This window comes from Camelus ferus, chromosome 3 (genome assembly GCF_009834535.1).
Source record: "Camelus ferus isolate YT-003-E chromosome 3, BCGSAC_Cfer_1.0, whole genome shotgun sequence".
In the NCBI taxonomy this organism is placed as follows: domain Eukaryota; kingdom Metazoa; phylum Chordata; class Mammalia; order Artiodactyla; family Camelidae; genus Camelus; species Camelus ferus.
The window spans coordinates 54,524,640-55,101,355 of NC_045698.1; the positions used below are offsets into that span (position 1 = coordinate 54,524,640).

General features: G+C 37.6%; 3 protein-coding genes and 2 long non-coding RNA genes across 8 annotated transcripts; 3 read left to right on the forward strand and 2 right to left on the reverse strand.

Annotated features, from left to right (window-relative positions):
- Nucleotides 1–6,773: 6,773 nt before the first annotated feature.
- ATG10 (autophagy related 10) lies at nucleotides 6,774–220,309 on the forward strand. Of its 3 annotated transcripts, XM_032475417.1 has the most exons (8): nucleotides 7,066–7,100; nucleotides 20,999–21,107; nucleotides 66,545–66,652; nucleotides 130,124–130,262; nucleotides 143,247–143,344; nucleotides 207,751–207,848; nucleotides 208,491–208,606; nucleotides 216,517–220,309. In XM_032475417.1, exons 2-7 carry the CDS (start codon nucleotides 21,000–21,002, stop codon nucleotides 208,588–208,590), a joined length of 651 nt encoding a protein of 216 aa, XP_032331308.1. In that variant the 5' UTR covers nucleotides 7,066–7,100; nucleotide 20,999; the 3' UTR covers nucleotides 208,591–208,606; nucleotides 216,517–220,309. The 3 variants fall into 3 exon arrangements, with proteins under 3 accessions (XP_032331329.1, XP_032331308.1, XP_032331318.1); XM_032475427.1 differs by lacking the exon at nucleotides 7,066–7,100 and adding an exon at nucleotides 7,107–7,316 and having other exon boundaries at nucleotides 208,491–220,309; XM_032475438.1 differs by lacking the exon at nucleotides 66,545–66,652 and having other exon boundaries at nucleotides 6,774–7,100; nucleotides 208,491–220,309.
- Nucleotides 220,310–221,324: 1,015 nt separating this feature from the next.
- Nucleotides 221,325–223,263, reverse strand: RPS23 (ribosomal protein S23). Its single transcript, XM_006187271.3, has 4 exons — nucleotides 223,109–223,263; nucleotides 222,479–222,638; nucleotides 221,650–221,770; nucleotides 221,325–221,521 (listed from the first exon to the last, which is right to left on the reverse strand). Exons 1-4 carry the CDS (start codon nucleotides 223,110–223,112, stop codon nucleotides 221,375–221,377), a joined length of 432 nt encoding a protein of 143 aa, XP_006187333.1. The 5' UTR covers nucleotides 223,113–223,263; the 3' UTR covers nucleotides 221,325–221,374.
- An 80-nt stretch (nucleotides 223,264–223,343) lies between these two features.
- ATP6AP1L (ATPase H+ transporting accessory protein 1 like) lies at nucleotides 223,344–261,433 on the forward strand. Of its 2 annotated transcripts, none has more exons than XM_032475471.1 (9): nucleotides 223,344–223,557; nucleotides 226,984–227,030; nucleotides 231,051–231,139; nucleotides 243,998–244,044; nucleotides 244,294–244,352; nucleotides 245,822–246,057; nucleotides 251,231–251,281; nucleotides 255,627–255,855; nucleotides 260,230–261,433. In XM_032475471.1, exons 1-9 carry the CDS (start codon nucleotides 223,359–223,361, stop codon nucleotides 260,530–260,532), a joined length of 1,260 nt encoding a protein of 419 aa, XP_032331362.1. In that variant the 5' UTR covers nucleotides 223,344–223,358; the 3' UTR covers nucleotides 260,533–261,433. The 2 variants fall into 2 exon arrangements, with proteins under 2 accessions (XP_032331362.1, XP_032331371.1); XM_032475480.1 differs by having other exon boundaries at nucleotides 244,004–244,044.
- Nucleotides 261,434–291,114: 29,681 nt separating this feature from the next.
- Nucleotides 291,115–305,237, forward strand: LOC116662166. The gene is made up of 4 exons (XR_004318160.1): nucleotides 291,115–291,125; nucleotides 292,663–292,668; nucleotides 300,632–300,637; nucleotides 303,682–305,237. It is a non-coding gene; the product is annotated as an uncharacterized LOC116662166 (long non-coding RNA).
- A 237,479-nt stretch (nucleotides 305,238–542,716) lies between these two features.
- LOC116662168 lies at nucleotides 542,717–548,044 on the reverse strand. Its single transcript, XR_004318161.1, has 3 exons — nucleotides 548,035–548,044; nucleotides 546,506–546,508; nucleotides 542,717–542,870 (listed from the first exon to the last, which is right to left on the reverse strand). It is a non-coding gene; the product is annotated as an uncharacterized LOC116662168 (long non-coding RNA).
- Nucleotides 548,045–576,716: the final 28,672 nt, after the last annotated feature.

Below are 576,716 nucleotides of genomic sequence, written 5' to 3' on the forward strand. Positions count from 1 at the left end.
CTCCACTGTATATATTTTCAGCCTGACCCCTTCCATGAGCTCTGGACTTATATACCAAACTGCCTACTGGATACCACTTTTTGGATATGCCAATCCAGACTGTTTCAGTTAGATTTTTGAAAGCTGAAGGAATGAGATAATTCACATTCAACTTAGCAGAGGCATTTCATTTATTGAAATTAAACAGTAATGTGACAAGGGTATAGCTCATACGTGGAGTGTTTTCCTATCATCTGGGTTGATGTTCTTGTTCTGAGCAGATACTCGCAAGCACTATACAACTGCCCACAACCCAATCTGCTTGTCTGGAGCCATAGGCAGTTTCAGACTGATGGAGTCTTCAGGTCAACCATCACACAAGCCAGTAACCTCTGGCTGAACAGTGTTATTGAAACTAGTGGAATTCATAAGCATCTAGGAAGGCATTGTAACTCTTAATTTGTCCTTTCAAGTGCTGTGCTTTACCCACTGGCTGTTAACATTACCTTAAAGACCATTCTCACGAGGCCATCATGACCCATCAGCCAGGAGAAATCCCAGCATTTCCCCTCTGACTAGACTGAACATCTATTACAAGTAGGGAGTGTGTTGGCATATGTATTAAGAGCCAATTTTAGAGACAAGTGAATATATATATATATATATATATACACACACACACATATATACTTGAGGCAATAAACTTCACCTCCTCTTCATCACATACACCAAACAATAAAAATAATTGAAAGCATCAGAATACAAAACAGTCAAATATTACATAAAAATATAGCAACACTATTCAACTGTGGCCTGTTTTACTCCATATTTAGTATTCTAACAACACATCATTTCAATGGGACTGGACAGCTTTTATTGTGTCCTCCTCCTTCCTATCATCATTCATGTTCCATAACACAGTGTTAAGCATGCCTTGAGTATATACAGAATAAGAATGCCTCTTTACATCCTTCTACTATCTATGTCTACATCCTTATACTATCAGTCTCTCAATCTGAGGAAGACTGAACCATGCAGGGACATTCTCCATGGCCAAATCTGGGCTGCAGAAGGTAGGAAATTGCACATTTGGAATGTCCCATTATCATTCTTTGCTGGCCATCACATTTTGGCTTTCCTTTCTTTGAAGTTGACCTCTTTACCTCCATTGTTATTCCCTTTAAGAACAACAGGATATAATTTATATCCAGATAACATTCCTTTCTTTGTGTCAAATACATATTCAGTAAAGTTAAGTTTATAAATAATTTGCCCCTAAAATCTAAAATCACAGGCATTAATTTTAATTTTTTAAAATTTTTTTGTGGGGGGAGGTAATTAGGTTTATCTGTTTATTTATTACTTCTGGTGGAGGTACTGGGGATTGAACCCAGGACTTTCTGCATGCTAGGCATGCACTCTATCACTGAGCTATACCCTCCCCTCTTATTTTTTAAAATTGGAGATAGCATTCTTTATTTTTATTATAAAAAGTAACACATCAAAAATATATCATTTCTTAAATCTGAAATATCAAAAAGTCATCCCTAACACCCTTACCTGGGGATATCCATTATTAATTTTTGGTTATAATGTTTTATCATTTTTCTTTAGGACCATAAATGAAGTCATACGTTAACATACTGTTTTGTACCTAGCCATTTTCCCATGTTAGAAAATACAGATTACATGATTATATTAGTGATCGTATTATTCCATTGCCTCTATGAATCAATTGCATACATTTGAAAATGTACATCTTTTTGTTCTCCACAGCCCTGCAAAGCTGGGATTCTTAATAATTCCACTATATAGAAATACAGATCCTGAGGTTCAGAGTGGGTAAGTGACTGCAGAAAATTTACAAACCAAGTAAGTGTCAGAAATAAAGCTTGCTCTATGACTTCTTGACTCCAAATTGGTGCCCCTTCCACAAAGTTTCCTGCCTCTCTAAAGAGATAATGCAGACGAAGGGGCTGGGCAAGTACACCCTATTGTTATTTATTTTAAGAGGCAGCCTAAGGGGAGTTACTGCCTCAGGAACAACTTGTGATTTAGTCTGAATCTACGGCAGCTTCCTGAATTAAAACTGCACAAAGCCTTCTAGGGCTGCAGGTTGAACTTAATTTAATGCAAAAAATCATTATTACACACCAGTATCAATACGCAAGTGAATCCTAAAATCAGAATTAATTCCTGATCAGTGAACATAGTCATACAACATTAAAGCAAACAGGTCATCATTGAACAAGGACATTCAAGTCCTTGCAAGCAGATCCTAGATATGTACATTGATCATATCTCCTTACCCCTTATCCCCACAGTTTCTTGGCTGAAAGGTAAGTGGAAAGTCTAGCAGGCGAGGGCATCTTACTACATAGATCTAAGTAATCTAACCTGAGACCCAGAAGGCACAGATCATTCTGAACCAAAAATTTTGAAGAGTTTATGAAATTCTGTAGTTACTATTCTCATTATTTTCCAAATCAGTGTTTTCCATTATTTTCCAAATCAATGGATTCTGGAAATTGGGTACTGCAAATATCCTGTTGAACTTTTTTTTCCCAGATAGTCCAAAGGTTTGCACATTCTTTTATCACAGATAATCTGCTATTGATCTACTTTCTCATTTATCTTCTTGGGCCTCACACCATCTTGGTCAAGATTTTGGTTTCCCGAGGCAACTGTCCTCTTATGCCTCCAAAGACCCTGGAGTGTCTTTTCCTTCAGAGGTCCTGGACACTTCAGTGAGATTTGGGACAGTGAGAATTTATTCTTATGGGGTTCTTGGGTACAAACTGCCAGGCTTCTATTAAAATATAATTTCCAGAAAAAGATAAAATCATGACTTTCATACAGACATAAAAGTGAGCACATGTTAAAGAACTCATTTTACTCATATATATGAGAGAACCAGGCAAAATGGGACAGCACTGATTTTTTCATGGGTAGGATGGGACAAATAAAATCACTACCAGAAGGACAGAAGTTACATCTCTAACAACTACCCACAATTTACAAAGAAACAGCAAAATAGCTCAAAGACAATGAATATGGCTAGAATTTCTATTGATATGCATAGTTTTTTTTCATACCACCCCCCCTCCAAAATAAGAGAACATAGGGCCTTCCTAACCTATTCCAGTGGAATAAAACAAGTATCCTGGGTAACATCAGATCACTGCCTGAGTGATCCTTTTAGAATACTGAATTTCCCTGGGAAATTTAAAACACAAATTATAATTCCCAAAAGTCTTCAAATGTTTAAAAGATAAAAATGTCCAACTAAGAATATTAGAAAACAAAGATTAAATATCAAAATTCACTAAAATATTCCAATCTTTTTTCAGACAGTTCAAATTGGATTATTTCCTGTTTGTACACTTCATAGCACCAACTAGACCCTCAAGAATAAGATCCTCAAAATACAGGCAGAGGTATGCAATCCCACTCTATTCATTGTTAGCTACAACACCTCCCTGCTGTGATTCTACATTAACTTTATCCTTTGCTATCATCAAGACTTTTATAATAAATAAATAAAACATGAAAGAAAAAAAAAAAGACTTTTATAACTAACATTTAGTAAACTTCAGAAAAAAATTTTCTTTGGAAACACAGATATTTACAGAATTACAGACTGTCACTAAAAAAATGACAATCCTCCATGGCTATTTCCATACAAATATTTGAATCCTTGAGTCTCATCCTACAGTCTCCAACTTTATATACTGTAAGTACACACATTACTACTACTAAAAATGAAATGAAACTTATAGTAACTTCCAAAAATGTTTAGTTCCATACAAAAATGTTAAGTTTAGCAATAAAATATTCTCTAAATTAAAATAATCAAAAATAATCAAATAAGGCAAGCTCTAAGCTAAGGAATGTGATCAATATAGAATTATAATCATAGAACACGATTTGTATTTCCATAGTTATCCCAAAATGTATGTCTACTCTTAGGTATTTACCTAAGAAAAATGAAAATATATGTCCACAGAAATACTTGCACATGATTATTCATAGTGCCTTTATTTAAAACAGCCAAAAGTTGAAAATAACCTAAATGTTCTTCTCAGATGAATGGATAAACATACTGTAGTATATCCATGTGGTGGAATATTAATCAGCAATAAAAAGGAACTAATTACTGATAAATACAACAATATTAATGATCAAAAACATTATGCTGAGTGAAAGAAGTCAGACACATACCTACTATATGGTATCATTTTCTAGAATTGGTAAGACTAATCTAAAGTGACTAAGTCTAGAGTAAATGAGTAGTTTCTAAGGGTCTGAGAGTGAGAAAAGTGATTAACTGCCAAGGGGTATTAGGTCACTTCTTGGGATGATGGAAATGTTCTATAGTTTGTGTTAATGGTTACATGGTATATCTGTCAACATATATTGAACTTATTGATAGGTTGTTAACTAAAGCTCATAGTTTACACTAGGGTTCATTCTTTGCGTTGCACAGTTTTATGAGTTTTGACAAATGCACCCTGTCATATATCCACCATTACAGTGTGATACATGATAGTTTCCATTGCCCTAAAAGTGCCCTGTGCTCCACATACTCATCCTGCCCCCTCTGCTTCCTTCCCGCAAATTCTGGCAACCACCCATCTTTTAACCATCTCTAAAGTTTTGCCAACTATTGTACTTTTCCTCTCATTCTTTTAGGTAAGTGCTATATACACACAGCTTCAAGATAAGCTTTTATCTCTGCCATCCAATCAGATTATCTCCTCTAACTCTTTATGTAATTTATCTTTTCCTGAGGACCTCCCAGAAAGTGGTAGAGATCTGCCTACTACAAGCTGCAGCAGAGGCAGCTATTCTCCCCAGTACCCATTTCCCCCTTCTTCTTTTTAATAAAACAATCCCACTCTGTCAAGGTTTGACTGAGCCCTTGGCTAGCTAGCTACAGACTGCATTTCCCACTATCCTTGTATCTTGATGTGGCCTATAAGATATGAGTAAACAGAGTACGTACAAAAGCATTCACAGATGAAAGGAAAACACTAAATATAATACAGTTTGTATAACTGTATTTTGGAATTTTTAACATTTTACAGTGTCAAGAAAATTAAATTAACAAAAGGGCAGGAGGCTCAACTTCTATGAGGCCTTATGGGAAACATGGACATTTAAAGTATAATGGACAAACAGAAGCTTGTGAGGGTTAAAAAAAGGATGGTCAGGAAGTTGGAAGGAGAATCAAGGGATTGCGGTTTTATGGATGCTAAAAGGGAAGCAAGACTTTAGAAGTGATCAACATGTCCAAATGAAACAGAGAAATCCAATAAAACAAAAAATGAAAATGATTTAATGATTCATAGTTCATTACTCTTAGTCTCAGTTTCACATCTATAAAATGGGTTATCTCATGTGGTTATTATGAGATTAAACTAAACATAGCTTCTGGTTTGTGATAGGTGCTCCATAATTTTTATAGCTTCCTTTCTCTCTTCTTGTGATTAATTCATTGTTTTATTGAAATACTTATTGCTAGTGAGGAACCCTGCTTGAGGCTAAGTATGCACTGATGACAGACTCTGCATCAAAGTACTCTATGGTGTACAGACTGCCAGTAACGATTCCTTGCCATGAGTGATACAATGATAGGAAGTATATAGAAATTACTTTATTTATTTGTAGTTTCTTTGGTTTCGGCAGGTGAATTGTGAAACTGAAAAATATCTCAAAATGTCTCAAGTATCTCAAAAAAATTTTGTTCACATAGTGTGGTATTGTTAATGCAAGAAAAATGTTTCTAAATTATTGGATCCAATGTAAAGCAATGCATTTTAATTTTTGTATTAAAGCTTTGCGTTTTTAAGATAATAGTTTAAGGTTGGAGACATCTATCAACTGAAATTCTCTCAATGCTCTGTGCTTTTTAAAAAAGCAAATGGATAATTTTAATTGGGACCTATCCTATTAATTTATATTCACAGTTGCTCAAACATATTAGGACATTCATCTTTACTAGCAGTATCTTTTTAAAAAGTTGAGTTTTAAACTATTTTACATGCAGTAAAATCTATCCCTTTTATGAGTTGTGACAAAGATACAGAACAATTCCATTACCCCCCCCCCCCCAATTCCCTCAAGCCCCTTTTTGGTCATCCCCTTCCCCTGGTCACCACTGATCAGTGTTCTGCCCCTTTTTAAGACGTTTTTAGTTTGAAATAATTATAAGCTCACAGGAAATTGTAAAAATAGTACGCAGAGTCCTGTGGATCCATCACCTAGCCTTCTCCAATGGTGACATCTTACATAACTGTCGTACAAGATCAAAACCATGTCCTGTATGTTTGAAGGCAGGTTTTCCTTTCACTTCTTTGCCTGTGTTTACTTTTCTCACACAAATTTAATTCTGCTGTGTTAAAAAGAGCAGATGCTAGTTTTCCCTCAGATGTCTGCCGTTGCATTTTCAGTATTTCAATTGGACCACCCCCCTGTTACTACTACATCTTTCTCGAGTCTTTCTGTATCTCACCTTTTCCCCCCAATTTAATTCTGCTGCTAGACTTTTTTTCTTTCCCCTGAGCTGTGTGCCACAGATGGTATTATTGTCATTTCACGAAACCCTAACTTCTACCACGGTCCTTAAGTTTTAAGGGGGCGTGCTTGTGCTTAATTGCTGTGTTTACAGTAGTTCGGCAGTGGCGTTTTGAGAACCGGCACGGTTCCACAACCCCTCAGAGAGATTCTAGGGGGACTGAGGCGTTCAACTCCTTTCTTGCCCTACCTTTCTCCATTGGTCATCCTTTTATTTTCCAGACATTGGGCTGTCTGTCGGACGAGAGGGTGCAGAGACTGTCGAAACCGCTGGCACCCCCTCCCCTGGCACCTCCCTCAGTGCTCCGCCTTTGTGCGGCGCTGAGGGCACAGTAGCCGTTGGGTTCTCGCGGCCAGTGAGGTGCGGGGGCGGGGCCTCGGCGGCTGCTTCGCGGGGTGCAGGGAAGTCACGCCCTCCCGGCCCCGGCCCGGCGCACGCGGCCCACGACGTCAGCCGCCCGCGCGAGCCGGGTCCCTGGGTGTGCGGGCGGTGCAGTGCGCATGCTCCGACTGGGTCGCCTCAGGCGACGGCGGCTGAGGGAGGGGTAGGGCCTCTTTTCTCGGGGGCGTCCGTGCTGTCTGGCTCTCCTTTTCCGCTGCCGTCCCCTTGGCCCCCGGGGGCCTATTACTCTCCTCCCTGGGACCGACGGTGGGCGGTAGCTCGTTGAGCGGTGGGTCCCTCTACCCCGCTCCCCTCCCTCAGCCCGGTCGCCCCGCCCCCGCGGGGCTGGGCGGCGAGGTCAGGGGCCGAGCGGAGCGGGGTGAGTATTCCCACAGACTGCCGGCCGATTCACCCCGGCTCTGTTTCCCGCACGGTTCTCACCCCACTCCTGGGATAGGGAGGAAGGGCGGGCGCGGGTGGGCGGGAAACAGCACAGCCCTAAACAAAAGGCCGGGGAAGCCCCGCTCCCGCCAGTCAAATGCAGGCCGGGTGGCGGTGGAGCCGCGGCGGGGGGGCGAGCCGCTAGGGCGGCTCCTGGGCCACTGTCGAGACCTCACCCTCGCCTTAGTTACCACGGTGTGTTTAAAGCCGGTACTGGGATAGATAGACTCGTAACCTTTAAACAAAGGGTGTGAAGTTACTGGCGGTTCCACTGCTCAGATCCCACTCAACTTGTAGAAGTTTCAGATTCATTATTAGGAGTTTTTCTTCCAAATAATCTATCTACTCATAGTATCTGAAATCATGAATGGGGGTGGGGGGGTGGGATAAAGGAATAGTTAACTGACTTATAGAAACAAAGTTTTATGATGGTAGAAATTATAAACATCGCCGAAAAGGCAAAAGGAGAGCCACGTGTCTTTTCACAGTCAAAACAGAGCCTTGTCTAACAGGCCCCACTGAGAATCAATTATCTAGGTGACTATACTTTTGCTTGACACAATACTGATTAGGGCCAAAGCGTTGCAATTTCTTTCTTTTTCTTTCTTTTCTTTCTTTCTGTCTGTGTCTCGTAGAGATGCAAATTTTTTCTGACTAGGAGGAAAAAAGTACTCCTGAGGGTTGTAGTTTTATTGCCTTATTTCCAAGATTTTAAAACATTTTTTACCATTCATCTTGCTCCTTCATTATGAGTTCAGTAAATCTTTGCCACAGGCTCACTTTGTATGAGTCATGTTTATAACTTTTCAAAAATTACAATTTGACAGGCCTCCACTCTTCAGTGTCAAAAGCTTAGTTTATACTTTTCAGAATTGGAAAACAGGCCCTGTGTACTCAGCTACATTATTAGGACCTGAAGTAGAATCCTTCCTTCTTGTTTCTGAAGGGTCAGATACGGACAAGAGGAGACTTTTACAAAAGGAAAACTGGTTAAAAAAATAAATATTGAGTATTGAGAAATTCAAATTAAAGTTTTGCAATTACAGGGTTTAAAAGTCGTTGATATTTTAATTGAGACTAGTGGAAGCAGTTTTCACTAGTTCTAAGCTGGATTCATTGGGTATAGAATGTTACAAGTTTATGCTTTTAAGTTTCTGAGAAAAATAAGCAACCCATTAGAAAAAACAAGTAGGATAAAGTTTATATCAGTAGTTTCCTTAAGACTGGAATTGATTTGATTATTAATATCTTGAAGCCTAGAGATGTATTTGGGACCCTAGAAGCAGTATTTGAAACATAAGCATGATCACGAACCATGACAACAACAGAGTACCCTAGAGATTGGTGATTAACATGTCTTCAGGGGCCAAGCAGGCTGGGTATAAAACAATTGGAAAGAATGGGATGGAGAATAAACCCAACCTAAAGGATCCAGATTAGGGAGAGGCTGCTGAAAACTGTGCAGAACCAGAAGTTCCTCTAACGTACCTGATACCTCAGGCCTTAAATCTTCATTTTATAGATTTACAGGACCCAGAGAAAGTATTTACAAATACGAGTTTAGCTTCGGACCCAGAGAAAGTATTTACAAATACGAGTTTAGCTTCGAGGTTAGGGTGGTTCCATATCACTGTCACGTGATAGCTTTTGGAGAAAAACTTTTTAATCATCGTGAGTTCAAGAACCTACAATAGTGTCCTATTGTCCACTATTTTAAATGGAATTAGAGTTTTAAGGCTGTCTAGAAATTGTTATCCTTCCCCACCCTAGGCATATTCCTGTATTCCTTAATCTATACTCTTTAGTCAGGGTTTTTAGTTGTCTGCTCTTCCTCATTGCAACCTGGTCCCAGTTTTACTACCCTCCCCCCATCTTCCTCATCATTATTTGTGTTGTATCTTTGCCTTTCAGTATAATTCAAGGATTATCTGAAATGTAATTCTCTTTTTTTTAAATTAATTTACTTATTGTTGTTGTTGTTTCTGGCAGTAGGGGAGGTAATTAGATTTTATTATTTATTTTTAGATGAGGTACTGGGAATTGAACCCAGGACCTTGTGCATGCTAAGCACACACTCTACCACTTGAGCTATACCCTCCTGCTGAAATATAACTCCTTTAGGACGCAGGCTCTGGTTCCAGACTGACTGCCTTAGGTCAGATTGCCACATTTAACAGCTGTTACCTTGAACAAATTTCTTAATTTCTCTATCCCAGTTTCCTTATCTGTGAAATGGAGAAAATCATAGTAACTACGTCATAGGGTTACTGTGAGGATTTAATAAGTTAATACATTTTTGGTACATAGTAAAAGCTCAATATATGCTATTATAACTATTATCTAATTCGTACTAATTCTTTAAACAGTGGTTGTACAATTTATCACTAATTCCTACTGTCTTTTATTCTCTAATGTTCTTTTCAGTTTGAGTCTTTTCTTACAAATTTGGTTACAAACTGTTGAGGGCCAAGACTATATTATACTCTTTAAAAAGTCTCTTAAAGTTCTCCCAGGATGATTCTGGGGGCTCAGTATAAGATATTTTTTCCCTATCTTATTTCTATTGTTTATATTTTAAAATTTATACCCTATTTTGTTCTAGAAGTATTTAAGGTAGCTTGTAAGCTATATATATGAACATGCAAAATAAAAATAAATCAGAATCATGAAAATATGAAGCTTGAATAGAAAGATAAGATTGAGGTGTGTTATACTCACATATACTATGAAAAGTTACATAGTTGGTAATGGTGGAATACAGACTAAGTTCTGAGATAATGGTCAAAGAAAGAAGGAAACATACCACTTTGCTCAGGAAAAACACAGCTTCCTTGGAAGTAAATATTTAATGAGTGAAATGCAAGATGTGATCACAGATTTCTGAGATGTGCATTCAACGATACACTGAGAAATTTTAGGGTTAAGTTCTCCAGACTTTGTTAAGCCCTAACCTACTTCTCAGTGTTTCTCAAAAGGGGGCTCAATTGCCGTTTTTATGGAATTGTTCCATACATTGTAGGATGCTTATTTTACCTGGTCCCTGAGCACTAAATAGCGATAGCAAACTACAACCCCTCCTTTTTGTGACATTATTGTCCTACTCGTTTCCAAACAGCCCCATTGGAAGTGGTTTCTCCTGTCGATAGGAACCATTGGACCTTATCTGCCTGTACTTTACCCAACCTGTGCTTCATCTATTACCTTTTTTTTTTTTAAAACATTCTTTTTAGGCTCTGTCTTGCAGGAGCTCTCCATCTTTTTGACATGCTTTTGCATCCACTTGGTAAACCCTTATTCATTTTTTTTTTTAAGTGGAAGTACTGGGGATTGAACCTAGGATCTCATGCATGCTAAGCCGGTGCTCTACCACTGAGCTATACCCACCCCACTGTAAGCCCGTATTCAAATTCTTGAAGAACTGAATTGAAGTCTTCCAGACTCCCTTTTTTTTTGGAGTCTTCACTGATTGTCCCAGAAAGAATTTGATACTTCTTCCTATAAGCACACATATGGCAAGTTCTAGGATATTGTAGGTGCTGACTGGATGAATGAAAAGCTTGTGGAAATAAGAAGGCACATTAATCTAGCCTTTAAAGAAGACTTTGCAAGAAGAAAAATTTAAAGAGAATGTCACTTCCATTACAAAAATGTCCGAACACTTTATTTTCTTTCCAAAAAAATAATGGCACTTGGTAGTATATTTTAAAAACATATTGCTTATCGTATATTCAGACTATTTAGACTGGCACAGAGTCTGGAGCTTCTGATACAGTGTTGATCTTTTCTATACTTTCTTATTCGTTGAATATCTTTGGCCAAGGTCATAAGCTTTTAGTTCCTGGTTCTGGCCTAGTTTAGCATATGTGCTGACTACAATTGGTTCTAGTCCTACTATTTAAAGGCAGCAAGAGAGTCTGAGCTGGTGGGTCACTTCAAATCATCACCAGTGGAGGAATAATTTCTCTTAAATGTACATGCAGAGAAGTCTTGCTTTATGTTTAAAGAATCTTATAAAAGTAATGATAGTGGTATCAGAAAGATTAGATGTCGTATAAATCTGTTGTTTGAATGGGAAAAGATCTAGCTAGCTGATGGATAGGCTTGAGAGTTGAAGAAAGGTGCTATAAAAAGGTAGAATTACTTAAAATAAATTCATTAAAAAATTTAATTTTTTTTTGTTCCTTACAACTTTTATTTAATGTTTACAGTGTGCCTAACTCTGTTACAGGTGCTAAGATATAAAATTGTAAGTTAGAAGTCCTCAGCCATTTAGATATGCTCTGTCGTCTTTGGGTGTTCCTTGCTGTGGAGGAGATGGCTGAGGTTACCCTAATTTTTACTCCTTTGTAGGTGAACTGGTTTTTCTGCCTACATTTTTGTTTTCTTTTTGTTCTTTCAATAAATATATTCCATAGGCTACCTCTAGGCATAAGTTTCTTTCCAGCAGTTTTTTTCAGAAACATAGTGAATTCACTCAATTTATAGGAGTACATCTTTTTAATCTTTCTTTTTCCCAGCTCAGGAACAATTTTTCAATTGTGTATTTGCTTATGATTTCAATTCAGAAATGCCAGTTATTTGTAGGTTGGATCTGTGTTATTTGTCCTTCCTATCAATCAATATTCATTGTTTTCATCTTGGTCTTTTTTCTTCTTTATTTGGACATCATCTCATGTGTGTAGGCTGAAATGTTAAGATTTTTTTTCAATTTCTGTACTTCTCTCTTTTGCCTTTTAAATAGAATTTGTCTACTATTGTGTTTGAATCCCCTTCCATTTTTTTCTTCCTGTTTCTTTTTTGATCTTAGCTGTTGTTTTCCCTCTCATCTCTTGCTTTCAGAAGCTGTGTTTTGTTTTTCTTTTACCTTTTTTAGTTGGCAGATAATAGATAATTTCTAAGTTTTTCTCCTGATTCCCAGTGTAAGCCCATTACAAGAGCAAGCTTTCTCTCTTTCTCTTTATAGCAGTGTTTCTCTTTCTCTTTATAGCAGTGTTCCTCTTTCTCGTGGTGCACAAGCTTCATCTTGGCCCCATGCTGTTGTTGATGTTTTTGGTTTTCTTACCTTGACAGAAGAGGGACTTGTGTAGGGATGGTGTTGCTCATTCTTGTCAGAGTGAGCAGACTACCTGCATCCCCCTCACTGCACTTAGATGCTGGAGGACTTTTCTCAGTGTTAGGTTGGAGAACAGGTTGATAGATACGACCTAATTTATGAAGGATACATCTTTCTGTACTCAGAAGTCTTCTTTTCCTATTGTTAATCTTTAGTCCTATGTCTCTAGTGAGAGGAGTATTTTTGTATAATTTGAAATAGTTCATAGTTATTTGAGTGTTTTGGGAGGAAGAAGTAGTGGTGAGACGGTATTCTTCTGAGGGCTCCTACTGTTCCTACAGCTACCTGTTGCTGACTTTAGGTCACTGCTTGCAGTGCTCCACTCAGCTTCACCTTCTGCTTCTGGCCTTGAACATTATTATATCATTAAGAGGGAATGGTCTTGGAAGAATTACCAATGTGTGTTGGAAGCCAGTAATGGAGGGAACACCACAGGCTCTTTTTTTTCTTAAGAAAACAGAATTGTGGAGCATGAGATGCCTTCTTACCCTCTTGCTAACTGGACCTTTTGCTGCAGAGGCCATAGCAAGCATTAGCTACCAATAAAGCTCCCCACAAATCCCTCATTTCCTGTTTAGGTAGTGTTGTATCTCATTTAAACTTTGATTGGGGAAGTTTTAATTTGCTTCAGCGGGAAGCGAGGAGGGAGTGCTGAGCTTGCTGATCAACTGCTATTAAGACTGAACCAACTGCGTCTCTTTTGCTACTTCCTGTGCTATTTATTGGATTACGAGGGCCATGACTGCCATGCTCCGCCCAGGCTGCCAAATGCCTTGAAATCTAGGCCCATTAATACCCCTATTAAAGTGATCTCTCTTTTTCTCGGTGTTCTATCATCATTCCTCCTCAAAAGTATCTCTGGTGCTAATTACAAATGGTTATTTTGGAGCCTTCAGAATCTGACAGTCTTTCTGGTCTGGGCCTCAAATTCCACATTTAAATTTGTAACCTGGGTGCTTCTTTGCTCTCTAAAATTTGAGGACCACTGCCCAGGGACGCTGCTAGGTATGTAATTAACTAACCTAAATGCATTCAAGCCAAATTCTCGAAAAGATAATACTTCCCTTCCCTAGCTCGTAATTGCATGTGTTCTTAGGAAAGAGTCTAAATCTGAAGTTACAATGCCGAATTGCTGCAGGGAGGGACAGGTACAGAGGAAATTGCCTACCTGTATTAGTTAAAAATGATCTGTAGTGTTTAAAGGTATGAATAGTATGTTCTGTGATAATCACATTTTTGTAAATGATCTTAAGTTCTGGGGAAACTTGTATTTCTTAAAGTGTTTTAGTTTTATTATGACTCTGATATAGACTGACTTACAGATTCATTGAAAGAAATGTCTCTGACCAAAAAAGAAAACAAACTCAACCCCCAAAATGGAATCAGTTGCCCACACATTGGATTAAAAATCCCATTAAAAATGTGGAGAGTGATAGTGAAAAAAAGTTGTTTTTGATTAAAAAAGATCATTTGAACAATGATCATACAATGTTAGAATTCACTGGGGCTGCTTTTCCAAGAAGGTATATTGAACAGCAGCAGAAAAAGTTGTTTCTTCACACTGTCTAGTTTAGGGCAGACCTATAGTTTAAAAAGACTGCTTTTACTTGGTGAGGAAAAAAAATTATTCTTCCTTTTCAATCTTTAGCCTCTGTTGAAGCACTTAAAATAATGTTTTGATTGTTTGAGCTTAAAAAAAATCAAGCAGCTGTTCGGCAAGAGTGATACTCAAGCAAAATAGATATATTAACAACTTATACTTTATGACACAAAAGAATTCTGCTCATTTCTAACTTTTCCTTATAATAAGAGATGAGCGGTTCATTGTTTAGAATGAGATGAGAATTGGAAATAGTCTTTTTACTGAGAGTTCACCTGTGTTCTGTTGTCATCTCTGGTCTGAAGATAGCTTAAGTCTGTTTACATGTCTCAGGTTTTTCATTTTCAAAATAGGGATTTTTCTTGCCATTATTGCTTAATAAGCTGCGGTTGTAGTTATTTCCATTTTTGACCATGACTTCAGCCATCTCATAATAGGAAGTTCAAAAATTCTAATTTCTGTCTCTACTAGACTATGAACTTAGTAAAGGACCAGAGAGTATTACAACTTGAAAAGTATGTATAAAAATGTTGATTGTGTTGTATTTTGTACTTTTAATGAGTTGAAATATTCTTACTTGAGCAGAGACAATAATTACTCAGTTATATTTCGTTATAGCATATTATGATGATTTGAATTGAGATGGATATCATTTTAATATAATATAGTTCCTAATTCTGTAATCAAGCCGTGTTTGTATTATTGTATGTAACATCCTTCAGCAAAGCCCAGTCCTTAGATAATTTAAAAAGTATTCAACCACCAAATATTAATTAGTGCTTTGATGTTCAGTCATCTTGCTAGTGGCACAGTGCTGTTAATTAGATAAACTATGGCTATTGAGTGAAATTTTATGTTTTGACTAACATTTTGAATAGTTCAGTAAACCTCAAGTAACTGGAGGGCTTAGGGAATGGAGTGTTTTTACTTAGTTCAGTTTTGTTATTAAGCAAGGGTTTGGTTGGAATTTATAAAATGTTCCAAAATATATTAGTATTCTTTATGAATTAAATTCAATTTTTCTTTGATTTAGTGTGTCTCAGTATATGTCATGGTCATCATTTAGTTGGAAAAATTATTTCTCTAACTGCTCCATTTTGGTCTTCCTATTCTCATTCTGTATCCTCTCCCTAAGTGATCAAAAGTGTTCTGTTATCTATCTAATGTTGATTTAGAATCAATATTTTCAGCTTAGATTTCTCTTTCCTCCTGAATTCCAGACGCATCTCAAAATACCTGCTAGATGTCTTCGCTTAGGTATTCCACAGGCATTTCAAACTCAAACTCATTAAGCCCATCTCACTCCCAGACCTGCTTTCCTTCCAGGGATCTGATTCAGTCAGTGCACCACCTACCACCTAAGGGAAAGAACTGGGACTCTTTCTTGAATCTTTTCTCTCAACTATCCCTTCCGTACCAAGATCAGCCAGTTGTTATAATGAGTATAACTGCACTATCAAAATGTCTTTTGAATCTGTCCCTCACTGCCTTTCTGCCAATCTTTGGATCTGTTCAGCATTATTTTGTCTTTCCTGAATTACTGTAAGAACTTTTTAACTGGTCTTCATCCAGTTGGGTTAGATCTGTAGTCTCCATTGGAAGCCAGAATGCAAATCTGATCACTTTCAAAACCCTTTTGAGCCCTCCAGCTACACAGCCTCTTGTCTTTATCAGTTGTAGTTCTCCCAGTACCCTTCCTCTACCTCTACATTTCAGTTTAACAAAAGTTCTTCAATTACTAGACCTTCTCTTAGCTTCAGGCTTTTGTACATACTGTTCCCTTTACCTCCTCCTTTTGCTAAGATAGCTTCTGTTCTTCCTTTTACAGACTTCTTAGATGTTACTTTCTCAACTTGTATCTGCAGTGAAGTACCTTATTAACCAGAACTCTGTGTGTAAACTGGAAATCTCATTTATATCCCTGAAACATTTGATTGTCTTTGTAGAAGCCCCTGCAGTTTATTGACTCTTCTGTACTTACATTCCTGTACTTGATGCTTTCTGTTCCCAAACCTGTTCTTCCACTGGTCCCCTATCTTCTTGGATTTTCCATTGTGACCTCAGGAGCACACATGCCATAGTAAACAAATTGACCTAAACCTTTAACCTGTTATTTCCTTTACTACAGTCTGTAGAATAAGGTGTTAAGAAGTGTTCCCAGGGAAAAGAAATTTGTGGTCAAAGAGTTGGGAAACCCTGAGTTAATAGCTTCCCCACTACAGTGTGCATTGTGAATCTCCAGGGTGGGTGTGGCGAGTGGATACAGTGTGGATCTATTTCCGTGCCTATCTTATATGATGTTAACACCTGTACAGGTTAGTGCTTCCACCAACTAGTTTTAAAGGAAACTTGGCTTAAAAACAAACAAACAAACAAACAACCTCTTTGGGTGGATGCTGTGTTTTTCTCCACCCTACAAGGCTCAGGGTATGGAGAGTGCTGGTTGCCCCACTTCTGCAGAGCCAATCTTAGGTTACTGCTCCTCCATCCTCATGTAAATATTCCTGCTTCTTTGAGGTTCATGAAATTTGGCTGTACCAGATATGGCAAGGTAGGCTTTTTTCTCATTTGCTGTCTCTATTTACTGGCTGTGGCTACCTTTAGTGCCATCTTGGAAAGGAATCCAAGACTGTGTTCTGGTTATCAGGAACACAGGTATTAGTTTATTAGTGATTACTCCTGAGGGACTCAGGATTATATACCACATATTACTTACCACCTCTGTACTCTTTTGTCTTCTGCTGTTTGCCCCTTGTCATTCTAAATCTCATAGTTGAACTTCCATATTCTTTAAAGAGCTCTCCACTCCCATCAGCTCTTAGGATAATCCTAAGTGACTTCAAGTGTCCATCTAGAAGACAGAAAACATTAAAAGCCTTACAGTTTTGTAAATTTCCTGAGCTCCAGTGACTTTCATCTCCAAGCTACTTGATGTACTTGCTTATATGGCCACAGCTGAGACCTCCTCAAGTCCTAAATCTCATAGTCCTCCCATTCTTCCATTTCTCTCCTTTCATTGCAGTTGTTCACCATTTTCATATCTAATATTCCTTGAAACTGTCATATTTTCCCAGCCCCTTCAGTTATCTCAACATTTTTTCATTTTCTACTTAACCTGGATCTAGGAGCTATTCTCACTAGTGTATTCTGTTCCCTCTTCCACCCTTATTCTTCCACTGACTCAACCCAGCAAAACTTCAGCTTATGGTCAATATGGTCCTCTCTTGCTGGTTCCCACATTTGGGGAGCTGAGCACCGCTGAAGGCAATGCTAACACCTCACAGAGTGTTACACTACAACACTACAAATTCAGGCTCTCCAACCTGTGCTGGGCTGGGCCTTCACTTGTATCTGTTCATTTTTCAATGCTTCCTCTCATCTCCCTCACCAGCAATGCCTAGTCTATACTAGCTTTCTGAAACACTCTCCTTTCATCACTATCCTCTCACTATCTGCAGCCCATCTTGCCTATACCTGCATCAGAAAATCTTGTGATCATCAGATTTTGTCTTCCTTAATTTACGGTCCCATTTGAAAAACCTGTCTAAATTTTATATTCATCCTCGAAGGCCTTTACGCAGATTGCAAGGGGCAAGGTGTTTATTGTGTTCAAATCCATCTTCCTGTGCTGATGCCACATCTCCTCCCAACCCCTTTAAGATATTGCTTCATCAGTCACTTTTCTCTGTGGTATTTTCAACTTTTCCCTCTCTCCAACCCCTTTTTCTCAGCTTAAACATACATTCAGATAGCTCCCTTTCTTAGGAAGAACAGTATCCTCCTTAAGCCTGTGTGCTGCTTCTGTTACCAATTTTTATCTGTTTTTCAATCAAATTTAAAAAAAAGTGGGCTATAAAGTTTTTACTTATTTCCTCACTTGTGGTTTTCTCCTCAATCCACTACAACCTAGCTTCTCTCTTCATTGTCACTGACACTGCTTGCTAAGGGGTCAATGACTGCTTCATTTTCAAGCTCCATGAATGTTTTCAGTCCTTTTCTTAATGTGCTTCTCTTTTGACATTGTTGGTTCTTTGTTAGTTATTTTCTACTCCCTTAAAACCTTCATCCTTGGGCTCAGCGGCACTGCTGTTGCTAGGATCTCCTAATGCCTGACTCCTTATTCTTTTGCTCTTTTGTTCCTTCCTCTTCCTCTGTAGGTTCTTTAAATGCTGCTCCTCTGAATGTTTCTTTTTCAGCCCACTGCTCTTCTCACTATGCTCAGAGGTTTGTAACTTTTTGGTTAAGACCCCTCAAACAATCTGTTGAAAATGACAGAATCTACCTTCCCAACATATAGATAGGGATGTACATTCAAAATTTAGTGTAAACTTTCATGGTCCATCAGAAACCATATTAAGAATCTGTCATATGCATTCTAGCTGAGTGATATTCATCCTCATGGCTTCATTTGTCTCTTTTGAACAGATGGCTTCCATATCTCCTAAGTTGATCTTGGCTTCTCTTCATAACTTAAGATGTGTATTCCTTTTGCTCCCTTTCATTGCTTGGGTTCAGGTCCTCATGACCTCTCATCCAGACCACTGCAACAGTTTCTAACTCTTCTCCCTGCCCTCAGGCTGTGCCCTTCAGATCCATCCTCCACAGAATCAACAATAATTTACTATTCTGACCTTTTCAGCTCCAAGGTCTGATTCTCAGTTTCTTATGGAAATGGTCCAAACTCTGGCATGGCATACAAGTCTCCTTTCAGGAAGTTAATTACTATTCTATCTTATATCTTTAGAGGCCCTTCCCATTATTTATGCTCCACTAGTGAGTGCAGACAGGTTTATCTTGCATGGGATTTGACTGTCTACATTCTGTGCATCATGTTGGTGACATCAAACTAACAATTCTCTACCCCCTTACTTACCTTTGTTCACACCATCCTCCCTACTTGGACCACTGTTTAGCCCCAGTGCTTCACTAATGGACAGTTTGCCTTGCAACAACTCCTACTTTCCTTAAAGATTTATCTCCACCCCTACCCCAGACACTTTCCCCTACCATCTGCTCTTCATAAGGGACTCTTCTTGTGCCTACTATAATCTGTGCAGAGCTCCATTGTTTGTACTTTAACTAGAAGTTCTCTTTCCCAGTGCTATCAGAATCGAGAGTTGAGCCATTAACTGAAAATTTTGATTAAGGCCAGTGTTAAAAAAATAATACCTGCATATTTGAAACATTTTATTTCTACTTAAAAGATACAAACATATTCATTTGCCAATTTTCTCATGTATGGCCAAGGGATTTTCTTTGAGTGTGGGTACTTGATTGGAATTCATTGTTCATTCTTAATTACACTGAACCTGGAATGCATCCTCTAAATTTCTAGTTTTGGTTCAAAAGAAAACTCAAGGCACTTGTGCAGCTGTCTGAGTGTGGAATCCTAGATCTGTATGATTTTTTTCCCTCAGTCAGTCTTTTCAGTTGCATTGTCTATAAGTAATTCAGTAGTATGTTTTCCTTATGAAGACTTACCTTTATAGTCTTTCCAACTTTTTATAAAGTTCACACCATAGAAATAACAGTTTTCTTTCTTTTTACTTACATTTTGTTGGTTTGGTTTGTGTTGCATTTAGTTATAAGTATATATTTATAATACATGAATGTGGTTTGTGAACATACACTCAGCCAGCCGATGGGAGCAGAGGTGTTTCATAATCAGAATGCTGTAGACATTACTTTTTACAGAGAGAATGGACACTGTGTCGATTAATCTGGCAAGTTGAATGGAGGTTGATTAAGAGAGTTTCTATTGTAATTATTATTATTGCTTATTTCCTTTCATTGCAAGATGAGTACTTACAGTTCTTTCCTGGCAAGGACTATATCTTTTTTCATTTCTTCTATAGCTAACCTTTACCTACGTACAGTGCCTACTAGTAGATATTTAGTATGTAATTGTTGGATGAATGAACAAATTCTTATATAGGTCATACTAAATTTGAATAATCAGAAGGAACACTGGACTGAGAATCAGCTTGCATGGACAGATCATTGGTCCTGGAGCCAAACTGGGGTTTGAATTTTCCTCACTTTCATTCTTCAGCAGATTATTTTCTCTTTTTCATTTGAGGAATGAGAAAAACAACAACCTTTGAGTTTTGTGAGGATTAAATGGGAAGGGGAAGTGTGTAGCATTAAGTACTTGACATAGTAAAACAGTTAACAAGTGCTAAGTGTTCTGATGATGCTTATCACTAATGAGGAGAATGTGGGAATTCACTTGGACCAACTTTTCTCATCAATACATAATCTATGAGTTTCCTTCCAGCTGCTCTAAAATTCTCTTTTTATAAACAATGTTTTATGTTTTGGACAGATTTATATAACAGGTATATGAGTAATCTTTGATTTGTCACATTTGTAAACTCAATAAATTAGGTACTTAATTAGGTGATCATAACCTTACACCTTGCAAAACAAATACTTTCAGGCTTTAGAACATCATTTGTTAGTGAGTTGAATTCTAATAAAATGTGAAGAACAGCCCAATTCTACTAGTCACTGTCATGCTATCTATGTGAGAGCTAAGGTAGGAGATAGAGAAGGAAGTTCTGAGGAGGTTGTTTGGAAGTATTAGCTTAGGAGAAGTAGTATAATACTAATTAATAATTATTGAAACTGAATTTATGGACAAACTAAACTTTTTGAACCATAGGTATGTATTTGTTACAAATCTAAGTTTGGAGTTGATACATTTTCTTCCTGATTAAAAAATGGGGATAGGGTGAGAAAGATAGAAACAAAACACTTTTTTGGGGAATGGCTCTGAGGTTATTTTCCAGTCTACATCCCAAATTTTGGTTTGTTTAAAGAAATAAGTGAATTAGCAGAATGCCTTTCAGTATTCATTCCACAGCTGATGCTAATACTTAGTTTTTATATTTCATTTATCATTTAGTATGGAAGAAGATGAATTCTTTGGAGAAAAAACATTCCAGCATGATTGTGCAGAATTCATTAAACATTCACAGCAGATAGGAGATGGTTGGGAATGGAGAACTTCAAAGGTAAGAATTTTATTTCCTACTTTAATGGAGGGCTTTTTTTTTCCCATGTAAAACCTCAGTAATTGAAAGTAATATATGAAAGCTAGTTTGATTTAGTAAAAAGCTTAAATTGAAGAATGTTTTAAAACAGATGTCCATTTTATTACTTCAACTTATATATACCCATTATAATTAGGCTAATGAAGTATTATCTAGAAAAGTCCTTAGGTGACCTGCTTTAATTTAATAGATAAGAGTGCTTAGCATATTAATTATTTGAATGTAAACAGATGCTTCTATGGTGCTTCGAGCCATTTGTTTACACTATTAATCTTCTTAGGAAACTACTATTGTTCAGATAGTGGAAAGATAATCCTGAAACCAAACCATAGTCAATCAATCACAAATTCTGAAATATTGAGGACTGTATTAATTGGGGACTTCTTAATAATATAAACACATTCCAAAACATTCTTTCTTTTGGTTATATTCAATAATTAAATTATTATTCAGTAATAATAATGTAAAAGGTCTTTCTACTCATTTATTTCCACACATACATTTAGTGAGGTTCTCTGCCAAAAGCTCTTTAAGAGTCACTTGAAGTCCCTTTCTTAGAGAATAAGTAAGTTTTCTGTGCTTAGCATCTTATCTGATTCCTGAAATAATGGTGAGTCCTGAATCTATGCTGATTAGCTCTGTTTCCTATATGAGGTCTGAGAAATGTGAATAGTTTTGAGCTGATTCCTATGACTGGCCAGGGAACTAGAGGCCAGGGAACTAGAGGCCAGGGAAATGCAGGTCTTGATCAGGTCTAGATTGTCACTGGGGAGAGAAGCCATGATTTCCTCTTGAGTCACCTGCCAGCTAAGCTTTGACAAGGGGACTCATATGACGGTTCAAAGGTGTAGAGTCAATTTCTAGTGGTGGATTCTTCTCCATTCTAAGTTAGTGATGAGAGAGTCATAAACCCTTGAAGTGTCTTTTGCTCCAGGATAACATGGCCTTACTAGTGCCTTTTATTAATTTTGTTCCTGAGTATTTTATGTTTGTTTGCTATTATGTTTGAATTTTTATTCATTTTATTTCTTCTATGATTATTATTGACATATAAAAGAACTGCTAATTTTTGACTTAATTTAGTGACCATTCAATCATCTTACTGGATTCTCCTTTTAGTTTTCATAGTTTTTCAGTGATTTCTCTTGTGTCTCCTAGGTAGAGTGAGATTATCTGCAAATGAGGAGGTTTTTGTTGGTTTCTTGGTAATATTTCTCTGTATTATTTAACGGATTGAGTAGGAAAATCTTAATAGTAATAACAGCTCTCTTTGTTCTTTCTGGCTTTAATGTCAATGCTTCTAATATATAATGATTAAAATGCTGCTTGTTTATTCATTGGATATGTATAGGTTTCTGACTCCTTTTGTCCTGTAATAATTTGTGTGATTATTCCATGGGAACTTTCCCTTTTCCCCAGGTTAAAGGGAAAAAAAAAGAATTTTTCTTTTATCTTAAGCTGGAGGCAGGATAATAGAGATTCCTGTTAATATTTCAGTGACCTAGTAGAATGGGGGTGGGGAAGATTAGGGATGGAGTGGGAAGTGTGTGCTTGTGCGTTTGTGTGTGTGTGTGTGTGTGTGTGTGTGTGTGTGTTGGAGGGCCCTGGGGAAGATTTCCAGGAGGGAAATTATATCTGGCAGAAATTTCTTCAGTGAATTTGTTGAAACTAGTGCCCTAAGAACCAGTTTCCAGGATTTGTTTTTATTCTTGGCCCGGCTTCTACTTCTGGGATGGGTATGGCTTAAGTCTAGTTTCTTGTTTGCTGCCACTTCCTGCTGAGTTAGTAAAGTTCCCTACCCTTTGGAGTGAGAATTGCACCTCTAATTAAGGACTTTTCTCTTTAATGTAAGGGTGAGCCTGTAGATAGTATCAACATAAAACAAAACATTCTTCAGAGAAATCTCTATAGCCTCAGGGCAAGTACTACAAACTCAAAACTCTGTGTAGACCTGGTATGGCAGTGTAAATGAGTCAAACTGCCAGGAGCAAAATGATATGGACACTGAGTCTTGGGGCCTGTGGCTGACCAGAGTGCTTGGCCTGAGACCAGGTTGGAAACATGGGCCCAGGGTTACAGATCTTACAAGAAAAGTAAAAAAGATTTGAGGGGAGAAATCTCTGAATTTTTAAATGTTGGCAACTAATTTAAAAAGATGTTTTTCAAACATAGTGAGGACCAAACCCAACATGCCAGTGATGCATAATATGTGGGTTTTGTGTGGCCAGTGGATGACTTCTGGGATTGGTTGTCTACATGGTGTGACTGTGGTTTCTCACCCAGTCCTGCCTCGGTGCATGCTGTTGATCTGAATTAGGAAAAGGGGCTCCAGGCAAGGAAATCCCTCTCTTCTGTATTTTGAAATGTTAGTATTCTTGCTACTTAATTTCTGTAGTCTTGTACCATATTTACGAAGGAAATTGTGAATCAGTCACTGGGTTGTTTCCTTTAAACCTTCCATCTGTATTACATCTCAGTCTTTTTGTGGGACTGTTTGGAGACAATACTTAGACTGTTGTTTTACTTTTTAGGCTCTAGAAATTTATTTTTATAGTAAGAATAGTTTTATTGATAGATAATTGACAAATAATAAACTGTACATATTTAAAATGTATAATTGAGTAAGTTTTGACATTATTTATGGACCTTGAACCTTCACTGCAATCATGAGAGTGAACATGTCCATCATCCCCAAAAGTTCCTTGTATAACTTTGTAATGTCTCCCTCTGCCTTTTCCTGTGCCTTATTTTTAAAAAGGACCTCATGTAGCCTTATATATAGAGACTTTTTAAAGAGTACATATATTGTCACTCATAGCTTCAGCCTAGTCTTTAATCACTTAGACACCACCCATTTTATTTTTTAATTCTTAGAGAATTGTGACAGTATTTAGAGGATTGGTATAATTCAGCTTTTTAAGTAAGGCAAAATACCATTTTTTTCTGTGAAGTTGATGAGGTAAGCAGTGTGAATTAATGAAACATGTAAATAATTTAAAATTTTTTAAAGAAAGAAGCTTCTTAAAGTAGTTAAAATAATCCTAATTTTTTATCTGAAAGTATGCATATCAGGGAGAATATTTCTAAATCAATATTTTTCAACAGGGCTTGATACAGTTGGCATCTGGGCAGGACAGTTCTTGTTCTCCTACCCCACTATCATCAAGCCCCTCAGAAAGGTGGTACATTCTTGTTGAGAGCCATTGTTTAACACGATGATCTGATATTAAAGATAATGGTTAAGAGCATGGACTTCAAAGTTAGATAGACCTGAGTACAAATCCTCGCTCTACCATTTGCTAGCTGGATTTTGACAAATGACTTAATGTCTCTAAATTTTATTTTCTGTATCTATAAAATAGGAATAACAATAATACCCACCTAACATGGTTGTTGTATAGGTTAAATGAGGTTTGCATTAAAAAAGTTTAGCACAGTTTCTTGCACGTGGATACATATAATTTTTAGTTAGTTGTCTGAAATTTTCACTGTCTTTTTGTTACAGAAATAATGCTATAAGTGAAATTGTAGTTAGATTTTCAGAAAACTCTATGAAAATCTAGTAGCACTAAATATACCATACTGGTCTGTAGTGTATTATTCTGAATTGTCTACAGTAAGAAAGGGGAGCAGAAGATGGTAAATAACAATGAATGCAGTTGTTTGAAACACATTATAGGATTACCTTGTTTTACTGAACTTTTTAGATATTGCGTTTTTAACAGATTGAAGGTTTGTGTTAACCTTGTATTGAACAAATCTATCAGTGCCATTTTTCCAACAGCATTTGCTCACTTTGTGTCTCTGTGTCTCATTTTGGTAATTCTAGCAGTATTTTAAACTTTTTCATTATTGTTATATTTGTTATGGTGGTCTGTGATCAGTGATCTTTGACATTAGTATTGTAATTGTTTTGGGGTACCACGGACCTCTCCCATTAAGACAGCTAACTTAATAAATGTATGTGTTCTGACAGCTCCACCAACTGGCTGTTCTCACATCTTTGTCCCTCTCCTTAGGCCTCTCTATTTCCTGAGACACAACAGTATTGAAGTTAGGCCAATTAATAACCCTACAGTGGCCTCTAAGTGTTCAAGTGAAAGGAAGAGTTACATGTTCCTCACATTAAATCAGAAGCTGGAAATGATTAAGCTTAGTGACAAAGGCATGTCAAAAACTGAGAGAGGTCAAAAGCTAGGTCTCTTGTGCCAAACAGTCAGATTGTGGATGCAAAGGAAAAGTTCTTGAAGGAAATTAAGTGTGCTACTCTAGTGAGTACATGAACAATAAGAAAGTGAAACATCTTTATCATAGATAAGGAGAAAGGTTTAGAGGTCTGGATGAAAAATCAAACCAGTCAGAACTTCCCTAATCCAAAGCAAGGCCCTAACTCTTCAATTCACTGAAGGCTGACAAAGGTGAGGAAGTTGCAGAAGAAAAGTTTGAAGTTGGCAGAGGTTGGTTCATGAGATTGAAGGAAAGCTGCTGTCTCCATAACATAAAGTGCAAGGTGAAGCAGCAAGTGCTGATGTAGAAGCTGCAGCAAGTTGTCCAGAAGATCTAGCTGAAATCATTAATGAAGGCGGCTATACTACACAACAAGTTTTCAGTGTAGATAAAACAGCCTTCTTTTGGAAGAAGATGCCATCTAGGACTTCCATAGCTGAAGAGGAGAAGTCAACTCCTGACTTCAAAACTTCAAAGGACAGGCTAACTCTCTTGTGAGGGGCTAATGTAGCTGCTGACTTTAAGTTGAAGCCAATGCTCACTTATCATTCTGAAAATCTTAGGGTCCTTTAGAATGATGCTGAATCTACTCTGCCTGTGTTCTATAAATGGAGCAACAAAGCACATCTATTTTTAACATGGTTTACTGACTATATTAAGCCCATTGTTGAAACCTACTTTTTAGGGGAAAAAATTCCTGTCAAAATATTACTGCTCATTAATATTTTGGTCACCCTGGATGGTCACCCAGGATGGAGATGTACAATGATATTAATATTGTTTTCATGCTTACTAACACAATATCCATCCTGCAGCCCATGGATCAAAGAGTAATTTCAACTTTCAAGTCTTATTCTTTAAGAAATACATTTCAGAAGGCTAAAGCTGCCAAAGATAGTGATTCCTCTGACTGGATATTGGCAAAGTCAATTGAAAGCCTTCTGAAAAGGATTCATAATTCTAGATGCCATTAAGAACATTTGTAATTCATGGGAAGAAATCAAAATATCAACATTAACAGGAGTCTGGAAAAAGTTGATTCTAATCCTCATGCCTCAATTTGCCTTCTAAAATTTTTTCTTTTGTTTTTGTGTTTTTGTCATTAGATATGTGTCCATTAGTTCTGTGATTTCACCTTTCACAGGTTACTGATAAAATAATTTCCCATAGGTTTTCAACTTTCTGCTCTTACTTTAGTATAGCAGAAACAGGAAGAGAAAACATTCAGATACTGAAAACAAAATATTCTACTAATCTTGAGATTAGATTTTATACATTTAGTACTAGATTATTTTATATGTTATTCTTAAAGAAGAATTAAAAGACCTCTCCTCCCTTTCCCAGCCCCCATTAATCCCTGTCTCTTCAGTTAAACCTACTTGATTGTATTTTGAAATTTCATAGCAACATACTAGAAATATTTTGATTACTTTACATAAGCTTAGGAACTGCTTATTGAAAGGGCTTATTTCCTAATTTATATAGAGTAAAATTATTAAATTTTATTTTATTCTTAGAAATTAAAACAATTAAAATTTTTTTTGATTCCTGATTTTTAAATTCCTTTTTAATTCCTTCCTTTCAGTAGTCTTTCTCTCTGATTAATTCACATTGATTTTCTTAAAACCCTTCTCCATTATCCTAATTACATCAAATTCATATTTTTAAGATAGATTTAAAATATTTCCATATTTTCTTCATTCTATCTTTTAATACTGCCTTGTTAGAAAACCCACCCTACAGTTCCCATGAATCCTACTGCCCTGCTGAATTTCACACCTTGTTTTTTTGCACAGCTATCTTTATTATGATTATGTCTTATTATGAAAAATTTTAAGCATACAAGAATAAATAGAATAGTATAATGAATTCCCATGTACCTATTACCTTGCTCCCGCAATTAACAACTCACAGCCAGGAATATACTGTTTTAAAGCATATATGGCATATATGAAGTAACATAATATAGCTTAATTTAATTAAGTTGGCTTTCTTTTTTTCCCCTTATGTCTTAAAATTATGAGTTCTTCAAGTGCACCATATATTTATTTATCATTTATATTAAAATTAATGAATGAACTCAGGAAGACTCTAGAAACATCAAGTAGTATTTCTACATATTTTTATTTATTTTAAAAATTATAATAAAATACATATCATAACAAAATTTACCATCTTAACCAATTTTAAGTGTGTAGTTCAGTAGACTTAAGTAGATTCACATTATTGTTCAGCGAAAGAACTCTTTTCATCTTGCAAAATTGAAGCTCTATAGCCATTAAACGCTAACTTCTCTTTCTCCCCTCCCCAGCCCCTGGCAACCACTTTACTTTCTGTCTGTATGAATTTGACCACTCTAAGGACCTCATATGAGTGAAATCATACAGTATTTATCCTTTTGTGACTGCCTTATTTCACTTACTATGATGTCTTACAACTTCACCCATTATTTCTACAAATTTTGAGTCAGGATTTTTTGAAGTAGGGAACTAAACAGAGAATTGGGGGTGAATTTCTGTTAGATGATGACATCTTGAACTACATAGCCTCATTCTGTTAAGAGATTTCACTTCTTTGATTTCTAAAGTACAACATTATTAAAGAAGATTAAAAATGCTTTTCAAGTATGTCTGATAATTTGCTGATATAAACCCAATTGGATATTTCTATCAGAAACATAGTCAAATTAGAGAATAAATAATGGAATTAATATCTTACATACAGTTACTTTACTTTGCCTATCCATTCATTTTTGTGAAATTTGTACATTTAATATTTGGAAGTAAGAATTTTTATTTGAAAGGTGAAATATTAAATATCCACTTAAATTTTTTAATCTCTATATGAACAATATGTTTAGATATATTCTTTGCTAAAATTTACTGACAGTTTTAAGGTTTACTGAAAGGATAGATATTTCCCATAGGTTTCTTAAGTATAATATTGCTTTATGTGAGTAACAAATATATTTGTTGGTTTGAAATACTTAATTTTTGCCTAATTTTTATTCTTCTTCCTCCAACTTACTAAAATTTTTTTTTAATATATCCTTGTATTAATCCTTTTTAGGATGGTTGTGAGCCTCTTACTGCTATTAGTTTTAGTGTAATATTGTATTTGTTTCATTCATCTATTGTGAGTTAATGAAATATCATTTCTGGCCCCAAACGTCACTAGATAAAAATTATATATATTGCATTCACATGGTCTCTTAATTAGACTAGAGTTTTTTTTAGTTTATCTTTGGAGATTAGGAGAAAAATGCATTTGGAGCAGCATGCTGTGTTTTTGTAATAAACATTGAATCATAGTCAGTTACCTAGATTTTTCATTCATAATTTTTTTGTGTGTTATGATACGATCTGTCATTTAAGCATATGCAAATCTTAAGCAATCATTTCAAGAACAGGTTGTATCGCTTGTGAATTAAATATTTTTGAATATCATTTTTAAAGATTATCAAGAGTATCAGAGAAAGGAAAGCTGTAATACTTTACAAATTTATCAATTGAGTTTAAATAATGATAGTAGTTGTGCACTTTTACCAACTAAAAGCACATTTTTGCCTAATGGGGTGATGTTTGGGTTCATCAGGCAGGCTGGCAGGCTGTATTTCAAAAAACTTTGTAGGGAGTTAACACTGTTAAGTTTATGAAGCACAGAATTTGACCCTCAGATTCAGATAGAATGGAATGGAGCTGTCTCTCAAAGAGGGATCCACATCATGCAGTGTCAAAGAATATGTATATATATTCTTCAACAGTGATGTCCTGAAATAAATATATCAAAATCTAATTTATCAATTTATAATGAATAAAATTGTTAAATGAACTGGAATGCTCCTGTCATCATGATATTCATTTTTGTTTTTGTAGGTAGACAAATAACACTCATGTGAACATAGAATGAGTATAAATTCTCATGTGCAATCGTATGAATGAAATATTTCATAGCATAATATAAGAGTGGCATCATACATCTTGCTCTGCAGTAGGGGTAGTCTTATCTTTGAGGCCAAGTTGTTTAAAGTTTGTAGAGTAAGAATCTCTTTCTCGAATAGCGTAATGGGCAATGCCAATATTTCCTCCACTGATCTTTTTTTTTTTCATTTTGAATAACTGACCAGTCTCTTTTGGTTGCTGTCAGATTATAGTGAAATCTTGCAGACTGGAGAGCTATTCTTTCTCTTAAGGGTGATTTGCCTATCTGCTCTGATCTATTATGAGTTAATTTTATGCTTGAACTTGAAAAATGCTTATTTCCAAAGCCTTGGATAAGGCCTCCAATTATAGACAACATTACCATGATCTTGAATGTTTGTAGAAATAGAAAAAAGTCATCAAAAATACAGCTATGTTGTTTTGGTGAATTTCCTTCATATGTAGGCTTTCATTTTTAGGTACACTTAAATAAGTGTTGCTGTATTTCCCATTTGGGATTTCAATGGTGGTTCTTTTAAATTTATAATATTGGAGTGACATTTCATATCTACAACATTGTCTTCCCTTTTAGGATTACAATAGGTGTTCACTTTAAAGATTGATTCTGCTGGGTATATTTGTAACTGGTTACCTAAATGAACTATCTTACTGCTTCTTGTGCTTTTAAAAATAATTCTTGGTGCTTTCCATGTCATCTGACATAGCGAAAATATGGTTTCTTTTCCAATATTTATGGCTTCATTTTGGTCATATTGTATTAGTGACAATTCCCAGAACAAATTGGTCACTATAGCAGCAATTGCATGTATTCTTGCTTTACAGAATTCTTTTTAGCTCATGACACTTTGTAAGTACATAGGGCAGTCTTATTTTCTTCATTTTGTATCAAGATAGCTTAAATAAATGAATAAACTTAGGCACCAAGACAACAATTGACTTGCCCCAAGTTTGAGCTACAACTGGAGCAAGAACCCAGGTCTTTGGACCACTAGAGTCTTGTATTTCCATATATTTCTTATCTTTTTCTAAATAATAGCCTTTATACAAAGTTTGATCACGTAAGTGATCTCACAGATTAGAGTTCTGTAACCTTGAGCTCAATATGATCAAAATTGAGCTCATCATCTTTCAGTCAGTTGAATTCTTTGTTGTAGTAGATGGTCCTACCATCCTTCTGGCTCAGGCCATGAACCTGAAGGCTTTTACATTCCTCTGTATTCTCAATATGTAGACCTGATGGATCATTATATCAGTTTATTCCACCTTTAAAAATCTGTCTAATTGGCTTTCTCTGCCTCCTCTGCCCTCCTTTCCCATTGCCACTGACTTGGCCCAGGCTGTTGTTTCTGCTCTCTGTCTCTGATCTTGCTCTCTGCCAACCTGCCTTCTACACTGCCAAAGTGATCTTATAAAACACAATTCCAATCCATTACTCCCTGGTTAAAATCCTTTAGTAATTCTCCATTATTTCAGGATACAATCAGTCTCCTTAGCTAAGCATATACAGTTCATGCCTATAAAAGATGTACTCTTTTTAGTCTGGCTTCATTTGCTCAACATTTATTTATGCATAACTTTGTGGTCAGAGGTTATGCTGGAACACCTGAGCATGTTGGATATAGTAATACTTCCCCCCTTCTTGAGGATCTGTATGTGGGTTCGGGAGCACATTCAAAGTTCAGGCAGGTTTCTAGTCTGCCTTGCCTTCTAGTTTCTCCCATGTCCTCTGTTCGTGTGAGCAGCTCCACCATCAGCCCAGGATGTGAGAACAGTATGGTTTTCTCGAGGCACGTGGGTGGGAGGCAGCCAGGGTTGTTTGTAGACTTCAAGCTGCTCTGTGATCTCTCATTTCCAGAATCTACTTATTACCTTTACGGTTTTGTTGTCAGGAGGTTGCTTGTCCCAGCTGGGATGGCTACCTCAGACTTGCTCCTGAGATTGCTACTTTTGCTGGCGATGCTGCTGGACTGCATATTTTCATCTTTGGCGCCAAGTTAGTTGGGCCTCTCTGGTGTTGAAGCTGTCCAAGCCTGTGGTCCAGGGGAACCCTCACCCTGACCACCTGACCACAGGGGAGGGATGGCAGTAGCCCCAGGCAGGAGTGCCACAGAGTCCCACTGTTCTTACCTTAATTTCGACAGTGTTTCATGAATAAGTGCTTCTTACTATGTTATTTGACTTTGATTGATTGCCAGATTCCTGAAATGGTTGTTTTTAACAATTCTGAACAGTTTCAAAGTTGTTTTTTGGAGAAGATTTGAAGTCCTGCCTCCTGAGGCCACAGGGTGGTTTTAATTTGCATTCCTAAAAACTATTACATTTGAGCACTTTTTCATACATTTATTAGTTTTTTTGTACCTTCCTTTGTGATTTGTTTGGTTGAGTCTTTTGCCCATAATCACTACATGTTTTTTTGAGATTAAATTTAAGTATTATCTCCTTCAGTTAAGGCAACCCTGACCCATAAGTTTGGCTTAGCCCCTTCTCTGTATTTCCACACAATTGATGCACAATTTTGTATGGTGATTATCTGTATACTTGCTTCAATGCCCATAGTCATCTGAAAGCTCCTTGACTGCAGGAATTTTGTTTCTATATGCTTGTTTCTAGATCCTTGGTGCTTAGTATACATAGTAAGCACTCTAAAGGCTTTCTTTAATTGAATTTAAATCATATAAACTGGAGTTCTGCCAGGTTTTTTATTTGTGTAAATACATTTCATTGTGTTCCATTGTATAATATATTATTTGAAATAAGTGGGTCATTGACTAGAATTTAAAACCCTATTTGTTTTAGAAGAATTTTCATTAAATAGTAAAATTCCTTTTTAGTAGAATGAATCACTGGGTCCAATATTATTATGTAATGTCATCAGTGACCTCTAAGCTTATTGCTGCTAAACTCATTGGTAAATTATTTGATCTTTTAGTAATATTTGACAGGATTGATCATTCTTTTCTCCTTGATATGCTTTCTTAATTTGGTGCCCTTACTCTCTTGGTTTACCACCTACATTACTCTTCACTCCTTTTTAGTCTCCTTTCTTCCACAACCTCATAATATTAGTTCCCAGGCCATCCTATGTGTTATTCTCTTCTCTAGCTAATCTTATAACCCTGGAGGTCATCATTTAAATTACATCAAATGACGGTTTCTCCTAAATGTGTACCTCCTGTCCGGACTTCTCTCTTGTACTCCAGATTCATAAGGCCAACTTCTTACTTGACATTTCTACTTTGGTATCTCCACTTAGTCTCAACGTGTCCAAAACTAAGTTCCAAACCTCCTACTCCTAGATTTGCTCACCCACTGTCACCTAAACTAACCTTCTCCTCTCAACTGATGGCAGCTCCATCTTTTCAGTTGTTTAAGGTACTGGAGTTATCCTTGACTTCTCTATTTCTCTCACACCCCACATCCATTCCCTTAGGACATCCTATTGCCTCCACCTTCTTAGTACCTAGAATCAGACCATTTCTCATCATGTCCTCTGCTACCACCCTGGTGTAAACCATCTGCTCTTACTATGATTACCTTCATAACCATCTGCTTGCTTCCATCCTTGCCATCCTATAGTGTAACCCTTTTAAAATGGAGTCACATTGTATCACTTCTCAATTCAAAGTAAAAGCCAAAGCATTTACAATGGCTTGTAAACTATAATTTGCTCCTTTCCCACCCCTCTTTTTCCTCTGACATCACCTCCTATTTTCCTTCCTTTCATTCGCAACAGTCTAGGCACACTGACTTCCTTGCTGTTCCTCAAATACACCAACACTCCCTCTGAATTGGCTGGCCCCTCTGTCTAGATCACTCTTCTTCCAGATATGTCTAACAACTTCCTCCAACCCCCATCCTCTCATCCTCTGTCCTCCCATCCCATGTGTTTATTAACATGTCACCTTCTTACTGGGGCCTCCCTGACCACCCTATTCAACATGTCTAACCACTTGGTCCCTCTACCTGCAATCTCACTCCTGATTTCCCTTATCTTCCTCTACATTTTCTTTTTCTCATACTATTCACCTTCTAACATGCTTTATAATTACTTATTTATTATATTTATTGTTTAGTGTCTCTCCCCACTCAATCTATGAGGGCAGAAATCTTTGTTTTGTTTGTTGACATGCCCAAAGCAACTAGAATATCACTGAGTGTAAACTAGGTACACAAACGAATATTTGTTAAATGAATGATTGAATATATGATTTTCTAGAAAAAAGAAAAATCCATAATTTATCTGAAGAATTTTATTAGACAAATGTTTTATTTGAAAAAATATGAGAAATTTAAAAAATTCCAATGTTCTTCTTTTACCCCTTAATTGATGAATTAGGATCCATGAAAACACCATAAAATCTACATAAAAAGTTAATAAGTATCATTCAAATAACCTCTTCAGGGCAGTCTTTTTAATAAAACTGGCATTTCTGTAAAAATGGAATTTTTCCATAATGATATGCAGTATAGTAGAATTTAATGCATACTTTAGACTTTAAAATAACCATGTAACAGTGTGTTGAGTGGGACCTTTTTATCTTGTTCCAGAATTGCAGCTAAGGCCCCAAGCTGAAGACAAAAGACTTTGAGTAACTCATTTTCTATATTTGGATTGCTATGAATAATCTACTAGCCACTAGGGCCAGAAACCTGCCTTCAGAGACTGCTCTGAAGAACCATTTTTGGAGAACTGGGATCCCCCACACTACCCCGGTATGAGAATAGGATTCAGCAGAGCAGACGTGCAGAGTTTGTAATGAGAAAAGATTCCCTCCAAAAGCCTCTCTTCCTCTCCAAAGAATCATTTATAAAGAGTGTGGGGGTACTTTCAAGTTGGGAGAATGGTCCCTTCATTGCCTAATTGAGCATTTTCTTAGTCATAGACTTGCTGATCTGCCATTTTCCGCTGCAGCCGGGCCACAGGGAGTTGAGAGTAGTAGTAGGGGAAAGAGGTTGCTGTTTGATCTGTTTCATATGGTCACTTCAGAGAGTAGACAGGCTTGACCTATTTTTCAATTGTCTTTCTCAAACTAGGAGGTAAAGGGACCTCAGCAGTGGTAGAGGGTGGATGGTGACTGCCTAGATTTACTAAATGTCCTGGGAGGTGTCTCCCTACAGGATCTTCTGAAGAGCCCATTTAATCACTCATGAGGGAGCTAGCAGCTGATACCTGCCATATGTGGGAACATTGTCACTCAGTACCAGGCAGAGAGGCAACAGCAAACAACCAGGAGAGGGCTGTGCACCTAGTTAAGCAAGGGGATGACCCTCCTTCCTACTTCCAGTTCTCAAACCATGGGCCCTGGAAGAAGAAGTGAGGGGCAGGAGATTTCTTTGAGCAAGACAATCCTTCATTTCTCCTATTCTAAGCTACAGAGAGTGTGGGTTGAACTACGGGGGAAAAAGAACTTCAAATTGATTTTGAGTCAGAAATCATCAGAACAACAAAAATAATATAAGATTGAATCTTAATTATCTGAAGGTTAGAGTTCTAATAATTGAAAGTATCTAAAAAATTACAGATTGGGACCAAGTTGTTATTTAAGGATTCCTAATAAATCAGTTAGGTATTACCACATAATAAATCATTATAAAACTTAATGGTTTAAAACAGCAATCATTTATTATTTCTCAGAAGCCTACAAATTGGCTGGGCCATTCTGATCTGTGGCAGGCTCAGTTGATGTCCACAGGGCTTATTTATCTTTCTACAATCCAGCTGAATGTTGGCTGGGAGCTGGCTAGTCTAAGAGAGCCTCATCTAAGAGGAATGATTCAGCCTGGTTCCATCAAGCTAGCTTGAGCCCGTTCTCATGGCAGTGGTTAGGATCCAAAGGAAGAAAGTAGAAACTCTCAAGCACTCTTTCAGACCTCTACTTGAGCTTTCCTTGGGGGGCCAAACTCAGAGTCATTGTGGAAAGGCACTACCAAAGGACAAAGATATAGGGAGGTGTAAAAGTTGGGTTCACTAATGCAAACAATGTGCCACACTTAACAGATGGGAAAGAAGATTCCACACAGGAGAGCCAAGAGCAGTTATTGGAAAAAATAAATCCATTTTCTATTTGTGCTCTGAGGCATTGACCCCTTAATGATAGGTTACAACTGATTTGGACTGACACTCCATAGGCTCCTAAGAGAGACTATTTCTTCTATATATTCTTTCCAATGTATGAGTTTACCAGTTCGTTTTTTAATGATCTTGGTATTTTAATTTGGGGGTCACACTGAATTTGAAAATATATTATCTACATAATAAATTAATAGATAATATCTAAATTTGATGTCTCAGGGGAAAGCTGTATACAGAAAATGTATGGAATTTGGAGATGAATGGCAGAAGATGTAACAAGGAAAGTTACAAGAGATTGCCTCTGGATAGGCTGACCAGAGTATGGAGAGTGATAAGAAAAGGGCTGCTGATATTTGTTATATATGTATTCATTTTAGTGTTGTTTGACTTTTTAAACTATGTGCTAAGTTAAATTAGTTTGAGAAAAATGAGTAATAATTGTTTTCTAAAGAAGAAAGTCCGTTTTTAAAGCACCAACTGTGCTGTTATGTACATGTAATACTGCATTTAATTTAATCCCCACAATATCCCTATGAGTTTGCTGTTATTATGTCTACTTCAGATGAGGCAGGTAGGCTTAGAGAAGTTAAGTGACTTGTCCAAGGTTGCATGGTCTTTATGTAAGAGGCGGGGTTGAGGAGAAGATACAGCTCAAGTGGTAGAATATATGCCTAGCATGCAGAAGGCCCTGGATTCAATCCCCAATACCTCCTCTAAAAATAAACCTAATTGTCTCCCCCTGCAACAACAACAACAACAACAACAACAACAACAACAAAAAAAAGAAGAGGTAGGGTCAAGATTGGAGCCAAAGTTTCCTTCAAGACTACAGTCTTAATCCCCAGTTGGTAGTTTAATATTGAATTCATCCATTTAGAAGCTGAAGTTTAATCTGCTACATACCAGAAGCCTACACTATTTTGTAACCAACACAACAGAACTGTAATATATGTTTTTTTCTTTTTCCTACTAACAAAATTTAGTTGCTTCTTATCAACATCTAGGCTTGAAATGGAAAAACAGCAATTGAGTAAACTCTTCGAGTGGGAATATGATGAATATCCAGCATGCCTAAATTTGCTGCGAGGAAAAAATATTTACTTTTATTTAATAATTTTAGTATTATATGAGATGCTTAGATTTCTGATATTGGATTATAGTAATACCTATATTTAGATTTTTCTAAAAACGTGTATTTGTAGTTTAAGAATAATCTTTACAATTAGGAGTTTGATTAAGAAGAAATGATGTGTTTTCATGAATTTTCCAAGTTATCAGTATTCAGCTGTATTATCTTTAGGTGTTAAATTTGTTACAAACTTCATGTACTAATTACCTCTAACAGTTGCTGTAGATGTTTGTTGCAAAATGTCATTGAAAAGACAGATTTAATATATTAGTTTAGTACACATGGTGATTTAAAGATTAGAATATGTTAAATAAACTGTGTCACAAATTATAAATAAACTAAAATGAGTAAAATTATCCTTAAATTGCTAGACAAGTCTTCACATTTAATGTTACATTAATGAGTTTTGTACAGAGACTGTTTAGAATAAAATCCCTTTTTCATCAGATGTTGCACATATGCCTTCACTGTTTGTTTTTCTTCAAAGTAAAACTTAATGAAACAGCTAATAAAACCCAATTTTACTCCTGATTCTTGAAAGAAGCAAGCCCTTGAAGTGCACCCACTGTTTATTCTTTTGCACTGGTTTTTGCTACTTTTCAGCATGTAAATTTTCCAGTAATGGAAAACAGTTGAAGCCATTAAACCTTTTCTTCCAAGTCTTATAAATCCAGGGTTTATTTCTTATTTGTAAAGCAATTGCACAATGGAAACATGCTTTGTGCACATGCAGGGAAGTTTGGTCTCAGATTTTCATGTTCACCTCCTGCTGACTTCAGGAGGTTGTAGTGCGTGTGCATTTAAATGGATCTTTATTATGTAAATAATCAAGAACCAGAATAGGGGTTTTAACTACCCTAAACCAATGAGAATTTTCAAAGTGAAAGGCACATATGAGACACCTAGCCTGTGTTATTCTCATAAACCTGAAAGTATATTCTTTTTGGTGAATGGCTGATGACAATGGATCATCTTCTATGAACTACAATTCCACAGATGACAGATGTGTATTGCACCCCAAATGGCTTTTTCACTAACCATAGCATATGGCATTCTCTGTCTTCCTGTTTCTTTACAAAGAGGATTGTTTGACTCTGGTGATAGGATGGAGGTAGATATTTGGGTTGGGATGAGAGAGTGCTACTCACTGTGGTCCTAGATAGGTACCAGTACAAGGAGGTAAGTAAAGAAATTGAAAATGAGTGCTTAGAAACTTGCAAGTAATTTGACAGAGTAATTTTATGTCTGTCAAATATAATTTTTTTAAAAAAGATACTTATAATGGGGGAGGCTATACATGTGTAGGGATATGGGGTATATGGGAAATCTCTGTACTTTCCTCCCAAATTTGCTGTGAACCTAAAAAGAGAGAGCTTTTTTTTTTTTTTTTTTTTTTTTTTTTTCAAATTGGGGCTTGTATTTTGTATGTTTTGGATTTTTGAATTTCATTTTTTTCTAGTAATTCATTTTTAGTGTTTTTCACAAAAGTATGTCTATGACAGATTGGAAATAAAAATCCTGATCTTTCACCACAGATGGTTTGCAAAGCATTTGGTCTAGGATGAGATTTTCAAATGTTGATTTATGTCCCTTTGCCCCATTATATAACATTAGATAGTAAAATTTGAATAAAGAGGAAAGACCGTCATTTATAATTCCAGTGTGCTAACAAAACAGCTCGATAACATTGAATGGTTAATGAGCTAAGAGTTGGATAGCAGAACCTGAAGTGGAGATACTGTTTCCCGTGAAGGGCAGGTCCATATGCTCTGGTGACCACTAAGTGAGAGCTGGTGTTGACGTTCTCATAAGAAAATCTTATAAGAAAAGCCTGACTGGGATCTTGTGTCCAAGTGGAAGTGGGACATTAATGAATTGATATTTTTAAAAACTAGGGTAGGTTTTAGGTGGAGGAAAGGGAAGAACAGAGAAAGCTGAGTTATGTGCTTTGCAGCACTTTTGAAGGATTAGGACCTTTGGACTACTGTAGGACATTATGTGAGCTTTGACAACAAAGGAGAGGTAGAAATGAGAGAGCATCAAATGACAAGTTTCATTTACTTCTCAGTTTTACCTAGCATATCTTAGTGCCACTAAAAATAATCATGAGGCATGCCTCTTTGGTATGCATTTTATTCATTGCTGATACCTGGACAAGCAATCAGAATATAAAGTTGAGATTTATGTGTTATATAACCTCGAATCATAAAAGTGTTCATAAGTCATAGAAATAGAGGTTTACAGTTAGAAGGTCATATAATTCACCTTGTTCCAAATGGTGCTTTTATTTAGGCTGCTTTTGATGCATTAGCTTTTTTGTAGCCACTCTATGCGTCCTGCTTATGAACGTGGGGTTTGCTGGAAGGGAGATGTCCTGGACATAGAATGCAAGAAGCATTGATCTGAAGCCTTGTCTGAGCTGGGATGAGATTTACCCAGAGGATAGTCTAAGAATATGCTGAGCTTGGGAGACAGATAAGCTGATATGGGAGAAAGCTGAAAGTTGAGTACTAGATCAGAGCTTCCTAATCGCTGTGCCTTGCATATTACTGTACCATGAACAGGCTACATGTGGACTCAAGATACTAATGGTCAGAATTCATTAATAGTGTTTTGTACAACCATTCAGAAATTTATAGTAGTTGAAGTGATATTTGAGTACTATTTGAGTGGCTCCCTTTGTAAACTCCTTAAATTCACTAATTATTTTGGACTGAAAAGCTTTAGGTGTGGAATTTATGGCCTGGAAGTTCTTTGTAGTAGCCATATCACATAGCACCTACCCTTGACATTGGACCTTGAATCATTCCAATTCTAACTACACTCTTGTGATACACTTGACATTAGTAAGTTTTTTTTTAATTCTTAAAATTGTGGTAAAATATATATGACTTAAAGTGTGCCATTTTAACCATTTAAAAGAAAGTATTTTAAAATTATGGGAAAAATATATGACATAAGATTCCATCTTAACCTATTTTTAAGTGGTTCAGTTCAGCAGTAGTTTAGTAGTATTTAGTGCATTCACATTGTTAGACAACCATTACCACTACCATTTTCCAGAACTGTTTCATCTTAATAAACTGAAACTCTGTGCTCACAAAACAACTCCTTTCCCCCAGCCTCAGGCAACCACTATTCTACTTTCTGTTTCTATGAACTTGACTACCCTGCTCCCTCATATAAGTGGAATCATATGTTTGTTCTTTCACAACTGGTTTATTTTACTTAGCGTAGTGTCTTCAAGGTTCATTCATATTACAGAATATGTTAGAATTCCCTTCCTTTTTAAGGCTGAATAATATTTCACTGTGTATATATACGACATATTTTATTTATCCATTCATCTTTTGATGGGTATTTGGGCTGCTTCCATTTTTTTAAATTTTGTTTATTAACACATGTAAAATATTTGTACTCTAATTTCAATTTAGTTTGCTGTCATCACTATTTTACAATTTTTCTGACTTAGAGTTATGTATGATTGCTTTTAGTACTTTTATTACTATTTTCTGATACTGAGTGTTGCTAAATAAAACATTGATTTTGTTAGTTACTTTACTTATATTTAGTTTTTGCTTTTGGTGTGAACAATTAGCCAAAGTCTGATTCTTGTTAGAATTTTGTAACAAATTATTGTTTGTTTTTAGAAATTAAAAAAAATTTACTTCTAAAAATCAAATAATAATTGAATATACCTTCTGAATGTACCTTGAATTAAGCTGATTAATTAAAAGGCTTTCTAGCTTCAGAAAATAAATTGTCAAAATATTTTAATTCCATACCAGTTTATACATTATATATATTTTAGGAGTATTTCAAAGTTTTAATTTTTGGAGTAAACAAAAGTGAATGATTATGTGTTTGAATTTTCATGAAATTTGTTTTTTAAAATATTTTAATGAGCAATGATTTCTCATTCCTGTAAATATATTTTATGTTGTAAAAGCCAGTTGGCCCTATTAGGTCTTCATATTTAAAAAAGATTTAAATTTTACAGATATTGTACTTACTTTTCAATCTTAATGGATAACTTTTCATTAAAGCTAGAAAGCCTAGAGAAACACAGTATCAAAAAAAGTTGAAGTCAGTAGTTAGGTAATGAAATGAGAATCATCTGAAACTTGGATGTGTGTGCCTAGTAACTCTTTTCCCTTAGCCTAAATGCCTTCCTGGCAAGAAAAGTTATAATATGAAGACAGGGTACCAAGCAAACTGCACTGGCACCTCACTCCAAAACTTATCCTGTGCAGAAGACTGGAATGTTTTTAAGTTTTGCAAAAGCAATGCAAAAACCAAAGATCTTTTTGAGATTGTGTCTAACAATAAACTATTTCAGTTTATTTAGATTAAGCTGAATAAGCCAGTTATATGGTTACATGATTAAAAGCTGAAGCCATACCATCTCACACAAAGATAGAAGTCCTTATTTTACCAACATGCTAGAAACTTAGGCCAATAAAACAAGAGAAATGGAGAAGGTGGTGCTCTCAAATAATACTTGTAAACATATTGATGATATGTCAGATGACATAAAGACGACATTAGATTATTATAAGTCAAACAGACTTTTCTTTTTCAGATTGGTGAATTTACGCATGTTAGAAACTGCCCAATTCCAGCACAGTTAGAATTCCTAAAGAGAAATGCTAGGAAGAATGTCAGTTCTCTATAAGGAAGTGCCAAAACAAATCATGGGAGATGAAATATTGCAGGTGGTAAATACATACTTTGAAACAAATAAGTTATTATGGAAACATGCTTGAATTTGTCTTACTAGTGGAGTGACTGCAGTGACAGGACAGTGTAATGGTCACACATTAAGAGTTGTGAAGACACTGAGATATAAATAATACGATGTTTTATTTACAGAGAAACTCTGTCGTGTAGAAGTTTGCCTGTATATGAGTTTCACATAGTCTGATGTATCAAAATGGAGAATCTAATGTAACCGAAGGTGCTTCACTCACATCTGTTTTCAGCTTCGTTTGAAGAAATGGGATTGGAATACAACGTTCCACTGTTTCATACTGAAGGGCAGTAGATGTCCAAAAAAAGTTTGTGAACTAGGAGAATTTTTTTTGTAAGCAATTCTTACTTTGCAGATTTGTTAAAAGGTAGCTATTGGCTTGAAAAAATAGCTTAATTAGCTGAATTAATGAACCTAGTAGAAAATTGCTAGAACCTTATGATAATGTATTCACATGTACTGTTAAAATTTATGGATTCAATTCAGAAATTCAGCCTTGGAAATGAGGGGTTAAAAAAGGTTCACTTGTCATTGTTTAGCCTGTGTCATGGTTTGAATAGTAAAGAATGATTATTAAGACAAGTAGAGCCAGAGCAACATCTTGTATATTTAAGGAAAACCTACTTCACTGGTTGAAGTGTGTGATTTCAGTTGTATTCACAATTTATTTATACCATCATAAGAAATTTTCACATTTCATTTGTTGATGAAAGTAAAGGAAGATCTATTTGATTTACTGAACGATAGCACTTTTGGAGTACAATTTAGATTTGAATTATCCAAATTCTGGTTAGTGATGAGAAAAGAGTTTCCATTATTTGGGGAAAAGTGATATACTCCTTTCTATAGGGACAGAAAGTAGGTTAGCCTGGGGCTGGGAATAGGAATGGGATTTACTATAATAATTGTATAGTATAAAGAAAATGTATTTAAGATATTTTTCACCAAATTTCATATAGATACCACCAAATCCTCTCTAGTTTGCTCCATTATACTGTTCAAATATGGATTTTTATGTGTGTCATGATGTGAAAAGGGTAGAAAGCACTGGACTGAATCATATGACAGTCTGGAAGGCTGAGGCAGGAATGTTAACTTTGACAGGTCCCAAATTCAATAACTAAGAGAATGGAGTAAAAAGCAAGGACTGGGAGAGGGTAAAGGTTCAGGAAGTATATTTGCCAGCTGTGCATGTGCTGTGTTTTATGTCTTTCTGATGGAGGGAATAAGGGCTAGCAGTAGTGGAATGGGTAGGTGACAGGAGTATGATGAACCAGTCTAAGCTGGATTAAGTCAAATAGCTGTTCAGATGGCTTCTGAATTATGTAGAAGAATAAAGGCTTGGAAGGAGAAATAACTTATCCTAGCCTTCTCTTAACTCACTCATGGGGATTGGCCAAAATATGTTAACTCTTGAAGGAGAAATGTACTTTTTGGAAAAAACACTCATTAACAATTATGTCAGTTTTTTTTCTCTTTTGTACGTATTAACTCAGGTTATTTTTCACACTGGTTGGTAATAGTACCCATTATTATCCCCACTTTATAGATGAAAAAGCTGAGGTCACACTTAATTTGTGATAGAGCTGGGATATGAAGTCAGGCAGTCTGGTTTTCAAGTCTGTGGACTGGACTCTATGCCATACTGCTTCTCAAGTCTGTGGTAATACTGACCACCCATCTCTTTCTAAACTCTCATGCCTGGTTTGAAGGCAAATTGTTCTTATGGCCTGGGCCTTCTATGGGGGATGTGGCCTACAGTGGATGCTACAGTAGGGCCTCCTCCTAGACTATGACTCAGATGTTGCCAGGCCTCATTTGCTTGTTTGGGGGAAAGCTGAAGAATATAGTCTGACCTTAAAATGTTATCAGAACTTTACTCTGTAGTAGCCCATCATTTGTGTAGCTGTGCCATAGAATATGGTGGCCACTAGCCACATGTGACTATTCAAATTGAAATTTAAATTAAGTAAAGTTAAATGAAATGAATTGGTTTCTGAGTTGCACTCACTGCATTTTAAGTGGCAACTGACTACCATTTTGGACAGCACAAAGAACATTTCCATCATCGCTGCTGATTTTGTTGGACAATAGCATTCTCACTGGTCTCCTTCTCCAAGTCTACTCGATCTCAAGTGAGAGCTCAATTCTAACTCCTCAGGCTGCCTTACTTCAGTGGTTAGTCCCACTGATTCCATCTTTGCTTATATTGTAAAAGACAGTGATACCAGAAAATAATAGGTTTTTGTGGTCATTAGTTGCTTTTTCATACAAGATTTACTTTCTTTAAACCGTTCTGCAATACTGTTGACCTTGTCCTCCTTATCCTGCAAATGTAACAATTACAAACTGAGTTCTAAGAAATGCCTTCATGACAGCCCTTCACACTTTGGCTTCTCCTGAACTTGAAGGCATCTGTATCTCTTGTGGCTTAAAAATGTGCCTTGCTGTTAAGCAACAGCTCTTCTATTTGTGTAGCTGAATTTCTGAGCCTAGTTTTAGGATTTTGCTTTTATTAATGCCAAGTATCATCTCATTTTTACCTATTGTGACTGAGATTTTTGAACAAATTGTATCTTTATTTGATCACCTGACAAATCATTTTTATTATCATACCCAGCTTTGATAAGCATACCTTTGTAGATTGGCTAAAAAGAAGCCATGTCAAATTAATCTCTTATTTCCTTTTAATAAGGTTATCAGATTGACAGGATGCTATAGAAGGAGTGAGTTTGTTCTCTATCAAATCATTTAGGATGGCTTCAGGGGCAGGCAGTTAGGTGAATAAGGACTGCAGAAAACATGTCAAATTTGAAAAACCTGAGAATATTTAGTCTGGAGAAAAATAGACTATTTTAGATATTCAAAGGATTGTGTTGAGTGAGCACTGTTGATTAGAAGGAGAATTTATTACTATCAGAGGAAGTTTTCAAGGTTAGTTATGAAAAATACAGTGTTGTTAGTATGTTCAGGAGAACACAAAGGTTCTCAAGACAATGGAGCAGCACCACATAAGAAGCGGTAACTGCAGGATATTTTCATTCTTGTGACCACAAAATTGAAGTGAACCAAAAAACACAGTGTGAATTAAAAGAAGTAGGGTTAAGTTTTCATTAAAGGCTGTGCTGTGCATTCACCACTCCTGGTTGCCTTGGCAACCAGGCTCCCTCGCATGCTAATGACATTATAATGAGAAAAAAAACATGCAAATGCAGTAAATAGTAATTAGAGGTAGAGCCATACATGGAGTAGTGAGCTCCACCTTGGGAAAGTCTGGGAAGGAGCTGGTGAAGGGTTTGTACTGAAGACAAAGAAAGAGATGATGAGAGACTTTGAGTTATGTACAAAAGAGTTAAGTCTGCATAGCGTGTACTCCAGCATCTATCTCCTGCAAATACCTGTTGTTTCTACAAGCAGAATTTAGTGCAAGTCAGAAGTCATGCAGTTGTACATTCATACTGTCTTAACCATTCTACCTGTTGGCATCTTTAAATGGATAGAATCTGTTGTATTTGCCTTAGATTTGAAACAACTGTAGCATCCTGCTGTTTGGAATGCTTTCTTTGTCCACACTGGGCAGGGCTGGGCTCACCCAGACGAGGTGGTGAGGCCAGAATATGTAGCCAAGAATCTTGGTAGAGAGTGTCTTAAGTTCATATTACTTCAGATGAGACAAGTAGGGTCAATGAGGGACTAAATTAAAACAAGGTGATACATGCTGTCTATGCCACCTGAAATGTGTCAGGAGAAGCTGGGTGACTGGCCCTTTCAGGTGTGATAGATACAGCTCTTGATTTGCCTGAATGGTTAGACTCAGAGTCTATGAATCTGTGCTTGATTTCATTCTCTCCTCTTTATTTCATTTTATTCAAGCTCTTCTTTTCTGTCTTTTCTAATTTTATTACCACGTGTCTGTGTATCTTTCTTGAAGATGGCTAGAAAGTGTTGTATTGCCTGCTTCACATTATCCCAGTTCTTGGATTTGTATTTTTGGTGTCAGCTGAACCATAGATCATTGAGTAGAAATTGCAAGAAATAGCTGTTGAGATCCATAAATGTTTACTAATCTTTTTCCTTCTTTAAATTAAAAAAAAGTTTAAAAATTTAATAAGAAATGCACCTATACTTTTATAAAAATCTGCATTAGTATATTATGAAAAATTCAAGTAATATATACACATATATGGTAAAATGTTTAAGTCCCTTTCAGCCATCTCCCCACCTTCCTACCAACTCTCAGCCCCAAACTTCTCAGAGAAAACCAGTGTTGACTGTTTGGGAAGTCAACTGCAAAATCTCTTCCTATGCACTCACATGTATAGTTATTATATATTATAATGTACACTATTAAGACATTGAGTGATTGCTATGTGCCAGACACTGATCTTTTTTTGTATATTAACTCATTTAGTCCTCAGAACCTCCTTTTGAGGGATTTCATAGGAGAAAGGAAGGTCAAGAGAAGTTAAGAAATTCGTCAATGGTCACAAGCCAAATTTATATCTGAGGAAGTCTGATTTGGAGCTCATGCTTTCTCTTATTATACTATCCTGCCTGTTCTGTGCGTAACACACACACACACACACACACACATACACATATATATATATGTATATATATTTTATTCTGTATATGTGGAATTAATCATTCCATATGATTGTTCTTAGAGTAGTTTTTTAACTTAATATTCAGAGGTCATTCCATATCAATAACTTACCTCTGCCAGGTTTTTTAAATTGTTACATTTTGTTCTCTTGTTCAGATGTACAATAATTTAAGCATTCCTTTACTAATGGGCATTTAATTTGCTATAGCAAATGATATTTTAGTAAATATCTCTGCAAAACAATTTTTATGTGTACTTATACATTTCTGTAGAATAGATAGTTTAAAATTGAATTACTGAATGAGAGAGTATGGTCACATTTTGACAGATACTGCAAAATTGGCACAACTATCACTCCCTTTCTGAGATATTCTTTGTTTGGCAGCTGGGATGCTCATCTCATTTTTTTTTAAACATTTTTTGTTGATTTATAATCATTTTACAATGTTGTGTCAAATCCCAGTGTAGAGCACAATTTTTCAGCTATACTTAAACATATATATGTTCATTGTCACATTTTTTTCTCTGTGAGCTACCATAAGATTTTGTATATATTTCCCTGTGCTATACATTATAATCTTGTTTATCTATTCTACATTTTGAAATCTCAATCTGTCCCTTCCCCCCTGCCCGGGCCCGCCCCCTTGGCAACCACAAGTTTGTATTCTATGTCTATGAATCTGTTTCTGATCTGTATTTATGTTTTTTTGTTTTTGTTTTTGTTTTTTGTTTTTTTAGATTCCACATATGAGCGATCTCATATGATATTTTTCTTTCTCTTTCTGGCTTACTTCACTTAGAATGACATTCTCTAGGGACATCCATGCCATTTGCTGCAAATGGCATTATGTTGTCGATTTTTATGGCTGAATAGTATTCCATTATATAAATATACCACCTCTTCTTTATCCAGTCATCTGTTGATGGACATTTAGGCTGTTTCCATGTCTTGGCTATTGTGAATAGTGCTGCTATGAACATTGGGGTGCAGGTGTCATCCTGAAGTAGGGTTCCTTCTGGATATATGCCCAGGAGCAGGATTCCTGGGTCATATGGTAAGTCTATTCCTAGTCTTTTGAGGAATCTCCATACTGTTTTCCACTGTGGCTGTACCAAACTGCATTCCCACCAGTAGTGCAGGAGGGTTCCCCTTTCTCCACAGCCTCTCCAGTATTTGCATTTGTGGATTTTTGAATGATGGCCATTCTGACTCATTGTAGTTTTGATTTGCATTTCTCTGATAATTAGTGACATTGAACATTTTTTCATGTACCTATTGATCATTTGTATTTCTTCCTTGGAGAATTGCTTGTTTAGGTCTTCTGCCCATTTTTGGATTGGGTTGTTTGTTTTTTTCTTATTAAGTCGTATGAGCTGCTTATACATTCTGGAGATCAAGCCTTTGTTGGTTTTATTTGCAAAAATTTTCTCCCATTCCATAGGTTGTCTTTTTGTTTTACTTATGGTTTCCTTTGCTGCGCAGAAGCTTGTAAGTTTAATTAGGTCCCATTTGTTTATTCTTGCTTTTATTTCTATTGCTTGGGTAGACTGCCCTAGGAGAACAATGCTGAGATGTATGTGAGATAATGTTTTGCCTATATTTTCTTCTAGGAGGTTTATTGTATCTTGTCTTAAGTTTAAGTCTTTGATCCATTCTGAGTTTATTTATTTTGAGTGTGTAGTGTAAGGGAGTGTTCTAGCTTCATTGATTTACATGCTGCTGTCTGGGATGCTTATCTTATGGTTTCTTTCTACCTCACAACTGTTCCTTATTGGCTTCCTCTGCTGCTTCCTTCTCATCTCCCAATCACTCAACTCTGGAGTGCCTCCGGGCTCAATCTTTGGATTTCTCTTTTCCAGTTAGACTCTCTTTCTAGGAGATCTTACTCAGCTCCTTGGCTGTGAATACTTTATATTCGCTGATGACTCTTGAAATTGTATTTTTAGCCCCATTATGTCCCTGAACTTTAGGCTTTTATATCCAGCCATCTAATGGACATTCCATTTGAGTGTCTTTGAGGCAGCACATATAATTAATTTTTACTTAACCTTTCCCCTCTCCCTCACAATCTACTTTATCCACATGTTTCCCTATTTTAGTAAATATTAGCTTCAATTTGCTTGGGACAGGAACCTGGAGTTCCCCTTGACTTCTCTCTCACATACATCCCCTGTTTAATACATTAATAAATCCTACTAACTATATCTTTGAATATGTCTGTAATTAACCACTTCTCACCGCCTCTGCTGCACCACTTTAGCCCAGGCTGCCATCTTTTCTTGCCTGGCTTATTGCAGTAGCTTCCTAATTAATGGCTATTAGGAATCTGTTCTCTAAACAGCAGCTAGAGTGATCTTTTAAAAATGTTGAGTCCGGTCATTTCACTATGTGGCCCAGAACCCTCCAGTGACTTCTAGTTGTAGTCAGGCTAAAATCCAGAGCTCTGACCATGGCTTCCAAGGCCTAAATGGTTCCCACCACTTTCCTCTTCAGTCTTAATTTAACTTCATCATTCTCCTGCTTCTTCACTCTGCTCCAGCCATACTAACAGCCCTGGTGTTTCCACCATGGAGTCTTGGCATATCTTGTTCCCACTGTCCAGTCTGTTCTTAAAGGTAGCTGTATGACTTATTTTCTGCTTCAATCAGATCATCGCTCATCTTATTAGCAAGGTCCTCCTGCCTGCCCACTGTGTAAAATGGCATTTTCCTAACCCTATCACTTTCAATCCCCCTTACCCTAATTTATTTATTTTTATTGCCCTTAAAACCACCTAGTCTACATATTTAGTTATTTGTTATCTTTTCCACCCTATATCTGTTCCTCCAGAATGCAGGCTGCCTGAGGGCAAGAACATTTGTCCGTTTTGTTCACTGCTGTATTCCTAGGGCCTAGTGCACCACATAATATGAACAAGGTGCTAATATTTGTTGAATGGATAAATGAGTGAATGAGAATAGGCATAACATTTCTCTCCTCCCTGTAGCAATTTATATTCCTATCAGAAAGTATATGAGAATGCCCATTTTCTCATGCTCTCTATAAAATTGGCTATTACTAATCTTCAAAATGTTTTCATTCTAAAAGATGAAAAATGATACATTGTTTTGATTTGCATTTTCCTCATTACACTGATGTTGAGCATATTTTTATATGCTTATTGGTCACTATTATTTCTTTTAGGGATTTCTTATTTATACCTTTTGTCTCTTTTACTGTAGTTATTTATATTTATAATATTGATTTGTAGGAGTAACTTGTATATTATGACTATCAATCTTTCATTTCCTATATGTATTACAAATATTTTTTCCCAGATTGTCACTTTTCTCTTAACTTTGTTAATAGTATGATTTGTCAATCAGAAGTTTTTAATACTTAATAAATCTGCCAGTTTTTTGCTTTATGGCTTCTGGGTTGGTGTTTTGCTCAGGAAATCTTTCCTAACTTGAAATTATGAAAATATTCTCTTGTATTTTCCTCTGGGCCTTTATTATTTTATTTTTTATGTTTAAGGCTTTAATCCATCTGGAGTTTATTTTGGAGATTGTGAGATGTGTTAACATAGTTTATTTTATTTAATGGTGAGCTAGTTGGCTTCATTTCATTATTGACTCATCCATTCTTCCATCTGTGATCCAAAATTCTCTTTTTATCGTATATTAAAGTCCAATATATAAATGTGAGGGGGTAAGGAAAGGTTCTCCCATAGGCCTAAATAGAGAGCATGGCCCTGCCAGCACCTTGATTTCAGACTTCTAGCTTCCAGATCCAAACCTGTGAGAGAATTAATCTCTGTTGTTTAAAGCCACGCATTTTGTGGTGCTTTGTATGCATCCATGCCAGGAAGGCATTTCTTACCTTCCTTTCCTTCTTCCTACTCTCACAGCAGGATCCTTCTCTGAGTAAAACTGCTTAAGCTCAGGTACCTTTTCAAGAAAAACTAGGAAAGTTAATAAATTATTTGTACTACTTTGTAAGGACAGTGCTTTGAAGTCAAAGTGACAACTTGCTACTCTGATAATTTTCTACTGTCAGACTATAAAATTTCTTTTAATTTGTTTTATTAAATACAAAATTACTTTAATCTCTAATTTCCTTATAACATAGTTTTATAAAAATAAATATTTTATTTATGAGATGAATAAGATTTGGAGTAACTTTAAATTTAGAAATCAATATAGAAAGGGTCAGAACTAGGTCATCTTTATTTACTTTTTTTATTTTATCTATGATATTAGAAAAGCAATGATAAACCCTTGAGAATATTTCAACTAGAGCAACAAAATATGTTAAAATCTCTGCAAACTTAAATTGGGAATATATACAAAGAGAGAAAATTTTTTTTTCTGCAGCAGGTCCCCCATATCCCCTTCAATCAGTTATAGCATCTGTTGGCCATTCCTCGGGCACAAATAAGCAGGAATGCTCTGGGAAGCAAAACCAAATTGTGTAATATAATAAAAAGTTTGAGGGCACACATGGAGGTCCCACATCTATGAACTGAAAATTGAAAACTCAAAATGGGCAAGTTGGAAAACCTGAAAACAAAATATTTTTATAAAGTGAAAGAGGGAAAAGAGAATGCAGTCCCACAAAATGCTTAATAGTGAGCCTAAGATTGTAGAGATATCTGAAAGTGTTGAAAGTGTTACTAAAGAAAATGGAACCAATGTGATCTAAAGTACTTTTGATGGTTTGGCTCCAAGAAAGAGAAGGGATTTAGCATTATTTAGACTATAACCATTTGAAAAAAATTGTGTGAAATAAGCAGGCTGTGTAGGTGCACATCAATAGATATGCATACATGTGTGCTTCACCCTCCCCCACCCCCACCCCAAATAAGGTCACCAAATTGGTCCAGTAACCTCCTTTTCTGGCTTGACAAGTGGCTGGTTTTCTTCTGCTCTTTATCCTGGAGCCACTGTCCTTGCTGTGCTTTGACCTGCACTTGGGGAAGGGAACTGCAGTGTGTTCTGCTGCTCATCTAGGAAGTCAGAAGAGGCTAGAGGGAAAAAGGAGAGGGACTTGGTAGGTCTAAGAATTCTGCCAGGAAAAGGGACAGGACTATTGTAGGAAAATTAACTTCTTATTCAAAGGAGCACAGTGCTGGGATTTTTAGCATGCCTTTATTGAATGGAATTGAAAATTGAAGGCCCTAAGTGGCGTAAAACAATGTCCACTTGAAAAGCAAAGTGAAGGTATACCATATTTAGGGAGTGACCTCGGAAAGAAGTATTGACCTTGTTTTGGTTTAGCAACTAGAAGGTAAGTTTAAAAAGAAGAGGAAATAAAAATTAAAGTTAATGTTATATGCAAGAACATTTTATGGTTCTTAGAATAATATTGATTGCATAGAGTGGAAGGAAAGCACAGCATTACTTTTTCTTTCATGCACTGGGTTTTTATATTTAATTAAATAACTTTTTCAAGGAAAAACAATACATATTCATTGTAAAAATTCTAATAGTTTTATAAATAGTATATAAAATACAGATGAAAATATTTCCTTCCCTCTCCTCTAACTCAGTTCTGTAGTTTGTTTTTATGCACATGTAAATATATGTATACACCTTTATGACATATTTACATAAATGGGATCATTGTTCTGTAACTTACTTTTTCTACCTAATGTTACATAATGGATATCTTTCTTTGTGAGCATATATGGAACTTTCTCATTATTTCTGATAGCCACATAGTATTCCATCATATGGGTGATTTAAATTTATTTAAAGTAACCCTTATTGGTGAAAAATAACTCCTTAGTTATTCCCAGAGTGATCCCTGTAACCTTAAACAATATACTTCTACTTCCTAATTCCTCATCTTTGGACAATAACCAATGATTGCTGCTATGATAGATGAGGAATTTAGTGTACTTATACTATATCCCACATTCCTTTCTGTTCCTCCTTCTGATTTTTAAATTAATTATATTATTTTTTTACATCATCAAAATTTATAATATTTATATTCTGTTCAGTAATTAGTCCTCTGTGCTTTGTTTATGGGTTGATTAGAAATTTAAACCAAATAAGAAGATGTAATGAGTGTGCTAATGTAAATAAGAGTCACTGCCGAAATAAGCATTGTGATAGAAGGCAACATAACCCTCTGATGCACGGCTGTGATGGAGAGAATATTTCAAGATTTTCTTTTAGTTTCATACCATGACCATGCTAAGAAAGCTCTTTTAAACTGGGCAGAGCCAGAGAACCTCCAATCAAGGACCAGTGGTCACAATGTTTTGTAGTTCAATTCCCAGCTAGTGAACTAATGTGTTCAGTAGGAATTCACACCTTAGATCATACAGATAAAGACAATAAATCATCATGGGTTATGTTGTACAAATGGTGAAGCAAGGGGGTATTGGCTTCTTTTGGGTGGGACAACACATCCAGAAGAATTGATTCTTTCCCAAAACGACAGTTCCAGCTTCCTCATCTGGAACTAATTATTATCTGAGGTATATTTTCAACCCTCTCGTCTAGAAAGTATGTAGAAGATATGGGTGGACTATTCAATAAAGGGCTGTGTCATGTTTAATAAACTCTAAAATAGTATGACCAGGGAAAATTAAGAGACACACAAGGGTATTTTTCAAAGGTAAAATATGTTACATCCTTACTTTCATTTCGGGGTTTTTGGTTTCTTGAGTTTTTGGTCTTTTGAATTTTTGCCTGAGTCAAGGCCAGCAGTTACCCATGATGTGCTTTGGCTGGATCTGGTCGCTTTTGATATTGACTCAGAGGCATCAGAGTCAGCCATGGTTGGCATCCACACACATATTGGAAAGGTGTAGTAGTATCTGTTAGTGAGATTGGGTAGGGATTGGGGTTGGGCGTGAGGAGACATATTAACATATTCAAAATGGCATTCTGGAGGATCTCTAAATCCTTAACAATTACTTTCCTACACCATCTAACTTTTGATTTTTAAAATGTGAACAGATAATTAGTTTAATGTCTGACCTATCTAGTGTAAGCTTTGCTTTTTAGCAGCAGTTTTTTTGCTCCCAAAATTTATTAGCTTTGGTCAGCTACTGGTAGTATTAGTTTGGTCTCTTACAGACGGAAAGAACTTGAGATCTGTAGCCTAGGTTTGGCCTGCTCCTCAGGGCTCCATTGGCCTTGAAGGTCCTGTTGTTTGATGAGAGCCAGCAGTGACCTAGAAACTTCTTCTTGCCTTAATTCCTCTCAGATGACCTTGCCAAGCCCTTCCTGCAGCTGATCATTCTGGGCAGTTAACTCTAGTTTACGTCCTATATGTAATCCTTTATTCCAAAGTAAGGCTGAGACCCTTAGGTAATCACCTAATTTTTTTTAGACAGCAGTGTTTTTCTAAAATAAATTGTTAAAAAGCTTATAAAATTTGCAGTAAAAACCCTATAGTTGTTTTGGTAGCTGGATTCCAGCAGGCATACCATAGCTGTCTGGGTGGCATAGCTTATGACAACTTGTAAGAAAGCAGACTCAAACATGTTCTGTTAGGATATCCTTAGATCTCCATCCAATATGTAATCAGCACTACGTTAGAAAACTTGGTTGTCTCTCTAGGGTTCTATAAAACCTCTGGGACTTTTTCTTCCTAGAAGTTCAAGACTGGACTCTATTGAAGTAATACGATGGCCTAGATGCATATGTTCAGAGGGCAATCAGTGAAGTATTTGTTTAATGTTAAGTGTTTCTTATTTATAGGCACAAAAAGGTTTATGCACTAAGTAAGTTTCCTTCCTAACCCTCCCACTCTCCTCATCCAAACCCTCAGAGGTTACCACTCATACCAGTCAGTGTCTTGAGTGTCCTTCCAAATATGTTCATATACACATAAGCATATGCATTTATATTTTAAAAAAATGATAACATAATATACATATATATATTGTCCTGCATATTTTATAACTTAATGATCTATCTTGGTTATTATTTCATGTGAATACTTAAAGAACTTACTCACTTTTTATGGCTACATAGCATTCCATTATTTCATTCCATTATTTGGATATACCATAATTTATTTAAACAAATCACCTACATGCATTTAGGTTATTTCCAATATCGTACTATTAAAATGATACTTTATATCATTGCATGAATTTTGTTTCTTACATGTACCACTATATTTATAAGATGTTCCTGGAAGTACCATTTCTGGGTGAAAAGTATGTACATTTTAAGTTTGGATAATAATTACCAACTTGCTCTACTGGGAGGTTATACTAATTTAAACTACTCTGCCCTTGGCAATGTATGAAAGTGCTGCCTGATACACCCCCATCTTTGTCTATACAGTGTATTTTACATTTTCTGATCTTTGCCAATCTAATAGGTGGTATCACATAGTTTTAATTTGCATTTTTCTTATGGGTAACATTGTTCATAATTTAAATTTTATATGATTAAAGTCCCTGAGTACTTCCTCTTTAGTGAACTGTTTATGTCCTTTGCTCATCTTCCTTTTGAGCTCTTGGTCTTTTTGTTATTGGTTTGTTGGAACTGCTATTAATATATTGAGGAAATTAAAGCTATTTGTATATTGACAAAATTAGTCCTTTTCTATGATATGAGCTACAAATCTTTTTTCAAATTTTAATATTTGTTTTTGTCTTTATTGTGTTAAGAATTTTTTCCATGTAGTAAAATTTATCAATATTTTATATGACTTCAAGATTTTTATTTATTTTTAAAATATCTTTTAAAAGCTACCAATCTTCCAATGTTTTCTTCTAGCATAATTATGGTTTTGTATTTCTCATTTAAATCTTTATTCCTTATTTTGGTATAAGGTGAAGGGCATTCCTTGCAGATAACTTGAGGAGTTTTGACTGTGAGGAATTGTTTTCTTTTTATTAGTGGTGTCTGGGTTATATACAGCACCTATGTTTCCTATTAATTTCTCTTCTACGGTGACAATGTGAAGCAAATTGCTTTGTGGCAATGGGCAGCAAGGAGTCCTGATGGCTGAAGTGTAGTTGGACATGGGACAGCTTTAAGTTATGAGATTAATGGCCAGGTCAAGGTTGGGCAAGTTGACAGAAAGTAGGGATTGAGATGGTTCTGAAGACCACTTAAAAAGCAGTCTCAGCACAGTCACAGCTCCAAGATGAGCATCCACAGAGGAGAATTTAGCCATGGAGAGCTCTGAGTGAGCCATGGAATTCCTGAAAGCTGGGAGCTGCTCATGGCCTATTCTTCCGAGGCAGCTGCAGAGTCCACGGTTGGTTCTGTTCTCAAAGTTCAGAAGGGGACTCCAGTGGATTTAAGTGCAATAGTTCTCTGCCCTGGCTTTTCATCAGAGTCTACTGGGAAGATTCTGATGTCACCAGTATGAGGGGAGACCCCAGCAAAAGCATTTTGAAAACCCAGGTGATTGTGATGTGCAGCTGGATTGAGAACCCTAGTTAATGCAGTCAGTTTGCAATCCCTTTGAGTCAGGGATTTCAGTGCTGCCTGCCACAGTGCTTCACACAAATCACCTGATATCCCATTAAATGCAGATTCCCATTTAGACGGTCTGAAGTGGGGCTTGGGATTCTGCATGTCTAACAAGCTTCCAGGTGATGCTGAGGCTCCTGGTCCCCAGGTAACACTTGAGTGGCTTGAGCTTGTTACTCCATGTGCAGAGCTGGACTTCCATCAGCCCACAAGCATCAGTAAGCATCTTTCTACCATGATCCTACTCTCTGGCAGAACTTACTTAGTGTAGTAGAAGGAACACAGGCCAAGAGGCCTGCTTTCCAATTCCAGTTCTGCCTGTAATTAGAGGCAAGAGAAGTCTCTTAAAAGTGCTTCGAGTCTTTCACCTTCTTACCACCTTTTTATGTGGAAAGACAGTCTGGATTCTGCAGTAAGGACCCTAGCTTCTGTTAGTGGCCTTTCTTCCCCCCAGGGAATGGGGCCTAAACCCCGAACTTAGGATCAACTGGAGGAAGTAAAACTAATCAACGTTAAAAAATTAAAGGAGAGTAAATGTTAAATTGTAAGCTATCGCAAGTAGAAAAAGAATCAGAGAATCTAGAGTGGAACGTCCACTGGAATATTTGGAGGGAGGTTTAAGTTCAGTTTCATTACTGGCCTTAAGTTCAGTTTCATTTACTGTAGTGCTGCTTCAGGGGCAGTTCTCATGCTTTTATGTTTGTTGCCTTTAAAAAAGCATCCTTCAACAGTGAGGAACAAAACATATTTTTCTGCTTTAAATTAAAATGATGTGAGAGAAAGGCCTACATCTGTGGAAGTAAATGTTTGAAATGCTAAGAAAAACTCTCCTTTTTCTATCTTTAATTTTTCAAGGCTAATCTTGACTATTAAGAGATTGATGCTGAAAAGAAAATCACCATGATCAAATACAGGCTGAGTCAAAAATCCTTGTGTACCTCCCTGTGGACACTAATAAATACTATCAGAGATTACCTAAAATAGAAATTTAAATTGCTTAAATTATAAGTAATATTGAAAGTGACATGTATCCCTATCTTAACTTGGAAAAGAGACCACATAATTTATTTAGATTTTATAACATAGATGTGCAGGAATTTTTGACTCATCTCTTTTGATATCAAAGAAGGTGTATTTTGCATTGTAAGTAGAGTTTTACTGAATTGTAGCTTCCCTTAGGAAGAGGTTGTATGACCAGCATTCAGGTATAGAAAACATGAAATGAAACAGTTATCCTCATTTGATGAATTATATTCAGTACACACAGTTTAGCTCTAACTGTTCTCTGAATATCCTGAGTTGTTTTTTTTTTCCCCTCTATTGCTAGGTTATTTTTAAATTGCAGACTGCCAGTACTTCTTCCCAGAAACACATACTATTACGGTTTTATTGTATTTGGTAGATCTTTCATATGATTAACTATTGATTATCATAATGTGAGTGATAATATAATACAGTAGAAAAATCTCATTTTAGATTAATAAACACAATATATGTCATTTTATAGAAGGATTATTTTGGTTGCAAGTGATAGAAAACCCAACTCAAATTGTGTGAAAGAAGGGGCTTTTTGGAGCTATGTAACTGAAAAATTTGAGGGTAGAGCTAGCTTCAGGTATGGTTGGTGTAAATAGTTTAATCAGGATCATGTCTCTCTGCATCTTATGGCCTTGCTTTCCTCTGCATTGGCTTTATTCTCAGGCTCCATTTAATTACATGATGCTGCCAACACTGCCAGGGTTTTATCTTTCTGATTCAAATCTAGTGGAAAAGGAATAGCCTCTATCCTGCTCCCCTAACCAGAGTCCTCAGTCACATCTCATTGGCTCTGATTGAATTATTTGCCTTCCTGAGTCCCTGAGGCCAGCAGGACTGGTGCCCTAATTGGCCAGATCAGAGTCCAGTGATCATCTGGGGAGTTGGGAGACCATGTCCACATTGACAGGGGAGAAGGGAATGAGTCTTTAGAGGAAAATTGGCTGTTGTTCCATAAGAAGAAGGAATGGATACTTGATGTAAAAGACAATAACAACAACAGTCTCTAGATATATCCTTCTCCATCCAAGCCAATATTAAAAGTCATTTATGTTGCCTAAATACAAAGATTTTAGTGGTAGAAGGCCATGGAGGTTGTGCTTTGTGGTTGGGTGGTGTAGAGCTAGAATTTAAAACAATAATTCCATCTATAAAATGCAGAACCTCAGTGAAATAATAAATGATGATAGTATTGGATACTTAATAGCTTAACTGACAGGCAGGAAGGATATTAAAAATATTTGACAACCTGTGTAGTGGCTTGGAGTGAATTGGCTGCAGCCAATCAAAACTACTGCTGATTGTGACCTATCAACAGGGCCCCTGTGTGAGTGTTGGCAGGATGACAGCCCAGCTAACTAAGAGATGTTATAAAGGTGCCACCAGATTTCTCAGAAAACAGCTTCTGTATGTTTCCTAGGGCTACCATAACAAAGTACCACAAACTGGGTGGCTTAAAACACAGAAATTTATTCTCTCACAGTTCTGGAGGTTGAAAGTCAGAAATCAAGATGTCTTCAGAGCCATGCTCCTTCCATAGGCTCTAGAAAAGAGTCTTTCCTTGCCTTTTCTAGCTTCTGGTAGTTGATGGCAATCCTTGGCTTTCTTTGGCTTGTAGATGCGCTGCTGTAATCTTTGCCTCTTTCTTCCTACGGTCTTCTCTCCTGTGTGTCTGCCTCCCTAGCTGAATTTCCTTCTTCTTATAAGGACACCAGTCATATTGGACTTAGGGTCTGCCCTATGATTCTGTCTTTACTGATTACATTTTCACAGACCCTGTTTCCAATAGTGTCACAAACAAGGTTCTAGATGTACATGAATTTTGGGTGGGTACTATTCAACTCAGTACAGTTACCTAAAATCAAATGCTCTTACATAGTTGGCATGATGCAAAATTTTAAAAAATGTTCAGTATGAAGTTGCTCACAGACACTAAAAATATTCTTATTTTATAGTTAAAAACTAGATTTTTGAATCTTACTAAAAGTATTTCTGTGAACTATGAATTTTTTAGCTGGGAGATGCTAGTCTATTTTTTTTTTCTACATCAGATAAAGTAAATACATCTTTAATTATGATTATTTTAATTCTGTTAAAATATGAGTGTTAGTGTGACATTTTGGTGGAGAATTAATAATATTCATTGATGAGGGGGACGGAGAAGATGGCGGAGTAGAAGGACGCTCGCAGGTCACCCTCTCCCACAAATACACCAAGACCCACATCTACAGACCCACTCAGCCAACCAGAGCACCTGTGGAACTCCGACAGAACATCGCCCTCTTCAAAAGATAAAGACGCCAAAAATCTGGTAGGAGAAAAGGAAAAAAGAAAGAACAAAAGGCAAAGCAGCGCGGGACAGGTCCCGCGGGGAGGGAGCGGCAAAGGAGGACTGGTGCTCGCTCGCTGGGTCTCCCCTCTCCAACTGAGAGGCCAGCGGGATGGAGGCGGAGCCTCCGAGGCTCGGATCTGCACAGAGCAGCCCTTGACTAACAGAACTAAGTTAAACGGGCACAGAGCGTCCCCCCGACACCCAGCCTGAGACGCGGGCCGGCAGCCGCGGGCAGGGCCAGGCTGCACAAGCTGGGTGGAGGACGGAAGTGGCTGCACGGAGGCAGCCCCGGGGGAACGCAAGGGGCCGCGCGCCATGGCTGTGGGTGCACAGGGCAGAACAACCTGGGCCCTCCATAAAACAGCAAGGTTGATGTGCTCTCGGGGGAAGGGTGCACACCCCCATCTCTGAAAACCCGCGGAAAGTTTTCGGGGGAAGAGAGGCGGGGCTCAGGCACAGCCGCCATATCCTCCGCGCTGAGCACTCAGCCGGGGGTAGGGGCGAAACCTGCATCCGCACCGAAGGGCTTAGCAGCCTCAAAGGCCAGACTGAGACTGGCCTGCAGCCCGGGGCAGATAGGATCCTTCCATCCTGGTCCCTCAGAGAACTTGCTCCACAAAGACAAACAAGGAGCTGGGTTTTGGCTCGGAGCAGGGACAGGGCTGTCCCTCGGTCTTCCCCGAGCCCACCTGCGGAGCGCCGACCAGGGCGGAGCGCGCAGCTGCACAGAGAGCGGAACTACCAGCGGCGCAGGTAGAGGGAGAGCGGCCACCGCCCCCCCCCCCACCTTTCAGGCAGGAACACAGCCCCTGACTGAGGTGCTGGGAGGGGGCACGACCCGCCCGCCTACCTGGCCAGTCTGCAACATCTGACTGTGGCATCCGGAGGGGCAGCGACCCGCCCGCCCACAGCAGAGAGCTGCACCTGACCCAGTGTTAGGAGGAGGCGCGATCTGCTTGCCGACAGGTGCTGGGAGCAGCACAGAAGAGGGTGCCAACGGAGGGCTTCTGAAAACAGCAAGCTGAGCCTCCAAAACAGGACGAAGACAGAAAGACTTCACATTAAAAGCACACAGACTCCAGGAGAACACCGACAAACACCCCCCTTTTTTTTTAAAATCTGTTTTTACCTGTTCTATTTTCTATTACTCTCTTAATCTTTACTTCTTAATTCATTTCTATTTCTCTTGGGTTTTGATGTCCTGCTATTGATTAGACACAGGTTTCAAATACATCTATTCATCTCCCCCCCCCCTTTTTTTGTAAAGGTTTCAAAAGGACGTCTCAACCCGATTAATACTCTGCTTCAACTCACTCTTCTATTATTCATTATACACTGTTTTCAAACCCTCTTTCTCCCTTCTTTTAAAATTCTCTCTCTCTCTTATTTTTTTTTCTTTTTTTCCTAAGTTCTATTCCTAAATAGGCATCAGATAGATAAAATCCTTAAGGACCAAAATAAACAACTGATACTCCATAAACCACAGTGCCAAAGAGGTATGAGCAAGATGAAGAAGCAGAAAATCCTTTCCCAATTAAAAGAACAAGAGAAATCCCCTGAAAGAAAGATCAACGAAATAGACATCGATAGCCTACTAGATCAAGTTTTCAAAAAAGGAGTGATCGAATTGCTGAAGGAATTAAAAGAGATAGTGTTTAGCGATATAAAATATGTCAAAAATGAAATTGAAGCTATAAAGAAGAGCCAAGTAGAATGGGTAAACTCATTGACAGAGATGAGGAATGATCTAATAGCTGTGCAAAGCCGACTAGATAATGCAGAGGAACGAATTAGTGATCTGGAAGACAGGGCAATAGAAAGCACCCATTCAGAAGAACTACAAGAGAAGCAAATAAAAAATAATGAAAATAGCATAAGGGACCTAGGGGATAATATAAAGCGTCCCAATCTTCGCATAATAGGGGTCCCAGAAGGAGAAGAAAGATCAAAGGGGATTGAAAAGGTTTTTGAAGAAATCATGACTGAAAACTTCCCAAACTTAAAGAAGGAATCAGATATCCAAGTACCGGAAGCTCAGAGGGTCCCAAACAGGAAGAACCCAAATAGACCCACACCAAGACATATCATAATCAAGATGGCCAGAGTCAAGGATAAAGAAATGATTCTAAAGGCAGCAAGAGAAAAGCAAAGAGTAAGTTACAAGGGAACCCCCCATAAGGCTCTCAGCTGATTTCTCTACACAAACACTACAGGCCAGAAGGGAGTGGCAAGATATATTCAAAGCCCTGAATGAAAAAAAGATGCAGCCTAGGATCCTTTATCCAGCAAGGCTGTCCTTGAGGATAGAAGGAGAAATAAAGAGTTTCACAGACAAAAAAAAAGCTGCTGTAGTTTAGCAACACTAAACCCATGCTAAAAGAAATTTTGAAAGGGCTATTCTAAATAGAAAAGCAGCAGGATGCTACAGAAATGAGAGACACACAACTGGAAAGGTGATAACTCATGAATTACAAATAAAGTAAACATGAAATTATAAAAGAAGACATACAAATCACTGAGAGTGGGAGAGGGAGGCAGGGAAATATAGAATATTTTTTCTTTCTTTTTAAATTTTTTTTTAACAGTAGGATGGGTTTGAGATCATGTTACTATCAGTTTAATAAAAACAGTTATAGTAATGGTTTGATAGATTTACAAAAAAGGGTAACCACAAGCCAAAAATTTACAAAGGAGTCACAAAAATTAAATAAAATCCATGATAATACAAAGGAAAATTACCAAACCACAAAAGGAAGAAGAAAGGAACAGAGAGGATATACCAATTCAACTGCAAAGATAAGTTCAAAATGGCAATAAACACACATCTATCATTAATTACTGTAAATGTTAATGGACTAAATGCTCCAGTCAAAAGACACAGAGTGGCAGACTGGATAATAAAGCAAGAACCTTCAATATGCTGCATACAAGAGACCCACTTTAGGGAGAAGGACACATATAGATTGAGAGTGAAAGGATGGAAAAGGATATTCCATGCAAATGGAAAAGCCAAAAAAGCAGGTGTTGCAGTACTGATTTCAGACAAAATAGACTTTAAAACAAAGGCCATAAAGAAAGATAAAGAAGGACATTTTATAATGATTAAAGGAGTGATACAAGATGAGGATATTACACTCGTTAATATATATGCACCCAATATAGGAGCACCTAAGTACATACAAGAATTACTAACAGAGATAAAGGGGGATATTGATGGGAATACAATCATAGTTGGAGATTTTAACACTGCATTAACATCACTAGACAGATCTTCCAGACAGAAAATAAACAAGGCAACAGAGAAATTAAATACTACAATAGAAAAACTAGATTTGGTGGATATTTTCAGAGCATTACACCCCCCAAAAATAGGATATACATTCTTTTCAAGTGCACATGGAACATTTTCCAGGATCGATCATGTACTTGGGCACAAAAGAAACCTCAACAATTTTAAGAAGATAGAAATTATCTCAAGCATCTTTACTGACCACAATGCCATGAAACTGGAAATCAACAACAGAGAAACAAAGGAGAAAAAAAGGAGAGCATGGAGATTAAACAATATGTTATTGAAAAAACAATGGATCAATGAGGAAATCAAAGCTGAAATTAAAAAATACCTTGAGACAAATGATAATGAAAGCACAACCACTCAAAACCTATGGGACACAGCAAAGGCAGTGCTAAGAGGGAAGTTTATGGCGATACAGGCCTTCCTCAAAAAGAAGAACAATCTCAAATAAACAATTTAACCCACCACCTGAATGAATTAGAAAAAGAAGAACAAAAAGCCCCAAAAAGCAGCAGAAGGAAGGAAATAATAAAGATCAGAGGGGAATTAAATACAATAGAGATTAACAAGACCATAGAAAAAATCAACCAAACCAAAAGCTGTTTTTTTGAAAAAGTAAATAAAATCGACAAACCTCTGGCCAAACTCACAAAGAAGAAAAAAGAGAGAGCACAAATTAGCAAAATAAGAAAGGAAAATGGAGAAATTACAACAAACAAAATAGAAATACAGAATATCATACGAGAATATTATGAAAAACTATATGGAACCAAACTGGATAACCTAGAGGAGATGGACAAGTTTCTGGAAACATACTGTCCACCAAAACTGAATCAAGAAGAATCTGAACACTTGAACAATCCGATCACTAGAAAGGAAATAGAAATAGCAATTAAAAACCTCCCTACAAATAAAAGTCCAGGACCGGACGGCTTCACCGGGGAATTCTACCAAACATACAAAGAAGAACTCATACCAGTCCTTCTCAAACTCTTCCAGACGATTGAAAAGGAGGGAATACTCCCAAACTCATTCTATGAAGCCACCATCACCCTGATACCAAAACCAGGCAAAGACACTACAAAAAAAGAGAATTATAGGCCAATATCACTGATGAACATAGACGCCAAAATCCTCACCAAAATTTTAGCAAATAGAATCCAACAACACATAAAAAAGATTATACATCATGACCAAGTGGGGTTCATCCCAGGGACACAAGGCTGGTTCAACATACGCAAATCAATCAGTGTAATACATCACATCAACAAGAGAAAGGACAAAAACCACATGATCATCTCAATCGATGCAGAAAAAGCATTTGATAAAATTCAACACCCACTTATGATAAAAACTCTCGCCAAAGTGGGTATAGAGGGAACATATCTCAACATAATAAAAGCTATATATGGCAAACCTACAGCCAGCATAGTACTCAACGGTGAAAAACTCAAAAGCTTCCCACTAAAATCTGGGACAAGACAAGGATGCCCACTATCACCACTCCTATTCAACATAGTCCTGGAAGTCCTAGCCACAGCAGTCAGGCAAGAGAAAGAAATAAAAGGGATCCAAATTGGAAAAGAAGAGGTAAAAGTGTCATTATATGCTGATGACATGTTACTATATATAGAAAACCCTAAAAGGTCCACACAAAAGCTACTAGAGCTGATTGAAGAATTCAGCAAGGTAGCAGGTTACAAAATTAACGTTCAAAAATCAGTTGCATTTCTTTACACTAACGATAAGTCAACAGAAGAAGAAAGTAAAGAAACAATCCCCTTCAAAATAGCACCCAAAGTAATAAAATATCTGGGAATAAATCTAACCAAGGAGGTGAAAGAATCATACACAGAAAACTATAAACCATTGATGAAGGAAATTAAAGAAGACTTTAAAAAATGGAAAGATATTCCATGCTCTTGGATTGGAAGAATCAATATTGTTAAAATGGTCACACTGCCCAAGGCAATCTACAGATTTAATGCAATCCCTATCCAATTACCCAGGACATATTTCACAGAACTAGAAAAAATCATAATAAAATTCATATGGAGCCATCAAAGACCTAGAATTGCCAAAGCATTACTGAAGAGAAAGAAAGAGGCTGGAGGAATAACTGTCCCAGACTTCAGACAATACTATAGAGCTACAGTCATCAAGACAGCATGGTATTGGTACCAAAACAGACATATAGACCAATGGAACAGAATAGAGAGCCCACAAATGAACCCACAAACTTTTGGTCAACTCATCTTTGACAAAGGAGGCAAGAATATACATTGGAATAAAGACAGTCTCTTCAGCAAATGGTGTTGGGAAAACTGGACAGCAGCATGTAAAACAATGAAGCTAGAACACTCCCTTACATCATATACAAAAATCAACTCAAAATGGATTAAAGACTTAAACATAAGACAAGATACAATAAACCTCCTAGAGGAAAACATAGGCAAAACATTATCTGACATACATCTCAAAAATTTTCTCCTAGAAGAAATAAAAGCAAGAATAAAGAAATGGGACCTAATGAAACTTACAAGCTTCTGCACAGCAAAGGAAACCAGAAATAAAAGAAGAAGAAAACCTACGGAATGGGAGAAAATTTTTGCAAGTGAAACCGACAAAGGCTCGATCTCCAGAATATATAAGCAGCTCATACGACTCAATAAGAAAAAAATAAACAACCCAATCCAAAAATGGGCAGAAGACCTAAACAAGCAATTCTCCAAGGAAGACATACAAATGATCAAAAAGCACATGAAAAAATGCTCAATATCACCAATTATCAGAGAAATGCAAATCAAAACTACAATGAGGTATCACCTCACACCAGTCAGAATGGCCGTCATTCAAAAATCCACAAATGACAAATGCTGGAGAGGCTGTGGAGAAAGGGGAACCCTCCTACACTGCTGGTGGGAATGCAGTTTGGTGCAGCCACTATGGAAAACAGTGTGGAGATTCCTCAAAAGACTAGGAATAGACTTACCATATGACCCAGGAATCCCACTCCTGGGCTTGTATCCAGAAGGAAATCTACTTCAGGATGACACCTGCACCCCAATGTTCATAGCAGCACTATTTACAATAGCCAAAACATGGAAACAGCCTAAATGTCCATCAACAGGTGACTGGATAAAGAAGAGGCGGTATATTTATACAATGGAATACTACTCAGCCATAAAAACTGACAACATAATGCCATTTGCAGCAACATGGATGCTCCTGGAGAATGTCATTCTAAGTGAAGTAAGCCTGAAAGAGAAAGAAAAATACCATATGAGATCACTCATATGTGGAATCTAAAAAACAAAAACAAAAAGAAACAAACAAACAAAAACAAAGCGTAAATAAAGGACAGAAATAGACTCACAGACAGAGAATACAGACTTGTGGTTACCAGGGGGGTGGAGGGTGGGAAGGGATAGACTGGGATTTCAAAATTGTAGAATAGACTACACTGTATAGCACAGGGAAATATACACAAAATGTTATGATAACTCACAGAGAAAAAAATGTGACAATGAGTGTGTATATGTCCATGAATAACTGAAAAATTGTGCTGAACACTGGAATTTGACACAACATTGTAAAATGATTATAAATCAATAAAAAATGTTAAAAAAATAATATTCATTGATATGTATGTGTTTTTGTGTAGGAGATATTACATTTTTACACATGACTTCATTAAATTCAAACAAGTTTTGCCTAAAAAAATAAAAGGAACTGACCACAGTTAGATGAACATCATTCATTAATGTACTTAACTAATGAAGTTAAGTACAAGAAACAGGAGAGATGCAACTGGTGAAGGGCTTGAAAATCATATATTCTAATGAACATTTGAGAATGGTGGTAATTGTCTTCAGCTCTTTGAAGGATGGCTCAGTGGAAAAGAGTTTAGACTGCAGAGGGAAGAACTAGAACTAGTGAATTAAGGTTAAAGGGAAATATTTCAGTGCAATATAGGAGAAAACTTTCTCAATGAGCAATGTGCTGTAAACCACAATGGAGGAGGTATTCATGTAAGGGAGTAAAGTGCAGATTCCTGGAAGTGCTTAGGAATGTGCTGCCTAATTACCTTTCTGGGACCTTTTAATGGAGATCTTGCTTTGAACAACAAATTGAAATGGGGGTTCCTTCTAGATTCAAGTTCTCCTAAAATTTCTCTTTCTATATATGCCATGAACATAAATATTAATTATGTGATAAGGTATTTCTGTAAGTTTAAATGCTTTTTAATAGCTGCCAACCTAAAGCGTTGTTCTGTGGCTTCTGTGCTATGAACTGCTTGGGACAAAAAGGAGGTGGGGGAGATTTAATCTAAGAGAAGGAGAGAGATCATTAATAGCTGAGAAAGGTAAGGGATTAAAACTTTTATTTATTGAGTATCTAGTATGTGCAGGGATATTGGATGAATTTCTTTATCCATATTATCTCATCTCATCTAATATACTTGGTCTTTCATTGCTTGTTTTGGAGCTTATGAGAAGCTGTAGTTCTTAGAATGATGAATTCCTACAATAATTGGCATTTTCTTATGTATTCTTTGGTGTTGGAACACAGGACTCTTCTGATGGCTACATGTGCAAAACACATTTGCAAATTAAAAGTGGGACTACGGTGTCACATCTAGGAACATCTGCCCTTGTACAGACATGTCTTCCGATGGAGGTGAGTGATTTAACATGTCACATTTTCCTTTTCAATCTTTGTAAAGTATGAAGTAAAAATTTAAATTGATAAATATATATTTTAAAAAATTAACTGCTATCAGATCCTAGCCTGCTGTAGGAGGAGAAGTGAACATCATTTGTAGGAGGTATTTTCTCGTATAATATTGAAAGTGGGAACTGTGGTAAAGATCCACTCCACGTCTGTACAGATTGTGGTGAGTCTTCACCCTTTTGGTTCCTCTTTGATCTGAAGACCACATACTTTCTGTTGCCTGTTGATCTTTCTCCAGTGAAATTCCCCCAGGATAATACAGGCCTGACCCTCAGCTGTTTAAGACTTGGGTAGAGACCTCTTTGCCTAGTCTGCCTTTAATTTTTTTCCTCATGCCTTTTAAAATATGCCGGATCTGGGTCTCATTCCTTAGGGGACTTTAACCCTGACTTGAAAATCTTGCTAAATTAAAATTTAATAAGGTACTAATAATGGATTAATGGTTTTCTGGGATATTTCCAATTTTCTTTTGATCAAAATGCAAATAGCCTTATTGTAGTTTTTATTGTTAATAAAATTTTTAATATATCCATTGTAAAAATAAACAATAGAGAAATATATAACAAAGTTAAAAAAATTCCCATACATCCTTAAACTGGAAGTAATAGCTATTAATATTTTAGTTTCATACATTCTATCATATACACACATACGTAGCTCTGTTCTGCAATGAGCAGGGATAGCATGGATACCTTTCCCTGTCAGTAAATGTAGATATCCATATTTTAATGGCTCTAATGCATTCCATCCTATGGATGCACCATAATTATGTGGAACCCATACTGAAGTAAAATACTTGAATTTTAAAATAAAATTGGTGGGGATCAAATTGCTTCAACATAAAGAAAGAAAGCTAATGCTTAGAATTCCGAGTATCCTGGTAAAATGGGAAAGGAGACTTTTTTTTTAAGGAAGAGCCCTTTCTCAGGACCTGTTAAATCAGACCTATCTGTCAATCCAGTGCTAACCCCCTTCGCCAGTGTATGATGCTGGCCTGGAAGTAACTCTCGCCAATATAACTTAGTTTGCAAGTTATTCATGAGGGTATTGTGTTTGGTAATAAAGTAAAGTGCCCTGAGTGAGTGTTCAAATCTTGATTACTGCTTCGTGGTTCAAAAAACCAACATCATATCTGAAGCCAAGCATGTTAGGAAGCTTTTCGGCTCATATGTATTAACTTTAGAAAATGCATATGATGATGATTTAAAGGATGAACTACCAGTTTTTACCTAACAAGCTGGCAGAGATTTGAAAAACACTCAAAAGTGGTGTTGACAGCGTGAGGGGACTGACACTTTCCGGTTGATGTTTTAACTTCATGAAGTTTAAAGATGTGCACATACAATGAAAGATCTATTCCAATTCTAGGAATTTAGCTTAGTAAAGTATAATTTTTTTCAACATTTTTTGGCAACATTTCCCAACAAATTTCAGGCATATGAAAAAATTGAAAGAATTTTGCAGGGAACACCCCATGTACTTATCATCTAGACTCTACCATTAACACTTTGCTGTGCTTGCTGTATTGTATATCTATCCCTCTATTCATCTATTAATACATCTTCTTTTTTGATGTAATGCTTTTACATCAAAGTAAATTACAGACAAATACTCATAATATAATCAGAAATGTACACAAAGATTTACCTGCAAATGTACTCATTTTCCCATTATTTATAATGGGAAAAAATAGAAACAACTGAAATGTTCAACAGTAGTGGATTAGTTACTTATGGCACATCTCTGTGATGAAGTTTGTGATTCAGTAGGTCTGGACTGGGCCTGAGAATTTGCAGTTCCAACAAGTTCCCAGGTTATGCTGATGCTGCTGGTTCAGGGACACACTTTGAGAACCACTGCACTACTTTAGAATAGAATGCTTAGCATATTTGAGGTGCTATATAACTGAGATGGTTAGTTAATATGATGTTTGATAGAGTTGATATTGCAACAGTCTTGATGGGATGAAAAAGGTCTTGGGTTGAGCCTGAGATGGAGATTCCTGTTAAAGTGACTTATTAGGGTTGTGCTCTTAGGAGAAAGAGAGTGACAGAAGCAGGACAGAACAAGGGATAAAAGCTAAGAAAGGTTATGGTTTCAGCTAGAGACTAACTTTAGTCTGATTCTCGTGAAGCTCTGGGGGATAGATACCCAGAATTAGCCCAAACTTGTGTCTTTGAGGTTGGCCTTTTGTACTCTGTGACAGTTATTGGTTTGACGATCAGTCATTGGCTAACATAGAGGTAGACATGCTACCCAAGCAAGATGACTTCAGTATTACTGAGAAATTCTTCAGAGAAGGGGGCCACTGTGTGTTATCAGCCAACAAGTACAACAGCTGAGTGAGGATGGGTATAATAGCCTTAAGGAGACCTGGGCAGGGCACCAACAGCATCTACTACCAAAGAGTAACCTGAAACCAACAAAATGGGATCTGTGAGGAAGTATATGTATGAGGTCTGCATTTAGATGCAAAGGGGGAGGCTTGACATGACAGCAGTTTGTTTGAGAAAGAGCTGGTAATTTTGGTTGACCACAAGCTCAAGATAAGTGAAAAGAATGCCATGGAAACTAACTGGAACCTAAGCTACATTAATTAAAGCATAAATGGATCCCACATATGGTCTGGGGACCCCTGGAGGGTTCCAGAGACCCTTTCAAAGGGTCCATAAGGTCAAAACTATTTAATAATATTAAGATGTTATTTACATTTTTTACTTTCATTTTCCCCAAGTTTTCCAGAGGCTACCTTCATGTGATATTGCAACAGATTGAATGCAGGAATAGTTATAAGAATCCAGCTGTCTCCAATTAAGCCAGATGTTAAAAAAAGTTTCAAAAATATAAAACAGTGCTGCTTTTCTTACTAATTTATGTTGTTTTGGAAAACATACCTATTTTTCATAGAAATTTACTATTATATTACCAAGTATCTTTTCCATGTATTTTTTAAGTGAACTAATAATCTTTTTTAATTTCAATTTTAACTTCTAATACAGTAAACATTAACATAACTCTCTTAAACAAAAGTTCATTGGAGTCCTCAATGAATTTTAAAAATGTGAAGGGGTATTGAGACCAAAAAGTTGGAAAATCACTGATCTAGATCAGGGAAATATTACACTGTTACATGTGAAGAACAACTCTGATGGCAGGAATGCATAATGAATGAATCCATAAATAATAGTTAAAAATGAATCATAAGTAGAATTTATCCATGCAGAGAAGCATGCCAAGGGCCATGAGTGGGCTTGAAAATATATTATTATGAGGAATATTTGGGAGTTGTGGGGATGTTAAACTAGAACTGAAGACCCAGGAAAGTTAGTTGTCTTAAGATATCTAGAAGCCCTTCCTGTGGAAGGGAAAGTAGACTCATTTTGTTTCCAAGAATAGAACTAGTTTGTGTCTGGAAATTATTCTAGACAAATCTCTCTACTGTTTAGAGTTGCCTACAATAAAATTGGTCATCTTGCAAAGATGTGAGCTCCCTTCCCTTTCATGGAAATGTTCAGTCACACAGTAGATAACTTTTTCTCCGAACAGCGGCTACTGACTGAAATACTCAGATGCTTAATGCACCAAGCAGTTGATGAGTGAGTAAAGCAGGTTGATGGGAAGTGGTGGGAGGTGTGGAGAAGTGGAGAGGACATGGCTCATCCAAAGGAGCTTTACATATGCAGCTCCAGGTAGAATGTCAAGAGAAGGCCGGGGTCTGGATTTGTGTGTTGGTTTAATTAAAAAAATAAAAAAATCTCTGTAGGCCAGAAACACTATATATAAGGGCTGCAAGTGGTCCTTAGGCCATCTTTTTATTACCCAGACTGTAATATTATAGAAAGGATTCCTGCATTGTGTAGTAGACTGAGCTGGGGACCTCTGAATTCTCTTAAGAATTTAAAGCCCAGTCAATATCTGCATATCACATTTCCAGTTTAAAGATGCTTAAAAGAATGCCTCTATTAATAGGTGCTTTAAAGAAGATTGAAAAAAAAGTTGGCCATGTATGAAGTGGGAGATCAACTCACTCTTTTGTTCTAACCAGAACTGACAATCTTGACTGTAGAAGGATAGCTGGATTCATGACTTTTATGGCTGTGAGATTATCTGTAATGGTATATAGATAATTACAGGATTTTAAAAATCAGTGTGAAATATAATGGAATATGTAAGTGAAGTAATTTGTGACAATCATAATCTATGTCTTCTTTGAAATTTTAAAATATAATTTAAAATAATACTTTAAAGAGTGAAATGATATTCAGAAATCTACTAAATATATTGGGGTATCTTAGTACTGGTTTTGGGGAACAGGAGTTCTTATAGGTTAATCATTAGATGAGACATTTATTGTTAAAAGTAGTTAATATGATTTGCTTGTGATATTTTTGAGTTTGTGAAATAACAAACCAAACTGTGGCAATTTTTGAACACAATCCTTTCTTTACCAGTAACCAAGAGAAATCTACTGCCTCAATTTGAAATCTTGGAAATGTAAATGAATATTTTCAGTAAGAGCCAAAATAATCAACACTGTCTTTGGAATATCTTATTGTATGTAACACTAATTTCCATAAATGGATGTTGGTGCTAATACTTCACTTTATCAACTTATGAATTTTTTGGATTTAATTGAAGATGTTCCTTAGAGAAATTAAGGTATGATCATTTAATAGTAGGGAAAACGTGATTTAACAGTTGTTCTCCTTTAATGAATATGAGTGTATTGTGGAAAGTTCTTATCAAAGCCTTATTTATGTAAATAAAACAATAGTTTGAGAATGGAAGTGGGAACACAAGCTCTATATTCCAGTTATATAATTTTTTGATGAAGATTAGCCATTATTAACCTTTAAAACTCATATGTAAATATTATTGCAAAGTAACTGCTAACCTTTAAAAATATTTTGTAGGGTTATAAATTAACTCATTGGCTAATAAAGACTACAGTGACTAGAATGGAGAAACAGGTGTAAATTTTCTATCGTGTTTAACATTAAACCACTCTTAGTGAAAGGATACAGTGAGATGAATATTCAGCATGGATATTGATTGTTAATAATCAGTAGTAAAATTTATTAATGCATACTTAGAAGAGAGAAATGCCTGAAAGTCTTTCCTATAGAAGTAGCTTTCTGTGTGACATTGCTTTGCATTTTCTTTTTGTCTCTAACTTCTTTATTTATGAAATTCTGAATCATTTTCATAGAATAGAAATGGCCCAGATTTTGCCCTTTGATTAATTCAATTTAAGTACCCATAAATATTTATTTTAAGTTGGTCAGTGATTTTTTTTATATTATTCAACTTTGGATTCTTCTGTCTGAAGTTCCATTTCTTCCTTTTGAAGAGTTATCAGAGATGCGTATTGAGCATATTTTATTTATTCATTTACTATCTTCATTACTTTAAAGCCTCAGGTTACACCTTCAGATTACATTTTTTAAAACTATGAAAATGATAGAGTCATAAAAATAGCAATAGTATGCTACTGGGAAAAAGGATTTTTGTCCTAAGGCCTTGTAGTCCACTAACTGGGACTTTCCTTAGTCCAAGGCAGGTAGAATATTATAGAAAGCCCTCAACAAAAAACAACCTATCATAAATTCCCTGAAGCATAAAGCTGAGAATCAGTAACAGGAGATGATCTCAGTTGCCAAAAGAATGTATTCAGAGAATGATGATCTTCTGAGGTAAGCAGGTCTTCAAATAGACTCATTTGCCCTAAGGATTTTATTAAGTGGCTTCTAGGATGAGTTCTATTTTGTATGGCTGAAATAGACTCATATGTCAGAATATTGTGGATTTTTTTTTAATATAATGGAATAAATGACAAGCTATAGTTCTCAGTGTTAACAGTTTCTCTGTAAAGCAACTGCTATTTTTAGACTGAATTATACACATGTTGATAAATGTAAATGATGAGTAATAAGTATGATTACCCCTACTATTTGAAAATGTAATTATTAAAGCAGTGCTAAAATACCAGAAAATCTGTTATATTTAATGTGTGTAGATACAAATGGAAGTACCTGTAACAGTCACTCAGTATTTGTTTTTTGATTTAATGAAACTAATACTGACAGATTTATAATATAAATGTAATATAATATAATAAATGGATTTTTTAGGTTTATTTGTTTATATATTTATTTATATTAATGGAGGTACTAGGGATTGAATCCAGGACATTGTGCATGCTAGGCATGCGCTCTTATCACTGAGCTATACCTTCCTCCAAGATAAATGGATTTTTAAAGAAAATAACTGTTAATCCAGCAGACCGCAATCCCATAATCCCATTTTTATGTTTTTCTTGAGGTATTATGAAAATGTTCATAGACAAAGTAAATTTGAATTTTATTTAATTTAGAGTGTAAATATATGTCAGAGTGGTATAGTGTTTGAGAGGGGAGAGCATAGGATATTCTGAAAACCAGTTGAGTCTGATTAGGATTTGCAGTTCCAATAAGATTGTGGATTATTGTACTAAGTATAGTATTTATTATATAAACTATATTTCTTTAATGACTATATGACAGTAGTGTGTGTTAACTTATTCTCAGAACTCATGAGAAACCACATATAGAGATGTGGCACTAAAACTATTTGAACTATCTAATAAAATCTTGGGGGTCTTAAAGCAATTTAGTATTCTGCTGTGAAACCAGGAAGTCTTATATAGAGGCAGGAACATGCTTCACATTCTCCTGAATCTTCTTTTCTCTCCAGGCCTTTGGTACCTGAGTAATATCACTTTGCAAAATTCAGAGACTATTAGATTTAGTGACAACCTATAACCTAAGTGGCTTAAAGTTACTTCTACCTTTCAAATTTTCTGTGTTCTGTTCTCCTTGGCAGAGCAAAGAGAGAATCTATTTTTTGAGAGAAATCAGTTGAATCAATCCAGTCAGGTAACTAATTCTCTTTCTACTTTTCAAGCCAGTAGAAAAGCCTTTGTACAGGCACCTGCCATAGCCATTATATTTTAACTCAGCAGTAAGTTATATCAGAAAGCTTCCTTTATGTATAGTTCTAATATTGGGATGTTTTTTAAAATCAAAAGTAAGATCATTTCTAGCAGCAGATGTGTGTGTACTTGAGACAATACTGAGCTGATACTTTCTGTATGAAAATCTAACTTTCAGTGTGGAATGATTATGTCCAGTTGTAAAGATCTAATAGGAGCTAGTTGTTTCTGAGGAAGAACATTTAGTGTGTAATTTTAGTTACTCTAATTATATATTTCTCCCATTTACAAAAAATAAGTTTGAGATGCTTTTTCTGATATAACTTTAAAAAAGAATCTTTTAATGGATTGACTGGGGGTTTCAAACTTTATGTGGATTTTTTTTCATAGAAAATTTCTGAGCAGGTTATCTTGATTTTATAATTAAATCTAAAATAAATGAAAGTAAAACCACTATTTTATACTTCTTCATCTCCCTTTGATTTTTTTTTGAAGTCAGTGGAAACTCGTCCATGTGTGGAGAGGGACACATTGCTTGGAATATAGTAAAATGAGATTTGTTCTCACAAAAGATTAAATAGAATTTAAAATATTTGAGCTTTCAGAAGTATTTTATTAATTATGTTTAATCTGAGTGAGATTTGTGGATTGTACCAATGTCAATTTCCTGGTTTTGTTATAGTTATTAAGATGTTACCATTGGGGGAAGCTAAGTAAAGATTACACAGGACCTCTTTGTACTTTTTTAAACTTACTCTGAATCTATAATTATTTCAAAATACAACAGTAATAAAAAAAGAAACCTTGCAAAGTGAAAAATTATATTTAAAATTCTTTTTCTTCCTTAATTAATTTGAAAAGGTTAATTAAAAAATATTTTCTGCAGTGAAAGAAATATCCATCAGCATAATATTCTACACAAGGCTCAAAAACAATCTTGTTATGTATTCTAAAGAAATTGAATGTTAAAATGGAAATGTGAAATATCATGGTAAACTGCAATCTTTAGATGTTTAAGGGATTGTTGAATTTTATTTTTTTTTAGTTTGAACGAAATTAGATACTTGTCAGGATTTTTTAAACTGTCAGATAAAGACTGTTATATAGAATATTTTTTAACTACAAAATCATTTCCCAGAACTGGGATAGTTGTACATGTAGATTGCTCCTTATATAACAGGACTCACATAGCCCCAATATTTCTTCCAATAGTCCCTGAAATGCTCACTATTAAATGGGCTTTATTAAAAATATGGGTGAATTATTTTACAGGGAGATAACAAAACATTTTCAAACTGAAATAGTGGTTCTGAACCCTACTTCTGGACTCTAAGCACTGGCCTGATTAGATCACTTCCATCACCACTGTGTCCTTAGCATCTAACCCAGTGCCTGGCATGTAAGACACTAATATAGCTTGTATCGTGATTTTTCTGTATTGGAACTATTTAAAATTTCCCTTCTTTCCAATATACTGTTAACTTACTAAAAGTCAGCAATGTTAGAATAAGTATTTTGTCATTGTCATTTTTTGCTCTGTTTATTAAATGGTACTTATTAAATAAAGTAGCCAGGAATATTTATTAAAGTTTATTTCTGAACGTGCCTAAGGGTAAAAAATAACTCTACCTTAAATAAATGGAAATAACCAGGTATTGTCTGAAATCTGTTTGTAGACGCTCCAAGGTATATTAAGATGAAATTTCAATTATCATTTATCCCAAAGGACCAAAAGTGTCACATTTGACAGAAGATCTTTTTTCAAGAAAAGTTTGCCAGCTTCCACACTGGAGCTTTACATATGAGATGATTGGTAGTTTAGCATTCTTTTTAAAAATAATAAACAAATGAATGTCTCAGGAAACCTCTGATAGACTGAATCAGGTGGAACTGATTTAATGTTATGGATAATTACGTAATTAGTGCTGTAAAAAATAAACCATACTATCTACTTGATGGACTAGAGCTGCTGTGAAGGAGGTGTGTAATTATACAATCAGCATCCTTCTCCCATGCTGATTCTGGGTAATCCTTTTTCTGCCTTGTCTGAGAAGGGGCTTCCTGTCTTGTGTTTCTTGATGTTGTTTAAGTAAACAGAGTTGAGCAGAGTGGTTTCTAGTCCCTTGATAAGTCTTTCCGTGATCTGAGTCTATATGAGAGCATCCGCTAAGACCAGTGGCTTTCAAACTTTTTTTGATATAAACCCACAGTAAGAAATACATTTTGCATCAAGGCTCAGTACATTCCATACACACATACTTGAAACCAAGGTTCATTAGAAACAATTCTTATTCTTTTTGATCTACCTACTCTATTATTCTGCTCTATTTTGTTTTTTAAAAAATACTGGTTGAAGTCCAGCAATTGATTTCAGAACCTCCTAATGGTTCATAGCTCACATTTAGAAAATATTACTTAGACCTTGGTAATTGCTAACGTCAGTGTAAAGGATTTGGAGAGTAGCATAATGGGGCTGCCATGGGCTTCAGGTATGGCATGATTGAAAGAACAGGGCTTTGGAGTTGGACAAATTTGGTTTTAAATCCCTACTTTCCCTCATTTTAACTGTGTGCTTTGAACATGTTACAGAACCTCCTTGAGCCTCAAATCCCTCATCTGTAAACATGGGTTCCAAATACTTAAAGGAGCCAGGAGGTGGGGAATTGGGAGTTGTGCATTAAATGCTGTCTTGGAAGAAAACTCCTGACCATTGCTCAAAAAGTGGTGGGCACTTCATGAAGTTTATATTCCTTTCTCCATTCTTTTTCAACATCAAACATCTCACCTGAGGAAGGGCACTGTAACAATCCTGACTCACAGGGTTGTTATGAGGATCAAATAGGATATGGGAGCCAAGGATTAACTAACGTTAATTTTTATCAGAACAACCTGAAGGCAGCTTTACTGTTCAGAGTAAATCTTTGTGCAGGTGGGATATAGAAAGTCCTGCAAAGGTTAAGTGACAATACCAGAAAACAAAACTGGTTCTGAAATTCTGTATTATAACTTAGAAGCAAGGATTGTTTTGAGATATAGTGGTTTGCATGTTGTTATTGGAGAGCTGCTGCCAGACTGCCGAAGGATGATTTATAGTGCCTATTATAAATTACTAGATACAAGTTGTTCCATTTTGCATTATATATAGAATTTAAAGAAACTTTAAAATTATTCAGCAAAGGATTTTACTTCATCAAGACCTCGAAAATGAACATCAGAATACAACTAATTACCTATTGTATAATATTTGTCATTTTCCTTACCTTAACTAGAATGCAGTATATTAATTTAATTATGAGATTTAGAAAAATGTAGCCTCCATCTCACAGCTTGAAATCTTGGGAGGAGGGAGAATTTTAGTTGTACATTTGTATGGTTTTATAAAATCACCTCCTTTTCTTTAAATGTGTTATAGTTTTTACTATTTCTAAGTTAGTTCATGACTTTGAAATGCTGTTTCCTCTAGTTTTAATTTTTTACTTTCTTGCCTGAAAGGGAATTCTTTGGTTTTAATACTGTCTGTGCTTCTCTCTTACATTCATCTTTTCTCTAGAATTTTACTGATGCTGTGATTATTTAGTGGTAACCTGGGTTTTGTTGGTCCTGGGGAAGGGACGTAAATCAGCCAAGGCAAGTATGAGACCATGGCAGCTACAAAGCATCTTTTCTCTTATTCTCCATGGTATCTAGTCTCTGGTTGCTCTGAAATGTTCCAGTCTCATTTTAGGCCTATGCTGGTTGATTGCACTTAATTTCTTTGCCATTTCTGTGTTTCCAGTTTCTTACATCATGTTCGGAAATCACCTAACACTTTATGTTTCGTTCAAATCACACTTGCATTCAGGAGAAAAGGCCTGGCTCCTTTAAGACAGAAGTACCTTTTTTCTCTGCCAGAAAGCTCATTGTAAAACTGAAGGGCTTAACCAAAAAGGGTTTCAATGTAAATTGAATATTGATAGAGAAGGGAGGTTAATTGGCCTTAGTAACTTGGTTGCTAAGGAAGCATTTTCCTGATTGGGAGGAAACTCTCCTGAGTATTCTACAGCTTCTTGTGGACCTAAGATGCTTTGTTTTATCTCTTGCTTTCTGTATCTGAGTTGGAAGAGGAAAGAGCAGAAAGCTATCATAGGAATGAAAAGCTGTGGGAAGCAGATGGTTGCTCTCTCTTAGCTACAGAAAGAGAGAGCTAAATACTGACTAGCAACAAGCCAGTGCCAGAAAGGACTCTTTGTTTAAGGCAGACAGTTGGAAAATACCATGAGGGCAAGATATAAAGAGCTTGCATAGGAGGACATAGAGAGGTTAGATGGGTTTTTCAGTGCCTAGAAATATGTAGGTGAGAGAAATTAAAGCATATTTTGAATGGACATCCAACATCCATGTTAAATAGCAGGGTTAAATGCTCAATGCTCTAAAAACTCTATGGCTGAATTTATTAAGAGAAGTTATCTAGTTTGTATTTTGAAGGTTTTGTACTATATTGTATATTAAATTTAGTAGATTTAGAATTTGTTAATCTGTAATTATTTTCATAAAGAACGTTTAGTTACAAACATCTCTTATGTTATTGTATAGTTTATTGCGTAATAGTACCATAAGTAACTTTAGAATAAACAAATTACAAATTTTTCACTGAAGTATTTTTTTCAAAACAAAAATGTCTTTGAATATTGACTATCCATACATGCTAAGCTCCCTGGTTATACTTGAATTTGTGAAGTATTATTTCTGCATGCTAAATGATGCTCCACTAACCTTAGTAAGCTAGTGCCTATATTTTTCTTAATTTCATTTTTTTTTTACTCAACATTTCATTCAACATTCATTCAAAATATTTTTGGGTATCTACTGAGTGTCAGGCGCTGTGTTAAAGGATACTAAAAGGAATAAAACACTCCTTGAAAGTAGTGACATATTTCTCTGGAAAGTTTAGAAAAGAAAATATTTTTGCTAGCATTTTATGGTTTCTGTTAGGTTTTTTTGGGTTTTCTCCATTACTAGTATTGAATATTATTATTTGAATTGAACATTGTTCTTTGTTTTTTATGGTACTTTTTAATTATAAAATTCTTTTGTATAGTATTACTTGGATCATTTTTATGGACATACTTAAAGAGACAACCAGAAGTTCTTGGCTACTCCCATAACCCTGAAGTGCCATAGGAGGATACGCAAGTCATCCTCAGGAACTTCTCTGGAATTTATCTTTGGTTTTTGTGGCCATGTAGTTCTTGTCCTGTGAGTGGGGCTGAAAGATTTTAGAGAAAAGCAAAATGTGATGATCCTTTTGAGGGCCTCTAATTATAATAATATTCTCAGAGAAACTAGTATAATATGGATTGCTTAAGTATAACAGAGGGCTTACTAAACATGTGTGTGGTCATCAATGATGAATTTTACACTAAAAGATCAGACAAGATGATCAAATAGAAAACATTGGTGGAATAACACACCAAATTGGACTTCCTCGATAGTATGGTGGTAGAATAATGTATTACATATGTGAAGCATGCTAAGTGGTCCTCTTTCCTTTTTAATGTGGAGGTACAGGTACATTCTGATAGTTAAAAAAATTATATGCTAAGTCTACATTTTAGATTTATCTGCTGCCTAATTTTAATCTTGTTTCACAATCCATTGGTTTAGGCTTTTTATACCCTTTGTAAGTTGGATTGTCTTTCAAAGATTTGAGGTTTAATAAATGAAAGGTGTTGAGAGAGAAAGGAGAGCAACAAATATGAGGTTCGGTGTTAAAAGGTAAGTATTTTATAGATTTTTTAGCAGAGTGATGAATAAATGAAAAAAACTGGCATTTGTAATAATATTTAGTGACTCTTTGGATGTCACATTTATTTTAACTTAATATTCATTACTTTATAGTAAGTGTGTTTATTTTTTTGTAGCTATGAAAGAGACTGCACTGAGATGAGATTAAAAAAAATTTTTTTTAGAACTCAACTTCTTCTATTAAGATGAAGCTCAGCTAGTAAACTCATTAAGTAAGGACCCTAGGCAGTTCTCTACCCGAGACTGAAAGCACAGTACCGCAGACATCTCTGCATCACCGCCATGAATGACCTTGAAGGAAGCCAGCACTTCATAAAGCAAAATCCTCTCTGTGGCACTTCATTCTGATTTGATTGATGCTTTAGAAAAAGCTGTAAGATTTTCTTTTCTTTATAGTGTGGGGCATATATTCCTTATACTTCATAGATTTTGCACTTGTCTGGAGTATTTTGTTGGCAGGTTCTTATAGGTTCTGATCTTTAACTGACTGCAGTAAAGTAAGCAGTGAACTCTCTCTTCTTTGATCAATTATTACTAGGGAGTAAGGTCTTGGTGCATTGGAATCATGGTTTTTAAGAATGGGAAAAATACTGACTTTCTAACTTGAGTGTAATTCAGTCAATTTTCTTCCATCATAATCTTTCCAAGCATCTCAGTAGGTCGAAGGGTTTAAATACTGAGGTTTTAAGATTTATATTATTCAAAGGATATATATTCCTGTCTAGCCACTATCCACTGCTTTCTTAGATTGATAGTTTTTTACTTTAATGTGCAATGAAAGTTTTAGTATACACTTTCATATTCAAAGAAGAAGGCACCAGAAATCTTAGAAGATCAAATGAGTATTTTACCTCTTTTGGAGTTCCTTGGTCATTTCCTACGTAAGAAATTATGAGTAAGGATCATACAAAAGTGCAGTCATTCATTTGTCTGCTCTCATTCTGCTGTAGGAATACCAGGAGGAAATTTTTCAATATTTTGGCTCTGGAAAGTGTGTAAAAGCTATATTAAGACCCTTGGGGCTAAGTATTTAGGGATTAACACATACATTACATTGGGTGGAGGTGGAGCTAATACCAGCTGCAACCTGGTATATTGTAGAGACCAATTAGAGCCTCCTCTCTACCAGGGAGCCTGGTCAGCCAGGGACTCCAAACCTCAGTACCTCATTTTCCCTCCTCTCCTGACTCTGAATTTTTCACTTTGCTTGGCTCATCTTTCTGCTTTTCCTTGTTCTTGGTCCTGTATAAATCTCCATTTATTTCTGAAAGCACCCTTGTAATTTGATTCACATTCCTGGTCTCTCCCTTTGTTTCACAGTTTGGTTTGATGCTCTGTGGTTCTGTCTGGACTAAGCCAATCATTCAGTGTTCTTGATAAACTTCAAGTCCTGACCCCTAAACTTCTGTCTTATGAAGATAAAGGGGTACAGGCAGACTAAGTTTTTTTCTAAGCCTCTTGGCCACAGTGATTTGTAACAATCTTATATTGTAGAATTCAGTGAAGTGACTGTGTGAGAATTTTTGAAGAAGATAGAAAAAATATGAGAAGTATTATTTAGGAACCCCTTAACACCTGTTCTCTTTTATTTTCTCATTTGTTGAACCCAGAAATATCTCAGTAAATAGGAACTTAGCAATGCTGTTTTTTTTTCTTTCAATTACTTGATTAACACCATGTCTCATGGGCAGCTTCATTTTGAAGACCCTCTTGAGAGTCTTTGAACATGTCTAATTCATTCTCAACACCTTTTATAATATATTTTCTGGCTGATGAACTTCTAGATTTTCTTTTAAAAGTGCATATGAATGCATTGGGACTAAAATAAATTCTCAGCCTTTTATCCAACTGTTAGTAACTTTCCTCCCTCCCTCCCTCCCTCCCTCTCTGCCTGTCTGCCTGCCTTCCTTCTTTCCTTCTTTGCTTCCTTCCTTCCTTCCTTCTTCTCTCTCTCTCTCTTTTTTTTAACCAGGCAGCTGAAATGGTTGGAAACTGGGTCACTTTCATGAAATAGAAAGTAAACCATGAAGTATGGAAGACAGAGGTTTTAGTAAATAGAGATATATTCATAATTTTTCCAGATAGTCACCATCAAGGTTTTTCAGAAACTGATTTTGTAAACTAGGTATGTAAACAATTAGAGTAGAAAATTATTAGTGATACGTATAGAATATAGAATTGCATTAGGTACTCACTAAAGTTTTAAGGAACTGTTACTCCATTAAGCTGGCAAAAAAAAAAAATGGATATTGCAAAAACTTGGTAAGAAGTCTGAACAAGGCTTTTAAAAAGATTTTTCTAGTTTGCTCAAAAGCTATATTAAAGGACAATTGTATTTATTTCTAATTATTTCCTATTATGCCCTCAAACGCATTTAAAGTATCAAATTATTTTATTTTTATTTGTGGATTGATTGATGGTTAATTACAGTATGCATTTGAGGATAATAATGGATTAAAATGGATATCATTGAACTGGAATAAAAGCTTAAGAATTTTAAACAGATGTGACAATGGCTGTCAAATAGTCTTTCTTTATTTAAAAAAATTTTAACTGAGTCAGTGGTGAATTCAGTACATGACATTTGTTGAATTTATCACCAAATGATCATTTCCCATCGCTCACCAATTTAATTTTCAGTCTTTATTAAATAACTACTATATACTACTTTGTATAGAGAAATAATAGTCAAGACATTATCCCTACTTTCAAAAACTGTTTAAAAGCTACATATTTTAATGATTAATTGAGTGGATTCTACAAAGAGAAAATGCTTTCTGTTGTTGTGTTACTGTGTGTTATTAATGCCAGTTATAATTTATAATATGAAATAATGGAATAAAATTGAAAGTGGTAATAGAATTAACAAAAATAAAATCATGAAAAACAGCAATAGACAAATAAAACAGTAATAGCTTTAGGGATATGACTGAAATAAAAAACACATGTATATTACAATGTTTTTTGCCTGTGCCCAGGTGATTATGTTTTAAGTATGTATTTTCATTATATATTGCTGCCTAAAAAATCCACTGTAAAATTTAGTGGCTTTAAACGACAACTAGGGCTAGAGTCACTTGAAGGCCCAAGTGGGCTGGACATCCAAGATGGCTGTTTCATTCATATGTTTGGGACCTCAGTTGGAATGACTGGAATAGTTGAGCCTGGCAGGGCATCTCTCTTTCTCCATGGCCTCTCCATGTGGCAGTCTTGGGCTTCCGCTAGCATGGCTGTTTCAGGGTTGCTGAACTTCTTACCTGGTAACCTTCTCCCCCAGAGCACATAGTCCAAGAGACCCTTGGCATCTAAAGGATTTCTTATAACCTAACCTTGGAAAGCATGTAGTGTCTCTTCTTCCATACTCTCTTGGACAAAAGTGAGTCTCAGGGCCAGCCCAGATTTAAAGGCAGAAAACCATGTAAGAGCATGTGTACACTCAGAAGGCATGGTTAACGTAGCAGGGAGGGGAGGAGAGTGGGGAAGGAGGAGAGGTATCTTTAAAGATTAGCTACCACAATGTGTAATATTCATTCATAAGTGCACAATAATTATTTCACCATATATTTGATAAACTTGTATCAGCATACTTCCAAAATTAAAATTCACATTAATTTTATACAAAACAATATTTTATAGCCAAAATGTGCTTTCATTATCAGGTTAGTAAGAGGTTTAGTTACAGTGGAAAAAATAAATCTTTTAAAAATAAATGCCTTAATACTTTCATTTCAGTTTGTGTTGAGTATGTACTGGATACGAGGTATTGCCTAAGTCATTAGGGGAAAGATACAGGGAATTATTAAGACCCTGTCTTATAAGACCCAGCACTCAAGCAAATGTTAGTTTTTGGGACAAGGTTTACACATCAAGAGTTAAATAGAACTCCATATGCACTGACAAATTTTCATGGAAGGGAGAGATAAACATGATCTGAAATTATTTAGGAAGCCTTGATAGATATTCATAGGACTTGTATGCTGAAAACCACAAACCACTGATTAAAGAAAAATTAAAAAAAATCTAAATAAATGGACAGATATACTGTGTTCATGGATTGGAAGATTCAACATAGCAATGATATCAGTTTTCCCTAAACTGATATATATACACAATTCCTCTGAAAATCCCAGCAAAATTTATTGAGTTATGGATAATATTGTCCTAAAATTTATGGGAAAAGGCAAAAGAACTAGAATAGCTAGAAGCACTTTTTTTTTTTAAAGAAGTAGAATAAAATGGGAGGAATCAGTCTACCTGATTTCAAGACTTATTATGTAGACACAGTAATCAAAGTTGTGTGGTATTGGAGGGACAGACACATAGAGCAATGGAACAGAGAATTCAGAAATAGACCCACATAAATATATCCAATTGATTTTTGACAAAAATGCATAAACTATTGAACTGAGGAAAGATAGCCTTTTAAATAAATGGTGCTGGAGCAACTTGGATGTCCATAGGCAAAAAGTGAACCCTGAGCTAGGTTTCATACCTTATACAAAAATTAACCCCAAATGAATCATGGACTTAAAGATAAAATATAAAACTTATAAAGCTTTTAGGAAGAAAATAAGAGAGAATCTTTGGGATCTAAAACTAGGCAAAGAATTCTTCAACTTGAGACCAAAAGTACAATGCATAAAAGGAAAAATTGATAATTTGGACTTCCCCAAACTTAAAAACTTTTTTTCTGCAGGAGATCCAATTAAGATGATGAAAAGAAAAGTCACAGAGTGGGAGAAAATATTTACAAACTATATATCCAACAAAGGACCACTATTGAGAATTTACAAAGCAGTCTCAAAACTTAACAAATACTCCAGTAGAAAATAGGCAAAAGACATGAAGAGTCACTGAAGAGGATATACAAATGACAAGCACATGAAAAGATGTTTAATATTATTAGCCTTTACACACCTATCAAAATGGCTAAAATAGCAATAATTTAAAAAACAGTTATAATACCAAATGCTGGCAAGAATACAGAGAAACAGAATCACTCATACATTGCTGATTGGAATGTAAAATGGTACAACCACTCTGGAAAAAGTATGGCAGTTTCTTTAAAAAATCAAACATGCAACTATCATATGACCCAACAATTATACTACTAGGCATTTATTCCAGAGAATTGAAAACTTATGCTCATACAAAAGCCTGTACACAAATTTTAATAGCAGTTTTATTTATAATAACCCCAAGCTGATGTCCTTTAAAGGGTGAATCGTTAAACTGTGGTACATCCATACTCTGGAATACTACTCAGCCTTAAAAATCAGCAAAATATTGATATTCACAACAGAATAGATGAATCACTAGAGGACTGTGCTCAGTGAATAAAGCTAATCCCAAAGGTTACATAATATATGATTCCTTTTATAAAATAACATTCTTAAAGTGATAAAATTATATATTGGAGAACAAATTACTGGTTGCCAGGATTAAGAAGAGTTTAGGAGGGAAGGAGGTGACTATAGCTATAAAAGGGCAAAACGAGGGATCTTTGTGATGATGGAAATGCTCTGTATCTTTACTGTATCAATATCAATATCCCTGTCTTAGTTTTGCGCAATAGTTTTACAAGATGTAACCATTGGGGGAAATTCAGTAAAGGATATACCTTCTGTATTACTTCTTACAGTACATCCTTATCTTATATGTGTGTTTACAATTATCTTGAAATTAAAAGTTTAATTAAAAATGATTTTAGATTCAAAGCCAATAACAGGGAGAATCAAGGTGCTTTTGAATATAACTAGAAAAATCCTACTCCTTCAATGCAGGTGATTTCCATAATCTGTTAGAAAATTAAATCAAAGAACAAATTACACATATGTAATAAGCTCTTAAACATCTTAGAGATTTTGTATGTTTTGGAAAGAGGACATTTATTGACTGAAGTCAGTCTCTAATTGATATGATTTTAAGTAACAGTGTAGGACACTTTTTGGAGAGGAAGTAAGGTATGGGCGGTCTGTCTTTACTAGGGACCCCATTAAGAAATCAGCTCTTTTGCTCTTTCTGCCTTTTTAAGCTTTTTTCCCCCTCCTTCAATTCAGTGGCTTCCGTGACATTCATAAGGGAAAATTTGACAAAGTCATAGAGCTAAAAGGAGGCAACTCAAGAATGGTCATTTGAGTTTATACTTTTACTTGAAGTTAGCAATTGGATTTCTCTTTTAACATTGTTAGCATGCTTTGTCAGTGGGCACATAATATTTAATTTTGCTATTACAATAACTTCCACAAAATGTCTTCTTATTCACAGATTTCACTTTAGGGAACTGAGAAATTCCTAGGAGACCTGCATGTTGACAAACTCCTACCTGGAATTTAATAAAATCTGTTTTTTCCCATATTTTTGTAACGTGGAAAAAATTGACTTGAATTTTCTCTCATATTGTAGACTGCAGTGAAGTTTTTTCAAGAAGCATTTTCAGTTGGATTAGAGCTGATGTAAGGTCATTTGGTTAATACATAGTCAGGGAGCTGTAGAAACCACATTACAAGACCAGGGTTAATTAGTACCAGTAAAATTATATTATACTGAATATAATACTAAAAAGCTTTCTGAATAATAAGACTATTTCCATGACAAAATGTTGGAAAAACATATGTTTCTGATTTTCTTCTTGAAATGTAGGAAAATAATATTTATAATAAAATATGCATATACATACCTAAAATGGAAATATGGAATTTTTTCTACAAACACTACTAATTTTCTTTAATAGCTTCTGTATTTGAGAGTGGGTTTGAACATTTTTCTTTTGGATTTGTCCCATGATGGCATCCTCAAAATTTAATATACAGTAAAACTAGCATTCAAATTAATGGGGGGGAAATTGTTATTTATTAAATGTTATTAGGATAACCAGATACTTATTTGGAAAAACAAGACTGGATACCATCTTCTTATCGTAATATGAAGTGGCAAGGGTTTTCTAAACATTATACTAATAACCAAAAATATGTGTTTCTGAAATCCGTTTTTATACAACAAACTGTTCCCAAACTTAATAGCTTAAACCAACAATGATTTACTGTTTCTCGATTCTGTAGATTGGTTAAATCATTCTCCCATGGGTCTCACCTGGACACATTTTTGAGGCTTCTTTTATCTGGTGGCTGCAGCCTCTCCCTCCCTGTTGTGTCATATTCAGTTGTCTAGCACAAACCTCATATTGGCTGGATCTCGGGAGAGTAAAGGCAGAAGCTAGCTAGGTGGAGGCCTAGATTCTAGAACTCATACTCACTTCAGCTTTATTTTATTGGTCAAAACAAGTTGCAAGTTCTTCCAGATATTAAGGGGGTGAATAAATAGACTCCACCTCTGAAGCAGCAATATCACAGTGCTAAGGGAGGCAGACATAATGAGGCATAATTCATTGGGAACTGTTATTATAGTCATCTCCTTCAGTATCTCTAGCTATCTAAACACTCTGCTTGATAACAGGAACCAAGTAGATTTGGATGAAGTTTTAAATAATCTCTTATTCTCATTTAGCTACCTGCTGTCTGAAACTTAAGATCTAAATAGATCTGGATTATGTAGTAACCTTGCTTTCTGAATTTGCCAACCATATATGCACTATCCTGACTCAGAAATGTTTATCACTGCTTTATCACTGACTTTAAGCAATTTTATTATGATGTGCCTCTGTGTAGTTTTCTTCATGTTTCCTGGGCTCTAGGTTTATTGAGTTTGAATGTGTGGGTTTATAGCTTTATAAATATTTATTTACCCCTCCCATCAGCCATTCCTCTCCTCTGGGGACTCATTTATATGTATATTAGTCCACCTGAAGTTTCCCCACAGCTGACCAATGCTTTTTTTTTTTTTTTTTTTTTTTAGTATTCTCTCTGTTTCAATTTTGAATAGTTTTACTCCTATGTCTTCAAGTTCACCAATCCTTTCTTCTGCAGTGTGTAGTCTTTCATTCTTTCTTAGACCTTGTAGTTTTCATCTCTAGAAGTTTGGTTTGGATCTTTTTTTATAACTTCAGTATCTCTCCTTAACATGTTAAGTCTTTTCTTTAGCTCAGAGGATGTCCAATGACAGCTTATGGGCCAAACCTGGCCTAGTAGATTCGTCTTATAAATAAAATTTTATTGGAATACAGCCCTGCCTATTTGTTAACCCATTGTCTATGGCTGCTTTTTGCATTACTATAGCTGAGTTGAGTAGTTTTTATAGACTATATGGTCTACAAAGCTTACATTTCCTGCTGTTAGGCCCTATAAACTAATTCTATCACTGATGCCAGTTCTGGGCCAGTTTCAATTGATTGATCTTTCATTTCACTACAACTTACATTTTTCTGCTTCTTTGCATCCTGGTAATTTTTAATTAGGTGCTAGATATTTGTGGAATGTTGGTGCTGGATATTTTTGTATTCTTGTAAATACTCTTCAACTTTGTCCTAGGATGCAGTTAGGTTTTCTGAAGACAGTTTGATCCTTTACAAATCTGTTAAGTTTTGTTAAGTGGGACCAGAGCAGCCTTTTGTCTAAGGCTAATTTTACTCCATTCCTGAGGCAAAGCTCCTCTGAGGACTTTATCAAATGCCCCACAAGTTATGACTAGTAGGAACCCAAATTATTCTAATCTGTATGCAAGTGTCAGCTATTGTTTCCATTAATCCTTTTGTTTTCTTGACCTGGGCTCTTTCCTCATATGCGTGAGCTAATCCATAATCAAGTAGGGATGAAAGAGACTTCTTTTTCTGTGTAGCCCTGTCCTCTGATTCTTTGCTTTGCAAACTCTTAATGGGCTTGGCCTTTCTGGATCCCCAGTTCCACCTCCTTAAGTTGAAACTTCATGGGCTCTTCCTAGGTTTTGTCTCCCTGCACCATGGCCTGAAAACTCTCTCTGGGAAACAAGCTGGGGCAGTCTTAGAGCTTACTTTGTTTGTTTCTCATATTTAAGGGATCACTGTCTTTTGTTGCCTAATATCCAGTGTCTTGACAAATTATTCTTGTATATATTTTGTCTGGTTTTTTAGTTGTTTCAGGTGGCAAGGTAAATCTCCTCCTTGTTACTTCCTCTTGGTTGAAATGGTCTTCAGAAACCTAATAACTTTAGATGGTAAGTGATATTTGTATTTTACTATATTAAAAACAAATAACAATTATAGAGGCCACAGTAAACTAAGTTGAAAGACAAGTGACAAACTGGGAAAGTATCTGCAATTATTGTGCTCTACTAAGTATTAATAGCTCTAATATAGAAGCAAGTCATTTATATCAATAAGAAAAAGATGAACTATCCCAGTAGAAAAATGGAAAAGGGTATTTTTGTTTGTTTATTTGCTTTTGTTAGTGGGTAGTTGATAAAAGAAAAAGTGAAAAGGACCAATAAATACATGAAAGAAATTCTGTCACAGTGCTATTCAAAGAGATACTGATTGAAATAACCAAGAGATACCATTTTTCACCTATCATATTCTGAAGGAGAAAAACGATGACACACATAGGTGACAAAATAGGTACTGATACATGTAGGTCAGAATGTAAGTTGTCACAATTTTTCTGAAATGCAATTTGGTAATATGTATGGAAATTTAAAATAGTTACTTGACTTAGTAATTCCAAATCTAGAAACTTATCCTAAACAAATAATCCCACAAGTTTGTAAAAAAAAAAATTTTGTTGTAGAATCACTCATAAGACTTAAAAATAATTTGAATGTCAATTATTAGTCAAATAGTTAATGTGTGCAATTTATTATTTTTAAATTCTACAATAATTATCTTTACTATTTTTGCAGTTATTTCTTCAGTTATCAAATATATATATGTTTATACATTCAGGATATCATTCTTTGATTACAAACAATGAAGTAAATATTGTTTGTTTATTAGTACAAAAAGATGTCTTCAACATAATAAGAGAAAAAGGCAAGTTATAAACTAATATATACAGATGATATCATGGGAAATATACATATACAAAGACATATACATGTACATACACATATACTATTTCTCTGAAAGATAGAATTACAGGGAATTTTTATTTTCTAGTTTCTGATCTTATGTATTTTAAGTTTCAAAATAATAAGCATGTAAAGCTTTTACAGTTCAGGAAAAAAAAATGCTTGTACTATATTAGATAATGGAAAGGAAACCTTCACAGAGAAACCTTAGAAGTTTCCAAGAAACCAGGTTGTAAAATGGAAATGACACCTGTGATTTGTCAGTTGGTAGATCTGGGTGGTAGAAAAAGCAGGACCCAAGTTTGAATCCCAGCTCTTTCCTTTATAGATGGGGTGATCATGGGCAAATTAGTAAACATCTTTAACTCTAACAGTTTTTAAAGTCATTATTTTCTAAAGTAATATATCATATAATTAAGTGTATTTATGTCACAGGTAATAGAAGTACTCAGCAAAGAGTAGTTTATTAAAAAAAATTTTTTAATATGAAATACGGGAGTGAGAATAGTTTTTACTAGGCATAAAATCTGCTTGGATAATGGGGTGAGTTTATTATTATGATGCTGCAATTAGCAAATACTAATTATCTCTGTATGAGCGCTGCCATTTTTAATTTCAATTAAGCTCAATTTTTGTCTAAAATGCGATCTTCAATTAAGAGAATCTTAGAGTATTTTATTTCATTTCATTTTAGCCAGGAGTGGTGTCTGAACCTGCAGCCGGTAGTTCCTCTTGTCCTATCTTCCCTCAATGTGCTGCCATCCACTGTGGCTCCTGTTCTGGCTGAAGATGGATGGCTTTAGGCAGAGGGTGCAAAAACTTATATTACTGCTGAAGAAGTGGGGCAGGTGACTTGGTGCCCTTTATCTTGAGGATCCCTCAGCCTTCTCTCAGTTTCTAATCACTCCTTCACTCTCAGAGATAGACTGTCTCTGAAGAACAAAAAGAACCTTGTGTTTTGTAAAATGAGGTGTATTACTTTAGTAGGAAAATTAATAGACATGAATGATCTTGAATTCTTCAAATAAAAAACATTTCTTTACTTTTAGGCACCCTAATGACAGCCCAGCTTTAGAGACTTTGCAGAGGCAAGAAGTCTATTAGCTTCTTTCCTTTGCCTTAAATATAGTTTCTTGCCATTAATAGTGTGAAATAAGAATCAGTGTTTATTACCAAAGATGTTACTACTAGTGTTTTAAATGAAAACACTGGCACATCAGCTATCACATAGATATTGTTTTATAGTCAAATAAAGACTCGTAAAGCATCAGTTCTACAGTCTGTCTAGGTTTGAAATATTTTTATGTACTGCTATGAGAAGAGCAAGTGCACTCGCACATCTCTTTCTAAGATTTGTCTATTTTGTCAGGTGATTCGGGTTTAAAATTTCTGCAGATGTCAATTTCAGCCATTTTTGCTATTCGTAGACCAGCTTAAAAGTTAGCTCTTATAAGTCTAACCTCATATTTATTTTAGAACAACTTAAACCTTGTAGCCTATTTTTATCTCTCAGATATGTTTTCCGTGGATTGATTTAAATCCAAAGTTAGCTCAAGATGGAACCCTCCCCCTGTTGGAATATTGCTGTTTCAGTACCCCACGATCTTTTCCAGTTCGTGCTATCAACATTGCTCTGCAATTTCTTTTGCTGCCCTCTAACCTTTTGGCTTCACCTTCTCTTATTGTATTTCCCTGATGAGTGCCTGTGCCAGGCTCTGAGTTGTTAAGGGGAGGGGTCCATAGGTTGTGGGCTGACTATGTCGGCTTTATTGTTTAAGTCTTGAGAGCTTGTTACAGGGCCCATCTATCCAAAATATTACAAAGTTTGTTTGCTGGTGTTAGTATCCTAGTAAGAAGTATAAGCTGTCTGGTAATTTAGCATTTCATTCTAAAGTGAAACTTTCTATGAACACATTATGTAGGCTTACTTGACAAAAGAAATCACTAATTAGTAATTTCATATACTTTTTACACTGTGCTCTGCCACATCCCACTGCTCCAATTTTAGGAAGAACATCACCTGATCAAATAATAACCGTCTGTCTTTTTAATTAGTTTTTCATGTTCATTATATATATATATATTTTTTTTTTCTCAAACTACCTATGAAGAAGTACTTATAAAGACATACCAATGAATTACCTACCAAGAAATATCTTCTGAGTTACCTCAAGGTTAAGGTAAATTATCTGTATTTACTTAGTAGTTGAGTATGCTTTTTAAAGCAATAATACAGTCTGTTTTTAAATTTTACAAAGGTAAATCCTCTGCAAATTTATAGTCAGTTATATCTAAAATATCTTAAATTTGTTTTGTGTTTTGTGAAACAGAATGTTAAATTGTCAACTGCAATAAAATCACAACCTAAAAAGTTGAGAGTTATGTTTTATTCGGCAGACATTTCTGAGGACTTAAGCCCAGGATGACAGCCTCTCAGATCACTCTGAGGGACTGCTCCAAAGTGGCAAGGTAGAAGCCAGGATATATGAGTTTGGAAAAAAGACCAGGTGGTCAGAACATCCAAAGATTACTGTTAATTGAAGAAAACCAGATGTCTCAAGTTAAGGAATTTAGTGCTTTTCTATGTATGGGAAGGTGTAAAAGTCTGGGCTCATTGAAATCATTCGTTTGATATGTGCCTAGCTATCTAGGACCAGCATCCTATTCTTTCATATCCTGAGTTCCCTCAGGGTGCACCAACTATTGTGAGTGTCTGCAGAGGCCTGGCTGTCTGCTTGTCTGCATCCTGAGTTCTCTCCACTCACTGTTGGGCAGTAGTGGATGACTTGATGGCCACAGCATCCTTTGTTTACTGATATGGCTGGCAATATTTTTCCTTCACACAATCAACCTTGATTTTTTTTGTTGTTTTTAAAGAAGGTATTTTCCTTCTTGAGGAAGAATACTATGTAAATACTAAGTATTATTGTTATTATGGATGCTAATGACCTTTATCTCTATAAATATTATTATTAAATTTTTAAAACACCTTTTTTTGCCAAACTCAAACATTCCTGAATAAAAGATCAAAGGTCACAGAGCTATAATGATTCAGTAGCAAAAATACCAAAGTATTTAGAAAGTCTTTTTTACAATTGCTTAAATTATGTGAAAAGGTTTATCAAAAGGTCTAGGACCACTTGAGTTACAGCCTAATATTTGCCCAAAGTAGTCTCAAGAGAATTTAGAATAGATCTGTGCTTCAAAAATTTCAACCCAAGCAATAAGATAGCCATGTTTTAAAAACTAGTCAAACTAGAAACATGAATCATTTTGTTCATTTAATTTAAAAAGAAATTTCCAGTCATTTCCCATTATATTGGCTTCATTTTAATAATTGAAGATGCCAGACTTACAGGGTGCAAAATCATGGGCATATTTCTACTTGAGCAGATTTTATTTTACTATTATTCATATCTCATGAAACCAAAGCAATCTTGTAAAACTGGGGTGTTGTTTACCATACCCCGTTCACAGTGATGTAGGCCCAGGAGAGAATTGTTATATGGAGCTGGGGAATTAGAGAGAAGAGAATGGACATCTTAAAAACTGGTTTAGTAACAAAACCAAAAACCAATAAAGATACCATATGGAAAGGGATGAATTGTTGCTCCAGGGAAGTCTTGTTTCCCCCTATGACATTGAGTCTGGATTTTGCTATAGTCCTGATTGTCTCATTCAGCATGATCAAGAAAGTGGTCTTTCAGCCCAGGCTGTCAAAAGCTAAGGCCAGATAAAGGTGTTGAATACTTTTTGTTGTTGTTGTTGAATACTTTTAATTTAAATTAATTAATCAATATTGAGACACAGGACTGAAATATTTAAATCTTTTCTTAAATTTAGTATTTTAATATGGAAAGAAATAGAATATATGGTAATAATGAACTTAATCTTTTTTTAAAATTGAGGTCAGCTTTTTCTTTAAAATTGTTTGCTAATGTTAGTTTTAGCTAACACTTTGCAAATAAAGGAATCATTGTTTTTTGACTTCCATACTTGATTTGTCCTAAAGACAAAGCTGTTAGCTAATGGAACCAGTGAAGAATTGTCAGGTCATTTAGAATTGAATAACATTTTTTTTTAAACAGTCCTAGTCACTGTAAGAACAGTAAGAGTTCACAAGTACTATGTAGGTAGCTCTGCTTTAAATGGTCCCCAACAAGTCAGCCTGACCGAACTGCATGGACATTTGTCCAACTTACCTACAACCCATAGACTTGTTGACAGCATTGAAGTAAAATACAAAAATGAACCTTATAAGAGCAATAAAACAGCATTATGTCTTGAACTGAATTTAATTTAGATTTAAGTTGGGACTTGAACTGACATGAACGATGAACCAAAAACTAGACAAACCATACTAATTTGTAGATCTTCTTTCACCAAATGGAAAAGAAAAAGCTATCGGAGTGGTCAAACTGCAACCTAACCTAGATTTATATTTTCTCAGGTTACTCATTGGAAAAAAAAAAAAACTAGAACAAATCTAAATATTTGTCATGTTATATATTTATTTATTTAATTAAATTTAATTGAAATATAGTCAGTTTACAATGTTTTATTAGTTTCTGGCGTATAGCATTGTGATTCATTTATACATATATTATTTTCATTTTCATATACTTTTTCCTTATAGGCTATTATAAGATATTGAATATAGTTCCCTGTGCTATACAGTAGGACCTTGTTGTTTATCTATTTTATATATAATAGTATATGCAAATCCTGAACTCCCAAGTTATCCCTCCATCCCCCTTTTACCTCCGGTAACCATTACTTTCTGTGTCTGTGAGTCTGTTTCTGTTTTGTAAATAAGTTCATTTGTTTTTTGTTGTTATGGTAGTGGTTTAGATTCCATATATGAGTGATATCATATGGTATTTTTCTTTTTCTTTTTGGCTTGCTTCACTTAGAATGACGATCTCCAGGTCCATCCATGTTGCTGCAAATAGCATTATTTTATTATTGTTTATGGCTGAATAGTATTCCATTGTATAAATATACCACATCTTCTTTATCCACTCATCTGTTGATGGACACATAGGTTGTCTCCATGTCTTGGCTATTGTGCTGCTGTGAACATTGGGGTGCATATATCTTTTCAAATTAGAGTCCCCTTCAGATAAATGCCCAGGATTGGGGTTGCTGGATCATATGATAGGTCTGTTTTTAGTTTTTTGAGGAATCTCCATACTGTTTTCCATAAGGCTGCACCAAACTACATTCCCACCAACAGTGCTCTCCAGCACTTACTATTTGTGGACTTTTTAATGATTGCCATTCTGACTGGTGTGAGGTGATACCTCATTCTAGTTTTGATTTGTATTTCTCTGATAATTAGTGATTGAGCATTTTTTTCATGTGCCTACTGGCCGTTTGTATGTCTTCATTAGAGAATTGCTTGTTTAGGTCTTCTGCCCATTTTCGGATTGGGTTGTTTGTTTTTTTCTTATTAAGTTGTATGAGCTATTTATATTAGGGAAATTAAGCCTCTGTCAGTTGCATCATTTGCAAATATTTTCTCCCATTCTGAAGGTTGTCTTTTTGTTTTACTTATGGTTTCCTTTGCTGTGCAAAAGCTTATAAGTTTAATTAAGTCCTATTTGTTAATTTTTGCTTTTATTTCTATTACCTGGGTAGACTGCCCTAGGAGAACATTGCTAAGATTCATGTCAGAGAATGTTTTGCATATGTTTTCTTCTAGGAGGTTTATAGTGTCTTGTTTTATATTTAAGTCTTTAAACCATTTTAAGTTTATTTTTGTGTATGGTGTGAGGGAGAGTTCTAATTTCATTGATTTACATGCAGCTGTCTAGCTTTCCCAACACTTGCCAAAGAGGCTGTATTTTCTCCATTGTATATGTTGCCTCCTTTGTTGAAGATTAATTGCTGAATGTTGTTTCATTGAGGGGTGGTGGGGAAGCTCCTCAAAGAAAAGAATGGACGTAGTAGTTTGCCCTCTATTTTATGGTAAAGTGAATTTAAAAAGTACATTGATTGATAAAAATATTTAATAATTAACTTTAAAACAGTAATTATTTATATATTGAATAATTTTAGTTAAGAGGTAACTTATTTAAGAGATACTGGTGTAATTATTAATTGACAGAGCATTATAATTTACTTTGTATGTTAATCTTTTTATATTTAAATATTATCTCTGTATATTCTTTTTATATAAATAAAATGACACTTTAGATATAAAGAACTCTTAACCTACAGTGACTGAACCTACATCAGATTAGCAGGGACAATGTAGTTAAATATCCAAATGCATTGTGTATGTTAGACTGTGCCTCTTATTCAGAAAATAGTGATGTAGCTCTTTTAAAGTCAATAACAGCAATCATAAACAAGATAATCCCATAACACAAGTCAATCTTAACCCTGCATATAGTAATTTAGCATAGTATTGTACTTAATAAATTATCATTAATCATAAATATGTTTTCATACGTGCATATTTAAGTTCCTTAATGTTTGCTATCTTGGTTTTTCTGTAGGGCTAAGGTATAAGACACTCATTTCAAATCTGAAAAGCAGCATAATCAGTCTTTTGAAGCCCACTGCAATCAATATCTATGCAAATAGGGTGGTTATGGAATTTACACTGCTTTGTCAATCAATCACTAGTCAGGTCCCCACCCTAGACTCAAAATACTCATAGATTTTTTTTCTTTTTAAAGACACAATGACTTTCTTTTTTCTAAGTATTTGTTATACAGGTTATTGCTATTACTTTGCCTCCTCTCCCTGCCACCTTTTCCCTACAATTTCCCACCTGCACAGTGAGTCAGCCCATGCTGCCAGTCTCTCTAGCTGGCAGGAATCAGGGTCAGGGGCTTACTGAGTGCCACCCATGGGGATTCTATGGCCCTGTCCTTGGCCCTGAATTCTTGAAAGAAGGAACAGATCTTTAGGACTTAGAGCTGGTTGGACCAACTTCCTTAAGAGTATTGATCACGTGCACCTGCCGACTGAGAGAGAAGTCTTTAGTGGATCACTAAAGGGCTCTGTCTGTTGCATTAATCAAGTCAAGTTCTTACCAAGGACTTAGTGGACACACAGAACACTTGCTAACAAATAATCAGAAGATAGACATTAAGAAGGATAATTAATTAGGTTGGATACTAAAATTGGGGTTCAAAGTTTATTTTTGTTGTATGAAATAACATATTAACTAGACTTTTTGTTGTTGCCTATAATCACACCACAGTATAAATCTTTAGTCTTGAGGATGGCCAAAGAAGCTAATGCATAAGACTGTCTTAGAATGGAGACAAAAGGAAGTTAATAATTCCCTCTGTTCTCCACTGGTCAGATCATATCTGGTGTATTATAGATTTTAAGGACTCTGAAAAGCTTGAAATTGTATAGAAGAGGGTAACTTAGATAATGGGGAAGCTGGTAATGTTTAAAGTAGAGAGGATATAGGCAGAATGGGATGTTGGTCTTCAAATATTGAAAATGTATCAACAGACTCAGGATGTGAGTTAGGAATTAAATTCCTAAGTTATAGGTAAAAAGAGTACACACATAGGGCTTTTCTCTTGTGTGAATAAAGTCTGAGGATGGATCGTCTGGGGCTAGTGAAGCAGCTTTGCAAAGTTATTGAAGACTCTGATGTCTTCAATGAGTGATTAATTCTGTCTTCAAGATCACCTCATGGTAAGTTACTGGAGCTCCTGCAATCACATCCTTATTCCAGACAGCAGGAAGAAGTGTAGATATGGTGTGGAGGATGGGCACACCTTCTCCCTTTTAAGAAACCTGCCCAGAATTTCCACAAATACTTCCACTTATATATTTTTGGTCACGGCCATACCTGGCTGCTACTGAGGCAGAATAGAACCAGTAGGTAAAAGTTTAAAAAGGTCAACTTTTTAGGGGTACTGATGTTGAACATTCAAAAGCAACTAGGAAATGCCTATTGGAGAAATTTCAGGGGAAGACCTGAGATGTACAGCTTTTTCCAATACTATATGCCAAGACTATTTCAATATATCTATGTGCATGGACCATGTTGAGTTTTAGTTTAATTTTTCTTGTAAGAGATTTTGATAAAATTAGATGTCTACTTACTACTTATCAATGGTAAGTGTTCCTTAAAGTGAATACTTAGTACACAAGCCTTGTTTTCATGTTATTCGGAAGCCAGTATATTCGTCTAATGGAAGGCACTAGTAAAATAGGATTTTGTAGACACATTATGACTTCACACACTTAGCAACCTTTATGATACATGAAATGCTGTGCCTTATTAATTTTATTAATTAATTTTCTACGGGAAGTATTCATCACTTGATTGACCAGAAATTCACTCAATATAGCTATAAGACAGATATATTTTAAGATTTGTGACACATGAAATATATAGTTTTAGTCTTATTTTGTGGTAGATTTTTATTTTCCCTTGGTGTTTGAATTATATGAGTTTCTTCAGAAAATATTAAAATGTTGATGTAGTTTGTATTTTGTATTTGTATTCATAATTCTACAATTAAGAAATCTAACATATTAAAGTTATGAATTTTTTAATATTGGACTATAGTACCCTGACTGCACCACAAGTCTATAGGAAGTAGACTGAAAACACTCCAATACTTCTAGGCCTGTGCTCATTCTGTTGACACAGGTAATGTTAAAAAGTTATACACAAGAGTTATTGAATACCTGCTCCATTAGAAACAGAAAGAGAAAATGCATTGCTTGCCAAACTGGAAAAATGTCATATAAAAAAGAAACTTTCTTTTCAAGATTCCAAATAGGTAAACCAAATATCGGTAAGAATGCAGTGGTAAACAGAGTCAAATTGTGCTCTTTTGGAGATTTAAATGAATTTTCCAATACATAAAAATACTTGCCACACATAACTTGGCCTCTACACATTTTCAAGGCATAGTTTTGATTATACACACACACACACGTGTGTGTATATATATAAATGTGTGTGTATATATGTCTCTATCTTATATCTTTGTTTTAGTTACTTACAGGGAACAGTTCTGGAAGTCATTTTTGCTTTAATTTAGAGTTTTTATGTTGGCAGAGTATAAAAGGATGGGGTGGGGGTGTGTGCCCTTCCTGATGCAAAGTAGACCATGGAAAGCCCAGCTCTGCTTTGTGTAAGCAATTGTGGGATCCCAGCTGTTTGTTCCTCCTTTTCCGTGGCATCTAGGCTTCATTTCACATCGAGTTTGAAAAATCTTTAGTTTGAAGAGTCTTGACTTTATCCCCAGATGAAATCCTTAACTAATGTGATATGTACTGCATTGTACTAACTTGAGCCAAGCCTTCTAAAGACCACAACTTATTTTCCTGGGAGAAAGATTACATTAAAGTGGAGGGATTGATTACCTTTGCCTCTTTCCTTCTTTCTTCTCAACTCTTTCCAAAGAAAAAAAAAGGACAAACCTTCTACCACTTGGTTTTTCTAAAATCTTGCACAAATGACTCATAAGGGCTCAAGTTCTTTATCTGCAGACAAGGATAATAATACTTTTTATGTAAGGGTTATGGTAATTAAATTCAGTAAGCATTTGAGCTCTTGGTCTAGTAAAATGTAAAATAATTTCTTTGTAAAACGTTTAGCACAGTACATAGAGATCAATGATTGTGATTCCCCTTGCGTTAAAAAATGAGGTCTTCATATGACAGGGACCCCTTTGAGCCCATTGTTCCAGCCCTTATTCCATAGGTCTCTCAGTTTAGCCATCTCACACTGTGTTTGTGGGTTGGGATTCACTCATATAAAACTGCCTGCCCCTTTCTCTTCTTTTCCTACCACATGTCTATAGCTTGTTACTAGGTCTTCCCTCCCTTGTCCTGTTTCCCACTTGTCTCCCTCCTTTCCCACCCTTCCCCTCGAAAAAGACTTATCTTTCCTTTAGAAATCCTTGCTATATTACAGTGTAGTATGTATGCCTGGGGAGGGCTTCAGCGACTTTCCCATTGCTCTGCCTACAGGTTTTCTAAGTTTGTTTTTTTTTTAAGCACAATGAGTGTTCACAGAGTGATCACACCTATGTATCCAATACCCAGACAAAGAAAAGGAACATTACCAGAACCATAGGACTCCCTCTTGACACTTTCAGTCACTACCTACCCTCCAATGGTTACACTAATCTGACTTCTGATACTTATATTCATTTTGCCTCTTTTTCTTAACCTCATATAAATATATCATTCCCTACATGTTCTTTTGTGCCTATCTTTTTTCAATATTATGTTTGTAAAATTTATTCCAAGTTGTATGTGGTTAGTTGTCTGTTCATTCTACTTGCTGTATACATGTGCATTATGTGAATATACCACATTTGTTTAACTTTCTTTAGAATGATGGGGATTTGGGTTCTTTCCATTTTTTTTTTTTTTGTCTCACAGTTTCAGAAGAGCCTACTCTCTGTCCACAAGGTGAAGTAAATTAACTCCCTATTGAATTTTTCTCATCTCCTGTCTTCACAATTATCAATTTTTATATAACGCTGAAAGATTTCTGTCAGTTTTGGATCAAACTTTGGGCAGTTACAAAATATCAGTATAAAAAATTAAGTACAGGTAATCTGTTTTTCTGTATAATATTCAAGAAACTGATTAAATGTGTAATTTTTCAGCCAAACTGAGTAGTAAGTTAACTGACTAGATTGTGTATTAGTTTTGGCTGCCATATTGGGATTAGCTGAAGGCAACAGAGTTGTAACAGTTTGAAATAATTTTTTCTTAAACATCATTATCTTACTAAATTAACTTTTAAGCAAGGGTCTGTGAGCTTTCTTGGAACAGCTCACAGGATGAATAGCTGACCTTTATGAAGCACTTACTGTGCAAAACAGCTCTCATTTCATCCTCATGGTAACCCTCCTAAATAGGTGTTGATGTCACTCTTTGTTTTTAAAATGAGGAAATCAAGACTCAGACAGGCTAAGTCATCTGTCCCCAGTGCTGACAGTTGAGTCTGTTGGACTCCATGGCCTTCATTTTTGCCCATCACACCATCCTGCCCCCAGCCCTGCCACATGGTCGACATGGCTGCCAGAGTGATACTGCTAAAACTCAAAGCTGAGCATGGCATTCTCCTGCGGAGCAATATTTGACTTGCTATTAAATTAACTTTTAAGCACCTTTAGAGACCTACTGATCTTAAAGGAGACAATTTAAACTTCATCGTTGAAATTCTATGTAAGATTATGTTCAATCATCATAGGTCAGGTCTTTTGTTTGTATTATTTTCTATGGGAAAACATCTGGAATATAAAGTTATATTCATTTATATGTATTCTTATTTTAAAAATATCTAGTATTTATTGATATTTCAGGTGTTTTTAAAATAATGCATTGGTTTTTTGTTGGGTAGTGTTATTAGGGTCATTTATTTTTAATGGAGGTACTGGGGATTGAACGCAGGACCTTACATGTGCTAGGCATGCACTCTACCACTGAGCTATGCCCTCTGCCTTAGGTGATTTGAAGTAAACATGACATACATGAGTTGATTTTGTTATCAGTTCGTACTGCATCATAGAATCTAGAAAGGACTGATTTATTATGATGCATACCCAATAATGCCAGTGTTTGATGTCACACACTTGCACATAATGACACCAACACAGCTGGAGTCTGATAAATAGCCTTCCTTGATATTTTCTCTATAGAAAATGTTCAGCAATTTCACTTAGAAGTAAAATTTTCTTTACAGAAATACTCAGAAATTGTTCAATAGTTCACTGCACTGGTATCAGCTAATAGGGTAACCAGATTACCATAAGGAGTGTAAGAAGCATAACTTTTATTGGTTACTACTGTTTCCATTTTGCAACAAACCGCGTCATAAGTTTCCTGTGTTCATTCATCACTGAGTATATATTATAGTAAAAATGAAAATGAATCACAGATTCTGAATATTTTTCTTCCACACTTCAAACTGTCTTTTTAAGACAGTCTGACTGCCAACTAATTTATAGCTCTAAAACCTTGTTGTTGTATCATTTTGGAATAGAGTATTCAATAATTTAAAGTGAAATGAATCACTGTATGATGATGGATTGCTGTTAAATCTTTTGGGATGTAAGGGTTTCTTTGCCATGGTCATATATGTAATTGTGCATTTCAGTGAGGGTACCCTCTGAACCCTCACTGAGGACGTATTCATGAGCTGAAATTCCAAAAACAAATCTAATGATTTGACAGCTCAAAAGACATCAGCTCAGCATTTTAGAGGTGTTGTGTACTGGATGACAGAGTCAGGGTGAGCCTGGGACTATCCTCTGTTCTCTGACCTTCTGCCTTCTCCTCTGCTTTGGCTGCCATTGTCCCATGGCCTTAATAAGGAGGCACCAACTCACCAACCGGTCTCTTATCTCAATGATCCCAGTGGTTGTCAGGCAGTGGAGGGTGGATAACAGTCAGGAATCCCAGCAAAGAATGCCAGTAGCATCTCACTATAGTGGCTAAAACCCTTATACTTGTTCTCATGGAGACTTTTTCTTTTAAGGAAAAATAATTTCCACACTCTGCAGAATGGATTTAAAATACTATTTTGATGTTCTCACAGCTGATTTCAACAAAATTCTTAGTGCCTAAATGTTAAGAATGGAATAAATATTTTCATAAATTCTTTGAAAGTAACCATAAGCAGATCCAACTATATTGACTATTTTTCCTATTTGGCTTCTTTTGACTAGACTAGTGCTTTTAATATTACTCTGCTTCATTTTTATGGATAATCAAGAATGTGCATGAAACCTTAATTTTCAGCACAGGAAGATAATTGCTCAGTGATCATTTACTTTCTTTAAAATGTAACTGAATATAAACTAAGACGGATACTAAGAAAAAGAGCTATTTTTAAACATGACATTGAAATGGTAAATGAAATCCAATGGCATATAAAAAACATGCTCACCTTGGTGTTTTTTTCCTGCCTACTTTTGTAACTTAAAGTGGACCTAGGATCTGGTTCACCTGTTTAGTCACAGAACCATAGGAAGCACCTTGCTGATCACTAGTAGTCTGAACCCTTACTTGAGAGGTTGGGAAAGAAAGCTGACCCTGTTATGTGATTAGTGCTGTAACACGGGTAACTCTAACATCCACACCACTTACTCACATAATTCCACTGCTCTTTCCATTTGCGTATGGCTTACTATTGTTCTTTGTTTCAGCAACAAGGGTGAGATCTTATTTAACGTGTTTTAGATTAAAGAAATTTTATAGTACAGTTAAAAGCATAGAAAGCATTAAATTACTAGAAAGAACACTGATCTTTCATAGTGATGGCTCCGCTGGTCTCAGGTTAATCTTTCTATGGTATCAGGCCATAATCATTTTTAAAAAAAATTGACTGCCATAAGCCATATCATAGCTCTTATACAAATATATGCAAAAACAGCTGAATTATACTGTGTGAATAAACATTCCCTGACCCCAACTTGATTTTCTTACCACTCTTTCTATGAGCAAGCAGAAGAGCATTTAAAGTAAGAAAAGTGGAGGAAAATAGAGAAGTAATAAAGGGCAATTTGAGTAGTAAATGCACTGTGGTATCCGTGGGACCCTTCTCCAAATTCACGTGATAGCGAACAGTATAGAAAAGGTTCTTTCAGCAAGTGTTTAGGAAAATATGTTCCAAAAGATCTGCATAACATTAGTGTAACCAAGTGTTCCTCTCTGTGGCTTCCTGTTTTGGAATTAAATGCCTTCAGGGTACTCAGAATAACTCTGTTTAGAAACACAAGAAGAATTTAACCTCTTATGTTCCTAATCAGTGTTAAAAAATTATAATTAAAAAACAAAAATATCATACTTTGTTTCTCAATAGTTTCAGCTAAAATTTTTAAGTTTTTTATACGTAAAGTAGGTGGTTTATTTAGAAAGAAAGATATAAACAGAAAATCTTACAGGAATTATTATTACCAAAATTATAAGATCAGTTTTGTCTCTTTTATAAACAATTTTTCATAGAACAAACTTTTTTGCAGGCAGAATTATTTCCAAGTGAACTCAGTGAAAAATTTCTACTCTGGTTATTTGCAAAAGGTACTTACAGGGAGCAGATAAGCTGAATCTATATTTACTTCTTTGCAGTGTTATTGTTCAACATTCTTAAATTGCTTCTTCAAAGCCAGCAGAGGGAGCACCAAACAATATTTTTGTTTAGTTTAAAGTTTAATAATGTATTTAAAATTTTTTCCTCTGTTTTCATTTAAAAATCTATCTACAAATAATTATTAATTGATCATACATTTTTATGCTATAGTTTTAAATTTCTGTATGCTTCTAATTCTTATTTGAAATTAAAAGACTTAAAGGGGTATTATTTATGCAATTCAGTTCTACATGCATCCATTAAATGTCTAATGTGTGTAAGATAAATAATGGAGAGTCAAAGGTGAATACTCCACAGTCTGTATCCTTCAGGTATTTATAATCTGGTTGAATAGAGAGAATTCTAAAGGCCCTTCTATTTATAATGTAGAACATGGGCCAATTATCTTGATAAAGAATCATTGGAGGTATTATTGAGAGGGTGATATTTGAATTGGACCTTGAAGGAGAGGTTTCCTAAAATGGAAATTCTAGCCTGGAGGGAATAGCATGAATGCAGGGGATATTTGGAAAAAGGAAAATACAGAGATGTGGCTTGATAGAAAGTGGGTGATAAAGGGGGGATGTCCTGGGAAGTGAGATCAGAAAGCTAAGGTGGAATCAGATATGGAGCACTCTGAAATCCATGCTATAAAGTTTTATTTTTGTTCTTTTGGAGAGAAAATTTCAGACCATTAAGAAGAAACAAATGATGATTTTCATTCAGGGTAAAAGATTGCCTGCAGAACTGAAAGATTAAAATGGAACATTTTCGTATTAGTTCATGGGAGGATATTCTATAATAATACTACTACTAATGCCTTTCATTTGTATTTGCATGTATACATGTTACGCATGTGTACATATAGACACCTATATATATATGTTTGTGTATGTATTTTCACACATACAATTTATGCAATAATACTGATCCTAAATCATATATGTAAATGTATATCCTTCAGAAGTATCCTGTGATTTAAAGATTTGTACTAAAAATATGTTGGATCATGTGTACAAGTTCTCAAAGCAAATTTAGAGAAAAGCTGGTACTCAAATCCTAGGTCTTTTGAGTCCAAACCTGGTATTATTTTCATCATACTGCACTGCTTTTGCATTAGATGATGTCAATGTGGGTATAAGGATGGATTGTTGGGAGATATATTATGAAGGTATAAAAGATGTGGGCACAAGGGAGAGGAAGGAGTTGAAGACAGTGCTCAGGTTTTCAGTCTCTGAAGGGATGACATGATGGACAGGCTGGAGTGGAGGTAGGGGATGGGGATAATTCAACGCTGGCATAGCAGACTGGAGATGCTGGAGGGCATCCCTGTAGAGCTGTCTAGCACATACTTTCAGTTTTAGGTTTGGAGCTCAGAAAAGAAGCCAGAGCTAGAGTTTGGGAGTGGATGAGATAATTCAGGGAAATTAGACTGAGAAGAGGAGTGAAATGAGAACCAAACCTTGGGGGATGTCTACATGTAGGAGGTTTAGGAAAAGAAGAAGCGTGGGCAGGAGCCTGTACAGATACTAACAGAGCTGAGAGCAGTCAGGAGAATGTCCCATTCCATTCATCACTCAGCAATATGTGCATCGATGCCCTGTGCAAAGCACTGAAGCCACTGTCCAGAGTGTAAAGGTGGGGCCTGAGCAGAGTCAGCTGCTGCAGGGACAGTTTAGGATGGGGACTGAGTCAGGGTCATCGGGTTTGTTTATTCAGGAGATCAGACTTCCTAAATAGTTCCTTTAGTTATGTACTAAAACGCAAAGTAGACTTCCACCTCACAGCTCTGTTTATGCAAAGTTAAAAGATCCCAGAGGACCACCCCTTGGCTCAAAACCTGTGAACTATAACTTTGATATCCAGGTGTGTTGTGGGTCAAACTTCCATAGTTTTCAAAAGATGTACAATGCCCTTGTAACCTTGATTATTTATCTTTATTTTATGACTACTTTGTATTTGATTTTTTTATAAGAGAGGAATAAAGTCACTATTATCTTTGTATAAGTTTATTAGAGAAAAATTAAAATATAAAGAAGAAATTTTAAAAATCACCCTTTAACTAAACACCATAATAAATTAGATAACCAGAAATACAACTTCCTTCCCTTTCTACCTCCTCCTCCCTTCCTTCTTTCTTACCTATTGATTTGTTGATCATACTATGCCATTATTTTACATAAAAAGGATTAAGTTTATTTTTACTTTAAATTATGAAAAGGGAAAGAATGAAAGTTGCCTAAAAGAATTGTAGTTTCCAAATAAGTACTTCATCACTACAAGATGTAGTATGTGTTTTGGAAAATCTGCCTACAATTAAAAAAAAAGAGATTATGAAAAACATAACAAGGTTAGAGTTATGGTTTTATGATACATGTTTCTATTTAGACCATATAGATTGATATTTGAAAGATGTACATGTATACTTTTCCTTCCTGTTCCCTCCCAGTTTTTGTTTGTTACATTAATTTTACTTATTTAAACTTTATAACATTTATACTGTTTGTAATTAAGGCCTCTGATTGTTTAATTCTATATTTAACTAGGATTCAGTGCACACCATGATTTTTTTTTTTACCTTGACTTTTCCATTCTTGAATTTTAATTTTGATTCATATTGTAGTTGTCTCATTTCCATCAATAGGTGGAATTCTTTAGGAAGGTCTCACAGTAGCTCTTTCCTGTTGAGAATGTCTTTTGTTGCATTTACCCTATGCAGACATCTTGGTTAGGCATACTGCTGTGGGGCCATGGTTTCTTTCCTTCAGAATTCTGCACACACTGGTCAGTTGTCCTCTGATGTTGAAAGTTTCTCTGGAAATATCTGAGGCTGGCTTAATTGTTCTCAGTTTTGTGCTTGATTTCCTTGTCTTTTCTCTGTCTCTCTTTTTTTTTCTTTCCTTTAAAATTTGTTTTGGTTTTTTTTGGCATCCTGTATTCAACTTCAATGTTGTAAGCATGTGGAAAATTAATTAAATTGAATCTTTATTTCACAGTATGCCCCAGAATAAAATCCCAGATGGACTGAATAATAATTTTTTAAATAGAACCCATGCAACCAGTAGATGAAAACACTGGTGACCCTCTAATCTTTCTAAGAGTCGCTTCAAGATAGAAACCATGAAGAAATGATCTATAGGTTTTTCTGCATCAAAAAGAAAAAAAGGCAGAAAACAAAAACTACAACAAAATATGAATAATATTAAAGGAAAAACTGCAACAGGTAAAATATTCACGACAAGTGATAGATGGTCAGTTTGTTGTTGTGTGTGTATGTGTTTTCTTTATCATAAAGCGAATGCTACTGAAGAAAAGTAGGTAAAAGACACACAGAGACATTTCACAAGTGGAAAATTTAAGAGAATAGATGCTTCCTAATCATTTAATGTAGGCATAAAGGTGAACTTTTAAGAAAGCACAAAGTTTTCCTGTTTTGAACATATTATCTCTCATATGTAGTTACTTACGTCAGATTAAATCAGTTTGAATATCCCTGCAAGCTGTGAAATTCCATGTTTCTGAGATTTGTATATTCTATCCTTGCTATTAGATTGTTTTCTCCTTTGTAAGTTCAAGAATGATGTTTTATGCATCTTTCTGCTCTTCATGGTGCATAGCTCAAAATGTACCATGTAGTTTGCATGTACTGATCCTGAAAGAAATATGTATTGAATAACAATTGTAATGAATTTTTAAAATTAATTTTATTAACTATTATTTTTATAAAGTATGAGGTTTAGAATCTTTTGTATAGCTACTTTAATAAAGATAGTTTTTTCAAGATTTTAAAATTTATGATGCTGTCTTATGCTTAGAATTTTAATTAATGCATTTTATTACTTGAATAGGAAGAGTTATTGTTTTATAGGATAACTGTATTCCTGAATCTCATTTTGTACAATTAGATCTTTGTTAACTATAGTAAATGAGTAAATCATATAGAGAATTGTATTTTTAGACCCTGATTCCTATGGGAATATGAGCTGCAAAGAATTTTGTTTACTATGTACACGGTTTATTACTATGTACACGGTTATTTGTTTACTATGTACACGATATTAATGCTGTAATTATTTAAAGGCAGTTGAAAATGATTTTAATGTAAAATGGCAAAATTGTGACATGAAAATGCACATTGCATGTATGATTAAAGGTTAGTGATAATTTGATCATTTTTGTTATGTTGATTTAAATAGGGAAACTGAAGTTTTTCTCAAATAAAGGGGCATATTCAATGTGATAGATTGATTTATAGGCTACTTAACAGCAAACTTTCTTTGGAGAACCATATTGTGTAAGTGGTTAGTGATATTAAAATTGGTATCAGCTTTAGGATATCAAATGTATTTATTTTTAACTTTTATGCAGATACAGTTATTAAAATTTACATTTCAAGTACATTTTGAGTGTCTTTCAAAGTAATTTTGAATGAATTCCATTTGAGAAGTAAGGAGCTACGTTTGTTAGTTATTAATCCAAATATAGTAATATAGCTTATTTTATTGATCTGTGGTTTTTTTAAATTAGGAGTGAGAAAAGTCACAGACGTAGTTTGTTGACATATTGCAATCCATATGTGTGCTTTTCTGATAAGGAAGGTATAGCATATACCATCCCTCCAGAACATTTAGCACCAGATTTATGATTTTTCTAATTTGGTTTGTAGCTTGCCAAAGAGCATGTGAGTGCATATTTGATCAGAAGCATATTTTGCCTTGAAATCAGATGAAGAATACTTAATGAGTCAATGCCAAGAAGCAATGCAGAGACGATGCAGACTAGCAGACTAAAAAGGCTTTAAAATGCCTTAATGTGAAATATAATAGAGATAAAGTAATATTACATACAAAGTCAAGTTTTTCGGTTTTTCATGCCCATCCCATTAATAAAATTCTCCACTATAACTATTGGGATTGATATTTTATATTTATGTGATGTGTTTTGCATTTCCATTGGGGTGAAGAATTATTTCAAGTAAATTGTACTCATTCTCTATTGGGAGCTGAGAAAGACAGGAATTGTACCTTAGAGGTGTCAGTAGCTCTGCTCTCTCTACCAAACTGCCCTCTAAGAATGAGTGCTAGAGATTACCAATTAAAATTAATTTTTCTCTTTGTGTTTGATATGAAAAAAATTATCTTTGTTTTGATTTATATTTCTTGTTTTATCAGTGAAGTTAGAAAATTAGCCTGTTTATTTAGCCATTTGTATTTCTTCCTTTATAAATTGCTTGTTTTTGTTCTTTATCCATTTTTCTATTAAGGTGTTCATTTCTTACTGGTTGTGAAATTCTTTATTTGTTAAGGATGTTAGCACTTTGTTGTATATGTTATGAATATTTTACGTAGTTTTTTTTTGTATTTTAACTTTGTTTGCAGTGGTTTTTTTGGCATACATAATTTTAAAAATGATTATAGTTAAATCTAGTAATCTGTGAGTCTATGATTTATTTCTTTAATAAGATTTGACAGACCTGCACCAACCATACATTGTATAAAATTTTTTTCTTTTGAAACTGTGATGTAGGAGGGAATAATCAGACAAAGCCTTTGTATTGTTTAGTTTAAATAAGTTATAAGGAATTACCTTTGCTGGACTGTGTTGATTTTTATTTATAATGACTCATTTACAAATATCTCATATATATGATTGGCTGTTTTACTGCAGGTTGGGGAGGACCCTTCCCAAGTGTAGTGTCCTCCAGTGTTCTGCATTCTTAGTTGCTACTTCTTTTCCACTGTGAAAGCTGTGGAGAAAGGAGAGTGAGAGAGGAGACATTTCCAATGACACTCTCTTCTCTTCTTCTCCACCTGAAGAACACTTTTACGTACAGAAATTACCCTACACATAATTGGTTTCCAGGCTAGTCCACAATAGCAATTATAGCTTTCTTTTTTTTCTTTCTTTTTTTTTTTCCTACTCTTCATTGCATAAAATTTCAGCCATGTTTTGAGTTAATTGGGGTTTTAAGGGTAGCCTGAGAAACTGAACAAAATGGTTTCAAGTCTAAAGAGGTTACAAATAAACCCTGCAAGTATAGCCCTTTTGTAATTTGTGGCCTGCTGGTCAGTCTTCCTGAGGAGCCACATCTGAGTACCCTAGACTGGGAATGGTCTAGTTTGTCTTGGATGACTCTAACGAGTCCCCAGTGATTCAGCATATTAGGTTACAGTTGTTTTGTAAGTTCTGTGAAGTGAGAGGCAGTCTGACTGGTGCATAAGTATGTCTTCTCTTTGGTATCTAGAGCACAATTACCCAATAGAATATTCTACAGTGATGTAAATGTATAGCATATGACTGTTACTTCCTGATGGGAGAAATATTCTATATCTTTGCCATCCATTATGGTAGCCACTAGCCACATGTGGCTCTTGAGCACTTAAAATATGGCTAGTGTGACTGAGAAACTGAATTTTTAGTTAGTTAATTTTAATTAATTTAAATTTCAGTTTAAATAGCCACATGTGGCTAATGGCTAATATATTGAAGAGCATAGATCTAGAGGTTTGTATTGAGTAAAGTCCTCAATTTTACCAAATCACAGAAATAACAAGTCAAGTTAATGCCTGTTACAGGCTTTCTCCCTTAGCTGATAAAAATGTCATAGAATGTATAGCTCTTAGTTGGATCCTGTTTAGAAAAAAACGGCTATGGCAAGCTTAAAAGACACTTTTGAGACAATGTGGGAAATTTGAACATGGATTGGACATTAGGTGATTTTATGGAATTAGTGTTGACTTTGTTAGGTGTGATAATAGCAGTGGGTTTGTATTAAAATACAACAGTGAGGTTTTAAGATGAAATAATACTATACATAGGGTTTTCTTTAGGGAAGAAAGTATTGGCGAGGAGTGGATGAGACAAAATTGGCCAGTGTTCACAGATGTTTAGCTAGCTAAAGGGCATATGGTGTTTATTATACTGTTTTTACACTTTTGTATGTGATGGAACATTTTCATAATAAGCAATATTGAATTGGGAGAGCTCCTTTTATGTCATAAAATTCATTAATTTTTCCAAGTTCATTTACTCAGCCATTAAATGGCAGAGTTAGGATTAAGATCTGTTATTCGATTGTAAGTTCTACTCATTTTTTATGACATCACACATGATATTTTAGACACATGGTTCTTCATCCCACCTGCTGCATGACCCTTGACAAGTTGTCTTGCACATTTCCCTCTTGTGTGGGTATGGCCAAATTTGGTAGCAGAGATGGCCACGTAGGTTGGCAGAGGATAGAGTCTTTCATGGCAAATTTGATCATGTTGGAATGTTACAGGATGCAGATTTGACGGCTGAATACAAACAGTAGCTTGGGAGGGAAACCAGAGGAGCAGTAGCAGTAGTATATTTGAGAGGATAGGAAGAAGCAAGGTCAGACTCCTAAGAGATCTAGAATGGACAAGATGGGACCAGGTCAAAAGGCTGAGAGCATCGTTTGTGTAGAAAGTAAGGTGCTGACTGCTAATTCTTACTGAGAGACAGCTGTATATTTCAGGGGCAAGTTAACTGACTTGCCATATCGCCAGCTTGTCATTCCTCATTTTTGTGAAATGCATGTACCACTATACCTGATAGTATCTATTTATTTAATGTAAAATAATTGTAATAATATAGAATTTTTATCTAAAAGAGGCTGTCGAGGTCATCTAATTCAACCCATTTATTTCTAAGTGTTACCAAATTCATATTGCATTTCCAAAGGGTAGTTGACATTGAATTATGTGCCATAAGGAACTGAAATTATGAAATTTTAGGTTATGTATGCTCTCAGGAATATTTTGAGATGAGTAGATAAAAGTTATGATTATTCAAGTAATGCAGATATTTTGTTAAATTGATGATTGATTAAAGGGGAGAAGAATAATTTTATTTATAAAATAAAATTTATTTTATGAAATACAATTTATGAACTGTATTTATACTTATACTTCTAGTCTCAGGGCTATTGTCAAACAAGAATTTCTCCCATCAAAAATTGAACAGCCACATAGTGTACATTTTACAAGTGTCCATATTTTATAATTCACCCCAAGAATGGGGGGAATTTCAACAAATAAACAATGCAGGAATAAGCTCGTAAGTGGGATGTTTGTTATTGCCTCACTAGGACATAACCATATAAAAGCAAAGTAAAACAAAACATTATTGAACAGCATCATATTGGCATCGTGATAATTTTCTAATTGTATTTATTTGCACCTTTTGTGGACTATTTGAATATTTCTTTTTAGGTTCCATTTCTGAATTCTTTAGTTAAAGCCAAAAAATACTGAGTTTCTCCTCCTGTACCCAAACTATTCTATAGTCAAAAGCAACAAGCTCACAAAGTCAATTTCTAAGTTTAATGGCAGATATTTGTATTTATTAGGTACTGTTAAGTTGGGACTACTATACTCATTTGTTCATTTATTGATTATTTCGTTATATTTTTTCAATAATTTAACAAACTTACTATGTGTTCCCACTGAGGATAAAAGTAAGTAAGACATAGCCTCTACCCTCATGCTGCTCACATTTTAGCTGAGTAAACAGACATATAAGTAAATAACTGTGATTGAGTGTGTCGATCATTATAATAGCGGCATATGCAAACGGCCATAGGGACATTATGGAGAAAAGGATTAGCTAGGAGATGGACTGGGGTAGGAGTACAGACAGTTTTCATGGAAAAGAACCTTGAAAAATAAATTGAGGTTGATTGTATTTCCTATTATATTAATTTTGGCAACTGTGGGAATCACATTTTAAAAAATCTATAGATGTCATCTGTCTTTACCTTTGAAGGCACTTCTGGTTCCATTTCCCCCACTCTCTGCTACAGATGCTTTTTTGTTCTGCAACCTTTGATCTCTGTCCTATCTGATTTTATTCTTTGGATCCTGGTTGACATCTGGTCCGTTTTAGATGACTGACCTGACTTTGAGCTATCTACTTTTAGTCTGACCTGGCACTCTCAAAGTACTCTGCTTCTGGTAACTGCCCTTCTCCTTGACCTATTACAGCTTCAAGCAAAAGAAACTTCATTTACATGATCTGGGCAGACGTCTAGAATCCTTCTCCAACCTAGGACTCTGGTGTCTACCAGCTAATTTTATTTTTCTGAGATTGAGTATTAGAAAAGAAAGATCTGAGAGAATGTAGATATGATATGGCTAGAGACCAGAGTCCAGGGGGATTGAGAAGGATGTAATAAATTTGGAAAGGTAAATGAAGGCTGGAGGGTAAGAACAATAAAATCTGTGGATTTGGGGCTTTATTTTTCATGCCGAATGGGGCTATAAAAGGTTTTCAGGAGGACTGTGATACCATCACATCTACACTGTAGAAAGATAACAGTGTCATGACTGGACCATAAAGAGGAGAGATTGTAGTCAGGGAGGTCAGTTAAAGGAAAGAGATGATGAAGCTCTGAACTGAGCAAAGCAGTAATGATGGAGAAGAAGAAATACATCAGAAAAATTTCAGAGATGGGACTAATAAGATTTGGGAACTAACTGGAAATTGAGCATGGAGGGAAAGAAAAATATTCAAGATATTTTCCAAATTTTCTGGTATGGGTGATTAGATGGGTTATTTTTCCCTTTGTTATTACAATTGTAATTAATGTAAAAAATTAATAATGTTTGTAGCTATTTGTTTGATGGCTGTCTTCTCCATTTGACTGAACTCCATGAGGTCAGGGACTTTGTCTTTATTGTTTATATCCACACTCCCTGGCACCAAGCACAGTGTCTGGCTAATAGTTTTTGACTAACTGACTAGTTTCATTTGTTCAATAAATTTTATTGATTACAAGGTACTATTCAAGATGAATTTAATACCTTTAACGAAAACATGAAATACACAGGGATGAGCAGGTTCAATGAAAACATAAAGGGTTACATTTTGGACACTCTGAATTGAGCTGTCATGAACATCTTGTTGGAGATATGAAACTATCTAAACTTCAAAAGAGTGATCTTGGTAGCAGGCAATTCAGATTTGGATGTTAGTGAAACCTGAAGCCATGAAATATTTGAGATAAACAGAGTAAGTGAAGTGAGGCATGATAATGGCTAAAATAGAATTCTGGTGAAAGAGGTAAGTAGAGAAAGAAGAGTTTATTAAGGCAACTGAGAAGTGTCCAGAGTTTTAGGAGAAAAATTGGCATATTGTTTTCCTCAAAGGGAAATGAAGAGAGAGTTTCAAGGAGGAGTATGTCTTGAGATACAGTATTTGTGAAAACTGAATCCCTGGAAGAATTCTAGGAAGTCAAGGATTCCTGAAATATTCTATCTTTTTCAGTGTGTGTATGTATATATCAGCATTTATGTCTGAACTCTTTAATTTATGGTTAAATTACTTTAAACTGTGGCGACTATTACCTCATATCTATGAAATCCAATAAAATTTGCTCAATATGAGTATTGTTCAGTTAATAAGGTCTTAAGATTGTTGCCTGACTATGAACTGTAAGAGGAAAAGATCAAAATTTAGAAAGAATTTTCTACTTTTAGATGAACTATATGTCCTAAATGAATTTTCTCTTCAAGTTTTCATGGTTTATTGCTCTTTTCATTTGAATAAATTTTACTTTTCAGTTGTGATAATACTTTTAAAGCAATTAAACACAAATGAATTTATGCCATTATGAATGATTATTAATGCATAAGAGTATTATTGTAATGTTGGTGAATATACTAGTGTGTGTGGTAGAATGGAGAAGCAGTAAGTCTTTGGTTTGCAAGGCTTTTTGAGTTACTATGAATTTCATTTTAAACAACAATGAAGATTGCAGTTGCTTTTATTCTCCTGATTTTCTTTGGAAAAACAAATTATTTTAACTATAGCCTCGGTTCCTTAACATTCAGTCAATCAGAAAGAACTAAAAGACAGACAAAAAGTAAAAATTTTCTTGGGAAATAGAAGCACTTGAAGAATTATTTGGCTACAGAAATCCATTGCTTATGATATATATGTGTGTGTACCCATGAAGATATGTTTTGTAGCTCTGAATTTGTAAATTATGTGAGATGCTACTCATTTAGTGTGAGAGATTTCCTTGTAAATAGACTGCATCAATATTGTACTATGCTCCCACTAGATGATCAGTAATTTTGGGCTGAAAGACTAATTGTTGACAAGATTTAGAAATTACCTAATGTTTCAAAAATGCCTGACTTGTTGCAATTATATACAAAATCTAAAGCCTTCTGGTTCTCCATCAATTGTTGCATGTAGTAGAAACTATCCTGGCCATCGGTAGTAAAGTTGGATCTATTGATGTTTTTTGGCTAGGCGCCGGGAAAGTCTTCAATAATGTCATAATCTGTCTAGGTGCCATTAGTCCTGCAGGAGGTTTCAGAGCATGTGGGATATAGATGGGGAAAAAGTCACAAAATGAATGGATAGAATATGTATTTAGGACTAGTCAGGCAGGCAGGCAGGGAAAAACTATAGAAAGAACATTTGCATTTTTGATTTAGGCAAATCTTACCTGGAGTAGGATGGAAGTAACTTAATTAACGGGAATTATTCTAATCACTTTTCCCTTGGATTTCTTGATATATAGAGACATTGATTTTGGGGATGGATAAAAGAAGTGACAAAAAAGAACTCTTGCATTTACTTTTTCTCTTTGTTTGTTTTGTTTTTATTAACCCCATCAATTTCCTCTAACAAATCTCACTGGCTTTGTTGATATCATACTCTTTTTCTTCCAGGCAACATTTTATTCTCTCATGGCTGAGAGAAAACTAAGTACTAGGCCCCACAAGAATGATTATAATATAGCCAGGATTTAAGACAAAAGGCAGTAAGGTGATTTAGAGGTCAAGTGGCCTGAACTAGGCTGGGGAGTAGAAGTATTGTCTACCCATTTAGGTTTAAATGGTTCTAATATTTCTGGCAAGAAGATCCGTATTTATTACCGTGAATTTATTTGAAAATCTTATGATCTGTGCTCATAAGTCTTCAAAATATTTGTTAAATGAGTGAAATGATGAAAATTACATTCAGCAAGATAGGGTTCCATAACCTTAACATAGATCCAGGAGTAAAGGTTATAGCCATCCTAGCGCCTTTTTCCTTAGGAGATCACGTCACCAGTTCTTTTATAGTTAATTCTTCAGGTTGGTGTAAAAGAAATTGTAATTTGAGGGTATTGTGGGGACTCCAAAGTGGCCAAAGATTGCTGCAGTCCTGTGATCCTCCCAGCAGGAGCCACTGAGAAGATGACATGGAACATAAATGCCCTCTTTAAGCATTTCCTAATTTGTCTGCTCATAGTTAAATGTAAATAGTATGGGCCCTTTACAAAGCTGTGAGTTAGACTAAGTTTCTTTTGGAAGCTGGATATTTTTGCTTTATTTTTGAAGACTGCTTGTTACAATTAGAAGTTGTAGATGGAGCCTGGAGAGCCTAGTCTAATATTAAATTGCTTGTCAAGACAAAAGGAAATCGTTGAGTTAAAAATAGATTATCTACTTTTTGTCTCATTCCACTTATATCTGTGGACCCTTTTTTTTAGTATATCCAGAAGGTAAAAATGCTTTTGGCATGTTTGTATTATCAATAAATTATTACTATTTAAATTCTGGGATTTATTTTGGTAAGAGCAGAATTTGAAGCCATCTACTGAGACTTGAAATTAGAGTACAATACAGGAATTAATAACCTGTAATTTAAATCTTTTTGTTATTGAAGTCTATCATACTTTAAAGGGTTTATTGAACTGACACACTTGATTTGAATATACTCATTACTAACAAAGCTAGTTAAGAAAATTGATTCTAAGTTCAACTTTGGTGTGTCCTTTACTTAAACATTCTATGCACAGTGTAGAAAATGCCTGACACCCTCTTTTGGTCTCAAGTCATAATCCTAATTTGGAAGGGGGCATAAAAATAAAGAGAGAATGTTAAATTATCTTCTAAAAGTATCAGTCACAGTGTACCCAGAAAAGACTGAACAGATGAGAAAAAACTAAGCTAAGTTGGCCGTGAGCTTCATTTTCTTGCACCTAATTCTTGCCATCTTTTTTGCCTGGAATAACCCATGCCTCATTTCTATCTTGGCTATTGTAAATAGTGCTATTATGAATTTTGGGGTGAATGTATCTTTTCAAATTAGAGTTTCCTCTGGATACATGCCCACGAGTGGGACTGCTGGATCATATGGTAACACTATTTTAGTTTTTTTAAGGAATCTCCATACTGTTTTACATGGTGGCTGCACCAAATTACATTCCCACCAGCAGTGCAGGAGGGTTCCCTTTTCCCCACGCCCTCTCCAGCATTTGTTGTTTGTAGACCTTTTGATGGTGGCCATTCTGACCGGTGTCAGGTGATACTTCATTGTATGCTTGATTTGTATTTCTCTAATAATTAGAGATATTGAGAATCTTTTCATGTGCCTGGTGGCCATCTGTATGTCTTCGCTGGAGAAATGTCTATTTAGGTCTTCTACCCATCTTTTGATTGTCCAGGTTGGTGAATTCACATCCCAACTTCCAAACCCTGTAGGTGGAACACTCTAAAGTATGTTCCATACAGTCTCTCAGGTGTTCCCAGAGGGGAGGAGCCCCAATCGCCCACAGTGGTACTCTGTTTACTAGGGTACCCTGTGTTGCTTTCTTTCCCATCCTTCCTTTTCCTCACTCCCTTACTGGTGCTCCTGAAATCACTTACCCAATAGATTACTTGTGCTCAAATCTTCCTCTCAAGATCTGCTCTGGGTATAATCTATGCTAAGATATGGACCCTAAATAGAGCCTGGATCTTGGATTAAAGAGCAGTCTTCTTGCAGATTTTCATGTGGTTGTTTCTCACTGTTTCTCATGTTTTCAAATGCCTCAACTTGGAGTTATGGGATTTTATTAGAGTTGGAAGGACTTGTTACCAATTGATAACTGCCACTGTTCATGTTTGTACCCACTACTGGCCTTCCTGCTGCTATGGCTCTTTCCTGCTCCTGCCTCCCGTACTGCGAGCTGAGTGTCAATTTGAAAATCTTGGCTGAGGTTTTTTAAAAAGTTTAGCTGATAATAATTTTAAGTATTTGTCCCCGCACAGCGAAAACACATTTTCCTGGCTTAAAGGCCTTAAAGATACAAAGAAGTCCATCTCCAATGGCAAATTCTCTGACTGATCGATCCATGGGGAGGTGGTAGGGTGGTCTGGTCTGGAGAAGCCTTTTTTTGCACCCTCAGATTTCATCATGTTGGGTGTAAGGCTGAATCTGACCTTTTGTTATTTGTTCCCATAAATGATTTTGTCTTCACTTTCTTGCCAGTGAATTGCTTGAGTTGAAAGTTGAAGTTCCTGATAAAACTTTAAATCTATTTTTTTAAAAAGTGAAATTCATTTATCGAGGAACTGAAATCATTAATTATGTTGTAGCTCCTTATCTTTTTTATGATACAAGTATTGCTGTGGGTATCTTGCTCTAAAACATCTGCTCAGTAGTCCGTTATAGTGGCACAAGAAGGCTTTTACATGAAGTCAATAAAGTAGCAGATGCTTCTTAATGACAACTTCCCAATTCATTTAGGAAACAAGTCAGTTCTGAATTTGGTTTTTCCTCCAAGTGGGGCAACTGTGCAGGCGAACAATTCTAAAGAGGTTAGAACTGACAAATCAAGTCACTGTATAATTTTTTTTAGGGTGCTGCAAGTTAGTCTAAAAGCCTTATCTAATAGCACTTTAATAAAATTAGCATTTTCCTTACTATGCAGATCATCCTTTACCATTATAAGTAACCAGGAAAACACATTAATTCAATATTATCAGCTTAAGCTTCTTTTATTTTCTTCTTTGGAAACTTCTGTTGAATGTTGATTTATCATTAGCATTACAAATAGAAAAAGTGGTTGAATGCCCAGGCTTGGAAATGGAAAATGGCGGTCCAGCAATTAGAAGTCAAACACAGTTCCTTCCAGGAGTGATTTCTGTCACCTCAGAGACTGATCCTGAGGCCCTGGTGGTGTCCAGTGCCACTCTGCACCATCTTTGCAGGGCTTGCCTTCTCAGTACAGTAGGCAGTCATCCCCCCAGTGTGTTCTGAAGGTGCCAGAAAAGCCACTGCTGCTATCCCTCTCTCCCATGCCTTGTTCTCTATTACAGTAACTGCGCGGAGAGTGATGCTTTGAGATTTTCCTGTTTAAGGAAACTTTTTCAAAGGCAAAGACTCTTGGTAAGATTAACATGTCCAGGCTATAACAGTTACTGTTGGTGAATTTGTCAAGTCTCTTTACTCTGAAAATCAGGAGGGCTGAATTTTGAAGTCTTGTGCTGAAAGAGGAAAGAAAATAAAGCCTTTAAAAGGTAGGTATAGGAGCTGCTGAAGAGCAATTTTGTCTTCTTCATAATTTTTTTTAGCAATGGTGCAGGTCATCAGCAGAGTCTTTAAAGTGGATGCATGCACCCAGGGAGCTTGCAAAATAACCCAAAGACATGTGGGAAATAGCATTAGAACTACTTTTTATACTTTTGTTTACTTTTTTAAATGAAGGTTTACTAATATTTGAACAGGCCTCACACTGGATCCTCACACAGTTCACTCGTCAGGAGACCAAGAGTCCTATATGTTACTCAGGGCATCCAAAAGGGAGTGGGCACCAGATGCTAGGAAGGGGCTGACAGTGGTGCTTCACTCCTTCAGGCTTTTATTCTGTATCATAGCTCACTGTTTCCTTGATTTACCTGGGTGATCTCATCCAGTATTAGTTAACGCAACTCTTATTTGTCAGACCAGGGGCTTTAAAGATCCCTGCACAGGCACTCTAATGAACAAAAAAAAGGCAGTATGTAAAAACAACAGTATAATCAGTTCTTTCCAAACACTGGTTCTCCAAATTTGAAATTAAGATTATTTGAGACAGAATTTATATTTCCTATTGCTAATGATGACCCTTAGCCTGTGTGTCTGTTGTACCTCATGATCATATCAATCTCTCTAAGTTGATTAGCAACTCACTGAAAAGTATCAAGAAAAATGAAGACAAACCTCTTACAACTGAAGAAGGAGAGTGAAATGTGAGTGTCATGATTTACTAAGCACGGCTAGTGATATCCGTCTTCCATGGGGATCTGTGTCTCTTTTTCAGCTATTGCAACCATTAACATAACCTATCAAAAAGAAAAGAACTGAAGTCACACCTTTGAAATGCCATATCATAATTAAGATTTAAAACACCCCTCATCCCCCTCCCAGAACAAACCTGTAGTATATTCAACCAGGTTGCTCTCATCAAAATATTACTGGCAAAAAGGGTGTCTGAACCATTAACAAAACAAAAAAAAACTATATTTTTCAATAACTCTTTATTTACTGTGTTGATTTACACATTTGGAACCCAGGGCTCTTTGTCTCTATGCAGATTAGAACAGGATTCCTTTTGAAGAGAAAGGAAGTCACCTCTGGCTCTTCAGAGTTGACTTTGAATTAAGGCTGTGTCCCTGCGCTGGAGAGAAAGGCAGGACTACTGGGCAGGCAGGATCTGGGCCACGTGGTGTCCAAGTGTCTAATCATCTGGGACTGTGACAGGGCTGGCTATTCAGCCGCACCGCTATGGAGCCAGGAGCCCAGGGATAGTCAGGCAAGTCTGTGCTCATTTGCATGCAATTTACATGTGTGACCCTTTAGGTGGTAACTTTTTCAATGAGTACTTTACAGAAGGAAGTGTGCAAGGAAACTTTTTAAAGGCTGGAAGAATTTGTTAGGAAGAAGCTTGAGTGATTAGAGGTGACGGGTGACACAGTCTAGGTGATAATCTGCTGAACTTGGACAAAAAAATTGTTCCTAAAAGTCTATCTGGGTAGATGATATGGTCATTGAACTAATAATAAACCTTGGGGAATGACGATTAGGATATTAAAAGGGCCAGTCCTACATAAAACTGGTTTATAATTGAAGGAGCTGAAACAAAAAAGGTTAAAACTTCATGTACGAAATTTATAGGTGCAGTAAAAATTATATATACTCCAGAACTCTGCATTTTCTCTAGTAGCACTTATTGTGATGATAATCTTAATGATTTGTGTGATTATTTGTTTATCATGTCTCCTCCCTTTAGGGCACAATGTCTACTGTTGTTCTCCTCCCTGTCCCCAGATCCTAGGAGAGTCTAGAACAAGGGTTGGCAAACTGTGTCCAGCTTCCTATTTTAGTACAACTCACTAGCTAAGAACAGTTTTTGCATTTTTATATGGTTGAAAAAGAATCAAAAGAATAGAAATAAAGTTTCATGACACACTAAAATTATATGAAATTTAAATTTTAGTGTCCGTAAATAACATTTTATTGGAACAAAGCCACACACGTTAAGTTTACATATTGTCTAAGCTGCTTTCATGCTACAGTGGCAAAGATGAGTGGTTTTGATGGAGACATATGGTTCACAAAGCTTAAGCTATTTACTACCTGGCCCTTTAAGAAAATGTGCCAACCCTTGATCTGAAACATGGAAGATATCCTATAACATTTGATGAATGAATACACTAATCAGTATTCCTACTATGTGTCAGATAGTTTTGCATTTTATCTTGTTTAATACACTTTAAACAAGGGGAAAGTGCCTTCTTTCAACAAATAAGGAAACTGAGGCTCAGAGGGATTAAGTGGTCTGTCTATCCAGTGAGTGCCAGGAATTGAACCCAGGTCTAACTCAAAGTTCCATGCTCTCTTCCATATTTGACTATACTGTGTTTCTCTAATATCTAGGTATCTTTATCTGGGGTTTGAGTGTACTTGTAGAAAGATGAGGACTTTCATTGTGCTCTCATTGCTACTTGAAATGGCATTATATAAAAGCAGCTCTACATCTTTGTCCTAGCATGTGCATGGTGCCTGGCACGTGGCAGGGACTTGTGGAACAAATTAAGGGGTTCTCCTGATAAAAGAGCCAGCAAACAAATAAATCCCTGTTTACACCTGCATAATTCAGAGAGAGTTTTGAGGAAGGGGAAGGAGCTCATGGCTCCCTCAAAGGTCCTCTAGAACAGTCCTCTGCTGATTCCTAGACTTGATGTTTCTTGTACACACAGTAAGACAGCCTCCTCTGATGTTACTGCAATGCTTGCCTTTTGGTCTATTTTATCAAGACCATATCATTTTCACTCTTTGGCAATGAAATTTGCTCATTTCTGATCTGAGTATAGAAAGTTTATTCATATACTGAAGGAATTTGCAGTTTATTCATCAAGACATATAAAAATCTCACTTGTTTAAATTAGGGTAGTGCTATCTCTTACCTTAGAAAATGACTTCAGCCAGACTTCAGCCAGTTGGATTCAATTATCATCATTCTTTGAAGGCTTAGAATTTATCATCCCCTCAGGAAATCTAATGTAACATACTAAGATAGAAAAAAAATAGAAAAGGGGGAAAGTTCATCAAATGGAGACACAGGTCCTTTAATAAGGTTCTGCTTACTACTTATAAAAGTACAATAAAATGAAATTAAGGAAGGCGTTAAGTCACACTCACAGGAATGGGCACACTAAGGCCTATGGGCCATAGCTTGCTTTTGTAAATAAAATTTCACTGGAGTATAGCCATGTCTGTTTGTTTACATGTTACCAGTTACCATGTTAGCTGCTTTCATGTTACAGTGGCAGAGATCTTATGGCCCACAAAGCCTAAAATATTTACTATCCATCCCTGTAAGAAAATGTTTGCAGACCTCTGGAACTAGGGATATCAGAAAAATTAGAAGAACTAGAATTGTTTAATATGGGAAAGAGAAATCTGGGGATGATAAATTGGTTCATATTTTTGAGAGTGTATTATATAAAATGTGACTTGTTTCTTAATTTTCTACAAGGATAAACCTAGTGGAACTGATTTACCCTGTAGCATAAGGAAGAATTTTGGGGCTTTGGAGTTAAAACATGGAAAGGTGGTTACATGTGGTGCAAAATTTACTCCTTTTTGGCACCCCAAATTCCACTGTTAAGGATTCCTTTTGATTAGGATTATCAGTTACAAATCCACTGCTGAATGGAATAATTGATAAAGGAATAACATACTGAACTATCAGTAAACATTGAAATTTTCATGGGAATTAATCGATCAATTAAAAGGAAAAGGAGAAAATGGGGGCTATTTTTGGATAGGAAGAGATAAAGGAAAGGGTCAACAGAAGAGCCTCTGTCCCTGGGAGTGGTGGTGTTGAGCTGATGTCTTAGGTTAATGGAGGTGCATTTGGCTCCCACGGAGAGGAGGCCAGATGAGACAGTGATACTCTTGAAGACACAGATAAGCAGCCAGTGAAGTCAAACTTCTTTATGGTATAATTTTGAGTGTTAATGATTGGGCTTTCCTGATACTATAATCCCACAGACCAGAAAAGTAAAGAATCCCCACAGAGACCCTACACATATATGTGAGGCAAGGCGTCCTGGAGTAGTCTGCTGACCCCTGTATTAGCATCACTGGGAAAGTTGTAAACAACATAGATTCTTAAATCCATCTCAGAACTGCTGAGTTCAAAAGCAAAAGTTTGGGAGTGGAGTGCAACAATACAAATGTTCAATATCCCCTACGCCTCTACCCACCCCTCTCCAATCTGATGGTTTTTGCAGAGTGAAAGAGCCCTGAGTTTGCAGCCTGAGGGGTTTAGGTTTGTGTTCTGGCTCAGTTTCTTACTTACTGTGTAACCTTGGGCCTTCCTCCTAGAGCAGAGGAGCAAATGGCATAGTGTACACAAATGTGCTTAGAAAAACTGTAAACTGTTGTAACTGACGCTGGTCTTTTCATGTAACATTCTAAGGGTAACTCTGAATAGAAACACATTTGACTGATTCTGAAGCTCAGCATACTAGGTAAAAGTCTCTCCCTCTTCCTTTAATTAGTTGTGATTTCTATAGCCCTTCTGAGCCTTTCTCATTTTTTTCTAAGAAAATAATGATTTTATATATTATTCTGATGTAAGGCCTAATCATTATTGGCATATGTTAGATGCCACTAAGCATTATTACTATTCTCTCTTGCCAAGGAACCTGTGTCCTCTGGCAGGGAATCTAAGAGACTCTCTTCTGCAGCCTGCCTTGCACTCAGCCTGTTTGCTGCTGCCCGGCCCTGGGCTCAAGTTGTCTTGCTGTCTCCTGCACGGTCCTGAAGGAAACAGGGCCTACAAAGCACATTGGAACCAGCTATAAACATCCAGAAAACTGCCAGATGTGCTTTGGCGGGTTTCTGCGTCCCCTTCTTCCTGCTTGCCCTTGAGCATGCCAGGCTGCAAAGGATTTAATCCCACACAGGAGAGAGATTCTTTCTCTCAGAGGGAACCCATGTTGGCAGTGCTGATGCTAATTCACTCCCCTCTGATGGAGCTGACAGAGCAAAGAATGGCACCTCTTTTTTTCCTTTTTTTTTGAAAATCAGGAGTAGTGATGTTACAGGAAAGGGGGAGCCTGAGATGTATTCTTGGGATCATCTTGGTAGCACCCTTTGTTGTTTCAGTGTCGCTCTGGATGCTGTCAGACACATGCCTGCCTTGTGTTGAACCCTCTCTTATGTGCTGGATACAACATTTACAGTTGCTAAAAGAATGCCATCACTTGCAAAGTTTTTTGTGAAAATCACGTACTCAAAAGCCATAGAGATCATAAAACAAAGAGTCCATTCTTGGAGTAAAAATAGTAAAAAAAAAACAAAAACAAAAACAAAAACCCACCCCACTGTAAATAATGAGCACTGCTTATGTAGGGGCCTACATAGGTTATTTTTATAATTCATTTAAAATGTTTTAATAATTAAAATTCTTTCCTAAGGAATTGATTTTTCAATGGTTTGTCCAAAGGCTTCATCAGTCTTTATCACTTATGAAAATATTAAAAGGATGTTGGCTCAGGAAAATCAGGTGAAGTTTGTTACACAACCTATCTTTTCACTCTGGCTTCTTGGCTATGATACTGTCCCATAACTGTTAGGTTTGAATTAAGGACCTGACTGGTGGAAGATAAACAAATAGGTCTTTTCCTCAAGGGACATTATGAAGAAAGCTTGTTACTTATGTTTGCTCAGCAATAGTAATAGAGATTTTTAGTGATAGAAGAAAAGTTTTTCCTCCTTCAATTACCTTTTCCTGTAGGCTCAATAGAGATATGGATCTCATTTCCTAAGCCCAATATGCTATTTGGGTTTGCTTTCAATAAAATATCTATGAAGTGTCTTCAGCATGATCACTATTTAATGAGATTTAGTTGTAAAGCTTAATTCATATCAGATTTTCTAAATGAGAGATCACTGTCAACTTATTGTTAATTGAATTCAATAAAATCAAGGTTTCTATAATTAATGTGAACCACTTAATCTTTTAGCTCCTTGAATGAATGTAATTTTCTAAACACAGGTATCTTCTCATTTAATGAAATAGCAACATTTTAAGGAAAATAAATGTACATGTGGCTCCTTTTTCTGTTAACTCTTAATATCAAGTTAAATATGCCCCAAACCTTTAAAAAAGACATAATAAAAGAAAAATAATAAAACATTAACACACTTATTCAAAATGTTAATAGTAGTCCTATGGTGTCTAGAACATCAGTCCAAATCAAGTATATAATAGTTAAGAAGTGGCATTCAGTAGTACGAAGAGCAGTGGTTTCAGTGTCAGTAGGTATGAGTCATAGGCCTGCCTCTGCTCCTATTTGGGTGACATTGGGTAAACCACCAACCTTTCTGGGCCTTCTTGTTTTGATCAGTAAGGTGAGTGTTGGGCCAGATGGAATGATTCAAGTGCCTTTCATAGTTAGAGTTCTGTGATTCTGTATACTATTACATGGTATCAGAAACTTGTTACCTTAAACATTTTTGACAATTAAAATATTCCAAAAAGTTGATAGAATGATATAAAGAACACCTGTGGATCCATCAGTCAACCCAACAATCATCACTCTGTGGCCATCCGTGCCCCTTCCTCACCTCCAACCACTGACCCCTCTCCTGTGTTACTGTAAAGCAAGTTCCAGGCATTAGACTCTCTTCATCAACATAATCCCTCTACCATCTGTACTGTTACCCCCTGAGGTCTTAGATATTTTATTTTTAATAAATCTCAAATTGCTCTGCTATTTTTTCCTTTTCATTTTTAATAGACATTTCTAAGATAATTACAGATTCACAGGCAGTAATAAGAAATAATCAGAAAGATCCCATGTACTTTTAATCCAGTTTCCCACACTGGTAACATCTTGCATAATTATAGTGTAATATCACAACCAGGATATTGGCATCAATACAATTCAGTGATCTTATTCATATTTCCCCCTTTTAATTGTACTGATCTGTGTGTGTGTGTGTGTGTGTATACTTGGCTGTATACAACTTTATCGCATGTATAGGTTCATGTTATCTACCACCATGGTCAAGATATAGAGCAGTTCCACCGTCACAAGGACTCATGTTGCCCTTTTGTAACCATACCCAACTCCCTCCACCCACCCCCTTAATACTAGTCTGCTCTCTGTTCTTGATTTCTAAAATTTTGTCATTTCAAAACTGTTCTCTAAATAGAATCATACAGTCTGTAATTTTTTTGGATTGGCTTTTATCACTTGCATAATTCCTGAGAGATTCACTCAGGTGGTTGAGTATATCAACATTTTGCTCGTTTCATCGCGGAGCAATGTGGGATGGTGTAACAGTTTGTTTAACCATGACCTGCTAAGGGACATATGAACTGTCTCAAATTTTTGGCTAATCTGAATAAAACTGCTATGAACATTTGTGTACAGGTTTTTCATTTCTCTGGGATAAATGCCCAAGAGTGTAATTGGTGGATTGTATGGTAATTACATGTTTAGTTTTATAAGAAACTGCCATATGGTTTTCCAGAGAGGCTGCACCATTTTATATTCCAAGCAGCAGTGTACGAATGATCTAGTTGCTCTGCATCTTCACCAACATTTGAAGGTGTCACTGTTTGTTATTTTAGCCATTCTGATATATGTGTTGTGCTATCTCATTTTACTTTTAATTTGCATTTCCCTGATGGCTAATGATATTGAACATCTTTTTCATTTGCCTGTTTGCCATTTGTATATCATCTGTGGTGATCTTTTGCATTTTTACTCCTCCATTCACTTCTCTTAAGACTTTAGGTCAGGGTAGGCTTGCTGGTTAATCACCTATGAAGTTTGTTATAATATACTTAAATGAGAGGAAACAGATCTGCTACTGACATAGAAAATGCTGCTTACCATGGTTCTCAGCTCAGTGTTAGAGTTTCTGGAAATACAAAGATGAATAAAACAAGAACCTTGGTCTTGAAGTTCTAAAACCATCTGGCACTTTGAGAAAGGGAAGCAGAAAATATGTAGAAGTTTAGAGATTTCCAAACTGCATAACTTCAAGGGATGATATTTGCATGGGCATCATATAGGTGACCATGGATGACAGAAAGATCCTAGCAGACACAGGCCAAGAATTCAATTTAGTTAGTATGAGTTAAGGATGCAATAATGTCTTTGCCCATAAATAGCTGCCCAGAGCAAGGGCCTGAGTGACATAGCAGCACTCCCTATTAGAGGACAGGTACTCTAGCCTTCAAACCCCACAAATGTACTCAGCTGCCAGTGAGAACCATGACTGGAGTAAAACTTCTCATAGGCTCTTTAAGAAGCTTTTTCTGTCCCCTCTCTCTTATTCCTTGGACCTCCTAACTGTTCCAGAGAATCTGGATCTATGTCTAATTAATCACCCGTTTCAAGTTCCTGGTATTAGCCCCAACATACCTAAGTGCTTAGTTTGAGTTTGAGTGAAGGACAGTCTTTCCAGGAATTTTATCCTCCCTAGCAGGACTGAGTCATAGGCAATCTGTTTCTGCAGCTTTATGCAGAAATTAATGACCCAATTCAGTGTTTACTTACAAACTGGACAGTGATGGTCTAAGAAAAGAAATAGCTCAATAAAGAAGAGTAGAGGATAAATACACAGAAAGCTAATTTATGGTAAAAGTGGCATTATAATCAGTGGGAAAAGATGGACTATTAGAAATCATCTGGGAAAAATTCTTACCTCACGCTATACACAAAAACAAAATTAGTATGGATTAATGATCTAAATGTCAATTTTAAAAGCACGTGTATGAGAGAGAAAGAGAGAGTATGTGTGTGTAGAATAAAAGAGTTGAACACTTTTCTAACTTTCAAGCATGAAGTGGAACCTAGCAGGAGCCCTTCTAATGAAGACAGGTAACTCAGAAGCTGCAGATAGAAAATGTATCTGCTTTGACTACATTAAAAGATTTGACTACGTTAAAGTAAAAAAAAATCTTTATAATAAAATGTACAAGAAACAAAGTTAAAACTGAGTGAAAATATTTCATACACACATGTCACACACATCCTTGCATACTTCTGTTTTTCTGTGCTGCAGGTATTTATATGTATGTATTTCCAGTAATAAGTTATTATTTCTAATATAAAAAGTTTATATAATTCAATAAGAAAGTGGAAATTAAGTATCAGAAAAACAGGCAAAGAATAAGAACAGGCAAATCGCAGAAGACTACAAATTACCAATGAATATATGAGTAGATACTTGCTTTCACTAGTAATCAAGAAACTAGAAATTAAAACAAAAAACTGACATTTAAAAATTCATCAAATAGACAAAAATTAAAAACAAGTAATATTCAGTATTTATGGGATATGGGAAAGGGCATTCTTACACATTTTTGCTGGGAATATAAATTGATATAGCCTCTTTCTGAGGACAAATTGTCAGTATCTATTGAAATTTAAAATGTACATACCCTCTCATAAAATAATGTCACCTTTTGAAATCTGCACCATAGAAAAATCGAGGTGTATAAAGATGTATGTGTTTAGATATTCACTGCAGCATTAGTTGTAGTAGCAGAAAATTATAGTTAATCTAAAATATCCAGCAGGATGGAAATGTTTAAAAAAACCCTACAAAACTACAGCATAGTCATACATTGGTATACAGTGAAGCCATTAAAAGAAGAAACAAAATCTACAGCACAGACATGGCAGCATGTGGTAGTATGTCCCTGAGTGAAAAAAATCAAATCAAGGAACATATGTGTATACAGCATGATTTAATTGGGAATGCCGGTGTGAGAGGGTAGGTGGGTGTGTGTGTGTTTATGTGTTTGTAGACCAAAAAATTAAAAAGCCTGAAAAAATACACAGTGACCTATTAAAAATAATTACAAATCCGAGGTTACTACAGTGCTGGGATGTGGGGAGTTTCACTTTTTTTTTAAAATGTTCTTGTGCAGTGTTTGCAATATTTTAAATCACAATGATTTTATAATGTTAAGAAAGAAAAGAAATTATAAATGCTAAACAACCTAATCTTTGACTAAAAAGAAAGAATTTTGGTTAAGAGAATTTCTTTAAAAGAAGACATATTTTTCTTTGCCTAATGAAAATTTAAATATACAAAGAGAAAAACCTCTTCCTTGCTACTGTATTAATTTTCTGTATCTGGAATATTTATTTCAGTGATTTCTCTCTGGTTATTTAATTCACTGTATTTAATTGATAGTGTTTACTGGAGTTTAGTGAAAACCTACTTTGTAAATATCTCCAGTTGTGATTTATCTAGTGTAATATCTCCTCCAATGAATTGACTGTGAGTGGGGAATTAGTAAAGCAGATAACAGATCTGGAGAGTGGTCTGTGGCTTTACTTATCTCCACAGGAAACCTTATTTCATATTGATAAGGTATGAAATCTTTCCTGCAGCTCTTCCCAATTGTTCATTGTTGTAGTTACTGTTTTAATGAGAGGTAGGATGGAGCCAAACCAACCTGCTTCTTTCCCTCCACTAATTTACTATCAAAGGAAACTCTTCAACCCAAATAAATAAGTGAATGTGGATGGAACCAGATTCTGACTGAACGTGTGCAATTAATTGCTTCCAAACATTAACATACATTCTGAAGAAACCCCACACATAATAATAATTAAAAAATCAACTGGTGGAGAATGATTAGGTGAGAAGTGAGCTGGCTAGAACCATCTTTGTTAACAAAATCCTGTTTAAGTTGACATTAATATTTGCCATCTACTCTATTATAAATCAAGATTTATTGTAGAAATATACCAAAGATAGCACAATAATAAAGAAAACAGATTCATCTCAGGTTTTGAAATGTACCTAACAAACTCAACCTCTTGCAAAATAACTTTCTTATTCAAAATGGAACTGGGAATTGTTCAGCACACAATGAATCATCTTTTGGCAAGTACAATAGAATCTTTAGGGACATTTCACAGTCTCTTGTTCAATTGTTAGGATGTTTTTAGCTTTCACAGGTAGGGAAGAAGGTAGCTTGTATAGCCATCATCTTGTTGCTAAAATTGTCCAGTAAAGATTTTTCAGTTGCTCTTGCAATAGATCTTTTTGCTTTTTTTTTCCTTCCTGTTTTTTTTTACCCAGAGCTGCTTTGTCTCTCGAAAGCAATCTGGAATTACTTAATGCTAATGTTTTCTGGTTTTACTATTTACCCAGGACTCAAATGTTAAACATTAATGTGGGAAACTCCCTTTTCCTTACCTCATAGTCCTATGTTTATTTAACTGTTATTTTGCAAGAAGAAAACCTCATCTTTCTCTCTTCGTGTTAATGTACTTCTTTTTATTGACAAACATATTTTGTTTTTGTATTTGCTGTTTTTCAGGAGGCTTTAGAGCCACCTCTGGATGATTTTGAGTTGACCGAGACTGCCACGGCAACCGAAGTGATTAAATATGAGTATCATGTCTTGTATTCCTGTAGCTACCAAGTGCCTGTGCTTTACTTCAGGGCAAGCTTTTTAGGTAAGACCATGTTGGAAGCTAAATGTAAATTCATAACATTTACATATAAGGCAGAAAGCAGATTTGGAAAATTATTCTTGAGAGAAAAAAATAGAGTTAAAAATAAGAGAACTGTGGGTGAGGTAAGGTTTTACCAGTAAATTTTCTCATACTTTAGAAAGAGTATCAAGACTTCAGAGTGAATGATATCATCCCAGCCTTAAGTCTCAGCTTCAGATTCTTGGCTTCCTGCCCAACGTTGACTAAGCCCCCTGGCCCTTTTTCTTTACTTTCAACAAGTAGGAACAACTTAAAGCTACAATGTTTATTTACTTCTAACTTTACAGTAAAAATTTCTTTCAATCGCAAGCCATCCCATTAATTCGAAAGTCCCTATGTCTTCTTTCCCAAACACTAATTATTATTTCACGAACTGTTTATCTGTCCATTGAAGCTATATTTTAAAATAGCACTAACATTTCCTCTGGCCATCTATACATTTCCAGTGCCTCAGCTTCTTGGGATGCTGTTACTCAACTCATTCCCCTTGCCAAGAAGGTGAAACACCCTGTCTCCTCTGAGGCCTTGGCTAATAAAGCTTATTTAATCAGCAGCCACATGGCGTCCTCACCCTGCTGTGCAGCCTGGACCCCCCCCACTCACCCCACCCACCTATGTCCTCTGACTAAACTGGGTCAGCATTTTGAGGCCCCTCCACCGTGGGCTCAGGGACAAGATGAGATACCAACTCAGCCCACCCCTACCCTACTTCTCCTTTTCTATCTGGACTTAGCAGCATTTTGCATTTTGAACAGCCTTGTAACCTTTTTCAGATAGCTAAGACATCTGAATTTAGCCAGTGATATTTTATTTTTAATTAAAAAGTAGCTTAAGCTGCTTTGAATGTGTATTTGGTAGATTTAATCACTTGCTGCCTTATATTGTTTAATAGTCTTCTAATTTTGCAGTGTTGGTGGTTTAACAAGCACTTAGTATTTAAAACACAAGAACAAATTCTTATAGGCTCCCCAGTGAGAAGATTTTAATCTGAGGTGCAGTTCCTAAGAACTGACAATTTGGGGTAAATTTTCAACATGGGACATGGGGACTTGAGGACACTGATAGTTCACTAATTCACAAACTCTTGCTGCAGGTTTGTCCATATGATTATGACAGGCCTTAAAAACACTCACTTTATTGTAATTCTATTTGGTTTGGAGCCCAGAGGTTAAAAGAAGTTTCGTATTAGTGAGCTGTGTTATACTAAAAAGTAGGAGATGTATTTATTTACCGGGGGTGGGGAGAGAAATGCCTTTCTTGGTTTTGGTTTGCAGTGGCTCTGCCTGGTACCTTCTAGATTCAAAGCCATGCCGAGGCTGCAGGTAGAGGAAATAGAACACTACTTCTTCAATACTGTACTTTCATATAATTAGTATTCACCATAAGCAGTTAATCACCAGAGGAGAGCTCCCAGAGACAAAACAAGTTGTTTAGCTTGTCAGCATTAGGGAATCTGAGGTGTTGAAACATGACTGCTTCTAGCTGCAAGTGGGTTTTGCCGAGGCTGGTGGATGAGCTCATGTGTGTGCTTTGCTCTTACGTGCCAACAGCTCCCCTTACAGTACGGCACGGTAATTGTTCCTGCAAGTCCAATTATGTTGTAATGAAATTTGTATACTTCCTAAGATCTTTTCTTCATAGTGGTTTTCTATTTCTTAAAGAAAAAATACTAGCATTTTGGGGTTCTATTTGTATATTTTTAGAATGCCCTTCATTTATGCCTTTATAAAAGAAACCAGAAAAGTCATTTATTTTGTGTGGAAGCATTTCTTGTTCTCCACCCTCTCTGTTCTGAGTTATTTAGAATGAGCATTAGGGATTTTTAAATTCTGGAATTCACTTAGCGGTTTTTCAGGTACACATTAAGGTATCAAATTTAATTTTTGCAAAGCATACTGAATGTTTTCTTGTGGAGAAACATGAAAAAACGGTTCTTTCCTTTATCATATTCTAATAATTTCTTTTTTACCTAACTTAACCTAATGAGTGTTCTAAAAATGTATCGCCCTTTATTCTGGAGTCATAATTTTTCATTTATTCCTCTCAGTCCATTCCCTCTTCCTGTGTTATGGGATTACACTCGGCCCTTTATCTGTTTGTTAAACAAATCTCTGTCAGTGTGGTGAATGGATTCCTAACATCTTCCTCTTATTCCAGGTCCAGATTTTTCTTTGTCTCATTCTAAGAGAGTTCCGACCTAGAAAAAGGATGGCTATAAAATTTCTTGCTCAGGGGTCTTTTTCTGTTGCTTCAAAAATAGTTCACTTAGCCTTGTTTTTGACAGATACTTACAATTTCTTTTGCATTTGACTGTTAGTAAAAATTAGTTTCTCTTCTTTGCTCTGAATTTTCTTCCAGTACCTCTTTTTTTTTTAAAGCAGGTAGTAAGTAGCTCTCATTTAAATTAACGTTACCTTTTCTTTACTCAACTAGCTTAGATTCCAGAGGAAATCTTTATTCTGTTTCTTGAAATGCAAATCTATTTGACTGTGGTTACCTCTTAATCCTCTATATGTCCAGTGTCTACCAGGCCAACTATTGCCTAAGATTCAGCTAATATGCCACTTGCTCTTGTCACTCCCATGTCATATCATATCATATATCGTATCACAGGTTACACTGATAGCAGAATTATTTATTTGTCCCCTCTAAAATGGTAAGTTAGAAGGTAGGACTTTTAAGATAAAAAGAGGGAGGGAGGAAATTAATAGTGAGTACCTACAACCTACAAAGTGTTAAGCTTTATTCATGGCTGTGTGTGTGTAATACATATATGATAATATATATTATTTATGTTACTCATTTTAATACCCACAATATCACTTATGGCGCAGTATCAACAAGTATTTATTGAATGAACTGGTGAGGAGGAATTTCCAACCATTTCTGCATGCAGCGCAAAGATGGAAACCTTGTGATGGTGCCTTATTTGAACTTTTCTGATGAGTTATAAGGGAGTAATGCTGTTGTCTTCAGGCAACTTAGGACCCGAACCATCTATTTATCTTTACTCCTTAGTCTGGTGCTTCTCAGAGACCGCAGAAATGGTTGGCTACGGAATATGGGAAGTCCTGAGGACTCAAAGGTGAGCAACCGACTAGATGGGACAGCTGTTCCACTTCTCTAAACACACATTTTTATTTGATCCTTGAAGGCAGACAGCCAAATTGAGACAGCGTCTGTTTCTGGGTGCCTCTCGTTTTTACTACTTGAGTATTACAGGAGCTCAGTTCCCCAGGGTGTAACATAGATTCAGAAGGAGAAATAAGTTCTTCCCAGTGCTCTTTTTTCCTCTACCCACTCTTGCTATTTTAGCTTTGGGAGAGCTAGTGGCTCATGCTTAATACCATTTGCTACCCAGCACTGGGTGAGACATAATTGCACTTCTGTCAAGTAATAATGACTAGCTTACATTCAAATAGTGTTTTGTAGTCTATCGAAGTACATTCTCACAAAGCACTGATGTCTTCAAGTGTCTGCCTGTGTTTCTCCCCCCACCCCCCATTATTTTTGAAGCACACTGTGTTAAAGAATTATTTGTATCATGTGAAAGGCTTCTATCTACCGCTCATCACTTTATCATTCCAACGCTTTTTAGGCCCCTTTTTTCCCTTTTTGGGACTTGGCTTTGGCCAAAAGCTGATGGCACGTGTTAGAAATGTGGTATAAACTTTAGGCATATAATAGTGGCTTTGAGCTTAACTAGAGTTCTAAGCTTACCTAGTTTTCCCTTTCATTGCAACTAGAGAGTTCTATATTTATTTCAGCTTAAATTCTTATTAATTTCTTCCCTGTCTCTCTTCTTTTCCTTTGTTCTCAATCTCTATTGAAAAATAGACCAAGTGGTTCTTCTCATTTTCAAAATATTTAATTCTTTGGTGCTGACATATGGGCTCTTCTTGGGAACCGTTTTGATGTATTTCTTGAATTAGTCAGAAGGGCTGCTTTTGAGTAGGGAAGGAAACATTCCTTCCATTCAGCAACTGAATGTCTGTTCTTTCTGGAGATCCATTCTATTATTGGCCTGGGGAGTAGGACTATAAAATTAAAAATGTAGCCCAGATATTCCACGTATAAGATTTATCTGCTTGTTATACGCCTGAAAGATGCTCATGGAGAAACAAGGCAAAAGAAATAGCCGAAGAATAATTCCTTCTCAGTGGCAGCATAACCAAACCAAGATAAAGGCCAGCTCAAAGGAAGAATAATGAGAAGTTTGGAATCAGAGAAGTGTACACATCATCAAGGAGGAGGAGGAAGAGGCTTGTCCCTGGTGTGGAACAGGAGGACGTCTTTGGAGTACATAGAAAAAAATGACAGGAAAACAGGAAAGAAGGGGCGTGGAGGAAGCTGGAGAATAAAAGTAAAATATCCATAGCTCTGTTCAACAGTTTTCAAGGGAACGTAACAGGTTGACTTTTCTGAAGGGGCTGGAACAGCCTTGGAGAAGGGGAGAAATGGGGAGAGCCACGCCGCAGGGCTGGAGAGCAGGCGTGTGTGGGGAGGCCGGTGTGCAGCAGGGGTTTTCCTTAAGATGAATTGTGGAAGAGATGGCTGGAAAGATATCTTGAGATCAAACTCTGAAAGGGATAATGGAAGGATGGGGTTGGAGGACCTAATAAAAGTGTGAAGGAGAGTGAGCAAAAGTGAATGAGATCAAGGAGGGATTTCCTAGAGCATAAATTATGACGGAGTGAAACAGAAAGGGAATAAATGATGAGAAGAAATTAGGAAGAATGAAATTTTAGGAAAAGGAATTTAGCTTGGATTTTTTTTAGCATTGTTGTTAGAAATGTTAAATTTTTTTTTTTAATTTCAGAGAAAATGAACTAGAAAGAATATATTTTCAGGAAAAATGACCATTTCTAGTACAGTGAGGGGTAAGGTTGAACAGGAAAGAAAGATGGATTAGAGAGGTACTTAAAGATGAAGGCAAAAATGATTCTAGTTAGTTATTATAATAAGCAGGAAATAGAAAATTATTTGACAAATAATTTAGAATCTTGCTTGATTGTAGAGAATCTTTAAGAAAGTTTATATATGCCACTTATATTTATGTAAACGGTAAATCTAGACAAAGTCATAATAATACAATGGAACATGAATTTTCTTGCATTAAAAAGAGATTCTAGGGATTGAAATGAAATTTGATGAGCAAACAACATTATTAAAAAATAGTGAAATAATATTCAACTAATACCAATATATTCAAACTGAAAAGCTGAAATAATAGAGGAAATTTAATGAGAATTATTTGTTGAACTAGGTAAATGCTTGAAACATTGTGGAGAATTAGAATGGGAGTAGGATTCTGGGTTAGAACACATAATGGCAAAAGAATTCCACTGAAAAATCAAGTCCTGATTTTAAAATATATTAAAGAAAAGGTGAAACAAAACTACAGGGACAGCTAATTAGCCCAAAACCCCATGTTAGTACAAAGCATCACATACACAAAAAGCAGCAGGTTTCATTTGGATTCAGAGACCAGGAAGAGGATATGACAAGGCAAATTTATTTTCTTACCTGAAAGAGACTATACTTTAACTTTCTTGGACAGATAAATGTTTGTGTTGTGGCTCATAAAGAAGAAACATTTCATTGCTTACTCTTGGCAAAACAAGCCCTGTTTGAAACATCCATTAAAACATACACGAGTGCCTACTGTGTTCACAGCACAAAAACTCATTAGCTTATTTTTTAAATATGCTGAAGAAAATCGCCTCCCAACTTGAATTTAGTATTGCTTTTCTCCTCCTTTAAAGTCGTCAAGGCAGAATTTTTCAAGTCCATATATTAGGTGCTGTGCTGAGAAGGTGGAGGCTGCATTCTTGGAAAGGAGATCAAGTTGAATAGATAGGGTGCTGCTACAGATGTGAACAGGCCCATGTTCTGGGGGTACGGAGATTTGAAGAGAGCCAAGAGTCCAAAATGCTGAGTACTGGTGTGCCAGAGCAGCAAGAGGTTGGAATCAAAACCTCAGGATACTTTGGATAGGATTGAAAGTAGAGTGTATTCTGATTTAGAACCAGCAGACCTAATGTTGTAGATGTTCACCTGGTGATACTATCTTTGGAGTTCTGATGAGTAGTTGTATCTGAGTTGATGTCTTGTCGATACAGTGTTGCTTCCCATAGGACATTTTATGACTCAGATTCCTCAAGAAAGTCTTGTATGTACTTCTACTAGGTTAAGTGTTTAATTTAAATGAGAGTTTACAGCATCACTTACATTATCATAAGTTCTTAACACTGTGTGGACAGTTTAAGGTGACCCCAAATTACTCCTCTTTGGGCTGTTGGGCAAATTTCTCATAAAAATGGATTGCAACATACATGAACTTTCTCATGTAACTGAAAGATGTCTTATATTTATTTTCTACTCAAAATTACTAGACAAATATATAGTATTTAAAAAATTGGGGTTGATAATTTCGAAAATTGATAAATATTCAGCAAGATTTATAAACCATTTATCTGGGCTATATTAGTTAGGTAGACTTGATTGCAAATAATTGAACCTGACCATGATAATCAGGAAAGGATTTATTGGAAGGGTAGATCACTGAGTCAACTGAAGGCAGGGATGACAGGATGAGGGACTATCTATCTCCCTTTGGCTTCAGTGGTGTGAAATGGGGCTCCATCTTCTACTTATTTTGGAATTTCTCTCCCAGATGGGAACTGTGTTTGGATACTGAAAAATTAAATATCCAGTATATCTTCCTCTACTTACTACTATATTTATATAAGTATGAGAGGTTTTTTTACATAACTTAAAAGCATTTAATCAATGAATTTTTAATCATGATTGTTGTCTTTATTCCTAGTAATAATTGTGTTAATTGCTCTAGAAATGATGTTAAACATCCATCTATCCAACCATTGAAAAATATTTATGCACAAGGCATGAATATGTTTCTGGTATGTCAAGGTGAATAAAGGAATCAGAGATGGATGTTCTCAAGGAACTTGAGTCTACTGAGGGAAACAAGACAGGTCAGAAATTCACTGTAACAAGTAGAATATATTAAGGGCCATAAGAGAAGTAAAGATTGCCACCAGGCAGAGAGTAGGTTAGTGGTTGACAGAGGCTAAGGAATAGGAGAAATGAGGACATTTTGGTTAAAGGGTACAGATTTTCGGATATAACATGAATAAGTTCTAAGGCTCCAATGTACAGCATGGTGACTGTAGTTAACAGTACTGTATTTTATACTTGAAAGTTATGAAGAGAATAGATTTTAAATGTTCTAACCACACACACACACACAAATGGTAAGTATGTGAGGGGATGGACTTGCTAACCTGTTGTAGTAGTCATTAACAATATACACATATATCAAATCATCATGTCATACACCTTAAACTTATACAATGTTATATATCCATTATATTTCAATAAAGCTGGAGGGAAACAAGGCTCAGAGGGTGGAGATTACCTTGAGCTGGAGTGATGAAGAGAGGCCTTGGCTGAATTTGGGATTTGTCCATGCAGTGATGAGGGAAAGGGTAGGCCTGGCCTACTAAGAAACCTAGGAAAGGCAAAATTCTAGATTTTCCTAGGTTAGGCAATGTTGATGGAGACTACTAGTGACAATAAAAATGACACCACCACTAATGTGTGCATCTCACTTTATAGTTTACAAAGAGCTCCTGGGTACAGAGACGTATGGTGAACTGGTGAAAGTATGGGGTCTGGAGCTGAAAAGCCTCGGTTCTGATTCCCAGCTCTGCTGCTAACTGCGTGACCTTACTGAAGTTATTGAACTTTTTGTTTCCTTTCTTTCATCATTAAAAAAATTTGGAGTAATAATAATAATAGTAATACCTACTTTATAGAGTTTTGAGGTTTGTGAGCTAGTGTGTGAAGTGGGGCTTGGCATGTTGTACCTGTCAGTACTGCTAGCTGCGTTCTGTATCTTAAGCCTCAGAATAACAGATACAAACTGTCATGCTCAGAGGGGTTAAATGATTTATTCAAGGATACATAGAAAACTATGGAGTTAAGACTCGAACTCTTTAGCCCATTTTTTAACTGCATGATGCAGTAACCAAAATTTAAGAAACATTAAAGAGAAGTTGCCATAATCTATATTTTTGGAATTTTCATTCAGATTCCTTGAGATTAATACAGACACAAAATGGAAAAAATGTACTCGGGAATAAATAAAAAATACAGAATTAGCCAGCACTGTAGCTGATAAGAATGTACATGAACAATTAACACTCATTTCATATCACAGTGTAATTTTCTTACTGAAGCAAAAACGAATTTTCCTCTTTGATGGAGCATCATCTCTGCCTCAGTGTGGAGTATGACATGAATCTTTATATCCTTTGAAGCTCTCTTGAAGGCAGTATATTGAAAAGTGACATATTTCATTGTGAAAAATCCACCCTTTCCTTTTTATTTCTAGTGACCACACTCAGAATATTATTCCTAAATTCGCACTGAATAATTTATACTCTCTCTCATCCTCCTTCTAGGAGTTATGAACTTTCAGTGAAAGCATGCACCACAGGGTAAAGGCGACTTCAGCATGCTTGCACTGGAGTTAGGTAGTGCTGGTGAAATACCTCATGCTGCTCTTTGATTCATGAAAACTAATAGCCTTGAGAAGTTTAATTTAGAAAGCTGCACATTTTGAGTAATATATAGATTACTTGACATGTAGGTTATTATTCAATTGAGAGATTTTATATGAAAATGTTAAATTAAATGCTACTGGCAGTTGCTAAAGATCGTACTTTTTAATTATTCTATTTTTCATCCATTGTCTCTTCCTCTTTTGTCATTGACATTTCAGGTTGCTGACAGAATATTCCTCTAGTGCGAATGTGTATTATCATTCCAGGTGATAGAGGCACATAGTAGGCACTCGATAAACACTTGTTAAATAAATGACCTTAATTTACCATGCTCACTTTGTAGGTTGCTGCTGAAATTATTTTGGCTTCTACTTCAATTTTTCAAGTATGCAAGGGATTTTACTGAGGTTCTCAGCCTCAGTGTGATTAATGAGATTTCTAAGCATGTTGAAATTGGTGCTATCGAATATCTTGGGTCTGAAACTAGGGAGTCGTTGATTGAGTATGCTTATGTCTCCTCTGACTGAGGCCAGACAGAAAAAATAGACCCTCTAAAAAGGGCTTAAAGTTCTTGATTGAAGATAACTTCAGTGGAACATGAAGGCACATAATAATGTGTTTCATGAATTTAACCCAGTATTTGTTTATGTCCACATTTTAATTTTAAGTTAAAGGTTTGGGTCTTCAATTTTCATAAATAGGTAGATAGAATCAAAATAATGAAATTCATCAAGTTTCTGCCATATTTAAGCTCTATTTTTATGATGTGGTTTTACAAATATATTTGACTATCTCATGTCAATGATTTCAGTGGGATTTCTGAAGGTTCCATTTTGGTGTTGGAATAATTAGAGTTACAATCATATTTGAATATATTTTGTATGTCAGTTGTGTATATCGTGTTTGAAGATATTGCTGATCAATTCAAAATTTTTTGTTTTTGAGTAAAAGACCACAAAACTAACTTTTGTATGTCTTCAGTCATGAAGATGTGAGCTATGACTAGGCAAACTGATGATGAAGGCTTAGAGAAAAGAATCCACGTCATACTTCATTAAATCATTATTGTCATATCTGTATGTGAGAGACAAAGCTATGTCACCCAGATCTCCTGTACTGTAAATGGTCTGCAGAAACTGAAGAGATCGACACTCTTGTCAGAGTAGCTGGCACAAGCACTCATTTGATCATTGTTAATACATGTGTTTTTAAACAGTTTTGTAAACACATTGGAGAATGCAATCACATCCATTCACTTAAAAAACACTGTTCTCTGTAGCAGGCAGGTAGCACTCTCATAAATCTGCATAAAGGAGTGTCATGCATCTATATTTTGAACTTATTTTTTTACTCCTTGTGATTGTCTCTTATTCTAAGTTGACCAGATCATTTTTTAATTCTTATTTTTAATTGAAGTATAGTCGATTTACAATGATAGTTTCATGTGTATAGCAGAGTGATTCAATTATGCACATACATACATATATGTATATTTTTTTCAGTTCCTTTTCCATTATAGCTCATTACAAGAAATTGAATATAGTTCCCTGTGCTATACAGTAGGTCCTTATGGTTTATCTATTTTATACATAGTAATGTGTATCTATTAATCCCAAACTCCTAATTTTTTAATTCCTATATTTAAGATGTTAAATTTCTTTCCTCTAAATTTGGTGTTTCCTAAAACTTATGACAAATACTCTTAATTATAGCATCACGTCTGATGAAACATTCTATGACATTTGTTTTAGGTCTCTCCACATTGTTGCTAGGCTGCTGATCATTGCATTTTGTATGAATGTTTCCAGCAGAGTATACAGGTTTTTGACAGTGGTAATATCCAAGCCATTTACTCCATCCTTAGATTGTTTGCTGAAATATTTTAAGGAATAAAATTAAAATCATTACTGATTCCCAGATTTTAAACCCAGCATTCTTCTCTAGGTCTGCAAAGCCTTTCCTTGTTTTAGAGGACATGTAGTTAAGGAAGGCATTCTTTCGTTTATCATTTATCCAGTAAATATTTATAAAGCATTTGCAATGTGTGAATGAGGCTTAGGACTGTGCAGCAGGACTGCAGTGGTGATAGGACATATGCAGTCTTCGCTCTCAGGGGCAGCACGGAGCAGCAGGAAGAGCACTGGATTGTGAGTACCGAGACTTGATTCCAGCTCCAGTGCAGTCATGAACTGTCTGCGTAATTTTGGCAGATGTGTATTGCCTAAAGACCTTGGTTGCCTTGTCTATAAAATTAGTAATTATACCAGCAATAACATTTTATTATTCTTCAACTTGATTTCTTCTAACTTTGACATCTGAAAGTTATTCTAAAAGCATGTCATCTTTTTATAATTTGATTATTTGGTTACTGTGTGATACTGCTGTGCCTAGGATGCTATTTCTCTCTTCCAACATCAGTACACACACACACATGTGCACATGCACGTGCATATTTTGAAAATGTGTGATGCTTATCTTAAAAGTAAAGTTTGGCCCTACTCTTTTAAATGTGTTCAGAAAACAATATAACGCAGATACTGAAGGCAGCTTGTTTTTAACTCGTAGCTAAACATGACATTCAAATGTTAATTGGATGAATAAATCTTGTTCATTTTACAGACATGGAAATGTCAGTGGAATAAAACTATTTATCACAAGATAATGGTCTCCTGCCACCAGATAAATGCCAAGATGAAGATACTTATTGAAAATGTATCAAAATATTCTTTTTCTATTTATTGAAAATAAAGGTTGAGGAAAAGTTCAACTTTTCAGGTCACACATGAGAAATGCCCTGTCTATGGGATTAGTATATTACTATAGCAAACGGAGCTGTGCATGGTATAGAAACAACAAGAAGATTCTAAGAAATAATGGCCTGTAAGTGACTCTTTCAGCTTTACAGCATGAGAATTACTGGAGTGGTGCAGTGGGAGCTAGGAGGAGATACCTAACGTATATTGAGCTCTTATTGTATGCCTGACACAGTCCTAGGTATGTCATTGATGTAGGCCGTTCACAAGAACAGGATTTGAAAAGGATTATTATCCCTATTTTTCAGGTAAAGTTAAAAGCAAGATAACTTGCAGTCATGTAGAGAATAAATGCCAACACCAGGATTCAAACTCAGCTGGGCCTTCAAATCTCGCACTTCTCTCCCACACCCCACCCACATCTTTTCTTGTACTCCTTAAGTCTGAATGCAATACCTTTTCATTTGGGGAGGGGTTTGAGTAGATTATTTCCCCAGGTTTTGTTGCATCTGATGACCAAATACTTTTTTGTGCTTAATGATTCAGTATGCTGATGAATTTCCTTTAAATTATATTGTCTACTTTCCTAAGGAGAAGAGCACACCCTTGAGTCTTGAGGACTTGGTGGCTTTGAAGGGCCAGATAGCACTAAATTCTAACATTAAGCCATCTGCTTTTCCGCAGCATGTGGTTTTAAAGTCCATAGGTAATTCCCTCTTTCTGCCTTCTTTTCTGAACCTAGTTGTCTTGTTTCTTCACTTACCTTGCACCATAGTGTACTTCATAAAATACATTATTTGGGTGATTATGAACATAGGTGAATAATTGAAGCTGCTTAAAGAAAGAAAAGGAGGTTTATTGTTCACTAAAGCTTTTGTTAATCTCTTCATGCCAAGCCTTTTCAAGCCTCTCCAACCCCAACAATCCCTTCTCCACCTGCCACAAATGGTGGGTGTTAATGTCTCCCTCCTCTGGACTGTCAGACAACTGCAGTTTTCCTGTGGCAGTGACCACTTTCTACCTAGTATTTTAGTATCGGTATTTACTGAGATACTGGTCATAGTTTCCCTAGTAGGGAAACTCTCTTTACTAAGAGAAATTGTGTGCTTTCCTTATCTCTATTCTGCATGGTACCCAACAGAGTGATTTGAACATTGCAGATATTCAGTCAAGAGGTTGAAAGAGGCATGTGTATGGTCTCTGATTTAAGGATTAGAGGAGATGTTAAGAGTTCAAATACATCCATAGAACACTGTTGTGAATATGTGAGTCTGTCTGCCTGGTCCTTTGCAGATGCTTCTGTCTATCATTTCTCTCTCAACTACATTTGGATTATATTTATTTTATAAAATTCCTTGAGGCAATAAAGGAACAGATAATTTAACTGCTAGATGGTTACAAAAGAGAGAAGTTTGAATGTTTAAACTTCCCTCAGGAGGAAAATAGTAATTCACATAGCATTCTTTTGATACATAAATAGTACATGTACTACTAAAGATTTTTTAAAATCTTAACATTCTTTCAGCACTTGTAGACAGACACCAAGCACCATCGTGTCAAATGGATTACTAACTGGCAGTCTTTACCATGCACCTTCACAGATGGAAGACCTTTAACTCTGAAGGACATATGGGAAGGCGTCCATGAGTGCTACAGGATGCGGCTGCTGCAGGGACCCTGGGACACGATTACTCAGCAGGTTAGAGAGTATTTTCATTGTATTATAAGTGATTCTTTCCCTCTGCTCATCTTTTTTTCTAGCTCTCTCTCCCCTCCTTTTTGGTTTTTTTTTTTTGTTGTTGTTGTTGTTGTTTGTATTTCACTCCTCTACTTCCTTACAGATTTCAATTCAAAGACAGTTTCCTGTAAAACATCTTCCCAGACCCAGGCTTGGTTTAGCCTCTCTGTTTTAAGCCCTCATAGAACCCTGTAACTTTCCTTCATAGTGCTTTTTTACAAGTTGAAATTATATACATGGATTCAAAAAAAATTAATGTCTCTCTTCCATTATACTGTGTGCTCCCACATGGGCAGACCCTGTTTTTTTCCTCTTCGTTGTACATCCAGCGCTAGCACAGTACGTATCATACAGTAGGTGTTCAATAAAAATGTATTAGGTAAATGAGAATAGAAATAAAGTTGGCATATCACCAAGAAATAGATTATTTAGCTTACATCATCTAAAATTCTTTAGATTTTTACTCATAGGTCATTTGCAAAAAAAATTAACTTTTGATTAATAATAGATTTGCAATAGTGATCTGAAAAACTTGAGAAAATAGATCTGCAAAAGTAGATATAAAAAGTAAATTTGCAAAAGTAGAGAAAAATGATTTGTTAATCATATAACTCATTATTACTGCCTTGCTAAAATCAGCAGTTAATTATTTTAGAAATTTAAAAATACTCATCACCTTGCAACCATAGTCTCTTTAAAAATAATTTTTACTTTTATCAAAAATATTATTTTTCCCTGCCTCTGTTAAGCTTAATCAAAGCTTCCTTTAAAAATGACTTATCAGCCATTAGAATTTTTATGCCCTCTTATGTGTTTGATCATAATAATGACAGTTTACCTCCCAATCAGCATAAGAATCCTTAGCATCTCGTAAGCAGTTCTTTGACAATGACTGCAAATGACCATTTTCTATGTTTTAATTGAGGACAAAACTAGGTTTAAGTATATGAATCTTTCACACTGCCCCTCAAATTAATCCTTTTCTTTCTCTTCCTGCTGTCACCTTCCTAGATCAAGCCTTATCACCTCTCCTAGAACAATTAGTAAAACTTCTGTTTCCTTCCCCCCTGCCCCTTCCCATTACACATCTTCCTAACCATGCTGTACTTACCTTACCCATGTGCAAACCTGCGATAGCTGTCTGAGGGCCTGTGGCATGTTGTCTAAATGCCTGGCCTGGGTTTCAATGGCTGCTGCTCCCTGGGTCCAATCTGACCTTATCTCCCTCTCCTCCACACTGTGCAGTCTCAGCTCCTGCCGGACATGGCTGTTCACGTCTCTGAACTCATCTTGGGCAGTTTGTTCTTGGAATTTTTCCCAGGTTTAATGCTTTCCCTGTTGCCTTCCTTCTATCTTTCTATTTCCTCTTCATTCTTTCATATGTTCCCTTCTCTGAAACCACTTTAGCTCACAAAAATGACCCCCTCCAAAATCCCAGTTCTGCAGACCAGGCAGGAGTGGTTGCTATGAAGAAAGATAATGTAATGAGATATATAAACAAATCCATCATAAAGATTTTTGGCAAGAGCATTTTATTTTATGCAGTGTTTTAGATTAACCTTTAAGTATGTCAAGGTGAATGCTTAGTGTTTTAACTTTCAGTGTCTTGTCAGTGACCACAAACTGGCCAAAAATATATGTACTGTAGAATCAGAATCCACAGGACCCAGAAAATGTTTGGTTGTGAGAGTCAAGGAAGACAGCAAAGGAGAGAGGAAGGGAACATCCAAAAATATATATGTATTTAACTTTAGTGCCTTTTTTCTCTGCTCCTTCTGAATTATGTCTTACATTATGTACCTGAGCCCGATTCTTTTTTTTTCCCTTTTTCTGTCACTAGCAGCCCTGTTTTAATCTCCTCAGTGCAAACCTATAGCACAATTCATAGTGGTCTATGTCATTTTGAGTTTTAATTCCACATTTCTGTGTTCTGATTTGTGACACATGAACAAGATTTTGAACTCAACCATATTTTCTTAGTTTCCTAGTATGATCTTGTCAATAGATTTTGTTCTGTTAATAGAATTCCTAAGTTGCTAAACCAACCACTTGAATCAATCTGTGTACTGATAGTTTTTAATGGACTTGACTAATACCTTTTAGTTTATAGGCATTTAAGCATCATATAGGCAGTCTGTTACTGGGCCATCTTTTTCCTGCTTATCAAAGTGTGGTCGTAATGATCAAATCCTATCGCAATAAGCATTGCTGTCTCAGTACCAAGTGTGAGACCCACTTACTGGCAGGGATATTTGATATAACCAAACTACAACATAGCTGTAACATTTAGATGTTCCTGTGGGATTTGTCCAACTGGGATTGATCTGTGAACAGGTATCCCCAACTGCTTTTGATAACACACTTTATTTAAGCCTCAGAATTGCTCATCATAATGTATGTCTGGGCATTAGAGACCTAGCAAGGGAAACTCATTTGTGGCCATTGTACTAATTTGATATTTGAAAGTCATTATGAATATTTACTTTGGAGGTCTTAGCTTTTAATCCCAGTTTAGTTAGTGGGTTTGTATTTATGTGCTCTTCTTTGCTTTCAGAGAGTGTGTCCTCATTTTTGTAAGGCCCCATGTGGAGAAAAAAATAGGGTGTCCTCAGTGCTGTGAAGGGGAGGGTGTGATATGGCACTAGGGAAGAATGAGCTGATAGAATATTGGTGGCACCAAACAGAAGACACCATTTTGCAGAATTATACTAAAGAACCATTAGCTTGCAGACTGAGCATGATAATAATATCCTGTCCTCCAGAGTGGCTCAAAAACAAAAGCAGCCTTCATATAATATAAAATGCATTTCATTTCTTTTTCAGGCTTGATTGTGCTCACATAGTTTGTTGCTCTTCATCTACAGTAATCTCACTTCTGTTCTCTCAGCATTTGTCTTGATGATAAGGACCTATTCATGTCAGACATGAACCCTCTTTTTTGAAGATAAGCCACTCATGACTCTCATACATTTGATTATGGTGATTATTTACCTGCTTTTGTCCAACATTACGGGCTACCTATTATCTCAACCATGCAGCCTAATAAAGAACTTCCAGAAGAAACTGAACAGACGCCTAGGTTGGATCTGCCTAAATTGGCACAGTGAATGTTACAGTAATGATCACTGGAAGATGTGGTCTCTATGTTTTAGGTAAAGAACTCCTGTCATCTTGGCATGAACTAAAATCAGAAGATAACAAATCATACCTTCAGTTTTCTTTGAAAATTTGTGTGTTTATGTATGTCAGTGTGTAATGGTCGGATAAGTAATTTTTTCTTACTGTCTTTTTTTTAAACTTTATATTATGGAAGATTGTAAACATATATAAAAGTAGAGATAGAATGCACTTGCAAACTAATGGCCAATCTTATTATTTTGGTATCTCACCCAATCTGGAATTTTTTGGTAGCAAATCCTAGACATCATATTATCTGATCCATAAATATTTACTTGTGTATCTTTAAAAGATAAGAGCTCTACACAAATGTTTATAGCAGTTTTATTCATAATAGCCCAAATGGAAATGACTCTGAAATCTTTCAGGGAGTGGATGGTTAAACAAACCATGGTACATCCTTAGCACGGATACTACTCAGCAGTACAAAAGAACCAGCTATTGATACTCTCAACAGCCTGGATGACTCTCGAGAGAATTACTGAGTGGAAGAAGCCAATCCCAAAAGGTTGCGTAGTATTTGAGTCCATTTATCTAACATTTTTGAAATGACAAGATTTCATATTGGAGGACAGATTGCAGTTATCAGGGGTTGGGGGGGGTATGGGTGGAAGGGAAATGGATGTGGCTATAAAAGGCAACATGAGGGAACTTTGTGGCGATGGAAATGTTCTGTATCTGACTGTGTCAATATCAGCATCTTGGTTGTGATAATGCACTATAGTTTTGCAAGATGTTACCATTGGGGGCAACTGGGTGAAGAGTATGAGTGATCTCTTTGTATCATTTCTTACAACTGTATGTGAATCCACATTTATCTCAAAATAAAACGTTTATTTTAAAAAGGTAAGGATTCTTAAAAAGCATAACCACAATTCTATTATCACAACTACAGTTGTTAATAATTTCTTAATATCATAAATAAGTGAATGATACTTCAATTTCTCCAGTTCTTTTCTTTCTTTTTTCTTTCTTTCCTTCCTTCCTTTTCTTTCCTTCTTTCTTTCTCTTTCTTTCCTTTCTTTCTTTCATTTTTTTCTCCTTCCTTCCTTCTTTCCTTTCTTCCTCCCTCCCATACTTCCTTTTTTAAAAAAATAGTTTCTTTGAATCAGGATCCAAATAAGCTTTATACATTAAAATGGTTAACATCGCTTAAGACTTTTGAAACTAAGATTTCTCATTCCTTCCCCTCTTTTTTCCTTGTAGATTTTATTAAGGAAACAAAGTTGTTTGTTCTATGGTTTTTGCAGTCTAAATTTTTTTCCTAATTATGTCTCTATGGTGTTGTTTACTATGTTCCTCCCTGTTTGTTGTGTACACTCATAGTTAGATCTGGAAACTTGATCAGATTCAGGTTTGGTTTTGGGGAGCAAGAATACTTCATCAGTGATTCTGGATACTTTCATCAGGAGACACATAATGTTTGGTTATCGCTCTGCTTTGTGACGTTAGGAGCCATTCATGATTATTGCCTAGACCCATTAATTCGTCAGAGGGGTTGCAAAATGGTGATGTTCTAATTCTATCACTCATTATTTATTAGCTGGTCTACTTCTGTAATGACAGAGTTTTCCTCACCAGCTCAGTTACTTGAGGTATGCTATGTATAGAAAAGGCAGGATAAATGCTTGATTCTTTCTTTTTATGTTTTAGTTTTCAAGATAATGAATTGGTTCTCTAGCATTCTCCAAAGATGACCAAGAAAGTTTTTTTTTTATGAAGTCATGGATATAAATGTTTTATGCATTTCTATTCATTATGGTGATTATCATTACTGATGCTTGATGTCTTACCTTTGGCCAGTGAAAGTCTCTTTAGCTTGGCTCCTGAGTTATTTTGATACAACCCAAGTAGTGTCCATACGACTCTGTTGATGGCTTCTTGCTTTTTGATATGACATGTGTTGCACGTATTGTGCAATTCCTGCCCAGACTTGGCATGCACCATTCTCCAAGGAGGGTAGCTTCCTTTCAGAGGCTTTTTCTAGGTGCTGTGCCAGACAGAGTGGATTTAATTTTAGGCACCACCACTCACTAGCTGTATGACCTTGGGCAAATTACAAAAACTCTGTGTCTTATTGTTCCATTAAAGATAATGGCAGCATCTACATGGATTTGGTGGGAAGACTAAGAAAGAGGATAGTATACAAAACTCAACCTACGTCATCTCCTTTCCAATGTATTTCTAACATCCAAACTGTGCACTTTAAATTTGGAAAACTAAGACTTTTGAGGTACTTTGCTTTCTGATTTTACGTTTCTGGACAAGGCTGTTCAAGTATAAGTAAATGAATGGGATTGGGTGGATAAAAGTGGAAAGAAACTTAATGGTTATTTTTCCTCATATGATCCCATACAAGTACTGTGAAAGAACTGGAAAAGGAGGAGTCTTGAATACACATTTTGCATGTCCCAAATACCACTAATTTCACTTTGAAGAGTTTAGCATATCTAAAGCATGCAAAGATATGATACTTTCATTGCATTTTCATTGTATTTCTATGATAAATCTCTCAGAGTAAAAAAAAAAAAAAATCAAAACATAACAAAAAAACAAAACTCCTAAGGTACTTTTTGGTGAATAGATTGCTTTTGACTCTCAGTGATGCAGGAAGTCATTGGCTAAGGATTCTTAAATAATGAAGCTTGATATGTTGCCTGGTGATTTATAATGATAGCTGATAAACTTATGATTTAATTGTGCTTCCTCTAGTAATAATCTGAAGTGCTCGAGTGAAGTTCCAGTGATTGGCTTTCTTCTGAACTCAGTCTCCCTGGAGTCTTTAGGCATCTCTTTTACACAACATCCGATAACTGACTTTTAACTGCTCCTACTTTAAATAATACAAATCAATTAAAACACACAGCTGTTTAACAAAACTCTCAGTGTTGGTATAGGTCTCGGTGGGTATTTCCTGATGGCTCATAATGACATCAATTTAGTGCACCTGGTAGGATCAGTGTGAACTGGAAGTGGCTTAATTCTTAAATGACAAGAAAATTAAGAAGCCTTTATGGATTGCTGCTGCTTCAGAATAACTGCCAGGTCCATTGCTGGCTCTTTCATGGTGGAGTTTTATTTAAACGAGACTGCAGACACCGTGTGATGTTTTCTCTGTAATTTGCTGCTCATTTGTTGATTCTGAGTTTCTAGGTATTCATTCTGGACATTAATTAGTTACTTTAGTGGCTGGGTTTATGGTGCAACAGTAAATGTATCTGTCTTGCAGACTTTTTGTAGAAACTTTCCAATGTTTTAACAGTCCTCAGTAATTCTACCACACTTCCCTGTCTTCAGAGAGAGAAGTATGCTTCACTCTGTTGTATGTCACTTTCTTTGGTATCCTAGGGTAATGATGACAGTGCTATTTTCCTTTGTCTCTGTTAATAATTATTTTTAGATTGTCAATCTGCACATGCATTCAGACTTTTCATATTTATTGAATATTGATGCTGTGGATTCCATACATTGTCAGAGTACTTCACTTTCCATATTCATTTTTTCATCTGTTCAGAAATATCCTCTGTCACTCACACTCTATTATGCTTTTCTTGTTTGGGGATAAAAAAAACACATTTTTAAAAGTTTTGTTTGTTCCTCAGACTTTTCTTACATTGAGAAGCATATGAAAGTTCTCTCTCATTATCTGTGACTAAATAATTAATTTTTCTCAAAAATTTTTTTGCCTTTACACTGTGGAGTGTTTCAGAAAATCTTAACTTCATACTAAATGCTGTTTAGGCATTGGTATAATATTACTTTCTCATCCAGCTTTTAATTATTAAATTAATTTCTAAGACATTTTGTTTTATTCCATTTTAATGAGAGTTCAAGATACATAGTTAAACCAGGAATTTCTTATAAATAACCAGCTTATATTGGTATATTTGGATTTTATTTCTTTAAATTGAAATTTACTTCACTATATAATAAAAACAAGACTAGTGAGTTACTGTTCTTTGTAATATGTGTATCTGGTTGAGCAAAATATTGCTTAGCTTTTTATCATCAAAGTTGCACTTTTGACTCAGCACATGCTTTGAATTTATAGAAGGGCTTACTTTAAAGAATTTTCCAGCATGTCATTGATCCTTAAAACTTTTGTTCCTAAAAAAGGAGCAGCTTATAAATGTGAAAATAAAATACCATTTTAAATATTTAATAATTAATTTTAATATTACTCATCTTAGCACATTTCATTTTGATAATTACCTACCATCAATTTTTAATTTTTAATAAACATCTTAGTTCCAAAACTTCAAGTTTGAGGAATATTTATATTCTCATTTTCAGTTTTTGAGAAAGAAGTTATTGGTGAGTGGGCAGCAAAGCAGCAGCTGAGGCCAGTAGACATGCCTAGGGAGCAGAAGGGCAGACACAGGACCTGCAGGGATGGAAAGCAGGCAGGCTTATCCAGATAGGTTTTGAGTCCCTTGTAAGGTATAAGCTTCCTAAGATAGATGCTATTTGTTTTATCTCATTTTTGGCACAGTGGTTCCTGCATATTCAGAGCCTATAATGTAATTATTCCACCTCCCCCAACCCCCATTTCTACTTCCTACTCCCTTCCCTTCTCTTTTCATCTATTGTTTTCCTGGTTATTTTCCATGTCAGCTCTTAAATTACCCATACTACATTCACAGTCTATATTTCATAGTTTAAAATTTGACCAATAAATAGAAAAAAATACCAACGTATATAAAGTGTGTATGCAATTACTTTATTGCATGCTGTTATTTTTCCAGTGTATTAATTCATTTCTACTTCCTTCTATCCAATCTGAATTTCAGAAATATTTGAAGTGGTATGTATACATACACTCAAATATAAGATTCATACATATACTATAAACATCACAGCAAGTGACTAAGAACTAAATGATGGAGGGGAAAAGACAGTTTTACAGAAAACCTAGGCTAAGGGACATTTCTGAGCTTTCTAGAACAACAAATAACAGAACGGGAAAGCCAATTAAATACATTGCTTTCATTCTGTTATGGAAGGAAGCAGACAAGTTTACCAGGAGAGACTATTTTTTTTTCCTATATTAAACTTTAGGAGGATAATTTTACAAATATGAAAAAATAATCTCCTTTAGATACTACTTAAACTTTAGGAGATGAGGAGGGAATGATGTGCAATTGTTGCTGTGTGAGAGTTTTAGTAATGTACTATGTATGTGTGGGTTTACACTGTAAAGGTTCTTATTAGTAGCTTGCTGTTCAAATTCAGCCTGTGGATGTATTTTGAGTGCTTGGAAAGTTTTTTGAATTTGAATGCCTTTGGACTGGGTATGTCTTCTGTAGTTAATTGTGATCAGTTCCTCTTCCTATTGCCTCATACTGTGTTTATTTCATTTACTTTGCCCAGTTGTCTTCTAAAGGAATTTCAGTTTGCCTATTATTCCTATGTTGACATAAGATACAAGGAAAGAGTTTAGAGCTTCTGTATGATTCTGAATATATGAATCTCAATACATAGCTTGGACTATCCTCAAATAAAAGTGATATCATCTGAGCTTAGAATTTTTAATAACTTTTTTTCTGATTAAAAAAGTAATACATACTGATAAATTTTAATAAAATACAGAATGTTCTTAAATATACAAACAGCTCATACAGCTTAATATCAAAAAAAAAAAAAAAACCCAAAAAACAAAAAAACAAGCAACCCAATCAAATAACGGGCAAAAGACCTAAACAGACATTTCTTCAAAGAAGACATCCAGATGGCCAACAGGCACATGAAAATATGCTCAACATTGCTAGTTATTAGAGAAATGCAAATCAAAACTATAATGAGGTATCACCTCACACCAGTCAGAATGGTCATCATTAAAAAGTCTACAAATAATAAATGCTGGAGAGGGTGTGGAGAAAAAGGAACCCTCCTACACTGTTGGTGGGAATGTAAATTGGTGCAGCCACTGTGGAGGACAGTATGGAGGTTCCTTAAAAAACTAAAAACAAACTTACTGTATGATCTAGCAATCCCACTCCTGGGCATATATCCAGAGGAAGCTCTAATTTGAAAAGACACATGCACCCCAGTGTTCACAGCAGCACTATTTACAATAGCCAGGACATGGAAACAACCTAAATATCCATTGACAAATGACTGGATAAAGAAGATATGGTGTATGTATATGTGTGTGTGTATGTGTGTGTATATATATACACACATTTATATATATATATACACACACACACACACACAAACACACAGTGGAATACTACTCAGCCACAAAAAGAAATAAAATAATGCCATTTACTGCAACATGGATGGACCTGGAGATAGTCTGCTAAGTGAAATAAGTCAGAAAGAGAAATAAAAATACCATATATCACTTTTATGTGCAATCTAAAAAATAAAAAGACACAAATGAACTTACTTACAAAACAAAAACAGATTCACAGACATAGAAAATAAACTTGTGGTTACCAAGGGGAAAGGGGTGGGAAGGGATAAATTGGGAGTTTGAGATTTGCAGAGACTAACTACTATATATAAAATAGATAAACAACAAGTTATACTGTATAACACAGGAACTATATTCAATATCTGACAGTAACCTATAATGAAAGAGAATATAAAAATATGTATGTATACATATGACTGAAACATTATGCTGTACACCAGAAATTAATACAACATTGTAAACTGGCTATACTTAAATTAAAAAAAAAACAAAAAAAGTTTAATAAAATATGGAATAGCATAAAGAAAAAATAAAAATTATCCATAATCTCAAACATTATAATTTACCACTGTTAACTTTCCAGTGCATAGCTTTCCAGAAACATTATGTATATTTTTTCATATAATTATATGTATACATATATATGTATATATTATATGTAAATATATGCAAACACAAATTAGATCCTACTGTGTACCTGGTTTTTGAAATTTACATCATAGACATTTTTTCATGCCAATATTTAAATACAGCTAAATTTTCCTTTTGATTACTGCGTAGAATTCCATTCTAAGGTCATGCCATAATTGTTTTAACCAATTTTATGTTGTGAACATTGAGTTCTTTTCCAATTGTTTGTATTATAAACAGTTCCTAAGTGGACATCCTTACACATACAGTTTATGCAATTGTTGGATTATTTCTTTGGAATGAATTCTTAGAAGTAGAATTGGTGAGTCAAAAGTATTCACTCTTAAAGGTTTTGTTAGCTATTCCCATGCCAATCTCAGAAAAGGTATACTAACTCCTCCTACCAGCAGTATATTCGAGATCCCTTTCCCTAAGTGCTGGCTAGGACTGGCCAAAATTGTTCTTCTTAATGTGTTACAATCTCATGTCAACCAGGCTTCTGATCCCAGCCATGTATCAAACCATCAAACACCAGAGTTACTGATGAACCAAATGTAGGTTTTTCTTGCAGTTGATAGGCATATATATTTTAGACACTGAGCAAGTCAGTGTATAGTGAGAATTAAAGGGTCTGAATTGCATTCTTGCCAACATTGTTTCTGTTGTCCAGAGGTACCTACAGGGTTACCTCTAGCAGGGCTGAGGCATTTCTTTGTCAGCTTTATTAGATTTGCACAAATGATTAAGCAGAATCCATGGAAGCACGTAAAACCTGCTCCTTTAAGCATGGAAGATAGGCTCTTGGATGGCAAGATTTTTGTGGGCTGGACTTATCAGTCATCCACCTCACCCAGATAACAAGACTCATGTGGAATATTTGATTGAGTAAAATTGTATCAGAGCAGACCTGCCAGGATGAGGTAACTATTAATTGACCTCCCTCGAAACAATAAGAGTTAGCATTTTGAATACTTTCAAAATATTATCTGTTTAGGTTCTGAAGAACATCTTCTAAAACTGACAAATTTGGTTTTGGCACAGTTGTGCTTGAGCTGTACCTCCTGGCAGCTATTGGCTGCGAGATGAATGTATTCTTTAAGTAGAACCAGGTCATCACCATATAGACAGCTGCTTGTCTTTCTGTTTGCTGTCACCGAAAATCAAGCACTCACTTCTGAAAGCTCTGTGAAATTGGAATTGAATACAAAAGTGTGAAGCATGAATGCAATTCTATTATGTAAGCTTTTAAGATTAAAATTTATCTTGTTATAGGTTTTTCAGTAACAATAGCTAACACTTAGGGAGCATTTCCCAAGTGCCAGGTATTCATCTAAATACTTTACATGTATTATTTCACTTAATCTTCTGAACACCCATATTAGGTTGATCTATTCTCCACATTTTAGAGAAGGAGAAATTGAGGCACAAGGACATCAGATAACGTGCTAAAGGTCAAACATTTATTAAGTGACAGAAGCAGAATTTGAACTCATGAATTTGAGAGCTCTATCCTTAACCACTGTTTAAGCCCCTCCCACAATGTTTATTTTATTCTCAAGATATTATCATGTTAAAGATGTGTTAAAGTAGATCTGACCTATTTTTGGGTCATGGAGACCCCTTTGAGAATCTGATGAAAAATCTGAAACCTTTTTCTACACACACAAAAATTTGCAGCCCTAATAAAGAGGACATCCAAATCTTTGGAATTCGTAGTGGCAGTAACGGATTATAATGCAGCCTTTATTCCACCCTCCTCCTCTTATTCCCTTCCTGTACTTCAACCCCGGAAAGTTAAAATACAATTCTCCATCTCCCTCATGAAGAGGGATCTGAATTTGATTAAGGTTCATCATATTGGTTGCATTTGTGCAGAATTTGGAAGGCAGAAGTGTTGGGGGCTGTATCTTGTCAGAAGCACTGTGGGTCATGAAGGTTGTCTGGGTGTCTCCAGTGTCCAGTCACTAGCTTTGAGTGTGTCAAGAGGCAGCAGATGGGGGTGACTGTTTTGCTGGTGTGAATTGTATCATGTGTGGCGTGGCCCTGGAGGTGGCTGCAGTAGAGGCAAGTTTCTGATTGTGGGGGTGGGGGTGTGATTCCAGAATGTCAGACACCTGATCTGAAAAGAAGCATTATGTTGCATGATGTCCAGTTCTCCAGGTTGGCTTTGGGAATTGTTCCTGGAGAGTCACCTAGAATTTGTTTATTCAGCCCTCCCAACGAGGGCTTCAACTAGACAGAGGGGATTCTGGTTTTTGTAGCTGAGCCTTGACTGATACAGTATTATATGGCTAGACCCAAGGGTGGTTTTTACAACAGGATGGGATTTTGGCTCTGAAGTTAGAAACATTTGTGTTCTTTTTCAAGTTCTACTTATTAACAGTGTGACCGAGGACAATTTATTTGACATTTCACCTTTCTCTTTTTCAAAATGGGAAATTATTTCTATGTTGGGACTATTGTAAGGACTACCCCACTGGGTTGTTGTGAGAATTATGTGAGTTAATGCATGTGATGTGCCTAATATAATGCTTGGCACATAGTTGTGTTACCAAGTCCAAATTCGTTCTGCTTGCTGCACGACAGGCCAATAAATCGGGTTACGAGGTGTTTGGGCAAGGAATAACGACTTTATTTGGAAAGCTTGCGGACCAAGAAGATGGCAAACTAATGTCCTGGAGAACCATTTTTACCTAAGTCAGAATTCAGGCTCCTTTTATATTAAAAGGGGAGGGGGTTTGTTCGTTGTTGCAAACTTCTTGATGTCAAAATCCTTTGTTCTTGCAGCTGTCCACTCAGGTCAGTTCACGAAGTTCCTGTAAACCTCCAACGAGACAAATGTTATTCTCTGTTCTGAAATTTTTTATCTCTATATGAATGGAAAAGTGTTATATCCTTAAAGGTCAGAGCTTGAGAATGGGCTATCCTATCTATTTCAGACTATAGGCAACATTCTTTTACAAAAGGTGCAGGATCACTATGACTAAGCACAGGAAACAGAACACAGGGTTAGAGCTAAAGGAACAGATCTGATGTAAAGTCAAATTTGTTCTTTCCTACTACAGCTGCCAGTGTGAGCTATTATTATCATTAATCCATAAATACTTTGAAAAGGAAAAAAAGCAGTGGGCATAATTCCTGTTTTGTATAAAATACAGCACTGCAGTGGTCAGTAGAGTAATTGTGGAGCTTCAAGTTTCCTACAACAATATATTCACAGGCTCCAACTGATAGTTTATTGAGAAGGAAGCTGGTATAGAGAACTTAGGGGTTCATATTCACTCAGTTAGCTAGATAGAGTTTTGTAGTTCTTCTTCAAAGAGCATTCCAAAAATTCTGGTACCAAATGTCCTTCCTCAGGAGAGACCTTCAGCTTTAGATGGCCATTTCGACGTGCTGCTTTTTCGCATGCTGGGGTTGGCAGATCTTAGGACGGATGTCCCAAAGCTGCAAGAGTAGCTCCTCTGGGCCTGTGAGAGTCCATCCCCACAGTGCTCCCCCCGAGCCATGCTGTGAGTAGTTGCACTCCACGGTCTGTAGTTGTTATTGGGCCTGTGGCTAAACCTACAGCTTCCCATTGAGATATAGAAATATCTTAGCATATCCAAATTAGAATTGCTTTAAAAAATTTTAAAAGAAGTAATACTGGGAATAAATTTTTTTAAATTGCTACATATAAGGAAGTGAAGTGGATATTAAGACTTCTTTCCTAGTGGCATTAAAGGGTAAAGAAACACAATTCAGGTATAATTTGTTCAATTATATTGAATAGCCAACAAGGCTAGCTAAATTAAAAAATAAAAGAAATGTTCTTTGGTTTATGGGCAAAATATCTCTAGGAATTTTGCACTGTTTGTGCAGTAAAAACATAACTGTTTCATTAAATCATTGCAATGTCACCAGCACTGCACTAGTAATTGTGATGGAAACAGAGGAAGGCAGTGTATTTTACCTGACTAGAAAAACTTGTGTTATATGCAGAAGAGAAAATGGTAATATACGTGGAGGCTGTGAGATAGAATGTGATATAAAACACAGATCTGATCATGTCACTTCCCTTTTTACAGAAAGGTTAACGATGTTCTGTTACCCATACCAAAGTTCATATACTATTTGAAAAATAGAATTAAATAGTATAGATATTGTAGTCAAATTTTTAAACCACTTGCTGGTGAAAGGAGTTAAATTGAATACATGTCTAAGTAGCTTTCTCTACTTAGTATGCTCCTTTCTACCAGGCTGTCTCTCCATCCCACCCCCATCCGCACCCACAGCCGTATTCAAATAGTTTTTAATAGCCAAGAATGCAGTGCTCTGTCCCTTACACCCTCACATGGTAGTTCAGGCAGATTTTTCTGACTTATACTTATTTTATTTTATTATTTTTAACATTTTTTATCGAGTAATAGTCATTTTACAATGTTGTGCCAAATTCTAGTGTAGAGCACAATTTTTCAGTTATACATGAACATATATATACATATATTCCTTGTCATATTTTTTTATTTTTGCTGTGAGCTACTGCAAGATCTTGTATGTATTTCCTTGTGCTATACAGGATAATCTTGTTTATCTATTCTACATTTTAAAATCCCAGTCTGTCCCTTCCCACCCCCTGCCTCCTTGGCAACCACAAATTTGTATTCTGTCTATGAGTCTGTTTCTGTTCTGTATTTTTTTTTTTTTAAGATTCCACATATGAGTGATCTCATATGATGTTTTTTTCTCTTTCTGGCTTACTTCACTTAGAATGACATTCTCCAGAAACATCCATGTTGCTGCAAATGGTGTTACGTTGTCCCCTTTGATCAAAGTGGCTGTCCCTGTAGGTGTGGACTATATGGAAACAGTCTTCTCCAAACAGGTCTTCTACTGATGAAACTTAAATCAAATCATTATCATTTCGTGTGCTGTTATCTTATAAAATGGTTTTTGTGGCTGAATAGTATTCCATTGTATAAATATACCACTTCTTCTTTATCCAGTCATCTGTTGATGGACATTTAGGCTGTTTCCATGTCTTGTCTATTGTAAATAGTGCTGCTATGAACATTGGGGTGCAGGTGTCATCCTGACATAGGGTTCCTTCTGGAGATAAGCCCAGGAGCAGGATTCCTGGGTCATATGGTAAGTCTATTCCTAGTCTTTTGAGGAATCTCCAAACTGTTTCCCACAGTGGCTTTCCTTACTTCCCTCTCCCACTCTTAATGATTTAGATGTCTTCTTTTACAATTTTGTGTTTATTCTATTTGTAATTCATGGTAGTTATCACCTTTCCAATTATGAGTTTCTCGTTTTTGTAGCACCCTGCTTCTTTTCTATTTAGAGTAGACCTGTCAATATTTCTTTTAGCATGGGTTTAGTGTTGCCAAACTCTTTTCAGACTTATGCTTATTGATACACAGCCAGCGGGGAACTCCACCAGAGGACAGCCAGCCAGTCAATGCCTTAGACCTCAGAAGTTTGCTTATGTAACCTGTTTAAAGTTTCCTAAAGCCATCCTCCTCCACCTTGGTTTGAAAGTGGTCATGCAATCAAATCAATTGCAAACAGCCTTTAAAGGAGAAAATATGTTTAAGAGTCCTGTAATATGATCACTTTTGATCCTCCAAAGTCTATCTCCTACATAGAAATAATCGGCAAGTTACAATTATTTTCCACATTTTATTTGAATTTCTTCACAGGCATGTTTGACATCAGTGTCACCACCAGGAAAGGCTAAATGATCAATTGTATTGGTCTCGAATATGTAAATGATATTTCCCCTTGGACTTTGATTTGGGAGATATAAGTTGTAATTTTACACAACTTTGGCTGTTGTTTTCCCCTTTGATCAAAGTGGCTGTCCCTGTAGGTGTGGACTATATGGAAACAGTCTTCTCCAAACAGGTCTTCTACTGATGAAACTTAAATCAAATCATTATCATTTCGTGTGCTGTTATCTTCTAAAATTATTGTGTCAACTAATTTGGGTTTCACACTGGGTTCAGGGAAGCCCAGTGTGTGAGTGGGGTTATCTTGGGACTATTTGATGTGTGTTAGGGTATATACGAGGTGTGAGGGGGACAAAGTGACATATTTGGGAGAGACCAAGTAAGTTAGATGGCTGAAATGTGCCCTGCACTTTACTTCAGTCAAAGCAGCTACACTGTCTTCTGTTTTTTTGGTTCCTTGTAAGGTTTTGTTTGCAAAAAGTGTTCTGCTGCTTTAAAATGTTTGAAAACGTCTGAGCTAGAGGACATATTGCCTAGATATAATTCAAAAGACTGTCAAGTTAAAGCTAGACAACTAACATTGCTTTGTTCCTTGACAAGAGGAATTTTAGATATGTCAGGTCTATCTTTTGCAGGAGGTGAATCAGGAATATATAAGTCCATATTGTTTCCAGCAGGTTGCTCAGAAAAAAATCCTTTTGGTCTTAACTGAGATCAGTGTGGCCAGGCTTACCTTTGCATCTGCTAAAGTTATTTTGTGCAGCGATTGAATAAAAATAGTTCTTAGATTCCACAGCCTTGAATATGACAGTTCATTCTGTCAAACTGAGGCAACTTTTAACAACTAACGGTATGGCCCAGAAGGAAGGTGAGCAGGGTGTTTGAATTGAGCTCTCCATCCTGGCACTTCATAAGAGACAGACTTTTGGCCCTCTGGGTATTTTCTGGAGCTTCTTTAGAATCAGAAAATGTAGCCAGTTAACTTTGGAAACTAAGGATCTTTAAGTTTCTCCAGCTGCCAGTAGTATCTCCCTTTGTCTTTAAGTTAACTCAACAGATTTGTACTTTAGATAAAGTTCGCCAATCTGCACACACACCAAGGAAGCTTAAGGAAATCACCCCAGACGCCCCTTCTTCCTTGCTTCTATGTAGCCTGCTTTCATTCCTGTCTCATTCTTGCTTGGCTTCAAGTACTTTGTGGTGTAACACTAGTACTAACCTTACCTGGTCCCATGACCTGGGTACTTGAGAGGTGTCTTCCTGATGCACAAATCTCAGCTTTCTCCTGTGAATGTTGGCTTTGGACTTGGTTCCCTATGTTACTTGAAGAAAATTCCTCCTCTCTTCTTCTGGCCCACAAACAACAAATTTGGCAGGATCTACCTAACCATCCAAAATCCTTTTCAGCCAGGATGGTTTTCCAAACCAGTCTAAGGATAGTGGTGACTTTCCAGGTGATGGTTTGGGAATCTTAAGTGCCCCTTATTTTATGTCTGTCTGTCTGTCTCTATAGATAAAATGATTCGTGTGCCCACACCAAGTTCACATTCAGGGGTTCAGTTGACTGACCTCAGCTGAGTCTGGGTTTCCTGAGCACTCTTGTCAAAGGCTGGTGTTTAGCAGGAAGTAAAGTCCATTTCCTAATGTATGAATATTCTCTCCAGGTTCTAGATGTTACATGATGTTATGTGTCTTGTCCATGAGAAAGCGAAGCCCTCACATATTTTGGAGTGAAAATATGAGGAAAATTGGGTGGCAGGGAGGGACTAGGCCTGAGGAAGTTTGATTAAGAGGATTCAGCTGGTAATGCAGTATATTTCCCTTGGGGTTTTCATTTAATTCACCTGCCCAATTCTAGATTTAATTCGCAGACATTCTAAGTAATATTAGATCATATATAAGTGAGAAAAAAGAAACCAGATTTTCATTAGATTTTCATTTAATAACCAATATAGAAGGCTAGGATACAGATGCATATTTTCTACATGTTTTCTGGAGTTTTGACCTCAGCTTTGAACTCCCTCCGAAAAGCAAAGATTCCACAGCCTGAATCCATGGTCTAAGTGGCTATTTCTCTCCCATTTTGCAACATTCTAAGGACAGACAGTTACTGTATTTTAATTGAAAAAGATTCCCAGGAGGGAACAGCACTAGAATAGTTTCTTGGGATTTGGAGATTTATTCAAAGCTTTATTTAATTGATGTTTTGCTTGACTTTTCACATTGACTTTTCTGAAGATCGAACATCCTCATTTTGTCAGTGGAAGTATTACTTAATGGTTAATATGATCATTTACCTTAAATTTCCTTTAAGAAGCACAACATGCCCTAAATATTTCTAGGGACATGTGCACATTCAGTTCAGACCTATACGTTATGAAGCTAATTTTCCCCTAGTTTTTCCTACACATGTTTCAGTTTAAAGCAGGCCAGTTCCTCTGATCATTTATCTTAGCTGCAGAGATTTTTCAATTCTAAATGTTAATACTGATTTCTTTTAAGAAAGAAGTCTGGTAGGAATTTGAAATTTTGGGTGAGGTTAATGGAGGATTGCTAGTATTTCGAAAAGAAAACAAGGAAAGAAATCTCCAAGTGAAACAAAAATAGTTTCACCAATACTAAGTAAACATTTTTTTTTCTGGCAGAATATTTACTGATTTTTCTCAAAACATGAAAATTGCATTTATTATATTTCATGGTAGCATTTGTGTGCTTGTGAGAGATTGTCTCAAACTTTTCTTTTTAATTAATGAATTTCCTAATTCTTAATATCTAGAATGTGAGTTAAGTATTGAAAAGAACATAGAACTTATACCAACAAAGAGGTGGATTGAGGCTGAATCTGTCCCTTACAAACTATTTGCCTTGAGGAAAGTTACCTAAAAATCATTTTGCCTAATATAATATAGTGACACCAGCTTTCTTTTGGGTAGTATTTGTCTGATAAATTTTTCTCTACCCTTTAATTATTCATCTTTCCCTGTTTGTTGTTGCTGTTAAGTAGAATATTATATTTTTAAAATTTATATACAGTAAAATTCACTTTTTGTGTGTGGATAGTCCTGTGGGTTTTGACAAATATCTAGAGATGTGTAATTCTCACTATAATCAAGATATAGAACAGTTCCTTTACCCCTGCCCAAGATTCCCAGGTGCAACCCCTGTTACTCAGCCCTTTCTCCTATCCTGACCCTTGTTCTCTGTACCTATGTTTTCCTTTTCAGAATGTCATATATGGATTTATATGCTATAGGGTTTTAATTCTGGCTTCTTTCACTTAGCATGATGCATTTGAGTTTGTGTTGCTGTATATATCAATAATTTGTAACTTTCTATTGCTGAGTAGTATTCCATGTATGAATGCACAACATTTTATTTATTCGTTTACCAGCTGAAGGACGTTTGGATTGTTTCTAATTTTTGTTGATTAGAATACTACTACTGTAAACATTCATTTACATGGTTTTTGATTAACATAAATTTTAATTCTTTTTGTTAAATGCTTAAGGGTAAGATTACTAGTCCATATGATAAGTATTTGTGAAAAAACATCAGACTGTTTTCCAAAGTGTCTGAACCATTTTGCATTCCCATCAGCAATTTCTGGGCATTCCAGTTGCTCCACATCCTCATCAGCAATGGATATTGTCAGTTTTAAAATTTATTTTAGCTATACCAATTAGCATTTAGTAGTATCACAGCGTGGTTTTATTTTGTATGTACTTAATGACTGATGATGTTAAGTAATTTTTCACGTGCTTGTTTGGTGTTCCTATATTTTCTTTGGTGAAGTGTCTTTTCAAATCTTTTGCCCATTTTTTGATTGGATGCTTTTTATGCTTTTTGTTGAATTTTGAAAGTTTACATATTCTAGATACAAGTCCTTTACCAAATGTGTGATGTACAATACTTACTCCCAGTGTGTAATTTCTCTTTTTATTCTTTATGAAATAGTTTATCAAAAAACATTTTTAATGTACTGTACTTTGAGTTGTATTAGATAATTCTTTGCCTAGCTCAAGATTACAATGGTATTTTTATAGACATTTTATGGTTTTTTTTTATACTTATGTCTATTATCCATTTTGAGTTAATTTTTGTGTAAGGTGTGAGGTGTGGGTTCAAGTTTATTTTATTTTTCTACATACAGATGTCCAATTGGCCCAGCATGATTTGTTGAAAGCACTATTCTTTTTTGATGGAGTTGCCTTATACCTTTGTCAAAAATCAATTGACCATATATGAGTGGATCTATTTTTAGACTTTCTTTTCTGTTCCATTGATCTATTTTTCTAGCCTTTCACTAATACCACACTGTCATGCTTATTGTAGCTTTTATTAAGTCTTGAAATCAAAGTGTAAGTCTTTCAACCTTGTTCTTCTTTTTCAAAATTGGGTCAGCTGTTCCTTGGCCTTTCCATACAAATTTTAGAATCAGTTTGTCAATATCCACAAAAATTGGAATTTTAATTGATATTGTGTTAAATCTAGAGATCAATTTGGAGAGAATTGACATCTTAATAATAATTAGCCTTTTAATATGTGAAAAGGTATAACCCTCCATTTTTGTATGGTTTCTTTACTTTCTTTCATCAGTGTTTTATAGTTTTAAGCACATTGATCTTATATATATTTTCTTATATTTTTACCTAAATATTTCAGGTTTTGATGCTATTGTAATTAGTATTTTTTAGATTTTGAATTCCATTGTTCATTGCTATTATATAGAAATACAATTAATTTTTATATATTGGCCATGTATCTTGAGACCTTGCTAAATTCATTTGTTAGTTCTAGGGGCTTTATTTTAATTTGGGGCAGGGAGCAGATTCTCTATTTTGATAACTGTGTCATCTGTGAAAAAGATAGTTTTATTTCTTCCTTTATAAACTGTATGCCTTTTTCTCCTTTCTCTTACCATACTGCACTGGCTAGGACAGTGTTGAATAGAATTGATGAGCACTGTGATGTTTAATTTTATATGTCAACTTGGCTAGGCCATGGTACCCATGATCAAATATTATTCTAGATGTTTCTGTGAAAGTATTTTTTAGATGAGATTAACAGTCAAATCAGTAGGCTGAATAAAGCAAATTACTTTCAAAATTGGGTGGGCCACATTCGGTCAGTTGAAGGATTTAAAAGAAAAAGAATGACTTCCCCAAGCAGGAAGAAATTCTGCCAGCAGATGGCTTTTGAACCTTAAATGGAGCTCTTCCATGAGTCTCCAGGCTGCTGGCATAACCTACAGATTTTGGACTTGCCAAAGTCTCCACAATCATGTGACCCAATTTCTTAAAATAAATCTTGCTGTCTTTATATCTATCTATCTAACTAAGTTACACACACACACACACACACACACACCCTCTTGGTTCCATTTTTCTGGAGAACTCTGATTAAAACAAGAGCCAATGTCTTTGCTTTTTTCCTGATCTTGGAAGAAAAAGCATTCAGTATGTTTCTGTTAAATAGAATTATTTATATTTTATGTTCAATATAATATTAGCTGTAAATGCCTTTTTTAGATGCTATTTATGGAAATTCCCTCTTTTGCTAGCTTGATGAAGTTTTTTTTCTGTAATCGTGAATGAGTGTTCAGTTTTGTCAAATGCTTTTTTTTTGCATCTGTGTATATGATTATATAATTGTTCTTCTTTAGTCCATTATTATTGAGAGTTATATTGATTAATTTTTGAATATTGGACCAGGTTTGCATTACAGTGATAAATTCCACTTGGTCATGATATATTATACTTTTCATATATTTTTAACCCTGCTTTGCTAACATTTGTTCAGGATTTTTATGTTCATTGTAATGAAAGGTATTAATCTATATATTGTGAGTATTTTTTTCTTGATATTTTCCTGGAGACATGAATAGTCTTGGATCTTTTCATATTTCCAAAGGTTCATTTATTTTTTCTTTATCTTTTTTGGTCTCTTCTTCAGACTGACTCTGTCCTGGGCATGCATTGCTTGGGAGTGAGCCTGGGACTTGGCATCTTGTTTGTGTTAGAATTAGGGGATCCATTTCTCCAGCTTTTTGTGGTGTCTCCCACACTCTCTGGACCCCAGAAACCCTTTTTCCTGGTCTGCTGGCTTGAAAGGGAGGATTTTTCTCTTGGAGTTTTAACTTCTTGCTCTGCATGTAGTTTCATGTGACTGGAACTATCCTTGAAACAAAGCAGCAGAAGAAAAGAGAAAAAGAAGAAGAAAAAGAAAAACAACCCACAGATATTCCCTCACAGTATTCAGACCACAGTGTCTCTTTTTCCCAGTTCCTCTCTGGCCAGAAATACGTTTTGTTGTTGTTTTGTTTGTTTTTCTCAAAGTTTTAGGCTGCTACTCTATTGCAGGTCCATGACTAGGGCCACCCTTGGGGCAGGACTATGAGAGAAGAAAAGAAGGAAAGAAAAAAAAAAATCACAGGGCTCCTCCCCACCCTCTTCAACTCACAAGGACCCTTTTTCCTGGCTGTCTGGCCAGAGAGGGGTTTCTCCCCGTGTTTTTGTTGTCTGCACTCTCTGCACAGCTCCACAGTGGGGCAAGTCCTGGGTCAAAGCCAGGAGATAAAAGAGGGAAAGCCAGGAAACTTATTCCCATAGAAGTTCTTCTTCAAGTTTTGGCTTCTCTCTCCAATCTGTTACTACTGTTAACTTTTCAAAGTCCTAGAATATCTGCTTTTTAAGTTTTGGGTGTTTTTTTTTTTTCCAGCTTTAATCAATGGGAGAGATAGGCTGTAGTGGGCATACTCCATCTTGGCTGGCACCAGAAGTATAGAGTCCTTATGTTTGAGTGCTATATATATATTTTTTTTCTCAGATTGCTGTACTTTAAAAAATTCAGTCTATAATTTTTGTCTTTAAACCAAAGAGTTTAATCTGTTTAATTTTATTGTGATGACTGATAATTTCAATTTTTTCCTCCATCTTATTTGTGTTTCTTTTTGTCTTCCTTTTTTGTTTCCTCCTCTAGAGCTCTTCCGTATCTTAAAGAGTGACGTAACTTTTATGAGACTCCTTTTTTAAATCTCTAACATAGAGATAAAGGGATCTAACTAGAGTGTTATTTTAAAGATTAATAAGGTAAAATATTTAACATATTTAGCACAGTTCCAGGTACAGTCAATTTAATAATAGTCATTGAGTACTTATTATGTATTCACTAACAGAACAGATAAAAGTTTCTGCTCTTAGACGTATTATATCCTAGTTGGGGAGACACCAATAAACAAGATAAATAAGTAATTTGCATAGTCTGATAGAAGATGAAAACTGCTATGGGAAAAAATAAAGCAGGGAAGGGGTTAGGGAGCACAGTGGTAGGGTAGAGAGGGCAGTTGTAAACTGACAAGTTTGTTCCCTTCTCAGTGAGAAGTGGAACTGTTTATTCTTTGTATGTTTCAATTGTATAGCATTTTATATATCATTTTGCAAAGCACATTAACATCTCATATTTTGTTTTTATTCTTATTTATTGATTCAACAAATGTGGGCCAAACTCTGGGGTATAATGGAGAGCAAAACCAAACCTGTCATCCCTGTGAAGTCTTTAGGGCTTTTTTCTACATTATTTTTATACTAGATTAAGTCAATAATGGCAATTTATTTATCTCTTCCACAAAATTTCTTAAATTTTACTATGTAGCAGGAGGCTATAGTAATTGATAGTTTAACAAGATAGACATGGTCCCTACTCTCATAAATCTTATATTCAAATGAGAAGACAAATCTTTAAACAAACAACTGCAGCTTACTCTGACTGTAGTACGGAGAAGATTAGAAAGGAGCAGGACTGGAGGCAGAAGACCAGTTAGGAACAAGAGGAAGTAACCCAAGAAAAATATGATGATAACTTAGATGAGGGTGGAAGTGTGTGGAAGTAAAGAATGACTCTAGAGATAAAGTTTACTTTATGAAGTGGAATTGACAGCATTGGGGAAATTGGGTGACAGGCAGTGCCTTTCACAGAGAAAGAATGGGCTGAGTTCAGCTTTCAAGATCCTAAAAGTTTAGAGATCACACAAAACATCTGAGTGTTGTGTCTCTGAATCTCATGAGAACATGTCAGGAATAGAAATGTGGATTTAGAAATTATCAGCAATAAATAGTAACTGAAGCCATGGGAATAGAAGAGGTCGCCTAGCCATACGTAAAATCAGAAGAGAAAATGGTGTAAGAGGGAATCTGAAGATACCATCATTTAAGAGAAGAGTAGAAAACTACCCGTGAAAGATAACTAAGAAAGAGTGCCCAGAAGTGTAGCAGGAAACTCAAGAGATTCTGAAGCCCTGGAGCTGAGGGAGGAGTGGGTTTCAGCACTGTGAGTTTGTCGTGTTCAGAGAAGGCAGGTAAGAGAAGACCGAAATATGCCGATTGGGTTCACAATGACAAGGTCATTTATGTACTTGTGATGAGTAAACAGATTATTGTGGTTTGATGCCTTGAGTGGGGAGATGAGGAAGTAGACACAGAATTAATCATTCTTTCATTAATTTGGAGAGGAAGATAGGATGATTCTTGGAGAGGGAAGTGAAGAGAAGGAGGGGTTTATTTTTCATTGTAATTGATTTGTTTGTTTTTAGGATGAAAAAGATTTGTGTGTTTTTAAAACTGATAGGAAAGAGCCAACCGAGGGGGAAGACATAGGAGGGAGAGAATTGAGAGAGCAAAGTCCCAGAAAAGGTGGGGGTGATAGAGGACAAGAGATGGCTCTTCCTTTTTAACAGACATTATAGAGAACAAGATATGGTTATGGATTCAGATGTATTTTTAGTTTGGCAAGAAAATGATATTTTATGGTTTCTATATTTTCTGTAAAGTTGGAAGCAAACTCATCTGCTGACAGAGAGGGATTTCAGAGCTTTAGAAAGAATGGAGATTTGACTTCCTTCTGTGGGGGATGGAAAAGTAGACTAGAGAAATATGTCAGGACAAGGAGGAGGCATGGAGGGTCCACTTGAGGTATGCCAAGTTACATGATCTTCTCATGCAGTGCTTGACAGCCTGGATGCAAGTGCAAAATAGTCAGCCAGAATTGGGATTTTGCCAGGTATTAAAATAGAGAGACAGTTGAGAATATTGATAAGAAAGTGATTGAAATGACAAATAATACAACTCTAATAAGGAAAAGAGGAGGTGGGCTCATAGAAAATGTGGACTAGAGGTTCCCATAAGGTCAAAGAACTGAAATCTTGGGGATCTTCTAAGAGATCTGAAGAGGGGAAATTTTTATCTGAGAATGGTTTGGGAAGGGGATGACTCTTGGTGTTTCTAAATTCTTCAGTGTGGCTGTTGGAGTACTTAGCTAAAGAGGAAGTCACAAAAGAGAGGCCAGAGTGTTGCATGGGTCATCCACATGAATATAAAATCACCTTGGATGATTGTGAGGCTTGAGGTGTAAGGAAAGACGATGAATCGAGTGCTAAACTCTTAGCATCTATTGATGTTACGTCAATAAAAATAGCAATGAGAAGGGGGAACAAATATAGGAAAAAATATTTAGGAATGAATATATTTCCATGATAAAAAATTCTGAAGCATTGGAGAAATTTTGTGTACTTGTGTATATTTGATGATATTTGAAATCACTGTTAATATTTTGGATATGATAATGTGATCATTAACTTTTAGAGATATATTTGTGGAAGACATGAAATGATGCCTGAGATTGGCTTCAAAATAATCCAGGTGGAGGAGATAGGGAGTGTGGAGTAGGTAGAGGGATAGATAAATCAAGATTGTACAAGGTTTTTAATTATTTAATCTAGGTAATGGTTATTAGAGATTCAGTCTATGATGCTCTCTACATCTTTGTATGTTAGAATTTTTCCATAATAAAAAGTGAAATGTACAAACAAGACCAAAGAACTCCTAAAACAAAACAAACCCAAACATTTTCCATCACCCTCAGAGTATTTAAAGAAACAAACACAACTCCAAGAGCTATCTCTATATAAATTATTTTAATTAAAATTGCAAGAACTGTCCCTTACTCTTGTAGTCTTGATTTTGCCAAGAAAATCAGCATTCCCCTTGTTTACACTTCAAGGTTTCACAGAATTCATTTATATCCTCTTGAAACTTCCTTTTCTGGCTAAGTTCTTGCTATTTTTGTCTGTCCTTCTATAAGTTCTTCTGACATGAATATCTCTGGTACCTTAGACATTTAACTGGTTTGCTTTTCCTTCATTCAGTGACCCGATATATTTTTCTTAAGAATGTGTACCATACAATAAATATTGTATGACAGCAAGGAAAAAAATAGTAACAGCAATTTAGGAGGGGGTAGAAGGCATTAGGACTCAATGGCATGTACATCAATGGAGCTGAGTTTTTAAAAACCTCTTCTTATTGAAGTATAACACACATTCACAAACATATATAAATCAGATATATCTAAGATCACTGATTATCATATAGTGATTCTACCCATATAGCCACCATTCAATCAAGAAATACAACATTTCTAAAATCTCAGAAACCCCCACCTCATGCCTGCTCCCAATCACTTTTTTTAAAATGGAGGTTCTGGGGATTGAACCTAGGGCCTTGTGCATGCTAAGCATGCGCTCTATCACTGAGCTATTGCCCTCACTGCATAGTCACTTTCTCTTTTCCATAAATGAAACCATTGCCTGACTTCTCAAATCTTGTATTAGTTTTGCCTGTATTTGAACTTCCTATAAATGGAATCATATACTATGTCTTGTGTTCTTTTAATTCTGGTTACTTAAGCACAATATTATCTTTGTGAGATTCATCCATGGTGTTGAATGTAGCAGAAGTTTATTAATTTTTATTGCTGTGTTGTATAGTATTTCATTGTATGACTATACCACATATAAAGTATTTATCTTTTTATTATTGACGGACATATGGGTGCCCCCCCTCAAGTTTTAACTATGATCATGTCTTTTGATGCATATACATATGCATTTTTCTTGGGTATGTACCAAGAATAAAATTGCTGGATCATAGGGTATGAATACATTCAACTTTAGCAGGTAATACCAAACAGTTTTCTAAAACTATTGCATCAGTATAAACTCCCGTCAGCAGCATAGTGATTTCAAATCCTCCATATTCTGACTACTGTTTGAAATTGTCAGACTTTTAAAATTTAACCATTCTGGTGGATGTGTTTTGATACTTCATTGTACTTTTTAAAATTGTGGTTTAAATTTAAATTTGATTTCCCTGATGATTAATGAGGTTGATACGTTCTTTTATGAAGTACCTGTTTAGATCTATTGCCATTTTTTCTGTTGGGTTGCTTTGCCTTTTTCTTACTGATTTTTAGGAGTTTGTAATATATTTTGGGTATGAGTTCATTGGTGGATATATTTATAGCAAATAGCTTCTCCTACATGGTAGCCTGACTTTGGATTTCCTTACTGGCATCTTTCGATAACCAGAAGTTTTTACTTTTAATGTAATCTAGTTTATGAATATTTTCCTCTATGGTTTATACTTTTTGTAGACTATTTGAGATATTTGTCTACCCCAAGGTCATCAAGATAGTCTATGTGTAGTGCTGTCCAATAGAACTTTTTGCAAAGATGTAAATGTCTATATCTGTATTGTCCAATGCATTAGTCACTAGCCAAATGTGGCCATTGAGCCCTGGAAACGTGGCTGGTGTGACTGAGGAACTGGATTATAAGTTTCGTTTAATTTTAGTAAATTTAAATAGCCACATGTGGTTGTTAATTGTGCTATTGGGAAGCTTTATTATCTAGATGCTTTATTATTTTACCTTTTATATTATTTCAGTGAGCCACTGGAACTGGATTTTATTTATGGTATAAGGCTTGGGTCAAATTTCATTTCTTTATTCCACATGAATATCTGATTGGCATGGTACCATTTATCAAAAAGATTGTCCTTTCCACACTGCTCTGTCACCTTTGTTATTACGTATTAAATTCCATACACGCAAAGGTCTGTTTCTGGATTCTCTGTTCCATTCAGCTGTCTGTCTTTGTGCCAATACCACACTATCTTTATTACTGTAGGTTTATAGTAAGTCTTGTTATCCAGTAGAGAAATTTGCCTAATTTCATTCTTCTTTTTCTTAGCTATTCTTAGCTCATTTAATTTCCACTTAAATTTTATAACCTTGTCAATTTCCACAAAATCATGCTGGGACTTTGGTATTAAATTGGATCTAGAAATCAATTTGAAGAGAGTGGAAATTTTTACAGTACTGACTTTTCCTGTTGAAGAATATGGTATATCCCTCCATTAATTTAGTTGAAAATTTTTTCCTTTAATATTGTTTTATAGTATTCTGTTTATAGATCTGGCATATTTTTTGTTAAATGTTCTTCTTGCTTTGTCTAGGTTCTGAAGTACATTTTTGAATAGAAGTGGTGATATCTTATTTCCAATTTCAGAGGGAACACTTTCAATATTTTAAAATGTGAAGCTTGCATTAGGTTTTATTTTAGGTATTCTGTATCCAATTAAGTTTCCTCCTATTCCTAGTTTACTCAGTGTTTTTGAGATGTTGAGTTCTTTTTTAATCAGATGCTTTATCTGCATCTTTTGAGATGACCAAATGATTTTTCTCTTTTACTCTTTTAATATGGTAAGTTACATTGATTGATTTTCAAATGTTAAATCAACCTTACAATCCTGGGAAAAAATCCAACTTGGATTTAATACACTATCCTTTTAATATATTGCTGGATTTAGTTTGTTAATATTTTGCTTAGAACATTTTCATCCAATTGGTAAGAGAAAATGGCCTGTAGTTTTTCCTTCTTATAATGTCCTTGTCAGTTTTAGATATCAAGCATATGTTATCTTCATAAAATGAGTTGGAAAGGGATCTTCTTTTTCTATTCTCTGGAGGAGTTTATGTTATGTTGATGTTATTTTTTCTTTCAATGTTTGGGAGAATCAATTGGTAAAGCCATCTGGGTCTGGAGTTTTCTTCATAGTAAGGTTTTTAATAAAAGAGCTGCATTTTTAAAATAAAAATGCTGCTCTCCAGCTATCAGTGTAATTGTGGCTTCTTTGAAGGTAGTCTTTTTTCTCTGGCTGCTTTCAGGATTAACTTCTTTTTTTTTAAACTATTCTATATCTATATGTTATAGCCTTATATGTATCTTCCTTGAGATTTGTAATTCCTTTTGAACTAGTGGCTTGATGTTTTCCTTTCTTCCTTCCTTCCTTCTTTCTTTCCTTCCTTCCTTCCTTCCTTCCTTCCTTCCTTCCTTCCTTTCTTCCTTTCTTCCTTTTTTTTTTTTTTTAATTTCTTGGTCATTATCTCTTTAAATATATTGCTTCTGTCCCAGGTTCTCTGTCATCTCTTGGTGACTCCAGTTAAGGTACTTAGATGTTCCTCACCATATCTCGTATGTCTGTTAGGCTCTTTCCCCTCACTTTGTTTCTCTGTGCTTCATTCTGGATTTTTTTCCTCTGACATATCTTCCAGTTTCATCTATGTAAATCTGCTCTAAAAGCCTTTCACTGAGTTCTAAATTTGCGTTATAGTATTTTCAGGTCTAGTATTTTAATTTAACTCATTAAAAAATTCCAGTTCATTACCAAAATGCTCAAGCTTGTCTTAAATACATTAACAGAGGTCTGAGGTCTGTGTCTGCTATCTCCTTTATCTAGTTCATGTGGATTGTTTCTATTGTCTGTTTTTTCTCTTGGGTTTCGGTCAAGTCTTTTCATTTATATATATTTAATAGCTTCTTTTTATTAGGAGCCAGATGTTGTGCATATAAAAAATTTACGCAGATAATTTAAGGCTCTGTGAAATGTTATTTTTCTCCAGAGAGAATTTATTTCTACTTCAGGCAGGCAGCTAGCTTAGAGCACTAGTAATTTCTGCTCACATTGATCCAGCTAAGGACTGAGATGTTTCGAAGCTGAACTTCAGTTGCTATAGGGGCCACTCTGTTTCCAATACCCTTACTTTTGAAGTGTAGTCTTTCCAAATCTCATCCAAAATCCTCATGTGTTCACCATGGCCCCTCTTCCTTAGCAGACTCGGAACTTTCAGAATTAGCAGTTGCAAAGGAAAAGGCAGCTCAAAAACGCCAGGCTCCCTTTGCTGAGCTTCCTCCTTCTCTGGATTCTTTTCCTACAATCCCATGTTTTAGCAATTCTCTCATGTCTTCAAATTGATGTTGTTAATTTTTTTTTCGAGCTTGCCTAGTTCCTAGTGGGAACCATGCTGGACATGGAACTCATTTGAACTGGGGTTTTGGAAGAAGGTCCAGGGAAACTGTGTGAAACTGGCAGTGGGGAGGGATCATACCTGCCCTACCTCCAGGCACTGAGCTTCTTATTTGAGAGGGCTGCAAGGGAAGGAGTCCTCAGGGATGGTCAGATTTTAGTTGTGATAAGCATTAAAGGATATATGCTGAGAAGAGGCTAAGGAAGTTGGAGAGTTTGGAGGAGAGAAGGGTTAATAAAAAGTTTTTGTTTTTTTTTTTTTTCCTTTAGGATGGGTTGGTTGAACTAGATGACATCTAAGTTTCCACGTAATTTGAAATTCTAGGATTCTATTAAACGAGCTGGGCTTCCATTTAGGTTAATTTAGAAGTTTAATTAGAACTTAAAATTTCTCCTGTAGAGATAAGGAGGCTTATCATCATAAAGAAAACTTCCGGGTTTTAATTTCAGTACAATAGCTCCCAGTTGTAAAACGCTGAACTAGCTTCTTTCCATAGTGCACAATGGGATTCTAAAAATCTCAAGTCCAAAGGGATCCAGTTGCAATATTATCTGCTAAGAATTTACTATTCTGTGGATCATTGTGTAGTATACATTTATGGAAACTGCCTCATGTCCTCATACCTTATTCTGTATTATGATTTTATGATTTCTCATATATATTCTATAGGTTCTGGATAGTTCTGTGCTCATGATGTAAGTGCTTCCACTCATCTAACCTCCCCTGGGTCCTCACACTTATTCTCTTCTGTCCTTTCTCTCCCCGGACTCTGTTTCCCACTGGTCCCTCCATTCCACACTTTTCACTCCACTCTCTAGATTCCTCTTCCATGGAGGAGAAAGCTTCCAACATCCTCAGGCTTTCCACTGAGCATTCCTTTCAGCTGTTGTCCAGCTGAATCCTGGCTCTCTCAAGGGAGAGAGAGCTTCTCCTAGAGCCTTCTCTTTCCCGCATATCTCAAACTACCATTTTAGGCTCATGACTCCTTCATCCTTGTGTAAAATCTCCAGTTCCTTTCAGGTCGGGGCTGACCTACCACCTACCCTCTTGATTGCTGTCATGTGCAGCTTCCTACAAGTCCCCCTCAGACACTCATGGATCCTACTCCAGCAGTCCCCCGACTTCACTGAGTCCTTCAGTCCATTCACTCCTTCGCTTCTTACTGTTATCACCTCTACATCTTCCATACTCAATGTAGGAGTCCTCACATCTCTCCATCCTCAGTGTACGTTCCATGGCCCAGGTCAATAATCGTGGTCTTTCAAACTCTTTATTATTTTCTGTCTCTCTCATGTTGTGCCCATATCCAAGTAACTGAACATCGCTGCAGAAAAATCACAAAAACCCTACTTCAGGATGACACCTGCACCCCAATGTTCATAGCAGCATTATTTTACAATAGCCAAGACATGGAAACAGCCTAAATGTGCATCAACAGATGACTGGATAAAGAATAGGTGGTATATTCATACAATGGAATACTACTCAGCCATAAAAACCAACAACATAACACCATTTGCAGCAACATGGATGCTTCTGGAGAATGTCATTCTAAGTGAAGTAAGCCAGAAAGAGAAAGAAAAATACCATATGAGATCACTCATATGTGGAATCTAAAAAACAAACAAACAAACAAACAAACAAAAACAAACAAAGCATAGATACAAAACAGAAATAGACTCACTGACATAGAAACTTGTGGTTGCCAAGGGGGCGGGGGGTGGGAAGAGATAGTCTGGGATTTCAAAATTGTAGAATAGATAAATAAGATTATACTGTATAGCACAGGGAAATATATACAAGATCTTATGGTAGCTCACAGAGAAAAAAATGTGACAATGAATATATATATGTTCATGTATAACTGAAAAATTGTGCTGTACACTGGAATTTGACACAACATTGTAAAATGATTATAAATCAATAAAAAACAAAACAAAACAACAACAAAAAAACCAAAAACACATTGCCGAGGCTCACTTAAAATTGCTGACCACAGATCTCAAAAGGATGTGCTGAGTTGCCAGGTCATTCTATACCATTCCTCTGGTAAATTCACTTTCCTGCTCCTCTGGGGCACTATTTCATACCTTTTCCTCTCATGGCTCCAGCTTGTCTTCCCCACTCATACCTCACAGTGAGTATAGATATAATTAGGAGGGAGCCCCTCATCTTCTCAGCACCAGTGCTCGAACCAGCTGACATCTGTACCCACACACTCTGACTTAACTCTTGTTACCCTGCTACCGTGGGAAAAGTGGCCTTGCCCCTTTTCAACACTAACTCCTGGCTTGTGCCCTGGGTCCTAAGCCCTTTTCTTTCCCAAGGATGTGACTCCAGTAATGCCCTTTTTCTCTTGTGTCATCATATCTCTCTGCCAGCCTACCACAGGATCCTTCCCACTGCTGTATGAGCACTTTTATCTTTCCCTTCAAAGATTATGAACAGGTAGTTCACAGATAGGTTCAAATAAACATCTTAAATATTTGAAAAAATACTTAACACCACTCATAAAAAGAGTAAACCAAATTCATACTACACTGAAGTAACATTTTTAACCTATTATATTAGCAAAGATACAAAAGTTTGAACATATAGTATTGAGAAGGGTATGGAGTAAAGGGCATTTTCATATTGTGAAAAGTGGAAGAAAATAGGTACAACATCAGTGGAGGTCATTTTGACAATATCTCAAAAAATCAGCAAATGCATATGCACTTTGACCCAGGAGCCCCATTCTGGAGTTCATCCAGTATTAGAGCTACAAGTGTTAGAGTGAAGTGCCTCTGGGGCTTTGTAGACATTCTGTGTCTACATTCTCTTTCTAAGTCATTCTATCCAGTTCCACATCTTTAAATACCTTGTATATGCCAGTGACTCTAAAGTCAAAACTTCAGCTCAGAGACTCCGTGCACTCCAGACTAGTTCATCTCAGAATGCCAACCTGATATGGTTTGATGATATCTCAAACTTAAGATGACCCAAGTGGAACTGACTTTTCCTCCTCTAAATCCACTCCCCCTCTCCTCAAGCCATTTTCATTTCAACAAATGATTCTACTCTCCTCCCAGTTTCTTAGGCCAAGAAAGCTAGCAGCATCTTTGATTTCATATAGTCCTGAACTTTTGCTTCTATTTATTCCTTTACTTTATTCCATTTTTAACTTCTCTTAACTTGAAGATATTGACTTTGTTTCTCACTTTCCAATTTCTGTTTTGAACTTCCATTGAGGACTTGAAACAAGTTATTATTTCCCAGGCTAGGAGTTTGGTTCCTCCTGTCCATGGTCTTGGTTTGTCATCTCTCCCTGCCTTGGCTGCTTCTACCTTCCTTCCTCTGGCCACCACATTGCTTCAGTTCTTTGGGAAGAACTCAGAGGGAATGCCAACCAGCCTCTTAAGTGACTGATATGAAAAACTTAGAATGTCAGTGTATTAATTTATAATTATGCATTGTAGCTGCCACATGAATGGGAGAGCTGGTGTCAGCTAATCAGCATTGAGGAAAATTACTCAAAGCCACCTCATAATAATGTTATCTGGTGAGCCTAGAAGCTCAGCAAAGAAGAGTTAGATGATTTTAATGGTAACATCTAGCCAGGTATAGCCAACTCCACCATGCATATTCCTGACGATTAGACTAGTCACTTTGTCATCTGGTCTTATAGAATGTAGGGTTCTTGAGAGCAGGGTCCGTATCTTTCATGCTCATCATTAGCACATGGATGAACACTCCCAGAATTCCCTGTCCTGGGTGGTGCTACACGGGCACTGCCCAACTGTGCTCTGTTTCCCATTTCCCCTGATCTCTGCTAATTCTCTCTCTTCTGTTGACAATTCTTTCTAAATTATCCAAACCAGAGTTGTGATTGCTCCACTTTGGGTCTTGGACATTGTCTTTTAAGGTAACTTTTGGACAAATTTAATCCTAAACATTTGGGGTTGCTTTCACCAGTTTAATTATGAGGTTCTGCCTCACTGTCACCTAAACTACTCATTGGCCTAATTGTGCATCCAGAAGCTACAAGAGTAAGTCATGTACTCATACCCATGGATTTCTGTATGGTAATCTTTGAACATTACTTCATAATCTACAGATATTTAACCATGAATGCCCTAAGTTGTTTCTAAAAATGTAGCTAATCTTCATGAATACAGTCTTACCACCAAAAGAATGTGCCACAAAATCTGAAGACAATGTGATTATAGTTGACTTTTTTGATAGGTAAAGCTAGAATAAAAAATTGAGCATCATAATGAACTAAATGTATGATATTTGTAAGCTTGATAAGAATAATTTAGCAGAAACAGATGAAGACTACTAATTTACAAAAGATTTGCAGTTGCATTGTTGTTGCAACAATTATAATTGGGTTCCAATTATAATTATTATTATGATTAGACTAATGAGATACATTTTTTTAATATGAAAAAATTTATTCAAGGGTTATTCTTACCCTTCATGTGTAAAAGAATCTAAGTAATGAAGCATTGCTATCTACATATGCCAGGGCTTTTGTTGTACCTGAGGAGAAAATATCAGCCCCTGGGAACAAGGGATAATTGCTCAGACCAGGCTACAGCTTACCAAAGGCCTTCTGTGGAAGAGTGTGTCCCTCACGGTGGAGGGGCTATCTCATCAAATGGCAGCGAACACTCATCATAGTTCCTGTGGGGAACCAAATGCAAACCAGCAGCCAGGGAAGTGCACACAGGACAGTCTCCCTCTGTTCCAGAAGACAAGGACCATGTGTATTTCATTCTGCACAGCGTTCCCAGCAAAAAGCCAAGTGCCTGGCACTTAAGAGGCCCTAGCTAAATATTTACTAAGTAGAATGAATGATGACATTATATATTTTACAGCTTTTTTGTTGTTGTTATTTATTGCAGTATAACAAATTACCACAAAATATAGTGGCTTAAAGTATTTGTTATCTGCCATTTTCTGTGGGTCACGAAAACAGGCATGGTGTACCCAGGTGCTCTGGTCCTGAGTCTCCCACTGGACTACAGATGTCCCATGGCTTCATTAGGAAGGATCCACTTTCTAGCTCACTCACGTGGTAGTTGGCAGGACTCAGTTCCTCACAGGCTGTTGGATGGAGGCCTCCCTCAGATCCTTGCTGCAAGGCCTCTCTATAGAGCATCTCACCACATGGCAGCTTGCTCAGTCAGAGCGAGGAATTGAGGGGGCATGCAAGAGACAGCTAGTACTGTAGAAGTCGCAGCCTTTTGTAGCCTAATCACAGAGGTGACATTTCCTCACTTTGGCCACATTCTTTTTGTTAGAGGCAAGTCACCAGATCCAGCCCAAATGCAGGGAGAGGGGATTGCACAAGGGAATGAATACCAGGAGATAAGGATTATTGAGCCATTTTAGAAAGCCACCTACTAGACCTTGAGTTTTTTAAAATGACGATAGTCTCAGAAAAAGAATATTAATTTTCTTGTATCTTTTAAAAAGTGAATTAAATATAACCATATTTATTCAGAAGCATCAGTTAGTTCATGTTTTCCTGAAACAAACAAACAAAAAAACAAAGGTTAATACGGATAAGTACAGCACCTGTATTGACCGTATTTAAAAAATATTTCCAGATTGTTACATTGTAATAAATAATGACCTTCTGAGAATTCAAAGACCCAAATACAAGGGAGTGTATTGCAGCAGACTTAATCAATGTTTAGTGATGATGGAATATAAAATCGAAAAGCCAAGGATAGAAATCAAATTGCCTTTCTCAGAAAGATCCTCAACAATTGAAAAACTGTTCTATAAAACTAAAGAACAGCTTGATGATTTAAAAAATAGAAACTGCAGAAATATTCTGTAGATCCTAGATATGTCCCCACAGCTTATTAGCTTGTCTGTTTGAGAGCAAAGAGGAAGGGCAACAAAAAAAGATTCAAATTAGGCCCTGAGCCACACTGGCTTAGGACTATTAAACTCTAAGTATATCCTGGACTAAAAATAAATCTTCTGCCCTTTTATTTTCAAGTAACTTTCCTCCTTCATATCTGAACCAGAACACAGACACCTATTATTAATTTATATCCAGACTTATTTGATGGACTCTAATGAATGGAGTTTGATGTTCTGATACGGTAAAATTATTCATTATATCCATAGTAATGTTATTGTTTTAAAATAACATAATCAAATTAGTCACCTCTGCAACTTGTGTGACTTCAGGAATGCTAACTGGATATGTATAGAATGGGAGATCAATGACAGACTGGCAACACTTCAGCAAAAGCCACTTCTAGATATTTAACCTATGACCAGGAAATGTCTTAGCCTAGCCATAGATTATTCTATTACATCTAGCCAATAAAATTCGTGCTATTAAGAGTTTTCATTATATCTATTTGTGTTTACAACTATAAGAATAAAGATGGTAGCAGCAACTATATTCTCTTTTTATTTGAAACTCATCTCATAGAAGCAAAATGCTTTACCCCTCTATGCTTAGATCTGTAGTGAAATTGGAAAGGCCACGGACTTTGGAATTAGTCAGGTATCAGTCTCTGCCTCGTCCCTGGAAGCTGTGTGACCTTGAATAAGTTACCTAACTTCCCTGGAAGCTCAGTATCCTCCTAAATAAAATGAGAGAAATGATGGTGATGATTATGGTGATGATAATGAGGATGATCACAGCTAACATGTGTTAGGCACCGTGTTATATTTATGTGCATTAGCTCATTTACTCCTCATAATAAGCCTATGAGATATAAATGCAATTTATCTCAGTATATGTTCTGTCACACACACACATACAGGAATTCTTCAGATCTGTCCACTGCATGTAGATTTTTACCATTTCAACTTATCTACCCTTACCCTAGAACCATAATCACAGATTTTAGCTAGGCTTTGTCTTCTAGTGAAAGAGGCAAATTCCTTGTGAAAGCTTATAGCCCCACAGATTATTAGGGGCTGTTTTTGTTTTCTGTACCATGGTAGTTCCTTTCTGCTACAAGTTCTAAATGCTTTTTCCTCCATTCCTAATACTTTTTTATTATACTGACTTCTTTGAGGTGAAAACCTTGAATTCATGTGTCTTATTTTCATCTTTGGTGGGGTGTGTGTGTATGTGTGTACAGAATGATCATTGCTATTATAGCTTGCTTGTATTAAACAAGTTCAGTTGTTTTTGGTACAACATCCAGAAGGGAATGGTGAAGAGAGACCCATCAATCACTGGAATATGTTAGTTTCCTTCATCTCCTATTTACTATCCAGATCTGAGGTTATTTTTACATGAATCCAGGCTGTGCTTTTTCTAATATGTAGTTAACAATCTGAATGACATGTTCTTTATAGTACCACAATAATTCCGTCCATTACATCACTTAATTTATGGGAGTGCTAACACCAAAATCGATAAACATTATTTCTGAAATGCCAAGAGCATTAATGGTGTGATTAAAAAAGAAAAAGATTCTAAAATCTCTCTGCACAGAGTCCTTTGATATACTGTTGTTGAGGCACACCTACCCAAAGCTGTGATATGGAAGACTTAAATCATTAAGACTCTGTCAATGTTAAAAATGTGTGTCAGAAGCTATTTTTAGCCACACGAATCTTTTGTGCCATATTGTGGAATTCTGTTAGCAGAGAGAGAGGGAGACTATATGTCTCAGAGAAGATTGTCTCAGGTTGTTTTGAGACATATCAACAGTTGCTAAGGAACCGTCGCTAATGCTTCTGGGAAATTCTGTAATATTTCACTTAGAAATTGGAAGAAATTTTTATAGAGCAAAGCTTCTTAGACAAGGAAAGCATCTGAAGGGTGATATTAGGGAACAGCTTCAAACTGGAGAAAAAGTATTTTAAAGTTTCCTAGAAGATTGAGTTTAAATGGAGTTTTGCATCACCATATAATCGCCTCTTACAGAATCCTGGAAGCTCTCATTTACATCTGATTTTAGAACAAGTAGCATTTTAAAATCTGGTCACATTTCAGTTTATTTTCCGTGATTGATGTTTTAAAATGGAGATTAGCACTTCTTTTCACACAGAGAATTAATTAGCATGCTAGGGTGGTGGTTCCACTGATTCTCTTCTCTTTTAGTGAAAAGGCTATGTTAATAGTAAGCACTTAATAGGCACTGACTGTTTACTAGGTTCTACAAAGACATAGTCTTGGCATGTGATGGTTTTAAAACCCAAATAGTCCTCTCTGATTAGCTGTGGCATTGTCAGTAGTGGAGAGACTTTCACCAGCCACTTTCACTGAGGCTTATGTTGCTAGGGGAATCTGGCTAGCAGCCTAACAACCAACTCAGTGCAACATCCCAGTGAGGACCGTTGGGCTAATCACTTGCCACAACCTCGACATCCTATTAGCTATGGTCCAGCTGGCCACAGAGAGCTTTGCCCCCATATATGAACATTACTTTTAGACAAGCTGACTTCCAAAAAATTTTTTATTGAAGTGTAGTTGATTTACAATATTAGTATCAGGTGTACAGCAAAGTGATTCAGTTATACACACACATACATATGTGTGTGTTTATATTTTTTCTTTTCAGATTCTTTTCCACTATATGTTATTATAAGAAATTGAATATAGTTCCCTGTGCTATACAGTAGGTCCTTATTTTATATATAGTAATGTGTGTCTGTAATCCCCAACCCCTAATTTATCCCTCCCCTCTCTTTCCCCTTTGATAACCGTGGTTTATTTTCTGTGTCATTGAGTCTGTTTTTGTAAATAGAATTTGTATCACTTTTTTTAGATTCCACATATAAGTGATATCATATACTATTTTGATTACTGTAGCTTTATAGTATAATCTGGAGTCAGGAAGCATGATTCCTCCAGCTCCATTCTTCTTTTCAAGATTGTTTTGGCTATTCAGGGTCTTTTGTGTTTCCATACAGATTTTTTGTTCCAGTTCTGTGGAAAAATGTCATTTGTAATTTGATAGAGATTGCACTGAATCTGTATATTGCCTTGGGTATTATGGCCATTTTAACAATATTGAGCCTTCAAATCCAAGAGCATGGTGTATCTTTCCATCTTCAGTTTCTTTCAGCGGTGTCCTATAGTTTTCAGAGTACAGGTCCTTTGCCTCTTTAAGTAGGTTATTCCTAGGTATTTTATTCTTTTTGATGTGATGGTAAATGGAATTGTTTTCTTAATTTCTCTTTCCAATAGTTCATTATTTGTGTCTAGAAATGCAACAGGTTTCTGTATATTAATTTTATATCCTGCAACATTTACCAAATTCATTGATAAGCTCTAGTAGTTTTCTGGTAGCCTCTTTAAGATTTTCTGTGTATAGTACCATGTCATCTGCAAACAGTGGCAGTTTTACTTCTTCATTTTCAATCTGGATTCCTTTTATTTCTTTCTCTTCTCTTATTGCTGTGGCTAGGACTTCCAAAACCATGTTGAATAAAAGTGGTGAGAATGGAGGTCCTTTGTCTTTTTCCTGATCTTAGAGGAAATGCTTTCAGCTTTTCACCATTAAGTATGATGTTAGCTGTGGGTTTGTCATAATATGGCCTTTATTATGTGGAGGTATGTTCCCTCTATGCCCACTTTCTGGAGAGATTTTATCATAAATGGATGTTAAACTTTATCAAAAACTTTTTCTGCCTCTACTGAGATGATCATATGGTTTTTATTCTTCAGTTTGTTAATGTACTATATCACACTTATTTATTTGTGGATATTGGAAAATCAATTCTTGCATCCCTGAGATAAATTCCACTTGATCATGGTGTATGATCTTTTATTGTATTATTGGAGTCAGTTTGCTGGTATTTTGTTGAGGATTTTTACATCTATATTCATAAGTGATATTGGCTTGTAATTTTCCTTTTTTGTGATATCTTTTTCTGGTTTTGATATCAGAGTGATGGTGGCCTCATGGAATTAATTCAGAAGTGTTCCTTCCTCTGCAATTGTTTTGAAATAGATTCAGAAGGATAGTCATTAACTCTTCTCTAAATGTTGGGTAGAATTCCCCTATGAAGCATTCTGGTCCTGGACTTTTGCTTGTTGGGAGGTTTTTAATTAGTGATTCAATTTCAGTGCTGGTAATTGGTCTGTTCATATTTTCTATTTCTTCCTGATTCAGTTTTGGGAGATTGTACCTTTCTAAGAAGTTGCCCATTTCTTCTAGGTTGTCCTTTTTATTGGCATATAGTTGCTCATAGTAGCCTCTTATGATCCCTTGTATTTTTCTGGTATTGGTTTTAACTTCTTTTTCATTTCTGATTTTATTAATTTGGGCCCTCTCCCTTTTTTTCTTGATGAGCCTGGCTAAAGGTTTATCAATTTTTTTTAATCTATTCAAAGAACCAGCTTTTAGTTTCATTCACAAACATTAAATGAAAACCTAATATGAGTAAGGAGCTATGGTTAGTGCTGGGGTTAGGACACAGTTAACATGCAGCCCCTGTCCCCAAAGATCTTATATTCTGGTGAGGAGACAACCCTGCAAGCAAGCAATTGCAAAACAGTAGGATAAGAGTCACCATGAAAATGTTTAAGGATCTGGAGAAGGAACAAGGGCTGTTTTTCTGCCTGGGAAGTTGAGCAAAGACCCCTATAGGTGGAGTTGAATAGGAGTTTGTTAGTCACACACATGGAGGAGGGGGTGAGAGGGAGCGAGCAGTGTGTGCAGGGTCCCACAGGCATGAGCAGGGAACAGGCTTCCATCAGTCTTTGATTCTGGTGCCTGGGACCTTGGGAGAGGGTCAGAGATAGAGCAGCACAGTGCACGGAGGCTTGTTCTTTCAACATATGAAACTACTGCAGTGGGCCAATACTGACCAGGGTGGAGAAGAATGTATAATATTAGGAGGGAAGTAATATTAGCGGGAGGTATTAGGAGGGAAAATATATAACACTTGGTGAAGGAGTTGGGGTGGGGGTGCAGGTTGAGGAAGTACATGATCCAACCTTCCCCCAACACATGTGACTTCTACCTCTCATGTTTTCCATCTTGCTATGGCCCTCTCTGTGCTCCGTGCTGCTTCCTGACTCCAGGCCTGTGCTTCTGTGGTCCTCTCTGTCTGGAACACTTTCCCACCTGGCCTAATGATCTTCTCTGAGCTAGCATGGCTAACCTTTTTTGATGCTTCTGCATTTCTCTATTGAAGATACCAGCTAGTAACTGTTCAAATAGGTATCTTTTCTACTTAAGTGCATCCTTTTCCACAGTAGGGGCTATATTTTATTTTCATTTCTGTAGCATGCATAAGCAGAGTGTAACCTTTGTGTAAGGGCTAATAATATATGTTTATTGATGTGAACTGGTTTTAGAGGGTTTTTTTAAACTACTATGTATGTTTTATGCCTTCAGATTGCAGATCAGGTGTCAAATGCAGTCATGATTTAGAAAACACCCAGATGTCAGAAATTCACAGGAACAGGGCAACCTAGGCGACATGTGTTGGTGTTGCCACTTGTCTTAGTGTCTGTTCACTCTGAGGCTTTTCCAACAGTCAGAGAATCCAACAGCCAAGGCAGCATCAGGCCATTTGACTGGATGCAGAATCCACATTTAGAGATGCTTCAAGGACCCAATGCTAGCAATGTAAGATGTAGATGTGCAAAAATGTAGACGCAAGGAAATAAAATTAATGCTGGCAGCAAGCAAATGCTAAGTATCAAATGAGTAGTTATGTGCTAGAGGACTATAGAGGAGATGTGGAAGGCCAATAGCCCTTGAGTATACAGTCAGCAAATTTAGCATAATGCTGAGTCTGAAGCCCTGACTTTGCATGCCAATCAGAATCTTGACCAAAGAAACATTTTCCTAGTCTTTTATTGAATCTGTTAACAGAGAAGCTTGTATCAGAGTTGTCTTAAAGGTCATGCTTGAAGTAGGCCAAAATATGATGTTGAATAGTGCAATTCTTTCTATGTTAGGGAAATAGAAGCTATCAGAGAAAATGTCTGTGATGGTTTGACTAGTACCTTCTTCCCAGGTTTACGGAAAGTGCCACAAAATTCCTGATGATTCTGTGCTTGTGTTAGCTGAAACCATCTAGTCAGACAAATCACTGGCCATCACAAAGTCCATAGGACAAACAATGGCATGGAGCATGTTTTGTTGCAAAGTCCTTGGATATATAGAGTAAAACTTAGAATTATTAATACTAAACACCTACCCATAGACCAACCCATTGAATACCATACACATTTGACCCTTGAACAATGCGGGGTTAATTCACATATCAGTTACAGCTGGCCCTCTGTATCCGCAGTTCTTCCATATCCATGGATTCAACCAACCATGGACCACATAGTACTATACTATTTACTGTTGAAAATATCCACAAATAACTGGACCGTGCGGCTCAAACCCACATTGTTCAAGCGTCAACTGTATATAGAGTCATGATAAATATTTGATACCATTTTTCCTCTGACACAGCAAGCCAGGGTATAGTTAGTTACCTCAACTTCCCAACATAAGAATGGAACTAAATAGAGTTCTTATCATAAGGAAAGACATTTTTTTGTTTTGTTTTTGTTTTTTTGTATATGTACGAGATGATGGATGCTAACTAAACTTATTATGGTAATCATTACACATTTTATGTAAGTCAAATCATTATGCTGTACACCTTAAACTTACATAGTGCTATATGTCATTTATATCTCATTAAAGTTGGGGGGAAAAAGAACGGAACAAAATAAATGAGAAGTAGTATAGCACAGTGATTAAGAATAGTTGATCATGCCAACCTGCTTAGATTCAAATTCTGGCTTTTCAAAACTAGTTGTAGAACCTGGAGCAAGGTGATGATTCTCTCTGTGCCTCAGTTTCCTCATCTGTAAAATGATGACAATAGTGGTACAAACTTCATGGAGTTGTTACTCAGATTAAGTAAAATAATGAATACAGAATGTTTAGAAGAGGTTGTAGCACATAGCATGCAATCACACAATAAATTTAACTATTACTGTTATTAATGATCTTATCTCAAATTGATGATAAACATAGTCTCTATCATTTATTCACCAAATTCAAAATGAACACTGCTGTGTGGCCAGTATGGGACATGAGCTCAAATAACAAATCTTATTATACTTATATAGACAGAAATTCATATTTTTTTGCCATCCAGCAATCATCATGTGGTGGACCATCTGGTAGTGATTATCACTTTATAGAAATCTGTCACTAGGGTAAATAGCAACCCATGTGGAGATTGCCCCAGGCTGTGGGAGGTAGAGGATATTCTTCAGAATTTCAAAGCACATCACCTGTGGGGCTGCGTAGGGATGAGTGGAACTGGACACACCAGGATAACAATCAGGACACATTGCTCTTTCACGTTTCAAAGAAAACAAGTATCATGCTTAAGAAATTTAGTGGCACCATCTCTGACATAGTTCAAAGAACAGCATTGTAATTTGTGTGCCACCTACTTGGTTTTAACAAAGCATTTGAGTCTGTTAAGCACGTTGGTAGGTTAGAAAATCCTGCAAAGACAGGCTGTGTGTGGAAGTTTATAAGCAACATTTGTTTACTCTGCAAGGAAATAATGGTGAGAGTTATAGATGCAGACAGAGATAGCAAATGCCTTACAGTGACTAATAGCACCAAACAAGGCTGTGCACGTATACCATTATCGTCTGCTATCTGGTTTTTTGTTTATTTGTTTTACGATGCCCTTTGTTGCCTTCAAAGATTTCAATTCATGTATTAACATGAAGGTTAGGTCAGATAAGAATGCATCTAATCTCTGCCATATGTAGATGGCAAAAGCAAATTATTATTTGGAATATAAACAACTTTATTACATATTGTCCGCATAGCGATGACTGCGCAGAGGTGGCTCACAGTCAGAATGATGAATAACATTGGTTGGGTGGGTTTGCTAAGTTGTGCATCACTTTGGTCATATTATCAATCCCCAAGCAGAGAAAGATTCTCTGAAATTTCTCTGGATCACTCCTGAAAGTTAAGAGATAAGTTTCATCATCTCAGTGGCGTCATCTCTTGCAATCAATCAGCAATAACCACCACATAGAGATTTAGTGGTGGTGTGTGTAAAAGACACTGTGATAGACAGCATTGTTCAGGAAACAGCAATCTACAGCATGGTCTCCTTTTCCAAAGACGGGGCGATAATGCACAGATTACATAGCAGAATTAATCAATAATAATAAGTTACATAGTAAGACAACTCTAAAGAATTGTTACAGGCAGTATGTGAACAAGTGCCAGATCACTGCTAGACATATAAGAAGAATGTTTATTGTGAGCTGAAGTGGTTCAGAAAAGACTTCTTGAAGAGAGAAAGATGGAGAGGGAGAGGGGAAGGGAGAGGGGGAGAGAGACAGAGACAGTTGAGAGAGAGAGAGAGAAAAGAGAGATGTGAAGATACAAAGTATTATTCTAGGTAGAGAGGACCAGCACAGACATGAGGAAATACAAGGTATACTGGGAGCAAATGCAATCAGTAAGAGTATAAACTACATGAAGAGTCAGGTTACTAAAACTAGGAATGCATACCTTTGAGGATATGCAGTAGCAGGCTAGGGTGTGACAAGACACAGGATAACTATGGGTCACTAGGATATGAACAGCAAAAGAACGTTTGTTCTCTTGCTTGCCGCTGTGCATTTAGGGCTTAGAATAGTCCCTGGCATGTGGTGGGTGCTGGATGAAGCTTTCAGTTTTGTCTTTGATTAGGGATACCCTGATAGAAGATAAGCCTAGAAAATAGTTTGATGCCAGTCTGCAGGGAAACTAAATATAGACATGGCCATGCAGTTCAAACTTTACTATATAGGTTTGGATTTTTAAACTTAGAGTCACACATCCACAGGCTTCAGGTATATGTGAACGCTTTGAGTCATAGGCAAAGAACCTGTGTGCATTTTGCATTATTCTAAGATCCATAGTTCTTATTGGGTATTGAAAGACATCCATGCCCCTCCCCAAAATGAAGCTTTGCTTAATAAGTAATGGATAGTAAGGAATGATTCTGAGCAAGAGAGTGACATAAAATTGGTAATTGGGCTGATGACTCAGGTATCTGTGCAGGGTGAAGGACAGACTGGAGAGACTGGAGCAGAGGACCAGGTGGGAGGCTGTGGCAGGCGGGAGGGAGAGAGATGGCTGTGGCAGACCTATGTGTGAGACTGAGTGTCTTCAACAAGGCAGAGGGAAAAGGAGGTGTTTTAAAGGAGAGCTATGCTTTCGGGAATTCTGACAAAATGTGGAGAAGATGCGAAAATGGGAGGCAATGAAGTTCAAATCAGTTTCCAAAGGAATCAGTCAATCAACATTTATTTATTAAAGCCTCTTGAGTCTTCACCACTTCGATGTAAAGCTTTCATGTAAGAACTCTATTCCTGTCACAATGAGAACTTAGACTTTCCTTGGAAGTCCTGATTGGAGAGCTGTATTAAAAATAAGGACATTAGTGAATTGTAAACTGCCAACTCCTATGAATGCCAAAATTCCAATAGTTTCTTTCAGAATTATCTGATTTCAAATTTCTGATTAAATTCATGGAAGGTGAAGTGTCTTCAGATATTTCGGGTGCCCCTTTGGTTGACCCATTGGATAACTAAGCCTTTCACTCGCTCATTGTCACACTTCCAAGTCAAGAGATTTCAAATGTTGTAGTGTTTCAGAAATAAGAGTCTCTCATTGTCTCAGTACAGATTAGTTTGGGTTGATCATATTTAATGAGAGAATATTAGAATCCTGAAAAATAACATATTCCCGCTGACTATAAAGTACAAAACAAAAAAACAAAAACAAAAACATCTTGTACCTTCCCCTGAAGTAATAGAAAGATTTGGGGACCATCACATTAGAGGAATGTTCACATTTACTTTTGATTGCCCAGGTCAGTAAGGAAAAAGAACCTTCTGGCTCTAAGTTAATCCCACCCAACTGTTTGCAGTTCAGCACCCCTGCGAGGCAGAGGTCAAGAGGAAACTGTGGAAAGGAAACACTGTCTTCAAAGGTTAAAGCACTTTGCTTTCCAAACAGATTTCAAGTCAGCCCAGCTGCCACAAGTGGTCTCAGAACCAAAATAGCCCTGGCCCCGTTACCTGACCACGACCGTGGCTGCGGCAGAGCCACCCATCAGGGCCTCCACTGCCTTAGCCTGTGCTGGAGCCATTTTCCAACGGTCTGGTGCCTGCCTTGCCGGTTTCCACGCAGCAGGTATAAGGAGCATCTCCGTGCCTGCCTGGTGATTGGATGGCTCTTTGGCGGTCTCTGGTGGTAATCATTAGATATGCTTCTAGAAGGAACAGCCGAATATTTGTCTCCATTTGAGCAAGTGCAAAAACAAACATTTGAACGAATCTGCTGAAATTCTCTGGTGTGAATTAAGTCTGATTCTAACTTCTATCTGTAACTCAGAAGGATCACTATATTCTTGACATATAGAGTAGCAACTTACAGTGAGTTATCCTTGCAGTATTTAAATAGTCTCTCTCTCTCTCCCAAAACTCACCTTTTCTCCAGTGGTTCTTCTAAAGGGCAACTCCTAAGAATTGTGTCTGTGTCTGTGTGCATGTCTGTGGGTGTATAAAATTGTGTGGTTAACTTTTTGATTGCCAGATCTTCATAAGATATGAACATTAAACCTCATAATTGTCACAGTTACAAATGTCCAGTTTGGCAACTTGCTGTCTTGTATCAGTAAGTGAATTGGTCATACTGAGCTGTTATATCAAAGAGAGCTGGTGTGCATGCCTCAACACAGGCATTTCCACACTGCATGCCACTGGGTACATGAGGGTTCTTTTCACTTTTCTTTTTAATTCTTGGGGGAGCGTGTATAAACAGTGACATAAATGCCATCCATTAGTCAGTTCAGCCTTCCCTGAAGTATTAGTATCCTAAACAATCCTATTACCAAGGCATTATTTTGATACTTTATTAAAAGTCCTACAGCTCTAGCATGGCTATATTCAAACACAGCTTTATGCAATTAGGATTATAATGGAAGCTTTATTACAATGATATATAACTTGTATGATCCTAATAAAAGTTCCTGTACATAGCAATGCTTTAATAACGTTGTTTCTGTAACAGTGATTCCTTAGTAATGGAGCTTCTCTCATGGCAACTTCATTATTAGGAAATGATTTCAGTAATAGAAATGCAAATAAAGATTTTGAGAGAAGCATTTGATGCATGGCTCTATTACTGACCTGCTATCTTTTCATGCATTACATCTAATCATTATAAACCTACCATGTAGATTATAGTTATGCTTATTACTCTCCTGTAACATTTTAGCATTTGTGCCCTTCCAAATTATCAAAATTAACTGCCATTTTAAAATAGAATTCAAGGGTTAAAATAATTTAAATTTTAATTAAATTTTGTTTCTAAAGCATTCAAAATGTTTCACAAAACCTTCTCTTATTTTTGGTGTATCAGAGATTGAGTGGACCAATAGCATTCAAACTGTAGTATATATACCCTGGAGTGGATGTGAAGACATCCCAAAGGGTATGTGGGTATGGAGAGGTTTAAAGGAATTAATTTCCAGATCTTCTCTTTCCATAGGTACCCTCTCATAAAATCCATCTGCCTGAAAGTCCCTGATGGTCGAGATTTTTCTTCCCTACCTCTCCCTTTTGCCTTTCTCTGACTGTGCAAAACAAAGACACACGTCGCACTCCTCCCATCCCTTACCATGGTATATTGCTCCACTCCCCAGGCCCCAATCCATATTTTTAAGAGTCAGGAAGTATAGGATTGTGGCTAAGTGCCTGGGCTCTGGAGCCAGAGACTGTGTGTGGATCCAGGCTCTGAGAACTTGAGGAATCTAAGCTTTCTCAACCTTAGTTTTCTGCATCTATAAAATGGGGCTAATAATAGTAGGGTATTGTGAGGATTAAGTGGATTCATACACATGTGAAGAAAGTATGATTTGTAATACATACTAAATGATGCTGGTCACTCATGATTTCCAAAAGTATTTCACTTTGTATATTTGTTTATCAAATTTTATATTTTGTTTTGCTCAATTGAGTACTGTTATAATTATAATGACAACTCAATCAATGTCTTAGTTAACACTTGGAGCAATATGGTCACAGGAAATCTTGAAAAGTAAACTCCTTTCTCTCTGTATTTTTTTAATTTGCAAGAATAAGATCAATAAGAAGCTTTTAAGCATAAAATATACATTAGGATAAAGTTCTTTGAGAGAAGCAGAATGGAGATGATTTAAAGGAGAAGGATATAAAATATCCAATTGTTCATATATTTTTAAAATGAGTGATAGTGGGTAGCAATATGCATTTATTTTTGACTGTGTTTAAGAGAGTGACAATAGTATTATTTAAAATTGTATGTTTATGTAAAACAGTATGTTTTTAAAACTGTCCATATTTACAATACACTGGAAATTACATCCTTTGTAACTATTTAATGAAAAATTTTAGAAGTTATCTTCTGTGCCTTGGGGTATGTAGATACGTATTTTTAAATATGGGTGTGTGCAGGCAAAAACATTCAGAGACATTGGAATAAAACACTGATTTATAGGAGTAAAGGTGTAAGTGAAAGTAGAGGTATAAAATTACCTGGATAATTTATGTTTTCTAAGTACTAGATATTAAGAATATAGGTATTAAAAATAATATCTTCGATATCAAGTTTGGAAACTAAGCAAAATTCTAGAATTTTGAGGCTCCTCTGGCAGAAAGTCGGTTTGATTCTGTGTGGACTAATTTGGCCAGATATCTCTGGTGCTTTACAGAGCAGGTCTGAGTGTAGACTGCACGTGTACTCCCAAATTGATTAGTAATGCCTGGGAGAGAGCCCTTGTCTTTGAAGGGAGAGCTGGATTCATCCCTTGATCTGTTTGCAGAAGGTGCCCTCTCAGAGTGGGTCCTACCCTGCGGCAGAAATGGGGAGGGTCTACTTTGGGATGGAGGCTCTGAGAGTTTTACTTCATGCTGTAAAAGGCACCTTTACTACTTACTACTGGAGGAGCACCAGTTAGGACAAGAAAGAATGAATGAGCCCCTTTTGAGGAACATGCTAGAAATGGGCTATTTTCTATGTAAAAAAGTAAGTATTGAAGAAAATGTGTGTGTCCTCAGGTGTGTTTACTGCTAATTGTATTTATATTAGTTTGACGTGCACAGTTTTAGTTTTCATTCTTATTTCATGCCGTGTCTCAAAGTGAAAGTTTAGATGCCGTTTTCTTCCTGGGCAAGTTTCATGTCAGCATATTCATAGTTGTAACCATAATGAATATACAATTTTGTGTGCTGGTTTTCTCACTTAACAGTATTTTCCAGACCCTTGCCAAGGAAAGTAGAGCTTCTTAGAAGAGTGATATGATAATACTGTAGCCATATTTATACCAACTGGCACAGAATCCGAGGAGAGCATAAGCTTTAGTTAATGTGATTTGTTCTGGCCTATTTTCATGACCCTCGGAGACCCAGTACCAGCTTGTTGGAAACTTGGTTCAGATAATGCAGGCCTGCTCTGAGAGCTCAGGCCTTGGCATACCATTTCTCAGAAGTTGCTGACCTACCTCAGCCATCCTAGAAAAGCAGCATCCAGGGACATGATGTGTTTACAAACTTTCAGGAGAGTCATCCAACCCCACCCTGAGCTCTAAGCCTTCTCCATATGTTCTCCTGAATCAAGTCAGTAATTACCAAGGGTTACATCCTATGGCCAAGTCAAAAGTGGCATAAAGCCCAAGCAAGCTGCTTAGAGTCTTTATGGAGTCTGTGTGATGTGTCTGTGAAATATTTCAAAGGATGCTTTAATTGTAACATTAAAACAGTGCTACTTAAAACAGTGAGGGAGTAGTTGAGTAGTTTGTATTGGTAGTGATATCAATTAATTTAATTATTTTGGAGGAAAATGTGATAATATAGATCAACAGCCATGTAAATATCCCCACTGACTGTTTTTACTCATTACTGAAATTTTGTTATATACACACACACTATATATTTTATACTGTTATACATATATAACAGTATAAAACTGGAAAATAATCTAAATGTCTAATAGTGGAATATCTATTATATTAGCCAGATGGAATACTATGTAGCTAAAATGTTGTGAGGATTATGCAAAATATAGGAAAGTATGAAATAATGTTAAGAGCTAAACGGAAAATGAGTCATAAAATTATTTATTTACTGTGTACATAACTATGAAAGATAGATAGGTGGGTAGGTAGATATCAATAAAATTGGCAAGAAATCAACCTTTAAGAGGAAAGAAAAAAGAACTCAAGGATGACCTAGTCTGAAACGATCATGAGATTTATTGACTTTGCTGGTCTGAAGGGCCATGGGGAGAAAATAATGGTGAGCTCAGAGCTCAGCCTTTAAATCAGGGTTCATCTCCTGAGTCCATGTGCGAAGACTGTGTGTTTTCTGGCACTGGTCTTCTTTTTCGGTTTTAGACTGTTTTTGGGGTTCTAGATTTTCTTGTCTAGAAAATACTGAACTAGATCCAAACTGTAAAAATCAGTGCTTGAGATTCCAACAGAAGTTACCGTGGAGAAATATTTGGTCAGGAAATGGGATAGAGTGTACATTTTTTATCCTGACATTATTAAGTTGCTTACATTTTTAATAAAATATTTCTAAAGATAAGAAACTACCATTCTTGCCCACATGTATCAGTTTATTCCTCTAACACTTGTTTGCAAAATACCAGGATACAATTATTGCCTGAAAAAAAATCTGTGATTATATTTTTATATAGAAAAATATGATTTCTTAATACTATAGCTTATTAGTAACATTGTTTTTGTTACCTAGTTTCAAATGATTAGTCCACTAAAAAGTGGGAGAAGTATCTCATTGTAGCTAAATTTTTATAGGTCCGATCTCTACCTAACATTTTTCATTATTAGAGGAGTAATAATAGACTTTGTAATGGGTTTATCACATCCTTAGGAGTTTTCTTCATGGAGTCTCTTTCTAGAGTGCTTCTAAAGAGAAAAACTGATTTTAACTTGAAGAAATCACTGGGAATCTGCTTCTAGGAATAAAAAGAATATTTTTATTATCAAAATATGGTAAGAAGCAGGAAGGAGATACCTAACTGTCGGCTGTAAACTGAGGTGCTTTTGTAAGAAATTTATATTGATATTTATCTAAGGGGAAGCATTGTGGTGTTTTAAAAAATCATCTTAAAGATTAATCTGTATGTTTTTCTGTTGCTTTAAAATTCTATTTGGCACCATCCTAAAAAAGTAATTATACTAACAGACTTGCTATTTTATTTTGTGTTGCTTATAAAATATCTTCCTCTGTGATAGTTGCCAGACATTAATATCTAGTTACCAATAAATTAGGCTGTTTTGTAAGTTTGTTCTTGAAAATCCTTGACTTTTCTGATTGCTGATTCACCACTCTGTTATACTCCAACATTCTCTAAAGTGGTGTCACTGTTTTAGTGAGTGTCCCGGAAATAGACTTACTAAGCCCAAAATTGTCACCATTATGTAATGCAGTGGAAGGGGGGTAAAAAGAATTAATGCTTGGAAAGCACAAGATCCCAATTGTTTTCCTTTAAGACAAAGAGAATAAATGTAATGCCTGCAAGTTGTTTCATACTGAAGCGCTGCATTTAGTTTTTAGCAGGCTTGGCGTTAGTACGGAAAGATTAATTTCTATCCTTGAAACTGGACATGCGCTCATGGCTCCATCATTTCTGAGTGCCAGAGGGTGGATAAGCCACCTCTCTGAGCAAATTTCTACAAAATGTGTGGAGGCTGAGTGAAGGGTCTTCTCTTTGGCCCTCTCAACACTCAAGGATTTGACTAGAGAGACAGGAAACCTAGAGTGTCCACTTGACAGCACCACCCATCTGGTATTTTTAAAAAATGAATGTTTCCACCCGAACAGAACATTTTAATAGAAACATTGATATGGAACATAACAAGGCTTTTAAACAGAGACTTAAAGTCCTTTTTGTCTTCATTTAAATCTGTTTTATTTTTCTTTCTGTGATGCTATATAAGATCTCATCAATATACAAAATCATTCTGAGCCTCAGATTTTCTCATTTTCTCTGGATGAGAGCTTTGATTAGCTTTTTTACAAGTTCTTCATTAGTAATTGGCTTGTGTTTCTGTTTTTGTTTTTGTCTGTTGTCTCTAATAAGTTTATGTTTTATCAAAGAATTCTTTGAGCATGGTCTGAAATATGCTACTCTGTGTTATGTTACAGAATATTACAATTTGATACTCTTTATAAAATGCAACCAACAAGTGCTATTAGGATTAAATGTTCATTTCTTCTTCTTGATGCTGGTGGCTGGGGTGGGCTGTTCGGTCTTATCATCATGCCTGACCTAGTTGTGCAGCCATTCCTGTTTAATTAATAGACATTTACATAAGCTCTTCTTTTCCCCCAGCAAGCTTTATAATGGTCTTGTTGGTTATCTCCTTTCACCCTGTGAAGTATCAGCAATGCTATTTCCATTTTGCATATCAAAATACAGAGAGATTAAATTATGTACAACAAATTGATAACTGAGTAAGTTTGAGAACTCAGAATTCTGGCATATTAATGGTGTTGCTTAAAGCAACAACCCACATAGACTCTATAAATATATTCAAACTCTGCTCTCTAATCTAGGAGTTGGGGTTGGGACTGTCAGCAGCCCAAGGAGGGAGCCCTTTGTAGATTTATGCAGGGGTGGGAGAATTAGTTTCTGGACTCCCTCTGGAGCCATGAAAGGAAAGTTTTTGTTAGCAGAGGAGGTGGTATCTGAGAACTGTTGCTCTGATGTCTGTAATTTTTAATAAAAATTCTAGGAAGACTTGTGGCTTCTGTGCAGCATATGAATTTGAAGAACTGTCTTTTTTTTTTTTAATCTACCTTTTTTCCAACCACCATTAGAATTTTATTTCTAATTAGCTAACTGGCCACAGAATGTCAGCAGGTGCAGCTAGAGCAAACCATAGCTTGCTGACCTTTCTGGGTGCTTGACCAAGACTTTCACTTCTTTCCGCATATTTTTTTTCTTTAGTATTTTCTCACTGTTTTTCTAACTATATCCTCACACATTTACTAAGGTTAGAAATATATGCTAGGGTATATCTTCTTTCCATCTTTTTTTCCTGTTTTTTTCCAAAACTTTTTTCAAAAATAAGAGAGGATTGCTTGTTTGTCAAATCTTGCTTCTTTGTCTTGTATAGATGTTGATAACATCCTGTAATGCTTTGGAACTTAACAGGGATTGCCTCAGTCATTTAATAACCCACCATCACCACTACCACCACCAACAAAATAAGTGGGCATTTTTTTGTTCTCCTCCAAATGCACTCAACTTGTTAGTCTTACTCAAACGAAGAAAGTGTGCCTCTCACCTAACTCCCTTCCCATTAAACTTGTAATAGCCTCTTTCTGTCTTCAGTTCTACTGCCACATTCTTTCTTCTCTTCCCCTGCTCAAAGTCCCGCCCATTCTTTAAGGTCTGGACCAGATTAAATACCACATCTTCAGGTAGTCTTTCCTGCTCCCTCCTCCTATAGTCAGAAGTGACCTTTCCTTTCTCTGAATTTTCATATTCCTGGGTTTGTACCTTTTAAGTGGTACATAATCTGTCATGTATTAAAGTGATTTCTGTAATCTTTGAATTGCGAGTGTCATAACAGTGCATGGGGAGAGATGAGGAGAGAAGATGGCCCTATTTCCGTCGACTCAAGGTCCCTCTCAGCTCATGAAAATATACACCCTGTATACAGTCTGATGTTTTCAGTTGCAGGGCACTCACCACAGCATTACAGAAATTGCACAACTGCAACAAGCGATAGATCTGCAGGGTGGAAACAGCAGTTGAGTTTGGGCATCATGTCTCTTGATACCTGAATACCACGAGTATCATTCCAGGGAACAAGTGGTCTTTCCATGTGTGGGGGCTTAGGCCTGGCCACTGGTGAGCTCCTCTCTGACTTCAGGACACCCTTCATCCTATAGTGGGGAGCATCTCATTCTATGTTAGTGCCACTGTGATCGCCTATACAGTCCTCTCTAGAGTGTGAAGCCTCTCCACGTCTCCTCTCCAAATGATGAAAAAAAATCCCTCCCACAGAGGGCATCTGTCTTGACAGTTTTTCTTGTTTCTGGTCACAGGTCCTATTATTCATCCCCCATAATCATACCAGGTGAAACTGCTGTTCTCTCTGGGGATCTGCTTTTCCATTCCCTTTAGAAATCTAAGGGAAGGGAAGTGAGTAGCGACAAACTTATTTTACCTTTGGAACTTTCTCCTCTAGCCGTGCAATCTGGGACTTTTAATACTGACTGTGCAACTGACTGTAAATACGAAGAGTTGAGAGAATGGGATTTGTGTTTTTCTTTCTAGTACCTAAAACTTAATGTCAACTATGTGAGAGCAGATTTTGCTTCTGTCTTGAGTGTGCTTGTATTTCTAGTGCCTAGAACAGTACCTGGTACATAGAACAGGCTCCATAAATATTTGTTGAGTCAGTGAGTGGGGTGGACAGATGATTAGATGGATGGAGGTTTAGCATGGAGTCTTACCCACAATAGGTATTCAGTGATGTTTATTGAATGCATGAGTAAAAAAACACATGAAGTAATAAAGGAGTGAGTCAAGTAGAAAGGCATGAGCTTATTATATATTTTAGTAGTATTTGATCTGCTTTTGAGTCTGAGTAACATATCTCAGGGGGATATGGTGATATTGCAGAGGGTATACTAGCTCATGCAATTAAAATATGCATCTTGCATCAGTTCTTTTAAATGGTGATAAAGGATATTATTTTTATGTAGAAACCAATAGATTTTAGAATATATTGCAAAGTTGACAAAAGTTTTTAATGTAGAGAGTTATTCCCAACCATGCCCTCAAACCCTCTTTTTGTTCTTAGATACACTTTGGAGGAAATATTTCAGAAAACAGATATTGAAGCTTTTTCTTATCTGGGGACTCCATGAATGTACAGGAGGTGCTGTCCTTGGCCTTGTGCCAAGGAGAGAGAATGTTGCTGTCTCCTCCATTTCCCCGCAGTGGTGTGGGGGCCATTCATGCTTCCTGCACAAATATTCCTTTTTATGAAACAGGCTGCATGTGCCAGAAACAATTTACTTTGTCACAGTAGGATTTCTTTGTCTATGTAGTAGTTCCATGAAGATTTATTGAGTGCCTACTAGATGAAAGGCACCGTCCTGGATGCTGAGATTAAAACGATAATCAGAATAGATAGGAAGACTCCTGTAAACAATCAATTTCCTATGCAGGACAGTGTGGAATTAAGCAGTAGGCTTAAGCATGGGTGAAGAGGGAACACAGGAGAGGACACCTGATACAGGGTTGGGGTAAAGAAAGCTGGGATGTGTAGGGAAGAAATGGCCATTAGTAGGTGAGGGAGGTCGGGAGGGTGTTCCAGGAAGAGAGATTCCACATGTACAGAGGCCTGGAGGTAAGAAAAAGCAGTATGTTTGGGGAGCAGCAAGTAGTTTCATGATAAACTATATAAAAATATAGGTGAATATCTGGTTTTCTAATCCTGAATAGGATTTTTTAAACATAAAAATGATAAAAGAAATAACAAAGGAGAAAAATGATTGATTGATTGATTTAATATTGTTTCCTATCTAAATCATCAGGAACAAAATTTGAAGATAAATAACAATTTGGAAATAAAAAATATTTTGAATATTTCAGCAACTTCCATGAGAGCAGAGGTTATCAGTTTATGTACCACTGTAGTACTAACATTTGACCCAGTGCATGGCTCACAATGATAGTTGAATGAATGAAAAGAATCAATATCCCTTAAAAAAAACTAAAGAGCTAATAGAAATGAATAAGAAAATCGAACAAATTATAGAAGGGAAATAAAGCAAGTACAGAAATTAGTAAAGCAGGAGGCGAAGATTCTTAGAGAAGACTGACAAAAGACACACATGACAGTGACTGGCTCATGGTAGGCACTCGATAACTAGCTGTTCAGTGAATAAAAAGCAACAGAAAATTACAAGGTGTGTATAAAAAGATCTGAAAGGGAATTCACCAAACAGGGAATAAATCTGAGTGGGGCAGTTTTAGATTATTCTGCCTTTCTTCTTTGTTCTTTTCTGTATTTTCTGAACTCTCTCTATGTATTGCTTTTATAATTTTTATGAAAATGCATTCACTTGAAATTTTTAAAAATAGATTTTTTAAGAGGCAGACTAGAGAGGATAAAAACCAGGGATGATCCTTGACACCAGCACTGGTCAGTGGGATGAGTGGGTGCAGTGTATGAGTGTGCGCTTTCGATGTTTTGCCCCTCACTACACAGACAACTGTAAGCATAATCTCTTGGAACTTGTTCTCCAAAGTGTCAATAATACAGCCTTCCTTGAAGAGCTATTGGGAAATGTGACCCCTGCAAAGCTCTTAGTACAGTGCCTGATAACTGTACATGCTCAATGGCCATTTTCCTTTTCCAGCCTAAGGGGGCAGGATGAGTTACCCTTCTTCATTCTAAGGAATGTGCCCAGAATGGAAGGCAGATTTCATCAGTCTGGAATATGAAACTGGATGAAAGCTTAGCATGTGAAATTATGTTTGTGCCCTCCTAGAGAGCCAAGAAAATTAAGAAATGAACCCAGTAACTCATCATATTTATTAGATGTAAGAATGAAGGTGCAGTATTATCATTTCCTTGTGATAGTCATATCTAATAGTTTTGGAACCAGTTCACAGTATTCATGTCAGACTTATTTTATGAGACATTTAACCATTGCTAAATTAAATTTCGTAAGAGAATGTGCCACTGTAACTCCTCTGGAGTTAGAGATAGAAATCTGACCCATCATTTCTATTTTCACGGAAAACCATTTAGCAGAACTTTGTTCCAGTAGAAGTGTTTATTGAGTTGTACGCCTAACACAGTTCATTGGCTGCATGCATTTCCACACTGACATTTTTCTCAGCTCAGATTTGCATCAGTTCATTAGTACTGACAGCAGATGGTAGCACTTTCACACAAATTTACCTTCTGAATTGATCTAAGACATGTCACTAAAAAGATCCTGACAGTTTTGATGTTCTTCCATTTCTGAAAATGGTATGTTAAACAAATAAGGTGTAGGATTTTAGATTTTTTTGAACTCCAGCACATAATTCCTAAACCAACTAAAGATGCTTTCATCTCTGATTCTGCTGTCTGATAGAGAAAGTAGAAAATACAGATAATCTTTCCTGATAGGATAAGCGTTAAAAAATTTCCATTGCAGAAAAATGGCTCTTGGAGAATATTATCCAGATTGTTTACACTGATCAGATGACTCAAATTATTTGTAAACTCTCTACCTTACTTTGTCTGAATACAAATTGCTTGGCTTGCAGGATCAGCTGATTGAATAAACTGAAAAAATAGAATTGGCTCAAGTAGCAAGGCTCTTTGAATTGTCACTTCTGCAGCATTAGAATATCCAGAGGATTAACCACGTTCTTGAATTACAGATCTTTTGCCTTTAGTTAGGGTTAAATTGTTATAAAATTGTCCGACAAGAAGACTTAATGTTTGCTAAGTAAATGAATGAGGGAATTAGAATGAATTCTAATCACATCAGGGAAACTATATTTTTCTACATTATGTAATCATTATTACTTTCTTAATAACTCAAGGGCCTTATATTCATTATATATTTAGAAATAAGGATTTATTTTGAGTATTTTAATAATAATTTTCCATCTGTATTTGAAAAATAATTAATGATTTGGTTAATTTCTCACAACTAAGAGAAGCTGATACATTTGAGAAAGCACTGGATGTTGACTACATATAGTTTAACTGTGTAATTAATTATGGTACTTTTAACATATTGCTAGAAGAGTGGTCATGATTAATAATACACTTAAAGGATTTACTTAACAACAAGAAGGACTCTTTGGGTTCTAAATGCTCTCTAAAAGAATACCCTTACTAGCATTGTAACAATAGGAGCACAGTTAATACTGACTTAATTTGGCTAAAATACAGTAACTTTGTTCAATACAGTAACTTTATTCAACACAGTTTTATTCCCCCTCTTCCTTTGTGTTATTATTGTCATGTTATTTATTTATTACATCTATGTATGTTTTAAACCCAACAGTACAGTATTATGATTTGTGTTTATAAAACCCTATGTCTATTAACGTAATTAAGAGAAGAAAAAATACTTAGCTCATCTTTTGTGTTTATCATTTATGATGCTTTTTATTTTTTCCTGTGGATTCGCATTACCCTCTTGTTTTATTGCCTGAAGGACTTCCTTTAGTATATCTTATAAGGTGAGTCTAGTGGCAAGGAATTCTCTGTCTGTTTCTTTGGGAATGTATATATATATAGCCTTCATCTTTGAAGGATAGTTTTGCTGGATATAGAACTCTTGATTGACAGTTACAAGGTTCTTTCCCAGAACTTTGGCTATGTCTTTCTGCTGCTGTCTGGACTGATGAGGAGCCAGCCACTGTTGTATTCTTATTCCTCTTTATATGATGCGTTCTTGCTCTCTTGCTCCTTTTAAGATTTCTTTGGCTATCAACCATTTGGCTATGATGTGTCTAGGTGTGGATCTCTACTTAGGGTTTGTTGAGCTTATTGTATCTATAGATTAAATGGTTCAAATCAAGGTTTAGAAGTTTTCGGCCAATATTTCTTCAAATATTTTGTCTGCCCCTTTCTCTCTCCTCTCCTTCTTGTACTCCTACTATGTGTATGCTGGTATGGTTGATATTTTCTGAAGCTTTGTTCATTTTTCTTCCATTTTTTTCTTTAGATTGAATAACTTCTATTAATATATATTCAAATTCATTAACTCTTTTTACTGCCATCTCATACACACTGTTGAATTCATGTAGTGAATTTTTAATTTCTGTATTATACTTTCCAAAGACAAATATTTGTTTGGTTCTTTTTATAGTTAGTATTCCTTGACTGAGATTACCAACTTGCAAAGATACTGTCATAATTTTTCTCTTTTAACTCTTTAAACACAATTTTCTTTAATTCTTCTGGATTCCAGTATTTTTCCCTGATGGCTGTCTTTTTTTGTTTTTGTTGCTATCGTTCTTGTCTGCTTTTTTTAGTAACTTGCCTAGCCTTTAGCTACAGAATTTACCTCCTCTGTGGCCGTTGATGTCTCTGCTATTTTGTCTTTCATTCTTATTTTTATGTTTTTGCCTGGCTTCCAGCTATGTCTACATATGTTTCTGGTTAGCCAATGATTGGACAGAGGTTGTGCTCAAATACCTCAAGCCTATAAGGCTTCCTTCCTTTGCTGATGGTTATGTGTGTGGATTGGGAGCACATTCAAATTTCAATTAATGTTTAAGTTGGCATCAGCTTTTACTTTTCCTCAGGGCTTCTTATATCTCCCCTGAACATGTGCTTAGCTCTCCATCAGCCCAGGATGCCTGGAGAACTTAGCTAGTTCTTGTATAGCTGTCTCACATCCAGGATCTGCCCATTAGATTTCTGTCTGGTCTGCTGCTTGCCTCACCTGGGACTGTACCATCAGGCTACCATAGTTGCAGGTCTTCCTTTTCATTTAGTACCTATTTTGATATTTTTATTGCTAATGCCACTGGGCAGTAGTTACCTCTGTCTGTTAGAAATCAAGTCAGTCCTCCTGGCAGCACAACTACTGCTTCTTCTGGCCAACTCACTCTTGTAAAACTTTCCTGTTGATGGAGCCAGGTGGAGATTGGTGGGAGTGCGATATGGGAGTATTTCTAGGTAAGAAGATTGCAAACTCTCTGTGTGCCTAACTTTAAGTTCTAGCAGCTCTTCATGAATTAAATATTTATCAAAATTTTTGTTTGCCTTTGGTTGATTTCTACATCCCAGAATTTTTTTTTTGACAACTTTGTTCAGTTTTATACTTGTTTTTCAAGGAGATTTGCTGACCTCTACAGCAAATAGCTAGAAGCCCTGCTATAGCTAGAAGCCCACTGCTGTTGTTATTTATTTATAAAACTTTTCTTAAAAGATTACACAAATATCCCTTATTATAATTTTAGGAAGATCAGCATTTCATAGCTTGGCTTTTTTAAACCAAAGCATCTTAGAGAAACAACATAATTTTTATTTTTAAAATACAATTTAAACTTTTGATTTTTAAAGACAGTCAATCATTTAAGTATATTCAGTCTAATTATATAAACATGATTTCTTAGTAGAGGACAAATTTTTTTTCAGGTGGCCAGACCTGTATTCAGGAACTGTCCAAGCTGTTCTAAAAGCTAAGACATTGGAAGTCTTGATTATTTAGAAAGGTGTTTCACACAAGCATTATCATGCATTTTATTTTATTAGAATATAACTTTAAATGTTAATGTGTTTTTATTTTGTTTGAGGAAAAATGAATATTAAAATGATGTAGATTACCAAAGTATTTTTGAAGTGCTTGAGCTTTTATTTTAATTTACATTTATTTAAATTATTTTCCTTTAATTTGTCTTGAAAACCAATATATTGGTAATTCTAATTGCTGTATATACATAGACTTTTTACTCATTCAGACTTTTCTTGCCCTTGGTTATAATCAGTTGTCAGATGTTCCTAAACATTTAGATACTAGTCAGTGATATTTTTACCATGCTGTAAACTCTATAGGAGCTTCTTGTTTTTAGATATTTAAATTGGGCTTTGTTATAGGGTATTATAAGACCACATTTTGGATGTCCAGGTGCTATTATCCTGTCTGTTTAGATATCAGTGGGTTTGTATAGTATTAGCCAACTAAGTGCATATTATATGTCAGACACTGTTTTGATCAGTTTTTTCATTGAAGGGTCACAATCAATCTGAGGCAGATGCGATCATTAGTCTCAGTTACCAGATGAAGAAACAGACATGAAATGGTTAAGTGGTTTGCCAACAAAGCTCACAGCTACAAAGTAGAAGAGCAAACCTTGACTCAACTCTTAACTGCAGATCCCAAGCCTGCTCTTATCTACTGGCTAAATGGAACGAGCAAAGATGACTTGTAGGAATGAAGTCCAAGTCTTTATGAAGCAGCATCAAATGAGAAGAGTTGCATTGTGATATGAAGCAACATATCTGTTTAGAAAATGGGCCCCTGAACTTTAAGTGTGCCTGTATCGCTCAGATGTATGTTATACTCTGATATAGCTATCCTTCTGAGGCTTTGTAAAGGTTAGGCCATAGACCTGTAAGGAAGAGGTCTTGTCTGTAGGATGAAGCCATTCCTCATGAGAGTTACCAACTCCTCAAGTTACTGAACTACCAGGGGTTAGGAGTCTTGGAGAACACTGTTGGGTAGTGGTTGTGGAGTGCTTCCATCCACCATGCAGGACCAGAAAGGGAAGGCCCAGCCAAGATCTCTTCCTAGTGTCCCACATGACTCAAATGGGTCTGGGAGCTCCAGTATTGTAACAGTCTGAGTCTTTAAGAGCCCTATTGCTCTGTGTGTTTGTTCCCCTTTCAGTGTTTCCAGGCTTTCAGCAGCATGTTTGAGTAATCCATTCTACCTCAGCTACAGGAAGCTCAGGCTCAAGTGTTTAAAGTTGTCGGAGTTTCACCCTGAGTATAAAAGTGGCCATGGTAATCTTCAAGGCCCGCCAAGGGGAGAGTGACTCTTGGAGAGGGATGGAGGCTGCATGGCTGAACTGACTCTACCCTTTATGAGTGTTCCATGTAATGCCATCCTTAAAGTCTAGGTTTCATGTTATTAAAGAAGGTAACATGTCTTCATAGATTTGGTTACTGCTCTTCAATCCTTCTTGGTTATTATGTAAGTAATCCAAGAAGAATTTAGACTAAATTTAGCTTTTTATTTATTTATTTAAAAATTTATTTTTTAATCAATCTTTTTTTGGGGGGGTAATTAGGTTTTTATTTAATTTCTTTATTTTAATGAAGGTACTAGGGATCGACTCCAGGACCTTGTGTATGCTAAGCCTGTGCTCTACTACTGAGCTATACCTTCCCCGCTAAATTTAGCCTTTTAAATTCCAACCCTCTAAACGGTAATTATTTTAGTCCAGGATAATTCTAAAATTCTTTTGCATTTCCTGTGCACATTTTCCATGCTCATTTCCCTTTAGGGTGTTCTCCCTCCAACATGTTCACTGCACACTTGGATTTCTCTTGCCATTCTGATCTCTGCTTAAAGACTACCCCTCTACCAAGGCCTTCCCTTTCACCAAATCTTAATTATTACCACAATCCCTCCAAAATCACATTACTCTGTTTTGTTTTATGCACAGCACTTATTATTATCTGGATTATCCTGTTTACTTATTTGTTCTGTGTATTTATTGGCTGTCTCCTGCACTGGGAAATAAGTTCGGTGGAATCAGGGACTTGGTTTTTCTTAGAGATAGAGATCTCCTAACTATATCTGGAACTGTTCCTGGTAGACACATAAGAGATGATCAGTAGATATGTGCTGAATAAATACTACTTAAAGGAAGAGAAGGGAAGCGAGAATCAAGTTGGACAGGAGAACTTCCAAAAGGCAATAACACGTCTGGGCTGTGTTAGCACCCAGGGTCTGGTGAGTAACAGGAATGAGGGGTGGGGAGAGCTGGAGAGAAGGGAGCTCAGGCTCTGTGTATGAGAATCAGGACACCTGGTTGTGGCACTCAGGGAGCCACACACTAGCCTGCACCCAGCAGATAACTTAGCCCTTGCCACACAAACACACACACACCCACGCACACACACACACACATCCATACATCTCCACACCCATTGTCACTCCTACAAGTGGAACTGTCCCCCCCGTTTCATGTGGGTGGTGTGTGCACTTGGGTACAGACATGAATGTTTTGGGGTTGGATGGTAGAGGCAGCAGGGACAGCCACTCATAATTCTTCCCCCAGACAGCTCTGAGTTCAGCTTCTCCTTGGACAGGCTGAGAAAAGAAGAAGCTAGCAGAAGAAGCGAGGCAGTCCCTAGTCCAAATCCAGCCTATGGGCTTGTGTTTTATTTGGCCCACATCATGTTTTTAAAAAATTGTGCCAACATTTAAATTTAGGAGGTTTTACATTAAAAAATCTGGATTTCTAGGTTATTTTGACAAACAGAAAGACCTGGCACGCTGAACCTGCATTCCCACATGGTACAATTGGCTGGAACAGAGTAGCAAGCACAGCCTTGGCTGGGCACACTCTCCAGGTCCCCACCGTCCCTGACACCTGCTGGTGCATTTAACTGGCCTCACCCCTTCAGGTCACCTGCCTGCTCTTCATAGGTAATTGCCTTAGTCTGTTTGGGTTGCTATAACAAAATTCCACAGATTGGGTAGCTGGTATACAACAGAAGTGTATTTCTCACGGTTCTGGAGGATGGAAGTCTGAGACCAGGTGGAGGTCTCAGGCCCTCTCTTATGAGGCCCCTCTTCCAGGTTGCCGACTTCTCACTGTGTCCTCACCTGGCAGAAAGGGGTGAGCAGGCCCTCTGGAGCCTCTTTTATAAGGGCATTAATCTTATCATGAGGGCTCCACCCTCATGACCTAAGCACTCCCCAAAGGCCCTACCTCCTAATACCATCACACTGGGCATTAGGATTTCGACATAAGACTTGGATGGGGGACACAAATGTTCAGATTATAGCAGTATTTGAGTTTGCAGTCTCTGGCATAATGGGTAATGCACAATGTAAGCAACTGAACAACTTATCAACAGTAATTGTTTTCCTGTTGGTAGGATCTGTGCATAGATCACTCACTGCATAGAAGCCTTCTCCCCATTGCTTGCCAAGTGATGTCCTCATCCTTAACCAGGCAGCAATGACCTGTATCTTACATCCAGTCATTCTCTTATAAAGGCAGTGGAGTTCCATTTTATGGTTTTTTAAATTGTGAAAGCAGCTCCATAAGCTTGGGAGAGACAGGAGACAAACAGATAAACAGAGAAACTAAGAGAAAGACAGACAGACAGACAGACAGACAGACAGACAGAAGCAGTACAATTTAAATAGTGCCAGCCATGCCCCTTTCCCACCCCACCCTCTACCCCATCCACTCACTGGACATGTGCCCACTGGCCCTGGACACAGGCCTGAAACAATCAACATGTTGGCAAAATTTATGTTAAAAAGGTATGTGAGTGATTTTGGTCCCCTTGCCATTGACAAAGAGGAGAGTGGGATACTTTGTTCAGATGGTCAGGCTCCTGAATTTCATAGACATCCTGGAGGAAAAACTGAAGAATAATTATAGGCCAAAGGAAGTACTAGCTAAAGGAGCGTTCAAGGGACTGATCAGATGTATCTGCAATGTGTATTGAGCGCCGTACTACACCTGACTGCACTACTTTATCAATAAATAGTTTCTTCTCACCAACTTCTCATGTTTGGGTTATTAATTTTATTCCAAAATAGGAATCTAGCTGTATCTTAATTTAATACCTTAAAATTGAAAACAGACCTTTATTTTAAAGGAGTAAAAACATATTAAGTATTTTAATTTTTTCAAAGTAAACTCATGCTGGCAATCCTGGGCCAACTCTGATCGTTACAGGAGCATCCGATACTTGGACAACCCTTTTTTGTACTTCATCCCTGCAAGACAAATGAATTCATGACTCCTGTGGTAAAGAATTCTCGAAAAATCAATAGGTAAGAAACACCATCAAGATATATTGGCTTTCACTCTTATTTTAAAAGTGTAAATCTTTTTATGTGATTCTAAAAGCTAAGCTAAAAAAGAAATATTCTTTGTAATAATAATAATAGCTAACACTTATTGATTTTTTATGGTGTGCTAGGCACTGGTCTAAGTATTTCGGCTATATTAATGCACTGGATTTTTATAATACCCCTGTGAGCTAAGTACCATTATTTTACCTGATATACAGAAAAGGATGCTAAAGCACAGAGGGTTTAAATGACTTGGCCAAGGTCACACAGCTAGTTAAGCGGTAGAACTAGGATTTGAACCCAGGCCATTTTGCCTCAGAGCCATATGCTTAACCACTGCACTCTACTACCTTAGCAAATGCTGTAAGTTGTGTCACATTAAAATCATCAATGGAATTCAGGAGCCCAGAGCCTGGACCTTCCCTTCAACAACTTTAGTGAAGGATTGTCAGTCACTTTGGTCCTCGAGTCCCCATCAAGCAGTGGGCTGGCATTCGGAAATGGTGGGATCCCAGGTGGTGGGCACACGTCTTGGAGGAAAGCCTCATTTCTCCGATTGCTAGTAACTGACTTTCTACTCTCCTCCAACTACAACTGAAACTGTGTTTATTTGTTTCCCAGGAACGTCAACTACATCACATCATGGCTGAGCATCGTAGGGCCAGCTGTTGGGCTGAATGTGCCTCTTAGTTATGCCGGAGCAGCCTCTCAGGATGAATGAAATGTCAGTGGACAAGGTGAAAAGAGAAGCCTGTGCTGCATGTGTTGCTGTCACAAAGATCCAGGTGTCTCTGCTGCACTTAGAGGTGTCATCCCTGCTGGCCCCGCCATGTATTAAGTCTGCTTTCATCTTTAGCAGGCTGGACACTGACTTCTTTGTTTAGTTTTCCAACCAACCAGCTGCTAATTATTTAGGAAGCATTTGATTTTGCTACAATAATCCTCACCCAACTACAGGCCTGGGCAGTTTTATTTTAGAATTGATGTTCTTGAAACAAGTCTTTACTGCTCAGTTAACCTTCTTTTATTCTCTTGGCTTTTGGTTTATTCTTGTTCTTCTGATTCTTTTATTGAGCCAAAGAGCTTAGAAGAATGTTGAAAGTTTACGTGGCCAGCCCTGGTTTTAACAGGATCAATATTGTGCAAGATTTCAGCTCACCGACGTTTTGACATGGATGGTTGCCCTTGGAAGCAAATGTCTGCAGCAGCTGATACGCTGCATGTTTAGAAGAAACACTGGAAAGACACAAATCACTATAAATAGCAAAAAATGAATTTAACTGGGTCATAGAAATACTGACGTCATCAGGGCATCTCCAGGTCATTCTTTCATGCCTGAGACTCGTGCTTTTCGTCTTTAATATGAGAATAAGAAGCTATCTCATAGTGTTGCTGTGAGAAGCACATGAGATGCTTAGTGCGAGAGAAAATATCGTAAAGTATTATACAAATATTCATTAAATGCTCACTTTCTTGTATTTGATTATTAGTTGCTCATTCTGTCAGTAGCCAGTAAGTTTAACAGCCAGTAAGGTATTAAGGTGAATCTAATAGGAAGAATTTTCAGTTTAGAGTTGCTTGCTTTTCATTTTAACTTGCTAGGGTCTGAAACTAAGAGAAAAATGTAGTTGCCTCTTTAGAGCATCTGGATTAGTGTCTGTCAGTGAGGGATGTACCTTAGAGTCCCGTGAGACTCTTAAAATTCAGACACTGGGCCGAAACAGCCTCTCTGGGGTGATTCTGATGCTTATGTTCTCACAGAAGCTCTGGTCTGGATAAACCCTTCGAGCTGCATTTATGTGTATTGTTTTCGTCTCCCAACAGGCCTTTTCCAGTTCTGTGCACAGCTCTGGCAAGCTGGACCTAACTTCCTAACGTTGTCTGGGCATCGCCCCCAGACTCTAAATAGTAAGAAAGTCTAAGAGGTGTTTGCTCGTGAGGCGGCCCACTTGGGGGAAGCAGTGAGGATGAGAGGATTATCTGCGGGCAAATTGCAGACGTCTGTGACAGCCCTGCCAGTGTCTGGATTACGGGCTAAACTCTCACACAGAGAGCACAAGTAGAGAAAGGGTTAATTGAAACTGCTAGAAAAGCTAAAAGTAAATTTTAAAACGCTGAGCTGCACGTATTCATGCTGGGATGAGAGACTCCCTACATGCTTGCTGGGCATTTTGGTATTTACCACTTAACATCTTTTCAACTTCAGCAAGGGATTTTTTCCCCCCACTCCTCTAATGTAAACACAGATTTCTGAGCAAGTCATTTCTCAAGCCATGTCATTTCCGGGATAAAAAAAAAATGTAATAATGTATTATCTGGATGATGTACTCATCTGGAAATATTAGTTATCCTTCGCTTACAGATTTTGAAATGATAGAATCCTGTTATTTTGGGGCCAGTGTGTAGTGGCGCAAAATGATAGAACTTTGTTTTTAAGTTAAGAAAAAGGTTTTTTCTGATTGCTAAAGACCTAAAAATTCATCAGTGGCAGAAAAAGTTCTGAAGAGCTCCCTCCCCAGATAGATCTCTCTCCTCAAACAGCTCTATTCCTTTTGAGAATTTTTTCACTTAAAAAATTTAATTTTTGGTTGATAAAAATTTCCATTTTTTAAGACTGCAGTTATATAACAGACTGTTTTCCCAACAGTCATAAGACATTAGAAAATATTTTGTTTTGTCAAAGTAACAGTTCTTTCTCTGTAACATGAGGATCTTTCCTCAGGGTTTCCTCTCCTGCTAATACAATGCGAAGCCCCTTCGGTCAGAAACAAAGCTGGTTAAAGCTGCTACCAGCCAGTCTTCTAAACTCTGCTCTTGTGTGACTTTGGAAAAACAGCTTCACCTCTTTGGTTCTCTGTTTCCATGCCTGCACAGTGAGGAGGTTCAGCCATGTGACTCATGAGGCCCACCCCGATTCTTGGCTCTGTGAAATAGGGAGAAGTCTAGAGAGCTAGACTATGAGGCTGGTTTGCCTCTAGCTTTGTCTAATTTTCTTTATGTCTTTTAGTCTGTTATCACTTCTGTTTTTAAAAGTTCCTAATATCAACCCCACTCACCCTACAAAGGCATAGACATCAAAATTGTATGTGAGTCTGAATGCACTTCATAACTAACAGTGCTGTGTGGAGTTGGGGGAGAGTGGACAATCGGCCCTGCTCCTGTGACAGAGCGTACCTACTCCCTCCCACCTCAGTTCAGGCCCGATTCCACCCCAGGCGAGTGGGCCTGAGGTCTTTTCTGCCCACAGCCTCCTCTGACCATCTGACTGTTGCTCAGGCTGGTTTCCACCTGGAAATGCTTCCTTCCTCATCTCTCTCCCCAAGTTTCTACCTGGTCTACATGACTCACTCTTTTACAAAGCCATCTCTGATTCCCACAGCCCCTCCTGGTGAACCTCTTCCTTCATAATCACTGTACTTAGGCAGAGTAGCATTTAATTGTCTCCTTTTCACTCTGGATTTGATGGATAGTAAATAAATTACTGACCCACTTTTTGGAGGGTATGTTGTAAGGTGGCATGCATGGAAGAGTCGCTGTCTGCCCCTTGTAAGTCATCCATGGAAGCTTCTTGGTCTGGGGACCGGAGTGGGTGGGTGAACCAGTTCGTTGAGTGACTGGAAAGGCCAGAGGCTAGCTTACAAGCTGGAGGTTAAAAAATGAAGCTACTCTCCCCCTCCAAAAAAAATGAAATAGGAAAAAAAAGTCAGTAGTGGGTTTTTGCATCCATTTCTCCCGAAATACAGTTTTTATTCATATTCTCAAGATATTAGGCAATGGAGATCTGTATTGTCAATAACAGCTCTTACATAATTCAGGAGAGCTGATATTGCAGTGAGTTGGATTTTTTTTAGGATTAAAATTTGAAAATAAGAATATGCACATATTCACTTCAGTGGATACTTATTGAGTTCCCCCTTTTTCTGAGCTCTAGGCTTGGTGGCAGTGGCAGCAAACAGAGAGACCTGACTCAGGCTCATAAGGATGCCCAGGTCCAGTGGAGAAGATGGACAAGAAGATGCAGGGACGGTGGGATGTGTGCTATGGCAGAGGTTTGGAAGGCAAGCAACAGGGAAAGTTCACAGAAGAGGAATGTGAAAGGAGTGAAACTCTTAGGATTTAGCCAGGTCAGGAAAGGAGCAGATACCTTGAAGGTGTGTATGGGGAAGTGGTAAAGAGTGAGGCTGGCTATCAGGACTGGAGCCAGGTCTGGGGAGCATTTATTGCTACACTGAGGATTAGTATTTGGCCTGAAAACCACAAAGAGCCGCTGAGGGAATTCAAGTAGAGCGGTTAGAGTGATCACATTTGCATTTTAGAAAGAACTTGTATCTTTAAAGTGACTAATCACAGACACTTTCTTGGTTTTTTCACCAACAGATACTGGCCCTCATGCTTTAGAAGGTACAGGAGTGCAGAAAGGGCTGGGAGTAGGCCAAGGACAATTTTTTATTCTTGCCTAGGGCCTTCCAAAGCAAAACCTGCCAGTGTCTGAAAAGCCTGAGTCCCAGTTTACTGTGTTACATGGGGTGAGTCACTGCACCTCTCTGAGCCTCTGTTTCCTGTATATTAAGTGGAAGAAGGGATATTAATTCAAGTAAAATCAATTTATTGGTTTATGACCAGTATTTATCTTTTTTAATGAAATAGAATGTGTTTGGGGAAAAATCCCATTTGTTTCTCCTTTACTCTCACAATACTGTCATACTCACCACACGTCTGACACTAAGTGCTGTGGGTTTTCCATATATCAGACAAGTCTGCAACACCTGCTGGGTGTTCTACAATTAAGTTCAGTTCTCACACTATCTACTTGGAGTTTTAGCATCAGATCCATAAGACTGCCCCATTTAAGATACGAGTTGCAAGTCCAAGGTTGTCACCTATATTTTTAACTGACCAGCCATAAATTGGGGTTCCCATGAACCCCACCTTGGGTTCAGTAATTTGCTAGAATGGTTCATAGTACTCAGGGAAACACTTACTTATGCTTACCAGTTTGTTATATAACAAAGGATATGATCAAGGATATGGATAAAGAGCTACATAGGGCAGGGTCCAGGAGGGTCCCAAGTGCAAGAACTTCTGTCCCCAAGGAAGTGGGGTGCACCACCCTCCTGGAATGTAGATGTGTTCACCAGTCTGGAAGCTCTCTGAACCACATACTTTTGGAATTTTTATGGAGGCTTCATCATGTAGAAATGATCAATCATTAACTCCAATTCTAGCCCTGCTCCCCTTCCCCAGTGATGAGGGATGGGGCTGAAAGTTCCAAGCTTCTGATCCAGAGCTTGGTCTTTCTGGTGACCAGCCCCCATCCTGAAGCTATTCAGGAGCCCGCCCAGAGTCACCTCGTTAGAACAAAACTATCACCCAGGAAATTCTGAGGCATTTAGGGGCTCTCTGTTAGGAACTGGGATCAAAGACCAAATATTGGAACAAAAGATGCTCCTCATAATCTCATCACTAAGGAAATTTCAAGGGTTTTAGGAGTTCTGTGCCAGGAACCTGGGGCAGAGACCAATATATGTTTTCTGTTATTTCAGAGATACATAGAAAGGAGTGCAATGCACGTAGTGAAGGTATTATTGTTTTGTGAAACTTTAATTTCAAGTACATGCATAGAAAATCTGTATTATGATGTGTGTATGTGCGCATGTGCTAGGTTGTGATGTAAGTGTATTTCTAACTCCAGGGAGCAGTCAGAGATTTAAATGTGATGTAAGTGTATTTCTAACTCCAGGGAGCAGTCAGAGATTTAAAAACTAATGGACAAATAAGCTCCCTTGCAATTCTAAGAATCTCTGATTCTCTTCTCATGCTGCTGACCAGTAAGTTGCTAAAGGTTGTTCTAGAAGGTATAGGAAGTACTTAACTATTATCGTGCCCATGGCACTGGGCTACTTCGATATGCACATAGGTTCTCACAGCTCTCCCTCTGGATTTCTGTAGGGCTTGTCTGTAAAAGTGATTTCACATTTTATTCTTAAATTTGATAGTGTTCTTTAAAGCAGTTCTGTAATGTCAAGCCCTTGCTTTAATTTTTTTTGTGTTGTCAATATTGACACCTAGTGGTAAAAGAGCCCTATTACAAATACTCTGAATTCTAGACTGTTAGAACTTAAAGTGATCTTAGAGGTCACCAAGTCCCATTTGGTAAATTAGGTTAAAAATGAACTGGAAACGCAATGTATTCCAACGTTCAGATAAAGTTCACATTAGAATAAATAAAGCCTCTGGCTAGGTGGTGATTTCTTGGATTACCTTGAAGTTTTTCAAATAACTAGAAATCACTGTTAGGCAGAAGTTAAACAAAGTATGCTGTGATAGGCTAACAAGAAATCATAGTTCAATAAATCTACAGCCTTTGGTGTGTTGGTATTTACGTATGTACGCCAGATCTTCAGGGCTGAGCATGGCTATTATTTCTTTTATATCAAAACGTACCAAATAGTTTTAGGGCTTTTAGGTTGTTTCTAATTCTTCACTGTTTATTTAACATGCATTCATTGGGCACTTACTTCCTGAATGTTCAAGACCTGTGCTGAGGATATACTGTTCAGTAGGACAGACAAAGCCCTTCCCTCAGAGAACTTTCCAAATGTAATGCAGTAAGATATGTGTGCAGAAATAGTTACATCCTGTTTCTTTGGGTTACACCCTCACTAAGGGAATAAACAGGTCAAAGGATATGGAATGTCTTGAGATTTTTGATTCATGCTGCTCAGTTATTCACCAATAAGGCTATCCCAGTTTGCATTCCCCAAAGCAGTCTGTGTGCTACCATTTCCTAAAATCTTTGAAAATAATTTTATTTTACTGTGCTTTTATTATTGATCATTTTCTCCTCTGGTCTTGCTACAATTTGCATGGCTTCTCATTTTTGTTTCTTCCCAATGTGGTATATATTTCTCAGTGTGACCAGGGTTAGTTTGTAGCCTCTCTGTTGTACACTTGATTACCCCACATCTTCATTTTGCCCCATGCGAGCTGACTGTCTATGTACTGGTTTGTACAGCCAGAGAGTATGGCAGTTAAACGATAAGGATTTGTATGATTTAAAAAAATTATTATGGGAAATTTCATACAGACTCACAAGTAAAGAAGATTGTACAATGAACCTTCACATACCTATAAGTCGGAATCAGCAACTACCAGGATTTTTGCCACATTTGCTTCATTTAACCCTTGTTTTTTACTTTATATTTGCTCAGATTTTTTTTAAACACAGACATTATGTCATTTGTTTTTACAGGTGCACGCTGAACATTTTTTATTTGATCTTTTCTGTTAAGTTTTACTCCAAACTTAGGTGTTAAAGTATCTTTGGGATTTGCCCTCTGCTTTTACTTCTGAGTGTGGGGTTTGTAACGTCTTTCTTATTCTGCATTTGCCAGTGATATTGGGGAACTTTTCTCTAAAATGGCCCCCTGTTCTGTTATTGGGTCAGCTGGTGCCATCAAAGCAGAACGTGAAATGTGCTAGTTGCAGGTTCTGCAGCCTGGATTACCCATCCGCAGATCCTCACCACGCTGAGGACATTTCATAGATGCTGTCAAACCACAGGCAACGTCTCACGACCATTCTCAGGTGTGATTAAATTGAGTAATTATGTAATATGTGACTAAATCTGCTCACTGTTGTACAAATTTAAACAGTAGCTTGTTTCTTAGGCAGAAACTCCTTCAAAAATCTGAAAAATGTATAGACCCCCTTTTCAGAAAAATATGTGTGTATGTGTGTGTATGCTTACAGAAAAATCAGAAAATTCTACATAGTTTCAGGAGGACACACACACACACACACACACACACACACACACACACACACACACCCCGCTATCCCGCTATGTTATGTCATGGGCAGGAGGAAGAGGGATATGGTGACAGGGAAAAAACTACCTAATTATAAACAGAAGAAAATGTATAAAATACAGAGTGAACGGAAGTCAACTATTGCATATACTAGCACTGAAATTTTAAGAAAATACTTGGAATATATCAAGAACTGAAGGAGGGGCAAAGTGGTCCAACGTATCTGCAAACACACACAAAAACAGAGTACCTGAAGCTGTCAAGCTACATAGAAAAAATATATATGTCTTCTCATAAACCAGATAAATAAATGCTCAAAGCTGTTGGGGGAAAAGATATGACAAAACAATCTATTTCATGTCATTGTTTCCAAAACAGGTATTAATAGACAAAACCTGTTTCAACAAGTAACATTTCCCTCCACTGTTCTCAGCTGTGATTGACATAAAAAGTTATTTAAAATGTGGCTCACTCTGCCCACTATTGTTCAGATTTAAACATTTGCTGGTTGTAAGAGGTAAGAAAGCAGTATAATATATTTATCCACATCTAGACTTATTTGAAAATGTGGGTATGCTCAGCATGTCCTACCCTTTTAACCCAACCAAGTAACATGACCCCTTGTTCTACTTCTAATTAACTACAGTGAATGAGATTTAGAAAGCTAGACTTCAAACACAAACAAACAAAAACTCCTACACTATGAATAGATTAGATAATTTATGTCAATAACTTATTACCACAAGTAAGGACCTGCGGAGGAAGCTGACACTTCTCAGACTGGAAAGTCTGAAGAGGTGATCTGGGGTCATGATTTCCTCTTCTCCCTCCTACAGGAGAAACTCCTTAGCATCAGAGTTGCCATTTGAAAGCTTCAGGTCCTCTGGGAAGCAATGATGACGTTCATCACATCTGGCTCGAGTTCTAAGTGCTGTATGTGAGTAGCTCCATCATTTTGAAGATACACACCACATACTAAAGCCTGAATGCGGTGGCGACTGTGTGTGTGTGCATATTTGGAAATATGGGTTGTCACTCCTGGGTCCCTTCAAATGTGTCACTCTAAAAATGATTTTCCCCATGAGACAACTTACACTTAAAAACATTCAGTTGTTGAATGTTTTAATACTTTGCTCTAAAACTCCTGTGGTGACATTACCATGACAATAAGCTTTGAAAATCCACTTCTTTTCCTCACACACTAATAAACATGCCATACCTTTTCCAAATAATACAGATGGAAATTGTACTAGAAACTAGAAATGCTTAGTACAACCTATGAAGGCAATCTCCCAACTACAATATCATAAGAAATGTAAGTTAACACTTGGATGATCCATTTAAACAGATTTTATAGGTTAAAATAAAGATTATACAAGTAGCTGTTAGTGAAAATTTTGGTGTAATATGGTAATTTATAATCTTGGTCTCTTTTCTCGACTTTGTGTAAAACCAATAAAGAAATGTTAGCTACTCTGTCAACCTTGAAACAGACTCCAGGAATGTTATCTATAGCATGATCATTATAACCAAATCCTGCCGCCAGACATTTACCTGGAATGAAATATAGAAAATACATATATACAAAGATACACATTCAAATTTGCATAGCTGTCAAATTAGAACCATGTCTCTCAGCTCTATCAAAAAATAAAAGGGAAAAAAACCATATATTTGAGGCATTGTGTATTTCCCTAATATAGTTTAAAGTTTTTTGCAGAACATCACTAACTTGTATGTTTCAACATTTCCATATAAACATACAGAAAATTTACTAATCATGTTATACCTTCCCTTCAAAAAGTGCAAAACAAAAACTTATTAAATACCCAGCATAAATTTATACAATATCAGGCTAAGTAGCTGCCTGTAAGGCAGTGTTTACTATGTTGCTCTGAGGTGGATCTCCTACAGGAACGGTTTAATTTAGAGGATGGACTCCTGGTTTCAGCTGTGCTGATTACTTGGGGAAGTTATTTGAAAAATACTGAAGAGCTACCTTTTTTGGGCTTCTGGCTTATAAAATGAGGTGGCTGGAAAAGAGCAGGAGTATCCCCATCAGTGGGATGGCTACATAAAGACTGCCTTAGAGCTCGTTGAAAAGACAGATTTCTCCCAGAAATACCATAAAGATGGTTTCCCAGAAGATCAGGTGTACTTGTATAATCTAACAAATGCCTTAGGGATTCTGATGTTCTCGATTTGGGAACCATAGGACTCAATGATCTCCAGATTCTTTCTGCACACTAACAATTTCTGATCTGTTTGGGGTTTGCTAGGCAAATACAAGATGTAACATAAATTAATTATTCATTCACAATTTTTTAAACCTTTTAATCAACAAGTAATTTAAGACTCACAAGAAATTGCAAAAACACTATCATTTGTATACTTCACCCAACCTTGCCTTAATGATAACATATTTGATAACCAGAGTATATTCTCAAAACCAGTAAATTGGCATTTATAACACTATTAACTAAACTACAGATTTACTTGTATTTCAATTTTTATGCTCTTTTTTGGTATACAGCACTTTGAAATTCCATCACAAGTATTGATTTGTGTAAACGTTACCACAATCAGGACAGAACTGCTCCATCACCACAAAGACACCCCCTGGTGCTACCCTTTTGTAGTTCGACTACCATCCTTCATCCGTAGCAACTACCCATCTCTTCTCTGTTGCTGTAATTTTTTTCAAGAATTTTATATAAATGAAATGTTACAGGACCTATGTAACCTTTTCAGTTTGGCTTTTTGTGCTTAGCATACCACTAAGAAACATCAAAGTTGTTGCTTGCAACAAGTGTCTTTTATGACTGAGTAGCATTTCACTTACAGATGTAACCACAGTTTACCTGTTTGCCCACTGAAAGACATTTATGTTGCTCTAGTTCTTGACTATCATAAATAAATTTGCCATGAACACGTGTGTACAGGATTTTGTGTGGGCAGATGTTTCATCTTTGTATGATAACTACCCAGGAGTGCAATTGCTGGATCTAAAGTATATGTTAACTCTCTAAGGAACTGTCAAACTTTGTCAGAGTGACTGTACCATTTCTTAGTCCCACCAACAATCTAGTTGCTCCAGTCTCACCAGTGCTTGGTATTGTCAGTATTTTAAATTTTAGTCATTAGGTAGGTGTATACTGGTATCATCTCCTTATGATTTTAACTTACATTTTTCTAATGGCTAATGATGTTAATCATCTTTTCACGTGCTTGTCATCTCTTCAGGGAAGTATTTATTCATTCGCCCATTTTGTAATAGGATTGTTTTCTTAGTTTTGAGATTAGGGAGTTCTTCATATATTTTGGATACAAGTCTTTTATTGGATATGTAATTTGCAAATATTTTCTCCCAGTCTGTAGTCTGTTTTTTCATCTTCTTGACAAGATATCTCACAGAGCAAAAGATTTTTATTTTGATTAAGTCCACTTTATCCTTTGTGTGTGTGTGGAATGTGCTTTGAAGTGTGATGTCTTAGAATTCTTCACCTGACCCTGCCATGAAGATGTTGTTTTCTTCTAGTTTTTACAGCTTTACTTTTTATATTCAGATATATTATCCATTTTGAGTTAGTTTTTGTATAAGGTGTGAAATTTAGATTGAAGTCCATTTTTTTGCAAATGGAAGTCCACACAATTTATTGAAAAAACTGTCTTCCGTTGAACTGCTTTTGTATGTCAAGTCAGTTGGCCATACCTGTATATTTATGGAGTCTCCTATTTTCCTATTTTATTGATCTGTGTCTGTCCCTCCAATACACCATTTTGTTTACTGTAGCTACAAATTATCTTAAAACCAGTTTGTGATTCCTCTACCTTTATTCTTCATTTTCAATATTGTACTGGCTATTGTAGTCCTTTTGCCTTTCCATAATTTTTAGAATTAACTTTTCTACTTCTACCAAAAAGAGCTGCTGGGATTTTGCTTAAATTTTGCAACCATGATGAGTGCCTCATTTTTTCTTCCTCTATAGCAGCGCCAGGCAGAACTTTGAGATGGATCCAAAAATGAAGGGGCTCTGGTCACAAAGTGTGAGGGAGTAGGGGTTGGGATGGTGGGAAGGCTGAGGGAACTTAAATCAGTCTTGAACACTTTTGGGTCTGAGGTGTCTGTGGTAGATTTATGGGTCAGTCAGTTGTCACAGGACGGGGGCATCCTGGGTGTACCAAGGAGACAAGTGCAAGCCAGCCTTCATTGCAGGATGCCTTAACTCCTTCCAGGAAAGTTTATCCTTCGCAGCAGGAGCTAGACATGCCCAGAAAAGATGTGGTCTCTGACCCTCCTCCCTCGTGCACACCCTGTAGGTCCACCCCACCCACTGGCAGTTTCCTGTCCCTGCTTTTAATCCTCAGGCCTCTGCCCTCCCCATGTCTGAGCCTGGGGTGAAACCATGTGTCCCCATGCAGCCTCTTCTGGTGGGTCAGGTGGAGGGTCAGTTATGACCATCTGGAAGCATCTGGTCAGCCTTTGGGAATGGCTTAATCAGTAACTGCAACTATAAGCACCAGGAAGCATTGGGATGGAAAGACAAACTATGTCTAATTACCACATACAAATGTACCTAGTTAACATGTATATCTTAATGTCAAATATATTTCAATTGAAAAAAAAGAGCCAATCTGTCTCTACCTTTTTTGTGACAAGTATAAGCACAAGTGTGAATGTGGGATCAGTGGTTTAAGGTAGGACAGCAGGTGACATGCCAGGGGGGGACCTAAAGCTGGATGGGGAATGCAGGTTTGAGCAAGTGAGGTCAGCTTTTAGGAGCAGCCAGGGAACACACAACACACAAGGTCTCCTATGTCAAGATCAAATTCTGGTCTTTATCTTCTAGAAGATGGGAAGCCAAAAAGTTCTATCTTCCAAAGATTCTAACATGACCCAACATTAGACTGATCAAATTAACTCATACCTATTAATGCTGCCAAAAGCAGCTCCTCACTAACTTAAGATTTTAGATTGATTTTTACCATTTTTCCCTAAGGAAATTTTGAAACAACTATTTGTGGCACGGGGCCCCTATGGACCCAACCAACACCCAGCTTCAATCATCAAAACTATTCAAACTATCTGGACCATTTCTACCTAGTCACTTCCATTACTTTGTGTGCCTTGAAGTAAACCTCAAGGTCAAAATCTAGGTTACTGATAAGCTTTGGACAAAGATAAGCACCTAGATTAACTTTCCATAACTCATCTCCCTTACTCCTCTTGCCTTAATTTGCCAGGCATACATGTCCATTAACTTAATTGTGTAATGCCTAAGTTTTGCTATCATATACATACTTAAAACATGGGCCCTGACCTTGAGCTAACTGAAAACCACCAGAGCAGGGAGCAACTTGAGCACCTTATGTATCATACTGGGTCCCTAAATGGATCCAAGAATGTACATTGCCCAGCGTTCCCAAGATGATACCCACTAGAAGCTCTGAGTTTTTAGACCCTCTACACAGGAATACTGTACATTTAGCTATTCCAGATTTAACCCATAGTTTGTTTACTCCATGGAGAAGGGAAAAAACTTACCAATCCCACTTTAAAAAATTCTGAACTGTTTTCCCAATCTCCTAAAATTAGTAAAGCATACAGTGCATCTCCATGGTAACAAAAATAAGACACAGAATGTGTTTTTGGCATATGAAAATTTATTACTATTGTGCTTTCACCATCAAAACTTATGATCTTGGTCTTTCCTTCTTGCCTTTGTATAAAGCCAAGAGAGAGACATTGGCTACTTTGACCACCTTAAAGCGGACTCCAGGAATGTCACCAACAGCATGTCCTTTACGACCAAATCCAGCAACCAGAACTTCATCATTTTCCTGGAATAAAAACCAACAGTTTACTTCTGGTGTAAGTGGCAATCACTAAAAATGCCCACTCATCCTATAAATGGTGGTGGTGGGGGACACCACTCCAGGAACAGAAGCTAACAGACTAAAACACTTACCTCGATAAAATTCAAACAACCATCATTGGGTACAAAGGCTGTGATTTTTTTGCCATTCTTGATTAGCTGAACCCTGACACACTTCCTGATGGCAGAATTTGGCTGTTTGGCTTCAACCCCTCTGAAATATAAACAGCATAACAGAGTCAACTGGCTTTCTGAAAAGGGGCACATTTTAATTCATTAAGCATAAAACTTATTGAATAGTAGTATTCCTACCTTTTCAACCCATTCCTAAATTGCTAAACTTCAACCAAGTTCTTCCTCATAATGAAACTAATTAGGACAATAGGGGAAACTTCTGGCCTCCTTATAGTTGTAAAATATGAACCAAGAACTAAAGCTAGAAAACCTGCATTCAAATCCTGACTGCCACTAAATTGGACGGGGCCACATGAAATTATCATTTTGTAAAATCTTAAAAAGAGTTGAGTACTGGCAAGTTCACGTGGCTCAATCTTCGTTGGATAACATCACTGAAGAAACTTCTTTATGTTAGTTTTCTTAAGTGGAAAGATCTGACTGCAAATATTAAGTATTTGATGGGTACAAACTGCTCAGAACAGTTTCCACACATATTAAGGTCTCATAATGTTCCTTATTTCATTATCGTTACTTTCTCCCCTCCAACGCCATCCCAATCCCTTCCAAACTAATGCGAAAAATTGAAAAACCTTTGGGGCTTATCTAACCCTAGCCCTCATGTTACCAATTTTCCAACAAACGTGGCTACACAAAGACCTAGAATTTACATTAAACCTCTTTAAGCGCATTTATCTCGAGTTAACCACTAAAACACTGAAAGAAGCAGCAGAGGACTTTAACTCACACTTTTTCAAGCACAATTCCCTTTGCATGAGAAGCGCCTCCAAAAGGGTTGGCCTTCAGGGCTGTGCCCAAATGGGCTTTCTTGTACTGTTTATCATGCCACTTCTGGTCTCGTCGGTGGCTGCGGAGCTTCCTGGCAGTACGAAGACCGCGACACTTGCCTAAAAATCAAAATCACCTTAGTTCCCCAGTGAAAACACCCAACCGTATTCTAATATCTCAGACACTAGCCTCACCTGGACTATAGGCCAGTAGGCTCTGGCATCACATCTCAGCCCAGGGTCCGAACCTCCAAGTTCCCCTTCAACAAACTAAGACGTGGACACAAGCGCCCGGATAGCTGCGTCTTCCCAACGGAACGAAGCCCCGCGCCAACGCTCAGGAGAAGCGTCGCCCCCGCACCTACCCTCCCGGTCCCTCAGTAACTCCAGCTCCACGGCCTCTGCGCCGCACGGGCCCCTTCCCGTCGGGCCATGTGCCTGCGGCAGTGGCGCTCCCTGGCCCTCCCGTCGGCCCCCGGTACGGCTCTCCCGTATGGCTCTCCCTCACGGCTCTGCTCCTATCTGTCCGCCAGTCCCCGAAACCCCGCAGTTCCACCCCAGCCCCCTCAGCCCGGCCAGGGACAGCTCACCCATCCTGCTGGCGCCACGGGCCTGAGCGAAAGAGAGAAGTCGTCCAGGAAAGAGCCACAAGCCACCGCGCGCGAGCAAGCCCCGCCCAGCCGAGGACCCGTGCGGCTGTCTGCTCAGCGCCCGGTCTGGCCGGCGCCTCTCGGTAGGAAGCGACAAGGCTGCACCACTTTCCAGAATCTTCGTCTTAATGAATTTGTGTGAAATCCAGAGCTATCTAATTTGTACTGTGGTTTATTTCTTTTTGTATGAATGCTGCTGACGGAAGGAACCGGGACTACCAATCCCGGAAGCCTTTGCACAAGATCCGCTCCCAGCGCAGGCGCTCTGGGCAGACCCGCCGGGCGGGCTTCGTGGAGTCGGAGGGAGGGCTTCGTGGTGCCGGAGGGCGGGCGGGTCGGCCCTCGGCGTCAGCGTCATGGAAGGTGGGCCTGCAGTTATAGTTTGGAAAGTAAGACTTCGAAGCGTTAACTCTTACGCACAAGAAGCACAGTAAATTGAAAAACGTTTAGTGAAGCAAGGTGACGTAGTATTTTAAAACCCGAGCATTTGTAGACCCGGCCTTAAACCCTAAAGTTGCTGTTTTGGTTAGGGGACCTTGGGTAATTAATTTAATTAACTCTTTAAACCTCTGGAGAATGAAATAGATATGAAAGTTTTCTGGGATATTGGTTTATTTATAAACTTAAAAAAAAAGTCTTACCTGTGCTGGGCACGGCTCTAGGAATTGGAGATACAACAGTTAAGAGTGAAGTTTTCTGCTCTAAAGTTTATATTCTAGTTGTGAGAAGGTAGGAAATATAGGTGCATTTAAAAATAAAAAAGGTAATTTTACTTACTGGTAAGTGCTATAGAGAAAGTACAGTTGGTTAGGTGATAGTGACTCGGGATGAGGGTGACTAGTCTGGACAGGGTTGTGTTAGAAGATATCTCTGTGGAGATTACATTTGAGCTGAGGTCCTAAACAGAGGGAGCCATTCAGATAAGTGTGCAGGTAAAGGCTTCCAAGAAGAGGGATTCTGAACAAGTAGAATGGGCTGGCGCTTTCCAAGAGCTGAAGTGTCAGGGGAGGGGCTGCTGAGTGCTTGAGGAGTAGTGTGGCACTAGATGAGGTCTGGGAGGTACACAGGGACATGTAGAGCCTGTTCACCATGGTAAAGGCTTTGTTTCCTCTTCCTGTGGTTGAATCTTTGGAAAGTTTTGAACAGGGGAACAACAGATAGGATTTATATTTTCATATGTTCACTCTGGCTGTTGTGAGGAGAAAACTAAGACGAATCCTTGAGGCCAGTTGGGAGGATGTTGTGATAGTTCAATTGGGAAATAATTATGGCTTAGAATCTCAGTCTAGGTGGTAAAAAGTGGTTGTATCAGATACACAGTTTGATGGTAGAGCCAACAGGATTTGCTCAGGACTGTAGGGTGTAAGAGAGGAGTTAATTATGATTTTTGACCTGAGCAATTGGGTAGTTTGTGGTTTTATTTACTGAGTGGAAAATACTGGGAGGGGAGAAGTTTAGAAGGGGAAATTAGAGTTCTGTTAGGGATGTGTTAAGTTTGAGATGCTTGTTAGACATACAAGTAGGGATGTGGGGTGGGTAGTTGGATATGTGGGTATGGAATTCAAGAGAGTCATCAGTGAATAGATAACACTGAAAGCCACGGCTCTGAGTGAGATCATTTAGGGGATGACTGTAGCTAGAACAGAGAAAGGTTGGAGGCCTAAGGCCTGGGCACACTGAAAGAGCAGCAGGTGAAGTAAAATAGACTGAAAAGGAGTGGCCAGTGCTATGTTCTAACCAAAGCCAAGTGAAGACAGTGGAAGTGAGCAAGTGTGAAAGAAGGAGTAGATGAGGACTGAAAATTACCTTTTAGGTTTGGCCATGTGGAGGTTACTGGTGACTTTGTCAAGAGGGGATCCCATGGAGTGGTGAAGATGTAAGCCTGATTGGGCTGGAGTCAAGAGAATATAGGAGAGAAGGAAGTGGAGACAGCAATTATAGACCATTTTTGCAAGGAGTTTTTGTATAAAGTTTAGAGAAAAGGGACCAAATCTAAAGGAGGATGTGGTGTCAGGATGGGTTTGTTTAAGATGGTATGTTTTATGGCATTTTTATATTGCTGATGGGATTGTTTCAGTAGAGAAGAAAAAATAGATAATTCATAGAGAAAAGGGATAATTACATGAGCAAATCCTCGAGTAGACTACAGGGGTGCTCAAGTGGAGGAATTGACCTTAGGAATAATAACAATTTATCTATAGTAATAGAGAAGGCAGAATATAGGGGTACAACTTCAAGTAAATTCAAAGATTTTTTGATAGGAAGATGTAGAACCTCTTTTGACTGCTCTTCACTCAATGAAATAAGAAACAAGGGCATCAGTGAAGAGAAAGTAGGGAAAAGAGGTTTGAGTAGAGAGGGTAGGATGTGATAGCAATGTTAGCATTAAATCTTACTATGTGCCACATACTATTTTAAGTGCCTTACATTTATTAACTGCCTTAATTCCCATAACACTAAAAGATAAATACGTTTATTACCTCTGCTTTACTAAGGAATAGGGTCTTAGTCCATTTAGGCTGCTATAACAAAATACCATAGATGGGTGGCTTATAAAAAAACAAATTTATTTCTCACAGTTCTAGAAACTGAAAAGTTTAAGATCAAGGTGCTGCCAGGTTTGGTGTCTGTTGAGAACGCACTTCCTGGTTCAAAGATTTTGCTATAACCTCATATGGCAGAAGGTCCAAGGAGGTTTGGGGTTGCTTTTTTTTTTTTTAATTGTTTTTGTTTGTCTTTTTCCAGTTTTATTGAAATGTAATTGACATATTGAGATCTCTTTTTAAGAGTACTAATCTCATTCGTGAGGGCTCCACCCTCAACCTAATCACCTCCCAAAGTCTCCCCTTCTACTACTAATGCCATCACATTGGGGATTAGGTTTCAACATAAAGAGTTTTGTCTCCTAATTTAGCAGTGTGGGAAAATTGACAAGAGAATGTAGGATTGTTGACCAGTTCTGAGGGCCCATTTGAAATTAGTTATCCAGTTACATCAGTTAGCATGATTTTGTGTATTTTCTTTAGACTCATTCAGTGTAGTGACTGAATAGGTAGAGAGTTGGATTTTAGCAGGGCTGGGGGTGGAATCTAGTCAGGTGAATGTGATAGAGGAAGGACAAGGGAATTGAGAGTTGTTACAAGGAAAGGATTACAGTGAACCATGAGACTGAAGCTGGAGAAATAAGGAGCCAGGGGTAGGCAAAACACTTCTGAAGGCCTGACCATACCAGACAGGAGAAATTTCTGTGAAGCTAAGTAAGATAATGCAGCATTAGTACAGAAGTAGATAAACTGACTAATGAATAGAGAGTTCAGCAAAAGACTCATATGAGTATAGAATATTTAAATGACAGAATTAGATGTCAGATCAATGTGTAAAGGAAGGATTGTTGAACACATGGAGCTGCACAAAAAGTGGTTATCCAAATTAAATTGGATCACCATCTCAGGCTGAAAATAAAAATCAACTCCAGACATTGAGAGCCTGAATGTCACAAATTAAAATTTTTAAATTCTTAATAGAAAACAAAGGTGAATATCTTCTTGAACTTGGGAAAGGAAAATATTTCTAAAGAAAAAGAATGATAAATTTGACCAGATTAAGAACTTCTGTTCAACAAAAATGCCTGAAAGAAAGCAAAAGGACAAGTTAGAAACTAAGTGGATATTCATAGGAAGTGGTTGTAAAGTTGGAATGATTTATTCCTTGAAAGCTTAGTAAAACATCCTATAAAACCATCTGAGCCTGCTGGTGTTTTTGTTTGTTTGTTTTGTGGGAAGATTATTAATCCCAGTCTAAATCTCTTTAATTAGTTACAGAACCATTCAGAGAACTGAGATTTCTTCTTGAGCCAGATCTGGTAAGTCATTTTTTTGAGTTTGTGTATTCCATCTAACTTTTCAAAATTGTTTTGTGAAGCTGTTATGACATTCTGTTTTGCATATATGTTTGTATATATTTGTTGTTGGAAGGTTTTTAACTGTGAATTCAATTTCTTTGTAAATATAGTGCTATATAGGTTATTTATTTCTTCTTGAGTGAGCTTTGGTAATGTGTGCCTTTCAAGGAAGTTTTTCATTTTATCTAAGTTGTCAAATTTATGGGCATAAAGTTGTTTGTAATATTCCTTTTTAATCTTTTTAATATCTATAGAGTGATGTCTCATCTTCTGTTCCTGATATTGATAAGTTGAGTCTTCTCTTTTTTTCTTGGTCAGCCAAAAGTTTATTAATCTTACTGATCTCTTCAAAGAACCAGCTTTGGGTTTCACTGATTTTCTCTATTGTTTTTCTGTTTTCAATTTCATTGATTTCTGGTGTTATCTTTATTATTCACTTTCTTCTGTTTGTTTTGGATTTAAATTTGTTCTTCTTTTATTAGTTTCTTAAAGTGGAAGCTTAGGTCATTGATTTGAGACCTTTGTTCTTTCCTAATATATTTAATGGTATGACTATCCCTCTAAGAGCTGCATACCATGAGTTTTGGTATGTTGTATTTTAGTTTTAATTCAGTTCAAAACATTTGCTAATTTCCATTTTTATTTCCTTTTTGAATCATGGATTATTTAGAATTGTGTTACTTAATATTCAAATATTTGGAGATTTTTTTCCAAATAGCTATATGATTCATTTCTAGTTTAATTCCATTATGGTCTAAGAACATCCTTTTTTTGATTTCAGTATTTTAAAAATGTGTTGAGGTTTGCTTTTTGGCCCAGAATATAGTCACTCTTGGTGAATTCTTCATGTACACTTAAAAAGAAAGTATATTTTGCTGTTTTGGGGAAAAATGCATTATAAATGTTAATTAGCCCAAGGTGGTTGATAGTGCTGTCAGGTCTTCTGTATCCTGTATTCAGGATAATAGTGACAGTATGTGGAGAGAGTGGGGATCATAGTTGGATGTTGGATTATGGTTTACTTTGGTTTTAATTATTTTATCATTAAAAACAAACAAAGCATGAACCGATGGACAGAGTGTGTTATGAACTAAGGGTTTTGATTATTATAGCTATGAAAAAAATTTTTTAAGGATTTAATTTTTGTTTTTGGAGCTTTGAAATTTTTACTTCCTGATAAAGAACTTATTACTTAATTTGGAGCCTGAAAGGAGACAGAATTTCCTTTAACACTAGGCCCTAAGCTTTCTAAAAGGGTCCCCAAACAAAAATGACCTTGAGGAATTAGAGGAAAAGAAAGAAAGCGTCCATGACTGAAAGGTAGTGAGCCAGTGGGAAAATAGAGATCGGTGAAGTTGAAGGGATGGGCAGGACCAGCTCATGTCCAACCTGTAGGCCAGGATAAGGAATTTGGGTTTATTTTGAGTGTGATGAGAAGCCATTGGAGGGCTTCAAGTGAAAGACTGACAAGATCTGATTTACATTTTAAAAATATCACTATGTCTGCTATGGAAGGGCATCATAGAGGGGCAGGAGAGGACCTAGGTTATCCAAGGAGAGGGCTTTTACATTAGAACAATTGAGAGATCATAGGTAGTAGCATTGGAGATGGAGAGATTTAAGATTCAGGGTATAATTTGGAGTTAGGTCATGTTGGAAAGAGCAAAATCAGTGACATCATAATTATCATCATCACACCGCCACCATCTCTATCAGGTATGGAGTGCTATTTAGGTGCCAGGCTTAGGACTTCATACGCATGATTTCTTTTAACCCTCAAAACAACTCCTATGTGGCAGGTGCTGTTATTATCCCCATTTCACAAAGAGTAAGTTGAGACTTGAAGAAGTTAAATTGCTTAACCAGAACATGTTTGTTAGTTTCCAGATTTGTTATCAGAATTTTGATTTTTAAGGAGTTTAAAAAAATTTGTAAATAAATATTAAGTAAATAAGGCATAAAATTGTTGGGAAATGATTTTCTAGCCAGTAAAACACCAAACTAAGGAGCGTAGTTGTTAAAATGAAAGTATTCTTATAAGTTGATATCCATGGTTCCTAGAGGTATATGAAACCTGATAGACTGTCACTAAAGAATACCATTTGGTAGTTCTTGAAATACCAAACAGGGGAGTAGGGGGAGGAAGGAGAACAAGTTTTTCTCTTTCCTAGTATTTCCTTCCGAGTAGGAGGAGTTACATTATATATTTACAAATAAATGCCAATTTATTCATTCTATGACAGGCGAGTAAAGGTGGCGTCTGTGGTAAATATTGGAAAAATAGTCTAGGCATGTTCATCTCTTCCTTTTTTCCTTTTTGGAGTCCAGCCTGCCTGTGGGGCACATGTTTTCTCAGGTTTCTTCTGGGCAGGCTCCTCTTCTCTTGGAGAGCCCAGTGCTGCTGTGACAGGCTGCCTTGCCTATCTTCTGAGGAGAGGGGCTCGCTTACAATCCATTTTGCTCCTGCACTAAATTCTGTCCTCCACTCTGGCCTTTCATAGGCATAAAAGTGGTATTTGGGCCTCTGCTTGTCTTACCCCTTGTGGTTATTTCTCAGTTGATTTAGCACTCAGGTGGGGCAGAAGGGTATTATTATTTGACTTCTCTCGGAGACACCCCCTCATTCCCCAACTAAGAAGAAAAATTGATCTTCATGAATTAGATCAGTTGATAAGGAGATTTAGGTCAAGGGTGATGCTGATTCTTTGTACTGTATGGGAGAGAAGTTAACTTTGGGGAAGAATAGCCAAGGATTTTAACAATGTTGATAGTTGATACTGGAGCATTTAGAATGGTTAGAAGTTATTCCTAGTGCTTTAGCTATAAAAATTGAGGTATTAGTTGCTATGGAAATGTGACAAGTTAAAATAACAGCTTTAAATGGGAAAGAAGAAGCAGTAAAACCAATGCTTACACGCTTTGTATAATTACTAGTAATGAATGTTGAGTGCTTCATTTACCTGATTAAATTATTAAACACAACTTTTGCTTTATCCAAAATGAATGATATTTCTTCTCCTTTCATTCTAGCTACTTTTTGGTGTAGTGATTATTTCTTCTCATATCTATCCTGTGGAACTAAAGAAATATGTGTATTGCTCTATAATCTTACTAATATACAGTCCTGATCTTTAAAATCGTGTTATTTAATTAAACCTCTGTGTAGGTTCGAGGGGGAATTAACATGTTCTTTGATGCCCTTTGTGAAGTTCCTGGGAGGGAGTTATGTTAATTGCGTATTAAAAGTTATTCTCCAGGTGTTCTTTAACTTGGCCGAGAACCAAACAAAAGAAAATTGGTCTCTATTTCAACAGGGACCTTTGAATTATAAGAAATGAAAGATAATTCTTCTTACTAGGAAAAAAAAATAATTTTCATTACTCAATGAAACATTAAGCTTTAGAATCTCATTCCCTGGAGAGGTTTAAGAATCTGGTAGAGGGGTCAGATCTGTGCTGTCTGAGTTCAGTGGGGACTAGTTAATCTTAGTAATTGGGAATGGCCAGTGTCACTCTCTCAGCCTTTGCTTTCCACAGTAAAATGAAGATTCACCAGGATTATTTCTGGATTGTTTAAATGTAATAATATGTAAATTATTACAATATATAAATATAAAACTATAAAAGTAAATGTGCAGAATTTTGAGCATTTTGTATTACTAAGGCTTTATTGCTTAAAAGACTGTAAAGTAAAACAGTATTTTTTCCTATAAATTGAAAGAAAAAAGAACAAGAGAGAAAAAGAAGGAATGAGAAAAAGGAAGGGAGGAAGAAAAGAAGTGAAGGGTTCTAGGTTTATATAGCTTCATGAAGGACAGAGGTAATTTTTTCTCTGATCGAAAACATTAAATTTTCATTCAGAGAATCGACTTTGCTCTTATAAAAACGGTGGCCTAAACTATAGGGCAACATCAAATGGCACATGTCCTCAATATGAGTTTTATTTTACTGATTTAAAACTCTGATTTCTTTCTCTGTCGAGGTGGGGACTCTGCAGGTGCCTGGTGAAAGCATTTTTGAGAGTAGTGGAGGCCTTTTCTTCCCTTGGAAAGCTGCTTCAACTCTTCAAGAGTGAGTTATGACTTACCTCTTGTCTCCTTTTCTGTTATATAGCAGCCTCTCTCTATGCCTCATCTAATCAGCCATTGCTTATAGTGAAGGTGGGGCTGATCTCAGAGAAGGTCTCTGGTTTGCTAGTTGAAACATCCCCCAAAATTATTTACCCCAGCAATTACGTGTTCACATTTCTGCATGTCGCTGGGCTGGGAGCTTCTTGGGGGCGAGAACTAGATCTTTTTACCGTGTATTCCTGGCATCTAGCACATGACAATCAATGCTTGTCTAAGAGACAGACTTATGTAAGAGCAAGCCTCCTGTTTCAGTTTAACTTGAAAAATGAGAATGTAAAACATGTGCCACTAATTTGACATTTTATCCATGTTCCAAAAAGTCAATGGAGAATCTAAAGTAAGAAACATTAACATTTAAACCCAAAGCATTTAAAAGTATTTCATTTACTAACCTGATTCTAATCAACTGAGAAGTTAATTTGATGAAAATTGGTAGAAATCATGGGAGCAGTTAGGCTCTGAACTTGATAAAGAGTCTGTATTAGTCTGGATGTTCCAGAGAAAACCAATATGAATATGGTTCATATGCATATGAATATATGATTTATTAAAGAATTGGCTCATGCAGTTATAGAGGCTGAGAAGTTCCAAAATCTGCAGTCAGCAAGCTGGAGACCCAGAGAGAGGGTGTAATAGTTTCAGTTATAGAGTCTGAAGGCAGGAAGACTGATATCCTTGCTCCAAGACAGGTAGAGAAAGTGAAATCTCCCTTACTCTACCTTTTTTTTTGGTCAGTGAAGGTACTGGGGATTAAACCCAGGACCTCGTGCATGCTAAGCATGTGCTCTACCACTGAGCTGTTACTCTCCCACATTCCACCTTTTTGTTCTATTTGGAATTTCAGTGGTTTGGATGAGGACCACTAACATTGGAAAGGGCAATCTGATTTACTCAGTCTACCAATTCAGATGTTCATCTCATTCAGAAACTGCCTGAGAGACATACCCAGAATAATGTTTAACCAAATATCTGGGCACCTCATAGCCCAGTCAGATTGTGTCATACTCCTCCACAAGGAGCAAGAAGTACATGCATATTATGATAATTTGCTAGTAAACTGATAGAATGGGTTTTTGGCCATTTGCATTTTCAAGCTACTGAATTCAATGAAATACTTGAATTAGTTGATTTTCTGGTTATGGTTGCCTAAATATTCAGGCCCTGGGAGTCACAACCATGTGACATGAAGTGGGAATTAATTATGTGACTTTTTTGAAAAGCTTATTCATTATTCTGTACATTTTTTTTAGCACTGACTTTGACCAGCAGCATCTTGGGCTCTAGGTGTACTTGAGTTAATTAGACACGGTCCCTGCCCTCATGGAGCAGGCCTTCTGGTGAGGAAATGCACCATAAATAAGTAACAAGAAAGTAAATACCTCAGTACAAACTGTGGTGTGTGTTATAATGAGAGTGAACAGAAGGCAGGGAGAGCCAAAGGGGTGTGAGGTGATCCCCACAGAGGGAACAACATGTGCAGAGTCATGAGGTGCAAAAAAGCTTGGCATATGGAGGGTGTTGAGAAGCACCAGTGTGCACCAGCAAGCCAGTGTGCTGGAGCATGGTGTGGGGAAGGGCGGCCATAAATGAGTTGAGAGAGACCAGCAAGGGCCAGGTCATGCAGGCTTCGTAGGAGGTACATGGATTTGGATTTTGAATCAGTGTGCAAAGACTGCTGTAATTAATTTGAATATTTGACTAATGTCATTTTCAGTCTGAGAGCACTTGGATGAATAGAGACTGTAATCTGACATATGCTAGATGCTTCTTAAGGTAAATATTAGAATTAATGTAGATCCATTTTTTTCCCATAAGAACTCAATTCCATATGGCCATATATGATTATGGGAAGATAGATTTTTGATATTCAAATTTTCAGGTAGCATTTCATTTAGTAATGTATAGTAAATCAGAAGATGAAGCAAATCCAAAATATTTTCAGTTGAAAAGAAGGTGGCATGGATGTACAACTTCCTGTTCTCTCATGGAAAATTTTAAGAGGGTATTTTTCATGCTCTTCTACATTTTCTGTTTATCTTGTAAGTCACTAACTGCTCTTTGTTCTGGAATATCTTTAGGATGTTTCTATAGCTAATAGCCTAGAAAGGTAGAAATAGTGCCCTCCTCTTTAGCAAAGGACGAGTTTGTTTATAGTCTTGGAAACTCAGGGTTCCTCTCCTGAAATGAAATCCACTGTGTGTGCAAGCATCCGTCTGGGCCCACCCATATTGCTTTAGGGGAGGTGACACAAGTGGACTGATGCTCGTAGTGCTTACTATGTGGTGAATAATAAACTAAGTCCTTTGTCTCCAGTCCATGAGTATTGTCTTCTGGAAGCATCCATGAAACCATGGCAGGCTAACTTGTTAGCTTACAAGTTGGTTAAAATCTTAGACCTTCATGGTTTTGGACACAGACCCTTCAGCCATCTGAGCAGGCAAGTACAATTCCAGGCAGGTGATACCCTGTGCTTTGCAGCCTGCAAGCTATCATATTAGCATTTTTTATCATTGCTTTTCTCCTCTGAAGTCACAAGATGAGCTATTCTCAGACAATCACATTTGAAGTGTGACTTCTATTCTAAAATACATGTGTGAAACCTACTAGCTACTAATTATTCTGCCTTAAATGTTCTTATTCAAGTGAGAGAAAATTTCAACAGCAGAAGGAATACTATATTAAAAACTTAAGACCATCAAGTCATAAAATATATTGAAATGATACTTGATTTAAATAAAAAATTTTGTATATGTTTGTGTGCCTGAAAATATAACTGAAGCATACCTCCAAAAAAGAATTTTATGTGATAAACACTAAGGGATTAATATAGTTTCTGAGTGTTCACAGAACCATTTTGATTACAGTCCAAGATCATCACGGGCTTGAGCTCTCACCTCCTTCTGACCAGGAATTTGAGGAGCAGGGTGATCAGATACTACTTCTGCTAGCATAGGAGACTGTGAGCAGCTGGAGGAGATATTCTTTATTTGCACTGTTCAGTACAGTGGCCCCTAGCCACATGTGGTTACTGAGCACTTGAAATTTTGGTTAGTCTGAATTGAGATATGTATAAGTGTAAATTATACATCAGGTTTCAGACTTAGGGCAGAAAAGGAAGGTAAAATATTAATAATTAAAAAAATACTTATGTTTGAAATAATATTTTAGATATATTAGGTTAAATAAAATAGATTATTAAAACTAATTTCACCTGTTTATTTTCAGTTCTTTTAATGTGGCTACTAGACAATTTACAATTACGTATGTAGCTGTTATGTTATTTCTGTTGAACAGTGCTGTTCTAGATCCTTACTACTCACATGCAGTCCTCAAGCAAGCAGCGTCAGCAGCGTCAGCATCATCTGGAAGCTTGTTAGAAACAAAGAATCCCATTCCCCACCCCAGACCTACTGAATCAGAATTTGCATTTTAAGAAAATCTCATGTGATTTGTATACAGGTTAAAATTTGAGTAGCAGAGAATCCCTAAGACTAGGATTGCCAGATTTAGCAAATAAAAATACAAGATATCTAGTGGAATATAGTTTTCAGACAAACAACAAATGATTTTTTAGCATAGTATGTCCCAAAATCTGCGTTGGACATACTTATTAATAAAATTATTTGTTGTTTATCTGAAGTTCACATTTAACTGAATGTCCTGAATTCTATTTGGCAACGCTGCCTAAGACTGAACTCCTCTTGTCCAGACCTGTCTTGCTACTTGAAATTCTGCAGAATCAGGAAAAGGACAGAAAGGTAGAGATGAGGGGTGGAAGTTGGGTAAAATGAAAGAACAGAGAAGAAAGGGAAATATGCTGGAAAGTAGGAGTTAAGAATGGGAATGGACAGGCTTTTTTTTTTTTTTTTAACAATTTTTATTAGTAACTTTCTTCCTTATGTCTGTTTTCTCCTATTTCTCCCAGTCATTGTGCTTTTATTTTCTCATTTTCTACAGGGTTCCCTAGAACCATGTTAGAAGATGGTATGTGTGCAAAGTAAACAGTGAGGAAGGGGAAGTGTTTCATCAAGGTCAAGTCCCCAGGCTTCCTACAATCCATCATCTCTGAAATGCCACTTACAAATAGTCCCTTTCAGCTACTGATACTTTGCCATTGAAGAGATTGAGGTTCTTGAAAAATACTAACACTTTCATCTTGGAGGATTTTCTTTATTATAGCATTTTAATTATATGTTTTTATATAAAACAACTTTTAGGAATTTTTTTTTAATGCTCTTCAGGTGTAGGGGTCGGAGTAGAGGCTGGCAAAGAAGGAATAACAATAGATATTCTTTATTTAGCTAGGCATTGAAGTAAGAAAGACTTTCATCTATGTTATTTATTTATTTAAACTTTTATTTTATGGTGGTAAAAACAGTTAACATGAGATCCACTCTAATTTTTCAGTGTTTGCTACAGTATTGTTAAATATAGATACAATCGTGTACAGCAGATCTCTAGAATTTATTAATCTTGCTTAACTGAAACTTTATGCCACTTGATTAGCAACTCCCATTTTCTCCTCCCTCAGCCGCTGGCAACCACCTTTCCACTCTCTGATTCTATGAATTTGCCTATTTTACATACCTCATGTAGATAGAATCATGTAGTATTTATGACTGACTTCTTTCACTTAGCATAGTGTCCACAAATTTCATCCATGTAGTCACATATTGCAGAATTCACTTTTTTTAAGGCTGAATATTATTTCGTTGTATGTCACATATTCTTTACCCACTCATCCATCCACAGACACTTTGGTTATTTCTATATCTTGGCTATAGTGAATAGTGCTGCAGTGAACATTAGAGTGCTAATATCTCTTTGAGATCCTGATTTCAATTCTTTGAGATAATTATTCATAAATGTGATTGGTGGATTATATGGTAGTTCTATTTGTAATTTTTTGAGCTATCTGCATGTTGTTTTCCATAGCAGCTGCACCATTTTGTATTCCCACCGACAGTGTACAGGTGTTCCAATTTCTCCACATTCTTGCCAATACTTGTCTTTTTTTTTTTCTTTGTTTTTTTAACAGAAAGTCCCCCGGGTCAAAGCACCACAGAGGAAAGGCAGGAAGGGTCCCAGGGTCTTAGGGCTAGGGGAGCAGTGAGGCCCCACAGGACCAGAAAGCCGGGTAGGGCACCTAGTTGGCAGGAGCTGTCAGTCTGTGGAGGAGGGAAAACTTGTGAGATGTGACCCAGATTCCACAGTGCGGAAGTGAGGTGCCAGGGACTCCCAAACTTGCCTTGTTTTTTTGATAATAGCCATCCTGACAGATGTGAGGTAGTATCTCCTTGTGGTTTTGATTTGCATTTCCCTGATGATTAGTTGCATTGAGAACCTTTTGATATACATGTTGACCATTTCTGTGGCTTCTTTGGAGAAATGTCTATTCAAGTCATTAGCCCATTTTTAAATTGGGTTATTTGCAAAAAGTTCCTTGTATAATCTGGAAATTGCACCCTATATCAGATACATGTTTTGCAGATGTTCTCTCTTCATTCTTTAGGTTGCCTTTTCACTCTTGATTGTTTCCTTTGCTGTGCAGAGACTTTTTAGTTTGATATAGTCCCACATCCATTTTTGCCTTTATTGCCTGTGCTCTGGTAGCATACTCATGAATTCATTTCCCCTGAGACCAATGTCACAAAGGTGTCTCCCTATGCTTTCTTCTAGGTTTTAAGTCTTAATCCATTTTGAGTTGATTTTTGTGTATGGTGTGAGACAAGTGTCCAGTTTCATTCTTTTGCATGTGGACATCGAGTTTTCCCAGCACCATTATGTGTTCTTGGTACCCTTGTTGATCAGTTAACAGTATATACATGGATTTATTTCTAGGCTCTCTATTCTGTCCTCTTGGTCTATATGTCTGTCTTTGTGCCAGTACTGTACTGTTTTAATTACTGTAGCTTTGTGATGTATTTTGAAATAAGGAAGTGTGATGCCTACAGCTTTGTTCTTCTTTTTCAAGATGGATTTGGCTATTCAGGGTCTCATTTAATCTTCACAACAATTCTTTGAGTTAAGTACTTTTGTCCCCACTCTGTAAACGAGGAAAAGTAATTTTCCTAATACCAGATAGCAATTAAGGGCTAGAGCTGGGAATACACATCCTCGCTGTCTCCAAAGCCAGTGTCCTCTACCACTGCGTTCCACACCTCAGCAAATGGAGAGTCATGAATTCAGTAGGAAACTGTGAATTAGGACACATATGTAAAATTAGGTAAGTCTCAGAGATTTTTACTTATTTATTCACCTGAAAAATATGCATATAATGATTTATACTTCATAGATTTTTTAGGAGAATTTAATAGTTTCCTAAAAAAGCACTATGAGATTCTTCAGAGAGTACCAAAACAATGCCAATTTCCAAAAAGAGCTTAATTGACAGATTTTTCTCATAAAAATCTGCTCCCTAATAATCTTTCATTGAGATGAATAATCAGACAACCTAAAGAGACCCATTGGCTTCACTCTGTATTCTAAAGTAAGCAGTATCAGACCCCTCCTTCCATCCTCCTCCCCACATAATACGTCCTGGGAAAGCTCTCTTTTTATTGGTTGAATGTATTGTCAATCACAAGGCATAAAAAGAACTGCCTCTGCTCTTTTCGCATTTATGAATTAACAGATGTGCCTAGTTTGAAGAAACTGATTATTTCTTGATGGGAAGAAAAATCGTGCTTAGTTTTTCACTAATTTCTTTCTGTATGATATTTTCACTAACTTTGGATCAGATACTTGCCAGGAAAAATGTAAGGTGAGTAACTGCACATCTTTTAATGCAATGCACCTGTGAATTTCAGTGTAAGTGTGAAATTAGGTGGCTCTGTAATTTCTTTATATTGTTTTCACAGCTATATTTGTTAACAGTTCAAAATGAATTTTCTAGGTTAGATCATTTGGTAGCTACTAAAATCATTCAACTAGGGTTTGTAAATAAGAGATAAAAATACAATCTCTGTTAAAAGAGGGAAGAGCTATTTATTTCTTCAAACTATCCAAGAAACATTTGTATTTTGTATCAAAGTATATCTCTATGAGAAAATGACTCAAATCAGCATTCATGTTTCTTTTATACTTATAGGTAAGCATTAATTTCTGTTTCTCCTGCCATTAGTACGTGAGAGGAGAGTAAAGGAAAAATTTAAAAGCCTCAAAAATATATAACCTGTCCCCCAAAGAAAAGATGTTAAATTATTTTAACTGGTAGAAGATGGTAATTGTGTGGAGTATATGCTATTTAAAGCTAACAAGCAAAATTTCTACTTCTATTTCCTTTGTCCTTTTGGCTTTTTTCCATACTATATAAAGGAACATACAAAGATTTCTCTATGAGGAAGAATATTCAAAATCTGAATATCAGTCAACTTATGTTATATCTTGCAATTACTCAGATGTACCATCTCAACAAATCCGTCAGGGGATTTAGTATGAACACAAAGGATGGTGGCAAGCAGGACAATCTGCCAAAACTTATGTTAAGGAATTCTTAAGTCACCAGCTGATAAAAACAACAAGTACATGAGTTATTTTTCATTTGTTTTCTCCCATTGTTTCCATGTCAATTAGTGCTTTCTTGCACGTTGACTTTCAAGTAATAGGTGACCTATACTCCTTAAAGTAGTTAAAGCTTAGTAATGTTTCCTCACCTGGTTTATACAGAAATGACTCATTTGTGTATTTCACTGGTAAAATGTACACCAAGAACTAAGAAATCCCAGTTCTGTTTCTGAGGCAAGATTAATGGGTTTAAATAATTTTAGCTTCAGAAGGGACCCCTAGAAGTCATGTAAATCAATGACCATTTGGATCTAATAATATGGCATATTAATTCATTATGGAGGAAACAACTGTTGCCATTTTGTAAATGCTCTTTCAAATCATGGATCTGAAATTTAAAATATCTTTTAACTCTATGAGCAATTCAGAGTTCTTAAGTCTCTAGGAAGGATGATTGTATTTTAAGCCTAATATGTGTATCCTAAGCTTAGACCAAGTTTTGGTCATCACTCTTCCTTTACATGTTCCTTCCTCAAATTGGGTTTATACTTAGACAAAAAAGAAATCTTTTCCCTCTCTCATAGCATCCCCTGTGAGCTCCCATTTCCCACTGCCCTTTCAGAGTTTGTTCATTCATTAAATTGTTAGTTCATTTATGCATATAACACATATGTTTTTAATACTTGATACTTTTAAATAGGCACTGTGCTAGGTGTTGGGTATACAGTGGTGAGCAATGCAGATATAGTCTCTGCCCTCATGAACCTTTAAGTCTAGAGTGGAAGTGCTCATAAATCAAATGAATGATCTTATTACAAATAAACTGAAATGTGCTTTGAAAGAAAAGTATGGGAGACTATGAACACATAGAATAGGGGGATCTGAACTAGTCTGAAAAGTTAGGGACAGTGTTCCGAGGAAGTGGTATTTGAGCTGTGATCTGGAGGGTATGGAGGACATGACAGGAAGGTGGGGGGAAGGGCAAGAAGGAATATTCCAGGTGGAGAGAACAGCAGGTGCTAAAATTCTTCTGAGGAAGGAGGGGAACATGAAACATTCAGGGAACGGAACTAAAGAACGCTAGTTTAGCTGGAGCAGAGGGGAGGAGGTGAAATGAGTTGAGCACAGCTATCAGGTCAAGGTCCTTCAGCACCTTGTAGGCCATGGTGAAAATGTGGTCTTTATCCTGAGCAGAACCATGAAGCAGTTACTTTACCTTCATCATCATAAAGGAGTACTTATGAGACTCATGATGGAATACTTGGTACATCAAAAATATGGTACCAGCCACCGCAAGCCTGTGGCTCCTGATTATTTTTCATGTTTTCCTTTCACTGGAAATGAATATTCTACTGCTAGTGTAGGTTTACTTTTTTTTTTTTTTAATTAAAAATTACTATTTCTTAGTTTATTTGCAAGATAAGTTTAACCGGATCATTCTTTAGCTTTATTTCAGTTCAGAGGTTATATAGTGATGTGAAAGTCAGTATGTATAGTGTTTTGTCTTTGATTGAGATTATAGCTTCCCTTAAAACCTCATTAGTTCAGACTTATGGGTGGGGGCAAGACCTATTTAAATTACAGTTTATTTTAAAAAGTATAGCAGCATTATCATAAGTCCATACATTCACTGAAATGAAAATAAGCCTATGTTGTTGTCCAAAAGCTTTTCATTAATGAACACATGAAAAATTTTAATTAGTAGAGCAGAATCTCAAGCCAAGCATGTTAACAATATGAAAACTCATTCATTTATTCATGTGCTTTTATTCAATAAACATATATTAAATTCCTCTGCTAACTAGATATTTCCAAATGACTTGATATATTTTTATCCTATTTAGGTAAAATATATCTCATAATTTTGTTTTTGTTCATTAAGACTTTTTAAAATTGAATATTTAACCCTGTATCATGAATTATGATTTTTGGAAAGATGAAGTTCAAATGAAAGAAATTAAAAAATTGATTTGTGTATAGTGATATTATTAGAAAGCTTGAAACTCTTCTGGGGCAGAAAATGTTCTCCACTTACAGGAAGATACTGCAAGGAACATGGCCAAAGGCAGGGAACAATCATACAATCCACCACTGTCACAATATTTTTTTTTCATTTTTTTTTTATTGAGTTATAGTCAGTTTACAATGTTGTGTCAATTTCCAGTGTAGAGCACAATTTTTCAGTTATACATGAACATACATATATTCATTGTTGCATTCTTTTTAACTGTGAGCTACCACAAGATCTTGTATATATTTCCCTGTGCCATACAGTGTAATCTTGTTTATCTATTCTACATATGCCTGTCAGTATCTACAAATTTCGAACTCACAGTCTTTTCCTTCCCACCCCTTTCCCCCTTGGCAACCACAAGTTTGTAGTCTATGTCTGTGAGTCTGTTTCTGTTTTGTATTTATGTTCATTTGCCTTTTTCTTTCTTTCTTTCTTTTTTTTTAGATTCCACATATGAGCGATCTCATATGGTATTTTTCTTTCTTTTTCTGACTTACTTCACTTAAAATGACATTATCCAGGGACTTCCATGTTGCTGCAAATAGCGTGTAAATAATATGCTAGACGATTTCTCAATTTATATATTTTAGACTGTGTAACAGCTTCCTGTTATTATCAACAAAGTATTTAACACATAGCATAGTCTCTCAAGTCGTCCTTTCACCTGGGGATCTCCCTCTATGTCTTCCTTCTTTAGAGCCCTTTTGTCCTCTTGCTCCAGTCTGGGTTAATTCTCTCTAGGTGTGATGTACAATAGTCATCTTTAGGTTTCTCTTTGTCACTCTTCTGAATTTGATCCACTGTTTTTGTTGTTTTTGTTGTTGTTGTTGTTGTTGTTGTTTTGATGCCCGTGCTTTCCTCTTTCTTGATTTTCTCCCTTACTTGGCTGGAACGTATCCTCCATTAGCTTTGGAAAGGATGTGAGAGAGACATTTTTTGAATCCTTGCGTGAGTCTTGTTTTTTTAATTTCTGGAAACTTTTAGGGCATTTTCTTTATCCCAGGCGTCAAAATGCTACAAATACCTTATCTCACAAATATCAACTCAGAATGGATCATCAAAGTGCTAAATGTAAAAGCTGAAATTTTCAAGCTTCTAGATAAAACACAAGAGAAACTCTTCATGACCTTAAGTTAGGAAATATTTCTTTTAGATACAAAAAATAGACAATAAAAGAAAAAAATTCATTAGACTTTTGAAAATTAAAGCTTTTGCTTTTTTAAAGTCACCATTAAGAAAGTGAAAATACATATTCCACCACAAACCCTGTACATGAATGTTTTTGTATCTTTATTTGTAGCTGCCCCAAACTAGAAACATCATAAAAGTCCGTCAGTGAGTGCGTAAACAAAATGTGACATATCCATACAATGAAATATTTCTCAATAATAAAATGCAATAAAATATTGATACATGTAACAACATCAGTAAGTGTCAGTCATAAAACTGAAAGAAGCCAAGTACTAAAGAATATATGTTACATGATTCTATTTATAACTCAAGAAAATTCAAACTAATCTAAAGTGACAGAAAGTTAGTCTGTACTTGCCTGTGGCTGAGGTAGGGGAAACATCTCTCCACTGCAGAAGTGCATGGGGAAACTTCTGTGGGATGTAAATATTCTGCATCTTTATTGTGGCAGTGTGTCATGGATATATGCATATGCCCAAACCCATCATATTGTATACATTGAATGAATTCATGCAGCTTATTGTACTTAACTTACACCTCAGTAGAGCTGATAAAGTGAAAAAATAATTGCAGGTATATTGGAATTTATTAATAGCATCTAGTAGACATTATAGTTATCAATTTATCATCTTCAGAAATTCTCATTAGATATTAGAGAATGTATTATGAAGAAAATGGTGCATTTAATTTGTAATGATTCCATATAATTAATTCTAAAACAATTCACTATAATATATATTTAGTAACTCTGTAGCTAAAATTATGTTTTGTGTATAATGATATGTAATACATGTATTTCTCTAATTACAAAAATGTTAAGAGTTTATATAATAGTCATACATATAGGTCTTGGATAGGAGTCTCATATATTACAGGTACAACCTAAGAAAAATTTAAAATATGCAACAAACTGAACATTTTTATGACATGACACAATTGAAGATTTAGACTGACATGGTATGTAATGTTAGAGAATTATATTTTCCAAATGTAATTGGGCTGTTATTTTAAAAAGTCTTTATTCTTTAGAAATACATACTTAAATGATACAATTTCTGATATTTTCTTCAAAGTAATACCAGAGATGGGAAGTGGGTGGATAAGCAGGTAACACAAGATTAGTTATGGCTTGATAATTACTGAAGCTGGATGATGGGTACAGGTGATTGAAGGAGGGGGAGGGGTCTTATGCTTTTCTGTTTAAATTTGTGTGTTTGTAATATTCCATGATGAAAAGATGTATCTATGTTCTAACTTAGCAATTTCACTTCTAGAAATTTATCTTAAGGAACTTCTCAGGGGTATGAATAAATAATCCATGACAGTGTTCAATGTAGTATTGTTTATTAATTGGAAATAACTTAAATACTTAATAGGTATTCAGTTAAATAAATTTGTATGATGTAATACCACATGGAATTAAAAATACAGAAAAATATGTAATAAGATGGGAAAACATGTGTGATATATTTTTAAGTGAAAAAATTGCAGGCTTTAAAACAGGATGTTTACAAAAATCTGATTTTAAATAATATAAAATATAAATTATATATGTGTAGGGTGTGTATGAGTATGTAGTGAAATGCTGAAAGGACATATATTATAATTTATATCCTCATAATTTTCAGAAATATCTTTTTGAATAGTGTATTTTTTTAATAAAAAGCATTGGATATTTTCACTTTAATATGCTAACAATATAATGTATAAAATTACACTGTAAAATATTTTATTATGTTTTATTATTTGGTTATTTGATTTATTTGGTTATTATTTATTTTTTGTTAAACCTCAGCGTCTAGCACACTGCTTGGAACATAGTAGACTATTCAGTGAATAAAGATTAGGGTCGATACTTAAAATTTTGTTCTTCTTTAAAATGTTCAGTCTTTTCCTTGTTTTCTTTGAAGAACAGATATAGTATTACTTTTTAAATCAGAAATTCATACTCAAAAGTGTACAGTTTTGACAGGCTAAGATTCTGCTCCTCTATTCTGAGATGTAATAAACCAAAATATTCTCCTTAAAATTTCATGTAATATCTAAAATGTAGATATTTGTTTAGCATCTTATTTTTGTTTTTTCTAGTTTCAGCTCTCGAACATCTTCAAATAAAGAAGTGGTTATAAAGAGCGGTAAGACCTGTAATTGTCCTTATGGGGGCGTTGAGGAAGGGTTTTGTCTGTGATGGACTTCCCTGAACGCCGGTACTTGCATCAGGAGTCTCTCATGTGAAAATCTCTTAAACTAGTGTATTCTAAATCATGAACCAAAAGAGACTCAAACCTGGTACATTTCACAGTCTTTAGCATATTCTTGTCACTCAATTACTTTAATAAATCAATGACATTTACCCTTTGTACTCATATCATTTTATTTGACAGATCAGCAGAATAATCGAGATACAAAGCCAATGCAGAATTTCACAATACCAGTCACACAGGTATGGACATGTTAGGAAACTAGATTGTATCTTTAAAAAAAAATGTAAACACATTTCAATTAGATCAGAGCCACTATGAAAATATAAATAATAATTCTATTAATAACCAACATTTTTACTTGAACTTTGGGTGGGGAAATGTATTATGGTAATGTTATAGTTGAGAAAGATTGAAGTTTCATTTGCTCTCATATTTCATTACAATATTCAGTTTTACTTTTGTTACTTTCAGAATAGTAACTGTTTATCTCTGGTTACTGGTAAACTTGGGTTGCTGCTGCCTGTTTAATTTCTCTTTTATCTGTACTTAGACTAGAGTAATTGGTGTGAAATAGTTGATCTAGGTAAGTAGATCTTTCAGATAGAGACCTGCTTTTGTGACTCCAGACTGATGTACTGAGGTGCACTGTCTTGTGCTTCCTGGTAATCTACAAAAGTTTCATAAGATGTAGAACAAGGTTAGAATACCTTGCTAGTTTATGTATATTAAGTGGTCCGGAGTTGCTCTGTCTAAGACAGTAGACTCTAGCCACATGCAGCTACTTAAATTTAAATTCAAACTGAATAATGTTAAGTAAAATTAAAAATTAAGCTCCTCAGTTGTCCTGGCTACATTTCCAGTGCATAATAGTCAATGCCCCAGAATGTCCTATTAGACATTAATGGTCTGGAGAATTATGCTTGATTTCTAGAAACCTCTTGTTTTCTTCAACATGTTAATTTCTTAACTTAAAGTTTTGAATTATTTGGGTTCCTATGATATTGTTTTTTGAAAAGATTACTGCCATTAGTTTCATGGCATGGTGAATTTTAAAAAAAATAGACTTTTTTTTTTAGTAGTTTTAGGTTTACAGAAAAAATTGAACAAAAGTACAAAAGGTTCCCATATACCTTCTCAGTCTACCCACACACCCAATTTCCCCTATACTTAAAATTTTGCATTAGTGTGGTACATTTGTTAAAACTGATGATCCACTATTGATACATTATTAACTAAGTCCATGTTTTGTATTAGGATTCACTCTTTGCGCTGTATGGGTTTTAACAAATGTATAATGATACCTATCTACTATTACAGTATCACACAGAATAATAGTTTCATGGCTAAATATCTACTGCCCTCCACCTATTTATTCCCTTTTCCTCCCCCTACATGGTGACTGATGACTTTTTAAAGTCATTATTGCTAATGTTATCACTTTCAAAGCTGGTTTTTTGTTTGTTTTTATAATTTCATCATTTCCGTTTCTAGTGCTTTGTGGAATGGGGCTAATGTACCTTTCAGGTATACCTATCATTTTTAGGCTTGTTAGGATCAGGTCCACCCATCTCCTTTTCCCCACAAGAGCGTAGACTCTCAAGCTAACAGAGTTCCAACAGGATTTGAATTGGCTCTTTTCCTTCCAAGAAACCTTTTGTACCATAGAAACAAATTTGTATCTTAAATTTTGTTTATTTGGTTTAATTAGGCTCTCAACTACAGTCTGAGCAGACAAAGACATTTAGAAAAAGAACCTTGGAATGCATTCAGTTATTATAACCCGGTTAATATCTCCATGGATGGAATTCCCTGCATTCTCTTCTGGGCGAAAAGAATAACAATTAAATTTAAGAATCAGACCTGGCTGGACCTTACAGAAGAAGCTTTTGGCCAGAAGGCAACAGTGGATGCTGGCAATTCAAATTGCAGTGAAGAAAGTGCCATGTAAGTTGACCCCTTTACTGGAGCAAGCCTTTAGGGTGAGTGTAGCCTGTTAACTGGGTGGTCCAGTCTTCTGTCATTTCAGAAAATAGAAGTAGGCTTCTTTGTACATGACCCTGACATGCATTTCTGAGGAAATATTTAATGTCAAGTGAAAGAATAAGTCAGAAATTAATTTTTTTTAATTTCTTAGTTTTCCCAGCAATTTTCTTCTGAACACTTTAGCTAATTGTTATAATACCTTATGGAAAATCAGAGTTCTGAAAATGAGGGTTCCCAAACTCATTCTGAAAAAGAGAAAGGATTCCAGGCTTGATATCAACTCCAAATGTGAAGTATCAAACTACATTTGTCTCAGCAAGGAGGAAATTACATGTCAATGATCAGAGTCATAAATATTCTAGTAGGTGAAACTGAGAAAACTGACTCTAGCCAGGTCAGATGTTTGATTATAGGAAGTGTTCTAAAGTTGTGGAACATTGCCTGTTTGCAAATGTGCAAGGGTACCTTTGGCCAGATTTCAGAGAGTTCTTTAGGGTATTTAAAAATGATTAGAATAATTATATTTGAGATAGCAGATTAAACAAATACCCCTTTTGAAGAGGAAGTCAGTTTGCAGTGCCTTTCTCTGCTTTTCAGTCATCTAGGCAAGTATTTTTTGCTTGTATTTGTTTTGGTCCAGGGGGAGGAAGCCTGGCACATCCCACTTGCTTTCTATAAACCTCATTGCTTTAAACATTTGTTGGTATAATGGAGGCTTTTGGAAAATTCTCTGCATTTGTTTTGGCCTGGTTTAGATGGGCAGAATGCTTTGCATAAACCATAACATACTGTGTGTTTGTTTCTCTGTATTCTTATATCCTTTGGTGGAAACACATTTTTATTCCTGAACTTCTCATTTAAAAATTCTTGATGATGGATAAAAATAGATTGTATTAATATACACTTACAAGTTATATTACAAGTCTTAGTAAGTATCTTGCTATTTAGAATGACTATCTCTTATTAGGGAACTAGGAAATTGTAAGCCTAAGCATTAGAGTCCTCCCAGATTTGTTTTTTCTGTTACAGCACGCCTATCAAAAAGACTCCAGCACTGCTGAGAGCTCAGGACTTTTTCCTCAGGCTCTAATTAATTACCTACAGGGCTCTTTATTTGTGGTCAGCTGCAGGGAGAGAGATTACCTGGAGATCATCTTGCCTGTCCATGGCTGACTGGCCTTCCTTGATTCCATTTATCCTGACTCCAGGGTATTTGTGGGGAAGATCAGGGCACCACAGCTTTTTGCTGGGCTTTAGAAACCTTAATTATCTCTGGGAACCTAGAGACAGAAAAGATGAAAACTTATCTTATAGGCCCAGTTCTCCCAATGAGCTCTGTGAATTGACAAACAGGAGCCGCTGTAGGACCATCATCTGTGAGACGGAGGTGATGGCATCTGTCACTTGCGACCAACAGGGCTTGAGCACTTGGTATCAGCCGGGCACCTTGTGAGGACTTCGCAGGTAGTTATCTGTTATTCTGCACAATGCTATTGCAAACAAGTCCTTGAGTCAGAGTTACAGTTGTCATCTGTGTTTCAGGTGAGAAAATCAAAGCTCACAGGTTAGGAAGATCTAAGATTGTATAGCTTGTATGGTAATAGAGCTGGGGTCTAAAACGTCTTTAACAATGCCATCTTACCTCCTCTCTCTCGGCCCTGTCTCATAGGGGTGTGAAAACAAATGAGGAAATGTATGCGTGAGAACTTTGTCAAGTACTACTCAAAGTACTAGTATTATCTTCCTAAGATACTAGTAATAATTAGGATAAAATAGTGTCTGGTTACTTGTTGGAGAGGCCTAGGGGCCTTTGTTTTCACAATACACAAATTAATGATTGGGTGAGACCTGACTGTTTTTCTGTCACTGCCCATGAATTTTAGTGGGTGACTCCCAAGTGTGCATCATCCACCTTTTGGAGTCCTGCTCAGGCGAGTGTGCAGGCCTCCTGGAGAGCCCATGCAAGGGCGTGGGTGGGAGGCTTCCCAGGTTGTAAGGGCCTCAGGGACCAGCTACTGAGACTGTTCCTGATTCCTGTGAGTTGCATAGATTAGTGAGATGCCTTTGCTGGGCTGGCAAGGAAATCTTATATTCAAGAACCAGAAAGGGAGTTGTGGAAAGAACAAACCCAAGCAAAGACATAACCATGTAAGGTCAAAAACACAGATTAAAAAAAGATGACCATATTTTAGTCCTTAGAAACAAAATGTTCAGGGAAAGGCAAATTGTTGGCAGACAGATTTGCTATGAAAGTCTTTTTAAATAGTGAAAGCCCTACAAATAGAGCATAATCCCAGCATCTGTGTGTATTTTGAATTTAGACAATTATAGTCTGACGAATTGAGAATCTGTTTTAAATATGGGAGGGTAGGGCCCTTGGAAGAGTAAAAGGAGCTTTTTTTTTTTTGAAGGACTCCCTAGGTTGTATTTCCCTTTCATGTTCCCAGGTTATGGTGCAGTGCTTGGCATAGATTTTCACTGAGTGCTGAATTTGCTTTGTTGAAATCGGACCTCGTGTTCTTTGCTCTGCAACAGAGCACGTTAACAGCTTTCACTGAAACCAGGGCTGCTGGAGAAATCTCTGGGGGCATCAGAAGCATAGAGGCTGTTGAGCTGCTCCATCAGAGATTCTGGTGGGCTCAGCATGGCTTTGCTTTGAACTTAACTTCGTTAGCTGGAGAGCCAGTTTGTGGATAACTATACTATTCTGATTCCTTGGGAGAACTGGAGAAATTTCTGTTAGAATAAGTGGCTAGTCAAATTTATAAAGTACAATCCAAGAAATGCATTTCATTTCTTTAAAGTATTTTCAGTAATTTGTAACAGATTATCAGAATATTGTTAGAGAAAAATCCTCTTGAAGACTGCTTTACTGAGTAAATTAGCTTATGAAGTGTTTGTAAATGAGTGCTTCTAATGTGTCTAAGCTTACGATGTTAAGAAATAAAGATATTTCTTTTAGCGATCTTATTAATATGGTGTTTTATAAATACCCCTTCCCTTTTCTCTATATGTAGTATGAAGATAAACTTCAGCTCAGTCACTGACATTTCTATTTTTGGATAAGTGGTACCAAATTAATGAGATTATATTTGTGTGATTTTTTTTTAAGTGTGTAATTGGACGTTTTATAACCATCTACTTCTGCTTTTTTTTGGTTTTATAATGTATATTGAGGTGTTATAATTTCTAGACATTATAATGTCACATCAGTGCCATCCTTTATATATTTAATTTCTCACATATTCCCATTTTAGTTGTTTATTTAGCTTTTTATAATTCTTATTTTCAACCTATTGAAATTTAAATGGAATATGCTAAACTGCACATATTTAAAGTGTACAGTTTTGGTCAGTTTTGACATATGTTTGAAACCATCACCACAATCAAGACAGCAAATATTTTCATCATACTCAGAAGTTTCCTTGTGCTCCTTTGTAATCTGTCTCTCTGCCATTCCCACTTCTCCAGGTAACCACTGTTCACTTTCTATCATTATAGATTAGTTTGCATTTTCTAGAATTTTATGTAAATAATCGTATAGTGTACACTCTTTTTAGTCTGGCTTTTTTCACTTAACATAATGATTTTGATATTTTTCTACGTTATTGCATGTATCAAAGGTATGTTCCTTTTTATTGTTCAGTAGTAAGTACTCCTTTGTATGGATATACCATAACTTATTTATCTATCCACCTCTTGGTGGACATTTGTTTTTCCCTCAGTTTTTAGTAACTTTCTAAATAAAGTTGCTATAAACATTCATGTACGAGTCTTTGTAGGAACATATATTTTCTTTTCTCTTAAATACCTAGAAGTGGAATGGCTGCATCATATGGTATGTGTAGGTTTAGCTTTTTAAGAAACTGCCAAGCTGGTTTTTTTAATCATTGTAGCATTTATCCACCAGCATTGTATGAGAGTTCCAGCTGCTTCACATCCTTACCAACAATTGGTATGGTCAGTATGGGATTATAGAGAAAGTATTTTTATGTTTTTGTATGGTTAGTAATTTCTGAACAAATTTTTTCAGGATCTCGGTTAAAAGATAAGTCTTGGAGTTAGTAAGAGATGTACCTCCTCAGAGGAACGTGATTATGTGCTCAGGACCATCGAGATATTCCAGGGCTTAGAACCCAGAGAGGCTTTTTATCTCCCCTTTGGAGACATTTATTTACATACATGGGTGTTAGACATGCAGCCATTTGTCTCCTTCATGGTGAGCTGTTTGCTCCCATCCAAAGGTTAATAAAAGTCATATACTTTTATTTCCCAAAGAAAATGTTTGACACTAAGAAAGCAAATGTTTATCTCCCTCTCTTAGGAGGTTAAGGAGGACCCCTGCCTCTCTTCTGTATAAACTCCTACAGTCACAATTTTAGTGTTCTTCACCTATGCTATAAATCTCTGTATGTACAGGATGACATCTGGCTCTCATCATATTGCCCAGGAGGAAGAAGCAGGCTAAAAAGAGAACCAATATGGTTATTGCTCTGGGTTAGTAATGATCTGTCTCTGCTCTAGGAAATCTTGTGTTAACATTTAGAAAAATGTGAATAAATGTAGATGTTAAAGGCTTAAGAGTAGTTTTTTAAAAAGTTGTTAAAACATTCTGATTACCATGGTATTGTATTGTGGTTTTATTTTATATTTTCCCAATGACTAATGATGTTGACATCTCTTCATGTACTTATTAGATATTTGTATATCTTCCTTTGTGAAGTGCATTGTCTTTTGAGCATTTTGAAGCTGGATTGTCTCCTTATAATTGAGCTGTTAGTGTTATTTGCTGTATTTCAGATACAAGTTCTTTGTGTATGTGTGTTGTGAATATTTTCTCACATTCTGTGGTTTGCTTTTTTTTTCTTAACAGTATCTTTTGAAGAGCAAACATTTTTGAATTTAATAAAGTCCAATTTATCAGTTTTTTTCTTTTATAGTTCATGGTTTTATATTTTTTCAAGAAACTGTTGCATACCCCAAGATTTCAGAAATGTTCTTTTATGTTTCTTATATGTATCTTATAGTTTTAGTTGTTACATTTAGGCCTGTGATCCATTTGGAGATAATTTTTGAATATAGTGTGGAGTAAGGGTTATTTCTACTTTGATGGACTGTGTTTCTGTTTTCTTAGGTTGTCTCTCAAGTTTGGTGATGCTGGAAATCCCAAAGGTCTTGATATAAGGTAAGTATGGATATCATTTTGGAATATCATAGGTTTAGCACTTCAGATTAACTCCATATAATTTATTAATTCAACAGGTAGGTATCAAGGGCCTGCTATGTGACAAGCACTGTGGCATGTGAAATGCCACACATATGTAATTACACTGACGAGTCAGTGGTGTTATGACGGGATCCTATAGTAATACTTTCTTTAGTTTCAAAGCATCTATACTTTATCCTTCTTCCATTAGGGACCTAGAAAACACATGAACCTAGGAATGTGATACCCTTTTCCTCTGAGCAAAGAATAACATATATTTAAAGCTCTAAAGTTGGGCTCTAGTTTGAAATTATTTTCTATATATAGCTCCTTAAAACTGAGTCACACGTATTATTTAACAATAATGAAAAATTCTCTATTAGCAGAGTTCCCCAGCAGACAATCAGCATAGGCCTACATTTTTCTGTGTTTATGTATGGAATAATGCATCTGCCTGCGGTGGTTTATCCAAGCAGTTAGGAACTGCTCTGGAGGTAGGGGGCAATTTGAAGGCATTAAAATTTTTTTTCTTATAAAAATGTTTCCCTTCCTGTAGGACCAACCAGTTAGTGGAGATAAGTAGCTGTGTCTTTAGCATTACTTGAAAAAGCAGCAGGATGTGCTAGAGCAGTCTTCCCTAAGCTGTGTTATGTGGAACACTTCTGCTCATGTAAATGTTTATAATATTCCCCAGAAAAGGGATCCTGTAGTCAAACGTGTTTGAGAAAGACTGCATACCTCCTCTTGGAGATTCATAGTATAAATTTGTATATTGAAGCTTCTGTGAAGACATGCCCTTAAGAGGAAGATTGCTGTACTTGGTGACTTAGATTAACTTAGCATTTCCTACATTTAACCTTGGAAAGCTCTTGCCACAGAACATTTGCCCATGTATCATGGGACACTAGTGTTTCACAGGTCGTAATTTAGAATTTACATGCCATCATCTTTCAGAGGAACTTTATAAGGAAAATTAAATTCCACAAGGTAACAAAACACGTATACATATCTGTTTGATATAGGAATGGGGAATATTTTTGATTCAAATAGTACTCTTTTGTTTTTTTACCAAAAGGAAAGTAACTTTATGATTATTTTTTCTGATGATAAAGCTATGCACCAGACACTGTATTCCCTTGGGCATTTTCATTTGAGAACACTACAGTTCACCAGCTCAACTGCCAGCCTTTCTTTACCTAAAAGCTTTCTCAGGCCTAAAAGGCCCACTGCCTCCCATCCTTACCTCAGCAGCTCTCAACCAGTGACTGAAAGAAGTCTATAAATATCCCAGCTCCCTCCCCCTCAGGTGAGATAACTCAGAGGTGTGTGTCCTGCTTGTCTCCCAGGATTCCTCATGGGCATTAAACACCAGTTGCTCACAGTGGAAACTTGTTTAACTGTGTCCTTTGGGGCTGCCTTCTAATCCTCTGTCGTTTCTCTTTGCTCCAGTCTATGTATTTTGAATGACTAAATTCCCAAATAAATTTGGGATCGCCTCCACAGAATAATTGTATTATAATTGCATTCACATCCTTGTCTGTTTCTCTAGGAGCACAAACTAAGACAAGGTTATACATGTCCATTGAAAATAGAAAAATCAGAAAATAATGAGCTATAAAAAGAAAATGAAAATCATTCATAATCCAACCACTATTGGTGATCACTATTAACATTTGTTTTTCCTATTTTTACTTTTTTTATTGTGGTAAAAGTTACATAACATAAAAGTTACCATTTTAAAGTGTTCAGTTCCATAGCATTTACTACATTCACAGTGTTGTACAGTCATCACCTTTATGTAGTTCCAGAACATTTTATCTCCCCAAAAGGAAACTACATACTCATTAGCAATCACTCCGCATCCCCCTTCCCAGCCCCTGGCAGCCACCAGTCTGCTTTCTATCTCTATGGATTTGCTTATTCTGGACATTTCATATACATGGGATCATATAACATACGACCTTTTATTTCTGAATTTTCCAGTGTATACTTTTGAAAGAGCAACTTGGAAGGGCAGAAACTGAAGTAGGCACACACCCTCCATCCACACCCCTCCATCCCTCTCCCTGTTCAATGTCAGACACCTGTGTGATTGCTAGGGGAGCTGGCTGCTGGAGCACCCTTTGCCTGCATGTCCACCAGAGGGCCAGACATCCCCCAGTGCAGCCCTGACCAGTGGTATGAGGTGTTTCCAGATCTCCCAGCAGGACAGAGCCAAAATCTCCCTCCAGGGACTCTGCTGAATGAATGCCTTTACTTGTTCTCCCCTCCCTCCACCCATTTCCCATCTTCCCTGCCCTGTCCTTCTGGGATTTTTCTTAAAAAAATCACTTGTCCACAAATCCTTGTCTCAGAATCTGCTCCAGGAGCCAGCCGCATGTTCAAGAGGCCTGGGCAGAGGGTGTCATGTCCTCCAGGCCCATATGCATGCCTCTGCTGTCCCGAAGTGGGCCAGAGACACAGAGCCAAAGACCCCATGTGCTGGACAGCTATTTGGAAAAACAACCTGGTTTTTTCACCAGGAATGATTTTTCAAGCAGATCCATTGGTGCCTCAATGCATCCGTCTCACTGAGCCTGTCGTAACTGCCTCATTCTCAGGCTGTTAATCTGAAACAGGGCTGCAGACAATGTGGCAGGCTCTCTCCCAGCCCTGAGCCCAAGGACAGTCATTTCTGGGGAATCAAGAGCCAGCCTTCCCTTTCTGGGACTGACTCATCTCTCCCACTGCTCACCCTGGAACCTCTGACTCCAGAGCTCAGACCTGAGATATCTACTCCCTTCATCCTGGCCTTCAGCATTCTTGGTGGATTGTTGCAGTGGTCAGGATTGGCCGGGCTCAACTACATCCCTGAAAACACCTTCAGTATCTGACTTAGGTGCCCAGGGTGAGCTGGGGGTGTCCAAGATAACATCGGATGTTTATAACACCAGGCACAACACAGGGCACTCGCCATGCATGGCCCTTTTAACTTAAACAAGCATAACCCATTTTACAGATGAGGAAACCAAGGCCTAGAGAGGTTGTTTAACAACACTTATCATAGGATTAATAAAAGCAGTATTCGTGAGAACTCTTTTGGCTGCACAAAGCCGAAAGGGAACTGATTGATTAATGGGATTGAAAACAGCACCTTCAGGCTCAACTGAATCAAAGTGTTTAACCAGCCTCATCAGGGCAGCATCTTTCTCCATCTCTTGGCTCTGCTGTTCTCATGTTAACTTCATTCCTAGGCAGGCAAGATGGTGGCCAGCAATTGTGAGCTGACAGTTATCCACTTAAAAGAGCTCTCTGTTGCCTGATAGCTGTAGCAGAAGCATGAGGATTGCATTTTACTGACCCAGCCTGAGGCATATGCCTCTTTCTAAGCAATCACAGTGATTAAAGGGCTGCAATACACTGATTGGCAGGACCTGTGAGACTTCACTGAGGAGGGAGAGGGTCAGCCCTATACTCACCAAGATGCTGTTCCCAGAGGAGCAGGATCATAGCCTGGAGGTAGGCAGAGCCAGGATCAAAACCCAAGCTTTCACCCTGAGCTATACTGATCTCAGTTGCTTTTTTTTTTTTAATTGAAGTATATTTAATTTACAATTATTGTGTTAGTTTCAGGTATACAGCAAAGTGAGTGATTGCTATTAACATTTTGATCTCTGCCTTTCCAGAATCTTTTTCTGTGAAGTCACACATTTTTTAAATGAAAAAAGTTATCATGACATGCATATTATAACTTTCTTATTGCTAGAGAATATTCCATTTCAAAATGGCTAAGAATAAGGGCTCTGGTCTCAGATTGGATTCGAAGCCCAGCTCCAATGTTACTCCCTGAGTAAATTTGCAAAAGTTACTTATTTAACTCCTCTGTGGATAATAGTATTATCTATCTCATGGTGTTGTAGTGAAGATTAAATAATATACACATAAAGAACATAGAAAGGTGCTTGACTCATAGTCAGAGCTATTACTGTTATTTTTGACCATTATTTATTTAGCTTATTCTATGTTATTGTCCATTTAGTTTTTGTCAGTTTTTTGCAATAATAAAATTATTTTCATTCTAAAAAAGAAAATAACTCCAAACTTTATGTGTTTTTCCTTTTGTAGGAATTTGTATTGTTCACTTTTGGGGGCTGCCCTGTAATTTACTTTTATTCTCACCAATCAGGAGGCTGTTGTTCAGAACTAGAAAAGTAAAAGCCTTTCTCTGAGCCAGTTCTACTACCTGACAAAAGAGGGCGCGATTGTACTGTTCATAATCAATGTCCTGTGTCAGCAAATGTAAAAGTGCTCTGGGGGGTATTAACTGTTTTAAAATCATTTTCAGATTCACCCTTACCAATTACATCCAGAGCTGGTTTAGTTTGCACCGAGTTGAGATTATTTTCAATAATTCAGTTCAAGCATCTTTTAATGCAACTGGCATATATGCTCCGTCAAGTTACTCCTACCACTGCCAGCGTGTCAGCAGCCTGCAGCAGTACGATGCCCTTTTGTTGCCCAGTGACACCAATGATATGTCAAGCCTGTGGGAGGTCACTTTTGTTGATTTCCAGGTAATAAACTAAAACATATGCTTAATGTACCTGTGTGTTTTGAGCCAAAGAAACTCAGTGTTTGTTTGAAAACATAGATGTTTAAGGAGAAGAGAGGAGTGGAGATCTTTAAACTAATAGTGGTGTTTTTTCCCTTTGTCTTCTAAGGTATGAAATAGAATAGGATTGAGTATTTCCTCTTCCTGCACAGTGACCTCCCCACCCCCCACCCCCTTCCCAAGGACTTGCTTTTACATTCAGGTTTATCCAGTCACGAATAATAATCAGTGAGGAATGCTAGCAACCTAAGCTGAAGTGAAGCTGTGGCATGAAGCCCAGTGACTAACACTTCCTGGAGTGAGAGGCCCTTCTAGGGAGAGGAATTGTTGGACAATTATTTTATTTCCTTCAGGGAAGGGAGTAGTGATCCTATTAGGGCAGATAAGAAGTACATCTGTAGCATGAGTGACAGCTTTGGCGTTTAGCATAGGATTGGAACTGTCAGCCAGGGAGTCAAAAATATCCCAAAGATCCTCTTGAAGGTATTTGGGGAAAGGCATGAAGGCATAAGAGATTCCTTTGCACCTCCAGAATCTCAGGCTAAGAGACATTTGTCAATTTCCTTTATTCTGTTTACTGTGAAAAAAGCTTAACTTGTACTTCTGACACACTGAAATAGGCAGGGTTTTGCCTGTTCCTTTTATGGGCACTTCCTGATCTTTCCCATATACAAATACATATTTACTCCCCCACCCCTCAGCTTGGAGAAGTGTGGTGGGGTAATTTGGAGTAGGGAAAAATTTTGCATTTTGGAGTTAGAAAGACATAGTTTTGAATTAGTTCTCAGCCACTTGGGCAAATTACTTCACCCTCTCAGTTTCTGACCTGTCTTTACAAATGTAAAGAATTCATGGCCTAATATATGTGGCAACACCCAGGATTGTGTCAGGCATGGATTAACAGTAACTAATACTTACGAGTCCTCTTTGTGGGTCAACACTGTTGTAGTTATTTTACATACTTTGTCTTCAAAACTTACCATAATGCTGCAAGATAACTGCTGTTATCCCTGTTTTGCAAATGAGATGACTGAAACTCTAATGATTACATAATTGCTCAGTGATATAACTGGTAAAGAGGCAGAGGCAGAATTTGAATTATGGACTGTCTGGCTCCAAAGACACTTTACAATATATGTAATGTATATATATTCATATAATATTTATAAAGTATGTATTATATCTGTTTCTCTCTCTTGCCCTTTAAAAAGAGAAGTAGGCAGAAAGGACAATGAGGAGGTAATAATGAAAGGAAGGAATAATTCACAGATAATCTTACCTGATTAGAACAGATGAATTGACCGATTTATACCTCCACCTTGTTCCAGGAATGACTTACTATGACATGTAGAAATACTTCAAGAAGAATAATTTTGCAAAATAAGTAAACCATTTCACACCCATTAGGATGATGGTTACTAAAAAAAACAACAAAAACCCCCCAAAGCAAAAATAACAACTGTTGGCAAAGATGTAGGGAAATTAGAACCCTTGTACATTGTTGATGGGAATGTAAAATGGTGTAGCCACTACGGAAAACAGTATGGCGGTTCCTCAGAAAGTTAAACATAGAATTACTGTGTGATCCAGCAATTCCATTTGGGAGTATATATCTAAAAGAATTGAAAACAGGTACTTGAATGGATATTTGTGTACCTATGTTCATGGCAGCAGTATTGACAATAGCCAAAAGATGGACGTAACCCAAATGTCCATCAGTGGATGAATGGAAAACAAAATCTAGCATATACATGTAATGGACTATTATTTAGCCTTAAAAAGGAAGGAACTTCAGATACATCCAACAACATGAATGAACCTTGAGGATATTCTACTATGTGAAATAAACCACACACAAAAGAACAAATATTTATATAATTCTGCTTATGAAGTACTAGAGTAGTCACATTTGAAGACAGAAAGTAGAATGGTGGTTGCTGTGGGCTGGGGGAAGTAGGGTACAGAGAGTTAGTGTTTAATGGAGACAGAGTTTCAGTTTTGCAAGATGAAAACAATTCTGGAGAATGATGGTGCTGACGGCTACACAGTGATGTGAATGTACTTAATGCCACTTAATACACCTAAATATGGTTAAGATGGTAGATTTTATGTTATGTATATTTTACAATGAAAAATGTAAAACAAAACAAAAAAAATAGACATGGTGTTAAGAAAAACAGAGGAAGAAAAGATCGGTTAGAGCCACTGGTGAAGTTGGTACACAAAACCACAAGATCATCTGTCTGCCCTGGCTAGAAGCAGCACAGTAATTTGGCTCTGAAGCTTTTGAACAGCCAGCATAAGAAAAAATCACCTGCTACATGTTCATGGGATTCACAAGACTACCTGAAGTGTGCTTGTGAGGAGCACATCCATCCTTGGTGCAGCATCCTCAACAGCAGCCTCACAGTGGACAGAGCACTGGGTGTTGGAGGTGGACCTTGTAAAACACCCTTCATGTGGGCAGATGCAGAATGCAAGCCCAGCCCAAGGAAGAAGTGGTGGTGGTGATGGAGGTTAAGGCATATATAAAAAAGGCTACATTCCACGTATGCAGCTTCGCTGATCTGGCTTAATCTAGGAATAAAGTATAGAGTGATGTCACATGCATGGCAAACTCAGATGCCTCTGATAAAACTCAGATGCCTCAGGTGGGCCAGCTGGGGACTGTGGCAAAGTTGTAGTTGGCATCGCATGGAGTATATTTTTGCTTTGTAGGAATGCAGGCCCAGTATTGCTGGATCTTTTGACTTTTCAATTGAAGATAGGAATCTGGATTCTTGGAGGAAATTTTCAGGATATTTAGAAATCTGGGCCAAACAAAACTTACCTGTGGGGAAGATAACAGAGTGCTTGCAACCTCTAGTCCAGAACATGGATAGACAGCATATCTCTCAGGTATTCTCCACAGATACTGTTCTCAATCAAGTCTTAAGAATTAAGTGGCAGTCAACATGAGGATATTCACTATGGCTGGAATTGCAGCATCAGGTGAGGCCATCTTTTGTCTTTGAGGAGTTTGTCGTTGAGAAGGCCACTTTGCCTCTTTTTAGAGTGAGCAGGCCAACTATCCCAGAAGCCATACCAGGAGTCCCCTTCAGGAGTTGTTTTGGTTCAGTCTAGAGCTCAGATAGTTGGGTGAGCAAGACTCTTAAGGTCTATGGTATGATGGGTGACTGCAATCATTTAAGCATGGGAAAATGCTGGAGTGCCCACTTAAGTCATAAAAATGAATTTTTGGTAAAGCACTCATGGATAATTCAATTTTCTGATGCACCCTTCTAAAAGCAGCTAGGTGACTGAGGTGATGCTATATAGTATTATATTCTAAAAGCCAGCTGAACGTGGGAGCTGCCTCCCACAAATGATTGATCTCATTTAGAGTCTTTACTCTGTAGGCCCTGTTTCTTCCATTGTGATAGTATTTAGATATTGGGGCCAGTTGTCGATTTGAACTTCCCCTAGTTCCAAGTAATTAAACCACTTCATTTGCACATATGAGAGAGCTTTTCTTTCTGTTCTCTGGGCAGATTGCAAGGGGTATATAGCTCTTCCAAAAGCAGTACTAAGTCTGCATGTTACAGCCAATAAAGAGGTTAGTGACTGGAGGAAGAAAAGACACAATTACCAAGAGTTACAGAGTTGTACTGAAAAGTGACTCTAAAGGCAAACTGCCCCGGTTTGAATTACAGCTTCAGTGCACTTAATACTGTGTGACTCTGGGCAAATTACTTAACTTTTCTGTCTCGGTTTCCTCATCCATAAATTGGAATACAGTAGTAACTTATTCAAAGGCTCTTGTGAGTATTAAACAAGTTAAGGCAGTGTCTAGTACATAAAAAATCTTTATTAAGTGTTAGCTTTTGTTATTATCTGTATTTTATGTCATTGGGAATCATGATATCTTCTCTTAAAAGACTCTTCCTACCTACTTCCTGTCAACAGAATCAAAGGCAGAGGAACCGAGACTTAATATTCTTTGTGAAATTTTTATTAACACTTACAAAATTTTGGAGACACCAGACATTGTGGTTTTAGATGAACCAAGATTCAGATTAAAAGAGGTTTTATTTCAGAGCCTTGAAAACTTTACTGGCTTCTTAATTATAACAACCATCTATCCCAGAGTTTCTGGCTCAGTCTTGATTTAAAATTAAATTTCACTCTCCTCCAAAACGCAGTCATATTTGTTAGATAATGTGTTTAAATTATTCAGAAAATATGGCCCCAGTATTTAAATTTGACTAATTAGGGGTCCAGGACCCCTAGCCCAACTGGGAAGTAGGTCTTAGGAGGAAAGAATATATCACTTCAACTCTTTCCTTTCTCCTGACAGATCCAAGGCTTTACCATCAAGGGGGAACAATTTGCCAGGGCTCGAGACTGTGCCTCTTCTTTCTCGCCAGCCATTCTGATTGGCCTGGCAATGTCTCTGATCCTGCTGCTGGTGTTGGCGTACGCCCTGCACATGCTTATCTACCTGCGGTATCTGGACCGGCACTACGATTTCTTCGCCTCTCCGGCCCACTTCCCCCAGATGAAAGCTCGAGATGCAGCAGAAGAGAAGGAGCTGCTCAGGAGCCAGGGAGCCGAATGCTATGAACTGAGAAGCCAACAGATATGCAAGATTTATGTTTAACAGCACAGGTCCCTCTCCCACACGAAGTCCACAATAGACTCTGAAAGCAGCTGTTTTTGTTCTTTGCTGTTTGACTTGCAATATAAGGTTTTCACCAAAAAGCTTGATTTTTTTTAAAAGAAATGCATGCAAAGACTACATCTTGGAGCATCCACTGGCCTTCTTAGATAGACTTGGAGCAATGAAAAAGGTATCTCAGGAATCCCACAGAGGTCAGTGTTATTGCTGCCCCAAAGTTCTTGAAAGCAAAAGAATATAGCAAGTTAAGGAGACCCCCCAAAAAAGAATGATGCAATATAGATAAGGGAAAACACATTTGGTCCTCCTTGCCTGTGCCAATTTGCACGTGACAAATATAGAAATAATATTAGGTTATCTGGAAGTTCAGAATTTAAAATATAACATAGTTAGCATTTTTCAGAAATTATGTCCCAATTTTATTTTTAAAAATAGTCTTTTTTTCCCCCTTTCACAGAACTTTTTAGGGAAGACTGCTGTCAATATGGTAGACACTTTATTCAAGGACGTCCTTATCACTTACTTTGCTATTCATAGGTGGCGCAGTTCAATCTGTGAAGGAGTGATGATAGTCTTGGCAGTATTTTACCTTTTCCATTTGGTTGTGGTGCCAAAGCTTGTCTCATTTGTCTGATTTAGACCTCCATCAGCTTTCATAGGTGCCACTTGAATTAAACGACTAAATTAAGTAAAAACAGTGTGCTTGCTGTGCACATACCACTCCAAGCCCCTTTCCAATGAGATAGTGTCCCATAAACTCTTCTTTAATATAAATTTTGAAGCCACCACTGATCTTATATAACCAGTTTCTTCCCCATGGATTTCCCCATAATCCTTTTCAGTTCTTGGAATATACTGAAGAATGGCTCACTCTGCATCCTCACCAAAGCTTCTCTAATATGACTTCTGTGTTAAAGAGATCTTATGTGTAAAAACTATCGCATTTTCCTAACTAGGGTTTCACCCATGACCTAGGTTCTATTAAGATACCATGCAGAAAACTTAGAAAGCAGTTGAGAACAATGTGGGGTAGGGTGTCATGCACAGAGAAATTGGATCGTCTCGGCAGCTGTGGTGATGGTTTTATAGCCTCATCTCATCTTTGATGCCAAGTATGAGCGATAATGATTGTTGGATTTCTGATAAAACAGTCTCACGTTGGACATTTCTTTTGGCTGCGTTATTCTTGGCTGTGAATGTAGATTGTAGCTGTCTCAGAATTCAGTAAGCTTCTAATAGTCTACAGTGAATTCCTTTCTGTTTTAAAAGCTGGAGTAGATTCTTTAGTATGCAACTAAGAATCTTAATTTAAGTACATAAAGATGATTGCAGGGAACACACCCTCAAGAAATTGGGAATCTGGGACTGATTATCTGACTCTCTTTAGCTTAAAACCAGAAGGGACTTTATTAGCATTAGAGTAAGGGAAACTGATAGCCCATTGCATTCCATAAAGAAATTTTCATTGTGGTTGCTTTGAGTGTCCGTTGGTGGTATAAATAGCTGCTGTGCTAGGCTGCAGGTACATGAAGTATCAACATAATTTATTGTTCAAGCTGGGTTGGCTTTTTCTAGCTGTGCTGGAGGGCTTACAGAGAGAAAATGATAGCTCAGGAGTTTAAATTCACAGCTCAAGACATGATAAAAAATCCAGGGAGTTTCTATAACTAATCTACAAGGATCTCTTACCTCTTGTCAGAGGGCTGGCATAATTGAAAATAAGACACAGGTCTGAACATGCAAATTGGTAAACTGCATTGCAGGTGAAATCTACAGCCTTGCCAGGTCTTATATGTACACAGGAACATTGATATCAAAATAAAAGAACCTTAAAATCGGAATGGTAACTTTTGGGAGAATTTAGACAACTTAATATTGAATTCCCAAACTCCATTAGGTTTTTCTTGCTGGTAGAATCATCCTCTCTGAGATGAAACTATTCCTGCCTTGCTTGAAGATTGTTTGATGACCTCACCAGAGATAGTTATTTGGCCATTTTCCTCAATGTCTCTAGAAAATTAGTTTCACATTCTAGTATATCCTAGGGAACCAATTGCAAAGTTAAATATAGGAGAATAAAATTGCAAGGTTTTGCTAATTTATGTAAAAAAGATTTGAGGAATATATCTGGGAATGGATTCCAGAGGTGCCAGCTCAGAGAGTGAGGTGTATAATTTTAAATCAGGCTGAATTTTTTGACATAGGTTCTCTTACCAAATTTTTGAATTAATTGTGTTCGTTTGAGCAGCTGAGAGTATTTCTAAGAGTTTTCTCAGTTGGTTGATTGAAATCTGAACTCAACAGTGACAGACACTAAATGAGGTAGGCTAGAAATTTCTTCATATACTATAGAGAAAGAAAAGACATTTGAAGTTCGAAAATTGGCATATAGGAATGGATTCATCATGTATAACCTGTTCTCCATCCTGATAACTATTTTCCTCTGTGAAAGACCAGAGGACCCTCCGTTTGTCATAGCACTGAGAAATACATTGGGAACATAGTGTCAGCATTTTTGGAAAGTGCTCTAGTGACTGTCCTCTGTAGGCTGTGGGTGAATATAAGAGATGCTAAACTTGAACTGGAATCCTTAGTCTCATAAGGATGCAGGGATCCTACAGTGACAGGTATCAAGTAGCAGCACAGCAACCTTAAGGGGCTGAAAGGTTTAATCAGATTAGATTATGTTTATTGATGGTAAAATGTTCCATGACACATGTGGCTAAGCAGTCCACTGAAATACTTGTTCATCAGAATAATAATAATAAATCTAGTTTTAGTGTAAAAAGACCTTATTTGAGCCATCATGGTGGACTCCTGGAACTGAGTCTGTTCATGACTCAAGAAGAGAGCTTTTGACTGAAGAAAGAACCTCGTAAAAGAGGGTCTTTGGTCTTCATAGCTAATGTTGAACATTATCATGAACATTTTTATGCTTGTCCATCAGGTATCTGTCTTTTTGCATCAGTTCTGGCATGTTCTGATTTTTAAGTAAAGAACTTAAACTATTCCCATGGGTACTTTTATTATTAACACAGTAGGTGTGTGATTATTGTCCTGTAATTGTTAGTGCTGCAGAAGCATAGCCCAAGAGATGTCTGCCTTCCTGGGAGGTCTGGAAAAATATGGCAAAGAAAGTGATGTTTGACATGAGTAGGAGTTGAGCAGACAGGTAATGTGAAGAAGGACAGATATAGCGGAAGGAAACATATGCAAAGACTGGACTTTCTCATATGCAGAGAACTATGAATACGTGTGTCTGCGTAGGCACATACAGTGTATTGAGAGAAGTGAAAGTGTGATGCAGCTGGAAATGAAGAGAGCAAACAGATCACTGTGCTCAACTAAAGACTTAGAATCTTGAGGTAATGGAGGGGCCACTGAGAGGATTTTGGAGGATTCAGAGGTTGGTTCCATAAGACATAGCAGCCAATTGGAACGTCATAAATGACTGTTAGATATCTTGTTTTGGGTGCTAGTGGAAGGTGATGCCAATCTCTGGAATCAGGAAAAAACAGGTGAGGGTGGGAGTGAGAGTAGGAGATGCAAGATTCCTGTCCTATAATAGAGGTCTGAGTAGGTGGATATATGAATATGAGGCAAAATGAAGAGATCTGGACTAGAAATAGAAATTTAGAAATGTAGCAAATAAATTCTGTAAGTGTCCAACCCATATTGCTTTGCACCTTACCGTTTCAGTACATCTTGGCCCATCTCTCCATGGCCAGTAACTGTCCTTAGTGGCTGCTTTACCTGTGTTCATGGCAGGCTGGAAGTGCTAAGGAATTAATGCCCCCTGGGAGTAGCGTTGATGCAATGATTCTTAGAGGTTGTGTGTAAATACTCCAGCTCATTTGCTCCTTGACTGGAATAATTCTAGAGTGTGTTTTATACCTTTTCCTGGAGCTTCCTAGTAAGACTAAGCTCTTCCGCCCAGTGGGGCATCTTTGCTTGATAATATTCACTTCATTAACTCTCTTCTTTGCCCTGTTTTACTTACCTGATCCCCTAATGATATTGCCTAGCATCACCTCCAAAATAAACTGCTTGCATTCAAACCTTTGTCTCAGGTTCTGCTTCTGAGGAAACCCAAACTAAGACCAACAGTAATGGGTATAGGGGGGAAATTGAAAACAAGGTGGTAGAGGTGATGGAGAAATTAATGAGATCACCCAAGGAGAAGGGATAGGTAGATAATAGAGCTCTGTGGAACACCATTACTTACGGAGTAGGATAAGAAAAAGAAATCTAGTAGGAGCAATCAGAGAAGGAAGAAACCAAGAAAAGAATAGTGCCTCAGAAATCAAAAGGAAAAAGCTTTCAAGATGAGGGGAGTGGTCAGTTACGTCAAATGCTGGAGAGAAATCAAATAAGAAGAGAACTAAGCAGTGTTTATTCCTTGGATTTGGTCAGTAGGAGGTCTTTGATGAACATCACACTCCATGGAAAAGAGAGAGTAGAGATAGCTCAGGGTATTTATTCCCCCGGTTTTCTCTTAGGGGGGAAAACTTGAACTGCTTGTATTCCTTATCTGAAGGTCATTGCTTCTTTTAAGATGGCCTCCTAGACATGACTCTGTCCTGGGTTTCAGTAGTTTCTTATTCACTTGTCCCTTTGGGCTCAGAGATGGTAACAACTCCATTGCTAGCAGCCCCTGGCTACTGCACTGTCCTTTGTGGGTCTCCTATCGCCTACTGGGACCTTCGTAAATGGTCCCTTTGTAAATAAACCCTCCTTAAATTATCCTATTTTGAGAGTACCTGCTTCTTGTTGGAAATCAGACTTATACAGAGGCTTAGATGAATTAGAATTTATTTGTTGCATTTTTGTTTTATATCTAAGCAGTTTTTCAGAAAATTTAAAACAGCTATTTTAATAAGATGGAGGAAACCTGAATATATCGTAGGGTATGGTGGCAGTTCTGAGGTTGTGGTGGATTTTTTTGGCCTACTGTGACATTATGAACAATGATGTAATACACTCCCATAGACATGCCCACATATTGTTACTCTGTGCCCCAATTTTGGGGACCCTACTGCCTGGTAGTCCTTTGAGATAGATCCCTGCTGCATAAAGGTCCATGGGTAGCTGGAATAGATACCTACAGGCTACAGACAATTCCTAGGGGAAAAAACTGGGGCTTTCTCACTCAAAAAAGCATATTGGAATGTGAAAGTGGTGTTATTATAGGGCAGCCCTTGGATATTTTCTAAGTTATGGGAACAGTGTAGACAATAATTGCTAACAAGCCACGTGGGTATCCCACCAAAGTGATTGTCTCTGTAGTCAGGAGCTCCTGGGCTAGGAAGAAGGATCTAGGGTATAGAAAAAAGTTAAAACACATCCCAGAGAGGGGAGAAAATGGCTGAGACAAGGTCCTCAGAGAAACCTTAGTGTTACAGATTTCCTTCTGAGGGTTGGGGTGGAGAAGCCTCTTACCCTTCCTCAGTGGAGACACATAGAGGGGACATGACCTTCTGGGAGAATACTGCACAACTGTCCCTTCTGCCTGTGTCCCTGCTTGTGCTTTTCATGCCCTCACTCCATAATAGTTAGAAAAATAATGAACAGATCCAGTTTCTCTGTGACTCTTTGGGACAATCTGTCTTTATTTCAGATTTCTCTTTTTATAATGGGACTTACAATGCTTGCTATATGATACTTTCAGTTACTGAGATGAGATCAACAATATTTTATAAAGACCAAATGGTACTAGAGCAAAACCTCTAGTTCCAAATAAATGGAATTTAAAGTGTGGTTTGGACCTTCTGGTATTTTATGAGGGCAAAATAGGACAAATGGTAGTGAAATTTATTTGTTCTAATGGTTACTATTTTGTAACACATGTAATCCTCATGGTGGCCACTTAGATGTTCCCTGAATCCTCTGGAGTCATCCTTTACTCTCCTAATAAAGTGATTTGAGTCCCCTTAATGTGAGGAATAAGTCTGTTCCCCCAAGATAGCCGAAAATTCAGCCAGAGGGTGGATTAGTGGCAGGAGCAGTAGTGACTTACATTTTTGTTGTTTCTTCTAGTTTTGATTTCCTGCCTCTGTTGATTTTCAGACACCCCTCACCCCCACCCACCCTCTGGTGGCTTCATCTTCAACCACTCTTCTCAGTTCCTTGACCTGCTGTCTGACATTGATGTGAGTATCACAGACTCTTACTAAAGGTTAGGGAATAACATATGGTGTTGCTCTCAAAGAAAAGAACCTTTCTTCGTCATCAGAATTCTTTCTTTTTAATCTGCCCAGGTCAAACTACTATCAGGCTTAAAATAACAGCTCTTCATCTATTGACTCATCTCTTTCTCTCTTTTATTCATCCATCCTGTTATATATATAAGATAAGTGTGGTTTTATAATGTTAAAAAACTTAAAAGAAGTTTCAAAAGCCTCTAGTTTTAGGCCATAAAAGATGCATAATAGGTCTTCAGAAGTTATCACAGAAAAGCTTAGATGTATGAAGCAAAGAAATTTTTGTTCTTAGTAAAATACTTAACTGGAGAGTGCATATATCACAGTTTTTGCTTAAGAAGCTAAATTTTATTTTCAACTCTATTACAGTGATAAGATATTTTTCAAAACATTTATTTTTATCCAGCAATGTCATCATTCTGAGCAAAACTCATCTCTGGCCTTAAGAGTTTGTTGTCACGTTTATGTGAGGCATTGGATTCAGAAACTTATTCAGCAATCTTAACAAGGCATCTTCTTATTCCTACTTCAATGAATCTTTCCAATGAGAGCTGAAAACCTCTTTATGTATTACAAATTTTTCTCCTCTTTGGGAGGATCCAAGGTCCAGGAGATTAGGCTTGTGGAGATTTGGATAAATGTTCTAACTTTAATTGGTCTTTCTCCCTTTCTGCAGCTCCTGTGCCCTTGATTCCATCCCTCTTCTTGTTAAGGATGTGTGTGTTCCAAGATTGAGCCAAATTTTCCAGTACAGCCTTCCGTCTTACAGTGGTATTTTCTTTAATGCAAATGGCAATGAATTCACTTCATGGTTAAATGCCTTGTGGTCAGAACTAAGGACTTGCCAACCTTCTCCATTTGCTTGCAGTTTGTGTTATTTCATCTTGCAGATGTAGACGGGTTTTCTTATTTGTTTTCAGGGAAATCTATTCTGAGCTGACCTCAAGTGCAGGAAGACCTCTGCACTTGCAGAGACATGCAGATTTTGAAGCACCTACCATTTAGAAGACCCTCTTTAAAATGAATATGAAATTATAAATGTAAATCAGGCATGAAGGTGATTATCTATTTAGGAAGAGAAAACAGTAACTAATTAAATTTTTTAAAAGTTGAATTTGAAATAGTTTATTTTTACCACATTTTCAAAAACATGCTTTCATGAGAACATAATGCTAGGGACACTTCCAGGGCCATGAAAGAAACCTGTAAAAATATGTGTGTGTGTGTGTATGTATGGGATTCTTACAGAGATCTGACCTTATATGTAACTGTGGATGCTGATTACATAGTCTTTGTGGGCCTCTTGTCTTCATGTCGGATGGTAAAACTTGAAGTCTGCATAGCAAACAATTGGGAAGGGAAGATGGATGTAGAATGGGGGAGAGCAAGGACAAGCTAGAATCCATGAAGAAGAGCCGGGATCATGCAAATGAACTAGGACCTGTGTCAGTTTTCACTGCCTCCATCCATGATAAAATAGTGCCCTTTGTTACAGAGCCAGACAAATGTTCCAGGAACTGAAGAAGTTGAAGGAGGATCCCAGGAGAGGGTGGAGCAGCTGTAGGCCTGGGTGCTGCCCTGTGTCAACAAGGTAAACCAGCAGATAAGTGATAATGTGCTTGAGCTACCAATGTACCTGACTCCACCTTTTGAAGGTTAAAAACAATGTGGCTTCTACTTCACTTCCACCTTTTAAATAGCATGCAATTAGTTCTTTCAAATATGGTCCACCTTAACCAGAAACATACAGGGAAGTGAATTCTAGGAAACAGGGTTCAGTCTAGGTATACTGGTATATTACAAAACCACCATAGTCTGCCCATTGTCAACTTGGCAGCTATATACATCTCTGTAAACTATATTTATGTTTAAAAATAAATACATTAACAGCCACCATTCTGCCTAACCTAATACAACAACCCTGTGTACAACTGGAAATATGCTAACCCTTTTCCCCTAAGTGGATGCTAATTCCTTTTTATGTTTTTAGTCCTATTCATTCTTCTCTTAAGTTATTCAAACTCCCTCTTTGTTATCCTGTAACTTAAGTACTGAAATATATGGTTAGCAACTATCCATACATCTTACGTTAGATGCTCAGGAAATGACAGTAGGAAAGAAAATAAAAATACTTGGTGTGTGTTTGTGTGTATATACATATACATATATATATATATATATATATATATATATATATATAATGTTTGGTATATGTATACACACACACACAGATGTTCATATCAAAATAAGGAAGAAATACAACTACCATACTCCTCATTTCTGCAATTAGTCACATGGTCTCGCTGGTATTTATAATTGCCTTCTTGTGCTAGTTGGAGTTCCTTGCCTGATGTAGTAATCTAAACATTTATTCCTGAAGTTCCTGGACCATTAGAAGTCTTGCATGAGTTGACTTGTCATAGTTTTCCATTGACTTTAATCACAGAACATGGAAATACTAAACAAGGCTTCTCTTTGGCCTCATTGTGCAGTATCAGTCCAATTTCCCCTTAATAGTGAGGGTCAGTCACCAGTCTCATTTGAGCAGTCCAGGATTCCCATACTATTGGCATTTTGGACCAGATAATTCTTTGTTGTTGTAGTCTGTCCTGTGCATTGTAAGATGTTTAGCAGCATCCTTGAGCTCTACCCACCAGGTGCTAGTACACTCTCCTCCTGCAGTTATGACAACAAAAAATGTCTCCAGACATTGCAGATGTCCTCTGTACAAAATTATCCCCAGTTGGGAACCACTAAAGTAATCCCTTTCTTTGCCAGTTGATTCATAGGCATGAGGACCTCAAAGTGGCTATGTGATAGTCTCAATTTCCAGTTCAGTGGAATCATTGTTTTGCCTCTTGGTGAAAGCATTCCTGTCTTGGGAACGAAAGCTTTCAAAGCAGCTGAGCCTAAAGTTGCAGGGATGGAAAGCAAAACTTTGTTAGTGAATCATTAGAGGTAGTAGTGAGAGCTACCATTCCTATTTCTATTCCTTGATCCCCAGATTCATGAATCCTGGTTATAGGAACAACAGGACTGTACATTTGTTGTTAGATTGTATACTGCCTCCTGGTCCATATTGCCCCAGCTCTGAAAGGTACTATTACCCATCTGGCACTATAACTGAGTCTTCAAAAAGCCATTCTGTTGTTCTATCAAGTCAGCTACTTCAGGGTGATGGGCATCATGGGAAGACCGGGGAATTCCACGGAGATGGGCCCATCGGCTGCACTTCATTTGCTGTGAAATGCTTGGCTGGAAGCAGCGCTATGAAATACCATGATGGTGGATAAGGCATTCTGTCAGTCCACAGATAGTAGCAGAAGCATTGTGAAAAGGAAGAGAAATCCATGCCTATGGTAAGTGCTTATCCAATGAGAACAAAGCACTGCTCTTTCCATGACAGAAGTGGTTAATGTAATCAATACACCATCAGGTATCTCGTTGATTGTCCCTGGAGAATGGTGCCATTTTAGGGGTTTAATATTGGTCTCTGCCGCTGGCAGACTGAGTACTTAGCAGTACTGTAGCCAGATAAGCCTTGATGAGTGGTACATTTTGCTAAGTTCATGTATTATCTCTATCCCTGCCACAATGGCCATTTTATTTGAGCCCATTTGGCAATGATGGAAATAGATGGAGAAAAAAGTTCACTGACATCCATAGAACATCTCATCCTATCAACACAACTATTACTCCCACTTTGTTGAGGTCACACGTTGGTGAGCATTCACATGGGACACAAAACTTTTTGAATTCTGTGCCTATTTAGAGATGTTTATCCAAATATTTCTTCTTCAGATCTTTATGTTACCAAATTTTCTAATAGTGTTTCTTGTAAGTCCCTGACAAAACCCAGCCAAACCATTAGCCATACCTCAAGAATTACTGTAGACTCACACCTCTGGTTATTTTTCCTTCCAGGCAAAATGAACTACCAGGTGCATCACTCAGAGTTCTCTCCACGAGCAGGATTTCTCTTTACCACTGTTCATGAAGGCCACCCTGGCAGGGGGCGCTAGTGCTCCAGCCACCCACTTTCAGGTTGTGCCTGCATATACTGAGCAGAGTCATCTGTAAACCAAGCAGGAGTTTTTTCTTTCTTAGTTTACTGCTCATGGAGAACTCTCCATGAGACCAGAAGTGTGGGTTGAGAGAGAGAGGGCAATTAGCAGGAGTCAGGATATGGGCATCTAGGCAACTTTCTCATGCAACTGCCTTTGCCTTCAAGACTTGCTTGAGCCTGCTTTCTATGAACCACTTCTACTTGAAGATGGAATGCCACTGCTGTGCATGCCTAGCTTTATGGGCTTGGTGAGTCAGACAATATCTACTTCACGATGGGCGCCTCAGGTCAGATGGTAACTTGGTGGCCCAGGGTCAGGTGTTCCAGCTCTACTAAGGTCAAGTAAAAAGCCACAAGCTGTTTCTCAAAAGGAGAGCAGTCATCTGCACAGGATGGCATCTCTGCTTCAAAATCCTAAAGATCCTCATTGTGATTCACTAATAAGAGCCTGCCAAAGGCATCATACAACATTCCTATCCTCCACTAACACTTCTAGCTGACTCCTCCCGCACAGCCTCACAGGATTTCAGCTTTGATTCTTGTTACTCATAATTATATTTAGTTCTAGGGGAAGGATATATAATCCCTAAACTCTTGGTGTGTGTGTTTGATATGGACCCTATGGTGAACAGAATAATCCCCCTTCCCCAAAGTTGTCCACATCTTAGACCCTGGAATTCATGAATATGTTAGCTCTCATGTCAAAGGGGACTTTGCAGATGTGATTAAGAGTGTTGAGATGGGGAAATTACTCTCTTTTATCCAGGTGGACCTAATGTAACTGCAAAAGTTCTTAGAAAGAGGGAGACAGGAGAGATGCAGTCAGAGAGTAGGAGATGGATGGGACAGACATTGGAGCAGTACAAGAAAGGAGCCATGAATGAAAGAATGCAGATGGCCTCTAGAAGTGGAAAAGGTAAGGAAATAAATTCTCCCCTAGAGGCTGCAGAAGGAATACAACCCTGCTGTCACCTTGATTTTAGGACTTCTGACCTCCAGAACTGTAAGATAATAAATTTGTGTAGTTTTAAGCCACTGAGTTTGTGGTGATTTGTCACAGTGGCAATAGGAAGTCCTCATGTGAAACTGGACCCAAAAGGAAATGACATGTGTTTGCGCAGAATCCTCTCCCTCCCTGTATACTCCTCCTCCCCTTCCCAGTCTCTGTCATTCTCCAAAGACTGGCTCCAGGCAAACTACTGAAGGACACAAAGTCATTGCAAGACTGTTCCTTCTACCCCTGCTGCATCCTGTGTCCTTATGTAAACCCCTAGCTACCTGAGGGTCCTACCGGAATTCTCCCTCTGTTCCATCAAGTTTTTTCATCAAGCCTTCCTTTTTAATTCTTCTTTTGCTCAGGATTTGAACTCTAATTGAAAAATGATAAATTATTAAATGATTCTATGACTTTTATTTTCAAATATATTTGAAACGCATTTATATATATATATTTTTGAAACACATTTATATTTTTATAGTGAGTTCTTACAGACTGTGTCTAAGCCACGGAAAGAATTACTGTTATGGTGAAAATTTCAGTATTGTAGCAGGCTAATCCCGGGAAATTTGGGGTCTCTCAAATTACATCAGGTAAATCAAATCTATGTGCAGGACATTTTCGGACTCCTTATTGCTTATCCCCAAGTGTCCAGTGTTCATCAGTGTTTCCTATTGTTGCATCTGTAAAATCATAACATTTTCAAAGTTTTTTGTTGTTCAGGTACACACTTGTGTTTGAAATGTTATTTAGGAGCTCATCGAAGTAACTATGTCCTCTTGTCTAGTTTGTCTTCCTCTCAGGTTCTGTTAGATGAGATAGTAAGACATTTTCTGTTGCTCCATCCTCTGAGTCACTCAAATTATTATTGCTGGTCTCCTTGGTTCTGGTAGCCTGGTTGAGTAGAGTTTGTGTTAGTAGCTCTGGAAAGATTTTGAGTCCATGCAAGAATGGGAGAGGTTCTTAAGGAAGATGTACTTCCATCTTTCTAGCCTAGGAATGTTAGTTGAAATTGCACACAAAAGAGATACTTTTTTATACTTTGATTTTCTTATTTTATTCCAGCTTTATTGAGATATAATTGACATATAACACTTTGTAAGTTTAAAGTGTACAACCTGTTGATTTCATACACTTACATATTGCAAAATAATTACCATAATAGCATTAGCTAACACCTCCATTGTGTTGCATAATTACAGTATCTTTTTGTGGTGCAAATCACTTAGCAACTTTCAAATATATAATACAGTATTATTAGTTATAAGAAATATGTATATTAGATCCCCAGAACTTATTCATCTTACAACCAGAAGTTTATATTTAAAAGAGATACTTTTAAATTGCCATGGTCAAAATGCACCATCTCAGACTCTGAGAGTGTTTGCAGTGCTCTTCTTTGGAAAGATTTTTCTTTTAGACAGTTAAAACCAGCTGCCTCCATTTTCTCAGCTTCTAGGCTCTAGTCTTGCAACCATCCCAGTCCACAGTTCAGCCTTGTGAGCCCACGCCCTGGATTTGTTCCTCTGTGTCCTATGACTTTGTATATGACAGGAGGAAGCCAGTAGTGAAACGGAGAATAGCTTTTCTCCAGGACGGTCTTAGAGCAGAGATGGACTAAGCACTATTCCACATCTCTTTTGTTAATAGACCCTACCTTAGGAGGCCACCTGTGATGGACTGTTTGCAAAATGGCCACTATTATTCCCCTCTCTCCATCTGCATTCCTTGTTATGTAACTGTGCAGCTGCTCCCCTTAAGAGATTGAGTATATTTCCCCAGCATTTGAATCTGGGTTGGCCTGATGATTTGTTTTCAGTGGAAAGCAGCTGAAGTGATGCTGGGTCGAATCTGAGCCCAGGCATCCACCTGTTCTCCTGGAACCCTACTCAGCTTCCAAGTAAATACTTATGGGGGCAGAGCCTGCTAGAGGATGAGAGACAACCTGAAAGAGAGACAAGCCATCTGAGCAGAGGCCACCCTAGACTAACCAGCACCCAGCTGACCCAGCAGCTGACCACAGATATCTAGCAAGCCTAGCTGAGACCTGAAGAACTGCCAAGCTGAAGTCAGCTAATTGCCCACCTGCAGAATTCTGGCTAAAACATGGTTGTTTTCAGCCACTGTGTCTTGGAGAGGTTTGTTATGCAGCCAAAGGTTACTGATTTGTCATCAAGGTTAGAAGTATTTCCAAATTGCAAGTTACATCTGGGTTACCACACCTGCCACATAAGAGTAAAGAAAGAGCAAAGAATGAACTATATATGAAACAGAGATATAGATATAAAAGGAGTAATTTATTGTCAGGTTGCTGTTACTCTCAGCCAGTTCTGATTATAATCCAGTTTCTTCTCCCATAAATAAATCACTTTAGAATTCAACACGACTCTTTTGTTTACCAGACCCAGAAATTCCCCTGCATTGGCTTAAGTAAAGAAATATTAGTCTCAGGGGTATCTCATGGATCCCAAGGGTCTGGTTTCTAAGACCCAGCAAGGTCTTCTTGAGCAGCTGGTCCTGAAACTGGAATATAGTCTGGAACCAAGTGAGCTACTTTCTCTACCTCGTTTTTCTACCTCTTTCTCTTTGGTGTAAGATCTCTCATCACTTCTGTATGTTTGCTTCACTTTTTCTCTCTTCAGTTCTCTGCTTTCACATGGCTTCATTATACCCATTCCAAAACAGCAGCTTCAGACTCAAGTCCTCAGCACCTTCTAGTTCACCTTCTATAAATTCAAATTTCCACCCAGAGAGAATCCAGTTTGGTCCACTGTAGTTCAGTCAGGTGTGTTTGAGTGGTGATTGTCAGGGTCAATAAAGATATCCTGTCTACCACCCCCCCTTTTTTTGGACATTGAGCACGTATCTTTTTTAAGAACCAGAGGACTGCATTATTCTTCTTAATCTCTACTACTTGCAGGAACCATGCCCTGCTTTCTGTAACTCCTATTTTTTAGCCAAACCACCAATAGATTTTTACCTTTGCTTTCCAGTGGAGGATTAACTTCTTTGTTTATTGGAGGAATATGAATGAGAATGATCAACAATTTCCTTTCCTGATCAGATGAGGGCAGGGATTGGAAAGTCTTTCTTAGCCCAGTGTCCTGCCTTGTATGTGTTTATGATGCTCCTGGTGTCCCAAGACTCAGGAGTTCCAGCCTCTCCTTTGTATGAAGCTAGCTTCCAGTGTCCATAACATAACATTCTATTCAGCATCTGGGTTTGTCTTCCTTTTTTAAAATTTTGTTTTGTTTTATTTTACAATAGTCAAAATGTAGAAGGCTGCTGATTGAGACACTCTCTAGTAGCAGTTTATAGTTATATGGATTTTATGGAATAGAAAATGTTCAAAAATAAATCTCTGTACTGACATATGGTTACCAGGTCTATATTTTGCCACATAAAGCCATTACAATCTCCCATATCCAATCATTGTCATTTACTGTTATATTGAAATGAAGGAAACTGCCATTTTTGTAGGTCAAAAACAGTTGAATATTGGCAGTTTCCTGTGGTTCAGTGTAATATATTGAAACATATTTTAACTTGAGAACTATAGGAAGGATACAATCTTATAATAAAGGACTGTCCTTTACAATGAGTTTATTTAGCTTCATGAAAAATGCACTACACTTTCCTTAATTTTCTTATTTCATCATGAACCATGACACTTTATAATGGTCTGGCACTAGTTTTTGATGTATCTTTTTTTAAACACAGGTCTAGTGAGTCACATCTGTGTGACCCTCTCGGGATCACTCTCATTCCTGAGAATGCTTTTTTCGTAGGCTCTGAGGCAGGATTCTGGCCTTCCCTTGGTTCAAAGTTGTTTTCAAAGAACAATCATCTTTGAGATCCTCTTGTTGGATGAGTCCTTCACTTGCACCAAACTTGGGTATTTAGGGGACATATTTGCAGTACCCAATTCATTGTCACATAAACAAAGAAGTCTCATTTACAAAAGGAGCCTCAGTAACCCATGGCTCCTCACTAAAATATGCAAAGCAGTTTTTCTATCAACCATGAGTTAAAGATGCTTCCCTTTGGTTTGTGTTTCTTGCACAACTTTTCTCATCTCAGACAACTCCCCTATCACCCTCTGTTTCCTACCCAAGGGATCTTCATCTCTCTTACAAGTAAGGTTCAGACAGATTGTGTAACAAAATGGTTTTGGTTATTAAAAACATCTTTTTAGCTCTTGGCACAATAAGCAAAACCACTCCTGATGAAAAGAAGTCTCTCTCTCCCATATGGTTCTCCAAAAAAGTAAAATTTTCTGAATTTACTGTACATGTGAAAACAATAAACAATTTGCATTTCTTTCTTTTTCTAGTAATTCAAACTCTGACCTGAGGGTTTTTAAAGAATGAGTTTAGTAATTTCTACATTGTTCCACTTTCTGAAATATTACTGATTCTCGTGAAATAACTAAGCCTTAGCCAAATGTTTCAGTTTATCTCTCTTTTTTTGTGAATCTGTAAATGCGTCAGAAAAACGTTTACTGTAATGTTAGAATGTGCATATGTTGGCATTAAAACTGTGGTTTGGTCCCTACAGGGAATCAAGTGGAAGCAAAATTACAGTTAATTCCTGGTATCTCTGGTAATGGGGAACAGACTGAATTTGTACCAATGATATTTTAAAAAATTTATTTTAGACATTAGATTGAACCTTGTCCTACACTAAACCTTTTGCCAGAGATCCACAAGTAGTCAAGTTGTTCTCTTCCCTCTTTCTCTTGGTTCAGCCAGACTCTGGGGTAGAGAAATGGCCAGCAGGAAAGAAGGGTAGAATCAAAAGACTTTCTCACAAATCTCATGGTCATTGGATTTTTCTCAACATGTTGACTACAGCTCTTTTGTGGGAAAAGGAAACTACTCTGTAGTTAAAGAGGATGACAGTCTTCCTGCTCCTTTTGTAAGGTGTCATGTCTTTCCTTATAATTGGAGAGATAATCATCCACTGAAACTCTTGTTGCCTCCTTTGCAAATTCAGTTTTCAGTTTATAACTGAAAACAGAAGTAAAACAATTTTAGAGCATTCTGAAGCCTCTTTGAAGCTATTCTCTCAAAAGGGAAGCTTTGAAATACTGCTTAAGGAGAAGAAAGAATGCCACCAAAAAACCTTCTACATCTAGTTAATATCATGCAAGAGAAAGGATTTATTTTATCTCGCTCAGTCTCTAACCCTTTGGGAGAAGGAGATGATATATAAGCTCTTTATGGCCTCGTGGCTCCCATAAGAGTTTTCAATAAAGTGGAGGGGCAGGGTCTCACTTATTCTGGATCTGGAATGTTTCTTGAATGCAAAAACTCACATATTGCAGGGACAAGAGTACACTGCACTCATGATGTACAGATGTAATGCTCCAGTGATGTAAGCCACTAATTTGTTCTGGAACCATTATTGTTATCTGTTGAAGAAGACTTAGAAAGTGATTTCCAGTTTTAAAGTCCTGGCGATTGGAACTCTCTGCCACTCATCGAGATAATCCTCATACAACTCTGTGAAAGCTTTGGATACATGTGTGTGTATGTGTGTACGTATATAGTAGGGATAGGGAAAACCTTAATTAAGTACATTAGAAACTCAAAAAACCCCAAAATTAAATGATGGTTTCAAATAATGCTGGATATCATAATTAGTCCCAGATGGTTCCTTTGTAGTCAGGAGAGTTCTCCCAAGTAGCCACATTTCTTTGTTAGAATGTCAAAATAGAAACTGAATTAGGCCCCTGCACTGTGTCCTCACGCTCACAATTTTTTTGAAGTTTTGCTACATAGACCTTGCAAGACGTCCATTGAGGCAAAGAGATTGTGTCCTGCGTAATAGATTCTTTAGAAGGCAGCAGATGTTCTCTGAACCAACCTTTATACTCTCACAACCAAGGGTTTCTCTTCCCTTCTGGTTTTCTGTATTTGCTTTTGGTAATGGAAAATGTTTTCCCTTTCTATAGTTGATCTCTTCAGTAGGCTCATTGCCCTGGGGAAACAGGCCTCATTGGTCTCAGGGTATCAGCTCCATTTGCTGTAGGAAGCCAGACTTATCATTGCATAGGGAGCTTTGATTCCCATGGAGAACAGCCAGGCAGAACAGGGAGAGGTGTCTTTAAGCAAATTCTGTTTGCCATGGAAAACCAGGGAAAATCATACCAAAGAAAACACATAGCTGATGCCAAAGAGGGTGTTGTTTTTAGTCTTTTCCAAGAGACATCAGTTGTTCCTTAATATCTCTAATAGAAAACTTGTCAGAAGAAGTAAATTTATTTCCAGTTCTATCCTACTAACAAGTTTTGCTGATTAAGTTACTTAATTGGTTCCAGTCATCAATAAGGAAAATGTGGACACACCCAGTCTTTTCGTATAAATGAATTCCCCCAAATCTGCATTTATTTATTTTTAGGATTCAAGTTTCCTTTAAAAAAATCCTCAAAATATTTCCCTTTTAAGTAGATGGATTAACACACACAATCTGTTCTTCCTTACTCAAAGAAGACTAAGTCAATGATTCATTGCTTTTCCATCAGCTGGTACTTGATTCAGAACAGAATGAAGTAGGCTTTATCTCTCATGATGTAAATAGTGGACTCTGAGAAGTCCACATGACAGTCAGTCAGGAGTGAAGTAAGGCATTTTGTGTCTAGTCAGATTCATTTATATTTAAAGTCAAAGATGATTTTTATTATGTAATATTTAGGTAAATGAACAATGGCATTTCCTCCCTCTCTCTAGATCAACATATTCATTTTATATGCTCTTTTATTTTAAATTAGTAATGTAATAAAATGTAATGCATTTTGTAATAAATGTATAGGTGAACAGTGAATCACACTAAAATTAAGTTTTCCCATGGAATAAAGATTATTCATTACATGTATCTGCCAGCTTTTTAGGAGAAAACAGACTTATTTCTTAGATCATGTGAACCAAAACCATCCCTCAGTTTTGTATGAGATGTCTAATGGAATAAGCAAAACATATTCCCTCTTTTGAAATAGATGGGTAATTGCTGAAATTCTCCACTTTTCTCTTTAGTGAGCATATTGAATTCTGCACTGAATTCAGTGCATTGAATAATTGAATACTGCAGTTTTGAAACAGAGGTATACATTTCACTTACTGTTGTAAAAACACCTTATTTCTGTTTTTAATCACCCCACTATTTGTATTTTTCACAAAGGACAATTTGATTTTATAGCTAATTTGAAACAAATGACCAATAGGCAAAGTAGCAAAATTGTCATCAGGTTGGCATTCTCTTATTAATATCAAGGTGATATTAATTATGCAGTCAGGGATTATCAAATGCTCGAGTAGCATAATACCATCTAAATTGTAGTGCATATGTTAAGTTATAGTACATATTTTATTAATATTCATGTATTTTGTTAATATATCACACATACTTTTGATTTCAGGCTATGTCCCTATAAACTCATATAGATTCACATAGCCCTATTGTTATATTTAATAACTTCTTATTGGAGCTGATTTCTCACCCACAGGATTTTTTTTTTTTTTTTTGAGTTTAGGAGCACTAAATCATTGGTATTAGGATTGTGAGGAACTGGGCAAGTCATTTAAATTAGTTTTATATTATTTAAGGATGCAAATGCTCTAAGACAGAAAGCAAATATGAAGTGTCTATCATTAATGCTATATAGCATTGTCATCCTTAAAACAGATATTTGGAATAAGTGATCTCATTTATTCATTCATTCATTTACTCATTTTTTTGTTCACTTATGCAGCAAATAGATATTGAGTACCTACTATGTACCAGATACTCTGGTTGGTGCTGAGACACACTGATGAGAAAATTCAGCTACAGGTCCTGCTTAGAGTTTGGTGGAATAATAGGTAACATTATTCAACATCTAATCTCCAGTTACCTTTACAATTCAGACATTCTACACATCTAAGAACCATTCAGTTATATTATGGAATCTGTAATCCTGGTGGAATTCAGGGTGATGAAGGTGACAGCCTTCTATTCCTTGCTCATGCCCTTGAACCTGGAGAGCAGAGGGCTGGGAAAGGTGACATGATGGCAATGTTAGTGGAAGAGGAGGTAGCTACCCTTGGGAAGCTCGTGGTAGGGATGGGTTTATTTTTGTTGGAGGGTGAGGGTAACTGTATGTGTTTGTGGGGTACCACGAAGGTGATGATTACGTTCAGATTAAGGAAAAGCAAAGTTCAAATCCCTTTGTCTTTCAGTGGTTGAATGAAAGTCTGAATCAGCTTGGGTAATACACACACCAGAAAAACACCCCTGAAGTCTTGTTTTGAGGTCTACATTTCTTCTCTTGCTAAAAAATGAATTTCCTCTGAAATCCTTATTATATGGAATGAGGAGTTAAAGAGATGCCTTGAGACCAGTGAAATAAAGGAAGTCACTTTTCTGAAAGGAAATTTCGTGTTAGATCATCTCTAGTCTCAGGAATTTCTTGGGCCTGCCTCTAATGGAGTGGAGATAATAATCTTACCCATAGTTGTGTTTCTACATGAACAACTCTCTGGACATGCTGAGTACCGTTCTTGGAGCAATAGATTTGTTAGAGGACTAAAGAGAGTAACAATAGATTATCTGACTAGATTTTAGTGCAACATTTTTTTTTAGGGTTTGATGAAATACGACCTATAAAGTGAGTTATGGATGTGCTGAACTGTATGGGCTTTTGACCCATGGGTGGAAACAGACCATGTGAATCAAGGACTGAGACTATGTAGATGTCTACCAAATTGTGGAGAAATAGATGCCCTAGGCATTGAAGAGGTTGTGAGGTACAGGCTTATTGATCATCTTTAGAAATGTTTTGCTAAAAGAAGTCAATAACATATAACTGACAATGGATTAAGAGGCAGGCATATTAGAGCCTTCCAATGCCAGTGAGCATGGGGAGCAAGAAAAGTCTGAAGCTTGGGAGTTGATTTTTTGGAAAGCAGCTCATTTGAGAAAGAGGCAAGGAGGCTAAAATTTGGTGAATTGGACACAGAGCTGATGCTCGTGTGGATGCTGTTGAATGGCAAACCCTATGTATTGGGAAAATGACTCTTGTAAACTGAATCTTGATTTTCAAGAAATGCAGATAGAGAGGAGAGAGAGAAGTTCTAGAAATAGAGCAATTCACATGGGGAAAGTGAGGAGTGTTTGAAAGAAAAAAGTAAGTATAAGAATTGAATGTGAAAGTGTGAGTATAAGTAACTCATTGCTTACCTTAATCTATTTGTTATATATATAAATAATTTCCCCCCAGGAAGAATTATTCTTTAAACAGGGCAAATATGCTGAGAAAGAGAAAGAGTAATAACTTTTAGACTCAGAAGAGTTCCTTAAGGAAGATGGCTATTTTAGGCTGTATAATAGGTAGCACTGCCAGGGATCAAGGAATCCAGCATGTGGTACAGAGTATAGAGCTTTGCCCTTACTTACCTCAGGAGTGGTGGTCCCCTGCACCCCAGATTGTACAGTGAGTGACTTCTTTTGGGGATATGCCCAGAACCTTGTATTCTGATCACTTTGTCTTCTCAGATCTGAGGATATGAAGAACCACACGGAGCTGCCAGTTCTGTCAATTCTGTGATGCTACCTGATCTGGGATGAATTAGATGCAGGATTGAGGCCTGCCACGTGATGTGCAGGATGCGTAACAGGCATCTGCAAAAGTAAAGAAATAACTGTGATGTCTTCTTCATAAACTGGTTTGCCTGCATGTTCATATATAACTTAGGCACTGGAAATAACTTTAAGAAGTGTTCAGTTAATTTTGAATAACTCTACAGGTATTCAATAGATATTTGAAATCAATCAGTTAGAAAGCAGTCTTTATTACATGTCTAGTATGTTCCTAGAACTCTGATAGAACTGTAGGAAATTCTTTAAAAAGCTCCAAGGAGTTTATAATTATGTTGACTTGTTTAAAAATGGGTGTATTATTATCTTAAATTTTTTATTTAACAGATATTTATATAAAGAATATTATGTGCCAGGGGTTTTTCTAGGTGCTTTATAGATATTAACTCCTATAGTTATCTAGATTAAATGACCCAGTGATTGGAAGTGAATTTATGTAGAACTAGTATAGATAAGTCTTCTTGAACAGAGGAATACAAGAGGTTGGATATGTACTGTGAACTTAGGAAAACCTAGAAATGGACTGTGATCTACTGCTTTTCATGTCTAGAGCACACTCTATGTAAATTTGTCAACTAGGTAAACTTTGCCTACATATTATTCTGCTTTCTAATGTCAACTGAGCCCTATGGTTGTTTTTTGCTTCATAAAGTCTCTCTGGCTTCCTGATTGAATTTATCTATGACTTATAAGACACTGGAGTGGGCCACACATTTATGCCAGTATTGGGTGCCAGGAATTACAGTAAGCTGTTTAGGGAGATATCTGAGGTATGTTTTGGGAAGATGTCCAATGATTCTCCTTGTATCTAGAAGTTTTTGTCTTTCATCAATGAAAGATGTAGTGAATTTAACCAGTTCACATGACGATTAGGTTCATGCTGACTAGAAGTACCCCTCACCTTTCCTGAGAAAACTCAGAGCCATGGGTAAATTATGCTGAGGAACTGGGTTGCAGGAACTTCTGTTTACCCACAGGATGTTTTAAACATTCAAATTGAAGTAATAATCCCCATGCTCCCTTCCTCACCAGAGTAGACATTCCTCTAGTGGAGGTGCCAACCCGATTCCATCCAAATTCAGTGTCATTCCTAGAATAGCTAACAGCCACTGCTAAACATTTCCCAAGTAAACCCAGCTGAGAATAGTGTCTTCTTTCTAGAGCTCTGACACAAAAAATTCAACATCCTATTGGAGTCAGATAAGCTGGACTTTTTTTTTTTTTGGAGAGCTTTGTCCGAGTGAGACTGAGAAGGATGGAGTCTGAGAAAGACTCATGTTGATTGGGAGTCTAGTAAGATCCTGTATCATCTGTGACATGGCACTGAGTGATATGCAACTAAAAGTGCCTGTGGGTATACCTAAATGCTGAATCGACCACCTGTCAGTCCCCTGGGCACCAAAGAAACTCTACCCAACAATCAAACTAAAATTTCACTCTTAGTATCTTGCAGTTCTTAAACATTAATTGGTACTCTCTAATAGCTCTCCCACTTGTTCTGCTATAATTTGTTGGGAATGCTGAAGTTCCATCCTGCTTTTTTAAGCCAGAAAGCCAGAAAGACATGTTTCCTTTTTAAGAAGTTCAATTTATAAGGACTTACTATTTAGTCCCCAAGTTTACTGTCACCTTATAATTGATCAGTTCCCTGATCCTCCTAATGACTTTGAGAGAGCAAGAATTATCATCCTATTTTTATTACTGAGAAATAGAGGCTCAGATGGGTACCTACTTATGGTTCATTTTTAGCAAATGGCAGATATGGAACTAGATCCCAGGTCTTTTTTGAACTTTCTTCATCCCAACCTTGGTCCACATGCCCAAATGACCAAGACCTTTGCGCCCACCTCCTCCAGCTCATGTATCTGCTTTAGTTTGGCAAGAAAAAAGACTTTGGGGCTAGGAATGGGTGTCTATCCAGAACACAATGTTTGAGGCAGATGTTCTGATTTTCTCCAGTACCAAAAGGATCATTTTTATAACATTTCTTGTATGATTCTCTGTAACCCGTAAGAGTATCACAATATTTTTTTGTCTGAAGCACAGATTATATTGTTTCAGCATGGCTGCATTTGTTTAACATAGATGGTTTGCATCTAGCCTGCCTTGTGCTTTCTTTTCTGGCCTGAATTACTCCTTCCAAGTTAGAATGTTTTTTCTTCCTTGGCAGCCATTAAAAATCATCGGCAACATGGCCACCCTCCAGAAACACTTCTGTAATGCCAACCACAGGACTCAGCATCTCAAAATAAGAATTGAAAATGAGATTTAAGTTAATGCTCAGAAAGGAATCTTTCCACGTGTCTTTACTAAAATTTGGTAAAACCTATTCTAGGGAGAAGTGCGAAATATATGAAACCTTTATTGCAACTTCCCATAAAATCCTTGGCTGAGTAATTAGTGAGAGCTCGTCCTTTTTAATCTGATTCTCTCCTATTAGCTGCATTTTTATTCTTTAACTTAAGGTTATGTAAGTTCAGAGGACTTTCTCATTCTGTGCAGTTGAGCAGGATTCTGGGAGGAAGCGGGGCTCCTCACCAACAGTTCCCAAGCTCTTGAAGTTTGTATTTCCATTTAGCCGTCATTTGTTGCTTCCTTTATGGAACAAATTAAACTCACCAAATGATAAAACATGGAATGAAATAGTTTGAGAATAGAGTTTAAAGTTTGTTAAAAATTCAGTGTGGAAACTGTAAAGTTAAAAAAAAATTAATTAGCTGTAAAGTTAAAAAAAATTAATTAACTGTAAAGTTAAAAAATTTAATTGAAAAATTAATTTAAATTAATTAATTTAAAAATTAATTAATTAATTAAAAACTGTAAAGTTAAAAAAATTAATTAGTTCCATCTAAAACTCACTTCTACTTCATTCCATAAAAATGATTATATCCTAAAATAATCATTTTTATTTGCTTTTTTGTGTGTGCTTTACTCAGCTTTCCCCTGTATTTTCATCTTACTACCGATTTTGAAGTACACAGTCTAAAGAATCAAGCTTTAAATTCAGTCTAGTCACTTACAATTCCTCAAATGCTCCAAATCTGATTTGTTACTAGCACCTTCCTTCCTTCCTTTCTGCTGTCCTTCCTATTTGCACACAAACTATCATAGAAATTCTTAGGGCAGGCTGTTAGGGATTAGTAAGTGTTATGATTCCCTTTTCCTAAAATAAATAAAAATAAAAATCAGGGTGAATTCAAAGATGAGACAGTAAACCCATTTAATATAATCCTGACTTTTTTTTCTTATTTCATTTTTACAGCTTTTATATGTGTTTGGAGAAGTGTTAGGGACATTAAATCTGGAGAATAACAGGACAATTCTGCAGCTGTCTTACTCCTCAGTAGTCTATAAACTGCACCGCATCTCACACCTTTGCTCAGATTTCAATTTAGATTAATGTATTTAGTCACTCATCCAGACTTGGAATGTATCAGCTTTATTGCTAACGTCTAAGAAAATTTAGCTTGTTACTTTCTAAAATTAACTGTCTTGTCTTCGGTGAATTACTGTAGATTAATACAAACCTAAAAGTTAATTATTTTTTCCCAGAATAATTTTGTTCCCTATTGATCCTTTGGACTCAGATATTTCTGGCAGACCATCTCTTGTCTACACAAATTATGATGTCACAAAGTTACAGATTTTAAACTTATATGGAAGCCCTTAGAAGGTATCCATATTTTTTTCAGTACGACAGTCTTAGCTTTTGTCTCAGGCTGAACCTAGGCTGAGCAGCTTTCAAAATGTTGAGTTTTCTCCTGAGTTTCTGGAATCCTGCTAGGACCTGCTGAACCAAAAAAAAAAATAACACGTCTACGGTTCATAGTCCGTAGATTTTTTAAAAATTTAATTTAATTTCAATTTATTTCATCTCATTCTTTTACCTTATTAGACTCCTACTGTTTTTCAACTTTATTGAAGTATGATTGACAAATAAAATTGTATATACTTAAAGTATAGTGTGGTGATTGTATATACATATGTGTTGTGAAATGATTACCACAATCAAGTTAACATATCCATCTCCTCATATAGTTACTCTTTTCCCCTTTTTTTTGGTAGTAAGAATACTTAAGACCTATTCTCTTAGCAAATTTCAAGTATACAATACATTATTAGCTATAGCCACCATGCTGTACATTAAGTCTCCAAACTTTTCATCTTATAACTGAATGTTTGTACCGTTTGACCAACATCTCTCCATTCCCCCACCCCTGGCTTGTGATAGCTATCATTCTTTTCTTTGTTTCTCTAAAAAGTTCTGTTCAGCTTTTTTAGATTCTACTTATATTTGATACCTGCAGTTTTTGTCTTTCTCTGACTTCTTTCACTTCGCACAGTGTCTTCCAGTTTATTCATGATGTTGCAAATGGCAGAATTTCTTTTATTAAGGCTGAATAATATTTCATTATATATGTAGATAATACCACATTTTCTTTATTCATTCATCTGTTGGCAGACACTTAGGTTGTTTTCATATCTTGACTTTTGTAGATAATGCTGAAGTGAACATGGGAGTGCAGATATCTCTTTGAGATAGTACACCCGAAAGTGGGATTGCTGGATGATATGGTAGTTCTATTCTTAATTTTTGAGGAACTTCCATACTGTTTTCCATAAAGGCAGTATGAATTTACATTCCCACCAACAGTGTAAAAGCCTTCCCTTTACCCACATCTTTGCCAGAACTTGTTATCTTTTGAGTTTTTGATAATAATTATCCTAACAGATAGGGGGTGATATCTCACTGTGGTTGTGACTTGCATTTCCCTGATTATAGTGATGTTGAACACCTATTCATATAGCTGCTGGCCATTTGTATGTCTTCTTTGGAAAAAATATCTATTCAGGTCCTTTCCCATTTTTTAATCTGGTTATTTGTTTTTCTGCTATTGAGTTGTATGTATGCCTTATATATTTTGGATATTAACCCGTTACCAGATGTATGATTTGCAAATATTTTCTCCCATTGCACTGATTTTCTTTTCATTTTGTTGATTGTTTCTTTTGCTGTGTGAAAACTTTTAGTTTAATGTAGTCCCTCTTGTTTATTTTTGCTTTTGTTGCTTGTGCTTTTGGTGTCAAATTCAAAAAATCATCACCAAGACCAATGTCAGAGAGCTTTTCTCCTATGCTTTCTTTTATGAGTTTTATGGCTTTAGGTCTTAATGTTTAAAATTTTAAGCCGTTTTGAGTTGATTTTTGTGTATTTGTATATGATATAAGGGTCCAATTTCGTTCTTTTGCAAGTGGATATCCAGTTTTCCCTAAGAAAAGGAGATGTGTCCACCTGTGATGTGTCCACCTGTGGGCAGCACATGTCCAGTGGGATAGCACAAAGTTGGACCTCCTGGATGATCTATCACATAGTCTGCATTCATTTGGTAAACTGAACATGTGACTTGTCAGAAACATTTTTCTACAGTGCTTTGGTATGTGCTTTGTAAGGGAAATTTAATCCATATGCATCAAAGATTCATTTACATTTAAATCATTAAAGCATTGTTCCGAGTTTTTGATGTCTAACAAGTCTTTTGACTTTTTCCAAGCAGTTCTAAGTGCTTTGCCAAGGGCAAACCTAATGCCCATCCCCAGAAAATTCAGGTTTTCTCCTTGCATCTAAAAATCCTTGCTTCCGTCTTAGGGAAAAGTTCCCTAGTTGTCAGCATCTACCTGCTCCCAAGTGTCTCAGAGCCGCAGAGCTCTGGAAGAGCAAAATATTGTATCGCATGATTTACACATCTGGCCCAAATTTGGGCCTGTTTTCTAACTTAGCAGGAGGCACAAGATGTATTTTACTTTCATCTACCTCTGCTTTCATTGGATACATTGTGTGACGCCAACACCAGATGATTCTGAGTTCATCTGGTCAACAAAAATGGAAAGGAAGAAGCTCCTTGTCATTGTAAGGATTTGGGGCAAACATGTTAAAGAGCATGAGTGCTTACAGAAGACATATTATATTTCTATTCTTTCCAAGACTAAAGCTACTCTATCACTGGTGGATCTGTGTTTTGCCAATAGTCCTATGTCTCTCACGTTACTAATAACTTTAGTTATCTTGATTAGAGTTAGGGCTGGCCCTAGGACAATGTGGCCATGCAGGGAAGGATGCCACCGGAAGACACCTCTTTCAGTATCTCTTCCCTTCTTTTTCCCTTTTGGCATTTTTCTTACACTCTTTCCCTTAGTAATCTTTGCTTGGAAATTATCCTTCCAGTCATCTAGCAAAACATAGGTAAATTAAGTCCTATGAAGTTGTTACTGAGAGCATACTACTCTCCCAGGCCTGGTGACAACTTGAGGCAGGGATTATATTATGTTCCATTCATTTCTGTGTCCCTGGTGTCTAATACAGTGCCTGGCTTACAATTTGATACTCAAGTCATGTGTGCTGAATAAATATTTTGTCTTTGTACATGACACAGTAAGCTAAATTCAGAAGCCTAAGCCTCTGATCATGAAATTTCAGCTGTTGACCTAATCTCAACAAATATCCTTGTCTTCCTCTATTTTGTCTAGTGGCTTCGTCCATTCACACCTTAAATCCACAGCAGAAAATACACCAACTAATGGCAATCCATTGGGCAATGATTTTGAGTAGAATTCTTTCTGATACCCTCCAATCACCCCAGAGAGTGTAGGAAGTGTCCTACACTCAGGACAGAATGAGGCTGACCCTTCTCTGCCAACTGGCTTGTCCTTGTGTGGAGGCAGTGCTTTCATCACTTGCTTTCTACAAGATTCTGGTCTCTTCTCTGTGGGTTGAAGTTCTCATCTCTGTAGTGGGGTGGGAGGGTTAGAGTAGTTCAGTCATTCTGTACCTTTTATTTAAATTTTTTAAAATTTTATTGAAGTATAGTTGATGTACAATATTTGTAAGCTACAGATGTGCAATGTAGTAATTCATAATTTTAAAGGTTATACTCCATTTATAGTTATTATAAAATATTGGCTATATTCCCCATGTTGTATAATATACCCTTGTAGCTTATTTATTCTATATATAATAGTTTGTACCTCTTAATCCCCTACTCCTATATTGCCCATCTCCCCTCCCCACTGCAAGCCACTAGTTTATTCTCTATAACTGTGATTCTGTTTCTTTTTTGTTATATTCACTAGTTGGTTATATTTTTTAGATTACACATATCAGTGGTATCATACAGTATTTATCTTTCTCAGTCTGACTTATTTCACTTAGCATAATACCCTCCAAGTCCATCCATGTAGTTGCAAATTGCAAAATTTCATTCTATTTAAGGCTGAATAGTATTCCATTGTATATATGTATATAGATACCATATCTTCTTTATCCATTCATCTGTTGCTGGACACTTACATTGCTTCCATATCTTAGCAATTATAAATAATGCTGCTATAAACGTTGGGGTGCACATATCTTTTTGAATTAGTGGGGTTTTTTTTGAATATATACCCAGGAACGAAATTGCTAAGTTGTATGGTAGTTCCATTTTTAGTTTTTTGAGAAACCTCCATACTGTTTTCCACAGTGGTTGCACCAACTTGCATTCCTACCAACAGTGTACAAGGGTTCCCTTTTCTCCACATCCTCACCAACATTTGTTGTATTCTTTTTGATGATAGCTATTCTGACAGATGTGAGGTGATAACTCATTGTGGTTTTGATTTGTATTTCCCTGTGATTAGAGATGCTGAGCATCTTTTCATGTGCCTACTGTTCATTTTATATGGCACTTTTCTGATGATGGTCAGGCTTTAGAAATAGTTTGGCTTCAGGTTATTTGCAGGAGGGACGTGGCCAGCCTACTTCTGGCTATCCCTACTGGTCTTTCCACTATAGTTTTGAAGACTCATGTAAGGCCAATTCAGCCAATGACAACACCAGCTTCTTTTGGTGATTGTTGGTGGTATTCAACAGTTAGAAGTAAGTGGGAGCTGGATAGCTCCTTCTCCATACCCTGGCCACGAGGTGTTAGGAATCAGTGAAAGCAAGTCTAAAACAGAATTCTACTGTAATCCAGTGTTTATTAGCAGGCAGTCATGCAATTGGCTTCGTGAGATCTTTGTCCTGTTAGGCAGTTGAACTGAACACTTTGCACAAACATTCACTTTAAGGAAGATTAGAGCAGTATTCTTGGAAGGAAAAAAGCCTTTTAGTTTGAACAGGCAACATGGAAGACTGGACCAGACCTCGAGTCTCACATTGACAGTGAACATGGCAAATTTTATACTTTGTTCATGCAGTGGTTGAGTTGCCTGTATACAGTTTTCATCTGACTACATATCTAGAACACCTCTTATTTTACCAGTAAACATTTACCTAACATCTTTATTCAAAATAATCTTCTGGTGCAGATTTGGAAAGCCATATTGAAAGCTATTTACAATAGGCTTCTCAGAGGATGACTGATTAGGATCTTTTAAATTCTAACTAATCACTCTTGGGGAGTTTAAGTTAGTTAAGATCCACTTTCAGATACATTGTCATGTTTGGCAGCAAGTATTTTAAAATAAATTAGACACTATAACATGACATTGAGATTCCATATATGGATTCCATCAATAAAGATGTGATTAAGCTCCTCCTATATGTACATAAAGGACTAAAATGTCAAACTGACAGTTTTGAACCCTGGTTAGAAGGTTTTGCATGGTTCCTTTACCTTAACGTCAAATAATGTGCGAAATGATCTTAGACATCTGCTGTTTTTAATGTGCTTATTTTAAGTGAAAAATTGAAATAATACTTTTTAAAATGAAATTATGTAATCAGTTTATTATTCACTACACAGTCAACATAGATTTTATTAAAGTCTTGAATATTTTTGTATAAGTCATTTTGATAGTTTTAAAAATTATATAATGTGTCACCTTTGTGAAATCGTGTATTTGTATAAGGAAATGCATTTCAGTCACAGCAGGGGAATTTCATCTGACTCATTCAAGCGTGACTCCTACATTTGTCAGGAATATGGTCATTGCATTCTCATAGTAAAATATTCTTTTATTCTGTCATTATATATTGCAATTTTAGATACAGAATTAATTTCTGCCATATCTTGACAAAGCAACTGGTCATATTTCCAAGCAGTTCAAATTATTTACACATACTCTGAGCATTTTTTCTAATATAAAAAGGTCTCCCCTTTATCAGCCATGCATAAATCCAGACCTCAAAGTATATCAGTGAATACATGTGGTGGTTAAATGTGGCAGTAGAACGTCTTGCTTCATTCAGTCTGTCCCTCCCTCTAAGCACCTACTGTGTGCCAGGCACTGTGCTGAGCATAGGTTTGGATATTTGTGTGCAGCAGTAGGCCAACAGATGCATCCCCAGCCTCCTGGAACTGCAGCCACATACCAAAGGGGAGATGTGCATTGGATTAATGGGCCAGATGACAGTCTTCTGTCTTCCCATTCTGAATTCCGCTGTGAGGTCAGGGGTTATCTTGCTAATTTTGTTTTCAGGGTGTGTGTGTCAGAAGAAGAAGGTAAAATATGACAGCAATTAATTAATTTTGTATGTAAAACACTATATGTATATAATCACCTACACAAAAATAGAGAGAAACCATTGTCTATGTGCCAGGCACTACAGAAGGGGATCACAACAATTCTCAAACTTTTAATTGGTACCCATAGACCAGTGACTCCAAAATATTAATCTGTAGTTCTGATTTTTCAGACTTGTGTGTACAAATGTGTTCTGGGCATCTCCACACAGACATACTTCAAGAACCTCAAATTCAAGGTGAACCAAGGTGTTGTCTGTCTAGATATGGGTGTCTCACCCTCTTTCAGTCAATGGTGGGCCCAGTGCTGAGGCAGAAATTTGGGAGCCACTCTAGAGTTTTCCTACTGTTTAGATTAACATCCAGCACAAGTCCTACTAATGTCCTATTGCTGTGTAGGGATCCCCAACAGTGACTGGGTTACATTTCCTGGGGGCTTGAGTTGGACTTAGGTTGATTTAAAGAATATGGAAGAAGTGTTCCCTCTTACCCAAGTGTTACCCAGGTTACCTAGGTTTGTGGACTAAGTTTTATGTCTCTCATGTTATCTTTTTTTTGGCTTAATATTTGATGTATATGTTTCCTCATCCCATTAATAGCTGACATTGATATCAGTTCGTACCTTGTATACATTGGCTCATTTAATTCTCATAACAGTTCTTTCAGAGTTGACTCCGTTGCTATCTTTATTTTGCAAAGGAGAGAATAGTGACATAAACAACTTGCCCTAAATTCTAGCTAGTGACTGATGAAAGCTGGATTTAAACCCAGGCCGACTGGATCTAAAGCTTGTGCTCTCACCCCTGTGCCATCTGCCTCGCCCTCGCTGGGTTGTGGGTAGATGCCATCCATCCCTTTGAGGACCATACCTTGTGCTTCTGTCCTCTTCATAGGGCTTTACTGAGTGAGGAGTATCAGTGGTGACTGACAAATACAAGTCTATTCACTGATTGACTCATGGTGCCATGAGCACTTACCTCCCTGTGGAAGGAGCCTGGCTCCTCGGTCCTGGCCTCCACCTGACATTGTTTGGCCAAGAAGAGAAGGGTGATTTGAGATGAACTTCTTTCTATTTTGATCTCCCCATTCTCCCAACATTTCCACTGCCTGCTCAGCCATGGGGAGGGTAACAGCTGTATCACTTAACAGCTGGCTGTGTGTCCTTTCTATGGTTTTGATCTTTCAGGCTCTGTAAGGGGGTGCAGCACGGAGAGGCTGAGGAGCTCTGAATGCTGCAGCTACTCTCCTTTCCTTGACAAGCTCTGTGGCATGACCCTCAAGAGTTTTCTTAGTGCTCGGGGACAGGAACCCAGGGGAGCCTCCGATGAATAGCAGAGATGTTTGGGGCAGTGGTGATCAAAGAGGGAATCCTCAAGAAAAATTTGCTTATGATCTTTGTTAGAAGATATTTAAAAGTCCCTTCCATGCCAAGTGATGAGGCCCCTGTGGAGAGCAAGATTCCCTCTCAAACTCACATTCTTATTTCCTGAGGAAGAGGTCACATCAGCCTTTGTGACTTGATTTGAAACCATTGGAATTGAATGTGCCATGCAGACAGAAGCACTCTGTGCTGGAGCTGTGGGCACAACAAGTGAACAGTGTGAACCCTCGCAGCACACCACACGAAGGCCGGGCCAGGGACAACAGAGGACGATTCATGCCCATCTGGGGGCCCCTCCGCTCTGTGAACTCCAGGAGGAAGCTACATGACTGAAGGCTCTTGTAGCTCAGGGGCTGAAGGATGAAATAATGAACCATTCTGTTTCCTTCCCTTGTTCTGATCTAGGCCCAGGAAGTGGAGTGGGCTGAGGGCTGGGGAGACAGTGGCGCAAGCTGTTTCTGGAAGGCTCGTGCTGGCTTCCCACAGGACCATGGGACGTTTTCTCCTGACCCCTGTCAGGCTGACCCCAACCCGCCCAGTGTCAGGAATGTCAGATCTCCTTTCAAAATCAGAGCAACTCATCAAACACTGAAGACCGCAGGCCGAATTGGCCTGTCCCTGAGGATTCAACCTTGGTTGTTTGGGGTATTGAATTTGGTGGTTTTTGAAAAGTGCTCATGCAGCTGCAGATGATGCCGGGGGGATCTATCACAGCTACATGCTGAGCATTCAATCCTGTAGCCTGTGTGCTGGCCCCATTCCTGAGCAAATGAAGGAGTATAATTAATAATAGGTTGTGTCTCTCTAAGGATCGCTGGAGAGAGCTAGCCACGCACTAGTCTTTTGGCCTTTGCTTTAGATTCCACATTTGTTCAGTTGTACTAAATACATCCCCTCCCCATATATGATTAGAGGGCCCAAGAGAGACTTTGTTTCTTCACAATAATGCAACTTTTTAAACTTGAGCACAGAGCAGCTGGTCCCTCATTCACATAACCTCCAACTCCTTGTTCAGCGGCCAGCTATAAGGTAACTGTTCCCACTGCTCAGGTGGCCCATAGCAGGAGGATCCCAGGCTTGAGGCTGGGTACACTGTTCATCCCACTGTCCCCTGCCTGGAAGGACACAGGCCAATAGCCCCCTCCTTGGCTTGGTGCTAGGTGAGCCCTGGGACCTGTGGATGGAGTGATGGGGGAGACTCACACCCTCACCTTTTCCCTCTTCCCCAGCGTGGGACTCTACTGCAGCTGCTGCACAGTGTGCATTTCTGCAGCTGTGTTTTTGGCTCTCAAGATGCAGAGTGTTGGCTGATCTGGTGCTTGGGGCTGCCAACGGGGGTGCTCTGAGTGTTTTGTGTGATTTTAATGTTTCCAACTGGAGTTTTCCTGCTCATTCCAATAAGACCTCTTTCAGTTTATGTTTAGCTCTCTTCTATCTATCTTGGTGAAAAAGAGAGATGGTTATAAGGCAAAAAGAATAGATGTTCTCTCACTTTCTCCCCCACATCAACATTCCTTCTGCCCTGTTTTTTTTCTGGCAGAACTCAGCTCTGCTCCAGGCAGTCCATCCCCGTGAACTGGGCACATCCAGGATCTGTAGGAGAACTCAGCCCTGGACCACTTGGGAAGAGTGTTCCTCAGGGGAGCAATGTGATTTCCCACTCAGTGGCAGAGTAGGGGATGGTCTCTCTGAAGGTTAGAGGATGCCTTCATCAAAAGAGGTCTGAGCTGGCCTCCTTCATGGCATCTGGGGCTAAATTCCTAAAAGATGCAACGAGTGGACTACAGGGGAGAAAAGGGAGACGTACATGAGGTTGATTTTTCTGTAGTCCCATGTGCCTCTCCTTTGTCCCCTGGACAGTGTGCCTAAGATGAGAGGTGGAGCTGAAGGGCAGGCCCTCCTTGGACCTGTATATGTGTTCTAACCACTGCTCTATGTCCTACTTCTGACCTTATTCACTTGCCCAGGTTGATAGTAGCTTCTCTTATTTAAGGATACTTCTTCTTATGGGTAAACCTAGTTAATAATTTTCTCCTAATCTTTTGCTTGAAGGAGACCTGTAGAGATGAACTCTAGTCAGGGATGATCTCTCTGGGCCTAAGTCTAAACCGTTGGTCCTCTCAGAGAATGAGGGCTGGTTCTTGGATTTCAGACATTTTGGCATTTCCTGGGGAAAGAAGGGGAATTGAGGGAGTGAACATCAAAGCACTATATTGAATCTAATGGTGGGCAGGCTTGCCAAAGCCTGGAAATGATTTTGTTCTACTAGCACTAGTACAATCAGTCCAATTTGCCAATTGTTGAATGACCAATTTGCTGAATTTACCGAATTTACTAATTTACCAAATCACTTTTATGGACTTTTAAAGACTTGAGCAATTGGCATGGGCTGGGTTGGCAGGGCCTGAAAGGGCTCTGAGGAGTCAGAAACAATGGTCCCTGCAAACAGCCCTGCAGGCAGGCAGCGCGTAGGGGACTCCAGGGGGCGCCAGTGACCAGAAGGCCATGTACACGGGGTAAATGGGTGGAGAGTTAGATGAGGATTCACTGCCAAAATACAAAGCATTTCTGACAGCTGCTCAGTTCTTGTTTTTAATCCAATTCTTATTTAAAAAAAAATTTTTTTAACCATTCTTTCTTTTGAAAGTCAGCTCACCAGGGTAGACTCTTCACTGACTACTTTGCCTTACACATTCCCCATCTTCCTACCATGTCATTCGAGTGGCTCTCCATCTCTCCTCTTCTCCCCTCTCAATCTGGACCAACAGCAAATCCCTATAATTTTCTCCTGTGGAGCACTAGCAGGACAGTTTAGCTGTCTCCTTTATTGCTTTTATTCCTATGACCCCCATACCTTCAGGGCCCATCTTCTACCACAACAGACTGTCCAAAAGGAAAAGTTTCTTCCCTAAGGCAATCATAGTGCTAATTCTTCAGCTAATTAAAATTTTTTTCTTTATACATCAGTACACTCTAATGATTTTGGAAAACAAAAGGAAAATAAAACCAAATTGTTATAGATTCAGTGTGATAGCCTTCACATATTAGTCACTCAATAAGTATTTTAGGAATTAACAAATGGCAGGGTTTTGTAATGAAATAATGTGTTGGCTCTTCTGAAGTTATAAAGTTGGCAGGGTCCCAGGAGATGGACGTTCAGAGCAGACTGCCTCACTTCGTTTCAACCTAGGTCTTAGAGAAGGAAGAAGAAATTGAACTCAGCAGATTGGGAATCAAATTAGGAGCTTGGCACAGAAGCTCTTGCTAGGAAATAAAGATTTTGTCCAGAGTCTTCCCTGACTTCTCAGAATCCTCAAGTGTGGCAGCTAGGGCTGGGTGGGCACGGGTTTAAGGTTCTTTTGACAAAAATTGAGAATACCAGACAGCAGGTCTTATATTGCACAATTAAAATACATTTATACATAAAGGAGATTTGAAAGACTAACTTAGTTAAGTTTTAAGAGCAAAGGCAAAATGCCCCAGGGAAGAGGGTGCCTATATGCAGAAGGGATCTAGATCAGTGCCTCTGGCCAGTGGAAATCAGGTCATGTTGGAATTAACTTCTAGACAGGTTGGTATATGCATTGTGTAGGAAACCAGCATTGTGTATAAAATCTTAGTCTGCTTGGGCTGTCGTAACAAAATACCATCGTTGGCTTAAATAACAGAAATTAACTTTCTCACAGTTCTGGAGGCTAGAAGTCTGAGATCAGAGAACCAACATGGCCAGTTTCTAGTGAAACTTTTCCTGACTTGCAGACAGTCACCTTCTTGCTGTGTCCTCACATGAAGGGGAGAGAGAGTTCCAGCTCTCTGGTGTCTCTTCTTATAAGAGCCCTAATCCCATCATGAGGGCCCCACCATTATGACTTCATGTAAACCTAATTACCTCTCAAAGATCCCATCTCCAAATGCTGTCACATTGGAGTTTAGGGCTATGATATATGAAGTTTCTGGGGATATGAGATAATCCATAGCATTCTGCCTCTGGTCCACCAAAATGTATGTCCCTCTAGCATGCAAAATACATTCATTTCATCCCAGTAACCCCCAAAGTCTTAATTCATTCCAACCTCAATTCTGAAGTCTGAAATTCAAAGTCTCATCTAAATATCTAAATCAGATATTGGTGAGACTTGAGGTAGGATTAATTCCTGTGGCAAAATTTCTCTCCAGCTGTGAATCTGTGAAACTAGACAAAATACAGTTGCTTCCAAAATACAGTGGTGGTGAAGGAGGATAGACATTCCTATTCCAAAAGGGAGAAATTGGAAGGAAGCAAGGAATGATGGGTTCTAAGCAAGGCTAATTCCATTAGATCTTAAGGCTCAAGAATAATCTTTTTTGGCTTATGTCCCACCTTCCAGGCCCACTGGGGTAGCAGTGTCACTGCAAGGTGCTAGGCACATCTGTTAGGCCAGTGTCCCACCTCATGGCTCTGTCAGGCTGGGGTCCTGCCCCTGAGACTCTGGGAGGCCCCACCCCTAAAGCTTCAGCTGTAGGCCATCTGGCCTGTTGAAACTGAGGCAGGGGCTCTGATGATCTCTGAATTGCTTTTGGGGTCATTTCCCCCTCTTCTTAAATAATAGCACATGGTAAATAGCTCAATTTTTCAGTCCTGTCAAATATGAGAAGTCCAACAACAGCCTTCCTCCAGTTCATCCTGTCTCCACGCCCTTCTGTTCAAACTGATGGTGTTTCTGCTTGTAAAATCTCTTAAGCTCTTTATTGGGTGATAACTTGGCTACATACTTGGTGTTTTGTACAGACCATGTTTTTTTAATTTTTTGTAAAATGAATAGGTGGAGTATTTTATAAGTCTTCAAAGTCTAGTTCCATTTTGCTTAACAATTCCTTCTCAATTCATCTCTCTCCTTTTGTATTCTACTATCAGCAGTCAGGAAGAGCCAAGCTGCTCCTTCAACACTTTGCTTAGAAGTCTGTTCATCTAAATATCCAAGTTCATTGCTTGCAAGTTCTACCTTCCAAAAAACACCCGAACAATGTACACAAAGGTCTTTAGCACTTGATAACAAGGATCTCCTTTCCTCCAGCTTCCAGTAACATGCTCTTTGTTTCTGTGTAAGACCTCACCAGAATCATCTTTAACATATACATCTCTAGTTTGCATCTTAAACTTATTAAGCCTGTATCTATTTCCAAGTTCCAGAACCACTTCCACATGTTTAGGTATTTGTTACAGTAGCACCTCACTTATCTGTACCAAAATGTGCCTTAGTCTGCTTGTGCTGCTGCAGTGAAATTCCGTAGACTGGGTGGATTAAACAACAGAAACGTATTTTCTCACAGTTCTAGAGGCTGGAAATCTAAGATCAGGGTGCCTGTATGATTTGTTTCTGGTGAGAGCTGTCTTCCTGACTTGCAGACAGCTGTCTTCTTGCTGTGTTTTCACATGGTGGAGAGAGAGACATAGAACTCTCTAAGGACACTAATCAATCCCATCATGAGGGCCCCACCGTCATGACCTCATCTTTACCTCATTACCTCCCAAAGGCTCCATCTCCAAATACCATCATATTGGGGGCCAGAGCTTCAACTTGTGAATCTTGGGGGAACAAAATTCAGTCCACAGTACTGACTGAGAAATTAGCTTGCTTTTACACCGAGATCATGGTCCTGGGTTTTAGTAACACAATAAAGATACCATCGAATGATGTTCAGTAGTCTCTGCTATTTCCAAGTTGGGCTGAGTGAAGGAAGCAAACCAAAAAAAAAGTTTACCCACTTCTTTTTTCCCCTCCCCTTATACCCTTTGATTAAAAAGCTCTCTGATCCCATAAATGTCTGGGACATGACTCCCCATTAATCAACCATTTATAACTATGAATGTGTTTATTTTATGAATGAACCATTAATTTGATAGATTTTTCTGGGAAATCCTATGCTTCTATGAATGACAAGAAACTTCCCAAATATGAGTCCAGATAAGGTATGTCCTTCTGAGCCTGTTGCTTCTACAACTGGCCTGCCTGACCTACTCTCAGTCTTAAATCCAGACCACTCAGAATTTAGTGGAGAGGGCATCATCTGACATGGGGAGTTTTAAAAACGAATTGGAGAAACCTGTTTATGATCTTGAACTAGAATTACAAGGCAAAGCAGGAGCTCAATAAGATTTATAGATGATATGTTTGCAGTCCACACCCCATTCTTACTGATGTGATCCAGCTCTTTCTATTATGGAGATGTGATTAGTTCAAAGCCAGGAGGAATTACATTCTCATTCCAGAGAAATGTTCTTCTAGTACATATTGGTTAGAGTACATTTTAACATATGATATATATCTATATAATTTTAGTAGTTGGATAAGAAAATTTGGGAGAGGAAAACAAAATTGCCAACTTAATTTTGCCCCACTAGCATTTTTGTATTTTGCCAATACAAAAAAGTATATGTACTAAACTTTCAGGTTAAAATAGATGCTTTTATTGCTTTTACTACAAATCTATGGAAATTATTTTTATTTGTTGGGAAGGATCATCTCTGAAGGAAAACATGGCTGTTTCTATTTCCTGAGTGTCACAATGAACTGATTAACTAGCAGTAACTAAAATCCAGCATTTCTAATTGAATCCCCTAGGATAGTCCATCTGATGCCCCTGAAGAAACAAAACACTCTTCTGGCAGAAGAGGTGTGAAAATCAAAGGCAGCAATAGCATATTCTTGTACTTATCTGAGAGTACATGCTGGTATGTTTGACAATCAAATAACAAAAGACCAGGTGAATGTCAGAGTGAAACAAGATGCAGGAGCCCTTAGAATGCATGAGAGAAACACATTCTCTGTTGGATCCTTTGAAGGGTAAGGTGGTTTTTGTTGTGTAGACAATCCAGGTAAAGCAATAAAAATGGACAACAAGGGCCCAGTAAGGACAAGGGCCCTCAAAGGCACTTAAAGCAAATGGGAGTAAAATACAGATCAAGAAGAGAAAAGATAGAGAAACAAAAGTAGATGGAGAAGTAAATGACTCAAACTGTCCACTATTGAAAATTCCAAATGTTTCCTTAATAGAGATCACCGAACTGTAGGTCTTAATTTTGCCCTATTTAGCATCCCCTCTTGCTTCATTCTGTTCTTTACAAAAATGAGTTCCTGTTCTGACCACTTGGGGTCTCTAGAGAATCACTGATCAGTGCCTGAAGCCTGATAACCCCTTGGCTAGCCACCACTCTAGGAGGTGGAAGTGTTTATTTTTCAAACGGGAATAGTCACATCGTCACAGGAGATCCAGGGTCTGCATCTTAAGTTTCCGAAGATTAAAAAATGTTTATAGTTAATTCAATGGGTAGCTACCTATTCAACTCCAAGCTAGCACTGACCATCATCCAAGTATATCCCTTGCTATATTCATGATAGCAATTCTACTATTTCATTACTTCTTGGAGTAACAGCACTGCTTCTCATTAAAAAGGCAAATGCCCATGGGGGACTAATTTGTACGATCATTATAAGTAATTTATACCTTGGTATGGGTTACTCTGTTGGAAATTCCTCAGTGTGATTACTAAGGACAGACAGATCAGGGTCAGTGAAGAGACAATGAGGAGGGCAGTAAAAGAAGGTAAGACAAATGTCACCCACTTCACACCATTGCAGAGGTCTGACCCCGGGTCCTCTTCCAACTTCCTGCCCCTCAGTAAGTGCTAACCCTGGGGTCAAGAGAACAAACCGCCCTCAGCTTCTTTAAGCCCTCCTGTTTGAGACGATGACTTCCAGACTTTCCAGGGAACTGACACTATCACCTCCAGAATCCCTAGTGTGTCTCTTTTCCTGGTCACACAAACTGTAGCTATTTTGGTTATTTTGGCTTCTGACATCATCAGTGATGACAAGTGCACATTTCATCATTCCATTATCTAGAGTGCTCATATAATTATTTATAATGAATCACTGATAAAATCTAGGGAACAATGAAGTGCCCTCAGTGTTTGGGTGATTTACGTGGGAAATTGTACTTTAGTGATCTCACTGATTTTTATCTCAAGAATTTTTGATATTATTTCCTGATGCCCTCTGATGTACATTATTTTTTCATATATTTATCCATCCATCAAACAATTATTGAGAGTCTATTACTTCCCACTTACCCTGAAGGCTTTATGAATATAAAGATAAGAATGAGGCAGGGCTCTTATAAAGTCCATCAACCAGTGGGAGAGATAGATGTGTAACGGCAGTTACAAAATGCATGATGAATAGGGAAGTCCAAAGTGCTTTGGGACCAAGAAAAATAAAAGACTTGGAAAAGTAAATTTCTTCTTCTCTGCTTGTTTGAAAACAGCCATCTGTTATTATTGTTGTTGTTGATACTGTTATTATGAGGGAACACTAGTCTTCCTGACAACTCACCTTGATGCCTTTGCTACATGTTTTAATTGCTCCCAGCTGCTTTAAAAGGCACTGACCACAGGGTTTTAGGGTAGAGTATATGAAAAGCAATCTGGCCAGGTCCTGCTGTTTAACTCATTCTGCAGGAGTGACCTCTCATCTAATTTGAGGGAGAACAGTGGCCAGTGGGGCTGCCCATGTTTTCACACTGGATATCTTGCAACTTTTGGGTCAGAACTGCTGGAACACAGACAATTCCCTACTGAGGGGCATATCATAAAGTGCATTCATTCTTTACTTCTGCAGTTTTTCAGGGAACGTGGCCATCCGTCCCTCAGCAACATAATCTTCCTTTGGAGACTTCCTTATTACAAAACAGACAATTAGGTGCATGTCTGAGATTTGAAAGTGTGCGTGTACAGAAGGGAAGAGAATGAACTCTGTCTTTTGAGTAGAGAGGTGGAGTGGAAGCTTACCACCTCCCTGGGTCCAGTATTCTCAGTAGGCCGTCTCTTCTGATGAGGATAGTATCCTGCAATTTGGTGTGGACGTGTTTTATTGCTGACCCAAATAGCATTTGTATTCAGTTCTCTTCATGTGAAAGCGGGAAGAGAAAATTTCATCCCTCTTCACATTTATTTATAATAAACTAATCCATTTGGCTTTTTACTTTTAGGTGGGCATGGACTTCTATTAATGTCAGGGACCCTCCCCCTTTTCCTTGGAGAATCACTTTTGTTCTTTCTTAAATTAAATAGATCTATCATTCTGTATTTTCTTTCCTCTGATATTCTTCCTGGAAAAAACTATTATTATTTTTCAAACCTCCAAACCACAAAGTGAAACAACAGGGAACAGTATTCTTACCACTGGGAAGATGTATGTGTGTGCGCGCGCACGTGTGTGTGTACCAGGGAGAGTTGAGCAGTAAGCATAACTAGCATGTTCTGCTGTCATGTAGAGCAAGCTAGTAAATAACTGAGCGTACATGATGACCTAAGTAGGAGACTCACCAATAAAGAATTAAAAAGGATTTCTGAATCTAAGTTCTAACTTATTTCCACAGTACTAATACAGATCAGTTAACATTTACCACATGCATTTTGTACCAGACACTGTGAGAGCAAATTATGGAGAATGTGGGGACCTGAGGTTAACAGTTGCCAAGTTAACATCTTTATATCCCTGAACAGAGGAAGGGATGAATAAGTTTGTCATGAGATCACTGGGGGATGTCCCTTGCATCATTCTGCCTGTCTTCCTTTCATTACTAACGTGATGTAGAAATCCCAGAGGCCTTTTCTTTGGCTTTCTGCTTCTGTGCTTCAGGGGACTCCGTGTCAGACAGTCATCACAGAGATGCCCAATAAAGCCCAGAGCGTGCAATTATCTCTGCATCCTGTGGAAGTATAGTTACATAGGTTGCTATCATCATCGTATTTTTCTCTCCCAGAGGGGCTTTGGAGCTAAGACTACTCATCACTGTCTTCAAGGAACCAGTTTCCCTCTTCGATGCCTTTGGATGCTGGGGCCTTAGAACAAATCTGTTTTGTGTAAAAATGATAAAGTCTAGAGGGGGATGTGGGAAGAGAATGTGGCCATTAGCAGCTTGACAACCCACAAGCAGAGAAAGTTATTTCAGGTTAGGTTTTCTTGTTTTAGATCTCATATGTGTGTCTAGTTTTTGGCTAGAGGGGCTCAAGAGCCGCATGAGGTTTGGACAGCCCTCAGTTTGAGGTTTCTCATCCTGGCCTTTGTTTCCCACACCTCTGATGCCGCCAGGATTAAGTGTGCCGGAGCTGAGTTCAGAGCAGCATTGGAGAGAATGCTGTCCTTTCCCTGTCCTCTGCTTGAATTTTCTCAGGTATATTACAGGGTGGGGTAGGGGGCCACTGGGCTTCAGCCCTCAGCCTCACATTACTGATGGGCCTCAATATTTGACTTCTGAAGCTGCCTTCAAAGAAGGCATATATGTGGTTATTAAAATTATTCTTGGGTCAAGTGCATTCATTTGCTAAATGTAAACATATGAAAAATACCATAATTTTTATAACAGTGTTTCAACATTTGTTCATTTTTTGATATATTCATTAAGTTTCCAAATTTAGACTTGGCTAAGGCCTCTCTCAGCCTCTAGGAGGCCCCGAATTTACCACCAGACAGAACCCAACATTTGAGGTCCCCTGGACTTTGTCCCATGCCAAATGACCCAGCTGGTCCCTCTGCTTATAGATCCAAAGAACAGATAACGTTCACTCCGGTGCCTGATCTTTCTTATACGAGTACTTCAAAGTGGGGTCTTTGATACCAGTTTTTAAACTTTATTTTGTATACTTACAGTACTCCAGCACTTTTTAATTCATGAGAATTAATATTTTACCTGTTGAAATAGTGCCCTAATTGGGGATGTTTCTATTTAAAGTGGGGTGGGGGGGCTAAAATTCCCAGAATGCACTAAGAAAAAAGTGACATGGGGTCTGCCAATATCTGTCTGGTACTCCATGAAACAAAGCAGGGTAAAGGAGTTCCGCTTCTTGGGTTGTGCATGTAAAGGGGTGTGTGTGTGTGTGTGTGTGTGTGTGTGTGTGTGTGTGTGTGTGTGTGTATGTATGTCTGTCTGTCTATGTGCAGGTGGCAGATCAACAGGCTTGTGTTGCTGAGGCTTCATGCAAACACAGATGGAACTGGCTCAGGTGGTGGCCTCCATTTGCAAAAAATTCTTTGTTTTGTCTTTCTCTGGGCTGAAAAGTACTGCCAATAATATCTGGGGCCCATTTCCGTTTAGATTTGGAAACTTAAGTCTCTAAAACTTTCCAAAAGAACTGTCTAATTGTGCCAGTAGGGGAAGCTATGATGCAATCATAGTGTACTTACTTATTTTTTGATTGCAGTTTCCTGCAGATACTGTGTTTATACACTATAAGACATGTTTTGCTTAATTTTATCATATATGTATTTTTGTTTTATTTTTTCTGACCATAAAATAAGGCATGCTCTTTGTAGAAAATTTGGAAATGTGTTCTATAAAGAAGCTAAAGAATCTTACATATTCTTAGCAAGCACTGTTATTTTAGGCTGACTTAATTCTAAAAGAAATTTTATTCTTATTACTTTCTATGCCTGTAGTCATTTCATTGAAAATAATGATAATACAAACATTAGAGTTTTTATGCATGACCATCTAAACCTATTTACTGTGACCCTAAAATACTATGAGGACCTGTTGAGATGCCATCTAACATCCAAAGGTTATGTGATATATGTCCCAAACCTTCTGTTTCTGTTTTAAAATGAACAGTATGGTTAATACTTGGTGCTTACTCTATACTTGCCACTGGATTAAGTTCTTTACATGGATCAACAATTTTAATACTTATAACAACTTTATAACAATAATGCTATTGTTAGATTTTCATTTTGCAAATGGAAAAGCTGAGATGAGAGATACTAAGTAACTTGACCGAGGTTACACACTAAAAAGTGGTAGGTGGAATTCTGATCAGCCTCTGTGTTCTGAAACCTCTGCATCCTTCTCCTAAACTTGAAAGTTTAGTTTCTTAAAGAGATAAGGGCCTAACCACATCAGTCAGGACGTATTTGAGCACATGAAAGGGCAGCAAAGCACATCCCTTCACTTTGATTTCAGCAGAAACACGTCCCCTGTATCAAGTGGTGACAAGCCATGTGGGGGTTGTGCTCAGGCGACAGGCTGGAAATGCATGTGTGTGGCAGGCAGGCTTGTGAGATCACATCCGAAGGCTGGCTGGACTCATTTCAGACCTTTGAGTGTTGATTTAGATGAGGGGGAGAAGACGCAAACCCCTCTTCTTTGGCTTAGAAGATTATGGATCTGCAACTTCAAAAGCTGTTTGCAATTTTATATTCACATCTCACTGCCAAGGTGCTTGTCTTATCTTAAGTCAGTTGGCTGGGCCTGCTCTGAGTAAGCTGGGCGGTTTCCTTCTGCTTTTGGAAGGGAGTTGCAGGGGCAAAAGGGGGCTGTGGAGAGGTGTGCGTGGCTGGGAGGATGTTAATAGTGGGAGGAAGGGAACTAGGTTGGGGGAGCAGCAGGAATGAGGGCAGATGGGCGAGAGGAGAGGAAAAGCCCTTTCCTAGTCTGTGCTTGTTTGGGAGGCCCTGTGATCGAGGGTCAGACAGACCTGCTTAGAGTTCCGGCTCTGCAGTTTCGAGACCTTGGGCAACTTACTAAACCTCTTGAGCCTAGGTGTCCTTTTCTGCGCTGTTTGCCCTCTTGTCCCTGTTTCTTGCTAGGCTCTGGTGGTAGTGTTGCCCTAACACTCCATGCCCAGCTCGGTCTAGAAGGATGAATGCTGGTCTGGGAGGCAGGAGATCTGTCCTCAGCTTTCTGACCCTGGATGAGACAAAGCTGCAGTGACTTCCAGTTTCCTCACCTGTCAAATCTGTAGTGTACGTGCCATTCTCACCTCACAAGGCTTTTGAAAGGCTCAAAGGAGCTCAGGTAATTTGAAAAGGTATTGTAAATCTAAGAGGATTATACAGTAGTCCCCCATTACCTGTGGGGGGTATGTTCCAACACCCCTGGTGGATGCTGAACCCCATGTATGCTATTTTTTCTTATACATGGATACCTATGATAAGGTTTAATTTACAAATTAGGCACAGTAAGAGATGAAGAAAAACAATAATAAAATAGAACAATTATAACAATGCTGTAGTACATTATGTGAATGTGGTCTCTCTCTCTCAAACTGTCTTACAAATTTAATGCCTTTTTCATCTTAACTAAGTACATATCATGCACTGCACTGTGGCCGTAGCTTTTTCTTTTTGAGGCATGACAGCAAAACTAGCAAGGATTTTTTTTTTCCTTCTTCACAATTTCATAGATTGAAACTTCGTTCTTTTTGTAGGTCTTAGCAACCTCAACATATGATTTTTTTCTTTTCTTAGTAAGTCAAGAACTTTCACCTTTTCACTTAAAGGAAGCACTTGGGGAGATCTGAATTGCCAGCATCACTACTCTTATGCTTTGGGGCCATCATTAAATAAGGGTTAAGTAAAGTAAGTAAAATAATTGCTTCCATGGTAACACAAGCACTGTGTGATACCATGACAGTGGCTATGATAACCCAGATGGCTGTTAAGTGGCCAGTGGGAGGGGTGTGCTGGACAAAGGGATGATTCATGACAGCCCAGGCAGGATGTAGCAGAATGTGGCCAGATTTCATCACGCTACTCAGAATGGTGCACAATTTAAAATTTATGAATTGTTTATTTCTGGAATTTTCCAATTAATATTTTTGGGCTGTGGTTGACCACAGGTAACTAAAACTGGAAAGCAAAATCACAGATAACAGGGGACTACTGTACAATGAGCTATTCTAGATGTTGGGCTAAAGATGCAACTGAGCACAAAACGCTATTGGGTTAGTTGTTTCTCACCCAGGGATGGTAGACAGGTTTCAGTTTGTGAGCCAGCTCTCACTGACTGGTGGTGGCTGCCTGGAGCTCCCCATGGAGAAGGGTTCTGAGGCTTTGGCTGGGCTCAGTGGAAAAGAGTGCTGGTACTGACTATTAATGCCTGCCATGGACAGAGGAGTAGTAGAGGTGACTGATGTGCATATGTTTGCCCTTTTCGCTCCGGCCCAGTGATTTCCCAAATCTGGTTGATCATTGGATTCATCTGGATATCTGGGTAAAACTGCCTTAGGCTGCAGATTTCTTTTTTCTCTTTTTAAATAGAGATACTCGGGACTGAACCAAGGACCTCGTGCATACTAAACATATGTTCTACTACTGAGCTATTACCCTCCCTGCTAGGCTATAGATTTCTGGTTTAGTAGGTCAAGGGGTTGGGGTAAGGGCAGGGAATCTTCATTTTTTAAAAAAGGCTTTCTGGGAGGTGGAGGGATACATTGGGAATTAGGAACTTACAGATACTAACTACTATATATAAAATACATAAACAGTAAGGACCTACTATAGATAGCACAGGGAACTACATTCAGTATTTTGCAATAGCCTATAATGAAAAAGAATATAAAAAGGAGTGTATGTGTATGTGTGTACATATATATATATATATCTGAATCACTATGCTGTACACCAGAAATTAACACAGCATTGTAAACTGATTATACTTCAATTTCAAAAAGAAAAAAGGCTTTTTCAAGATACTCTGATAGCTGTGCAGGCTTGGGTACCCTCACTCATATCTAAAGTAGAGGAGGGAGAGAGATTAAGTCGCATGGAGCTCTGAGAGTTAAAACAACAGGGCACAGAAGAGTTAAGCAACATTTCTAGACATGGTCATAAGTTAAAAAAATGTAGATCAGGCCTGTGGTTTTTTAGTAGGTTGCCTAACTCCTTCCCTACTAAAAAATTTGGTTGCATTATCTGATGTGATGATTCTACCACTGACTTCAGGCCAGATCCTTTCTCCTTGTGGTTCAGGCATCAGCTCCAGAAGGCCCATATCTTGAGATCTGTTTCCCACCTCTCCCTCCTGGTTTGAATCTGCATCAGTTTGTGACCGGTTTTCATAAATCAGGAAAAAGAAAAAAAGATGAAATTAGCTTCTATGTCAACTAGATGTGCTTTGAAATTTCTGCTTTATATTTAATCATTTAGACTTTAGTTTTATTATGAACCAAACCTGCAAACAGGGTTGTAATTGTGTATGTACCTTCCAACCGTGCTGAAAAGCAGCCGATATTTCATCATATGAGAACAGTTTGTGCCTTCTAGTGGCAGAGGTGCAGGAGGAGAGCAGTAAGAAAAGGGATGCTGTGTCCTATTCCTGTTCATCGCTGTCATCCAAGCCAACAGATCACAAGCATGTTGGCTGAGAAAACCTTGGAGAGAGAAGAAAATTTTAAACTTTAATTACAAAAACAAATTCCTTCTCATTCAAGAGTCAAAGGGAAGAAACTGTAACTTTGGAAGTTCTGGTGCTGATATCAGTCATTTTGTTAGAAGATCCAGACCAGCCTGTCTATTGCCAGAGTGGGGGCCCTCGTCCTAATTCAAGCTCTGCAGAGAAGCTCTCAGAAGTGGTCATAGCCTTTGTTGAGCAGGAGTAACTACACCTCTTGTTGCTTGAGGATTAACTAGGGAGAGTTCCTGTTCTGGAAGCTGGCTTTGCTTCAGCGCTCACAGAGTGGAGATGAGGGTGGAAAGAAAAATGTTGCCTACTGTAGGAATCTTGATTAGCAAGGAATATGGGTGCAGGAGCTCTTTTCCTTTTAGCAGAAGCCAAGACGTCCGAATCCTGTCTGTATGAACTGTCTATAAACTAAGAGTCCGTATTCTTTTTCCTGCTTTTTCTCCTTCTATCTGACTTCATCTAAAAAAAAAATACATATGTGCCCATAGAAGAGAAAGGAGTTATGGTACTCTATGTGTGTGGGTGTGTGTGGGTGTACTAAACCAGGCAGTATAGCATGTGCTGTGAATTTGACCCTCAGATGTGCTTTGTTTGGTTAGCACAGTGTTTGAAAAACTGAGTGAGGCTACATACCCCAGTTTTCATTGGTCCCGATTTTCTTATACCTAGAATTTTTATAATTTATAATTTATAATTTTGGTCACTGAAGGTGTTGGGTTTTGGGACCTGTGGATTAAATCTTTGCCTGCATTGTATTTTCTGAGATCTTGTATAAATAAATACGAGTGAAAAAAAACCAACTCCAAAGCATTCTGACTTGAAACTATGGCATTCATTTCTCTGAGGCAGTGTATCATTTTATAGCTTTTAATTTCCCAAGTAAGGGATACATTAGTTATAGCAAATGAACCTTCAAATTCTAGGTATTCCAGGACATGTACAGACTCAAACTTTGAGGGATTTTAATTTTTTGCTTTATTTATTTATTTTTTTAAGGATGGGAGTGAGAGGAAATTCAGGGGTGTCCAGGAAGGCAAAAGGGCAGGAATGACTGACGGCCATGGAAAGTCCTGACAAATTCGTAGTCAATATTGTTTGTCTAGAGCAGCTTGTATGACAAAAGAACTGTCAGCAGCCGCCTGAAGTCCCATTCTTCAGGACCCAGCCTCTGAGTTAGAATAGGGGGCTTGAGTGAAATGCCTGTTGTGGTTAATTGGAAAAATCACTCCAGATGAGTGAGGGAGGCTGACAGTAATGCATTACAGGAAGAATTTAGTGTGTCTTACAAGGTTGATACAGGCACCAAAAGTGACTGGCTTTAGTTTTTCCCTAATTAGGAAGGCCATGGAAGTATGAAACCCAAGAAAAGAAGCAACAGGTTAGTGCAGATTCGTATGTGCTTGTAAAAGACGTCTATCCCCTTCGTTTCATTGTCATCCCAATCTTTGCCCTGATTCCTGTCTTCTTAGATTTTTGTTCTGTTCTTGCTTTGTAATGACTCCGTGGAATAGAGACCAAGGACAATTTCAGTGAACATCTAATGGAGGAGGGGAACCTCCATTGTTATTCTCCCCACCCCCTCTCTCACACTCTGAATGGGAGTGTTTGCCGGGCTGTGTGGAACTGGTCAGGAACATTTCCAGCCGTTGCTCCAGTGCACAATAGGCAAAGCTCACTTTGTCATTTAGTAACTTGTTTATCTGTCAAATTTCTCACCCTCAAATGATGTGGCTTCTGAGAGGTCTGTGGTTTCTCATCCAGATAAAATCTGAGAGCTTACGACTCTATAAGGGCTAGAAAGCTTGGTGGATAACTGATTCTTAGAGCTCCCAGGAGCCTGCTGTCTGAGGGCCACCACCACCAGCTTTTGGACATGTGGGTGCAAATCAGTCACGTGTCTCTTTAGTTTAATTTTCATCTTTGCATCATGTGTCCAGGCACTGTTCTCTGTGGTGCCATAGATTTTGGAGAAGTGGAGGACAGTTTTTTGGCTTAAGGCTTCTGAGTCTGTTTGGCCTCTAAAGCTTTTGCCATCAAGCTGTAAAGTTGTATTTCATTTATGTTGTCCCATGGTGATATGTAGAGGCTGGTGGCATTTTATGAAGAGGATGTGGCCCTTAAGACTTCGTGTAATGCAAAACTTGAGTAATTTAGGTAATAACCTCAACTCAGTTTTACAATTCATTTGGCCTGCCAGCTTTGAAATTATGTGATCCTTGAAAAGAACTTAAATTTGGGAGATTTAAGTTACTTCAGAATTTGTACATGTAGAGATTTTATTAATTTTTAAATATCACACTATTTCAAATTTGTAGGAAATGTAACCATACTAGGGTATTCTATTGGAGTTTATGTCTGATAACTCTTACAGTTTTTTAGAGCATACTCTAATTTGTGGGGCCAAGTTATCCAAAATCTTGCTTACAGAAATATGAGTCTAAACCTTTTGTAAGAGAGAGGGTAAGCTAATAGGACTTGGAAAGTATTTTGAGATGATTGTTGGGCTGTTGTTGCTACTTTTATACGTGGCAAAACAAATCAATTTAATTGAATTCAATAAAGATTTATTCAGTACCAACTAAAGACCAGGCAGTGTAGTAGACATTGGGGCTGCCATAAGGATCAGGGGTTGAAATGAAGTCAGTGAACTGAAACTAACTGATTCAAGAATTTTAAACTAAAACCCTATCCATTCATGGCCCTGAATATTGCTGAAGTTTTCTTATTCTCTAGCTTTTTATCCTATTCTTTTATGAAGATGACTATAACATTGCCAGTTGATGTGAGGGGAAATATAGAAGTATTTAGGACACTTTTGGGAATGCCCAGAGAGGTAATGGAATGTCTTATAAATTATTTCATTTGAGTTTTAAGCATAAGACTTTAAATTTTTAACTGTGAGGCTCCATGACGTTTCCTCTGTGTGTCCTTGGCCAAGTCACTTAACCTCTCTGTGCCTTCATTTTCCCTTCTGTTAAAATAAAGAAATAAAAGCAACTATCACAAATAGTTGTTATGAAGATTAAATGAGTTAATATTTGTAAAACTCTCAAGTCATGCCTGACATATTTTAAATGCTGTATTACTTTTGATAAATAATATCTTAAAATGTTTTTTCATTCTGTTTTTAAATTTTAGTATGTATGGAATGCTTGCACAGTGGAATCTGTGTCTATGATATAGAAATCTTTCAGTGCCAGTTCAACTCTCATTGTTCAGAATGACAGATCTAAAAGTTCTAAAAAGTGGAACTTAATGTGTACTGACTACAGAACTCAACCCAGGTATCAACTTGTTTTGGTGAGATTTATTTCCCTGGTAATAGTGTGATTCAGAAAACATTCTAATCCCAATTAACGTAGTTTCAAAGTTTAATTGTAGTTTGAAAGTGTAGGAGTTAAGTGGTATTTGCACTTTCATCAATACTGCACTCCATGTTGACATTGATGGTCCTGAAAATACATTTTTATCAAGTGCTTTTAAAAGTGAAAAAAATGTAGCTAAAATGTTGATTCTTTGTTCATATCTGTTCAAAATTAGGTTTCTTGGAAGAATTGTACATTTTCTGGAAAAAAATCCCATTGAGCCTGTTGGTATATATAAATATGGATTCACGAAATGTGGGTTTGCTTAAAAATAAGATATGCCCAACCAACCTCATTTCCTTTTCTGATAGAGTGGGGAGACTGGTGGGGAGGGGAAATGCCACAGACGAAATGTGTCTGGATTTCAGGAAGAACTTTGATAGAGTCTCCTGTGACGTCCTTGTGGGAAAGATGAAGATATATGAGCGAGGGGGATAGTTAAACTAGGAAGCTTCATGGCCAGTTGACGGTGATATGCAAAGGGCATTTGGAGGGAGGCTGCAGGGCTCTATTTGTGGACCCCACCTTTTGAACATCTTAACCTGAGATTTGGATGATCTCAATAGAGAGGAAACATGAAGACCATGAGAATAAAAAAGAATATGAAGTTTAAAATAAATAAATTCTTCATTTTGGATTAATGTGTAGTGTGCATTTGTGGGCTGGCAGAGATCTCACTTTCTGAATGAGAAAGGCTGAGGATTCTTGCTGACTGTGAGCTCTGTCTGAATATTAATGGATTTAGCTGCTGTGAGAATCAAGGTCATTTTCAGCTGCCTTTGAATTAGAAATATGGTTTTGATAGCAAAGAAGTAATAGTCCCACTATGCTCTGCTATAGTCAGGCACCAATTAGAGTGTTCTTCAGCGCTAGACATTATATTTTTATTTTGTGGGGAGAGGTGATAACAAGCTGGAGTGAACTCCAATAGTGAAAAACCTGGAAAACTACTTATACAAGAAAGAGTTGGAGGACTTGAGGCTGGTTAGGTTGGAGAGAAGAAGACTGGGAGGTGGAGCTGGTGACCTGATGCTAGGTTTCAAATATTTAAAGCCATGTCAAGTGGAACAAGATTTAGCCTTCTGTATAGTTCCAAAAGACAGAGTAGGATCAGAGGGTACGAAACATGGGGGCAGCAGGAGATCTTTAAAGCAGTAAAAACTGTTAGATACTAGAATGATTTGCTTATTATTCAATAAATTCAAGGAGAGGGGACAGGACAGCTGTTTAGGAAAGTTGTGGAGGCCAAATGACAGGATGGCTAAAAGAATGGGCTTGGAGCTTGATGAAATGGTTGAGTTTGAGTTCTGGTTTCACTAGTGTCTGTGTGACCTTGGGCAATTTATTTAATATCTCCCTGCCTCAGATTTCTTACCTGTGTAATAACAGTTTTTTCTCCTATGGTAGGTTTGAGGACTTAAATTAATCCATATGAAGTGCTTAGCACATTGCCCGGCACCTAGCAAATCCTCAGCAACTGACAGTTATTACTGTTACTGGTCCTAATGACCAGTGAGGGAATGTTGAAATAGATGCTCTCCTTTCCGAACCTAACATTTTATATTTGGATCCATATAAGTTTTAAAAGAGACAAACATATCTAGGTCATAGTCCTAGAAGACTTTTAATTGCATTTGAATCTTCTTCCCATTGTGTCTACTCAATGCTCCTTTCAACTTCTTCAGGGGTGTATCCTAGAGCACAAGCATCAATCTTTTTCTCAAATATATGTCTTCAAAAATGAAGTGGCAGTGGCCTTGAGAAGATGGGCTCCCTTCCAAAAACCTAGGGGTATGCTTTGTTCATTTTCTTGGAAGATGGTGATCATATTATACAGTAAACTGGAGAAGGACATGCCTAAATTAAAATTGTGTTAGAAATTTTTATGCCTACCAATTTGTTATTGTTTCTGTGCCTTATATTAATACAATATGAGTTCAGAAAGTACTGAAATAATTGTGCAATTAAAAAGAATCATAGTCATTGTTAGAGAACAGAAGACAAATGCCACAGAGGCATAACCATGTATTATGTATTTACCCAACTTCCTGGTTGGATCCTGCCACAGTTTGCTGACAGAATACCCACGCCACATTTTTTGGAAGGAAAGACCATTTCCAGGAGCCCAGCTTCTCTTCCTCCTTTTCCACAGCTACCTCCTGTCTCTAAATTGCCTGAACATGCAATGGGAAGTCACCAGAGGGCATTCTCAGACCATCTTTTATCAAGGGACTCCAGCTGGGAAGTATCAGACAATTCTCACTTAGGTCTCCTTTTGGATGAAGAGTCAGTTTCTAACTCTCATTTGGAAACACTTGGAGTCTGAAAGCTGCTTTGCTAAATAAACCACAACCCAACCCTGGGTATCAGCGGAGACATTTTACTGAGTGACAACACACTTCAGATCTTTCTGTTCCTGTCCTGATACCAAGGCTGTCCTCAAAATCTGGGCAGCCAACATGGGCTAGAAGAGAGACCTCTGGCCTGGGAATGCAGGGACAAAACCAATTTGGTTCCAGCATTAACTGGTTTCTTAACCTTCAAATTACTTCTATGCCTCAATTCTCAGTTTTCTCATCTGTAAAACAGAAGGCTAGAAAGAATGCTTGCAGATCACTTTGGGTTCTAACTATCAGTGACTGCATTCTTTCTTTTCTTCTCCCTCCCTCATTTCCTTCTTGATTAAACTAGAGGAGAAACTGGTATTTACTGAAACTGTGGGGCAGGTCTATTACGAGCTTGTAGTGCTAAAGAGACAGGCTCTAAAGGATTGGCAAAGCACATTGTACATTCTGGGGTTGGAAGCTGAGCATCCAGGGTCTGAGTGTAGATTTCCCCTAACTTCTTTGTTCAGGATTCCCAGACTGGGGCATGCATGCCTTCAGGATAGAACAGCCATGGGACCATTGTAGTTCAACACCTTGGAGCATTGGAGCATTGATTCTACTCAAGAATTCTGGGAAAAAGGAAGACATTTTTTATGTTAAACACAAATATTATGAAATATGGTTTACATTTTCACATGTATTTTTATTGTGAAATAGAAGATTTTGAAAGCATGGGGTTTGTAGTTGGATGCTTTGGGTTATACTTCTAGGTCTCTTAGAATTATTTCATTAGCGATGCATTGGAGGGAAAGTTTAGGAAAGCTTAACCCTTGAAGTATGTTTTGAATGTGTCTTAGGTTGGGTTTCCTAGATGCAGAGCCTGAGGGAGGCATTCTGCTGCATGTAATTTACTGAGGTCATGCTCTTTAAAGAAAAAAAACCTGCTAATAAGTGAGGGAAACTGGATAGGAAAGGGGAAAGAGCTGAACAATGAGGTAGTCTCAAGGAACATAATCTGATTTATGGAAGTGATAAATAAATCACACTACAGAATTGATTATCCTTGAGTCAAAGGGGCTGAGATTTTGTACTTCATATCAGTTAGTCATTGTCCACAGGCTATCCCTACCTGAAGCCTTGAGAGGTGACTCTCTTCAGTGGGAGTGGGAAGGAAAGATGGGGGCAGTTCTCCAAAGAAAGGAACAGCTGTGTGCAACCAGGTGGTGGGCTAGAGTCATCTCACACAGCAACCAAGAGCTGTCTGTGTGCTTTACTTCCCAACTCCCCATTCAGTCACATCATCTTGCTAGTTTAAAATCAGCCATGATGAGAGCATTTGCATCATAAAAATCTACTAAAGCTACAACTCAAGAGCTCTTACACTCCTATCAAGAGCCAGTTGTTAAACATTTACCAGCACACACCTGGCCAACACTCTTGACAACTAAGTGATGGTCCCTGGCTGGTTTAGGGGATCTGGGCAGGACACCAACAGCTTCTACTACATAGGAATCACAGAAGACCTGTCCACAAATGATTTCCCCAACTAACTTGCCAGATGTCAAGCCATTCTTTTAGGGTTTGCTTTTCCTATCCTCTTTAAAAATGCACACAACGTTGGGAGACATAGAACTAATAATTCACAAAATGCTGGTCAAAACGACTGATTGTGTTTTTTAAGTGCAAGAGAAGAGCATGTAAGCTGAATTACCTTCAGTAAGGGACAAGGAAGTTCTCTGCTATAATATTTAGAGGCAGAATTTAGAATAACTATGACACTATAGTATTTTCTGGGAGATATTTTTCAGAACTTATTTAAAATACTGTACTTTACTGAGATGATGGATGGTTAAACTTTTTATTATGGAAAATTTATTAGGAAAAATTTCAAATATACAAAAGTAAAGAGAATAGTATAACAAACTCATTTACTCATCACTCAGATTCAGTAATTATTCACTTACGTCCAATCTTGTTTCATCTATACCCCCATTCACTTCCTCCTGGGGATATGGGATGTTTTGAAGTCTTAGTTAATTGAGTAAATGTTGAATGTGATCAAGAAAAAAGCCAAGTTCACTAAGGACGGGGGAGAAGGGTTTTGACAGAATGAAGGCCCAGCAGCTATGAGCACTCTTCCTAACACATTAGAATCTAGTAGGAATCATTAGAAGACCCAGAAAATGCATTACATGGGACCTGTATTCTGGTTAACCTCAAGATTTTTTTTGTATCTCCAGCTCCTCCTAAAATGAAGAGCTGGTGATGGAGAGAAAAAAGAAGAGTTACAGGGTTCCTATCAAAGGAGCTCAATACCCTTTGCTATCTAAATATTTCTTACCCCAGGCTTTTTCTTTCTGTTTAAATATACAGGAGCAAAATATTAAGACAACTCTGAGCACAAATTCTAAATGATCTTCCAACCTAAGAACAATGCTTGTCACCAGCACAATAAGATAAAATTCTTGACTCTTATTTGACGAGCAAAGAAATTTCCATAGAAAACGGAAACAAGATTGGGCCTTCCTGTGATAGTTTTACTATCCATACAGGGATGGATTATGGCCTATGTACTTTTTTTTTTTTTCCTGTTTCTTTTTTTCTTTTACTGTCTTTAGGGATTTGGAATAAGAGATGGCTTCTGACTCTTTTCTTAGAATAGTAGTTTTCCTTCTCTCTGCTTTCTGGTCATTCTACTTTCCCTTTCATTGTTTGTGATTCCAAAGATAATGCAGATTTGAGCCCTTGACCATCTGGAGTTGAAAGAACAAGTAATGGGGCCCCAGGAAGAGCATATTTAGAAAATTAATAATTAATTCAGTATGAATAAATAAATTAGGGAAGACTTGGTTCAGTCATTATGTCTTCATCACTAGAATCTCTTACCAAGGTTAGTTGGAAGTAGACAAATGACTTGAAAAATGAGACCAGACCATTGGAAGCTTCAGAAAGCCAGTGCTGAAGAAGGAGTAGATACAATAACAGCAGAGAAACAGCTCCATCTAGATTACTGTCTAGCTATTTTCTAATAAATTGGTTACAGCTACATTATTGGAACTGCCCATGATAAAATCTCGTCCATTGTGCTTGCGGAGAACCTGAGAAACAAGCTGCTCTGATGCTGTAGACAAGTGTGTGAGTTGTTTATTGACAGAAGTTTTACACTTGCTGGTTGCATAGAAGAGGTTGTTGACAGGTTGTAAGTCTGGGCCTGTATGGATCAAAGGCAGAAAACAAAAGAAAGCATTCTTTCCTAAGGGATGGTTACAGCCAGAGATTGAAAAAAGCTGTGCAAGTATCAGTTCCTACCACTCATCCCTGCTAGCTAGTAAATCTTGAAGATATATTTGTTAAATTTAAAATTGACCGTATACTGGCTGAATTTCCTTTGAGTTTTTCCCACAGCTATTGGGAATCACACTTAATTCTTGCAGTGGATTTCTTGGTATCTTTCTTGGAGCCCACTTTTGATTGTTTCCTTTTTATTGAAATGTTGTGATGTCAAAGTAAAAACAATTTGCAATCAAGGTGCATGAGTATTTCTAACATTGCATCAAACAAAAATAAGTTTTCTAGAACATGTGCATGTGTGTATTTATATTAAGAGAAGCTAGACTTCATTTTTTAGTAGACTTTACTTTTTTAGAGCAGTTTTAGATTCACAGAAAAATTGAATGGAAGGTAAAAGACTTCTGTATCACCCCTACCCCTTATAAGCACAGCCTCCCCCACTATCAACATTTTTGCATCACAGTGGCACATTTGTTACAACTGATGAACCTATGCTGATATTTCATTGTGAATGACATGATGATAAATCATTATCACTCAAAGTCCGTAGTTTACATGAAGGTTTATTTTTGGTGGTGTACTTTCCATGGGTTTTGACAAATGTATAATGCACATGTATCCACTATTATAGTATCATTCAGAATAGTTTCAGAATTTCATTTTTAAAAATCTAATTCTCACATAACTTAACAAGCCTAAATTCTTAGGCTGCCCCAACCTGTTCTTAAACAAAGCATTATTCATGGTGATTGAATGTTACAGTATGCACAGAAGTATATGTTATAAAAAGTACAATTAGACCAAAAATTTTTGTCAGGGCATATACTTAGTGAATAAGGGAGTAATAATTTTGAAATGTAAAGCTGTTATCCCAAGTAATAATCCACTGACAGAATGAGGATGTTGGTGTGTATTTAGACAGCCCAAGTAGAGGTCTCCTTAAATTCATGACCATTGTTTAGCATGGATTCTGGTAGAGGCCAACAGACAACAGGTCTTCAAAAACTCTTTTATGAGAATCTCCTTTGCATTCCTTTTGAACTTCTGTCACCCAAGCTCTTTCAAAACACAGAAAACATACTAACCCGGGAATGAGTTCCAATCAACCTGATTCATACTAGTGTATCTTTATGGTGGTGCAAGCACCAGTACCTTTAATTTCCTCAGGTGGTCCTAGAGTAATCTAAGGCAATTTACATGACCAAGTGCTAAGTCCACTTAACAGTAGATACATGATAATGGCTTTACTCATCCCAGAATTCTGTGTAGTGAATTTATGACCTAAAGGCCAAGTTAAAGAAATTCAGAGCCCTTATTATGCACTTAATTTGTTGTGGCAGGAATAAAAGGATATAGAGGAGTAAGATTAAATGAAGGGTAGAAAAATATGGATTAGGAAAGTGGTGAGACATAAATGTCAGAAGTATATGGGAGATAAAAGTAATTTTCCCTCTATCCTTCATTGTTCTTCACTGAGACCCCCTGTAAAGAAAGACAGGTTAATAGGAGAAAGAAAAAAGTTAAAATAATTTTAGTGACATAGGTATGTACATAGGAGCCCCACAAAGATATGAGATTCAAAAGGCAGCTCAGAGATTGAGGCTCATATACCATACTGAGCTAAGGAGAAGGATAGGGTCTAGGACTTCGAAGTTGGGAAGGCAATTTACAGGAAGGTGAATCTTTGGTAACCAAAGATTATCCTGAGTAGACCTTAGAAGTTCTCATCACAAGAAAAAAAATTTGTAACTATGTGAGGTGATGGATGTTAACTGGACTTATTGTGGTGATCATTTCACAATATATACAGATACTGAATCATTGTTTAGTACCCATGAAACTAATATAATGTTAAATGTCAATTATGTCTCAGTAAAAACAAAATAAAAACAAAGGTTGCCGTGCCCTGTAGATAAAAGTCTCAGGTGAAAAAGTGATCTCTGGTAATAGTTCTCTTCCTTGTACAGATTCCCTTTCTAATGTAAATTTCCCTTACAAAAGAGTAACTTCTACTCTGTTTTCAGACCTCTTCCTGTGTCTGCAGCTCAAAATAATCCTTATGCCAAAGAGGCATATTTTGGGGTGGCATATTCTGCTACCTTTCAAAAAGCATAAGTGTAAAGAGAGTATAAAGATAGAAGCGCAAAAAGAGAGCTGGGAAAAACAGAGAAAACAAAAGCATGAGGAAAGCAGGGATAAATGGGTAAAAGCCACAAGAAGATGATTTCAAAAAGAATAGGGAGCATATTCAAGTGAAAAGCAATAGAAGACAAAGCCCAGGGAGAAAATGGCTCTCCAAATAGTGGGTGGCAGCTGCAGCGCAAGGGGAAGAGCCAGGTCTGGAGCTTGAATGCCTGCTCAACTACCTGAGAATTTACTGATTTAGAGCAAGTCACACCCTCATCTGATTGGTGGAAAGACTCATGGCTGTAATGCAGCAAGAAACACATGTCACATAGTAGGCACTCAGCAAATATTTAAACACATGTAATCTAGGAAGATACAGTATATTTTTACTCTAAATACAATTACTTAATACGGGTAAAACTAAATAGGGTACAAGTTGAGCATAAGGGATTATAAACAAAGCAGAGCAAGGAGACTTTGGGTGGTGTTGCTATGAAGCTAAAAGTCCGGGATTTCAACATACCTTGGCTAAGAGTTATTTATTTCTTCTTTCTCCAAGGCAGTGATATTTACTGATGAGGTAAACCTAATGAGCATCCAGTAGGTTTTCCTGCCAGTAGTGCACTGATGTTGCCCACCTGCTGTTTCTCCTCTGAGGTCACTTCATTAAGGAGTATTTTTTATATGACACCTCATTAGGCTCTCTGTACCTCCAGGATGCCATATGCGGGAAGCCATTGGGCAGGAACATTGGTACTTCCCAACACATGAGGGCTGCGTGGAAGAGATGCTCCTGACCAAACAAGACCCTGAATTCAGCAGCTCTTTGAAAGCGAGGTCTTTGTGGCCACAGGCCTGGCCCTTGGTCCAAGTAGCTGATGCTGTGGTTGTGCTTTGGGTTAAGCCATGAGAATTATGAAAAGGTATGGGTTTGAGGGATAGGAGATCATAAAGCATTGTGGCCACAGCAGTGGTTTGGTAACATGCATCTGTGACTGAGCCAGAAGGCTGACGAAGGAATACATATCCTAGCACTGGATACCGGAGGGAACTGGAGGTCTACAGACGCAGCTGCTTGTGGACTCTGAGAAGCAGGGTGGGTTTTTGTTTTTTTTTTTTAATCTGAATTTCAATTAGATTGTTTCAGCTGAAACTGGAAGTCAGATATTGAATAAATATCTCCAAACTTAGTTTAAGTAATATGAGAACCTATTCAACCTAGTTGTCTGGAAGGCTTGGACTTGAATTTTTTATTTTATTAAACAATTTTTTTCTCTACTATTTGCCAAGCTTTGGTTCAGACATTTTGCTGAGTTGAAAACTGTGGAAATTTGTTGTAATTGAAGGGGAAAGAATCACATGCGGTTTCTTCCAAACCTTTTTCCAATTTTTTTTTGTTGTTCTGAATTCCATGGGAAAATTACCCAGAAGGGTTATTTTCTCTTTTAATGATGCAACAATGCTTGGTTTGCTTTGCCTGTTTTTATTTTCTAGCTACATTATAATTACATTTTCCCACACAACTTATTTTTTTTCTTCCAAATTAGTAGATATAAAATTCTGATGGCTCTTTAGGGAGCTAATCTACAGATATTCTCTCCTTGGGGTGTCCTTTGTGTGGGAATAGATGATGCTGAACAGCCAGGCCCTAGTCTGCCCACTTAGTGGCAATCCATCACCCTTGGCCTTTTAATTAGCAGTTGCAGGTGAATCACTAATTGGCCCCGCATTTGCATATATAAGCCAGAGATTTGTAGGTTTACAGTTATAAATCTTAGTCATTTGGGTGGTGCATAAATGTTAGAATTCATCCCTCATCCCTTACAATTGTCTAATCAGCCCAGTACAAAGCGTTGTCTTATACTGGTAATTTTAACTGGGTGAAAAATGATTTGCTGTATTAATTTGTTAGAAAAACATGGCATTTTGAAGAAGAAAGGAGTTAAAATAAAAGCGAAAGCACTTACACAGGGCTTCTTGAGTCAGCAGCAGGGGGACGTGGTGCTTGAACCAATGGCACTTGGTTTAATTTTATTATTTCTTTGAGTTATTTGGTAATATTAGCTTGGTAAACACTAGGAAAGAGAAGGCTTGCAAGGAGTTTATACTTTTGTGAGATGCATCCGTTTAAGGAACAACAGTGAAGGCTTCTTTACCCTGGGCCCCCATTGACTCCTATTTTCAGGAACCTGAGAGAAATTTAGGCTTATTCACGTTGTATCTGATCAAAGGTCAGTCTATTCTCAGAACTCATCTTAACTCCAACCAGTGAGGATGCTGTGGGCCTTCAGGGGGCTACTTGACTCATCAAGGTTTATGGTCCTCCATCTGTCTGGAGGCAGAAGTGCTCTCAGCTCCTGATCATTTCTAACAATCAATTGGTAATTCAGTTAAAGACATAATTACCAATGTAATATCCAATACTGTTTATCAAAAGAATCGCCTATGTTGAGGGCTAGACTGCTCTTGGGACAAAGTCTGTATTAATACCCAAGTCCTCGGTCCTGCCACACAGCAGGATGGAAGTACCAAGGCAATTGGGGTGACAAATACATTGGCTTAATTAATAAAGAACAACCTCTAAATTATGTTTTTGGTTTCATGCAAGAGGTAATATCAATATTTCTTCTTAAAGCCGTGACAACGGCCAACACAGGGTTCTCAGGCAAATATAGACTAGAGTACAATCAAGTAGGTATGGACAGGTAGGTCAAGGTATGTCTTGTTTACATTCCTGCCAGTGTAATTCCTTGTTACCAGGCCCCACATGCCTCTTCTTCCTTGCAGGCAAGCTAAGGTGGCTTATATTTTTATTTGAGGCTATTATAGTCCTCCAGTTAAACACTGGGTGATATTGGCTTTGCTGACTGCAAGACTCACTGATGATGGCCATGTCAGTTTTACAACTCAGTCTTAGAGGCTGCCCTCTTTGATGTTGTATGATGTCATTTTCCCAGTCATTATCTAGGTAATACTTTTATTTCTCTCAGTTGAATTAATCTTGTATTGTTCATTCCAATTTCTCTATCCTAAAGAGGCAAGGTGCTTACTTACAGAGAAAACAGAAGGAAAGGAGAAAACCACACTGTGTATTACCTTTGGCTGCAACATGCTGTGTAACAAACAACACCAAATCTCAGTGTCTTACAGAACCAAAAAATTAAGTTCTCACAGGTTTGTGGTAAGCTCTGGTGGCTTTGTTCCAGGCTCTGGGCCAAGTTCCATGTGTCTCTCATGTCAGGACTACTTGGGCTTTCTATTCTCATGGCAAAAGGCAGGCAGAAGTGAGCACAAGAAACAAAGTCAAACCATGCAAGCACATTTAAAGCCTCTGCTTTGTTTTGGCATGTGGAATACATTATGTCTACTCTCATTCCATTGGTCAAAGCAAGTCATTTGGCCAAGGCCAATATTAATGAGATGAGGAAGGAAGTATAATCGTCCCACAGAGAAAGAATCAGAAAGGAAAAAGTGTTATCAACAATGCAACCTACCATTCATGGCCGGGTTTCAGCAGAGTTTTGGAAAATTTAGTGATTCTTAATCTCTGGGCCCTAGAGAATTGGGGAAGAGAAGAAACAAAACTTAAAATTTATTGTTGCAGATTATGAATGGAGTCTTCCAGAAACGCAAGTAAATTATTTGAATTACTTTTAGAATTACTTTCAGTATTTGGACTTTATTTTCTTGAAGAATATAATGTTACCCCAAGCTTGGACTACCTAGGTCTCTTGGATTTTATGGGCTATGAACATATTGATTAAAATTTGGTAGCAGACCTGTGAAGGGTTTGAAGTGAATTAGCACTATCACTGACTGGTTTGTGAATATTCTCACTCATCTTCTGGATCTGTGTTATTCACTGCTATGCCTATTCACTCCTTAGAAAAGGGAATGTGATTTTTACTGGCACATCATTTTGGGTTTCTCTGTGAGGTCCTGCACAGCAAGGTTATTGGCAACATTCTGATTTCATACAAACTTTTATCTATCAGTCAAGAAGTATACCACTCTGTAGGCATATTAGATATATGTGTGTATTATAGTTCATCAAGTACTCTTTTAATACAAGAAGTATTTGGCAGCTTACCCCTAAAGATAAAGATTAGCCACTTGAATAAAAATTTTCTAAATTTTATTTAATTCCAAGTATTCCAAAAATTTAGATACTACCCGACTGTAAAATTTTCTATTTGGAAACTACTTTTGCACTGTGAAGAATTGGCTAATATTGCCAATAAATTGACTTTGGCGGCACTAAGTTGTAAACCACAGCTAATGCTGAGTTGGGCTAGTTGTGAACTTATACAAATTACTCTGTTGTCACTGTTGCACGTTGGGAGAGAAAATCTCTCTTTCCTTCTCTGCAAATTCTTTTTATGATAATGGTGATGCTTTGGACATGATATTTATTTCCCTTGAAGAAACAACATTTCTTTATAAGCAGACTTGTTTTTTCCATAGAATACCTTTTGCTTCAAATTAAACCTGGTTCTTTATTTTATTATAATTCAGTAAAATGATGGATGGAAGGAAATTTTGGTGAGTCAGTTTCGTGTAGTAGTCAAAATAGTAGGCTTTGGATTCAGAAAAACCTGAGTTCCTCTCCATAATCTACTTTTAATATTGGCATCTTCTTGGTAAATTGACTTCATCTGTGAACTTCAGTTTGCTCCCCTGCAGAATGTGGATAATAATAGTAACTATCTGACAGAGTTATTGTGGGACTAAGTGAGGTTATAATTACAAATTACTCAGCATGACGCTTAGCTCATACTAAATGCTCAATAAATATTAGCTACTAATATTGTTAGTAATAGTTCTTTTTTTAATTTTTCCTCGATATTCTTTTTTTTAACATTTTTTATTGAGTTATAGTCATTTTACAATGTTGTGTCAAATTCCAGTGTAGAGCACAATTTTCAGTTATGCATGAACATACATACATTCATTGTCACATTTTTTTTCACTGTGAGCTAAGTAATAGTTTTATTAGTGCCATGGATAATAAATAGATATCTTAACCTCAAAGACTGACATTTGAGCCATTTAGGAGTAAACTTTCTATTAACTTTCTTTTTCTTTGAAAGAAAAAGATTAAGGTTTTTAAAAATCTGACACTTGATCTATAAAATATAAGTGATGAAAGAGAAATGGCAATTATAAACTGTTAACTGAACATCACATAATTTTTTTCTTTTGGTTGTACAGAATTTTCACAAGTATATTTTCTATCTTTGTGGAAGTTATCTGGAAACCCTATCTGGGATTTTTGAAACTAATGGAAATTGGTTAATCTCCTTATGCCATATTCATTTCCCATCTATTACTTTTATTCTACTCTTATCCTTACCATTTAGATCAGTAGTTTTCAACTGCAGATGTATTTTAGAATCACCTGAGAGAAAATATTTGCAAATCACATGTCTGATAAGGGGTTAATACCCAAAATACATAAAAAACTCATCAACTCAATAGCGAAAAAACCAAACAAGTTAATTAAAAAATGAGCAGACAGTCTGAATAGGCATTTTTCCAAAGAAGATATACAGATGGCCAACAGGCACATGAAAAGATGCTTAACATCGTTAATCATCAGAGAAATGCAGATTAAAACCACAATGTGAAGAAGAGGGAATCCCTGCTCACTGCTGGTGGGAATGTAAATTGGAGGAGCCACTATGGAAAACAGTATGGAGATTCCTCAAAAATTAAAAATGGAACTACGGATCCAGCAATTCCACTTCTGGGTATTTATCTGAAGAAAATGAAAACACTAACTTGAAAAAATATATGCACCCCCATGTTCATTGCAGCACTATTTACAGTAGCCAAGACATGGAAACAATGTAAGTGTCCATCAGTGGATGAATGTATAAAGATGATGTAGTGTATATATACAATGGAATATCATTCAGTTGGAAAAAAGAATGAAATCTTGCCATTTGTGACAACATGGATGGAACTTGAGGGCATTACACAAAGTGAAATAAGTCAGATATAAAAAGACAGTTACTCTATGATCTCACTTATATGTGGAATATTAAAAAAAAAAAAGAAGAAAATCAAGCTCATAGTTACAGAGAACAGATTGGTGGTTGTCAGAGGTTGGGTGGGCGAAATGGGTGAAGGGAGTCCAGTTATAAAACAAATAAATCATGGGGATGTAATATGCAGCATGTGCAACTACAGTTAATAATATTGTATTGCATATTTGAAAGTTGTTGAGAGAGTACATTTTAAAGTTCTCATCACAAGAAAAAAAATCCAGAAAGGGTGAGAAGAGTATGGCCATTTGATGACACCTGGCCCATACTTTTCTCGACTTTTCTGGATTCCCGTTGCACTCAGCTATAGCACGTAGAGATTTGTCATTTCACTGCGTGTTACTCTGAATTTAAGACATGAAGAGCCCTTAGAAATCATGTGGCTTAACTTTCTTGTAGACTTTGGTTCTTAAAACCAAGATGGATTCCAATTTGTTTATTTTTAAACAAAATAATAAACACAACCAATGTTGTCAACTCATTTTTGTTTTTCCCAGTGAAGAACAAAACAAATGCATTGGCATGGAGAGCTGCAGGGAGGAAATGCATTTCTGCATCTATCTGCTGCTGAGTGCATTCTTAATTTAGAGGGGGCCCTATGTTCATGACACATTTGCTGCTGAATGGTTACCTCTTGTTCCTTGTTGGCCTTGTGCCTACTTGCATTTTAGTGATAATAACAGCTACTAAGGAAATAAGACTTTTGGAGAAAGCTCTGTAATCCTGGCTGTTGCAAAGTTTTATTGAATACATTTTTACCATGAAATAGCCTCAAGAGATAGGCAGACTGAAAAACCAGACGTGATAATCACATCATGTGTATAGCAGAAATCATCCTTATTCCCCAGTGAAATAAGACTTCTCAGGCCTCAGTGGAGACAGATGAATTTATCATTCTGCAGCAGGTCATAGCCTGGGTGGCAAGCTATGTAAATATTAATGGAGATTCCAAACTCCACTGTGTCTGCAGTAATTTCGACGTTGTGTTAGCAGCTGAGGGTCAAGGCGAAAAAGAGAAAAAAATGGTGTGGGTGGGGCTTGGATCTCTTCTACTGTAAGGAAAATCCTTCTGTTTGTTTTTTTTAAGTTCTTTTTGTCTCTTCAGTGTCTGTGGCCATCTTAAAACCTCTCCATGATGCTGGACACACACTTTACTCTGGAAATCCACCGACACTTTTAGTATAAGTTTATTTGACTTCTTTCTTTCTAATTTTACAGAATCAGTCTTTGAGCTGAATAATTTCAAACAGATTTGCCTCCCAAGAACCCTTTTCTTTGTGGAGCAAACCATGAAGAAACATTTGACTGGTGGATGAAATGACAAATACTCTCAAACTCAAAAATATTAGAAATCAATTTCTCAAGCATCATATCTAATTATTCTCCCTCCCCTATTTCAATTCAGGAATCCCAAGGTTAAAGAAAAGCAGCTGAAAAAACAATGTTCTTGGTTGATGTTCATGGACTGCCTATTTTTTGTTTTCTGTAACTGAACGATAGGAAGGGGAGAGAACTTCCAAAAAAAATATGCCCCTTTAATTGCCAAAAAAGACACAGAATGTGTAGAGAAAGAAACAACTCTGCTCTTATGCAGAGATAACACTGTTCATGGGAATATTGGAAGTCCTCTTGTCTAAAGGCTCTCAAAGTGTGGTCTTTATGGCAACACTTAGTTGGGAGGAACTTAAGAAGAAAGAGCTGGAGGTCCAGCTGATGTAGCTACCCAGATGGCCAGGAGAGAAAAAGGGAGTTCACCTAGGCTGCTGTGAGAAGGCAGAGAATGTGTAGGTGACACTGGAATGTGTTTGTATGTGTGGAGGTGCAGAAGTAGCAGGATGACAGCAAGTGGAGGGCATTTGAAATTAGAAGGCAGGAGTAGGAAGTTGCACTCAGGAAAGGGGTGGGTGGTCTTTGGATCATTACAACAGGCCCTAAATTTGTTGAACAAATAGTTTGAGATCTTCCAGTCGAGGCCCTGTTTCTCTGTGTTAAGTTATTCAAGACAGTTGTCCAAGATAATCTGAAGATGAGAAATAGTTTCCATATATACACTTTATAGCAAGTTTAGTGTTCAAGCTCGTTTAGAGTCAAAATTTATATATAAAATAATAGTCACATTTATCATGTAGCATTTGCTGAAGTCCAAGACCATTTCTCTTGTCAGGTGTTCTGAAGATGGAGAACACCACATGGAGTAATTAAGACATGTTTTGACTACAAGTGACAGAAGCCCATCTCTGCCTAGCTTACCAAGAAAGGAATTTATTGGCAAACATAACCACACTATGGAAAGGGCGGGGGTGAGGCTGATCTTGAGGCCCTGGAAGCAGAGCCTCCAGTGCTATTTGTTGTCTCTTCTCTCTGCTTCTCTCAGTATGTTGGCTCTCTTCTCTCGGCCTGGCTTCCTCCGTGAGCAGCAGCAATAGCCACTGATAACTCCAGCCTGTGCTTACCAAAGCGTTCTGCCTGAGAAGCAGCAGCTCCTTTTTATTTCCATCTAAAAACAATCCAAGGGCAGGACTGTGATTGATGCAGTTTGTGTCACATGTCTCCCCGCTACCCGCACCCACCTGCCCCTTTGTGGTCTGGAGGGAATGAACACTGATTGGTGGCCCCAGCTTCAACTAGAACCTCATGTTAGAGTTGGTTGGGAGTTTCTCTCTTCAAAAGGAGAGTATTGCTAATTGTTCATTCAACTGATGAAAATCTTTCTTTTTAACCTGAAAACTCTCCAAGTTATCTATTCGGCTTTGGTTTTCTAGAATAATAATCTTGAGAATTAAACTGGAATTGATAATCAATTAGAAACTCCTTGAAAACAGGGATTATATTTTATAATACTTCTGTATCCTCTGCTCTTCCTTGGGAGAATTTTGAAAATATGCTAAATATTGACTTGGTTTGATTAATTGTGATAATAAATAGATTCATAAAATTCATAACAGTGATGGTGTTAGGGTTAATTATGGGAAAACTTATGACTTTGTTCTTTAGCAGATTTAGTTTCATAATTTTCCCAGCATAAGAAAATATTAAAAAGGGATTGGGTGAAGTTGTGAGTGGTCTAGGTAGGTAGGAAGAAGTTAGTTAGCAGTTTCATTTATATGTTAGGCCTTAGTTAAAGTTGGTTTTTTTGGGGGGGGGGTACTTTTTAAAAATTCTTTTCAGAAAACAATAAGAAGCTTAGATTTTGGATGACAGATTTCCCTATGTGATATACCTCACTTGAAATTTTCAAAGTAATTATTAAAAGTGCCCTTTGTAATTTTTCATATCACACTATAGGAATGGCCAGTGTCATTTTGAACATTCTTAGCCATGCCTGATACCTCCTCACCACCATAAATTAAGGTAGAATGTTGGCTAAAGCAAAGCTCAGTGGATCAGCCTGTCAAAAGCACTGATTTACAGTTCGGCTACTCACATTTCTTACACACTGCTGCCCTCCCTCTTGTTGGCCCGTACAACTTTAAAGTACTCAGGGAACGAACTAACATGGTAGCGCCTATACCTAACTAATCCTGTCTAAAGAGTCTCCACTGGAAGTGTTTGAGAGCAGTATTTATTTTCCCAGTGTGATTTATGTAAACATTTGTCCCTTTTGAAAGTAGCGTATTAATGCCTAATTCTGGGGGGTGGGGAGGGCAAAAACCTTCTCTGCCTGTCTAGACAGAGCCTTGTTAGTATATGTCTGATTATATGGGTGCATGGCAGTAATATTAATTGGTGGGAAATGAGCCAAGGAAAGACAACCCTATCTCCCAATTAAATTTACTGAGCTTACAGGGTGGTTTATAAAGTCAACATGCTGGGCAAGGTTTACATCTGACCAGGGAAATTGTTGTTTTCTGATCCCCGGTTGGCCGTCAGCCACTCCAAACACAAGACAGATGTTGGCTTTACTAGGGTCAGGGTTATCACAGGGTGGGTTGAACAGTCATTGGCTCTATAGTTTGCTACTTTTCCTTTGCTGATGAATAAGAGCAAATAAAATTATTTCTGAATGCCTTGGTGGGTGAGGTGGGTTCCTTTTGCAAAGCTGGATCCGGCCACTGAAAACCAACATCACAGCAGCAAACCTCCCATGTCTCCAATGTTTCTTAGATAGCACTGATGTGCTATCTCAAAGGGCAAAAGTTAATACCTTCTCATAAAGACAATGATAAGCACAAACAAGGTATTCACTCTGATATATTGGTTTCTTATCTGGGGATCAAGGCAAAAATGTGGGAGAACTGAAACACAGAGTTTGAAGTAGCATCAAAGTAATTTGTTGGTTTTTGAAGTAGGAACTTTCTTATTAAATGTTTTCTTCTAATAGAATGAGGTGTATAATAGCATGACACCCAATGAAGGCTGTGAAATTGGGAGATGTTTTCTGTTTGCTATGTGTCAAGTAAAGCAGGCACATGTGATTCCCAGCCTCTTGTGTTTTTCTTTTGGGGTAGGTTAGTTTCCATTAGGTGCTAGGAAAACTAGCCCTGCACCATCATCCCCCCCCCCCTAGAATGGGAGCCAGACTTGAAAGAATCCTTTCTATGGGAAGACAAGTCTTGTGATGGGAGCAGAGTGATAAGCCCTGATGCTGGGGCTTTGGGATCCATGTTGGGGGCTGCCAGAGACATCATCTGATACTGGGCAGCAAGGGAGAGCAGGAGGCTGTGAGTTAGTACAACTTTTGGTGCACTTCTGGAAGAGCAAAGACACACACAGCCTTTCATGAGGCTGGAGATATATAGCTAGGTTGACATAATTTATTCTGGGAATTGCATGTTAAATTGTATTCCAGATACCACGTTATATTTGGTGGTTGACTAGAAAATAGTATACCGTTTGTCTATTTAAGGCTAAAAATCTCCAACATTGCCTTTTAAGCCTACAATTGCCCATGAAAATAAACAACTATTTCCCTCCTTACTCGAACTGCCTTTCTCATCTGCTCATTCTGGAATGCTCTTATAAAAGTTATCTGCCTCTCTGAACATATTTATCTTTCAAATTCCTTTTCATTCAATGGCGGCTCCTCTCATCACCTCATCCACGTTACGCTCCAGGCTTTGCCTCACTTTGGCTGCCTCCAGGGTTTCCAGGCTGGGTCTCATCCTCCTCCTCCTGGCTCTGAGTGTGTGGTCACCACCAGGCCAGCCTCCTTCCCCTGACCTCCTCCTCGATCTCTCTGCTGGCTTCCTCAAAGCTCCTGTGATCTGCCAGGCTGAGTGCTGACCCCTTTCTGTTGAAAGATCCCTTTGCTCCCACACACCCAGTGCTCACTAAATGGAGGATTCTTAACCTCTGACTTTTTCCAGCTGCAGCCTTTCAACCTAACTGATGCCATCTAATTGTGCTTTCCTGCCTATCGGGTGTTCTCTTATTATCTCCTCCATTTATCAGAATGTTTGGGGGTCATTTTTGGCTATTTCTCCTTGCTTCTTCGCAGCCTACATTAATGGGACTTCAGCGTTAACATTTATGAGATGCTGCTGCACTGGACGTGAGGACCTAACACAGTAACCTTCCCTCTGCAGATCATTCTTCTCACCCTAGGGTGGTGAGGACGAGCCTATCTGCACACATTGGCTGGGCTGAGGCAGACACGGTCTTGAGAACATTGATTATTTCTGGTGAAGCTATTGGGAAGTCATCATTTCAGTCAAGTTTCCGCCCTCTGTGTGCTCCTTCACAAAGTGATTTAAACACTGATCTGACTGTAAAATGATGAGTCATTAGGTTCACAGAGACATTAGACAGCAAAGACGTAGTTATGGAACCTTAGGTCATAACCTTTTCTCATTTTTTTGAGTCTGGCATTACTGCTGTCGTGTGGAAAATTTTCTTTTGGGACGTTGTACAGCTGTGAGTCAGTTTCTTTGCCTAAGAATGTTGCCTGGGGCAGTAACAGGGCTAGCTTTTTCCTTCTATTCCACTCCCCCCCCCAACTTTTTTTTTTGTCCAAAGGAAAAATTTGGCCAAATTGTCTAACCTGTGGCTTAGGTTCTGGGTTTGTAATTGGCTGAAGGGTGCTCTCCTTTTTGAAAGTGGAAAGGAAAGTGAGAGAGGATGGAGAGAACTGGGCTGGGAGGCAGTGTCCCCTACTGCCCAGAGGGACCTTAGATAGTTGTTCTCTTCTCAGTGTTGCTGGGACAGGGGCTGACTTGATATGTATGGGCCCTGGGCATTCTTTCTATCTTTTCTGTTCTACTTGATGCCATAGAGAATGTGGTCTGTGGAAAGGCTTTTATCCTGTTCAGAAAATCTCTATTTCTGTAGCATAGTTGGCCTACATGTGTTTGTTAAAAATGAAAACAAAAACAAAAACAAAAAACCTAGAAATCCCAAGTTCAGAAACATCAGGGACCTGCACTCAGGGATTGGTCTCTTATATTCTCCCTGTCTGAGAGTCATGTACACACCAAGCAAAAAATGAAATAAAAATAGAATACCGTATGTCTCGTAATGTCCAGAGATTTCCCATCCTGTGTGCTTCTGCTTGGCACTCATTCACAGTTGACTTATCTGAAATGACCTGCCATTAACCTTCAAAAACCAAATTCTGTTTCAGATTTTTTCTTACATGATGTCATCATTCTCCTAGGACTCACTGAGGAACTTAATACTTTTATGAAAAATTTCTATCACATGAAGATGACTACATAACACAGTGTTTTCCTTTCTGGCCTTAATGTAACACATCCTTAGCACAGGTTTTCTAGTACATTTATTCTCTATAAAACTGTCTGTCTACTGTGTGACTTTTTTGGTCTTTGTATTAATAATCCATTTGCCTATTTTTCTTTTATTATAACATAGCTCAAATAATTTTGAAAGGATTTCTGACTCAGAGATCATTTAATGGCAAGGAAGAGACACAAAGAGCAATGTTTATCAGCCTCAGAACTATTAACATTTGGGCAGCAGGAGTGGGCAGGAGGAGCCACTAGGCTGTGATACAGATGCAAATGATGTCTTTGCCAGCCCATTGGGGGAATTCTAGACCAAAATGTGCCTACTGGAAGGGTCCTGCATTGGATGAAATGGCTAAGCCCTTGTTCCATCCCTTTGCTCCATCATTTATTGGGTTATCCTAAAAGGAATGTGATCTTTGTTACCACTGCTGATCACTGGCCACACCTCAAGAGGAGCATGGTCCCAGGTGGCACACTGAGGGGCATACTGAGGTTGCTGATGGTTGTAGGCTATCAGCTAATCACATTCTTTGAAGGTGGGCAGCAAGTTCTTCTGGGTAGGGAAAGCTGAGTGGCACATCTCCATGTGTACCACATGAGATCAGACACCAAGTCTCCTCCATCCATTGTCTACGCCTGTGTTTTCCTATGAACTCCTTTATATTTCTCTGTCCATTGACCTCCTTTCCCCCTGCTTTCCTATACAATTGAGCTAAACATGACTGCTTTAAGGGGCCTGATTTTGTCAGTTGAAAAAATATTAACAAAATCTGAATAGACTTAATTGGATACAAACTCAAAATTCTTATAGTCTTCTTGGGCTAGTTAGGGTTGAGTGTCCATTCGTGGGCCAGTCACTACGGTGTCACATAGAAGAAACATGACTGCAGGGTACCACTTTACTGGGTAGGAGTTTCCAGGAAAGGAAAGCCATGGCTGGGATGACACCTCCAAAAGTCCGTCCTGCAAATGTGTTCATGTGTGGAGTTGGAACCTGAAGCCAGGCCCCGTGCCTTTAAGTGCAATACTCTTGCTAACAACACTGTACCTTTCTGTCTATCTTTCCTTAATTTTAACCCATCCTAAACATTGCTGCCTAAAGGAATCTCCTGGCTCCATGTTATAGAACCAGGCTCACCATGGCTCCATGGCTCCCTATAGTCAACACGATTAATTCTAAAATAATGGAAAACCCTTTAAGACTTGCCCAATTGGGCACTGTAGACTTAACACATCACCTACTCTGCTGGCACATGCCATCACATTCCTTTCCCCTTGCTTTTGTGTCTCCACCTGGCTTGCCCTATCCTTTAAAAAGCAATTTATTGAGTGTTTATTATGTCAAGTACTGTGCTTAGTGCTTTTTGCAGTCTCTCTATCCTTCCAACAACCTTGTGAGGTAAGAATCAGAACTCCTACTGATAGATTTTTATTTTATGTAAAACTAAGATTTAGAAAGATAAAATGATTGGCTTACAACTACACAGCTAGTTTGGGGACAAGCTGTGGGATGGAACCTGGTTCTGTCCAGCATCAAATTCAGAATATTTCTACTGTTCATGCTGCCCCTTTATCATGTTAAGTTCTGTATACTGTAGGTCAAGTTCTATTATATCTACATACCTCTTTCTGATAATTTCAATGCAGAGATCTTAATTTCATTCTCTGTTTAATCATAACACTCACTTAGTGTCTAATAATATCATGCTTTATAATATTATAACTTAAGTGTGTGAATATATTTTCCCACTATACCTAAGCCGCTTGAAGACATGACCATTGATTCAGTTCCCCATTCAAAAAGTGGATGAAGAACAAGTCAATAGGTTTGAAATTCAATAAAGGCAGAAACAAAGTTCACTGAAAAACTGAAGAAGCCCAGAGCAGGCTGTCAAATTACAAATAAACAGAAAATGAAATATAATAGGAAGTTATGAAACAAAGAAAATTAAGACAAAGTAGGAATATATTTGTAAGGTGGAAATAAAATTCTGGAAATAACTAATCAAGATTAAGTAGCTTGTTTCTGATGCACTGACAAGACTCCTGTGTATACTAAATGTACACAGCAACATATCTTGATCTTGTAATGAAGTTTTGTTCCTCTGTAGGAAATCTTTTTAGAATGAATTCAGATTAACTTTAAAATTATCTCCAGAAAAATCTATAGAAATGTATTGAAAAGAGAAGGGATTATTCTCCATTATTTATTTTACAAACAAGCCTTCATTGTATCAGAGCCTAGTACTTTTAAGTTGATGAAATTTAGATTTAGAATGAATTATGGCATATATGCAAAGCACATGTATAACAAACATGATGACATACGGTTTAACCTATTTAAAAGACATTTAAAATACCTTAAAATAATCAATTAGCATATATATATTTATGTATTGTTCTTCATTAATATAGTTCATGTTAATAACTATAGTGGAAAATACCAAATCATATTTTAAAATCATGTAGTTAATATTTTTAGATATATAGAAAAATATTACTGCTGATTAATTTGAATGAATGATAATATCATCAATAAATCAAGTATTTCCTAAGTCTTGTCATATGCAAAGTACTATGGCAAACAAAAAGAAACATAATTTAGCTAGGGAAGGTATTTAAATGATTAATTAAATATAAGGAGCAAGAAGAAATTACAGTTGATGTGAGCATTGCCAAATGAGATCAGAAGATAGAAAGAGCACACTGTAGGTTGAATGGTGTCAAAAGGTTATAAAGAAGCACTTTGAACAAACTTATAAAGATCATCAGTGTGGTCAGGTAGAGGAGATGGACACAGCATGCTGGCCAGTCTGTCAGTCTGTGAACAGAATCTTTGAGCATGAATTAAGATTCCCACAGGAGGAGAGTAAGAGGGTAAATTGGAGCTATATTTGGAGAACTTTGAAGGCTAGAGTAATAAATTTGAACAATGATAGGTTATGGAGAGTTGCCACAGTCAGTTCTCACCAGGAGGTTTATTTACCTTCACTCAAAGTACATTTATTGAGCATCAGCCATTTGTAAGAGGCACTGTGCTAAGTGTTGTAAGGAAGTAAAAAAATCAACAGTTAACTACTTCTGCCCTCAAGCAGTTGACAGTCTGCTATATAGGAAAAAATATGTGTACACACACAACTACTGAATAAGTCAGAATATGACAGGCATTCTAAGAGAAGTATGAGACTTGTAAACCAAGTGTTAAGATAAAACAGGGGACAAGAAATTAATTCCAGGTGGGAGGATTCAGAAACACTTCGGAAGAGAACAGGCATTTCATATGGTCTTTGAAAGATGGAGGAAATTTTGACAACACCTTTTATCCATGGTTTTTAAATAGGAAAACCAAGGGTGTGGGAGTAGGAAATTGCAGAACAAATTAAAGACCTAGAAATTAGTTTAGCTTGGTTAGAATCCAAAGAACATAAGGAGATAAGGGCAGAAGTGCACAATGAAGCCTGGACATGGAGGGGCCTTAGTGCCCAGCTTAGATGTTTGCCCTTTTCCTTTCCTCTTTTATTTCTCAACCAAGAATGGTTGGGGAAACAGTGAGTCTTAAAAAAAGACCTCTCCCGAAGTTCTCATGAGCACCTCCAAGAGTTCATGTCCTGGTGATTGACATGTGGTGAATGATAAGAACCGTGCTTTGGTGGAGTTACTGGAGAAGAACAGTGGGTGGGATGAATTGAAAGGGAAGTTACAGGCAGGAAGAAGTTTTGCAAGCTGTCACAATAGTGCAGGTGGGTCTATGAGGGTTAGAATTACTAAGTCCTCCCCTGACCTCAGCTTTATTGAGATATAATTGACATATAACATTGTGTAAGTTTTAGGTGATTTGGTTGGTATATATTGCTAAATGATTACTGCAATGAGGTTGGTTAACACATCTGTCACCTCACATAGTTACTACTAAGTTCTTAATTAGCCTCTCATCAGTCTACACTTTCCATGTGGACAGTGGGAATGTTAAACAGGAAACCAATTTTGAAACCTTTACCAGTGTTTGATAGATAGGATCCAATGAATGCCTAGATGTGGGAATCCAACTTAAGAAGATATTAAGGATAAATTCATGACTTAAGTTTTTATTAATTAAAGGGTAACATCTGTCTTAAAATTAAAGAAAACATGGAGAAAGCAGAATAGGAAGCATTATTCTGGTTACCTGCAATATGGTGCATTGACATGCATGATTTCAAGATGGCAGAATAAGCATGTTTATTTACTTGTCCTCCATCTCTAATCCAATTGTGATCACAGTAAAGTATTTAGGCTAGAAATTCATAACAACTGCAAGACAAGGAGGCAGAGGTTATAAGAAGATGAGAGTTTAACATATTTCTGGGAGATAGAACACAGAGAAATGGGAGGAAGGAGATAGAATATGTGAAGTAGCTGGCTGGTGGTTATATGGGAAATGGAATGAAAGGTGATTGGGCTCAAGTTGGCAGACATGAAGTGCAGAAAACTGAAGTGATGGTTTGAAGATTGATCAACAAAGTATGACAGGTGCATGCTTCCCTACCTTCTTGCACAGAACTGCAAGGAGGCCTGGGAGGCTTGGAGCAGCTAGAACTTCTGGTATATCTTCTCTGGCTGGGAGCAGTCCAAGTGCCCCAATTAAAGACATCCCTTCAGATATATCTGATGTGTGAAAGAGTTTGGCAGGTGGTGCTCTGCCGACTTACGCTGTCTGAAGAAAACTAAGGCTTCTAGAGAACCACTGTCCTCACTCTGCCACTTCCCTTCTTGCCCACTCAACACTTAAAAACCTCACAGCCCATGAACATGTAATTCATGGTCATTCTTCCCACTTAGGGGAAGGGCTACACCTAAAAGAGTGCAGAGGAAACCTCAATAAGTTATCTAAAATGATAAACCCAGACCTTCACTCTTAAACATGAATGGAATTCAAGATACCAGATGGTAGAGGAAAAATAGTAGTATTTAAAAAATCAAGATAAACAGATGTACATTCAAATATATTAAAAATATAGAAATGTATATTGACCCTAGAGGAACTAGAGGTAATTTAGGAAACAGAAGAGAACTTTAAAAAATTCTATTCTATTAGTATTGGCTTTAAGATTTGAGAAGACATTACATCCATTAAACAAAAGCAGAATTCCATGAAAAAATAATAAGCAAAGTGAGAAATGGCTTTTGTAAATTACAAATGAATGCTGAAAAGTAAAACTCCAGAATACTAAGCAAAACCAAACAAAACCACCAAAATATGGAAAACAAGATGTGATCAATCTGGAACGTCTAAAATCAGATTAGCAGGAGTCCCAGAAATGAAAAGTAGAGAAAAGAGAGGGGAAGAAATGAACAAAATAATGAAAGAAAATTTCCCAGAGCTAAACGTAAGATTAGGAGAATTTATCATGTACTGTAAAGGATGACTAAAAATACCCCCACACAGATACATTCTTATGAAATTTCAGAACATTTCAGATGCAGATAAGATCCTAAGAAGTTTTCAGAAAGAAAAAATTTCCCTTAAAAGGATGGAGAAACAGACTGGTATCAGACATCTCATCAGTCACATGGAGTATTTAAATTTAATAGAGTAATGCTTTTAAACCTCTGAGGAAAAGTTATTTTGACACAAAGGTTCCATAACAAATCTATGAATCAGTTAGGGTAGAATAAAGACATTTTCAGAAATGCAAGGATTTAGAAAATTTGCCAATCATGTATTCTTTTTGAAGACATTTCCAGTGATAGCAATATGAGAGAGAGAACCAAGAAAGAAGATAGAATATTTCAGCCAGATGTGCAGTATAGGAGAGCCCAGGATGAAAACTGTGTGGGAGGAGGAAGACCCAGGTCTGTAAGGAGAAATGTCTTTTGGAAAAAGGAGATTTTGTTGTAAGGTTGAGAGTAAATTCCAGGATATGGTAGAAGCATATATTTCTTCTATTTATAAGAAGAAAACAAGATAATTAAATGTCTCTCTCTCTGTCCTCCAAACCAAACCAAATACAAAAAGTACAAGAAAATTATGGTCCAAATATGAAGCAAATAGAAATGCAACAGGATTTTGCAGAATTGAGTCCAAATGAATAAAAATCCTTTGACTGTGAGTCAGCGCTGTCCTTGAGGTCACCCAGCATAGTGATATGGGCTTGTTGAGAGGTAAAGATAAACTAGCTTATTTTTTGACTTTGCAGTAAATAATATTTAGATAGTTACAATGACATAAATACTCCTTATTGGTTTTTAATTTTTAGAATCTATACACAAATGATTAAGTAAAGACAATTAGCGTTATAGCACAAAATATAAATTATAAAATGAAAAGGTTTAAATAATAGGACTTAGAAGAAATAAGAAGGAAAAGTGGAAAGTAAAGAGCAGGGGGGTAATGTCTTTAGCACCTGACACAGTGAGAAGTTGCTAGGTCATGTCAAAAGTTGACAGAATAAGAAATAGATTTTAAAATGTTTAAAATTTCAGATGTGACAGGTAAAGTAATGAATAATGATAATAACAGCAACAACATATAGGGAGGATGGGGGAGGAATGAATTAAGTGAGTTAAATGCTCAACTGTCATCAGCTTATGTTTGATAAATTAAAAAACACAGAGGTAAACAACAGAGGAAACAAAACCAAAATGGTTAGAAGTGCTTACCTCTAGGGAATAGAAGGTACAGGCCATTTGCTTTAGCTAAAAAATAATGCAGTTCAGTAAAACTTGACATCTGAAAAGCAAAAGAAGGAAAATACTAGGAATATTCAATAGTAGGTAGGTCTGAAATTTGCTTGTGAAAAAAAATAGGTACATTTACAAGCTGAACTCTGCTCGTTTAATAGGCAAGGATGGAGGAAATAGTTGACAAAAAGTTCTAGTAGGTGAAATCCAGAGGTAAATTTCGAAAATCAGAAAACTGAGTTACGGTGTGTATAAAAGCTACACTTCACGGGAAGAACATTTTCAGGTAGTTTGCTGCTTTAGGAAGTACTGGAATTAGTAGTCATTTCTTAAGCATGTGGTAGCTCCCAGTTTAAAGACTTTAAAAATGTTTGTTTTTCTGATTATAAAAGTAATAGATGTTCTTGTGGAAAATTAGAAAATTACAGAAAAGTATAAAGAAACTCCAAACCTATTTAGTATACGGCACCTTTGCACCCCTAGTATTTTCACTTCCTTCCTTGAGATACCAAATAAAATAAACTCCCTCCTCTATCCCCACTACCAGGTGGAAGTTACTTCCAGGCAGCAGGGCAGGAATCAGTAGTTCAGAGTGTAAGGTAGCTTAGCTTATCTTGCTCATGATATTCCTGAGCTCATGATATTCCTGAACATGGGATACCCCTCCCGCCCCACCGTTGCTGCTCTGGCTGGGATAGGCAGCTGTCACCAGAGAAACTGACTGATGTAGACTCAGGTGTTACTCTCCCAGAGGTGGGAGAGTGAGAAGACAAGGAGTATGAATTAAATGCTCCTCAAAATTTAGCGTGCCTAAGAATCATCAGAGGGGCTCAAATGGTGCCATTTCCATAGCTTCGATTGGTCAGGAGAGGAGCCTAGACATATTTTTAAAAAAGGACTCTAAGAACTCACTACTCCAATCTGGCCCATGAACCAGCAATGTTGACATCACCTGGGAGCATATGAGAAATGAAGAATCTTGAATCTACCCCAGACCCACTGAATCAAAATACTCATCTGTCATTTCAATAAGATCGCCAGGTGATTTGAGAAGCACTGGGCTAGGTGATCTTATAATTGTTCTGGGGACCATTTTGTCTAAAACACCATCTAGCTTCTCTTAATTAAAACAATCCAGCCAGAGCCAGTGGCAGTTGCTTCTCACTACCAGCTCATCTCCCTCCACGTCTTCCTCTTTGGACTTTAATCTTTCTATTGACATTCAGGGGGATGCTAACCATAACTTTTTTCGGGTTTATCTTGAGTCAGAGTCAAATTCAAAGGAAGGAAGTCCTGAAGACTCCGGAGGATTTGCAGGATGCTGGGTAAGCTGCAATGAGGGAAGATGGACATTCACAGTGAGAGCAGCTAGCACGAAACTGAGGAATCCTTCCCAGCGAGGTCCTCCTTTGTTTGTTGCGGAGGAATATAGCGGATATTGGTCAGAGTCAGATATGTGTGTTTTTAGCAAGATCTGTGGTATTCTGTGGTACTTTTATGCGTTGCATACAGCAGGCAAGCCAGTTAGGTACATCGGCACTTGTTCTTAGGTCTCAGCTCCAAGAGAAAATGAGCTGTAAACCTATACAATTCAAATTCACAGCTGAGGGGGTTTTGATAGCTGATGGCACACGAAGCATCAGAGGCTTGACCTCTAGGATACTGATTATATGGGAAAGGTTCATGCAGACCAGAAAATATTTAAGTGGGACTAACATTTTTGAAACTCTAAAATAGGAACCCTTTGATCTAGTTTCTTTAGGGGGGTGAAAATTCAAATTTGTGTTTTCTTTACATATTTAACTTCCTTTGAAATTTGATTGAAAACAGTCTGGGGTATGCACGTCAAAGTTGTATTTTATTCATTGTTGGCTTCTCCCTTGCCTCTGGGCAAGAGTATGTGGGGTTCATCCTACCCAACAATATGAGATTTCATTTTATTCTTAAAACGTTCTTCCTCAAAATGGACTGTAGACATTACTGTAACATGTGATGATTCAGTTGCTTAGCACACAGTTCATTGCCTGGTTAGTCTGAATCTGGGTACATTGTGCTTGTTTTGGTTTTGAGCCAAGTCTGAGCCACGTCTGTCTGCACGGGCTGGCCGGCTGCACTCCGACTCTGGTCAGCACTGGCTGTTACTCTCCTAGTCATCTTTTTATCTTTCTGGGTAATCTCAGGCTTAATTTGGTTCCTGACTTTAATACTCCCATCTGGCTTCTTTCTTTCTTTTTTTTTCTTAAAAACATCTGTCTGAAACTTATATAGTCATCCTCATGACCATTTGGATATTTAGAGTAATGTTCCTCTTCTTGTGTGGAACTGGGATCCATGATAACTTCTTATATAGAACACAGAAGAAATTAGCTGCAAGTGTGTGTAACTCTTTAGATGGCTGTGAGAATGTTCAGATCATTCAGGTCATTTTCTCCTTTGGTCTCTATGACTGATACCTGTTCAAAGGAGAAGTTACCTTAGTGGGGAGAGAGTTGCCCCCTCCCCCCGCCAAAAATACTCATTGTCTACAAAGATGATAATATTGTGTAGGCACTTTGATCAAACTGATACAGATAAAAGACCCATTATATAAATTAACTGCTAGATTACTTTTCTGGAGGAAGTTTATCTTTTTGCAGTCTATGTTTTTGTTAAGTATCACCTCTTGATTTGTTTATTATTCTTCTTAATACATTTACTGTGGGATTAATTTAAGAGATCTCAATTAGAGATAACAGGGTTTGTCTTTTGCCTACCTGGTTATAACATTAGTGGCTAAATTTATTAACCTCAGTGCTTGTTTTAAAACATTATTTGGAGTAAAAAGGACATGTGGAAATTTTCAGTGTGATTAACTTGTACTGTATATTGATTGTGTTGGTGGTTACAATTTAATGGTGTCAACACTCATTAAATTGTACACTTGAAAATTGCCGAATTATGTTGTATGTAAATAATATCTCAGTAAAAGTGATTAAAAAGAAACGCAGTGCTAAGTAAAAATTATCCAAATCTTAGGTTTTTCTACAACATATTAGTATTTTACCCTCCAAGCCACCCCATATTATCTTCTTCCTTTTGTTCCTTAGGTAATGTCTTAAGTCTGTTTGGGCTGCTGTAAAAGAATACCATAGATTGGGTGGCTTATAAAAAAGAAAGAAATTGGAACCAAGAAATTGGAGTGCTGCAGTAACAAATAGCAAAAATATGGAAGCAGCTTTAGAACTGGACAATGAGTGTAGGCAGAAGAATTTTAAAGTGCATGTTAGAGCCGACATTGACATGAATGGATTGTTAAAGGCAATTCTGGTAAGCATTCAAAAAAAAAAAAAAAAGAGGAGAATTACAAAGAAAAACTCAATCTTCTTTGAAAATGCCTTAGTAATCCTGAACAGAATATTGGTAGAAACAAGGACAGTGAAGGCCATTTTGATGTGGTCTCAGATGGAAATGAGAAACATGTTATTAGACAATGGAGGAAAGGCCATCCTTGTAAAATGACAAAGAACTTGGCTGAATTGTATTCATGTTCCAGTGTTTCATTGGAAGTAGTACTTGAGAGCGATGACATTGGGTATTCAGCTGAATAAATTTTTAAGCAAAGTGTTGAAGATGAACATTGACTTCTCCTGACTGCTTATAGTAAAGTTCAAAAGAGAAATAACTTAAAGATGAAATTGTTAAGCAAAAAAAGAACTTAAAGGTTTGGAAAGTCCTCAACCTATTTATATTGCAAAAAATAAGAATAATAAAGATGTGGCCAGGTGGCCATTTGATTAGATTAGTACGGATCAGCCATCTCAACAGAACAGCTCCTCAACAGGAGCTATTATCCAAAGCAATGGAAGAATGACCCAGACAGTGATTCAGAGATAATCAGAGCTGCCACTCCTGTCATAGACCCCTAGTGAAGGGACAGGGGGTGGAGGTAGGTAGAGTGGCTTCAAAGGAGAAGCTGCTGCACCTGCGGGGCCCCTGTGTACAATGCCCGTGCTGCCTCACATCAAGGGCTCCCTCTTGCCCTCTGATTCAGCACTCCTTGCTTCTTGCCCATCCCAGCTGCAGCTGAAGTGGGCCCAGTACAGCTCAGCCATGATGGCTAACTCTTTGTAAGGTGCAGGCAGCAAACTTTGGTGTCATCTGCACCAGCATGTCTCCATCACCAGGCAGAGTACATGGCCTTGGGGGCCTGGCAGTCTCCACCTAGGTTTGAGGATAGAGCTGTCTGGAGTCACAGGGAGCCTGATCCCAGTTCAGGAGTACTGTGGCATTGGGAGGAGGAGGAGGACACCCCCACCAAGCAGTGGGGATAATGGTGCCACCCTAACTGGGCCTGGGAGGCAGAGCATGGGCCAAAGGGGATTATTATTGAACCTTAAGGTTTAAGTTGTTTGCCTTGTTAGGTTTTGGATTTACCTGAGGCTGTTCCTCCTTTCTTCTTCCCTATTTCTCCCTTTTGGAGTGGGAATATCTATCCTGTGCCTGTCCCACCATTGTATTTTGGAAGCACATCACATGTTTGGTTTCATAGCTGGGGAGGAATTTGTCTTAGGATGAATCATACCTCAAGTCTTACCCATATCTGATTTAGATGATATTCAGATAAGATTTTAGACTTAGACTTTACAATTGATACTGAAACAAGTTAAGACTTTTGAGGCTATTGGGATGGAATGAATGTATTCTGTATGCTAAAAAGATAAGGACTTTTGGGGGTGAAGGAAGGAATGCAATAAATTGAATGTTCCCCCCTCCCCCAAATTCATATACTGAAACCTACTCCCCAGTGTGATGATATTTGGAGGTGGAGCCTCTGGGAGATGATTAGGTCATAAAGAGTAGAGCCCTCATGAATGGGATTAGTACCCTTATAGAAGAGGCCTCAGAGAGCTTCCTTGCTCCTTCCACCGGTGAGGACTCAGTGAGAAGATGGTCTACGGACTGGGAAACGGGCTCTCACCAGACACTGAATCTGCCAGTGCCTTAATTTTGGACTTCCAAAACTGTGAAAAATAAATGTTTGTTGTTTAAGCCACCCATTCCATGGTATTTTTGTTAAAGCAGTCTGAATGGACTAAGACAGGTATTATGTTCTTGGCTTTACCACTCACTGCTGGTCACAGGAAGTAGGTTTTCAGGGTCTTGTCGTCTTCACTGGCTTTGTGCTGATATGTCTTAGTGAGAATAGGTAAACCTAGGATGAAGTGGATCCTTGTTAACTACACTCTTGCTGCTTATAAGGAAAAATCAGAGGAGCAAGCTGCTCATTAACCATCGGATTCATGTGTTCACTCATTCAATAATTATTAAATGCTTACTGTGTTCCAGGTTAAACACCAATTTGTGTGCTTACTTGCATTTCTCTGGCCCTGCTTCATGAATCCATGGCCTAGGCTAGCTTTCCTGAATTGATCTAGTCTCCTGGTTTTGCACTGCTTAGCTGTCCCCCTGGATTTAAAAATAAATCAAAATCCTAGTCCTCTTCCTGCCTTCAAGAAATGCTTGAGTGTTATTTCATTTTTATCTCTTTGCCTGTATTTTATCTACCAAATTAGACTGTAAGGTTCCTGAGGGCAGACACCAGGTGTCCCTTACACTAACCAGAAAAGACGCCTTCTGCCAAGTAGGTTTTAGATTCGTGTTCTTCCTAGCACCCGCATGCTTCTGCTATAGCATTTACCACATTTGACTAAAATTCTCAACTTGAGTTTGTGACCTTGGGAAATTATAAACTCCCAAATGGCCAATTTTTGTTGTTACTGTTTTTTATTTCATTCTCAGCACACAGCCCTGAGCTTAATAAGACATTCAAAAACCTTATTGACAAAGCAGGTTTATTAACATGAGGGATGCTGAAAGACACAGCTAACCAAAATATTTACCCTTTTGTTCTGCAGAGTTACTTGAAATTACTACCTCAGACTTCATACTTTCATTTTGAAATTGCATTGTGACCTATTAGGGACCACATGTTATCTGAGTGGAATAATATCTTAACAAGCTACCAGCCAGGTTTAGTTTGGTTAGTGTTTCTCAAATGTTTTTGGTGGTGATCCATTTTGAGAAAAACATCTACTCTGAAAAACAGAAAACAGGGAAAAAAATTCTGTATATTCATATAGAGTACATATATACACAGACCACAATTATACCTTACCCTTAGCTTTACTTGCTATTGTAACGCACGCTGATATTTTTTTCCCTATTCTATTTCTATTTTAAAAATACAGATTGTAGGACCCACTTTTTGATTTCATGACTCACTAGTGCAGTCTGAATACACTGGCTGGTTTAGTTTATGGATTAAACCACTGCCATTATCACACATCTATCTGTGCTAAGTGATGAAAAGAAAAAAAAAATTCTGAAATACAGGTCTGGATATTGAGTATTGCCAGAGGAGAGATGGTCAGGAAAGAAAAGACTCTTGGCCCCTGGATTAGGAAAGGAGGGCATTCAAATAAAGGGGTAGTCAGATGAGACTACCAAAGATAATTTCTCCTATTTCCTTTTGCATTTTTAGTTCAACGTACACCTGTCTTTCCAGCTGCACTCCAAGCACTTCCAGGACAGGAACTATACATTATTCATATTTATATCTTCATTGCCTAACAAAGGTCCTGGGATCAATAAATATTTGCTAAGTTGAGAGTAAAATAAAGGGCTAATATTTATCAAGCACTTAACGATGTGCCACACAGTCATGTGTAGTATACGCTGTGGTTCCCTACTCAAATCCTCTTAGCTACTAATGAGAACTGATGGCTAATGCCCACAGCTACCCTCTTCTTCACAGAACTACCAGCTGACCTTCCATTCCTTCCTTTCTCTAATCCTCCAACCAGTGGCCAATGACTGACTGACTACAGAATACGAAAGCCTATCCCAACCCCCTGCCACAAGATGGAACCAACTCTGTTGTACAATTCCTGCTCCAGAGCATTCCATGGGATCAGGCTAAAGTTAGTCTCCAGCTGAGACCACGTCCTTGCTCAGCTTTCTTACCCTGATTTATTCTGCTTCCCTTACTCTCTCAAAAAAATCCCATTCACAAGAAGCTCTACCTCAAGCTCTTTTCCTAGGGAACCCATCCTAAGAAAACCTGGTTCCAAGTAATTTACAGTACCATTCTCTATTTATTTCACCCTCAGATCAAGTCTTGGAGGTAGCCATTTACAGATGAGGAAAAAGGTACCAAACAATGAGGTCACACGGTGGTGCCCTGAGATTCACATAGAGCTCAGTCTGATCTGTGCCAAGGCTCTGCCCCATCACACATACTGCATCCAGGTTTGGGTCTGTGTCTGGCTGACAGAACCAGTGGGCACACCCTTGAAGGATGGGCACTTGGGGAAGGATGTCTAGTTCTTCAGTCCTGCACATCGACTGTTATTTATTAGCACTATTGAAGTTATGTATGTGATTATTTAAAATTTTGAAAAGTACAACATAGAAATATTTATTAGTTTGTTCCAAATTTTGCAGGTAGACAGAGGAAATGTCAACTTCTGCCCTATCAATTCAGCAACAGAGAATTCATTTTAAAGGTCAAGCTAACATGATAGATGGTATTTGTACACTCTCAGTTTTTCACTGAACTTGACTAATCCATAGACACTTGATTGAAAACCTGCTTGTGCTGGTAGTTAAAATCCAATTTACAGTAAGTCACTTGTTCACTGCCAAGTTTACAGTTTCTAAGCTACAGAGAGATGAGGAAAGTATTTTGTATTCAATAAATTACCATTCACCCCTTTTCGAAAAGTAAGATTCTGTTTTTCTGTGGTTCATTTATTCACTCGGTGGTTGCTGCTGCCCGTTCTTCTATGAATAATTATTTACTGCAGCCAACACCAAATATATTTATCACAGTATAGGATTTTTTAGGGTTTTATCTTTAATATTGAAATTTGAAGTATTGAGCACTTGGTTATTTACTTTCCAAAGTTAACAAGAGAAGCAGAATATCATAGTGGGTAACACATTTTTGATATCAGAATGTACTTCAGTTTTCTAGCTGTGTGATACAGGGTACATTATTTAACATATCTGAGCTCAGTTTATTAATTTTTAAAAGTAATAGTACTTTATACCTTGTAGAATTTTGGTAATAGTTCAATAGGATGCTTAACATGGTCCTAAAACTATGTAAGTGCTCACTAAAGGCTAGCTCCTGTTATTATTATTATTACTACTATTGCTATTACTATATATTGTTGTATTTTAGCCACCATCATCCATTCTTTTTCTTTTGGTAACACTACCCCAATTTCCTTTTTGTGAATGACCTCTCTGCTATTGTGGGCAATCATGTTGGGACTGTAATTTAAGGTGATTTGACCTTCCTTAGCTGCGGGTTCTTTATGTGTCCTAGCATGGGCTCTTAGACTCTCTCTTCTGGGAGAGTCTAAGCAATATAGCTGGAGCAGATCCATCCTCAAGGCAGCTCTGTTGATTTGGGAGAACTCAGGAGAGGCTCTGGTCCCTGCTGCTTCAGTCCTCTGGTTCTCTGAGCAACATCTCATCTTGAAATGAATTCTCTTTTGCTCAGATTACTTAGAGTTGGGTTCTGTTTCTTGCAACCGAAGAATGTAAAAGGATATTAATTATGTAAATATGATTAAGGCCAATTTTTCAAGGTAAGAAAACTGCTGTGAGTCTGAAATATATTATTTCTTGAATCTGCTATTATATTATTCTCCTCACTATAGGGATTCATGAGCGGCAGATATTTTGAGGATTTCATTGTGGTAAAATCCTCACTCTTACTCACTGTAGTATCTCTAATAGAGGACCCAGTGCTCAGTATTTGCTGAATGAAAAGAGGAGTATTCTCAGCCTGCCTTCTCTGTGGACATAATCCTTGGAGTTAGAATGGTGTTCTGATTGTTTTATGAGAAGCAGACCTTTTATATACAGCTCCTTCTGAGTATAGAGTCAGATATCATGCTAGTATTTAAATATTATTCTCTGCTAATCATCACACTGATTTTAAGAGGTTGGTGTTTTTCTTTTCCATTTTAGATTAGTAAACTGACCCTCAGATAATTTAAGAAAATTGCCTTAGTAAGAGACGGATTCAGGGTTTGAACCTATCTGATTTCCAAAATTTAAATATTTTTCAGTATACTGTGGAAACCTCTAAATATTTCGTTTATTTCACGTCCTTTTGTTTCCTATTCTTTTCATTCACAGAATTTTCTAGCATCCTATTTTTATGCATTTCCTTAGGATAAAAACAAAGAATGATGTAATGGCTATCAAGTAATGAAACTGACATCTGAGCAAGTATGTTAAAGCTTGCATGTGCACATGAGTGTTGTCCCTTTCAAATTGCTCATGGTGGGAAATTGTACTTTCTGTTCTCAACAAATTGTCTACATGCCTGTATCTCATTCTGTTGAATGTCCTTAATGCAGCAACTCTTTGTTCTTTGAGAAGGCATTTGATCTTTGAAACCACTTGGGTGTCCTCAGGTGAATGGAAAAATCATCCACTATAGCTTTCTTTTTCTTACGGGGACTGATTTTTTAGCCTCTGTCAATTCATTCTTACTGATGTATGAGCCCCAGAGGGTTAGAATGTTTGAAGTCTGTCATCCTCACCAGACTGGAAGGTAGGAACAGCTGCATATTTTGTTCTTATAACACCCCCACTGCCCAACAGGCATATAATAAGATCCCTGTAACATTTATTGAATTATGATGGAACAGTCACCCCTTGGTTTCCTTGGAGATTTGGTCCAGGACCTCCTACGGATACTAAAATCCATGGATGCTCAAGTTTCTTATATAAAATGGCGAAGTACAGTTAGCCCTCCCAGCTCACAGATAAGGAGGGCTGATTGTAATTGATTTGGGGAAGGGGAGAAACCCAAAGGAATAAGACTAAAAAGAATAAATAAAGAGGTGAGAGGAATTAGTTTTTGGGTTTTTTTGTTTGTTTGTTTTTTAACTGGACATAGGATAAAACCTTGAGCACGTTTTACTTACCCCCTTAAAAGTGATTGACTTCAGCTCGTACCTGGGCTAGACAGAGGTTAGATGTGATAAGAATCTGCTTATAGTTTACAAAGATTAAAAAATACATTTTCTATTTTTAAACTGTTTATTTTGTACTGAATAGGTGCTCTACCACATTGTGAGAACTCATGGTCTGACATTTCAAATCAGTGTTTTCATACCTGGTTGGCTTTACATGTGAAACAATGAAGAGGGGCTGGGTCACCTCAGTGTAAGATAAGGAGACTTTCTGTACTTTAGTCAGCCTGAACTGCTAAGGAGCCTGAACTTTTTTTTCTTATATTTTCCAACTTATTTGTTTTTTTATTGTAATATAGTCAGTTTACAATATTGTGTCAATTTCTCATGTCTAGCATAATGTTTTAGTCATACATATGCATACATGTGTTCATTTTCATATTCTTTTTCATTATAGATTACTATAAGATATTGAATATAGTTCCCTGTGCTATATAGTATAAACTTGTTTATCTATTTTATATATAGGAGTTAGTATCTGCAAATTTTGAACTCCCAGTTTATCCCTTCCTACCCCCTCCCCCCAAAAACCTAAGTTTGTTTTCTATGCCTCTGAGTATGTTTCTGTTTTGTAAATAGGTTAATTTGTCTTTTCTTTTAGATCACATATAAGTGATATCATATGGTATTTTTCTTTCTCTTTCTGGCTTACTTCACTTAAAATGAGGTCCATCCATGTTGCTGCAAATGGCATTATTCTATTCTTTTTTATGGTTAGTAGTATTCCATTGTATACTGCAGCTTCTTTATCCAGTCATCTGCCAATGGACATTTAGGTTGTTTCCATGTCTTGACTAGTGTAAATAGTGCTGCTGTGACCATTGGGGTGTGTGTAATTAGAGTTCTTAAGATGGAAGTTCCCCCGACTGGCATGAGGTGAGAGGCTGGGGGTACAGGGCTGGCAGCTTCCTCCTCCTCTGCCCAGCTCACATTTATTTTCTTATCCAGTTTACTTTTCTTTATGTCTCACTGCCTTTCCATCCTCTGCTGCAAAGCATGTTTGAGACAACAAAGACTCTTGGGTGGCATTATATTTAGGGTGAGGCCAATACTAAAAAATAAGTTAGCTTAAACGATAGCAAATTAGCATTTTGTGGATGGCAAAGGTTTATTTAGGAAGTTATGGCTGCGCAGTCAAAAACTCTCCTATACTTTGTGTTGAGGAGAATGTTTTTTCTCTAAACTCAAAAGCACAGTTACTGGTAGGTAGTGAATCATTCTCAGTCACAAACAAAACCTTCTAGGTTGGGTATAATCGTGGGATTTCAATTCACTTCAACAACCACTTGTTGAGTTAAGACCTGTTTGTGTTTGCTCTGCCCCATATATATGAATTGCTCTTGATTATGTGTTGAGGTAGTGTGAAATTGTTTTTGACTGGAAATACTTGACCTAAGTAGGTTTAGGTACATTCTGAGAGTTCAGCCAGTTGGAATGAAGATTGTAACTTGAGTTGTGTATCAAATAGAGAAAGAGAAATAGAGAAACACAGCTCAAAACCTTTTGCCAACTCTTGCATTTGTATGTATTTTCTGTCCCTGACATGATTACATTTTCATTCCCTCAGTTAAGATTTTAAACCATATGTAGGGAGGAAACTGGGTTTAACAAGTGTTCCCAAGCACAGATTGTAGCGTTAAGTACCTTACAGACACTTGGTAAATACTGACTGACTGAGGACATGTGCATACTCCCAAGGGAGCATCCTCAGTGCTTGGTATTTTCTGTGAGAATCAACTCAGTGTTGAAGCATCGTTCCTCTAGATTGGGATGGTTTCCTGGAAGCTGTCAGTACAATGGCATTGATTAGCTGCCAGACTAATTGCTCTCTACCACCAACCTTGTTTCATAGGCAAACTGTGCCCAAGGGTAAAATAACATGCACACTGAGGCAAACTTTCCACCACATGCCCCTAAACCTTCCCCCCTGAATTGAGAAACTGACCTTTTGGTGAACAAATGTTCTTTCACCTTCACTGTTTAGAAGTTGTCAACACTCGGCCAGCTATATGATTGATGCTCGAGCTTTCCTCTTTTCTGTGGACTAGGTTCTATTCTTGTCCCCTCAGAGCTGTGAGCTCTTTATATTGTTTTCCTTTGTTAGATGGCTGGGCTTCCCATAAATTTGAATGTATTTCTTAATCACCTGGATGAACTGAAAGTGTGTTATTCTACTTTGTAGGCTTCTGGCTTTTCTTCTGCAACTCACTGATAGCTAAACGTTTTGTGAACATGCCCTTCTATTAGTAATCTGTTTAAAAGTTAAAAAAAAAATTAAAGCTAGGTTTCTTGCTTATGGTTTAGTTTGACTGTCTCAGGCAAATGAGACTGTCTTTTTTTGAGTCTGCTAAAGAGGGCAGATTTTTTAAAGTAATTCTTTCCAACAAACTTTAGAGTTTTCCAAGTGGAGGAAACATTAAAAAGATAGAAAACCTGGTACCAATTTTCTTTAATAATTTTGAATGTGGAGGCATGAGGGTGGAGAGTGAGGTTGGATGCTTGCTCAGAGCCCATCATTGCACATATGACAAGGGCTCTGGAACACTGAGGCAGTGTGGAAGTATGATTAAGAATACAGACTCCAGAGTAAAGTGTTTGATCTTGGACAGGTTACTTATCCTGTCTGTACCTCAGTTTCCTTGTCTATAAAATGGGAATGATAGTAATAATAGTATCTACCTCATAGAGTTGTTGTGAAGAGTTAATGGGCTTAATATATACAACGATTCTGCAATCTCAATAGCTCTGCACTCAAATAATAGTTATTTTAAAAATACTTTATTTGGTGGCAAAACTGAACATGAACCAATATGAGACTATTCTTGTCTGTATTCCTTTTAATGTGAATGTTTACAAGTTTTGCTGTGGAAAATATTAATGTGTTTGATGTGGGGTACTGTCCAATCTACTAGATGGGTTACATATATATGGTGCATGCACCATATTACATTTCCAAAATCAGAAAAATTCTGAATTCTGAAATTCTGGTCCCATCTGATCTCAAGGGTTCCATATAAAGGACTGGCTGTATACCAAGATAGGACAATATATTGGCAGAAATACTCTCTTTCTGATCACCCATCCTGCTTCTTTTTGGTTAAATCCCTTGGTATTTTCTTATAGGAATTAAAGAAAATAGAAATTTCTCAGGCTATTCATTCATTTATTAAATATTTAGTAAACCCCTACTATGTGCCAAACTCCTCTCCTTTCAGGGAGCTGATTGGCCAGTGGTAGCTATCCTCCATTGAGGGCCTGCTGTGTGCAAGGTTTAATCTAGAACCGTTATTAACATGGTCTCCGATCCTGCAAAGTCATCTGTTCTACAAAGGAAGAAACAGAGAGGTTCAGAAATGATAGGTAATCTGCTTAAAGTTGGTGAATGCCTGAGCTGGAACTTAACTCTGGCCTGAGTGGCTCTACAGCCCCTATTCTCTCGTATTACCTTTGGCTGAGAGCACTTGGAACTAATGGTTCTTAAAGAGGGTCTTGTAGATTTTTATCTCTGTGACATTCCGTGTTTTGTAAGGCCTTGCAAACAGGAAAGGCCCAGACCCTTGGGCAGCTCACTAGTGTTGTTCCTGCTTGACCTCCCTGGAAAGGTTGTCATGACCTGCAGGAGGCACGTGAGCAACCAGTGGTCTAGTCAGCCAAGTCACAAATGAAAATTGAGCAACGGGGTAATACATGAGATATTGGAAAACTGAAGTCAGTTTTGTTTAACAACTCTTTGTAACATTTTTATGGAAGTCAAAAATATATGCAGTGAAAGTTGCAGATCTTAAGCATCCAATTCAAAAAATTTTGAAAAGAATTATACATCTGCATATCTGCCACCCTAGAAAGTTTCTTGCCCTCTTCCAGTCAGACTTTACCCTGTAGACAACACTGTTCTGATTTCTGTCATAGTTTGGTATTGTTGGTTCTTGAGCTTCACATAAATGGAATCAAACAGGATGCACTCTTCTGCATCTGGCTTCTTTTGAATAGTGCTCTGTTTCAGAGATACATCCAAATTGTCCGTGATATCAGTAGTTCATTCTTTGTTACTCTGTATCGTATCGTATTGTCTGAATATACCGCAATTTATTTTTCCATTCTCCTGTTGGACGTTTGGGTTGCTTCCAGTTTAAAGCTAGTGAATAAAGCTGCTATAAACATTGTACAAGTCTTTTATGAACAAAGTTTTTCATCTTTTCTGGGTAAATAACTATAACTGCTGGGTCATAAGGTAGGTATATATTTAGTTTAATAAGAAATTGCCGTACAGTTTCAAAGTGGTCTCACATATTTCATTAACGTCTGAGAGTTCTGGCTGTTCCTAATCCTGGCCAGTCAGGTATAGCCTTTTTAATTTAATTTAATTTTAGCTATCCTGATAGGTGTGAAGTGGTAAATCATTTTGATTTTAATTTGTACTTATTTGATGATTAATGATGTTAAGTATATTATTATGTGCTTATTGGTCATTTGTATATTTTCTTTTGTATATATTTTCAAGGCTTTTGTTTATTTTTTATTAGGTTGTTTATTGCTTTATTACTGATTTGATTTTAGGAGTTCTTCATGTATTGGAATACAGATCTTTCTCAAATACCTGCATGTATAGCAAACTTTTTTCCCCCATTGTATGGAAAACTACAGTCATTTTTTTAAAAGTAAAAATTTCCTCAGTAAGATGGCATTGAGAGTTTGGTGCCTGCCTCATGCTGATTACAGTATTTGCTGGAATGTTTTCCTCTTTCAAACAAGTTTCTTTGCAACTGTCAAGAGGAGAGATATTGCAGGAAGAAATTCAATTGCTTGTGGCCTCCCAGTTTTTCCCCTTATAGACACTCCTCTGAAGTTATAGTGGGAGCAAGTGATTCACTCTGCAAAAATTTATTTTACCCTGTTTAAGAGCATACTTACTTAATTAGAGGAAGTAAAAATGACTGGGCAAATTAAAACAAATTTAAGAACTGTTTTTTTCCCCAAAAGGAACATTTAGAAAAATGGGGAAATTGTTTAAAAATTTTCTTTTTAATTATAAAAGTAAACACATTTCATGAAGAGTAAGTTGACAAATATTTTTAAAGAGAGGAAAACTCAGCACTGAAAGTTAAAATAACAAGTTTATTCAAAAAGCAAATAAAACAATCCACAGATTTCTGAATTTCAGCATTAATTCCTCTTTTATTTTTGTTAGACAAACCATGCTGTATTTCTTTCTGAAGAGAAATATATTAACAATTTGGGAGATATCACTAGAATTGGTTCTTGCCTAAGCAACAACCTTTCAAAGGCTAAGAGATGGAAACTGAGCTCATTAATTTCCAGCATCACATCCACTGCATTTATCTCCTTGTTCTAACTCTCACCTAATCCAAGAAGATCAAATAATGATCTAAGGCCACATTAGAGGAAGACAGTATGAATTTCAGCCAAATTTTATACTCTCAAGTACACACTAGCTGTAGCTATGAAGCATTTTCCCATTTGGACAGTAGTAAAGTTGGGTGACTATTCTGAGCTTCTTCCCTCACCCTTTGGGCTTAATCCCTTCAGGACAGGACTCATCCAAGTGTGGGTTTCTAGCCAGGTTACTCTCCTAGCTCTTTTGGTGTGTTCCTATGCATTTGAAGAATCAAGCTTCCTCTTAATTCATGGGTCATTGTTTCTGTTACGGGCTGAATTGTGTCCCTTCAAAATTCATATGTTGAAATCCTAGTCCCCCAGTATCTCAAAATGTGACTGTATTTGGAAATAGGGTCTTTAGAGAGTTAATTAAGTTAAAATAAGGTCACTGGGCTCTAATGCAATATGACTCATGTCCTTATTAGAAGAGGCAATTTGAACACAGACATGTACAGAGGGAAGACCACGTGAAGACATAGGGAGAAGGTGGCCATGTATAAGCTAAAGACAGAGGCCTCAGAAGAGACCAACCCTGCCTTCACCCTGATCTTGAATTTCTAGCTTCAAGACTGAGAAAATAAATTTCTATTGTTTAAGGCATCCAGTCTGTGGTACCTCGTTATGGAAGCCCTAGCAAACAAATACAGCCTCTAATGGACTATCACGCCACCACTTTGAATATTAAGTCCTACTAGGTCAGGGCAGACATTGAGCAAAATGGCAGCCATGTATTACTCAAGAGATCAGAACATTTACATCGATCATTTCCTTTTTTATCCTATTTAGTATTTTTTAAACCAAATAATTGTGGCTTATTCGATGGTTTTGAAATATTACATAAGTTTCGATTGCTGTATATATCCTGAATTCTACATGGTTTGCTACAAAATAGGCAGTCATGTCAAATGTAGCAGATAAATATATTTTTGGACTTTTAGAGCAAAGGAAAAAAAATCTTTCTTTAGATGTTTAATTATAAAACTTTTTAATTCTTAGAGGTAGTGAACATTTTTAATGTGAACATTTCTGTACCACAATTTCCCTCTAAAACAGTAGAGACGATAATAGTACTTAAACTCATGGAATTTTTGAGGATCAAGTAAGATTTTTACTTAGAATAACACTGGCACATGATATTTGTTAGAAAAAATGCTTTAGACTCTGATTTCTAAAAAATTTAGCAGCTCAGGAATAAATCTGCACAAACACACACATAGATACAAATTTTTTTTTTCTCTTTATATGCTCGTATTGATTTAATACCAGGATGGAAGAGAAAACTTTGAAGATGTAAGTACGTACTCTGAGAAGTGATGGTATCTTTCCTGTTTCTTTTTAGCACTTCTGAGTTATTTGTCTTTGGGAGAGAGCTTCTGACCCTTCATAAAGACCCACAGGCCTTTCTGTTGCTCTCTGTCTGGACTCCATCACTGCAGGAAGAGGCCAGGACCACTTCTGGAGATTGACTTTTGGACCCTCTCTCTCTCCCTCCTGCCCTTCATTCCTGAAGTCTCCAGTTTATTAACGTGGAATTGAAGGTGGTCATCTTCCCAAAGGTCAGTAAAAACTTGGCGGTCCCAGTTCCTCAGACACACATGAACACTTCCTTTGCTCAGAATTTAGTCCTCCTTCAGGAAATTCATTAGGGTTGGTAAGCATTAAAAGAAGCATACCTGTTAGCTGTTGACACCTTAGAGTTCATTGCTTGAATCAGGTATCACAGTTTTGCTCCTGATGCAAAGCTGAAGCTGGAGGTGAACTGGTATTTGAATGCAGGGAACGAGGCAGGAAGGGTGGCCGGAGCAGCAGGAGGATGCTGGATAGGGGAAGGGGAAAGACAGCCCTGGGAGGGGAGTGTTTAGAGGGGCTGAAGGATAAACCTGAGCTGCTCGCAGTATGCTCAGGACCCTTGAGGCCTGTTGTTGCCTCCACCCAACCCCATTTCTGTCCCCTCTTGTTCCTCACCCCCACATCCCCCTCCCCTCTATTATCTCCTTGTAGGTGTAGGTCAGCCTGAGACACAGCACTGCTGTAGATGAAAATTACCTTCTCAAGCTTCATATTTTGTTGCCTGCCTCCCCATTGTTCCCTCAGGCTCCCCTCCTGCTCTGCCCAGGCCTAATATCCTCAGACCAGATCCTTTATTGTTCTTTATTCCTACTTGGCCTGGGTCAGGGTTTCCACTGGGACTCCACATTCAGATTGTGTTCCCTCCTCTAGAAATACTCAGAGCATCCTCACCCCTTCGCCTGCTTTCCTCCAGAATTAACACAAATGTCACTTCCTTAGGGAAGCCTTGCATGAAACCCTGAATGAGGTTAGGCTTCTCTAAGACACGTTCCTGGCAGCGTTAACCTGTCCTTCCCAGCATCTGCCTCAGCTAGCACTGGCACATTCGTCTGCACGGCTGGGATTAACATCTAGATCCTATGCAAGACTGTAAACCCCATGAGGGAAGACACATCCCTCTTGTGAAAGTGCCTTTCACCACTATGACCTTGAGCCAAGAACAACATCTGGCATGAAGTAAACTCTTGATAAATGCTTGTTCTAATGAATAAATGAAGATCCCTGGAGCTTGCTTGTGATTCCCCTGCTTGACGTCCAAGGAATGAAGCCATTCTCATCCTCTAAGCAGGCTGTTGTGAACTAGTAATAATTCAGAGGAGCAGACCAGGGATTTTCAGCACCTCCCAAAGCTCTGGCCCAGTTGACTTCCGTGCCCACGGTTCTTGGGACCACTAGATATGGATGGGTATAGCCTGGGTGGTGGGGTACAGTGGGGGTGCTTTTCCATAAGTGCATGCTGGCGGTTATCATGATGGAGATTTATGAGTCATGATTTATGGGTTAATAAGGCCCTTTTAGAAGAACAGAAAGTTACCAGAGGTAATTTTGATCTTTCCTCTGTAATTTCAACTGTTGCTTTCTCCTATGAGGGAGAACTGTAATTATCTAACACCTTATTTGGGCTAATTTTGCAATTGTTGACAAATGGTGCAAATTTACATTTTCTCTGGATTTTGCACAGTGCTAGTGTGTTCATTTCTTTATATGGTTATAGCTCAAAGGCTTTAATAGAATGGCTTAGTTCTCATTTCTGTAGTTAGTAAAAATAGAAAAGCCAAGTCTCACTTACTTTTGTAGTCTGTTGTGGAATTTTGATTATTTGTTTGAAATGAAGCTGATTTTTTTTTTCGCAATTATGAAACAACTGCCAGACCTTGCTGATACATCATATGCATAAATTATAATGAGAGCTTCTTATGTCTCTGTTACCTACAACATTTTTGTCTATGGGTGTTAAAAAGTACCAGTGTCCAACCCGAGTTTCAGAAACACTAGCAGTTATTCCGGGTGTCTTTATTTTCTGAGATTGGAAGCTGGACCATTCAGTGCTGAGTGAGAGTTTCTAGGGCTTTGTGCTCTAAGGTGACGGTGTGGGCAGTGGAGATGGATGTAAAGGTGTGAACTGAATGATATATAGTCTGCTTATTTGATGTTGGAGGAGCAAACATATCTGAGAACCAGAGACCTTGTCTCCTATTGAAATGGTTTTCATTCCACTGAAGATATGAGCTTAATAATTGATCTTAATAGTTCATATTTGGGAAAGACCGTCTAGGTCAATGGGAGTGACCTGGGGAGAGTATTAGAGGACCAATTCCAACTCTGCTCCTTTCTATCTATGTGACATTGGCCGTGACACTTAACCCCTGACATCTCACTTCCATCTGTAAAATGGAAATTATAATAACTGTCCTTTTCTACCTCATGGGGTTTGTGGTGATGACCAAATAAGACAAGGTATGTTGATTGCAAAAAAGGATTATGTAAACGTTAAGATACTATTTCACCATGTCACATTATTTTCTATTTTTAATTTTATATATATAATCCTATTTCCTCAACCTCTTCTAAGGTTTAAAAAAAATTGGCCATACTTATTAGCCACAATTCATTTAGAGAGGCAGAACTGCTAGGAGATATACTATGTGAGATTTGTTGTTACAGTCATCGAACTTTACACAACTGTGGGATCTGGTTAAGCAGTAGTTTTGATGTCGGATGCTGTAGCTCAGAATCTATAGGGTAGGCAGTTTAGAAGATGGCTATAAAGTGGATGAGAGCAAGGACAAACTGGAAGCCATAAACACATACTGGAACTCATGTCAATTCTTGTCATCTCCAGCTATTATCTTTATGTCATGTGGGAAAACCTGGTGTCCCTTGTCATGGAGTTAAATACATAGCTGGCCCAGAAACTGGAAAAGCTGAACGAAAGTCTTGGGGAAGGTGGGAAAACCCTATGCCATTGTGTTGAGTTAGCAGATCAATGATAATGTGCCTAAGCTACAGAAACATCTGCCTCTACCTTTCTAAGGTGAAACATGTAGCTGCTGCTTCACTTCCACGCTCTGCATCTTGAACAAATATGTGTCTGTGGTACATCCTGATGTGTGATGTATATGCAAGGCTGGCAATATCATTTGTGGGGCCAGTGCAAAATGAAAATGGGGAGCCCCTTGTTCAGAAAGCAGGAGAACTGCTTTTGCCTTTCTTCTGCAGTCTCTTTCTGATATTTCATGGTGTTTATTATTTGCTATTTAATGTTACAGTCCTCTAACTCTTGAGATACTTGTGGGGTAAATGCAGATCTCACAGGTGCCTTGGATCCTATCCCATGACTCAGGGAGCACATCTCCAACCCTCCCTGCCACATGCCCAGGACCCCACCAGGGGTGAGCATGGCAAAAGCCAATATAGTGGGGAGGGAGAGCCCCAGGGAGGTGGGGAGGTGGTAAGAGGCAGAATGATGTGTGAGCGAAGCCTCCAGGACAGGCTTCAGCAGTTCACTGGGTTTCACTTACACAACACAAATTCAAAGATAAAATTAATAAGAATTTCAACACAGAGTATTAAACTCCAGTATGGGCTCCCTTTTGAGAACAGATCTCTGTGCAGTTGCACTTGCACTGCTTGCAAGTCCATTAAGCTTGCTCTGCATACAGGGAAGGGAATTCTGGGAAGTGTAGTTCTGTCTACCCACCACACATTACAAAAACCACCACACCATGCACACTGCCTACTTCCTGCACTTTTTTCAAGGGCATTATCATTATGTATTGAAGCAAATAAAATAGAAAGCTATTCACATAGCCTTGTTATTTTTCTGCAGTCTGGCAGACATATGCACAATCCTTACTGTGGCATTGCCACCAGTATTTCTCAACCACCGCTTCCCCTCGGACCAGTTACTGCAGGGCTAGTGAGTGTGAGATGGCAAGACATAGACACCAGCCTGTGATTAGCACTTGAGCCAAAGTGCTCTGATAGATCTGTGATCTCTCCAATGTCATTGAGGGACAGAGCTTCAAAACCTCAAGTTCCTAGTTCTATAGTAGGAAGTCTAAGAAGCTAGGTGGAAGCCCTTGCAAAAGTTCTCTACAGGAGGCAGGGAGGAAGAGGGAGGCAGTAACAGGTTGGGTAGGCAGAGAGAGAGAGAGTGCAAATGAGAGAGAGCACCTTTCACCAAAGATGAGCCATCAACGCAAAATTCCAAATCATGTCAAGAAAAGTAACAGCTGAACTAAAAGCCTCCACATTAAAGAGTTGAAAGGAAGATTTGCCTAAGTCCTTTGCTGCCTCAGTGGGGTTTTTGCATGATGGTCTTCCACGCACAGTTTTAACCTTGTAGTCTGATGGCAAAGTGAGAACTTAGGGAGACTGCTTAAAGAGTGTCTCCATTAGCTATCAGCTACCTACTATTCTTGCAGAGGAAAGAGTCTTGTAACAAAAGACCTTATTTACAACTTATGAGTAGTATGCCCTTCAGTGTGTTACCATAGACACCTGAAGAATCATTTACTCAAAGGTGGGCTCGACAGGAGAAATCTTCTGACGTTCTTTGGTTTTACCTGCTGAACACTAGCCAGATATACCAGATAATAGAAATAGACTTTATTAATTGGTAGAAATGCTGGACTGGTGTAAATGGCTTTGTCTGGGCCAATTGATGAACAGAAACAAACACAGCTTCCCGTGGCTGTCCGAGTACCATGTAGCTGAAGTGGTGGTGGCAGGAGTGTTATATATGCTGTTGGATTCAAAGTGGTTGTGAGGCTTCTGAGTTCTTATGGTGTATGCAAAAGTGATTTAAAGTGGAATGCAATCGCCACCTCAGTAAAGAGCTGGTTGTTGAGTGTCTACATCTCTGTGCCTAATTTAATGCTACCTATCTGTTAGCTGAGTCTCAGAAGGAAGATGTTTGGCCAGTATCTCAAATCACTAACCCATTATCAGTCATTGCTTTATGTTCCTAGGAGGTACACACACCAAATACTTTCTAGATACATTTTCTATATAGTGAGTTAAAGATTCATCTCAAGGTAACTCTATGACCTGCTATACTGGTATCCTAGTTAGGACCATGTGCAGATCAAGAGGATTACTTTTGCCTCTAGACTAAGGTCTCTCCTTGGTCCATCTCTTCTAGGTTCACTCCTTAACTTTCTGGGCACCACTATTGTCACTAAAAGGAGGTATTTCTAGAGAGTGAGTTCAAATCGAGAATTTCCCCTTAAGGCCTCGAATAGGGCTGGATAAAGTGGCCTATTTTATAATAATGAACTTTCCAATGGAAAATTGACATCAAGATTTTTTCCCTTGCAAGACAGAAAAATGTCTTCTAAAAATTTAGAAACACATATGCCTTTTAGAATAGAGACTGCAATTTATTATCAAAGCAGCCTTTTCTTTTGCTTAGGGCAAGAAACTTGAGTTAGCCTTTTTACTCAGGGAAATGTAATGCAAATACTTTTTTCTTCTTCTGATTTTGGGGGGAAAACCTGAATGTTTTCACATAGCCCAAAAGCAGATACTTCAGCCATTAAATATTTTTTTCCAGTAATTGGCAGAATTTTGACTCTGTAAAATTAGATATGTTTTCCTCCTATTTTGGGGATTAGACTGCCTTATACTTAAAATTATAATTTGTATTTGGATAGTGGGGAGGTATGTATATGTGTGTGGGTGTGTGTGACTTTGTGCTTCATCACGTGTATATGTTATACAACTGTTTGCTTATAGGAAATCTAAAGTAGAAACCTGATTATGGCAAAGGTGAGGTATATGCTTGATCTTCTTCCTGCTGGAGGTAAGATCAAGAGCTTGACTAAGTGGTTATAAGACATGTTGGTTTGAATTGCTGGTATCCCACATATAATCTGATCTCATTTCGATTAAGCCACTCTGAAAAATTGTTCTGCAACTTAGAGATTCTTTTGGAGTTTCTGGCATGGTTTTTGGTGCCAGAACAAACACTTGGATAGACATACAATCCCAAGGGAATGGCTACTCCCAAAGAGAAACATCCTAGGAAAAGGATATTTCTGGAATAAAAATTAGCCTTAAACTGGGGAAAAAAGGATGCTGTTTTCTTTCCAAGGCCAATGAATTGTTGGACCCTAACCCTGAGGCATGGACATTGGTGTGTGCGGAGACAGGGCAGGAGCCAAACAGGAAGCTGACTCAGTGAGAGCCTCTGAGGTCAATTTTGGGCCTACTGATTATTGGAGTAGCTAATTCTAATAAGAATTGCACGTTATTCTCTGTTATACTTCTGTTATCTTCTAACCATCAGTAAAAACCTTGAAGGTTACAAACTGATCTCTAAGGACTGAAGAATCCGGGTCCATGTTTCAGAAGGACTAACAAAAGGGAGAGCGCTGTCCCCTCGCCTCGGCCAGAATGGGACTTCTGGCAGCGGGCACTGGTGAAGGACAGCTGAGTCCAGCAGAGGAGCCTCTAATGAGGGTGTGGTTAGAAAAGGCAGCACATGGCAGGGCTACGAGGAGCCTCCAGTGCAGAAATCTGGGGACTTTTGCTAAGGCAAAAATTAGTGAGCGTTTTGGAAACTGTTAATTATGTCTAGGCTGAGATTCCAGGAACTGGGATCATGGGACCTTTATGTCATAGTGATTTGGGAATAAAAAAGAAGTGCAATCCCTTTTCCTAGTCATGCATTGGTAATAGATGGCGAGGTTACATCTCCCTCTCAATTTGGGCTCTCCTTGTGAGCTTCCTAGGTCTTCTGAGGTGTGAGGGGCTTTCCTCTGTGGGAGGAGGCCCAGCCCTTCTGCTAGCTCCATCTACATAGAAAGAAGGATAAAGAAGAGATTTCAAAAGGAAGGGAATGCACAACAGAGAAGAGGAGAATTCTTTAAGAGCTTATTTTCCTTCCACTGAAGACTTCATCCTCTAGCTCTGCTTAGCTGCCATAAACTAAGGGCTCCAGTGAATCTCAGACCCACTTCAGAGATTTTTATCCATGGGTGTCATAGGTTGGCTACTGTCAGACTTTGTGGCTCCCACCATCCAAGTCTCTATTGCAGCTGCCCTCTGCCCCTCCAGCCCCTTGCCCACCTCTGCCTCCATGGACTACCACATGCTACCTCCTTCCAGCCAGGGCTCTGACCCATCAGGCACTGTGGGCACAATGTCGAAGACCAGGGGATTTTCACAGGCTTACACGGAAGTTTAAGTCCTGAAAAAATCTTATTGCTTACAAAATACAAACAAACACCTTCAAAGTAAAAATTAATAGATCTTGAATTAAAAGTCCATGAGACCTTGTAGTTATATACAAATTACTTTTAATGTGAAGTGTGGCTGCATTTGTTATTATATGGGTTGGATGGGTGTGGCTTTCAAAGTTGAGAGTTCCTGGGTCCCATGAGGGTCTTAAAATAGAATCTAATTATCACTACCTCCTCTAAACTATCCCCTGCCTCAAATCTTTTTCAAAATATCCTGTCACCCACCCAGATTTCTTCAGCTAGATTTAATAGCTAGGATATCATCCAACAGAAAAAATATATATAATAAAAGCCCAATGAAGAAAGAAATGCATTTCCTTCCCAAGGTAAAGTCCCTGGTGCTTAGACCACTACACTACAGGATGCTGACTCAGAGAACTCGCCATCTGGCTTGGGGCAATGCAGGTGTTCTGTTCAAAGGGAAGTAACTCAGACTGGAGAGAGAAGTGAGATTCTGCATGGTTGATTTCTTCTGAGCCAGTCCCAGGTGAGCAGGCTGCTTTTTTCAACCTGCACCTGCACCTTCCATCCATCCAAAACCGGGGTCACCTGGGATTTGGAGCAACCAGTTGCCATTTTGTTTGGTCCTTGGAGGCTGGACTTTGCCTGATGCCAAGAAGGCACTTTCCTTTTCCTGGTCGTGGAGAGACTGATGCTAAATATGATATTGGAGGAGTTTCCCAATTAGAAATTATGAACTTTCATCATCAGTTCTTTAGACTGATGGTCACTGTTTTAATGTATGTAATACAATAAATGGAGCCTGGAAATCTGTACTTCCTAATCAGTGTGTCATTCTACCCAGCTCCCTGGTTCAAGAAGCAGAATCTCAAAGCTTCCTATTTCTATTGCCATAGCTTTCAAGTGCTTTAAGGAGTTGGGTCTGGAGGCTGGAGAATGCAAGGTGTGAAATACGAACCATGTGCCAGGCCTGGCAAGGTAGCAGCTTCCAGCAGTGGAGCGTTAAAGCCAATAAGCTTATTCTGAAGCCCAAGAAATTTAAAAATACATCCGGCACTGTGTCAGCACCATCACTCCATGTCTAGTGTGCTGATGGAAATCCGGCATCGTGGTCTCTGAATGGCCTGGCTCCGGCTGTGGCCTGATTTTATTGCCCATCTCTGTTAGGAGATCGTAGTTTGAAGGCCATTGTCATAATGCCCAAAGAACATTAGATTGGGACCTCAGGAGACCTGGATAGTGGCCATTAATTAACTGAAGGATTTTGGCCTAATTCCTTAATCTTTCTGTGTATAAATTTCTCATCTATAAAAATAAACATAATAATAGTGCACATCTTACAGAGTTGTATGAGTAAAATGGATTAAAATGTGTGGAGGAACTTTGGAGACACATATAACAACTTGCCACATGAAGATGCTGAGGTCAAGTACAAAAATAAACAAGCTATGAGCTCAAAGACCAGGATTCTAATTTGGGCTTTGCCATTTACTAATTGTAGTCTAGCTGGGGCTCTGGTGCCTGATAATAAGAGTGCAGAATAATCTTTATACTTCAGAAGTATTACAAAGGTTAAATAAGATACTGTATCGGGTCATCAACCACAGAGTTCTGAACAAATGTTAGTTATTCAAAATAGTGATTAATTTAGTGACTTGCTGTTCTCAGGTTGATTAGCTGGCTAATTTTTCTTTAATTTAAAATTTTGATTATAGTCCTGGTGAGTATCAGATTTATTGGACATTAGATTCTCAGGGCTTGGCGCTGACATTCCTCATCCACGCCGGGCAGAGTACGGCTCTCTGTTCACTTGCTGGGTAGGCAGCACATTCCAACACTGCCCCTTTCAACAGCTTGTGCAACTGGAGGTTTGGAGGTGGGTTCTGAGAACACTGCCTAGCTGACACTGCCCCATGAATTGAGGAGCGTCTGCCAGAGAAATTGGTCAAAGCCCCCTGGACCTTGCCTGCTCTCTGGCTGGACACCAAATAAAGAATCAGATTCCAAATCGCAGAGGGGTGCAGACCTGTTGGCTTCCAGGCAGGAAGGAGACATGCTTTTTGATAAACTTTGTGGAGCACATGTCTTAGGAGTTTTGTGTGTGTCCTGGGAGGCACTGCTGGATGAGGAGTGAAGCCTCCTTGGAGCAAGCACTTCCTGTTTCTTTGTTGCTTTCTCCTCTGGCTCATCAGAGGCTTCCCAACTGATATCGACAGTGGACAGGGCAGAAAGCTCAAGATCACTGCTCCTGCTAGTTTTCTTTTCATCTGAAAAGAACTATGCTGAATTTCAGTTCCAGCTCGTTAGGACTGCAAATGGTTAACTTCGCTCTCTGATCTGAGAAGCAATCTGCCTTCTCTGTCTTTCCATCTGTTTAGCTCCACGGTATCCCCACAGAAGGGAGCTGCAGCCAGTTGGGGGAAAAAAAAGTCAAACCATTGTTTGTCTACATGTTAACATCTGAGAAGCCCCTGCAGTTTCAGGAAAGAGGTTCTCATTGCAGAGCCTCAAAACAACTGTTGAGTTGTGATGTGGTCATGTGAATTGATTCATGGGCCACGCCCAAGTGAGAGAAAATCAGAAACACAGAAGCAGAAGAAGACACTTTCCATAGATAAATGGGAATAGAATGTATTTATGTGACTTCATGCAGGAAAGAAATGAAAGCAAGTTCCCTTGTTCTCATACCTTACCAAAGGCTGAATAAAAATATCAGAATGATTGAGACTGATTGGCTTTTGGGCTTACAGACTGTACCACTCAGAGTGAGTACTGTTTATAGGAAACCAGCCAAATGCCTGTAGTTGATTTTGTTTCTGATATGATTTGTTCTCCAGTCAACCAGGTAAATATCTTAAATAATAAATGAAGAAACAAACAAACGAACAAACAAACAAAAAGTAATGGGAAAAAAGACCAGGTCCAGGAGCTGAAAAATTCTTGGGTTAATCACAAATCCACAAAGGGACTTGAGGTAGTTATGCCAGGACAGATTTTCCTTCCTCCTCCATCATGAATGTTCTTTTTCAATACATTTATGTGTGAGTCTATAGAAGACATTTATTCTTTTCTTGTGGAGGGGAGAGTTGGTCCTTGTTCTTCCCTTTACTTTTCTGAACTAGAACGAATTTAAGTTGGAGGCTACCTGGCACAGGGAAGCTTGGCAGATTGCCTCAGTCAGTACTCTGGTGTGCTGTGGGAGCTGGAATCCTAGGCCCTGAGGTATAGGGGAAAAGAATTCCCTCTGCTCCTACCAGAAGGCTGTTCTTGGAGTAGGGAGTGGGAGTGACATAGGGTTTAGATATGGAAAGGCGTCTACAGACATTATGGCACATCCCCATCTTCTTGGTTGACCATATATCCCTCAGAGCAGGCTGTGAATCAGGATAGGAGTCGGAGCCCATGCAGCTGTGACTCAGAGAACTCCTTGGTGCTTTGCTCATGAGAGACAGAAGCAGGAAAAGCTGACCAGATCCAGGACGGATCTCAAGAACAGCATGTTCTTCCCAATTCTTCCTGCAAAAGAGAGACAAGTGGAAAAGCCTTTTCTCCTTATTGGATGACTCAAATGTGATGAAAATAGGGCAATTCCAGGTACTGCTATTGGTAAAAGTACAGCTTGGTACCCCAGCACTTCCTTGGTTTCTGCAGGTTATTCAGCAAAGGGGCACAGTGGTCACTTCCACTGATCATGGTCTGACCTTCCTTGTCTTCAGTTAGTTGCAGAGGGCACTGCCAAGGAGTGCAACAGAGACACCATGAGAGTAGAAGAACGTGCTGACTTGGTATAACCCCCCCCCCCCCCAGTTGTATGTAAAAGGAGAATGGTGTGATAGAAGGCTCAGTGCCCAGCTTGTGAAGGACTCCAGAATTCCATTTGGGTCTGAATAGCTGGAAAGGGGTACCTTAGAGGGGTTGAGACCATCATTATCGTTGTCATCATCATCACAACCAATCTATGATTGTTCTGTGGCAAATATTAAATATTTATGTATACTATTTCACTTTTGATAAATGTAGAAACTGAGGCACACAGAGTTTAAGCCCCAAGTTACTGTGTAGTTTACTTGTTGCAGTTAGAATTTGAACCCATGACCACTTGACAACCAGGCCTGGGCTTTTAGCCACCATGATGTTCTACCTCTGAAGTCAGGTTGTGTAATCTTAATTGAAGGAAGAAACTCAGAAGCTTCCTTTGTAATAGACCTGGGCCTGTCTCAGGTTGTTATTGTTACACTTTATCATAGGAAGTAATGAAGCAGAGTCTCCCTGGGTGGAGGCCACATCCATAAATGAGTTAGATCCCTCATGGGACCATCTTGAGATGCTGCTGAAGAAGGTAGGACCTACCTTAAGTGTCTGGCTTACTGCCAGGGAGGAAGTGAGAGACTGGGGAAATGGGAGATCTTTACATTCCTAGTTCTAACTCCTTCCCGAGAACTCTAATAAAAAGGAAAATTTGCCTTTCCTCAGCCAGTGGGCTCTTGCCTTGCTGTGACTCTTGGGCCAATATAGGTGGAGCTGCATGGTTCTCATCTTAAACTTTTTGGTTCTACAGATGTCTGTTTTCAGTCTTCCTGTGGCTGGACTAATTGCTTTCCCTGAAGAATCTCAACGCTAGAATACTGCAAACCCTATTAATAGCTGTGTGCAGACATCACATCTAAATGAGTCTCACTGCTTTATGTAGTCTGAGACTATTTCACTGTGCGTGCACATTTAGACTTATATCTCCCTGGTGCACTGTTCCTTTCCTTGTAATGTAATAGCCATCTTTATCCTTAGCAATTACTTTTTCGCCTTAAATTTCATTTAGTTTGATATTAATAGAGTTATACTATTTTCTTTTGATTTATGTTTGTTTAGTGTGCCTTCTTTAATTTCAATATTACTTTGTTCCAGTCTTTAAAATGTGTTTATTCTAAAGAGCATAGAGGATAATTTTGCTCTTTTTATTCAATATGGCAATTCTTTTTCATGGGCAACTTTAGCCCCCTTATTACCAGTAAGTTTTGTTTTATTTCTATCCTTCTTGCTTTCTCTTTTTTTCCTGCCTGTTCTGTGTGTTTTTCTTCCTGCCATTTTTATATTGATGGGCTTTTCTTGATTATCTCTGCTAGTTTAGAAGTTATACATTCTAGTCCTATTCTTTTTTAATGATTACCTTAAAAAAATCTAACAAGCATTCAGCCGTAAAATCAAAAGTTGCTCACTCTACCTACACTTCTCTTGAATGTTGATCAACTGTATAACAGTTCACCTCCAGTCAAGATCCTCCTTATTGTAAATTATTATTGTGAAGTAGTTTAGTGCCACCTAGTATTTATATTACTTATTACTATATTAGTTAGAGTTTTCCAGAGAAATAAAACAAATACAGCGTGTAATTATATATATATATATGATTTCATGTAGAAATAATAGAAAAAATATATATCGATCTCTGCCCCTAGTTCCTGGCACAAAGCTCCTAAAACTCTTGGAAATTTCAAAGTGATAAGAGCACAAGGAGCATCTTTTGTTCTAATATTTGTTCTTTGACTCAGGTGCCTGACACTGAGCTCTTAAACTCCTTGGAATTTATTGGGTATTAGAACGAATGTCTTTTGTTCTAATGAAGTGACTCTTGTGGCTCCTGGTTGGAGGCTGGTCACCGGAAGAGTCAAGCCATGATTAGAAACTTGGCATTTTCAGCCACACCCCCTCCCCATTCTCCAGGGAGGGGAAAGGGGCTAGAAATGGAGTTAATCATTGATTATGCCTACGTGATAAAGCCTCCATACAAATCCCAACAGTGTGGGGTTTTGAGAGCTTCCTGGTTGCCAAACATGTGGAAGTGCTGGGAGAGTGGCTTGCTCAGAGAGGGCACGGAAACTCTGCGTCCCACATAACTTGTATGCGTGTCTTCTATCTGGATGTTTATCTGTATCCTTTATATACTTTTCTGATAAGCTGGTAAACAGTAAGTAAACTGTTTTCCAAATTCTGTGAGCCACTCTAGCAAATTAGTTGAATCCAAGAGTCATGAAAACCTTTGATTTATAATCCATCAATCAGAAGAACAGGTAAAAACCTGGACTTGTGATTGGCATCGGAAACGTAGGGCAGGGTGGGGAGGGCAGTCCTGTGGTACTGAGCCCTTAACCTGTGGGATCTGATGCTATCTTCAGGTAGATAGTATCAGAACTGAGTTGAATTGTAAGACATCCACCTGATATCTCAGAACTGTTTGGTGTGGAAAAAACCTCCACACATCTGGCATCAGAAGTGTTGTGAGTGTGGAAGTAGTGTGAGAGTAAAGGAGAAATGAGGGGAGGAGTCTAGCTTCTCTAAACATACACATACAAACGTGTGTGTGTTTTTATGCACACATACGTTCATATACACATACATCTTATTGGTTCTGTTTCTCTGGAGAATAAAAACTTTAATATAAATATTTAAAATTTTAATAAATAAATAAATAGGGAGAAGGAGAGAGCCTTAGAGAGGAAAAAAAATTATCTTAAGGTATTGGCTCACGTAATTGTGCAGGCTGGCAAATCTAAAATCTCCTTTGTAGTGACAAAGGTGATCTATTGGTAGAATTCCCCCCTCCCCTCTTCAGGGGAGGTCAGTTTTTTTCCTTAAGGCCTTCAGCTGATTGGATGAGACCCTCCACATGGTGGAGGACAATTTGCTTTACTCTAAGTCTGCTGATTTAAATGTTAATCCCATCCAAAAAAATATCTTAACAGAAATATTTGTGAAATTTGACCAACTACCTGGACACCATGGCCCAGCCAAACTGACACATAAAATTAAACATCACAATTACCTACATTAGTTGTTAGTTATTATTATTATACATATTCAGGAATTTGTTTAGATCTACCTACATGTTTATCATTTATCTAATTCATTGATTTTTCTAGACTCAAAGCATTGAGACAAAGTAACTGTCAGCTTCACAAATTGTTTGCCCAGATAATTTATTATTTGAGAGTTAAAGACCCTATGAAGGCATTTTCCCAAACATTTCAGAAAGTTTACCCCTATCAAACAGCTAAAGTTGTTAAACTGAAGTGCTTTGAAAATTATTCCATGTGTTCAGGCTTTTAATTTCTTGAGAAGTGTTTCTTTTTTTGCTCTTTCTCTTTCTTCCTTCCTTCCTTCCTTCTCTCCTTCCTTCTCTCCTTCCTTCCTCTTTTTCTTTCTTCCTTCCTCTCTTTCTTTCTTTCTTTCTTTCTTTCTTTCTTTCTTTCTTTCTTTCTTTCTTCTTATAATCCATTTTTCTTTTTGCATGCTTTCCTATCTCTTTGTCTCTGATGTTCTGCAATTTCACTATAATAAATCTACATAGGTACATTTTATTTACTATGTTTTGAAATAATTATGTTTTCTCTATCCAAGGATCATATTCTTGGTCAATTCTGAAAGATTCTAAAAAATTTTCAGATGTTATTTCAAATATTATCTTTCTACCAGTTCTCTTTCTGATGTGACTGTTGCTTTTGTTGTGCCTTCTCATTCTTCCTTTCATGACTTTTAACCCTCTTTCATATTTTCTATCTCTTTATCTCTCTGTGCTGCATTTGGGATTAATTCCTCACACCTAATTTTAGTTCATTAGTTCTTTCTTTGGGTGTGATTAATTTGCAGTTTGAGCCAGCAATTGGACTTTTAATTTCAGTGCCTTTGTTTTTAATTTCTATAAGTTCTATTTTTTATTCAAATCTACCCATTCTTTTTAGATATTGTTTTGTATATTTTTATTGCTTTTAAGTTTCTTTTATGTCTTTATTCTTTGAACACACAAATTCTATAGTTCCTTGCTAATAGCTCTACAATCTACAGTTCTTGGAGTTTAATACTGCTGTCTGTCGTATCTGCTTCTTTAGTTCATTCTGAATTCTTTCTTAGGTGTTTTGAAATTTGGGGTTGTAAGAAATCTTAAGCAGGGCTTTGCTTGAAGACTTTTGTCTGGCCTGTGTTGGACGTATATCTCTTACCCAAGAGTGGTTGTCTGTGTCAGTTACCCCAGGTATCATTATCCTTGGGTCTATTTCTATGTTATTTCTCACCTGGTAGATTCTGGACCAAGTAGGAAGTATATATTTGAACCCCAAACCCAAATGTGGCATGCCTGTGATTATGTATTTCCAGGGAAGACTATCTCACCCATTCAGATCCCAGGCCCAAATAGACAAGCTTGCTGGATTAGTGGAAATTGTTTTCTAAAATACCCTTGCAATGTAGGTATAGGTCTGTCCCCATCTATGTGTTAGCACTTAAGCCCTTTGGGGTTCCTGAGGCTGACAAACCATTCAAGGATTCCCACCCTGGGTTTTACTTTCTCCTTCATTTTGGGTACCTAGAAATTTCTTTTACATTTGTATGAAGTCAGATATGCATTTAAAATGTGTTTGTGTGTGTGTGTGCATGTGCATGTATGTGTGTTTGAAAGCAGGAAGAATCTGTGGTCATTTCGTTACATGACATTGCTAGGAACAAAACTATAAATTATTTTGTAAAGCTACTACCATGACTTTCTACTGGCCAATAGAGCAAAATTATGCCCCTGCTGTAGAAGCTTAGCTGTCTTTTCTTGTATCTATTCTTTCCACAGAGATGTATGTCTGTGTGTCTGTATGTCTGTCTATCTCTCTGCCTTTATCTTTCTTTCTTGTTCTTTTCAGTGAGTCATTATTTTCTCCAGTAACTGCCTAACTTTTTACCTCATCTTGTCAAGGTCATTTATTTATTTTTTTCGCCTTGGGAAGTTAACGTAAGGCTCCCAACCAAGAAATCAGAATCTCCCAGAAGATCTTAAAGTTGGCTTCTGCCATAGTGGCCTTTCTTCCTGATCGTTCTCTTTTCTGTGATTCCTAAAGGTGAGTCAAGCACAGTCCCTACTGATGACTAGTGTCAAGTTCCTAGAGAACAGAAGCTGTGCCCAGTTCACAGACATGTCAGTGAACAGCACAGAGTACAAAGGATTAGCTTTTTGACATGAATATGACGTTCAGCAGCAAGAGGAAAACCCAAGGCCCAGATGCTTTAGAAATCAAAGTTTAGGTCGGTTGTTGCAAAATACATTTTTATATGATACTCAGGGTTTATTTTTAAGTAATAAAAGTTGCTCCTTTCAGGGTCATGCTGTGCAGAAATTGAGCAAGTACAGAAGCCATGGGGGAAATTAGTGAGCTCCCTAAGTTTTGGCAGAGCATGTCGTTTTGCTGCAATCTTTACTTTTACTCTATCAAACCTCAGGAAACTACTTTGTATATGCTGGGCTCTTCTTCCATCTGCCAAGAGAAAAGTTTCACAAGCAGGGTAGATGCATATCTACTAATTTATAGCCCAGAGGTTAAAAAGCTCAGGGACTGTTATGTCTAAAGCTCATGTTTTCAATTTGAGAGATAAGTTATCCATTCCTATAAAACAGGAGTATATTCAACATAGTCTAGTTCTGATTCTGTTCTCTTTCTCCATTTCTCCGTGAATTCTCCAGTCACTGCTTCCTGTATTAGGTGATGGGAAACTGTGTTCAAAATATTTCTGGAATTCTGTTTTTGAAAACTTCTCTATTTACTCTCTATCCATTAGCTTTTTCTTACTGTTTAAGTTACTCATTGCTAGATGTCCTCCAGCATGTATTTTTTCCTCCTCTTCCTTCTCCTCCTCTTTGTTTCTTTTTTTAAATATGAGAACCCCTAGGTTTAGCTTGGCATGTGGCCATATAACTGGAGACTACATTTCTCCCCTCTTTTGTCACAAGGTATGGCCAACAGGATGTGAGCAAAGGTGATTCAAGTACCTTCTGGTTCATGATCTTAAAGGGGGTCCAAGATGGCCATCATGCTTTCTGTTTTGTGACTCTAATCAATTAAAGGATACCTAAAGGTCTTGCAAGAGACTGCAGAGAACAGAAGGAAAGAAAAGTTCCTGGGCTATCAGGGAGGGAAAAATGGCTCTACAGAGTCTTTTTGTGTTATATTTACATACTTTTTAATATTTGTGACATACTTTTACGTAGCATTTCCCTTCATATCATTCTATTTGAGAGAATTTCTGTATAATTTCATTTTCCATAAGTGGATGAATACAGGGTAGTGTAATAAGGTCTACAATACAAGTATGAACCAATGCTACAGGAGCAGAGAGGAGGGAGTCTAGACCAGATTGATAAGGCTAAGGAAGACTTTCTGAGGAAGAATCAGCTTGGTCTTGAGAATTGAACAAACTTACCCAGGAGATTAATCCAAGCAGTCGGTGGAAGGAATAGCACTCCAGGAACAAGGAACACCATGAGCAAAGCCACGGCAGCATGAAAGGACATGGAGCGTTCTGGGAACTGGAAATGATGCATTACAATGGGAACACAGGCTGAGAGTTGGGGAGTGGAAAGAGATGGTGTAAGGAAGGGGGCCGTGCTAAGGTGTTTGAGATTTATATGGAGTCAATGAAACTGGAAGGATTTTAAGCAAGGAAGCGAGATGATTGGGTTTATATTTTAGGATGACCACTCTGGCAGCATTTTGAAGACTGTATAGAAGAAGCCCCCAAACTAAATAAAGTTGTAAGATGCCTTTGTGAAAGAAAATGCTTGGTTGATTAGATTCGCAGGAGAGGGAGATGGCTATACTGATACATCAGTCTGCAGTGTTTTCCCAGAGACAGGTGAAGGGCTTGATTTCTTTCTGCTATGTAATTAGAATCTACAAATCTATTCCACTTCTTTGAGAATATTTCCCCAAAGTCCAATCCTTTTTTATTCTGTGTCTTGGACTTATTGATAAACTGGAAGAAAATTCCTCAATGTGTTCATCCTTTTAAGATGTAAGGATTTCATTGTGACCTTGGATGCCTCTCTCGAGGGAATTTGGAGGGTAATTGGGAAGGTCTTTACTGCTTACATTAATTGGCTGTTCAACACAATTAATGCTAGTTTATAAGCCCATATCCCAAAGTGACAGTCAAACATTTAATTCTAAAATTGTGTCCTATTCCTCCAAGAAAGAATCAACCAAGTATCTTATCTTGGTTTGAAAATAAATGAGATCATAGCCCTGCACATAGTGTGATGATTTGCTGAGTATGTTTCCTTTTACACCAAAGACTTTGAGGGTATGAAGTTGGATACTTTTTGGGATATCACTTGGTGTTTCATGAGCAGTGATATTGCTCTCATTTATTGAATGTCAGAATTCTGTAAGGGAGTGAAGAACTCTGTTAGGCATTCATAACCCGAGCTATTGTCAAATCACCTTTTGTGGTTAATAAGAAGAGCAATGAACAAGGATGTAGAATGTCAGCATAAGCAATGGGAGTGTGTTTAATTTTGGTCACTGGTCATGCAGATCTGCGCATATGCTCAGGGAACACTCTACCTGTGATACGTCCATGGTAGAAATACAAGGTGAGTCAACCACATTTTGGGTGCATGTTAGCTGGCGTTAAGTAAGAAAACACCACTGAATTTTTCTTCAGGAATAAAGTCCTTAGATTCAGAATTTTGAACATGGCTTTGGTTGCTCTCGGAACATCTGCACTCAGGAGGAAGTTAGATTGAGTGATCACCCCTCTATTCTTCACATATTCAGTCACATGCTATTTCTGTACATGTGGACAACCTAAGAATGCTCCCCCACCCCAAAATTGTTTTGAAGTCAGCAGAAGAGGAGGGACCTTGTGACATTTAGGTAGGACAAACTTACAACATTTAACAGGGGCGTGTAAGCTAGGCCTGAAGTCACAAGATGGCAAGCTTCAAAAGCCATTAGAGAGGGGAAAGTGATCATATATATTTGGAAAAGGTCATAGTAGTTATCTAGTAAAACAAAAGGAGCCCAGTTGTTGCCTAGCAAACAGAAATGGGGAGTGCAAAATGGAAGATTGCAGTGAGGTCACAATGTTGGTTTAAGGAGTAAAACATTAGGGGTCTTTATGTTGAGGTTTTAACTGAATATGTGCTTTGCAGTTCTGTTGATTGATTGTGGCAACTGCTTTCCTCTTTTGAGGCTTCCAAGTATTCAGAGTTTCCTGGAAGAGCTTAACGCCAGTCCCCAGGGTGAGTGCTGCAACCCAAGATGCCCTATTGAGCCCTGGGGTGACCTTCTTTAACTGCTGGGAACCAGTAGGCATGTCCCCCAGATGTCTCAGGGGCAGCTCTCAGCAATGAATCATTCCCATCAGTAGCCTTCCTGGTAAATGGGGTAAAGTTGGGGAACAAGGGGAGTGAGGGAGAGAAGAAAACCCTTCAACTTTATGTTCTTTTTAACTCTTTTCTATGCCCATCTTGGGTGAGAGGGTTGATTTTCTCATTTGGTTTGGGAGAGCCTTAGCTGTGTCCCGATTCTGGGCATAGAGGAAAGGACATCATTTTTCTACAACCCAGCTTCTTCTTTTGAGCTCATGGCTTCCCCTCCTCCTCCTCCTCCTTCCAGCAACAATTTTGGGCAAAATGAAGTTAGCAAAGTTTGTTTTTTTAGATGGGATTGCTGATCAAGTGGCACTTGATAGGCCCTTCCCCCACTCCCCTATTGTGATAGTGGTGGTCTGGGCACTGGGCATCAGGAGGGCTTCATCATAGCATTTGGCAGTGTGACCTCCTGGAGATAGGACTGAGACAAACACACAATATGCACATATATGTGGCTATATATCATTGAGAAATGAATATGTAGAAGTGTGCCAGTGGTTGGATGGTGGATGGTTATATGGGGAAATGGGAGACTTCTGACAAGTTTGAAATTTGAAACAGAGGTTGAGGCTGGAGGCAGTGTCCTCTTCATCCAAGAAAAGCAGGCCACTGGCCCAGCCCTGTGCCTCAGGGGTCCCAGGCTTTGGATTGACTTTCTCCAGCTTTTTAAAGTGCCCTCTGGTGCCTGGGACAGCTGGAAATGTCAGCACACCATGGATGGGGTCATCTCACGAGGATCGAGTCCATTGTCTGGCAGGGTCTTTCTTTTTCATGATTGAGTGAAATTGGGCCACCAGAATGGTGCTGACAGGCAGATTACGGGTGACTCAAATTGTTTATAGAGACAGAGATTGGCAAACAACATTTGCCCAGGTCTCAAATGCTCTAGGGGTGGCCCTGGCTGGAGGTACAGATTTGGAAAGAGTTTGTCATTAAAAGTCATGGAATTAGATGAGATCATCTGGGAGTGAGTGTAGATAGAAAAGGAGCTCACACCAAAAGTCCCTGGGGGTTGTGGCGTTGGCATGTCGACGTTCTGACTCCCTCTGCATGTTTTTGATAGAGATCCACTTCAGCGTTGATGGGAGGTCCCCCTTGCCTAATGGCAGTTTTCTTACCAGATGGGCTGCAGTACAAAAATGAGGCCTTCACCGCACATGCACACAGACAGAAAATGCCGCCTTCGTGTGGCTGCCTAGACAGATGGTTTTGCAGTTTAATTATTTTTTCTCCTCATCTAGTTTGGGTAGACGAAGTCGATGTGAAATGACTTTGAGAAGGAATTATTTAGATAAACCACACTAAGCTATTTCTATTCGGAAGAAGGAGGGAGGTTTTCTAGGGGAAAAAATAGACTGATGAATGTGCATGTGTTGGGGAGAGGAGGTAGGGTGTGGATAGGGTGGGGCTGCTTTTTTCAGCTTTTCCATTTATTTCTACTTATTTTGGTCCATTCTTCTTGTATGGTTTCCTGGAGCCTGGATTTATTATCTGCATGGGCCAAAACAATTGAATAACTAACACTTGACTTTTGGCTTTGTAGATATAGAACTGGCATTTTTATCTGAATTTTTTTTTTATTCGAACATTAAGCAGTTCCCTACTCTTCCTTCAATTGTCTGGAAGTTTTAGTTTTGAATCAGAATTATCAACACTTGCCTGAATTCTTTCCTTGATTACTTACATTAGGTTAAACACTTTCCCATCTTCCTGGTCCTTAATATGGAGACTTGCACCAAGAGAGTCCTCAATTCAGATTTACTGATGTTTCTTAAGGCTATGGTTTGGTAGAGATGAAACACAAAATTGAAATTGGAGAAGGATTTTTTTTAAAAATTTATATCCATAAAAGCCCAAAGCATTAAAATAATTATCCTCCCCCATGAAGGCAGAGCCCCTTGAATTAAGTAGGTCAAAAATATCTTCTTTGTAGCCAGTGGTTTTGTACAAGATGGAGCTAATTAGAACAGTTTTGGCTTTAAACGCCATGAATTTGATGCTCTGGAATAATGCTTGAGGAATTTCCATGTGAAATAAAGCATTTGCTCCTCATGAACTTACCCTTGGCTTCCCATGTCTGTTATACTCTAAGCTTTCCAAGATGACATCTTAGCACTATTGGGACAGGGAGGTTTACTGTATGTGAATGAATCCATGCAGAGTTGTCCTGTCCGGGAAACATGAATCACTACAGGACTTCCCCCACTGTCCACTGACTGGGTCACACACACAAGGGGTCTAGCAAGCCACTTGGAATGGGGAGATGGGCAGCAGAAGAGCGTGATACAGGGCTCTTTTCTGAGACAGGAGAATAGAGGTTACTGCTGACAGTATTCCAGGCACTATCACAGATAAAGGGGAGAGTTTTTTCTCGCTCATCTGCAAAGTCCAGAGGATCACATCCTCAGACAAGGCTGCTTGAAAGCAAGAAGGCATGGGGAGAGTGGACATGAAGAAGAAAAGATCCTTGGGAGGGTGGGATAGGGGTGGACTGGATTGCCAGTCACTGTCAGAGTCTTGATATGTTTAGACTGTAGGTTTGCTGCTGCTTCTGTATGCAGCCTGAACCCACCACTCTGTATGGCTAGGGGCTGAGCTAGTCATTGGCCCTCCTGCGAGCTGTGGGCTCTTCAGGACTGGTCTCAGTACAAGTGGGTGACTAGGTGATCAGGTGTCCATCATCTAGGCAATGTACCGAGTGATTTCATGTAATTAAAAGTAAATTACTCACTCATCTGTGTTATGGCTTCTTTGTTGGGGTGTGTGTGTGTGTGTGTGTGTGTGTGTGTGTGTGTGTGTGTGTGTGTAGGTAGGTAGGGATAGCTGAGTTAGCAGTCTGCAGAGAGTTTGCAAGACCTCCAAGCAGCATGAGGATACCTAAGATCTGAGGACACTGGAAGGAAGCTGTGTGTGTACTGGGCTGTACTGAGTATACTGGGGTGGGGGCTGGGGAAGGGAAGGTTATAACAAAAGGATAGAGTCTTCCTAATTTACAGTTTTGTCACTGGCCCTGACCATTGAGAGTCAGTGCTTCCTGAATGAGAAAGTAAAGTCCTGAGGCAAATATGCCTGTATTGTTAAAGACTTTTCTTTTCCCCAAGTGGGTCTTTATTCATTTTCAGATTTTACTCTTGTAATTTGCCAACTAAATTCTTCCGAGTTGAGATAAAAGGGAAGATGAAATCGGAAATATCCAAGAGTGAGCTTGGGGAACACTAGTTTTGCAACCTACTGAAAAGGGGACTTCTGAGAATATTGTTCTGTTGAAATAAATCCAACCCTGTTTGCCTTTATGGAAAACAGGATCTGTTCTTCAATTAGAAGACTGTTAGCTGCCCCTTCCTTAGACTTTTTTTTTAATTAGGGGAAGGTTGTTAGGTTGCCTTTGATTCCTTAGTAGTCCTGGAAATCTTAATGGACATTCCACATGGAAAATGTGTAATTTCTGAGTGGAGACTTGGGAATGTGGACACCTTTTTCATCCAAAGCATCACATCAAACCTGGCTCTCAGAAGTCGGAGACATAAAAATGCAGAAACGATCCCATTTCCTTTATGGGATCTACAGTTCTGGAATGGATACTTCTTCCCTGGGCAGGTTATGTGTTGGAGGGCAACTTTATGGGCTGTAGATTACAGTAGGCCTGGTCTGAATCCTGGCCCCATCATTTATGTCTGACATTGAGCAGATACTAACCTCTCAGTCTCAGCTTGCTCACGATACCCTCTTGGCTGTGTCTTTGTGAGGATTAAATGAGATAGCGAGAGTGAGGCTGCATCATGGAGGATTAGAAACATGGGCTCTGGAGTGAAACTGCCTGGGTTCCTGTCCTGACCCTGTTATTTGCAAGCAGGGCGACCTCGGGGATCACCTAATCCTCTCCTGCCTCCCTTTCTCATCTGTAAAATGGTGACAATAATACCTACCCCATAGAGTTGTTACCAGGAATAAGTGAGATAATCAATGGACTTAGAAACCTGACTCATAAGAAGAGTCGGCTGTTGTTATAAAATGGTTTTCACACAGGAGTGTTCAATACAGAATAGCTAATAGAATTACTATTAAACAGATAGATTTGGCATCTCTTGCTCAGTTGGGTCGCAATGGCCATTCCCCAAAGGCCTCCATTTGCTCAGAATTTCCACCAGCTCAGTCATGAATTTCCTCCATCCTTTGCTCCTGATCACTGCATCTTATGTTTGAATGACCTCATCTCTTCTGCAGGTGATTGGCAGTGGCCTCTGCCTTCCTTTCCAGAATCATGGAGCAGCCGTCCTTCAATGTCCCACTTCTAAGCTTGTAGGCCATAAACTCTGTTCACTTATGAAGCTGTACGTTGTTGAGATGTATTTTTCTTCATCCTTCCCTCCCTGCCTCCATCCTTCCCTTTCTCTCTCTCCCTGTCTATTTTTATCTTTACAATGTCTCCCCTGATAAAGGGGCTTGAGAGGCAGCCCCACCAATACAGTTCACCTTTCATATCTGTGAGTTCTGCATCCATAGAGTCAACCAAACATGGATTGAAAATATTTTTTAAAAAATTCCAGAAAGTTCCCAAAAGCAAAACTTGAATTTACCACACACAAGCAACTATTTACATAGCATTTACATTGTGTTTACAACTGTTTAAATAGCATTTACATTGTATTAAGTATTATAAATTAATCCAGAGATGATTTAAAGTATAATGGAGGATATGCTAGGTTGTATGCAAATACTACACTGTTTTATATAAGGGACTTGAGCATCAGCAGATTTTGGAATCCAGGAAGGTCCTGGAACCAGTCCCCTGCAGATACCGAGGGATGGCTCTATTTCCCCGAGTTCAATTTTTCAGATAAAAGACAAAGATTACTTCCTACAGCTAGGCTGGCAAATAAAATCTTTCACTCATTGTGGCCTTTAAGTGCCAGCTGTATATTCTGGCACTTTGAACTTTCACTTCTTTAAACGCTCGTTTCCTTCAGCCATATGACCTATAGTTATTAAGAACCATGTAGGAGGTTAGTGAGAGGCGCTGGAGGCTTTCTTCTTGGGACCGACAGCATCCAGAAGTGAACAGGACCATTTTACTGGAAGGCAAGGGATGGCTCACACCTTCCTCTCTCCCAGACAGACTTTAGAAATCCCAGGTTTCCAGAAAGAAAATTGGGGATGTGGGGGAATTCATGTAGAAGATCACACTGGGTAAATGAACTTTGTGAATTGTGAAGGAGGGGTCCTCTCATTTCCTCAATTTGCTCTGGAAAACAATGAGGTGGGAAGTCGAAAAAGGAAAATATTGTTCACGTGCAGAAAGTGGAAATACTTTACATTTGCGAAGCATGGGAGGTTACTCACTGGTGGTTTCGGCAAATCACTTAATCTTTTTGATATAGTTTATAAACTGTGAAGCCCTGTTTAAATGTAAGAAATTGCATTTCTCAAAGTGCTCTCCCATATTTAACATATTTTGCTTTCTTTTATTTATTTATTCAACAAATATCTATTGAGCGCATTCCACGTACCACAGACTATGCGAGGCACTAGTCATTGATGTGGCCTTCCAAGAGCTCCTGGCTGTGTGTGCAGGGGTGGGGTGGGGTGGAGTTGGGGGGATGTAAGGGAGAGATACCCAAGAAGGGCATAGGAGAGCTGTGGAAAGTACAGAGGGCACCTTTCAAATAAGAAGGGATGGAGATAAGCTAGCTGGCCAGTGGAGTATAATATTCTTGCATTTGTGGGTGTTTTACAGTTTACACAGTCTTTTGATTTTAGTACTCCATCCCCTCCACATCATCCCTGTGTGAGGTGTAGGTCAGATTAGGTCTATTTGACAGATAAGGAAACTGAGGCTTAGAGTCATGAAGTGACTGAACAAGAGTCCACAGTAAGTAATCTAGGTCTTGACTTCAAGTCCTCTCTCTTTTACTGTAACAGTTGATGACAATATAGAATCTGAGTATAGATAAGCTGAATATGAATGGATTTACACAAACTCTTGAATAATTGAATAAAAAGGAGAGGTAATTTTAGGATAAATATTAGGAAGTTTTACTACCTATTTACCTATAAAAGTGGAAGATGTTGAGTTTATAAATAAATTCCCCAAAGGATAAATTCCTGAAGAAATCCCGTAAATGACATGGCTTCACATCAAAACACTTCAAGGGCAAAATTAATTCTCTCTAAATCTTTTGTTTGACAGCTGTAACATGAGGTCAGATTCACTACAATTTCTTACAGCAAAAGTTGGTGCTTGTGGGTAGGGGTTAAAAAAAAAAAAAAAGAAAGTTGGCACTCCCAACCCTTACACAGGTGTGAAGGCTCAGTCACACCTGACATGTTTTATGCTATATTAGATGCAGACCAAAGAACTCTTATTAATTGCTAAAACTTTGAAACTAAGCTTCTTCACAAGTTTTTAGGAGAATCAGCAAGAGGAAAAGGCATAATAGTAATTCAGTTTGTTAATTTGTTCCATCAACATTCATGGAGCACTTTCTGGAGGGTGAGGCACAGAGTGTCTCATGAAAGTACTAAAGGTGCTTAGTGATGAAATTTTCTGGGCAGTGAACCAGTGCATCTTTCCAGATTATGAATAGCAGAGCCTGTGGTAGGTAATACTGCAGCAGTTCTGCGCCTGGCTGTGTCTTTATGGAAGAACCTAAAAAACTGGGTTTGGAGGGGGTGGACACAAAGTTTTTCATTTGGTTTTATTTTACTGAAACCAACTTAATTCTGATCTGACCTTTCCAGTGCTGAAATGCTGCTCCCCTGCATGGCCTCAGAGTGGCACATCGTCCATCTGTGTTGTATTAGAAGGAAAGACCAACATTTTTTGGCTTCGCTTTCATGGTGGCTTAATTTTCAACAGAAAGGGAAGATTTAAACAAAAGACTTCTTGTAAGGAGAGCCCTTTTCTCCTTTATTGTTAGATATTATAAAAATATAAGCTTTTCCTCAAGTTGGTATCATTGTACTACCACCCTTAATAAAAAGAAAACAGAATAAAAAATCTAAATAGCCCTATATCTATTAAAGAAATTGAATTTGTAATGAAAAACCTTCCCATAAAGAAAAGGAAACAGGACATGACTTGACTAATTAACATTTTGCTTTTAGAAACTGGTTTGTGTATTTTGGCAGTTAAATCAAATTCTGCTCAACTTTGGGACAAATTGAAGGTCCATATAGTGGTGGCTAAATGGAGGAGTGGACACGTAATTAAATGAGAGACACCGACTGTGGCACCTTCCTAGAAACATTCTCGCAAACTTAGCTGTCACATAGTTAAAATGGTCAGGTGAAAGCTTGTCTTTTTTATTTATTTATTTATTTTTTGATGAATTGAGTGGTCACTTCAGGGTGTAAAAATGAAGTTCAAGTGTCCTCAGGAAAAAAAGATGTAAATACAATGAAAAACAGTGAATACAAAATTGACGTCTTAAACTGTGACCGAGCCTTTGAATCCTGAACCCTCAGCACACAGGAAGTTCATGAAGAACTGGGTTTGCCTGGACTTCAGAAGAGCCATTTTCTACATCCTTGATCCCAACCTCAGCCTTTACCTCTATCCTGAAGATGTGCAAATTTCTAGGTTGTTTTCCAGTATTTCTCTAAAGATTAATCTTCCTATTGCATATCTTTTTTTTCTAGCTGTCACAACACACTTTAAAAATCAAGATGTCTAAAATTGAAATTTTCATTTCCTCCTAAAAATTTCTCTCTTCTTAATAACAGCACCTTCATTCTTCCAATAGTCCCATTTAGGCATTGGTCTGACCATTTCCTTAACCACCTTTCAGCCAGTTGTTAGGAGAGGAGGAAGTACTTGAATCTGCAGGTCTTTGACATTCATTAGGAATAGACTCCTAAGACTTCCAGAACCTGTAGGTCTTCAATAGTACTATAAATATTTTTGTGCCATAGCAAGCAGCAAAATTTAAGTGTGTGCTACTAAAGACGAATAAAGAAAATAAAAAGCTGCACCATGGGGGAAAAGATTGAGTAATCAGCTGGTCTCACTCACTGACTAAGGACTCCTCCCAACATAATGTGCCTGAGTTAAGTTACCAACTTAGCAAAATGGTACATTACAGGGAACCCTTACTAATTTAACTTTCTGGGCTTGGCTAAGTCCTGTGGCCCTGAAGGTCCATGAAGTTTATTAATTTTGCTAGGATAACAAGACAAAAGCATTTCATAAAGCAACTCTAGCCAGTGTTCCAGCCAGCTCAAGAATTGTTCAACAAAGAGGGAATTAAACTTCAGGGAAAGTGGAAAAGGCAGTTAACTTGTGGTGTGAGGCTATGGGCAGGAAACATATGACTCTTAATGGAAATGGAATGTGGAAAAAGCTAGGAGCACATAGAAACATTTCAGTGAAGGGCCTAATGGAGTTGCTTCAGTTTTTTCATTTATATCATAGTGCTTTTAAGGGAGGTAATACATGCAAGAGGTGCATCTGATTTTTTGTTTTTTAAATTATTTTTTTAAATTTTTTGTTTGTTTAGGGGGGGTAATTAGGCTTATTTATTTATTTAAATGGAGGTACTAGGGATTGAACCCAGGACCTCAATGCATGCTATGCACACGCTCAACAACTGAGTTATACTCTCCCTCAAGAGGTGCTTTTGTGAATATGGGATTCTTGAATGTCTAGGGATGTATTCTCTGTGAGTGGTGAGGGGTATAGAATTATCTGTCATGAATCTTTAAGTTTGCTTACAAATCTTAATATTTGTAGTTATTTCAAAAGAAATGTGTGTATATCCATATTACATACATATACATGTATATACGTGTATGTATGTATATATATACACACACACTCATAGATGTACATATGTATAGATAAGTAAATGCTCATGAATTTCCTCGGTTTTTTTTTTTGTATTCTTGTGTATTTTTGATGAAAATTCTCAGTTCTGCAATGTAGCATTTCTGATGTGTATCAATCCTGACATGAAACAACTTGATGAATCCCTGGCCCCTCATCTAGGCTCCCAACAATTGTAGCTGTTTATTTTCCTTGTTAGAAATTGAATTTAGCCCACCAGTCCATTTCATAAAGATCAGCAGATGGTAATTGCTTTCCCACTGAGTTGGGTTGGGTTTGAACCAATGACCTATGTGGTGAAAGCTCTTTTTTCAGTCTCCTGATCCGTCCGTCTGGTTAAAATCTCACAGTTGAAAAAATATCTTAAAAGTACTTCTGTGGGTTGCTTTGATCATCCAATTGTGTGTCCAAATATAAAATGAATTTATAGAGAAACTTTGCTATAAGTGTCTTTTTGCTCCTGATGTTTTAGAACATTTTTTTTTTAAGAGTAAGTTTTAGGGTTGGAGTCAAGAAGCTGGCAAGTATGACTTTCCAAATGTTGTGTAGAATGCCTTTTACTTAGTAGGAGGGATAGGTTATTTTAGTCTAGATATTTTATCCAAGTGCTGTTTGTTCTCCATAAACAATTAAAAGTTTATAGTTTGGGGAACTAAGATTCCCAAATGAAGTATGGAGTAGCTCTAAACAATGAAATTTACTGAGAATTTCAGGCCACTGTGAAATCTCAATGTCCTTCTAAAAATGGAAATAAGAGAAAACTAGTGTGATGGTGGTCTTTAAGTATTTTCCCTTTGGTCTGAGCATTTCCCGTGAGAATAAAACAAAAACAAACACAAGAAGGCTTTTTTTTTTATGGCTTGTCAATATACATATCAGAAGCTTGATTGATTTTTGTGGGGATCAATGAGGTCACACATAAAAGGCTGTTGGATTCCTAGACCTTGTTGCTTTAAACATTATGTAAACCAGGCCATATCTTTCTCCAGAAGCTGTAAGCTGGTTACAATTCAAGATCTCTAATTAACTCATGACCCAGCAGTCTTTCTGAGCAACATTGTGCTCTTCCTTTTCTCAGTGAGAAAGCGCGCTGGAATGACTGGCTTGGGTAGATACACTGAACAGTGAAGTCTCCCCACTCTGGTCTTTACTTGCTGCTACCAGTTCTTGCTTACAGCATCAGTTCTGGCCGCGTGTCCTTTGGGGCAGCTTTCCATTCAATTGGAGTCCTCCTTGAGTCTTCTTTTTTCACTTTGCTTCCTCTTCAGGACTCGTTCCCCTCCAGTGGCCTTGCTATCCAATGGGTCAGAAGTTCTATACACTCTACCTTCAGTACAGATTCTGACCAGTTAACTTATCTCTATTTCCACCATCCGCACCCTTGTTCAGGCATCATTTTTTCATAGCAATTAACACCATATAATATTTTTGTCTATCTTTCTCTTTGTAATCTGTCATGAATCTATTGTTCTTCTTCCTCTGCTGGGATAGATTATAATCTCCACAAGAGTATGAAACTGTCTTTAAGCCTCAGAACCTGGAACTCAATAAATGTTTGTGGAATAAATGATTAAACTTGTAACATCTAATCTAGTCATTAGTCATCAACACTAGAAAAGGTGGGGTCACCCATTTTTCTGTCAGAAACAATTCTGTTGTTGCTTTAAGAAAAAAAGAAAAAATCTGTTATCACCCTTTATTTTCTATTCTCACTCTGTATTCTGACCCAACCCCTTGTCACTCTAGAGTGTGGATGTCACCAGCCTACTCCTTGGACTGTATCTCTTGGGCTCTTAATCCTTCAGTCAATCCTACTTTCACCATGTACATTCCCAATGTAAAAAAGCTTTAACATCCCCCAGTTCCTTAACAAAAAAGAATTTGTTAAAATATCATTAAAAATGTTGAAAACAACATTAAAAAGAACAAGGAAAAGAAATCACATGTAACCAATATCCTGATAGGATTGTTTTTCCTTTCCTGGTATTTATGTTCCAATTTATCCACATGTGGTATATTTTTTACATGGCTGTAATAAGTGTCTATACAATTCTGTGACCTATGTTTTTACCTAATATTTCATAAACAGTTTCATGTTATTCCATAGTCTTTCTATTTTGTTTATAATGTGAGCACATAATGTTCTATTGATTATGCACCATAATTAACATGCCCAATAACAGAAGAATGATTGGACTATTTCCAGTTTTTCCCTAATATAATGGTTATAAATGCTGCTGTACAAATGACTTTTTTCTTCTCAGTTATTTCTTTTGGAGAAATTCGGGTCATAATGGGCCAAAGGTTATGATCAATTTATGTATATATATGTGTGTACATATATGTGTGTACATGTACATACAGTGTGTGTGTGAATGTATTACTAAATCCCCCTCCAAAAAGCTCATACAAATTTTCAAGGCTATAAACCATGTATGAACACTATTATTTTTTCTGAAATTTGCCCAGATTATGTTTATTCTTTTGTAAAATTTTGGATAACTGTTTTATTACTGTTTTCATTTGCAGTTTTATTTTTTAACTGCAAATTATAAGATTGAATGTGTTTCTATATGTTTAATTCTTATTTGTAGTTCCCTTGTGTGAACTCACTGTTCACGCCTTTTGACCATTTATTAATAGAGGCCTTGGTGTTTTATATTTATATTAACTCTTGCTTGAACTCAATTTTTTCCATATTGGTCTACTTCTGTCTTTTCCGTAATGGCCTCACCTCACTGCTCAGCCCCATGACAACTGCACTGCAGCAGCAGATCAGATCAGCTTTGTGGACTTGCCTGGGTGATGGGCAGCTCGATGTTGATTCTTAATGCTCTGCCTTCAGCAATCTTGTTTCATTTGATTTAAGTGAAGTAAATTTTTTCCGTTCTAGGTTCTAAGTCCTTTTATACCCACAAAGTCCCAGAGAATGAAGTCTTCCCTAACCTCATTCTTCTGATTTCCTCTCTTCCCTTATATTCACCTAGAGCAAGACAGTATTTGCACTGATAAAATGCTAATTGATAACAGTCCTACTTTCTGCTTTAAACCTGTTTTAATAGTGGCTCATCCATAACTTTTCTCCCAGAGCCCTAGGGTACATGGGTAAGAGTGTGTAGTCAGCGAGATAGGTCAAATGTGATCTATGCAATGGTGCACGTAGGTTTTTGTTGTTTTGAATTGTTATCTTTACATGTTATTTACCTGCTGTCCTAGAACAAATAGATTTGTGATCTCTTTCACAATTTGGACAATTCATTTAATGCAGTAACATCCTATTTTCAATAGGTAAAGCAGAATTTTTCTCTTCTGGCAAATGAATATAGAGATGACCCTTGAACAACATGAGTTGAAACTGCACAGGTCCACTTACATGTGCATATTTTTCAATAATAATACAATAATATTGCATCGTTGGTTGAATCCATGGACTTGGAGGAACCTCAGATGTGGAGGGCTGACTACAAATTATATGTAGATTAACCCCATCCTTGTTCAAGGGTCAGCTGTATTTCACTGGACCATTGTGGGGAGCCAGTATTGATACATGGAGTTATATCCTTTTGTTACCACTCTACTCTTACCAGATACTACCTGAATTTCTGTTTCAGCCTATCAATGAGCCCTTCAAGTATTTGAATACAGTTATCAGTGTTCTATTTCCAAGATCCTTTTTCAGGTTCAGTAGCTACAGTTTTTTTCAGCTCATCTTTCCCCTTCTTATTTAGTACTAAAATCTGTTTTTATGTTTATTTATTTACTTTTACTGAAGTATAGTTGATTTATCATACTAAACTAGTGTCAGCTGTACAGCATAGTAATTTAATTTTTTTTTTTTAGATTATCTTCTACTAATCTTTGTTGGTCATGATTTCCAGGGTCTTTGCCCTCCTTACCTTCTTCCTCTGGATGTCCTCTCTCTTATTTAAAGGACATCATTGTAAAGTGGTACCCCAAACTGAGGAAAGTATTCTCATCACAGTTGGTGCAGAACAGACCACAACATTATTACTATTCTTCCTAAAAATTGTGGCGCTCAGGACAGCCTAATGAGCATTTGTTAAACACTTTCTCTGCTAGGCATTGTGCTAGACATTGTTGTCTACTTGGATTTCACGTTACTTGTATCTCTCACATTAGATTGTGGGCACTTCGATGGCACTGAAATGGTGATTATGTTTCTCACATCCTCCTTCCTATTGTCCGCAGGACTGAGCACATATAATGTGATTGATACTTTATGATCACTTGCTGGTTTCTTTGACACTGTTGGGAGCTCTTTAAAAAATTGTTCAGAAAGGACTTCCCTAATACTCCACGTTGTTCCCCTCACATATGGGGTCATCTAGAAGGATGATCTTCATTTTCCCAAGAGTGGAACAAGAAAAGGAAGGAGAGTGTAGAAGGGAATTGACAAGAAATTCAAGTGAATGAAAATGGAGCATTTTAAGCATAGCCTTTGACTTCCGAATTTCAAAGACCAATTTGTAAAAAGGACTCAGCACATCTTCAACAATAAAAATTTCCTGAAACTGACCAAAATCAACTTTATTCATGTAAAAGCTTCCTATTAGTACATCCTATAGTTTATAATATATCCTGTCATTTATAGTTTCCCTACAAAGAGCACAGAGGAGGAAAACTACAAAGACCTCACCTGGAGGTCTTAGCAAAGGGAAAAAGTCAAGTTATAAGAAGCAACTGGAAGAATCCTGGCTTGTGAAGCCTGAGCTCACCCACTCCAGTCTCTTACAGAACAGTTGAGGAGTTTAAGACTCAGCGAAGTAAAGTGGTTTGACGTAGACCATACAGTTGGTGAGAAGGGCAGAAATAATGTAGGATACAAGTTGCCTGTCTTTCATATAAATTTTTTTAAACACATTATATTGTTGTCCATTTTTAAAACAATTTCTTGTTTCACAATAAAGAAGATATAGTCAATGGGAAGCAATTTAAAAATCCATCAATACCTCTTTGTTAAAAATGTTCCAGCTACTGTGAATGCTAGGAAGACCTCAAGGCCATTTATCATGCCAGGTTATTAATGCGTGTTGAGAATTCCTGGGGTCACTTGACCTTTGTCGTGTATCTCATGAGGCAGATACAGTTGCTACTAATGGCTTGTAAAACACAAATGGCCATGCACTATTGCTTTATAATTTATAACCTTAATTGGAAAGTGAGTATTCAATAAACTTTACTTGTGAATAATAATTTATAAGCTTTTTACAAGTTGAATGAGCATTTAGAGAATATTCATTTATTCCTCGGGGTTATAGAAGAGTGAAACAAATGATGGTCACTCAGAGAGACTGATCGGCTGGGTATTCTTTTTCAAAACTGGATGACTGGACTTTTTACCTTTCTATGTTATTGGCTTCCTCTCAGCTTTCAAATCAGTATATAGAATAATTGGGTAGATTATGAATCAACCAGGTAGAAGAAACCAAAATAGATGAGAGTGTATTTGGCCTTTTGAGAGAGTTTTCCATCAGATCTAGTAGCTGTATATATTATTTTCTCTATTTGTTTCCAGTGTCGATGTTGGAGATTATTCTTTTTGAAATAAAGTTTGAATACATGAACAAGAGAACTGGTTTTTAATAGATTTACTGATGGTTTTCAGCCTCCCTTTCTGGCAGTGTTTGAGGTGGTCTGAGGTACCTGGAAGAGAGGGAGTGGTGGCCTGGGACACAGGCCCTCATTCTGCCTCCTGTCTAACATGTACACATTTTCCATCAGTTTAGTAGGATGTGAATACTGATATTGCAGGGGTCTCTGACCTATTGGAAGACCCAGCTTATTTGAGGCAGGCAGGTGCTCAGTGCCTGGACCCCAAACACCTGGATGCTCTGACTCTAAGTCTTGGCATATAGTAGCCTGTGAATGGCTGGCCTCCTCATTTCCTGGGCCTCATAGGGATGGAGAATATTCTGATTCTGCTGGTCCTTTGGAGAATGGTTTTCTCTTATATGTCAATATCTGGTCCTTGAGATGCCAAAGCACTGGAAGCTGTCATTATCTTTTTCCCCTCATGTCCCAAAAGAATGACTACATTTTCTTCCTTGGCTTAGTCACTGAGTTACATGATGGAGATGGAAATAAGTTGAACATGATTTCCTGTTCCCCAGAGTTGCTGATTAGTGTTTTACATTATCCTCAAAGGCAAAATTTAAAGTGGAATTTCAGGGAAGAACATGCTCTTTTTTTCCCCTTCAAATTGTGTTTTATACTTCCTTTCATTGTTTTCCCATAGCTAATGTCTCTCATTCTTTTAGCTTCTTCCTTTTCCAGGTTTGGTGTATTAGATAGAGATAAACTTGGTCCTCACCCCCCTGTATCCACACTTCATATTGTTTGAAGAACTTGAGCAGCTATCATTGATACCTGGAGAAAGGAGATGGTTTTATAGCATATTGTTAGCAGCTAATTAGGACAGGTTTTGTTTTTAATCTAGGAAAGGCACTGGAAAGCTATTCTACAACTTTTATTTTAGGTTCTGTATGTAGAAACTATAGCTTTCCTCTAAAGCAGATGTTCCTGGAAGAAAACAGCTTTGTTCAGCTACTGAGTATATTCTGCCCTTTAGGTTTCGTATCCAGGACTGCATTAAAAAGAGTCTCCGTGTAATCTACTTGAGCTTTCCTGCCTGCAGCTGGTATAAGCCCAGATAATGGCAGTCCGAATAAAGTCAATGTGCCCTAGGTATGAGACAAGGTAAGGGACTGGGAGAAGAGAGATATGGGAAGGTGATGGGGTAAATGTTGGAGTCTCAGGACCAGAATGGATCAGGAGGACATCTAGAGCTATCATAACAAAAATACCACAAACCACAAAATGTCTCAAACAACAGACATTTATTTTCTCACAATTCTGGAAAGTGAAACTTCAAGATCAGGGTGTTGGCATGGTTGATTTCTGGTACATCCTCTCTTCCTGGCTTTCAAACAGATGTCCAATGCATAGACACCCCTGGTGTCTCTTTCTCTTCTTTTAAGGACACTAATCCTATTGGATTACAGCCCCACCCTTATGACCTCATCTAACTTACTAGTTAGTAAGTTAGTAAAGAGTAATTACTAGTAAAGAGATAATTACTCTTTAAAGGGTCTATCTTCAAATACAATCACACTGGGGATTAGGGCTTCATCATGTGGATTTGGGGGGTGACACAATTCAGTCCATAACAGGGCCAACATTTCCTTATAGTTTTACCAATAGTTGCCATGGCTTTGTCAAATAGTTGTTAGCTGGTTCAGGAGTAACAATCAGACTTGCATGTTGTGTTGAAAAAATAAGCCTGAAGGATAATCTTAACTATGGGAGAAACTGAGGCCAAGCAGTCTCAGAAAAGTTCAGAGAAATCTTTGAAGCTGGAGAAATTTATTTTAAATCAGAAATCCTTACTCATTTTCTGACACCTACAAGTAAGGAAGAAGACAGTGAACCTTATGAGGCGAGCACATTGGTGGAGAAGAGCACTCCAGAGTAATTACGCAGAGTGTGGTCTGTCATTTATCCGGTCCATCATGCTGCTTCTCCCCTGTTTGCCCCAAGCTAGGACATATGTTAATATCAAATGAGGCCTTTTCGTTGACACCAAGCTTTGTGGGTGACTGATCACCTCATTGCGTGTGAATTTAGGATTTAGAAATAGGTGGTGGGAAATTAATGTCTCCCTTGAAATATGTGGCAGCTAATTTATATGACTCATTATAGCACACTGAGTATATACGTCAATGTCTCCTACAGTCAAGATGTTGGATGCTGCTAATCAGTCTCTTGACGTTTGAGAGATGAAGGCAGTCAATCTATATTTGATAATGATTACTTCGGGTATAAGGCAATGCTTTGTGTTTTCGTTAGATTTAAAAAATATTCCGGAAATTAGGCTATAAAAATGCCTTCCTTTGAAATAATAAAGCCCTGTGTATTTGACACATACAGCACACTTCTTCAGTGACCTTTCAAAGCCAACCCATTTCTGGAGGCTCAGAATTTTCTTAGGAAAACACTCTCAGAAATAAAACTTTGGTCAAGCATTTGTTCTTTGATTTAACAAATATTTATCAAGTGCCTGCTGTTTGTCAGGCACTGTATCTGGTGCTGAAGAGACCACGTAGACAAGTTGCTTATTCTTGGAGCTTACATTTTCACATGGGCATAAACACTGAATAAGCAAATAAATACACAAAAGAAAGATCCAACAATAGTTAGTGCTATGCAGATAATTAACATAGGGTGCTCTGAAAGGTGGCAAGGGATATCTGAGGAGGAAATGCTTAAGGCACCAGCCAAGCGCTGACCAGGGCAAAGTCATAGCAAGACAAAAGGCCAGCAGGGAAGTCCCCACAGCTGAAACAAGCTTGGTGTATTTAAAGAACTGAAGGAAGGGCATTATTGCTGGAGCACAGAGGGCGAGAGGAGAGAGTGGTATAAAATGAGATGTTTAGTGATACAGTTGGAACCAAGCTTTGTAGGACTCTGGAGAAGTGGAGAGCTCAGGTTTTGGTCTAAGTACCTTGGGAAGACAATCAAGGTTTTTGAAATACTACTTTGTTTGCTGTGAGAAGACTGGATCAGATGCGGCAAGAGTGAAAGCTGCAAGACATAAAGGTTTTTTCATCAGTCCAGGATGGAGTTGAGAATGGTTTAGACTGGAGGGGTAGTATTGAAGATTGAAGGAAGATCATGGATTTGAGTTATGTTTGAGTGCATGGCAGTATCTTTAACTAAACTGGAGAAGTCAGAAAGAGGGACAGGTTTAGAGAGAACAGAGGCAGGGAGTGGAAATCAGGATTTATGTTTTCCTTTACAGAAAATATTCCTCTCTATTTCCTGCCCTAAATTTTGACATTTTAAAAAGTCTTGAACTTTTATTTTTAAAATTGATCAGTACTAATAACTACTCTTGCTTTTTAAATAATTTTAATTTATTGGCTGTCATCAGATGTTTTATCCTTCCTGTAAACTTCAAAATTTTAAAATCATTTTCTCCAAACACCCCTTACCACCTCAATCCCCCACCAACATAAAATGACAAACAACCTCCATAGAAAATCCAATTAGAATGACATTGGGATTATTTATTAATTTGGGGAAATTTAATCTTTTTCATATGTTGTCTTCCCATTCATGAACATGGTGTATTATTCCATATGTTAGTAAAATTTTATAATTTTCTTCATATAGGATTTGAGTTTTTCTTATTAAATTTATTCCCAAGTACTTTTACATTTATTGCTATGTTGAATTTCTTCTGAATACCATTTTCTTTCTTTAGGTGATTTATAGCTGAAAGAGAGGAAAACTATTACTTTTTTCCCCCTGGTAATTTGTATTGTATTCCACACAGAGTTTCTCGTTATTGCTATTAGATTTTTCCTTGAATAGATTGTTTTTTAGTCATTCAGTTATATCAACAAAAGAGGCTTTTAAAAATCTCTCTGTTCTAATGTTTATACTAGTCATTTAACTTTCTTGTATTTATTAGAACTTTTGAAACAATGCTAAATAATAATGCTGATAGCTCATTTTAGTGTTTCACCATTAAGGAAAATGTTCTTGGTTTTTAGTAAATGTCCTGATTCTAATACATTTTATTTTACTGAGGATTTTTATCAAGAATGGTTGTTGAATTTTATTAAATACAGTTTCAGCATTTATGATACATTTCTTCATTTTGTTGATATAATAGATTATGTGGACACAATTCCTGATTATGTTGATATATAGATAATATTGATAAAATTCCTTACTTTCCGAAAGTAAGAATTTCTTGGTGACAGTGTATTAATATTTTGATATATTGCTAAATCTTATTTGTTACTATTGTGTTAAGCATTATATATAGCAGAAGTCAAACTTAACAAATGTGAATAAGGACATCAATGAAAATAAAAAATACTGACATAAAGAAATTTTATATTTAAAAATTTAAAATATGTTCCATAAACTATATTGAATATATACTTACATAGAAACTTATAATCCTCAAATATAATATACATTTTCACAAATATAACCTTTGAACATTTACAAAAATTGATTGTGTATCTGACTACAAATTCCAAAAAAGTCAGTATTTTACAGGCAACATTTTTACTTTATGCACTCATTAAATTAAAATGAATAATTAAATTTGATTTAAAAATTATGTATTTGAAAAATAAGCACACTCCCAGATAAGCCTTGTAGCGGCTTTAAATCAAAATTATAAACTCTGTATGAAGCAAAGGAAAAGATACAAAAAAATCTGGGGGACATGGTGAAGGAAAGTTTATGGCTTTATGTGCTTTCATTTTTTTTTTATTTTATTTTATTTTTTTTTGCTGGTTTCTACTTTTTACTTTTAATTTATTTATTATTTGGGGGGAGGTAATTGGGCTATTTGCTTATTTATTAATGGAGGTACTGGGGATTGAACCCAGGACCTCATGCGTGCTAAGCAAGCACTCAACCAATGAGCTATACCTGCCCCCCTGCTTTCATTTTTAAAGAGATAAAAGAAAATAATTTACACAAGAAGAAATTAGAAAAAGCACAAATTTCTGAGATTTATACTTTGTCTTTTTTTCTTTTCAGTTTCCTTCTTTTTATATTTTTGTGCCATGCTTTAAAATGCAGCTTCCACATACTCTTCCAAACCATTAGTATGGATCTCAAAAATGGCTAACTTCTATTTCAGCTCATTCACTGAGTAATTATTAGGATAATTTTATCTCTCAAAAATGTTTCTTTGCATTGTATTTGAACTTAAGACTCCACAAGGAGATCTTTTAATTTCTGTTCGCCTTTGCTGTACTTCAGCCACTTCCCTAAGTGGAAATTCCATCTGTTCTGACTGGCTTTTCTCCCTGCTTGTTGAGTCTCTAGGCGGTCTTCCGACTCAAAAAGGTGGACAGACTGAATCTGGTGATAGGGGAAAGTGAGTTGTGTCCAGGCTGCCACTTTGCTAGAATCCTCTGCTCTGATTTGACTTAAATTCACCTAGTGTTAAGCATTTCAGTTTGTGATAATCATGGTAAAAGTTACCAGCCAATTTTCACCTTTGGTGGAGGCCACAATGTCAAGGACGTGTTAGAAATTAACTGTGGATGCTGCTAGAGGGAAGATTATTGAACAGATACATGGCATTTGGAAGGGATGGAAGATCTGTGTATGTTAGATGGTACGTAGAGCATCATAGAAGATATGGAACTTGAGAAGGCAGGTTACGGACAAGAAAAGGACTAAAGCTGATAGGTAGAGACAGTAGTATCATGGAGAACCTTTAGTTCTGGGCTGAAGATGTTTTCTTAATTCTGCAGGCCAAGAAAATTTCTTTAAAGCATTTGGTTAGACATTGCAAAATCAATATTTAGCAGTATTGGTTGATGAGGAGTGAAGTGAGACTGAGATCAACACTTCTTAGAAGAGAGACGAGGACTCCGAGTTGGCTAAAGGTTAAAACCAGATGTCTCATGGATTCTGTTATTTATGTCTAATTTTTTATATTGAGACATTTCTATTTGATTTCATTAAGAATATTGCAAACCAAGATGACATAGGAGGTAAGTTCATAACAAGTCACTGTAACTGTTAATAGTGGTGGCTGGAAGTGGAGGCCAGAAAGTGAAGGTGGATCTTATCTAGTGTAAATAAGGGGAAAAAAGCACTTCTGAAGAGGGTTAAAAAAGAGTCAAAATGTGGGATTCAAGAGTTGCCATTACATGTCCATACTACCGAAAGCAATCTACTGATTTAATGCAATCCCTATCAAAATGCCTATTTTCACAGAACTAGAATAAGTAATCCTAATATTTATATGAAACCACCAAAGACCCCGAATTGCCAAAGCAATCCTGAGAATAAAGAACAGAGCTGGAGGTATAACCCTCCTAGACTATGCTATAAAGCTACAGAAATCAACAGTGTGGTATTGGCACAAAAATAGACACATAGATCAATGGAACAGAATAGAGAGCCCAGAAATAAACCCATGCACCGACAGTCAATTAATCTGTAACAAAGGAGGCAAGAATATATAATGGAGAAAAGACAGTCTCTTCAACAAGTGGTGCTGGGAAAACTGGACAGCCACATATAAAATAATAAAATTAGAACATTTCCTCTCAGCATATATAAAAATAAACTCAAAATGGTTTAAAGACCTAAATGCAAGAAATGAAACCATGAAACTCCTAGAAGAGCACATAAGCTAAACATCCATTGATGTAAATTGTAGCAATATTTTCTTGGATCAGTCCCCCAAGGCAAAAGAAATAAAAGCAAAAATAAACAAATGGAACCTGATTATACTTAAAAGCTTTTCCACAGCAAAGGAAACTACCAACAAAGCAAAAAGACAACTGACTGAATGGAAGAAAATATTTTCAAATGATGTGACCTACAAGGGGTTAGTATCCAAAATATACAAACAGCTCATATAACTCCATATCAAAAAAACAAACAACCCAATCAAAAAATAGGCAGAAGACTTGAACAGACTTTTTTTCAAAGAAAACATACAGATGGACAACAGGCATATGAAAAGATGCTCAACATTGCTAATTATTAGAGGAAGGCAAATCAAAACCACAATGAGGTATCACCTCACACTGATTAGAATGGCTGTCATCAAAAAGTCTACAAATAATAAGTCGTGGAGAGGATGTGGAGTAAAGGGAACCCTTCTACACTGTTGGTTGGAATGTAAGTTGCTGTAGCCCCTATGGAAAACAGAATGAAAGTTCCTTAAAAAACTGAAAATAGAGCTACCATATGATAGATACATGCACCCCAATGTTCATAGCAGTGCTGTTTATAATAACCAAGACATTGAAGCTGTTGAAGTGCCCATCAACAGATGATTGGATTAAGAAGATGTTTTATATGTATCTAAATATATGTAAATATACATATATATACATATATAATGGAGTATCACTCTGCCATGAAAAAGAATGAAATACTGTCATTTGCAGCAGTGTGGATGGACCTCTAATATTATGGTTGGTGAAGTAAGTCAGACAGAGAAAGACAAATATGATATCACTTATATGTAGAATGTAAAAAATAATATAAATAAATATATTTACAAAACAGAAACAGACTCACAGATATAGAAAACAACCTTGTGGTTACCACATGGGACAAGGTTAGGGGAGGGACAAATTAGGAATATGGTATTAACAGATACAAACTACTAAATATAAAATAGATAAATGACAAGAATTTACTGTATAGCATAGGGAACTATGCCCATTATCTTGTGATAACCTATTACGGAATATAATTTGCAAAAAATACGGCATCACTACACTATATACCTGAAACTAATGCAATATCGTAAAGCAACTATACTTCAAAAAAATTTTTTTTTAAGAGTGGCCATTAAAAGCTCTAGAGATTCAGGAAGACCACTTGTTTTCCCAGCCTTAGATTTGGGGTTGAACTGATTCTGTGCCTGTCAGCTCCTTTTGTAAGTTCAGAAGATTTTTGTGAAAAGAGATGGTCTCTTGAAAATAATGCTCTCTCACACGTTCACTTCACAGGAAAAAGAGAAAAATATCCGGGTCATAGGCATCAAAGAATCATCTTACTATTTGTCTTCCTCTATATCTTCCTTCTTTTGAAAGGAATATTGATGGGCTCCTAGTATACCTATCACAAAGTATGATGAATGTTAAAGAAGTGAATATGAAAGTTTTATAATGCTTAAATTAAGTGATTTGTGAAAACTCCCACAAACCACTATAAGAAAGCTTGCTTGAGTGATTTTATGATAGGTGAAAAATTGTGTTTGATATTTTATTTTAAGTGGGCACTTTTGCAGGTTTGGGTGCTAATGTGGACAAATTTATCACTGTTTTTCCTAAATCATTTGTGCTTTTTGGCATTAAGAAATCATTTTCTTCTCTAAGGTCAAAAAGATAGTCTGTGCTTTCTTCTCCACAGTTTTAGTTTTCCACATTTAGATCTTTGATCCACTGAAATTTATTCTTGTATTTTGCTTGTGGAATGAAGTAAGGCTCTAATTTCATTTTCCCCTAATACCACTTATTGTAGGGTCCATCCCTCTCCCCCTTTTCCCAGTGATTCAGATATATATCAACCATAGAATCCATTCCTCTGTATGAGTGGGTCCATTTTCTGGACTCTGTAATCTGTTCCCATTGGTTCATTTCCTATATCTCTGCCAGTAACACACCATCCAAATTGATACAGCTTTATACTATCTTCGTATTTGGTAGGATAAGACCCTCATTTCTTTGTCTTTATTATAGGACCCCTCATGTTCTTTGTCATCAAAATTGTCTTGTCTGTTTTGTTTATAAACTATTACTATATCTTTTACTTTTTTCCCCCTAGGAAATTAAGGGACAATTATTCTATCATTTTTTTAGGATGGGAGGTACTTTTTTAAAACTTACTTATTTTTAATGGAGGTTCTGGGATTTGAATCAAGGACCTTGTGCATGCTAGGCATGCAGTCTACCACTGAGCTATACCCACCCCCACCCCCATTCTATCATTTTTGAAGCAAGCCGACCTAAATTGTTTGAAACCACTACTCATCACTTTTTTAACCTCTTTAAGATTTTTTTATCTGTAAAAGGGAAAAATAAGAGTACCATCCTCACAGAGATAGATGCTAATGCATTTAAAGTTTCTCAACCTTTTGAAACCTCAGTTTCCTAATCTGTAATAATATACTATGTATTAAGATTAAATAAGCTAATATATCAGTACAACACAATATCAGCTCATAAATAGATGTTACTTTTTAAAAGTCATGAACCAAAGCTTGGGGGTGGGAAAACTAAAGGCATGTGCAAAGGTTGCATGTAGTTAACATAATATGGCAAAGAGTGTTGATGCAGAAAAGTCTTTTAAAGAGATGAATTAATTAGAAAGGAAAACAAGGTCAGATAAAACAAAAGATATCCAAAGCCAGTGAGTTTAGGGAAGAGAACAAATTGAGTAAAGTTGGCAGGCTTTACATACACTATTCATTTGTTCCTCTGCTCACACTGGAGAGGTAATGATAATTGTATCCATTTCACTCACAACATCAAGCAACTTACTCAAGTCAGTCAGATAAGAAGTGTCCAAACCAGGGTGTGGGCTGGGATCTGAGTCTAAAATTGTTTTTCACTCTATATATGACTGAAGATCTTGGACTTTATCTTAAATATTTTTTAGGAGGAAGTAAAATATAATAAAAAGAATAGTCTAGGAAGAGGAACTTGGTGATCTGTGCAGGCTGCCACATGGGGTGTGGCTGGAGGTGACAGTGGGGACTGGGAGGGAGAAGGACCAGACAGATATTTCAGTTATGCAGATGTGAGGGAATGAAGGCTTAGATGCAGGTCCTGGCGGGGGAGACAGCAAAAAAGGGATTGTGTTCCCATCAGACACTTGTCCTTTTGTGCTTTGTGTTCCTTAGTGCCAAATTAACATCATGCCGCCTACTTAGTAAATGCCTTTTAATTGATTAAGCTTTTTATTCCAAGATTTCTTTTGAACTGGATTTCATTTAATGTGTCTTTAAAAACTCATCTTCTGAAATGCTAGCTCACAGTTGATTATTTAAAAAAAAAAACTTAAACTAAATTATACTAAATACTAAAGTACTACTAAATGTTGATAGTACATACTAAAATAAAAGTATTTCATGGAGTATGAGTCATAGGAAAATGAAAATTAGTGTATAATACAGAAGTATCTTTGTCAATATATTATACTGCTATTAAAATATTTAAAAATTTCAGTGACATCAATTTAGAAATATCTTTAACAGATCCTTAGAGAATTTATGGCATCATTTTAGCTCAGCTCTTCCAATACCTACTATATGAATTAAAGAATAAGAGTCAGATTTTTATGGGGAAATGAATACTTCCTTGGTTTTTATATCATTTTGATGCATGTGGATTACAGAAAATTTGCCAATGCAAAAAGAAAAACAAAGCAAGTTGTTGTGACTGTTATATTTCTGATCGTCACAGACTAAAACAAGGAAAATCACAGTGAACTAATTCTGGTTTTAAATAAACTTTACATGGAGCAGTTAATTGTAGATAATTAAAACTAAGCCAAAAAAAAAAATCCCAATAAAACAAAAACTCAACTAAATTAGATTAAATTAAAACATAGATGTGAATAAAAGCACTTAAGCTTTCAAAGGCTTCTTTAGTACATTTTACATCACTTTTATTATTGAGTCACTTATCTGAAATAAAATATTTGTATTGTTCAAAATTAATGATTTTTATAGAAACTGAGAAAAAACAGTTTAAAAGGAGACTGAGAAAGAATATATGAATGAGGAGGCAGGGTGGAACTGTATTTCAATACTTTTTAAAGAATATTATTGTTAAAGAAAAATAATAAAGATTAGAGACCAAAGTCAGGTTCTGAATGGGGAAGTTCTGCCAAGCAGGGAGTCTGATGCAGTCCGGTCAGAGCCTGGCCCCTGAAAGTGGGGTGGAGTAGGGGAAGTGGTAGGCAGAACTTTCAAACCAAGGACCGTCATATCTCTCCCACTTTAGAAAAGCAAGGCCTGTGAGAGATGCTGATTGGCTGGAACCACCTGAGATTGCAGCTTGGACAGCTCTGAGCTGGTTGGAGGTGGCAGGTGGGGACTATGTCTCTGATTAAGGATTCCAGTTGCCTCTGCCAAGTATGTGATGTACATGAGTCAGGATAATGGTGCCAGGCTGGTCTGCCCTGCTGTCAGCAGTCTGGCCATGTGGAGATTTGTCATTATCTTAATGTGTCCTATTGTAGACTTCTTCTTTTTGAGGAAGCAATGAACATTAGATAGTTTCCAGATTTCACTTGGGATCTGAGTACCACATATTCTCCTTGCCTTCATTGTTTAAAAAAATCAGGTGACTGATACCTTCTTTAACCACTATAAAAATCAATTGTTCTTCTTATCTGAGGACTTCCTAAATATTTTCACTTCCTCTTGCTACTTCATCCTAGATGCTATCTGTGCCCTCCTCCCCCCATTCTCAGTTTATTTTGTTGAGGCTGTCCCAGTTAACATTCCACCCTTCTAAGCCAGCATTTCTTGTGTCTTCTTTTTCTTCAAACTCAAAATCTCTTGTAATCTTTTTTCTTTTTTGTTCATTCAACCCAAAAATGTCAAAACTCAAGGACTAGATGTATAGTGGGGAATAAACTTGTTTCCCACTTTCACTGAGATTATGGGCTAAAGTTTTAAATCACAAGGAGGAGGATTGTGATTTGCTATCCACAGCCTTCTTTAAGAGTAAAGGATTTATCAGTTCAGCTGCTGGGAGTGTCACCTGCAATTAGCTCTCAGCTATCAGTCCCATAAAGTGATTACAGCCTCCTTAACCAAGTTTACATCCTTTTCCTAGGGCAGCTCAAAACAAATGACTGATAGATCAACATGAGGGTGCTCTGAAGGGTCAATCCATCTTTGAAATGTCTCATGTGGTCAGCTGAGGCATTGTTTTGAGACCACATTGCATCTTTACTTCTCTCTCTGGCCAATCCTGCTTTCATCCCTTCCCTTCCACAGGTGTTGATGCAAGAGCAGTCCCTAATAAACCTCCTACTTGCCAATTTCTGTCTCAGAATTGGCTTCCTGAGAAACCCAACCAGTGGCAGATGGTCCCAGAGTGGCCCAAGAAAGCAAGTGTAGGGATGGGATTTTTGAAGCTATTTCACCCATCTTCAGTTGGTCCTGGAGACTCCAAAACTGATGGAAGTCGAAGCACAAATAGTCCCTGGAATATGACAGCAAACAGTGCAATAGTTAGAATTTTCTCTAGAGATAAACTGGAATGGTATACCACTGGAAGAAAATGTATTAGTTCGTGAGGTTTTTCTAGCATTTGAGAAATGTGGGAAAATCCTAACTATAAGGAAAATGGAATTGGATGGCCATTGTTAGCCTCAATTGATGCGCTGGGGAAAAAATAACAAAAAGCTTAGAAGATTTAGTTGGCAATTAAAAGTTAAGTAGGAAAGCTGGGGGTGCCTCCTTGGTATCCTGTAAAGCAGTGCTTGCCTCCTACAGGAGAAATACTGAGAACGCCCCACCCAGCCATGACAGTAGTAGAGCTCCAGGGTGGGTTAGGTGCCCAGCCAGAGCAGAAAGGAGATCTGCTATGGTAGGGCCTCAAAGCCAGAGGCAGGGTTGGGGGAAAACTTTGGGGGGACCCAAGTGTTGTGATGAGTGGCAAGGCTAGAGAAGTAACTACAGGATGCTGACCCACAGAGTTTTGGAGATAGCTATAGGATATGATGACCCTGAAGACTAAATCAAAGGGCAGCAAAGAAAAGAACATTACTGAATCTGTACTATCAAAGACTAATTTTTAAAAAGCCAAAAAAGGTTTTTTTCTTCTTTGAGCAGAGAAAAGTTTATCACAAGAGTCAAGCAAGAAAAATGGGGTGAGGTGGGGTTGGGGGATGGCTCATGCTCAAAAGACCTGAACTCCAAGAAAAGACATCTTCATGTAGATAAAAGTACTAGTCAGGGACCATGACTTTTATTCTAATCAGAACAGAAAAACTGTATTTTTCATTTTTCTTCAATAGAGCAGTCAGCACATTCAGCATCACTTTCTTGCCCTTTGGCAGCCCTAAAAGAACGTTTCTTGAGAAAACTCTGAGATGCAGTTTGGAGGTTTATTTTAGATGTGACCATCTGTGTGAGGTGCAAGGGTTATTTTAAAAGAAGTTCTTTCATTTGTCTTTGTGGGAGAGAGTTTGCCCCAAACAAAATGACATCACGTGTGTGGGGCACCTGAGAAACTATGCAGGCGCTGGCTCAAGTACAAAAGACTGTTTTTCTTTTTCTTTTCCAGGGTAGTTAACTTGATTTCTTCTCTCCATAAATCCTTTAATTGGTTTAATAAAATACACAACTAAGTGCCTTTTCTATTAGTTCCATTGTGAACACTTATGTAGTGAAGATTAACCAAAACATTGCATTTTATGCCAAAAAAACTTAACAGTTTCAGAACAGCAAGAAAATACTTTTAAAAAGAAATTTTAAAGCAGTAGGGCTTTTTTTTTGATAATTCTCACGTTCACATTAGTTGCTCTTAAGTAAAACCTCCTCTGGTATTCTGTTGGCAATAAAGAAGGCATGATCCCTCTTATTTTTATTTCTGCAGCATGTGAAGTTTTACTAGTGGGAGTGTTAAGCTAACTTTTTAAAAGACAGAAACAAGAGAAGAGATCTAATATTAACTGTTGTGGTGCCCTAAGCCTAACCAGACAGCTGGGAATTGCCCCAAATTGATATAAGGTTGTAGCCTTTTCCAGAAAGGGCTCAATTTTTCTTTGGAGAAAAGATCTTAGGTAATGCTAGAAATAGGGCAGGGCTTCAGAATTTGAGATCACCTACAGATTCATCACTGACCCTTCAAATGACTTCAGATGTTTCAAATATTACAAGGTAAAATTTACCAGGTGACACAGAGAGAAAATAGTGTAACCAGAGCTTGGTTGGCTTCACTGTGGATGAGAGCTGCTCACAGGAACTGGGGTCTAGGCAGGTACAGCTACTGCAAGGATCATGGCACTGAAGCAGAAAGAGTAAGGGAAGAAATATCCCGACACCTTTCTCTACTTAGTGTCTGATAGCCCAGAAGCCGGAGGCAATGGAGCCAGGGTGATGTCAGTTTTGGTGGTCACAAAGCTGTAAAGAAAATTTAGGGCATAGCTATTGGGAGTGGGTGGCCTTAAATTTCCTTATTTCTTTCCATTTACGTGTATTAGTTTGCTATTGCTGCTATAACAAGTTACCAAAAACTTAGTGGCTTAGAACAACATAAATGCATTAATTTATAGTTCTGGAGGTCAAAACCTTAAAATAGGTCTCCTATGGCTAAAATCACAGTGAGTCTACATTCCTTTTGGAAATTCTAGCAGAGAATCCATTTCCAAGTCTTTTCTAGCTTCTAAAATCTGCCTATATTTCTTGGCTCATGACTTCTTCTCCATCTTCAAAGTCAGTAATATCATGGAGTTGTTACTACTGGAGTATATACTGTCACAGGTCTACAAGGATTCCATTTGAACACAGTTTTGAATTAGAGAATTTATCAACTATTCCTTTATTGGAACTCTTCAAGATATTTTAGGATGTCTTATGTTCTAGAGGCCTTGGCAAAAGACTACGTTTTAGGACAATTGTCTTTAACAGGTGTTCAGTAAAGTCTCTAAGGGAAGAAGACAAACTTATGTACTGGGTCATACATCTTAGGTGAGGGAGGAAAATGTACTGTAACCACTTCATATTGGTGTTTGTGCTTTCAGAGATTTACAGATACTTTACAAATTAGATTCATTTGAGGAACATAGAAAATTCCTATTTTCTTCCATCATCTGTATTACAGCTGACCTAAATCAATTTGATGGTACACAGTTCTTAAGTTCATTTTGGTAGATGATGGTAGCCAGCTATGGTTATAGGTTAGCTATATCCCTAAAACCTTGTTACCAGGTTATAATTAAGGCAAGACTCCAACTAGGTTTTGCCACATGTAAGATACTAAGTCAACATTCTTTAACAAGCTGACATAAACCATTTTGTAAACCTGTTCTGAAGGCTTGATTAATTTCCAGGTCCATGTTCTTCTAAATGTCCTGACCAAAACCATACAGTGTAATGGCTATAACAGCATTCCAGAGGCAGCATTTTTACCATTGCCATCAGTCAGACAGAAATCCTCCTAATAAAATGTTGGGATGTCAGATTGTTATGAAGCCCCAGGATCCATCTCTAAAGATAGAGGCCGTAGGCTGGTGCTTGTTTCTCATATCCTGTTGTAGCCAATTGATACATCTTTACTTTCTTCAAGAGAAGGTCATTTCTAATAGTCATTATACTAGAAAACAGGCTTCTCTTTCCACCAGGTGAAACTTGTTTTTTAATATTTGCTGTGTTCATTATCATCTCCTGTGGTGTGGATGGAGGTTAGATTAGCTGGTGAAGCCCTTGTGGTAGCTGCCTCTGGAGTTAGGCGTTTTCATGTTTTCCTAACTGGCCCTTTCTGGACTTTTCATCCTCCATTAGAGCAACTGACTCTTTCAGAATGAAGCTCACCTAACTGGTACGTGTGTAATATCACACCGTGTATGTTGAAATTATCAAAACTTTATGATAGGCATCATAAAAATCAGTAGTGAGACATAAAGCCTACTAAAGAAAATTGCAGAGTTGATTTTTGTTGTTGTTGTTGACCAAGAGAAAAGAACTTGTGGCCTGTGAAGTTGAATTTTCCTGGCTCATGTAGGTTTACTCTGCTATAAATAGGATCAACATTAAACTGATGGCTGATCAGTATTCGCCAAACTTTAGTATTGGGCACAGTATTGGGCATAGCTCTTTAGGTATAGCTTGAATGTAGAAATCATCCCAAAACGTGATTAAATCAGTGTTCAGGTTTTTTGTTTTTTGTTTTTTTAAAGGGACCCTATTAAGAGTTTCCTTTGGATAACTGAGAATTAAGATAAAAGAAGAAGGCAGATAAAGGCAAAAATAGTACGGCAAATGTATCTCTGTTAGTACATCTCATGTGATCCGTGGAATAGTGGTTAGATCATGGACTCTAGATCCCAGGATCTGCATTTGAGTTCCAGGTCTGCTACTTTCTAATGGTGTCATCTAGAGAAAGTCGCTTACACTATTGATGTCTCATATACTTAAACATCAAACCAGGATAACAAGAGTATACCTGCCACAAAAGGTTGCTGTGAGGATTAAATACTTAAAGTACTGAGGGAAAAACAAGGGCCTGGTATTACTACTGCTATTATTACTTCAAAGAGTAGGCTAAAGGACATGGTTCTCTTGGTAGGAAAGTGGGCCTACTGTTAACTAATCTCTAGAATTCAGAATATTTTACCCCTATCTCCTGCAATTCCTGGCAGGCCTGGACCAATCAGGCCTCACCATAGAGGGCATTTTGGGGAAAACTTGCAGCCAGGAGGTGAGGAGAGAACGCCCCTCACTGCAGTTAGCTTGCCTCCAGGAAGACCAAAGAAAGCAGCTGAGCTAAGTGGGACCTGTTCACTCTTCTCAAATTTACCAGTTGGATGAATTAATAAACATTCTCTAAGATGAAGTGAATAAAGGCACAGGCAGGGGCCAGGAGTGTTTAGGATAAAAACAACCCCCTCACAAAAAACAGAAGAGCAGAGAAAAGATGTTCCTCAATTGGCCTTTCTCATAGGACACCGCAAGGGCGCTTCCAACCGACAGTGACAAAAAGCCCGTTTTAGCAGAATGATTAAATGGAATTTTAAACTGATGTTCCTGAAATGAGTAGAATAGGCCTCAGGCATGAAAGGTGCAGATATTTGGAAATATGACAGCTGCCCACCTGTCCATCTCTCACTCCTGCCTGACTCTGTAGGTTCATGTTCTCTCACTGTGTGCAAATTTTCTCCACGTGGCAGGGAAGAAGGCCACTGTCAGGCCCTGCCTCACTCTCCCAACCCTGTGACACAAAAGTCAAGACCCCTCTCCTTTGCCTTCAAACTAAAAACCCTGAGGAGATGCTCTGATCGGTCAGCATGTCACATGCCTGCCTCTGAGCCAGTTCCTTGGCCTAGGTAACTGTCAGGCAGAGGCAACTGCTGTCCCCTGTGGTCAGGCAATTGGGTTTTATGCTTGGCACTTCAAAAACAACCATGTTAGAATGGAAGGCCTTTCAGTTTTTCCTGGGTTCCTGAGAGGATCCCAGGTCCTCTCCTGTTTGCTTGCATGGTGGCTGGCACGGTATCAAATGAATGCATGAACTTGGAATGATCTTTGGTTCTTTAGCTAGTTATGCTATTTTAGACTATTCTTTATCTTCCAAGCCTTAAACGTGTTTTAAAATATATTTTTCTGAGTCCTTAATAAATAATATCTCTTAAGGAATTGTAGAAATAAAAAATAAGCTGTTTCTGATAAGGCTTACAACAACCGGTTAATAATTAGGAGCATCATTGGGTTGCTGGGAATCTCTTAAGTCAAAGGAGCTATTTGGTCAGATAAAAAGCCAGAAGGGACCAATGTAGTTCAGAAATAATGGCAAGAGTGTAGCAGGGTAAGCATGAACAATTAAATGGGGACTGTGAGATCAGCTATTCAGGCTAGGAGAACTGAGAAACTTAGGAAACGAACTGTATCTGCTGTTTTTCATAGACTTTTGAACTTATTCATATTTCAGTTTCACCAGCTTCTCTACATACTCCTTGTTCAATTATGGTTTTTTGTGGCATAGGTTAAAATAACATACAATCTAGTATTTGGTAATCAGTAGACCCTAATGCTTAACTTAAATCCTTTTACAAATGCAGAGGAAAGATTTTCACCTTCTGATTTAGATACAAGAACAGAGCCTGAGATGCAGAACTACAGGGCAGGTGGTTTACCTGGGAATGCCATCGTAAGGAGCAAGAGTGCAGGGAAGGGGGAGTGAAATCACAAAGAAGGAAATTTTTAATGAAGTTGACTACTGCCACAGGTGGCTCTCCCTTCTAGGGACCCTTAGGAAACACGTCTAGGAACCCATTCTCCACTGACCAAGGCTGGCCCCAGGAGCATGAGTTTTCCCTCATTTCTGATGTGCACATACTGAGTTTTCAGGAGGTTTTCTTGGGTAGCCCACCTGGGATGTCACAGAAATCCCAGGCAGGAAGGAGAGGTATGCTGTGTAGGCTTGAGAAGTGGCTCTGTCCAGTTGTCCCTGTCAGAGCTGATCAAAGACTCTGCTGCCCTGGTCACTGGTGATTAAAAATTAGTCAACCTAAGAAAGAAATGGAAATTTTTATTCGAGCCAAACTTCAGGATCATAACCTGGGAAGAGCGTCTCAGAAAGCTCTGAGAACTGTTCCATCCACTAGAAGTCAAGACAGTTAAGTTTTTTTTTGAGACAGAGGGCTGTACATTAAATGACACATATTGACAGTTTATACAACCCATATCTAAGTGTCATCGTGGCCCCTTACGAGATCAAGAAGGTGTGTTATCTTTTAAGAAGTTGTCTTGTTGATGCTAGGAGAATGTTGCTCTTTAAGGTTGAGCAGGTATTTCTGTTGATAGGGGAGGTTTGGTGGATAAATAATGCAGATACATGATGCACAGGAGAGGCAGGGGTGAAGAGGAGGCCACAGGGCAGAGAAAATTTGTCTTTAAATTTTCCTTTCCTTGCCATAAAACAAACTATTTCACATCACCATAGTAGCAGCTGGAATAAGAGGTAGGGTGGACGGGGAGGACTTTGAAGTGGTGCTCGAGAGGTGTGTGATGCACTGGCTGTCTACTGCTCTGCACTTTTCTATTTTTAGCCAGCAATAGCCTGCCTCATGACATTGTTAACAATCTCTTGCTCTTCTACCAACCATCGTGTGTTAGCCGGGAAGCATCATCATGGGGAAGGCACTATTCCTGGATCTGGTTCTCAGAACTTCTTTGCATGCCCCTCTCTACTTAGGCCCCTCTCTCAACTTGGTCTTGTCTCTTAGTCATGCCTAGTTCATAGCAGATGTGATGGTTAATTGTATGTGTCAAGTTGTCTGGATCACAGTATCCAGATATTTGATCAAACGTTATTCTGGATTTTTCTGTGAGGAGGTCTTTAGGTGAGATTTGCATTTAAATCAGTGGGATTTGAGTAAAGCAGGTTGCCCTTAATGTGGGTGGGCCTCATCCACCCAGTGAAACACCTGAATATAACAAAAACTGACTTGAGTTCTCCCCTGAGCAAGAGGGAGCGCTCTAGCAGCTGCTGTACAGATTACATGTGCACCACCTGCCTTTCCTGGTCACAAACTGCAACTTTTCCTAAGTGTCCAGCCTGCCAGCCTTCTCTATCAGATTTTAGACTTGCCAAGCCTCCACAATTGCATGAGCCAATTCCTTAAAATAAATCTCTTCTGCATATACACATCCTATTGGTTCTCTTTTTCTGGAGAACCCTACTAATACAGTAGGCATCACAGCTTCAGAGAGAAAAGGAAAAGTTGTTTTTTATAGGGCTTAGTGGATAAGGTTCTCAAAGTGATTGGATAAGCTGTTACCTGGTGGTCTTAATGTTAATATCTGAAAATTAGTGGTGGGAAAATGACACTTATACTGATCCATTTCATACAGAACCAAAATTTCACAGGAAAGGTTAAAAAAAAAAGTTTGATTAGGATTCCCCTTAAAGAAAATCCACCTAAAATTGTGAAAATCAGTCAATTTTAATTGTATCAAATAAAATTTAGGCATAGCTGCAACTGTATACTATTAGGACAAATATTATGTTGAATTTCTTGCATAATATGTGATTAAATTTGTGGAAAAAAATGACACACTTTATGTTAATTTTGGCATAATGACTAGTACAGACATTTTGGCAAAAAAAAAAAAAAGAGAGAGAGAAAGAAAAAGAAAACATCTTTGACACTTCATCAGTTTTCTCAGGAGCCTCTCAGTCTTTTTATATTCAAACGATTCTCTTTTTGAAAGCTTTTCTCCCTTTAACCCTTGTTGATTTTTCTCTTCAGTTGCTAACCAGGTTAGCAGATCCTCATTTGTCAATGCCTTAAATAATATGTGAATGTTTCTCTAACATCACCTTCAAAGGCTTCATACAGTTTTAGGTCTTTTGATAGCTTTGCAGTTTCACTTTGAGAGTAATTTGTCACACTTGCATTCTACTCTTGGCTCTTGCACGCCGGCAGTTAAAGACTGTCCAAGAAGGACACTGGCATGTTTGGCTGAGATTGAAGCAAACAGTTAAATAGGGAGAGTTAAACAGGGATGATGATGGTGGAAATAATGGAGTGGTGCCAGCTCATCAATGGTCAGTTCCTTAGTGTTAGGACCACTTTTGCTACCCTCTAGAGCAGGTTACCTGTTATTGCAGGGACCCAGACAGAGAATAGCAAGGAGCCCTTTTACCTTAAGACCACAAGAGGACCTTAAAGCTGGGTCTATCTCTCCAGGATCCTCCAAGTTTGGCAGAAGCCCAATTTCAAGTCACATGCCCCAGGTTGCTGCCCCTGCTTCAGCTATTAGACCATAGATCCCACTCTACATTAGCTTGCAGTAGCTTGACTGTATTTCATATTTTAAAGACACGTCAAAAATGGATGAGTCATGTTTCTTTTGGAAGAGTTGACCCAATTCTACTATTTTTATCTAGGATTTCCATAGACTCCTTCAGACAGGGAATGTTTGTTGAGCAAGTTGATAGAGTTGATGAACTCAAGCTGCCACTTTAGACAGTTTCCGATTGTCTTTTTCTGCTTGGATGCAAGGTGACTTTCATCTGGAAAACACACACATACAGTTTTCAGGAGTTTGCAGTCCACGATTTCAGCAAAATGGTTATTTGAGCAAATAGCTTTGAGAACCTGAGCTAGTATGTCCTGTGACAAGATGCATGGAAAAACATAAGCTGGTTGTTCTTTGAGGGTCAGGTTCAGCACTATGAGGAGGTAGTCAGCTTGGCCCAGAGGTCTGTCTGGACAAAATGACCTGGGTATTTGGCCTTAGGTGTGGTATAGTGACTAAGTGTCATGGTTCAGAGTCAGAAGGCTAGGTTTGAACCCTGGATCTGCTGCTTGGACATTTGTGATCTCAGTCTAGTCCCAGTCCTACTCAGGTCCTTGGTTCACATCTATGTCAAGTAAGAACGTTGATGGCACTTGACTCTTTAGGTTACTGTAAGAATTATAAAAGATGATACAGGTAAAGGGATTATACTAGAGAGTCCCAAACTTTCTCAGTTCACGGGACCCTCAGCATCTTGGTCACTTTTCATGGGATTCTCCAGCCAAAAGAAATACTCACTGACACAGGGAGGATGTCCAGGTGTACCTTGGGGATGACTCATGATGGAAATGTGGGCACTGAACCTTCTACTTATTACGTAGTTAGTCCACATCATTTAATATGTATTTGTGTCCAAATAATTTAGTGGCTGCCTGAAAAGATAATACATACACATTAAAAGAAAAAAATTTTTCATTCTTAACCCAAAATTTTTTACCAATGCATGATGGGCACTGCTAAATTTCTCAAACTTTGAAATCAGATTAGATATTACCACTCTCATTTCCTGTTCTACATTGATTTTTCCTGCAGTATTTGCTTTTTATCAAAAAAAAAATCCATCTGTGGAAAATCCATCTTCACACAGATCGATTGAATGTCATCGAAAGGAATGGAGTATGATCTAACATTGAGTGTGGGCTACCTCGGGTTACTAGGTCACACAGTGTTCCTTAGGTGGAGAGGAACATGGTTTTCCTCATAATGCAAAATATCTCCCAGAGCTCCTATGAGGTCATTGTGGTGCTCTGAGGCAGGACACTATTTGACAAGCTTGGGAAGCCACTCTCTGGTTCTTGGATATCACTTATTAATGGTATCCTGAACCCAGTTTTCCTATCCTGGTTGCATATTTCCTTAAAAGCTCTTCCAGGTGGTTTACACATGTAACATGCCTTTATGAGGAGGGATGACATTTGAGCAAACACAATGACAGAGTATGTTATCTGATGAAATCATCATTACTCACTGTCTGGGAGAGCAGTTGGTTAGCCACTTTGTACAGCACCATTTTGGATTTCCCTTTTATGCGTAGGGTGCTCCAGAAAACACATTGTGAATGATATTCCTTTAGAGTTTTGCAAAGTGGAAACCCTGGAGAATAGGGTGAGAGGCATGGGGCTAAATACTTTTATGGATTAGCTCATTTACTCCTTTGGAAACCTTCAGTAAGCTTAGGAGAGGCAGTAATGGCTTAATAATAAAGTTGTTTCTGGAGATAGAAAGTTTGTGTTAAAATTCTGGCTCTGTTACTTACCAATAGTGTGATCTTGGTAAAGTTGCCCAAGCTTTCAGTGACTGAATTTCTTCATCTACAAAATGAGGTTAATAACGGTCACCTACCGCACTGAATTTATTATGAGAATAAATGACTTAATTTGTGTAAAGGCCTTTGAATAGTGCCTGACAGCTGATAAACATTAGCTTTTATTGTAAGTACTATCATTACCTCTATTTTACATATTACGATTTAGAATAGAAAATTGAGGCTTTAGAGAGATTAAAAAGGTTGCCTAAATTTATATAGCTAGTAAGCAGTGATGAAAGGATTTGTCTTTCTCCAGTTTACAGTGCTGTGGGGGAAAAGTTTGTGTCCAATTTGAGAGGGCCAAATGTCAACTAATCTAGAAGAAAAGTTAAAAATCTCAGGGCACTGATATAACTTAAACTTTGATTTATAAAATCTATAACCCATTTCCAAATTTATTATCAACTTGTTTTACACATAGCTCTCTAATTTTGCCAATCTGTGGCTCAGTAGTAAATCAGTGCAACAGATTATATTACAGCATTTTGCCATTAACATCTTGTTTCATTACTTAAGGGAAGTCCTGTGTCTCATCTTGCATTTTCCTCTCATGCAACAAGATTGCATTTTCTGAAAGCCAGAAAAGAAATTAGGGTGTGTGCATGTCCAACTTGTGTGTCTGCACCCATGCCGTCATGCCTTAATGAATGACAAGGAATGATCTTACCTTTTACAACGTCTCATAACCACATAGTTATACTGAAGAAATGGTGACAGAATGTCAGACCTTTGGCTGGAGGGAAGAAGAGGAATTTGTGAAGGCTGGGCCCTTTGGGGAATACCATGGAATGGATACCACAGGTTGTCAGGACTCAGCAGAAAGGCCTAGGGACTTGTGCTCAGGGTGGGACAGTTGGGCAGGGGAGTGAGGAAGAGGGAAGGACAGGAGAGAAGGGGAGGGAATGGAGGACATTCTTTTTCATGATCAACTTTGTCCAGCATTGTAGGCAGCCACCTGAAGGGGAGAAGACAGAAGTACAAGGCCACTGACATTTACTAATTCCCTGTGTCAGCTATTGTGTAAGCATTTTCACGTACTTAACCTTGTAATTCTATAAAATCATACTGCAAAATAAATAATATTAAACAGAATGTATATACTGTTGAAGAAACACGGAAAGTTCAAGTAAATTGCTTAGGGCTCACGAGTAGGGATGCAAAGAATCTCTGCCCTCCTTATTTTGTGTCCTGGAGTACTCGAGTGACTATGAAAACTTTTTTGTGGTCATAGTACAGTGGTGTGCTAACTTGGGAGAGTTAATTATGCTCATCTTTTCCCAAATCTGAGCTCAGTGACATCATATTTGAGCTTGTAATCAGCCCCCATGGTGGTAGCTTGAAATTGTGGGAGCATGTATACTGCAGAAATTGAACACTGCTTTGCTCCCTGGAGTAATGCACCACCCTTCCTTGGGGGTAATGGATGATACTAAGGCTTGGGATGGAGGGAGAGGTTTATTTTCATGTGCTGAAGAGAGAATGGCATCTGTGGAAGGAAAAATGAATAATACCAGTGAGTTCTCAGGAAATCAGTTTTAGGGAAAATTATACTTAGGAAAGTTGAAAACCTTCAGATTGATTCCCATGAAATGATGATCCAGGTGCCTATATTTCTCTTGGACAATCTTCATATACTCTGAGATAGGGATAATCTAGTTTGAGGATTAGTGAAAAGACGTAGTATTAAGAAGGACGCAGTCCCTTTAAATAGCTCGCAGTGTAATAAGAGAGACAGTTAAGTAAGTAGAAAACTAGAATAAGGTATAAATCATGTTATAGAGCCTAGTTCTGTTCTTCCACACAAGGTGGGAAGCTTGTTAAAGCCACGGGGAGAGACTCATCCACGGAATGTTGCCCTCTCCCTTTTAGACCAGGTGACCTTTTAGGCACTTGAGATCCTGGAATTCCACATCTGCACGGCCTCGGCTCTGAGCCTATTCTTCTGAGGACATGTGTGTGCATCTGATAGGCCTGAGGGGTAGGTAAGAGATAGCTGTTTGGGGGAATGTGGGGAGAGGTTGAGATTGTGGGCTGGAGTATCTCCATGAGACACCCACCATACTGGATGGAGCCAGGGATGAGAGGAGAAGGCAAGATGACCCTGAGTCAGGGGAAGCCTTTTCCTGTGCAGTTGAGCACTGGCATGGAACACTGCAGAGAAGTATATGTTTGTATATGTTTGGATCAGGCTTTCCAGGTTATGAAAGCACATTTGTCAAGATAAGAAAATAGAAAATATTTTACAGTTTACTTAGTCTGATTAATGGAGATCAAATAGTTAGGCATGTGATAGGTGGACCTCCATGTCTATTCCTACCCAGGCCCTGCAAATGCTAGGTTGGGGGCTGGCTACGCAAAATTTCACAGGACAATTTGGCAGAGGAGTAAAGTGATCAGCTTTGTATTTCAGGAAGATCAAGCAGTCATGAGATGAGTGAAGGGTGAGGTTGGAGGAAGGGAAACACCAGCAGGAAATCCAGACAAGAAATGATAAGTCATTGATCTGATGACAGTGGGAGTAAAAGAAAGGGTGGGTTAGAGAAGTGTTGAGAATGTACAATCCACAGGACTTAGTGGTACATTCAGTTACCTTTGGTGAGAGACACCCAACAACCAGTTGCATATTTGGGTCAGGATCTCAGGAGAGAAGTTAGGACTCAAGCTGTGAATTTGAGGGATCATAGGTGTGTACAGAGGTAGCTGAAGTCATGGGTGGGGAATGAGGTCACTTGAAAATTAAATAACATAAGAAGAGAGGAATCCTGAGACCAAATCCGTGGGACAGCATTTAAAATACAGGTAGAAGGAGAAGAGTGCTTGAAGGAGGCTGAGAATGAACACTAGAGAGTGGGCCAGAAACCCTGGGGACATGGTGTCAAGGAAGCCAAGAGGAAATGTCTTTAGAGAAGAAAGTTCAACAGTGTCAGATGCAGTGGACACACCGAATCGTGTCCATTGGATTGGCAGTTTCCACCTTGATTTAGTCTAGTCAGTAAATATTCTTGACTGACTACATGTTGAATGGCAGGGATAAAGTAAATGTGTGAAAAAAGAAGGGCCACAAAACCCATGGGATGTTAATCCAGCCATGCTCTTCTGGAAAACTTGAACTGAAATCATCCTTGTATTGTCAACTACTTCGCACCAGCCAGGAGCCTAGCACAACCCGAGGTATTGTGGAGTTGTTAATATCTGGAAGCATGTTGAATTCTAAAGAAGAGGGAAATGAGATAATAAAAGCAGATGGAATGGGTTTCTGTGGGAAAAAATATTCTAAAATGTATGCCAGTCAGTGTCATCTGTCGCCACAGTCCTTCCTGAGCTGCTGCTCTCGACCAAACCGAGTTCTAGGTTTTCTCCACAACCGCATGAGCCCTTCTTCTCCCAAAACTGCTCTTTCAGGTTTGCGCCCTGCTCATTTGTCTTTTATCTGCCTTTTGATACCCTGTGAGCCACTATTCTACTCTGGTGATTTATTTGTACTATCTAATCCCCACAAGGGCATCTTAAGGGCTGTGCCCTCTTATCTATTTCCCAGAGTAACTGGCATAGTGGTTGGCAGATTCTCAAAATATTTTTGAAGGAATATTTACTTAGCACAGGGCCGTCAATGTGCCAAGTGAGTAATGCCACTGGGAGCAAGAAGGGCTACTTCTTATGTTTTGGAGATGAATAACCACAGGATGTTAGAGTTGGAAGGAGCCTCGTCTAACTCCAAGGTCCATCTGTGACTGTCATTAAACGTTCTCAGTGAACCAGTTGTGAGCAGGGATTTGAGGCATTGTTCTTTATGTGAACTGCGTAGGTGGTGGCTTAGGGACTGTGACTGTCATTGGCATCTTTGCTGTCACATTCACTCCTTGTCCTACTCTGTGTTGGGATGGCTAACTCACCTAGGTTGTATTTTCCAGCTTCCAGCTGAGTTCAGCAAAGGACAGGTTGATGGGAGTTTAGAAGGTGGGAGAGGGAAACCAGGTTTACTGGCTTCCGGATCCATGCGGGGTTGTGTATGTGGGGAGGTACTTTCTGTGTTGCTAATCTCTGGGTTGCCTCACTGATCCCTGTTCGGCTTCTAAACTACTTCCTCACTGAGTAACCAAACTTCCTTCTTACACTCCCCTTGTTTAGAATGTATAACATAAGTACAATCACAGATATAAAGATAAATATGGGGGGGGGGAGGCTTGAAAAAGAGATGAAAGCTGAGAAAAATAGATGTTCTGTCCAGGAAAGAAACACAGGAATGGGTTACTCAAAACGACACATGCAAAAACACGGAAAGCAAATGTGAGACTTCACCAGAATTACTAGCAGCAAAAAGATTTTATCATTGGAGTAATCTGAGAATCAATTTCTCTGACTGAGCTCAGTGGAGCCAGAAAGGAGACAAAGGCAAGCTTGTGATCTGATGGAGATGAGCTGGGAAAATTGATTCTGGCACTTTGGCCTGTGGAAGGAAATGAACCATACATAAATAAGTACATAAGTAGTAAAAAGGGAGTAAGCTGCTACTTGGATGAGACTTGATTTTAACTTGGTGCCACTGATGCTTTTGACATCGTGGGACACAGTTTCTACTCACACCACATTGGCAATGCACTGGAGCAAGTAACTGAACAACTACTGATATCAGCATAGAGTTTCAAGATTAGCATCCCTTTGCCTTATTTGTGTATAAATCACCAGTGGGTTCATGTCCTGCCTAGAAATCCAAAGATGGTCTTTAGGCTCTGTAATTTCCATGCTGTGGCCAATTTGAGTGCCAGTACCTTTTTTTTTTTTTTTTTTAAATGAACCAAGTTCACTTTCCTTGAACTGAAAAGATGAGTATCCCAAGGCCCCACAGACCATACTCCAGAAGGAAAAAGAAAAATATTCTCATTTAAAAAAAAAATCCTAATTTATCTTTCTCTCTGTAATCAAGCCCAAGTCTACAGAAGGTTAAAGCAAATCCCCAGCCTGGAGATAGATACATACAGGGCCATTCTAAAAATGTAGCCAAGGAGATAAAATCTGGGAACAGGCTGGTTTTCAATGGATTGAAAGCATTTAATCTTTGTTGCTTTTCCAGGAAATGCTGCTTATAGGCTGGCTTTTTCAAATGCTTTTTGTTTTCTAGCTTTCCTGGGGTTGAGAGTAGTTTGCTCCTTGGATTGGGATTAGGTCGTGGGCTTTTGTGATGTAAATGGAACGTTAATATTCTGCCAAAGGCAGCCTTTGCCTTATTTGGTGACATTTCCTCATGATTTTCCAAAGGAAGCCGGAGACCTATAGACTTCCACATTGTGTCAGAGTGGGACTGTCTGTTCAAATTTTGGGAAAAATTACAATCATTGCTCAGTAAACCAGGGCTATTCCGGTTTTGTGGACACTGATTAGTTAGGGACCTCTAGAAACCAAATCTTGCTCTGGGACTCTATTACTATCTTTATTGGAAAAAAAAAAAAAAGCACAATTCAAATGCTTCACAGACTTTCCCTTTGAACTCTTTTAACTGAATTTTTATAGGGAAGATTTCTAGAGCTATTACCCTTTTCCTATATACCTTACATAAATCTTATTTTCTAATTAATTTTCAACCTGCAGTATGATTTCAAATCTTCAAATACAAGGCTCAAGACCTTAGTAATAGCAACAGGTCTCTAATTTATCAATCACTTTGACTTTTCCTTTTATAACCTGTCAATTGGATTTCAGGAAGAAAAATCCATAAATCCTAAAAGACCAAGGACCCACGGTTGTATGTTAATCAACAAAAGTGGAAGAGCTGAGGGCAGGTGTGGATCTACTCTCTGTCATCTGAGTAGCTACTTCAAGACACAGGGGATGGGCTAAGCATGGGGATTCAGAGCTGAGGGTCTTAGTTCTCAAGTTCATCATGGAGACAGAATCTAAGAGCTAAAATTCCAGTTGTTTGCCTTCTTAATGCCTCAATTTCCTCCTTGATCATATGGATCCTTATAAAATCATAGTAGTAGTAATAGCTAGCTCTTACTGCGTATTCTTCCATGCAGTGTTTTAAGCAACTTCATGTGTTAGTTTATCAAATCTTCCAAATAATCCTATGATACAGGTCTTTCTGTCGTCCCTCCCTCCCAAATCTCTTGAGTGTGTACTGCCTCTCTGCAGGGTAACTCCAAGTTCTCTCCGTTCTTGTGGAGTGACAGCAGGGCATTTTTCATTACGGACACTGGCTTCTCCAATCCATGTAATTCACTGAAATTTGTCACTATCCTTGGGAAGAACCTCTTTCTTCTGGCAGAAAGCTCTCAAGCATTCTTTTTAAGGGATTCTGTATCAAAAAGAGGTAATGAAAATACTCTTGGGTTTACTTATCTATGAGGGGCTTTACTTACCTAGGGGATGGTCTTGAGTGTACTATATGACAATAAATGAAGATCAGTTTCTAGCTGTATACTTTCCAAACCTACACAGATTTAGTTTCTTTTAGTATCTTTCAGGAAGGCTATGCCTTGAAAACTTAGCATTCCATCCATGGCTAGTCTGGGGATACAAGAGCTGTCTAGCCCCCAGACTGGGGTCTCTGCTGAACAGAAGGTTGACCATAAGCTGACCCAGCACAAAACCCTGCTTTCCACACCAACAGTGCCTATTAACTGGGCTCTCAGTTATAGTATCCACTTTCTGGAGGAAAACTGGGAAAGAATCACACTCCCCTTATTCCGATGTGTGTGAAACAAGGCCCAGCAGTTGTCATTAACAATAAAGATAACTGAATTTGCTTTCCTCTAAACTGGAATGCTAGTATAGCCCCTTGAACAGTGCCAACAGTGGAAATAAACAGAAGACCAAGTTGAACCACAAATGTACAGGCCTACACCCCTTGGCAAAACATATGGGCCAGCAGCATTGAAATAACAGCAATTAGCGCTTTCTATATAAAATGAATCATAGGATGGTAGGGTGCGAGTAGAGCAATTTATCACATTGAACCAATGGGACCCAAGAGATAGGAATATATGTGCTTTTTGAAATGAAGGAATGTTGTATTCCGTAACATTTCTTAGAAAACATGTGAGTTCTTAACTCCTACAGACCAAATCTCCTTCCTTGGTTCTCCATGTCCTGCCAGTCCTTGGGGTACTGAGAAGTTGGGGAGACCCCCTGGATGAACATGAGATGCCAAGTGGGGGACAAGAGGAAGGTGACATGGTGAGGAGCCCTTCAGCCTGTCTTGTGCCACTGCTGGGGAAGAATACAACTTTCTTCTGCCTGGTGCAGTTTCTCCAAATTTTATTAACACTAAACTATATACTACTCCTCTTGTTCCTATAAGGTAGAACCAGACAGCGGTTTCTAGAGCATCTCTCTTGCAAATAAATGAACTTTGGAGGTGAGTAAAACACAGCACTCTGCATTAAGCTCACATGTCTCAGAATGAACAGGCCTAGTTCTTAAGCTCAGTCAAGCAAGCATTTTTACTTGTAAATGAACAGTAAGGTGCTTAATCTGAAACTCCAGAATTATTTGAGTCAAGCTTTACTCTGTGAACTTACCAATTATATTAACTCATTAATTAATGAGGGGATCCTAGATCCCTATTTTCTTTGTGTGGTTAACAGGCAAGAACATAGCATATACAAATGAGTTTGTCAATTGTGCCACTTCTCATTTATATTTCATCAGCAAGAAAGTACATATCTACAACAAGAGAACATTTATACACTTATAAATATGAGAATGAAATAAGACTATATATGTTTATATTTTACCTTGCAATGTGTCTGGTATTATTTCTCAAAAAATAACTGCCGTACTATTACGAGGACCCAATGCCAAAACAAATCACAAGTAGTTTTAACTTGCTGCTCCTTAGATGGCACAGAATTAAAGACGATCATCCTGATGTTTAGGTCAAAAGCTTCAATTATGGACAGTCACAGTCTGAGACTGACTGCATGTAGGTCTGGTGCCTTTACATGGGGCACCCAAGAGAAACCAGCAAAGCTTGCTGAATAATGAACGTTGCACACTCCTTCGAGGACTAGTAAGTGGGGGCTGTTCCTATTCCTAACTCTTAGGATTTTAACGGGGTCCTGATTTGGGTAACCTCAATCCCAAAGGGCAGAGAATACTGTGCCATTTTATATAAGGGACTTGAGCATCCTTAGATTTTGGTAGCTGCAGGGGCCAACCCACAGTTCTAGAGGGCCAAGAATACTGTGCCATTTTATATAAGGGACTTGAGCATCCTTAGATTTTGGTAGCTGCAGGGGCCCTGGAGCCAACCTCCTGTATATAGCAAGGGACAACTATGCTTCATTTTACAACAATCCTGTGAAGGACTTAACTGTTTTTGTTTTATTGATAACAAATATGAGAACCAAAGAAGCTAAGTAATTGTTCCAGTGTCACATAGCTTGTTAATGATGGAGCCAAATTATTAAATCTGATCCATGAATTCACTGTTTATGGAGAAAGCAGGTGGTTTGGCTTTTACCTTGGTTTTCAGCAAGCATCTCAAAGATTCCACCCTGACCTTTAAGCCGTACTTGAAAGACTTGCATTATTCTAGGACACTGTGTCTAGTGAGAGGCATATGCAAAACTATTTACACTACAGCAAATATTTTTTTTAGTGGCGTGTCTAATTTGTAGGTACTTTTAATCTGCATTTTAGGGAGGTATTCTTTTTAAAAACTGTTTATTTTTATATAATTTTTAAAAGTTACTTTGCATTTACAGTTATTACAAAATATTGGCTATATTCCCCGTGTTGTACAATACATCCATGAGCCTGTCTTACACACAAAGTTTGTACCACCTACTTCCCTACTCCTTTTTGCCCCTCCCCACTCCCCACTGGTAACCAGTAATTTGTTCTCTGTATCTGTGAGTTTGCTTCTTTTATGTTATATTCACTAGTTTGCTGTATTTTTTAGATGTCACACATAAGCAATATCATATAGTATTTATCTTTCTCTGTCTGACTTATTTCACTTAGTATAAAGCCCTCCAAGTCTATCCGCATTACTGTAAATGGCAAATTTTCATTTTTATGGCTGAGTAGTATTCCAGTGTGTGTGTGTGTGTGTGTGTGTGTGTGTGTGTGTGTGTGTGTGTGTGTGTGTGTGTATACATACATATATACATATATATATCACATCTTCTTTATCCAGTCATCTATTAATGGACACTTCGGTTGTTTCCATGTCTTTACAATTATAAATAGTGCTGCTATGAACATTAGGATGTGTGTATCTTTCCAAATAAATGTTCTTATTTTTTTCAGATACTTCACCCATGAGTGGAATTGCTGGGTCATATGATAAATCTATTTTTAGTTTGAGAAACCTCCATACTGTTTTAGGGAATGGTTCTTTTTATTTGCCTTCCGCAGATTCCTGTATAATTCTGCAACAAGGCAGGTTCTTGTAAGAAAGGCAATCATAGATTAATTTTAAACTAATCAACTGAAAAACTTCCACCTCCAGAACACAATGCTATCATAATTTAATTGTAGGTAGAATCCAGTGTGCCTCAATATAGGTAATGTGAAGCCTAGTAAATATTTTATTAATTTTGTAATTACATTGTGAGCAGCTGTTTTGGCTAAATGATTTTTCTAGAGCAAATGTATTATTGTATAACAAGGGTTTACTTCAAAAATAGGATTTCCTTCAACAATTCTGATTTATATAATATTTAGCAAAAGTAGTATCATAGAACAGGATATTTTAAAATATGTTTAAGAGGCTCTGGAAATATTTCTTGGAATACTTTATAAAATTTTGATTTGAAAACTAAGCCAATATACTGTTTAGTTCAGTATTTCCCTATATTTGCGTAATTTAAGATGCTGTAAGAAAAATGGGATCTTGAAGTCTGGGAAGTAAATTCTTTTCTCCTGAGCCAGTCTTATTTTGATGATCAAAATGCCCTCCTCATTTTCTTATTGGTTGACATTAAGAGGTGTATCCCAAAGTCATCACACTACGTGGGATATTAAAGGTCAGAGGTATACAAATAGAGAGCCAAAAGCCTCTGTAAATGTTTGAGTGAACTTCACAGTCATTCTGAAGGTGAATTTATCATCATTTCGACCAGTTGTCATGACTTGCATGATTAATGAGGATGAGAATCAGGCTGAAGTGTAGACTGATCTGCTCCAAATTTGTCCTGAGTTCCTTTCCTCTCCTTCCTCTTTTCCTGCAGTCCCTTCCCCTTGTGACCAATTTTCTGATCACCCTATGTGGCCCAATATTCCTCCACTTCAAGTCTCATGCTGATCTATGAAGGTTTAACTTTTCCCTGTCTTCTTCTGTCCAAGAGTAATCTGGAAGGGAATTGACATCCATTGAGTACCTTTTCTGAGCCAGAAGCTTGACATGATTTTCTCCTGCAGCAACCTCCAAGCAATATTAGAGGATATTATTCTCATTTGACATATGAGGCTCATTTATATAAAGCAAATCACCCAACTCACATCACTAGTAACAAGTGGAATTAATGGTACAAGCCAAGGTCTATTTGACTGACAGCTCATGTAGCTTACTACCATGGCATGGTGTTTCCCAGTCTAACTTACTACTTCATTTTGATTACTTTTTCAGAGGCTAGCAGGATGTCTTGATAAAATCAACTCATGAATCAGGTCCACATAAGTTGGTGATGGCTTGAGGTCAAATGAGTGGGGATGTGGAGAAGGGCCACTATTCATCTGCAAATGGTTCTTCCTCTTCTTACTGAGGGCAGCTATCTTCCCTTGGGATGATCAAGGCTGGTGACCATAACACAAACCTTGATCTCAGAAGGTGAGCCTGTGGCCCTTCACTTGGGGAGGAATTTTATTTCTCATTTGTCCCTTTTAGAGTCCTCATTTGGTACATAGTCTAGCTCAAAATGTGTTCCTCTTAGATAATATTTGTATTTTAAAAGCAGCCTTGAGTGATGTCAGCAAGATGGCAGAATAGGAGATCCCAGCCCTTGTCCGCTCACAGAAACACTGGTTTAACAACCATCCCTGGACAAAAACACCTTTATGAGAGTTTCAGAATCCAGGTGAGAGATCACAGCACACTGGTGGGGCACAGAAATGAGAAAAGTTGCATTGGAAAGGTTGTATATTTGAAGTATTCACAGTGTTTTGTATGTCAGTCATACTTGAATAAAGTGGTTTTACAAGTTAAGTAAAAGCAACCTGAAATGTTTAACTCAAATAATAGAAGAGCCTAGACATTTTAGGCATAGGTGAAGGGAGACAGCACTGTTTCCTAGCTCCTCCCCTCCCATCTCATCCCACAGAGGTGACCTGTGCCACCTGCACAGAGAGCCAGCTCTTGTGTTATCCTTACAGCTCCATCAAAACTAATCTCCCCTGGCTTCAGGTGAGTAACGGGGTAAATGTGAATGTGGCAAAGACCAGCTAAATATGTCCTGTGCTTTTCTAAGTCTCCTCTCCTCCCTGCAGTTAAGGCTGTGCGATTAACGGAGGACAACAGACTGTAAGTACAAGTTAAAAGTCAATGTCCTTCCTCCATTCCTTGTCCCCTGCTTACGGAAAGGTGGAAGAAACTTCCAACCCTGAATTACCAAAGGAAGACCTGCCCTGGAAAATCTGCCCCCCTACATCAGACTTTCCCTGAGAGAGAAAAGGATCTTTGTTCTGCTAAGCCAGGGAGATTTTGGAGTTTGTTACTGCAGCATAGCCTATCATGTTCTGGAGAATACAGGGAGATTTTATGCAAAATGTCCTCCTTATTCTTGGGATATATGCTCTATGAACTGACCTTGCAGTAACAGACTTTGAAGGAAAGTCCTGCCTGCAAACTGGGAATTTGTTTCTACTTTCTAGTGACAGTCTTTGAGAACCTTCAAACAGCAGTCAAATTAATATGAGTATTTTGATGAATGAGTATTAAGGATATTGAGTATTTGAGTATTGAGGGACAAAAGAAGACATAGCTTGTAGGAAATAACTATAGTTCTGTTATAGATGCTGTGGTTCTCCCCACTCCTGCACTGAAGGCTGAGCTTTTACATAAGATTCAACACTGCAAACACCACTTTCACATATCAAAATGGCCTGGATGATAGAGCTTCAATTTAACAAGAGATGCCTCTGTGGTCCATAATGGTAGTTCTGGCTTTGGCACTGGCTTCTCTTCTATCTCAGTGATTCCTGGGGTTAAAATAGATGCTATTCTCTGCATTATTCTTACAAAAGGAAAGATTAAAAAATGAGATTACTATAAAGGAAGCTTACAGTGTTGCTCCCAACCCTCCCTGAGCCACTTGGCCAAGACATTCCTGTGTGTTTGACAGAAGGCCGCCTGCCTCTCTGTCTCCAACCTCCATGTCATGCTCCAAGGGATACACAGATGGCAAGAATGCCAGATACACCAACCACATTTTTCTGGGTTGAAGATACTGGGAAAATGATAAACAACTTAACATATTTTTTTTTCTTTCCCATCATGTAGTTCCTTCTTAATTATTTCTATTGGTTAAAGCTCTCTCTTCCTCTCAAGTTGGAGCTCTTTGCTTTGAGAATCTTTGCCCTCAGGCCTTTTAGGCTCTTTCCTAGAATAATTTTAGCCTCATCTCTCAAGGGATGTCTTGTCTGCCCTGACATAGGCCTATGCAATCTCAGCAGACTCGGCTTTTGAGTCTCTGCCTTGTTTGCATTGAGGTTCATTACACCAGCGTTTGCTGTCTCTTCTTGTTAAATCTCTTGACATCTTATTTATCTCCACCAGGATCCAGATAGAGCTCCCTTACATGTGGCTGTTCTGGCTTCATAACAGGCTCCATCCTGCCCACGTCCTGTTGAAATGAGTGAACTCTCAGGTTCTGTCTGTTGGGTTTTTGGAGAGGGACAACAGAAGCAAATCTCAAAAAAAAAAAAAAAAAAAATTACAGGATCATTTCAGTATCCAAGTTCAATGGAATAGCTGGGAAGTAGTGTTACTGTCTTTTGGAACCATCTAAAAACCATCTAAATCCTGCCTTTTTTGAGGGCTATTCAGCAGTGACACTGAGGGAGTGTTTTAAAAACAGGGACTCCATAATTCTTATCAAAAATTAAAAAGCTAGCTACTTAGGGGGCTGAGTTGACTTGATGGCCTTGCCTCCTTTCACTGAGGAGACTGTTACCCCCAAACACTTACTCACTGTTCTTAATCCATGCTTCTGAACCTCTGTTAGTATGTATGGCTCAGACTCCAGAGTCACCAAGGAGTTTATGAGGAGAATCTGAGAAAAGAAGTGGTAGCTTTCCTGATTTGACTTTGACTGTCTTTATTTATTGCTTCATGACAGTAGTGGTCATGCATGTCATGATAGGTCATGAACCACAATGATTTCTTAAACTCCAGTCAAGAATGGACTACAGTGAAGTCACATGTTAGAGAAAGGATTAAATTCCATAGGCAGTAGGTAAGTGAAAATCAGAGAGACAGAATAATTCTTGGAAAGATTTAAGGAAGGTGCTTTGTTGGAAACCAAGATCAAGCCAGTTTTCCTTCTGATTTTCAAGCAGATGAGCACCAGATAAAGAGATTGGCTTGCTTTTTGGGGCCATGCTATTCCAAAAATATGTATTTTTAAATACTCAAGTCACACTTAAGGGAAAAGCAGATTTGCCTCTCACATCTCCAGGGCATTTTTTCATCAAAGGGACGGCAGGCAGATTGCCCTCAACTGCAAACTCAGTCTCCATGTTTGGATGCCTAAACTTGTGTAATTTAGATGCACAAATGGAGTGGCTGCACATGTGGTAGCACAACTAAGGTAGTTCCTGGAAGACAGGTTGCCAGTCCCCCAGTTTTGAGAGAGAGGAAAGAGAGCTGTAGTCTGTCCTGTTGGATGTCACTATTGAGGACATCAGAAGTGTTGAAAAGAAGGGATTATTGAATGTGTCCTCAATGAGGAGAAAAAACGCCATTTTCTGAATGAGCCTTTGTTTGTACAGAGATGTATAGAGAGAGGGAAGCTCTGTGGAGAGAATCTCTAGTTACCTATATTGCAGCTGAAGGTCTAAGTGGATGAACTGTTAATAATTGCCAGTTCAGAGGATGAACTCAAGGATACACTCTTCTAAAATCTGGAGAGCTCAGGTAGGGCTGTGGGTACCCCAAGGGCTGGAAGACTCTTGATCACCACTGTCAGAGTTCTGAGTGGGCTACTGTACAGAAAGCAGCAGCGGCAGGAAGAAATATCTGTGTTACAGACTCTGGCTTGGAAAACTCTTTCTTGGAGTTTTAAAAGTTGATTGGCAAAATTTTCGCTGAAAAGAGTATTTTGCTAGTATAAGTAATTTTGATGATTTCTATTGTAGCAAGTAGAATCTCTTTTTAATACTTTCCCTTGGGCCATTGTCATTTCAAGTAGCATCTCTGACCTGCCAAGAAGAGACATTTCTACAGGTTTCTGGATAGGACTTGAATGAATGAAGTCTTGTCCAGGGGCATCTCTGCCATAATGTGGGCGGAGGAAGCAGGATGAATTGTGACTCATGTCCTCCAGACTTCATCCTCCAAAGGGCGTATCTGTGAGGCTGTGTAACTAGCCACACTGGGATTCAAACTCTTACCAGGAGTCATTGCTATTTTTCTGATAAAGAAACCTGGGACAACATTCTAGTGAGCTTTGATTGTTTGACAAATCAATGGCTTGGTTGCCATGTGGCCTCTGGCTCACACTTACCTGGTAGCACTTAGTGAGCAAGTTTTGTGTAAGATGTGTAAGACTCCCATGTTTTCAGTTATATTAAATCAAATATCAATTTAAATAAGGGAAACCAAAAAATTTACTCATGCATTGAGAGGCCCCAGATTTGATTCTGGATTTCTTCTAAACTTGGATGAATAGAGGAGAGGGAACCATAAAAATTCATTGTGATTTTTTTTTCCTTTATAAAATAAGTTGATAAAGGGTGGTATGATGGGTGCTGGATATTGACTAGCCTAAGATGGGTTGCTGGACTAGCATTCTGTGGGTCTGTGATGAGCAGCTCTTTGCATAGGATACAAACGACATGTGTTCTTTACCTAACAGCTCTTCCTAGAGTGTTGCTCTGTTCAGACTGTGGTACTGTATTTTAGACTTGAGTAAACAAAGATCCATGTGCTTTTTAATAATCCCTATTCTAATAGATCTCTGATGAGCAGTGCGGCTCCAGGGTTGGGGTGTGTGAACAATTCAGGCCGAATGTACTGATAAGCCAGCTGTTGCCAACTTGCCAAAGAGCATGAGTAATAACAGAGTACAGACAGGCACTCTACTAAATGCTCTACCTGCCTTGTTTTATTAATGCTCACAATAACGCTATGAGTTCAGGATTATTTTGACCTCATTTAACAGATGGTTGTAGTGAGGCTTAGTGAGTAACTTGCCTGGGCTCACAGAGCTAGAAGGTGGCAGAGGCAAGAATTGAACGCAGGTTGCATATTGCTGGGAAGACTCTTTTAAACATAGCGTGATGGTCTGTTGACTTTTTATGTTTATTACATTAAACTGTTTTCTGCAGTGCTTTGAGAAAATTGAAAATATCTGACAAAGCTACATGTGATAAGTGTTTGAAAATTGCCATCTAAAAACAAGCGTGTAACTTAAGCAACCATTAAAAAAATTGATATAAACTTACAGGACAATAAAATGTTGGTCCAGTTTTAAATTAAACAGATTAAAATAAATATTCAGTTTAATTCCCAGAACTGTCAGCTACTCACTGTATATTCAGTCAGTTAGACATGATCAGCTTTCTGTGTTCTCAAGAGTTTTATTGAGTTAACCACCAGTCTTTTGGTGTTTGAGTTGTTTCTATGGATGCCCCTGCTTTGCTCTGCTTTGAGAACTGCTGTCAGAAAGTGACAGGCACACATAACTGAACTGGTGGTTTTCCCAATGAAAAGGCTTTTAAATGGAAGACTGGCTTAGTACTGATTACTTTTGATGAAGACTATGCACACAGTGAAACTGCCTCAAACATTCTCACAAATAACCTTTCCTTGCACGTGTATTTGAAAACTCCAAACAAAAGCCAGTGTCAACAACAATATTCCCATGTAGTCTACTTCTTTCACGAACTGTCCAGAAGCCTCAAATAGCTCTAAGTTTTTCACAACTGAGTTCACACATTTTCTAAGGATGCTGAGAAGTGTTTGGTGGGGAGTAGGGTGGATAGAGAAAAGAATGAGTGAGGCTGGAGGAAGGTGGGGTGAAGAAGGAGTATTTCTTGCATTTTAATTTGACTTTCCCCCCAGACACACTTTATTCATGGAAACCTCTTCGGGCAATCGTGGCATTTTCTGATTTTTCATGGTGCAGCAAGATATTTACCTTTTTTTACTGGCGAGAGTTGTCATAAAACACATGAAGGGCAGTTGTTTCTCAGCTACACTAGTGTACTGTCCCCTCTTCCACATGCTGCAAAAACTGGACCCCACCCCCTCTGTGGATTTCAGGCTGTCATTTCTGTCTCCTGTCCTGTTATGATCAGGCATGTGTGAGACAGAGGGAGAGACAGCTCTTCTCACCAGGGACCACATTTCCTTAAGGATCCACAACAGGGAGGGCTTTTAGGAAGATAAGCTTCATGTGCTCAAACTTTCTAAATGTTTTCCCCAGTCCTCTGCTTTCCCATTGTTTCTGCTGGCTTGGGTCCTCTCTGGCCTTTCCCTGGCTGCTCTTACATCAATTTTTCTCACTGTAGTGGCTGGTTAGCATGCTAAATATCGTGAGAATAAGCTGCTCCCTGTCCTGGCATTGCTTTCTGAAGGAAACATTTCCTTCCCTCGTGCAAGCCAAGGAGTTACTTCCACAGGGAGAAAGTTGGAGGGCTGATTGGAAACATGCATGATTGCTGGTTTAAATTTGGCTTGCTTGCAACAGACAGAGGTTGGGAGAGATAGGAGAGAGGGGTTCTCCTGGTTCTGAGGTGGTTCCCACATCTGCTTCTTATTAAGAGCCCTGTTGAGAAAAGATTTTGAAATTAACTTAGTTGTGGAATAATAAAGTAGGCCTCTTAATATGAGAGATTAAAAATGATTGCCCTAGAAAATGAAGGGACAACTTTTCATTCCCTAGGTCCCTTACTTTTTCTGAGGTGGTTTGGCACAAAATAGAAAATGGAGAGGTTTTCTGTCCCTTCTGTATCTCCAGTGGACAAAGGTGCTGTTTTACTTCCTCTTTGTAAAGAGTCTAGATTCAGGCTTTCAGGGTGCAGAGTGTACAGCCAGACAGGAACCCTTCCCCCTCGCGTCCCCGTCCTCTGGGATCTAAAATGACCAGGGGTTATTAGTGATATACACAGATTGGTGTCTACGGAGAGGCAGGCCTGCTGCTCTTACCTGTTCTGGAGCTCTCAGGGTGGACTCTAGAAATAGGCACTGAGGCAGAGGGCTTCAAAAAAACATACTAATTAAACTTTCTTGATTGTCTTTCTCATCATTCCAGCCCCTGAACTCTTAAGAGGTCAGCATCATAATCTGAAGAAGACACCCAGCTCTCCTAAGAGCTATTCTCTGCATATTCTCACCCACTCATTTGTGTTTGTTTTTTTTTCTCTTGCTCTCCCCAGATTGAATGTAAGAGCTGTAATAGCAGAGCTTGTTACAGTCTTCTAAGTCCTGTGCCCAGAGCAATGTTTGAATTACTATAAGCCCTTCACCAATGAATGTTGACAAAGTGAATCAAGGAAGCAGTGAAGGAAATCCTGCCCATGATGGGTCATTCTGGAGGTTGCCTAGGACCCAGGGTTAACTGGAATGGCTTTGCATTGGAACTGAAGGCCCAGAGTTGCAATAGATCAGTAGAACCCCTCTGAGGTCAATTTAGCCTACATTTGGAGATGAGGCAGGAGGAAGCCTGATCTGGGGAAATGAGACCACTTTCCAGAGCACCTTCAATTAACATGATTTGGGGAGTTTTTACATCCACTTTGAAACAATCTCATCAAAGAGCCTGCAAAATAGGAACAACAATTGTCTCTTTTATATAGTGAACATTTGCAGGCAAAGGGTTCAATTAGTTCTTCAGTGACCATTTAATTCCATGATTCTCTGATTTTCCCTTATTAAAGTGCCCCTAGATGATTGATTTGAAAGTTATTTTAACTAGGTTATTTTGGTTTAAAGAATCTTATCAGAAAAATCACCAATTACCTCAGAAAATGGGGGTTTATGGTAAAGACAGATTTTACATCTTGTCATGGGAATTTTTGCATTGTTACTTTGTAATTTCTTTCTGGATGAGGGGGGTCATCTCTTCATGCCTCAACTCAGAGAGGAGAAGTAATAACTGAAAAAATGTTTGTGGATCACCTTGGGTCTAAAAGAGGAAGGTGGATCTTTCGAAACAAAGAGGAGCCATGACAGTTACGTCTGAGCTTGGCCCTCCTAAGACAGGGATGTCTCTAATCTGTATTCACATTTCTGAGATGGTCATGGAGGGAAATCTCACCACAGAGGACTGTGACCAATCACAGCCTTGTGGCTAATAACTCATTTTTTAATGTTACCTTGAGTAGAAACCAAAGGGACTTTTTGAGATCTTTTAAATGAAGTCTGTCTCAAAGGGTTCCAAACTATTAATTATTAGCTAATAACAAAAAGTCTAATGTGGTACAAGTAAGGAGGAGCAAGCCTCCCTAATCTTTGGAGAAAATTGTTCTAAATTTCTTAAGCTCTCATAGTCTACCATGGCCTCTCCAGCTTTTCTGCTATAATGATTATATATCTCCAAATTTTATGAGTAATTGACTTACTTTCTCATTCTCATTCTAGATTTCCAGGCATTTAGAGGCTCTTTTTCAGTCATGCTCAGTTAATTGCAGTAGGCCATGGCCAGCATCTAGATTCCTATCCTTGGGCCAAGTGACCACTCTGGGTGCTGGGTTCAGCATTGGCTTCCATGAGGCTGCCCCTGGAGAACTCTAAACAGAACTTTTCTGTCAGACAAAGCCATCACACAGCAGTGATTAAGAACCGTGGCATGTCTGGGATAAAGTAGAATCAGAAAGCTGGCTTGTTCAGTTCCTGCAATTCTTTGAATGTCAACTCTTTAAAGAACAACATGCAAGAATTTAGCTTCTGTTGAAGCTGAAGGTAACCTTAGATAGTACTTAGATGAACCCTCTCATTTTATAGATCAGAATCTGATGAACAAATGTGTTGGCCAGGATCACAAAGGCAGTTAAGGCAGAGCTGGAAGAATTCAGGTAGACTTACTTGAGGAGTGAAGATCTTGTCTGGCAAGTTATCTCTAAAAACTTTGTTCCCCCACATCCTCCCCTCCCCCATTTTCTTTGGTAAAAAAGCAGAGTTTAATTTTCCAAGAAAAAAAATACATTAAAATTATAATTAGAAAATCAAATAAATAGGCAGTAAATACCCCCGTGTTCTGGTAGGTTTTAAAATGTTTAACTTCATCTAGCTTCTGAAATGGAAATAACTTTACCCAAATTTTGGTAATATTCTTAACAATGTGTAGGCTGTTTGACTTCTCTCTATAGAAATTAGTAATATACCTCTGACTACAAGGAGGAAGTGTGTAAGTGTGTAGAGGAGATTAATATTAATATTAAACCAAAACCTCTTATTTGAGAGAGAGATACAAGTTAGTAAAAAGAAACAATTTGTAGAGCAAAAAAGTACGTTCCTTGATTTCAAGTACATAAATGTAGCTAGACCAAAAATACATTTATCTAATGGAGACCTACTATGATGACTACTTAGTATATTAACTTTTTATATTCATAAATGGTGCTTCTAGAGTATATATAAATTATCTAGAAATGGACATTATAAAAAACTAAACTTCATTCCAGACCTTGTTCTAATGAGTACCAATTCTGGTTTAGTATACCTGAACTTAAAAGTGTGTATAGTTTTGAATATTTTGTTTTCAAAATCACGTATTTCTCTGAGAGCTCAACATGCTTTACCACAATTAGGTGAGCACAGTATTACGTATGGACTACATTTTACTGAAGGAAATGTGAACCTCCAGACTAAAGGGGAAAGACAAGGGTGGTGTTCACGAAAAACTCATTTTTAGACTAATGACTGTCTTGGGCAAAAGACCACACCCTGCTGTTTTCATTTGTTTTACACTTCATTCTTGAAGAGCTGGTATAGAAAAGTGCAAGGGATATTTATCATTAGAATATAGGTATGTTAAAGAATTTAAGAATGTAACGTTAAAGAATGTAGGTGTATTTATGGTCTTTCACTATCGGACATAGGTCAAAAAGCAAGAACAGTGCCCTGTAGATTGATATTTAGGACCTATTTGATTCATCTCCTCTCCAGTTCAGGATCAACTTAGTCTCTGCTCGTCAGGGTAAAAGCTCTGGAAAACCACCCCATCACTTTCATCATGTTTGGAGATTGCTGACTTTTATCCTTAGTCAGTCTTTAGGAAAATTTAACTGATGGATTTGCTATGGCAGGTTAGATTGATGTAAATGCATTTTAAAAAACAATCACAAGCCATTTAATTACAAGAAATGGAAGATAATTCCTTAAAGGCTGCTGCTGTTATAGAGGTAGTTGTAACAGCTTTCTTGATATTTTCCATTTTTTCACCATTTCAGACGACCCAAAGGAGAAGGAGAGGGCCTGCTAAGTGTACTGCCAGCAAGCCAGCAGTGAGACAAAGAACATCAGTGACATGGCAGTTCCTTGGGAAACTCAGGCTGTTTTTAAAAAAACATGAGCTTGAGAAATTTTAGCGAAACCCTCGAGGAAAAAGCTTATCAGTATTAACAGACATTCTAAAAGTTGTTGGGAGATATTTACCATCTTTCAGAAGACTTTATTGGCTTGATTCCATTTTATGAGTAGAGTCAACAGGACCTCTCTCATCCTCCCCTCCCCTACTTCTTCTGAAAAACCCCTCAGGACTGACTCCACCTCAAATCACTCCAGACTGTAACTACAGACTCTCAAAAGGGATACAAGCACTAAATTGAATCATACTCCCTGATATATCATACCCTTCACCCCCAGCTAACACATGCTCTTAACAAAGCATACAGGGACCTTTTTCAAACCATCTTTGAGTCAAAGGGAAACAACAACAGGTGACACTCCCATAGCAGCTGTGATGGCCAGAGAATTATTCCTTTCCTCACTCTGTGGCTCTTTTAAGTCATCAGAAAGTACAAGTGAAAAATCAAAGCCAGATGACTTTGTTCTATAGGAAATGCTTAAGATTCTGATATGGTTAGTGGGATGAAGGCCTTTGTAGATAATCAAACTTTATTTATTTGTTGATTTACTTAAAATTACTCAGTACCAGGTTGTGCTAACCATTATGTTAAGTGGTATGGTGCAATGGTGAGTAAAGCAGTACTAGACTTCCTCCCTGCCCCTCTTCAATTCTTTACTTGCGTGTGTTGTAACACTAAGTCCCGTGCTGGCCACTCTATCTATGATTATTCTCACACACACACACACACACACACACACACACACACACACACACACACACACTTCTTATTACCCTTCCATGCTTTTATTTCCTTTTTACTTCCACTATAATGTAAGCTTCATAAAGCCAGGAATTTCTCTATTTATGTGTTTTATACATACATATTTATTTATCTCCAGCTCATAAAACAGTGCTGGAAGTAGGCACTTAATAAATATTTAACTAATCAATTACTGAATGAATAAAGCAATTGGAAGCAAGGATATAACTACAAAATGGCACTGAAGGCCCTCCTGTTTTTCATTTGGATCTATTCATCAGTATTCATTGCATTTTATTTTTCAACTTCCTAGATATTTTATTGTTTCTTCTCCAAAAAAAGTCAGGAATGACAGTGTCTGAAGACTTGATGAAAATACAATTAATTATGTCTGTGGTCTTCCTCTGATCTACACATCAAACACTCCTAGCTGTATAGGAGATCAGATTTGCCTGGAAAACTTGTTCTTGATAAATTGATAACCATATGCTTACAAAAGGGCTCCAAAATCATCTGCTAAAATTTGTTAATTGGGTTGATAATACCTTTTGCTGGATTTCTCTGAAAAGCACATAGATAAAGTATGAAAAGCTTTGAAATCTATATAGTATCTTTAGCTAGTAGTAGAAGTAATAACATTAATCTGACTTATAATTTGATCAAGGATCACTGCCAAAATCCCTAGCTTACAAAGTCTGGCACTAGAGGTCTGGGAGATGCAAGAGAACCAGCAAAGAAGACCAAACAGGAAAAGTCAGAGAGGAACAGAGAACCAGGCCACAGTGCTATCCAAGGATAAGTGATAAACTTCAGTTGATAGGTCAATAAAAACAAAAACATTAGCAAGGTGGAAGTTACTGATGACTTTCATAAAAACAGGCTCAGTGGAGTGGTGAGGGAAGAACTTTACTGAAATAGATTTAAGAAAGAATGGGAGCAAATACGTTGTGAACTGCCGATATGAACAACATTCTCACAGACTTTTGTTATAAAGGAAAGGAGAGAGTTATGAGGTCATAAGAGGTTTTTGTTTTGTTTTGTTTTGTTTTCGTTTCGTTTTAGTGATGCCCCAAATAATGGCCTGTTGATTTTTCTGGGAATGGTGCAATAGAAAAGAAAATTAGTAATATGGTTTATAGAATGGGATATAGTGGACAGGTAGTGATATTGGCCTTAACTAGAACAATAGAGAAGTGTAAACATTTTTGCCTGTACTTTGGAGAAAGGCATTAATAAACATTGCAAATTTGGTACAAATAGCTGATACACCGAATATTGCAATTAAAATTTAAAATGTCTTTCATAGTCCAAAAATGCAATAGACAATACCCTTACTGAATGAATAAACTTAAAGTTCTGCTTCACAAAGGGAGATGCCAAGACAACCTGGGCAGTAGGGAAAATATTATCTCTGATTCATGGCTAATAGCTTACCTTACCTGAGCTTGAGGTTCAAAGCCAAATAATCTGTGATCAGAAACTCCAATCTGAGGAAATATTTTAACATAACCACAAGTTGGTAACACCACCAGGCACCAGTCAGAAGGAAATGAACATTTCCTCTGGAGGAACCGACTCTTTACTCAAACTTTATAGAACACTGCCAGAGATAAATTCCCAAAGAATAATCACAATCAGAAATTACAAGTGAGGTACTATAAGGAAGAATAAGCAGAAATAACAAAACAGCAGAACCAGACCCATAAAGCATCAGTGTAGGCTTGATTTTTGAACCTGGACAGCCTAACTTCAGAGTCCAGCTCCTAACAACTATGTTATAATACTACATTTTTTTTTCATATTCTGGGAGCTTATGTACCATGTTTAAAGAAATGAATGATGGAATGTAAAATGCAAAGAAAGAATAAGAAAAAGAAATAGAACACTTAGAAACTAAAAAATTGAAGTTAAAAACTCAATTGGTAGTATAAACAGAAGATTAGGTATAAAATATAAATAGAGAAATTAGTCAACTGCAAGATAGAGCTGAAGGAATTTCCCAGAAAGTAACAGAAAGGCAGAGTGATCGAAGATTTGAAAGAAAGGTTAAAAGAGGAAAATCAAAATATTTAAAATATATCTATTTGGAGTATCAGAAAGACCTATTAGATAAAGTGAGGAATATTAAATGTGTGGAAAATACAATGGCTAATAATTTTCCAGGATTGATAAAAAAAAACTATCAATCATTAGCTTTAGGAATCCCCCAAAATCTCAAACAGGAAATATAAAGAGAAATTCACACATACCAAAGTCAAACTATAAAATATCAGAGACAAGAGATTTTAACAAATGATCTAAATAGGTTGACAGCAGTCATTTCAAGTGTTAACAATGGAAGGCAGAGGGTGGTGGAATACCTCTTCACAGTACTGAGAAAATGGTTGTTAACTTTTAATCGATAACTCAGCTGTTTACCTTTTTAAGAACACATTCAGAAAAACAAAAACAGATTTTTAATGGAATCTCAGTAAAGGCATTTCTAATGAAGATGTTTCAGAAATGAGGAAATATCATAGGAGTGTTTGACATGCAAAATGAATAGTAAAAATAGAAAACTCTATCAGACATTGACCATCTAAAATAATAATGCCTACTATGTGGACTTAAAAATATAAAACTGAAATAGAGATAATTAAAAACATGTAATTTGGGAGGGAGGTAATTAGAGTAAAACTTCACATGTGATTTTTCAAAGTGGACAACACTAGATTCTGTTAAATTGATTATGAAGGTTAAATTTTTTAAATGCAATCTAAAAGAAATATGTACTTTAACTCTTCTATTGCAGGAAAATAATGAAATTACAAAAATTAAATAGTTTTATCAACTGGAATACATCTAAGGAATACCAACCAAAATATCCAAAGACCTTGAAACAATGACATAAGAATACTTTGTTTTGGTTAGAAAATGCTTTTTCTTGGAAAGAGTATATGCTTTAATAATTTGTTCTATTTGATACTCTTCAAATATTTTAAGATTTACTATTAAAAGGAGGAGTTACATGTACTATTTAATGATAAGAGGATTGAACTAGGGCTGTAGATATGAGTTACAGGGAGGTGATCTGGGGATTTCTTATATGGGAAATAGTTATATAAATGGAATGGCTACATGTGAGACACAGCTCTCTCCTCCACCAGAGGTTGTAGGGTTGTCCGTTAGGAAATTTTTATGTGAGTAATTCCTGCATTGGGTCGAAGTTGGACTAGAAGAACTAAATGAACTCTGCCAACTCTAAGATTCTAAAATAATAATAGTTGTTAATAGTTGTAAGTTATTTAAAACTTGTTAACCATGATAAAGGCAGTAATTTATTCAAAACATCTTAACACTGTAAAGGTGGTAATTTATTCAATCTCTGGAACAACACCATCAGTCAAGTATTACCTCTGTTTTGCAGGTGAAAATGCTAAAGTTCAGGGCGTTTAACTTGCTGAGGATGTGTGTCTTGTGTAGGGTATAACCGAGATTTCAATACAGAACTGCCTTTCTCCAAGTGGGAGACTTTCCATCACACCTCACCAAATCCCAGAACTGGGAGCGTCATCTCAATCTCATCTTGCCGAATTCTCACAGAAAAAAGACCCCTCTGTTTCACAATATTTGTGTAGGATATCATAAGCCCAAACTGACAAAAGCAGATACACACACACACACACACACACACACATACACATGCACAGGCTAAATACCTCATACAGACATTGATGTCTCCTTCTTCCTTTCTGGAATCCTATTATTATAAGCACTTAAAAGAAGCCTTCTTCATCCATTAAAAAAAATACATTTGTCAAAGTGAATTTTGAGGATAATTTTGTTTTTCAAATTGATTTCCCCCAATATACAAAACAAGCCTTTATTAGTTTTTATATAACTGCTTTTCTTCTGCATTGACCTATATAATTTTTTTCTTTTTTGCATTTGATGAATTCAAGGGCCTTGAATGAACTCTGGTAGTGTTGGATATTCTTGTGCCAATTCTGCTTATAAATTTTAATATTGGCTTGTCTACTAATAAGAAAGGCCCAGCACAGCTACACTACTACTGAATGAAAAGAAATCTAATTTGGAAGGTTCCTTTCAATAAATCAGTTGGCATGTGACATTTAAGAGGGGAGTTAGGTAGAAAATAAATGGATAGAATTATTTTAGACAAAACAGAATAAAAATTTAGCATGCATCAAAACTGAATTTACACTAACTTAAAACTCTAGGAACTATGAAATGTTGAGAATATCCGTAATGGTCCTGAACTGGAATATGCAGAAAGGTGACACTCTGTTACCCTGTTTTGAGATGCAAAATTTTACAGACTCGAGCTAGGTGGAACTTTCCTGGAAGCAAACTTTCTAGTTAACCAAATTTGATGGCATTTATTTGAATTTACATGGGCTCAAAGTAAACAGTCCAAATCGAAATCCTTCTCTCAGCTGGCTGTTATACCTGTTGGGTTCTTAGGTCACTGGTGAAAAATGACTTGTTGGAGTGAATAGGTTTTGCTAAAGCTTCTAGTAGTTATCTCTGGGCTAAGAAAAGGTATGGAAAAGTTTGGCTTCAAAGTGAAAGTGTGGAGCACACTCTTGGGACCTTGTCGTCTCCTAAAGTTCTTGCTCACATGTAGAATGAATACGCACTCTGCCCTTCAGTTTCATAGGGTTGAATTCCACTTTCTACAGTTGACTTCTGGGTATGTCATTTTTACTCTTTTTAATTACCAGTAGACAACAAGCACTATTCTTGTTGAATCTTAGGACTCTATTCTCCCTGGAAAACACAGTCTTATTGTGGGAAAGTAGAAATGCTGGCAGAGCTGCTCATCCTCTCTCTCTGATCACTGATTGAAGAGTAGAGATAGAGTAGGAGGGAAGAGGAATCTGGTCAATAGTCACAGTCCACCCACTATAGCTTACCCAATCTAGTGTGTGTGTCTGTAGGGATGTGTGTGTGTGTGTGTGTGTGTGTGTGTGTGTGTGTGTATGTGTATGGAGGGCATTGCTTTCATGCTGTCTCCTGAAGAAATACTGACATAATCGTGCTGAGCCTGTGCTTGCTGTTAGTTCCCCGAAGGAGTGGGCTCAGTAGTGCCCTAGGTTCAAACATTGTCTCATCAGCTTTTGTCTCATTAGGTTTACTCTACAGGACCTGCTATTTTCATTGCAACACTCCTTTCTTGGGAGAGGAGTGTTTCTTTATGCAGTTGCTACATTAAGGAAAGTTAAAGCTAAACTATCTCTCTTGTATGCAGGTGGGCAAGGGAAGCTAATGCTTAACTAGAAAATTTTGAGACTGTGTCTGTTGGTGGTCATCTTGGTTTCTGGGAGGAGAGAACTCACATACAGAACAAAGTCAAGCAAAGAGAACTGAAATTGAGATACCAAGAGATCTCTGCATACAGTTTGGCCTAAACCCAGTTCTATCCCTCCAGATCCCAGTTACGTGAGCAGATAAACTTACTGCTTTTGCTTAAGTTTTTAGTTTTACTTGCATTTTATCGCTTGCTACTAAAACTGCAAAAACATACCCACAACCTCCGTGGTTCAGAATAAGACAGACACTGAGATATCTATCTAATTTGAATGATTGTGGTGGCTGGAATTTATATTTATCCAGAGCTCTGAAACTGGTATCGCCAAACCATCCTCTAGGATTTCCAAATGACCTCATCTTGGCCCTGCTTACAGAAGAGGGTGACTGACTCATCAGTGTGACCTGAAGCTCTGTGAAACACCAGAGATCCAGATAGCCTCAGGGGTGCTGCCCTGATACCCCCTCAAAGTAAATACATCATAAGCTATTGAGGGATGATGTGGGACTATCCAGTCATTTTGCTTGAATGAGATGTTTATTTACTCTTTCTTGAGCTGCTGTTTCATGGCTCCTAGGTAGAATCAGATATTACATTTTTGGTATTGACGGATTCTTCCTGAATGCACTATGCTTTTCTGTAAAACTCTCTACCAGCCTTCTCCCACTCACAGTTAGTTAAGATTTTGGGGGGAGAGATGCTCTTTAAATTTTCTGTATGATTAGAATATTTTAAATAAGGAAATCTAAGTTAAACCTGTCATTCTTCCCCTTAGCTCACTGAACTATGCCCTTTTTATTGCAAGCACATAAGTTAAGGATGCACGGTCAGCTTTAATTGAATTTCCTGGGTTGTGTTTATGATTTAACCCTATTCCACAACTGGAATTTTAAAAAGGTGAATCTCACAGTTATCTTTACTAGATGTGTTTATGCTCATGTTCACTCTCACCAAGTCCTCTGCCAACATTGCAGGTTTTCATTTTGAGTACCATAAAAATGCATTTGTTTTAGTGGACGGAATTACAAAATTACTGTATTTTAATGATGCTGTTTTCTTTGTTCGGTGTCCAGGCCATTGCTCTAATTTTCCAGTCCAGTCATGGCTAGGCAAACTAAAATGTTTTAGGCAGTATTTAGGATGGCTTGACTCCACCATGCAAAAACATGCTGGGAATACCATAAATCTTTACAACTTTGGAGATTTTTCTCAATGTGTAAATACAGAAGTGTGGGATGGATTTTGCTTTAGGTGGTTTTGGAGGGGTGGCCATGCAAGAAATTGTTTTCAAAACAATCAGTCCCACCATCTGTGCACCAGAAAATAGATTCAAGGGCTGATAGCAGTCTTTGGACACAGCCAGCAGAAAAGAGCTCAGGAAACATTGAGATCACCTACCTTTCGTGAGAAAACAGTTGAGGAAAATATGGCTTTACAGAACTGACTTTGCCTGGTGGAGGGCATCTTAAAATTTTTTAGGATAATGCTTATTTTTGTGTCACTGTTCACATTGCGTGAATAACTGCTGACTTAACTCACAAAGCACTATTTTCCCTTTCTTATTAATGAAGGCTTCATACTTGCATTATTAGGTGGCTCTATGAAAGGACCAACTTTTAAAAAGAATACATAAAAATACGAGGAGTGAAGAGCATGGAAACTTTGAGTTTGCAAAGATAGACTGCTTTCCTTAGGTAAAAATATCTTCCTAATTTCAAACTCTCTCCAGGGGGCTAAGGAAAGCTTTAAATATCCATTCAAAATTCTTCACAGCCAGACATCTCTTTTAAAGGAATTAGGTTACTTTAGTTGATGTAATTAACTGGGATTGTTTGGGTGATTCAAATCCCAAAGGCAGCAATACATCTGTGCAGCATACACATTTCCCCTCTGTGCAAAGGCGCCAGTGGTTTCGATTCTGGGTGTATTTTGAGAGGGTTGAGGGAGTGGGAGGCAAGAGAATGAGCTGGTGAAAGGTAATATAGAGGAGAATCATGTGCTAAAAATGTTTTTTGATGCTATCTTATTTCCTTTAAAATCATTCTCTGAGAAAGAAATATCAGTTTGGAATCTGTTAGTGGTCACATACATTAAAATAAAACATCTTTTGTTTCATTAGCCTAATTATTCTTGACTCCCTTTTGAGCATCTGGCAAGCTGTATAGAGCTGGAAGATGAATCTTTTAGTCTGTCAGTGAACTGGAGGATGTGCCATTTACTCACCTCTGACTTGCAGGAAGGGTGCCCAGAATCTGTGCTTTCAAGGGAAATCCAGTTGCTTTATTTTATATTTGAATTTCATCTCACACTGAATCTTGAAGCTATAAAGATATATTCATGCTTAACTATTTCTATCTCCAAATGGTGTTGCACCTGTCCCATTTCATAGTTTTCTAATTCTTAAAGAGATTCAGAGCATCAGATAATGCCCTCTTTCATGACAGTTATTTAAAAAGCTCATTTCCACAACATCCCTCTCTGTCTCTTGACCAGATTCTACAGAGCTTCGCCAGTCTCTATGTACTTGTGGTGTCATATCAGTAATTGTGGAAAATAATTGTTGCTATCTTCTTAGGTTAAATTATGTTTGTATTTAGATTAAAATCTTCAAAACTGAAGATTTTCTCCTATGAGAAGATTTATAAGAGGTGGATATCATGTGTTCAATTAAGAACATGTTATATATTAATGGAGATTTCTGTTGGCTAGGACTAGATCACCGAAGTTAAAAATACATAATTTTTTTCACAAGAAAATTTTCTATTCATTTTTTTTATATATAGCCTAGCTCAGTGTTGTGTATTCATTTGTGGTATAAGGATATTTTAAGCAAAAGAAACTACTCTGCACACAATTTTGTCTTTAAAATCAAGACTTCTTTGGTTTGGGAGTACTCTTCTGGAGTAAAAGGGTTTTTGAAATCACATTTTATCCATGTTCTTAGAAATGTCTGGTTAAAAGATATCTGATCTTTAGTGAAAGAGTATATACGAGTTTCAACTCCAGCCTGAGACTGACCACATTATTGGAGGGGCTTAGGTGTTTTCAAATAAATGTCTTAGTTTTAGCCCATTTGTCTAAACATCACAAGGGAGAGTGCTTTTCCCATCAATTCTGGGGCCAATCTATACAATTCTGGTCAGCTTTATTCTACCTCTCTCATCCATTATATATGCTTCCAGGAAACTTTCCTGATAATGGTACAATGAATTTACTCTCAGTCCTGGAATTGTTCAGTGTTAGAATTGCAAGGGTCCTTAGGAATCATTGTCCAGCTCTTTTCTTTACAGGTCCAAAGAAGTGAAGCAACTTTCCCAGTGCCATACCATGAATCTTTGCCAGACTGGACTTAAGATTCACTATCCATGAGATACCATATTCAGTCTCTGGAATTATCATTCTACCTAGATTGGTGGGTTTCCTTTCCACATATGAACTTAAATATCCCCGTACATTTTGGGACTTTTGAAAGGTAGGAGTTATCCACTCTGTGGTGGTGGCATGAAAGACAAATCTGATTCTAAACTAAGACACGTATCTGATTCTAAGCTTAAACGTGACCAGTCTTTAGTACATTAGTGTTAAAGCTTGGTAGTTACTACAACTTTCTAGAAACAATTGCTGCAATCCTCCAATTGGACAAATTCAGTTCTTCCACATGCAAGGTAGGAAATAAGAATTTCTACACAATTAGTGCCTTTTTCTGTACAAGCGCTTAAATCAATGATCATTTTACATTGTTAACAGATGAAGTCGATCTTTTTGTTAGCAAAGTTTTTAGTCATAGCATTTCATACAATCTGAAAAATCATATCTATCAGTGTGTTGACTTTTCTAGACCTATACTTAAGATAGAAGTTAGAACCATATGGAACATAGTGGAAAAAACTCTCAGGAGTTATCCTTATCCTGTGCTTTGGTGTTGGAATTGTGGGGTGGGTTGAAGGATTGACTTTTCATGGTTTGAAATAGTTTCTCACAGGAGAGAGAGGCAAGATTTTCTTGAAATGTATAGAAAGGGATAATCTTAAGCAAAATATAGATTTTTCCTGGATGCACAACATGCTGGAAATTTTTTATAAAAGGTTGTTCAAGTTTGAACTATGTAATAGAACTCTCCAAAAATTATGTTTGCCTGTTGAGTAAAGCTCACACCAGAGACCTGCACTCAGAGCTCCCTAGCTGGGTTGGGCGAAAAAGCATGTTTGTCATAGAAGTGCCCATCTGAGAAAAAGCCGATGTTTTGCTGTTTAAAACAGAGTCCTGAAACCAGATCACAGATGTCCTAGTCAATATGACCTCTGCATTTCACCTCCCTTCCTACCCTCAGTAAGCCCTGGATGGGCCAAGGGAACCTGCTGAGTACAGGAGGAACTGGAAGAGCACCTTGGAGGAACAATGGAGAAGCCGGTCAGGCTCAGTCTCTTTCCGCCATGCTGGTTTCTGAGCTGAGGTCAAGGAGAGAAGTGATAAATTGGATAGGAAATCAAAGTTTTGGAATCACCTGGATGGCTTTTCTTGATAATGCAGTGGTATCTTCAAAAGGTTTTAGCCAGGGGTAGGAATAAATAATTAATAAAGCAGGTGAAGGAGGAAGATTTATGAGAAAGAATAAAATTATTTTGTTTGTACTCTATTAAAATTACTCAATAAACTAGTAATACTTAGGAAGTTTTCTCTGATAGGTAACTTACTAATTATGAAAGTGTTTCAATTCTGCAAAATCCTGACCTCTTAGAAGTCATTTTTTAAATAATAATCTGCAACTAGTCCTCCAACAGAGTTTATAGTTTTAGTGCAAATTCATTTCTATGGTCCATCCAGAAGGAAACTAATATGTATAATAACTCTGCTTTACCTTCCTACTTTAATTCTGAGAGAGCTCTTACTTTAGGTAATGTCTCTATTTCTTTTACCCTCCTGGTCTCAGCTCTGAATATGTTCCATTAATGTATTAAATGGTACTGCCAGAGTTCAAGGTAATTGCACAGGGAGACGATTCTTAGTTGAACTTAAAAAAATAAAGAGATTGAAATACATAAAGGTTTAACCTTTGCAGTGAAACGTTGGTCTCTTTCAGTCTATGATTTGGGGAGTGGCTCTGTGCGAACACACCAAAAAATAATCCTGCACATGATGGTGACTCGATTCTTGAAGAAACCCTTCCCATCTTTTTATGTTTTGCATTTTCAGATGTAATTTTTTGAAGGGATGGTGAAACAGCCAGTACCATCCTTACTCCTTTGATTTCATAGCCACTGCCATCTTGCTGAATCCCCACTATTCAACAGTTGTGAAGGATGAACGCTTTATGAATTGGGCAGGCTAGGGAGAAAAGTAAAAAAATGCAGTCCAGACAGATGTGAGTCTTGCTTCGAGTCTTTGTTTTTATTATTTCTCCAGGTTGCAATTTTACCTCTGGCTTTCATTGAGTACTTAACTCCAGCAGATGAACACTATTTTGGCAGTGCTGCATATTGAATGAAAGAGTGAGGATTAATTTTGGGGGTGCTTCCAAACCATAGAATTGGTGGCAGAATGCCAGCCCTTTGGAAAGTCAGCAAACTCTTGGCTGTTACAGTCAAATGAATGTTGCAGTTTTCAGTGGTACCTGTTACATTAAATCACATATTGATGGGGAAATAAAGCAGACATAATGCTGTTGTGTAGAAAGAAAAGAGATCCAGAAACTTTTCTGCCAATATTAGGCTTTTTAAATAAGTGAGAAACAGTTTTGGGGTTTTATGGTCTCCTATTTATTTGGATGGAAACCAACAGAATTTTTCACATGTTAATATGAGTTTCTATGTTAGCACTGAGGCTGTTTCTTCTCTGGCGTGAGACAACCCTTGAGATTGTGCTTTCTACTCTCCCTAGGTGTAGAAAGCAAACCAGATGCATTAAGCAAGGCGCAGAATCCTAGTTAATAATTCACTGAGCTGGCAGAGAGATGACTAACAATAGTGTTACCTTCAAATAAATCTAGTAAATTATCAGCACACTCCTGGATGGATGAAGCATAATGACACAGCCTAGACTTACACTGGGCAGTGTGAATTGGATTTGTGTTATTCAGAGACATTCACACTCCATCCTTTTAACCCATCTTCTAGGTAGTCTGTGTTCTAACCTGGCCCATTTCTCATGGCCCCACTTACACACTATTCTTATTGTTTATTATAACAAAGCATTGCTAGTTCTGTTTCTGTGATTTGGAGGAATTATTATTCTGCCTGCCTACCACATTGGGCTTATACAATAATCTCCCAAATTGTCCCTTTGACCCTCAGCTGGCTCCCACATATGCTTGCCAACTGTGTGTGTATATATGTATACATATATCCATAATATATATTTATATATTATGGATAAAATACATATAACATAAAGTTTCCAATTTTAACCATTTAAAAATATATTTTGTATAACCATTACTACTATGCAGTCTTCTTGTTTCATAAAAATATACAATATGACAACATCGACTGAAAGATTTTCCACAACATAAAGCCTTAATATATTATCCAAGACTAGGAACAACTTTTAAAGATAAAACAGACTTTTGAATACAAATAAGTTTTTAAGTAATGATTTGAATTTTTAATCTGCTTTTACAAATTATATTGAGGGGAACTGAAAATTTGGGTTTTTTGATTTTCTCAATTAAAGAAATAACCACTCAGTTTTAGAATAGAAAAATCTTATTTAATGTAAATAATAAAACAAAGACAGTTGTAAGTAAATTTTACATAGGAGTCTATATTAAATATTATACTTCTGTTATAATGTGGTTGACTCAACAATGTAAACATAGAATGAGGAGAGAAGGAGGAAGGGGAAGAGACATGAAATATCTCTATTTACATGCAGATTTCTGCTCAAATGGACTGATGTCATTGATCCTTCATAGGTCCTAATGGGATTTAAAATAAAAACTGTGAGCTGTTGAGTCATCTACTGATAATTTGGGTAAACTTTCATAGAAACAGTAGAAAGGGAAAACATTCATTGAAACTTTTTGCATATATTTTCTGAGGGACTCCTTCAGCATGAAAGAGCTCACAGACACTTTGTCCAGGCGATAACTGGCCCATAGCAAGTTCACAAGAAAAGCTCAATGAATGGATTAAACACATCTTCCCTCTATCTCAACCCCAAGTGTATTTGCAGTTACACCTGAACACACATACACACACATGCGCACACACACACACAGGGACTTCCAGAAGGAACTCACTCTCCTTTGTACAATTTTAACTGTTAGATTTTTTTTTTTTAAAGTCAGATCTGTCTCCGTATAATATTTGCCAGTTAACCTTTGTTTAAGCCTCTGGGATCAAAGATAGAAAATCTAAACTTTCTTGCCTAATCAAATGGGAGAGGGCAAATACTGTGACATTTTAACTATTTTTTATTCCTTTAACTATAAGATAATGATAGCTCTAATAAACCTTCACACAAAAGAATATCTTCATTATATCAGAAAAAAATAAATTTTTCTCCTTCCTGAAAACAGCCAGAATCAAACATACATAGTGAAGGCAGCTAAACTAAATATCATAGAAATCCATTTTTCTTTATTTGCCATAAGAAGCACCACCAGCACCATTTAAGGGATTTTGAGGTTATGGGAAATTGTTATCTCACTAAAGGAGTTCTACATGTCTTCATAAGGTCACATAATGTTTTAATTGAAGACTGCAGAACTGGCTTGTTTGAAGGTCAGATTCCTCTGCTTAGCATTTATGATATTGTGGAATGATTTTGAAGTTCTCAGTCTGAAGAGATTTGGACATTCGGACTTTAGAAAAGATTTATAAATATGTTTTGAACACTTGAAAGGACCCAGAGATACATTGCCATTGAATTTGTTTATGTCACTATGGTAGGTCAGTGACTAAACAGAATGCTGAGTTCCAATTCAGTTAAAGTATCTCATTAAACCAGGAAATCATGCTATTAGGTAATCACTAATTGTACAGCAGTGGCCAGTAGGTTAGAAATAGAGCGATGTGTTTTTATATACTCGTATGTGAGTAGAATGTTGCTTTAATGAAAGCGATCAGTCTGATAAGGTATGTGCAAAAAATGTCATAGATAATGGAGTAAATTTTTTTTCCCTCTTTCTTTTATTTTAGGTTATACAAAGGTGGAAAATTATCCCCATGTGCTGTATATTAGGGCCATCAGACTCAGTGACCAGAATGAATAATTGGTCTGGGTTTCACTAATATGTCTTTACAGGCTTGGTAGAAACTTCACAATGCCTAGCACTCCCGCATAGGAAAAGCTAGCTGCCACAAATATGCAGAAGACCTCTTTTGGATGCTTACTCAGTGAAGGAAGTTCCTCCCGTTCTTGTAACCATGGTGTAGGTGTACTTTATACAGCTCCTGGCCACATGGGGTGAGCATGGAAACATTTGGCCTTGGCTAGCCAGCTTTCCCCCTACTGATGCTCTGAGTGAATACAGCAGGAAGAGGAAAGCCTGAATGTGCCCTCTGGGGCAGAGGGTAGCCACCCCTTTTATAGCTGTTCAAATTGGATAAAAGATGACTTTTGTTTCCACCAAAAGGCCGGAATGTAGTTGACTTCTCCTTCACATCCAGGAGATGCTTCCCTTCCTCTCTGACCTCTTCACATCCCTAAGAAAACCTTGGTAACCAGGATGAAGTCTTTCCCTAAGTCAGTGTCATCTGAGATCGTAGGTAAATATGCTTCCCCAGTGAGCCTGTGATCCCGGAGCTGCCCTTGTGACTCTGGGGCAAACTACCCATGATTACTTTGGAAGATGAGGGATGGAGTGGATTGACCACTGGTAGTGTTTTGCTGTTATTTCTGCAAGGACACTCTGAGAGGCTTTACGTGTATCTGACAATTACCCTAAAATGCTGCTCACTATAATGATGTGTTGGAGAATGGAAAATGCTCAGGGGTTATTTAGCAATCATATCCTGATAGTGTTCTTTCAACAGATTATAGGTTTTTTCCCCTCCCTCTTTATAGTAGTATACAGGAGGAAACACAGCATCTTTTCACAACACTAGCAGATACATATTCAGGTGAGGGCAGGTTCTTACCAATTTTAAGCAACTAGGGAAATTATCTGAGAAGAGGCCTCTTGGAAGTGCCTTGGAGGTTTTCATGAATAAACCTTGGGGGATGTACATTCTAGCTCACCTCACCACAAATATAGTTTTTAAGCTTGTAAATGCCCACAAGTGTATACGCCTGAATACACACATGCTTCCACTACTGCGTACAATTCCCTGCCATAATTACTCTGGAGAAGAAAAGAAGGCTATAAATGTGTGAATTTCATACTTAGTTCTCTTTCAGGGCTGTTCATTTTGATTAGAATTTGCTTGATAATTTAAGACTATCTCCAGGTCTGAAAATCTGTAACTCTTAAGGAGGCCAAGCTGAAATTTTAACTTGTTAAAAGTATCTTCTAAATTTCATCTCAGCTTTTTAAAAAAAGAGATTGATGTTAGAAAACTTTTAAAATGTTTATATTTAAATAGATATACAATTCTATTTTATTGTTTATAAATTAATAATGCATTTGAATTGAGTTTGCCTAAAAAATAAGTGTGATTACTATTGGAGATATAATTTTATTACTTTAAATCACTAATGTGAAAGTGTGTGGTCAGATGCCTATCTGTAATCTCTAGTTCAGTTTTTCTCTTACTTGGTTTAAATCTGTTTTTAAAAGACTAAATCATGCAAGTAGTTTTAGTTTCCTTAAATATCATTTACAACTGTTTTTCCATTTTTTGAAACTTGATCAAATATATTGCGAAAGGACTTTTAAATCTTTCTTGAAATGTAGATAAAAGCTATAGAGATTTCCTTCTACATTTGCTATTGTAATTTTTTACTGAAATCCCACAGACCACAGTATTTACTAAATCAGGTTCTCAGAATAATCCATTGTTTACCAGGGCATGTAAATATGGTTTCCACAGTTAATAGGTACCATTTACTGAAGGGAACCACCAGAACAGCGGAGTTACAAGGGATACTTTATATCACATGAAGAGAAGTTTATCACTAGATTATTAGGTTTTTTGTGATTTTTCTTTTTTTCGTAGACGGTGGGTAGGAAGAATCAGTAGACTGGAGAAAGATGGCAAGTTCAATAGCATTACTTGTGTGTAAATAGTCAAAACCTACTGTTTAGGTTGCCAGACACCCATAGGAGATTGCATTACTAAACTAAGAATTTAAGCCTTCAAAATACAAAGTTGCAACATTTCCAAACACGCAGGTCATATGTATTGATGTAGTTTCATGGCAGAATGTCCAATTTGTTTCTTTTTCCTTGTCTTCCTATTGGGTAATGATGATGATTGCCAACATTGATTTTTTGAGCACTTATTACATGGCAGGGACTGTTGAAGGGCTCTAGGTGCACTAATTTATTTACTCTTCTCCAACCTATTTTTAGTCTCATTTATAGATGGGAACTCTGACCTGGTTACAATTTGTATGGAAAAGGAAAGATCTTAACACTCTCCCCAAGTGCCCCTTGTTTATCTCCCTTACCTTTTACTATCCTTTTCCATACATGAGAATACTCTGTTAAGTTTTGTTTGAGATACTTTTTGGATTGCTAGGTTTTTTTTTCCCCCTAGATTTATTGAGATATAATTGACAAACACATTGTATAAGTTTAAGGTGTACAGGTTAATGATTTGACTTCTATACATCATGAGATGATTATCACAAGAAGTTTAGTAAACATCTGTCATCTCATAGAGATACAGCATTAAGGAAATAGAAAAAAATGTTTTTCTCGTGATGACTGGTCTGTTTTTATTCCCTCCTCTTGTAAGCTTCTCTACTCCCAAGTTCACTGTTCAGATAAATTACATCACAGAGGCCTGCTTGCTGCCTTTCCCACCTCCCACACCCAGCTCAGCAGCAGTGCTGGCCTTTTAACTGGACAAGAGAAGCTTTGTTTGTTTTACTAGGACACAGCCATTATTCAGCTTAACTTGACTGTCACCAGAAGGATGATGTTGCTCTGGAGTTGTCTTAGTCTGGGTTTTTAACAAGAGAATAGAAATCTATACAAAACTTCTGACATTGAAACAATGGTTCAAGTTCTGAGGAAAAAAACTGAAATCCAGGGGGAAAAAAAAAAAAAAGCCCAGGGGCATATCTAGGCTGTAAGTTTTGAAGTCTCCATTTCTACTCCAATCAGTGCTTACTTAGTTCATTGGCTATGCTTGTAGGTGTTAAAAAAAAAAACAACTGCTACTTTTATAAGTAGAAAACCTTCTATCCCACCAATTACAAATGTCAAAAAATTTAAAGAACTGCCACAAGGCCTTGCAAAACTCACTGACTCTAAGCATTAAAAACTTAATTTAAGAACAATATAAGGGTATTATAAGGTTCTTAGTTTTCCTATTCTGCTTCTCCAATCATATTTCTTAGGAAATTTCTTGAGGAATGCTGAAAGGTTGGGTAAAAATGCAATGGCAAAGGTTGCCAAAGGGGAGGGGGGCAGGCTGAGGAGAGAAAAAGACGAGGGAGATGAAGAGGTACAAGCTTCTAGTTATAGAATAGATGAGTCAGGCATGAAATGGATAGTGTGGAGAATATAGACAATAATCATGTAATATCTTTATATGGAGATAAATGACAACTAGACTTACCGTAGTGATCATTTTGAAATGTATAGAAATAACGAATCAATATCTGGTATAACAGGAACTAATATAGTGTCATAGGTCAATTATACGTCAAAAACAAATCAACCAGCAAACTCACAGAAAAGGAGATTAGATTTGTGGCTACCGGATGTGGAGGGGAGGGTAGGGGGAACTGGCTGAAGGCAATCAAAAAGTACAACCCTCCAGTTGTAAGATAAATAAGTGCTAGGATTGTAATATACAACATGATAAGTGTAATGGACACTGCTGTACGTTATGTGTGAAAACTGTTAACTTCTCATCCTAAGGAAAAATATCTTTTTCTTTTTATCTTGTATCTGTGAGATAGTAAGTGTTTACCAAAGTTAACTAGGGTAATCGTTTCATGATGTAATGTAAATCAAATCATTATTCTGTAAACCTGAAAACTGACACACCACTTTGTTAAGTTTATCGCAATAAAACTGGAATCAAAAACAATGCAATGGGAATAACTTTAAAGGGAAAGCAAAGAATATCAAAGACTCAGCGATGATGATTCCACTTGATATCTGGTCCACCCAAAGGAGAACTTTTTTTAAAAACCTAGCAAATGCTGACAGGCATGGCACTTTGTACCTGTAGCCATCAGCATCCCTTTCGTCAAATGAGGATCTCACCTACTCCTAGTCCTTTCATCTTTCCTTTAGCCACATTCACAGAGCCTCAAAATAACAGTAAGAATTATATGTAGAGGGAGATATTGTTGATTTCTATCAGGATATTTACTGAGAGCCTGCTGTCTGGGAGTCTGTAGGGGAGTTCTTTGAAGCTCTATGTCCATACCTGGAGAGACTAATGTATTTGATATTTACCTTTCATCTTAGTCAGCTGAAGCTGCTATAACAGACTACCATAGACTGTGTGGCTTAAACAGAAAGTTTTTATTTCTTAGAGTTGGAGGTTACGGCTCCATTGTGGTCAGGTTCTTAATGGGAATCCTCCTGGTTTACAGACAGCTGCTTTCTTCCATGTTCACATGGCAGAGCTCTGGTTCCATCATCCCCTTTATAAAGGTGCCAGTCCCATCATGAGGGCTCTACCCCCTGACCGTATCCAAACCCGATTACTTCACAAAGGCTCCATCTCCAAATACCACCATACTGGGAGTTAGGGCTTCAACATATGAATTGGAGGGGCAGAACACAAACATTTAATCCATAGCACTTTCCACTGGAAAGTTTTAGAGACATTAAACTTAACTGCTGTGTGATTTTAGGGCAAGTTACTCAACTTCTCTGTGTCTGTTTCCTCATCTCTAGAACGAGGATAATGATGTTACCTACTTTGTAGGGTTGTTGTAAGCACTGAAGGGCTTCATCCATGTGAAACATTCTTGGAATATTGGCTGACACAGGTTAGTAGCATTAATAAGTGTTGGCTAGTACACTCAGACCATAGGAAGAGAAGACATTCACCTAACTAGATGGCACACGTCAAAGGTGGCATCTCCCTTAAACATTTGTGTGCAGCCAGTGCAACCAAAAATCTTAGGTCATGGCAAAATACTATGTTTGCAATCTGGGTGGTACTGAGAATGTGTTCTGAGTTTCACTAGCCTGTTTAAGTTTACATTCATATTTATAAGCCATGAGCTCTTTCTCTCAGGCTCCTGTCCAAGTTAGCACATGGAACAATTAGGCAGGTCTTCGTTAAGAGTAGGTCACTTGGCTGGGAAGATACAGTTCAGTGATAGGGAGCATGCTTAGCATGCATGAAGTCTTGAGTTCAATCCTCAGTACCTCCATTAAAAAAAAAAAAAAAAAGAGTAGGCCACTCAGAGCAGGAATTCCAGGGTAATCATGAGGAGGATAGGCCAGAGTCATTGGTTTGAAATGTGGCCCAGAATCCTGGCTTCAAGGCCTCAGTGCAGATTGTGTGGACTTTGTTCGAGTACTGAAGGAGGAGGAGGGAGTGAGAAAAAGAGTTGGATGTTAGAGGAGGGAACATATGCTTAGCATTTCTTATCAGAAGACTTTCCTCCAGAGAAAGACCCAACAAGGCAGCTTTCATAAGTTATTTAGCCTGTTTCATTAGTTACATAGAAAACAAAAATGGTGCTCTCGATTTTGAACATCTTTGATTTCTTTGGCAATTGAATTTCTTTATTGACCATAGTAGTTCTTTTATCAGAGTACATCTGATTTTTTTTAAAAGAAGGAACACAAGTGAAGTACATTTACAGTGACATGGACACCACTCTTTAAAATTTTTCCTAAAAAGACCGCTGAAAAATAATGAATATCAGAAAAGTGTTCACTAAAACTTTAAACTTATAAAGGAATATGCTAAGTGATACCATTCCTAATGAGTTTCCATCAGTTCATAGGCTCCATAAAATGGCTCATTATCTTTATCTCTGGGATGCAAAATAATACGACCAAGGAATTTTTAGCTTTATTTCTTTCATTTTCCAAATAGATACCATGGAACAAAATAATAATCGAGAATTGAAATCACGCATCTGTTAAACATTCTTAGGTTTGGAGGGAGGTTGAGGAGAGGAGACATTATTCGTCAATGTGTAATCTGAGTTTGTGAGGCCTGTCATGGGAAGAGGAATGCATTGCTATAAAAATGAAGGCTTTGGGGCTATGGAAATGTTCCAGAGTAAAGAAGATTAAGAGATAGGATAACTAAGGCAATACCAGACACTAGACTGCATCCTACAGTGGAAAAAAAAACATGCTATGGAGGACTTTTGGGTCAATCAAGAAAAGTGGAATAAGGATAGTAGATGTAAAGGATTGTAGCGGTGACATATAATTAGAGTACAGTTTATAATTGTACTGTGATCATGTAAGAATATATCCTTATTCTCTGGAAATACACACTAAAGTGTTCAGAGTTAAAGACTCAAGATATATGCAATTTACTTTCAAATCATTTAGAACAATAATGTATCTCTTGTTATACATAATATGGTATTATGTATAAACATATACATATATATAAATATGCACACATATAAATACACACACACACATATACATACATATATAGTCTTAGTCTATTGGGCTCCTGTAACAAAAATGCTGTAAACTGGCTGACTTATAAACAACAAACATTTTTTTCTCTCAGTTTTGGAGGCTGGGGAGTCCAAGACATGGCACTGGCATATTCGGTGTCTGGTGAGGGCTGTCTTCTCACTTTAATCGCATATACAGTGTAAGGAGCAAGGGAGTTTTACTGGACTTCTTTTTTAAAGGCCACTAATCCTCATTTTGAGGGTTCTACCCTCATGACCTAATCACCTTCCAAATACCCCACACTCTAATATTATCACTTGGGGATTTGAATTTCAGCTTTTGAATTTGGTGGGAATATCAACATTCAAACCATAGTGTGTCTATATTTTAAAAAAAAAAAAGAGAGAGAGACAAATGACAAAGTCAATGGTACAAAAATGTTACCAATTAGGTGAATCTGGCTAAAGGGTATACACATGTTGAAACTTTTCTGTACGTGTTACCATTATTTTCAAATAAAAAGTTAAAAAATAAAATGAAAAAATTTAATATCAGCCAAAAAGTTACAGCTCTCTAATTTTCAGCATCCCATTATTTGGATGGCCTTGAGGGTGGCAAAATGACCTTCATTGAAGTAAGTAAATTGTTTAAGAAAATATAATTGGTAAAGAGCAAACTTCAATTAACAGTAGAAAGGCGGGCACTTTAAACAAGCAAAAGCCCTTGGGTCATGTTGACAAGTTGACAAAAGCCATCCTGTGGTAGAGACCCTGACAGTCTTGACTGAGAGCTAGTGGGTCTGTAGACAAAGGGGCTACCTGTGCAGAGACAGTGGGTCTCAGATGTCTCTGGCAAGCCTAAGGCAGAGGCAGGGTAGACATGGAAAGGGAGAGGGAGGAGGGAGGAAAAGGAACAGGGAGAAACATTAAGAGAGAAAGAGAAGAGAATTGTAGTTATGGCTACTGTTCAACAGTGCTTACTGTGTGTGTGCTGGCTTTGTGTTTTGGTTCTTTTATTCTGTTTATCCCCTGAGTAAGCCAAGAAGGAAACAGTGTCAATACTGTCATTTTATAGATAAAACCTGGGGCTCAGAGAAGCTTCTGGACAAGTTAGATAGTGGCAGAACTGGTATTTAAATTGAAGTCTGCCTAACCTCAAAGCTATTTATCACTACGTTATACTGTCCTCCCAGTGTCTCTTATGGGGAAGGGAAATCAGGGTGCCCCAGGAGTTCCTTCAAAGGCAGCTCCTGGACTGGGCCATAGATGTCAAGATGTCAAGAACATCCACCTCGACTTGGGCTGTTCCAGCCTTAAGATCATTTGAAGTCAATAAAGAATGGCTGATGTGTCCCAGGGAGTAGTTTTATAGATTGCCTAGCACTTAACGCCAAGAGAAGCAATTCCATTTCTCATGTGGCCCCATGTGGTTCCAACTCCCTTTCCTTCCTTGCTGTGCAGACACGCACTGTGGAGTGTAAAAAGTGATTTGGGGGCCAAATACTACAGTATGGATGGAAAACCTCTGCCTTATGCAGAAGCAGCTGTGGAGTTCTTGGTATTATTCTTTCTTCTCTGACTGTCCATTAAGGAAGCCAAGTGAAAATGTACTCTCCAGGATAACAGGCAGTTTAAGGAACTGCACATATCACAGAGATGTTAACTTGTTCACTAGGTGTTTGGTAGCTGGATAATAGGTTTCCAGATAAAGCCAATGATACTTACGATGGAGATCTTTAGCATTTAGGTTCTATTTTTCTGACTCCCCAGCACAGTACCGAATGGTGTTTCACCCCTGCTTGTGAGTTCATTTCTTTCTTTCAAAGATCAGGATGCCCCTGTTTAAGTCAATAATTACTTTTAAAGACGGTCAATTTTGCTTTGTTTCAAGACTAAAACCCAAGCTTATCATAACCAAAGTGCAGACTGAAAAAGGGAATATGTAGCCCATTAAAAATGACCTTGCTTATAAGAAGCAGTTGAAACTTTCTCAGTTTTAGGTTTCTTGCCCTTTTTTTTTAAATTGCTGGACTTTAGATTCTTTTGTATAGATAACATATCTTGTATATCTAAATGTATGTATGTACAATACACGTACGTCTAAAAGTGAGAATTTTCCTGAAGAAGCAAAACTATTATTAATCCCCAGTGTAGATAAATTCCAATTAGTTTGTCTTTTATTGGTTAGGTATTTATTTAATTCTGTTTATTGCTGTTAGTGGCAAAGATTAAACAGTACTATTATTAATTTATTTATTTTTAAAAATGTACCAAACATTTATTCTGAGTCAGATACAATGACACCAAGACATAATTCCTGCCCTTGAGATTCTTACACTCCAAAGCAAGAAACAGGAAAATAAACAACAGGCAATAAGCTAAGTAGTTACGGCCCCTGCTCTTGATCGGCGGCTCTTTCTCCTTCATCCCTTTGAAAGTGTCTGCTTCACACACAAATGACTCACCAAAGGCTGAATCACCCTGTGAAAGTGTGCTTCTTATGGGAAAGGGAATTGAGAGTGGATCTGGGGGTCAGAGGAGGGAAGTGACTTGATGTGCAAGATGTTCTTCCGGGCTCGTGGTGGAATGACTCCCCAAGGATGGAGGCTCTTTTCCTTGTTGGTAGCAGTGAAGCTGCTGGCGATTGACTGCAGTCAAAACTGATGTGCAGGGGGAGCACTGGAACCTCCATTTTAAACCAATTAAATAGGATAAGAAGGACAACGGATACCTCTGAGAACTTGATGATGGAGATGGTGCCTCTGTTCACTGAGTGCAGAGAAAAATGGGCAATGAAAAGGAAAGTGTAGTTTCTCCAGGTATAATTTTCATTTTCAGAGCTAGAGTAACTATCTTAGAATAAAATAAAGCCAATTTTTGCCTCCACAAAAATAGTCTAATTAGTTCAGCAAAGCAAACAGTGATTTATCTACATATTTATTCCAGGTAGAGAAGTATTATTTGGAGCACTTGCTAGAACTTCTTCACATAGATCTCTACTTGATACATACACAGAAATATGGTTTTTGATGTTTGGTTCATCAGCCAAAAAGAAGGTTGTATTTGGCTTCCTAAGAGGTGGTTGCGTGTAGAGATGAGTGGAGGAAATTATAAGTCGTATTTTGGGTTATTTTAAATTGAATTGATAGAATCATGAACTGCATTCAAAGGCTACATAGGCCAACATTTTCTGAGAAATTCGCCAGATGTTATGTGGTTATATGTGAGCACACCTGAAAAGGATTTTATGCACTAGTTAACGTCTGAATCTAAAACTATTGAACATTTTAAATTTTTCTTAAAAAGACTCTTCAGACTGAAGAATAATAATGTTTAGGAGGTGAGCGTACCCAGGCCCAATCAGTGAAGCCAGATCTACATGAAGCCCCAAATCAACTTCTGCCTGGTGGGGTCTTAGAATTGTCTTAAATGGAAGAGAAAATTGTCCATAACTGCAAGTAGAAGTAGTCATTAAGACAGGCTCAATCACCACCAAAATAGACCACTTTTAAACTTAAATGTGTTTCATTATTGGACACTATAATAAACCAGAACTGAACAACAATGAGATCACTTATGTTTACCAGATAGTTCACTTCCTGGGAAACTCCTTGTCTTCTTCTCTTTTCTCTCAGTACTCTAATTCCTGATATAGGAGGTGTTAACAGGACAACTTAAGGAAAAATTGTCACTCCAGACTTGATCACACATGGGGAGTCAGGTGTGATTGCCAAAGCTTGCAGGTTTCCACTTGCCCAGAATACATACTTGTGCTATCAGCCAAAGTCACGAGGACATCGTTGAGTCCCTGTGGGTGAAGGAAGGCAAAACTTTACTTCTGCCCATTTTATGTTGTCAGCTGGGACTTTTGAACGAAAAGACATTGACAAGAGAAAAACAAATAGTTTATTTTTTAACACCTTCATTGTGGTATGATTCCTGCTTAGTAACTATACATATTTCAGATATAGTTGATGTTTAATGCACACAGCATGCATCATGGGAGAATCCTAAACCACAAGTAGCTCAAAATGTCAGCTTTGAATTCTAGCTTATATAGCATCTTCAACAACAAAAAAAATTAAATTCATAGAGAACTGACAGGACAGGGGAAGGCAATTTTAGACTTCTAAGGGCAGCAAACTGTGGGAAGGTAAATATAGGGGTGGAAACTGAGGGATTAAGGTTTGTTTGTAGATTCCTCTGATGCCACCTCTGGGCTGATAAGTCTGTCTCCAGTAAAAGGAGAATTTACATCCTGCCTTTAGGCAGAAAAGGGAGAGGTGTTTTTCTGTTTTTTTCCTGCTTTTGCTATTTAATTGCCTTCAGCTTAAAATAATCTTTATGTCAAAGATGGATATTTTAGGGTGACATATTCTGGTTTTCCTGAAGGACCACTTAACAAGGGACTTCCCTAGCCAAAGCGTGTCTTTAACCTTCCTAAAAATGTCTTCTTTCTTCTGGTGTCCTCTCTTCTAGTAACCATGATTTTTGCTAGTGGTCTCAACAATGGAAAATAGTTCCATGCTTTTATTGTAATTTTTTATTTTGAAATCATATTATACTTACAGAAGATTTACAATGATAGTCAAAGCTCTTAACCCAGTTTTCCTTAGTGTGAGTTGCTATCTTATTGTGGTTTGAATTCACATTTCCCTAATGACTACTGATGTTGAGCATCGTTTTTATGCTTATTTACCATTCATATTTACCATCCACATGTCTTCTTTGGTGAGGATCTGTTCAGAAACATATCCCATTTTTAAATTTAGGTTGTGTGTTTTTTGGCTTTTTTTTAATTTTTGAGTTTTGAGAGTTCTTTATATATTCCAGATGTAAGTTAATTATCTATAGATAACTGGCAGATACTTTCTCCCAGTCTTGGGTGCTCTTTATTTCTTTTTGTATATCCAAGTTTTAGTTTAATTTCATGTGCCTTCTGCCTGGTGAACTTCAGTTAACATTTCTTGTAGAGTAGATCTGCTGGCAGTGAGAAGCTGTTGATAGTTATAAACGGTCTCCTGAGAAAAATCTGTGTAATGTTCCCGAGAAAAATTTGTATAACACTTTCTGCTTGGGATTTCAGAGTTCACATACCTTGCAAAGATCTTTTGCAAAACCTTAGGTGAGGCAGTGAGGGGAGAAATAGAATGTTACCTCAGCCTATCAATGTCACATCAGACATCCTGAGTTGTGCTATGTATTATGGGATGGATGACAGTATACTGATGACTGTGAGACTGGAACATATCTTTTTGGTCAAGGAAAGACTTATTTTAGAAAGTTTTATTTAGCCATTATCCTCAGGAGCCAATGCACCATTTGCATATTTATTTATATGTTTGACAAAACTATCCATTACACAGAGCAGCATTTTTCTTGAACTTTCAAAGCACAGCAGACACACTGTGAGGCTGAACTTGGATGATCCATCAATGTAGACAGCCTTGTATTATTTTCAGTTATGTTTCCAGTTCTGGAAGTTTTTCAGAGTGTGATGTGCCTATTTCCTTATGTACTGCAAAGACATCTCTCTTCTTTCCATTTATTTTAAAAAACTAAAATATAGTGGTTGAGTCATTGGGACAGAAGGGTGTCATAGAAACAAAATGATGTTAATTCACTCCATAGTTCTTTCAGTTTCTTGTTCTAGACCGTGGGTTGGAAAAATACAGCTGGGAGGCTAGCCCTGTTTTTGTAAATAAAGTTTTATTAGAACACAGCTATAGTCATTTGTTTACATATTTGTCTCTGGTTATTTTCAATCTACAAGGACAGAGTTGAGCAGTTGTGACAGAGATTGTATGGTTCACAGGCCATATTTAGTATCTGGCCCTTTAAGAAAGAGTTTGCCCTTTTAGACAAAGACCAAAGAAAGGTACGAAAAGAACAAATTTATACATGACCACAAGCTGTTGTGTGTCTCATTTAGTTTCCACAGCAAGGTTGTTGCTATGTGAAAATTGCTTATTTATACTTAAATTCTTTAGAAGCCCCCAAGTTGCCTTGAGAGGCTCAGAGGCAATTTCAATAGCCTCTTTAGACTAGTTTGGAGAATCTCTCCAATTCTCCCTCTGCTTTCATTCCTTATTAGTCCTGGGATAAAAACCAAGTAGGAGTGGAGAGCCAATCAACTTGGTTTGGGGGATAAAAACTAAGCAGACTTGAGAGAGAGAATTAGAAGTTTCATCTCAGCATGAGATCAGGAAAGGAAAGAGAGAACTATGTAATCCAAGAATAAATACATTTTATTTAGGAGTCTTTTATTGTTCCTGGAAATTGTGCCAATGGTTTTAAATGAAAATTATTTTCTAGCTAATTTCTTTCTAAATTAGGAAATTCTGAGTGAGGCATTGCATTTTTCTTAAATAGATCTGTGGAATTTCTTGAAAGGTCACTTGTAAAATGCTCTCTCTCACACACAGATACACACAGACATAGACAGATTTTGAAAAAAATATTATCTGGATTCTAGGGCACAGACCATGGGGTTTGGATCTGGGATTTGACCTTCTTTTCTGCGGAAAGCTGTCAGGCATTATGCAAACTCTACAGGAACCAGTATTGTTTGGGGAACTGTCTGAGATGGACTGGATATCTTGGAGTCTATGTGCAGTTGTCCAGATATGATTCTGGCAGTAATCAGAAGTGTTCTTTGACTCATACTTCTGTAAAAATAACAAAAAAAATTAACTGTGAGCCAAACCCACACTGAAATTAACTTAAATATATTTGCTAGGGGTTCTCAATTAGTGTTCATGGTAGGTGGATGCACTGCAAACATTTCAAGTTGGGCGACTACATTTTGATCCAAGAGTACAGTGTATTGGAGTTGTGACTGAGTGTACATGCTGCTGTAGCAAAGTCTGTCAGAGAAAATGTTGGGCTGAACAGGTTTTGTACCTGTGAGGTGAAAATGCTATAAAAAAAGGAGATGAGAGGTATGTAATATCAAGCCAGAGAAGGAGTATAAGTTTACTGGAATATGCTAGAAATTTGCTTCGTCAATGTATAAGAAACAGAACCATCAATATTCTAGCAACTCCTTGACCTGGTAATACCACGCTAAGAGGGGACAAAGTACATTAGCTTGGGTTCCCGTTCCCCAACCAATAACAGAGCCTGAGATAAGAGCTTCAGTGCAGGTAATTGATTAGACAAAATAACTTGTCTCTGAGAAGAGGTGAACAGGTAGGAGGGAAAGCCAATGAAGGAAGCATAATTGAATTGGTCACTGCTGTGAACAACTGTGCTCCATGGCACTGGGGCCTTCGGAGGGTCTGTGTGGACTGTCAGAACTGCCCATCTGTGCAACAGCAGAGGGGTTTCTACTGGCTTCTCTCCTACACTAGTCTAGAATTGGCCACAAGGAATAACTCCCTTGCACTTCCAGGTGAAGGGTAGCAGAGTTAGCTATCCCCAAAGAGGCCACTTCTGCATCAGGAATACTTTGAGTTGATTTATTCTGAGAAATTACAGACACAAAAGAAGCTCTGAAAACAAGAGTACTAATACCCCTGTTGTCAGGTAAATTTATGTTAGAATGAGAGCCTGTACTAGGAAGAGAGATATTACTGGAGATCACTTTCTCCACTGAGAGATTTGTCTGCAGAGCAGGCAAGTTTGATTACCAAACTTTTCCTCTTCTCTCCTTCCTGTTAATTGCCTTCCCCTACTTGAAGCCCCTGACCTGTCCCTCTCCTTAGCTCAGGATGGTCTGTACACCTCCATCATCTGGGAGCCTTTGGAATCTCTTATCTTTGTGAGCTGCAACTAATTAACATATTTTCTTTTCTCCTCTTAATCTGTTTTTTTTATTACGGTGGGTGGGGTGTCTCAGCCACAGAACCTTGAAGAGTACAGGGAAAATTATTTTTCCTCTCCTACATTGGTGTGTACATGTGTAATGGGGAGCAAGTGCCCACAGGTGTCAGAAGGCTTGGGGCACAAAGTGCAAAACAAACAGTGCAGCTGAAGGGAAGGTGCTGTTGGCTTACACCTGTGAGAAGCTGACGGCTGTTGGGACAGCTGGAGTTGACGTGTGTGGTGAAGACACTAGGCAGGAAGTAGAAGTGTCTATTGGAGTTCTGTGTTGCTGTGTAACAAATTACCCCCAAATTAAAGGCTTGAAACAGCAGCATTTATTATCTCCATCTCTGTAGGTCAGGAGTCAGCCATGATTTAGTTCAATTCTCTTCTTTCACAGGCTGCATTCAAGGTCTCAGCTACTATCACTTCAAGGCTCACATTGGGAAAGTTCAGCTTCCAAGCTCACTCACTTGGCTGTTGGTAGGATTCGCTTCCTCGCAGGCTGTTGCTAGTCTGTGGTATGTGATATGGTTTATGATGGAGCATTAGAAGACACCTACTTACAGGAATAAAGAGTCCCTCACTCCATCTCCACTTTCTTTATCTCCTAATCTTGTCAGTTCAGTTGTTGCTGAAAATAGTCTGAGGCATTTCTCTTGTAAATCATGGCGAGGTGAAATGAGCTCTGATATCCCTCCTTTAACAATTATCCTCTACCATTAATCTTGATGCCTCCTGTGTTGAGAGTATCATGGGTTTTTTTCTCTCTACTCTTTATACTTGTACTTCAAAGTTGACAGTTAATGAAGTCAGAGAGTTTTCTTCGTGATGCACTCAGTTGCCCTTCAGGTCTTGGGATGATGCCCTTGAAGAAACACACCTCCTAATCCAGACTGTCTCCAGGTATGATTTTAGCAACAGGAGTCCTGTGCTGGCATTCAGCTTTCCAGAAATATCAGTTGTCAGGGACAAGGAATATAGAAAGTTCAAAAAGCATCGATGAAGCCAGATGTCTAAACAATCTGCATCTGCTTGAATCCCTTACTTCCACACTGTGGACAGTTAGACCTTTCCTGAACAAATGTGGGCATGCCACATCTCTTCTAAGTGAAGTTTTTTGTTATTATTGAAATACAGTCATTTACAATGTGTCAATTTCTGGTGTACAGCACAATGTTCCAGTCATGCATATACATACATAAATTCATTTTCATTGGATGGAATTTTATATGGGTAGTAAATTGAATGTGTTTGACCTGTCTGTACTCACAGGGAAAGATCTCCATGAGTCACCAATCGAGCAAGCATATTACAAAATAATATGTAGAAGGCGGTCTCGTTTCAAATTAAAATAAGCATTGAAAAAGTCTGGATGAGTATATACCACTGTGCAAACAATGGAAGTTATGATAAAGTAGATTTTCACCTTTTCCCTCGACTATTCTGAAACTTCGAGATTTTTGTAAGTTCTGAATTACTCATGTAATCAAAACAATATATAGCTGAAATATATCATAGTTGCTTAAACACTGGTTAACAGATAAGTATTAACCTCCTCAGCCAGGCACGAAACACACTTCCTGATTTGGCTTCCACCCACCCCTTTTCTTATCTCTCATAATTCCCTCTCTGCAAAGGCCACATTCTAGGCAGCAGAACTATTTCCTGAAGACGCCATGCCCTCTGTCTGTCTCTTGTTTATTAAACAAACTCCTATTTATCATTTAAAGCCCATTCCCAAAAGGAATTACCTCCATGAAGCCACTTCTGACTCCCTGGGCTTCATCCTTAGACCTCCTTGGAAATGTATCTTTTACAGACCTTATCCCTTAAATCTGTCATCTCTCCTTCTGGATGGTGAACACAGGAATTCTGTGTTTATTCTAAATGTTTCCTCTACAATTGGAGAGCACAGATATTCATGTTTGTGTGTTTGTTTACATGTTTATATGTCTTCCTGTGCTATTATATTAAGAACCATTTAGCTCCAGTGATACAAAGAAGACTGAGTGACAAAATTAAAAGTGAAAAGGAGTAATTTTTTAATCTTTTCAAACTGTCTTTGTTGGATCAGGTATCCGAAATTTGAAATCTATTTCTAGAAGTAAGTTTGCATGATCAGAGAGCAAAGGAGGGAAAAAATGGTAAAATATAAAACCTAGTAAATCTACTGTATGATCCGAGGGTGATTTTAAACTCTTGCTTTACCCTGAAATTTTCATTGAACAGTTTTGGATATGTGTATGTAAATATGTGTTGTTTAAATTATAGCTAATTTTCTCCTAAGAAACTGAAGGCATCGAAGAGGGAGCTGGATTCTGTTTCGCTAAACCAAGCTGACAGCTCTGGTTCAATCCCAGAATCTTAAAGGCTACAAAGAGATAGAAAACAACCCAATTTGCAGCTCAGACCATGAGTGAGTTTGCCAAGCTATATGTTAACAGCAAGCTCCACTGGGTTTATAAACTGCCCAGACTTGGTACGCACTGACCTCAGTTTTACTCTTGATCTGTTCACACTTCAATGTCATGTTTTAGAATAATCCAAAATATCATGCTTAGGAAGAGTAATACTAGTCTATGCAGTGGTTCCCTGGGAAATAGCACCTCCCAAACGACATGGAGGTATCCATGTTTTAATTACCTTTCTCCCTCAGGCAGAGCAAATGCTTCAGAGACAGCAAGTAGAAACCCAGAAATAGTGTCTACTGTTAATGTTACGTAGATATTCTCTTAGGCTAACTTCACTTTTACTTAAACCTAAAAATCAGAATTGCTAAGCTTCAGAACTTCTCAAAAGCCAAGGTCAAAAGACAATCTGCCTTGTCTCACATGTTAAGCTTTAACGGAGTAGACATGGGTCTATTTGACCAGTGGCTGCTTATGCAAGACAGCCGTTAACCCTAATGTGGAGAAGTGTCAATCAAGACAAAAGAAGAATTAGAGGGAAGTGGAGCAATTACTGATTAACAGTTAAGTGCCAATGAAAATGAAAATTCAAGAGAAAATTAACTGCCTATAAAAATCACTGGGGAGAAATGGGCTGTCAGCTAGATTGTATTGTCATTTCTTAATACTCAGCTCTCTATTTGGAATGAAAAGGAGTCCAATGTTACTAAAACTGGTCTTGGAAAAATCTTAGTACCTGTGCTAGTTTTTTGCATACCAGCCCCCTGCCTATGTCAGATCCATTCCCTGCTGTTCTCTGCCCTACCCTGGATGGCAAAACACTGACTCCTAAGCACACTACTACGAAGGCTCCTTGATGAATGGCCTTGGCCAATGGCAGACACCAACAGGAGATAGGAGGGTGGTGTGACAGAGAGGACAGGGCATTCTTTCCTACATCTTTCCTGCTTTGGGCTGTCTTCTGGCATTGAGTGCACCTCTCTACTATGGGAGGTCCTTCTGCATGGATCTATCTCTCATTGGGCTTCTCAGTGTTACTGTTTCTCTTGCCCCTTCAAGTCTTGGCATGATACTGCCTTCCTGTGTTGCTAGTTCCTAGGCAAAATTCCAACATGATTCTCTTCACCCAGCCTACTCCTCTGTAAATGGTCCCTTATGAAAGTCTCTTTCATCAAGTGAGATGGATTCTATTTCTCCATGGGAATTCAGTGAGACAGTTCTCCTCTGAGTCCTGAGAGGTAAACTTACTCCTGAACATCAAGTCGCCTGATTTCACATCCTTAGACCTCCTTGCTCACACTCCTGGAGATGGGTTTCAACTGTGTAAGAAGATATGCTTGTTGATTGTAAATGCCCTACTGCAGTTCTGATGAATTCTACTCATCAGACTTCACCCTGACTCACCCTTACTGACATCTTACTGCTTTCAGTCATTTACATCTAATCACAGTACTGCCTAGAATATGAAGCAGGCCTTGCTCTGGAGCTGATCTTATGCACAAGATGTTTGGGCAATGGTTGTCTAAAGGGGTGATGAGTGTTGTATTGGGGGCATCATTAATGAGAGTGGTGACAGACTGCCCAAGTAGAGAAAAAGTGTGTGATGAAATCTTTTTTTTTAACCCACACTGATATTTGAAAATTTGTTTCAGTGATACTTGAGAGAAAGTAGAGAATGTTATTGCTGGAGGGAGTAGAATTCATGTAATCCAGTGACTTCACATTATAGATTAGAAAACAGAAGATCAGAGAGATTAGATGACTTAGTACAGAAGCAGAACTAGAACTCCAACTCGAAGTGTCTACATAACATCTTTTGTTAAATGAGATCTTAAATTGTGATCTCATATACTCACCGTCTATTGAGTGGACAAAATAGTGTGCCAAAGTTTGCAGCAAAAACAATTGTTTTTCTCTTTGATCAACATAAATTAGGAACTGATTCTTATTTCAATTTTTGAATGCCAGAATTGCCATGGAATAGGAGATGAAACTTTAATTTCATAGTTGTGCTATGTTTCAGGATGGCTTCTCTTGAGGAAGGAAAGAAGAAAGAAGGGAGGGAGGGAGGTACTAGTTTATTTAAGACTAAATTTCCTGAGAAATCAAATGTCTATCCTACGTATATCCTCAATCTGCCAAGTAGACGTTGTTACTCACCCATGACAAAACACACTGAGTTTTCCTCGTTAAGACAAGGAAGCCCCTGGCTCTTTCAACGTGGTCTCAAAATACAAATAATTTTTCTGTCATCCTGAGTTTAAAGCCGTAAGTTCTCCTTTTCATTCGTTTAAGATTTCATGTCCATTTGTAGAAAGTTTAAACTTCCTTTCCATTATAACACATGACCCCTCAAAAGCTAAGCAATATCCTGTAGTGATTAATTCATGGGTTTGGAAGCAGACAAGCCTGCATGTAGGTGTCCTCTCTGACATTTCTATTAATCACATGACTTTGGGAAAATACAAAGCCTCTCTGGCCTTAGTTGCCTGCCTTGGTAATAAAATGGGGGTGATAATAACAGTACTTAACTTTTAGGGATGTTGAAATTAGAAATTTAAAACTAAAGTCCTTAATACAATGCCTGGAGTATGGTATGTGTGCAATATAGGATAACTGTTATTAGTGGGAATAATTATTACTACAGTCTTCTCTCTTCTCACTTAATTTGCCAGTTAATTTAAAAAAAGCAAAACCTTTGCTGCATAAACTGTATTTCATTACAGAGATGGCATCTAGCTCAGAGGACTAATTGCTGATGGTTTAATGTAAATTTTATACTTCTACGCAAGTAATAATAGTAATTAAAAAGCAGAGTTGCCTGTTTAAATTTAACCTTTTTTTAATCATATCAAAAAAACAAAGGGTCCATTGAAAATGTTAGCAAGAGGAAATTACCTTTGCCTCCTGTGTGGCTATGGGAGATTTTTTTTGTTTTTTATTTTGTTTTTTTCCTGAAACTAATTCTATGGCTTACTTCATCTTGTATTAAAAATTTTAATGGTTAACAAGAAATTTTTTCAACAAGGCAAATACTGGCCTGGAAGATTAAAGTACAGATTTTCATAAATCAGACTGTTTTCTTTTTCACTTCTCCCTACATCCCAGTTAACCAAATAAAAGTTTTGATTCTTTTTTGTAAATGTTCAACATAATGTTTTAGTTTTGCACCTTAAACAAACTAGATAAACCCAATAGAAAGCATAACTAACCTGACTAAAGTCATTGCAAAAATAATTTCCCAATAGTTACCAGTTACTATGGAAGTTCAAGGAATCACTTTTGTGATCCCTTTTTAAAAATATAAATAGTACCTTCAATTGTTAGTCATAATGCTCAATGAAGACTATTTCATATATACTATGAATAACAGAACATTTTAAATTTTTTTGGTTGATGTTGATTTCATCATAAACAGTTTTAATTTGAGCTCCTAGAAGTTACATGTGTAACCTCTGACCAGATGTCCTCTTCCAGTTGTTCATATCACCAAGTACATCATTCTAAAGACTTCATATGAATCTCCCATTATGCATTTTTCAGTCCCAACTTTATCCTTGTTCCTATTTCAAGATTTGTACTGTCAGCATATAGGATCTTTATTAAGTATTGACATATTAGTCAGAAATACTCTTTTCCTTTGAGGGTAAGTGTGGAATCATTATCAGTTGCTTTTAAATAAGAGTTAAACTGTCTCCTCAAGGTCAGCCAGTGGGGTTTGAATTCTTTCCATTACCCACAGTATCAGAAAGGATTAGGTTTCACTACTAGTAACGGAATATTCAAAGGTAGCTTAATGACTGGAGAAATTTACTTTTTGAAAGCATCCAGGTAAGCATTTGCTGGCTTAGTTCAACACCTCTAGGATATGTCAGCCTAGATCTCTAAGATTCTCTATACTTTTTCCTCATGAGTCCAACATGAGTACTGAAGATACTGTGATAATTTTCACTTCCCCACAAAAATGTTTTATGAGAAATGCCACTGAATAATTTATACTTGTATCTCATTCGCCACCTTCATCTGCAAGAGAGGCAGGAAAATAAATTCTTTGTAAGAAAAAAGAAGGGAAGAATAGGTATTAGATTGCCAGCTACTGTTTCTGCCATCCCATTCAGTCTTCGTTGATGTTAATTTTTCTATCTACACCCATCTAGGGTATTAGAATTCTTACTTAAAATCATTTCCATAGTTGACAATTATTCTTGCATATTTGTTTTCTTTCTAAAACCTACTGCCCATTTTTACAAGCTTATGTTATCCTCAACATTTTCAAAAAACAAAATAAAATAGAATTTCAGTGAAGGAGAAGGACCAAACATGTGGCTTAGCCACAAATGAGAAATAACCTGGCAAGGGGACCACATGCATCCACTATATTGGATAATCTGTGTGCAGTGGCACATGAGTGACTAATGCAGATAAACAACAGATTGCTTTTCCAGAGCCCTCAAAAATCTCCTCAGGGTTGGAGGGGACAATTGCAATTGTTTTCATCTCTTGCCCCTTCAGCTTTGATTTGACCCTGCATTTCATGTATTTTTGATTAGCTTGGCTTTTGTGTGTCTGGTAAAGTGGGCTGTAATTCCTGAGCTTGAAAGAGTGATTGGATCTCTCCTGAGTTGTTAAATTCAAGCCAGTGAATCTACATATCCATGAAAAAGCCTGAACTAATTCCACAATAACAACCAAAATATTTAAATAATTCCCAAGTGTCAGAGAACATCATATACTTGGAAATTCACTGTTAAAATGTGATTGGGGAAGTCCGGGTAAAAATGAGAAATAGATCATTAGAATCAGGAAAACTGAACTGCTAGGTTATAATTTAGATGTGGCATTTGCCATCCTAGCTTTATATACCCTGAGAGCTATGTGTAAGGCTGATAATGTGATAGGTCGAACACTTCCCTCACTTGATAATTTTTAGCTTTTAAAATCTATAGCAGTTGGAGCTCTTGTTTGACTGTCAGTGTCCTGATACGTGTAAACAATAAACTACCCTGTAATGAGGCTTACAGTTCCATGCTTTATGGGAAATTTTAGAGATTTAAAACCATGTTCCCCCAGCTTCACCTTTCATTGACCTGCCTTTGGATATCTCTCTCTGACTTCCACAAAGTAAGAAAATCATGTTCTTTTCTACCTAGAGTCTTTTGTCAAGCTACGAGTCATCTGTTCAATAGATTAACGCTGCTCAATAAACACCATGTTGCTTACAAAGACACCATTCCTGCTGCTGAGAAGCTCTCAGTGAGGAAATGCCACTGGTTTTCTTTCCAGCAGACACATGACTCTAGACCTCTCAGTAGCCTGGACTCTTTAGGTTAAAACTTTTTGAGACTGCAGTTATGCTTTTTAGTTAGAAAAGTTAGTTATCACCAAAAGCTAATGTGGTTTAAACTGACTTTAGCACATAAGATGCCCAATATCATTAGCCATCAGGAAAATGCAAATTAAATCCATAATAAGAGACTTTGGTTTCTGGTCTGGCATCTAATGAGTTTAGAATCTGTTACTTTATCCTAACAGTGGGTAAAAAGTTGAACAACTGAAAAATCAACAATTCTTACTAAAGCTGCCAAAGAAGTGAGATCACAGGAACAACTGTGCCCCACCCCAATACTGGAAAGACAGACAGGCAGATACAGAGAATTACAGCTTATTGGCACAGATATCCACGAGCAGAAATCTCCCCGGGAATCAGTGCCTCTGTAGGAAAACCTGAACTGTAATCGACAAATCGCTGGAGCTCACTGTGGACGAGGGGGAGCACTAAAATCTCCAGCCCAACACCGTTAGACAGGGGCACCAACATTTGTGAGTTTTACTTCCAGGAACTCTACCATGTTTCACTGTGGATCCTGGAGGAAAGTCCCCTCATGCTTCTGGCTGGAAAAGGGGAAAAGTCACCATTTTGAAATAGCCAGAGCATTCTGTCCTTAACAGGGCCTGTCCTTAGGAGAAACAGTGTTTTCAGAGTCTGACCTGCTGGGGCTTTATCAGAGCCTGTAGAACTCCAGAGGATAGCTAGATGATTTAGGGGTATGGCAGTGACTTTTTAGACACAAAAACATGATCCATGAAAGAAATAATTGATAAACTAGACTTTAATAAATTTAAAAAGTCTGCTCTGTGGAAGGCAATGTCAAGGGATTGAGAAAATAAGCCACAGACTGGTAGAAAAAATTTCCAAAATACACACCTGAAAATAATTTTTATCCCCCAAATACCAAAAACTCTTAAAACTCGACAATAAGAAAACAAACAAGTAGATTTTTAAAAGGGACAAAACTCCCTGTATAGCCTCCTCACCAAAGGAGACATATAGATGGCAAATAAGCATATGAAATGATGCTCCACATTATATATCATTAGGTAAATTCAAATTAAAACAATCATAAGATACCACAACATACCTATTAGAATGGCCCAAATCCAAACCACTGACAAACAAATGCTGGTGAAGATGTGGAGCAACAGGAACTCTCATTTGTTGCTGATGTGAGTGCAAAATGATCCAGCCACTGTGGAAGACAATTGGGCAGTTTCTTACCATACGATCCAGCAATCTCACTCACGGATATTGTTCAAAATGCATTGAAAAACGTCTACACAAAAACCTGCACATAAATATTTATAACAGCTTTATCCATACGTGCCAAAGCCTGCAAAGAACCAAGAAGTCCTCCAGTAGGTGAATGGACAGATACATCTAGGTAACAGAATATTATTTAGCACTAAAAAGAAATAAACTGTCAAGCCATGATAAGACATGGGAGACACTTAAAATGCAAATTTCTAAGTAAAAGAAGCCAAAATAAAAAGGCTACATACCATATGATTCCAATCATGTGACATGCTGGAAAAGGCAAAACTATAGAGATGGTGAACAGATTATTGGTTGCCAAGGGTTAGAGAAAGAAAGGGACGAATAGGTGGCACACAGAGAATGTTTATGGCAGTGAAACTATTTTGTATGATACTACTATAGTGTAGAACACTATACACTTGTCAAAACCATGGAGTGTGCACCACCAGTAATGAACCCCAAAGTAATCTATGGACTTTAGGCGATATGATGTGTCAGTGTAGGTTTGTCACTTGTGACAAATGTATGGTGTGGTGTGGGATGCTCATAGTGGGTGAAGTTGTGCATATGCAGAGACAATGGGTATATGGAAATTCCAGACTTTGTGCTTAATTTGGCTGTGAATGTAAAACTGTTCTAAAAAAATTAAGTTTATTAATTAAAAAAAACAAACCATGGCAAGCTATCCATACACACCTATCAGAATGGCTAAAATAATGACAACACTACACGCTGGCAAGAATGTGGAAAAACTAAATTATTCATACATTGCTGATGAGAATGTAAAATGATACAGCCATTCAGGAAAACAGTTTGGCACTTATTTAATAAACTAAACATGCAACTACCATACAATCCAACAGTTGTCCTTCATCCTCTGGGCTGTTTATCCCAGAAAAATAGACTTCTGTTCACACAAAAACCTATACACAAATGTTTACAGTAGCTTTCTTCATAACAGCCCCAAACTGGAACAGCTGAGATGTCCTTCAATGGATGATTAAATGTTAAACATTACTGTGGTAGATAAATACCATGGAATACTACTCAGTAAGAGAACTGATAATAAACTATTGATACGAGCAATAATCTGGCTGAATATCCAGAGAATTATGCAGAGTGAAAAAGTCTATCTCCAAAGTTTACATCCTGCATAATTCCATTTATATACCATTCATGAAGGGACAAAACATAGAAATGGAGAACAAACTAGTGGTTGCCACAGTTGAAGGAAGATGCGGGCATGAGGGAGGAGGATGTGACTATAAAAGGAAGCTAGGAGGAATTGATGGGAACGTTTGGTATCTTGACTGTATCAGCATCACGATCCAGTTGCGATAATGTACCAGTTTTGTAAGATGTTACCATGGTTGGGAGGATGGATACTAGGGAGAGGGTTCACAGGATCTCTCTGTATTGTTACAACTGCAGGTGAATCTATAATTGTACTAAAACAAGAAGGTTGAAAATTTAAAAATGTAAAACTAAAATACACTGATTAAAACTTGATGATTTTTTCTTGAAAAAACAAACAAAAACCCCACAACATTCCTCAGAAGCTATTTAGCTTTTAAAATTTTTCTAGCCAAAAAGCTAAAGACTTTCCTATGTGAATATTTAAAGAGACTGGTCATCTGAATAGAGAGAAAGCAAGATGAGGGAGATGAAAAAAGATGGAATGCATGTCTCGTTGAATAAATGATAGTCCATGCAGGTAATCAGTGCATCTATTGTCAAATCAGTTATAGAAAAATAGTTTCTAAGTGGGAAAATGAGTGCTTTGTATTAATATGTTAACACACAAGTAGAAACATATAGATGTTGTAAAATATATATTCATATTCAAGAATTCATTCAACAAACCTTGCATATTCAAAAAAAAGTGCACCAAGCATGTCTGTGCAAGGCATTGGGTATAGAACAATGAGCAGAAAAGCTGTCACAGTATCTGCCCCCATGGAACTCACGGTCTATTGGATGTGTGGATTTCCTGTTCTTCTCTTTCCTTTAACATACTTACATTTAATTTTTCACTAAATATTTTCTGAGCATTGAGTCTATGCTCAGTGCTCTGAAAGGTTTCATGTGGGATTCAAAGGGCATGTTTTATATAGTTTGTGACCTTAAATTGATCATAATTTGGGTGGAGCGACAAGATTCATGAACACAAAATAAAAATCAAAGAAAAGTAGAATATAGGGCATATGCCTGCTTTGCTAGATAAGGTTTCAAATCTGAGATATCATGTTGCGTGGGTGTGGGGGATGCTTAGCCCTGCTGAGGGTGCCCAGACACCGCACACACAAGCCAGGAGCAGCAAAGGGAAACGGTCTCCCATGGCTGGCCCTGTGTAGCCAACACTTCACTCTTTCTTCAAAACTAATTTTACTGTTTGAACATGCTTGCTGTGACTCCTTCCCTCCTAGCTGACACCAGTGTTTGACTTCAATGTAGTCTGTGCACTTTTTGAGTTGGAATTGCCTGAGGCTGAGCCCAGTTTCCTTGTGATATTCTTGTGTAAAAGTGTTTGACTTTGTGTGTGTGTGTGTGTGTGTTTGTGCTAGGGACACCACTGAGTGCATTAAAGCCCTCTCAGTAAGTAGACCTCAGGACAGCCCTGGAATTCTTTTTCCAGCCCTGAGTCTCTGATGGCTGATAAAGACATTCCCGAAAGCAGTTATGACAGCCTGGAGAAGCACAGGCTGTGGAAATGATGTGTGTCCACAGTGGCATATGAAAGAGGAGTCTTTCATTCAAGAGAGCAGAAAATGGCACGTGTAGGAATGACTGTAGGACACCCTGCTGACAATGCCATTAAATAAGCTCCGTGTAGACTTTCCAAAGTAGAGCATTACTACTTGGCACCGCCACCACTATACATTGGAGAGAGAAAAATGACTTTTCATTATACAGTTTCTATGTATCCTTTTTATTTAGGGGACTAACAGACACTTGCCTCCACCTCTGTTAAGCATTTTGCGAACTAAGGCCTTTCTCTGACCAGACAGAGACACAGTTCTACTGGCTCTCAGGACCCTAAGCCCTTCTACATACCTCCACAACTCAAAATTCCATGAGGACTCTAATTTTTTGGACATTGTTCAGTGAATGGGGGGAAACTGTTTGCAGTGAGTCTCATTCAGCAACTCAGGGAGAACCTTCTGTGTTCTGTTTTGTCCTAGTCTGTGGAATAAGCCTTAATAAAATTCACATGCCTAAGGCCTGTGGTTGCCTGTGAAACTATTTCATCCAACAATGAAATGTTTAGGTTGGCTGACGTGAACTACCAGCTGGCTAAACACTGGTGAAACTGGGTGTATTGAAATGGCGTCATTAGTAGAGGTTGGCATACAGTTTGTGGAGATACAGCCACTGTAGCAGGACTGTGTCCAGCAGAGAATGGGAAACACTGTAAGAGAGAAGGTGAAACCTCCAGCTTACAGTATTTATAAAGTGCTTTGCAATTGCAAATGGACTTTCTAAAGAGTCATTTTTCTCCCTTTTGAAAGTTTACTTGTATATCCAACATCGTGATACCCTGATACAAAAGTAAAATAGTAAAAGTAAAATAGTCCTCTAAGGAAACAATGGTGGTTTGTTAGGGGCCCCAGACCAAGTTTCCCAAGAGACTACTTACTGTTATTGTTTAAGTCATATTGACCTGGGGCTCAGTAAATGCAATCTTAGCAGCAGTCTTTCTTCTTTCTGTGTGTTAGCTGTCTCCCATGACAAGCCTTTAGGGTAACCAAAAAATGTACATTGAAAACTCTCATTGTTTGTTTTTCCTGAAGTTCCCTATAAAATGTCAGTATCTTTGAAGGAGTTCTCCTTGAATTGAACTCCTGAGGTTGGAGATTTACCAGGTTGATTTAGGAGTTTGAAATCCTGGAGTGTTTCCATAAAACGAGGATTTACAGTTCATAAATATAATGACAAAAGTGTGAAGATACATTTTTTTGTTCTTGAAAAACTATTGGAACAAAGGTACTTTTCATAAAAAGCTCCAGGGCTGCCCTTTCCTTCAGACAGAAGTCGATTCTGGCTCCATGAAGTGGCTTTTTCTTGCCATTTGTTTAAGATGGTCTCCCTCCCTGCTTCGTGGGGAGCCACTTCCTCTCAAACGTGTACAGATGGAGAGAGGAATTGAACACTGGGGCATTTAACCAGTGATGAGCAAAAAGAAATGGAAAGAAAACATGTTGCAAGTTGGGCATAATCCTCCTGTGTGTCTCGTCCCTGCCTGGGTGCAGCTTCCAGATCATTACAGTCTGGTTTTCACATTTATTCGCAGACAGGTAGTGACATTCTTTCTTGCGTATGACAGCAAATGACCTGGTTATTAATTGACATTAAATTGGCTCTTATGACTGTCTGTTTGGTGAAAGAAAAACATGCCATTCCCCGGCCTTCTACAATGGTATGGGGAACAAGAAAGAAATTGTGTCACTAATGGAGCTTCTCGGTAGGTGATAGAAGTAGTATGAGACTAGCAGTTGCATAGCCCTGCTGAAAAAGACCTGGGTTCAATAAGAGAGGTGGATTCATGAGTCTGGGGAAAATCTCTGGACTTTCTTTCAGTTTAGTTGCAAATTGAATTGACATGATTTCCAAACTCAGGATGACTGTTGGAGCTTACCTTGAGGTTAAAGAAAGAGCAACCTTCTTCTTTATCCCAATTTGCTTACTTTATCCCAGTTCTTAGAAAGGGAGAATCGTGGTTCTGTTTTTCTCTGGTTAAACATTCTACTCGATACATTTCTACTTGCCCAGGAGGAGGGAAGGGGTGTTGTGCTTGCTCCCTGCCCCCTTGATGTTGATATTTGAGTTGTGATTGGAAACAACTTGATACGGTGAAAAGAGCACTAAACCATGCTCTTTGTGTCAGAGGAACTATCATCTGGTCCTGAATTCACCACTGACAATAATTTACCATCCTCCAAATTGGGACACTTTGAGGGTGAAAGGGGTTGCTATTAATACATCAGAACAACAGTCATAAACCAAGTCTGTCTTCGAAAACTAGTATGTGTGGTCATTCTACTGCTTACAGTCTGTTTGGGCAAAATAACCCACCTCCTTAAAGTTATAGTTCCTCATCTGTAAAATGGAAATAGTCTTATTTCATAGGATGACTGTAGGGACAATGAAATATATATGCAAGTTCTTTGTGAACTATGAACTAGGAAACCATATCCAGTGCAGGGAAAATCATAATGAATTATATCAGCTGTAGCTGGAGAAAACGCTCAAAGAAATGCCAATGTATTTCTCCTTGGACAGGAGCAGAGATCTGAAAGCAGCATTTGTGGCAGTTACCCTAGATGAGATATGGTATCTAGGTTTCTTAAGGAATATTGAAGAAGGAACCAAAGTAGGATGGGCTGTTTTTGAGAGTCTTTTCCTTTAAACCAATATAATTTTTAAGAAGTACTAGGACCTAATGTGAGAGGAGGACTGTGTTTGGGGAAGTGTTAGGAACTGTTGTGGATCCTGATGACAAAGTTAAATAAGCCTGTATCTGTGTATATATTCAGAATCTGACCTGAAATACAAAGGTCTGGCATTTTGGAGAATAACTGCTATTAAGTTGCTGCAGCCCTGGAGATTAAAACTCAAGGACTCTTAGTCCTTCTCCTGTCATAATTTGATGTTTTTTGGCCTAACTTTGCTGATCAACCTCAGGCCCTCTACCCCACCATGCGTTTTACAGGGTTAGAAGGAATCAGGATGACTTTTGTAGAGCTCCTGCCACCACACTGCTGACTGTGTTCATGGTCCATGTAGCCCAACCTGCCCCCCAACCCAGCCATCTGCTCAGCCTACTGGCCATAGTTCTCCATTAAGCAACTGGAGGCCAGTCATTAACAAACACCTTCTGTTGGCTTACAGGACCATGACCAAGAAACTTCAATTGGCAGTTTGAGGTCACACGAGAGAATTGACTTTACTATGTTTTATGTAAGAAATTTAATTCATAGGCACTACCATGTAAGCACTATATAGAGGTTGATTACATGTAAATAATGCAGGGTCCTTGGGCAGATATACTCAGAACGGCTCTTTGGCCAAATAAGGGTTTCTAGCTCTGTAAGTATCTCTTTAAATCATCCAGCAAATATTTTGGAACATCTTCTAAGTTGTAAGAGCTAGTTAGGTGATCGACGTAAATTTGTGTTCTGTCTCCATTGAATAGAGTTGGGTGCTGGGAGGCTACTGCCCATTCAGGATTTCCAACACAACGGGTACAGGAGGAAACTAGTTTCTAGTTCTTGACAGTGAAACATGAATAGAAATGGAGGTACCTTCCACCAGTCTCATCTCCATAAACTGGTTGAATCTGAAGGTTTCCAAGATCCTAGAGGAGGGAGGGTCCCTGAGGTAAAAAGAGCCTGGGACCCTGAATAACCATGTGGAAAGCCACTAGCTAAGGAAATTAATGCGAGTGAGAAATATAACTCTATTGTGTTAAGATTTGAGAGGTTCTCTGTAGGAGAAGCTAGTGTGATCTTCAGTAATACACATAGGCATGGGGATTTTATTTATAATTTACTTTATTTCACAAAATATTTGAGATAACCTACAAGAATGCAAAAATTTGAATAAAAAATAAAAATGGGAAAATATAAATTAGATCATAAGGCCCAAATCAGTGGCAATTTAGAACAGAAATACTCAACTGAGCCACAAATTTGGCTCTTGAATTCCTAGAAACCAAAGTAATACTAAAAATAAATTTTTAAAATTACATGATTTATACTGTCCATAAGAGGAGAGCATACTAATTTCTGACACAAAGCAAAAAATTTCCTGATGTTTCAATTTGAAAAAAAATACGAATTTTATGGAGTGTCATATAGAGAATACTAAAGAATAGTGAACAATGTCTTCAGCTATGTATCTTAGTAGATATAAACTGCGGCATTTGTAGAGACATTTCTTGTAAGCTATTGGCATCCACCACAAGGCAACTTGTCAGTGTAATTTGGCAGTGATGGCTAGTTGCAGAGATAAGTAAGAAAGGTACCTCAAACTAGAGAAACCCATTCTCCAGTGGGAAAGAAAGACAGGTTGCACAGTAAATGTCAACATGCAGTAATAAGTACTGGGAGAAAAGAAGTATTAAGCAGCATGTTCTGGACGGTTCTATAAAGTATTTTTCCTTTCCCAAATTCTCTAAAGAAAGACAGCCCTGTTTTTCTTGATTTTATTTAACAACATACATTTTCCAAGATAAGAATGAGGGACTTTCTAGATATGTGAGTTACTCCTGAGACTAACTGATTGCAGTCTCTGGAAGCAGCACAGAGGAGGGGTAGGCAGAGACTGCAGAAAGGACATAGGCTTTGGATCACATAGCCCTGGGGTAAAATTCCAGCTCTCACCTTTATCAGCTACGTAACATGGGACAAGATACTTCACATCTCTCAGTTGTATTTTTCCAAAATGAGACAATACCTGTCTCAAAGATAACGTATATGAAGAGTATAATATTCATCCAATCACAAGGATAACCAATCATCTGAAACACTACTCTAAGTAAGATAAGAAAGCACAAAACCAAGCTTTACTTAAATATTTTCCTCAAATCCTATTTTCAACTCCCTTTTAGAATCAAGAAGTGACTGGGAAAAAAAAAAGAGCTTATTTCTTGAATCTCTGCATTAATCCTTTGGTCAGTTCAAGTCCAACAGTGTTCGTCGAAGTCTGTTCTTCAGATGACTCATATGAAACTCCTCAGAAGGTGCTTGTTGACACTAGCTCTTGGGTTTCACGCTCTCTTACTAAATCAGAATGTTCAGGGGCAGGAAACCAGCATTTCAAACAAATTCTCAAGGTAATTGTTAAGTACACTGAAGTTGGAGGACCATTGCCTTAAACCATCTGGATTCGAACTACTTTAGTGGGAACGAATACTTGCAAAAATGTTTCTTACCAAAGAGGGGTCATTTTATTCACCAAACTGTTTTTATGAAGGCAGGGACATTCTTTTCCCATATTGTTTTAATTGGTATTAAATATAGAAAATAGAACATAAGCAATACAAGGCTAAGCAGTCATGAAAAGAGTTGATGATTGCAAACAACTGAATTTTCAAAAATAGTAATCTGATGCGTAGGCATATGTAGAGATTATTGTACATAAACAATCCTTATAAATTGATATAATTAGCTTTACTTTTATGCAGCCACATTTTTAGCCTTTCTTCTTTCTTTGGTAATTCTCCAGCGTCCATTAGAAGCAGCAACGTAGGCTGTTGTTCTTGATATCACTTACGGTTAAGTCTTACACTATACACTTCTGGTTATACTCAGTTACTAGATGAGAAAACCAGTCATTGGGAAGAGAATTTTTAAGACTTGAAGCTGAAGCTGAAAAAAGTCACTGTATATCTCAACCACTCCACTGCCCCCAGCTGCTTCAACCAACTTCTGATCACTCCTGTATTTACTAACAGAGTTATTTCAGAAATGAAGTCATCACCCTTTCTGAGCTATTCTTCTCTATGACCTTACCACTTGATGATCAAGTCTGATAAGTCCAATGCTGAATTATATAGAAGAATTAGTGTTTCTTGTCAGAAAATGTACATGTGAGAAAACAATGGAACAGCATTTATAAAGTGCTACAGTAAAATATTTCAACCTAGAATTCTATACCCACTAAAAATAGCTTTCAGAAATGAAGACAAATTACAATAGCCAAGATAAGGAAACAACCTAAGTAGCCATCAATGGATGAATGGATAAAGAAAATGTGGTACCGCATGTAGATACAGAGAACAGAGTAGTGCTGAGGGGAAGGAGTGACAGAGGGTGGGAGAAGTGGGTAAAGGGGGTCAACTGTATAGTGATGAATGGAAACTAAATCTTTGGTGGTGAGCACACTGTAGTGTATATGGAAGTAGACATATAACATTGTACATGAAACTTATATAATGTTGTAAACCATCATTACCTCAATAAAAATAAACTCTAAAAAAGAAAAAGTGATATATATGCATGTATATGTATATATATATATAATTCAGCCATAGAAAATAATGAAATCTTATTCTTTGTGACAACATGGATGGACCTCAAGGGCATTAGGCGAAATGAAATAAGTCAGAGAAAGACAAATTAAAAAAACAAATACCATATGATCTCACTTATATGTAGAATCTGAAAAAAAACCTCATAAATACAGAATAGATTAATAGATTGATGGTTGTCAAAGGCACTGATGGGGAGTGGGCAAAATGGGGGAAGAGGGTCAAAGGTACAAACTTCCAATTACAAAATAAATTTGTCATGGGAATTTAATATACAACATGTTTAATAATTAATAATTAATTATTAATAATTAAATATTAATAATTAATAATTATTACAACATGGTTAATAATACTTAGAGTAAATACTTAGAGTAAATCTTAAAAGTTCTCATCACAAGAAAAAGGAAAAATTCCGTAACTATGGATATTAACTAGACTTATTGTGGTGATCATTTTGCAATAAATACAAGTATTTAATCATTATGTTGTACTCCTTAAACTATTATAATGTTGTAGGTCAATTATACTCCAATTAAAAACAAAACAAAAATGAAGAAAAAAGACTTTTCAGACCAACCAAACCTGAGAAAATTCATAGCCAGCAGCATTAAGAAATGTTACGGGAAGTCTTTTCAGATAGAAAGAAAATGATTCCATAGGGAAATGTGAATCTTACAAGAGGAAAAGTATAGCAGAAATAGTAACTATGTGTATATGTTTAAAAAATAGTTGCTTTTCATTTTTAAATCTGGTTAAAATGTAATTGACTATATAAAGCAAAAATAAGAACAATGTTTTGCAGGGTTTATAACATACAGAGAATTAAAATATAGGCCAACACTAGAATAAACAAAAAGAGGGGGAAATGGAGGTATACTGTTGTTTCTCACAGTATACATAAATTGATAAAACATTCTTGGAAGGTAGACTGTAATATGTTAAAAATGTATACTGTAAAGCTTAGAGCAACTACTAAAACAATACAACAAAAAGTTACAACTGAAACAGTCAGCAAAAGAAGTCAGTAATACCATAAAAATATTCAATACAAAGGAAGACAGAAGTAAGTGGAAAAAAGGAACCAGATAAGTTATGGGATAAATAAATATCAAAAACAAAGATGATAGATTAAAACTTAACCATATTGATAGTTATATTAAATGAAAATGACCCATAATCCCCTATTAAAGGGAAGAGAATGTCATTTTGGATAAAAAAAAGATTCAATGATATGCTATCTAAAATAATTCTACTTTATATAGAAAGACAGATAGTTTAAAAGTAAAAGATGGAAAAAGACTTGTCAGGCAAACATTATTTTAAAAAATTAAAAACAAAAGCTCAGAATGGCTATATTAGACAAAACAGTTCAGAACAGGAAATATTACCAATGATAAATAGGAACATTTTATCATAAAGACAAGTCAATACATCAAGAAGAAATAACAGTCGTAAATGTACATATACCTAATGAAAGAACATCAAATTTCACGAACTAAAACCTGAAACTACTGAAAACAGAAATAGACAAATCCCATTTATAGTTGGAAATTTCAACTTTCTTTTCCTAGTAATTTGATAGGACAAAAAGAAAAATTAAATAAGGCAAGGGAAAACTTGAACAAGACAACCAGTTTGACCTAATGATTGTGGAATACCCCACCCTAAAAAAAACCACACACACATTCTTTCCCAGTACACATGGAACATTTCATAATCCAAATCTCAACAAATTTAAAAGGATTAAATTGTACAGAGTACATTCTCTAACTACAGTGAAATTAAGTAATTATTAATAGAAAGATAATATGAAAAAATCAGTAACAGTAAATATGAAAAAAACAGTAAAATATGTTTTGTTCTTGGATTGGATTAGGAAAAAATATAGCTATAAAAGACATTATTGGCAAAATAGTAGCTATACAATAGCTAAAAACAAGTGACATTATAAGTGCAATTTGAATATGAATTATGACTTACATAACAGTGTTATATGAATATTAAATTTCCTGATTTTCATAACTTCACGGTGGTCATATAAGAGAATGTCTTTGCTTTTAGAAAGTATACACTAAAATATTTAGAGGTAAAGGGACATAATATTTTCAGCCTACTCCCAAATGGTTTAGAAATAGTATGGATACAGAAGGAGAAAATCATAAAGCAATATATATAATTTGTGAATCTGGATAAGAAATATTTGGGGGTTCTTTGTAATAGTATATTACAACTTTTGTGTAAGCTTTGAACTCTACCAAAATAAAATGTTGTAAAAAATAATAAACTGGCTTAAAAGGGTCTGGGTTTCTTATAGATTCATCTTTCATTCTCTTAATAACTTGACAGCCATCAATTGAAAATCTGCCGTGTGCCAGGTAGGGATCTAAGCTCAATTGGCTCTACAGAAACAAAGCTCATTATATTGTTTCTAATGTCAAGAAGTTCACTACCTAATAAATACAGAACTGGGATAAGTGATGTAGCAGAGTTGGTTCAGGACAACACATGAGACATAAGAGGCACCAATGCAGGGAGACATCTGGGAAGAAATGACCTTTGTGGAGCTTGGAAAGTTCAGTGGGGGTTAACCAGATGCAGAAGACTTCCAGGCAGAAGGCACAGATACAAAGGAATGAGTTCAAGTTGAAATGAATGTGTTCAAAGATCTGCAAGTTGGTTTGTTATGAATGGTTGGGTAGAGGTGAGTGGAAGGGAAGTGAAACATGAGCCCAGAGAATGGCCAGGGTCAAATTCTGAGCATCCTCAATGCCATGTTAAAGATCTTTTCCTTGTTTCCTGAATGTGACATTTTTGGAAGATACTCAAGTGGAGATGTTCTTCAAAACAGAAAAGGCTGTGGCTCAGGAGGATAGTGTTGAGTTGGAAATAGACTTTTGTAAAACATCAAAGTACAGGGGTCACTGAAGCCATGGGGGTGGCTGAGCTCACCAAGAGAGAGGGAGGTGGAGCATGAAGAGAAAAGGATAATGAAAAACTCCTGAGATGATCAACATGTACAGGACACTAGGAGGGAAAGGATGCAAATTCAGAAAGAGACCAAAAAGTTGGCAGGAAACCAGGAGAGAATGAGACTGCAGAAACCAATAAAAAATAAGGGGGAGGGTGATGGATTTCAACATCAACAACACAAATCCACAAAGCCTTGTATTAACACTTTCATTCCCAGATGAAAACCCCACATGTAGTATCTGAACTAAAAATTCATTTTCTCAGTCTTTTACGCATTCCCTGCAATAGGATTGACGGAGCTATATGAATCAGCGGGTCAGCTGCCTGGCTCCGCTGTTTATAGATCTTCATCAGGAAAAGCAAAGGACTGGACCAGCTGATTTCCAAAGCCTTTCCTGCTTTAACTCTCTATATTACAGATGCTTGCTCAGGAGCCAGAACTCAGACTTTTCTCTGTTTAATGGAAAACAAAGTTACATGTGTTTCATCTATACTGTGACGTGGCAGGAACTGCAGCTGGATGGGACTTATTTCCAAAGAGGGCAAAGGCAAGGCTTGGGAAACATATTCCAAATAATGCTAACAGCCTGCAGTCATGTGAAACTTCAGGAGTTAAAAGCAACAGACAAAAGGGGACTGCTATTTGCTAGGCCTGCTGGACCACATGGCTTCATTTACATCGTTACACTGGGCTGTGATGTGGGGCTGAGGTTAAAAGTTTAGTCTTCAGACAAAACAGGTGATTCAGATGTTGTCACACACAAAGGGCCCCGCCAGAGACTCTCACGCAAACCGTTTCTGGTTTTTACAAGAAAATTAGTTGTTCATCTACTTGAAAGTGTTTGTACACACATGTCAGGTGTGTGCGTTTCCTATCAGCTTTGCTCAGCAAAGAACTGCCGAAGACGTGCTTTGTGTAAACCCAGTGCTGATCGCTGCTGAGGAACAGAAAGACAAAAATGACACAGCCCCAGATCACAAAGAACTCCGCCACTAACAAGGGCAGACAGACACGGAAGTGTGTAAAATGGAATCGAGGCTCTGGCAGGGGTAAAAAAAAAGAAGTCTTAGCTCACTGTGTTCCAAGACAGGCACAAACAGCACACCAAGTCTTGAGATGTGAGTTGTAACAACAGAAAGCCTAGGAAAGAAGAGATAGCATGCATTTGAATTTGGCTGTCAGCTAAAATACTCATTAGAAGTGATTCAGATTTACATAAAAACTGACATACAAGGCAGGTGAAATTCCATTTCCCTTGGCCCCCTTCCCAAGGGAAGGAAGAAGGCGATTCTAGAAGGACAAGGTAATTTGGTTGCCGTTGGGCTCTAATATTCTGGTCACCTGTGAGATTCTTCAACTCCCCTCTTGTTTATGCTGTTCATACTTGAAGGAGGATTCTGAAAAAAGGAAAACACCATGATTTAACAGTCACTTAAATAGCTCTCACTCTCACTATGCCAGGTACTGTTCTAGATGATTTACAGACATTATCTTGATGCTTCTAACAAACATGTGAAACCTTATTATTCCCCTTTTGCAGATATAAAAATTGAGACACAGGTAGATTAAATAATTTGCCACAGTTACATTTATTTCGTGCTATTCAAAGTTCTCAGAGGTGAAAATGGCTTACAATACCTTTAAGAAGGGAAGTGCAGGTCCTGGGAATGACATGATAGATGATTCAGTCCTCAGGCCCAGACCTTTGATGCCATCTTCAATGCCTTTCTTTCCACTTGGTGTGCACTCTTCAGAATCTGTTGCTCATTCCTAACAGTGTCCTTCGAAGAGCTGCTCTTAGTCCTGGGCCAGGGGGCCCCACCTCTGGATCCCATACCTCAGGGCCCCCGTCTGGTTCTTGGATCTGGCTGGGTTTCCTGGTGCCATTCTGGAGGGTGTTCCAAGCCTGATAGGAATCCTGGGTGATCCCTGTTTCTCCCTTCAGGGCATCCTTTGTTGTTCATTGAGGAAGTACAGGCCACGTCACCTCTAGCATCCTCTCCAATCTGACTACAGAGCACCTTTCCATCTCCACCTCTCAGATGTCAGCACACATTGTAGCAAAACTGAACTTCTGGATCGTCTTTAGCGTGTCTGTCCCTTTCTTATCTCCTCTTGTTTGCTTTTGATATTCCTGCCCCACTTTTGTCTCTCCCACACCTCTCCTTTAAAATGATACCGAATCTTGAAGGTCTCAAGTGCCTCCCCTTCCCTAAGCCTTAAATCCGATGTCATAGCTCCTTCTTTTTATCTACTATGCTTATTTATAAAGCTATATATACCTCTTTTGTAGATTTTTTTTATTTTGGTCTCTTTGGAAGCTGACTTAAATGGCATGAAGACTAAGAGACCTGGCCAGGGTTAGGGTTCATATTGGCAGAAACATATTTTGACTGCTGCCAAACCTTGGCACTTAGATGTTGAGTTTTATTAAAGAAACTTGCAGACATTAAAGAGACTCTTCAGCCTGCTTTTAAGTGGAAGCAAGTAACAAGAGTAAGCCTGCAGTTCTCAGGATGAAAAGCCAGGATGCTATTTTGAGTAAAAACTAAGAACAAAAACAATCTAAACCAAGATGGTCTAGAAATCTTATTAAACACCATGCATCCAACAAAGACATTTTTTTTCCTTTTGGAAATAGAGTAAGAGCAAAGCAGATTTCTGTTTACTGCCTTTGTTGTCTTAAAAAAGCAGATTCTGCCAAAACTATGGCAGTCGTGCAGATCTTGGCATCTGTGATCTCTAACAGGTTTCAGATTTCCACAAACGACTGAAAAATCACATGTCAGCAAGTGAAAGGGGCAAGGGGAAATGCTGATAGGGAGAAAGTTAGGTTTATGTGCTCTTGAAATGCTAAGGAAAAATATGCAAAACACGAATCAGAGTCTTCCATCTTTCATCTTCTCTTTATGACAATGATTAAGCTCATAATGTCTTGCAGAGACTTGGGCAAAGAAAACAAACTGGAAAATCAGTTCAGCAAATGACAAACATGCCATGGGCGTGGATGAGACTGAGAACCAGCATCAGCGAGAACATGGTATTTAGGTAACATTGTCCCTGGATTGGTAAACTTAGATCCGTTTTATTTTAGTCTAAAACACATGGAGACACAGATGTGGATGTGAAGGCACAGATGTGATTAGAACAGGCAGCTTGGTGACGAAACCTCGGATACCTCCGATTTCATCTGGGTCTTGCCCACCTATCACAGAGAAGGAAAGGACACTCCAGAATGGTGAAATGGCTTGCTCCAGTGACAGGCTAGCTGGTGACGGGACCACAAGTAGTAATCCAGGTCTCTTGATTCCTCGTGCTCTGTTTGTTCTTCATCTTGCCTCTCCTTTTGAATTCCTCTCCAGTCAGCTCTAAAGTCATGTTATAGCCTAAGATCCTATAGGTGTCTTACTGTCAAAGACAAACAATTAGAAAATAGATCAAAGTTGTATTTTCACTTCTGTTATGAGGGAAGCCAATCTGATGGCTTAAGGAAGCCCTTATTTCAATGACATACCAGATCGTGTGTGATGGGTCATTTGGGGCTGATGTGTCTTTGATTTATCACGAGCTCAGCTGAACTGCCAGCTACAACAGAAATATACATAGGAGAATATTTTTATGCTTTGCAGACTTTAGAATGTCTGTGTGTGTGTATACACACACACACACATATATATAACATATACACATACATATATATAATTTACATATAAAAGGTATTTGCTTTATTTCTGCTGATTTGTGGAAGTCAGGACCTGCTGAAATTGAAAATTGAAATTTTCCTGAAATTGGTAGTCACTGGTGGGTGCCTGGAAATAAAATTGCTATTTAGATAAATGTCTCTGGGACATGGACTAAGAGGATGTGGAAAGAGCCAGGAAGTACAGGCCAGATTTTGATCAACTAGCTAATTTGAGTTTTCCAGGTAAATATGTACCTGAATTTTTTTTAAAAAAGGTAATTTAACATTGTATTTGTTTGAAATAGCTCAGAAATTGATGTGTCACAGGAAAGCTTTCAGACCTATGCAAGTACACCAACTGCAAGAATTAGACTTCCTTTTAAAAAAGCAAGGGAGTGTTTATGTGGTTGAGTATAAACTGCAGATTTCAAAAACTATCACCCAAGGCATTTTAGTTCCCAACTTGAAAGCAGAATTGGAGGGAAGATATAAAACAGGGAGCACAAAGATGTCTCTGCTGCTCACTTGGCCCCTGGAGTCCAGCATGAGCTCCATACTGCAGCAAGCTCACATTCAGAGGGCCAGCCAAAGGCAGGGTGCTGCATTTTGTAGACAGCCAGGACTGTCCCACAGAGATCAGCTCCCATTAATACCAGCGCTTGGACCAAATAGCTCCATTTCAGAAGCCAACCCTAAAGCCCTCATTTCTGAACTGAGAGGTAATGTGTCTTTTTACTTATTTGCATCCCTGTTCTCCTGAAATGGCGGCAAATGGCCAAAACCCTGGTCAAGGATATCCACGTAATGCTGATTTCAAGCAGGCGCAGGTCCAGGAGGGGGTGGCTCATATGCATTTCTTTTGAAAACTAGGTTACAAATGTGACCTAATGCTAGCAGAGTCTGCAGCTCCCAGAGAGGAGGGAGCTGACAATCTGGTGCTGGTGATGAAGGCAACTTGCCATCCTGACAATTGCTCAATCAGCTCCCAGGACACATTCCTGCATCTAGTTTATTTTAGGAACCAGTAAGCTACACTAGAGGGCAGACTAACCTAGACATTTTTTTTCTTTCCCTTCCAGTTTAATCTATTGTGTTTGACAAGAACCATTAGAGAAATGTAGTCCTGCAACTGAATAAAATTGTGGCTGTTTCATTATCACTGATGGAGATCGTGCCTCTGCTGGTATTTCCTTATTGAACTTTGTAGTCAGGCCATTTCTGTCTTAAATGCTTAATCTAGATGAGATTTAAGGACAGTAGAAACAGCAAAAAGCCTGTGAGGACAGTGGATGGCATATGATTATTACAAGCTATGTTAATGAAAAACAAGCACCACTGTCAGAAGGAGGTAATGACCAAGTACAAACAGAAACCTTCTCCAAAGAGAGAGGATACATAAGAGACATCATCACAGTGAGATAAATTGGATTCGTAATGCCAATGTATGCCTAATAGGGTGCACTGCGATTTCTCATTTTTGAAACTATGAAATCTCATTTCCTTTTCTTTTGTGTGACTGTGAAGCAGTTTAGGGACAAAGAGGACAAGCTGAGTGGAAGTGGACAGTCCCAGGATAAACTCAGATGGTCCTATACCATCTCAGAGTCTTTAGCCCTTTCCATAATTTTAAGATACAGTGGAGAAGGGTGCAGAATTTTCAGACTGATAACTGGGCATAGATATTATGATGAAACTGTTCAAGTGACATGACTGTTCACTAGTCAGTCTTTGAATTAAGTCAACTAACAGGTATAAGAAATAAATATTTTTCATGGCTAGTGTATTAGGGCTGTCCAGAGAAACAGAACCAGTAGCAAATATATATATATAATATATATATATATGTTAGTATACATATATGATATATATGATGATAACCAATAAAGACCCTAAGTTATCACAAAGCAAACATCACACACAGCCAAAATTGCCACTGAAAACCTTAAATCACCCTTGAAATGTAGTTTATAGAGTTTTACAACCCTGTTTAGTAATTCGTATAATATATGCTAAATGTATAATATATAGTATATAATAAAAATGTCTGTGTATAAAAGCAATGGCAAATATATATATATATATATATGTTAGTATACATGTACTATATATAATGGAATAACCAATAGGACATATTGTATATATGATAATAGGATAACCAATAGAAACTTTGTCTGTCTGTCTGTCTATCTATGTATCTATCTATCTATTCATCCAATTTATTCTAAGGAGAACTGACTCAATTATACAGGCTGAAAGGTCCAAAGATCTGCAGTCAGCAAGCTGAAGACCCAGGAGAACTGATAGTATAGCTCCAGTTCTGGTTTCTCATCCAGAAACCACCCTCAACAAACGCTCCCAGAATGATATTTGGCCAACTCTCTGGGCACCCCATGCCCAGTCAAGTTAGTGCATAAAATCAACCAATGCAGCTAGTCTCTTATGTCATATTTATGTCATGCTTTCATCAACATCTCTTTTGGGCCTTACCACAAACCTATGAGCTAGGTAAGGCATTCTGTCATTAGCCTTTTCACAGGTGATGACTGTGACCAAAATTAATTATTAAGACGCTGAATGTTCTTCATGCCTTTTACAGATTATGAAAATGAGGCATAGAGAGATTTTGTAACTGGGTAAACACACAGTTGGTAATAGATCTTTCAACTCTTGGTCGTAAGCTCTTTCGACTACATTTCACATTTATTTCAAAGTCTAAACAATAGCTACAACCACCACCAAATCTCCAAAAGATGCATATTCTGACTTAGAAAAGAAAAATTTCCCTGGCCAGGCTTGTCCTATGTTACCACGTACGTAGTGTGCCTGAAATAGTCTTGAGGTACTAGACCAAATGTAACTTGACCTCAGTGGTAGTAGAGGTTAAAATGGGCAAGAAGTAAATGAAGTAAGTATGTCAGCATAAGTAATAATAAACTATAGGTACTGCCCTGGACCAAAGAGTTCTTCCCACTAATGAATCAGATTTGTCAGATTTCTTATTGTTTGTTACTTTTCCCAGATAGCATTTTTGCCCGTCAAATATAACATTCCTGGGACACAGCACATTAAGTTTATAGGATGTTTTCTTTCAGTGACCAGAGCAACAGAGCACTTTGAGTGTGTGGCCTCTTATGGTGGCAGATGCTAAAAGGGGACAAAGAGCGCAGAAAGGGGGATGAAGTGCTGAACCAGACAGACTTTTTATTCTCTTGATTTTGTGTGTATAGAGTAGCCATCAAGACAAGAATGTTAACTCATGAATTCATGGAACTTCTTTCTTCACCTGTAAGTCCAAGTTCAGTGGAGTCACATCTTACTTAGGGATAAGACCTAAAGTTGTCACGTAAAGCAAACATCACCTACAGCCAACACCACCCTTGAAAGCCTTAAATCATCCTTGAAATGTAGTATATAGAGTTTTACAACCCTGTTTAGCAATCGGTATGCCTAAATGTATAATATATAGTATATTTCAACACTGTATAGTCAAATTTAAAATACAGTGTTTTACACACACAAAAATATGTATATTAAAATATGTATACACTCAGTGTGCCTGAAGCTCATGCTTGGAGGGAAGTGTTAACTATGGCTAACTGAAGCTCTCTTGTCCCACCTTCTCCAATTCCGTGGCTCAAGCTTACTTAGTGGAGTGGCAGATTGAGTTGCAATGTAATTTTTTTCTTTTAATATTTTATTTTGGCATAACTTCAGACTTACTGAAAAGTTTCAAGAACAGTACAAAGAATTCCCCAACTTTAACATTTTAACCACATTTGCTATATTTTTTCTCTCTCTCTCATGTATTTTTGCAGTATACTTTAAAAATTATTTTCCTTCATTTGTGCGTATATTGTTAAATTCACATATTTCAAGTGTACAAGTGATGCAGCCTCACTTGAATTGCATCTCAGAGAAATTATGAGAGTGATGTAATTAATGTTGCTGGTGTGCATTAGATGCTGACAGAAAGGGTAAATCATAGCTGAGTGACATAAAAATATGCAAAATGTTGACCTGGCCAAGCAAAATGAATCCTAGCAACTGTAAAGAATAAAAAACAGGCACTTCACTGTTGGTAAGAATGCTATTTGGGCTGAATTATGAAAATCTTCACTAAACCAGAAGAAGTCTGCTTTTTTGTAATTTGCATCACTAATGTGCTATTACACTTCCATGGTTTTTTTTTTTTTTAACATACAGATGCAAGTGACATGTATGAACTCATGAATTATTCAAAGATCCACTGTGAGTTCTCACCTCTGATTTCCATTGTTCCTCAGCAGAAGAGATCAGCTTTTCATTACTGTCAGAACTGGAAGAATTATCACTGTGCAATATTATTATTAACGTTATTAAAAATGATTATTGTGATTACAAGTGATTATTCTTACAAGTAGTTATTAAGATCCAGAATTATCTGGTCTTCAAACATCAAGGCACAAATCATGCATTTCAAAACATAACTCCCTGCTTCTTCATGTCTGTTACTGATTGAAGTTGGTCAGCAAGTTACTTCCTGATGGAAAACTTGACTGTCTTGTGCTCTATACAGGCTTGGCATAGAAGTTACACTTTCTTAACCAGTTTGTTTCAGATCATAGAAAATGCTAAAACACTTCTGAGAGCAAAGTAAGGAATACTTAGTGGGAACCCCAATGAGTAAGTCAAGTCAATTGAACTCTGCTATTCTTTTTAGAAATAACACTCTGTCAGCTGGTTGCCTTTATGATTTTAATGATGTACTTGCTATATGGTTTCCACATCTAAGTGTGTATAACTAATCTCCATGACTTCCTTTGTTTGTAGAACACTTTGTTTTATTTCAGTCAGCACATCTTGACCTGTACCCAACCCCCACACTTCCATCCCACCAAAAAAATAATAATAATGAAAAGATGGAATGGTCAGTGATTGTTCTGAAGCTCAGAGAAACTAGTCTTCAAATGAATGCCTAGTGAATGTTGAGGAATGCCAGCTGCTTGCTTTTATCTATTCTGCAACCTGAACTGTGGACATACAAGTTGTGAGGCTGTAGTAACACTGGGAACAGTACAATGTCTACTGTGGATACCGCACACTGAGGGCATGTTGTAGAAGGAGACTTAGGTCAACCTGAGAGCACAGAGACAGAGGACATGGGTCCCAGTGCCAGATCTGCCATTTACTAGCCTTGTTGCCTTGGGCATACAACTGAAGAGAGAGGCAAGAGTGTTCCTGAAACACAGCCTCCATACCCCACTTACCAAATTGAGACTCGAGGACAGAGTTTGAGATGAAGTAGAAAAGGCAGCTTTATTTCTTTGCCAGGCAGAGGAGGTCACAGTGAGCTAATGCCTCTAAGACTGTGAACCTCTGGGGAGAGAAGGCAGGGGATTTTTTAGTAAAAGTTCAAGAATTGAAGGGGCAGAGCTAGTTTCCATAGAGATCACATACAGGGTAACAAATTGTTGCAAAGTTGTTCTTGTTTTTGTAGTGACCCCCTTCCCTCTGCTGGGTATGAAGTTTATCTCCTGCTTTGGAACTCTTAATATTCTTGTACCTAGAACAAAGGATGCATAGGAAGGGGCTCCATGGAAAAGAGCTCTGGAGAAAAACTGGTGCAGTTTAAAGTCAGGTGGATAAATGCTTCTAGCATTTTAGGCAGGTTGAAGCCTGGGACCTCCTACTGCAGGGTGAGGCTTGTAGCTCGAATGGCAGGATACAAGGAAACCACAAGGGGTCAAAAACAATGTCAGACATGCCCAGTTGGGTGAGTTATGAACAAGATGCACAAAACACCCAGTTGCTGTTTCTGAGGTGTTGGGGTCAAGAGGAAGGCACTGGGGTCAGGAGCAAGGCATTGGGGGCAAGAGCTGGGTGCTGAGCATGATCTCTGCACATAGCACCATGAAGAGGTTGGGTGGAACACCCAAGCCTCCCTCCTCTCCAGCCTAACCCTGGTCAGCAAGAGCATGTGAAAAACCCTTTAAATCATTATACAGTTAAGCGGTTACAAACACCATTACAGATATCAGATGGTCACCAATGATGGCAAGAGGGTCCTGCTCAGTTAGAGAGGAAGGATCCTGCCTTTAATGGAGCATTTACTGCGGCAAGAACGTAGCAAAAGTCATGCCATTTAATCCATACAACAGCCCCAGACATAAATGGTGTTAGTGGTGTGCTATCTATCCATGGGGAAACTGAAGTTCAGAGAGGTTGAAACCTGTCACATTCTTAGAGCTGGGTAAACAGGAGGATGGGCTCCTATAGGAGTGAAGGGTGTGGGTTCTGAGTCAGTCAGACAGAGGTTCAAATCTTCTGTTCTGGCTCCATCACTTACTGGCTGTGTACTCTCAGGAAAGTTATTAAGCTTTATTTATCTTATTTCTGAAATGGGAACATAATTCTCTCTCTTGGGGCTGTTGTGAGGTGTAATTAAGACACTGTAATTAACTGCTTATTTCAGTGCCTGAGCCTATAAAGTGCTTCATTCTTTAGTTATTTTATTATTAATTTGTGACAGAAGTGGAGTTTGTCAAACTCAGAAACCCACAGAAAACAGTAACGACTCTCTTCTCTTCCTATATATTAAGATGAGTTGGGAGTTGGTAAAATAACGTGAGGAAAGTATCTTGCTAATGGATGTGTCTGCACATTTTTGCGATGGTTCTGTTTGTTTATTATGAGTACATCATGGGTCTCTAGTCACAACGTAAGCTTCTGAAAAGCCAGAGCCACATTTTCATTTCTTCTAGACCCTGTGTTTCTAATTCAGATCTCTGAAAACAGAAAGTACACACTAAACCCTAATTCAGTAACTCTTACCATCATTTATCTGCAGCACTTTTACTCAAATTAGAAACTTTTTATATTTATTATTTTTAATGGAAAACTGTATAATCCAATTTGCCTTATACAGCAAAAGAGTATTATTGAGACCCAAGAATGCTGTGAGTCCAGCAGTCACACTTTTATGATATTATAAATCTCTCCCTTGAATATTGTTCATAGCAACAGAAATCATTTTAAAGGGGCATGTTACTATTTTTAATACCCACAGGTGTTTCATTCTTAAACTCCTTTCTTGCCCACATTAATTGCTCCTCTTACCCAGTACTGAAATAAATGCATATTAATTTTTAGTGTTGTTTATTTTATTCCTGCAGGTGCATATTAACTTTAGAGTCCAGTTAAGCCTGTCTAGACCTTAAATGCCACCAGAGCTCTTAAACACACATTTATTTTTTATTGTTTTTGTTACATTCTTTATTATCAGAATTAATGAATGTCGTTTTTATAAAGCTTATTACTTACTTACCCTGAAGACTGGATTTGAGCGTGCAGTTATGGTCTGCTGAGTAAATGGAGATTTAATTACAGATATTTAATTGCTTATTATGAACTTCATGGACTGGAACTGAATGAGCCCTTCTTACCCATTTTCCATCTTTACATGCGCTATACCAACTCATCCTGGTCTAGCTTCATTCTGTACAACTTTCACTACCTTCTCATGAATTATTACTGCCTGGGGTTTTGGTGTAAAACGTATGTCTGTTGGACAGTAATACAGGGATGGTCCCTGGCTTTTTAGAAGTATATAAAGGGTGAATATTTTATTTGAAAGCAAAAACCAAAGTTAACCTTAGAGAAATGAGTTCATGAGCTAAAGAGGAAGATTATCTTCATTTTGGAGAAAGCATAATTGGAATTTTGAAATCAGAAACTCCATTCAAAGATTCAAGTGAAATGTGGAATAAAATGGAACTGTAATATCTAACCATATTTATTTTCAAAAAAGTCTAATACAAAATAGAGAGTGGAATAGAAGGATTTTGGTGGTAGCAAAATAAAGTATTAAACTGCAATAATGATTGATTAAAGTTCAGTTATGATTCCCTTTCATGTTACTACTTTTTTGGTGCAATGTTATGGGAAAAAAAACTGTATTTAATAGAGATTTAATGAACTGAATTTTAGTCAAAAAATTTTTTTGCACCAGAAACAGGCTTATCTTGAAGTATAAGATAAACTTAAAATGTTTATGTGATCTTGATGACTGATGAGTGTTTTAATCTGAAGAATTTTATGATTACATTTTCACTTCAAATGAAAACAGGTATTCATATTTAGACTTAGAATCTGGATACCATTTATGTTGGCCTGAAAGCAGGAAGTTAAAAAAAATTTGTTTCAGCAAAACTGTCTCAATCAATACGACTCCCAGTATGGTGCCAAACACACTGTAAATTCACAAGTAGTTTTTTTTCACTTTGAGTGTTCTCTGAATGTTATGTAACATTGTAGTCCCTTTTCACTGTCTTGTGGATGTTCCCTTTGTTAAGAAGTCCATCTCCTTTCCCCACACCTCACTGCTGGGATGTCCAGGAATCCCTTGGGATGCTGGCTTGTGTCTCAGGGTCGCCCTTGCCTCGGGTCTGGATCCTGCTTCTACAAGGCCAGGGAGCCTTTGAAGCTGATGAGCTTTTCACAGTTGTCTCTGTGGGATGGTTGCTTCAGAAAGAGCTGCTAAAGCAAAAGCTCTCAGGTCAACCCAGATAGTCACAGAATTGTCCATGATCACCACTAAGACCACTTTTAACATGGAGGAGCATCACTGCCTCCTCTTGGGCCCAGAGTGTTGACCCAGGGGCTAAGCTTTCCGTTCCAGTGGTTGCCACTGAGGCTGGTGTGAATTCCTCCCTCTGCAACACTGGTTCAACGACATGATACTGACCTCGGGCAGTGGGGTTGCTTTTTTAATTTGATTACACAGTCACTTTCTCAGGGTACAAGCTGTCTCCCTCTAGGGGCCGGTATTTGATAAGTGCAGGGTCCTCATCGCACTTTGTCCGCCTCGTCCCCAGTGGGTGCACAGTCAGCCTTTATTCTCCTCTCTCATGGGGTCTTTACTTCAGGGCTCTCATTGTCCTTCCCTGTCACTTGCCATTTATCAGGATTATCTCACTTCACCCTGTTCAGTTTCAGTATTAATCTTTTGAATCTTTATAGAGATTTACCAGCATTCTGCCCCAACCTTCAAGATCTCTATCCAACACCTACAAAATATCAGTTCTGCCTCCTGGAATTAGCCTCTACAAATGTTTTCATTGAAGCAATTGTTTTCATAGAAAATACTATATTTCATGAGCCTTTCCATATATGAAATTACAGTATTTTGGATAATTATCAAGATTCAATTTAAAATTATCTGAAAGAATAGTAATTTAATAGAAATAATCTTCATTTGAAAAAGTATATTACCATTTTAAAAATTCTTAGTTTGTCTCATTGAAGAAAATTTTACAATATATTGCAGAAAAATAAGAAATCTACTCATGAAAATATACTTTGTCTTATTTCATGTAATAGCTTTATTTAGTCTTTTTTCTCATTTGCTATGAGGATGAAGGAATACAACAGTACTCACAAAATTTGACACATTCACTTTTTGGACCTTCAAAAAATCAGACAGACATGATAAATTTTTTTAATTAGGTCTGCATTACATGTGGTCTACTGGGCACAAATTCAAAATCAGTTAATGCTTTTCTCAGACATAAGGATATGACAAGAGGCTATCTGAGGGTGGTGGGCCGGAGAGGCTGGATTGGGGCTGGTAGATGACTTCAGGGTGACTACGGGTAAAGATGTGAACACTTTCCTTGCTGTATGATCCTAAAAGATAGATGGAAGGTTGTTTGAATGTACTCTAGCTTTGGATGATTTAAGACATAAGATATACTAAGAGTCACAAAAATATTCAACAATATTTTCAGAGAGTATGAAACAGAAAATCATCTCCAGTTTAGTCTTTGAACTTTGTACAACTGTTATATAAGTAACTGCAATCTAGGAGCATCTTTTTGTCCTTCCCACCCTTGAAGAGTTTCATGGCCAAGGTTATGGGATATGATAGTCAATGGCAGAAAGGCTCGGGACATCTCAATACAATGGGGTTAAAATCTGCCATCAGCAAATATAAGCAAAGTTAATACTCAATATAGCACTTTTCATTAAATAAAAACAGATGAAATATATATATATAAAATATATATATATATATATATATATATATATATGTGTGTGTGTGTGTCAGCAGGGGAATGATGTTGACTTTCACTGTCTCTGGTTCTTCTTGGTGGATATGTCATCATGGACTCAGAATAATTGGAGTGATTTTTCACTGCATATTTCTTCAACTCTTTGCACTTGGACACAGTCTTACTGATGACTCTTGGGTTCCTGATGGTCTGAGATGGTTCAACACACCAAAAGCCCAGCCATTGAAATGGAACCCTGTTACTTTTGAATACGAAGGGGCCCTAGTCATTGTTTAGTGCATTACCTTTACTTTCGACCTAAGATTCATACAAGTGACTAGTAACAAGAATAGCATAGTGGCTAACATTTATGGGCATTGTGCTAAGCAAATAATGTGGACAATTTAATTTAATCCTCAGGATGATCCTATGAGGTAGGGACTCTCCACTGTATACTTTCCAGCAAGAAAGCTGAGGCACAGACAGGTTAAGAGTCTTGCCCAGAGTCACATAACTCAAAAGAGCAAAAGTGAAATCTGATCTCAGCAATCTGGAAGCAAAAGGAAAAAGCTTAACTGCTAGACTATCCTGCCTTTTTATTTTTACAAGCAAATTGCTTGCAGCAGATTGCATGACAGATTAGTAGAACTGTAACACAGGTTGTCTGCTTCTCAATCTTCTACTATTAATGATTTGATTGAGCAATGATAATACCTCTGATTTAAACTATATTCATTTATATGTATACATATTATATATAATATACACAGAAATGCACACATACACATATAATCAATAGTCCTTATTTCATTGTCTTGCCCCTTTTCTATTTCTTGTATCTTTCTTTTCCCAGATTTATTGAGCTATAAGTAACAAATAAAATTGTATGTATTTAAAGTGTACAACTTGATAATTTGCTGTATGTATACACTGAGAGACAGTTACCACAATCAGGTTGATTAACACACCCATCACATCACATAGTTACCTTTTGTATGTATGTATGTGATGAAAACACTTAAGATCTACTCTCTTAGCAAATTTCAAATACACAATGCAACATTATTAATTATGGTCGCCATGCTGTACATTTCGTATTTTCTTCAAAACCTTTGCAAGGAGTTTAATTTACTCACTCTTAAGAATTTTGTACAACTGTTACATAAGTAACTGCAATCTAGGAGCATCTTTTTGTCCTTCCCAACCCCAAATCCTATATGTGAATTCTTTTTCCATTTTCCCCCCTTTCAACAAAAGGCTGTTTCTTTTCCGTATATTCCATTGTTGGTCAGTTACTCTCCTGTTACTCTCCTTCAGTCCGAACACAAAGTTCCACACTCTTCCAAATATCTCTAGCAGTTGATTCTATTTTTTTGGTCTTACATGTGAATTTGTCATACAGAAAGGTGCATACACATCAACTCCTTGACAGATTAACTACCATACCATGAAAGCACCCAGGTCAAGAAATCAAATATTGCCAGCACTCAAAAGCCCCTTGTGGGTGCCCCCTCATTATGAGCTCCTACCTCCCAAAAGGTAACCTCTGTCCTCAGTGTTGTGTTAACTATTCTCTGGATTATTTTTTAATATATAGTTTTACCGACTGTGTGTGCATACATTGAGTTTAATTTGACCTATGTGATCCTCATTGTTTTCCTCATCTCTTCATCTCCTCTAAGATGTCCTACGTTCTTCCTCTTGTTACCTTCACATTTCTAGTCCAGAAACTTGCTTTAATCTTTGCATCATGCATATTTATTCATCAGTTTAATCAGAGTTTGTCCTCTACCATAGTGGCATACATTCATTTCTTGTGAACACTCGGTCTGCCTTTTTATTTCTTGCTTCATTCTATTTTAGTTATTTACCTATTTATTTATTGCTTCATTTAATTTATTGCTTCATTCATTCCCATCACCCCCTAACATCGTGAAGAGAAAGCAGAGATTCAGAAACGTGTCAGGGAAGAAGTGGCAGGGTGTGGAACTTAACTGTCCCTTACCTTCAGAGACAAAGACTTGACTGTGGATTCCACATTGGGGGAGCTCAGATCTCACATCTCCCAAAGAATGTGTGTCGGCTGCCCAAACTCGTCCACAGAGCAGCTGGATCAGTCCTTCCACACCACTCGACCCCAGGAAAAATCCTAGTGGAAAACATAGCACGTAATCCGTAGAACAAGACCTAGGAACTCTTGGAGCTTATTAGAAAAGGCCTATGATCTTATCATCCAAAAAGTTTCAACGTTGGTCCATTAAAGAAAATTACTATACAACCATCCCAAATTGTGTTTGGAAGACCATTTAATGATCTGGGGAAACCCTAATATTATGGTAAATGAAAAAGCAGCACCCCAGACTGTACATAGAACATAATCCCCATTTGGTGAAATAAATGCATGGGGAAGAAATCTAGAGGAAAATATTACAAAATATTATAATGTTTATCTCTGGGTGGTAGTAGAATTCTGAATTTTTATTATGTTCTTTACATTTCTATGGATGTACAAGCTTTTCTATAAGGAGCATGTTACTTTCAAAACTAAAAACAAAGTATGTTAAAAAAAAAAAACTAATGATCTGATCAAACAGTTTTATGCCTATTCTCTGACAAAAACAAACAAACAAAAACAAACCTGGAGAGGGTTGCACAAGGCTCAGCGTTGGTTTGAGTCAGAGCTTTGCTCTACCTCAGGGTGGACCATCGCTCCCCCAGCAAGACAAAAGGGTGCAGCCCCAGAGAACAAAGTCCCAGAGCTGTCCGAGTTCACCACTTAGAGCGGATTTGTTTTGATTGCAAACATTTGGACTGGCACTGCTTTGCCCTTTCTGTTCCCATTCCTCAGGTGCCTTGATCTAGGCACTCTGGGGTCATGCTCAGACCCCTGACTTTTCACCTTACACTCTCCTAAGTGTTTCAGTATGACCTGGGAGCTGTGTTTCCCTGGTGAATGAGGAGACTCGAAGAAGAAAAGTCCTACCTAATCCTATGGTCCTTGCCGCCCTACACCTGCATCCTCACACCCACGCAGGACACGTGGGGCACCACGTATAGGGTGTGGCCAATCGAGGACAGATACTTGGTGGGCTTCTCTCCTTGAGCTCACTCCCCTCATCTCCCCCCATCACCAGGGACTGCAAAGCGATGGGCACTGCCAGGAAGCAGATAGAAACGCTGGGTTTCTGTGAAAGTGGGAGTTTGGGTTGCAAAGTTAATTGTAGTTTTCATCAGGATAAAGATATCCAGATGTGAGAGAGAATTAAGTCCTTCCCTGCACCATGGAACAGATGACTGAGCTAAAAGAAACATTTATTCTATGAAGGAAGAACATGAATACACCTGCACTATTTTCTGTCCATTCTCACATTTCCTAAATTAAACCATCAAACAGGCCATACTCTCTAAAGGAACAAATGCAATACTTAAGAGTGTTTGATATAAATTTCTTAATGAAGGAAGGATTAAAAAAAAGACATTCACATGAAATTTATGGATGTTACAAGCATTGCAAGTGTTTACACAAAACTTCTTATTCCCAAACCTGTCAAGTAAACATACTGAATCCATTTTGTTCATTTTATCCATAGAATGTTGGTGAGATGTTATATGTGAGGACAAATTTCAGGTGGGCTTCTATCTCATTACTTTATAGTAGTACTTTATATAATTTTTGACTGAATTGGAGAATTTGGGAGTTGGATCTCAAGGTTGAGATCATGTAGTTAACTTTTTATATGAAAAAAGAAACCCTGAGGCCCAGAAATAAATATGTATGTGTATGTGTGTGTGTATATGCCTCAAAACCTCAATTGAAGTTAGTGGATTTTCTTCACTTTTTAGAATAGCCTACTTAAATATCCTGCAATTTCAACACTCTGTTATATTCATATTTGTCAATTAACTAGTTGACATATTTTTAACCACGATGAAAAAATAATATTAAGCAAGGAAAGTAAAAGGGACTAAAAGAAAAATTATCTATCATGAAAGTGGAAACCATGGCTTGGCATATGAAGGAAATAACATGTTTTTGCTAGTTCCACAGTATAATTTTTAGCAGCGTTCTCATCCTAGATGACAGAAATCACCATCACGCACTAAATAAAAGCATAGGCTATGGATTAAAAAAAAAGACAGAGCGAGGGATAAAGTTTAGGCCAAGTCTGCAGTGAAGAGGTTCAGATATCTTATAAAGGATCAGACCAAACTGGTCTCTCAGAATTTGGAGCAGTTTACTTTTGGCGAAGTTGAGTTTCCTCTTCACAAGAGCGGTGGCTTCAGATTATTTTTTTGAACATCAAACAGGCTTTTTTCAGAACCTCATTTTGATGAGTTCTGATGGGTAATCAGAAATACATGGATTAACTCTGCTTTCAAATAAACATGGGTTTAGCAATTAAAGAGAAGAAAAAGCTTGGCTCAGTGTGCTGTGAGTCCTGCCAAATTCTAAACATGGGTCTAGGCAGTTGAGGGTATGAGATGAGAACATGTGGTTGAACTAGGCTTCCTGTAGCATTATCTTAGTAAGCTTCAGGTCACCCTGTTTTGCTCAATTCTACTCTGGGAGATGAGCAAACTCTTGGTGGCAGTATATTAGGGATGGTCCACTGACAGCCAGCAACACCTCTGTCGGGGAGATGTGGGTGACTGAGACTGTGCCAACGATTCTCTGTGTTCCTACAAACCTTAGTAGCTTTCCTTTCATGTGACACTATAGCATGGTGGGCCAGGACATGGCCTTTGGAACCAGATTCAAATCCCAGCCCAACCACTTCCTGCTTATGTGTCCTTGAGCCTCTGCTTAGCCTCTCTGTTGGCTTACCTATAAAACGGAAACAGTAATCCTTCCTATTTTATAGGATTGCTGTAATGATTTAATGAGGTAACAAACCAGTGCCCAGTCCATGTTAGCTGTTTTCAGTATCTAACTATTTAAATTCTGAGAACTTGACTGAAAGTTATCGAAAATTGTGTCTCAGGCTATCAAGAATAGACAGCACTGTTAACGCTAATAATGTGATAGTTTCAAAGCGAGCTGGATTAGAAAAGCATTAGCACTTGGAAAGGCCACATTTGATAAGAGACAGATATGCGAAGGCTGCTATTCTCAGCACTCTGGGGTATGGATTTATATTCTTCAGGAAGAAATCGAATTAACTAAGTTTTACATCATCAGCAAAAATACTGATTACATAGTGAGTTTAATAGGAGGAAGATACGGATTTTTCTTAAAGGCTGGTCTGCATGAGTAAAGTGGATGTTTGTTATGCACGTAGATAAGCTTTTCTCAAAGTTTGTCCCGTGGAACACCAGTCCTGTGAGACGCACCTTACAAAAAGGGTTCTATGGTCTAATACATTTGGGAAATGGTGACTTCCCATTATACCACTATTATCCCACCATAGAAATACATAATGTATCTTAGCTCATTAAAGGCTCTGGTTAGTTCTACTGTCAAAAAAACTATTTAACGTTAACCTCATATTTCTCAAAGTTATCTGACTACAGATCCCAGGCGAATTTTCCATAGTCTACACTTTGAAGCATGCTAATAATGTACCACCTAAGGAAAGAATCATGATTTCATTGTGCAAACCCAGACGTTCTGGAAGATTGGATTTCTTTAAAATCTTGCAGATTGCTACCTCAATTGTTGGCTTCAAACTGTTTAGTAGAGTAAAGCTACTTTGTTCCACCAGAAACTGTGACAAATCTGTCTTTACCTGAGATGACAGAGAAACTGACATTTCTATTCTCCAAGAAGGTCTTGTACTCGGTCCATACAGATGTTGCATGAGGTTAGTGATCTGGCATCAGGAGCCATGTGTGTAGGGACAGCGCTTGAAACACCCTTGAGACTTTCTATTCTTGCTACAGCCCTGCTCAAATTCTGCCTTCCACTCTACTTAAATGTGTCAGTCTGTTTTGTATGTACCTTAAGGGCAAAGATCAGACCTGGATTCTTAGTGTGATGCCTGCTGCTCAGAGCATAGTGCCCTTCACATAGCAAGTACTCAGGCAGACGCATATGGAATTAGAGTCCCTAGCTCGGATCTTTTTCTTAGCTTATCTGAGGTGAGGCAGCACAGCCACTAGGAGAATAAGACCGACACCGCTACAGCAGTAGACCCTTGGGAAGGGGCAAGAGAAAGGTGTGGCACTAAGTGAAATGTGGCAGGTGGACCTCTGTGTGGCAGGAACGGGGTGCCAGTCGCACCTGGCGGGAAGTGAAAGACCAGCTGCCGGAGGAGGAATGAGCAGGGGCCCCAAATCTGACCTCATCCCGAAGTCGTTCACCTGGCCTTTGCCTTGGGCAGGTTCTTCTTCCAGAGACGGAGTGAACAGAGTGAACGCCAAAGTCCCACGTGGTTTTGACATCCAGTGCTGCCACCCATCAACTACATTCAAGGTGCTACAGTGGGTTCTGGGCTCAGACACAGTTTTTGCCCCTAAGGATCTCATAGTTCAGGAGAGGGTAGTGGAAAAGTACACAGTGGAGGCACATAAGGAGAGGGTAGATCTGCTTGAGTGTACAAGGTCGAACAGGCTCCATAAAACTCAGCTTTTGTTGAAATTAGAAACTCAGTGGCTTATCTAAGTGATGACTGGGTGGAGAGGGCATGGTAGCTAGAAGGGACCTCATGAATGAAGAGAAGGAGGTGAACTACGACCACTGGCATTTGGTGGGGATGGCAAATGGTTGAGAAGACCCAGAGCATGAGTGGGGGTATTGGCACAAGGCTGGAAAAGGGAAGTCCCAGGCAGGTTCGTGGAGGTCTTTGCCTACCTCCTTCAGGGAAGAGTGGGAGCCACTGACCAGCTTTCATATGGATCTGCAGTGATTGATATGTGCATTTTTAAAAGATCATGGAGCTACGAAAAATATAGAGGGCCAAGACTGTGAGACGAGAGATGGAGAGACAGAAAAATCTGGTAATAACTGGTGCCAGAGAATAATTTCAGGGCCCTGAAATTATATAGCAAGAGGGAAAGCAAGTAGAGAACCAACACAGGAATGTGAAGACAAGGACATCAGGACTGACCTTTCTATTGATGTCTTGGCTTGGGGGTCTCTCCGAACAAATGTCACCTCTTCCAGGAGGACAGCTTTTCCTTAACTACCCTTCCTAAGAAAGTGTCCTCCACTTCTGCCGAGTCACTTTCTATCTCTTATCTTGCTGTATCTTCTTCACAGTCCTCACCACTCTCTGAGGGAACCCTTGTATCTTGTCTCTTGCCCAGGAGGGAGGGAATTTGCCTTTGTTTCTGAATTCCCAGCAAAAAGAATGGTGCCTGGGGGAATAGACACATAATAAATATGTTTTGAAAGAATGAATTGAGGATAATGGGATCATTTATTGAGATTCCCACTAGAAGAGGAAGAGGATGTTTTAGGGGGAAATGAAAAGCTAAGTGTTGGACATAGTGCATTTGAGAGGAATCATCAGATGCAAATATTTGTAGGAACAGTGGACGTGAGACCTCCGTCCACGAGCTATGGAGTGGGAAGAGGGTCATCATAACAACAACACACCAACAACCACAGTTAATGTTTACCGAGTGTTTGCTATGTGTCAGACACCATTGTAAGCACATTCCATATGCTAATTCACTTAATCTTTGCAATAGCACTTGGAGGGAGGTACCATTATTATTCCCTCTTTATAGCTGAAAAAATAGAGGCTTGGAATGATTTAGGAAACTTCTCCAAGATCACACAGCTAAGAAGTGATGTCACTGGAGCTCTTAGAAACACAATTATTTAAGAATTGGACAGCATACTAGGAACTGGGGAAGAATACTGGAAGAAGGAGGCCAGAGACATTATCGGACAAGAGAGTTTAAGAAGATGGAAAAGTTGATATTATTAAAGGCTGCAAGATAACAGAGGAAAAGAAGTCTTTAACTTGGAAGTTTTGTTTACCATTTTCAGAGCTTTTTCAGTGATATGATCATCTGGACAAGTCAGGTGGCAGTGGTTTGAAGAATGACTGGGAGGTGAGGAAGTTGGTCTATCAGAATATTCTTTTGAGGAACTTGACTAGAAAGGGCAGGAGAGAGATGGGGAAATAAGCAGAAGTAGACACACAATAGGGAGAGCATTTAAAAATCTATAATATAGCTTTTAGGGGCTGTGGGGGAAGAAAACAGTAGAGATGGAAAGCATGAAATGACAGGAGAGAAAGCAAAGTGCTGGTTTTGAAAAAGATGAAAAGAGATGAGACAAAGAGCACAGGTGTCAGAGAGATGACAGCTAGGGGTTTGGAAGTGTGGTTATGGTTTGGAATAGCTACTTCAAGAAATGGCAAAGGAAGCTGGCCAGGACTATGTAAAAGGACTGCAGGCTTCTGGGCTTCCAAGTAAATTTAGATGGCGCTTTTCTCATGGACTTAACGGTACATGAATGTGTGTTTGTGAGTGCATATGCGTGTTTGCACAATAATACTTGGCATTCTGTGTGTGGAAGCTAAAAAGTCACTAATGAGATTGAGTCAAAGTGGAGGGCAGGGTGACAGAAGGATCCTGAGGACTGTGGTTGAAGTGATGCTATGGGGTCTCTGAAAGTGGAGAAAGAAACAGCCATGGGAAGGGTTACGGCCAATGAAAAGGGAGAGGAGGAGGCTTTGAAGGTGTCAGCTTGAAGGACACTTGTGTTGGAGCAGAAACGGTAGGGGGGGCCTCAGACTGTGCTCAGAGGCTTCTAGATGGAGCACCCTAGGGGATAATGGGGCCCAGGAGGGGTTCATAAGGGTGGGCAGCTGGGGTGGAGTGGAAGTGAAGATGGTTGGTTTAAGGAAGTGAGAATCTCTGTGGGTGGGTGATGGAGGAGTCACCCACAAAATAGTGGACGCCGTCCAGGATGACAGCAGGACTTGGGATGGAGAGGACAGTCATGACCTGAGGACACTGTATTCCATGAATGGGTATCAGAGGGATGTGGGTCTGGAGGTGTGTAAATGACACAAGAGCAGTAAGATGAGTGGAATGGCTGGATGACACAAACTGCAGGGAAGAGAGGTCCTTCTATGAAGGTGAAAGGTTAATGCCTGGAGGTGGTAAATGGAACAATTCTGTAAGCTGTAAACAAATTCTGTAAGCTGTTTTCCCATCCTAGTTCTTGCTTCAAATCAATTTAGACATCTCTTGTTTCTGCCAGTTTAGGACACTCTAAATATACCTAAAAGGACCAGCCTTATGCTAGTGCTCCATCCCCTTACCCATCCACCTTCCCCCATCCTTCATCCCCACCCCCATCTCCCCACCAGGGGTCACTTTCTTTAAGAAAGATAATGAATGCAGATTTTCCGGTACCAGTGTCTCTAAAGAAGGCTACTGTTTTAAGCTATTATTAACTTTAAACTAAGGCCTGATCACTGTTCAGTCAGCTAGACAACAAGAGCCTGAGAGATGAGAAAAATGAATGTGATTTTCCAGAAAAGCTCCAGCAAGGATAAGTCAGATGCAGAGCACTTTCCTCCAGCCTGTAAATTCGCATTCTGACCTTGCAGCACAGGGCTGCATGGATGCCTATGGAAGACTCAGGGGCACTTGACAAGTAGGTGGCAAGTGGTGCTGAGGTTGCCCCTGAGCCTGAGGTGGATGCTCAGGGTCCTTGCAGCAGGGCAGAGTGGAGACCTGGTTTCCTTATAAATGTCTTCTTTCTCCTGTTTCTACCATTGATCACACCTCTATCTAACTTTTTACAAATAAGATCAAAAGATTATTTTCGAAGATGAGGCAGCACAGATAAGGAGCGGTTGGGAGGGTTTTGGAAGTCCCTGTTTCTTGAGAGTTTTGTTTGCTGGGAGATAGGAGGCTCTAGGCCAGTCTTGGTTCTCCACCTGCTGCCTTCCTGCAGCAGAGATTCATGACCCTGTGTCTGGGCATTTGGGCGATGCCATTGGCAGTGAGCCCAGAACGGCAGTGCCAGCCTAGCACTCCAGCGGGCTCCAGTGAGCAAACTGCTCTCTTCCACTACTAAGCCTCTCTTCTCCTCTTCCTGCTCCCAGACAGAAGTGAGAAGAGTCAAACCCAATGCCAGTGTTGGCACAGGCACTGTGCAGAGCTGCAGCTGGATTATAATGGAGTTAAGAAATATGCAAAGGTACTGAAGCCTAGGGGCTCATGGGGAATAGTCCATGCAGAGATAGTAGAGAAAACCTCTGCTCTCCAAACATTTCATCAAGATCCCTGTTATTTCAGTGGGTTACCTCAAAACAGGAGTAGGTAAACTAAGAGGTGGCAAAGCAAATAGGGAACTTCCAAGTGCATGGTTTTATTGGGTGGCAAAACATGCTGGGCAGTGACAAAGTGCCTTGGATGGTTTGAACACTGTAGACACGTACCATGGATGGTTTGGTCCTAGTGTTTTCCCAGAGGTATGGACTGATTGTTCACAGCGGGTGAACTGTGGTTACCCAATACTTAAGCACTTCCTGTCCTTTCAACTCTTGGAGATCCATCTGCTGATTTTGATTGGGGTCTCCCTCATCATCTTAGCCTATAAAACCTTCGCATTTGAAAGAGAGCCCTCTCTCCAGCAGGTGGGTCTGCGTTTTCACAAGTCACTCCGCTGCAGACAAAGCAGGTCCAATTTCAAGTCTCAAGCCAAAAGAGACCGTTGTTACTGCTCTGCCATGGGGGCATGGCGAAGGGAAAAGAAAAACCACGTAGAGTAGAGAAGCTGGTTGCAGTCTCTTCTTTCAGGCTTCTCCTAGTCCTGCTAGAATTCACTGGATTTTTGTCCATTCTGAAGGGTCCACATTTTGTTCATATATGCATTCAGTCACAACGAAGAATTTTTCTCTTTCAAATAATGTGGAACATTAAAAAATAATAGTCTGGTGATGCATTGGGGAGGTTTGCTTTTCCTAGTGTGTAGTTCTTGGCCCAGAGTGTATGATGGTTGGAAAAAAAATCAACACAAGGCTGCTGTGTATAATATGTCTCTGGTAGAGAGTAGTTTGGAGGGTTTTATGGAGCACGGCTTCCAAAGTTAAAAACCTTTAATGAGTCACAACTCAGAGACTGATGGAATCTTACATTCAAAGCTTAGATAAATAAATTTTAAAATTTCCAAAGGAGAGCAAATCACCACGTGTTCACATTTGATTTGGATATTGCATTTAAATATTTTCCAAGTTTGAGATCCCTCCCCTTTTTGGTAAGGAATTAAACAAACACACACACACATGTTGGTAATGCATGTATCTTATTGATATAATATCTTACTATTGGGATTTTATTATGTCCCTTCTAAGATGATTTTGTCACTCTTGAGTTTTTCCAAAGAGAACTGGGGAGGGAATCTTGGGTAGAGTTTGCTAAAGACACTTGGAGCAATTCTCTCCAGCAAACTTCTCTGCCTTTTGTATTTAATGGTCTTCACTTATCTTCGCCTATCTTAGGTTTCTTTCCCCTCACATGACATCAGATATATTCAGAGAATTCCATCAAGCCCATCACTCGTCTGTGGTCAGGAAAGCTTAGTGTGCACATCTGGTTTTACATGTACCCTAATGTTTTAATAAAGGATTGAGGCAGAAGTAAGAGATTCCAGGGATACTGATGGCCTTTTGTAAGGGATCTCAGCCTAAGGGTGGGGATGTGGTAAAGAGGCTGCAGCACTTGCTTCCGAGGCTAAACTGCCACAGGACCTGACGACACTTGGTTTCCTTAAGTGCTGTCTCTGCGAAGGCAGGGATTTACTGTAAGGAACTCAGGAGTCATCCCTGACTACTCTCACCTTGTCATCATTCCCTGACAGCCATTCATTTCCAAATACTGAGTCGTCTGTTCCTTGAGCTCATGCCCTTTCATACCCTCATGCTGTCGCTGCTCTAGGTCGGTTGTCCTCCAAAGCTGAGCTACTGAAGTGGCTTGACTGCCTTTGGTTATTGCCCTCTCCAGTCCATTCTCTGCCCTGTCACAATGGCATCAAAGTCTGATCACACACCTCCCCTGATGAAGCATTGTCACTTGCTCCCATTGCCTACGGAATGAAGAACAAAATCCTTCCAGAGCCCACCAGGCCCCCAGCAATCTGCGCCTCCAGCCTCATCTCACACCTGCCTCCCTTCCCACCTCCATTTCCAGTCTAACCTCACATTTCGGGTAGCAGCAACACCAAACTGGCTGTGGTTTCTGCCCAGAAATAGTGCTGCTTCCATCAATGGGTCTCTGCTCATGCTGGGATTTCCGCTCTCTTGCCCTCTTTCCTAAATATCCAGGCTCACGGCTTCTACTCCCTTCCCTCCCTGTTCTGTCTCATTACTTGAAGCTCAGCTCCGGGCACTGGTCCTTTGGGAGGGCTTTCCTGAGCTCCTTCCCACCCATGGCTCCGGGCTGTACCTATGCTTTATGCCCCTGGTGCTATTCTGAGTCCCTCAGCAATGTTCTCTTTCTGGACATCCCTAGAATTTAGCTCAAAGTAGGTATCCAAACATGATGTGTGTGTTAAATGAATAAATGATGAATGAATGTGTGACTGAGAAATTGGTGAGTACTTTAGATGCAGCTAAACAATGTTAGGAACAGCATGTTCCCATTTAGCCCATTTGATTACATTTGTGCCCCCTCTACCCACCCCACTACCCAGGGAAATAAAACATATATTACATATAAGCTGAAGGTTCTTCATACCCTCCCTTGATTCCTATCTCTCCAGAGGTAAAAGTTATTCATAATTTGGCTTATTATACATATCAGATACATATTAGACATATATCAGCCCGTTACGTAGTGTTTTGTGTATCTTCAAATTTTACATAAATGGTATCACACTTACGTCAAGCTCCGCTGTTCTCTTCAATCACTATTATGTTGCAGAGATTTAGAAATATTAATATATGAGACTCTAGTTGATTAATTTTGATTGCTATATCATATTGTATAATATAATATACCACATTCCACATTGACTGGACCATTGCAAATACTGCTGTATGAATATTTTTTCTCCATGTGTCTAGGATAGATATTCAGAAGAGGAATTGCTAAATTGAAGAGTATTCACACTGTCAACTATACTAGATATTGCTGAATTATCCTACTAAATTGTACCAATGGATGCTCCCACCAGCAGTTGATGAGATTATCCATGGTTCCACATCTTTACTGACATGACTATCAGAATTTTAAATGACTTTAATCTGATGAGTTTGAAAAGCATTTCATTTTTTGGTTTAATTTAAATACCTCTGATTATTCCTGGTATTAAGCATTGTATCATATGTTTATTAGTCATTCAGATTTTCCCTTCTGTGAATAGATACTCTGGGCAAATAAGTAATAAGAAGTGAATAATCCAATAGGTTAGATACCTGACCAAAACTGGGATATTGTTGAAAGGAGGGGATGGAAATTATTAGGTAAAGCCCAGGGTCTGCTGCAGTCATCGGAACATGTCAGTGACTGAAGATCACTTTGTGCTGGTGGCCCCTGTGGGTCTTCTGTGGTTTACTAGTTTTCTTGTTCTGGAAATGTAGAAGAGATAAAGTCATACTCATTTCTAGAAATCAAAACATCTTTATTTAGGAAAAAAAGTAAACCTAATGAGAGAGAAAGAAGATGTTTGGATATCAAAAAATGACAAATGTGGTATTTGCTTGCCATATAATGCAAAGAAACAAATGGATGGAAACACAAGTAGACATTTCAGCGTGAGTCCATATAGTTCCAGGCAAAATGCTAACTTTTTTCTCCCCTGATCTGCCTTCTCCCTTCTATCTACTTTCCGCTCTCACCTACAATCTCAGGTTGGGGTTCTTCAAGGGTCCATTGTAAGATCAGCAAACTGAATGATGTATGTCCAGCAGAAATACAATTGTGAACCATAGATGTGATCTTAAATTTTCTAGTAAGTACATTTGGAAAAGTAAAAAGAAAGAAGTGAAATTAATGTAATATATTTTATCCAAAATATAATCATTTCACCATGTAATCAATATAAAACTTACTGAGATATTTTACATGGATTTTTTTCATTCGAAGTTCTCAAACATCAGTGTGCATTTATACACTTATAAGTCATCTCAATTTGTACTAACCTCGTTTTAAGTGCTCAGCAATGGTCACATGGCTTGTGCCCATGTTATTGAACAGAGTGAGTCTAAGTCATTTGTAGAGCATGGCAGATTGACTCAACCTAAATTCCCATTCTTCACTTCTATTTTTATATATCCTGTGTTTTTCATTCTGAGTGTCTGTACAAATTAAGACTGAACCACTGAGATTAAGAAAACAATTTTTCCCTATAGGGCTGCGGAGAAGTATTCTTCCCTTCTCTCCAACAAAATGGACCCTGGATTCACTGCCCATCAGTCATTTATTTTAACAATTCAAAGACTCCTAATATGGAGTCTGGAGTAATCACCCTAATTTTAGTTGACCTCAGAACATTTATATTCCAAAGTGTCCAAGTATTAATGCTCATCCAGTGAGAGACTTAAAAATGATTTGTCAACCAAAGGTATTCATAGTTCTTTGTAGAACTAGAAGAGATCATGATCATTATCTGACCCAACTCTGAGTGGTAGGGTGGCTTGCTGAGGGAGATATAGCCGAATAGTAGTAGGGACATGTCTAGAACTTAGGTTCCTGGACTCCTGGGCCAGTGTTCATTCTGTCTGATACTCAACATGAATATTGATGAGCCACAGTCAGGACTCTGAGACCCAGTGAACAGTGTTTCTCTTATCTCTCTGTCTCTGATTTCCCTAGAGGGCCATACAGCTTGATTTCCTCTCAGCACACAGGATTGGTGAGTGCAGATGTCACCAGGGTGAAATAGAAAGACTGAAGGGCAATACAGTATTAGCCAACTATGCCCAAAGCAGCATGTCTTTTGGTGTAGTTGAATCAGGTATGTAGCCAAGCTTTAACCAAAGTAAGGACTACAGAAGGTTGCATTTTCTCAAGATAAAAATGCGCTTCTCTCATGCACTCTGCTACTATCTCTTTCTCCCAGTGAGTTACCTGTGAAGAATCTCTGTGCACAATAACAGCATTCCTTTTGGTGAGACCAACTGCTGCTCAACCCATCAACCACCTCCAATGTCCCTGTCAGAGAGGGAGAACCATGCAGCTACTCATATCCCATTTTGCTTTTGTTAGAAGCTGCTTTTCTCTGTTGGAAAAGCACCAGACCCCTTAATTGTATGACTTTGTAGTAATGTGTGAAAAGTGCCATCATTACTGCCAATAGCTTCCCAGGAGCTTTTCTTATCCTGGCTTGGCAGTTGCATGTTAACTAATCTGAAAATTATTTCCATGTTAAGTTCTCTCTTTATATTAAAAATAATGAACAATGAAGCTCGCCTAGGAACTATTTACTTATTTTTAAACAGGCTGAGTAGACACAGGATCTTGAAAAAATGTGACTCCTGCTTGGTCTAGGCCTGACTTATTCTCAGTCATGAAGAGGGGACAGCGCACTTCAAGAGTTCAGACCTGAGCTGTGAGCTGGACATGTCCCTCCCATACACACATGCAACACAACTGTGTAGTCTGAAGGCATGGGATGCCTCTGTGGAAATATCTTGGAGAACCACTGGGAAGGCTTCTGTAGCAGTGTCCTGCCCTGCAGCATGCCAGTGAGGCAAACAGAGAATGGGGCCTAATACATTAAACCATAAAAGAGTTATTAGCACTGCCCTCTAGGCCAGATGCTTTCCAAGATGACTATGAAGATCTCTCCCAAAGAAGATTGTTCAGTGATTGGCTGTTTGGCTACTTGAAGAATTGGGTACACATTTCTTTATGAGCTCAGTTTCCTCTGGGTTGGCCCACTTAGAATCTTAGGACATCAGAGCCCTATCATGGCTGATGGTGAGCAGAGGGACACCAAGTTTTTGTGACTTGAAAAGGGTCACTCAGCTGGGACTAAAACCCCAAATCTGTTCATAATAGTGCCTCAAAACCAGAGGACAGGGTTTACTGAAGTTTTATTAGCTTATTAAGAAAGATGCTTTCTGATGAAGACATCAAAAGAGAATATACCAGATTCTTCTTGCTGGAAAACTATCTAAATACATACTGGCATTACTTCTAGCTACGGTCTTCATGGAATGTAACAGAATACACACTTAGAATTTATATTAATCCTGGTTTTAAGCCTTCCCATCTTAGAATATAGATAAGCCACTGGAACCACTGATGAGAAAATGGATTGGTCCCAGTCCAGCTAATCAAAACTTGGAGTGAACTGGATTTGAATAACAGTGTCAGGGTAGAATTTCTAAGAGAGTATGAGTCCTCAGCCCTCTTAAATTTCTCCCAGTTATTTTAAGAAATCCCTTGAGCTTGTTTTCCTGTGTGATCATGTAGACAGTACTCCTGGCCACCAGTACACACTGGAGATGCTGTTCTCCTGATACCTCATAGTATCCTTGCTTTCTGATGTTTTGTCTTCTCCCATCTGTCTGTTACAGTGATGTTGTGCTTTCTGTACCCTATCTGATTCTCCATGATGCAGAATGTCCTATGGGACATGTAATCAAGTCCAGGTTTAGACTGGACAGACTAGTCAGGCTTCTGTGACCTCTCCTACTTTGCATCTTGTGTTGAGTTCCCTAAGTCCTGGGTTGGTATCTTGTTGGAGTGAAGAAAAATTCTCTATCCTAACTCGTACTACACCATCTCTTGGTCTCAAGGCTGGGCTGCCTCATGCTGTCAACATCATGTAGTGATCTTAGTGAAATTGCATATTTGCTCCTGCTGCTGCCCTCTGTCTTGCAGAAGCTTCCTTGTGCAGGACTCTGGCACAAACTTGAGGTGGAAGAAAGAGCTAGAGAGTGGTATACATCCCAGCTGTGCTCACACCTTTACGCTCAGTCCATACGTGAATCACTTTTTTATCTCCTTAGGATATGTTATTTCACGTAGGGCCTGCATTTCCTCAGGCAAACACTGTCTTTGAGGCCCCACCCACGGTGCTCACACAGATAAAGATCTGTATGATGCACATGGCTCAAGTCCCTAAGTTGAGGATGTTTCCTCATAGAACAGTAGAAGAATACATTTAATGAAAAGAGGTTTCTGATTGCTACCAGGGTTTAAGACACACAGAGGCTTTATGTCGTGTAGTTAATTTCTTTCAGTTCACAGTTACCCACAAAACTGATAGTCAATAAGGTATCATTTGTAGTACAACGTCTGAGCCATGGAAGATTGTAGTCATTGGTGTTCTGGTAAATTATCAACAACCAGCTCTTGAGAGGGAAGAAACCCCGTTTGGTAGCGTTTGTTGATTTCTATGGTGTAAATATCAGTGCCAATTTTAAGCCACCAACATAATATCACTGAAGGTGGAATTGGAAAGACACATTCAGGAGCATACCATCTCCTAGTATTTTCATGACACAGAATCCATAGTGACAAATAACCTCCAGGGCACAGATAATGAGAAAATCTAGTAAAATAATTAGGAAGTGGTAAATTTTGAGTATTTGTTACCTTTGGTTTGAATATAATTGATTTAATTGTAAGTTTATATAATAATAACTTTTAATAATAGCTGTATTGAATAAGTGCTCACAAAACTCTTGAAAATTTAACAATCGGTTCTTACAAGCCAGCACAGCCTGGCTCCAGCACTCCACTGGGTGTAATATAATGAGGCAAGTCTAATACTAATCTTGCAGAGCTGTGTAAGCTAGCACTGAAGATTGTCGTGAGGGAAAAATGAATGCATATGAAATAAAACTGTCTAACAGAATGCCTGGAACATTGGTGCTATGATAAATTCTGGGGGAAATCCAGGATAGCCTAGGATGGTAGAAGAGGCAGGAATTCGTTTGGTGCTCTGAAGCAGGTCAGAGCTTCCACCTTAATAATTCTGAGACTGTATGTGTATTGTGTCTCGCTCAGGGTGGATCAAATCCTGCAGTTAGAGGCTGAGAGGGAAAAAAAAGAGACCAAATGACATCATTTCGCTTATGCTCCTCAAATGGTCCTCATTAAGTTGACTGCACAGACTATAAAGAGGGATTTTTAAGAGCCTGGAAAAGTTGAAGGCAGACAAGCTCTTGTTCAGAGGATGAAATGGGGTAAACCATAACATATGTACCAAATAATATAGTCTTTGTTTTATGTAATAATTTATTTTCTTCTCTCCCCTTCCTTGACATGGAAGAGACCTAACTTGAGGTCAATCCTCAGTACCCCTGAGAGCTGTAGAAAGGGCAAGACTGATCTGATGGCTGCTCTGGCAGGCACACGGCTGGAGCCTGCTGCACAGGGGCGGCCTCGCCAGTGAAATTACGATGGAGGCTTTGATGAGAGGAGGTTGCATGCTTTATGAGGCTGATAGCATTCAGCGTTTAAACCATTAAATTTGCATCTGGGAAAGCCCTGGTCAGGCAAAGGTAAAAAGGTCACATTTTCATAATGGCTTTCAGAGCTAAAGTGGTATCTTTCCTGAGGGTCTGGTTGGAAAAACATTCAGCTTTTTGTTGCAAGAGAGGTCTTGCTGAATTGAAAAGCAGTGAGATAAAGAGATCTTTTAACAAGAATACTTAATAACGAAACTCATTGACAGATACTTTCCTATTGATGATTGAGACTAGCGGCTAAACACAGTGCACTGCTGTGAAGGGGATGAATCTCCACATTGAAACTTGTAAACTTGTGGGGAATCTATTCCCCGAGTTCATCTTCATTGTTACTGTCCAACTAAGCAGATAATTGCCACACCTACAATGAATTTAGCGCAGTATGAAACCAGACTTAAAGTCAGTTTTTCAGGATTGTTTTAAATGGAACCCAGGAATTTACTAGGGATTTTATCATTTCATTGAGCCAGTGACAGCTTATTTTAAAATGATAAGTTTGTTTCCCTAATAGTTCTTAATTCTATTTTTCCCAAGTACAGTCAGTTCTGCTACAATATGACTCAGGCATGCCCTAAAACCACATGCTAAGCAGAATCATTTAACAGAAACCATAGAGCTTTGACACCAAAGCTTGAGCTCTAAAAGGCAAAACTGATGAATTGAACCTCCTCAAAGTGCAAAACTTTTGATCTTTGAGAGACCCTGTTAAGAACGTGGAAAGACAAGCTACAGGTGGGGGAAAAAATGCCATCCACATAGCTGACAAAGGACTAGTATCTAGAATATATAAAGAATTTAAAAATCTTAACAGTTAAAAAAAAGCAAATAAGCCAATCTAATTGGGGGAAAAAAAGTTAGAAAAAGACATTTCACTGAAGAGGATATACAGATGGTAAATAAGCGCGTGAAAAGATGTTCAACAACGTTAGCCATGAGAGAAATGCAGATGAAAATCACAATAAGATAGCCCACACACCTGTCAGAATGGCTAAAGTAAAAAAATAGTGTCAATGTTAAATGCTGGTGAGAATGTGGAGAAACTGGGTCACTTATACCTTGCTAGTGGGAACGTAAAATGGTACAGCCACTCTGGAAAACAGTTCAACAATTTCTTAATAAACTAAGCATGCAACTTCCATACAGCCCAGAATTGGCACTCCTGGGCATTTATCCCAGAGAAATAGACTTATGTTCACATAAAAACCTTTACATGGATGTTCTTAGCAGCTGTATTGGTAATAACCTCAAACTAGGAACAATCCAGATACTCTTCAACCCTGAGTAGTTAACGCTGTGGTTCATTCGTAACGTGGAAGTTTCCTCAGAGATAAAAAAAAGAATGAATTATAGATAAGCAACATGAGTCTCAAGGGAATTAGGCTGAGTGAAAAAATTCAATCCCTAGATGGTTCTATGCTATAGATTTCATTTGTATAACATTCTTGAAGTGACAAAACTATAGAAATGGAGAACAGATTAATGGTAGCCAGGAGTTAAAGAGGAGGAGGGGGACCATGAGGGAAATAGGAATGTTTATAAAAAGGCAACAGGAAGGATCCCTGTGGTGATGGAATCATTCTCTATCTTGACTGTCTCAATAATAGTATCTTGGTTGTGATATTATACCATAGTTTTGCAGGATGTTATCATTGGGGGAGCTGATTGGGTAAAGGATACACTGGATGTATCAGTATTATTTCTTACAACTGCAAGTGAATCTACAATTATCTCATACCAAAAATGGTCAATTAAAGAAAAATACAGGGGAGGAATAAATTGAGTTTGAGATTTGCAGATATTAGCTACTATATATAAAATAAACAAGTTTCTACTTGAAATTATATTCAATATCTTGTAGTAATCTATAATGAAAAAGAATATGAAAAGGAATATATGTATGTATATGTATGACTAAAATATTATACTGAACTCCAGAAATTGATACAACATTGTAAACTGCCTAAATTTTAATAAAAAAATAATAAAGGGATTGAGTGAAAATGGGGCTAAGGGCACAGCACTCAAAAATTTTCTCAACAAAGTAAAATAATAACTTTATAAAACTGGTAGCACAGTTGTACACTTGTTAAATGGTTAAGGAATACATAAACACTATGCTAAACATGGCACTCTACTGGAGGAAAACGGACATTCACTTGCGGAAGTGGGCTTTGCAAGGGTTGCAGTTTGTAAGTTACTGCAACATGGTAGAAGGAGGGTCCTTTGAGTTGGGATGAAGAGTTGTAACACTAGATGTGTTGGTGTGGCTCACAACACGTGTAGTGAACTGAAGTAGCTGGTGGCAGTTAAAACCTGAGATGTGTGCACATATGTGCTTTGTGTGTTCCTAGTCATTGCACTGTTGAGCAAAGTGCAGTTTTCTGTGTTCACCTATTGTTTCTCACAGTCAGAATTACACATAAACACAAAATCTGTGATCTGCTAAAACTGTTACCTGATATATCAACTGCTTTGAAACTTGCATTTTTCAAAACAAACATTATTGCAGAACTGACTTTAGAGTATACAAAAGTGATCTAATGTCCAGATAATTACTGGCAAGGGAAGAAAATTGCACTTCAAATAATAGATAATGTCAAAGATTTCAGAGGCTGAATTGTGGTGATCCTACACGAGTTCCTTTCCACAAATGTAAAGTATGTTACATTTTTGGCAAGATTTATTCTTCTTTGTTTCCACAGTATAAATTGATTAAACTTAAAAATAAACAAATGAAACCTGCTAGATTTTTACTTAAAGACAGTATTAGAGTGGTATCAGATATGGGCTAAAAGGAAGCCAAAAACATATAGATTTATCACAATTTTAGAAAAATGATTGGGCAGAAAATTATTTATGCTTTTTTTTTTCTATTTTGTTGGTTATCTTACTTTGATTTCTAACATGCAAGGGAGAGAAAAACATACATGTGGTGGAAAACAATTGCTTTTTTTTTAAGTAACTTGAAATGTATTACATTTTGTTATGAGGTAGCTGGGAACATAAATAGATTGAATATTAGAGCACATTATTACAGAATAAGAAATTGAGCCCATGGTTCACTTAGGTGGAATCCTAATAAAACAAAGGTCATAAATTTGATTCCTATGGCCTGGTTAGCTATTTGTTTCTGTTGATACAGATGGCTCGCCTAACCAGACCTGCCATCTTGCAGTACATTCTGTTGGTCACAAAAGAAATTTATGAAATTTTACATTGTTCAAATCTGTTAAAAACTCTAATGCTTATAGAGCAATGGTATAAAGGAATTCAACTTAGATATCTATGCCATGAGGCTGCCCATTAGACATTACTGTAACTGGTCTCAGAGCTCAAACACTGAAATGCTATGTGGTGATGCACAAATTATGGGGAGAAAAACACCAAATAATTTTCTTGTTCCCAACTTAAAGTTAATAATCCCGAGAGATAGTGGAATGAGAAGTGATTGTGGAGGAAAAGTCTGAGCTGGAGGTTGAAACATTAAAAATGGTGCAGTTTTCTAAAAGCAAGAAAATGGTGGCAATAATGACCAAAAAAAGGGAGGTGTATGTGTGTAGATGACACTCCAGCAGAGGAAGTCACCATGGGTAAAACTCACACTCTTTCTCAAACCCAATTGTGAATAATAAATCAGTGAAAATCGAAGGGAAAAAGCTCTCCATTTTTAATAAGACAAGGAAATAGCTGCAACCTCAAACCACAAATTATAGAACAAACCTTCCAAATACTGAGAAATAGACACCAGCAAAAAGAAGAGGGAACTGAGTGCCCAGACAAACCTCTTCAGACATAAGGCAGGAGACAAATTTCCTTAAACGTCAGCATTATGGTCCTGAGAGATTCTTTAATTAAAGAGATAAGAGTTTCAGACTGTGGGCAAACTTAGGGGAAGTAAAACTATTCCTTGTAGACGGCTGGCTTAGAGAGCTCAGAACGGCCAGGAACTACCTCTGCTGTAGTCTCTTAGCCTAGGTAAGTGATAGGGCAAAGAGGAAACAATTTGGCATATGAGGGATTTTACTGTGAAAAATAGCTGGATTTTTGAATGCCAATCTTGAAGGAAGAGAAATATGTACCCAGATAAGAAAAAACAGACACAATGAGAAAGCATTCAGTTTATATTTATACCCAGGTTGTAGACTTGTCCATCTGTTTGTTCAAAAAATATTCACTGAGAACCTTCTTTGTGCCAGAACCACTGCTCTCTGTTGGGATTTAGCAGTGAAAAGGAGAAACATCTCAGCGTTCACAGAATTAGCTTCCAGAGATAAAGATCCATTTGTATTCCTGACTCAAGAACACCCCACCTGACACTATTCTTTAGCAAAAAGCTGGCTCCATTCAAAGATAAGTTATCATTAGAAAAAAATAAAAAAGAATTATATGCATGTAAAGTGAATAAAAATAAAGCAAGAAAGGACTTTAAGCAACAGACAAAAGAAGAATGTATTTTTATATTTATCAGTACAAATATTAATTTCACATCAAGAAAATAAGAGTATGTTTTTAATTCTCAGGGACCAAAAATGAAGATGAAACTGAAAACTTCTTCTAATGCTAAGGCAGCCGCAGAGGTGTCTGGCAGCACCAGAACCATATGGTCATGGATTTTAACAGCCACATACAGGACAGAAACAAGATTTTAGGCCTGTGCAAGGTAGGGATTGGAACTAAGAATGCTGTAGGGTAGGCAATAAAAATTTATGCTTTTTTGAAAAAGGAGACAAAAAATTAATTTGTCTTTACAGTGGAAAAAGGAAATTCTCTCCTGGGGCCAGCCATTACAAGAGTTTGGAGTTGTAAATTTGGACTACCTGTGCAGTCCAGGAAACCTATAATAGAAAATTAATTTAAAGTGGTCTTAAATATTCTAGAGTCCCTGGAAGAAACAAATGCACATCTTCTCTGAGAATGCCTCTGCAGCTTAAACCCTCGTGGTTCTCAGAGATCACCAAAGTTGGAACATGTGCCCACATTATAAACAGCAGGACAAATTCCACAAATTAGCAGAAATAAATGGAGGAATTAAAGCTCAAGGGACTTCAAATTTTGGAAGTATCATGTAAGAAACATAAAGTGATTAAGTATGTAGAGAACTAAGATTGAAACCAAGAGACTAAAAGCAGATTAGAAAAAGAATTTACAAAAATGAAAATAAAAGTTTAATGGGCAGGTTAAATAGTAGACTAAATACAATTAAAGGAAGAAACAATCAACTGGAAAATAATTCTGAGAAAAATCATCTGGAACATACATCAAAGAGAAAGTGAGGGGAAATATGAAAATAAATTAAAGAAACACAAGGAGGGTGGTAAAATGAGAATGTCTAAATCTACCTAATTGGAGTTTTAAAAAGAGAAAATGATAAGAGTCAATATCAGTGATAAATGGTTAAAAAGTTTTTAGAGCTCAAGAGAAGATTCAGGAATCCCAACAAATACATTAAAAATTCCTTCTCTACACACATTGCTGTGAAGCTGCACAAAACCCAAACCAAAATAAAGATTTTAAAAGCACTTGGATAGAAAAGAAACATTATCTATAAAGGAAAAGTAGTCATACTGATGGATAACTTCTCAACAGCAATAGTGAAATAATATCTTCAAAATGCTAACAGAAAAGTATTGTCAACTTAGAATATTTTTCTTAAAGAACGGCATAGGCCATTTTCAGACAAATCAAAGTAGAGATTAGACTACTAGTAGACTTTCACAACAAAACCTTCTAGATGATGTACTTTGAGAAGAAAGAAATTGAACCCAAAAAGAATATTTAAGAAGAAAAAAAAGATGAAGAAAGACATTTTTAAACATGTGGGTAACTCCTGAAAAGTATTGAGCATGTAAAACAATAATGATTGTTTTAAATAAGAGTTTTAGTATAGAAACAAATAACATGATGTAAGATGAAATTGGACTCATGGGATTAGTATCCAAGTTTTTTCTATTGCATGGGAGGAAGACGAAGATGATTAACTTAAAAATCATTGACAGTGTTAAAGGGGTACCAAATGTTGTATATGACTTAAAAACCTAATAAAAAAGGAAAAATGGAAATAAAATAGCAGAAATAACCTCCAAAAGGGCAGAAAAACTTGGTGGTGGGGGGGAAGGAATCACAGAAAAAAAAAAAATAGGACAAATTGTAAGTACAAAATGAGATGGTAGGAATAATAACAAATATATCAACAATCAAATATATATATAAACAGACCAAACACTCTAGTTAAAAGACTGATATCATATTGGCTTTTAAAAAATCTAATTCCATGCTGTTGGGAAGAGATAAACATAGAAGGTAAGAACACAGAAAGCTTAAAATTAAGGTATAGAAAAGAATGTATCAGGCAAACCCTAATGAAAAGAAATCTGCTATAAAATTAATGCCACACAAAATAAACCTTAAAACAATAGAATATAGGAGTAATAAAAAGAGTTAGTGTATAATAACAAAAGATTCATTTCACTAAGAGTTACACAATTGTCATTTTGTACATAGAAAATATAACTTCTAAATATTAAAAAAACAAGTTTTAACATAAATATGAGAAATTGACAAACCTACTTTCATAATAGATTTTATGACACTAAATTATAACTTATAGAGTAAGTGTGAAGATGTTAGCAAGAATGTAGAAAATAAGAATTGTGTGACAAACAAAATTTGATCTAACAGATGTATTAGAAACCTGCCTCTCCAAATATATTTCACAATATTGTTAAGCCCACATGGAATAGATATAAAAAATTACCACAGATTAGCCCATAAGGCAAGTTTTAACAAATTTTAGGAATCTACTATTGTGTAATTCTTTGATGATAAAATTTAAGATAGCAGTCAATAACAATTAGATAACCAAAAAAGACCCTATATGTTTAATCTATAACTTATCACTGAATACCTCATAGGCCAAGGAAAGAATTAATATGAAATTTACAAATTAATATGAATTAATAGGCCAAGAAAGGAATTCATAGAAAATGGTTAAAATAAAAATGAACATATTTATAACAACATTTAGAGACTATAACTACAACAGTACAAAAGGAAAATTCATAAATTAAATGATGTCTATTTGAAAAGAGGGGAAAAAATGAATTTATTGAACAACAAATTTAAAAAAAACAACAACAAAAAAGAGACACAAAACAAGATAAAAAAACTTCTTTGACCAGAAATGAAAAAGAAGTGCAAAATGTGAGCTGAGCTGAAGCCCTGGCAGCCAAGATTATGATACCTGAGGGATAATGGTGACTAGAAGGGCTTTGCTAAAGCTAGGAGCAGGGGCTTCCTAGTTCTTGGAAGGAGGCTAAAGGACACTGAGGATGCCTGCCTGAAGATAAGACTGAAACAGGTATGGATCTAGAGAGACAAAGTGGGTGGGCAGGGAAGATAGCCTCACCATAAAGAACTAGATCAAACCACACTCCAGTTTGGGTCTTTGATACCCTTCATTTCATCACAGCCCCCAAATGCTATTTAAAGACTTAACTGCAGGTAAGAGGTCTGGGAGCCTGAGTGGATGCAAGCACAAAATCTCCCATCCCATTCAAAATGTGTCTGACAAGATTCTAAGGCACTGTTAAGAAACATGGTCAAGATGAATATGGAGATGAGATCATCTTAAAAGCCTGTTTGAAACTTCCAGTGTTCAGAGCAACACAATACGTGTGTCAGATAAAAAGACTGTTTTTGGCATAAAATATTCTGTCAGTTCTGAAAACTTCTCATAATGGAGCTAGTGCCCTTCCTGGGATTAGTGACAAGGGAGTTGTAACCACCCCTGTGCAGAGAGGAAGGCACCCTGAAGAGGAGAGGGTGTCAAGAAAGCCGTCTTGAGAGGAATGGTGACCTTCTCTGAAGGAACATAGCAGCCTAAGGTGACTCCGCAGGAAGTGGCTTCCCTGACATCCGTCTCACTGCCTTCCTTCCATCTGCCATCAGGATTCCTGTTAGTCAAAACCAGCGTGAAGCCAGAGGGCAAGGGAACCTGTTGATGACCTACTTCTCTCGGTCAGCTACCTAAGGCACCTAGCAAGGTTGAGAAGGATGGAGGAGAGGCAAAGGGAGGATACCTAATCCATGCTCTCTCAGTGTTCTTTCTCTCCAGGCTGCTCTCCCTAAAACAAAGTATAATTTAAAGGATTTCTATTCTGGATATAATTTCCCTCTTTTGTTTAAATTACTTTTGTATAATGGTGCTTTGCTTTACACTTTCTTTTGACATAGAATTTTGTGCATACTGATAGAACAGTCTTTTTTTTTTTTTTGGCTTTAGAAAAAAAATCATTGAAAATGATCTTTTCAACCAAAATACTGTCTAATGTCATCGTTATATATTTTTTCTTCTTCACCAAAGTGACTTACTCTGAAATTTCAAACTACTTTTTAGGGCTGTAATAATGTGATTTCCGTTAAGGAATAAGTAGGCCAAAGGCAATATGAGCAAATTTACCTATGAAAATGTCCCCTATCAAAAACCCTTAGTGAGTTTGCCTTTAGGTAGAAGCATATGGAAAAGGGGGACCAATCAAATGATGACTCAGGGCGAATATCCTTATGTTCCTTCAGGAAGAGAAACATGCTGAGCATAAAAATCATTTTAGAAACTAATAAAATTACAGCCAACAGACTCTCACTTCTGGACAGATGGAGTAGACATAAATATTCCTATTGCTGTCACTAAGTAGGACCAACAACCCTGAAGATACATATAAACGTAGTGTGAGAAGACTCTGAAAAGTGCAGAGAGGAAATCAGAACAACTGGGGACCTTGGGATCATTCTTTTTTATTTTTATTTTCCCTGCCTTTTTAGTTGGCAGATGTGATGCTGCTATTTGTTAGAATACTTTTTTCATTTGTTCTGTTCTTTTTTCCTAAGAACAACAATGTATATACATTGGTATTCCTTTTTCTGTCTTTTATCTTTTTTTGATTCACTTTTGTATCTTTTTCTTTTCCATTTTGTTACGTAATTTTATGAAACTCTTCTTTTATATCTCCTGTTTACCTTTTATTGTTTTTAATGTAGTTTTTAATCTGTTAAGGTTTTCTTTTTCCTCCATTTCCTTTCTGAGCTTTAACTATTTGTTGGTCTTCTCCTGATGTTTTACAGTCTTCGTTAACTTTTAATATCATTTATTTGGGATCTTTTTTTTCTTCAAAGACCATGTTTCAATCTCTCAGATTATGAGAGTTATATATAGGTGGATACTTCCCCTTTCATACAGGGATTTCACATACTTTTCCTTTGAGGTATATGTGTGCATGCATGTGTAGGTTTGTTTCTATGTTTGCTTCTTTCTGGCTATTCCTCATCTTTGGACACAAATAACTATATTAAAGTTAGCATTTGCTCATGAATAGTTTGGGGAGTGTTAGAACAGGGATCTAAGTGAGTATGAGCCTCCAATTCAGGTTTGGTGTGTTAAACATCTTTCAAAAATTTGTTATTCTCTGCCATGGAAATACATACGCAAATCACCAATAAACATATGAAAAGTATTCAACATAATTATCAGGGAAATAATGTGATATCACTACACATCCACTCGAATGGCTATAATAAAAATGACTGACATTATCAAGTGTTGGAGTGTCTTTGGAACTACTAGGTTATCATACGCCATTGGTGAGAAGGGTAAATTGATGCAAGTGTTTTGGAAAATAGTTTGGCTACTAAAGTTAAATATATATTTCTCTGGGCTATACCAGCACTGACCAGAGTATTGTTATAATGATGGAGTAGAAAAAGTCAAGGCAAAAAGTGCATTTAACTGCTATACCAATCCTGCTTTGACTAGTAAAATATTCACTCTTTATAAAGTAAAACACTAGTTTCTTACATGAAAAAATGATTTTCAAGTCATACAACAAAAGATAACAAAGTAGTAACTGTTGGGTAAATCATTTCTTTATTCATAGAGTCATTCTATGAATATTTGTTGAGATTTATTGTGTATCCCCCAGTACAGTTGCCATTACCAGGAACTAACACCTGGTAGTAGGAGGTGTGTACTATAAATAGACACAGTGAAGTGTTGTGTAGCTGGGATGGACATGTGCATGGTTACAATGAGGACACCAAGGAGGAAGTGGTTGGCCTTACATAAGAGAGTCAGAAAGGGCTTTGTACAGAAGGTTATCTTAAGCCAAATGTATATAATTATTCTTAAAGCATACAATCCAGAAATGTATAAACATGGCAAAAATTACAAAGTAATAGTGATAAAACTTGTATTTTTGATCTGTAGAGCAGTATCATAGGATGGGGATGATCAAGAAAGAAAGCTAAGGAGAAAAAGAGATGGATCATTTTGGGGGTAGAATTGTCTAATCATTACTTTTTAGCGTTGAGCTTGTGTTTGCTGACTGTGATTCCCCAGTTCTGACTAGGCATGGAAACTTGACAGTTTTACAGGACTGTCCCTCCCCCCAACCCCCTGCCCCTCCCCCCTCCTTTCGTCAAAGCGTGAGTAGACCCAGTGTGCACACCTGTGAGATCAACTTTCCAGTCTAAATATCTTACATAAAATCTTTTGAAAGCAACGGGGTGCACTCACTTAAAGCTTTAGGCATGGGAGCCAATTTTTAATTTGTTCCTCCTGTTTGCTGAAAATATAGTATTTCTCTTTCAAAGACTTTATTAGAAACCTGGTTTTCTTATGGGAACACAGACAAGCAATTTACGGTGATGAATTAGTGATGATGGTTAGAGTCAAAAGGTTCTTCAGTTATTAGAGGTTTGTACTATTTTTTAAAAAGTATTAAATTTGCACAAATATTTCAAATTTTAAAGGAGCCAGTTCCAAAGAGAGAAATAAGAGCAGTTAATAATGGCAGTCATGATGACAAAAGGGACAGTGATGACTACCACTGTACCTGATGATGTGCCAAGAACCAACCATACAAAGCATTTCACGTAGAGTTTCTCTTTTAAGGGTAGGTGCCAGTGGATGGCATAGTCTTATTTGAATTGTCAGAAAGTCTATTGTAAAAATGTTGATGGCAGAGGAAAAAACTTGCTTTAGATTATTTTCTGAAGTCATAAAAGCATGGGAAAAATAGGCTTGCTGGCCAAGGACAATGGTGAAGTTTTGGAGATACAAAAAGCTGAACTCCACTTTCTATTTTCCTTCTCTCTTTTCCATCAAGAAGAATCATCTTGATGGAAAATGGTAAAATAAATATGGATAAGGGGAAACAAACTTATTAAACACAAAATAATTCTAAAAGAGACCCTAACAGCTCTAAAGGAGTTTACCTGAAGGCTGGAGTGAATTCAACCACAAAGTACAAAAAGAACTTTCAAATGAGAGCAACAGCAATCTTGGAATCTTGGAATACAGAGGGCTGCTGAGAGACTAGGGATACGTGTGGGTAACTCAGCTATTTTGTAACAGGAGAAAAGTATAGTCTACAAACTTCTTTGAGGGGCCCTATTGTAAGAGAGATTATTGTATTTTCTTGATTTTAAGTCACACTTTTCTTTTTTGCACATTAACATTTTAGAAAATGGGAGGTGTCTAAAAACCAAAGTACGATCTCAAGCCACCAGACCCAATATAAATTATTAATGCCTACAAATACACTAGTGATGATTAGTTACCACATGTTTTTCTTTAAAGTTCCTTGCACTTAATACATATGGTTGGATTTGAACTTAAATTTGATTCCTTCCTTTGACATATAAAATATCTTAAAAACTATTTTGACCTAGCATTGGAATAAAAAGCTCTGGGGCATATAGAGTATACAATACAAGAAATGCAATTATGTCTAGTAGGAATGGTCACATTTTCTGGAATAGATCATAGAATTTTCAAAGTTCAAAGAGTTTAGTATGATCAATCTATGTGACATCCTCTACCTGTCAAAGACTTCAGAATGTATTTTGAAATTTTATCAATAGCCAAACCTAAAAGTAACAAGAGATCACGACTATGAGTGTGGATTGTGAAAAGAATATTATGGCAAAGCCAAAATGATTCAAAAGAATTTTTAGGCCCTGAATGTAAAGAAGGCTGAGTGTTTTGAAAGTGGTATAAAATGGTAGAGTAACTGTGTGCTTTTTTTCAATAAAAAGACAGAAATAATATAATTCCCCCAAAATATATTATTAAATTGATGTAATTTCTTATCATCCCGTTGTATTAGAATTAGATAAACATGGCATTGAAAATAAACTGTAAATTCTAATATTTATGGTTAAGTCATTTTAGACAAAGAGACCAAGACAGTTCACTAAAGAATAAGTCTTTCAATAAATGATGCCATGACCACAAGGTATCTATATGAAAACAAACAAACAAAAAGCAAAAAGAATTTAGATTCCTCACAACATAAACTAAAATTAACTTGAAGTGGATCATAGGTACCCATGTAAGAGTTAAAACTATAAAACGGTTAGAAGAAAACACAGGAGTAAATCTTTATGATCTTGAGTTAGTCAATGATTTCTTAGACATGAAGCCAAAAACACAAGTGATAAAGGATTGATAAATGGGACTTCATACTCAAACTAAAAACTTTTCTGCTCCAAAGGATACTACCAAGAAAAGGAAAAGACAACCAGCAGAATGGGGAAAATATTTACAAATTAGAGCTCTGTTAAGAGACCTGTAGTTAAAGTGTATAAAAGACTCTTAAACCTCAACAATAAAAAGGCAACCAAAATGTTTTAATGTATGAAGGATTTGAACAGACATTAATCCAGAGAAGATGACAAATTAGCAAATGAAAAGATACTCAACTTTATTAGTCATTAGGGAAATGCTAATCAAAACCCTGTGATAGCACTTCATATCCACTAGAGTGGCTATAATAAAAAGTGTTGGTAAAGATGTTGAGAAACTGAAACTCTCATTTATTGCTAGTGGGAACATAAAATGGTGCAGTCACTTTGGAAATTAGTTGCCCAGTTCCTCAAAATGTTAAATATGGAGTTAACATATGACCCAGTAATTTTACTCTTAAGTATTTACCTAAGAGAAGTAAAAACACATCCTCATACATAAACTTGTACAGGAATGTTTGTAGCAGCTTTATTCATAATAGCTAAAAAGTGGAAATAATCCAGATTCCCATCATTTGATAAATGGATAAATAAAATAAGGTATATCCATAAAATGGAATACTATCCAGCAATAAAAATGGATGGAGTACTAATATATGCTATAACATGGAAGAACCTCAAACATGATATAAAATGAAAACAGTCAAAAACAAAAGAACACATTGTGTAATGCCATTTATAGAGAATGTCCAAAATAGGCAAATACATAGAGACTAAAGGCAGATTAGTGGTTGCCTGGGGATGCAGAGAAAGGGAATGAAATTGGGCAGGGCAGGAATGGGGAGTAACTGCTAATGCTTACAAGATTTCTTTTGGGGATGATAAAAAGGTTCTAAAATTATATTATGGTGATGGTTGTATAACTCCAGAAATATACTATACATTTAATTGTACAATTTTAAAAGGTGAACTTTGTATTATATAAAGCATATTCCAGTAAAGCTACTTCTAAGGCATTAAAAGTGAATAGTTTTTGAGCAGATGAAAGAGGAACTAGAAATCACAAGGACCCAGACTGAGTTTACTAAAAGGAGGTCAAATTGGACTAACTTCCTTTTATCACAAGTGGGGTTACTCTTCCACTAGATTGGGAAATGCTGTTAACCTAGTGTATCTGAGTCTTATATTAGTGTGTATTAGCAACGTATATTAGCAAGGTCTCTCATGTCCTGATAGACAATTGGATAATTTTGGGAAATAAAACTTGAAATTATAGGGAGTTTGATGGATTCATAACAGAACAAATGTACAAAAAAGGGGCTGACTAATGAATATACATCATTATTAGAGGGATATTTCATTGTGAGATGCAATATTCTGATTCAGATATTATTCTGATTAGCATTTTTATCAATGACTTGGTATATGAATGATCATTGAGAATAATCGCTTATTGAATCCTAGCAGCAAAATGCTAACTATTGTTGACAAAAGTTCTCACTACATTTGCTAATATTTATCTGGATACACCTAGTAAAAGAAGCAAAAGGAAAATTAAACAAACAGCAAGAAATACTTCTTGGGATTAAATTTTTCCAGATTATCATGTATTCATATGCTCCAAACAACTTTATAAATGTTCAAATTTAGAAAAATGGGGTCTCAAGTCCTAGTTCTATTTTTTCCTCAAAGTTCTCCCAAATTTCAGTTCTGTGAATTGAGTAACTAAAGCCCCTGGAAGGTATGTTCATACTGAACAACACTGCTGGTCTTGGCCAGCACAGTCCCCCATGGACTAGAGCTGTGAGCTGGCCATAAATAGTAGTACTGGGTTTTGTTTCCAGTCATAGAATTTACTTACTAAGCATGGAAAGACTAAGAGACTCTTGGGGAATTAACATCCTAAAAGGACCCATCAAGTCAACCCTCTGCTCTTCCAGCAAGTTTGAAACGAAATTGATGGTTCTGTGCGCATGTTGTCCTTCTCCATTGCATGTTGGCTGCTCCATCATATTTATTAAAGGTAGAAAAGCCAAGTACAACATGTTTTGGAAACTAAATACCTAGTGTCCTGACACACTTTCTGGATGAGCCATGAGTTAGTGGATTCTTTACAAACACTGGTCTATCCACTCAGTGTTTACTGGGAAAGACGTTTTCTCCTCTTTTTTTTTTTTTTTTTCCCCGATTGTTTGATTAGAATAGATGTTTTTTCTTTGGCCTTTGAATGAAGTTGGAAGTTACATTTCTGCCAAAACACAGGTTGCAAAACACCTCGAAGTGACCTGAACTACTACATCAAGCATGAATCACTGAAGTCATTGCTTTTAACACTTTAGCAGAGGTCTTTCAAATACCAGTGTCTGGCCTATTCTCCAATGAAATAAATACTTTATGCTTTTCTCCCAAGACTTCTCTCAGCAACCCACTTCCACAAACAATGCAAAGCAGAAAAGTGGAAGCATTAACAGGATAAATGCTAAAGATTACATTTCCCCTCTAAAGAACATATACTACATGAGGGCTTTTAATAATTAAAGTATTTATAACATAGTAATTACTACATAAAGTTCTCTGATAACATCTTTCTTTAGGCATAAAACATAATTTAGGCCTAACCACAGATTGCTTTTATTTTGGTATGGGATGACTTTGCCTTGGTTCTAGAGTTTTCAATGATTCTAGTAATCCTAACAATACACACCATTTACTGAGAAAAGTGCCAAGCAGTTGTGCCAAATATATGACAGGTAGCATTTCTGCGTTTCTGTAAGATGTACATTAATGTTCTCATTTTCTGTATGAGGATGTTCTCACTCAGAGAAATTAAGTAACTCATGCAGATTCACTGCTTGTAAGTGGCAGAGTCAAGATTGGAACCCATGTTTGTCTGACTCCAGTTTATTGTCCCCTCCTCTGAGTTGTAAGCCAGTCCCACATTCCTTTTCTTATCAGGTTTGCGAAGTTTTGTGATTGCTTAAGTGGGAATGTGTAGATAACCTTTGAGAGGTTATGCTGCATACTAAAAAGATAACAAATTTTAAGTGAGAAGAAGAATATCCACTCAGGGGTGTTTACTACACATGATCTTAAACTTTCATTTTACAAAAATTATGATTATCCCATCTATTTCTTCATAGCATACTTTATTTTTTCAGTCTAAACCCACATCACTGTCCTACCTATATTAAGTCCTAGGTCTTATATCTTATGTTTTGATTTGATGTTTTATTCCCTTCCCTTCTTATTTATTCTAAACTATACACTTATTTTAAAATTCATTTCTCTCATTAGTTATTTATTTAACTTCTTGTCTTATCATCTCCAACTTCACATTTTTCTCAGATAATTTACACGTGAGAAGAATATGGTGGACCAAGAATATCAGAAAAGATAAGACTACCAAAAAAGATTCCACCCGCCTCAAACTCTCTAGATTCCTTGCATTTGTCCTGTTTTTGTTTTTTTATTGAGTAGAAAGAACCATAACAGAGATATTACTCATCTTATTTGTGTCTTAAAATCAAAGATTTAAAAAGTGCTAGAGTTGCAGAATTTTCTAATTAAAACAAAAGCAAAGCTTTGATATAGAGGAGAGGAGTAATAAGACCAATTGTGTTTTAGTAAGCACATTCTGGAGGTGTGAAGCATAGTGTTTAGGTTATTGTAATAGTTTAGACAAAGCCAATGAGGTTTGAACCAAAATAAAAGGAGTAGGTAATAGAAAAGGGTAGCTGATGTGAATGCTGTAAGTTAAGGAGATAATATCTATTAAGCAGAAAGAATGATTGGATGAAAGTACGAGTAAGAGGAAATGTTCTTAACTGTCTTTCAAAATGAGGAGGAGTAGGTTTGGGAGGAAAGATGACACAAATAGATTTTTTTACCCATTTGCTTATTACTCGGCCATTAGACTCTAACAGTCAGTAGGATACGAGCTTAACTTTGTTAAATATAATGCCTGACATTTAATAGGCACTCAATATAGAGTACTTCCAATTTTGGTTATATTGAGTTTAAGGCACTGATGGATCATGTAGTTAGAGATGTAAAGAGACTAAAAGGAAATAACTAAAACACTAATTGTTATTCACTCTGCTTGTTAGAATTATGCTAATTTTAATTTTATTATTTTATTCTAAATACACCAGACTGATTGCTACAATGAACATACATTACCTTTATTTTAAGAAAAAGTTAAAGGTTATTTATTATTTCAAAAAAGAATAAGGCTGGACAGACAAATATGAACCATCAGGGCAGCCTACAGGGACAAATAATGCATATCAAAGAAACAGTTAGAAATCTGAACAGAAAGCTTGCATTAATTTATACTCCAGTCCAGATTTTGATAGTGCCTATGTCACCATACAATCAAGCACAGATGTCATAGCTTATTTCAAATTTCATACAACCTTTATCATGTATTAGGAGAATCAGTGTTCTGAGCCAAATCACTGGGTCTTTCAGACTGAAAAAGCAAATAGCTGGTGACACCCCTTAGCCATCAGTTCCATTCTTAATGTTGTCTACTTATCCTTTTCTTTTGAGTTTCTGAAGTCTTTTATTTTAAGGTGAAAGAGGTCATTTATCTGCCTGTAACTGCTGCTAGTTTTCTTTAAGCTCATCTTGAAAAAAAAAAATTCTTATAGCAGACAGACCATTTTATGACAAAACTATGAAGGAAATAAATGCCATACATACAAACTAGACATACATAAAACAATTTTTTTTGTGTGTTTGTCTTTCCAGCCAGTGAAACTTTCAGTTTCTCCAAAGCAGAAAGGGTAAGACCTAACTTTATTTAGGTCAATAAGGCTGTTTTCCATGACAGCCTAAAGAAAAGGGGGAAAAAAAAAGAGTTCTTTACAGAACCATAGGAAACAAAGAATTAAAGAATGTATAGTACCATGGAAGAATGGAGAAACTGTGACCCTTATGAAGAAACAGAAGAAAAAAGTCATTTAGCCAGGAAGAGAGTTGGTAAAAACAGAACAGAAAAATTTCCTCCTGATTAGTACATAAAATATTAAATATTCACTGCGGACAGTAATGAGAGCAGTGTACGAGAGATGGAGAAGGTGAAAAAGAACACAGCCTGTCAAATGTCATATCTTGTTTCCTGTCATTAGCTTGTAACATTTTATACTCTAACCACGTGTATGATACTCTCATTTTTCACTACAGGTCTGTAGGGTGGACATATGCATTTGATATTTCTGAAAAAAATCGGCTTTTACTATCGATATTCTTCCTCTGTAAGAGGTTTCTTAGAAGCAAACATATTTTTAGTGAGATATGACAGGTTAATGATGTACCAAGACTGAAAATAAAAGATCTAAATGATCTCTAATGTCCTAAGAAGAGAAAAGGAAAAAAATATTATTCAGGGGGAAGCACCAATTTCAAAACCATCCTCATATTTCAACATCAGAAAGCAGTTCAAAGAAGTTATTAAGTGCCTGCTTCAGGATTTTACTGTGGGCATCTTCATTACAAAGTCACTAAAAATGTCACAAATACCAAGTGGGAAAGAACGTGATGTGAGGTTTAGAGAATGGGGAAATTCTTGATTTACTTTTGAAAACCCAGGTGGAGAGAAATAGTAAAAACTGCTGGCCAGAATATGCTATGAAGACAAGGATCTGTGTCATTCATGTATTTACAAGTGGAGGTGTTGCTAGCTAGGTCAGCATACACAGGAGATGTGGCGATGTTACTGAAGTCAGCTGTGGACCCAGGACTAGGCAGGTCTGAAGTATTTATAGAAGAATATAAGTATCAGCAACAATTGTGGCCAGGAGAGATTAGTATAAACCATCAATCACAACTCTTTTTCATAACAGTGAAAACCTACAGAAGATATATTTGCCCTTAGATACTCATCATAAATTTAGGTTTTACGTGCACTTAAATTTAACTTGTGCAAAATTTAAAGGTTTTGGTTGTACTCAACAGTGGCATACTATACTATAGAGAAAAATGTGTATCTTGTATTATTTGCTTGGCAATAAAGTTTATATTTATTCCGGAAAAAAAGGAGAAATGGAAACAGTAATAAAGGTGAGATCACTTGTGAGAGAAATTGATGAATGCAGGAAAGGGAGAAAGTGGTGCAAGGTGGCATTCAGAGCGCAAAGCAGGCATATATTAACATATTATGATGCAGGACAGTTCCTGAAAAGTTGTGAATTATATTAGCGTGGTAGACTTTGTAGCAATAATCTACATGGACATGGGTGTGGTAAACTGATAACAATAATGCTCTCAGATCTTCTCCCTTCCTTTGGACCCTGTCCTTTGCCATGTGACTTTGCAGCTGGAGGTGAAGTATATATCCTTGCCTCTTGATTCAGAGCTTCTGTCATGTGACTCACTTAGGCTGGAAAGATTGAGAAGATATGACCAAGCAGAGACTTGGAAAGATGTTTGCCCATTTCTACCTGTGCTTTTGCCCTCTGCCATCACCATGACAATGACACACCTGAGCTAACCGGAATGTTAAGATTCATGTGGAATAGAACTGAGTCATCCAAATCACCTTAGCCACAGCCATTAGGTCAGCCATTGGCTAGCCAGTCCCAGACATGCAAGTAAACCCTACCTAGATCAGAAATCCATAGCCACGTACCAGATGTGTAAGCAGTCAGTGCTATTCATTGTATGCCACTGGGGATTTGTTATTGGTCATTATAGGGCATCTTTGTGGTTGTAGAAAACCAATTCAGTGGACAAGGAGATTATACTGATTATATCCAAGATGGCCAAGTGATTTCTTTTTTTTTTTTTTAACATTTTTTATTGATTTATAATCATTTTACAATGTTATGTCAAATTCCAGTGTAGAGCACAGTTTTTCAGTTATACATGAACATATATATATTCATTGTCACATTTTTTTCTCTGTGAGCTACCATAAGATCTTGTGTATATTTCCCTGTGCTATACAGTATAATCTTGTTTATCTATTCTACAATTTTGAAATCCCAGTCTATCTCTTCCCACCCCCCACCCCCTTGGCAACCACAAGTGTGTATTCTATGTCTATGAGTCTATTTCTGTTTTGTATTTATGCTTTGTTTGTTTTTTGCTTGTTTGTTTGTTTTTTAGATTCCACATATGAGCGATCTTATATGGTATTTTTCTTTCTCTTTCTGGCTTACTTCACTTAGAATGACATTCTCCAGGAGCATCCATGTTGCTGCAAATGGCAATATGTTGTCAGTTTTTATGGCTGAGTAGTATTCCATTGTAAGATGGCCAAGTAATTTCTTATGAATAGAGTAGATCATATATTTTTGGTTCTTTGTCACTCTAAAATTTGTTTTGAATAGTGGGAAATTGTAAATTTTCAAAGACATTTATAAATGTCTTCCCTTACAGAAATCAACTATTTTAAATATTTTATTCAATGCATTAAGAACTTAATGTTAGCCATTTAGCCCTCTATTTAGAGGCATGAATTACAAAAAAGTATAAAAGACCCCAGAGAAATTGTTAATTTTTATGTAAAATGAAAAGTAAACAATTTTTATATGTATCTATTTTCCAAAGGTTTGAGTGGTTTACAATAGTTAACATTTTTGAGTGCTTGTTGAGTGAATGTTTTTAGAGTGGTACCATTATCTTTAATTTACAGTGAGAAAATTGAGACCCAAGGAGGTTAAGAAACTTGTTCAGAATCACATAGCTAGGAAGTGATTGAACTGGGACTTAATACGGCTGCAAACTCCACACTACATCACCACACTTCACTAGCATGAAAAATAAGGGAATAATTAAGCATTGGATTTAGCAGTACAATTGTGATTTTGTTTTTATTTTTAAGGCAGTATTTCAGTGTAAATGTACTATAATCACTTACAAGTGCTAAATACTTGAAACTGCTTCTTAATTCAATAAAGTTAAAAGAAAGAAATGTGGAATCAGGCATTTGGGTACCTACTATCACCTTTATTTTTAGATATTTTTAGATATTTTATACAAACAAATGAACCACTTGTTTTCATTTCCATCATATACATAATGGGGGCAATAGCACTTGAGACATTAAGAAAAAACCCATGCCTTGCATTTCCTACCTTAAATGATACAAAATAATTTAAAAATATTATTTGCTGCATTAATACTTAAGAGTTGGTAATGGTGGCAAACTTTCTTGTCTAATCACATGACTTTTGCAGTGTATTGACAGAACATTGATCTGCTGATGGTACCACATGATGGTACCACAACCGTACAGATGCCAAGACTCTTTGTGCATAGTGTCTGTAGTCCTAGGCTGATAAGAAGCTATGCTTTGCCGTCTCTAGACATTCAGGACTAATAATACCACTCGGCTTGCAAAAGAGCTGTGCCTAATATAGACAGAGTATACTGCTTTTATTTAATTACCTGACTAACATTAGTCACTTAGAACCACAAAACTTGTGTTGGCTGCACCTCCAACTACCATGGAGGGAGGCTGTAACATGGAATATGCTTGACTTGGGTTGATCCTTGCATTGTGGAGACCTAGAAGAAAAAAAGTTAAAATATTTCACCCAGTTTTCAGCCAATAGCTGGAGAAAAGGAATAATACAGATCATGAATTTTTACTTGTTTTTCAAGCAGAATTTTCCTAAATTATTTCCTGTTATTCCTAAACATTATGAAATTATCATCTTCTATTTAGGATATGAAGGAGAAAAAGATGAGAGAGAAAGAAATGAAGGAAGCTAAGCAAAGGAGAGCAGGATCTAGAGAAAGGAGACTAACAAGCTAGTTCTTTTCTCCATTTTTTAATTGAAGTTAACCCTTCTTATAGGCAAGTGATAAAATGCATGAATTTTAGGATTCTGCACCTTGATGATGTTTTTTTACTTGTGTGCAGACCTGGGTAACTACTACCGAGATCAAATTTAAAACATTTCCATACCCAAAAGGTTCCTTCATGCCCTTCCCAGGCATGCCCAACCCTTACCTTCTGAGATAAACACTATTCAATCTTCAGCACCATAGGTTATCTTGCCTGTTCTTGAACCTCACGTAATGAATTATATAGGATGTAGGTTTTATGTCTAGCCTCTTTGCTCAATAAAATGTCTGTGAGCTTCATCCATTTTGTTACATTCCATCAGTAGTTCATTATTTTTATTTCTGGGTAGAGCCCTTTGACTTGTATAACTGGTTTCTTCTAGCTCACAATCCTACTAATTTGACTAATAATCTGTAGCTCCACTTTAGAGATGGTACAAAGACGATGACCAGTTGCCCTCTTAAATGAAGTAGTTTCCAAAAACAGCTCATACTTCCCTGATCTTTCCAATTCAGCAGGAAAACTTTTCCATTTCTTGTGGGTAGACTTTCTTTCTCTAGGTCTGGAATGCATGAAAATGTAAATAATCTATAGTGTGAAACAAGATAATATGAGCATTTTTGTGGTCTTTTCTGCCACTATCTTTGAGCAATTTCCCAACAGACCAAATCAACATTGAATCAATAATGACCATTGTTATACATTTTTTAAAAATCCCGATCTAACATTAATAACAGAAGAGAAAAAAATCATCTGAGAATCTAATATGAAGCTCTTTGGGAATTTGTGAATATAACTCTGGTTTCTTCATATTAAAGATTGTCATGCTTTTAGAAAAGAGAAACTGGAATCTGTTTGCAATTACCAAATCAAAATGCAATTAACTAGTCACTGGGAACAAACAATGATGTCTTCCAATGCCCTTTTGGAAATGTAGAATTGGTAACGGGAATCAGGTTCTCAAGTTTCGGATGTTTTCACTTACGAGTCTTACTATAAAATATAGGTCTGAGGACCACTGTGATAGTTTCTCTTAGGAGAGAGAGAGGAAAACACAAAGCAAATGGCACTTACATCTGAGTATCAGGGCTTCCTCTATTCTCAGAACACTTCAAAGGAAACTCTCCCTCCATTCGCTGAGTCATTTTGTTCTGACCTCACTTACAATGTATAAATACATTTCAAACTAAGGATTGAATTTTGCTGGCACATGATCTTTTTTCCTTACAAAATTATTAGGGGAAGTGTCTCTGATATGGCTGAGATGTGTAATTCAGGTTGAAAAAAGTTCTGCTGCTTATGGAAGGAGGCATATTTCATTTTTCTCTCAGTAATGGCATAGCTGACAAGATAGAAATGTTCATTTTCCCCCTTCTCCTTTGCAAAAGCATCTCTCTAGTGTATGATTTCCTAAACATCCATTGGATGTGTATTAGCTATTTTATGTTTCTCCTAAAATCGGTCTTCAGTCAGCTTTCGGCTCTAGTTTTTAATGGAAAGCAAAAACATTGAAATATATCCTTAATAGTAGGAATAATAAAAACAAAATAATAACATTTTTCATACTTTCAATACTTGTCCATTACAAGGGACATTAACTCAGAGGAATTAATATCCATTTTCTTTATATTTCTCCTGATACTATACTGGTAGAGGTGGAAAAGTACAGTACAATGGTTTAAAGTTGAGCAAGAGAAGAAGCAGTGAGGGGCCTGGATAATCCATGAGCTGTTGCTCAGACTCAAGTTTTGTTCCCTAATGGCCCCATAATGATGATCTCAGAGAGGAACTTGGGAGCTGTGAAGGATTTCTCTGAATTCGTCGACTTCTAAGCCTCATGCTCCATTCATTCAGGAACTGTGGGCTCTACAGATGGATTAACTGACTCTAAGTACTTTATAGAAAAACAGGGGGAAAAAAAGCCCAATTATCTCTAAAGAGTGCTTCCTTCTGGAAGAAGTCGCAACAGGCTCACTCCTCATGATGTCAGAACAGGGGAAAGAGTACAAATGGAGTTCCTATACTATTTATCTAAACGCTTAAACATTATACATGAAGAGAAAATACTCTTAAAGAAAATATACTAGCATCCTTCCTTAACAAATGCACTTTGATTAAAAAAAGGCCATGTTAGAACTTTGAACTCTAAAACCAGCAGGATTGTGGAGGTATAGGGGAAGCTGGTCCAGTCTCTGCCCACCTCTCCCCACAAACCTGAAGCCTGGCCCACTTCTCTTTCAAGCCCAGCTCCATCCCATATCTCAAGGTGTCTCATGAGTTCATGTGTAGACACCTTTGCTCTCTGGTCCAGGCTCCATCCACAACTGCTGCAAATAGGCATCCCGTGGCCAGCCTCCAGGCCTAGGAGTGCACATGTTATTGGCACAGGGGGCATCCCAGAAGGTCAGAGAGGCAGAGAGGTTGGCTCGAGCCCTTCAAAAAGCATCTGGGGCCATTTTGTGCAGTAAATTCCAGGTTCCATGTATCTACAGCATAGTCTAGAAACAAGGAGCGGGCCCTAGGTAGACACGTCCCTCATGCCCAAAGAAGCCTCCCTGCTCTGGGAGGGGTCGAGCTGCAGGAGACTAGAGCAGAGCCCTTCACAGAAGGGGCCCCTCTTGCTTGGATCTAAGACAGTCCTGAATAACTGCTCTTGATTATATGTCAAGAATGTCAGACACTCCCCTGAAGTCTGCTCTCTGATGTACCAGGGATTGTGCCAGATACTGCAGGTTCAGAAATGAATTAGTTCCTACCCTTGAATGAATAATCCCCTTGTAAAAAGGCCACTGTGAAATACAAACACTAACACAGGCAGAGAGGGGAGTTCCATCTTTTCCCAGGATCACTGGAATGTGACTTGGTCTCTCAGATGGGTTAATTGTCCCATTTAATCTGTAGTCCTGAAAGCCGGACCCTGGTCAGCACGGCCACTGATTCACATTTTCTAAGAGACACACATGCTCCAGTAAACAGCTCTTTACCTGGTTCCTACTCAGCCCTGGCCCATTACCTGCTTCCCACCCTCTTCCTTCTGACTACAATTTCCTAATCATAGTGCCCAGACTAACCCATCTGCAATTTAGAATCTTCCTGAGCAGTGGACACACAGCCCAGGGCTCTGTCTTGGCCTAGACCAGGATCCATGGGAGAAGGCATCTGGATCTTTTCATTTTCCATCCCCTTGACCCTCAACTAGATTATCTGAATAACCAGATTATCTGGAAATTGAGGCAGTTTGCAGGACTACTGGCCCTGTCCCTTCAACAAATTGAGGTAATAATTTTTTAAACAACTGACTTGAATAAGAGACCTAAGGAACCTAATAACCAGAGGAAATGAATCTTCTTGGATTCTGGTTTTGATAAACCAGCTGTTAAAGTGTTTTAGGGTCAAGTGGGTAAATTTAAATATGGTCCCAGTATTAATTGAAATGAAAATGTATTAAAAGGGAAAGATGGAGATGAGTGATGGAAGAGAAGCAAATTGGCAAAAAATAAGAATAAAAAAGAACAATACTTGCGGGAATATCTGGAAAGAGATGCCTAAGAATTTATAGTGGTGATCACTGAGTGGTGGCAATGTGAAGTTTTCATTTTTTTCTAATGATCTACAATGTTTGCATACTTCTATAATAAAAGTATTATTTTAAAATAATTGGAAGATGTAATATTATGTTTCTCTTTGTTTAGAAAATTATTACATAGCTCACAGCTGATCCTTCCAGACTAGCTCAGACCTGCTACAGACCCTAGAGCAAGTCCTGATATAAAAATCAGGAATTCCCACAGGTATTTGCAGGCAGAACCACATTAATCTTTTACCCTCATAAGTTTATTGAGTTAAAGTTTAATGTTATTCCTTCAGCTTCCACAGAAATGAAATGGAAACATCCATTTGGAGAATAATTTTTAAAACTATAATAGAAGTCATTTTCTATTATTTCATGTGGTACCTCTTAAGTAAGTACCTCATTTATGAATTCTTTCTGGAGTTCAGTGCCTGGAAAAAAGTGTCTTTCCTTTCGTTAATTCCTTTTCTGGACAAGGGAATTTTATAATCTGTCAGGTTTTCCTGTTATCTTGGCTGCTGGGGAACTCAGATGTAAATTTAGCATGTAATTGCATTGGCTAACTAATTACCTAGGAGCTTGACAGAGTCATCTCTTTTCTCTTTACATTTCATTATTATTTCATAATAATCTATTTTAAAAACAATTCTAATTGCCCTTTTCTGCTCATAAGATCATTTTCTACACCATTTGAAATTCATTTTGATAGAAGGTAGAGTATAAATAAATAATAGGACTGCCCTCCAGCCCTCTGTTGAGCCTGCCGGCAATTTAACAAGTAGTAGGCAGTGTTTTAGAGTGTCTGCCTTCCTGCCACTCCTCTCATGTGCTCTGAGTAGTGAGGCCCCCAGGGTAACCTCCCTGACTCCAGCCGCAGTTGTACAACTGGATCAGAGGGACACAAGACCAAATTGAAGCGTGAGAGTTTCTATTCTGGGCATTTGGAATTGATGAAGCAATTCTCTCTGGTCTTGCCTGCTTACTTAGGATACTTAGGCGTCAATAAGCCAATGATGAAAACAACCAGTGTGTAGTCATCTCTTTTTGTCTTTGAAAAAGAAATACAACTGAAACAAACCATATTGAGTCATCTTATTTTGCTTTTTTCTAAAAGATGGATATTGGAAATAAGAGCATATTCTAAGCTCTGGACCCAAAGACAATCAACATAATAGTATATTCTGCAGTGTTTAATGAAGCAACCTTAGTGAGGTGGGTAGGGCAGGCATAAGGTTACCACTGTCATCACTTGGAGAGTGATGACCAAAAGCACATTTCACTCCTACATTCTCCACTTCCTTGTAGAGGAGGCAGTTTCAGGCAAGGTTGTTTTTTAAAAGCCACAGATCATTCTGATGCCTACCTACATCCCTTCTTGCTCCAAGAATGAATAAAGGAAGGATTTGTGTCCTTTTTAGAGGTGACTATTCCACTGAACATTGTTGCAAAGATAACAATGTATGTACAGTATAACAAGGTCCCTGCCAAGGACGTGTACTTACTCCCCTACATGTTAGGATCATTCTCAATCAATGCCACTTTCGTAGTTTCATACCGCAACTTTTGTTGTTGCAGGTGTACACTGTGGCATTTAATGTACTGTTTCCCCAACTCTAGGTTTATTATGAGCACCAGAGTTGTTCCCCGGAAACTATGAATTACACTAAATTTATGTTTTGTCTCATCAGTTCAGCCCCTCTAACTAAGAGGGTTGAAATAAGGATTCTCTCTTCTCCCAACAAGAACTAGAAAGGTTAATTTTTGATAAATGATCACTGATTTTCCTTGAATTAGAATTAAGGTCACACTATGTCAGTGGCATGAGATTGCAACTTGTTAAATAAATTCCTTCTGGTATGGAAGAGTCAGTGAGTTTCTCAGATGAGATAGGCTCAGTGTTTCTACAACTATAAAGCTGCAAATAGGGCACTGAGTGGTTGCTGGAATAGTTAAACCTTGACCAGATCAAGGACCTACTACACTACCATATACCTCCCCCCACACCCAACTCAAATTCTCTGAACAGATTTCTGATCCCTTCATTTTCTGATTTTCACATGTCTTAAAAAAAAAGTGATGTATTCTCAAAACAGAAACAGATGTGAGATCTAATTTCTTATTGGAAGTGACAAAACATATAAAGATTTGGCAAGACATGTATTTCACATATTTCAAGATTTCAAAAATAGTCATCAAACAAATAAAAGAAGAGATAGATAGCAGGGTGGTCTTTCTCTGGTTTCTTTGTTCCTTTTACTAAGATTTTCGTAATCTATTGTCAATAAGATAAGGAAAATATAGAAATGTCTCACATATAGCAGAAAATATGTTATTAAAATAATGGTTTAAGAGAAAAAACAGTAAATGGTCTTAATTTTAAAGAACTGAATATGATCATTTCCACATTTTAATCTGACTATGAACTTTCATCCAATCACCATTGACCAAATGAGCTTTTTCCATCAAAAAGAGAAAAGGTGAAAAAATGAATAATGTTGCTCATTAAGTTCTAGGGGCAGTTGCTATACAGAGCAAAGAAGTAGGTGTAATAGCTTTTAAGAAAGAAAGATGTGAGGAGGCATATAATGATGAGTATGTGTGATTGTGTGAGTGAGTAAACTTGCATTTATATAGTACTATTTTTCAGATGAGACAATTGGTAATATATTTGCTACAGTGCAGTGCTGTGATGTAAAATCCATACTAAAGAGAAATTATGTGGTTCTTTTAAAAGTAAAGGCATTTGGATCTGATGAACTTCATCTAGTGCCTACAATGTCCCAGGCATTGGGCAAGGTAGGGACTTTTTGCTGTCACTTAACTTTCACAATAACCCTGTTTCACATCACAGCCTCCATTTTTGAAAATGAGGAAACTGAGGGTCTAGGAAAGTGAAATAATCCAGTCAAAACCACACATTTGGTAAATGCAGAAACAGGATTGGAATGCAGAACTTGATGGATCTAAAGTTGTTTTCATTCTACCCTAGTTAAACCAAGGGACAATGCCACAGATTTTCAGAAGTCCTTATACTTGAACAGTACTTAAAGTTTGCAAGTTAACCTTTTTGTTAAATCTTGAAAACAACTTGTAAGGACATCATAGTGGAGATGAGGAAAGGATCTCCAAGTTTCAGGGATGTGCCAGCATTGCACATGGCGTGGCACCTCTGGGGACTTGGGTTAGTGCCTGATGCTCCACTCCAGTTAAACTCAACCAAAAAGATGTTACTGCATGTGTTGCCTGAAAAATCCATTCTCCTTAGAAGAGTGGCCTCCCAACTGCATCTTGAGGAGCCCAAACCTCAGTTGGTCACCTGGGAGGGAGAGGAAACAGCAGCTAGAGAACAGAATTGGGGTGGAATCCATGTAAATGGGGGCACTTAAAGCTCCTCTCCCTTTCAACCAGAGAAGCCCTGCTCTATTTTGCTTTGTATATTTATCTCCCTCATAAGATTTTGCTTGAAGAAAAGAGTTCTGTGTCCCTAAAGTATTTGAAAAGTAGGTATTGCATCATTTTAAAGGTTTTGCACTTCTTGTATCCAGGTGTTTGATGAACCCAGTTATAACCAGTGATTAAGAAATAGACAGTAAAGGATGGTGATGCAGTGGTGAAGAGTACAGGTGGTTATGCACTAGTTTACATGTGTGTCACAGTCAAGACTCACCAGCCAGTTAATGGTGACCAGTAATCAGAAAACCAACCAACTGTGTCTATGTCACAACATCTGTCATCAAACCTAATAGATGCTCTTAACTGAAGCTTGTTAGTATCCCAGCTGCTGCCTGCAGAGCCTGAGGAAATGAGCAGAACATTGGTGGTTAGACTTCCAATTTTTAGGGCAACTGTGGGTCTTCAAACAAAAGTAAGATATGCTAAGATTTCTTGTGGAAGGAGACAAATAGATCTCACTGTAGGCATTCTCTCCCAAATTATTGGTCACTTGGGGATACACACACACACACACACACACACACACACACACACACACACACACTGCTGTTTTCTTGAGTCGCTTCTGAGTCTGTGCTCTGACGGGATTTGTGCATACCTGCCTTATAGTCCTGACTACACAGCTATGGGGTCTCTGTCTGTTTCTCCCACTGGCCTGTTTCTCATGAAGATCAAATATTCTTCATCATTGTCAACCCTGGAATTGGCAGTAAACATGGCACACAGATGCTCAATGACACTTTGTTGAATATTAAGACTATTAGGAAAAAAAGGGCCAGAAACATATGAACTCTCATTTTATCCTTGTTAATACAGAGAGAGAGAAGGGTTTCTCCTCAGGTCTCGAAAAACAATAATGCTGCCTTACAACTTGACTATGACTCATAATTCTCCTAATTTCAGAATTATTTATAGTTAAGAAAATTGGTAATGGAGTTAGAAAAATGCTAATTTCTTTTTTTTTGCAAGATATTTTGTGTTAGAGTATCTAAGTTTCAGAAGACTAGTGGTAGAAAGAATGTGTATAATCTGCATTTATCTTCCAAGTCAGTTTGCATAAGAGATGCCTTTTCATAACAAGAGTGTTGACTGTTCAAGCTTTGAGGGAAGAAGAATATTGGAAGACCTTCCAGGCTTCCTGAATATCAATATCCAGAACTATCCTGAGTGTTGTAAATTGCCTTTCTGTCATTTTTCCTTTACTTTTCCTGTTTTAATTGAGTTGCGGTAAAATGGTGTGGTTTCTGTCTTATGTAAGTTGGCATTTCCTCATTGAGAATCTGGGCCAATCTGAGATCAGGGATGGGGCCTTATTCCATGGGACAGCTTTCCTTCCAGGGCCCCCAGTGAAGCTAGTTGAGTTCACCAAGAGCAGGAGTCTGGGACATGATCCTGAACATTTCAAAGTTCTTACTAGTGAAAGGGGCCTCTTGGCTGCTACAGGGGCCATCGTGACCACTACTCCATTCTGCTCCAGCTGTCCTTAGCCGACCTGCTTTATTCTCTTGTTCAATGTCCTTTCCCACTTTCCTTTGGGAGTCAAAGGAAAACATCAATACATCTACTTCCAGAGTAAGTGGAAAGAAAGATGAGAGATACCCTATTTCAAGATATTTCTCTCTATGTCCTAACTAATCTTATTCTTTCCTAGTGTGGGAGTTCCATTTCAATTCTTTATCAAATGTGTGCTTATTGTGTACATGTGTGTGTGAGTGTGAGAGAGAGATAGGGAGAAAGAGAGAAATGATGAACTCAGAATTCATAATGGCCATTAGTATTTACAATTGCATCATCTTGGCCCTATAAATTCTTGGTGATTCAGTCACCATCCACACTGTTCCCAGGAATGCTTCTATTCTTTTTCAGTGGAAGGTTCCTGAGGCAAATGCATTGTCTTAAATCATGAGGCATCTTAGAACTTCCCAGCTGGGTGACTAAAACATGATGAGAGAGGCTGTAACAGCATATTCTGGAGCAGAAGTTCTCAACTTCAGTGGCACATGAGGGAGCCCCCTGCATATCAGCCCAATTCTCTAAGAAGTTCTGAGAGTGGAACCAAGGCATCAGGGTTTCTTTAAATGTCTCCAGGTGATTCAGAAGAATGACCAAGCAGCCACTGCTCTAGAGAGGGCTATGATTTTTCCAAAATGGTAATGGGGTAATCCATTAAACACATTTGATAGTTTGTTTCTTGCTGCTGTAATAGGCATCTTTCCATATCCTGAATACAAAATCCATCCTTCCAAAATCTGTCACCACAAGAAAATTTGACCAAGCCAGATTGTTTCCCTTTTTTTTTTTTTTTTCAAATTTAGGTACAACACGTAAACAACACAAAATTGAAACACTGTTCTCTCAGATGAGCTCAGAGGCAGATAATACATCTTTCTGGGAAGAGTCCTACAATTTAACATCTATAATTCACTCACTTCCATTCAAAATAAATTGCTCAATTACTGATGATTCTAAGTTTCTTGACTCATACTAGGTGATAGAAAACAAACACAGGGTATCTGGTTCCCAAAAGCTTTCTCTTATAATCTGCTTTCTTCATTCTTCCCCCTCCTGTGAAAATTTGGTGTTGGAGATGAAGATTTATAAAGAATTGGATCTCGAAATTCTAATGTCAGTCCACAAACCATTAATGTTTTAAAATAATCAGTGTCTTCTGTCATGGTTTTTAATTTGAAATTCTCAGTCAGTGTTTGGAAAGGCATGACTCATTTATATGGCCAAATGTTTCTCTTTCCAACCAAGCCCAGAAATATTCCTTCTACTTTTTGGAAACAAACAGGGTAGAGATGCTTGTGGCTTAGAACACTTCTTGCTGGTAGAAAGGTAAGACCTCCCTGTTCAGAAGGGAGCAAAGAAAGATCTCGGAGAGACAATGTCATAGAGCAGTGAATTAGGGGAAAAAGGAAACAACTATTTTCAGACATCATTTTAAAAAGAGAGAGAGGATAAATTTGCTTTGTCAGATTTGATGGATGTGCCGTAAGTGGAAAGTCAGATTTGTTTCCCTAGACAGTAAGGATTAGTCTCCGGTTGGTAGCCACATTCTGCGGAATACCTGGCTCTTTCTTTAAAGTGTTAATGATTGAGTATATGTATGGCGACAGTCTGGGCAGAGGCATTGGGAGGGCTGACTCACTGATTGAAAGGGCTCAGTCAGTAACTACCCAAAGACTTTATCTGCACAGTGGTGGGGAAGGACAGTGTTTTCACTCCTTCAGAAGCTGTGTGAGTTAATTTCTTAGTCTGATAAATCTATACTACTCTTATTTTCCACAAGAGAAAGGAGGGATAAATCTAGAAATAGCTTCAAAACTGGGCTGAGAATGCTTCTTTCCTGCACACTCAGACAAAGATAAAAGAAAGGGAGCAAGCCCTGCTCTAGCTTAAAGAAATGGATTGTGTCCCCTTTTGTATAAACATGAGACATTTGTATTCCTTCCTTTCTGGAGAGGTTTGAAATTGACATTGAAGTTCCAGGGACTTTCTGTTTCTGGTGTTGATTATGAACATAATCAAGATATAATGCCACTAAGAGAAAAATCATTCAGGTAAATTCAGGAAGGCTCTGCATAGAAAGAAGCTTTCTTGACTCACTTATCTTTAGACCCCTCTCACCATCACATCAGACCATACAGAGCACTTTGAGACTAGGAATCTCTGCCTTCTCTGCATTCCAGTTACTATTACTTAAAACACGTTCATCTACAAAATGATACATCAGTTTGACTTAGTCCTTGCAGTTTGGTGATTACTAACCTTCAGAGACTCAGATCCTAAAATTGCTGGATCTTTAAAAAACTTAGTTGCTTACTCTTTCTTCCTCCCTTCCTCCTTCCCTCCTTCCTTCACATCCTTCCTTCCTTTCTTCCTTTTTTTCCCCACCATTTTGTGAACTGAGGAGTGAGGATGATGAAGAGAGAAGGGTAAGCAGGAAAAGAATCTTAATCTGAGTCTCTATAAACAGGGCTGGAATTATTGTTCAGGCATAAGTGCATTCTCAAAAAAAAAGGTGGTTTGTGGGTGGAGAGGCTAAAAATGAACTACAGAGTGGTGTAGCATCATGAAAAGAAAAAGAAAAAAAACAAAAGTAGGCACACACTGTGGTTTAGTAACCTGTACAGAAAAGACTTGGGTCAAAATTATTTATCCTCTGAGTGTTTTTGTTTCCTTATTTGCAAAATGAAACTACTTCTACATGATTTTCAAGGTTGCAATGAGGATTGGAAAATAAAAATTTTTTAAAGACAATGCATCCCATTCTATATCCTTAATATAACTGTAGGAGGTAAGGGCTGTCATTACCATTTGTACTTTTCAGACAAGGGAAAATTAAGAGACTTGACCCAGTAGAGTAAGATCTTTGCTCCCAGTGGTGCAGGTGGCGAGTGTCAGAGTCAGGTGATCTTTGCAGAGCCTGCCCTCCTAACTGTGCCCCTGCCCGGCTTCTCCCTGCTGTGCCCTTGTTGTCAATGATGTCTAATATGGCTCCTCACAGTTTATAAACCACTTTCCTGAACATGACTCCAATTAATGCTCACAACTCATTGTACGGTTGAGGATACTAAGATCCAGAGAGGCTCTTTAGATGTCTGAGATGGGTCCTTACTTCATAGTCTTTGACTTCCTATGTGTTCTTTTTCTTTGCCAGCTCTAAGTCCTACACAATAATAAAGTCAGTCAGTGTCTCCAATTCTCTATGGTTTTTCCTATCATGATACAGGCCAATGACCATTCTAGAGAATACTTCTCTCTTATGAATTTCTCTGAAGCCCAGTTGGCTATTTCATGAAAAGTTAACACCTGTTTACTAGTAGGTCAGCTGTCTTGTTCCAGCTGCAGTCTTTATTTGCTAAATTGCCACCATTTGGAATAAAAAGCAATAAAGTTATTCAAAGTTTCCAGCACCAAAATGTGCATGTGACCTTTTTCCACACCATCAATTCTCGGATACCAGCTAGGTGTCCTACAATTCAATTCTGAAACTCACTACCTGGAGATAACGTCAGATTCCACAGATGAAGGGCCCAGTCCTTTAAGAATGCCCTCACCCTCAGTGCTCCCACTTCGTACACCAACGATAAGCCCAGTTATCCCCTGTGCTATAGATTGGAAGTTCCTCTACAGGTGCGTTGTTCCTCTAGCATCTCCATGTTCCACCAAACCAGAAGCTCTCTGAATCCATTCTTTAGGGTTTTTATGGAGGCTTCATTACATGAGAATGATTGGTTAAATCATTGACCATTGGTGATTGATTCAACCTCCAGCCCTTTCTCCTCTCCAGAAATCCAGGAGCAGTATTGAAAGTTCCAATCCACCTATTACATGGTTGGCTCCCGTATCAACCAGCACTCATCTTTAGGTGGAATCCAAAGTCACCTCATTAACATTGCAAAATACACCTTTGTGGCGTTCATCACTTAGGAAACCCCCAGGGTTTTAGAGCTCTGTGCCAGAAACAGGGACAAAGACCAAATATATATCTCCTTTTATAAATCACAATATCACAGTTCTGATTCTGCTTATAACTAGAAGTATAATGGTGGTTAGTTCACTAGCCCTAGCGCTCAATGTTCTCATCTGTAGAATAGAAGCTATTAACAAGATCTTTTCTAAGTGTACCTAAATTCCAATGGCCATCAGAATTCTGTTAAGCAAAACTAATCAACAAGCAATTCAATTGAAAGTAAAGCAGTCTTTTTATTTTCCATGATTTTATGTTACATCTGTAGTTGAATCTAAACAGAATTTAATAATAAATGAAAAAAAAAGGAGGGGGGAAAAAAGGAAAGGGGACTTTATGAATAATCTACAATTAGGAATTGTATTAGGAATTGACCTGAAAAGCATTAGGAATTGACCTGAAGACAATGTTTTGAAAACAATGTTATTGCAATATAATTTTTCAGGAAAGAGAAATGTCAAATGTCTTCCACATTGACATAAAGATCACTTTATGTCACAAACGTGTATGTTCTCAGACTCCCTCAGTGCCCATCTTAAGATGATGTTGAATGTGACAGCAGTGCGTCTTGAATTTTATCTCCAAATAATATTTGAAATATTTTATCTCACTTTTAAGCAAAATCTGCTTGTAGATCACTCTATCCCAAGTTGAAGAATAGTATAGGCTAAAATCCAGGGTGAACTCTGCTCCTAAAGTAAGTTCTTTTACTTATATTTCATGTAAAATTAAGAAAGGTAAAAAAGAATCTCATCAGTCCTGCCTAAATAAAAACAAAATGCTTTGCTGGCAATATAGCGTAACATTAAAAAATGTCTCTTTCATCAAAGCTTTTTTAATCTTCTGTGTGTACCTGATTAGAAGACACTGTAGAGGAAACCCTTGAACAATCCTAGTATATCACCTAGAGACTCCAGGTGCAGTAGACAATTCTATATTCCATTAACTTGAGCATAATTTGAAATCCAGCAATGGACAAGAATATCACGGTGTCATGGATTGATCATGACTTTTTGTACATGGGAAGAGGAGAAAGAGCATGGGGTGGAAGATGGGATGGGAAAAAGGGTCTTTACAGTTAAAGAAGATTGCATCTACTCTGGTGATAATCTCAAACAAATTCCACCAGACACTTAAATGTATCTTAGTGGCATGGTAGAAATGAGATGTCCCAATAAAAGGGCCTAATACGTGTCTCATCTATGACACATGAATGAAAAACACACTAAAAAATCTACTTATAGGAATAATACACACAGATTTCAAATAATGACCATCTCTGAGGAATAATGGGGATCCCTGAGACTTGGGGTCTTCTACTGCATAGACTTTTATTCTTTAAAAAATCTGAAGCAAAATGGCAAACATTAACATTTGTCAAAAATGACTATTACAGCAGTCAGTGGCAGTACAATAGCACATAGCACATCTCTGTACTCTGCTGAATGTCTAAAAATTATTTTAAAATGTCATATTTTAAAATTTTAATGAAAGAATTGAGCCCAATTATCTCTGAGTTCCTTTTATATCTCAAAACAATGGTTTTAAAATAATTTTTAGAGCAGAAGATCAGATATTATTGTATTTGAGTCTTAAAGAAATCTGGCTGCTCTATAATTGTTAGCAGAATGAGGGACCAAGTGGAGGAAAGAAACTGCAGTTGAATGGTAGAGCACACTCATTCCACACACAATTTCTAACCTGAGAAATAAGGAAAAAGGGGAGAAAGGAAAAATAAGATGAAAAAAACATACTCTGGAAAAACATGTTCTTTCCCAGGAATTAAACATACTTTTGAGCCTCCTTCCCAAGAATATCCCATTTTTTTCTTATTCCTCTGGCCAGTAATAGTGATAACCTAGGAAATCAACAACAAGATAATTTTTTTTTCTAAGTTGAAATAAGCTGTATTAACTCTTTTCATAAGAAAAGTAATACATGCTCATTGCAAAAAAAAGTCAGAAGGCACTAAAAAGTGAACAGTATAAAATATAAAGTATCCTTATTACTACTAACAGAAGCTAAAATGGCTAATTAACATTTTATGTATGTAACTACTTTTTCTTTGCATAAATATAAATATAAATATTGGAATATCATTTTTTAAAAACAATAACTGAACATACCACTCTAACCAATCAAATTCTACTGTTAGAAATACTGTTGAAATAAATGTAAATATATTTTGTTTGTTTATTCAGTTATTTCTTGGAAATTCCTAGAGGGGAGCAGTTTGACTTTTAAGAAGGAAAAAAGCTTCATTCTAGATTGCTTATTGTGGTAGAGACCATGAATTATCAATCTAATATCCATTCTCCTTTTCTATTACAAGGACCTTACATTTCTGGATGGAGGGGAAGGAGTGGTGAAATTACATTTTTCAGCTCCCTTGTTGCTTGGAATGGGCATATGACACATCTCTGGCCAATGGGATTTGAGCTGTCTATACCTGGCTAACCCAGATAGCACACTTGGTGGCTGGTTTGTTCTTCCTATTCCTTGCCTACAACATAGTCTTGATGCCTGGTGGGAGTTAGGGTGGAAACTAAGGGGCTGAATGAGAGAGTGGTGGAAGAGAAGCCATCTTGTAACCATGAGGGAAAGAGAACAGGAAAGGATAGCTGAGTAAAAAACAAAAGGACCCTGAGTTCCTACTGTCGTCCTGAAGCTGCCCTACTAATCTAGACTTTTAACCTTCAGATTCACTGTTATCCCTGAATTGTAGATTTCTGTTAATGGTGGCTAAATGCAATTTTTGGAATCATTTATGTAGTAATCATATCATTTTCATGAATAGATTTCTTAAAAAATTGGTGTTTTCTTTAGATACCTTCTTTCCAGAATAGCAATAAAGAATATTCTATGATGTTAAGTTACAGGTTTCTACAATAGGTAACAAATTGGTGTTGGCTGACTTTTGGCCAGTCATAAGGCTATTTAAGGCAGAAGGACGTCTTCTGGTACAGCTTGGAAGCCACACTCCTGAGGAGCATGAAATCTTCCTCTGAGCAACCTATTTGTGGCTACTGGTACTTTTTGCTTTGGTTCAGGGAAATAAACAATAAACCCTCCAAAAAATTTATTCAGAAATGAAAGAAAGCTGAACACCATTGAAGCTCCTGATTGTCCTTTGAAGCAACTGAGGAAGGAAGAGAAATAGTAATATCTGCTACCTTATTTTTCAGCAGTTCATACATAATCACTCTCTTAAGGAGTGAGGTTCTTGTGCTAACTCATTAGAACTCCGTTGCAGACTATTCTATTATTGTATTGCTGATAAGCAGTTTTGGATATAGAAGTCTGTGAGGCTGTATGATTCAAAGATAGATTGTTTTCTAGATTAAATAACATCTTAACAATATTAAGGCAAATCTGATTGTGACTATAGTAAATAAGTGCTTTCTTGTAGGTATTTAACTAGGCTCTCAAGATGTTTCTTGGTTGACAGTTGATTGATAATAGGTTGCAAGTTAAAATAAGACAAGGACAATTCTTTCTAAATAATCAATGAGATACTTCTGAGTCTGTCTAAAGAGCATACATACAAAAGGTATGAGGAATGAGCCAGAATAAGATTTTTGCACCTGGGCTGAATTCCAAGAACTGTAGCCCATTCCTGGACCTTAGTTGTATTGACAATGAGAAACAGATCTTGAACAGGGAGTTGGAGAAATTCAAGTTCAAATGATAGAGAAGATAGGGGATGACCTAATTGAGGTAATCGTCAAGGGTCCAGCTTGGGATCTGAAGTAATCTTCCTCACTGGTGCACCACATCCATGCCAACTAAGACCACACCAGCCAACTAGCTAGGTGCAGGGAGCATGGGAGCAGTCACATAGAATGTTTTCTTTCCTTTACCTATTGAAAGAACAAAGACCACAGCAAAATTATTGTTTCCCGAAGTCAGCTTGTAGACTTTGGAGAGGATGGGGAAAACATAAAAATAATGCATGTTTTTTGTAATAATTCAAACAATACAGAGATATTGCATAAAGAAAATGTTAATATCTCCTTTTTCTGTAAAACCCACTCCATTCCAGTTAACAGTGTTATCAGCAGCATGTGATAATGATGACCCACCTTTTCCTATGCTCTTTACAAATATATATGAACACATTCTCACAAGATCTTTCCCTCTATTATTTTTTACAAGCATAGGACCATAGCATACATATTGCTTTGCAAACATTCTTTTTAGTAATTGCATAATAAATTATAGTATGAATGTCCCACAACTGATCCAAACAGACCCTTTACAAGATTGAACATATGGAAGGACATATGTGTATATAGAAGCAGAGTAGTGGTATTTTTTAATCATGTAGAATAGATGCACAGAAGTTGCATTATTGTGTCAAAGAGATTCTGAGTTTAATAGATACTTTTCCAAATATGATTTTTATGTGAGTTACATATATTAAAATTAACCCAATGCAATAGAGCGTTTCCATTTCTCATTCAGTAAGGTAAGGGAGTACATGAAATGTATAAGTTCTCAAGACCTTTATCTCTACTTAAAAAACCTTCTCAAAAGATGTTGTTGATGGTGTGTGTTTGTGTGTTCAAAAGATGTTGATGATGGGGTGTGTGTGTGTGTGTTTGTAGACAAGTTTGGCTTTACAGAGCTTGACCTGGGAAGTTATGTAAGTCCTTAGTCCTATAGCTGTAAGTATAGCTCTTATATTTTGTCAGTCAGGGTTCAATCAGAGAAGTAGAACCACTAGGGAATATTGATGCCTAGGTGAGAAAGATAGAAAGAGACAGGTAGGTAGATAGGTAGGTAGATAAATCTATAGCTGTATCATCTATAATTATAAATATCAGTGACAGAGATATTAATACAGATTTTTATAGCATTCTGATCTTATACAATCGTGAGAGCTGGTTAAGCAGTCTCTATACCAAACACCATTGTCTTTGCATCTGAGGTCTGCAGGGCAGGTAGCAGGAAGGGCAAGGGGGAAGAGCAAGAGCAAGGTGGAAGTCACAAGCACAAGCTGGAATGTATGAGGACAGCGAGGACACACACGTCAGTTCTCATTGTCTCTGAACCTGGTGGTGTGCGACCCACAGAAGCTGGGGGCCATCTGTCATGAAACTAAACATAGACACCTGGCCCAAGAATCAGAGAAGCCATAGGAGATCCAGGGAAAGGGGGAAGTTGCAGTCTCCAAATCCCATTGAAGAATCTCTCATGTGGTCCACCCTAATGGGAAATGTACAGGAAAGGCAATTCTGAGAAATGTATTTCAGCCTAGCCAAGTTAAAGATTTACAAAACATTATAGTTGTGATGCAAAAGGCTATAATACACTCTAACCTACTTTCAGTATTCCAGCAACATTTACATTTGGTTGTCTGGCTAGCTCCCAAGAAATTTTCTAGTTGTCTAAAATAGTAAAACAACATTTCCAGAAAGATGAGTTTGTTGTTGTGACATAGACTTGCACATGTCTGCATGCACACACACACACAGACACTCACACACATTCTTTGATTATGAGTACTGCTAAGGTTCCTGTTTTCAACTTCTAATTCATCTAAGTTTCTTTTTTACCACACACCCTGATTTCTGTTATTCTATGACACCAATATACTCTGGAATAATATAATTTCTATGTCATCTGAAAATTAAAATAAGGCCATCTTTTTTTTTTAATGTGATAAAAATGGCCTTGGGGGCAATTTTTGACTTTTGTCCAAAATGCGCTTAAAGTAATTGCATGCTATTTGTGTTGTGTTGTGCTATATTCATACCCTATTGGACAAACAACGTCTCCAATCCATTAGCATTTTGTCTAGAAGAGGATCAACCTTCTTGTGTCATGACGTCAACAATGTCTTACCGACGGCAACATTCTTTTACTTGAATGAATCTTGATTCAAGGAATACTTCTGTATTTTATGATTAATATTACATTTAGCCAAAGGTGCCTTTGGATCACTAACATAGGACATAAATAACTGGTTTAAAGATGCAGGAAGCTAAAATCTTAGACATTCTTAAGTATTCCCTTTGGATGTTAGTAGTAGTGTTGAATCCATACCAAGCACATTTGTCTTTATGCATGTCAGAGGGGTTTTTTTGTACTGAATTTAATGGTCTTTTTGGCTTCCTATCTCTTCATCGTCTATTGCCCACACTGTACATTTCAGCTGAAATCACTTAAAAACATGCAGAAATTCTTTCTCACGCTGTATTCTGGGAGTGATACTTTCCTTAGTTGTACTAGACAAGCTCAGTTGAGGTAGCTTCTAGTGAGTCTTCCCTAGTCTGGTTTTGATCCTATGCTCTTCTTTTCATTTTCACACAATAAACAGTTACTAGTTAAAAAAAAAAAAAAAGATAAGACAAAAATAACAACTTACTCCAGCAGAGAGAGTATATGTGTACATTGGGAAGGATTTGGTAAGTATCTCAGAGACCAACTGCATAAGAAAAAGGCAATGATGGAACAAGATATTGAAGGAAAAAGAGACCTTCTGCTCCTAAGCCATGTGTGGGAGAAACTTCCTTTTTACCAAGCTGGCTGGTAGAGAAAAAGGTCCCAAAATACAGTATCTGTATCATATGGTAAACTTTATAAATTTTCAGATCTCCAAGCCCAATTCCAAAGGTTCATATTAGCAGGTCTAGGGTAGGACCCAGGAAATAGTGTAAAAATAAAAATTAAAAAAAGTTTCTTAGATCTTTGAACACATAGCTAGGTATAGAAACAACTGACAAGTTCTTTAGACAAAGTCAAATTTCTACAGCCTCTGTTCTTTTTAGAGAATTACTTTCCAAGTAGGGAGAGTATCATTCTGGGCTCGTACACTCTGGCTTTCTCCTGTGAAGGTAGCTACTTTGATTAGGATCATTCTTAGGAGTCAGTTTTATGTCTCTGTGTTCTCATTCTCTCCCATTAACTTGGAGCCTTTATTAAGTCTTGTTACATTTTACAGCCTAATCTGAGATCTGTAGGGGGAGGCAAGCCTTGCATTTTCCATAACTTCCTGGGCTGCATGTAACTGAAAACAACTCATTTTCACCTAGAGGTCATTTATTGGCCCACAAAACTAGAAAGTCAAGGAGGGAGCTGGCTTAATTCATTGCTAGAACTGGAAACACTGATGGTGTTGCTGGGGCCCTCTCTCTACCCATCCCTTGGTTCTGTTGCTTTTCCCATGGTGGCTACATTGTCCAACCCCTGCTGTAGCCTTCCCTATGGGGACAGATGACATCTACTGACATCCTTGAGCCCTAGTCTCTGACAAGTCCTTATCTGTCCTTTGTATTGACAGCTAAGCATTCTAGAAAATGACATTCTTGACAACCCGGTTCTAGAAAAAAGCATCCTTTCATATTCTAAGTTCTTTGTGCTTGGGAAGGGGGAGAAAAAGAAAAAAAAAATGAGGCTTTTGAATTTAAGAAGATCATGAACATGACATACTGCCTTCTTTATGAGTTAGACAAATTCAATCTATTTTGCAATCTAGGTAAGAAGACTGAAAATGTTATCAAATGTATTATTGCTGAACATTGTAATATCAACTTCTGAAAATAAAATTAAAAATAATTTTTACTTGTTTTTAGATAATTAGAGCAACAAAGGAAATTTAGTTGAGTCTTATATTTTCTTAGAAAAACAAATTAATGAGATACACATGTAATACACTAGGGCACGAAACAAGGTAAATCTATTTCACATCTGCAAAGTGCCATTTTTGTTTTCCTCTCAAAATCAGTCTTTTTTCAGTTGTGGAGACCTCCTTCCCTGTGCAAACTGTGATAATAAATAGGAATCTGAAATCGCTATAGAAATAAGATTATTATTTCTGTTGTGGTATCACCTTTCCGCCAGGCATCATCATTCCATGTGGAGGAATTGAGGATTAACACCGCTGGCCTCTCTCTGCCCCTCGCTCACTCCTGCCCAGGGGAGGAGGGGGAGACTGGGCACAGGGGGCTCAGATCTTCTGGGTTGGCTCATCAGACCTGCTCTGTGCTTTGCTGGGCTCTCTGGAGCCTCCACTTCACAGGAGACCTGCAGATGCCCGGCTTTGTCAGAAACTGTTGGGGATGTCTGTTTAATGCTGGAATATAAAATCACAAGCCATCTTGGCTGCCGATCTAAAGTCACATTGTCCAGTTTATCAGTAACAAAAGCAATACTTTGATCTTCATCTATCTGACTCTTGGTTCTGTCTCCCAATTCTGGTTCAGAATTTAGGTAGCAAAGGGAAGGATGTTAGATATTGATCCCCTACAATTCCAACATTATTATAAACCATAGTAAAATGCATAAAATAAAGGATCATGTCTTCTAAAGTTGTTTTTCACAGTGGCAAGTGCGTGAACATATACAAGTGGTGTTTGAAAGTGCAGTTTCCAACACTGAATTGGAACAGATGCCGAATAGTTTTCCTCCCTATGAAGCCAAAAGAGGAGAGTAATTCAGGCTAAAATCCGGCATGCATTTCCAGCCTCCTGGGGGACTGAGACAACCAGAAACTGCCACTAACTTTGTGCTTTGCTGATATAACCTACCATCTTACACCTTTATTTTTCTGAAAAATTAGCTTATAATTTGACCTATCCTTAAAAAATTTAGGAACTTTTTTCTATTTGTTTCATTCTAAATTCTCACTGCAATATATAAATGCCAATTTTGTCTCTATAAGGAGAAAGAATGTATTCCATTCTACAAATTGTACTGCTTCCTTGACCCTTACCCATCTCCTTCCCTTATAATTCAGTTTGCTTGGCAATTGAAAAGAAAATGCCAGATCCTCTAGATTTTTGGGTGTGATCCAAAATTGCTTTCAAGGATCCCGCTGGTCTGTTGGCAAAAGGACATCTCAGTAGATTAGGTGATTGAAATAATACGACCCCAACAGAACTGGGCACTAAGCTTCAGTAGTTACTGCTGAAGTGAACTGGTATAGTTACTTAGGAAACAATACAAAAATAAAAAGTGATAATTACACATAAGAGCCCTCCTCCCATTTGTTTTAGATTGATTGTCTTTATTTTTCCAAGTTACTTAGACTGTTCTGCTTCCAAGTCCATTTAGAATTCTAGACTCTAGAAGAACAGCCTTTGAATTCACCTCCATCCGTTAGTCGTCTCCCCATGTGTCGACACAGACAGCTTAGCTGTACAACTAACACAGCATCACCTACAAAGCCCCATGAAAACAAATGCACCCATGAGCTTCCTTTTTATTATTGCTTGTTGATTTTCTCATTAACATGTGACTATGAGAATTTATGAAAATCTTTGCAAAGTCGGAGGTTTTTTGTTTGGTCATTAATTTCAGAAGGAAAGAAGAGTAGAGAAAAGCAGCAGAATAGTAAACAGCAGCTGCTGTCACTGTTATTGGTCAATTACTGGTGTCCTGTGTGGTCACAGTCAAGATTCCAAGTGCATCAATCTCTGTTTCATAATATGGTATTTTTTGTAAAGAAGGAAAGTAATTTTCTGGGCAGTTTCTTACTCTCTGTCTCAGTTTCTCAAACTTTTAAAAAACATTCAATAAATACTCCCCAAAATTTTTTAATGTTTTTTCTGGGTAAATTTCCTTCTTGATTCATAGTGCTTGAAACAAATGCATACAAGTTTACTTCTAGAAAGAACTCAGCTAGCATAATTAAGTTCACCAAAGAAAGAAGCTTTAACATGCAAGGTTTGCCTCCGGCATTTTACCCCCTCCCCCATCTCTTCCATCCCATTAATTCTTTGCCTCTGGATGTTTTTCTTCTCTGAGAGCGTTTCTGACAGCTGAGGAGTGGGGAACAGGCTAAGTTCTCTCATTCAGTCTTGGCAGTTGAAGAGGTACTGGTGAGTCCTGAGTGCCTTTGGACAGAAATGGCCTCACACGGCCAGCTGGTTTAGTTGTTGTATTTATTCCTACTTTTTATATGTTCTTGCTTGGCCATCTTTTTAGTGCCTGCTTCTCCTTTGTGCTGTTGTACACACATGCATATAGATGATTAGACAACACAGTCCAGACTGACTATAACAGAAAATAAACACTATCTAAATTCCAAGTCCCAGATCCTGGGCCAGTATCCAATCATGCTGACTTTCTTTGGTGGTTTTGCTACTTTAGACTGATTTTAGAAAGGGACGTGACCAAAGAACCACTGTTACTCAAGAAACTCTTAAACATGATGTTAATTGTTTTGAAAATCCTCAGTTTCTTGCACTCAGGTTCTGGGTTGCAACCTCTGAGATGTGCTGTGATTACGGGGCATTCCACTGTCAACCAGAGTTGTCCCTTCAGACTGCACAAATTTCCACCAATCTTGCAAATATAAATTCCTAGCGAGAGGTAAAAACTGCAAGCAAATACAATCCTTACCTTCGGATACTGGTTAGTTTGCCTCCAGTTCTCCTGTCCAATGAGAACTTCTGCCTCTCTCCCACTTCTTGTGATTAATGACATACACACACATGCACAGTCGTGCTGTTTTTCTTTCTCTGAGGCTAGTCAGTGATAAGAACCATATTTGAAAGCCAAATAGAACAAAGCTAACCTCCCTTATGGCTAACACACAAGATACTTTTTCGAAAAACATTGTGATCCAATCACCACTGGCTCTGTTAAATAAGGGATCCCTAATGTGGCCAGTAATCAAACTCACTTCCTCGTTAAGAGCAGGAGCATAAGGAAAGACAGAGCCTCCTTTGTTTAACGGAGGCTGTGTGAACTCTGCCACGAGTCCCCAGACACCCCTAAGTCCTCTGTTCTGAACGTGTAATTAATTCATAAGAAACCAGGTACCACAGCAGTCATGGTTTGACAGTAGATTCATTCAGCACCAGCCAGATGTGAAGGGCTTTCAAAGGGACCAAAAGGTGTGCCTATTGCCTGGGGAAGCCGGTGGTAACCTCTGGTTCGCAGCCTTGCCATCACCCGGTAATGCCATTTCTAATGTATTTCTACTCACTCTTAACAGTCACAGATGTTTTTGCAAAACCAAAGGTTATTGATTAACCTAGAGCAAGTAGGAGGTCCCTATCTGAGTTCTTAAATTTTTCAGCCTAAATTAACTTAAAAATCACTCGGTAGGAAATCCTCACATCAATTGTATGTTACTATTTTTTAGGCTCTTTTTCAAAGGTGGATAAGGAGTTTTTTTCAGGGATTAAAGGAAAAACATTTTCTTGAAAAAAACTGTAGGTTTTTTTTTAAGAGAATTTGCTTTATGGAGTACAGTGATAACAAAAAAAAAATCTCCTCTGGAAAGACTCCATCAGTGTCACTAGATTCAATTCTATTCAGCTGTTATCAGCAATTTGGAAGATGTAGAAAATGTATTTTTTTTTTTTTTTTACATTTTAAAATGACACAAAGCTGGGAGAAATATTTAATGCAAGAAACTAATTTGAGATGAAAATTATCTTGACACTAGAATCAACAATACAGAATTCATCCACAATAAATATGAAAACTTACATTCAGGATTTAAAAATCAAATTATGCAAGAACAGGATAAAGGAGGCTGGGTTTCTTTGAGTGCACAGGACTAAAAATCTGGGGATTTTACTTTATCATGTGTTCACTAAGAATGAGCAATATGGTTTAGCTATGAAAAAAATCTAACATAATTTTGGGCTACATCAATGAAAGATCTTTTGTACGTTAGTCATCTTGTATTCTGCCCTCACCAGAGCCTATCTGCAATATTATACAAAACTTTGGACGTTGCATTTTAAGAGTGACCTAGCTTGCATTTTAAGAAGTTGTAAATGGCAAGGATTTGGAAACTTTGTCAGATCATGTTAAATAAACTGAGTAGGTATTTTCTAATACAGCCTCTCAAACAGTGTGAGAATAAACTATACAGCATCTATGCCTGGTGGTCATTTATCTTTGGCTATAATATATTTAGTTATAAGGTGCTCATTACTCTACATTTTGGGGCAGCTCCCTTTTTAAAAGTATTTTCTAACTCTGCCTTCTATTATTAGACACTTTAATCCTAGATTATTAGTAATCTTTTTTTCCTGACAAGCCATTATATATTTGAAAACCTATTATGACTTCTGAGGATTTAAAGAAATTATTTCTTTCCCATAGAAAAGTGAATTTGTAAGAAATCCTATCAATACAGTAATGAACAAAGATGTCCATCAAGTATTTAAAACACAATGTTAGGTAAAGATTGTAATTCTCAGGGGTTATTACAATGTTTGATAGATAATCAAATTTAAAAAAAAAAAAAAACTTCGTCACCAATTCTTATGTTCTGTCATTTGAGAGCCTGGGCTGATCTTTAAACATGATTAGCAAATGTATTTGATGGAGCAACCTTGAATTATTAGAGGATTCTCCTCAGAGTTCATCTCTCTAGTCAATTTCATGACACAAGCAAGCTAGTTGGGGAATGAGTTGATTTTTGCCTTTAGGACTGTTTTGGAATATGACTGATGAAAGTAATAATTTACTGTTTAAATTGGCCCTCACTACTCTTTACTCCGCTAAAGACCTGCCACGAAATGGTGAAGAAAAATTGTCGAAGATAATGGGATTCCATGTTACACTCTGTTCTGAATTATTTAAGGTCTATTGAAAAAGAGAGGCGGGGGTGGGTGAAGATTGATTGATTTAGACAGACTGAGATCAAGTCGCATAAAGAAGGAAAAATGAGCAAGAGACAGGTGCTAAAGGACTGAGAATTTGAAGCCGCACTAATAACCCTCAGTATTAATACCAAGCTTGTTACAAAACCTCGCCCACTAGCCTGTATCTGTTAAGTTTACATCTGTCTCCAACAAAGACAATGATCTCGAAGGCAGTCTGGAGTCTTTGGACTCATCTCCCAAAAGGTAATTTTTATCCAGCATGCCTTCACATTCTTCATTCGGCATCTGGCTGTTCCAAGTAGGATTCTCCTCAGTCCATCTCTAACAACAGCAGAAAGTATATCTTTGGCTTCCAAATTCAGGGAGACAAAGATGTAGAAATTCTGTTTTCTTTCATTTTTGCTAAATCTTCGTGGTGAGAGACAGATTTCAGGGTGCCCTAAGGTTCATTTGAGAATCGAGTATGTCCTCATGTGAGATGTCCCCACACACAAAAAACGGCTCTGGGTGCTAAAGAGAAAAGCAAAGAAGTGAGAAAAGGAGCCACCCAGGGACTTCATCCACTTGGGTGGGAGCGCTGACAGGCGGTAGCTGGGGGGAGGTTGTGGTTACTGCCCTGTTAACAGGTCCCTCTGTAAATCCATCATTGGAGGCTAGTCCTGAAGCAGGGTGTGGGAACTGAGAAAAGGGAAAACAGGAAATACACTCCAACAATAAAAAGTAGGCTCTTTAATGAAAAATGTATCTATAACATCCAAAGTTTTGGCAACGAGAGATGTGAAATTCATGGAATTATTTATTAGCAAAGTGAGTGAGCCGTAGTTTAGGTTCCTGAGAATGATTGTGTTCCCTCTCTTCAACGTGAAGAATCAGAAGAAAATGTATAAAATGAAATTTTTGTCCATAAATACATAATATCATTTGAAGTATATTTCAAAGCATTGTACAGAATTAATATCTGTGCTACTTCCAATGCTGCAGTTAATTAGCTCAGCCTACATGAAAAAGTGAAAAATGAGAACAACGAAGTTAAGTAGATGCCAAAGGATCCTGGAATGAGAACAAAGGCAAGGAAGTGAGACAATTAGCAGCCACAGAGCAGTAATCCACAGGCAGATTTCCAGGAGACGTTTACAGTAGGTAATTCAGAACCAATCATTCAGCATTTATTTGTTTAGGACTATCCTAAATGCTTAAAAAGAAAAACTATCTAAAATATGTACTAATAGGTAAGAAACTAAAGAACAAAATAAAGTCGTTTGTCTTTAATGAACATGCACATGAATAAAAAAGTTTTGTGGGTCAATTTGGCATAGGCACGGAGGGCTCTAGAAATGACATCATCTTTTAAGGCTTTGAATTGCATTTCAGAGAATCTGATAGAAGAAATCATCCATAAATAAAAAGAGACTCTCCCCTTCTACTTTCTTTTCAATCTTCTTCTGAGGAACAGGGGGCCTTTGTTACACAGCCTTGTATACTCAGCACGTATATGGGGAGCATCCTGGGTGACTTACAATGAAATAAACATCCTCTGGGTCACCAGCCACTCCTCTGCAAAATGACACTTGGAATATGTCACCTTAAGTATGGCCTTTGTGATCAACTGGTTATTACAATTGTTCTAAGAGAGTTTAAGCTTTATATACGTGTTAAATAATAATTGAACAACCTTAATTTCAGGTTCTTCCCCCTATTTAGATCTCAGAAGTTTAAAGAAACACGACAGAAAAGTTTTCCCCATATTGGAGGTGCTAGAGTGACTAGAGGAAATGAGTCATCAAGATAATTTATGATCTTTCCCATGCTTGCGATGCACGAACATAGTAATCCTTTGTTATCCAGTCCACTCAGTGACCAGACTCCAGGACCTGGATAGAACATAATTAAAACAGGATTTCTGTAGACTCAGGTCTCTGCTTCCCATCCCAGAATGGTTTTACCTCCTTGAAATACACACATTTAATCATATTTACTCTTTTTTACTTTTCTACTGTATAATCACATTCAGCTAATTTCAGTAAGAAATTATTTTTTAAATGAATAAAGTAGTTCCTGGTTTCTAGGCGCTTATAATCTATAGAAGAAAAAGAAGCTCCACAGAGCTGGAATACTCAGTCAAGTACGCCAAGAGTCACAGGAGAGACGTAAAGTGCTGGAGGAGAGAGAGAGAATTTACATTCAAGCCGGGGGTTTTGTTAATTTTGTTTTTTTTTTAATATTTGAAGCTTCTGGATTAATGTGGAAAAACTCCTAATGAGATGTGGGTTTTAAAACTCTGGTTATTTTTGAGATTCTTTTGATAAGGAAGTCAGAAGGATGTTCTTCAGTTCATTTCCAGGGGGAAATGTTCAACAACTGAAGAAATCTAAGAAGTGGATAAAGTCATATATTTTTAAAAATGTTTTTGTGTTTTCATATACTTCTAAAATTTCACTTTATGAACATATTTCTAGGTATGTCATTTTAAGTTTCCCCCATCCCTGAAATGTAATTTAGCCTGATTGGGTGTTGAGGGGTCTCCTCCAGGCCCAGAGCAAGGATAGACTTTCACATCCTGTCTTCTTATAAACACCCGATCATAAAGCACTTATCCTCAACACCTTGGAAAATTGAATAAGGCCTAGCCTTTTGTCTGCCACATTATTTATCATGTAGATGTAGCCCATGGACAATTCCAGACACCACATGTGAGAAAAGGAATTTCTAAAGTAACACATCAAGCTTCCCTCTTGAACCGAAAGGAGCGCCAGTCTGTGTGGGAATATTTGCTGAGTCAAACTCTGGTTTGGTAAAAATATTTTGCTGGGTGGATCTAATTCAACATTTAAAAAGTCATCTGACTCACTCCATGAAGAACACATTGTACACTGTTTAGTCCTGGCTATGCCAGCCCATTACCTACCCTCCTGCAGACATCAGATCACAGATCTGCACATGTGCACATGCATGTTGCATGAGGTCAGCTCCCAATCACTCACTGGAACACTAAATGCATTTTCCTAAAGATGGGGTATGTGGTAAATTATGTAAAGCCATAGAGATTTAAAATATTTTCTTCCATTTCTAGACAATGTGCTCCAATTTTTGGTTCAGAAAACATGGCCACCAAGTATATATAATGTTGCTCCTGAACCATCATCAGTATGGCATATACTTTTTTGCAATTTCTGAATGCTTATCTATCCAACTTAATCGTCTGAATATAAATTAATTTATAAGATGCCTGGCTAGATTTTGCAATGCATGTCTACTGAAATGGGTTGGAACCAAGTTATGGCCCCTTCAGGGACTAATCAGAGGCAAAGAGGAGTATGTGCTTTCCTAAGATGATGAGCTGAGTAATAGGGAAGGAGTAAGATGCACAATAAATCTCGTGTAGAACAGAGATTCTAAAAAAAAAAAATAGGTGCAATCATAATACTGTACTTCCATTTCTCCATCTCTCAGATGTTTATAATCTCTTTGTAAAAACTTCTCCAAAATCTGATTCGTTTAAGGCTCACAATTGGCATTCCTATGTGCTGCTTCCCACACTTGGCACTTCTATTTAGAAAGATTTCTACAACATGTGGGATTGATTTTTAAGTTGTATATAGGTAGGAGAAGAATTGTTAATTAGCCAGGGTGTTTAATAAATATAGAAACACTTAGACCTGGTAATTCAGGTCTTAAATCTAATGCTACCTTAGTCAAATTAACAAAGAATCAATAATTATTTCCTTATTTAAAGGGTGATGTGAGGTAGAGAAAGTAGAATTAATTGTTTTTAATAGTCTACTATGAGTTACACATTTTACACTCAGTATCTGACTTCTGCTTCATGACAAATACTACTCTAGCCTTATTTTACTAATGGGAAAGAAATGGTGACTCAAAGAAATTAATAACTAGCCTGAGGTCACAAAGCTAGTAGTCAGTAGAGCTGGCATTTGAATTTTGGTTGGCTGTAAAATCCAGGCTCTTTTTAAAACACTAAGCTGCCCCCTTATTGTCCCAGTTGAGTTGATACTGCTCAAATGAAGAATAATAAATCAAAAACATAAAACCAAGGAAAGATGGGAGGTGGGAATGTACCTGTATGACCCAAAATTATTTTGTTCCTTACTGGTAGCTCAAATAACTATAGAATCCCTGGCGAGTGTAAGAATTTAAAGATGAATGCATAAAGTATGAAAAGTCCTGGCACCGAAGAGCTAACTGGTCAACTAATCCTTCCAACGTGTAGTGACTGCATGGGATCCCCCACTGCACCGTGTGCCGGGAGGAAATAAGATAGAAAGTAGCACAGCTCCTTTTATTAGGGTAGAAACAGAAAAGAGGAGGTTAGGCAGTAACGCACAGGAACATTCATGTGCAATTTCTTTTCTTCTAACTTAACGTAGGGCCTTGGGTCATACAAGAAACTTAGCAGTTTGGGCAATTCAAGGCATAATAACTGCCTCTCTTTTCATAGATCAGAGTCAGAATAACCCTCCCCAACTGTAGTGCCTATAAGTCTCTACAATAAGCCTTTGGTGCTAACCAGTCTGTATTTTTTAGCCTTCTAAATGACCTTCTAACACTGTCCTTCAAAACTTCATGCTTGTGGTTTGCTAAATCTTTCCTAGGTCTTTTCCTTATGAGCTGCTTTCCTTTTCCTCATTTTGCCTTGCTTCCCCTTATTAATGGCAGTACTAAATTTACCATTTGGAAATCTTCTTAAAGACAACATGTAAATCAGGTATTGGGGACTGAAATGAATTTCCAAAATGGTTATGTATCCAGATGGGTCCACAAAGTCCAGTTAACTAATGATCTCCCTGAGTTGTGGAACTGAAATACCATCCAACCTATCTCTGATCATCATTTATAGCACGGTTATTATCAGGATAAAAATACATTCCCAGTTCTCTGTATATTTATTTATATAAGAAATACTCATGAATGCCCACTAAGGGCCAGGTTAATTGGGAAGTAATGACCGTGGGCTGCTCATGGAGCATTCAGTCTAGCAAATTAAACACATGAACACGCACAGACAAGTGTGATAAGGAGAAGTGCAGGAGGCTGCGGAATACACGACCAGGGCATGGAGCAGCCCACAGGATGAACAGGAGTAAGTAGGTGAAGCGACATCATGATGAAGAGGAGGAGACAGGTCCCAGGCACAGGGAACATGTGTGGAAGATGAAGCAGGAGAGAACACAGTTCACTGAGAGCACTTAAAAAGTTGAGCAAACTGGAACTCGGTTGAAGAAGGGGTTAGTGACGGGGTGACACTGGGCAGATGGAGGTGGGTTGAGCCCCACAAGGCTTAGAGCAAGTAAATAAGTTTAAATAGTATCCCAGGGAAAAGGGACGAGTTAAAGCAAGGCAATAGCTTTGTCATTAAGTTCTTTTTAAGATGTGCGTGCCGAACTTGGGAGTGTATAAAAATCATCTAGAGAGCTTTCTAAAATATAGTTTCTTAGCCCCTCCTTCCAGAGAGTATGAAGAGTAGGCCTGAGTGGAGCTTGAGAATTTGTATTTCTCCTGGGGTCCTAGGTGGTGCTGATGTTGCCCATCCAGGGGCCACACTGTGAGTGGTCCTCTTGTGTAACAGTCACTCTGACAGAATGTGTTGAGAACAAAGAGCAGTCTAGAAATTCAGTCTGTCATTTATTCATCCATTCAACAAATATTTATTTATTTTGGAACAGTACACGCCAAATTGTAAACGCAGGTGATATAGAAGGGAAGAAAACAAAATCTCTTTTCTCAGAGCTTACATTCTAATCAAGGAAATAGTCCAAAAAACCCTAATAAATAAATGAACTATATTAGTTGGTGATTAGTGCTCTGAAAATGACAAAAACAGGATAAAGGGAATAGAAAATGGTGGTGGGGGTGGGGGTGATGCTATTTTAAATAGTGTAGTCAACAAAAGTCTCCTGGAAAATGGTATCTTTGAGTGGAAATTTGAGTGAGGTAAAGGAGCAAGTCAGACATCAAAGGAAAAGCTTTTCAGGCAGAGGGTCAGCATGTGCAAAGGTCCTAAATTGGAAGGTCTGGGGGAAGGTTTTTGGGGGGAAGATAGCAAGAATGTCAGCAAGAGTCAAATAGGGAAGGATGGGTCCAAGAAGACATAAGCCAAGTCTGGGAGGGAGGAGACTGGGAAATAGGCATTTGATGTAATTTTATCTAAAATTTTAAATAAAACTTAGTGTACAATTAAATACTTACAGAAGAATCTTCCTAAACAGCACATCGTCCAAAAAAGTTACTTAGTTTTGGCTATCACTAGAGTTGTATCCTTGCTGACATTTAAGTGTGAGGTCCCACATTAAGCCCACCCATCTAGCAAAATAATAAACATACCTTTTTAAGGATGGACTGTGTGGAAGATGGAAAGAATATGGTGTCCTCACTCTATCCTCCTAGTTGGCTGATCTTTTAGTTCTGACTACATTGAAAAATTGGTGCAAACACCAGCAAGAGCTGATGATCTCTAAGCCTGCTTTTGAACATCATCCAATCAGCAGAAAGATAATGGTTTTGGTTTAAAATAAGGCAGTCTCCAATTCCCCAAAAGCTGGAGTAAATGAAGATCTCATTCTCACAATATTGAGGGATCTGTGCTGAGAAGCAGCATGTTGGGATGCAGTGGTGATGGCTTGGGAATCACATGGTCAAACTGTGTCTTGGCTACTTAAATCTGTGCCACACTGGGCACACCACAGTGGCTTGCCTAGATCTTAATTTTCTCATCTGTTAAAATAAGTATGATAGTACTGAGATTATAGTGTGGTTACAAATAACAATGTGTAAAAAGCCTGAAGCTAGCAGAGAGCCGAGTTCATTATAAAGCTGCATGTATTTTAGTTACCATTATTTTATTGTTTGGATTAACAATTAACAAAGAATTGAAAGATGACGGAAAATGAGTAGGAATCTGAATGGAAGGTTTGTTAGAATAGTCTATATTGAAGGCAACTGAGAGATGGATGAATGAGGACATTTATATCAAAACTGTGGGAAAAAAACACATTCAAAACTTAATATTGTTGTGCTTTGAATATATAATCAATGAATATTGATTTCACTGGGAAATGGGCACTTGATATAATTTTAACTAAAAATGTAAATTAAAAATTAGTATACAATGAAATATTTACAGTAGAAATTTTAGATAGCTCAACAGCATGCAATAAAGGAAATCACTCCTAATTTCAGCATCCAAAGAAGATGATCAAAGTTTGAGTGTATATCCTTTAAGCCTCTTGTAAAACATACATCAATAACGTGTTTTAAAAACAATATAAGATTTTTAAATTAATTATGATAATGATAATGGCATCATAGTAATGGGAGATTTGATATCGTATTCAAGCTTTTGGCCATGATAGATCGTCCAGTTGTGCATCTAGTTGATTTCTTACTTGTATATTCCTTGCTTGTATATTCAGTCAGAACTTCCTAACTCACAATTACAGGTTATTAAGAGTGGCACTGAATGATGGTTTTCTCAGATAATTCTGGATATTCAGATGAAACAATGATCCAGAAATTGTAGAGCCAAGAGGGTCCAGAAAATAGTCCATTATCAAAGTCATAAAAGCTTGTGAGATGAGAAGGGGACCAGCTTTGTTGGAAAACTTAGTAGTAACTACCCTGTTAGACATCTGGGCTCCCTGATCGCAATGGGTAAGAAGATCCTGAATAAATAATAGCGGTCAGGTGGAACCTTAACTATCAGAAGCAAGCTGGGTGCAAGTACAGCAATGAAAGGCAAGGTTAGAGTGGGCTATGGAGATAAATAATAGGACTTAGCATCCCTAGCTGCAAAGTGAGTGGAAAGACAACAAGGATATTAATCTATACAATAAAAAGAAATGAAGGATAGATAGAATTAGATGGCCTGAGGGCAGTTGTCCAATAAAAAGTCAAAGTCCATTTCCCAGTTTTAGAAACTGAGCTGACTTAGGCTCAGAGCTCGCTGACCATAGGATAAGGTAGGTCCTCAAGAGGAAGGACTGTGCAATATAACAGTAAATACATAGAGTAACAACTCTCCCTGACCCTTCCCAAAGGAGGCTATTTACTCACGTAACTGTATTCTGAGAAAAGGAGAATATACAGGTATTTTGAAGTCTGCTATCACAGGGTCCAGGTTGACATCAACACCAAGGGACATAAAGGATCAAGATGGTAGGTAGCCCTATCCAAGGGCTTACAGAGTGATCCACTGACATGTCATCCTAACTATCATCCCATCAGACCGAGGATCCCGATTTAAAATAGAAAAGGGGAGGCAGTGGGCACGTGCCTACCAGCTTGACTGATTCTGTCACATACCGTAGCACCCAGAAGTTGCCAGCCTGAAAAAACAATGGAATATCCTTGAGTTGGTGTCCTTCCTACTGGGAACCTGGTTTGAAAATGTTGTTCCCTTCAAGGGCAACAAAGGGTGTAAATTCTCAGAGGTATTTATGGAAACCACTGGGAGCCACCACTGTCACAGACTACAATACTCCAAAACTGAGCTCAGTATTTCCCTTGGATTTTCGATGGGAACCAGGTTCTATCTAATTCCAAAGGTCAGGATTGTGACCTTTCTACCCCATGTAGGAAAGCACCTCTAATGTGAAGTGCAGGCTTCCCTGCTGAGCTCACACCTGTTGTCTCTGAGGTAGGGTTCCAAACTTGGAGTTAATTAACACAAATATCCTAGGTCTCTTCTTGGATATTTCTGTATTTCTGCTTTAGGCTTTTATTAGTGTTTTTGTCAACATAAACTTTCCCCTAGATCTACGGATCATTTAACAGTCCTAATGCCTAGTTCCTTGGCACTTTACTTCTGTCTCCCATTTTTATTTATTAATGTTCTATAAGCAGGTGGAGGAGGGAAAATCAGGAGTAAACAGTTTTCTGTCTTCGTAATTAAGAATGAGTTCAATTCAGCAATTTGGAGCAGGGGTTGGTGAGGGAAGCCAGTAGGGAGAGAAGAGGATGAGCAACATAATTAAGGAACTTTTCAAATTAGACATGTAGCTCCCTGGTGAGTTGGTAGAGAGGAGAAAGGGGCAAGTTTGAGGGCCATCATTAATACTTCTTAATATTGCAAATAAAATCTTACTTTCCAAAAATTTATTGGGAAATGGGGAATACTCATTCTTAATTTTTATCTAAACCTGAGTTTATCATTTACAATTTAAAATTTTTTTTACTCACAAAATGTTTTACATACTATGACTCTTTGGCCGTTCATGTGAGCTATCATTGCTTTTTGTTGAATTTTCTCTTGTGTCTGTACCTCCCCAATAGGTAAGATAAAGTAAGAGATAGAATGTCTGGAAATTTTGAAGATGGAAAGTTGTTTAGAAGGAAACATGAACTTTTAGGAAAAGCAAAAATATTTTCAGCACTCTGTTGGTAGCCCTCTTAACGTATCTCAGATCCCTTTGTTAGCGTCTGATCTGGTAGCTCCCTCTTGGGCTTAGGCCATTGTCCTTTATAAAGTGACCTGAAGGCCAAGCGATACTCTGGGTCAAATTAGCATTTAGTGGACTAGAAGTTTCTGGGTTCTCTGCATACGACCAAACTAGCTTGAGGCTTTGATTATGGTGAAGACCCACTGTCCGAACTCTGTAAGTGCACGCTGCCAGACTCAGAGTGAGAAGGGTCTCTTTGGCAGCTCAATTTCTAATTCTAAATTCAAAAATAAAAATAAACATATAATACAAGCTGATAAATGGTTGATAAAATATGAAAATATGGTTAACTCCTCTTATAATAAAAGAAATGGAAATTAAAACTATATATATACATTTTTTACTATTAGATAAGCAAAATTTTTAAATATTCCTAATAAGCAATGTTGAAAAGCCTATAGAGAAGTAAGCATTCTCCTATGTTGTTGATAGGGGCATACTTTGAGTATTTTGAGGTCCTACCATTATTTTTAAAGGCTTTCTAGAAAAATTTCAGAAGGTGTTACTGCTCTAGTATATAGAGTATTTCTAAAGTGCTATAATTTTACTATTTGATAATTTTATTCTGTAGGCAAATTTTTCATAAAAACATTTCTATTGTCTTGGCAATATAGATTATTTGGTCTAAAATAAAATCTTGAGAATAAATTTGGAAAGTTTTAGAAGATCATACCCAGCATGATCTCTCTTCTGCCTTCCCCATCTCTTCAAATCCACCCCCACACATACACACACTTCTTACTCTTTTCTTTCCATTTATACCCATCTCTAGATATGGCCCTATCCATCACTATAGACCTCTGTCCATGAAAATGACCAGATATCTTAGAATTGAATGTCTGTTGATTTACTTATCGATTACTAGTCCAAGAAATTCAATAAATATTTTGCATACCTTGCCAACATTTCAAAATTGATAGTGTTCACATAAAAATCCGTATTTCTGCACATACGTAAACTCAGTCTCTTATCTCCATGTGGAATCAATAGACTGGAGCTGAGGAGCAGCTGGACACTTTGGGAGGAGCTGTACTCTTTAGATTGACGTGATCCCACCCAGCCCACCTTACCCTTTTATTGTTACCTACATAGTCAGTTTATGGTGCACCTTCAGATTCCTATTGTGGCTGACTGAGAGTTTCTCAACCTTGGCACCATTGGTATACGAGACTGGGTAAGTCTTTGTTGTAGGCGCTGTCGTGTGCATTGAAGGATGTTTAGCAATGTCGCTAGCCTCTACCTACTAGATGCCAGTTTTGCCTTCTCACCCTCAAACTCCATTGTGGCAAATGAAAATATCTTCAGACACCACCAAATATCTCCTGGGGGGCAAAATTGTCACCACTTGAAAGCTTCTAGTTTAACTTTAATAAAAACTACAGAAAATATGGTAGCTTTAATAAAATATACTTTTCAATTAGCCTTTTCCTATGGATATATGGTTAACCTCTATCTAAATTTAAAGTTTCAGTACAATAACAACAGTTGTATTTTGAAAGTGATTTCTGCTAAGATCAATAGTTTCTTTCCTTACTTTATCTTAGATCATGCTGCTTCAGATCTTTTTAGTCATGGCTTATGAATCAGGCTTGGCATCATGGTTCAGATTATTAGGTTAAGTGAAAAACAATTTGAAGTTGGTTCAGTGGTGGCAAAAATAATGTTTATGCAGGAATGTAAATTATGTAGGATCATAAGGTGGTAAAGAGTCAGCAGCAGCTGTTTTGGGAGAAAGTCTAACTGTGTATCAGTTGGGTCCATTGAATGGATTTCTACCTGCAGAATTTGCCTAATCCTGTTCAAATCATTACTCATCTCTGACAAGATAAATTTACTAAAGAAAGAAGGTTAAATATTTTTTTTTCCTACTTAATCCTTCTGCCTTTGGATCTAGACAAGTATGTGAGAGTCAAAGCACTAAGCTAGGTACTGGGGCACCTCCTTTCAAGGGGCTGATGTAGAGGAGCAGGAAGGCAGTAAGAAGCCTTTAGTGGTGAGACTCTGCTGCTCCCCTCCCAACTCTTTTGAAGGAGTTTAAGGGAAAAGGAACCACCACCTAGTATTGAATAGTATCCTCTTGTGGCTTTATCCTTTTGGACTCAGTACCTGCCCTGCCCATCACATAAGAAAATTTTCCACACCCACAGTCTTTTGTGCCTCATTCGCCCTGTTTTACATCTCCAGGAAAACCTCCCTAGCAACCATAGCTAATTGGATCAGGGTGGACATGTGACCCAAGAACATCCAATTCCTGCCTGGGGCTTAGAACACTGTCCTGGTCCTAAAAGATGAACTAGACCTAATGTATTTCCTCTTGAGGATTTAATCTAGAAAATACACAGTGAAAGTTGAAGTTAATGAACTACATCAAGAAATGGGCCATGAGGCAGAGTCAGAGTCTTAATATAGACTCAGAGCTATAAGGCATTGTGCCAAACTAATGTTATGAATAAAAAAAAACATCTAGGAGTATACAGAAACTAGAATTTAGAACAAATCTATTCAGAATAGAGGGGGGAAAATAACTCAGTTATTGACCAGTGATTTAGGAAAGAAAAAAACTATTTCTTAATTTTCACCTCTCTCCTTTTGCTAGAAATATTGTAAAGATTCCAGTAAAAGGTAATATTGTCTAATGGTTAAATATGTAGGCTGTGGAGTCAGGCAGCCTGGGTTCAAAACACAGCTCTACTATTTAGTAACTGAAGATTCATGTTTGTGCAAATTACAAAATTCTGTGTGTTGCAGTTTTCTCCTTCCTCACAGTCTGGAGACAATAAAGTGGAAAGGAATCATTTTAGAAATAATTTTCTTCTTCATGGGTGGGTTTCTGGATATGCTCACCTTCTTTTGTTCCAAGCTCTCAACATTGTCTGGAGCCTTCCGTTTCCTCGTTACTTTTTCAGTTCCTTAGGATGTTAAACAAAAACCAAAACTAAAAACAAACCTACTCACCCATTGTAAGCTAGTCACTAGCTGAGGCTATCACACCTTCCTGGGAAGCAAGTTACTTCGTAGGATATTAACTGCTGAAAACCTCCCAGACCCCTACACGATACAGCTCTACCTTTTCCAGCCTTACTTCTTTATTTTTTTTTCTGAGATAATCATTCTAGTCCTGACAGATTCATTGATGTCAAATATATCTCTCTCATTGCAGGTTGGGTTGTGTGGGAAGCATTTTCTTAGATGGAGATGAATACGCAGGAGGGTTAGCAGGCAGTACTCTGAGATCAATGAGTGTAGCAGGGAGGGAAGGAAGCCAGATGGGCAGAGGAAGAAGCTGGGCTGCAGAGCAGTTACAGCGAGGCCTGGGCAGGCCCAGCGGGGGACACTTAAGCCAGGATAACCCTTCAGAGACTTCCCAAGTCAGACCGAAGGGGACAGACCTTTATACTCACTCTCACCCCATGGAGTTTTAGGTATGGGTGGTCCCAAGAAGGGGCAGCTCTTGTCAGCGGAAGCAATCCCCAGGGAGACCCAACAACTGAGGTCTATTTGCTGGCAGGATTCCCAAGAGTTGTGAGAATGCATCCTTCAGTCCTGAAAGGAGATCTGGGAGGCCCAGCACAGGGTCCCAAACAGACCTCTGCAAAGACTTTTAAGGCTACTGAGACCAAACAGATCTCACCTAGACTGTTTCAGACAAGATCCACCTGGGTGCCAACAGCCTGCCTGACTCTTCCACAGGTTTTCCCTCACAAACTTTTCTGCCTGGCAGCCAAGCCCCACAGTCCACTCTTTCTTTCTCTCCTTCCCCACACCACCAGAATACCTTCTCCTTGGCTCCTCTTTCTTCCTCTGTATGGAATATCCTTTGACAAGCCAAGCTGTGTCCACCCTAGGAGGCAGCTCATCCTTCCCATCTCCCCTCCACTGACCACTGTCCCCTACCTGTGGGCACCAGTTCCTCCCGTGGTGCATGTAGTTTGTTCCATCTGCTCCATTCAGCTGGGCCCCTGAACACGCCCTGCTCTGTGTAGCCATATATCTGGGAGACATGTATATCTCGCTCTGCCTGTGGGTTGCTAAGCTCCTTGAGGCGTGGACTGTGTGTGTAACACCCAGCCTAGGGCCTGGTGCCTAGTACTGGTGCAAAAAGATATTTACCCCTCAAATCCTGACCCCCTTCAGGTCAGCTGTGTGGAAGAAAAGAAAACAAAACCTCTGCTTCTTAAAAATGTTCAAATGGCCTCCCTTAGCTTTCCTCACACATGGGTGTCCCCACTTCAAGGAGAACTCATAATGCACAGCTTAATGGACAAAAGAAAAAAGGGAAAAAAGGCTGAGGCCCTGGCTCAGATGTCCCACTCACTCACAGCGTACTTCAGGACAGGAAAGAAAGACTATTATTTAACATAACAAATAACATTATTTCTGAGGAAGTTTACCCACAAGGCATGTAGAATGACGTGCACACAAAATGAGTTAATCCTACAGAGTATGAACTGATTAAAATTGAGCTCAAGTAAGTCAGAAATTTTTGAAGAGTCAACAAAATTTCAAAATTCACAGTCGTTTCCTGAAAGTACAGTCTGGTAAAATTGGCTTATCACCTCACTTTTAACGCACATATGCGATTTCCTGCTTACAGCATTTCCCAAAGGGATGAGAAAAAAAAACCCTTTTTACAACTAGAGAAGTTTTATAAGGGGGATTATCTATAGTTCCTGAATAAGAAGACTTCTCCCTCTGCAAGCACACCTGCAGTTCCTAATAACCGACTTACACAGTTTTCCTCTACTTGAATCAAAATTGGCAATAAATGTCTCAAAAAGCGAATTTTTAAATCTTGTATTTATTGGTTCATGAAACTGGTTCTCTCTAGTTTTACAGCGTGGAGAGGAGGGGTGGTTTGCGAGGAGCAATTAGGGCTAAGATAGCCAAAGAAACCCAAAGTCAGTTGAAAAAAGAAATCTGTGTGTCTGGCTCTTTCTATGAATTATGACTGTTCAAGGGGGGAAAAAAATCTGAACCTTTGCCAAAAGACTGGCGTGTAAAGGGACAGCTGGAGTTTTCTGTTAGGGGTTACAATGCGTTGCTTGTTCCATAAGGGAAGAAGAGATTCACTTACCAGAGCGACTCACACATCGCATGAGACCCTGGTGCATCTCTACCTCATGAGGCATTTTCTTCAAAGGAAAAGAGCTAGATATTTCAGGAAGCTCATTGGAGATCTTAGGGTACAGACATGCTGACCTTCCTGGTAGAGATTTGTAGCCTTTGTGATGGGTGGACTCAGTCTCTATGGATGCCTTCATTGTGCTCTAACTTTTATACAGGATGTACTGTTTAAACTGCCGACTCGAATTCCAGTTCCTGTCAAGGCTCAGCAAATTCTAGCCGAGTAAAATAAAACCCTATTGTATTTTTCTTCGGTTGAGATGCAAAGAACATTTTGAACAAGAATGTAAACAAACACATAAACATGGCACCGAGTCAGAACATTCAAGGAGACTCTAAAATTTAAATGCTTTAAATTGCAAAATACAAATGAGTGATGAAGAATGGGAAAAGAATGATAACCACATGTGAAAACCTATCATTGGAACCAGAGACTCTGTCCCTGCTGCGTTATGTCCTTGAGTCTGTGCTCACAGTAGGTCTGTCTGTTTACCAGCCCTGAGAACAGTGCTAACTACTGTGGGTTAAACTCAGAAGAACAACTCTTCCCACCAGGGTCAAGGCAGAGGCATAGAGAAAGTCCATCTTTTCCTAACACTAGCTCTAAACAAACAAAAAACTTTTTAATGGCTGATTGGGCAAATCACGTTCCATGAGCTGTGATCTGTTGATTACATGAAATTGGGGTTAACTTCCTAGATTTCTAGGAAGCCTGGTAGAAGAGTCAAACTCCATCTTGCTGGTTCAGCTCATCAAGCATATTCATTTAAAAATTGATCTCATCTTTGATTTGCTTTATAAAGTCACATGTTTAGATACGCAATGCCTATGGAGAGAAAAAGTAGAATCTGAGGCATTTAAACCAATCCTGAGGTATTTGGGGGGAATATCAAGCAAAGTGGAGCAGGTTCCAGGATTCATTGTAAGAGGCTTCTAGAAGACAGCTAGCTTAAGGGTGGAGGATATCCCAGCGCTTGTGTCTTCTTGGACCATGACCTCATCAATGAAGCTGCACTAATGGCCCAAGGGTTGTTCAAATTCAAGGGCAACTCTGAACCATGGCAGCAACAGGTAGGCCACTCACTGGCCATGAGAAAAACTCTCCCATATAATTTAGACCTCTAGCATTCATAGTGAGACTTCGACCGAAAGAAGTAACTATAGGCAGTGGGGAGGGTATAGCTCAAGTAGAGCACATGCTGAGCATGCACAAGGTCCTGGGTTCAATCCCTAGTACTTCCTCTAAAAATAAATAAATTCAGAAAAGAAGTAACTGTAGGAGATATGAATACTATTTTCGAAAAAGTTTCTAGTTGCCTGTAGGATCGCTATCATTTAAGATGTCTGTTGGCAGGTGTACTGAATAAAAAGAATTTCTTCTCACCAGGAGTTTACAAAATTGTTGAGTGCTCATGTTAATGATGGAAGACCTAGAAGAACCCACGTTGTATTTTATGCTCTGTTCATTCACACACAGAAAGTCGCCTATTACCATTTCTATTAATGAGCCCTTTCTACTTCATTCACCAAGTTTGCTTTCTTTATTACCCCGCTGACTAAAGGAGTCTGAGTATTTTTGTCCTTATATCTTGGTTCATATTTTACTCCATAACATCTTACATGAAACCATGTATTTCTTAAGAGTGTGTAATGTCTGTAATCTTTTTTAATATCATACAAAGGAAAAAAGGAAGTCTTTAGCAGTTGATTGAAGAACTATAGTTTGCAATTACAGTTTCTTTTTTTAAACCATCTTAATTTTTTAAATTGTGGTAAAATACGTACAACATAAAATTTACTATGTTAATCATTTTATGTATATAGTTCAGTATCGTTAAGTGTATTTCACATCGTGTAACCAATCTCCAGAATTTTTCTTCTTCCAAAACTGAAACTCTGTACCCGTTGAACAACTCCCCATTCCTCCCTCTCTCCGACCCCTGGCAACAACTATTTTACTGTTTCTATGAATTTGACTAATCTGCATACCCCATACAAGTGGAATCCTATAGTATTGGTCTTTTTGTAACTGGCTTATTTCACATAACAGAGTGTCCTCAAGGTTCATCCATGTTGTAGCATGTGTCAGAATTTCCTTTCTTTTTAAGACTGAATAATATTCTATTGTATGTGTACACCACATCTGGTTTGTCCATTCATCTGTCAGTGGACACTTGTGTTGCTTCCACCTTTTGGCTATTGTGAATAATGCTTCCATGAACGTAAGTGTACAAATACCTCTCTGAATCCTTTCTCTCCATTCCTTCGGATATATATCTAAAAGTGGAATTGCTAGATCATCTGGTAATTCCATTTTTACTTTTTTCAGGAACTGTTTTACTGTTTTCCACAGCAGCTACACCATTTTACATTTCCCCCAACAGTGCACAAAAGTTCCACTTTTTCTGCATCCTCAGCAACATGCTATTTTGTTTTTATGATTAGCCATCCTGGTGGATATGAGGTGATACTTCTTTGTAGTTTTAATTTGTGTTTCCCTTATAAGTGATGTTGAACATCTTTTCATGTGCTTGTTGACCATTTGTGTAT

What these genes read in the sequence shown, in the direction of transcription:
- ATG10 (XM_032475417.1), top strand. Translation starts at nt 21,000, where the DNA reads ATGGAAGAAGATGAATTCTTTGGAGAAAAAACATTCCAGCATGATTGT. An exon ending in AGACATGTCTTCCGATGGAG is followed by an intron (nt 66,653 to 130,123) that starts GTGAGTGATTTA and finishes GCTGTTTTTCAG; the next exon opens with GAGGCTTTAGAGCCACCTCT. An exon ending in GGGACACGATTACTCAGCAG is followed by an intron (nt 143,345 to 207,750) that starts GTTAGAGAGTAT and finishes TGATCGTTACAG; the next exon opens with GAGCATCCGATACTTGGACA.
- RPS23 (XM_006187271.3), bottom strand. An exon ending in GGAATTGTGCTTGAAAAAGT is followed by an intron (nt 221,771 to 222,478) that starts GTGAGTTAAAGT and finishes TTTATATTTCAG; the next exon opens with AGGGGTTGAAGCCAAACAGC. An exon ending in GTTGTTTGAATTTTATCGAG is followed by an intron (nt 221,522 to 221,649) that starts GTAAGTGTTTTA and finishes TTTTTATTCCAG; the next exon opens with GAAAATGATGAAGTTCTGGT.
- ATP6AP1L (XM_032475471.1), top strand. Translation starts at nt 223,359, where the DNA reads ATGCTGCTGACGGAAGGAACCGGGACTACCAATCCCGGAAGCCTTTGC. An exon ending in TTCTTCTTGAGCCAGATCTG is followed by an intron (nt 227,031 to 231,050) that starts GTAAGTCATTTT and finishes TTCTCTGTCGAG; the next exon opens with GTGGGGACTCTGCAGGTGCC. An exon ending in CCCAAAGGTCTTGATATAAG is followed by an intron (nt 251,282 to 255,626) that starts GTAAGTATGGAT and finishes AATCATTTTCAG; the next exon opens with ATTCACCCTTACCAATTACA.